Source organism: Phocoena phocoena, chromosome 6 (assembly GCF_963924675.1).
Source record: "Phocoena phocoena chromosome 6, mPhoPho1.1, whole genome shotgun sequence".
Lineage (NCBI taxonomy): Eukaryota > Metazoa > Chordata > Mammalia > Artiodactyla > Phocoenidae > Phocoena > Phocoena phocoena.
Window position 1 is genome coordinate 15,609,720 of NC_089224.1, and position 573,549 is coordinate 16,183,268.

Sequence of the window (573,549 nt, forward strand, 5' to 3'; positions counted from 1 at the left end):
AGAGACTCTCAGAGGGCAGACCGTTAATGGCAGTGGACGGGATCTCGCAGGGAGCCTGCCCTTGTTCCCAACTGTACCTGCCAACTGGACACTTCCAAGCCTCTGATCTTTTGGTATCATTAGCTGGCAGCTTCTTCCCTACCGCCAGCTCTCATCTCTCCAAAGCACCACCCTTTCCCCCTTCAGGGCTCCCCATTATTGGGGGCTATGATTACCCAAGATGCTACGCCCCAGGCACCAGCTCAGCCGTGCAAAACACAAAGGGCCAAGGACCCCTCCCCTGGAGGGGGGCACTCCTCTCAGGCCTCCCTCCCAGGGCTCCTTGCTCTTCAGCTGCCTCCACCCGACCCCTAAGGGGCTTCCATGAGCTAGGCACAGGCCCCGTTTGGAGTGATCCCTGGGGAAGAAGCCCACATGCGCGGCACCGGACGCCCAGCCTTACCTCCTGACACACCCGGTACTGGTCGATGGCCCAAACTGTGGGCACGTGGGTGGCTAGCAGCTGGTACTGGGTGAGGGTGGCATTGCAGGCCCGGGCACAGATGAGCCTGGTCTTGCCCACAGCGTTGTCCCCCACTACCACGCACTTGATGGTCTCTACGTTTGGCCTTTCATAATCCATGTCAGAATCCATTAATTGGGACCTGAGGGAGAGGAGAGAAGCGGTGAAGACAGCTATGCATGCCAGCCCCTGGAGGGCCGGGGCCAGCTGCTCTCCTCAGCCAGGGCTGCCCCCTCTCCAAGCATCTGAGCGGAGAGGAGGAGGAAGGAGCGGGCGGCTTTCTGGCCAAGAGCTCTGCAGGGGCCGAGGAGACGGGAGCCCCTTCAGGCTGAGAGGCGCAGCTCCACCAGGTGAACCTCTGGTCTCCCTCCTGTTGCCGCCATCCTCCGGTGGGGCTTCGGGATGGGGGGGATGCCTGAGAGAGATGCCAAGGCGGACTCTGCCCAGGGCCAGTCCCCACCCTCCCGGGAAGAGAAGTGTCTGCCTAGGAAGCTCAGTCATCATCCGCTCTCCTTCTCCAGCCGGCAGGGCTGTGGCAGCAGAACAACAAACCGCTGAGAGAAGCGGAGTCACGGCCGGGTCCCCACCCCTTCCCAGCATGCCCGAGGGCAGGGCCGCTTTAAAATTTAATGGACTTGTCAAAGCTGGGCAGCAGCTCTCCTGGCCTCCACCTTTGTCCCTCTCCCTCTCTGGTTGTGGATTTCCAAGCCCCAGCCTGCCCATGGCTATCCTTCAACCCCGGCCCCCTTTATGGAGATGCCGGAGTTCTTCAGCCCAGGCTCTTTGGGCTGACGGGGGGCTTCTGCATGCACCTGAGCAGTCCACAGGCCTCCCCTCTCCTCCTCTGGGTCTGTCCCGCTGCCTACGTGGCTCACTCAGCAGCAGGCCCCGTTTTGAGATGGCAGTGGGGGTAACTACGGGCCTGGGATGATACACCCCACGGCTAAGAGACCAATGGGCCTTCCCATCCCCTACCCAGGCCTACCCTCCAAGCATCCTGCATCCAGTTTCAGGGGAAGTGAGATACGCTCCTTTCCACACTTCTCCTTCCCGGGGAGGAGGATTCTCAGGCTGGAAGCCCCCAGACACTCGCAACCCTGGAAGGATGCTCGCTAACTTGACTGCATGGGTAATGGGGAAGCAGAGGGTCAGAAACTCGGGCCTGAATTTCTGGGCAAATATTTGCCTTAGTTTCCTTCTGTGTTGGGTAGAGAGCAAGTGTCTTGCCCACCCACAGAGAGGGATTGCTCAGATTAACAAACAGAAGTCCCTTCTGTAGTCGAAATGTCACGTCAGTGTTTAAAAAGCTGTCACTAGGAGGGGGCCCTCGGCTTGAAGGGGCTCTTGCTGGCAGCCTCCCAGTTGGCATCCACCTCCTGGAAGAGTGGAAGAGAGAGGGTAGGGGTAGATGCGGGCGTTATTCAGAAGCGTGGTTTTGCCAGGGTCATTGGGCTGCCCCTGCTCGCATTCCCTGTGCACCTGAAGTCAGCTGGGGGTTGGAGCAATTTGGAGGAATCCTTCCTAGGCCAAGGAAGGCTGAGCTCAGAGGAGTCCTGGAGGCTGCCCAGGCACCCTCACTGCTGAGCCATCCAGCCCAGGAGTCAGGCCACCATGCTGGGCTGTAACTGGATGCCAGCAGGCAGGAATGCAGACCTGAAATATCCAAGTAACGATGGCAACTGGGATTTGCTCGAGTAGATGCATCTCAGCCACCTAAGCAAAAAGTACAGCAAGGACTTTTCAATGAGACAAGCGCCTCCCCCTTGGAATTTTACAGGATCTAAACAACAAGGGGTCTCCGTGCAGGTTCCCCCCCACCCCCCGCCAGTCTCCAGCGCAACTGTCTGCCTCATTCCTTCTCCTTCCTCTGCCCCTGCTCGCCCTCCCCAGCAAGCAACCACCATTCTACCGAACACCTTGCCTCCCCGCTGCTCTCTCTCCTGAACTGAGGACCGGGAACCCCATGTTGACAGCTCCTGGTCTCAAGTCAGGTAGCGGGGAGGATGTGTTGGCGCTAGGAGGAATCTTCCGGGTTGTGGTTTCTGTTTTATCGACGGAAGAACAAAACAGATAGAATCCCAAATACAAATACATGCAGCTGTAGGAGAAAAAGAAAAACCTACTAGCCCACAGAACTTCTTTCTCAAATTCAGATTCCAGCAGCATGGAGGTGTGTAGGCAGAAGGGGGGATGAGGAGGTACTGAGCAGGTACATCGGTTCTTACATCCAGGAGCAGCTGGATGGCGAGGAGGACGTCAGAACACCAGCAGAGCAGTTCAGTGCTGGTCCGAGATCATCGAGTCTATGACTCAAACACTCAGGCACACCTTATGCACCTCTATGGTTAAGTAGGGGACAGCTAAGCAACAAGCAGGAGAGCGACACTGTGCTGTGAGTTTAGCCAGCAGACCTGCTGGGTGCAGCTCCAGCTGAGCAGCCCCTCCCCATTCGTTCCCCAGCTGCCCCTGACGCCTTCCCCTGCATGTCCTTTGACCTCCTCCTGATTTTTATCATTCTCACCCACTCCACCCCTGTGCCGGCTGCCTGACTGGCAAACTTCATTGTCAGATCTGGGAAAGGGCAAATCACTTCACTTGTCTGGGCCGCAATCTGCCCTTCCGGAAAATGGGTATGAGGGCTCCCGGAGAAAGTCTCCTGAATTTTGGTAAATCCATGCCAGGAGAGCCTGGGCCGAAAGGAGGTATTTGCCTTCTTATGTAATGTGGTATTATATAATGCTGGATTACATATCTATATGTGTAATTATATCTCTCTTTAAGATACACACTGGCCCAATTAAGCCAGCAGAACTCTTAGTCTAATCAGGCCTGTCTTTAAAAGGACCTGTACTGGAGATATGGTGCCATTGCCAACAGTAATGTAATTTTTGCTCAAGAATATTGCTACTTTACTGTATCACTGCTTATGTACAACGGCACAACCCACTCAGTAAGCTTCTCAACTTCCCCTTTCCTTCTAGCACTCTCTCCTTCAATGACTCTAGACTTTTCTGCACAATTGCCTCATCCCCATTCCTTCTGAGCCTCCTGGCCAACCTCCGTACGCTACGGCTTCCTCGCCACCCTGCCCTGGCTATCACGACCCCAGGCCACTCCTCTCCCTCAATGATTCCAGCGTCACGTAGGTGCTCCCTTCCCACCCCAACCCACAATCCCTGTTCCCTTCTCCAAAAACGGCCTCCTGCCCACTGCTCTCCCAGCTCTTTGAACTCAGGACAGGCCAAAATGAAAGGTGTGCTCAGATTAGCTGCAACACTCACGGGCTCCCAGTCCCACACCCACACACCTACACACACTCTTTGCAGAGCCCAGAAAAGCCCCTCTTTCCCTCCCACAGCTGATAGGAGGCTTGTTCATCTGTAGCTGCCCTAGTCTGGTTGTCAAGGAAACAACAGAATCTCCCTGGGAGCCTGCTTTGTCTCCTAGCAACCAATATCCCACATCCTGCATCTTACACAAAATACAAAATTTCTTGAAAATGAAGGTAAAAATCAAGGAGGATGTATACGATCAGGAAGAGAAAAGCAGAGAGGGTGGCCTTCCAATTAAAAGAGGCCGCTGACATTGTAACATGGGGGAAGGCAAAGAGATGAATTCCTCCACAGGCCCGATGGGCAGCGGGGCCCAAAGGGATCCTGAATGGTCATATTAACAAAAAATACAAGCCTAAACACAGAATAAGCCTCTTCAAACATCAACAAACAGCCCTAAGGATTTCTCCCAGTAGTTTGCCAGAACTCAGACGCACAGACTGCAATGGAGTGTGTTGAAAGAAACATCTCCAGAACAGCGAGCAAAATACATTCCATTGGTTTTTAACGGAAACATTTCCACCACCCTGGACCTTTTTTCCTGCACGCTGCTCTACACACACATACAAAATAAAAATTTTTTTACATTTTAAATGGGGAAGGGGGAAGGCCACGACACGCCACGGCAATCAAGTCATCTTCCCTTCCCTAGATAAACCAAGAAAATGTTAGTCCCCCGCCCGCTAAGACCCCAGCAGCCGAAGCTATAGCCCAGGCAAGAGCGGAAGCCCAAGGGAAGTCAGGAGGGGCGCAGACAGGGCCCGGGAGGACGCAGAGCGGGGAAGCGGCGCGTTTCCAGAGGCTGCTTGCAACCCAGCCATAACAGAAATTAATCATTTACTTACACCGCTACATGTGACGGGGTAATTTCTAGTGTAAGGAACACATCTCTTCCTGCTAAGCACGCTCATTTTAGTGAAATGGCTGGGGTCACTCCGCGCGTGCAAGTTAGGACGATGCCGGCGCCGTCGCGCTGCTGCCGCTCAGGTTCCGTACCCGGTTCGCGTTAGATCAAAAACTCTGACAGAGAAGCCCGGGCCGGACGGCGGGCAGGGAGCGGCCACGCGCACGGCACTGCAGCCATTGCCTCTTCCGGATCAGCATCTCCCCGCGCCCCCGGCGCCCCGTGTCATGGAGGCGCGCCGGAGCCGGGCAGCTGGCCGGCCGCTCCGACCTCCGCGACTGGGCCGCGCCGCCGCCAACGGTCCTCTGGCTGCGGAGGCTGGAGGCGGCGAGCAGGAGTGGGCTAGAGTGGCGAGGCCGCCACTGCTACGCGCCCGGGCCCGCTCCGAAGGCGCGGCCACGAAGACGCCTAGCGCCGCAGTCCCAGAGATCGCTCGCGACCTCCTTTTTTCATTCACAAAAAAGGGAAAGGGAAAAAAAAAAAGAAAGCAAGAAGGCAGGAAAAAAAGGTGGGGCAAAATCGTACCCAGGACGCCAGCCGTGACAGGTGCCGCCCATCTCGGCGCTCCGTTGGTGGAAAGGGGGCGGTGGGCGGGGAATGGGCGGAGAAATAAGGGGATTGGGCGTCTCGGAGGCCCCGCCCCTGCCCCGCCTCGCGACGCCGCTTGCTCCTTCTACTCTCCCCCCCACCTCCCCCGACTCTGGGAGGGGAGCGGCGTAGGGGGTTTCGGCTCGCCACCCGTGCTGGGGCAGCGTCCCTCTACCTGGCGAGGATCAAAACCGCACTGGACTCCCACGGGGTTCCCCCCTTTCCTCCGGGAGGCTGAGAAAGAACTCCTAGAGCATCCTAGTCCGCCCTGAAAGGGGTGCGAGTTAGGGAAGGGGAACTCGACATTTTTGCCTTGACCCTTACTTAGCCCCAGGCATCCACGGCTTCCCATGGGAAGAGGAAGACAGCGTTTCCTCTGCCGGCAGGGGCGTTCTTCTGGCATTTGAGGACCTTCCTCCCTCCATCATCACCCCTGCAGCTACAGCCTATGTCTCCAATTTCCATGCCCCTTAATGAGTTTCTGGGTGGGGCCCTGTACCATCTGCACCTGTTTCCCATCTAAGCCTTTTTACCGCCCCTCCCCCCCCCCCCCCCCCCCCCCCCGCGTCCCTCTTCTCCAGCAGGCTCCGCTTCCATCCCACATTCATCCTGTTGCCACCTGGCGTTCACCAGTATCTTCTGCCCTCTGAAAGAAATGCCACGAAGACACTAGCCCTGGAGACATTACCTAAGGCACCTTTGGGCTCTCTGTCTCAAAATTCTGTAAAATAGATTACAAGGGATGACATCTGTAACGTGAGTGGTCCTCAAAGGAAGTTTCCATGTTCAAGACTAGTTTGATTATGAGGATCTTGACTGCTAGTAATTACAGTAGTCAGCTCAGTCTGGTTTTATCCATCTTGTCGATTACCTCTGGACAATTTTTAAAGCCCAGATTGACGTGCCTCCCCCTTAACCCCCTCCGTCACACCTCCAACTTGCGCTCTGAGAATGCAAATCCACTTTAATACTAGTTTCTGCAACATATAATTGCCAAAAAATAAAGCCAAATAAAAAATGAATTTTGTATTGTCTGAAGCATGCTTCCCATCTATGAATGCATGTAATTGGAAGTTGCCCACCAAGGTGTTCATGCTTTCCGGCCTGGTCCACATTCAGTAAGTGCGTGATTGGTGAGGGATGCTTCCCCCACCTCCTTCTGAATCTACCTAGAGCAGGAAAAGAGAACTGACCTCTCCCCAAAGTCATGGGGCAACTATGCAGCTATGCGCCCTTTCTCTTTGTGGAGAAAGAGGCACCAGATCCCAGCTTTTTCTCCTCATCAGGGCAACTGAAGATTCTCAACTCGAGAGGCAGATCACTACCAAGACCCAGCCCTCAGCCTCTGCCCCAACTGTGGCCAATGCCAGGCCTTCTTCCCACCCAACCCTGGCCCTCAATTCACGCCTCCCAGCTACTCAAGACAGCCTCAAGATCTTGGCTCCCAGGCCAAGGATCTGGCTACCATGTTTGCTTCATCTTTGCCAGCCCTCCAATGGAAAACAGGGCCATTCCCTGAGGCTGGGTCCCTCGCCAGCAACCAAGGAGTTGTCAGTGGCCCGCTCTGAGCCCTCTGTCCCAGGCCCCAGCTCCCAGCCCTCAGCAGCCTCTCATAGCGCAGGCGGCCTGCCCCCCTCCCCCTCACCTTGCACCCGACCCACCCCAGCCCTGGGGCGTCCATTTTCCTCCCTTCAGATTACAGTCATTCCTTGGTATCTGCTAGGGATTGGTTTCAGGAACCCTCCGGGAATAACAAAATCCTCAAATGCTCAAGTCCCTTATATAAAATGGCAAAATACAATGAACATAGTTGGTGTTCCCTATTCTCAGGTTTCCATGCGGATGCAGAAACCTGTGAATACGAAGCACCAACTGTATACATATTTATTGGAAAAAAATCTGCCTGTAAGTGGACCCGCGCGGTGGAAACCCTTGTTGTTCAAGGGTCAACTGTATGTCTCAAGTCAGGCCTGGGTGGGAAGTTTTTCTAGAAAGGCTCCTGGCCTTTCCTCTCTGCCTCCTGCTTTCTTCTGTTACACGCACACCACACACACACACACACACACACACACACACATACACACACACACACACACACCAGCCCCCTCTTCCCAGTTTCTGCAGCTTGGAACCATTCTGTGTTTCTTTGGAGCACTTCAGGATGGACTGTTGACTCCCCCATATCACTGGCTGGCTGGGTGTCCGCACTGCCTTTCTGCTGGTAGCCCAGGCAAGGACCTTCCTCGCCAGGCTTACTTGCCCTGAGGGGACAGTACCTGGCTGCAGCCTGAGGGGTTCTTTCCCTTCTAGTTTCCTGCCTCCCCAAAAATCTCTTCCCTTACCACAGTCCTCTTGTGACTCCTCCTGCCCAATGACATAAACCCCTTGAACTTGTCCCCCAAAGTCACCCCCTCCATCTATCCCCATAACCACCCTCCTCCAGGACATCAAGCGCTACCGTTTTCCTGAAGCCCGTGGGCAGGAGGCTGGTCTGGGGAGAGAACTCTCCATCGGGTTCTCAGGAATGCACCCATGCAGCAGGCTCTCAGCCAGTGCCACCAAGCCCTCCTCTCCCGGTGGCTCTGAAGGTCCCTCCCTGGTACCAGCCCAAGCTATGCAGACCCCTCCCACTGTGCCTTCCTCCAACCTGCATGCTCCATTTGCTTCCCAAGCAGCTTCAGCCCTTCAACTATTTGTGGGCTGCTAGCCTGTCTTCTCTTCGCCCCTCTCCTGGAACACTCGAGCCTCTGTGAAGCCCACCCCACAGGCCTTCTGACGTGGGCTGACCCTATCTCCAGCAGTGCATAGAGTCAGAGGCTTCTCAAGATGCAGAGCCCCTGCAGGGTGAAGGAGCCGAATCTGGAAGCCTGGAGTCTCTCAGCCTCCTTGCCCAGGGCTCATGGGGAATTTCAGGTCTCTGCGAGGAGACAGGGATCTTCTGGGCCTTTGCTCAAGTGACTCCCTCAGCCTGAACACCCTTCCTCTTTCCACCCCCTTCACTTGGATAATGCTTACTCATCCTTCAAATCTCAGCCTAGATGTCACTTCCTCCAGGAAGTCTTCCATGAGTATCCCCTGCAAAGTCTAGGTTCCCTGCCCTTCCTCTACACTCCCCTAAGAATATCAGTCACCCTGCTGTATCATTGGGTCTCTCTGTCCCTCACAGTACTGAGGACGCTTTAAGGAAGGGACTATGCTTATTCAAAAGAGTACCATTCGTGCTGGTCTAGCGCCTGGCAACAGACACTCAAGAGGGACTCAATAAATCCTGGACGCATGGATGAATGTTTGGGGTACAGAACTTGATGGGGAAGGAGTTGACATCACACAGTGGCTACTCACATGCTGTCCAGAGAGGGCTTCCACAGGTTGTACTGGCCTTTTCTTCGGGCTGCCATTGCTCTGTGCTCCCTCCAGGCTCCCGGTTGGGCTGGATGGAAGGGAAGGGGGCGGGGCAGGGGAAGAGAGTGGGAGAAGGAATGAGCACACTGTGAGTAATGCAAAGAGGCACCACCAGGTCGATCAGCCCAAACAGAGGGTCCTACTCAAGGTAAGAGCATGGCTTCTGCTGTCCAGGCCCGATGGGCTGAGACACTCAGCCCCGGGGCCAAGAGAGAGGCCATCAAAGGGAGACAAGGGGCTCCTTGAGGGGCAAGAACTGGGGTCATGGGCCATCCCATGCTGCAGGTGTCTGCACATTCTGAACTGGTTTGGTAATTTGGAAAGATCGGTCCACCGTCCATCAGGAGGCCTGGATTCCGTCCTCACGCAACTGTGTGACGTTGGACAATTCCCAGACCTCTCTGGGCCTCAGCTTTCTTATGTACAAGGGTTGGGTCAGGTGACCTTTGAGGTTCATTCCAGCACTGACATCTGATACGAGTTCCTAACATGGAAGGCCTATGTCTAATTGGCTCCCCTTTTCACTGGAGCAGCTCCGGACCCAAATTGGGACTCTAAAATGTCAGCTGATGGCTGCCAAGGCTGAGCACAGAAGGAAGCATTTTGGGCTGGAGGGTGGAGGGATTAGACACGTGGTAAGAGGCAGAGAGAGAACCTCATTCGGCCATCGTCCCCACTTTCAGCTTCCTTAAGTGGTCAGTCACAATTTGGGGACCAATTCAGCCACAGAAAATTTTAGAACTTCTGGAGAAATAGGGAATGATGAAGAAAGGGATTGGAGAGGCCAGCCATAGACCTCTGCAAACAGATGGCACTGCGTCATTTCAGGGTAATGGAAGGCTATCTCTGTGATAACCCCCTAGGGGCAGGGTGGTGACAAGACAGAAGGAAGCCAAGGGAAGAGGAGTCCCCCCCAAGCCCAGTGAGGGCAGAGATGCGGACCACAGCAGCCCCAAGAGCCCAGAGTGAAGGAAACCAAAACAGAGGAGGAGCCGATCTCAGTTCTAGTAGCCGCTCCATCAGGAACTGGCTCTGTGACTTTGGTCAAGGAACTTCATCTCTCTGGTCTCCCACTGAGGATAACAGTATTCCTTGCCCGAAGTCAGAGGGTGGCTAGATGATTTTCTCATCTTCCCGGGCTGAGATCAGAGACTGTGTGGTCCCTTAAACTCTTCCTCCACTTCCGCCTTCTCTCCATCACAGACCTACGCTGGAACGGAGGACCAGTGCCATGTGTTCCTGGGCACCCCAGCGCTGCCTATGGAAAGCAGACAGCACAGAGGGCATTGGGGCGAGGATCGGGGGCGGGGGGGGGCTGGAATTCTGACAGTCTGACCTACCAGGGTTGGAAAATTTCAGGCCCACCTTGGCCCAGCGCCTGGGGGGTAGCGGGGATGGGGGGGGCGGTCCTGAGAAAATGAACAAACCAGGTGAGGCAGTGAATTCTGCTTGAGATCCTCCAAGCCCAGCTCATCCTTGCAGCCTTCCTACAGCCACATTGTGGGGCTGCTGGCAGGGCTGCTTCCAGCAGGAACTGAAGAATCCATTCCCATTCAGGTCTGGCCAGGCTACCGCCAGCCCTTGCTAGCAGAGTTCTGAGCATGTAGACCCCTCTGCCCACCCACCCAAGCCCCTCTACCCTGGCTCTGCACAGCTGGCTGAGGCCTCCATGAAACAGATATTACAGCTTTGAAACAGCGCTTCGTTCAGTAGAGAAATTGGAGCACTTCTTGGCTTATGTCTTTAAAGAGCTGCAAGTACCATCACCACGAATGCCATGGGGGAAAGACGTGATCCACTCCGAGTCTCCCGGGATGTTCATTTCTCAGGACAGTGCACCGGAAGCCACTGCGAGGCCAGCTGGAAGCAGAAAGAAGCTAGATGGTGTTTCTTCTGCCCCGCTTTCTAGGCAGGAAAATGACAAGAGGGGGAAAAAATGTGTCCCCTAGCCAGTGCATCTGGGCCCGGGATCCTGAACTTCAGGCAGGCTGCAGAACTTCTGAGAGAGGGCAGGCCCATTCCCGGAGCCCGCAGAGCTGCAAGTGAGAAGCTCTGAGGAGGCCGATCACCCCAAAATAGACTTGTTTTTTTTCACAACATTTTCATGAGGCATTGGCATCACTTGCAGCATGAAAAAAAAATAGCCTGAACTGTTAACAAATAAAATTATAAAAAGCCCCAACTGTTCCCCACAGGTTTCCATGTGGCTGCAGTGTTCGAGAGGGGGCAGGGAGGGGTCTAGGAGAGAGGGGCAGGGGAGGTGTGTGTCCAGGAGCCCCCAACCTCCTCTCTTCTGACCCGATTTTCTCCCTCGATAGCTGGTTGTGCTAGAGCTCACAGAGATAATAATTAGTGTCAGGGATGGGAAAGTTTTCTGTTGTCCCTCAGAAGTGGTCCACTGTGAGCATGTATTACTGTTTCCTGCTTCCAGATAAAGGAATGGAGCATCTTAAAAACGTAATCGCATGGCAATGAGGCTGGGTTAAATTTGGCTGCCCTACTCAGAGGACAGGGTTTGTTTAGTAAACACTTACAGGGCTCAGTGTTCCTGTCAAGGTCAGCTTAGCCTGAACAGACACCCCCTTGGGCATTGCTGCGTGTCAGTAGTCAGACCTGAGTTTGGGGTTGGAGCTGCTCTTGACCAGGTTAAAGGATTGTGCGGGGCTATCCAGGAAAGGACCTGGTCCTCCTCTGCACCCTGAGTTCCCTGAAGACCCACCCTGTACCCTTTGCCCTGGCCCTGGCGTCTTCCTTGTGCTTGGATTCCAACAACACAAGAAAGAGAACGGTGTGAAAGGCACTGGAGGTCAAAGCTGGATTCCCATGCCCTTGGGGTTCTCAGTAAAATCGGGTGTTGACCTGGAAGATCAACTCTGACCCTGCCTTTTTGTAACCAGAGACAGAGAATTCCCCAGCTCCCTGGAGCTCTGTCCCCACAAAGTCTGGGATCTGTCAAGGACCCACTCCATCCACATTTACAGACCACTTCTTTTCTGCTTCTCTCCCCTTCTCTCTCCTTCCCCCTCTTCTTTGTCTCCCCATCTGCTCCCCTCCCTCCCCACACCTCTTGGCAGAGATTTCTATAAGAATACACACACATGGCTCTGGCTTGGTCAAAGAGGAGGAGGGCAACTGGCCAGTGGACCACCAGGTATTACTGGACATTATTAAAATGCCATATGGGATGGGGAGAGTGGGAGGGAGGGAGACGCAAGAGGGAAGACATATGGGAACATATGTATATGTATAGCTGATTCACTTTGTTGTAAAGCAGAAACTAACACACCATTGTAAAGCAATTATACCCCAATAAAGATGTTTAAAAAAAAATTAAAAAAAAAAAAAAAAAAAAAAAAAATGCCATATGGGCATTATTCAACCCTGCACGGTCCTCTAGGGTGGGCGGCCAGGGAATGCTGACCAGAAGTTTCCTGAGGTGGTGACAGAGGTGAGGGACCAACCAGGCAATTGCATTGTCTCTGGGCTTCTCTGGACCCAAAAGCCCTCTCTTAGGCTCCAACCAGTCAGGGTTAGCAGCCAGCTACCCCGGGAAGTTGCAGCCCCTCCCAATATCATGGTTGAGAAGGGGCTCAATGGCTAAGAAGGGGGAAGGTGGGTGTGGAGAGTCCAATGTGACTTGTCCCAGCCAGAGCATTGCTCTGCAGGGCAGGGTCATTCCCACGTACTGGACCCCCAGGGCAAGACATGGAGCGAGCTGGGGAGAAGGGTGGCAGACCAGGGCACAGTGGGGCTGACAGGAGGGCACAGAGGGTAAAGGACCGTGGTGCTCAGAGTTGGAGGCTTCCCAGAGAACAGGTCAGCCCATTACAGCCTGTGACACAGGCCCCTGGGCAGAGTGGCAGGGATGGTGGTTGCTGCTGTGTGGCCACTTGGAACCGCAGTCCAGGCACTTCAGAGGCCACTGAACACGTGCCTCAGCTTTGGTAGTCTGGGGCTTACCACTTTCTCTGGCACGTTCAGCCCTGGTCACCCTACCTTTCTGCCAACCCATCCCTCTTCTTCCTCTGAGGGGAGGCCCACAGAAAGCTCTTGGGGAGCTGGAGCTCTGGGTAGAATCCTAGCCCCGAAAGAAGACCCTGCACCGCCATCTCCACCCTCTGACAGGGAACCCCTGGGGAGGCAGGGTGGCTTCAGCGGACCTCACTTACATCCTCCCCATCCGCCATTTGATACACACAGCACCGAGGGCTGGGGAGCCCTGGTGCTGGGGGGCATCAGTCAGAGCCCAGACCGCACTCTGCCTCTGCAGGGCCCGGGTGGTGGCCGTTTGGCAGGCAGAGGCCACGTGGGTCACCAACGGCCCTGCCAGGCTGAAGGCACAGGACCTGCCGTGCAACCCAAGTCCCATCACGTATCCTGGGTGTCTGGAAAAAAATGAGACCTGTTTGCTCATTCGTTCATGTAGCCTTTCTTTCATGCATGTTATAAGTGCCTATTAGGGCCAGACCCTGCTGGAGGTTGTGAGAATTATAAAATGATAGTGATGCCGTCCAGGGATTTAAGTTTAATTATAATGCTAATAATAATTTTTATTAATTAATTTATTTTTCAAATTTTATTTATTTATTTACTGGCTGCACCACGTGGCATGTGGGATCTTAGTTCCCCGACCAGGGATTGAACCTGTGTCCCCTGCAGTGGAAGCTCAGAGTCTTAACCACTGGACCACCAGGGAAATCCCAATAATAATTTATTGAGAGTTTATTACATGCCCACTATTGGGCTACAGGTACTACTTTATTTAAACTTCAAAACCATCCTGTAAGGAGGTACTATTAGTATCTCCACTGGGGAGATAAGGAAATTGAAGCTTCAGGAAGGGATGTGACTTGTCAGGGCAGTGCAGAGCGAGGATTCCAGTCTGGCAGCTGGCTCGGAGCCTCTGAGAGGAGACCGTACAGCCCCTGAGCCCCTTCCAACCTCATGCCCTGATTTTAGAGCATTAACATGTTCTTAATTCATTTAAAAATAACCCTCTTCCTCTTACAGATGAGAAAACTGAGGCCCAGAGCAGAAAACGGCCTGGGAAAGTCACCCAGGGAGTTTGTGGCCCCGCCAGGCTATTAGCCCCTGTATCATGCTTTAATCTCTGGGCTTCAGTTTCCTCCTGTGGGAGATCAGACAAGGTTGTTAGGTGATGTTCCCCCAGTTTTGAAATTCTGACTGTGTGATGTTATGATATTTTTAGGGAAACAGAAAGCACAGAAGCAGGAATGGACCAGCTGAAACTTGCCTCAAAGTCCCCCTCCAGCCCACACTTACCCCAGCTTGCCCCACAGGGAGTCAAGAATGTGGAAATGTTTTCGTGCCTCAAGGCATGGGTTTTTAACTCAGCTGATGGGATGTGTGTGTGCGTGTGTGTATATAATGTATATATATTAAATATAATCTCCGGCAGTGGAACTGACAGGTCTTAACAGCTAGAAATGAGGAAATATGCCCTAGTGTCCTAGAGGTCTGATGACAAAGAGAAGACCTAAAATTACTGGACCTTAGAGCTTGGGGCAAAGGTTAACTGTAAACATGATAAGCTGGATCCTTAAATGGTGACCTCACATGGCCCCTCTCAGCCAAGCTGTGCTCACCTCCACTTTTGCCAAGGCCCATGGCCGCCCACCTGTGAGCTCCACACACCCTGGAGTCCCAAGAAGCCTTGGTCTCAGCCTGGTTCCCAAAACAAAAGGACTCCCTCACTCTGCTGCTCAAAGCTTTGCAAGGAAGTAACAACAGGCTGGCCTGGCATCTTGGCTGCCCTGGAAGGAATTCCTAGAGCAAGCCTGAGATTTCTTGGCCAGGTGTGACTAGAAAAAAAAGAACGAAATTGGGTGAGCCGGGAGTATGAGAGGGTGAAAAGTTGGGTTAGGGATGCGCTCAGTTTCTTTTTGGAGAAATGGATCCCACTACCTGAAAAATCAGGGAGCTCCCAGAGTGGGGAGGGGGTCATTAAGGGGCCACAAGGGCCTGGGGGGTAGGACTGAAGGAAAGGCCAGGCTCAGGGTAACTGGCAGAGTGGAGGCATCCCTGGTATGGGCAGCGGCTCTTCAGACTGCAGAAGGGCAGAAGATAGAGTAAGCCTGAGGGCCAGGGTGGCCCCAGAATCACAGGCTGTTACTGGGCTCCATCCTGGCCAGTGGCCGCTTTGATAGGTCAGGATGAAACAGGTTATTGCGGGAGCTTTCTTCCCCCACCTCCCCTTCCCTCCTGGCTAGGTTCACAGGGAGAAAGTGGGATCCAGGCCAGGTGCTTGCGCAGGGCACCTGTGGACACTCCTCCCGCCCCGCCCCCGCCCCCCCCCCCCCACCGCCCCGCTTCCTGCCCTGAGTCTGGCTGCCTCTGGTTGCTGGGCCACCGTCAGGGGGCTGCTGCACCTTGATGGGGAAGACACCTGATTCCTAACCGACCTGGCCCTCTTGCTGCCTTCACGCCTCCCTCCTTCAGAGAGATCACATTCTGAGAACCCCGCGTTGTACTGCATGCTAGGAGTAACCAGGTGAGGACAGGTGAGCACAGGTGGGGACATGTGGGGCAGCCAGGGCTCGCTGCAGCTCCTGTCTTTTCCCCAGGCACAGAGAAAGGGCCCAGGGTGGTCTCGGGACAGGTGGGACATGAGTGATGGACTTACCTGCCGTCTCTCCTCTGGGGCCCGGCTGGCCTGTCACCATTCCCTGTCCGGAGGCAGTGTCCTGGGCCAGGTCAGTGGGAGGGAATGCATGAAGAAACAACCACAGGGATTTTTAGGGGCTGGGATCCAAAGACCAGCCTATGGGGAGCCAGGTGAAGGGCATGGTTACTGTATCCAGGGGTGGAACCAGCAGGCAGGCCTCCTGGTCAGTTCCTGCCCCACCCAGGGCTGTGCAGAGCTCAGAGATAAGCTACCTGTGTAGGAGTCCTATAACCCATCTTTGGGCAGGTGAGCATTCCTGCTGCCTCGCCCAGCCCCTGACCCCCAGGGCCCTGCTTTGCTCTGCCCTCAGGCTCTCATTGTGACTTCTGTCCTGGTCTCGCTTCCTCCCCAGTGACTCAAATTGCTTTGGAATTTCACCCACCAGCTTTTTTCTGACGCACATCCTGGGAGCCTGGCTTGGAGCCAAGGAACAACGCTGTTGCTCCAACCCCACCAGTGATTAATTTTGGCTCCCTGAGCTAAAGGCTATATAGAGTTGTGGTAAAGGAAGCCAGGCTGGAGAAGCAAGGGCGGGGACGCAGGGGGGGACCCGGGGTTTGGGGTGGGGCTGGACAGGAAGGCTTTCTTCCTGCTTCTGCTCACCTGCACGCAGGTGGAAAACAAACAGCAGAAAAGCTATTGGCTTGTCGTGATTAGACATACCTGGCTGACCAGCCAGGGAACTCAAGAAGATGCAGCAAGGAAGTTCAAAAACCTAGGCCGGCCTCTGTGCTTCTTGGATTTCTGGGTCTCGGTTTACCCTGTTGTGAGTCTTAAAGATTTGACAGCCCCTAATTTTAAATGCTAAGAACAACAGCTTGGTTACTTCTTTGATGAACCATCCATATCACTCCCAACGGCTTGAACTCCGTTACCTCCCCATTTTGAATATTATGTAAGGGACTGCCCGTGGGTGGGATTGTGGAGAAGAAAAGGGAGTGTTGTCATGACAGTGCCCTGGGCTGGGAATTGAAGAGCTGGATTCATTTCCAGGTCAGCCATCACCCCGTTAAGTATCTCATCGGGGGAAAAGGGAGAGGATGCCCACGGTCCTGACAGTACTCACCTCCTGGGGTCTCTGATGTATGCCGCAGTGGCTGCTTGGCTTAGTGTGTCTCCCTCACCTCCCCCTCCTCCAGAAGGCAATTGCTTTTCCCATCCCCTCACCAGACTGCCCCTGACCTCTGATCTCCCCCAGCTGCCCAGGACTCACAGTCCCACCCTGTCCCTACCAGCAGCTCTGTTGAGAAAGAAAGGATTCTGTGGTCTGGCCCCCAAAATGAATTCAGGTCAAGAGGGTTGGCCTGTCCAGTGAAGGTGATGTCCAGAGGTCTGGCCAGTACGCTGTTCTCTGGTAGGGTAGGTCTCATGTGCAGGGGGCCCTAGGGAAGCGTGCTGTCAGCCTTCATCCCACCTCCTCCCTCTTAGCTACCCTCGAGGGGCCATGATCATTTGGGAAGATGCTGAGAAGTAAAGAGTGGGGATAAGGGAATGGGTCTGTGCCTCCATACCCATACCGATGATTATAATCAGGAAATATTTTCAAGTTAAATCACCTTTCATAAGGCAACAATATATCATGACCAGATAGGTTTAAGAGTTTGGAATCCCGAGTCAAGACTGAGTTCATATCAAAGGAGTTCCACTTACAGGCTTTGGACATGCTGCATGTTTCCTTCTGTAGTTGTTACCTTTCTAAGTGATATGATATATGATATATTAAAGTGTTACACATATCCAAGCTATACAACACAAGGACCCAAACAACTGTGAACCCCTTACTCAATTTAAAAAGTATAACACAACCAATACACGGCATGGTTGAAGCTGCAAATGTGTAATTCCCCTTTACCACTGCCCGCCTCTCCAACAGAGGGACCCCTGATCTCCATTTCGTCTTTGTCATTTCCTTGATGACTTAAAAGTGTTTATGTCATATTGTGTGGGCATCCCTAAATAATATACTGTTTAGGTTTGCTTGTTTCAAAGTTTTGAGAAGTGTTGTTGTACTGTATGTACACCATCTTGTTGGACTTGTGTTTTTCTCAGCCTTATGTTACTAAGATACAGCCACACTGATGTGTGCAGCTGGGTTCCATCATTTTCACTGCAGTGTCATTTCCAGGGCTATAGCGTATCATTCTGCTGTCCAGTTTTTTGCTATTATGAAAACCGCTTCTTTGAATCTTCTTGAACTTGTTTTCAGGTGCACACATTCAAGCATTTCTCACCGGTAGATATGTAGAACTGGGATTGCTGGGTTACAGTGTACGCGCACGCTGAACTTGACAAGATCACAGCAAAGTGTTTTCCTAAGTGGCTGTAACACCAGCAGTGTAGGAGAGGTCTAGTTGCTCACATTCTCATCACCACTTGCCTTTTCAGACCTCAGCTTTGCCTCTTCTCTGTTGGATGCATGATGGTATCTCTGTGTTTCTCTGATTACTTACAAGGCTGAGTGGTTAGCTTCATATGTTTTGGTACATTTGTGTTTCTTCTTCTATGAGGTGCCCATTCATGTCCTTTGCCCATTCTTTGGACACCATCACGTTGTTATCATGAGTGATTTGTATGAGTTATTTATATATTCTGGAACTAATATTTTTTAGTAATATAAACATTATATATCATAAAACATTATATATTTTAATATAGAAAAAATATTTCTAACTTTTTCAGCTGTGTGTGTGACAAATGTTTTCTCCAGGGATATGTCTTGTGCTATGACTCTCTCTCTTCTTTTAAAATTAATTAATTTATTTTTGGCTGCGTTGGGTCTTTGTTGCTGCGCGCGGGCTTTCTCTAGTTGCGGCGAGCGGGGTCTACTCTTCGTTGCGGTGCGTGGGCTTCTCATTGCAGTGGCTTCTCTCGTTGCAGAGCACAGGCTCTAGGCACGCGGGCTTCAGTAGTTCTGGCTCGCAGGCTCTAGAGCGCAGGCTCAGTAGTTGTGGTGCAATGGCTTAGCTGCTCCGCGGCATGTGGCATCTTCCCGGACCAGGGCTCGAACCCGTTTCCCCTGCATTGGCAGGCGGATTCTTAACCACTGCGCCACCAGGGAAACCCTATGTCTCCCTTTATGGTGGCTTTTGATAAACATGCATTCTTAATTACATTGCAGTTGAAATGATCAAGTTTTATTTCCTGGCTAGTGTATGTTATGTCTTGATTAAGAAACCCTTTTCCTATCCTAAGGTAATAAATATAGTTTTCTGTATTTTTTTCTCAAACACGTTAAGCTTCCTTTCCTGTTAAGATCTCTATCTGAGTTCATTTTTATCAATTAGGTTTTCTGCTTGTTTTCATTAAGAAAAAAATGAGCGTTTTATTTCTAAAATATTTCTCTGGTTCTATAATTAACAAGTGCTCATTAATAAATATTAATAATTGCAGAAAATGTGGAAAATATGGAAAATTAAAAGCCACTAAAATTTTCACTACCAATAGATATAGCTGTAAAAAATACATAGTATAACTCCAGGTATATGACATTACATTCCTTTTTATATCTTATTTTTTCTGATTATACAGGCTCATTTAGAAAGTAGAGAATAAAGGAAAATAGTGTGTATTTATGCTACCTTGAAAGTATTCAATGTGCCTCTCAACATTCCAGCTGGTTATTCAGAAGCAGAGTTCTCCACTGCTGAGAAAATTCCAGATCATGGTCATTACCCCCACCAGTGCAAAGACTTTCTAGCCTTTCCTTGGTCAGCAAGAGACTCATGTGCACCCCATGGAATAAGCATATTGTGAGGGGGACCCTCAGCAACCCAACATAATTTGAAACGGACCCAAGCAAATCCCACAAAAACAAATTGGATTATTGACTACTCTATGGAACCATCCAAAGTACGTGAAATCAGTTATTTATTTATTTACATACTTATTCATTTATTTTTTAAATGCGGTACGCGGGCCTCTCACTGTTGTGGCCTCTCCCGTTGCGGAGCACAGGCTCCGGACGCGCAGGCCCAGCGGCCATGGCTCACGGGCCCAGCCGCTCCGCGGCCTGTGGGATCTTCCCGGACCGGGGCACGAACCCGCGTCCCCTGCATCGGCAGGCGGACTCCCAGCCACTGCGCCACCAGGGAAGCCCCTTACTTATTTTTAATCTGTAATTTTTTTAAACATCTTTATTGGAGTATAATTGCTTTACAATGTGGTGTTAGTTTCTGCTGTATAACAGAAATCAGTTATTTAAATGATAACTAAGTCCTACCTCTACCAAAAACATTTTTTTTCCCTTAAGGTAGAAAATAAAAATAAAGGTAGAAAATAAAAAAATAAGGTAGAAAATAAAAACCAAATACTTTCCCCCCACATTTTACTCACGCTTTGCTATGGCCAAACTGTGAACCTCAGACTTTCAGCCCTTTTTTGGCGAAACTCTTTGAGCTCTATTTCACTGGATTGATGTAAAAGTAGGGTCCATATCGGTGCAAACATGCTACATGTCACCTTTATTCCCACTTAGGCATGTGGCCGGCAGAGCTAATCAACCAGATACCCACTATGAGGCTGGAAGCTACCTCACAATCCCCAAGTAAGACTGTCTGTATCAATGAGCTGGACTTGGCCCAAAAATCTGAAGTCTGGTTTGCTAGGTAGTTCCACCTTGCTACACTAGAAAGGCTTGAGAATGAGAGAGCAGAAAGAGGAAGCAGCAGACAGCTGGGAGGACAGCCGAGCCCTCCCTGGCAGGTGGAAAGGCCAGGGCACTGGGGGAGGAGTTCCGAACAGACATTGCCATCTCGCCTAGACACTGTCCTGGGCCCGCGTGATGGAAACAGTGGTGATGGCCTCAGGCCAGTAGCCTCTGAGTTTTCCTGCACGTGGGCTGGGTGGAACGGTGAGAGGACAGAGCTGGGAGCAGTGCAAGGCTTCTCTCTTCTAGTTCTGCTGCAGAAATGCCTGGGCAGGTCTCGATGCTTTAGCCTCTCCAGTGACAGACATCACTGTTTATAGATTGGGGCCTTTGAGATCCCGGCGGGGAGGCCAGGGGTTGGGGGCGTGGGGGGCGGGGTGCCAGCTGCACTGGAGTGTGAAGTGGTCCGGCTAGTGGGCTGAGTGGTGCTGCGGCAGCTAGAGCTCAGCTGACTGGGCTTGGGGCCAAGCCTGGGCCCTACACTCCCCTGCAGAAGCCAGCACTGCGCCGTAAGAACAGTCCAGCTGGAGTGGGCCCACTGCTCATTCTGCACCCCCTGGAGAGCAGGTGGGGTTGCTCCAGGGGCAGGAAGGAGGAGGAAGGGGCTGCAGACGGTACAGATGGTACCTCACTTCTGTCCCCTTTCACCCTTGACATCCCCTCCACACACCCCCACCCCGCTCCCACCCCAACGCAGCAGGAAGAACCTGTACCAGCTGGAGCTGTGAATTCCTGGCAGGGATGTGGCGGCCTGTTCACGCGAATCTGGTTGGCAGAAGGCTCTGCTCTCGAAACCAGCCTACTTGGAACCATCTCGAGGGGGCTGCCCTAGTGAGGAGAGCACCTCACGGCTCCAATGAAGCAAAGAAGAGTGAGGCTGGGGGAAGGGTGGCCACCACAGCTCGGGAGGCTGCCACGGCTGGGAACGAGCTGGGGGCAACTCCACCAGACTTGCCCCAAGCTCCCTATCTTTCTGTCAGTGACATAATTCAGCATAGGTTTGAAAATCATTGTCACCGCAAGCAGAGTTACAGAGCCGTTTCACTTTTACCCGCGGTTGAATCAACTCCAGCCGACATAATCATTTATGGAACTGGTTACTTACGGCAGACACTTTGCCAAGCACTGACAACTTGCTTTTGTGATAGAAAATGAGACTGTAAGGAAAAAATATATTCTGACAAGCAGACCTTTTGTATATACTGCAGTAGAATTCTGGAAAATACATTTATAAATCTCAGAGGAAAATCAGTAGGTGGTTTAGAACTGGAAAAATTGTGACCAAATTCTTTTGCTTTCATCTCGACAAACATAATGGATCACACTTGAAAGGAGCAGCTTAGAGCGATGCAGTGTTTTCTTTTGATCGGCTACGACTAAAAAAGAAAGTTAAATATAGGAAATTTGAGCAAATTAAAAAACATTGTTTTGGGGTCAGAGCTATGGAGTGAACTGAACTTCATGCAATCAAGTTGAAACACAAATTTGTAATTTGGAATTGCTAAAGTATTTGGGACATCACACAAAGCTGTTAGAAAATTCGCTTCCGTGGAATTTGGAGCACTAATTTTAAATATCCACAGAGTTTGTTTTTTAAAAAAACTTGGTGTTGGACTTTAGTCCAGACTTTCACTTTGAAGATGGCTAGGATAACAATCAAAATTGTCCTGATTAAATGAACTGACCCTTCTGTTTTTCAAAATGACTAAGGAATTTGACGATTAAATGAATTCTTATTTCTCTTCACACTGGTAAGATAAATACACATTTTTCAGTCTGTCCTCATAAATATTCTAGTGTACCAATCTAAAGGATTTTAATTTACTAGTAAATTCTTTTAGCAAATAAAAATAGGTAAAGAGCATACAAATATAATTCATTTCAAAAGGAAATTAAAAAAAAAAAAAAAAGGAAATAAATATGGAAGCAAACCTTTTTTTCCAAGGCTTATCCTCAGTTAGTTTTAAAAATTGAAAATTAGATCAATTTTAATTTATCAAATCAGTAAGGATTTTTTAAAAATGATAATACTCAACTCCATTTGCTTGGTGAAAGCATAAATTAGGAAAACAGTCCTGGAAAATAATCAGATGATACGTGTGAGGACCCACTCAAAGTCCAGGAGTTGGTATAAAGATTATTTTAAGCTGAAGGACATTTAAGATGCAACAGATGCAGAAAGAAGCCTCTTAGAGCTTCCCTTATCTGACTAAAAGCAGAAATTTCTAGGAACTAAGTCTGCCATAAATTACTTCTTCAGGGTGGACCTATTCCTCAAATAGATCAAATAAAACTTACCCCACATCCCTTTTCTGGGGAATTTGTATGAACCTGAAGGAAACAGAAATACATCTAATGAAATAAAATCTAGACTTTAAGGCAGGACGAGAAAAATTAAACTTAAAATTCTCTTTCTGCGTCTGTTTGGGCCTCCTCCTTCCCCGATATGCCCTGTGTATCTGCTTTACACGTTAACCAGAGCTCCTCAAAGATGGGAGTGCCTGCTCAACCCTAATGATCTTTTTTGTTTTCTTTCTTCTGATGCTATCAATGTAACTTCTTAAAATGTAACTTTCCCAGCCCCGAAGCGGGTCATGATGACTTGCTGCTCGCTCGCCTTGTGCTTTGTACATGTTTACCTGGACTATGTATCCTTGGCCACCTTTATGTAAAATACCAGTATATCATTTTGATGTATGATCCTTTGTCTCAAAAATGTATACGACTGTACCTTCGACTTCCAACAGGCAGAACAGTTCTTAGAGCTTTCTGAGAATCTGCTTCCTGGGTTCTAATCCTCAGTTTGGCTCTAATAAAATTCCCTTTTTATTCTTCTTGATAGTTAATTGAATTTTCATTGACACGCCTCATACCTGTATAGACAATATCATCACAAACTTCATCTCTTGTTTGTTCTGAAAATCCATTTATCTTACCCAAAGAAACCTATTTATTCTTCCCACAGAAGCATTTTACTCCCCCCACCCTTTCCCCTACTAAGTAAGGTACATAAGCCTTTAACTCTAACCATTTAATGAGCCAGCTACTTCATTTGTTGGCTGTCATGTGTACCCAAATAAACATTTTCCCCCGTTAATCTGTCTTGTTGATTTAATTCACAGGCCTCAGTTACTAAACTTAAGAAGGTAGAGGAAAAGCTATATTTTTCCTCTCCTACATATACACTAAGTGAAAAGAATTCATATACTTCGATCCAAGAAAATTCTAAGCACAAAAGAAGTGAGGAAAAGATGTACATATAGGATGTTCACAATACTAGAAATGGGGAAAAAATGAAGAAAAAAATAAACTATCTTAGTCCATTCAGGCTGCTATAACAGATCATAAACTGGATGGCTTTTAAACAACAGAAAAATATTTCTCACAGTTCTGGAGGCTGGGACATCAAGGTGCTGGCATATTCAGTACCTGGTGACAGCCCATATCCTGGTTTATAGACAGCTGTCTTCTCCTTGTGTCCTCATGTGGTGAAAGGGGGAAAGGAGAGCTCTGGGGTCTCTTTTATAAGGCCACTAATCCCATTCATGGGGCCTTTACCCTCATGACCTAGTCACTGCCCAAAGGCCCCAACTTCACATACCATCACATTGGGGATTAGGTTTCAACATGAATTTGGGGAGAAGACAAACATTCAGTCTATTGCACTAAGTGCCCTACAATAGTGGAAGGTTTAAATAAATGATGCTGTATCCATAAGATGGAATGTGTGTAGCATGCTCTCTCTCTCTCTCACATGCGCGCGCACACACACACACACACACACACACACACACACACACACAAGATACATGATTGTTTATCAGTATGATCTCAGTTAAGAGAAACTCATGCATGAGAAAAAGGATTGAAAGAAATATCACAAAATGTAAACTGTTTTTTTCTAGATGTTCAAATGAAGGGTCTTAAAATTTTCTTTCTGTACATTTTGATACCTTCCAGATTTTTAAAGTAAGTCTGTAATATCTTCTGATGGGGGATGGGGGGGGGAAGAGAAGCACAAAAGGTAATTATTTACCAAAATAGTAAACAAATTAACTTGCAAGGAAGAAAGGAAGGAAAGAAAGAAGGAAGGAAATGTTTTGCCAGGTCTTTTCTTTCACTTATAAAATGTCACTAAAGCAATAAGTTTGGGTGGATTATTTTCTTAAGGTACAATCAGTATTTTAATTGTTTTATTGCCTCCCATAGGTCAGCGATAAAAGAAAATGTAATGTAACTCAAGTTGAAACATAAAGTTTCAACTTGGTATGTTAAATAACTTGGTATAAAAGACTCATAAAGATATAAACATATATTTATATACCATGACAATATACAAAAGATATAAGAAGTTAGGCAGTGAATTGCTTATTATAAATAGCTTTTAAACTTGCTTTTCAAAGATAAGAAAACATACAGCAAGTTAAGGAAAAGACATCTTCCATGACGTCAACATCAGATTGGCAATTCTTTTCAGTTCTTCTACCTCCATGTTATACATTTTTATATATTTTTTGTTTTTAATTTATCAATCATGAAAAATTTTACATTTTCTTATCTTTCTTCTAGCCTCATGTTGTAAGGTGTCCTTCATGTTTATAAACTTTTTAATTATAAATATTTGAAAACATACAGAAAAATTGGGGGAAAAAAGTGCAATGAATACTCATATTCCCATTACCTAGACTTAACAATTGTTAATAGTTTTCCTTTGTGCTTCTTCTTTTTTTTGGCTAAAACTTTTCAAAATAACTTGTAGGTGTCTCAACAAAAGTTTCCTAATATCATCTACTACCCAGTTGATATTCGTGTTTCCCAAATTGTCCCCAATACCTTTTTTTAAAATTTATTTATTTTATTATTTTATTTTTTGGCTGTGTTGGGTCTTCGTTGCCGTACGCGGACTTTTCTCTAGTTGCGGTGAGCGCGGGCTACTCTTGTGTGGTGGCTTCTCTTTATGCAGAGCACGGGCTCTAGGCACGCAGGCTTCAGTAGTTGTGGCACACTGGCTCAGTAGTTGTGGCTCGCGGGCTCCAGAGCGCAGGCTCAGTTGTTGTGGCACACGGGCTTAGTTGCTCCACGGCATGTGGGATCTTCCCGGACCAGGGTTCGAACCCGTGTCCCCTGCATTGGCAGGTGGATTCTTAACCACTGCACCACCAGGGAAGCCCCACTCCCCAATATCTTTTATAGTTATTTTCTTACTCAGACCTTTTGAACAGTTGCCTAATATTACCATCACTAGATGAAATTAACCAATTCTTCTAAAGTTGACCTGCAATTATCAAGGAGCTTCTTTTTTTGCAAATTTGTTCTTTAAATGAGTGTTTATTGAGCACCTACCATGTTCCAGCAAAGTGCTGAGTGCTGGAATGACAGGGTGAAAGTCATTTTCCTGCCTTTGTGTAGCATATGGTCAGTGGACAAGGAGACTTTTTTTCATCGGAACATTTCTAAACTATTAGAAAGGGGGGATACTGAGTCAAATAGTGGGAGCTTGCATCTGGATATGTATATTGTTATTCCCTTCCCCCCACAAAATGTGTTCTACCCATCATGCTGTATCAACAGAAACAATGCTTTTGACATTTACCAACTGAAAATGACAATATCCCTTCTTTTGGAATTTCTCCCTTTTTAAAAAAATTGTTTTCCTTTTTGGTATTTCCCTGAGCAGAAAATGACATGGACTTTTCTTTATTCCTTGATGATCAAAGCAGATTATTCTTCCCAAGTCCCTCCTGGCTCTGCTTCCACCATCCTTTCCTTTGATCCTTTGGTCCCAGTGTTCCCACCTCCAGAGCATTGCTGCCCCCAGGGCAGAGATGGCCTTTCACCTCTTGCTGGCTGCCTGCGACCGGCTGGGTTGTCTGCAGCCTGGCCTGCAGTGTCTCAATCTCATCCTGCAGAAAGTGTTTTACAGCTTCCATACCCCCCCACCCCAGGAGTCCCCTCAGGGTGAGGGGCAGCCAGGACTTGTTACACTGCAGGGAGTGGGAAGGACAGGAAACAAGGGAAGAAAAGGGGCCACCAAACTGGAAGGATCTCCTTAGGCTGGTTCCATCTTTTCCTGCTAACCCACTCTTCACCGTATTCTCAAGAGCATCCCACGTAGTACAGCGTGATAGCCGTACTTTGCTTTGCCCTGCTCTGCTCCTTCTCAGGGCTGTGTCCCTGCCTAGAATGCACTACCCATCCCCTCTTCCAACCAGCCCTCAAAGCCACTCCTCAAGGCTGAACTCAAGTTTTTAAAATCAGCTCTCACTTCTGCTCTTCGCTCACACTCAGCTCTCTCCATCCCTCTCACTCCTCAGTAACTCGCGCATCAACTCTCCCAGGGGAGCCCCCTCCCACTTCCCCAGGTGCTTCCAGCCAGCTCCGAGTCAGGTGTGAAGGCCAAACCCAATGTCTTGAGGGGAGCCCTCCACTAACTCGATTACAAGGGGTTGGAGCAGAAACCCTGCTGTCTGCTTCACACTACAAAGCCAGGACTCCTTTCCAGCAGTTTTGAGGGGATGCAACATTAGCATCTCCCAGCTGGCTGGACGTGCCCCCGTCAGGTCAGTGTCCATCGTGTCCTTCTAAGGTAGAAGCAGCCTGCAGCACGTGGCAAGGTGGACCAGGCAGCATCCCAGGGGCGGGGCTGATTTGGATGTGGGGGAGGCGTGAGGTTTTGCTTTGAGATTTTTGATTGTGACGTCTCAGTGGGACAATTGTTTGGAGATATTGGCTTGACTCCCAGGAGGCAGGAAGCACAGAGCTGTAGGTTTGGGGGTCAGCAGCTTGGGGCCCAGTTTTAGACCCTGGAATCAGACCTCTACTCCCAGGGAGACAATGAGAAGGGGCTCAAGGGAGAAAACGGTGATCCAAGAAATACCCCCATTGAAAAGGGGCAAATGGGGTGCTTAGTGGGTGAATCACTTCTCTTGTCATTTTGTCCATGGGCCCTCAAAGTGGTGGGAACTCTGAGTAATACTTGTTTGTGCTCAGTACCTGGGCCAGTGGCTCCCAGCAACCCTTTCTCTCCCCCTGCTGGTCATGTGATTTAATCATTAACTCAGGAAAGAGAATTCCCCATGGAGGCACTTGATGGCCAATGAAAACTCTACTAACTGCATTTCACAGGCCCAGGCCGGGACTCATCCTGGCCCGGCCTGGTAGATTCTAGGCCTGTAGGGAACCTAAATTCCTCCCTGATCAGTGCTGAGGTGACTCAGGTATTCTCTGTCAGCAGGGCCTCAGGGGGAGGCAAATCAGAATTGTGAAGTGGGATGGCGGCTTGGGCCTGCACTAGTTACAGGTAGGCTGTCCGAGTCTAGAGCCTTCTGTAGCTTGCTGCCCTGGGGAGGCCCATGAGCCACTTGAGTCTCAGCTCCCAAACTATGGGCATCAGCTTGTCTGCTTCCCTCACCCGTGACACTAAAAAAGCACAAAGAGCAAGCAGGCCACCCTGCACCCCGCGACTTGCCTCTGCCTTGTGACTGTGCTTAATATAGGTCAAATGGAAACAGCTCCCAAAATAGACCTTCTCTGAGAAGCAGCTGCACTTGTGAAATGCTCCACAGAAAGGGAAAGGTGTGGGTGACAGGGGAGCGTAGTTCTCCGCAGGTCTTATGTAACCTGGGCTTGAAAATTGGGGCCAAATATCTATGGAGAAAAAGCAGTCTGCCCCTGCCCCTGCCTCCCCTCCCTCCCACGCCCTCAGGCCCAGAAAGCAGCCCAGCTGTACATCCGCAAACTCGACAGGGGCTCTCCTGGACGGCAAGGTCACCCCGCAAAGCATCACTCTGGGAAGCTTGTCACGCATACCAAAGCGATCACAAGACTCCCACCAGGGGTGGGGAGGTGACTCCCCTGGGCGAGCTGGTGCAAGATGTGGGTCTCATCTGGCCCAAGCGGAGAGGTTTGGGAGGGACAGAGAGAGGTGGGGGGCTGCAGGGGCTGAGGAGAGCAGGACAAGAGTACTAGCCCAAGGGGGCACGTGCTGTCATAGGCTTGGAGCCAGAGGAAGTGCCCCTCGTCCTGCAGACGCAGCCTCTTCCCCTTTGTCTCCAGGAGCTGCCAGTGGGCCCAGCTCACCCCATCAGGGCCTCTTCTTTTGCCATTTGGCCTCAGCCAGGAGGAGGGGTCTCTATGAGTAGAGAGCTCTCTAATTGTCTCCCCCATTGTTCATTTCCCCACTCACTCTGATGGCTTAGTGAGGGCTGCCTGTGACAGCAGGCGGGGAGAGGGTCAAGACTTCCTGAAGAAGTGACTTGAGAAGAGACAGGGGAACCACTAGGTGGCATCTCGGGGGGCTCCAAGGCGCTCCGGTCCTTTATGGCTCAGCAAGGAAAGAATTCAGAGAGAGGCAAAGTGATAGATAAGAAGTGATTTATTAATGGGAGGGAGACGCAAGAGGGAGGAGATATGGGGATATATGTATACATATAGCTGATTCACTTTGTTACACAGCAGAAACGAACACACCATTGTAAAGCAGTTGTACTCCAATAAAGACGTTTATTAAAAAAACCCAAAATAACCAAATTGGGCCACATGTTATAAGGTATTAGGTTCACCTACCATGCTAAGTTGCAAAAAGAGAACTTATAAAAACAACAAATTCAACAAATTGTACCTTTAGTCCAAAAAAAAAAAGTGATGTATTAGAATAGGATGCTCGTGAGGCTTACAAATGGGTGGGCGAGAGGGTGCCGTGCCCCGAGAACTTAGTGGGCTAGAGTTTTATAATCAGAGGAAAAGTGGGGAGGGGGAAAAGACCACCTTCCTCCTCATTCTTGAGTAGACCTCATGCTTCCATCATCAGCTCCTCCTCCAGATTGGGCAGGGGAGTTTTCTTGTCCCTACATGGTCAAGCCACGACTGTCATGGCACTGTGGAAAAATTATTTTAGGTTTCAGTACAATGAGGGTCTTTCACTTTGAGATGTCACCTTTCCATAAATTATTGTTTTTTAATGCGCGCAGAGAGCATGTCCTAGGGGTCATTAACTTACTGAGCTCACTGGGCAGGATGTGAATCTCATGCCACCATTGTTTTATTGTTTGGGGGCATATCTCACGCTTCTGCTGCATGGGTTTTGTTGCTAAGCAAGCCTGCTTGGTTCTGTGGTTAAGTGAACCTGCTTTCTTGAGTGATAATTAACTTACTGGGGTCTCCCATCCTTTTTCTTTGCTTACAATTCCCTAATGGGATTAACTATTTAATTACCTACTTTGTCCCTTTACTGTCCCTATCAATAAGAAATTGAAAAGGGGCTACCCAGGCAGGGGAAAGACGTGAGGAGTGTCAAGGTGCAAATAAAATATGTGCAAAGGCCCAGAGGCAAGAGGAGAGCCTATCTCCATGAGAAACCACAACTACTGCAGAGTCACAGGAAGGCAAATTCAGAAACGCATGAGGGGGCACTTCCCTGGTGGTCCAATGGTTAAGACTCTGCACTTCCACTGCAGGGGGCTCAGGTTCGATCCCTGGTCAGGGAGCTAAGATCCTACAAGTTGCACAGCGAGGCCAAAAGAAAAACAAAAACAAAAACCCCAGAAACACACAAAGGGAGACAAGGCTAATGGGGAAACAGAGGCCACACTGTGAAGGGCTCTGGGAGGAAGCTTGGACTTCGTCCTGACAGAATATGGGACCGTGAAAGCAGGGGTTCTCTAACGTGGGAGCAAATTAGGAAAGTGGCTTGTTGGGTCTTGCCTCAGATCTACAAAATCAGGAACTCAGTTGGAGGTCTGCGATCTGTGGTTTAACAAGCCCTCCACACGGTTCTGAGTCATGCTGAAGTTTGAGAACAAAAGCTGTGCAAGTTGATTTGTGCAAGTGGAGACAATGAGGAGAGGTTGCTCTTTCAGGAAGTTTGGCTGTGAAGAAAGGAGAGCAATGGATGAGGGTTAGTGGGGCTTAGAGAGTGTCTTAAGTCAGTTCCCTGGAAAACAGATGATGAGATGGAGGTTTGCAGGCAGGAAGTTTCTTGGGGAGTACTCCAGAGGGTGGGGGCTGAGTGAGGGAGCAGAGGGAGTGTTGAACTGTGATGCAGCGATCCAGGTATTGGCAGAGCCCTCCGGGAGCTGTGGAGCTAGGATGGCCCTTCCTAGATGTCCCAGAATCAAGTTAAGGGGGCTTGGCATTTTACCTCATGTATTAATCATGTCATTTTATTTTCTGTATTTTCTGTTGTTTTGACATCTGGAGCCTTGCTGATTCTGGAGAGACTGCCCCTCCCAGGACTAGCTAATTCTAGAGATAGAAAATGACTCCTCTGTGCGCATGACTTTCCTATGCAAATCAGACAATCCAGGGTCCATACCCCACAACCATCTCCTTTATCAAGATCTTACACCTGGGCCTCTATCCACCTGCCCTAATCATCTCAGGATCAGACACCTGAGCCATCCATATACCCTAGAGCCCATGAAAGTATCCAAACTGACCAATCCTAAACCTGTGTACATGTACATTGTCTCACCTTACCTTCCTCATGGAAACCATAATAAAGGTTCTCACATTTTCCCCTATTTTCCCCTCTCTCCCTCTGCCTCCTGACCAACTCTGGTGCTTCCCCATGTGGCCCTGCATGGTGTGCCATGTCTCCTGTTTCTAGGGATCTATGAGTATAAACCTATTCCTTCATGACAGTCATCTCCATGCCTGCATGTCTTACTATACCTGCTGAAAACAAATCCCAAGTACCCTTAAAATGCCCCAGCACCTACCAGCCATAGGCTGTGGCCTGCCCTGGAGAATGGGTGTCACCTTGGGCAAGGCAGCTCCCTGTGGCAATTCCCGGAGGGGCCTTGAGCTGCAAGCTGTCAGCAGCCAACACTCCTGGCAGCTGGAAGAATGAATGTCTCTGTGCAGAAAGGGGCATCCGGATTATGTATCACAGCATCCACTACAGAGGGATCTTTTAAAGATGGAAGAGGGGCTTCCCTGGTGGTACAATGGTTGAGAATCTACCTGCCAATGCAGGGAACATGGTTTAGATCCCTGGTCCGGGAAGATCCCTCATGCCACAGAGAAACTAAGCCCGTGCACCACAACTACTGAGCCTGCACTCTAGAGCCCACGTGCAACTACTGAGCCCGTGTGCTGCAACTACTGAAACCTGCGTGCCTAGAGCCTGTGCTCTGCAACAGGAGAGGCCACCGCAATGAGAAGCCCACGCACCGCGATGAAGAGTAACCCCCACTCGCCGCAACTAGAGAGAGCCCGCGTGCAGCAATGAAGACCCAACACAGCCAAAAATAAATAAATAAAAATAAATAAATTTATAAAAACAAAAAAGATGGAATAGGCATAAGTATACTTAAGTGCTGGTAGGAAGAATCAAGTTGAAGGAGAGGGATTAAAGATACAGGAAAGGAACAACTGACGGGCTGAGTGAGGAGGAAGGGGGGAGGATTAAAATATAGTAAGAGGGATAAGTCTTTGACCTAGGGAGGGACACCTTTCCCATTATGTTGGGAGGAAAGTAGAGGAATTCAGGTAGTCCTTGTCTCATAGCTTCTGTTTTTGTTTTTTGGGGTTTTGTTTGCTTGTTTTCCTGTAAAATCAGTCTATGGGACTGATGAGTTTCATGAGGTTGAGAAACAGTTTTAGTGGGAGTGAAACAGGGGGGAAGGGGGCAGGGCACAACCTTTAAAACAATGACATGGCCCAAGGATACAACATAAAGTGATTAGAACCAAATAAGTACAAGATGGCGGACAAGTCAGACAACCCGACTTCCACTAGATCTTGAGCCTCAGTATAGCTCATTGTAACACATCAGCATGCTAAATGACACACCCACAGGCTCCATGATGGTTCCAAGACTGACCCTAAAGGTCAAAGAGTGGGCAATGGCTCAATTTTTGGAAATCTCCCCCCCTTCCCAAAATAGCTGGAATATTCCTCCTACTGATTAGCCTATGAAATTGCCCACCCTTATAAAAACTGACAACCTGAAACCCTGGTGCCTTTCTCACCTTCTGAGATGGCCCACACTCTGTCTGTGGAGTGTGTTTCTAAATAAATCCACTTCTTACCTATCACTTTGTCTCTCACTGAATTCTTTCTGTGACAAGACATCAAGAACCTGAGCTTCATTAAGTCCTGAGACCAGGTGTGTGATCTCAGTTAAAAGACCTTGGGTTCAAGTCCCGATCTGGGTTGCACAGTTTCAGGAGGAGGTCAATGAATGAGAGAGCTGGAAGGATGGGGCTGAAAAGGAATGTGAGATTTCAGATAGCAGAAGTGGAGCAGTGTGCCCTGGGGAGAGGGTGGCAAAGACACAATGGATGCAAAGCTCTTAGGAGGTGAGGTAGTAAGGAACTAAGAAGCCATCATGTTGCATCACTCAGACTTGGGATGCTGAACTGACTTAGAGGATGTTAAGACCTGAGTAGAGAAGACAGTCAGCTGGGTTTCAGAGTCTTTGGGGAATGAAGAATTGTGATTAGGAGGTCAGCACATGGCCTCCATAGGGAAGCAGAGAGGGCAGTATGTCTTGGAAGCTGGAACAGAACCCTTAGAAGTCAGTCGTGATGCCCTGCAGAGCACTGACTTTCCCAACTCCTCCTGCATGTCCGTACTTTACTTATTTAAGCCATACTTTTGTCTGTCTTGCCTTGTTACTGAGCTGTTTCGCCTGCTCACTGCTCGAAAGCCAATACTCGAGAAACAAGTGTTGGTTGGAAAGGAGAGGTTGTTTTATTCAGGAGGTGGCAACCTGGGGAGAAGGTGGACTTGTGTCCAAAAACCAACTCCTGGGAATTCCTTGGCGGTCCAGCCATTAGGACTCCACGCTTCTACTGCAGGGGGCATGGGTTAGATCCCTGGTGGGGGAACTAAGATCCTGCAAGCACAGCCCAAACAAACAACTCCTAAGATTCTGCTCAACCATGCAAGTTTTTAAAGGGAGAGTCATTTGGGGAGGGGATAAAAGTCTTCATTATCTTCCACTTTGCGCAGACTTTCTCTGATTGGTTCAAGGTGAGGTGACAGGGCAGTGTTCAGGAATCTTGGGCTCAGCCTGAAGTTACCATCCTCTACCTGCGTGGGGGCCTTAGTTCCTGCAAAAGACTTAACGGTATTGTTATGTATATTCCTTGAGGAGGAACCAGGACCCTGCTTTATCTCTGCACTATTGTTCCTTGAGTGCTTCTTTTTTGTTTCTGCATTCCTTCGCTTCCCTGATTAGCAACTGCTTGAAGCTGCCCTTTGGCACCTAGGGAAGGTCTCAGAGGTGAATGAAGCCAATTTTCTGCAAACAGGAAACAGGGAAGGTGAAAAAGAAATGTTAAAAAAAAAAAGAAACAGGGAATGTGGAAAGGATTTGTACCTGGGAGAGCCCCACAGGGTCCTGCTCAGTTTCATTTACATGACTATTACTGCAGGTTGTGAGGTCTGTTAGATAAGAATTGTGTTTCTCCTTTAAAGGGAATTTTAGAGAAAAGGATCTTGTGGAATCATAATGTGATTTTACACATTTGAATAAAATCTTCAGATATACATATTTGGGCTGAGAATGTCAACCCCCATGAAGGACAGTGTGACCATTTAGGAAGATTCTTATTATCTCTTCTCTCTCTTCTCTCCAACATATACCTATCTATTCTCCTCTCTCCCAAACTACTTACTGAATATCTTCTGGATTTATCACAGCAAAACATATGTTCACTTTATAACATTTTGAAGGAAAGAAAAATTAAGATGCAAACACAAAAAACTACAACACTTGGGCTTCCCTAGTGGCACAGTGGTTAAGAATCCGCCTGCCAGTGCAGAGGACATGGGTTCGAGCCCTGGTCCAGGAAGATCCCACATGCTGCAGAGCAACTAAGCCCGTGCGCCACAACTACTGAGGCTGCGCTCTAGAGCCCATGAGCCACAACTACTGAGCCCAAGTGCCACAACTATTGCAGCCCGCATGCCTAGAGCCCATGCTCTGCAACAAGAGAAGCCACCACAGTGAGAAGCCTGCGCACAGCAACGAAGAGTAGCCCCCACTCGCCACAGCTAGAGAAAGCCCGCTCACAGCAACAAAGACCCAACACAGCCAAAATAAATAAAATAAAATAAAATTTAAAAACTACAACACTTGCCCCTAGCAATAACCACTTTTTAACTCTATAAACATACACATTCATAACCCAAAAGCAACCCCTGTAAATATTTTAACTTTTTTTTTTCCCATCCAAGCTTTTTACTTCGTCTTAAAGCCATAACTAACCTGAGAACATGGTATATCTCTCCATCTGTTTGTGTCATATTTGATGTCTTTAATCAGCGTTTTATACTTTTCTGAAGACAGGTCTTTTACCTCCTTAGGTAGGCTTATTTCTAAGTACTTTATTCTTTTTGTTGCAATGGTAAATGGTATTGTTTCCTTAATTTCTCTTTCTGATCTTTTGTTGTTAGTGTATAGGAATGCAAGACAGTTCTGTGCATTAATTTTGTATCCTGCAGCTTTACCAAATTCATTAATTAGCTCTAGTAGTTTTCTGGTGGCATCTTTAGGATTTCCTACGTATAGTATCATGTCATCTGCAAACAGTGACAGTTTTACTTCTTCTGTTCCAATTTGGATTCCTTTCATTTCTTTTTCTTCTCTGATTGCCATGGCTGGGACTTCCGAAACTATGTTGAATAATAGTGGTGAGAGTGGACATCCTTGTCTTGTTCCTGATCTTAGAGGAAATGCTTTCAGATTTTCACCATTGAGAATGATGTTTGCTGTGGGTTTGTCATATATGGACTTTATTATGTTAAGGTAGGTTCTCTCCATACCCACTTTCTGGAGGGTTTTTATCATAAATGGTGTTGAATTTTGTCGAAAGCTTTTTCTGCACCTATTGAGATGCTCACATGGTTTTTATTCTTCAGTTTGTTAATATGGTGTGTCACACTGATTGATTTGCGTATATTGAAGAATCCTTGCATCCCTGGGATAAATCCCACTTGGTGATGGTGTATGATCCTTTTAATGTGTTGTTGGATTTCGTTTGCTAGTATTTTGTTGAGGATTTTTGCATCTATATTCATCAGTGATATTGGTCTGTAATTTTCTTTTTTTGTAGTATCTTTGTCTGGTTTTGGTATCAGGGTGATGGTGGCCTCATAGAATGAGTTTGGGAGTGTTCTTTCCTCTGCAATTTTTGGAAGAGTTTGAGAAGGATGGGTGTTAGCTCTTCTCTAAATGTTTGATAGAATTCACCTGTGAAGCCATCTGGTCCTGGCCTTTTGTTTGTTGGAAGATTTTTTTTAAATAAATTCATTTATGTATTTATTTTATTTTTGGCTGCATTGGATCTTCATTGCTGCATGCGGGCTTTCTTTAGTTGGGTCAAGTGCGGGCTACTCTCCATTGAGGTGCACGGGCTTCTCATGGCGGTGGCTTCTCTTGTTGCGGAGCACGGGCTCTAGGCACACGGGCTTCAGTAGTTGTGGCACGCAGGTTCAGCAGTTGTGTCTCACGGGCCATAGAGCGCAGGCTCAGTAGTTGTGGCACATGGGCTTAGTTGCTCTGCAGCATGTGGGAATCTTCCCAGACCAGGGCTCAAACCCGTGTCCCCTCATTGGCAGGCAAGTTCTTAACTACTGCGCCACCAGGGAAGCCCTGTTGGAAGATTTTAAATCACATTTTCAATTTCATTACTTGTGATTGGTCTGTTCATATTTTCTATTTCTTCCTGGTTCAGCCTCGGAAGGTTATACCTTTCTAAGAATTTGTCCATTGCTTCCAAGTTGTCCATTTTATTGGCATAGAGTTGCTTGTAGTAGTCTCTTAGGATGCTCTGTATTTCTGCGGTGTCCGTTGTAACTTCTCCTTTTTCTTTTCTAATTTTGTTGATTTGAGTCCTCTCCCTGTTTTTCTTGATGAATCTGGCTAATGGTTTATCAATTTGGTTTATCTTCTCAAAGAACCCGCTTTTAGTTTTATTGATCTTTGCTATTGTTTTCTTTGTTTCCATTTCATTTATTTCTGCTCTAATCTTTATGATTTCTTTCCTTCTGCTAACTTTGGGTTTCATTTGTTCTTCTTTCTCTAGTTCCTTTAGGTGTAACGTTAGACTATTTATTTGAGATATTTGAGGTAGGCTTGTATTGCTATAAACTTCCCCCTTAGAACTGCTTTTGCTGCGTCCCACAGGTTTTGGATCATCGTGTTTTTGTTGTAATTTGTCTCTAGGTATTTTGTGGTTTCCTCTTTGATTTCTTTGGTGATCTCTTGGTTATCTAGTAACATATTATTTAGCTTCCATGTGTTTGTGTTTTTTACAGGCTTTTTCCTTGTAATTGATTTCTAATCTCATAGAGTTGTGGTCAGAAAAGATGCTTTGATACGATTTCAATTTTCTTAAATTTACTGAGGCTTGATTTGTGACCCAAGATGTGATCTATCCTAGAGAATGTTCCATGCGCACTTGAGAAGAAAGTGTAATATGCTGTTTTTGGATGGAATGTCTTATAAATATCAAGGAAATCTATCTGGTCTATTGTGTCACTTAAAGCTTGTGTTTCCTTATTAATTTTCTTTTGGATGATCTGTCCATTGGTGTAAGTGAGGTGTTAACGTCCCCCACTATTATTGGGTTACTGTCGATTTCTCCTTTCATGGTTGTTAGCACTTGCCTTATGTATTGGGGTGCTCCTACGTTGGGTGCATAAACATTTATAATTGTTATATCTTCTTCTTGGATTGATCCTTTGATCATTATGTAGTGCCTTCCTTATCTCTTGTAACAGTCTTTATTTTAAAGTCTATTTTATCTGATATGAGTATTGCTACTCCAGCTTTCTTTTTATTTCCATTTGCATGGAATATCTTTTTCCATTCCTTCACTTTCAGTCTGTATGTGTCCCTAGGTCTGAAGTGGGTCTCTTGTAGACAACATATATATAGGTCTTGTTTTTGTATCCATTCAGCGAGCCTGTGTCTTTTGGTTAGAGCATTTAATACATTCCCATTTAAGGTAATTATCGATATGTATGTTCCTATCACCATTTTCCTAATTGTTATGGGTTTATTTTTGTAGGTCCTTTTCTTCTCTTGTGTTTCGCACTTAGAGAAGTTCCTTTAGCATTTGTAGAGCTGGTTTGGTGGTGCTGAATTCTCTTAGCTTTTGCCTGTCTGCAAAGCTTTTGATTTCTCCGTCAAATCTGAATGAGATCCTTGCTTGGTAGAGTAATCTTGGTTGTAGGTTCTTCCCTTTCATTGCTTTAAATATATCATGCCACTCCCTCTGGCTTGTAGAGTTTCTGCTGAGAAATCAGCTGTTAATCTTATGGCAGTTCCCTTGTATGGTATTTGTCATATTTCCCTTGTTGCTTTCAATAATTTTTCTTTGTCTTTAATTTTTGTCAATTTGATTACTATGTATCTTGGCGTGTTTCTCCTTGGGTTTATCCTGGCTGGGACTCTGCGCTTCCTGGACTTGGGTGGCTATTTCCTTTCCCATGTTAGGGAAGTTTTCGACTATAATCTCTTCAAATATTTTCTTGGGTCCTTTCTCTCTCTCTTCTCCTTCTGGGACCCCTATAATGCGAATGTTGTTGCATTTAATGTTGTCCCAGAGGTCTCTTAAGCTGTCTTCATTTCTTTTCATTGTTTTTTCTTTATTCTGTTCCATGGCAGTGAATTCCACCCTTCCGTCTTCCAGGTCACTTATCTGTTCTTCTGCCTCAGTTATTCTGCTATTGATTCCTTCAAGTGTATTTTTCATTTCAGTCATTGTATTGTTCATCTCTGTTTGTTTGTTCTTTAATTCTTCTAGGTCTTTTTTAAACATTTCTTGCATCTTCTCGATCTTTGCCCCCATTCTTTTTCCAAGGTCCTGGATCATCTTCACTATCATTATTCTGCATTCTTTTTCTCAAAGGTTGCCTATCTCCACTTCATTTAGTTGTTTTTCTGGGGTTTTATCTTGTTCCTTCATCTGGTACAAAGTCCTCTGCCTTTTCATTTTGTCTATCTTTCTGTGAATGTGGTTTTCCTTCCACAGGCTGCAGAATTGTAGTTCATCTTTCTTCTCGAAAATTTCTATTTTAATATTTCATTTTTTAATCCACCTGAAATTTGTTCTGGGTAAATTGTGGTGTTAAAATCCAGTTTTATTTTTACATATGGAAATTCAGTTATCCTGTTAGCACTTGTTGGAGAGTCTGCTCTTTCTCCATTGACTTCAAATGTCACTTCTGTCATGTAAGGAAGTTTGAATAAGCAAATAATGTTACTGAATGTCTGCCATGGAAAACTGCTTGGAGCACACTCTTGTAGGTTTTCTGAGATTCTGCCCCTTTCATGACTTGAGCTATTTTAAAACTCCATAAACTGTAGATAATGATGTAGATAACTAAAGGCAATGCTGAATAATTCTTGTCTATAAACATGTAAGTAAATTCTGTGTGATGGAGGCTCATTTGATTTCCCTTGCCCATTGCATGTTCATTTCAATATTCCTGATCAATCAATGTGTCTATTCTTCGGCTTGCCCTTGAACTGGTTATAAGGCCTTAACAATTCCCTCATTAATAATGATTTAGATAGAATTTTTAACATATGTTTGTATCTGTGTGGGAGTGATGATTTTCCCTTTTTTGAAAATTATCCTTTAGCAGTCATATATCTAGGACATCTAGCTTTAAGAAAACCCAAAGATAAACGATTGTTAGGTAGCAATTATTCACTTATATAAGCTCTTCCCACATGAGCAGTTACAATAGGATCCAATTCACAAGTGTTTAGACTCTTTCTTTAGGGGCACAGACCTGAGTACAGAGGCATGTTTTTTGCTTATAACAGTGTTCTGGGTGGCCAAGGGGAAAAAAACCAACCAGGATACATATTCTGATATGTCTCATCAGTATTATAAGGAAACTTTCCAACATTGAGATGGTGGTAGAATCAACACTGAGCATCTGGAATGAAGGTGCCTGACTCAACAAGGCAGAAGATATGAGCTTTCTAGAAGTTTCCATCCACCCATGCATTCCTCAACAAATATTCACTGAGTGCCCACAAGTGCTGGGCTCAGTGCTACATGCAATGAATCAAGAAGTAAAAAAAGTCTCTTCAGTCTGGTTGAAATATATTTCCTAACTCCAAAGGTGGAACTCACCCCTCGGTCCCTACAAAGAAAGATGTGATGGGATCAGATATGAAGAAGTAAGAGGATATGAGAGATGTGACTTGGATCTGAGTACGTCAAAGAGCAAGTTGTAGTGCTGCCTCCTGTCCCAGCCCCAGGAGGGGCTGTACTGAGAACTTCCATCTCTCCCGCTGCAGGCAGGGGCACATGGTCCCAGCTGGTAGAGTAGGGCTGGTGTCCTTCTTGCCACCCTGTGCTCTCGAGGCCATCATCTGTGAGGGCTCCAGGGGATGTGGCCAACTGGCAGTCCTACCAAGGAAAACCTACTTCCAGGGCCCCTGTGGGAAGCCGTGGTGTCATCTGTTTACAGTCTAAGGACCACAGGCTCTACTAATTTAGGAAAAAATCTGGCGACCAAAGAAAGTCTCATTACTGAGTGGCATTTCCCTGGGGAACCCAAGCCCCTCAAAAGGTAGTTTTCCCAAGACCCCTGCCAATGCAAAGACATAGTAGCTCAAGGAATACGAACCCTACTTGAGAAGGCAGACATGTACAGATGAAAGTCAAACAGACATGTCAGCTTAAGTGATGTAGGTCTGGAGGAGCACTCAAGGAAAACTTGCAGCAGGAAACAGCCATGAGGTGGGCATTAAAGAGAGGTCAGATTTGAGAAGAGGGTAAAGGAGGACATTCCCAGGGCAGAAGAGAGTCCCCAGAACAGGTGGGGAGTAAGCCAGAGGAGTCCCGGAGGCAGGCGGTGGTGGGGAACCTGATTGTTGGGGGATGTTATTTCTCACACACGAGCGTAGGGCCTGGAGTGAGTCTTCCCCTCCTGAGAAGGGGAGGTTGGAGTTGGCCCCCTGGAGCAGAGCTCCTTTCTTGGCCAACCAGGATATCCCCCGAAAGCCCCTCATTTCAGAAGCCTGTCCCTCTCACATGTGTCAAAAAATACCCAGGCTGTGTGTGTGGATGGGCTGGGCCCCCAGCCAGCCTTTCAGGAAGGTGCCTTTCCTCCCATCAGACTGCTTTCCTCTCCTACAGGATAGACCAGGGAGGCCCCTGGAAGCCTGGTGGGGACGTTGAAAGTGGAACACAAAGTTTGGCAGAGGGATGAAGTCAGTGAAATCAAACACGGCCTTACTCACATGCTGTCTGGGGTCATCTGACAAACAGACAGAAACACCAAATCCCAGTTCTCAGGGTTGGAAAGGGTGGGTTAAGAGCATGTTGAGGGAAAGAGCAGAGGCCTAGAGTCAGCATGGCTGGCTTCAAATCCAGCCCACCATTTACCAGCTGTGTACCCTGGGCAAGGTTCTCATGCTATCTGTGCCTCAGTTTCCTTGTCTGAAAAATGGGGCTATCACTCCATACCTCATGAAGTCCCTGTGAGGATAAAAGGGGATAACACACAGAGAAAATGTAGAACAGCTGGCAAAGGCTCAGCAGAGGTAAGTTAATATTAATCCAGTGTGTTTTTGAATATTTGCAATCAGAATCATTTTTCTAAAGATATATATATTTTTTCAATATATTATCCAACTATATTATGTGTCAAATATATACTTACAATTTCCAGGAGAAAGGGGCATACCATACCACCTGGGGAAGCACCAAGGTTGACCGGGAAGCAGAACGCATAAGGGGAATGCATGGTCCAGAGCCTTTATCGTGCTTTCCATAGGAAGGAAGGGGTGAGGCCGGTTAAACAGCTGAACAAGCTTAGACTAGGTCGTTGGAATAACGTTGGCAGACTCTGTGGATGAGGTGGTCTCTTGTGGTCTGGTACCTGGCCCTGGGGTGATTTAGGGCAGGGAAAATACTAGCTTGGTGGGTGAGAGTTGGATAAAGGAGGTGGTTGGGGGTATAGATTGGAGGTTGGTCAGTTTGTATGTGAAAGATGTGCTTCAACGCGAGTTATTCACTCTCTCTAGGAATCAGCTAACTCTGGGAGGGGCATCCCTCCCCAAGACCCCCAAGCTGTCAAACCATCACAAAATGCCTAAAACAAAACACGTGATTAACATCTTCCTCTTTAACCTAGTCATGTTTCTATGGCCGAACTCAGCACACTGTTGTCAATTTTGTTGTTGCTGTTTGTTTTGATGTTTATTATCCTCCTCGCTCAGCTGTGAGTTCGTGAAGATCAGGGTCTGAATCTTGTGCATCTTTGTACCTTCAGCATCTGTCAAGTGCCTGCCACCAGTCCATACAGCGATTCTTTGACCTGGCTGGTCACTAGAATCCCATGAGTAGCATCGATAAAACTATCGATGCCTACGCCTTACCCTCAGAGAGTCAAACTTAATTCATCTGGGGTGTATAAGTTTCCACTGACTCCTTGAATTTCCTGGGAGGAGTTTTCCAGAAAGAAACCCTGGCTGTGGACCCAGATGTGGTCATTTAAAACACAGCGGGAAACCCAGGTCCTTCAAGCCAGGGAATTGCCTGGATGTAGTTGCCCATTACAGGAGCGTTCACTGCCCATTTTGGTAGAACATTACCTGCCAGACACTGAGTTGGCAGGCCTGGCAGACTGTGGCCTTGAACCAGTGTTGTTGTTCTGCGGTTCCAGGCTGCACTCACTGTGGAAGGGGCCCTTGCTCCACCCCAAGCAAGGGTCCCAATCCCGCCTCTCTGCTGTCCGTGTCCCTGAGCCTTTGGCTCTAAGCAGTCAGATGCTGTTTGTCTCTCTCAGGTACTGTGGTCTCTATGGTTTCCTTCCATCCCTCTGCACCTTTCTCTTTGTGTATCCCTAGTGCATCCCTAGTGCCTCTTCTGCCAGCTTTACAGTGTATCTTGAAAGGTAAGAGAATCATCTCTGTGATTTCCACTGTTTTCTGTAGAGTCCTTGGAAGGAGGAATGCCAGAAAGCCCACCCAGTCTTCTTTTCCTATTCTCTCCCACCCTACATATTAGCTCCTCCCTGGAACTCCTTGGAACTTTCTCCAACTGCCTCCCCAACGACCAACCACTGCCTCCTCTGCTGGCTACTCCAGGAGCCTTCCCTATACTCCCAATCCCTGAACACCGCCAGACCCTGATCGCCCTAAGGGCCCATACTCTAGGGCGTCCTGGAGGGAGCTTGCTCCCCACCTTCTCCAGCCCAGAAACCTGCCAGGATTGCTCGCTTCCCTGCAGCCATCACCACCCAACAGCTCCCGCACTGCTCTGAGTAGGTGACAGTGCTCTTCTCCCCTATGTGGGGTATGAGGTGTGAGGTAGGGACTTTCCATAAGGACCTTCTAGAGCGACAGAGAGACAGAGAGAAGGGAGAGGCCTCAAGGATGAGAACTGTGGCCTGGAGAACTTAAGGGAATGCATGTTTAGGGTGGTATTTCTGTATGATTTGAAGCTGTTATTCAAGGAGTTTCTATGCTTGTCTCTGAGCATCCAACATTTATCTAACTCCTAGAAAGGACTCTTTGGTACATTTCTCACTCCCGGAGTTCTGGACTGGGAACTAGCATTACTAATGGGATTAGCATTACTGATTTAGTTCATTCAGGCCTTACTGAGGAAGTAAGTAACAGACTCAGAAAGTTTCCTTCCTTTGTGGGGTCCTGATTTCCTCTTCCATGGGAAGAAGGATCCCCATTTCCTCCCATCTTTAAACGTGGGAAGAATTGGAGATTGGAACTATTTGCGAAAGGAGGGGGCCAGGTAAATACGCAGCTCTGGTGGGCTCTAAGCTCACTTCTCACCTCCATGAGGAGAAACAAAATTTTCAACCTTCCAAGGGTACCATGGCAGCAAACGAACCTGAAAGATGCCACCATTTCTTAGCACATCTGGGACCTTCCATTCTGTGGATGAAGTGATTCATTAATATGTACTCTATATGGCTAAAGAAATGAGCTTATTAGGTCAATGGTTAGTTGCTGAGACCAGCAGCCTGGGGCTCTTGGAAAGGAGAACTTGTGTCCCTGGAATGAAGTGGCCCAGGCCCCTAGCTTCCAGCCAGAGGTCTAGCAGGCCCTTGGATAAGAGGAGTGGTTGGGGCAGAGCCAGGGCTGGGTTTTTCTCACGGACACTCCATTAGTCCCCTCAGTCTTGGGAAATGTAACTGCTAGAAAATACAGCTCTGGAGCTCTCCCTGCCACTGCCCCCAGGCCCTGCCCACTGTCACCACCAACAACTCCTATATCTTCAGCTTGATAAGTTAAAGATCGCTAATACAAAATGTGATGGAAGGAAAAGCAAGCATTCTTAAAATAACAAGAAAAAGATATACATTTTGATACTTTTGTTTGTTTGTTCTACCTGCCTTGGGTCTTTGTTGCTGCGCACAGGATTTTCTCTAGTTGCAGCGAGCAGGGGCTACTCTTCATTGCAGTGTGTAGGCTTCTCATTGGGTGGCTTCTCTTGTTGCAGAGCAGGGGCTCTAGGCGCACGGGCTTCAGCAGTTGTGGCACTCGGGCTCAGTAGTTGTGGCTCGTGGGCTCTAGAGCACAGACTCAGTAGTGGTGGCGCACGGGCTTAGTTGCTCCGCGGCGTGTGGGATCTTCCCTGAGCAGGGCTCGAATCCATGTCTCCTGCATTGGCAGGCAGATTCTTAACCACTGCACCACCAGAGAAGCCCACATTTTGATACTTTTACGTTCCAAGACAATTTCCAAATTGGTCATCTGAAGTGAAAGGCGCATGAAAAGCAACAGATAGTAGCTGATAGCTAAAAGATGGTCCAAGTGCATTTTGAGAGACTGTGGGGTTCTTTCCTGTTCTCCTGATATGAAGGACAGCAAAAGGTCAGAATAGTCTGTTTACAACGTATTGTTTTTAACTGTGTGTGCTTGTTTATTTCCAGCATCTACTATGTGCAAAGTACTGTGGGGAATGCAGAGATAATTGGGGCCCTCACAGGATGAAATATATGCACAGAGAACTAGAGTAGAAGGAAGATAGTGATGACTGCTATCAAGAAAGGAACAGGGCTTCCCTGGTGGCGCAGTGGTTGAGAGTCTGCCTGCCGATGCAGGGGACACGGGTTCGTGCCCCAGTCCGGGAAGATCCCACATGCCGCGGAGCGGCTGGTCCCGTGAACCATGGCCGCTGAGCCTGCACATCCGGAGCCTGTGCTCCGCAATGGGAGAAGCCACAGCGGTGGGAGGCCCGCGTACCGCAAAAAAAAAAAAAAAAAAAAAAAAAAAGAGAGAAACAAACTGCCCTGGTGCACAAGTGAGACCCAGATTAATAGAGGTGGAGGTGGGGCCTTCAGGAAGTCTATATCCACCCCGCCCTCCCTTATTCTCTTCCTTCTTTAAGTGGTAATTGAGCATCTGCTGTTTCCCAGGCACCGTGCTAGGTGCTAGACACAGCAATTCACAGGATACATATGGTCCCTCCCCCGTAAAATAGCAGACCAACACACGTAAATGGCAAATAAAAATGGTCTGATAGTACCATCATGGTGGAAGTATTGCAGACACTGGATGTAGATATGAGAGGATACTCAAGAAGTTTCCCCGAAGGAAGCAATGTTTAAATAACACCTGAAGGGTGAGCAAAAGTTAGCCATATGGATCATGGGGCAGGAGAGAATGGCACTCCTTGCAAAGAGAATAGCTTCTGCAAAGGCCTTAGGGTGGGGAGAGCATAGCTGACTGGGAGGATGGACAGCAGTCTACACAGGCTGATTACGTTGTCCATACAGTGAGGAAAATGGATTAGGTCAGTGTTTCAAAAGTGGGCTCTATAGAACACTAGGTCCTTGGATTTGTGTTTATGTGCACAGGCATGTGTGTGCACACACTTGTGTTAAAATATACATAACATACAATTTACCATTTTAACCATTTGAAGTGTACAATTCAGTGGCATTAATTAAATTTACAATGTTGTGCAACCATCACCACTATGTATTTCTAAAACATTTATTACAGAAAAGAAAATTTGTAACCATTAAGCAATAACTCCCCATTCTCATAGCCCCTGGAAATTATCATTTTGCTATGAATTTGATAACTCCAGGTACTTAGTATCGGTGGAATCCCACGGTATTTGTCTTTTTTGTCACTGGCTTATTCCACTTGGCAAAATGTCTTCAGGGTTCAACCATACTCTATCATATGTCAGAGTCTCCTTCCTTTTATGGCTGAATAATATTTCATTATATGTATACACCACATTTTGTTTATCTATTAACCTGTTGATTGATGCATGGGTCGTTTTCACTTTTTGACTGCAATGAACACTGGCATACAAGTATCTGTTTCAGTCCCTGCTTTAAATTCCTGTGTGTATATGTCCAGGAGTAGAATTGCTGAATCATAAGGTAGTTCTATGTTTAGCTTTTTAAGGAACGACTAAACTGTTTTCCACAGTGACTACACCATTTCCCATTCCTACCAGCAATGTGCAAGGGTTCCAATTTCTTCACATGCTCTCTAACACTTGTTATTTTCTCTGTGTGTTCGTGTATCTGTGTCTGTATGTGTTTAGCATACACATATGGGTATGAAGTGGTATCTCATTGTGGTTTTGATTTGCATTTCGCTAATGACTAGAGATGTTGAGCATTTTCTCATGTGTTTATTGGCCATTTGTATATCTTCTTTGGAGAAATATCTAATCAGGTATTTTGCACAGTTTTTAATTGTTTATTTTGCTGTTTTTGAGTTGTAGGAGTTCTTTCTGTATTCTGGTATTAAGCCTTATCAGACCTATGATTTGCAAATATTTTCTCTCATTCTGCAGTTGTCTTTTCACTGTCTTGATAGAATTATTTGATGCTAGAAGTTTTTAATTTTGATGAAGTCCAATGTACTTATTTTTTACTATGTTGTCTGTGTTTTCGGTGCCATATCCAAGAAATTATTGACAAATCCAGTATTATAAAGCTTTCCCCTATGTTTTCTTCTAACAGTTTCATAGTGTTAGCTCTTACATTTAGGTCTTCAATCCTTTTTGAGTTAATGTGTGTGTCTAGTGGATGGTAAGGGTTCAACATCATTCTTTTGCATGTGGCTATCCAGTTGTTTCAGCACCATTTACTGAAAAGACTGTCCTTTCCCCATGGTCTTGGCACCCTTGTGGAAAATCATCTCACCACATATGCAAGGGTTTATTCCTGGGCTCTCTGTTCTATTCCACTGGTCTATATATCTGTCTTTATGCCAGTTCCACTTTGTTTTGATTACCCCAGTTTTGTACTAACATTTGAAATCAGGAGCTGTGAATCCTCCAACTTTATTCTTCTTTTCAGTATCATTTTGGTTATTCAGGGTCCCTTGGGATTCCATATGCATTTTAGGATGGATTTTTCTATTTCTGTGAAAAATGTCATTGGTATTTTGATAGGGATTGCACTGAATCTACAGATCACTTTGGATAGTATGGACATCCTAACAACATTAAAGCTTCCAATCCATGAACACAGAATTTATTTCCATTAATTTGTGTCTTCTTTAATTTCTTTCAGTAACATTTTGTAATTTTCAGTGTACAAGTCTTTCTCCTCCTTGGTTAGGTTAATTCCTCAGTATTTCATCTTTCTGATGGTATTCTAAATGGATTTTTTTTCCTAATTTCTGTTTTGATTGTTTAATGTATAGAAATGAAACTGATTTTTGTGTGTTGAGCTCATATCCTGCAACTTTGCCGAATTCACTCTGAATCATTAGAGTTTTCTACATATAAAATTATGTCATCTGACCATAGAGATGATTTTCCTTCTTCCTTTTCAATTTTCCTTTTATTTCTTTTTTTTTCATTTAATTGTTCTGGCTAGAACTTCCAAGAGTATGTTGAATAGTAGTGGTAAAAGTGAGCATCCTTATCGTCATGGTCTGAAATGTGTTTTCCAAAAATTCATATATCAAAGCCCTAACCACATTCAGTACCTCAGAATGTGACTATATTTTGAGATAGATCCTTTAAAGAAGCGATTAAGATAAAATAAGACCATTAGGATAGGCCCTAATCCAATATGACTAACATCCTGTAAGAAGAGGAAATTTGAACACACAAAGCAACACAAGGGTTGCACACACACCGAGAAAAAACCATGTGAAGACACAGTGAGAAAGATAAATATTTGCAAGCCAAGAGGTCTCAGGAGAAACCACCTTTGCTGACGCCTTGATCTTAAACTTCCAACCCCCAGAACTATAACAAAATAAATTTCTATTTTTTAAGCGACCCAGTCTGTGATATTTTGCTATGGCATCTCTGGCAAGATAATACATTTGTTTTTGTTTGTTTAATATTTATATCTTTTTTTGGCTGCGTTGGATCTTTGTTGCTGCACGTGGGCTTTCTCTAGCTGTGGCGAGCAGGGGCTACTCTTCGTTGCAGTGTGTGGGCTTCTCATCGCAGTGGCTTCTCTTGTTGCGGAGCACAGGATCTAGGCAAGCGGGCTTCAGTAGTTGTGGCACACGGGCTCAGTAGTTGTGGCTCACGGCTTAGTTGCTCCACGGCACGTGGGATCTTCCCGGACCAGGGCTCAAACCTGTGTCCCCTGCATTGGCAGGCAGATTCTTAACCACTGCGCCACCGGGGAAGCCCAATATATTTGTTTTGTTCCTGATCTTCAGGGAAAATTTTTCAGTCTTTCACCATTGAGTATGATGTTAGCTATGGGTATTTCATATATGGCCTTTATCATATTGAATGAGGATGTTTCCTTCTCTTCCTAGTTTGTTGAGTGTTTTTATCAAAAAAAGGTGTTGAATTTTATCAAATCCTTTTTCTGCATCAATTGAGATAATCATGTAGCTTTTCCCTTTATTCTGTTAATGTGATATTAACAGAATAAACACAATTACAGTGACTGATTGTGGTAGTACATTGATTGATGTTTGTATGTTGAACCATTCCTGCATTCCAGAAATCTCACTTGTTTATGTTGTATAATGCTTTTAATATGCTTCTGAATGCAATTTGCTAGGATTTTTACATCAGTATTCATAAAGAATATTGGTCCATAGTTCTCCTTTCTTAAAGTGTCTTTGGTTTTGGTATCAGGATAATGCTGGCCTCATAGAATGACTTAGGAAGTGCTCCCTCCACCTTAATTTTTTGGAAGAGTTTGTAGTGACATGTTTTTATTTCCTTCTCATTTCCTTTCGTGTATATCCTACAGATATATTTTGTGGTTACCATGGGAATTATATATAATGTCCTAAAGTTATAACAATCTAATTTGAATGAATACCAAATTAACTTCAATCACATACAAAAACTCTACTCCTGGGTAACTATACCCCCCACTTTGTGTTATTGATGTCACTAATTACATCTTTATATGTCTGTTCACTAACATATATCTATAATTACTTTTGTGTATTTGTCTTTTAAATCCTATACTTTTAAAAAGTGGAATTACAAAGAAAAATTGTAATAATACTGGCTTTTATGTTTGCCCATGTATTTACCCCTACTTGAGATCTTTATATCTTTGTCTTCTGTCTATTGTCCTTTCATTTCAACCTGAAGGACTCTTGTTAACCACTTCTTGCATGGAAACTCTAGAGGTAATGGATTTCCTCAGTTTTTGTTTATCTAAGAATGTCTTAATTTCTCTCTCATTTTAAAGGACAGTTTTGCTGGATATAGAAATCTCAGTTGACAGTATTTTCTTTAAATATCTTAAATATATCATCCCAATGCCTTCTGGCCTCCAAGGTTTCTGCTGAGAAATCAGTTGATAATCTTACTGAGGATCACTTGCGCATGACAAGTCCCTTCTCTTTTGCTGCTTTCAAAATCCTATTTTTGTCTTTCAACAGTTTGGTTATGCGTCTTGGTATGGATCTCTCTTAGTTTATCCTGCTTGAAGTTTTTTGAGCTTCTTGTATTTGTAGATTCATGGACTTCATTGAATTTAGGAAGTTTTTGGCCATTATTTCTTCAAACAATCTCTCTGGCCCTTCTCTCTCTTTCTCCTGGGACTCTCATCATGCATACATTGGTCTGTTTGATAGTGTCCCACAGTTCTTATGCTCTGTTTACATTTCTTCATTCTTTTTTCTTCCTGCTATTCAGACTCAATAATTTCTATTTTCCTATTTTCAAATTCACTGATTTTTTTCTCTCTGCTCAAAAATGCTACCAAACCCCTCTAGTAAATTGATCATTTCAGTTATTTTTCAGCTCCAGAATTTGTTTTGTTCCAGTTTATAGTTTTTTATATTTTTGCTGATATTTTGATTTTGTTCATATATTATTGTCCTGATTTTCTGTAATTCTTTGTCCATATTTTCCTTTAGCTCTTTGAGTGTATTTAAGACAGTTATTTTAAACTCTCTGTCTAATATGTCTGATGTATGACCTTCCTCAGCAACAGTTTGTGTCAACCTACTTTATTCCTTTGAATGGGCTTTGTTTTCCTGTACCTTGTGATTTCTTTTGTTGTTGCTGTTGAAAACCGGGCATTTAAATGAAACAAGCACCTCTCCCAGTCTTTTAAGAGTGCCTATGTGCCAGAGAAGTCCTCACTGATTAGCTGGGTATGCTCTAGGTCTAGGGATCAGCCCAAGATGAAAACTTAAGGTCTTCTCAGGTCTTTTCTGAGCATGTGTCTTGCCTGGACCTGCATGTGGCTTTTTCAATTCCCCCACATATACAGCTGTTTTTGAATGTCTTAATTTCCCCAAGAGTCTCATCCTAGCTTCTGCTTGGGGCCTTAGATTGCCTTTTATGTGTACTCACCCATAATCTCTTGCCCCAGGTGTCTGTGGATCTGTAGTTTCCCTGCAGCTTTTGTGAACAATGCCCACTCCTCATCCCCTCTGAGATCTGAGTTAGGCAAAACAGAAACTAGTCCTTCAGACAATTCCTTGATAGGTTAGAATACTGCAATAAGGTCTGCTCTGCTCCCTCTGATTTGAGGGAGAAAACTTGTAACTGGGTTGCAGTCTCCTCCAAAGCCAGACTGAACTATGCCAAAGAGGGGGTGGGGCAAAGGCAAGTGAACACGTCATGAAATTTTCTACTACTTTGAAAGTAGCTTTTTCTTTTCTTTCTTTCTTTTTTTTTTTTCCAAACTACTAATTTATCCCCCTCCATCCCCTTTGGTAACCATAAGTTTGTTTTCTATGTCTGTGAGTCTATTCCTGTTTTATAAATAAATTCATTTGTATCATTTTTTTAGATTCCACATATAGGTGATATCATATTTGTCTTTATCTGGCTTACTTCACTTAGTATGTTAATCTCTAGGTCCATCCATGTTGCTGTAAATGGCATTATTTCATTCTTTTTTATGGCTAAGTAATATTCCATTGTGTATATATACCACATCTTCTTTATCCATTCATCTGTTGATGGACACTTAGGTTGCTTCCACGTCTTGGCAATTGTCAACAGTGCTGCAATGAACATTGGGGTGCATGTATATTTTCAAATTATGTTTTTCTCCAGATATATGCTCAGGAGTGGGATTGTGGGATCATATGGTAGCTCTATTTTTAGTTTTTTAAGGAACCTCCATACTATTCTCCATAGTGGCTGTACCAATTTACATTCCCACCAAGAGTGTAGGAGGGTTCCTTTTTCTACACACCCTCCCTAGCATTTATTATTTGTAGATATTTTGATGATGGCCATTTGACCAGTGTGAGGTAATACCTCATTGTAGTTTTGATTTGCATTCCTCTAATAATTAGCAATGTTGAGCACCTTTTCATATGTTTTGTGTCCAACTGTATGTCTTCATTGAAGAAATGTCTGTTTAGATCTTCTGCCCATTTTTTGATTGGGTTGTTTGCTTTTTTTGATATTGAACTGTATGAGCTGTTTGTATATTTTGGAGATTAATCCCCTGTCGGTCGCATCATTTGCAAATATTTTCTCTCTTTCTGTAGGTTATCTCTTTGCTTTGTTTATGGTTTCCTTTGCTGTGCAAAAGCTTTTAATTTTAATTAAGCCCCATTTTTAAATTTTTGTTTTTATTTCCATTACTCTAGGAGACAGATCCAAAAAGATATTGCTGTGATTTATGTCAGAGTGTTTTGCCTATGCTTTCCTCTAGGAGTTTTACAGTATCTGGTTTTATTTTTAGGTCTTTAATCCATTTTGAGTTTATTTTTGTGTATGGTGTTAGAGAATTCTAATTTCATTCTTTTACATATAGCTGTCCAACTTTCCCAGCACCACTTATTGAAGAGACTGTCTTTTCTCCATTATATATTCTTGCCTCCTTTGTTGTAGATTAATTGACCATAGGTGCATGGGTTTACTTCTGGGCTTTCTATCCTGTTCCACTGACCTATATTTCTGTTTTTGTGCCAGCACCATACTGTTTTGATGACTGTAGCTTTGTAATATAGTCTGAGGTCAGGGAGCCTGATTCCTCCAGCCCCGTTTTTCTTTCTCAAGATTGCTTTGACTATTCAGGGTATTTGGTGTTTCCATACAAATTTAAAAGTTTTTTTATTCCAGTTCTGTGAAAAATGCCATTGGTAATTTGATAGGAATTGCATTGAATCTGTAGATTGCTTGGAGTAGTATAGTCATTTTCACAATATTGATTCTTCCAATCTAGGAACGTGGTATATCTCTCCATCTGTTTATATCATCTTTAATTTCTTTCATTAGTGTCTTATAGTTTCTGCATACAAGTCTTTTGTCTCCCTAGGTAGGTTTATTCCTAGGTATTTTATTCTTTTTGTTGCAGTTGTAAGTAAATGGGAGTGTTTCCTTAATTTCTCCTTCAGATTTTTCATTAGTGTATAGGAATGCAAGAGATTTCTGTGCATTAATTTTGTATCCTGCAACTTTACCAAATTCATTGATTAGCTCTAGTGGTTTTCTGGTAGCATCTTTAGGATTCTCTCTATATAGTATCATGTCATCTGCACACAGTGACAGCTTTACTTCCTAGTCCATCATTTTGCATATGTTACCTGGATTGTTTTTATTTAGTTAGGTTTTTGTTTGTTTGTTTATTTTGGCTGCTCCAGGTCTTAGTTGTGGCATGCAGGATCTTCGTTGAGACATGCAGAATCTTTAGTTGCAGCACGCAGACTTCTTCGTTGTGGCCTTCATACTTCTTAGTTGCAGCATGCATGCAGGATCTAGTTTCCGGACCAGAGATCAAACCCAGGCCCCCTGCATTGCAAGTGTGGAGTCTTATCCACTGGACCACCAGGAAAGTCCCTGAATTTTTCTTTTTAAACATTTATTTATTTATTTATTTACTATTTTATTTTTGGTTGCATTGGGTCTTAGTTGTGGTACATGGGATCTTCATTGAGGCATGTAGGATCTTTCTTTGTGGCACGCGGGCTTCTCTCTAGTTGCGGCATGCAGGTTTTCTCTTCTCTAGTTGTGGCACGCAGACTCCAGGGCATGTGGGCTCTGTAGTTGTGGCACACAGGGTGAGAGCACGTGGACTCTGTAGTTTGTGACACGTGGGCTCTCTCACTGAGGTGCGTGAGCTCAGTAGTTTAGGCATGTGGGCTTAGTTGCCCCACGGCATGTGGGACCTTAGTTCCCTGACCAGGGATCGAACCCACATCCCCTGCATTGTAAGGCGGATTCTTTACCACTGAACCCCCAGGGAAGTCCCCCTTGGATTGTTTTTTAAACAGCTTTATTGAGACATGTTACACATACTACACAATTCACCAAATTGTATGTATGTATAAGTTAAATGTGTATAATTTAATGGTTTTTAAAGTGTATAATTCAACAGTTTTTAGTGTATTTACAGATGTGTGCAACCATCACCACAGTCCACTTTAGAACACTTTCATCACCTCCAAAAGACACTTCATACCTTTTAGCTATCACCCCTATCTTCCCCATTAACCCACCCACCCACCCCCAGATTTAAGCTAATCAACTTTCTCTCCCTATATATTTCCCTACTCTGGATATTTCATATAAATGGAGCCATGCAACATGTAGTCTTTTGTGACTGGCTTCTTTCACTTAGCACAGTGTTTTTCCTCATCCCTTTGCACCAGGCTCTGTAGAAGGTGTAGGGTACCAAGAAGATAAGTGGGAGTGGGGAGCAGCAAGGGTGCACAGTGGAGCAGGTAGACCCTTGGACTGGTCCAAAATTGGAGTTACACTCAACAGCCACAACGTGAGGGTAAGGAGGTAGCAATATAGATGTTGGCAAGTGAATAGTAGAAATGAACGTTCCCAGGGCCCAGGCACCAACATAGATAAGGAGAAAGGAGAGTGGTTAAAAGATTGAAGTTCGGAATGAGATGGAAGACTAGATGCAGTGGGAGTAACAAAATGAGTGACTAGGAAGGAGAAGAGCTTGTCATCAGAATGGCTGCTTGAATTTAAGATTTTCGGCATGGAACAGTTTCAGTGATGACAGCGTCTAAGAAGTCGCCATGGGAAGAGATTCTGGAGGTGTTGGAAGAGGTGACCCATAGATATAGATGTCACCCAGGGTCGATAGCAAGACTTGGAGCAGGAAACAAAGTCCCCATGCCAAGTAGCAATGTCTTCAGTGAACAAAGAGTGGTAGGAAGGCAGATGACACTGATTAGAAGTATTTCAGATGGAATAAGCCCTATGAAGTTTAGATTTTGACAAGAAGGCTGAGAGATCATGATCTAGAAGCACCAAAGGGGAGTGGGGTTGCTCATTGACCTTACCTCCCAAACCTGAGATACATGGAGAAGCAGCTTCTCAAGGGGACAGGGAGGCTCTGGTTATGGCAGGAGGTGGAGGTAAAGGGGTTTCAATGGGGAAAGCAAAGTCGTTTTGGCAAACGGTGTTGGAACAACTGGATAGCTACATGCAAAAGAATGAAATTGGAACTTTACCTAACACCAGATGCAAAAAATAAGTCAATGGATCAACGATGTAAACGTAAGAGCCAAGACTGTAAAACTCCTAGAAGAAAACATAGGAGTTAAGTTTCATAACACTGGCTTTGGCAACGATTTGTTGCATATGACCCCAAAAGCATAGAGAACAGAAGAAAAAATAGATAAATTGGACTTCATCAAATTTAAAAACTTTGTGTATCAAAGTACACTATAAAGAAAAGAAAAAGACAACCCACAGAATGGGAGAAAATATTTACAAATCAAATATCCAATGAGGGTCCACAGTTCTGACACCAGTTCTAATGTGTGAGTTGTTCCCCCACACCAAGCAATTCTCTGACACCATCTGGGTATCCTACAGTTCAACTCAATTCTGACGCTACTTACCTGAAGATAGCATCAGCTCTCACAGGTTAAAGGCTCAGTTCTACAAGACTTCGCCCCAACTTCTGGTGCCAATCAAAATCCAGGTTGTCACCTGAGCTTCTGACCTACAGGGTATAGGTTAGAGGTTCCAACGACCCCTTCTTGGGTTTAATTAATTTGCTAAGGCGGCTCACAAAACTCAGAGAAACATTTTACTTACTAGATTACAAGTTTATCACAAAAGGATATAACTCAGGAACAGCCTCAGATACAAGAGATGTGTAGTGTGAGGTATGCAGGAAGGGGCGTGGAGGTTCCATGCTCTCCGAGTGTGCCACTTTCCCCAAATCTCCACAAGTTTACCAACCTAGAAGCTCTCTGAATCCCATCCTTTTGGGTTTTCATGGAAGTTTCATAATATAGATATGATCGATTAAATTATTGGCCACTGGTGATTGATTCAATCTCCAGCCCCTCTCTCCTCCGTGGAGGTGAGGGGGTGGGAGGAACTGAAAGTTCTAACCCTCCAATCACGTGTTTGGTTCCCCTGGCAACCAGCTTAGGTGCTTTCCAAAAGTCGCCTCATTAACATAAACTCAGGGGTGGTTAAAAGGTGTTTGCTATAAATATCAAAACACTTTTATCAGTGTCTAACATCCAGAATATATAAAGAACGCATATTACACAATAAGAAGACAATCAATTTTTTAAATGGGCAAAGGATTTGAATGGACATTTCTCTAAAGAAGATATACAAATAGCCAAAAGTTCATGAAAAGATGTTCCACATCATTAATCATTATTAAAATGCAAATCAAAATGACATAAAATACCACTTCATGCTCACTAGGCTAGCTATAATTAAAAAAGAAACAATAAGCACTACTGAGGATGTGGAGAAATTAGAACCCTCACTGCTGGTAGGAATGTAAAATGTAACCAACACTTTGGAAAACAGACTGGCAGTTCCTCAAACTGTTAAACATGGAATTATCATATGACCCAACAATTCTACTCCTAGGCATAACCCAAGAGAATTGAAAATATAGGTTCACAAGCAAAACAAAGCAAAATGTACACAAACGTTTTTAAAGGCATCACTAGTAATAGCCAAAAAGTGGAAACAACCCAAATGTCTATCAACTGAGTGGATAAATAAAATGTGGTATATCCATACAGTGGAAGATTATTCAGCCATAAAAAGAAATGAAGTACTGATACATGATACAACATGATGGACCTTAAAAACACTATGCTAAAGTGAAAGAAGCCAGTCACAAAAGAACACATATAGTATAATTCCATCTATATGAAATGTCCAGAATAAGCACATCTACAAAGATAGAAAGATTTAGTGGTTCCCAGGCTCTGGGGGAGGAAGGAATGGGCAGCAACTGCTAATGAGTTATTTGGGCTCCTTTGGGGTGATGAAAATGTTCTGGAATTAGTGTTGATGGTCGCACATCCTTTAGTAATTTTTATACTAAAACCCACTGAATTGTACACGTTAAAGGAGTGAATTTTATGGTATGTGAATTATATTTCAATTTTTTTTTAATGAGGATTGAAAGAAAAGAATGAGGGGGAATTTGGTCCCTGCAGTACAGCGATTCCTGAAGGCATAAATGGAAAGGTTGAGGAGAGAGGGAAAGCATGAGAGTCTGCGTCTGGGTAGAGAAAGGAAGTGACACTTGGGCAGTGATGGGGGTGGGGGTGTCAGGCACAGGAGGCCTGGAGGGATGGGAGGGGGGTAGAGTGTTCCAGGAGCACTGGTCCAGTAGATCCAGGTGTCTGGAAGGACCAGGACATCTCAGGAAGCCAACCGATTTGGCCTTATTGATGGTGTTGGGAGGTGGTCTCAGCCCAGGTGCCTGAAGGAAGAGAAGGCAGCTTCAGGGATGGGCACCGAGGGGTCAGGAGATGGTGCCTCTAGAGTGAAGCAATTGAGCAAAACAGGCTGGTAATGGAAATAGGGAGCTGTGCTCCCCAGGCTTGAATGTGGCTCTCCAATCTTGGACTCTGAGTTCAAAGCCAAGTCCTGTAACTCCCCAAGGAAAGGATCAGATTCAAAAACACCAAGAACCGCTGCATTCTGTCAGATCTCTCCGTACAAAAACAAGCCAAAGAAAGTCAGATAAATAAGCAAAAGGGATCCAGGGCCCGAGGCCAACCTGAGTGGTTAGCTTCCTTCTGATATTTATAGAGTTAGGAGCTATTAAGTGAAATAAGGACGATCAGAAGCAGAAGTGGCAAGTTTGTCAGGCATTCAAACAAGAATTTATTTAGCATCTAGGCCCACCAGGGAAAGCTAGACACAGACTAGTACTGCCTCTGAGAAGCTTGTAGGCTGGGGGATGGGGAGACTATAAGCAAATCACTAAGTAAATAACTACAAAACTATTTTACAAACATATAAGAACAATAAGAAAAGGAGTAAATTGCTCTGATTCTGCATAACGGGAATCTAACGGAGTCTCGGTGTCAGAGCAAGTTTCTCTGAAGAAATGACCCTCCGGGATCCCCCAGGATGGACTGGGAAGTGAGGGCGGAGCATAGGAAGGCCCTGGGGCAGGAAATAGTTTGAGCACAGGTGGAGAGTAGAGAGACGTGGCTAGAGAGGCAGGAAGAGCCAGATCTTGCAGGGCATTGTGGGACACCTGGAGGATTCGGGGCTTTATTCCAAGAACAAAGGGCATAGAGGGGGAGTAAGTGGAGGCACAGTGGAGCTGCAAGAGGGGGCAGTAGAGCAAAATGGTTAAGGAGCATGGAGTCAGCCAGTGAGGGTTCAAATCCCAGGTCGGCCAGTTACTACCCATGTGACCCAGGTCAGCTAACCTCTCTGTGCCTCAGTCTTCCCCTCTGTAAAATGGGATCATAATAGTACCTACCTCAGAAAATCATCTTCATGAGGATTCAGTACTAACAGCCTGGTGCTCACTGAGTAGGGAGGAATTGCTGACGTGAGTGGGCTCCACAGGAACAAGCCTGCACCGTGGACTGGCCCCCACCCCCCAACAGCCATTCGTCACTGGGGCTAAGAGCTGTTGGCACCCACGAAAGCCCTGGCATCTCTAGTGGCTGCCACTTTGAAGACAGGAGTCTCTTGGCCTTGGATGACCATTCTGGCACCGTCATCCTCTGGCTCCGGCTGTCCTGTGAACTCCATGAGGACAGGGACCATGGTCAGCCCATGCCCAGGGACCAGCACAGGGCTCAGCACATAGGAGGTGCTCCTACCTGCTGGTGAGATGGATTGTGTGGGAATGAATGAAGGGATGGATGGATCTGTGGAAGAATATTTACGCTATCCTTTAATGATTGAGCATTCTCTATGTGCCAGGCACCTTACTAAGTGCCTTACATAATTCATTTCATTTTATTTTCAAAACCGTCTTGTGGGGAGGCTGCTAGGAGACACTCTCCAGTAGGGGAGATCTTGGGAAGGATCTATGGGGGAGCCCTAGTCATACTTCAGGGAGTCTGATTATTGAGAAATGTGTTTCATTTGTAACCTCAAGGAAAGGCTTTTTGCTGGAAGTTGGGATCCTGGAAGCAGGAATTCAAGCGGAAAGCAAACTCAGCTGAAAACAGTTTCTATAAAGATCGATCTGCGTAGGCTGCAGAACTACGATCTCATCTTCCTTAGCCAAGCGCAAGGGCAACGGGATCACTTGTTTTTGAAGGATGAATGTGGTGTGTTCTAGAGAGGCGTGGGGCCCTCCAGCCCTGTGGAGGAGCTCAGAGCAGAACCCAGGAGTCCTCGGTCCCCCCCAATCCATCCCCCCAAGGTGGGAGAACTGTCTTTGATCTCCCCCCATCGCTCCCACTCCCACCGGCTCTGGATCCAGTCAGAGCTCCACACACTCCTGCCTCCTGCTGGCCTGTTCCCTAGGGAACGCAGGCCGCCCTGCGGTCCCAGCCAACTGGTTCGGGGTGCACCCCCTCCTCCCAGCACGGCGCTGTGCACGCGGTCCCCTTCCCGAGCAGCCCTGCTGGCCTTCTTCTCCAGGGACTATTATTTTGGGAGAGTGCTGAGTTCAGCACCGTGGCAAGCTGTAGCGGGACGCGCCCTTCTGTCCTCAGCTGGCCCTCCGGAGCTGGCCCGGGGCCCAGCGGCCCTACCCCTCATGCAGCAGCCCTTCCTACACAGGGTCACCGCGTCCAACCACGGCCACCGTCCGACAGTCCCAAGGTTGTCAAGACAGGTGGCAGAGGAGCTGTGGGCGGGAGAAGCAGAGCTGTGCAAGGGGCACAGCCCAGTCTCACTCCTGCTCCTAGAAAACCCAGCAAGTTGGGGCCCTCATCAGCACCCCCAGAAGCCGAAGCCGGGGGTCACCAGCCTCCCAGGGTTTGCCTTAAAGCCAAAGGAGCGGGCTGGCCCTCAGCCAACTGACTGCGCACGGGGCAACTTGGGTGTGTGTATGTGTGTGTGTGCAGGACGAGGGCCTCGCAGGAGGTTTGTATAAACCCTCCTGCTCTGCAGCCTGCTCTGTGCCCTGGCAGCAGGACACAGTGACGGCACGGCCCTGCTCTCATGGAGGCGGGGCCTCGGCCACGACTGTCAGTTGAGTCCAGCTGGGAGGAGGCCCAGGGCCGCCCAAGGTACTTGTGTCTGGTGGCGGATTAGCTGCCGGAGCCCAGGCTGCGCCCACCTTTCTCCCTGCTGAGCAGAGGGCTCTGTCCCACCAGGTGGGTCCCCGGGGTTGGGGGCTGCAGGGTGGGAAGGGCGCCCCCTGCAGAGGGCCAGCAGCACTACGGGCTCCTTCCATTCCAGGTGCCCAAGAGCTGGACCATGAGGCTGGCCATGGCAGCCCTGCTCCTGGGCCTTACGATGGTGGCCACCGGAGACGAGGGGGACAAGGACCCGTGCGTGTACGAGGCCCTGACTGACAACGACGCTGTCCTCTGCAAGTAAGGCTGGGAGGCCCCCCTACCCCAGAGGGCAGAGGGAGGAGGGCTCCGGGAACCGAGGGCCACTGCCTCACAAGGCGGCCTCTGTGGACAGGCAGAGCATGAGTCAGCCCTGGGGCCACCTGGCTGGAGGACAACACCCAGGGAAGGACTCTGAGACAGGCCCGGGCCGTCCGTCCAGCGGCCCGGACCGCCGGGCCCCGGGCCAGCTCCGGAGGGCCGTCCGTCCAGGATCGGGAGGGCACACGGACCTGGCCGGCTCCCCTTGGGGCCTCCACACCGGAGGGGCCCTGTGGAGCTGGCCTCACCCTCCCGGCTGGGAGCCCAAGAGAGACCATCCCTGCCTACAGCCTTGAAGGCTCCTTCCCCCCAAAAAAGTGGCATTTTAAAGAAAAGTGGCATTTGACACACGGTGTGTGATGGTACCCTCCCTGTGAGAGGTAGTTGTTTGCTTTTCTCTAACAAGGCCCCAGGAATGTCAGGACAGGCAGGAGTGTGGCCACTGGACGTCGTTCAAAGAAGAGGCTGGGCGTGGGAGGCTGGCTGTGTCCCTTCCAACGGTGCAAGCTTCTCCCCCTCTGCGTCAGAGGTCAGCTCTCTCCTCACCCACTGTGGGTCAGAAAAGCCAGTCTTCATCGTCCTGGAGTCATGGGCCATCCTGAGGGCTGCCCAGGCCACGTTGCTGCCAACACCCTCTGCCAGCCTGGTGGCCGAGGACACTGGCATCCCACTGAGGTCATCAGAGGTCAGAGCGGGTCAAGGACTCTCACTTCTTACTCTGTCTCCTTGAGTACATTTGAATTCTTACAGACATGACTTTTAGAAAGAAAACCTTTTTAAGTTTATCTAACTTAAAAAGTTAGATAGGGCTTCCCTGGTGGCACAGTGGTTGAGAGTCCGCCTGCCGATGCAGGGGACACGGGTTCATGCCCCGGTCCAGGAAGATCCCACATGCCGCGGAGCGGCTGGGCCCGTGAGCCCTGGCCGCTGAGCCTGCGCGTCCGGAGCCTGTGCTCCGCAACGGGAGAGGCCACAGCAGTGAGAGGCCTGCGTACCACAAAAAAAACCCAAAACGTTAGATAGTTGAATTCCCCCCCCCCAAAAAATAGACACTGATTTTGTTCCTATCAATACATTTTTTAACTCTGGTGAAACAGTCCTGGGTGCAGTTTTGTGTGGGGCAGGAGGGAACGGCTGCCCCTGCTATGTGGGCACCAATGCTCTGGGTGCTCTGCTGAGTGGGACCTTCCCAGGGGCGGACAGGCCTTTCCCTCTGGCAGGCAAGTCAAACCCCGCAAGCTGGGGATGACAGCAGGCCCAGGGCAAGGCCAGGCCGGGCTATGATCACAGCCCCATACAGGGCACCTCTGTATGTTCACTGTGGAACACGTAGAACGTGATCACACGTGTACGCTCACTGGAGGAGACCAGCTTGCACCCCAGCTGCCCCAGGCTCGGCCCTGCAGACATCCACACACTCGCACCCTGGTGGCCTGTGTACTGTGGCACATGCGGGAGCTCTGGGGCACCTGCTACATGCCAGGAGTTCTGCTGGTGATTTTAAATCTTTGACTTATTTCATTGTTAACATAACCCACCAAGTAGGTGTTATCGTCTCCATTTTGAAGATGAGGAATCCCCAGAGATTAAATAACTTGCCCACAGTTCTCACACACCTGACAAGTGGCAGAGCTAGGATTCAACCCCCCTCATCTGGCTACACTCATGCTCTTTCCCCACCCACCTTTAGCTGCTGACCTTCATCCAGGGCCCAGATCATCTCAAGTAAAGGGGAGCTCTCTATCAGTCTATCTGGGCTGCTCTAACACAGTGCCACAGACTGGGTGGCTTATAAAGAACAGAAAATTATTTCCCAGCACTCTGGAGGTTGAGAAGTCCAAGATCGAGTTACCAGCAGATTCTGTGTCTGGTGAGAACCTGCTTCCTGACTCATAGATGGCCATCTTCTTGCTGTTTCCCACAGAGTGGAAGGGGTGAGAGAGCTCTCTGGAGACTCTTTTGTAAGGGTGCTAATCCCATTCATGAGGGTTCCACCCTCATGACCTAAGCACCTCCCAATGGCCCCACTTCCTAATTCCATCTCACTGGGGGCTGGGATTTCAACATAACGATTTTTCAGTCCATTGCAGGAGTCATTCTCAGGACTTCTTAGAAGACACCAGCAGATCCCCAGTTTGAGAAACATGGACTTACAGCACTAAGCCTGCATGCTAGGACGATGGCTTTTGATTGTAAATCATCATTGCACAAGGGAAGCTTTTGTTTGTAAAAGATCACCACTGAATGAGAACACATCAAGGACATATCAGACCCCAGAGGAGAGATCAGTATGCTGGAGCCCCCTCCCCAAGAGCCCTGCTCAACTCAGGCTTCTGACTCCACCAAGAGACTGCCCCCAGAAAAGCACCTCCTCTCACGGGTATTGTTAGAGTCTAATAGGGAATTCTTGAAGTTAGGACTCAATACCTAAAGATATTAATCTATAAGGGAGGAATTTTTTGTGCTGTGACAAGCAGTGGGGAAACATTGTTAAGAGAAGAGTTCTCCCAGAATAATACCTTACCCACTCCTGAGAAAGCCAGACTAGACTGACAAAAACTCGGAGAGTCAGAACCCCAGGCTCGGTCTCAGAAGTGAAAGAACCATAGTCGTCCAACCCGGACCCAATGGGTGAATCTACTCAACGCCCCTCTCCCTGCTGCCTCCGCACTGGTGGCCTCAGTGGACTCTCCCAGGGACCAGGACCTGCCTCCCAAAGCCCTCTCTTCTGTGCTGAAAAGCTTCCCCCTCAGAGGGAACACCTTTATGTCAAGGCGGGGCTGCCTTTCTTTCCACCCCATTCTTCCTAGTTTTGCCCCCAGGCGCTGCATAGAACAAATCTACTCTCTGTCCCTCTGGAGGGTCCTTCAGCTGTTCGGACACAGATGTCACGCCCCCCCCCCCCCCCCCCCCGCCTTCACCCGCTGCTCTTTCTTCTCTGGGCATCCACCTCCCATCCTTCAGTTCCTCCTTAGGGGCTTTGTTCTGGGCCCCCGCTTTCGAGAAGAGTCAGTTGGAGACAGACCCACACTGAGAACCATGCAGCAGAGGGTGGGGTGCCCCCCGAGCCCCCAGGCGCCTCTGTGAAGGCTGCCTTCCCTCCATGGGCCTTTTGGTCTCCCTCGCTTTGGGGCAGGTGGGATTCAGAGCTTTTTTCATACCTGATCTGGTTCTTACAATGCTGAAGGGACTTCTGTGACCATCCAGTCCCAGGGAAGTGCAGACAAGACTATGCAGCCCTTCTCTGTTGCCTACAGCACAATACCCCAAACCTAGCAGCAGCACACATTTATCGCCTCGGTTTCTCTGCGCGTGGCCCAGCTGGGCACCTCTGGCCCGGGCTCTCAGGAGGCTGCAGTCCAGCTGTTGGCTGGGGCTACAGTCTCATCTGAAGGATGTGACTTGCAGGCAACATGTGGGCTTCCATCCCTGGGCAGGCAGCGCTCCGTGGGTATGACGGGGACCTGGGGTGGGGGTACAGACCTCACTCCTGGTCCCCTGGCATGTGCCCTATGAAGGCACTCTCTGGGGCTTTAGGCCCACTCACCAAATGTCAACTCGGTGATTTTGCTTAACTGTTTTAACACTTGCAGCAGTTCTACTGGGATCAAAAGAGGAGACACTTTTGTTCCCTGGGGAAGGCCCCCTCTGGTCCTCAGTTTCCCTCCTCCCCACCCCTTGCCTCTCCCAGTTCCGGGCTGTGGGCTGAATCTCCATCTCTCTGCCAGTAGAGGGTCCCCTCTCTCAGCCTCGGATCTCCATAGCTGCAGTGGCAGGGAACTGTGGCAGAAACAACCCAAAAAGTCCTTAAAATGCTGCCGTGATGAGAAATGAAAATCCATCCTCTAAAACTTCTTTAGAAGCTATTAAAACGATGCCATTGGAAAGGCGCTACTGTAAACTTGCAAGGAGTTAAACTGGCTTCAGTGAATAGTCCCGCTTCAAGGGGCCTGAGTCCTGGCCTTGGGGGTGCCGGTCTGAGGAAGCATCCTGAGTCTGCAGACCTGGGCTACCTCTGCCCAAGGCAGGACCTCAGGATCCACTGGAAGGGATGGGGTGGTGGGAGGGGGAGTGTGGGACTCTCCAGAGGGAAGTGATCCCTGTACTTCTCCCGGGTCCTGACCTCGAGAGCTCCCCTCCAGATCTACTCCCCCAGTGACATTCTCAGGGGTCCCCTTCAGGCATCACCCCCAGCAGGAAACGTGGCCAGCTCCGGGTGACCACCGTGGAGCTGGTCTGCCATGCTGGGCTTTTGGAAAGGCTGAGTGAATCATCTTAACCAAATGACCCCAGGCCTTGGTGATAAAACGTGACAGTAGGATAGGGAAGAAGGGCAAGCAAAAAAAAAAACACACAAAAAGTTGACACAGAGATGTTTTTCCTGTATCTGTTTGAAAGCCTGGCTTCCATCCCTGAGTTTCAAATACAAGTGAGCCCTTAAGTCTAACCCTGGCGAAGGTGTGGGATCAGCCTGCACGGCAAGCCCAGTTCTCAGGGCACTTGTACAGTCCAGAGCTCCCCAGGGAGAAAGTAGATAAATGGATGCACAGCACAGACTTAGTGACTAGATGTTTTACCCCATGAGAGATATTTGCATTTTGAAAGCACAGTGAATGGCAGATTGAGGGCCTAGGGTAGGGGCAATGCATCACCCAAAGAAGTGGGTTATTTAATTACTGGTGGGATTTGCAGGTATGGAGAGGGTCTTGATTATTTAGGGACCAGAGAAGTCTGTGCCCATGAAGAAGCCTGTGCTAACTTGCTAAACCTTTCTTTATGTAATAAGAACATTCCAGAAAAGCAATGTGAATATATTGTTCTTACACACCCAGTCCTACTTTAAAGACACTGACCAGGTTTGCCTCTGGATGTATATATTTTTTGAGAAGTAAACACTGACAGTGATGAATACTTTCTGACCCCTGATAACCTGCCAGGCTCTGTTGTAAACACGAATCGCCATTTTACTCCTCTTAGCGACCCTACAAATAGGTATTATTAGTGTCCCCATTTTACAGGTAGAGAAGCTGAGGCACAAGTGGTCAAGTAACTCTTAGGCTACAGAGGTCAGACTGAAGCCTTACGCACCCAGGGCTCCCCTAAGATCCTGACATGGGCCAACCACCTCCCTCTCTCCATAGGGGCCTTAAGGTTTTCTACCCAGAGTTGGGGAACCTCGGCTGCATGGTTGTTCCGGAATGCAACAACTACAGACAGAAGATCACCTACTGGACCGAGCCGATCGTCAAGTTCCCTGGGGCCTTGGACGTGAGTGAGCCAGCCTGGCTGGATGCGAGGGTCATGGGTCTCGAGTTCCCTCTGGGTTTGCTCATCTGGGTGACGTGAAGCCACGTGCAGAGCCAGCTGGGTTGGCTTTGGTGGTACCAGATGGCCGTTGCCATAAGCACGGGCCTTCTTTAGAGCAGCCCCGCCGCCTTGGAGGAGGTTGAGGTGGGTAGGAGGGCTGCGGGCGGGAGCTTTGGTGGGGCTCAGGGGCCGCTCCGCCGGGGCCTCTCCCTCTTCTGGGCCCCCGAGCCTGGCTCCTCAGTCAACGTGGCGACCAGCCAGGGTGTGCTTTGGAGTCGGCAGAGAGAAGGAGGAGAGAGGGGCTTGTGGGGAGCTGCTTCTCAGGGTGCAGAGTGGCTGGGCTTTCAGAGTGATCTGGATGGGGAGGGACCTGGCTCTTAACGGGCAGCGCCTCTCACGTAGGTTAAACAAGCAGAGGTCAGTGCCCTTGACTCTCGGGCATTGCAATATGACAGTCGCTCAGGAGTTTGCCCCGAGGTGTAGGAAATAAAAAATAGAAACATTTTAAGAATTGTAAATAACTCTTCCTTTTGCTGGGAGATGATTGGCACCATCTTGTTCTGGAAGCTTCCCTTGGCTTGGGGATGCGATAAACCTGGGGAAGGGCGCTGGGGAGTGGGAAACGGGGCTGCAGCTGCTGGGAAAGCTGCTCCAGTGTCCTGGTCAATGTCTCTTTCTTCCTTGACTCTAGGCTGAGCCCCCAAAGTGTCAGGGGTGGAGGGTGACCCTCGCTTTGTCTGCGTGTTTTAGTCAGAGGTGCCAGTGTCAACCTAGGCACAAGGACTGTGATGTGTCCAGGACTCGGGCCACGAAGGCGTGGAGACAGAAGGGTCATGGTCTGGATGTGACCACATGGGCACTGCGGTCAGCTTTCTGGTCCCCTGTGTTCACCGTGGCAGGGAGAGTCCACAGAGGGCTCCTCCCTTCTGTTGGCCCAGCCTGGGGGCTGTCAACACAGGTATACCTAGATAACAGGCTCTAGGGTGGGGAGCTGCACAGACTACTAGGAAGCAGAGGGGAAGATTTTTCTTTCTTCTTTTTTTTTTTTTTCTCTGGCAGCACCTCAGGGCTTGCAGGATCTTGTTTCTCCGACCAGGGATCAACCCCGGGGCCCCAGCAGTGAGAGTGCTGAGTCCTAACCTCTGGACTGCCAGGGAATGCCCGAGATTTTTCCTTCTTTAACTGCCTTTCACTATCAGGGAACAAATAAGTGGCGATATGTCTCAATTTATGAGGCTGAGAACATGAAGAACATGAATAGCCTTTGACAGGCTATTGTGTTTGTCACCGTGACAAACATCCTTTCCTCTGGGAGGCTAAAAGCAAGCAAGTCATGAAGAGGCCTTCTGGGTGTCCTCTCCCTCAATCCTCCCAAGCCTGGCACACATGCACACGCATGCACATGCACGCGCACACACGCACACGTCAGCCCTCCCCACCGGAAACCCTTGGGCTGGGTCACACCCCTGGACAGGCAGGACACGCAGAGGAAACGTAAGCCTCGGTGATTGTAACTCAGGACAGGAGCAGGGCAGGAGCCTAATCCTCTAGGGAAGAGTATAACGCTGTCCCATGGGACAAGACTCTCGCCTTCACCCTTAATTCACTTGTTCTTAAGGAGTGAAGAGTTTGGACCAAATACTTTCACGGTCCAATGACTGTCCCAAGAGGGAGTCTAAGCCAAGAGATCCATCCCATGTGATATTGCTACAGATGTCCACTAGATGGCAGTGTAGACTTTCCTGAGTACCTGGTGCCCTTAAGAGAGATGTTTAAAGCCAGTTTGGGAAGCTTTTGCATTTGATCCGGTCTAGTTGGTACTGATTGTCCTGGGGTATGGGCACAAAACGCAGAGAAGATAGCACCCCCTCCAGATCCTGAAATCTCCTATCCTGTCTCAGCTCAGAGGTGGGGCAGGGGAGAAAACCTGGAGATTTATGAAGGATGCAGAGCTGAGGTTAAGAAATCCAAGGAGGGCAGAGATTTCACAAAGGACGTCTTGGTCAGAGCGGTGGAAAGAAAGAAAAAGTCGTATTCTACTGCTATAGAACTAAAGTTTATGGAAATTTGCCCTTTGAGAAGGCAGGTTCAGCTAGAGTATCAAAAGCTTCCATTTATCGTGTGGTACTTACTTTATGTTGGAGACTATTCATGTGTCGTTTCATTTTATGTGCTCATCAAGTTAAGTATTTCTTTAGTCAAGACTGTTAGTAGCAAGTGACAAAAATCAACTCAAACTGGCTTGTGCCAAAAAAGAGGGAAGGTATTACTGCTTCACAAACTGAAAACTCCAGGGAATACTTCAGGCATGGCTGGATCCAGGTGCTCAAACAATGTCACCAGGAATCTATCTGTCCCTTTTCTCTACTTTTTTTCTGTGCTCGTTTTTTATGTAAATAGACTCTTTCCTTGTGGTGCCAAAGATGACCTCATCATCTTCAGAGTTATGTTTTACTAGTTTATTAACCCACTGGCAATAGATTGACCCCATCCAACCATTAAAGGTCCCAAGACTTGTCCTGTTTGGATTACATGACCATCCCTGACCCAAACAGTGATGCTGGGCAGCCCCACTTAATCTACAAGGGCTGAGAGCAGAAGAGGATGGTTCCCCCAAAGGAGAATCAAGGTGCAGGTTATCAGAAGGGGGAAAGGATGTTGGGTAGGAAAAACAAGAGAAGGTGCAGGGCCCCTCAAAAGTGGGGGCGGGGGAGCCTGAGTCCTTAGTAACAGAGAAGAAAATGAAGGCATTTCCTCTGGGACAGGGCTTGATGGAAAAAGCAAGAGGTTGGTGACTGGCTATGTGGGGACAGTGCCTTGCTTCAAAGGGGATTAAAACAATGCCACCAAAGCAGCAGCTGCCAGTGGACATGCCCAGGGAGCCCCCCCACCGAGCAAGCCCCGAAGCCCTGGAAGGAGGGGCCCAGAGGTCAGGGGACAGCGTCTCTGTGCCCAGCAGGGGTCTTCCTGCCTGCACACCATTGCTCAGGCCACTTCCCCAGACTTGGACCCTGTACTCTGGGACACCCTGCCCCTACCAAGATGCTTCCTCCTCCAAGAAGCCTTCCCTGACTGCCTCCCTCTGGGTCCCACCCCCATCTCAGTCAGGTCTCTTCTTTCTCCAAGCGTTTTTCCCCGACTCTCCAAACCCAGTGTTTACTTGCCTCTGTCTCGTGTTGCTTATTCATATCTCCCATAGCGTCAACCAGTTTATAAGCTCTAGGAAAGCAAGACCATGTGTTGTATTTCTTTGAACCACCCACACAGTCCCTACCAGCATCGCAGACCCCGTGTTGGCTGACTGGGTGGCCAGGTGGCCGAATGAATGAATGAAGGAGTGCACGAACGGCAGGTGGACAGACGCCTCCTGGAGGGGGAGCTCTGAGGTGTGTGAGCCCAGTGGTTTGCACCTTAAGCTGCTGGGTGTCCTGGCGCCTCTGCAGAACGCCGGGTCAGCACTAGTCTCTCCTCCGCCAGGGTGGATGGGGTCTGGGGTGGGTAGGAGGAAGCAGAGAGAGAAGAGGAAGTCAGGTGGACTCCCGAGAAGGCAAAATAGTGCAGGAAAATGTGGATGGTCCTGGTGCCGACAGCCGCTGAGGGCTGAGAGAGGTGCTGAGGTAAGAGGAAGCTCTTCTCCCCTGGTGCTGTGACAAACATTAAGAGGCAAACATCTCAAAACGCATCCCTTCTCAAGCCAGTGAAGACTGAAAGGCCCTCGAGAAGCTTCTTAACTGGGGCTTATTCTTCACCTTGAATTTAACCCGCTGGAATCCTTTTGAAGGGAAGAAATTGCTGTTACGTGGGGAACGTGCATTGCATTAGAAGGAAGGAACGCAGACCACAGCTGTCCTTCCTGCGGTCCCTCGGCTTTCCAGTCAGACTCGGCTCAGCCCTATTCTCCTCCCCAGAAAGCTGGTGACCCTGAGTGTCCTCCTCCCGGGCTGGGCAGGCACGTCCCCATGTCACCCTGGGCCTGCAGCATCTCTGTGGCTGCCTTTTGGGGACCACCTCCCTGCCCTTGGCAGCCCAAGGTAGAGACACAAGGCTGGGCACAAATCTTATAGAGCCCTGGAAATCTGGAGACGTCCACGTGTGGTAGAGTCACAGACGCTCCTCCATGAAAGAGACCTCGGAGCTCCCCGGCCCACCTCCCATCCTTCTTTTTACGCACAGAGAGAAAAATGGGAGCTGCTGCTGTCATGAAATAGTTAGCAGAGGCAGGACACAGGGTGCCGACACGCAGGGTAGTTCTGGTCAGAGCAGCCCCTGATGGGTGAGGCAGGCCCACCCGGCTCGTTCAGGAAAAGATGCCGAGAGGGAGCGTGCACACGCGCTGGGGCAGCTAAGTGCACTTGCTCCTGGGACAGCCACCGACACGCAATATGGTGCTGGGGATGTGAAATGATTCACTAACAAATGCTGATGGAACACACAGGCACCCTCTTAGTGCTGGAGATTCAAAGATAAAGGGCACCGTCACGGAGCTCCCAAGTCTAAGGTGGGGAGACAGACAGGTGGACAGATAGCAGGGACGCGGTGTCAGTGCTTCAGGACAGGAACCTCAGGGGTACCACGAGGGCCAGGAGCGGCCTCCAGGAGGGGGTGACCCCAAGCTGACCTGTGCTCGTGACTAGGCAGGGGATAGACAGGGGAGCAGGGCTGTCCAGGTGTGGGATGAGGCTCCAGAGAGGGCAGGACCATGCTCTGAGGGGCCACAGATGCTGGTTCGTGGGCCCTGGCGTGGAGTCTGAATTTTATTGTGAAGCCAGACTGGGGAAGGGGCGTCACCGTTCAATTTTTAGACTGGTGGATGTGATCAGATTAGCAATTCAGGAAGGTCACTTGGGTAGGTCACTGAGGTGCAGGTGGGAGGATGGAAGAAAGGTGAGGCTGGAGTCAGGGAGAGCACCTGCTGAAACAAGGGCGATGGCATGGACCGGGGCCTGAGCTTGAGGGTGTAAAGGAGGTCGAATCCATGGAGCTTGGTGACTGTGGAGGAACGGGGATTGCAGGGAAGGAGAGAGTTGGGATGACCCTTGGGTTTCTGCGGCAGGCAGGTGGGTGGCTAAGGGTTAAGCTGAGCATGTAATTCATCCACTGAAACGACGTTTCTGAGAGTGAACGGGGAGGTGCTGTTAATAATCGGGACGAAGGGTGTGATTGGGAGCTCTCCCTCATACTGGTGCTGTCCCCAAGCAAGGGACACAGGAGAAGGCCTGGATCTACAGGGACCACGGGCAGCGGCAGCAGCTTTGCATCTCTGAATCTGAGGCCCCTACGTGCACCCAGTACGCGGATCAACAGCCTGATGCTGGGAAGAAAAGGCAGGGCTGGAGGCCTAGCTTTGGCATCCAGGGGTTGGGGGTGGGGGGTGGATTCTTCAAGGTAGCCAGGCTCCTTGGGGAGAAGATACGGAGAGGCCAGAATCGGCCAGCCCACAGAGGTCGGGTCAGAGAGGCAAGGGAGAGGCTGCTGCAGGGCCGGGCTGGGGAAGAGCCGTCGGATTTGCCAAATTCCCTGGCGCTGCTCTCGAGCGAGGGGGAGAGGAGTTTCAGGACAGTGAGCCTGGGAAAAAGGTAAAGTCAGGACACGATAAGGAGTTTACTGGCGGGGGTTCACCAACGTGCTAGTGAGGCTTTAGGGAAGAACTGACGAGGTGTAACTGTAACCCAGTGCCTGGCAGTGGACAGGAGCATAATAAATGGTACAGGTTGTCATATGATAAGAGGCTGCTTTGTAGTCTGAAGGGCAAAAGACACAGAAGAAGGGTTTGGGCTTCTGGAGGCTCTGGAAGGAGCCAGTGCGGTGGTACCAGAGACGGGGGCTGACAGGTGGAGCCAGGCCAGGAAGGCAGGTGAGGAGAGCACCCCGCACCCAGGCAAGGACGCATGCGTGGAAGAGAGCCCGCTCCCATGTCATTTTAACCTTCCTCCTCGGTCAAAGCCTGCTAAAATCACCCAGCTGTGTCCCACCCCAGCCCAGGCCAGTCCACCATCTGTTATGGGGGCACCTCCAGCCACAACAGGACCAGGTAGGAGAGGAGTGACGCTTATCACCACCTCTAGCCTTTGCAGACAGATTTTGAGGCCGTAGAGAAACTTCCCATCCAGGATTTCACACAGTCCTCCTAGCAACGTTGGGAGCTAGGCAAAGTAGGGATTATCCCCACAACTACAGGACGGGGGATGCTGCCCAAGGTCAAGGTCACGCTCACCCAAGCTGGGGAGTGGAAGAACCAGCCCTAGATGGCAGGTTTCCTGCCTTCCAGTTTCGCTGCTCTTTCACCTTCGAAATGTTGCCTCTCCAATTTACCCCAGCTCCTGGAGAATTGGCCCCGATGTCCAGACTCGGGGTGTCATGCATGTATCCGTTCCCTGGTGCAGATCCTGTCCCTCTACCGGACACTGTCACAGGAGCCAGGGACACACACAAAAACAAATCCCCACCCTGCCCACGAAGGGCCTCTCGTAATGGTGAGAACGCGAGTCGCTGTCATTGTTAAGAGGATGACGGGAGAAGCGCTTGTGTGGCTAATGTTTTGCTCCCAGGTGCCTTCGTGAGGGAGCTTCCTGGCCTTGATGTTCAGTTCCAGTCCTCTGTATCCCCCGCCACCTTTCCTGTCGTTATACCCTCTGCTCCAGGGTTTACAGAACCTCTGGTCAGACCTTTCAATAAAGCCACCTGTTCCCAGTCTACAGGGATGTTCCTCAGAGCACAGGCAAAAAGGGCGTTTGTTCAGTAATTGTTCGGTGATGTCGGCTGAGAGCTTCCAGTCAAGTGCTGGGGAAATGGGTTCCAGATGTTTTTCAGATCAAATAATGTTTCTTTGAAAAAACTTTGTGGGCTGTTCCACCGAGGGGGCAGATGGGGCCTGAAAGGCAAGTCCAGTAGGTTTGCATCCTGGTTTAAAGAAAAAAGGTCATTCAGCCAGTGTGTGTTTTGGAGGGGTGGAGCGGGGGTTGCCGTATGATTGGGGTCTGTCCCCGGCGGTCTGCTGGGAACGTGAGCAGAGGCTTCTTGGATTTTAAGTAGCTGCCCGGCCTCTATCGGAGCCGTTTAGAGGGACAAACACTTGAACTTTGAATACTGCAGCGACTCCTTATTTTTTTTTTTTAACAATTTTATTGATTGATTGATTGGCTGTGTTAGGTCTTCGTTGCGGTGTGCGGGCTTCTCATTGTGGTGGCTTCTCTTGTTGCGGAGCACGGGCTCTAGAGCACGCAGGCTTCAGTAGATACCGCGCGTGAGCTCAGTAGTTGTGGCTCGTGGGCTCTAGGGCGCAGGCTCAGTAGTTGTGGCTCATGGGCCCAGCCACTCCACGGCATACGGGATCTTCCCGGACCAGGGCACGAACCCGTGTCCCCTGCATTGGCAGGTGGATTCTTAACCACTGCGCCACCAGGGAAGCCCTGCAGCGACTTTTTGCCTCCTTTGGCTGGAGTTCTGGGAAAGCCTGTGAGGAATTTTAAATGAGTAATAATGTCCTTTATTGTTTGTTAACACTTGAGGACTTGGGGGTGAGGGGGGAGAGGAGGAGGTGGGGAGGGCCTCTGCTGGCAGAGCAGCTGCTGGGACAAGGTACCCACTGCAGTCTGAGCCCTCCTGGGGGCAAGGGCTGGGGTAGGGGCTGGGGGCCGGCGGGGCAGTTGTCATGCCTTCTGGACTTTGAGGGTCTCTCTCCATCACCAGGGAACTCCTGACGCCCCGCCAGCACGCAGCTTTTTTTAGAGCCCATCTGGCCACTAACCATGACCACATGGGACTGGCAGAGTGAGCGTGGTTGTCTCTGCTTTACAGATGCAGAAACAACAGCTCAAGGGAAATTATATGTCTGTTTCATTTTTAATACTTTATTTTTTAGAGCAGTTTTAGGTTCACAGCAAAAGTGAGTGGAAATTACAGAGACTTCCCCCAGAAAGCCTCGTCTACTATCAACATCCCCCGTCAGAGTGGTACCTTTGTTACAACTGATGAACCTACGCTGATACATCATGATCACCCAACGTCCATAGTTTACATTAGGGTTCATTCTTGGTATTGGACATTCTATGGGTTGGACAAATGTATAACAACAAGTATCCACCATTACAGCATCATATAGAGTGTTTTCACTGCCCTAAAAATCCCCCACGCTCTGCCTTTTCATCCCACCCTCTTCCCTAACCCCTGGTAACCACTGACCTTTTTATTGTCTGCCTATTCCAGAATGTCATATAGTTGGAATCACACAGTATGTAGGCTTTTGGGATTAATAGCCTAGGCTACCACCTGGGGCTCCAGTTCTAGCACCTTCTTCACCGTGCAAGGTTTGGTAACGCTGTCTATCTTTCCCCAAGCCAGTGGCCAGTTGTCCTGTGGCTTAGCTTCCCTCCTGGGAATTCTGCTTTTCTTAACTGGATGCTTAGGAGCGGACAGAACCCACCTACGCCTGCCCGTGGTGTCAATTTCAGCGTTCTCACCACTTGTTTTCTTGTCCGTCTCTCCAGCTACAAGGTAAACTCCCTGCGGGCAGAGACCTTTGTATGCTTGAGAGACAGGCAAGAAAATACAGGCAACTCCCTGGGCATGAGATTCATGCTCCGATGTGGAGCTAAGTGCAGGGTGCTGGGGGCAGGGTTGTCTCTCAGTAACAAGAATGTGTTACAATTTTCAAAGCCCCTTCCCTGTCCTGAAGGTCCTTATCTCTGATCAGTCCTGAGAGGTGGGCCAGGCAGGGGTCTCTGCCCACGGTGGGGAGCCCGAGGCCTCATTTGAGTATCATCACAACCTTGTGGACATCGGTTTGCTCTCACACACAGAGATGTTAAGTGATGAGACCAGAGCCCGGATGCTCTGGCCCCTGTACCGTGCTCTTTCCCGTGCCCCCTCCATCCCGATGGTCCCGAGTATACAGTCCGTCTTGACATTTACTGACCGTCTTCCACGCAGCCAGACTGTGTGCTGAGTGCTTTATGGACATTATCACACTAAAACCTTACAACTACCAGCACAGTGGGGATAATTACCTTCATTTTACAGGTCAGGAAACTGAGGCCCAGAAAGATTCCATAGCTCATGAGCAGCAGTCAGGATTTTAACCCAGGTCTGTGTGGGTTCCAAAGCTCGTACCCTGACCGTACCACAGCACCGCCACCTAAGTTGTAGAGGGCAACCTGCAGTGCACCCCAAATGGCCTGAGCTGTTTCCCGACTGCCAACAGGCTCCAGGTCCAGGAAGAAACCAGTTCCTAAACCAACACAGGGAAGAAGTGGGTTGCGGAGTTCCTCTTGTTCATCAGCCCTCATGGGCTGATGGAGACCCAGCAATGTCAAGTGACTTAGCAAAGGGACAGGTTGGGGGGTGGGGGCGTGCAGAAGTGTGAACAAATCAGGGCCCATTTCCTCCCCACCTGCAGGTCTGTACCACTAATCCAAGGTAGAGTCAGGAGAATCCATCGGACGTTCTAATTGCTGGCCACGTCGGGAATGCAGAGATCCTTGACGCGCCCTTAGAGGCAGGCGACGCCCGGAGGGCCAGGAGGGAGCAGGGCCAGGCCCGGCTGGTAGGCGTGGCTCTCCAGGCCCAGCTGGTTGGAAGGCGATGGCCTCCTCTACCTCCTGGAGCTGCAATTGCAAGAGCCGACACCAGGGGGCGATAGGCAACCGTCATCCTGCCCCGTCGGGGTGAGCGGGCTGGGTGGCCAGGGTCTCGGACACAGGAAGGCAATGGCCAGGGCTGTGGGACGGTGAAGACCTGCCTGGTAATGGAGAAACAGAGGGTCCCTGACTTGGGTTGAGTGTGCACGTCTCTGCACCCCTTGCTCACCTCTCCTTTGCCAGCTGGCTGTGGAAATGCCCTTCTATTCAAATACAAATATGCCTGGACTGGAATTCCTTACACTAGGGGCCATGAACTTGAAATGCCCTTAGGGGCCAGGCCCCTACTGAGGTGGGTGAAACAGCTGCTTAGAAGGCAAGGAGGAGGGCACAGGCAGACCTGCACGCAGAGAATGCCCCTCACATCCCACCTGGTAGTAAAAAGTTGTTTTAAATCGTGTTGGTGGCCCTCTGTTCATCCCGTTTTGCTGGCCTGCAGACTTGACCCGCGGAGTAGGAAGAGTCTGGCGGGACTGGAAGCTGCTGGGTGTGGGAGCTGACTCCCTGGTTCACAGATGCCCGGAGCCCCGAGGGCTGGTATGAGAAGCATCCAGGGCTCTGGCTTTGCACAGACCTTGTCTTACATCCTAGTTGATTGCTCATAACGCCGTGACCTTGAGCAAGTTACTTCTTCTCTCTGAGATTCCTTTTCCTCACCTTAAAATGGGTGTAAGATCCATTTCTGGTAATATGAGCGATCCGTCATCAATCCTAAGCTTCCCTATTTATTTATTTATTTATTTCTGGCTGCGTCGGGTCTTCGTTGCTGCGCACTGGCTTTCTCTAGTTGCGGCAAGCGGGGGCTACTCTTCGTTGTGGTGCTCTAGGCACACGGGCTTCAGTAGTTGTGGCTCGCGGGCTGTAGAGCACAGGCTCAGTAGTTGTGGCGCACGGGCTTAGTTGCTCTGTGGCATGTGGGATCTTCCTGGACCGGGGCTCGAACCCGTGTCCCCTGCATTGGCAGGCGGATTCTTCACCACTGTGCCACCAGGGAAGTCCCAATCCTAAACTTTCTTGGCCCATCAGCAGCATTTGGTCTGGCTGGTCTCCTCCTCCTCGTGGTTTCTGGGACCCACACACTCCAGATCTGCCTTCTCCATTTCTAGTTCTTCACTTCTCGGTCCCCTCTGCTGGGTTCTCCTCCCGCCAGCCTCTCCATGCAGGATACCCCAGGCCTCAGGGTTTGGTCTTCTTGTCATCTTTATCTACACTTTCACCCTCTGTGGTCTCATCCAGTGTCATGACTGTAAAATGTCATCTGTATGTATGCTGTCCTACTCACATGGCCACTGGGGTGACTGATGGACATGCTCACAGGCAACACGTCCAACCCCAGTGCCCAGTCTCTACCCTCCCACAAACCCACACCATCTGCCGTCTTCCCCATCTCGGCGAAGCGCTGCCCCAGCCTCCCAGCTGTGTCGGCCAGACATCCTGGCGTCATCAGTGGCTGCTTCTTCTCTCCCACCATACATCCAACCCACCAGGGAACGCTCTTGTCTTCACTTTCAGAATCTATCCGGTCGCCGACCACTTCTCTCCTCCACCGTTAACACCCTGGCCAGAGCCACCTCCTTCTACCTGGATTATTGCAACAGCCTCGTAACTGGTCTCCAACCCACCACACCTGCCCCAGATGCCCAGCGTACCCTCAACAGAGCAACCAGAGCGAGCCTTTACATCTCCAGTTCAGATCAGTTCACTCCTCTGCTCAAAATCCTTCCATTTCTCCTTAGGTCACCAGAGTGAGAGCCAAAGAGCTCACAGTGGCTTACAAGACCCCATATGACCTGGCCCATTGTCACCCCTCTGACCTCGATCCTGTCATTTTTGCTTTGCTCACTGGCTCCAGGCCTCCTGGCATCCCATCTGCCCCTTTTTTTTAAAATGAATTTATTTTTTTAATTTATTTAATTTTGGCTGCATTGGGTCTTCATCGCTGCGCACAGGCTTTCTCTAGTTGCAGCGGGCGGGTGCTACTCTTCATTGCTGTGCTCAGGCTTCTCTTGTTGTGAAGCACGGGCTCTCGGTGCATGGGCTTCAGTAGTTGTGGCACACGGGCTCAGTAGTTGTGGCTTGCGGGCTTAGTTGCTCAGCGGCATGTGGGATCTTCCCGGACCAGGACTCAAACCTGTGTCCCCTGCCTTGGCAGGCGGATTCTTAACCACTGCGCCACCAGGAAAGCCCTTCCTTCTTGACCACAGCAGCTATGCTTGAGGGCCTCTGCATGGTGGTTCCCTCTGCTGGAGTCTGTCCTCCCCTCAAATAGTCATGGGGCACATCCTCACCTCCTTCCAGCTCTGCTTAAATGTCATCTTCTCAAGGAGGCCTCCCCAACCCCGGCCCCGGCACCCCAAGCCTCCTTATCCCTCTCTACTTCTTTCCATCGTATTTATCACCTTCTAAGCTACACACAGTTTCCTTAGTTATTACGTTTATGTGTTTGTTTTGCCTATTCCTGCCTCCACCCCACAGCTGGATATAAGCTCCATGAGGGCAAGAATCTTTGGTTTATTTGCTGATGTATCCCAAGCACTAGAACAGTCTCTACCACATAGTAGACACTTAATAAATACTTGTTGAATGAAGATTATTGAATGATGATTACGAGAGAACACGTATGTAAAGGCTGTCGGTGCCAACGCAGGAAGCATTCAGTAAAGGATGATGGTGATGGTGGTGGTGGTAGTTATAATAATCTTCTCCAACGCCCAGGTGACTAGTGCATCCTGCAACGTGAAAGCTGAGGCAGGGCAGTGACTGGAAGACATGGGATACAAGGCAGAGGGTTGTGAGGTTTTTTAGGGGTTTAAGGAGCGATAACAGAGAGCAGGAGATGGGAGGGAAATATTTTATCCCTCGTTGGAAAGGAATAGACCACCATGGCTGGACACAGCGGTATGCAGAGACTAGACCCTAGTAAACCTGTGGAATGAATGAATAAATGCCTTGCCTTGTCGGCACATGCAGAGATGACTTCAGTAACTGGGCAAACAGCCTTGGCAAAAAGTTTTGGGCGCTGAATTGAAATAGGGACAATGGAAGGAAGGCAGTTATCTCCTGAGGCTGGACAGAGGGGGCGCTGTCTGCAGCAGCATCTTCCCAGATGGCGTCCGAAGTTAACCACCCTCTGCTTGGGATCACAGCATCCTGCCTGGTACTCACTGACTCTTGGGGCCCTTTGGGTGATTGGACTGAAGAGAAGGTCCACATCTCTGGGGAGCTGAAGTCCCAGGTTCCCTCTCCCCCACCCCCACCCCCACCCCCTGTACCTCTTCTTCACGCAAACCTGGTATTTGGTGAAATGCAATGCCAGCAAGACTGCCTTTAGTTCTTGCAAGTAGAGTGATGGTTAATTTCAGGTTTGGAATCTACTCCCTTGATTTCTAACGTGCTAAGGATGAAGCTGCTCGCCAGCTCTCCATGCATCTGGCACCCCCCCCCATCCTCCACCTCCCCATCTCAGATGGGAAACAAAGCCACGTGAGGTGTACCTTTTTCAGTGTGTAGTCGTGGAACAGCTATTTCCTCCTCCCTGTTCATTTCTTCCATTCACTAGCAAAAACCAAGACTCCATGGAAAGGTGCCTGCAAGGCTGAGATCTCCTGAAAGGCAGGAGCAGCAGGTCAATTCCTGCATCTCCCTGGCAACCATCTCTAACCTGGCCCTGCAGACTCCAGCCTCAGGACCATTAGACAAGAAAATGCGGAACCGCACCTGTGTAAGAAATCCAGGCGTTTTAGAGCAGTCAGTGTGAAATCAAAACCACAGAGCCATAAAATGGCTAGAAAAGCAACATACAGTTAAATATGTATCGGATTTCAGGTTAGAGAAGGTCTGCCTGGGCATAAAAATCTAAAGATAACGTCATAAAGGAAAAGAAGGATGGATGTGAGTTACAACAATATTTGAAACTTCTGCACTTTAAAAAATGCCATAAACAAAATAAAAATCCAACGACAAACTGAGAGAACATATGTGCCATAAATATGGTAAAGGATTACTATCTTTATGCATAAAGAGCTCTTATAAATCAATAAGAAGAAGATGAACACCGCATAGGAAAAGGAGGCAAAGGATGTTAATGGGTGATTATAGACAGAAGAAAGTTCATTAAAAATGTGAGGGGAGGGCTTCCCTGGTGGCGCAGTGGTTGAGAGTCCGCCTGCCGATGCAGGAGACGCGGGTTCGTGCCCCGGTCCGGGAGCATCCCACGTGCCACGGAGCGGCTGGGCCCGTTAGCCATGGCCGCTGAGCCCGCGCGTCCGGAGCCTGTGCTCCGCAACGGGAGAGGCCACAACAGTGAGAGGCCCGCGTACCGCAAAAAAAAAAAGTAATAATAATAATTTTTTTTTTAAGTGAGGGGAAAGCTTAATTCCGTTTATAATTCAAAGAAATGTAATTTTTTAAAATGGTATAGACTTTATTTAAAACTTACCAAATTTGAACTTTGGATTTTTTTTTTTTTTTAAGGAGAGTATACATTACAGGAAGAAGTCCAACTTGCCCCAACATTTCTGGAGGGGACTTAATAATGCATATTAGAATTATTTACATCTTCATTGCGTTTGAACGATAATTTTAGTTCTATGAATTTATTCTAATCTGATTAATGAGACACACACAAATTGATGTAAAAGGATGTTCATTGTAGTGTTATTGAAAATAGTGAAAGAAAAAAGGAAAATCATCTAAAAAGCTCAACAATAGATTGGTTAAATAGAATATGTTCTATCCATATGAAAAAATACCATGTAGCTATTAAAAATCATGTTCTCAGGGAATATTTAAGGCTATTGGAAAGTCTTTCAATATGTTTTTAAGTGAAAGAAACCAAATGATAAAACAGTAATTTCACTATAGTCCCAATTTTCAAAAATTATATCTTTTTATGCATGCATGCAAAAAAAAAAAAAAGAAAAAAAACTAGACGAATGAAGAATACATCAAAATGTTAACATTGGAGTGCTCCGAGTGGTGGGATTAAGGGTAATTTTTATTTTCTCCTTTACACTTGTCTGTAATTTCCGTATGTTCTCCAGTGAATGTGTATTACTGTAATGATAACGGAAACAGTGCTATTTGGGGAGAGGAAAGAAGTGAACGCTAAGAGGAAAAGGCTTCAGCTACCCAAATGGTCTGAGTGCTGGTTGCTGTGGAAACTGTAACTTTCAATTGCCCAACTTTTTGTGAATTACTTCCCTGCTCTGCAGGGTTAGTGCTAGGGCTGGATTCAGTGTTATCAGGGCAGGCGTGGGCATGCGTCCGGGGGGTGGGGTGGGGTGGGGTGGTAAAACTGAGGGGCGCTGCCTCAGGCAAAGGCCCACAGGAGGACCCGCGGGTTCATTCTGGCTCCTCTCCCCTTCCACGTATGGAGGGATCTTGTGTCCCCCGGGGGATGCCTGGGCACAAGCTGCCCCATGCACAGATCAGCTAGGGAACCAAGAAGAAGCCCACTGCTTCTCTGAAAGGGTTCCCCCAGTGCCTTGTGGAGTACTGATGGCTCTAATTAATCAGCCTTTCACCACTCCCAGCCTGGCACTTAAGGATGGGGTCCCAGCAGTGGCGTGGGGAGGTGGGGCAAACAGCTGATACAGCTGCGTCTCAGAGACAGTTCGCTGAAGTGAGGCATCTAAGCAAAATCCCAGCTCCAGTTTGAGCCTTGACCCTGTGCCGTCTTGCCTGCCTTCTCTTTACCCCCTGGAGAGCAATCCCTGCTCTGAAGGGGAGCCGGGGATGAAGCACTAGCCCCAGGGCCTTTCAGGAAGCTGCCCGGGGGGGGCTGGGTACCCCGAGTGCAAAGGCACTTTCAGATGCCTATTCTCGGAACACGAATGTCTCGCTGCCATTTGTGAATCCTGCTCCGAGCTCTAGGGTGTGGAGAACTGGTTGATTTATAGATCGAGGCAGCCACAAGTTGGAATTTTAAAAAGCAATGTGTCCTTTGAGCAGGAGCCCGGGCTGGGGGCTTTGCAGGCTGTCGCTTTGTCCCAGGGACCAGATGGAACTTGTTTTTCTGTTCACTTGGGGGTTTAACCCTTCGTGCACTCCCTCCCGTACAGCCCCACTCAGGAGTCGCTGCCTTTGGGGCAAGGAGTCAGCTATGAGACAGAATCCACGCATCTGAGCCTCCAAGACATTTATTGGATATGCCCTCATCTTTTCAATCCCCTGCCTTGGCCGGATTATTTTGTTTTATTTAGCACAGTGACATGTGCCAGGCGCTGTTCTAAGCGCTTTAGAAATACTAACCCATTTACTTTTCACAATCATTATTATCCCAGTCTTACAGATGAGTAAACTGAGGCACAGATAGGTTAAGCAACTTGCCCAAGGTCACACAGCTGGTGAGTGACGAAGCTGGGATTTGAAGCCCAGCTGTCTGGTTCCCAAATTTGTGTGTTTCAGCACAAAATCATGGCTGCCTCTCAGATAGCGGGCAAATGGACTCTGCTCTTAACAGTTCGGAGTTCCTGGGGTGATTCTTCCCACTTAAGCTATGAGAATGTAAGGCACCATCAGCGTGAGATGAAATCCAAGTCCCAGGCGTTTGTGCCTGAGATATCACTGCCATCCTGGGTCTGTCTCACCTGATGCTCCTTCAGGCTCGTCACCTGATTCTCCCTATTTATGAGGTCCGTGCGGCGTAAAGAGAGAGGTCCAGTGTTCAGTGCCCTCCTCCACTCCACCCGCAGCCTGTGTGAACCCAGTGGGATCCAGGGTCCCTGAGTTTGGAACTTCTGTTCTGCGGGAAAAACTTTGTGTCGTATATAGTTTTCCTCCAGCAGGGGTCCTGGGGTCTGCCTTTGGTCAAGTTCTCTTGCCTATTTATGGAGCAAAACCCACAGGGCTCTGCGAACATTTGTAAAATACTGGAACCCCAGGCAGGCAGACGGAACTGTTCCTTACCCTAGGGAAGTCAACACGGTTCTTTGTCCCTTCTGTACAGGGAAAGGAGTTGGACAGAGACCGGGGCTGTGACAGCGGTGGTCAGAATTGGGTGTCCACGGCACCCAGGCTGCACAGGGAGAGGCTGCAGCCTGGGGAGAGGGTAAGAAGGCATCAGGTGGGGCTTGTTACCTCCTCACCGAGGTCACGAGTGCCCGCGGGAACACTGTGTCTCATGCCAGGGGACCCGGAGAACTTGGGGTGGTTTACTCAGGAAATGACGTGGGACTTGGAGTCATTTGAAAAAAATGGCACTGCAATGATACCATGCTGGAAGTGAGCTGTTCTTTCTAAGCTCACCTTCTGGATAATTGAACCTTGCCCGTTGACATACTCCAACTTCTTATTTTAATCGTTTTGTATGGCAGTCTCTCTAAAATAGATTACATACAACCCTGCCTTCTTAAACAATCTAACGAATAGAGCTTAACCTCGGTTAAATGATTCCATGTCATCCTCGTAAACATCTGTCACAGCCGGTGCCCTTGCTTCCTATGGCCGCTTCTTCAGTGTGGTAGCAGGAGTTGCTGAGTCATGTTGTAGCAGGGCTTCCGGGGACTTCTAGCGGCTAAGGCCACGCCCCTGTGGGCAGGTCCAGCCTGGCCCTGGGCGGAGGTAGCCCTGATGATAAGTCCTCTAAGACAGGGAATCAGAACCCTGGAGGCTGCCTCAGGGGCCCCCGGTGTTTTCTCCCACTGTGCTTCTGACACCAAATGCGGGGTTTTAAACACACGGACAGCCAGCTCTCCGTCTCTCCAACATGGAGCCCTACAGTTCAACTCAGTTCTCAGCAAACTACCCAGACTTAGTATCGGACTCCACAGGTTAAGGGCTCAGTCCCACAAGACCATCCCCTACTTCAGACGTTCATCACGAGTATTGGTGCCAAGGGTACCCACACTTCTCTCCGACTCGGCTAAAGAATTACGGTCCCCACTACACATTCCCTTTCAAGTTCAATAATTTGCTAGGAGAGCTCACAGAACTCAGGAAAGCAGTTTTCCTACTATTACCAATTTTTTATAAACGATACAACTCAAGGAACAGCCCAATGGAAGAGATTCATAGAGCAAGGCATGGGGGCAGGGGTTACAGGGGGCATCCGTGGCCTCCTCCGGAGCAGCGCCCTCCCAGCACCTTAAAGTGCTCACCAACTCAGGAGTTCTCCAAATCCCATCACTTAGGGTTTTCATGGAGGTTTCATTACAAAGGCATGATTGATTAAGTCGTTGGACATTGGTGATTGACTCAATCTCCACCTCTCCCCTCCTTGGAGGTCTGGGGTTGGGACTGAAAGTTCTAACCCTCTAATCATGCCTTTGGTCTTTCTGGGACCAGTCCCCATCCTGAAGTTATCTAGCATCTTCCCCCCCCTTCCCCCCCCAAACCAGTCACCTCATTAACACACAAAAGACATTCTTAATCACTCTGGAGATTCCAAGGGTCTTAGGAGCTCTGTGCCAGGAACCAAGGATAAAGACCAAATATATGTTTCCTATTATGGTACAGTTGTGTTTGACAGTGTAGGGAGTGGATGGGTGGTATTGCAGATGACTTTATATGAAGTTAGGCAAGACCAAGAGGGGACTCATCCCTCTCCAGGGGTCGCAAGCTGCTGATAAACATGACACACTCCCTCCAAGGGCACAGGCAACACCAAGAGGGCACAGAGAGTCAGTTAACTTCACAGCTGAAGGCCCTGAACCTAGGACTATGCTGGCACCTGGCAGGTGCCTGATCGATAGTTACTGATTGCGTAATTGACAAGCAAATGGCTATTTTGCACCAGTCACCTGGTTTCACGTTAATGTCTTCATCAGCTTCCCTTTTGCTGTCCCTGAGTCTTCAGTGAATCTGTGATGCATTGCTCTTTTCACAGTGGTACTGAGAACAAAAGCTTCAGTTCTGTGTCTGCGCTCTGCCCTCACTGTAGAGGTGGAACGTGCCCAGAACAGGGGCTCAGAAAGAAGAACAAGAATCTTGAGGAACAGGAGTCTGAGATGCTTGTGGTCCAGCTGCCCTACCCAACACAGAGTTTCTTTTTTCTGGAGACAGTTCTGCCTTAGGAATATAGGTTTTTATTTTCATAAGGAAGGTAGACTTTTTTTTTTTTTTTTTTCTGGTAAGCAGGCCTCTCACTGTTGTGGCCTCTCCCGTTGCGGAGCACAGGCTCAGCGGCCATGGCTCACGGGTGCAGCCACTCCGCGGCATGTGGGATCTTCCCGGACCGGGGCACGAACCCGTGTCCCCTGCATCGGCAGGCGGACTCTCAACCACTGCGCCACCAGGGAAGCCCCAGACTTTTTTTTTTTAGATCACTCACAAGTGATAGCTGTGGAGATCAAAGAAATTTGTAAGGTTATTTGTTTCTACACAAAACCACCCAACACTGCTAAAATTACTTTTAAAATTTATTTTCCTCCTGTCATCTGTTATTTCTTGCTCCTGTCAAAGATGATTGGTATCCTTATGTCCCTTCTGATCTGCAGCAGGATGGGAAAACTGATAACCAAACAGGTCAGAATTATTTCTGAACCAAGAGTAAACAGGCTCAAAGTGAGAATGTGAGTCAAGTGCCTGAGTTTTCGCCTACAAGCCCCGTGACATATATGAGATGCCTCTGGGTGTATTTTTTCGGAGCCGGGGGTGGGGGGAGGTGTTCAGGAAAGCAGCACAGGGGGGTCAGAGCATGAGCTCGAGGTCTAGAAAGACAGATGTGAGTTCAGATTCCAGTTCCGTATCCAACTACCTTCACTAGTTTCTCAACTTCTTAGGCTTACTTCCCTCATCTGTGAAAGCGGATGATAATATCTACTTTGAGAGGATTAAAGAGGAAAATGGTCAAAGGAACCAATTTGAGTGCAGAGAACTTTCCCACAGTAGGCGCTCGGCCTTCCCTTTCTGATGTTCCGCCGTGTTCTGGACACTTGGGGTCGTGGGAGAGGTGACTTCCCGAGAAGTTGTTTTTATTGTCTGTCACATTTAAAGAGCCTATTATACATTGTGTGTTCCTCATCCTTGTCTCATAACGGTCCCCTGGGCCTGGCACAACCTGTACCGTGATCCCCGATTTGCAGATGAGAAAGCTGAAGCCGAGAGAAGTTAAGGATTTTGCCCAAGGTCACACGGGCAGGGGGGGATGGAGCCCCCACCAGAAGCCCGCTCTCCTGGCCTTCTGCTTTCTCTGTGCCTCACCCCTCCTGTTGTCACAGGTTCCCCCTCCACGTTCTTGACTTCCTCACGTGCAACGTTGGCTAATAAAACCTTCCTGGCCTTCCCTGCTGTCTCTCGGGGTCCAAGATGGTTTAGCTGTTGTCCCAGGCCCCAGGTGCTTCAAAAGATGTGGTGCCCATGAAAGCTCTTTGAAAAAAGTAAAAGCGGTACACATGTGAATTCTGCCATTTTTCTGCTATCTTTTAATCCCTTTCTAATGACATTGGGTAGGTGAAATGCCTGACAGCCCTCTTCCCTCCATCCCCTCTATCCCTTCCCCCAACCCCAGGGGACAAACAACCAGGAGTCAGAGCAGCTTTTCCAAGAGGACTGACGCTCCATAGAATCCACAGTCCCGGGGGCTGAGCATCAGGCCATACACAGCAGGGCACACCCAGAAAACCTTCCCGAGGAGGAAGCTAACAAGCACTTTTTTTTTTTTTTTTTAACCACCTGTAAAAGCAAGTCTTCCTCATGCCTGGGCTTTTCAGAATTAATGGTTTTGAAGGCTCAGCCATCTCCTGTGAGCACTTCAGGCCCCTCAGACCAGGACATGAGCTGAGTGAGCCCTGCTCTGTCATCCCAGGGCCGAGACTCCCCAGGAAGGGGCTGGCTCTTGCCCAAAGGGGACGGGTTGGGCTGGGGACAGGTAAGGGTGGGGGACTGATGGCCAAATGCCCAGCAGCCGGTGGCTCTGTAGGTCTGCGTCCAGCTTGCTGAGGGCAGCTTTTCCCTCCAGAGAGCAGGGCGTGATAAGAGCTAACTGGTCAGGTGCAGTCCTAAGTTCTTCAAGTACCATCATCCTTTAATCTTCCCAGCAATGCTGTGAGGTGGGTGCTATTATCATCCCCATCTTCCAGATAAGGATACAGGTGTGTAGCTGGCCCCAGGTGCTGAGCTTCAGGGCTGGTCTTCAAGCCCACAGGTGATCTGGCCCCAGAGGCTATGTATTAACCACCACAATTCACTGATTGTCTAGGACAGTGGACTGTAATTCCAAGCCACATTCCCTCCAGGGGAAACATCCACTGGAGGGACTAGCAAAGTGAGACTTGGGTTCAGTTTCCCTGCCTCATCTAGTTTCCATGGTGAGGCCTGTCCCTCTCTGTCTTCCTCAGCTCCTCCACTCTGGAGGGTAAGGGAGCCTCCTCAGGGCTCAGCCCCTCAAAATTCACCCCTTTATTACCAGCAGGGCTCTCCAGCCTGCCCTGCCCTCCATCCTGGCTGCTGTATTTCAATCACAGATTTTCTCTTACAAGCAGTGTCTCATCTACCCCAGACCCTTGAGAAAGACTTAGTAACTCCAGAGGAGACAGAAAAGAGGCAAAGAGGACCTAACAGACATCCCAGGGGCCCACTCTTGCCTCCTCCTGGGAAGGCAGAGCATGAGGGAAACATCTGATTCTCTTGGGTAAGAACATCAATTGTTGTCTTTCAAAACTTACCCTAAACCACAGGTTATAGCACTTTGGTTGAGGTTCTTCATATTAGATTGAGCTGTTTGATGACTGGGAGGATACGTACCATTTTCTGAGATGGTGTCTTAGTCAGCTCAGGCTGCCATGACAAAATACCATAGACTGGGTGACCTGAACAACAGAAGTATATTCCCACAGTTCTGCAGGTTGGGAAGTCCAAGATCAAGGTGCTAGCCAGTTCAGTCTCTGGTGAGACTTTTCTTGTCTTTTCTTGTAGACAGCTGCTTTTTCTCTGTGTCCTCACATGGAGAAGAAGGAGAGAAGAGAGAGCAAGTTCTCTGGAGTCTCTTCTCATAAGGGCACAAATCCTATCATGAGGGGCCCACCCTCACGACCTCATCTAAACGTAATCACCTCCCAAAGGCCCCACTTCCAAATACCATCACATTGGGAATCAAGGGCTTCAACATATGGATTTGGGGTGGCCACAAACATTCAGTCCACAGCAAATTGGAAAGACTAAGGGAAGAGCATGTTTAGGGGATGGGTGCAAAACTCGGGCCATCTGATCTGAACATGCTGAGTTTGAGGCGTTATCAGACATCCGGGGAGAGATGTTGAGCGAGTTTTTATACAGAAGAGTTTGATGTTCAAAAGAGAGGTCCAGGGCTTCCCTGGTGGCGCAGTGGTTGAGAGTCCGCCTGCCGATGCAGGGGACACGGGTTCGTGCCCCGGTCCGGGAAGATCCCACATGCCGCGGAGCGGCTGGGCCCGTGAGCCATGGCCGCTGAGCCTGCACGTCCGGAGCCTGTGCTCCGCAACAGGAGAGGCCACAACAGTGAGAGGCCCGCGTACTGCAAAAAAAAAAAAAAAAAAAGGTCCAGGCTGGAGATAGAACTGGAGTTGAAACTTACGTCTCCAAACCACAGTTTTCTCAATTATAAAATGGGATGATGAGTAATACCCATCTCATAGGGTTTTTGTAAGGTTTGACGTAGAAAAACAAAATACCTTGTGATGTTTCTATGCATGCTAAAACCAGAGAGCTAATTCTCGGAAGTTAAACGGCAGAGATGAGCCTGGCGAAAATTACGACATAGTTTGTCTTTGGTACCTCGGTCCTCCACGAATCGTGCCCTTCCCCTCATCTTTTTTCCCCCTTAGACATGTCAGCATCCTCTTTCTTCTCCAACCCACCCCCATCTATGTCTGTTCTTCTCAAACACATCACATCACAGTGTGGTGACTGATAGCAGCTTAAAATGTTATCTGCCTCAAGGGATTTTGCATGCTAAAAGGCTGAACCGGTCTTAAATTTAAAGAAGAAAGAGAAAGAAAAGGAGAAGGGCGGGGAGGGCTGTATTTTCTCAATTAGCGGAAAAATGTAGTCTTTACTCAGTATTAATTTTTTCCCCATACTTTTTATAGTCTTTCTTAAATCTTTTCCCTTCCCTATTAATGTCTACATTAAGCCTTTATAATATATGTATTTTTTAGTATATGTAGTATGCTTGATACTTGATTTAGCTATATATTTGTTTATACCTATCCGTGTATAAAGATTATCTATCTATCTATTGATCTATCATGTGTATATGGAGAGAGAGAAACAGAGAACCATCATATGCTATGCATCAATATAAGTTGAGAACTACTGAGCTAAAGAAAAGAGACACTAATGGTGGGGTTTTAGGCATCATATATCAGGCGGTGAGATGGATTGAGGCTTCTGACACCTCTGAAATTCTGTCCTGCCATAAACTGTCACTTCCTAAGTTCAGTGTAATTCTGGTTCTACCAATGAGCAAATTAGATTGGGAGAGTCTTAATCATTGCTGACCTTCAGCTTGAACAAGCAGAGAGAAGCCAAGGACAGGTAGACAAAATGAGAAATGAAATAGGTGATGTGGTTTTCTAGATATCCAGAACTGGAAAAATCTTACTGGACTAAATGTCAGGAAAGTTAATGTAGAAATGCATCTGATTCGGCCCCAAGAAACCCATGGAGAGAGGGGTGGAAGGAAACTGATCATTTGGATGATGAAGGGAGATCAGAAGAGACTCAACTTGGATGGAGGGTACTTGAACCCCAGTAATATCCCTGCTGAACATTGCAACCATCAGGTGTAAATAAGCCATTGGGGTGAGAATTCACAGGTAAGGAGAGGCAAAACTCCAAAAACAAGTACAGAATTCCTGGTTACTAATGGATGTTAGCCCTGACCCATGCATTGCTCTAGCTCAGACCTTCATTATACCACACTCAGGTTATGACTCAGCTCCCTGTCTCTTCTCCCAGATTAATACATCTTCCTCTGGGCTCCCACATTACTCTACATCCTAAGAGCATTTATCTCACTCCACATCAGGATGTGGTGTTTTGGAATCATGTCTCTTCTCCCCAACTACGTCACTAGCAACTTCCAGGGAGCTGTCTCACATCACACATCAGCCCTGCCCCAGGACCAAGGAAGCACCGGGTAGGCAGTAATTGGGAGCTCAGGCAAGCAGGATGGCATGAAGCAATCTGCCCATGGGAAGCAGGGTCCATGCCACTAGGCTGGGCTCGGGGCTAGGTCTCATCCCCTACGAGACAATCTTGCAAAAAGGCAGAACCTTCATCAAGGAAAACTAGATAGGTTACTGAAATGGACCTTAGGATGATCTTATCAGCAAATTGGACATAGCAGATGAAAGAATCAGTGAACTTGAAATAGATCAATAGAAATTATCTAAACACACATAAAGAGAGAAAAGAAGAGGCAGAGCAGAGCGTCCAAGAATTGTGGGACAATAGAAAATGCTCTAACGTACATGTAGTTGGAGTCCCAGAAGAAGAAAGGAACAGAACAGGGCAGAAGAAATATTTGAAGAGAGAATGGCCAATACATATTTTAAGTAATGAAAGGCAACAAACCGTAGATTCAAGAAGCTCACACAACTGTAATCAAGATTAAACAAACAAACAAAATACCAAACACCTAGACGTATCACGATCAAACTGCTAAACACCAAAGATAAAGAGAAATTCTCAAAATTCTGAAGACAGCCAAAGAAAAAAATAAGGCTGGCATTCCCCTCACCAAAGTATTTCTAAATACTCATGAAGGAAAGATGTTCTCAGGCGACAGAGTTAGGGAGTACACGAGGGGGGCAAATGTGTTAACCTATGCCAACATTTCTGTAGTTCTCTACGTATTTAGATTCTTTCCTTTATATTATGTCAAGGAACTCCTGTCACCTCAATCTCATTTAGTGTAGGATACCACTGAGTTCAGATGTCATCATATAACCCACTGAGCAAACAGAACCACCCCCGGATGATCGAGCTAACTTTGGATCTAGAATCCATATTGATCAATCTGGCCCAGTCTAAGATTATCTTCTTTTCTCTCTGATCTAGTATCTTTCCCACGTATATTTCTCAGATTTCTGGCAATAAATAGAAGAAAACAAATGACAATTATTTTTGTGCGGAAGTCTGCTGTTTTGGGATCAGACTTTGTACCTCTCCATGGGACATGCTGAAATCTGACTCTAGAATAGGTTGTGAGCAATGAGGGTTGTCAGTGTGAGCATCAAGAACAGGTATTCTGTCGCAAGGCAAGATCAGCCTTATCAGACAGAGAGAAGGGGTAGCTTCTGCTGGAAGGGGAGGTGCAGTGGGGTCTGAGGTTCAGCCATCTGAATCATGCATCCCACTTCAGAAGGTCCCAACCTTTCCCAGTCAGTGCTCTCTCCCATAAGAGACCTGAACTGAACTTAGGCTGTAATTCGGCAACCTGCAGGGTCAGTTTCCATTTCTGATCCCTATTTTGTTGGTCCTGAAGCTGCAGGCTACTTGAAGATAACCCACATCTCACTGATGTAGCACTCTGGGTTGTTGTTTTTTTCCCCCCCAAAGGTTCTTTCAGGTTAGTCATAAGTGTTCCCTGCTCTTCTGATTGTGCCTTGAGTCAAGAATTTAATCCCCAAGTTTGTTATTTTTTTCTTTAATCTCTCTACTTCAGGCAGAAGAAGCCATCTTACGCCACTGTCTTTATATTCATTAATGCCAACATAATCAACTAACATGCAACTCTGCCAAACTCTTATCTTTAACAGACATTTTATTCTAAGCAACCACATTTGACAATTAAGAATCTTTCACTACTGTAGATATCATGGGCTACCAGTGTCACATTTTACATTGGTAATCTCTTCCCCCATCTTCATCTCTGATTTTAAGCAATTTGCTATCATGTACTTTGGTGTCATTTATGTCATGTTGCTTTTGCTCGGAGTTTCTTTTACTGAGCTTCTTGGATCTGTGGGTTTATAGTTTGCATCAAATTTAGAAAATTTTCAACTATTATTTCTCCTAATATTTTTTTCTGCCTCCCTCCTGCTTTCAGGAACTCCAATTACATCTATATTTCGCTACTTGAAGATGCCCCAGGGCTAACTGATGTGCCATTCTGGATTTTTTCCCCCAGCCTTTTTTAGTCTCTGTTTTTCATTTTGGATAGTTTCTATTGCTGTGTCTTTAAGCTAATATGTTATTCAGTGTGGCTAAGCCTCTGTTAATTCCATTGAGTATATTTTTCATCTCAGACGTTGTACTTTTTTTTTAGCCCTTCCAAATCAATTTGGAGTTTTAAAAAATATGTTCCATCTCTCTTGGGATATTTAAGCATCCCTACCTTCTTGAACGTATGGAATATAGTTATAATAATTTTTCATGTTTACTACTTCTATCTGTGTCATATCTGGGTCTGCTTCTATTGATTGATTTTTGTCCTTGTTTTGCTTCTTTGCATGCCTGGTAATTTTTTTTTTAGGTGCTAGACATTGTAAATTTTTACTTTGTTGGGTATGAAATATTTTTTATATTCTTGTAATTATTCTTGAGTGTTGTTCTGGGGTGTAGCTGGGTTCACTGAAAATAGACTGATCCTTTTGAGGCTTGCTTTTAAGCTTTGTTAGTGGGGGACCAGAGCAGCCTTTTTCTAGGATTAATTTTGCTCTACTGCTGTGTATTCTACTACCCCATGAATTGTAAGGCTTCTTTTTTTTTTTTTTTTTTTTTTAATCTGGCTGGTGGGAATGCAAACTGTTCTTAGCCCTGTGTGAGCCCTGAAGATGTTCTTTTGGGAGTTCTTTGCTTGGACGTACATAGTTTCCTCACATCAGTACTCCACTGAAGACTCAAGGAGGACTCTCTGCAACTTCCAGAAATCTCTGCACAGCTCTCTCTCTCTGTGTGTCCTGTGAATTCTGGGCACCTTGACCTCCTTGGACCCCCAGCCCTATCTCTTCGATGCAGAATGACTGTCAGACTCCACCTGGGTTCCCCTTCCCTGCACTGCAGCCTGGAAACTCTGTTCAGGCCGTAAGCGGGGGTAATCGTAAGATTCTCCTCATTTGTTTTCCCTGTCTCACTGATCACTGTCCTGCACTGCCTGCTGTTCAAAGCCCGAAAACCACTGTTGCGCATATTTTGTTCCATTTTTTAGTTGTCTCAGGTGGTAGGGTAAATCTGGTTCCTGTTACGCCATCTTGGCTGGAAGCAGAAGACTTTTACCTGTCTTCAGACTAGACCAGACAGATGACCAACCCCAAATATGAGGGTCTACTGCCTGCAACCTCTTCTAGTTCCAAAACACTACATCAGTCAGTGCTGAGTTGTGGAAAACTGAAACCACACTCTAGCTATTTTAAGCAGGGAAGTACTTACTACAGGAAATTGGGTGCTTACAAAATTTTTAGATGGGCTGAGGAGTGGGCTCTAGTTTCAGCCTCCAAGAATGACTCCCCCAGGAATAAAACCACCGAGCTGGCCTACCAGGGGAGCTGCTTTTTCTGCCCCAGTGAGGAAGCTGGGGAATCAGGACGCTGTCTCTGGAACTGCTGACTTCAAAACACCACAGCCACTGCATCCAGGGGTCAGGGGGCTGTCTCCAGCTCCGAAGAGACGTTTAGCTCCCGTGAAGTCAGTGACTGGGCTTGAGAACAGTGAGTGTGGAGGTCTCTGTTGCTGCATCTCTCCCCTCATGAAGCTGCCATCCAAGACTGGAATTTTGCTGCAGAGAAACCCAAAAGTCTTCACAACTGCATCAGTCCAGGAAGTGGGAGACAGCCTCTGCCTCACCTTGTTGTGTGGGTGTATCTCATTGGTGGAATCAAATTTGCATCCAGAACCCCAACTGCAAGGGAGTCTGGGAAATGTAGTTTTTAACTTCCAGCCTCTGCAGTTCAGGATGGTCCACTTGCAGGAGGTTGCAGAGGGTGCCAAGTGACAATCACTGTGTAGTAAAGAAGAGCCTGATTCAGGAAGAGGATGAATGTGGGAAGTTAAACTGAAATGCACAGAACTATGATTTATCAGGACAAGGCTGGATTCTTTTTCCACCTTGTGTCCTTTAATAGTCTCCTTGCGTGGAGTTTATAATCTGGTACATCCTCCCTGTGATGATGAGAAAATCTCCTGTCTAGAGAGAGTGGGACTTTTGTTGACTGTGAAGAGACGTTCCAGAGATGCAGGCGGGCAGTGGGCCCTGTGCCTCCACCATGGGGTGGTCCCTAGGTCTTCAGCTGGTGACAGCACAAGCAGGGACCACCATGTACAGCCACATCCATCAGCCAAAGGAGTTAAGGAGACACTTTTTATTGATAATTTCTTATCTCATCTCCAAGCAGTGACATTGGGAGTCAGCGACCTGATATAGGCACCAGGCTTGACTGAAAGGGACTGCAGAGGAAGAAAAGCAAATCTTGAGGGCAGGAGGCACACACCTCAGGTATTTTATTGCCGGGATGCTCCATTGTACAGAGCAGAGCCCTTATCCTGGGACTCATCAATAGTCTGGAGACCCTGGCTAGGTTTTGGGGAAGCCACAAACCCCCTAAATTATTTGCAAATTTACTTCTGCAAAGTGTTTTTTGGATTCCATATGTTTTAAAAATTCTCTTTAGGGTTCTATGATTTTAAATAGTTAAGAATCCCCTGAGGTGTGGGGATTTCTCTTCCGAGAATAAATTCTTTATTTCTCTTTCCTTTTTTATAGCCTTTTGCAAAGCCAACTGTCCCAGTGGTTTTTGAAATTATCTTTTTATTAATGGCACAAAGCTATATCATCATGCCCATTTTCAAGCTATGACAACGGAAGCCCAAGAAATTTGAGTTTGTTCTCATTCTAAGTTAAATTGGCAATTGAACCATCACTTAGCCTGAAATCTTCTGGGTCCCTCAGCCCTCACTTAACCCACAGAATCACGCTACCTGCCAACATACAGTCTCTAATTTGATCACCCACTGCCTGTCAAGACCAGTTTTAGAAGCAGAACGCAGGCTTCCCGCCCTGTGTTTTGTTTACCGTAGTCAGGGGAAACAAAAGGGTCACCTTTATATGCCAAGGACGTACAAAGGAAGGGAAGACTAGAATGAGTTATCTGAGTCAAGGAAGCCTTCTTGGGAGAGATGAGCCTTTAAACCACTTGATGTTTACTTGGTACCATCATATAGAAGAAGAAAGGGCAGAATATTCAAGATGAAGCTATGGAGCAAAGCTCAGGGGCTGAAGAGACAGAAGGAAAGTAACATTTCCTAAGTACCTACTGTATACCTTAATTTCATTTAATCACAATCCTAGGAGAAAGCTGAGATATTATTATCTCTAGTTCACTCATCAGGAAACTGAGGCTCAGAGAGGTAAGTAGCTTGTCCAGATTAATACATTTGTGAATCATGATAAAAATCAATCAAAACACCTGCCTGAAATGAAGGGGAAAAAAACCCCACAAAACTTCAGAAATTTAATCCAGAAAACGTAGGCCTGTTTCCATGTACTTATTTTATTCTTGTTAATGTTCCTGCCACTCTTTGGCAAAATGTAACCTCCTAAACTTTGGAACTTGAGATTGATATTTCGTTGCTATGGTCACAGCGATAGTAAAAATAATATGAAAAACATCTACATTAAAACATAACCTAGGACCCTTACCTTATACCATATACAAAAATTAATTCAAAATGGATCAAAACCTAAAACTAAGAGCCAAAGCTACAAAACTCTTAGAATAAAACAGGGGAAAGCTGGATTTAGGCAATGATTTCTCGCATATGACACCAATAGCACAGGCAACAAAAGAAAAAATAGATAAATTTGACTATATCAAAATGTTTCAATTGTCAAAGGATATAACCAACAGAGTAAAAAGGCAACTACAGAATGAGCAAATATTTGTAAATCATATATCTGATGAGGGATTAATATCCAGAACATATAAAGAACTCCTACAACTCAACAACACCAAAAAGAGTCCAATTTAAAAAATGAAAAAATGACTTGAATAGACATTTTCCCGAAGATACACAAATGGCCAGTAAGCACATGAAAAGATGCTCAACATCACTAATCATTAGGTAAATGCAAACGAAAACCGTGATGAGATGCCACCACATACCTGTTAGGATGGCTACTGTTTTTATAAAGGAAAAGCAAGGAAAATAACAAATGTCGGCAAGGACGTGAAGAAATTGAAAGCTTGTGCACTGTCGGTGGGAATGTAAAATGATGCAGCTACTATAGAAAACAGTATGGAGGTTCCTCAAAATATTAAAAATAAAATTGCTGTATGATCCAGCAATTCTACTTTTGGTTAAATGTCCAAAACAATTGAAAGCAGGATATTGAAGAGGTATTTGTACACCCATGTGAGCAGTATAATTCAAAGTAGCCAAAAGGTAGAAATGACCCAAGTGTCCACTGACAGCTGAATAGATAAACAAAATGTGGTATTATCCATAAAATGGAATATTATTCAGTCTTAAAAAGGAAGGAAATTCTGACACATGAGACAACGTGGATGAACTTTGAGGACATAATGCTAAGGGACATGAACCAGTCACAGAATGACATATACTGTAGGATTCCACTTGTTTGAGGTCCCTAGAGTAGTGAAATTCGTAGAGACAGAAAGCAGAATGGTGGTTGCCAGGGGCTGGGTGTTGGGAGAACAGGGAGTTGTTTCATGGACATGGAATTTCAGTTTTGCAAAATGAATTTCAGTTTTGCAATATGAAAAGCGTTCTGGAGATTGGTTGCATGACACCCAACCGCACAGCACTGCTGAACTGTAGACTTCAAAATAGTTAAGATGGCAAATTTTATGTTACGTGTATTTCACCACAGTGTTTAAAATATATCACCAATACATGGCATTTAGAAATAATTCAGAAGATACATTACTTGGGAAATTATTTTTAACTACTTTAGCACTAAATAGGCTGATTTTTAACTTAATTAAGTGTGATTCTTAGTGCCTCTACTTTCTTGGTTTCTGAAGATATGAAAGAGGCTGTAATGTATGGCAGAAAGGTGGTGGAAAGACCCAGTTATAATCCCATCCTTGCCCCTGCTCAGCTGTGCGAGGCCGTCTCACCGATCTGGACTTCATTAAGGGCCTTAGTTGTCTCCCAGAGACTGCTCTCTAAATGACTCTAATATTTTTCTCCATAACCCTGAAGTCTACATAAATTACATCCCATGGTACGCTAGAGGTAATACCATGCCTTAACCACGTTGCCATCCCCACACCCAGACTCCTCATTCCCCAAATAGCTGTGCTCTCTGGGCAGCAAATGACTCATGCCAGACCAAGAGACCATCTGAGTATTTCATGCATTTGCCGCTTGGGTTTCATTGGCAGGTGAGGATGTGGGAGAAATCAGGTGAGGTTATCAGGGAAAGCAGGAGGAACCAGGCTCCAACCCTCTCAACCCAGCCTTCTGCGCTGGCTTCTCTCTACTGCAGGAGCTGACATGAGCCACTTACACTTTGTTTGTCTCGGTTGCCTCATAAGTACTCATTCATTCATTAGGCAAGTGCATTCTGAAGAAATACAAAAGGGAACTGGCCCTTTTTGAACGTCTGGCTGTGTCGAGCTCTTTATAGATGTTATCCCATTTAATAAGACGGGTAGAATTTGAGGAAGAACTTTATTCCCGGGACACCAGTGAGGAAGCTGAGGCTCAAGGAGGAAAAGTAATTTGCCGAAGATGAACCATGCTTGTCAGTAAGTGGTGGAATCGGAATTCAACCCGTTATCTAATTCCAAACTCCACGCGGTCCACCACACTGCACTGCTTCCTGTCATCTGCCAGGCTGTCTCCAAACATGAGTGGTGTCTAGGCACTCAGTGTCCAGTGGATGACACACCGTGAGGTGGCGAGTAGAACCGCAGAGGTGTGCCCACTGTGTTCCAAAGCACAGAGGAGGGGAGCAGGGAGTTGGAAAGATAGAGCTAATGATACCTTTCCCATGTGAGGATTGGGGAATGGACCAGATTACTTCTTGGGGTCTTTTCCAGCTCCAAGATTTGTAACTCTATGCCTTGAAGATGCCTGAGGTCTAGAGAATTGCTACCCCAAGTGTGACCCATGAAATTAGCGGCATCAGCATCCCCTGGCAGCTTGTTAGAAATGCACAGTCTCGGGCCTCATCCAGCCCGACCAAATCGGAATCTACATCTTAGCAAAATTCCCAGACAAATTTCCCAGCGCTCGTTGCTACAGCTTCTCTGCTGGATGTTCTCTGGCCTTGCACCTTTCAGCCCCTGGATGTTCTACAGCACAGTCATTGCCGGGTTACCAGGCCAGGAGGCTGCCTCTTCTCCATCGCCATCTTCTCCCAGGGCCTTCTGTCTCCCTGCCTGTTGAGGCTGGTGAGTGCGGGCTCACATCTCCCCACTCCTCCCCAGGAGTGTGAAGTCTTCCAGGTAACATCTGGTGGTGCTCAGCTGCTTGCTCAGAGACCTCAATATTGCTTGGCTCAACCAAAAATAAATTGGAAGAGAAAATGGAACATTGCATCAATTTGGAGCAAGTTTATAAATTCTGCAGCTAAGCAATACCAATAGAAAATGATAGATCGCTGCAGAGCAGGACGTCCCTGCAGTGATGTATGGTCACATTAGCTGAAATACCGTATTACATGATTCTGCTTTATTACCAGTGTTGGTGGCAGACAGAAAAACAGATTACACTTGAGTTCAAATCGATAGGAACTTTATTTACTGGCCTTGTAAAAACATATTTCTGCACTTTATAAAAACATACGGTAGATGCTATTGATAGAGCTTGTCTGCTTGTTAAAAAGCAATTTGCCCAAAACGAGGCTTTTAAGCTGTAATTTACGGCATTACCATTTTTTTCAGGGTTCTGTTCGCCTGGCTGTGCTTTGATGACTTCCTTAGACTCCTCTTGCCTTTAATTTTCTCTCCACTTATCATCTCCCTAAACTCCAAGCTCCCCAGGGCCTCAGAGCAGGAAGGAGAAAGGAGCAGAGTCTTCTCTCAGTGGAGGCTGGGGTGTGTCCCCAAAGCCCACCCTCCTATCCTCAGCCCCCTTCTGTTGTTCTAGTTTTTGAGGGGGCTCCTGTGGGTTCAGATGGCCCGGCCTCCCCCTCCTGCTGTATCTCACTCCCATGGACCCTCCTTTCTCTCCTTCCGCCCTCTGAGAAAGGCACGTCTCTCTCCCAAGCCTTGATTTCAGTCATTCTGTGTGGTAGGAATATTACTTCCATGTTATAGCTGTGCAAACTCAGGCTCAAAGAGCTCAAACCCAGATCTTCTGACTCCAAGTCAAATCAAGTCTTTTTCTTTCTTTCTTTTTTTTTTGGCCGCACAGTGCGGCATGCGGGATCTTAGTTCCCCGACCAGGGATCAAACCCGTGCCCCCTGCAGTGGAAGCACGGAGCCCTAACCATTGGACTACCAGGGAATTCCCAAGTCAAGTCTTTTTTTTTTTTTGCGGTACGTGGGCCTCTCACTGTTGTGGCCTCTCTTGTTGCGAAGCACAGGCTCCGGACGCGCAGGCTCAGTGGCCATGGCTCACGGGCCCAGCCGCTCCGCGGCACGTGGGATCTTCCCGGACCGGGGCATGAACCCGCGTCCCCTGCATCGGCAGGCAGACTCTCAACCACTGCGCCACCAGGGAAGCCCAATCAAGTCATTTTTGAGGCTGGAAGATGTGTGTGGCAGTAAGCAGGTGCTATGGGGATGTGGAAGAAGGCTAATGCATGAGCTGGGTTATCCAAGAGACTGTGATCCAGTTGGGGAGACAAAACAAAGCTACAGGCAGACCTCGGAGTTATTGGGTTTGGTTCCGGACCACCACAATAGAGCAAATATAGCAATCAAGCGAGTCACTCAAACTTTTTGGCTTCCCAGCGCATATAAGTTACATTTACTGTAATCTATTAAGTGTGCGATAGCATTATGTCTAAAAAAAATGTACATACCTTAATTTAAAAACACTTTATTGCTAAAACATGCTAACCACCATTGAGTGATATTGTAATCTTTTTGCCAGCGGAGGGTTTGAAGTATTTCAGTATTATCGAAATGTGATAGAGACACAAAGTGAGCAAAAGCTGTTGGACTGTGGCACCAACAGACTTGTTCGATGCAGGGTTGCCACAAATCTTCGATTTGTAATAAGCACCATTAACTGCAAAGTGCAACAAAGCAAAGCACAGTAAAATGAGATACGCCTGTACCTTCCGATACACGACGGGAGGCACTTATCAGTAGTTGAATTGAATAGTGACCGAGCTCGTGGGAGTTCGAGAAAGAGCGGCACAGGCAGGCAGAAGTCAGGGAAGCTTCCTGGAGGAGTGAGGACTTGAGCTCAGCCCTGAGGGATGGCCAGGGTTGGCCTCGCTCAGCCAGGGGAGGGGAGAGATGAGAGGGCTCCCTGCGGCGGGATGATCAAGGTGAAGGAATGTACGTCAGCAAAGCGGAGCCCAGCACGTTCCTGAAGGGAGAAGAGTAGCCCTGGCTGTGTGCCCGAGAGAAGTGAGACATTAGCCTGAGTGCATGGCAGCCCCTGACTCCCAGGAGAGAGCTGAGAGTAGATGGGGACAGCGAAACGGCGTTGTAGGTTCCCGGGTGCAGGACTAGCCCAGAAATAATGGCTTAGGGAGATTTATGCAACAGCGATGTGAGACCATGGTTGAAAATATGGAGACTCAGAGAACATGCCTGCAGCTGTGCCAATGGCCCTGCTCAAGCCGGCATAGCCCTGCTCAGAAGGGCACCAGCTGGGCTGGGTGGAGGTGGGCAGACCCGGGTGGGTGGCCGTCTCAGTGACAGGTCCCAGCCTTGGAGCCAGGGGCCTGAGACTGATGGTTCTTCCATAGCTCTTTTTTTTTTTTTTTTTTTTTTGCGGTACGCGGGCCTCTCACTGCTATGGCCTCTCCCGTTGAGGAGCACAGGCTCCGGACGCGCAGGCCCAGCAGCCATGGCTCACGGGCCCAGCCGCTCTGCGGCATGTGGGATCTTCCCGGACCGGGGCACGAACCCGCGTCCCCTGCATCGGCAGGCGGACTCTCAACCACCGCGCCACCAGGGAAGCCCCATAGCTCATTTTTTAAGAAGTATCAGTTGAAGATGTATTGCATGGGAGAGACAATTAAATGTAAAGAAGTAGAAAGCAATTAAACGTAGAGCACTAACTCCCTTTTCATTGTTGTCATCGTCATTATTATTAAATGTTTTGAGTCAGCCGGTGTATACAGGTCACTGTAAAAAGTGATTCTCGCACTCAGCTCTCCAACTCTGAAGCGACCACTGTCACCCATCTTTGTGTGTGTGTGTACCCTCCAGAGATGCTTTACAGGCTGCTGACCTCTCCCCACCCCCTGCATCTTGGCCTTGACCTGAGACCCCGGACTTCACAAGTGCTGAATGCTTTGTACATGATTCCATTTAACCCTTACAATTCCATGAAGTGGGTATGGTTTCCAGCTGCATTTTAAAGATGAGAAAGTCTAGGCTCAGGAAATTTAAGAAAGCCTCAAGGTCCCCCAGCTACAAAGGATGATCAGAGGCCATGAAATTGAGAGCCAGATTCACATAGCTGTGGGCTGCATTAAGTGGTCTCCTGATAAGCAGCCTGGACGTAGGAGTTGTCTTTCGCCTGTTCCAGAAATGTGGCAACTTGCAGACAGAGAAGGGAGAAATGTAGCCAGATCACTGACTAGGAAACCCTTGACGATTCCTCACATCCAGGCAGTCAAGTGCCGTGTTGAAGCCCTCTGTGGGTGGCTGCCTCTGATCACGTCTATCTGTAAAGTGCAGCAGTAGACAGTGTAGCACTGAACAGAGGGTTGATTTGCACCAGAGGCAGGATTTGTCTAGTAAGGGTCTTATTACTGAAGAAATGGTTGATGAGTGAGTGAGTGAATGAATCGACAAATAAATGTAACTTCCCTCCTTAATCTACAATTCCATGTTGATTATGCTTAAAGATCACACAAGAGAGGTGAGCCCGACTCCTCAGAAGGGGTGGATGGATAAATCAGCTCTTTACCTAGTATGTGACTAGGAAACAGTAAAGCAGATTCTGGGAGTGACCCAAAAGCTGGCACAAAAGGCGATTCCCAAACGCAGGTGTTCCCACACTCGCGTACCCTGGCAGTGTGCCTGGGACACGGGACTGGCGTCCCCAGGACGGTCCTGGGGAACACCACTGAGGAGTATTCATTTGGATGTGTGGGTCCTGACTTCATTCAGAAAATCACTGGCGACCTTTGCCAGAGCAGCTTCAATAGCGGCAATACTACAGAAGCCAGAAAGCAGAGATAATTAGTGCCTATGGACTGTCCTTCTATGTCCTTCTCATCTCCTTTGCTTGAACAAAAAGGGAAGTGTCAGCATCCTGGAAGAACAGAGAGGGATCACAGTTGTGTCCTGACCTGGGGCTGGGGAGGTGGACGAACAGGGCCTGGCAGCTGGCATCGCTGAGCGTGGCACTCATCTCGTGGAAGAGATCAGTGCCAGCCTGGTTTTTGTGTTTGGTCTCAGATGAAAAGGGAGGGGGCTGGAGTCATCCAGACCTCAGTTCGATTTCTGGTTCAGCCCTGTACTATCTGTGTGACCCTGAACAAGTCATCCAAACTCACTAAGCCTCAGTTTCCTAATCTATAAAAAAGAGAAATCGCCTCACAGGATTGCTGGGAAGATTCAATGATTTGTATAAAGCACTCAGCATTGATAAGCTCTCAATAAATAGGGCTATTTTACTGACTAGCATCAAGCGAGGATGGTGCACGTTTTCTAGGACGAGGCGGTATCCGTTTTCACTGTTACGTCCATCTCTGCTCGCATTGCCCAATGCACCACCACGTGCAGAGATGTCACATTCCATTCTCACTTCCAAGAAGTGTACACTTCATCCGGGAGCGTGCAGCGAACTCTGCGCAGATGTAACCTGGTAATTATCTAACAGTAAATAAAAGCCCCTGTGACTCAGGACAAAGATAGCCCTGCAGGGTGGGTGGGGCTTTCTGGAAGAGGTGAGCCTGGGTAAGACTTGCAAGAGCACAGAGAAAAGGGGAATGGGACGAGCCAGGACACAGAGGCAAAAATTCTCACTGGAGGACTCAGCAAGAGTAAGGAGAGGACCTTGGGAGACTATGATGGTGGTATGGAATTGAACCGGTCACGTGAAGGCTGGGGATAAGTGAGAAGCGTGTTCAGAGGAGAAAAAAGGAAGGGGAACGTCCAAGTCAAGGGGACGGATGTCGGTCCTCCGAATGAACACCCCGCCTTCTCCCTTCCCCACCTCCTGGGGTCCTCAACAGTTGTGAACTGAGTGGATCTCATCAATTGGCCCTTCCGTGATTAACCTCCCTCCTAGATCCTGAGTCATAGTTTGCACTTACTTCCACCTATTAGCCAGTGCGCTCCCCCATCCCACTGGAATCTGAGAACACACGTCCTGACATTACAATAGGCTCCTCAGAGGAGGAAATGCCATCCTCCGTGTTGGTGACAGCGGCTCCCAGTCCTGCCAGGTAGCTTTAGCCACGTCCTAGTCTTCCTTGTCTTGTTAATTAGGAGAGCCTATCTCACAGATTTGGGCAATGAATCTCAGCTAGCAGCTCTTCAGCCTTCATAACTACTTCTAACTAGGTGGTGGGACCAGGTGCATTTCGTATTCCGCCTAAAGAGGCCTTTGGGTTTGAGGTCTGTGTGTGACCCCTCTCCGCAGCGTGGGGGCAAGAGGAACTGCCCACGATGGGGAAACAGAGGGACATTCTCTGCAGCCTGTTCAACTGCCTCCAAACTTGCCCACTCTTCAGCCCCGGAGCCAAGATCGGTCTACTCGGTCCCCTTCCCTTCAAGGATGTGTGTCTAGGTGTCAGGGAGCCTTTGCACTTCAGCGTAAATGCTTGTGAACACCCAAGCTGAGAACTGGTGAAATCAGCTGATGATGGAGTTTTCCCCCTCTTTTTATATTCCCCGTAAATAGTATCCAGTAATCAAAGTTTAAGCCGCCCGAGACGAAACAATTGCTTAACAATCATACGAGACAAAAATGATCCAACAAATGACAATGAGGCCCCGTGATATACAGAACAGATGCATTCAATGTACCATATTATAATGTGCTGATACAAGCTTGACAGCACGATAATAGGAGTGAGCAGCAATTCGGCCTATAATTCCAAACCAAATGTGAGGCTGTCCACGGAACTCAAATCCCAGCAGGCTGCGAAATTAGAGGTAACACCGCGCAAGGTTCAAGACAACTCATTAGCAGGTTGGCAGAGTGTTTCAGGAGCAAATGTGTCTGTCGAAGGAACTAATTTTGTGCCATCTTCAGCTCAACTTTTTTTTTTTAAAGTGTTGCAGATACCATATTCCCTGGAGAGGAATGCAGGGGTGGGAGTCGGAGATCTGGTCGTAGCCCTTGGGGCACAGTGAGGTCGCGGTTGTCAGCTCTTGAGCGGCCAGTGTTGGGTGTAATCTGGATGTGTTGAGGGGTGTTCCGTGGAGCTGACAGCGGTGATGGTGACAAACACTGTTTAGATTAGTCTCAACGTGAAAGAGTGAAGGGATGCCTTGCTGGCTCTTGGGGGGCTGTTCCCACATCAGAAAGGGTTTGGATCAAGGATGTCATTAAGGATATGCTAAGGATCCTTCCAGGTCCCGAATCTCTAAACTTCTATATAAGTGTCATAATACCTGCTTTGTGCAAGTACCTCTACTCTTTGAAGGATGCCCAGGGTTTGTTTGAAGCAGGTGTGGTAAGACACACAGACACAGAAGTGACTGCCATAAGGGAAGAAGTTTTTATACTGACAGGTCCCTAGAAACTAGAGGCAGACCATGCAGGGGGACCCCATGGGGAAGCACCAGGGTCTCTCAGGGAGTGAGGGAGTGAGGGGAACTACAGGCAAAAGCCTTTATTGTAGTTTCCATGGGTAGGAAATAGGTGAAGTAGGGCAAGTAGGCTTAGGATTGGCTAGTTTGAATGACTTTATGGGCTCTGGGGTATAAGGGCTGTCCCCAGTTGATTGGTGCCTGACCCTGGGGTAATTAGGGAGGCGGATGGTGGCCCAGACAGTGAGAACCTGATGAAGGACTGGGGACATAAAGACTCTGGTTGGGGCTTCCCTGGTGGCGCAGTGGTTGAGAGTCCGTCTGCCGATGCAGGGGACACGGGTTCGTGCCCCGGTCCGGGAAGATCCCACATGCCGCGGAGCGGCTGGGCCCGTGAGCCATGGCCGCTGAGCCTGCGCGTCCGGAGCCTGTGCTCCTCAACGGGAGAGGCCACAGCAGTGAGAGGCCCACGTACCACAAAAAAACAAAACAAAACAAAAAAAGACTCTGGATGGTCTGCTTAGCATAGGAAAGGCATGCTCTGCTTATAAGAATTAGCTAGCCCTGGGAGGGGCAGTATCCACACCCCACCCCTGGCATCAGTGAGACCCCAAGACATCAAAGCATCAGAATACAGAATAAAAAGACATGATGGATGAACACACGTTCATAGCCACACACCATCAGCTGCCTTCTCTTTCCTGCCAGGCTGGGGCCTCCCCCATCCCTTGCCCCAGACCCCTAATGAAAACAGGGCATGGTGACATCACCATCTGCACGTGACAAAAAGCAGGTTGTGTCGGTATGTTACCCAACACCACCCCAGTCCGGGATCTGTGGGGTCAGGAAGGGAAGACTCCCACCCCCCTTTGACCAATGGAGCCATTGCCAAGCTCCTCCCCATCTCTCCTCCCTCGGTGGGGGCGGGGATGCTGCCTGGGTGTGGACAGCACCAGCCACGTGACTGGGGCTGTCTTAGAGCGTGATTCAGAAATCCTACACGTCTCAATTCCACCAATAACGGGCTGCGTGGCCATGGCAAGTCTGCTTCACGTTTCTGGGTTTCAGTTTCCTTCCCTAAAGAGAAATAGGACCAATTCCAGTTCTAAATGCTTTGTTTCCCTGAAAAATTGGGGGAAAGGATGGGGAGAGGCAGCAGAAAAGCTAAGGAGATGGGTAGGGGTGTCTAATCCTCACGTAAAACCAGTGATGTGCGCAAGGACAGAGAAGCCCCCCACGCCCCCCAGCCCTCCTCCTTCATACATCCTATGGAGCTGACACTCTCCCAAGTGATGGTGACGATGATGACCATTAGAGTAACAGGAATTCAGCCCCTTCGGGGTGGCCGGGCTTTTACATTCACTACCTTATTTAATTCTTACAACAGCCCGAGGATGGAGCAGCCCCACTCAGCACCATTGTTCGGCTGGGGAAACTGAGGCTTAGAGAGGTTAAGTCAGTTGCTGGCTGTCACACAAGCAGGAAGTGAAGAGCCAGGTCTCAAGCCCAGAGACTCACTCCTAATCATTGCACTCTGCTGCCCCCTCTGCCGTGGGCAGGTTGGTCCAAAAAGGATTCAGTGGAGTGTATCCCAAGAAGCAATAGATATTCATTCCAGGAGGGAGAATGAACCCCCAAGGAAAGGCATTGCCCATGGGGAGAACTCTGTTTGGAACTTAAGGGGTTTCACTTTTTCTTTCACCAGCTATTTTGTGTCTTTTAGATGCCTGGCATGGCCCTAGGCACTGAGGATGCACAACCGTGAATGAGACAGGCCAGGCCCCTGACTCAGGGAGCTCTCAGCCTGGTGGAGGGAAGGGGGCAGACAAGAGGAAGTGAACGGGTAAATACAGTAGCCGTTAGAGGGTACCAGCCTGACAGGCTCCGGCCCTCCCTGTGTCAAGGCCTGCAGGATGGAAAGCTCCAGACACCAGAGAAGGCGCAAGGCCGCCGTCAGAGGGCAGAGGGTGACCGCTGCCGTCAGTGACCAGGTCAGCCTCCCTCAGGACTCAGGGAGCCAGCAATCGAGACCAAACAGGAGGAGCGCAGCCCAGCTGCCGGCCTAGCCGTACCCTCCCCCTCCGCTCCCTTCTCAGGCCCAAGTGTGGGAGCAGCTCTTCCGATTGGCGGCTAAACTTAAGCGCGTGCAGAAGTCAGAACAATATTTTCAGCTGCGGGAACAACAACAAAAAATGATGTTTAGCAGCCCCTTTCATGCAAATGCATCGTGCCCATCTGAGTGAGGTAGAATTTCACCAAATTTTACGATGAAGTAAACATCCCAGAAAGTATTTGTTTTCTTCTCTGGGGGAGGATGAAGAGATTTTGGTAATGAAAACTCCCATGGATCACTGCTTAGATCTCAGAGATAATTGCACTACTGCTGCATATGTGTGTTGAATCGTGCAGTTTTGTTTCCACGGGGGTGTGTACCCCAAGGCCTGGAATCACACCTCCCCCGGCGTGTCCCCTGTCCTCTCCCACCAGCGTGGGGCGGCGTGAGGACTCTTGGGGGGCAGTCCTGGAGCCCCGAATTAGCTGCGTGGGATTGTGTATGGCGCTTAACCTCTCAGGACGTCAGGTTTGTCTTCTGTCAGCTGAAGAGTAGGACCTCAATTATCTCAAGCGTCTTTCCACCTCTCCTGATTCTTCCTGGAGTTGACATTCCCCTGGAGAGCTGATCATGTTACCGAGTCCGAGCTCGTACTGCTCGCTGCATGGCAGGCCACTCAAGCAAGAGACGAGTTTTGGGGGGCAAAGGAACAGGGGCTTTATTTGGAAAGCCAGCAGACCAAGAAGATGGTGGAGTAGTGTCCCAAGGAACCATCTTATCCTTGTTAGAACTGAGGCTTCTTTTATACTAGAAGAGGAGAGGGTGTAGTCGGTTGGTGCAAACTTCTTGGTGCCGGAATCCTTTGTTCTTGCAGCTATGTGGGTAGGTCCGGTCACCGTGTTCCTGTAAACCTCCAATAAGACAAATTGTTATTCTCTGTTCTGCAACTTTTTATCTCTATATGAATGGAAAAGTGTTATACCTTTAAAGGACAGAGCCTTGAGAATGGGCGATCCTGCATATTTCAGGCTGTAGGCAACATTCTTGTAGCAAAAGCAGAAGAATCCAAGGGTTACAGTAAAGGACACAGATCCAGTATGGAGTCAGATCAGCTCTTCCTTATTACAATCATCTCTCCACATCTCTGCTACTGATTCACATGTCTGTGACACACTTATTGAGTGCCATGTGTGTGCCAGGCCCAGTGCTAGCCTTGGAAGCACAAGGATGCCTGAGGTCCACCCTGCCTCTGAGGGGCTCACAGTCTGGTGGGCTGGATGGCCCGGAAGAGGACACATCACAAGAAAATATGCTGTGTGCCTTTCCAGAGATTTGCACTCTCGTTGTGTGGCCGGCCTGCCCTGAGGTACCATCAGCTGTAGTGAGACCTCGTTGGAGCATTAGCTGTAGTAAAGCATTTCCCCTGGGGCAGGGCCTGAACTCTCCTTCTTCCCAAGAAATCAAGTACACAGAGGAGATACAGTGGATGGGCCCAGAGCCACACTCAGGAACAAGAACCATAATTTGTAGCTCTTGCCCTCACCTGTGGTTCTCTGATAAGAAATCAGATCAGCACCATTCTAAATGCTCCCTTATAGCCCCTGGGATCGGCCCTTGGTGGCTCGACTGTGACGACTACAGTTGAAGAGCGAGAAACCTTTGGAAGGGAGGGATGTTCTTCCCTCAGCGTCCAGCATGGCCCGGTTTGCTACTGTATTCCAGAAGCTCCGAGCCTCCTCTGATGAAGCCAGGGATGCAGCCCTGTTCGTTCTTGCACTCTGCTCAGGGCTGACCAGGAGTGAGGAGCCCCTGTACGTGTCCCGGAAGCAGAAGGAAGGAGACCCTTTTCCCGGCTGGCTCCGGCTCCAGGAGCGCCACCAGGCTCTCCCGTGTACTTTGCGATCAGAACTGAGCAACCAGATGACTCAGAGCCTCCGCCGCCAGAGGCGGCAGCAGCAGCGAGCTCACTAATTTGGCGCGACAGGTAAACTGACAAGCAGAGAAGTGCAAAAGCTCCACCCAGAGACGGGAGGCTTCCGCAGTACCCCCGGTTCTGCCATGTCTCAGAGCCCTCTCCCTGAACATCTGCAGTTTGCATATGGCTTTGACCTGCCGTATAGGCTTGAAGTAGAGGCCCCCAAATCCCCTCTTACTACTGTATTCTCCAACCTTCCATGCCAGGGACTTAGCCCCTTCCTTCCTCGCCATCCTCACCCCATCTCTGCCTCACCCTCCCTAGGAGTTGCTGTGCAGTCAGCCTCCTATACCTGCGATGGATTCGCTGGCAAACGCCCAGCCCACAGTAGTGCAGTAGCCCTGGAGACCCCAAGAGGTCTTTCCCCAGCCAAGTCTCGTTTGGAGGGGAGTGTGGGAGGAGGTGGGGACAGTGGGAGGCCCTTTGACTGTACTCTGTTCTTCCCTGCCTCCCAGTTACTACCGAGCTTGTGACAGAGCCTCTGCACGTGCACCATGGATGGATGGATGGATGGATAAATGTCCCCTCCGTAGTGGGATGGGGAAACTGTCCTCTCCCCCTGTATCTTTCTGCCTCTCCCCAGCTCCGTGTGTTCCCCACAGCAGGTGTCTCTGAGGCAGTGTTTATGCAAGCGGCTCGTGTTCTGCAGAGTTACAAGAGCTGTTGTCAATTTGAGGAAAGCCCCCAGCTGCCCACGTGTGCGTTGGTCGTCCCTGACAAGTTCGTAACAGGACTGGAAGCAGGGTGGGTGGGCTTCCTGGACTTGAACCACTGGACTGGGGGCCTCCCTGCTGCCGCCCGCTGTGTGTCTGTCTGAAGCCTGTCGGGGCCTCGGGCTTCCCAGCTTGGTGTCCGGAGCCTGTGTCCCTCTCCCGTAGTAAGTGCGTCCTGGCTCTGGCTGGCCGCTCACGGGAGCACAGTACCTGGGGTGGGTTGGGTTACTTAAGTGAGGGCAGAGAAACCTGACTCTTGAAGGCATGACGGTCCCCAGGACGACCAACCCTCCAGCAGGCCCAGATGAGCTCTGCATCATCCCTCCGTGTTTAATTCCAAGTCAGGAAAAGCAGCTCTTCGATGATATGCTCATTATACACCAATAGTCCCTTTCTTCCCAAGTCGTCCCTGACCTGATCCATATGTCCACGGATAGGAAGGGAGTGAAAAGGGTTTTTGAGCCACCAAAACAGTTGAAATGGCTCAGAAACCTTATCCCTGAGGCTGAGGGGCTCAGTTTAAGGATTCCCACCCAGCACAGAGGTATCACAAAGACTTGTCACTTCTCGGCTGTTTTCTAATAGGAGAACCCGGTTTGCAGAGCAAAAAGTCCGAAACATCATGTTCATTTGATACGTGTAAAAGCAGAAAAAAACCCTTGAAAACCAAACCACCATGAAAAAGCTTCATGTTTCTGAAGGGCTTCTCTGTTCCAGACACATGCTACCAAATTTACACTTAGATCCTCACAAGGACTGTATAAAGGAGATACTCTTATTCATATTAACCCCATTTTAAAGATAGGAGAGGTTAAGTAACTGACCCAAGGTCACACAGTGGCTGAAGAGAGGATCATGGAAACTCGAAACTCGGAGACATTTTTTCCTACCCTTCACGTCACAGAAATTTGCTTACCTAGTTTGGTCAGCAAGAAAATGTATTGGCTTTGCCCTGGGGAAGTTGATGTCCCACCTGAGAAGTAGCTGAGGAAACAATTCCTAGCTCATTCATTAACTTCTACTTTACATACTTCAAGTACTGCTTATTTACACAACCCAGGTACTGTAAACACACACTCACCAGTGAAGCAGGGCTGTGGCGTGCCCCTGGGCTGTGAGCTGAGGTCCAGACGGATGTGTCACCACTGCACGGAAAACTTCCTCACTGGATAGTGACCTCCTTCCTGAGTTTCTGCGTTTTCAAGCGCTTCCAAGCAATCTCATACAAATCCTTTCCTGTAATGGGGTCTAAAGAGACCAATCCCCAGACGCCTAAGAAGGAGCTGGATGCCGTCTCTTCTGGGTAATGCATTCATTCCATCCTTCCACAAACCCTGGCTGAACTTCACCACGGACACGATGTACCTACCGGTGATGCAGAGAGTCCTAAGACGCCACCTCTGTCCTGGAGGAACTTGGCAGAAAGAGTCAGCAGACACATTACTGTAGTACGTATGGGATGCATAGGAGCTGCGTGATAATAAAAGAAGTGGCTGCACATTTGAGCTGACTCTTGAAAGCTGAGAAGACCAAGTCTAGAAAGGTCAGAAGGAGTGTTCCAGGTGGAGGGAAGAGTAAATGCAATGACAAGAAGATCTGGAAAGCCTGGGAGGTGTTTCGAAGCATAGCATGAGACTTAGCCGGTCTCAGGACAATGTGAATGGAGAGGAGCTGGCAAGGAAGTGGGGGGCCGGACCTGTGAGGCCCTTGAGGGCTGAACCCGGCCCCTGATTGCTGCCAGCTTCAGCCCTCTCAGACAGCAGAGGAGCAAGTCGCTGGGGTTCCAAGAACCGTGTTACGGGCAAGAAAGTTATGGGCAAGAAAGTGCAGAAGTTTGTAAACAATTAAACAAACAAAACCAAAGCCAGTCATCTCCTATTTGAGATTTTTAGTAAAATAATGTCCTATATGGTTTCCTGACGAGGGAAAGAAAGGGATGGAGTTAGCCTTCGTGGGCACGGAATTATGCATAATAGCCAGTGCCCTCTCTCAGGGCTTGAGAGAGCTTGAGAGTCACTTTGCACACGAGTCTCCCTGGTGCAAAGGCTGCGCGCACAGCTGGCTCCGAGGGATACATTCATTATTCCTCTAACAAGGTTGACTCACAAGGCGAAGAAGGGAAGCGATTTCAAGGTTGTGGGTATATAGCCTGAATGGGGAAGCAGGGTAGCAGCCCTAGACCCCCACCTAGAACGCCAAATGAGGAGGAAGACCGCCCAAACCTCCATTTCTTAAAGCCCCGATGAACAGCTGAAAATCACTTGCCCTGGAAAAAAAATAATAAATTCCCCATCATCATTTCAATGGCTCCTCGCACAAACACCAAAGAATCAGAAAAGCTGGTGCCTCGTGCGCTCCCAGAACCTGAGAAATGGTATCTTTCAGTTATCAGATTTTATTTCTTTGCAGCGTTACATTTTATACATATTTATTCATGCAGAACAGAAGCGCAGCGTTATTGAGGCTGGCGTGGGAGCGGAAGGAAAAGCTGTTATACATAAGAATGCACCGCATTTACATCGTCGCACTTTGCGACAATTGAACTATAGGCAAAGTTTTTTTTAACACTAAGAAGAAAACTCTGGCTTGCATTTAATTTGCTGATTTTTTTTTTTTTTCGTTCTTCCTCCTGCATTGTCCTATGCCACAGCAAGGTGAAATGGGGAGGGGTCGAGATCCTCGAAGATACAGAGGGTTGGGGGCTAGCAAGAGGTAGCTTTCACGGGGAGGGGTCAGGGATCCAGGGCATGTTTATAACTATTTCTTTTTTTTAACAGATGCAGTTAAGTGAACTGCAAATCTTCCAATTTAATAACTCATTCTCCCTGCATGGAGACGGAGGTATTATAATGTTGGATATCGCTCTTTGGGCTTTTGAGTGTCAGTGATGAATCCCCCATCTTCTAATGAAACACGTTTTCATAGTAATTGAAATAATAATTTTTTTTTTTGCCTCTTCATTTTCCCAGGGACTTATAAAGGGGCTTTTGACTTCTTTGCCTTCCCCTGTTCCGAGCTTATTTTCTTTTAATTGAAATTCCTTCAGCCCCTGAGATGCACAGGGTCCGTCTTTCTAGGATCTGTGTTCTGATGGCCTTTATGCTTCCCCCACAGTCACAGCCACAGGATGGGCTCCAATTCCAGCGAGTTAGGGGGCCTGAGACCTGGAATTCTGGGCTGGGTTTGGCCTTTCACCTCCATTTTCACCTGGGTTTGGCTTTTCACCTTAGCAAGCTGAGCATCCCCAGGGAGGGAAAAGCATGGTAACCGGGCAGTTGTGGGGACCCCAGAGAGGAGCAGGGAAGGGCCCCAACCTGACAAATCCTGAAGCTCACATATTAGGCCAACCCCTAAGTCTCCCCTAATACCCCCAAGGTCAACATCTGGGACTGCCCCTCCCCATTCTGCATGCACCTCTCAGGCTGCACGTGACCTCATCCCTGAGAATTAAAATAAATATCAGTGTGTTAAGAACTGTACCGCTTCCTCAAGAATAAAATTTGGGAGGGGGCAATGATGCACTGAGTATAATATATTTAATATTTCATCATTTCAATGGCTGAGTATAATATATTTATATATATATATATATATATATAAATTGCACTGAGTATAATATATTTAATATTTCATCATTTCAATGGCTGAGTATAATATATTTATATATATATATATATATAAATTGCACTGAGTATAATATATTTAATATTTCATCATTTCAATGGCTGAGTATAATATATTTATATATATATATATATATATAAATTGCACTGAGTATAATATATTTAATATTTCATCATTTCAATGGCTGAGTATAATATATTTATATATATATATATAAATTGCACTGAGTATATTTAATATTTCATCATTTCAATGGCTGAGTATAATATATTTATATATATATATATATATATATATATTGCACTGAGTATAATATATTTAATATTTCATCATTTCAATGGCTGAGTATAATATATTTATATATATATATATATATATATAAATTGCACTGAGTATAATATATTTAATATTTCATCATTTCAATGGCTGAGTATAATATATTTATATATATATATATATATATATAAATTGCACTGAGTATAATATATTTAATATTTCATCATTTCAATGGCTGAGTATAATATATTTATATATATATATATATATAAATTGCACTGAGTATAATATATTTAATATTTCATCATTTCAATGGCTGAGTATAATATATTTATATATATATATATATATATAAATTGTACTGAGTATAATATATTTAATATTTCATCATTTCAATGGCTGAGTATAATATATTTATATATATATATATATAAATTGCACTGAGTATAATATATTTAATATTTCATCATTTCAATGGCTGAGTATAATATATTTATATATATATATATATATATATATATATAAATTGCACTGAGTATAATATATTTAATATTTCATCATTTCAATGGCTGAGTATAATATATTTATATATATATATATATATAAATTGCACTGAGTATAATATATTTAATATTTCATCATTTCAATGGCTGAGTATAATATATTTATATATATATATATATATATATAAATTGCACTGAGTATAATATATTTAATATTTCATCATTTCAATGGCTGAGTATAATATATTTATATATATATATATATAAATTGCACTGAGTATAATATATTTAATATTTCATCATTTCAATGGCTGAGTATAATATATTTATATATATATATATATATATATATATATAAATTGCACTGAGTATAATATATTTAATATTTCATCATTTCAATGGCTGAGTATAATATATTTATATATATATATATATAAATTGCACTGAGTATAATATATTTAATATTTCATCATTTCAATGGCTGAGTATAATATATTTATATATATATATATATATATAAATTGCACTGAGTATAATATATTTAATATTTCATCATTTCAATGGCTGAGTATAATATATTTATATATATATATATATATATAAATTGCACTGAGTATAATATATTTAATATTTCATCATTTCAATGGCTGAGTATAATATATTTATATATATATATATATATATATAAATTGCACTGAGTATAATATATTTAATATTTCATCATTTCAATGGCTGAGTATAATATATTTATATATATATATATATATAAATTGCACTGAGTATAATATATTTAATATTTCATCATTTCAATGGCTGAGTATAATATATTTATATATATATATATATATAAATTGCACTGAGTATAATATATTTAATATTTCATCATTTCAATGGCTGAGTATAATATATTTATATATATATATATATATATATAAATTGCACTGAGTATAATATATTTAATATTTCATCATTTCAATGGCTGAGTATAATATATTTATATATATATATATATATATATATATATATATATATATATATATATAAATTGCACTGAGTATAATATATTTAATCTGCAAGTTACTTTGAATGCTATACTGGGGGCTTCCCTGGTGGCACAGTGGTTGAGAGTCCGCCTGCCGATGCAGGGGACACGGGTTCGTGCCCCGTTCTGGGAAGATCCCACATGCCGCGGAGCGGCTGGGCCCGTGAGCCATGGCCGCTGAGCCTGCGCGTCCAGAGCCTGTGCTCCGCAACGGGAGAGGCCACAACAGTGAGAGGCCCGTGTACTGCCAAAAAAAAAAAAAAAAAGCTATACTGGTAAACTTAACTGGAATGGACAAATGTAACGTTGTCCCCTAAGACTTCTTTTCCTCTCATCCTTTCCTCCATGGCTGACACTGAAGAGAAAGAAATGCTTTGAACAATCGAGGTACAGCCTCTCTGGTAACTGTACCAGCTTCGGAAGATTTTCCTGGCCCTTTCTCTTCATACCCACCCAGGGAAAGATGATTTTGGTGGAACCTTGCTCGGTTGCAGCTGTAATTTAACTTTGCCTATAGGAATTCTCCCCTGTCTGTGTCTAGTCTTTCCTGATCTAGCAGAAAAGAACTTGGAAGTCAGGAATCAGGATTTGGAACCAGTCCTGGCCAGGAACTCAAAGTAGCCATTGAGTAAAAAAGGTCAGGGAGACTGATGGCCTTTGGAGGCAACTTCTTCCTTCATAGTCATGGAAATAATATGGTTTTGCCCCTTTGTTTTCCGAGGTACCTTATAAAAATAGGCTTTTGACTTCTTTCCATTCCCCCATCCTATCGGAAAACTCACACGTGGTACCCTGCCATGTCCCAGGTAGCAGACTTCACCTGCTCCGTGCAAGTATATGGGCTGCAGCCAGCATACTCAGTACCTTTGTCCAAATTGCAGAAAGGAGTCATGTCTTTGGGTCTGATCATCCCTAGGCCAGGAGGCATGGTTTGGCAAAGGGAGCAGGGGCTGAATTTTAACCCCTAGTTTAACCCTCCTCTTACCTGGGGGCCTCTGTGCAATGCACACATTGCTTAACCCTGCTGGCAGTAGATGGTAGCTTTTGAGTTCGAAAGAACCAGGTTCAAATCCCGACTCCACCATTTTCTAGCTATGTTACCTTGGGCAAGTAGCTTGATTTCATATGTAATAGTACCTGTATCGTAAGAATGCTATAAGAACTAATTGAGATAATACTTTGAATCTCTCAGTGCTAAATCTCCGGTGACTATTATTTTCCTGAGAAGCTTTTTTGGTTCTTTAGTACCCGTGAGAATCAGGAGTGAAAATAACATTTTTGTTTGTTTGTTTTTACAACAGGAAGGGGTGACAAAATGTTGGCCCAAGCCTGGATGTGAATTGCCCTTAGGACAGAAGTGCTGGACTAAGAGATCTGATCAGCTAAATACAGGAGGGGGCAAGAGAGGAGAGAAAACCAGTGGCTTGTTTGACCTTGGCTTCTCGACAGAGGCAGGACTTCTGCTCCTATTTCTGGGGTCACCTACCCCAGCTGTTCTTGCTTCTCCATGAGCATTTCAGTGGATTAAAGGGCCCTGCTTCCCCCAGGACTTTGGGCCTGGGGATGTGGGCAGCAACAGGAAGTCTCTTTCATGTCCCTGCCCTCGTTGCCTAGTTGAGTAGGAAGCAGACAAGTCCAGGGCATCTGTAGATCTAGCCTCTTCCTGGATGTCCCCCCAACACCCACACCTACGGCCATTCTTTCTTTTTTTTTTTGCAGTACACGGGCCTCTCACTGTTGTGGCCTCTCCCGTTGCGGAGCACAGGCTCTGGACGCGCAGGCTCAGCGGCCATGGCTCACGGGCCCAGCTGCTCCGCGGCATGTGGGATCTTCCCGGACCGGGGCACGAACCCGTGTCCCCTGCATCGGCAGGCAGATCTCAACCACTGCGCCACCAGGGAAGCCCCTAAGGCCATTCTTGATGCTGAGATTTTTGAGATGAGTGAGGGTTGTTCCAGAACAAAGCCCCTTCTCTGGCAAAGGCCAAGGGATTCTTTGGCAAGGTGAGAAGAAGCCTGCAGATCTACTGCTTGCAAAGACCTGTGGCCCACTCAATCTATTTTATTTTTTTCAGTAGACTTCATTTTTTAGAGTAATTTTAGGTTCAAGCAAAATTGAGTGGAAAGTGGAGAAAGTTACCATACACCCCATCTCCACACATGCGTTGCCTCCCCCCACATCAACATCCTGGACAAGAATGTTACATTTATTATAGTCAGTGAACCTACATGGAGATGTGGTTACCACCCAAAAAGCCCATAGTTCACATTAGGGTTCACCCTTGGTGTTGTACATTCTATGGGTCTGGACAAATGGATAATGACATATATCCATCATTACAGCATCATACAGAAGAGTTTCACTGCCCTAAAAATCCCCTGTGTTCCACTCATTTCTCCCTCCCTCCAGCCCCTGGAAACCACTCATTATTTTAGCTATCTCCATAGTTTTGCCTTTTCCAGAATGTCCCATTGGAATCATACAGTCTGTAGCCTTTTCGGATTGGCTTATTTCACTTAGTAATATACATTTATCTTTATCTATGATTAATATTCATGTCTTTTCATGGCTTCAGAGCTCATTTCTTTTCAGCACTGAATAATATCCCATTATCTGGATGTATCGCAATTTATCCATTTATCTGCTGAAGGATATCTTGGTTGTTTCCAAGTTTGGACAGTTATAAATACGGTTGCTATAGATATCTGTGTGCAGGTTTTTGTGCGGACATAAGGTTTCAACTCAGTTGAGTAAATACCAAGGAGCACGACTGTTGGATTTTACCATAAGGGTATGTTTAATTTTATAAGAAACGGACACACTGTCTTCCAGAGTGGTTGTATCATTTTGCATTCCTACCGGCAACAAATGAGAGTTCCTGTTGCTCCACATCCTCTCCAGCATTTGATGACGCCAGTTTTCTAGACTGTGCCCATTCTAATAGGTATGTGGTAGCATCTCATCGTTGTTTTAATTTTCAAATCCATAAGGATATGATGTGGCCTATTTTCCTATGCTTATTTGCCATGTGTATATCTTATTTGGTGAGGTGTCTGTTCAGGTCTGTTGCCCATTTTTGAATTAGGTTGTTTGTTTTCTTATGGTTGAGTTTTAACAGTTCTTTGTAGATTTTGGATACCAGTCCTTTATCGACGATGACTTTTGCAAAGATTTTCTCTCAGTCTGTGACTTGTCTTCCCATTCTCTTGACCCCATTCAATTCTGTTCCCTCTTCCTGCGTGTCCTGCAGACCCACAGCTTCTTATCTCCCTGTAAGAGCTGCCAAGCAGCCAGACCAGCTGTGGTACGTACATAAGCATATCATATAGCTTTCTAGAAGTAAGTACAATGTGAAAAAAAAAAAGAACAAGGGAGATTGGAGGTGTTTGCATGGGGGAGGTTTGCCATCTAAATAGGGTGGCAGGGTGGGCTCCACCGAGAAAGGGACATTTAAGTAAAGAAGATGCAAGAGGGCAGAGAGATCAGGCAGAGAGGCCAGCCAGTACAAAGGCCATGAGGCAGGAGTGCGCCTGATGTGTCTGAGGAATTCCAAGGATGTGGCGGAAGTGGAGTCGAGGAGCAATCAGAAGAGAAGTTTCTCATGGATTTGATGTGCGGGTGAGAGGAAGGAGAATCACAGATGACACCAAGATTTTTGACCTGAGCCATTGGAAGGACGTCATTAACTGAGACGGGGAAGAGCAAATTTCCAGGAGGTGGGGCGTGGGGACATAGATCAGGAATTCTGTTTCGGACATGCTGAGTTTGTGCTATTAGACATCTTGGTGGAGACATCTGGTAGGCTGTTGGATAGATGGGCTTGGAGTTCAGAAGAGTTTGTGTATAAGACTCTGGGCTGAGAGCTGTAACAGAAAGAATAAAACCCAGTTCCTCCACCCCTACCTTTGTCCAGGAATCACTGGGCACTCGGAGGGAGTGCGGGAGGGCAACGCATAAAACAGGCGCACCCCTCCCCCCCTTGAGGCTTGAAGGCAGGTGAACAAAATCCAAGCTACCCAAAATTACACTGAAGACAAATCAGATGAAAGACAGCCCCCAAACCTCTTGACTGCTCACTTCTAGGAAGTCGGCAAGAAGCGGAAACCAGGGTGGTGTTTTACCTTGCCTTGTACCAGCAACACAGACATGTCGATTTTTTTTGAAGATTATCACAAGGGCCCCTCCTGGACCATTTGCCTTCCCATTCACCTACAAGGCACATAAAGGCAGAGAAGGAAGGCTGAGAGGGGGCCCAACAGCTGCAGGGGCAGTCGCTTCAGCTCTCCTGCTCCCTCGGCTCTGCCCCCAGCCAGATCAACCCCGGATCAGGCCAGGCCGGGCTGGGTCCTGCCGTCTGTGGCCCATGCATGCACAGAGCTAGCTGTTTAAAGGGAAGAGAACTGGGACTGTGGGTTCAACCCCACATTAGATCCATATTAGGCCAAATCCCTCATATCAGTAACCCAGGTCCCAGGGTTAACATGCCAGCTGTGGTCCTCACCCTGAAATAGTCAATCGCCCAAAGCAAGAGCTGTGTTTTCACATTAAACATCCCCGAGTCTCTCCTGCTCAAGTGGCAGATGGTGAATTTCATGCAATGACGTGAGCAAAGGCCCCTCTATTTCCAGCCTGGAACTCGGAATCTGCAGAGGAGCTGCATCTCTGCATCCTGTATGCTGAACGCTGCAGCTCTTGCTTGGAGGAGGGCCGGGGGGTCAGAATGTGTCTGAGAGGGCTGGGGCCAGGAGGGGGAAAGCAGTGAACTGGCCTTTGTCCCAGGTTCTCCAGCAGAGAAAGGGGAACCAGGGCACTTTGGGCAGCCTGGGCTGATGTGGAGGACAAGACCTGCCATCCACCACCCGAAAATCTAGTGCTTTATTTAATAAGCTGAGGCTGATATTAGAACTGGTGTGCCCAGGGACCTCAGAGGGATGGGCAGCATGGAGCAAGCGGGGAGGAGGTTACTGATGGAATGTCTTTGCGGGCTTGGATCTGAGTGAGAGTAAAACTGAGTTACGAAAGAGGGCCAGATTAATGAAAATGTGCATTGTTAACAACCCATCCTCAATGACTTCCGCCGAGCTCTTTGGCACCTTCTGACCCAAATACGTTGACCGAGTCTAACGTCCTACACCCAGCCTTCTCACCTCCGAAGACAGAAAAAGATATAGAACACAATATATAGAACACAGTAATAACCTTCAGGAATCTCAGCCAACTCCTGGACCGCTCTCTTAGATCCCCGAGGGAATTAACCCCTCAGGGAAGGTTTTAGGATAATATTAAGGGTTCGGAATTCTTTATTTGAGGGATTTGACAAGAAATTCAATTGAGGCCTCTCCTCCCACACTCTGGCCCCTCTTCACTCCTATCACACAGACAGACTTCCTTGCAGTTTCTTCAGCCAGCCTGTCCTCCTGCCATGCCTTTGAACCTCTGGGGTACATGGTCCTCTCCCCTGGGGTGCCCTTCCTAGGCTTCCCACTGGACAAATGCAAACATCACCATCTTTTGGAAATTTTGCATTCAAGCTGTACTTTAATACCATTTATTGCTTTTCTTTTCTTATAAAATTCATATTCAGTGCAGAAAATATGGAGCTTATTAAAAAAATGAAGAAAACAAAAATCACCCATCATTTTGACATATATTCTTCTGGTCTTTTTTTTTTTTTTTCCCTGAGTGTTTATATATATTCTAATTGGGAGCGTCCTGTACATTCTGTTTTGTGATCTGCTTTTTTCCCCCTCACTTAAGGGTAGATAGTTAAGCAAAAAAAAAAGGGGGGGGCAGTTTAGTATAGTGGTTATGTGTGGGTGGGCTCTGGAGTCAGAATGTCTGGGTTCAAATCCTGGCTGCACAGCTACAGTCCTGAGACCTGAGCAAGTTACTGACTCTGTTTCCGTGTTTAGAACAGTGTGGTTTACACTGAATTTTAATCTATAATTTTGTTTTCTTGATTTTTCACTCAACTGTGAGTTCCTTGAGGTCAGAGAGTGACTCTCGTTGGTCTTTCTGTCTCCAGCATCTTGCTCCCACATAATAAGCATCCCCAGAATGTTAAATGCATGAAAGACCCCAAAGAAGAAGGCCTATGGGCTTCCCCGGTGGCGCGGTGGTTGAGAGTCCGCCTGCCGATGCAGGGGACGCGGGTTCGTGCCCCGGTCCAGGAAGATCCCACATGCCGCGGAGCGCCTGGGCCCGTGAGCCATGGCCGCTGGGCCTGCGCGTCCTGAGCCGGTGCTCTGCAACGGGAGAGGCCACAACAGGGAGAGGCCCGCGTACCGTAAAAAATAAATAAATAAATAAAAAGAAGGCCTAGAACTAGGAGTCAGATGAAAGTTCCTGAAATAGAGAACCAAGCATTTGCTAGCTCGGCCTTGCAAATGCTCGGCCTTACCTCTCTTAGCTAAAGCTGGACAATACATTGTTTTCTGAGGCTCCTGCTTCATCATTTGTCAAATGGAGACGCCACGGTGATTGTGAGACAAGCAGGACAACTTGGTGGACCTGCTCTGCAAACTGCAGAACTTTGCAAGTGAAGTTGTGAGCTCCTAATTTCACACGGCTCCTCTCCGGCTCTGAATGGGGACTGGGCACGGACCGATGTCCTCAGTTCTCGGTATAGAAACAGCGAGCGGGGCGGGGTGGGGGGCAAACTGTGCGCGCTGCGGCTCAGGGCTTCTCGCCTCCCGAAGTCGGTCAGCGCGCGGGACCCCGGGCGCATCTCGGGGCACTGGCTCTGAGTCGGAGGAGTGGGTGTTGGGGCACCGGAACCAGGAGAGCCAGGGCTGCGCTGGCCACTGTGCAGGGTGCCCCGAATCCCGGCCCGGGTCCGAACCCGCCAGGCCCCTCTGGGTGCCGCCACCGTCGCTCGGGGCCCCCGTTGCTAGCCGCCCCCTCCTTTCCCCAGGACCCGTCCTTCCGACCACCAGATCCGGTTGGGGGGCGGAATCCTATTCCCCCTTCTCCGGGATCCGGGCGGGGAGGGGAGGGTGGTGGTGGCTAGAACTGAGTCTTCCTTTGCCTCCTACTCTCCGGCAGAATCCGATTCTTTTCTGAGCAGGATGGGGCGGGGGCGGGGGGCCGCGTGCGCGCCGGGCGGAGGGAATTCCTTCCCCGGCGGGCGCCGCAGCGCCTGCCCTTTTTTTAGCTCTTCCCCGGGGCTCCTTCTCGGCGCGACCTGGGGGTGGCGGCGCGCTCCGCCTCGCGGTGGGTGGACCGTCGCCCCCCACCCCCAATCCGCCCGCCCCGCACCCCTGCAGGCGCCAGGGCAGCGCGAGTGGAAATCGGACAGCGACGCGAGGGTCCCGCCGCCGCCGCGCCCGTGGGTGGGCAGCAGGGAGACTTGCTGGAGGAAGACCCGGGGTGATTCCCATCCACCCGCAGCTCTCCCAGGGCTGCCCTGAGCAAGGAGTTGTTTCGTCATTTTGAAAAGACACCTTCCCCCCGCCCCCTAGGCTGTTTCAGAAATGGCATTGAGTCAGACCTGAGTCACAGGAGATCGTGGGCCCCTCTCTCCCCTCCCCGGCGATTCTTTCTCGTCCAGCCCGTAGCCCCGCTCTCTACCCCACCCCACCCCCTCTACACCCCCATCTGTGATGCGGCCCCAGACGCCGCGGCCCCGCCCGCTTCCTCCTCCTCCTCTTCCCCCTCCCCCTCCCCTCCCCTCCCCTCCTCCCCCTCCCCCTCCCCCTCCTCCTCCTCTGGGATACCTGCCCACCCGCCCCGTCACCCCGCCCCCTCCCGGTTACTGCAAAGGCAGCTCATCTGGGGACAGCAATCGCGTCCTCAGACTGTGAAAAGGCCACAGTCTGCCCCCTGCCTCCGGGCACGGCAGGCCACCTGCCCCTGACCTGCCCACGCAGGCGGCGCTGCTGGGGGTCAGGCTGCGCGGGTGCTCGGCGGTGGCCACAGTGTCTCCCGCGGTAGTTTACGGTAGCGCTGACCGCCCTCTAGGACTGGGTCAGCTTCTTCCACCTCTGGCTACCTGTGTTCTCACCCCTTCCAGCCTTTCCTGAGCTTCTGCCGGGAAGGGGCTACACAAGTCTATTTTTAGTTCTAACAAGCTGCCTGCCGGAGCAGCTTTCCATCTGCAGCTCTCAGAGCCCTTTACAAATGCTAATGAATGGAAGCTGCTGCTTCCAGAGTAACTTAGATTCCTCTTCCCCCCCCTTCCCCACCCCCACGCTTTCCTAGTGGGGAAACCGAGGCACGGAGTTAGGGTATGGAGGTGTGATCAAGCCGGGGTCAGAACCCCAAGTTTCCTACGGCCTGTTGGTGGTTCTGCCTTGGCCAGTCCCTTCTTTTACTTCATGCTCAGTGCCAGGTCCTGGATTAAGTTCAGGGGTCAGACAGTCCTTGACCTCAGTGAGCTGAGGTCGGGGGGGAGAGGGGAGCGTAGAAGCCAATCATTAGAGTACAAATAGGTGGCCCCAGAGAGCTGTTTCTGCAGAGAGCGTTGTAGGAGCTCAGAAGTCTCATCCAGCGTGGCCGCCGGGGAGGAAGGGGGTTAGGGCAGTTAGTGGCTTATTTCATAATCAGGTGAGGCTTCCTGGAGGAGATGACCACCTGAGCTTAGTCTATAATTGAGAATTGGAGTTGATGGAGCAAAAAGGCAGGGGGCATTCTGGGAACAAAACACAGGGTGGAGAAAGAAACAGTTCAGAGTTGCTGGTGGTAGAAATGTTCCATGTGTCAGGCTGGGGAGGATCTTGGTGCAAGAAGGGAAAGGACCCGGTCAGATTGGAGAGTTTTTTTGTTTGTTCCGTTTGTTTGTTTTGTTTTGTTTGGGTCTTTGTTGCTGAGCAGGCTTTCTCTAGTTGTGGCAAGCAGGGACTACTCTTCGCTGCGGGGCGCAGGCTTCTATTGCGGTGGCTTCTCTTGCTGCGGAGCACGGGCTCTAGGCACGCGGGCTTCAGTGGTTGCAGCACACGGGCTCAGTAGTTGCAGCACGTGGGCCTTAGAGCACACGGGCTTCAGTAGTTTTGGTGCTCGGGCTTAGTTGCTACGGGGCATGTGGGATCTTCGCGGACCAGGGATCGAACCCGCGTCCCCTGTATTGGCAGGTGGATTGTTAACCACTGCGCCACCAGGGAAGTCCCAGATTAGAGTTTTAAATACAGCATTCTGGTGGCTGGGAGGAGGGCGAGCTTGACGGGATAAGAGTGGAAGCCAGGAGACCAATTAGAGGTGATGAAGACCTGGACCAGGTGCCGTGGAGAAGACAGGGTGCATTTGAGACATGTTTGACAATTACCTAACTGGAAATCCAGAGTGACACCTTTCTTCCTTCCTTCCTTCCTTCCTTCCTTCCTTCCTTCCTTCCTTCCTTCCTTCCTTCCTTCCTTCCTTCCTTCCTTCCTTCCTTCTCTCTCTCTCTCTCTCTCTCTCTCTCTCTCTCTCTCTCTCTCTCTCTCTCTCTCTCTTTCTTTCTTTTCTTTCTCTCTCCCCCTCTGGCCCACTGTTAGGTTGGCAGGGCAAACATCTCCCTGGGAATTCAACGAGGTATCACCACCCAGGTGGCACCCTTCTCTTTTGAACTGGATGTCTGGAACCCCTGGAGGGCAGTACCTACCCTCTATCTCTGCCATGGCAACTAGCAGCACTGCAGACAGTCTCCGTTTCAATGCTGGTTCAATGAATGGTGCTTTGATCAGATAAGGGTAAACAAAAGGGGTGGGAAATTCTTCAACTGAAGGTAGGAAATATGCATGCAAGACCCTAACCACTGTTTATCAGAGTTAAAGCCCTGCGCTCACTTCCACAGAAAGCCAGCCCTTCCTCTAGGGCTTTCACCATGAATCAGAAAACACTGCCAACTGCTATGAATGCAGCTTCAGAAGCTGTAGGAAGTCTCCTTACCAGTTTCAGGGCCCTGCTTTGCAACCAGAAAATCATGGAGCACCTGAAATGCATTCCCGTTGGAGCAGACTGTGCAGAAGATGGGAGTATGTGTTGGCCCTGGGGATACACAGACAGGAGGGTGACACGGAGGGACTCACCCACATCAGCAGTTTTGTACATTGTGGTGGCAGGAATTCAAGGCAATAGGCCTTTGCTCATTTAATTCTCCATGTTGCCTGTGTTGTGCTGGAGATTCCTACTGCTGCCTTTCACAGCAAATAGCTTCCTTTGGTCTGTTGTGGCAATAAAGGTCTGCAACCTAGTTAAGAGCATGGGCCTTGGTCTAGGCTCAAATTCCATATCCTCTGCTCCTACGAGCTGTGTGCCCTTCGAGAAAGTTAAGTGACTCAACCTTTTGAAACCTCCTTTTCTCATCTGTAGATTGGGTGTATGTTAGAGATATTGTGAAGTCTGAAAGAGTTGATGCCTGTTTAAGCACTTAGAACAGTGTCTGGAACATGGTAAGCCCTCGGTAAATGTTAATTGTTATTAATATTACCAGAGTCCTCTGTCCTCTATTTGGTATGGCCGTACTTCCAGCTCCTTTTACCAGCTGCTCAACCCATGCTGCTGTTCTGGAATCCCGTGAAGTCTTCCCTCCATCCCTTCATTCATTTTAAGTCCCTGGATACTTAACTATTGACACTGTGATTCCTGAATCACTCTTCTGGGGGCAAGAAAATAGACTTCATTTAGAAAAAAAGATCCATTTTTGATTGAAGATGAGATACTCTTGCAAAGACTGACTGAGGTATAGAATCATAGAATATGGAGCCGGAAGAGGTTTTGGAAGTACTAATTCAAGCTCACATTTTTCAGAGACGCAGCAAGATGGAGTTACTTGTGTAATCAGCGGCAGATGGACGGTGGGAACCCTGGCCTTCTGCTCCCAGTGCCTCCCGACCATCACTGCCGGCTTCCCTGGGCTCTTCTCTCGCCTGCACCTTCAGGCCATCTGAGTCCTCTTGGTCTTTGCTCTTCCCTCACTCATCTCTGCCTCTGGTCGAGCCTTCTCTTGTCTAGTCCAAAACCACACTAGTGGTCTGTCCCTGTATCAGTCAGGATTCAACTAGAGAAACAGAACCAGTAGGAAATATATAGCAGGGGGTTTATTGCAAGAAATTGGCTTATGTGATTGTGGAGACAGCTAAGCAAGTCCCATGCGTGGCGTAGGCCGTCAGGAAGAGCAGGCAGGGAACTTGGGCAGGAATTGAGGCTGCAGTTCACAGGTGGAATTTCTTCTGGGAAAATTTAACTGATTGAATCAGGCCCACTCAGGTTATCTCTGATAATCTCCTTTACTTAAAGTCAACTGAGCAGAAGCAAGAAGAACTACAATCCTGCAGCCTGTGGAACAAAAACCACGTTCACAGAAAGACAACATGAAAAGGCAGAGGGCTATGTACAAGATGAAGGAACAAGATAAAACCCCAGAAAAACAACTAAATAGATTGGAGATAGGCAACCTTCCAGAAAAAGAATTCAGAATAACGATAGTGAAGATGATCCAGGACCTCAGAAATAGAATGGAGGCAAAGATCAAGAAGATGCAAGAAATGTTTAACAAAGAACTAGAAGAATTAAAGAACAAACAAACAGAGATGAACAATACAATGGCTGAAATGAAAAATACACTAGAAGGAATCAATTGCAGAATAACTGAGGCAGAAGAACAGATAAATGACCTGGAAGACAGAAGGGTGGAATTCACTGCCATGGAACAGAATAAAGAAAAAAGAATGAAAAGAAACGAAGACAGCCTAAGACACCTCTGGGACAACATTAAATGCAACAACATTCGCATTATAGGGGTCCCAGAAGGAGAAGAGAGAGAGAAAGGACCCAAGAACATATTTGAAGAGATTATTGATGAAAACTTCCCTAACATGGGAAAGGAAATAGCCACCCAAGTCCAGGAAGCACAGAGAGTCCCATACAGGATAAACCCAAGGAGAAACACGCCGAGACACATAGTAATCAAATTGGCAAAAATTAAAGACAAAGAAAAATTATTGAAAGCAGCAAGGGAAAAATGACAAATAACATACAAGGGAACTCCCATAAGGTTAACAGCTGATTTCTCAGCAGAAACTCTACGAGTCAGAAGTGAGTGGCATGATATACTTAAAGTGATGAAAGGGAAGAACCTACAACCAAGATTACTCGACCCAGCAAGGATCTCTTTCACATTTGATGGAGAAATCAAAAGCTGTACAGACAAGCAAAAGCTAAGAGAATTCAGCACCACCAAACCAGCTTTACAACAAATGTTAAAGGACCTTCTCTAACTGGGAAACACAAGAGAAGAAAAGGACCTACAAAAACAAACTCAAAACAATTAAGAAAATGGTAACAGGAACGTACATATCGATAATTACCTTAAATGTGAATGGATTCAATGCTCCAACCAAAACACAAAACACTTGTTGAATGGATACAAAACAAGATCCATATATATGCTGTCTAAAAGAGACCCACTTCAGACCTAGGGACACATACAGACTGAAAGTGAGGGGATGGAAAAAGATATTCCATGCAAATGGAAATCAAAAGAAAGCTGGAGTAGCAATACTCATATCAGATAAAATAGACTTTAAAATAAAGAATGTTACAAGAGGCAAGGAAGGACATGACATAATGATCAAGGGATCAATCCAAGAAGAAGATATAACAATTATAAATATATATGCACCCAACACAGGGCACCTCAATACATAAGGCAACTGCTAACAGCTCGAAAAGAGGAAATCGACAGTAACACAGTAATAGTGGGGGACTGTAACACCTCACTTACGCCAATGGACAGATCATCCAAAATGAAAATAAATAAGGAAACAGAAGCTTTAAATGACACAATAGACCAGATAGATTTCATTGATATTTATAGGACATTCCATCCAGAAACAGCAGATTACACTTTCTTCTCAAGTGTGCATGGAACATTCTCCAGGATAGATCACATCTTGGGTCACAAATCAAGCCTCAGTAAATTTAAGAAGATTGAAATCATATCAAGCATCTTTTCTGACCACAACGCTATGAGATTAGAAATCATTACAGGGAAAAACACATAAAAAACACAAACACATGGAGGCTAAACACTACGTTACTAAATAACCAAGAGATCACTGAAGAAATCAAGGAGGAAATTAAAAAATACTTAGAAACAAATGACAATGAGAACACGACGATCCAAAACCAATGGGATGCAGCAAAAGCAGTTCTAAGAGGGAAGTTTATAGCTACACAAGCCTACCTCAAGAAACAAGAAAAATCTCAAATAACAGTCTAACGTTACACCTAAAGGAACTAGAGAAAGAAAAACAAACAAAACACAAAGTGAGCAGATGGAAAGAAATCCTGAAGACCAGAGCAGAAGTAAATGAAATAGAAACAAAGAAAACAATAGCAAAGATCAATAAAACTAAAAGCTGGTTCTCTGAGAAGATTAACAAAATTGATAAACCATTAGCCAGACTCATCAAGAAAAAGAGGGAGAGGACTCAAATCAACAAAGTTCGAAACAAAAAAGGAGAAGCTACAACAGACACTGCAGAAATACAAAGCATCCTAAGAGACTACTACATGCAATTCTATGCCAAAAAAATGGACAACCTAGAAGAAATGGACAAATTCTTAGAAAGGTGTAACCTTCCAAGACTGGACCAGGAAGAAATAGAAAATATGAACAGACCGATCACAAGTAATGAAATTGAAACTGCGACTAAAAATCTTCCAACAAACAAAAGTCCAGGACCAGATGGCTTCACAGGTGAATTCTATCAAACATTTAGAGAAGAGCTAACACCCATCCTCCTCAAACTCTTCCGAAAAACTGCAGAGGAAAGAACACTCCCAAACTCATTCTCTGAGGCCGCCATCACCCTGATACCAAAACCAGACAAAGATACTACAAAAAAAGAAAATTACAGACCAATACCACTGATGACTATAGATGCAGAAATCCTCAACAAAATACTAGCAAACAGAATCCAACAGCACATTAAAAGGATCATACACCATGATCCAGTGGGATTTTTCCCAGGGATGCAAGGATTCTTTAATATACACAAATCAATCAGTGTGATACACCATATTAACAAATGGAAGAATAAAAACCATATGATGATCTCAATAGATGCAGAAAAAGCTTTTGACAAAATTCAACACCGATTTATGATAAAAACTCTCCAGAAAGTGGGCATAGAGGGAACCTACCTCAACATAATAAAGGCCATATATGACGAACCCACAGCAAACATCATTCTCAATGGTGAAAATCTTAAAATGTGTATGGAGACAGAAAAGACCCCGAATAGCCAAAGCAGTCTTGAGGGAAAAAAACGGAGGTGGAGGAATCAGACTCCCTGACTTCACACTATACTACAAAGCTACAGTAATCAAGACAATAGGGTACTGGCACAAAAACAGAAACATAGACCAATGGAACAGGATAGAAAGCCCAGAGGTAAACCCACGCACCTATGGTCAACTAATCTATGACAAAGGAGGCAAGGATATACAGTAGAGAAAAGACAGTCTCCTCAATAAGTGGTGCTGGGAAAACTGGAGAGCTACATGTAAAAGAATGAAATTAGAACACTCCCTAACACCGTACACAAAAATAAACTCAAACTGGATTAGAGACATAAATGTAAGACCAGACACTATAAAACTCTTAGAGGAAAACATAAGAAGAGCACTCTTTGACATAAATCATAGCAAGATCTTTTTTATCCACCTTCTAGAGCAATGGAAATAAAAACAAAAATAAACAAATGGGACCTAATGAAACTTCAAAGCTTTTGCACAGCAAAGGAAACCATAAACAAGACGAAAAGACAACCCTCAGAATGGGAGAAAATATTTGCAAATGAATCATCGGACAGAGGATTAATCTCCAAAATATATAAACAGCTCATGCAGCCCAATAGTAAAAAAAACCAAACAACCCAATCCAAAAATGGGCAGAAGACCTAAATAGACATTTCTCCATAGAAGACATACAGATGGTCAAGAAGCACCTGAAAAGCTGCTCAACATCACTAATTATTAGAGAAATGCAAATCAAAACTGCAATGAGGTATCACCTCACACCAGTTAAAGTGGGCATCATCAGAAAATCTACAAACAGCAAATGCTGGAGAGGGTGTGGAGAAAAGGGAACCCTCTTGCACTGTTGGTGGGAATGTAAGTTGATACAGCCACTATGGAGAACAGTATGGAGGTTCCTTAAGGAACTAAAAATAGTATTAACATATGACCCAGCAATCCCACTACTGGGCATATACCCTGAGAAAACCATAATTCAAAAAGACACACGCACCCCAATGTTCATTGCAGCACTATTTACGATAGCCAGGTCATTGAAGCAACCTAAATGCCCATCGACAGACGAATGGACAAAGAAGATGTGGTACATATATACAATGGAACATTACTCAGCCATAAAAAGATGAAATTGGGTCTTTTGTAGAGTCATGGATGCATCTAGAGACTGTCATACAGAGTGAAGTCAGAAAGAGAAAAACAAATATCGTATATTAATGCATATATGTGGAACCTAGAAAATGGTACAGATGAACCGGTTTGCAGAGCAGAAATTGAGACACAGAAGTAGAGAACAAACATATGGACACCAAGGGGGAAAGCGGTGGGAGGTGTGGGTGGTGGTGTGATGAATTGGGTGACTGGGATTGACATGTATACACTGATGTGTATAAAACGGATGACTAATAAGAAAATGAATAAATAAATAAAGAGATTACCTGAGACCAGATTAGAGGAATGCAGGCCCTGCACAATAAAATAATTAAATAAATAAAATAAAGCCAACTGCTTATGGACATTAATCACAACTACAAAATACCTTCACAGCAACACCAATGTTTGACTGAATAACTGAATTCTGTAGCCTCGCCAAGTTGACACATAAAACTGACCACCACAGTCCCCTAGTGACCTTGCCATTTCTACTCCTTCTAGTCTGTCTAATATACTGCTGTTATATTCATCTTCCCAAAGCTCTGCCTTGCCCTCCTTTTTGAAGTTTTCCATGGTGGTCCACAGGTTACAAGAGAAAACCCAGCTTGCCAACTGTATCTCCCACTTAAACCTGTTTTAGTCAAACCTGTCTACTTGTCCTCTGAACAATAACCATCCCTTCCCTCGCCCAGTTGCTTCCCAACTGCCCAAGCCCCACCCCTCCCTTTAAGGCCACTCTGTTTGGTTCCTGCCCCAAAGCTCCCCTACCACCACTCATCATGCCCTTCATCACCACTGCAGCCCTTCCATCCATCCCTCCAGTTCCAGAGGCATCCGTTCTCTGCACCCCTCACTTGCTGCTTAGCTAAACAAGCAGGAGAGATTAAGTCAGGATGCAGAATTGGTCGGGAGACGGGGAGAGGATCACTGCTCCTCCCTCCCCCCCAGACCAGCCAGTATGCTGTTCAAACCTAACACATTGCTCCTAAGATCTTATTGCTAAAGTGAAAGATGGGGTCCAGGTTATTATAAATGGCAACTGAAACAAATTTCTCTCCATTTCTTTTTGTTTCCCCTGTCCACCACCTCCACCCCACACCTTCCTGTCAAGAGAAGTTCTTAGTTCTTGATATCTCTTTATAATCAAGTTGACATCCGTTGGATTTAAGGAAATTCAGAATGCAAGACTCCGGACCAGCCAAAACAGAAAATAGGTCCGTGACATGAGAGAGCACCCCGTTTAATGTTCTAAGAGGTTCTTCAGTGGATTCTGCTAACTGTAATCTACATCAAATCTCTCTCTTTCTTTTTTTAATTGAAATACAGTTGACTTACAATGTTGTGTTAGTTTCAGGTGTACAGCAAACTGATTCAGTTATACATAGTACACATATATCTTTTTTTCAGATTCTTTTCCCTTATAGGTTATTAGAAAATATTGAGTATAGTTCCCTGTGCTATATGGTAGGTCCTTGTTGGTTATCTGTTTTATATATAGTAGTGTCCAAACTGCTGATTTAGCTCTCCTTCCCACCTTTCCCCTTTGGGAAAGCTTGTTTTCTATGTCTGTTGGTCTATTTCTTTTCTGTAAATAAGTTCATTTGTATCTTTTTTTCTTTTTAGATTCCACATATAGTGATATCACATGATATTTGTCTTCGTCTGGTTTACTTCACTTAGTATGGTAGTCTCTAGGTCCATCCATGTTACTGCAAATGGCATTATTTCATTCTTTTTTATGGATGAGTAATATTCCATTGTATATATGTACCTCATCTTTATTTATCCATCCATCAGCCAGTCAATGGACACTTAGGTTGCTTCCATGTCTTGGCTGTTGTAAACGGTGCTGCAATGGACATTGGGGTGCATGTGTCTTTTCTAATTATAGCTTTCTCTGGATATATGCCCAGGAGTGGGATTGCTGGATCATATGGTAGCTCTATTTTTAGATTTTTAAGGGACCTCTATACTGTTCTTCATAGCGGCTCCACCATTTTACATTCCCACCAATAGTGTAGGAAGGTTCCTTTTTCTCCACACCCTCTCCAGCATTTATTATTTGTAGACTTTTTGATGATGACCATTCTGACCGGTGTGAGGTGATACCTCATCAAATCTTGCCAAAGCAAGATGTTCATACCAGCACAGTGTAGTGTGAAGAATTTGCCTGGCGACTTCCCTGGTGGCTCAGTGGTTAAGAATCCTACTGCCAATGCAGGGGACACGGGTTCGATCCCTGGTCCGGGAAGATCCCACATGCCATGGAGCAACTAAGCCCGCGAGCCACAACTACTGAGCCCGCATGCCACAACTACTGAAACCCACGCTCCACAGCAAGAGAAGCCACCTCAATGAGAAGTCCACACACCGCAACAAAGAGTAGCCCCCACTTGCCGCAAGTCTGAAAGCCCATGCGCAGCAACAAAGACCCAACGCAGCCATAAATAAATAAATAAAGTTATTTAAAAAAAAAAAGGAATTTGCCTGCCTGGGTGTATAGGCAAAATTCCGGCAAATCTAATAATTTCCTTTGTAGATATAGGGTAAAGTAGTTAGCCTCTCTGCGCCTCAGTTTCATCATTTGTACAATGGGCATAATAAAAGATATTTACTTATCCTATATAAAACCCACCTCTTGGGTTTATGGTGAGGATTCAGTTAGTCTGTGGAAAGCACTTAGAAAGCCCGACATGTCGAAAGAACTCTGTACATCTTAGCTACCGCTTTTATTAGCAAATGGGCAAATGGAGTCTCCACGTCTCTCTCTGCACATGCCGATATCAGCAGGCTAAGTTACTTTTATAAAGTGCCCAATCTCAACCCGTGGCCCTGCACCAGCGTCAGGTAACAGACGTGGCAATGAGGTTGCACTGCCTTCTAGCTCATTGTGTCAGTCACTTAGAAGTCAAGAAGCCCTGCCCTCCAAGGGGTGCAAATTTAACTCTATTTGAACAAGTGTTTATTGGTCGTCTCCCGTGTTCAATATATTGCGCTGGGCCCTAGAGATGCTGAGATAAGATGTGGTCAGGTCCTCAGGAATTTACAAGGGAGATGACTAACGTGGAAACCGTCAAGAAGACCTCGAGGCAGCATGGCGTGTCAGGAACATGGACAGTCAGTGCTGTCACGGAGTCATTCCTGAGCAGCGTGCCAGGAGCTGAGCTTGAGGGAGGATGAGTGGGAGACTGCGGGTGGGTACTCATCTTCGCGTCCCTGCCTTGCACAGTGCCTGCTACATAAACGATGCTCAGAAGATCTTTGTGAATGACTGGCTATAACCGAGAGTCTTGAGAAAAGCTTCATGAAGCAGGTACCTTGGGTTTTAAGCTTTGAAGACAGAGTCAGATTTTGAACAGGCAAAAGAGATGGGAATGGATGAACAAAATGTAGTATATACGTACCATGGAATATTATTCAGCCTTTCAAAGGAAAGACATTCTGACCCATGCTACAACATGGATGCAACTTGAGAACACCGTACCAGTCACAAAAAGACAAACACCGTAGGATTCCACTTATATAAGGTACCTAGAGTAGTCAAATTCATAGAGACAGAAAATAGAATGGTGGTTGTCAGCGGCTGAGGGGAATGGGAGTTGTTTCATGGGAAAAGAGTTTCATTTTTGCGAGACAAGTTTTGGGGCTGGGTTGCTTGTCTGTGTGAAGGTACTTATCACTGACGAACTGTCCACTTAAGAACGGTTAAGATGGCAAATTGTATATTATGAGTGTTCTAGCATGACTGATAAAAAGGAAAGCCAGGAAGACACCTGTAAGAACCAAGGTGTTAGGAAAGGTAGAGGCAGAAAGTGCAGGACGTGTTCAAGGGAGTACGATTGGCAGGAGATGAGGTCAGCTGGAGGCCAAATGTGCCTCAAATACCATGTCAAGGGGTATGGAGGTTAAAATTTTGACTTTGCTTTCATATGCCGCTGAGGTGAGTCTTCTAATATTCTCTTCAACCTTGACTACTATAGGATCATCCTGGGTACTCTGTGGGCCAGTGTACCAAGCCGTTATCCCAGTTCTACACCAACCCCACCTCTTCTGCTAAGCAGACCCCAAGGCCCACCTCACCTGGGCCAGAGGGGGCCCATGGCACCGGCGCCTCTGGGCAGTTCTTCTGCTGACTTTGGTTTGAACTGACCCTCGCAGGAGTGTTTAAGTTCCAGATGCCCTGATGGAAACTCAACGAGATCCCAGTCTGATTAGCCTGACTTCTTTCCAATTGAATATTCATAAGCTGCAAGCACCACTCTTGGCAAATCGCTAGCTCTGCATCAGAAGCCACTTGGATTTTCCCACCCCTGACTTCCTCCTGAGGTGCAGGCTCCGCGGGGGGGGGGGGGGGGGGGGGGGGGGGGGGCGGGCGGGGGCGGGGAGTGGGATGGCCACGTGATCGGGTTACCTGGAGGCGCTGCCTTACTTTGCGTTATAGGCTGGGCTCTTTTAGGTCTAAGACAAAAGGCTTCCTTGTTGAAAGTAGAAATGAGTTGGTCTAGGACATTTTGGAGTTCAGTTTGTTGTAATGTTTGTGTTTGGGTGTCAAGGACACACGGGGCAATGCTGACTTCTAGATGGAGCTGTGACCCAGATGGCTTAAGACAGACCTCTCAATGTAGCTCTGTTTCTTATTTAACATAAGATTTTTAAGCTTGTTATCATCTCTAAGTCTCAGTTTCTTCATCTCAAAAATGAATGTAATAATCCCTTTCCTGCTTTCTAAGGCTATCCGGAAGATGAATGGATGACGTACTTTGAAATCTGAATGACAGGATGAACACATAATACTATGCATTCTCCAAGAGTGCTGGGACTAAACCTTTGCCAGTGAGGGGGTCTTGTGCATGCCTCTTATCCCTGTATTTACCAAATGGAAACAGAAGAAAATTCTTGTTCTGCGGTTGACAATAAGCCTTAACCTGAGTGGTCATTCATTGAAAGACAGGCTAATTCCCTTCTTGGGCCACAGTGCTAAAAACAGTTCAACTCCTTAGATGCCCTGGCTATTTTGCTGCTCACCAGCTGAGAAAGGAACTTAGTAAGAAGAAATGCAGGAATCTGGATGATTCCTTTCACCATTTCCTTACCCACACCATCCTGCTTTGACCAGCCGTGTCTGTCGGTTCACCTGAAGCTACAGCTTCTCCCTGGGACCCAGAGAGGAACCCTCCTTAGTTATAATAGCGGCAAGAGCAAAGAATGTCATAGGCCACCCTGGTCACCTCAAAGAATTCTACCACATGGGCCCCACGCTCTACAAAATAGTGGAGAAGATGCTTAGGGTAACAACTAAGAGCTTTCCCTGTCCTTGGTCCATTAAACATGGACTCTGCACCAGGCCATGGACAACCCCTATTTCAGGTAATTCTCATGGATAGCTCTCCTCCTGCACCCTCTCCATCAGGTCGTGTCCATCTCCATGGCTCACTGCTCCCTGACTCAACACACTGTCTTAAACATGTACAAAATGAGAGACTGAGAAAGCAGTGCATTAGGAATATTCAGTATTTGAGGTCAGTTACTGGCTTCTCAGTTTCATAACCCACTTCCACCTCCCTCTTTGATTCTAGACTCTGAATCCCACTAGAATCAACTCTAGAAGCTCCCCAACCTAGAGTTCAGATGAAAGATCCATCCCATCAGTCCTGGGTTCAAGGGCCCCACCAACCAGACCAGCCCCTGGCCCGCCATCTCGGCTTCTAACTCAGCTTCTGCTATTTACTTGCTGTGAATCTTGCTCATTGCATGGAGGCCAAAAGTCACCAAGCGTCAGCCTTTTACCCTTGGTGGTCCTTCAAAAACTTGGCTCTGGCCATAAGTGTTTCTGGGATGAGTGAGAGGCAAGAGGCAAAGAGAAGGGTATAGCTTTGGTATACGGTGGGAGCCCCGTGCGGTATGGAGGTTTCATCTATAAATTGGGAAGTCTTACTGAGAGCATTAGGGCATTAAACCAAAATGTGAGAGAGAGAGAGAGAGAGTGTGTGTGTGTGTGTGTGTGTGTGTGTGTGTGTGTGTGTGTGCGTGCACATACACCACTCAGTGTGCTTTATAAGTAGCCCAAATATTTACTATAAAATTTTGGACTAGCCACATTTTTAAGAAAGAAAGGAATGGAGGGAGGGAGGGAGGGAGGGAGGAAGGAAGAAAGAAAGAAAAAGGGAGGGAAATGCTCTTACTCTGGCACTAAAAGATGATTAGTAATGATATCTTGGTATAAATTCCTCCACATTTTTATATCTATAAATTGTATCTTACTTTATATACTGGTTTATAATTTTAATTTGTTCCACATAAGAGTGCATCTTTACATGTCATCAAACACTCACCTATCAATGTTAATGGCTGAATGACATTCCATGGGATTGTGACTTTACCAGACTTCATTTCACCAATTCTTCTTTTTGGGCATTGGGCTGTTTTGTGGGAATTTTTTTCCTTTCACTACCATAAATAATTTGGCATCAGGAAAACTCAGACCTAAATTTTTTACTGTATATAATTTTTATTTATTTATTTATTTATTTATTTATGACTGTGTTGGGTCTTCGTTATAGCGTGCGGGCTTTCTCTAGTTGTGGCCAGCGGGGGCTACTCTTCGTTGCGGTGCGCGGGCTTCTCATTGCGGTGGCTTCTCTTATTGTGGAACATGGGCTCTAGGCACGCGGGCTTCAGTGGTTGTGGCACGTGGGCTCAGTAGTTGTGGCTCGCGGGCTCTCGAGTGCAGGCTCGGTACTTGTGGCTCATGGGCTTTGTTGCTCCGCGGCATGTGGGATCTTCCGGGACCAGGGCTCAAACCCGTGTCCCCTGCATTGGCAGGTGGATTCTCAACCACTATGCCACCAGGGAGATCCTTTCACTATATTTTTAATTCCTTAGGATAAAATCCTACAAGAGTAGTTAATAGGTTAAAGGGTAGTATTCTTCAAGGTTTTTGATATTCGTTGCCAAATTGACCCCAAGAAAGTTAACCAATTTCTACTCCCATACCTTCAACACTTTAACAACACTGGGTATCATAATTTGTTAAAATAATTACCAGACTGGTAGGTGAAAAACAGTATCTCCCTATTTGATTGTGGAGTAAGTTGGATTTTTTGGATGTGCTTTTTGGTCATTTGTATTTATTTTGTGATTTTTCTGTCCACTGTTGCCCATTTTCTATTGAGAGTTTTCTCTTATTGGTTGGTCAGAGCTTTTTAATACATTAAGGACATCATCCCCTTTGTCATACATGCTGCAAATATTTCCTTGGTCTTTTGTTTGCTTTTTACTCTACGGTGTTTTGTTTTCTCTTTTGATGAAGAGGGATTGTACGTTTTTGCATAGTCTAATCCATCACTGTTTTTCCTCTATGATTTCTATTTTCATGTTATTATTGGGAAGCCTTCCCACTCATTAGAGCATTCTTTCTCATTGATTTAACTCTGAATCCTTGGGACATAATACTTCAATCTATTTTATCTCCGGAATCCTGACCTTCAGGGATGTATTTTCTCCAAGACTCACAGGAGACTCACAGGGTGAAAGGGGGGAATATGGAAAATGTAAATCTGAACACAGACCTCACATCTGATAGAGTCTCCGAGGGCTGGGAAGGGACCTTATGGCTGTTCTAGTCTCCCGGTGACAATCTGACAAGTCCAGACTCTGCTTCAACATCCCTAGTTATGTCACCTGTGGATTTAACTTCTTGTCCAAATCTTTAGAAAAGGTCCCCGGGTTCAGAAGAATGTCAACATCCTTCCAAACGTCCCTCTCCCAGGAGCTTTCAGTGACACCAAACCAGGCGGCCTGTGCCCTGACACGTCCACCCTGCACAGGGCCAGAGGTCACCCCAGACAAGTGGGAGAGAGAATGGAGGGGTTGACCCATCACTGTGAGTATGGCGATGCTCCGTATCAGCTACGGAAACACTGACCACAAGGCTATGTGTGTGCTGTTCACACCTGGGTTGTGACACCCCTGCCGGCGTTTGAAAATGCCTTTCTTCCCTGTGTGTGTGTGTGCGTGTGTGTGTGTGTATGCACTCACTCGCGCACACAAGCTTGTGGACACACTTTCTAACTTCACTCTTCTACTGGTTAATCCTAAGTGGGAAAAACTGTCTCTGTAATTTTGAAGAGGGGGATGGGGCAGTGGAGCAAATACAACCTTCAGTAGAAAAAGTAAGAAAAAGATGTTCACTGAGCATGTGCAGAGTCATTTTTCTTCTACATGCTTTATTAAATAATTATATGACATAATTACACGTTATAACGTCTTTACACATATTTATGGTAATTACGTCAATGCACATTTGATGTTCTGTAATTACAGTAAATGTACAACAATCCTGACAAATTGCTTGATCAAGAATTCAAATTCCCTACGTGAAGACCTGGGCGAAAAGACATTAACCCTTCTGCTTCCTGATTGCCCCAGGGCCTGGCTTTTCGTCTGCCTTTTCCTGACACTTTTGGGGTTATTTTTGTCCCTGGGTGTCCCCAAGGCACAGTTACATTGATTTCCACCAGGAATGTTCCTGAGATGGGTCCCTACAGCAACACCACTTATTTTTATCATAGTTTCCCCTACAACGCTGCTGTGTATGCTGTTCATGTAGGAGGAGTGTGTGCCGGGCCCTAATGGGGCCCCAGAGGCTGGTAGGTCATGAACGGGTATTGGTGAGCTCTCAGTGAAGAGAACTGTCCAGGGAGATGTGGGGAAATCCAGAGAAAGTTGCAGGTCAAGCTCCATCTCCTGTGGAACTGGAGCCTCATGGATGGCGTCAGCAGTGAGAATGAATACTGTGCCCTTACCTACGGGCAACTGTTAATTTCCAAGCCACTTTGTCATTCAGTAAACTCCTAATGGACCATGTTTAATTCTCTGGCACCTGGAATCATGCACTGGGACTTTTCCTATCGAGGCTCTGATACTACCGTCTACGTACAGCATTGCATGCATTAATTGTGCCAAATGGATAATTTTCTTCTCTTATATGAATATTTTTCATTGTCCAGTCATCCCTTGACTCTGGTGTTGCAGGTTTTGTGGTTCTTGCAAACTAGGACCCATGGCCAGTTTATCAAATACAGTCAGAGATTGGTGTATTGTCCCAGCCGAGGTGCTTCTCCCGTGATCTATTCATCTGTCTGTCCCAATCCCTCCTAAAGTCTGGAGGAAGTGTTTCTTTCCCTCTGCCCTGACAAAAATCATCCAGATAAGAGCCACCTGTGGATTCAAGCCATCATCCATTTAGCCCAGAGAAGGAGTGCTGGGCCCCTAGGAGGCAGTAGAAGAAACCAAGTGCAGGATTTGGACTCCAAATCCCCAAAGAGACATAACAATGGTTCACTATACTGGGTTTCCTCCGGTGGAAGAAATCTGCTATGAGGCAAGTTGTAGACATGAAAGTATACCCAGGGCTAGCGGTGGGCGACCCTCTCTCTGCAGAGATGGGTACTTGCCTACCTACTTCAGGGACTGTGAGCTAATAGATGTTAGGGAGTTTGAAAAGTTAAAAACTTAATAAAAATCAGGAATTTGCAGTAAACTCTCTCCTGTGCCCAGCATTGGCCTCCCTTCGTGTGGAAACAGGAATAACCCTCCCTGTTTGCATCTGCCAATTTCATCCCATCTCTGTGACCCATAGAAACTATTTATCCCTATAACAGGTGGTCTTGAAGGGAATTTCACTTGATCCCTACAGGTGCAAAAAAGAAATGTTACACTGGTTCAGGCCAGTGTGGGATGGGACTAAAATGAGGGCTGACTAATGACGCCTGTAAGTAGCCAACTTATTGACTAATATAACTCTTAGTCATGAAGTCGCCATAGTCCATACATACTGAAATCAAAGTAATTACAGATTTAAATGAAGCTGGAGTCCTTAGTGCGGAAAGTGCTTTAGCACAAGATGGGGGCTCAAGGTGAGCAATCCGTTACTCCCCCAGAAATGAAAGCGCCTGGCAGCCTGCAGGCTTCTGGGGATGGTAATTGCTGGGGGCTTAGGTGGGCATCTCACCACTCTAATGAGGACCTATTCCTTTTTTGAGGCCTCACTCCGCTTTTCACATAGCGCCTCGACTGCCCAGGAACGCAGCACATCTTAGCCTTCTGCATTTTTCAAAAACGTCACCATCATCTTTTTTTTTTTTTTTTGCGGTACGCAGGCCTCTCACTGTTGCGGCCTCTCCCGTTGCGGAGCACAGGCTCCGGACGCGCAGGCTCAGCGGCCATGGCTCATGGGCCCAGCCGCTCCGCGGCATGTGGGATCTTCCCGGACCGGGGCACGAACCCGTGTCCCCTGCATCGGCAGGCGGACTCTCAACCACTGCGCCACCAGGGAAGCCCCACCATCATCTTTTAGTCTATCTTTCTTTCCTCCTTCCTTCCTTCCTTCCTTCCTTTCATTGTTAATCATTTAGGATCTGGTAAATTTAGACCAGTGTCTCATCCATGTAATGAAACACGTGAGCGAGTGAAACGGAAACATGTAGCATTTTCTTTCTTTTTTTTCCTTTTAGTGAGGACTTTGCATGGCCAGGAACCATAATTCAGATTTTCTTCACACTCACAAAAGATTCTGCTGGAACCAAGTCTGTGTTGGGAAACAGATTTTTCTAGGCTCTTTCTGGTTGGCCGTTGTGGTTGATGTGTTTCTAACTGCTGTTCATTTACCAACTACTAGAAAGGGTGGGCTCAGAGGGAAAGTGGACCAAGGTTTGCTCCTTTTTTTTTCCTTTAATAAATTTATTTATTTAGGGCTGCGTTGGGTCTTCGTTGCTGCACGCAGGCTTTCTCTAGTTGTGGTGAGCGGGGGCTACTCTTTGTTGCGGTGCATGGGTTTCTCATTGCGATGGCCTCTCTTGTCGCAGAGCATGGGCTCTAGGCACACGGGCTCAGTAGTTGTGGCTCGCGTGCTCTAGAGCACAGGCTCAGTAGTTGTGGCGCACGGGCTTAGTTGCTCCGCGGCATGTGGGATCTTCCCGGACCAGGGCTCGAACCCGTGTCCCCTGCACTGGCAGGCGTATTCTTAACCACTGCGTCACCAGGGAAGTCCCAAGGTTTGCTCCTTTATACGTAGATCCAGAAAAGAAATCAGGAGGTTTGTGCTCTTTTGAAGGTCTTTGAAGGTGTGCAGGAGGGGACCCCACAGATGCGTTCGTGTAGTCAGGGCAAGGCCATTTCACAAAAGCAATTTCTTGCCTCAGAACAACAGGTAGAGGGAAAAGGGAGAAAGAAAGAAGCTCAGCTCTCCTACTTTCTAAGGGTTGATGCTTTGGAGGTGGAGGGCGGGAGTTTGAAATTAAGTATTCAGAAGAGAAATCAGCGAGAGGCAGCATCCCCAGCAAAAGACGTCCATTAAGTCTCAGTGATGGGGCTGCTGATAAAGTCTGTTTCAGCCTCCACCCCCCTCCCCTCCCTCACCTCATCCCCAGCAGCAGGTTTGGGAGTTCAATAACTCCTCCAGAGGGATGGTGCTCTATTCTCTCCAGGTCTGTATAAACCTCTGCTGCTGAGATACCAACCGCGGTCCCTGGGGATTGAAAATTAATTTCTTTCCCTGCCCCACGCGGCTGATCCCAGCTGGCCCGTGGCTCAGCTAGGAGCTGGGGTCAGATGTGCGAGACCACCAGGTGCTTGGGGTAAATGATCAGGGCCTTGGGCCGAGAAGGCGTCTAACAATACGGAAATGGCATTTTCTGCTTAACTCAATTGCCGCTTGCCGGGCTGTCTCTCTGCACCAAGATTCAATTATCAGGGCGGACGCATGTTCCCCCTTCCCCCCCAGTCCTCGCCTGTGCTTCCTGGAGAGCTGTGTCTTGTCCTCTTTATCTGCAGCTATGGGTGATGGGATTCCATAGCTGCAGGTTGTCAGCTTCAGAGCTGACTCTGATGTGCACTGGGTGGCACCACGGAAGAGTACTGGAGTGTTCTAGCTGTGTGGCCTTGGGCAAGTCACTTAACCTTCCTGAGCCTCGGTTTCCTCCTCTGTACAACAATAAAGTTATACCAGATGATCTCTGGTCTCAGAGTCTAGTTCTAAAATCCCAAGGTGTCTATCTTAGGACATTTCACTGAAGGTCCCAAAGCACTTCCTTGACCAGGAGTGTCTTCAGTCTCAAAAATTAATTCAGAAGAAACTAGAATACAAAGCCATGAATAAAGGGCATTGCGGGACCCAGTAACAGGTGCAGCTGGAACTCAAGCCAGGTATTCGGGCTTCTAGCCCAGGGTCTTCTGCATCCCCTTCCTCAGGCAGCCCAGCGATCTCCGTGGAGTCCTGCATGTCAGGACTTACTAGAGGCTCCTTGCAGAACAGAACCTGGATGGGAAGGAGGAAGTAGAGACTATCACCCAGGGCACGATTCGCTTGGCACTGTCTCCTGGAGGCTGCCTTCCCAGGTCCCCAGCCTCTCGCTCTTCAGCTTGTGAAGCTTTTGATGGAAACCCGATCCAAGTGTTGCTGATTCAACGGTGTTTGCCCAAGAACTGTTGGATGCCCAAGATGCCTTCTGAGTCTGTTTTCTTTTTCCAACAAACCCGTTTCTTTTCCTGGAAGTGGGACATGGCATGAAGCCGGTGGAATCTGAACCCCAGTCTATTCCAACTCCTTTCTAAACTTGGATCCCATTGCAATGAGAGGATCTGGGAGCCCAGCAGAGAGGCCCCTTTCTCCTACCCCTCCCCAAGGGTCCTGGAGGCAGTGGCTCTTAGTAAGCACTGAATGCACACAGCAACCTTCCTGCCTATGAGCTAGGCACCACTCCGTACATGTTGTTCACGTCATCTTCAAACCACATTGGGAGGAGGGCGTTAGTGCCTCCGTTATACAAGTGGCAGACGCTACCTTCAGACCTAGGCCCATAGCCCATGCTCTTTCTAACATCTCACACACAGACACACACACACACAGGCATACACACACACACTTGCTGTGAAGATGTATGTGCTCATTTTTACACCAAGGAGAACCCCTCCTAGGTGGCACAGCTTTGAATCACTTTGTTGAAAAGTCCCGGGCCAGATCATAGCTGCTGCCTCATCATTGCTTATCTTCCTGGCTGTTTGAATACAACTTTCTTCTCTCGCTTCACAGATCTCCCAGCAGCCTGGCTCGCTCCAGGGAGGAGCCCTGGCTTTGTTCCTTTCCCAGTTCTTGCTCCAGTCCCTTCCCACTGCTGGCCAGTCCCCTCGTCTTGTTAGTCTAATTTGAAACACTTAGCCAATAGGCTCTAGCGCCATCCCTCCCGCCCTGTAGAGTTGCCATCATTTTCTGTAGCTCCCATCCACCCTGACTCTAAACCAGGGGAGGCTTTGGAGGAAGAGCAGTGACCCCAGCTTTATCAATCACTGGCCCATGTCCTTGTGCCCACCGCTTATCCCTCCCAAGCCACAGATCTCTCTGTCTTCCAAGGGGGATAATAATACCTCTTCTCTCAAGGGTTTCTGGGGAATCCAGTGAGTCAGTATGCGTGGAGGGACTTGGTGAACAGCAAAGCACCAGGTCAGACCAAGTCCGTCTGCATCCATTCCCCCCACCTTCTCTCCTTTCCATCCAGCCTTTATCAAAGGGTCACCCGTGCCACCTCCTTCTCAGAGTACACCCGGGTCCTCTCTCCCAGCCCCGCCCGCAGGCTGGGTGCATTCCACAACAACAGAAGACAGACTAGAGCCACAGACACGTGGACGTCCGGGGTTGGCTTCATGTGAAAGAAATCAGAAGCACTGGATTTTGACATCTTTTTTAAAAGAACTTTTTTTTTTTTTTTTGCATAAAAAGTAGATGTGAAGAGTGAAGAGTTGTAGTAACACCCCAGGCCAAGTCGCGCATTCAAGACAGCATGGCAGGTGACACGAGGGATGTCAGAGAGCGTGACAGCAGCAACAGGAATGTGAATAGCATAATGCCACACATCAGTGTCTCCAGCGGAGCCGGTGTGACTTGGCAGAGGGCACGGAAATACCATCTGGGTCAGAAGATGCCGGGAAGAGCCGGTGCATGAGCCTGAGCCCAGCAACACTCCAAGCTGTACACCTTTCACCCCATCTCACTGCCCTTTAACTGACCTCCCCCGCCCATGCGTTGGGATTCCCACCTTCATATCCACCCTGTGAAGCGCCTTCAGGGCTAGGACCATGTCTTCAAGGCCTTTGGTCTCCACCAGGCCCAAAACATGTCTGCGGGTAGGAGGCACAAAGCGCCTCAACTAATCAATAGCCATAATCTTTGTTTACTCAGCGCCTCAGCTTCTCCGCTTGTGAAATGGGAGAATAATTCCAACCCTCTTCTAAAGCAAAAATGTAGTGTCCGTGGAGCATGTTGAAGCCGTCTATTAGGCCTGCCCTGCACTCCTCCTCATTTCTGATGATGATCTTACCCGCCCACTCCTGCCTGCAGTCACTGATGGGAATTCAGATGCTTGCTGCGGGCTTCCCTGGTGGTGCAGTGGTTGAGAGTCTGCCTGCCGATGCAGGGGACACGGGTTCGTGCCCCGGTCCGGGAAGATCCCACATGCCGCGGAGCGGCTGGGCCCGTGAGCCATGGCCGCTGAGCCCGCGCGTCCGGAGCCTGTGCTCCGCAACGGTAGGGGCCACAACAGTGAGAGGACCGCGTACCGCAAAAAAAAAAAAAAAAAAAGATTCTTGCTGCTTTCTAGATCTCTGCCCGTAGACTGTGTTAGGACAAAGGGAGTAGTGTATTTCTGACTCTGTGGATTGACACTGGCTAAAGCTTCTGCAAAGAGACCAGAGATGAGGCAGGGCACTTTTGTCTTTAAAGGGAAATGATTCCACTTCCTCAGCCATCCTACCTTTCTGCCAAACCTCTTCTTGCTTGGTGACCCTCATTTTTTCTTGCCTAAAAACACAGCTGATGAAAGGAAATTTCTCTTTCCTCCCCACCTGCCATTGCTGCTACTCAAAATCCACTGTCTCCACCTTTGGGACCCCATCTCCTCCCTTCCACTTGTCTATTTTTCTCTGGCTACCAGGCGTTCGAGATCGATCTGTTCTCACGGCTCCAAGTGGAATTTGACTCTTTGCATGGAAACAGTCAGGCAGAGCTGACAGCGCTGTCAGACAGTGAGCACAGCTCCTGACATCCGAGCATGGGAGTGAGTGCATGTACACACACACACACACACACACACACACACACACACACACGCTTCCCCACAGGATTCCCTCTCCAGCCCCCTCTGGCTGGTCCCACCTGCTTATCCTCCCCTGGTACAGCCCACTCCACCAACATGGGGCCCGAATCCACTCCAGGCTAGCAGACAGCCCTCCTGCACCTTCCCCCTCCTCACAAATCCAGGCCGGGGGGCCGGGAGAGCTGCACTCCAGAATAATGAGTTGAGAACTTCCAGCCCCTCGTCTCTCTCTGGCTGGTGACTGACACAAATGGAATTCATCTTTAATCATCTGTTAACTCATTGTCTATTATAGCTCTTTAATAGCACCATAGATATTCTTAATGAAGCATGATTTAAGGTATTTACAGCACATGGACCGACAGACATCACTCACGGTGTGCAGGTAATGAGGCATAAAACGGCTTTTGAATTCCCCCCAAAAGAAAAAGCGACAGAGAGAGAGAGAGAGAGAGAAAAAGAGCTTTAGCACTGGGGCAAAGAAGAAAAAATTAAAAGCCTTCTGTTGTAAAGCTTGTTTTAAAATGTTTAGGCATTTACAGTCATTTTAGCTCTTTTGAGGTGTTTGGCTCGCACAGTTTAGCAGTTACCCCCTCCGAGAGTTGCAGGCTCGGGTCCCGTCGGTCACCTCAGCCTCAGGCCTCTCTCCTGGCACATTTCAGGGGTCTGGGTGTGGCGCTCCAGGCTATGAGTTTTCCTCCATATGGAATGTAGGCCTTCATCTGGTTTTCCTGCCCTTAAGCCAGTGTTCCCTGACGGTGTTCCAGGCTATCACCCTATTGGAAGGAACAGTGGTAATATGGGTGGTGGCCATTCCCACAGGGAAGGGGACAGGGGCTGGGGGCACCGTCCCACGTAGTGGACAGGCTGCATGGGGCTGGTGCCTCTGCTCTTGCACTTACTTAAAAGTCTGGCCTGAGACTTTAGAAATAAAAGCAAAAATAAACAAATGGGACCTAATCAAACTTACACACAGCAAAGGAAACCATAAACAAAACAAAAAGACAACCTATGGACCGGGAGAAAAGATTTGCAAACAATGCAACCGACAAGGGCTTAATTTCCAAAATATACAAACAGCTCATACAACTCAACAACAACAACAAAAACCCAATAAAAAAATGGGCAGAAGACCTAAGTAGACATTTCTCCAAAGAAGACATACAGATGGCCAATAGGCACGTGAGAAAGTGCTCAACATTGCTAATTATTAGAAAAATGCAAATCAAAACCACAATGAGGTACCACTTCACACCAGTCAAAATAACCATTATTAAAAACTACACAAATCATAAATGCTGGAGAGGGTGTGAGGAAAAGGGAACCCTCCTACACTGTTGGTGGGAATGTAAACTGGTGCAGCCACTATGGAAAACAGTATGGAGGTTCCTTTAAAAACTAAAAATAGAGCCACCATATGCCCAGCAATCCTGGGCATATATCCAGAGAAAACTCTAATTTGAAAAGATACATGTACCCCAATGTTCATTGTAGCACTATTTGCAATAGCCAAGACATGGAAGCAACATAAATGTCCATCGACAGATGAATGGAGAAAGAAGAGGTGGTGTATATATACAATGGAATACTACTCAGCCATAAAAAAGAATGAAATAATGCTATTTGCAGCAACATGGATGGACCTAGAGATTATCATACTAAGTGAAGTAAGTCAGAAAGGAAAGGCAAACACTGTATGATATCACTTATATGTGGAACCTATAATATGATACAAATGAACTTATTTACAAAACAGAAAGACTCACAGACATAGAAAACAAATTTATGGTTACCAAAGGGGAAATGGGGGATAAATTAGGAGTTTGGGATTAGCAGATACAAACTACTATATATAAAATAGATAAAACAACAAGGTCCTACTGTATAGCCTAGGGAACTATATTCAATATTCTGTAATAAACCATAATGGAAAAGACTATGAAAAAGAATATATCTACATCTATATGTAACTGTGTCACTCTGCTGTACACCTGAAACTAGCACAGCATTGTAAATCAACTCTACTTCAATTTAAAAAACGAGTCAGGCCTGAGAGGAGCAGAGGACCTAGCCTATCACATCCAACCGTTCCTTTCACTGATGAAGGGACCCAGAATTATCCAGCTAGTTAGCGACCAAACCGGAACGAAAAACGAGGTCTCGTCTCCCTCGGGGATGGATGCTCCTCCCAGCACACAGCCACCGTGTGGCTGCCCCTGCAGACCTCATGAAACAGTAAGACAACGAGGATTTAAAGGGACCAGATAGATGGGGTGGGGCGGGGGACGTTTTCCCAAGGATGTGCCTTAAAGACAGAAATCTCCAAAGCAAAAGAGACCCCTTCAAGAATGGGTGTGTCCGGGTGTGACGGCATAGAAACTGCAAGCTCTGGCTTCCGGCTCTGAGCATCGCTTCCATACTGTGGGCCTTTGAACACGCTTCCCAGCCTCCCCCTTCCTTTCTCTCTGCCTCAGAGGGATGGGCCCAGCCCACCTTCCCTACAATCAAGGTACGAGGTAAAGAAAATACGTGACCTGGGGGATGGAGGTGAACATCACTCACAGGGATAGAAGCCATGTTACTTGCGTCTTGAGGCCCAGGTCACGAGATTCCCCTCTTCGTTTTGCCTCTGCTACTTTCTGTCGTCTCCCGCATGCGCAGTCTGTGTGCTTGGCCTGAGCCCGAGGCAAGGGCTGAGCTGGCACTACGTGTCCACGTCCTGTGCATCACGTCCCCTTGCTGCAGCTGACCGGTGTTGACCACTCGGGTTGCGGTAGATGCAGGCAGGGGACGGGTGCCCCCAGGCCCAGCGTGCTCCCCTCTCACGAGGAAGCAGAGTTGGGATGCTCTGGAATCAGAGCCACGCCTCTCATCTGGCTTTGGTGGGTGTAGAACAAGCCTCCCCGCCCCTCTAGCCTTCTCTCTAGGAAAGCAAGCTGTGAGAATCCCTGTGCGGGCTTCAGTTACCGCTGGCTCGGCAGCTAGTGGAGAAGGTGGGCCTGCGGTGGGGTGAGCACAGGACAGGATTTCCCAGGATGGGGTGGCGAGGATGCCCATGTTGGCTTGACTAAAGTTACCAGCTTCTCCTCCCGCGGAACCAATCTGCCTCCGTGCCTGCTGCCTCCTCCCGTGCCTCTGAGGAGCTGGTGAGCATGGGAGGGAGCCAGACACCTTGATCTGCATGTACGTGCAGGGGGGTGACAATCTGAGGACGTGGAGAAGAGAAAGGGGTGCCCAGTGCCCACCCAAGGGCAGGGTCCACTTAGGAGAAGGGCACTGAGCTCAGTTCAAAGGGCGTTCGTCCAGCATGTCTACCCCCCTGTCCCAGCCTCTGTGATCTGAGCAGGAAGCCTGTGCGCCAACACCATCATTCATTCCTTTTTTTCTTTTTAATATATTTATTTATTTTTGGCTGCGCTGGGTCTTGGTTGCTGCGCGCGGGCTTTCTCTAGTTGCGGGGAGCGGGGCTGCTCTTCATTGCGGTGCGCGAGCTTCTCATCACGGTGGCTTCTCTTGCTGTGGAGCATGGGCTCTAGGCACAGGGGCTTCAGTGGTTGTGGCTCGTGGGCTCAGTAGTTGTGGCTCACGGGCTCTAGGCACACAGGCTTCAGTAGTTGTGGCTCGTGGGTTTAGTTGCTCCGAGGCATGTGGGATCTTCCCGGACCAGGGCTCGATCCCGTGTCCCCTACATTAGCTGGTGGATTCTTAACCACTGCACCACCAGGGAAGTCCCACCACCATTCATTCTGTGTGGATTCGTGCACTCATTCCATGCCTGGCCAGACATGGTGCCAGGTCCTGAGGGTAACTGAGCTGCTTGCCCAGAGGAGCTCATAGTCTGGTCAGAAGACAGAGCCCTAAAGGAATGATGTTTCGTGATGGGTTGGGGGTGGTGGGAGCAGTAAGAGGTGCCTTCTGGGACGGGAGAGCAGAATGAGTCTGGCTGGAGTAACCATGATGTTTAGGACAGATTCTCACCCTTAAGGATGGCAAAGCGTTACCCCCATAGGCCACACAGTTGGATACAGAACAGAGCAGCCTTCTAATACATACAGACTCGCGGGATGACAGCATGGGAGGAGGCCCTCCAGCTTCCCCCCATGCGATGGTGAGCTTACCCTTCTGCCCTACCCTACACCCACTCCCAAGCAGCCCGTTCCACATCTGCTCTGCACTGACTCTAGAAATTCCTCCTTGGGGCCACATTGAAATCTGTGCCTCTCTCCCTTCCACCTGCTTCTACCCTTCAAGTAAAAGAAGGCTCACGTGCGGGATTCGTGAAGACCAGACAGGGAGTAGAAGGCTGGTGGGCCCCAGGTGGTCCCGGGAACAGAATTCCCTCTGTGCTGCTGACCTCACCCCCGGTCATTCTGAGCCCTGCTGAGTCTCGGCCACATATGACTTTGATTCGCCATGACCCTGACTTCTACTGCCCGCTGCTAACGCACCCTGGTTCAGAGTACTGCAGAGGGTAGAATAGGATTGGCTCAGCCCAGCTTTTCTTGTGCCAGAGCGTGCACTGGCTGGTTTATGGATTGCCTGCCCCAGGTCGCGTGTCTACTGTGGTCCAGTCAACTAAGGACCAAGGCTTGAGACCAGAGAAGGAATCAGGGTCAGGGTTCAGATACACTGGCCTCCCGCTGAAGGCAAGGGCAGCAGCCCTGCAAGGGGGTTAGGAGCACACCTCCAAAACCCCTCGGCTAGAAAGGACTTCTCTCTCTCTGAACACCCAGAGCCAGGATTATCCCGATCAGAGCTCATTTCCTAAACAGAACAGCAAAGAGGGAGCAGAATACATTCCCTGAAACGGGAGAAAAAAGCCTGCACGACTTCATTGGGATATTTGAAATTTTCTAACCAGGCAAAGCCTTGCGATTGGGGATTTCCTTGTGGCACGGCCTCATAACTTACAGTAACTTCCTTTCTCTCAGATGAAAAATGCCAGCTGATAGCTGCATAAGTGTCTGTGGGGAATTTCTGGGACCTCGTCTTGGTTTTTCTTCTGTAATTATTTCTGGGACAATGTGAGCACTAAAATTAATGATTTCCGTAGTATTTTTTTTTTTTTTTCTTTCCCAACCGTTCCAGCAAGGACTCTCTGCCAAGAACCGGCCCCTTTGTGCTTTCTAAGGAGGATCTGAGGCAACTTGCTCTGAAGATGGAGAAGCCGAGGGTCCCAGGAGTGAAGCGATTGTTAGAAATGTCACTTCAGTGTAGGGATAGGAGAGATGAGAGGCATGGAGAGGCACAGCCTGGCCTAGACACTCCTCTGTCTTATTGCTTTTTTCTTCCATAGTCTCAGCCTCACCCTTGACTCAGAATCCAGGCTCTTCTAGCTTCCCAGAGAACTCAGGAGTGGCCCTTGTCATAAGTGCGAGTCATTACTTAAGAATGTTTCCGAAAAATACAAATGTCTGGGAGGAAAGGAGAGTGCTGCCGTTCAATCCCAAAACACCTACTTGAGACCAGGCCTCAGGCCTTTTTTTTCCACTTTTCTAGATGATTCTGCTAAGGGATTGGCCATACAACAGGTCTTTGAGCAACATGAGACATGCCCCAGGCTCCCCTGGGCCTGATCGCTCCTGTTTTAGTCCCTGCCATTAAGAAATGCTTTTAGCAAAGCATGTGTGTGACACTTAGATGGAGCAACTAGTTGCCTAGGAAACTGTCCATTTTACACGTGTTCCACTTCCTGGTATCGTTTGGATCCAGCTGCCTCCATTGGCCTTCTTCCTTGACCTTCCTTTGACATCACCCCCCCACACACACATTGTTAGGCCGGCTGAATAGCTCCTAACAAGGACCAACGACATAGTTTCCGGGGCCCAGTGCAAAATGGAAACGCAGGACCCCTGGTTGAAAATTATTGAGAATTTCAAGATGGCAACAGCGCGTTAAACCATGCATGGCCCTTCTCAGTGCTGCATGGGTCACAGGCCCAGGGGGCTGGCCCTGCTCCTAATAGCAGTAAGAAGCGACCTGAACACGCTTCCTTTGGCTCTATAGGATTACTGGGATCCTGGCCTCGTGACAGAGCCACGCCCCTTCCACTTCATCATAATCGCTTTCCAAAGCACCACACACTCAACCCCCAGATTTTTAAGGCTCCCCGTGTTGACCCCTGAAAGGCAGGGCTCATATAATTGTAGGAACCAGGAATGACTTTTTGTAAACCATATTCAGTCTATTCAGAAGATAAGCGTAATATTTCTTACCTCCTTCAGCCCAGAAAGAACATCAGAATTGGCACCCTGGGTTGAAACGAACCGTACTCTGTCCAGCTGTGCATGCCGCCTCTGGCCACTGCACCCAGAGACTCTGAATGCTCCTCTCTGCCGTCAGGACTTAAGGATCTCCTCCTTAAGTCACAATCTACCCAAGAAGCCATTGTGAATCGATAGCCCACAGGTTTCTCCAAACCTTTTAAAGAGCAATTTGTATTTTCAACCTGTCTCACCTCTTGGGTAATGAAGTAGATGAGTTTACCCCCCAGTGTGTAAGTTACCAGTTTCTTTTCTTTGTCAAGAGCTCTTGACAAAGAATTGCTTTCCATTTCAGGTGTCAAGAGTTCCCCCTAGGTCCGCCTTCAAGGATTTGGTGACCAAGAGTGTGTTTGGACATTTGTAGAGTCTTAGTCATTTGAAGCACTTCGCTCATTTTTTTAAATTAATTTTTATTAGAGTATAGTTGCTTTACCCCATTTAGGTCGCCACAGAGCACTGAGTAGAGCTCCCTGTGCTACACAGTAGGTTCTCATTAGTTATCTATCTTATACATAGCATCATTAGTGTATATATGTCAGCCCCAATCTCCCAGTTCATCCCACCCACCCTTCCCACCTTGGTGTCCAAACGTTTGTTCTCTACGTCTGTGTCTCTATTTCTTGCAAATAAGATAATCTGTACCATTTTTCTAGATTCCACATATATGCGTTAATATATGATATTTGTTTTTCTCTTTTTGACTTATTTCACTCTGTATTTGTAGAGACATGGATGGACTTTGCTATTTCTTATCTTCTTCTCCTGCCCACTGCTGGCCCCTCTGGCTCCCGTTCCTTATATTGGACCATTCTAGTGGCCCCTTTCTGCAGCACTCAAAACTGAGGACAGCGCCCCCACGTGGGCATAAGATGGTTCTACGCAAATGCACACACTAATTCATACAGATTTCCTTCTAGTTAAGACCGACCTTTGTTGTCCTTCTGGGTCACAGCGGTCTTTAGGGAACAGTCCGTAGCAACTATGATATCCTTTCCTGAGCTGTCCTCCCAGAAATACCCAGGATTTTTTCTGCCCAGGCCCTGGCCTGGCCTGGACTTGCCTGGGAACTCATCTGCCTGTATCTCTGCTCTCACGCAGCCTCCCAGGGTCAGCCTGGATTTGTCCCCATCTGGTGGTGTTTCCACCTGCCCAAGGATTTCCCGACCATCTGATTGCCTGGAGGTTTCGTTGCACACTTCCTCTCCCATACAATTCATATAAAGGTGTAGAATGTAGAATAAGAGGCCTAGAATTGAGCCCCCAAAGAATTTAATTTAGAAGTGAACGGAGAAAGAGATCATTTGTTGCTTTGTTTGTTGCTGTCTCTAAGCTGTTCCCTATCAATGACAAAATATTTAGCACCAAAGGTTTTTAATTTTGAAAGTACCTTGGGCTTCCCTGATGGCACAGTGGTTAAGAATCTGCCTGCCAATGCCGGGGACACGGGTTCGAGCCCTGGTCCCGGAAGATTCCATGTGCCGTGGAGCAACTAAGCCCGTGCGCCACAACTACTGAGCCTGTGCTCTAGAGCCCGCAAGCCACAACTACTAAGCCCGAGTGCCACAACTACTGAAGCCCGCATGCCTAGAGCCCATGCACTGCAACAAGAGAAGCCACTGCAATGAGAAGCCCGTGCATCGTAAGGAAGAGTAGCCCCTGCTCGCTGCAACTAGAGAAAAGCCTGCGCACAGCAGCAAAGACCCAACGCAGCCAAAAAAATAAAAATTAATTAATTAATTTTAAAAAAAAGTAACCTTGTCAAAAGCTTTTGAAAGACCAAATACAATTTTCCTTCCCACTAATTTATGTACCCCCTCAAAGAACTATAACAGACTAAGGAGGCATGATTGCACTCTACAGAAATCCTACTTCTTCCCTCTCAAAGGGCAGCAGAACAGACAGTTTAAGAGCCCCGGCTTTGGAATCATACAGAACTGGGTTTGATTTTCGCCTTTGCCACTTACTAATAATGTGCTCTCGGGCAAGTTACTCAAGTTCCCTATGCCTCAGTTTTCTCATCTTTAAACAGGAATTATAGAACTGACCTCGTATGCTGGCTGTGGAGTTAAATGAGGCAAGGGATCTGGAATGGTTGGCATATAATAGGGCTTCAATTAACGGTAACTATTATTTGTTTGATAATCTTTTATTACTGATTGCATCTATTTGTACATCCAGGGTTTACTTTTTATGGAAAGGCATTTACTTGGTGGTAAACTCCTTAGCTGTTGGCACCATTAGTTATATATGTTGTTCATGTATTCTGCCTGCTCATTACTGTACATTTCATGTATGTAGAGGACAGTAAGAGCCAGCCGTCAGTCCCTGGCCTGGAGGGGCTCATAAGATGATGGTGGAAACAAACACACCAAAAACTAATATAGTGTAGCTAGTTTTTAACACAGATAGTCTCTCAAGGAACTGATTCACATTCTTTCCAATCAAGTCTTTGGCCAAAGGAGGAGATGTGGATTTTTACAAGATAACGCTGAAAATTTGTCCATAAGAAGAAATAGCTTAAAATTCTTCCCTTTCAGATTTCTTAATATTCTCTTGTATTAAAAAAAACTATGTTCTTTTGGGACAACCTCCCCCCCCCACCCAGCCTATCAGGTCCCATTTCATCTACACCCGTGTATTTTGAAAAATCTTAAAGGCCTGCCAATCTCTGTGGTTCACTAGACCTAGTTTTAAAGTAGATCTACAACATCCTGGTCACTTCTGAGGGTAATCTGAGGTGGCAAAGAAAGGTAAAATCTATTCAATACCTGAAAAATATTTTATACTATCATCATCGTCACATGACGGTCCCTCTGAATCTCCACTCGAGCCTTTCCAGAATTTTTTAAAAAATCATTTTGTGGGTTTGGAGTATAGAGTCCACAAAAAAAAAAATTTTTTTTTTCCCCAACAAATGTCTTATTCGCAGCTGACCGGTCACATGTCCTGGGTTTCTTTCTAATGAAAACACTTCTTAGAATTTTAAGGAGACTTAGCGATCCCATGGCTATACTCCCTTAATCCATTTCCTTCTTTCTCCATCCAATTCACTCTTAAAAATCTCAGCGGTGCCTTCTCCTTGGCCATTCCAAGGGGGGCGGTGGTTGGGCAAGGGGGTCAGAGCACCATTTTCAGTTTCACAGGATGAGATGTGACACTCAGGGTTGGGCCCTCATGTGGACGAGCTAGGTAGTGGGAAGGAAGGCACCAGAACAAAGACCCATTGCGTCGTGGTCCTCATAGACACGCTTGCTCAGCACCCCGGGAAAGAACGAAAACCCCACACACAACCTGGCAAACCAGAGTGCTTCAAATCCACAAATATTTGGTTTGTGCTTTTAATAGTTATTATATTTCACACACCACGTCTTAATTGTCCTTTGTAGTTTAACCCTCCATCAGAAGAATTCTTGACGTTTTGCAGTAACCCGTTCATTCTCCTGATAGCCCTTCAGGGAAGGAGGTCATGGAGATGATCCCCTCCCATTTGGTATGTGGAGAAACTGAGGCCCAGACAGAACAAGCCATGTAGCTCAAAAGCTCCACCTCCCCACCAGCCCTTCCACTCCAGCCTTTCCTCCAGGCCTTGATACCATCGAGCCCCCGTGCACCGGACACGCTGCACCATCAAAACGCCCCTGGCTCTAGATTCCTAGGGACCTCATCCCTTCCCAGCATCCCCTCGTTGGGTCGCCCGACCAAGGGGCCACTACCTCAACTGGGGCCAAATCCCTGGTGACCAACAGCACGTCCCAAAGGCTAAGCCACCAGCCCAGCCACTCACCCCCATCTGGCTGGGCTCTGTCACCCCGAACAAGTGTGAAAACGCCACCTTTGCAGGCCGGAATCCGCAAGAAATTGGAAACCTGCTGTTAGTTCCATTCCCACTCTCTTTTCATGTTTGCTGTTATTTTTTAACACTTTTTTTTTTTCTCATAAAAGCACTATCCTCTTCCCCAGAGCTTGCCTGTAGCAAAGGCATGGTCTGTACAACTGCAATTATTTCAGAGAACAGATGGAGAGAGGAGCAGAAAGTCTGTTAATAGTAATAGAAATGCTACATGTTAACCTGGACAGCACACGATGACAGTCCCATGACTACCCGTTCTGTTCCCACCAGCTGGGCCACCAAAGTAGGAATGAGATATTCACAAACACAGCCATCAGCCACGTAGCCACCTAAAGTTAGAACTCGAATTCCTTCACACCAGGGGCCTTGGCGACGGTGGCAGCCCAGGCCGAGAGCAGAGGAGGCCAAGCCCCAGCTCAGCACCAGGCCAAGCAGAACTGCCCCAACTCTGCTTCAAAGGCCCAGGCTTCCCGGGTCAGCCGAGGCCCAGGCCCAGGCCCAGCTTTCAGGCAAACGCTGAACTCTCCAACACTACCCAGGAGCCAAACTCACCAGCACTTTACTTGGGTCTCTTGGGAGGAAGCATTAAGTCTGAGTTGATCTTGACTTCCTGGGAGGCAGTGGGTAAGAGAGGGGCCTGGTTCCCCCAGGCCGAGGCCAGAAAGACAAAGGCAAAGCTCCAGAGCAAGCCACGCAGTGTCAGGGTCAGCAATACAAAGGGCTTGTCCATCTCTGGAAGCAGAAATCTCTTCCCTCTTCTAGAATGCAGAAAATAAACCAATGTCTTATCCTGACGGAGGAAATGGGTCACTTTACTTCAACAAATATTTCTTAAGCACCTACTGTGTGCAAGAAGACATACCAGGCACTTCAGGAACAACAAAGAAATCAGAGTCCCTACCTTCAAGAAAATCATATTCTTGTAAGAGAGACCAAGTGACTTCTGCCCACGTAAAACCAGATACACAGCAGACAGCGAGAAGTATTCCAGCAAAGGCACAAACAAAATACGCTATCAGGATTCAAATAGTAAGGACATCTGATCTGGTCTGAGGGGCTCGGGAGAAGTCTTCATAGAGGAGACGGGTAGTATTTAAGGTGTGTCTTGAGGAATGGGAAGGATTTTTCGATGGGCAGAGAGACCAGTACAAACAAAGCCACAAAAGTAGGGAAGCAGAATCACACTGGAGACCAGAAACGTGCCCAGTTTGCATGCCCCTATCAGGCCGCGGTGGGATCGGCTGGGCAGGCTGAGTGAGAGCAAGCTATCAAAGGCCTCTGCCAGGTTAGGAAGTTTGTACAATATGAAAGTCCTAAGTCCATGGGGAGCTGTTCCTCAGACAGTTGTGTGTTGGCCAGAGCCAACTCTGTCCACCTCTTTCCAACCCCTCATTCTGTGGCCTCACGTTGGCAGCTTGGATGGGCCACAGTGTGAATATCTACCCTGGAAATGGGCAAGTGCCGCACGCCAGGGCTTGTTTTTCTTTGGCTATTTGTTTGTTTGTTTTCCAGAGAACTGGTCTACCAAGTCCACACTGGATTTCTCTAATACCAGCCAGCCGCACATGAGTAGGAAGGGAGATAGAGAGGGAAGAAGGCCAGTTAAGAAACTGTTGAAATAGTTGAGGCAAGAGCTAGTTCAGACCTCACCCCAGGGTGTCAGAGAGTAGGAGGAAAAGTGAGCATGGGTTCTAGCGAGACCCTAAGCTTGGAAATCAAAAAGAAGGGGGCACGGTCCGAGAGGGAAGAGTCGAAAGCTGATTCGTATGTTTCACTTGGCTAACAAAATGGCAGAGCCATTCGCTGAAACAGGAGGAACTGGGGAGCAGGGTGGACGTGAATGTAGCTTTGGAGGTGGGGATAGCCCTCCGATAACTAATTCGATTAAAGAAACGAGCTGCATGCACTATGTTGCTTACGAGCGCTCCTTTTCCTTTCCCTTCCTTCAGTTCCCTCCTCTCCCTCCCTCCTCTCCCTCCCATGCAGTACGGATAATATCCCAATTCATCACTCAACAGACAGTGATCTCTGCTGCCTGCTTAGCTGCGTGTGAGGCTTTGAAATTCATTAAATAAGTCCCTTAGCTTTATGAAGACAGAAAAGTGGCAGTCGACCAGAGTGGGGGCTTTGGGGAGTGGGTAGAGTACAGTGAAGTCGCCAGGATTTGAACTCACCACTCGGCTCACCCGCATCCCCCCCGGCACACAGCCAGAATCCCAAGAGCCTCCCTTCCCCCAGCCATCTTGAGTGGGCAGATGCTGTGGAGGGACCACCGTCCGCAGAGGACTGGGCAGCGCAGTGGCAGAAGGCACTTGATTCAGAGATGCCGGAACACGTTGCCAACAAGTACACCTTTGTGGTATGTGTGTTTTAAGTTACACAAGCATCCAGAGACTTAGGCGTGGAGGAATCTGCAACACGCAAACAAATACCATATTCTTGTGAGTAAGAGTCAACGTCACGTCTGTCCCTCTTCCTCCAGACCTATGCCTGCCCTCTGTGCAGGGAGAAGAGGGTGGAATTGGGAGACAAGGGACATGGTTTTAAGTCCCAGAGAAGCCGTTCCGTTGCTTACAATGGCTGGCATTTATCGATCGCTTAACGTGTGCCAACCACTACTCTGAGCCATTTGACTCGCTTAATGCGAGTAACAATCTAAGAGAAAAGAACTCTGATTATTACGATCTCTCTTTTAGAGATGATAAACCTGAAGCCCAGAGAGTTTAGGCAACTTGCCCAAGGCCACACAGCAACTGAGTGGAAGTCACATCACTAAAGCATTTTGCCTCAGACGGATCCACTTAATCCTTCTGAGCTTCAATTTTTCCATCTGTAGACTCAGAATGATAATCTCTATTTAGTAGATGTTCCCTGCAGTGGCCCCTTGTTCCCAGTAATGTGACTCTGGCCACAGCAAATTATGGCCTTAACAGACTTGGACCCATATCACCCGCAACCTCCAACCTGCACCCTCCACGTTTGGCCGTTGTAAATCATTCTTTCTTCTTCTCATCGACTACCGCCTTCTCTGTAAAGACTGACCTCCTCACCCCCATTCTGCACAGAAGTGTTTGGTCCCTGTCCTATGTTCCCATAGCCCTTTGTGTAAGTCTTTATCCCAGCGTGTCACAGTGTGCTGTAGTTGTTTACATGTCTGTCTCCCTTGTTATTTTGTGAACCATACAAGGGCATCTTTGTATAGACAGAGTGTGGGATGCAGCTCCAGGTAGCTGAACCAGTTGAAGAGACAGGGCTCTTTAGCCTGAACAAAAGGTCATTGTGAAGCTGTGATTGCCTTCAAATGTCTGAAGGGGGGCCATGTACAAGAAGGACAGGACTTGTTCTATGCAAGAAAGAAGAGGAACAGCTGTGAGTTTTAAGGGTAGTTTTGGGCTCCATGAGATGTAGCCCTTTCTAATATTTGAATGAGTCGCCTCCCCAGGGAGTGAGGGACACCCATCGCTGGGAGCGCCATGGAGACACTGGATGGTTGCTGGCTAGGTTTGCTTAGGGAAACTCGGTCCCTGCTTCCTCCAGCGTTCCAGGGTTCTGTAATCTGTCCCACTCCCAGATGAACTTAGTCCCTCTGGGAACACAAAAAGAGCGAGTGTTAGAGGGAAGCAATGTGCTGTCTCCGCATGCACTAGCGTCCCTGGCCAGACTTAGAGATGCGGACAGCCCAGCCTCTCTGCCTCCAGACAGCTGGTGACAGGCCGTTTGGAGGATGTCTTCTGGCCGTCAAGGTAACTGTTACTCCAGGGACCATTGGGAACAAACACTGAGGGCATTTGTTCACATAACGAAACCTGACCCACGGACATCGCTTCACAGTCTTAAAAATACTTTCACACTTTTAACTCATTTTATTTCTAGAGTAACCCTGTTGTGTGGGACGCATATTACTGCCATTTTGCAGATCAGTGAACCTTGGTGAGAGTAAATGACTTACCTCCAAACACACAGCCTATACAAGCAACAGCAGGGGCTCAAGTCCTAGATCTCTATCATTTACTTGAGTAATCTTTTCACAACATCAGGATGCCTTTCTGAAGATCAGCCTCTGACACTCACTTGCCAAAACCAGCACAGACAACTGATGTGTGTGTCAGGTAGGAATGTGTTTGGCTGCAAGGAAGAAAAATCTCTACCCTAGGAACAAAAAGGGATTATTTGTTTCAGGCAACAAGAAGTCTAGGGGCTGGCAATCGCAGGCAGATTCAGCAGCTCAAGGACCCAAGTTCTTGCCATCTCTCTGCCTCACCATCTTGAGCACACGGGCCTTCAACCTCATGCTTATCCCCTCTTGGTCACAGAATGGCTGCTACACATCCAACATCACATCTACATTCCAGGCAGAATGAAGGGGAACAGGGAAAGGGACAAAAGGCAACAAGGGTTTTCTCTGAGTAAGCCTTTGTCTTTTTTTCAGGAAGAGATCCCTTCCCGGGGACTTTCTCCTATCTCTTCTTGGCCAGAACATGGCCTCCCCTTAGTGCACGAGAGGCTGGGAAATCCAGTATTGTAGCTCCCCAGCCTCTAAAGTAGAGGAGAACAAGGAAGAAGGATAGCTGATCCACAGTGACTACACAACACCTCTGCCCAAATGTGTGAAAGCAAGGCATGAGCCCCAGCTCCCAGGTTGACATGCCTCTGTCCACCCAGCCCAGGAACTGTCTTTGTCGACAGCTGAAATGTGAGTCAGTCGTCAGGGATGAAAGGCTTTAGGCTCAAGGGGCAACACCCGGACTGCATCCTGGTGAGACTATCAGTCCTGGTGAGGAACAGCTGTTACACTCAACCTCCCCCAGGAAGAAGGCTCTTAACTAGATTTCCCATACAGAACTTTGTGGGGGAGGTTCAAACACAACCAACCCACTATAGGCTAAATTTGTACTCCAACCAACCTCATAATGAATAGTGGGAGAGGATGGTGACTTGTATTTGTGACTTCAGTTTCTCGATTCAGTGCTCAAGCCCCTTAATCTCCAGGGTCCCAGGCACGAGGGACCCCGGCCCAGATCGGGGGAAACCTGTCTTCTTTATGTGGAGGGCACATGATCTCCCCTGAGAGTACATTAAACAGGAGGAAAGAAACCTGGGTTTTAGTCAGTTGGCAGATTCAGTCAAGGACTTGGGGGAACCAGATTTTAGGATTGTGGTTCTCACCCCTAACTCTACACTTGTGTCACCTGGGAAACTTCCATGTCGACACTAAAGCTGGCTCCCCTCTCCAGACCCCTTAGGTCAAAGGCCCAGCCTTGGTAGCTTTGAAAAGCTCCCTTGGTGATTCTAGTATTCAGGCAGGGGTGAGAACTACTGCTTTGGAGAGGATGGCTCTCCACTCAACTTGACCGTGAAACTTAACCATATCAGGTCAGCCCAGTCCTTCATTCTGGGACAAGTGAGTGCTGTAGGCAACAAAAGACAGACATAATCATATTAGAACATGAGGGAAATGCAATGCTAGATACTCCCCAGGTTCCTGTAGTCTTCAAATGGTCTTGATGGATATCTGAGTCAGAAGGAGTCAAGGGCCCCGTTCTAAAACGTACCTGGGATTCATTTTAATTGCATGTGATAAGACACGCAGGTGGAAATGATGATCACGAAAGAAGACGTTTATACTCACAGATCCCTAAAGACAGGAATCACAGCACACCACACGGGGCCACACGGGGAAGCACCAGGGTCTGTCAGAAGGCAGAAGGGGTGAGGAGAAAGCATGGGCGAGAATCCTTACTGTGATTTTTGTGGGAAAAAATAAAACATTGGCGAAGGAGGATAAGCAGGGTAGACAGGCTTGGGGTTGGCTAGCTTAAACAGTTCTGGTGGTCTCTGGAACACAGGAGCTGCCCCTGGTTGTCTGGAACCTGACCCCTGGGTGAGTAGGCCAGGAGGATAGTGGCTCAGCCCAATAAAAGAGATGGCGTAGGCTCCGGATTGGTAGGTTTGCACTTGAAGAGCACGGTCTCGGGTACGTGTTTGCTATCTCTGGGAACTGGTAGCCTCTCCAGAGACAGCAAGACCCCAGATGTCAAAGCATCAGAAAATAAAAGGTGTGATTAATATAGACCACATCTTCTCAGCACTTCTAGGACTCAGAACTGTCTACTGAAGTCCCATCATATTCTGTCCAAAGAATACTTTCACTCCTCCTCTCTGGGAAAGGCAGGCACACACAGAATGCTCAAATAGCAAGGTGGAGAGAGGGGGCCTCGGAGACCCCAGAGCACCCCTGCACGTCAGAAAGGCCCCTCTGCCCAGGCATCTCTGCCTTACAGAGGGTGTGCCATGCTGACCCAACCCGCACGTGAGTCAGCCTAACAGCCCTCACTGGACATCACTGTGCCCACGCAGATCCGCCCCTCACCCCACCACCTGAGGAATTCTCTCTCTATAACCCGTCTCTAACCATGTCATCCCTACACCCCCATTCATGAACCTCCCTGACATATACAACATTGCCCATCTTCGTCGTCAACCTCGCTGGCCTCCTCCGCTGCCCCTCCAGTTCTCTGTCCCTTGGCCTTGGGAACTCTGAGGTCCAGACACAGAACAACTTGCTCCCTTTTGTGTCTCCATAGCTTTGTACACGCTGTTTCCTTTGCCTGGCATGGCCTTCCCTCCTGGGCAACCTTCCATTCATCAGGGCCCAGCTCAGAGGCAGCATCCTCTGTGAGGCTTTATTCAGCCACCCCCGGCAGAGTTAATCACCTCCTCAGGTTTGCTTCTGCAGCCTGGTTAGAGCCCAAAAGGTGCTTGGATTCTTTGCATATATGATAAGGGCTCAGTCAATTCTTGTGGAATGAATGAATGAATGAATGAACACGTGAACAACACCTGGGTCAGCTGCAATAATTGTTTTATTTACTCATTCAAAAATATTTATCAAGTGTGTTCTCTGTGCCAGACACTGTAATCTGTGGGCGTATAGTGGGGAGCCAAAACAGACACAATCCCCGCTTTCAAGGAGGTCTTAATCTTGTGGGGGACACAGACGTTAATCAAAACTTACGCCAACCCACGTATAAATTGACTCTAAACTGAGATACGTATCTGAGGGAAGGAAATGTGAGCATGTTTAAGAAAGGAACTTAACCTAGAACAGGGGTGAGGGAACACTCCTCTGGAGGAGTCACCCTGAACTGAGTTCTGAGGTATGAATAAGAGTTCACCAGATTCAAGGGGGTTGGGCAGGAGTGGGGAAACTTATGCAAAGGCCGTGGGGTAGAAGGGAGCAGGGCAAACCTTAGAAACAGAAAGGCCCCTGAGAGTGGAGTAGAGGGCAAGGGCCATGTGTACAAGATGACAAGGTGAGGTGGGAAGGGACCAGATTATTCAAGGCCTTGTAAGACACACTAAGTACCCATGGAAAGCCAGGGAAGGATTTTAAGCAGCAGGATAACACAATCTCACCTGGGTTTTGAAAAAAATTTCTGGATCAGGGTGGAAAATTGATCAGGGAGTAAAAACAGATACGAGGAAGCTTGTTAGGAGGCTGTTACAGGAGACAAGACAAACAGTGGGGAGAAGGAGAGGTTAGGTGTAGATGCAGTTAGGGCTTGCAGGCTTTGAGGCAGACCTTGAAGAACTTGTCATACGATGGCTTCAGTTTCCTCTGCGAAGTTATCGCTGAAAAATTTACCTGCCAAGAGAGAGGGTTAGGGGGAGTGGAGGGGGGTTGGAGGTTTAAGGATACTGGGAAAGGTTTGAAATCTTGGAAAAACCATTACCAAGGGTGGCAGATCAAGTTGATGCCAGAAATACAGAGCAGTATTGAGGGCCCATAATGAAACTGGCGGCCAAGATATATGGGGCCAATCTTCCCCGGGATATGACTTTCTCTTGGTGGGCTCACTGCTCACGTCATACACAGAAGTAGAGGAAAGTTGGGTTTACCCAGCTTTGGGGTCTTTTGAAGGAAATATGTTTAAATGATAGAGGGACAAGGGAGTTTACATTTTGACGATTTGAGACACAAGCAAAGACAGGAGAGAGCTGATGGGCTGGGAGAAGGGACATTTACCAATGGTCTGGAGGTCTCCTTGTGGTCAAAGATTAGTCGAGGTAGACAGAGTTGAAGAAGCAAGCTGAACAGAAGGGAGGTTGTGGCCAGAAATAGTGACATGGGGAGGTGGAGCCGTTGGAGGGGATGACAAGTTTCAAGGTGTGACTGTGGGAGTCGAGAGTTGAGATAAAGAAAGAGAAGCTTGCCTGAGATGCAAAGGTGCAGGTACGCGGGAGGCCACGGTGCTGGATGGGTGATCCACGTGTTCGCCGGAGTCCCCAGGGTGACGGCAGGACCTAGGGAAGAAAATATGGCTGTGATCAGGTGCCAGTGTCTTCGATGAATGAGCAGGAACCATCATGAGGTCATAGGTGACAGCAGCCAGGACGGAAGGAAGGGGTATGGTTGAGTGGCTTGAGCCACAGAGAGGATGTGGCAGCAGGGAGCTAGGGCATCTCTTGGGGTTTAAGAGCCATGAGAGAACACACATCAGCACTCGAGGCAGCTAAGGGGAAGGGACTCTTCAGGGGAGAGCCAGGCAAAGACAAGGAAGTAGACAGAGCAATTTATGGAGAGACAGAGGATGGAAGGGATGTGGCTTGTTATTTAGTGGTTTTCCAGAGAGCAGAGTAGAAGGGTTTGGAAATGGAAGTGGAGGAGGAATAGAGAACTGGCTCAGAGGAAAAGATAGAAGAGCATTTTGGCATGATGGTGTGTTGGAGGAGATGGCGGGGCGGGGGGTGGGGTGGTCTTTGACTGAGAAGATCTGGATGGGAGGCAGGGAGATTGGGGCTCAACGATTTCTCTGAAGGAGGCCAGTGGATCAGTGAACCAAGGGTCTGGGGGAGTTAGTGTCAGTGGTGCTCTCTGCTCACCTGGGTTGGTGGCTGTTCCTGAGGTTGACATTTCCCTACTGGAATAATCAGTGTCATGGTGAGATACAGTAAGAAGACAGCCCCATGTACAGATGATGGATGAGGGCAGAAGCCAGCGGTTCAAGGATGAGGCAAATCCAGCTCTGACCACCTTCTCTCCTTCCTTTCCACTCTCCCCACTGCTCACCTTTTCCCTAACTCCCAGTTGGGATACAACTATTAAAATTCCTTCTAGAATGGGGCTTCCCTGGTGGCGCAGTTGTTGAGAGTCCGCCTGCCGATGCAGGGGACGCGGGTTCGTGCCCCAGTCCGGGAAGATCCCACATGTCGCGGAGTGGCTGGGCCCGTGAGCCATGGCCGCTGAGCCTGCGCATCCGGAGCCTGTGCTCTGCAACGGGAGAGGCCACAAGAGTGAGAGGCCCGCGTACAGCAAAGAAAAATAAAAAATTCCTTCTAGAATAATAAGAAGATAAATTTTAAAGGGGCAAAATATTTATACAGACATTTCACCAAAGAAGATATGCAAATAGTCAATAAAGACATGAAAAGGTACTCAACATCACTAGTCATTAGGGAAATGTAAATGAAAAACTCAGTGAGTTTTTAATTTATATTTCATGCTTTGCACCTGCTAGAATGGCTACAATCAGACAGACAGATGATAACAAGTGCTGGTGAGGAGATGGAGAAATTGGGACCTTCATACACTGCTGGTGGGATTGCAAAATGGTGCAACCATTTTGGAAAACAGTTTGGCAGTTTTTAAAAGTATTAAACATAAATTTACCATATGTCCTAACGATTCCACTCTAGGTGTTTTCCCAAGAGAATTGAAAACAAATATTCACACAAAGACCTGTAGCAAGTGTTCATATCAGCATGATCCACAGTAGCCAAAAAGTAGAAACAACCCAAATGTCCATCACGTGGATGAACAAAAGCCATCCCAATGGCATACTATTTGACAATTAAAAGGGATGACATGCTGATGCATGCTACCTGGCTGAACCTCAAAAACGTTGTGCTGGGTGAAAGAAGCCAGGCACAGAAGACCTCATATTCTATGATTCCACTTATGTGAAATGTTCAGGGAAGGCAAAAAGGAGATTATAGAGACAGGAAGTAGATTAATGGTTGGCCGAAGCTGGGGGAGGGAACAGGAAGTGATTGCAAATGGCACAAGGATTGTTTTAGAGGTGACGAAAATGTTGTAAATTTAGATTATGGTGATGGCTACGCAACGCTGTTAATTTACTAAAAATTGTTGGAACGTATGCTTTAAAGGGGTGAAGTTTGTGGTATGGAAATTATACTTCAATATGGCTGTTTAAAAAACTTCACATGGACAAGCCCAGATCTAATTCTCCTTCTATGTTGCCGTCATTATGGCAAGGTACTGTGATCTGTTGACGTGGCTTCCCATACCTCGCTCATGCCTTGAGCTGCAGAGCCCGGGGCCCTGGTCCAGCACTTGCCCTGCACCTAACTGACCCGCAAAGGTGCAATGAGGATTCCACGAGCTCTCCCTACCAAAAAGGGCAAAGCCATCCTTCTTTACCTCTCAGCCAGCTAGAGAGAGACTAGAGACTAACTAAGATAATACTATATGATTACTACACATTTCACTTGATTTTATAATTTGTTTGTTTTTAGCAGGTAATGTATTCACATGGCTCAAAAATCAAAATGAAAGAACAGGCACGTAGGAGAGATTTCCATCCCACCTCTGTCCCATCCACCCATAGCACCACCACCACCCACATCTTTTTTTTTTTTTAAGTATCTCTCCAGAGTTTGTTTATGCAAATACAAACCAATGTGAAGACATAGCTTATTTTTTCTTTCATATGTAAAAGTAAGGTGCTAGATATATTGTTCTGCACCTTGCATTTTTCACTCATTTACCTTGGAGAGCTTTTCAGATCAGATCTGAGAGATCTTCATTTTTTTCACAGCTATAAAGTATTCCATTGTGAGTATGTATCAATGCTTATTAACCAATCCCCAGCTGATGGACATTTGAGTTATTTCCAACTTTTGCTATCATAAACATGGCTGAAATGAATACCTATACACAAGTCATTTCGTAAATATGCAGGTATCTTTAGGGGAAGAAATTACAGAAGTGGGATTGCTGAGTCACAGGATAAATCGGCCCCATTATTGCATTCCCACAGCAATGTATGAAGCTTCCCCACCGCCTTGCCAGCAGAGCGTACTGTCAAGGTCTGGCATTTGCAGAATGCTTGATGAGGGCGTTGATTCTGTCCTGCTTTCTTCAAGCAGGATTACTTTCTTCTTTTTAATTTAAAATTTTATTTTTTTTGTGGTAGGAACATGAGATCTACCCTCTGAACAGATTTTAAAGTGTACAATACAATATCATTAGCTACAGGCACAAGGTTGTACAGCGGATCTCTAGGACTTATTCATCTTTTGTGATTCATGCTTTGTCCCTATTTAACAGAAACTCCCCATTTCCCCCTTCCCTCTGCCCCTGGCAACCACCGTTCTGCTCTCTGCTTCTGTGAGTTTGACTATTTTAGATGTCTCATATAAATTGAATCAGACAGTATTTGTCCTCCTGTTACTGGCTTATTTCACTTAGCATAATGTCCTCATGGTTCATTCATGTTGTTACAAATGACAGGATTTCCCTCTTTTTCGTGGCTGAATAATATTCCACTGTGTGTATAAACTACCCGGTCTTTATCCCTTCATACCTTGATGGACATTCAGGTTTGTTTCCACAGCCTGACTCTTGTGAATAATGCTGCACTGAACATGGGAGTGTGGATATCTCTTGGAGAACTTCCATGAAGTTCCCAAAATATCTATTAAGGATTTTGATTGGAATTGTGTTAAATCAACTAATTAATTAAAGGATTACTGACATATTTGCAAATGGTGGCTTTGACGTGTAAGAGCATAATATGTCTTTCTCCATCTCTTCAAGTTTTCTTTTTATGTACATCAGTAATGCTTTGGTTTCTTGGTGTAAGTCTTGGATTTTTCATCAAGTTTATGCCTAGATATTTTATATTTTTATTACAATGGTAAATGGGATTTTAAAAGTATATTTTCTGACTACTATTTGTCCGTAGGAAAGTACTGATTTTGTGTGCATTTCATAACAACTCACTTTATTGAATATTAGTCTAGTTGCTTCCAGCTGATTCTTTTGGTTTCTCATGTAGGCAATTATGTCATTTGGAAAACAATTAATTAAAAAACAGAAAGAGCATAGATGGTTTTTTTTTCTTCTTTTATAGTATTTACACTTTGTTTTTATTTTCTTGCTGCTTTGGCTGAAGCCAATTCTTGGTTGTATCAGGCAGTTTTTCTCTCTGGGAGTCTACTGGGATCACACACACTCGTGTGTGCACACACAAACACACACACACACACACATACACACGGGCTCCTTAGGATATGATCCTACTTTCCCCCTAATATTTTCATCTCTTTATCCTTCTCTTCTGAGTTCTTGGAGATTTCCTTGGGCTTTATCTTCAAATTCTCTGACTTAATTTCCTATAGCGTTTAATATGTGGTTTGGGATTTTAACGTTCAGCAAACAGTAGTTTTATCTCTGAACTACTCATCTCTGGAAAGTAGCCAGTTCTCCCCCAATTGTCACAGTCAGTACGGCTTTAGGGTCCTCTTCCCTGATGGCTCTGTTATACTGAGGCCATCCCCACTCCTTCCTTGAACCCTTTTTCGTCTTGGTGTCCGTGACACTCTGCTCCCTGGTTCTCCTCCTAACTCTCTTCCCCTCAGTCTCTCCTCTCCCCACCACTCTTAGTTCCTGAGTTCAAAGGAACTAAGTTCCTTTTCAAAGTTCCACCCTAGCTGTTCTGTTCTCACTCCATAAGTTCTCCCCAACAATCTTATCCATCCCCATGCCCGCTACCCACATGCCAAGTCTTGAGAGAGCTCCAGGCTTCATAGCTCCATTTAGGGTACATCTCTGCCTACATGTTTCAACACCAAACTCACTGTCTCCCAGACTTTCTACTCATAATAGTCATAGTGCCATCATCCACCTAATTGCCCAAGATAGAATCTCATAGACCTCCCAGACCCCTCTCCCTCTCTCACCTGCCCTATTCAGTCACCTTCAAGCCCTCGTGATGTCTCTTCAGAGTATCCCAATTTTCTTCTTTTCTTATTTTTACTCTGCTTTTAGTCTTTTACTCATCCTCACCATGTGCCTTCCCAAAGCACGCATTTCATCATGTCAGTTGTCTGTTCCAACAATTTCAGTGAGTCCTGTTGCAAAACAAATTCTCAACAACTTAGGACATGTGAGGTTTTCTATTATCTGGTCCCAGTAAACTTTCAGCTCTGTCACCCACCATTCCTTTATAGATGCACTCTGTCCCAGCACACCAAGTTTCTTGCCCTTCCCCAACCCCTCATGCCTTTGCCCAGACCCTTCCCTTTGCCAAGGGAGTCCTTTTCCTGACCCCTTACCAGCTCATCCTTCAAGATCAAGCTCAGATGACAACTCGGTGAAGCCTTCCTGGACTCCTGAGGTGGAGAGATTTAGGCTCCCTCCTCCATGCTCCCTTACTGCTTGATAAATGCTCCGCTACCCATGCCCTTCACATCCTGTACTCCAGTTATGTCTGTGTCTCTCTCTCCCTCCAGAGCAAGAGGAATCCCAGGACCCTCCTTATTTATCTACTCACTTCTTACACTCTCACTCCCTTCTCTTCCATCATACTCGCCAGTCTGTCCATATTCAAGCTAAACCCAACGATGACTTATTCCCCATCTGCACTTGAACCGTCAAAAAGTGCATAACTGTGGAATGTAATATTACCCAGTAACCTTACTACATACCTCTGGTATACTCAATTTCTCACCTCCCCAAATGACTATTCCACACCTTGTCTGTCCCCAAACTTCCTATAATCCCTCTTCCCCTGATGACCTTGCCTCTAACTCATTGAGAAAATAGAAGTAATCGGAATCCAATTTCCTCATTCGTTACCACGTCTTCCAGCACCCTTGCATCTGAACCTGTATCCTCCGCCCCTGCCAAAGGCCAGGCCCTCCACTTTCGCTCTGGATCCTGTCTCCTCCCACCTTCCCAGAGTCTTGGCTCTTACAACGAACCCCTTTCTTCTCTCTGACATCTATACCTCCCTCCATACTGGATCACTTCCATCGGCTTGCAGACATTCTTGACTGCCATCCATCTCTTTAAAAATTTAAAAAGAAATAAATCTCTAGACTCTTCCTTCCCATCTAGTAACAGCCACTCTGCGTCTCAGCTGTCCTTCACACTATAATTCCTCTTTTATCTTCTTTTTTTTTTTTTTTTTTTTGCGGTACGCGGGCCTCTCACTGTTGTGGCTTCTCCCGTCGCGGAGCACAGGCTCCGGACGCGCAGGCTCAGCGGCCATGGCTCACGGGCCCAGCTGCTCCGCGGCATGTGGGATCTTCCCGGACCGGGGCACGAACCCGTGTCCCCTGCATTGGCAGGCGGACTCTCACTGCGCCACCAGGGAAGCCCTATCATCTTTAATAACTATTTTCAGTTCCTCGCATCCCATCTCCTTGCCACCTATTCCAATCAAACATCAGTCCTTACTACTCCACTGACACTGGCCTTGCCAGGAAAACAAGGGATCTCCATGTTGTCAGATCACATTGTCACATCTGTGTCCTCATCTTGCTCCGCCTTTCAGCAGCATTCGACACAGCTGACCACTTCCTCCTCCTGGACACACTTTCTGTCTCGGCTTTCATGATACCTACGCTTCAGGTGGCTCCCCTGCCTCCCTGGCTACAGTCTCCTTTGCTAGATCCACCTCTCCTCTCCTCCTCTCCTCCTTAGCATGTTCTAGAGTTCACTCACGAGACCTCTTTTCTTCCCCATGTCTAATCTCTCCATGAATCATCTCATTATTCTATGGATTTAGGGGCCATCTTTGGTCCTTGGGAGTCAGTGACTCCAAATATAAATCCAGTCCTGATCTCTCCTCCAAACTCTTGACTCTGATACTTGCTTGTCTTTAAGAGGTGTTTCAAATGTAACATGTCCAAAATAGAACTCTCAACATCCCCCTTCAAACATTCTCCTTTCCAAGTCTTCTCCATGACATTAAATGGCACCATTCACCCAGTTGTTCTAGCCAAAACCCCGAGTCATCCTCGATTTCTCTTTCCCTACACCCTCCTCCCTGCCCTACAGTCCAGTCCATCAGCAAATCCCACTGATGCTCTCTAAAAATACTTCCCTGATCCATCTACTGGCTTTTCTATCTCCATTGCTACCATTCTAGGCCAAAATGCCATCATCCTGCCCTTTATCACTGCAATAGCCTCCTCTCTTGCCTCCTGCCGACCATTCACTCTCCACCCAGCCACCATGACAACTATTTAACAATGTAAATCAGAGCATATCACTCTCCTGGCTTAAAAACAAAAGCAAACAAACAAACAAAAAACCCTCCAGTAGTTCTGCATTGCACTTATAATAAAACCCCCTCCTCACCCAGGTCTGCAAAGCCTTCTGTGGCGGGGTCCCCACTCATCTCTCTAACCCTGCCCTGTCCCCTCCCCTTGCTTGCCTCTAGCCACATGGCATTCTTTCTGCTCCTCAAACCCTCACTCGTTCCCACCTGAAGGCCTTTGTAGCAGTTGTTTCCCCTTCTTGGGACACTTACTTCCTCCAACCCCATCCTATTTTATTTTAATCATAGAACTAATCCCAAGTTGGCACTTCCTTGGGTTTTGTTGTTGTTTGGGTTTTTTTGAATTTTATTTTATTTATTTTTTTATACAGCAGGTTCTTACTAGTCATCAATTTTATACACATCAGTGTATACATGTCAATCCCAATCGCCCAATTCATCACACCATCACCGCCTCCCCGCAGCTTTCCCCCAGTGGTGTCCATAGGTTTGTTCTCTACATCTGTGTCTCAACTTCTGCCCTGCAAACCGGTTCATCTGTACCATTTTTCTAGGTTCCACATACATGCGTTAATATACGATATTTGTTCTTCTCCTTCTGACTTACTTCACTCTGTATGACAGTCTCTAGGTCCATCCATGTCTCTACAAATGACCCAATTTCATTCTTTTTTATGGCTGAGTAATATTCCATTGTATATATGTACCACATCTTTATCCATTTATCTGTCGATGGACATTTAGGTTGCTTCCATGACCTGGCTATTGTAAATAGTGCTGCAATGAACATTGGGGTGCGTGTGTCTTTTTGAATTATGGTTTTCTCAGGGTATATGTCCAGTAGTGGGATTGCTGGATCATATGGTAATTCTATTTTTAGCTTTTTAACAAACCTCCATACTGTTCTCCACAGTGACTGTATCAATTTACACTCCCACCAACAGTGCAGGAGGGATCCCTTTTCTCCACACCCGCTCCAGCATTCGTTGTTTGTAGATTTGCTGCTGATGCCCATTCTAACTGGTGTGAGGTGATACCTCATTGTAGTTTTGATTTGCATTTCTCCAATAATTAGTGATGTTGAGCAGCTTTTCAGGTGCTTCTTTGCCATCTGTACGTCTTCTTTGGAGAAATGTGTATTTATGTCTTCAGCCCATTTTTGGATTGGGGTGTTTGTTTTTTTAACATTGAGCTGCATGAGCTGTTATATATTTTGGAGATTAATCCTTTGTCCATTGATTCATTTGCAAATATATTCTCCCATTCTGAGGATTGTCTTTTCGTCTTGTTTATGGTTTCCTATGCTGTGCAAAACCTTTGAAGTTTCATTAGGTCCCATTTGTTTACTTTTGTTTTTATTTCCATTACTCTAGGAGGGGGATCAAAAAAGATCTTGCTGTGATTTATGTCAAAGAGTGTTCTTCCTATGTTTTCCTCTAAGAGTTTTATAGTGTCCGGTCTTACATTTAGGTCTCGAATCCATTTTGAGTTTATTTTTGTGTACAGTGTTAGGGAGTGTTCTAATTTCATTCTTTTACATGTAGCTCTCCAGTTTTCCCAGCACCACTTATTGAGGAGACTGTCTTTTCTCTACTGTATATCCTTGCCTCCTTTGTCATAGATTAGTTGACCATAGGTGCGTGGGTTTACCTCTGGGCTTTCTATCTTGTTCCATTGATCTATGTTTCTGTTTTTGTGCCAGTACCCTATTGTTTTGATTACTGTAGCTTTGTAGTATAGTGTGAAGTCAGGGAGTCTGATTCCTCCAGCTCCATTTTTTTCCCTCAAGACTGCTTTGGCTATTCGGGGTCTTTTGTGTCTCCATACACATTTTAAGATTTTTTTGTTCTAGTTCCGTAAAAAATGCCATTGGTAATTTGATAGGAATTGCATTGAAACTGTAGATTGCTTTGGGTAGTATAGTCATTTTCACAATATTGATTCTTCCAATCCAAGAACATGGTATATCTCTCCATCTGTTGGTATCATCTTTAATTTCTTTCATCAGTGTCTTACAGTTTTCTGCATACAGGTCTTTTTTCTCCCTAGGTAGGTTTATTCCTAGGTATTTTATTCTTTTTGTTGCAATGGTAAATGGGAGTGTTTCCTTAATTTCTCTTTCAGATTTGTCATCATTAGTGTATAGGAATGCAAGAGCTTTCTGTGCATTAATTTTGTATCCTGCAACTTTACCAGATTCATTGATTAGCTCTAGTAGTTTTCTGGTGGCATCTTTAGGATTCTTCATGTATAGTATCATGTCATCTGCAAACAGTGACAATTTTACTTCTTCTTTTCCAAATTGTATTCCTTTTATTTCTTTTTCTTCTCTGATTGCCATGGCTAGGACTTCCAAAACTATGTTGAATAATAGTGGTGAGAGTGGACATCCTTGCCTTGTTCCTGATCTTAGAGGAAATGCTTTCAGTTTTTCACCATTGAGAATGATGTTTGCTGTGGGTTTGTCGTATATGGACTTTATTATGCTGAGGTAGGTTCCCTCTGTACCCACTTTCTGGAGAGTTTTTATCATAAATGGGTGTTGAATTTTGTCAAAAGCTTTTTCTGCATCTATTGAGATGAGCATATGGTTTTTATTCTTCAATTTGTTAATATGGTGTATCACATTGATTGATTTGCATATATTGAAGAATCCTTGTATCCCTGGGATAAATCCCTCTTGATCATGGTGTACGATCCCTTTAATGTGTTGTTGGATTCTGTTTGCTAGTACTTTGTTGAGGATTTTTGCATCTACATTCATCAGTGATATTGGTCTGTAATTTTCTTTTTTTGTAGTATCTTTGTCTGGTTTTGGTATCAGGGTGATGGTGGCCTCATAGAATGAGTTTGGGAGTGTTCCTTCCTCTGCAATTTTTGGGAAGAGTTTGAGAATGATGGGTGTTAGCTCTTCTCTAAATGTTTGATAGAATTCACCTGTGAAGCCATCTGGTCCTGTTCCAACAAACTTTTGTTTGTTGGAAGATTTTTAGTCACAGTTTTAATTTCACTACTTGTGATTGGTCTGTTCATATTTTCTATTTCTTCTTGGTCCAGTCTTGGAAGGTTATACCTTTCTAAGAATTTGTCCATTTCTTCCAGGTTGTCCATTTTATTGGCATAGAGTTGCTTCTATTAGTCTCTCAGGATGCTTTGTATTTCTGTGGTGTCTGTTGTAACTTCTCCTTTTTCATTTCTAATTTTATTGATTTGAGTCCTCTCCCTCTTTCTTGATGAGTCTGGCTAATGGTTTATCAATGTTGTTTATCTTTTCAAAGAACCAACTTTTAGTTTTATTCATCCTTGCTATTGTTTTCTTTGTTTCTATTTCATTTATTTCTGCTCTGATCTTCATGATTTCTTTCCTTCTGCTCACTTTGTGTTTTGGTTGTTCTTCTTTCTCTAGTTCCTGTAGGTGTAGGGTTAGACTGGTTAGTTGAGATTTTACTTGTTTTTTGAGGTAGGCTTGTATAGCTATAAACTTCCCTCTCAGAACTGCTTTTGCTGCATACCATAGGTTTTGGATCGTTGGGTTTTCATTGTCATTTGACTCTAGGTATTTTTTAATTTCCTCTTTGATTTCTTCAGTGATCTCTTGGTTATTTAGTAACGTAGTGTTTAGCCTCCATGTGTTTGTGTTTTTTACGTTTTTTTCCCTGTAATTCATTTCTAATCTCATAACACTGTGGTCAGAAAAGATGCTTGATATGATTTCAATTTTCTTAAATTTACTGAGGCTTGATTTGTGACCCAAGATGTGATCTATCCTGGAGAATGTTCCATGCACACTTGAGAAGAAAGTGTAATCTGCTGTTTTTGGATGAAATGTCCTATAAATATCAATGAAATCTATCTGGTCTATTGTGTCATTTAAAGCTTCTGTTTCCTTATTTATTTTCATTTTGGATGATCTGTGCATTGGTGTAAGTGAGGTGTTAAAGTCCCCCACTATTACTGTGTTACTGTCGATTTCCTCTTTTCGAGCTGTTAGCAGTTGCCTTATGTATTGAGGTGCCCTGTGTTGGGTGCATACATATTTATAACTGTTATATCGTCTTCTTGGATTGATCCCTTGATCATTATGTCGTATCCTTCCTTGCCTCTTGTAACATTCTTTATTTTAAAGTCTATTTTATCTGATATGAGTATTGCTACTCCAGCTTTCTTTTGATTTCCATTTGCATGGAATATCTTTTTCCATCCCCTCACTTTCAGTCTGTATGTGTCCCTAGGTCTGAATTGGGTCTCTTGTAGACAGCATATAGATGAGTCTTGTTTTTGTATCCATTCAGCAAGCCTGTGTCTTTTGGTTGGAGCATTGAATCCATTCACGTTTAAGGTAATTAGCAATATGTATGTTCCTATGACATTTTTCTTAATTGTTTTGGGTTTGTTTTGTAGGTCTTTTTCTTCTCTTGTGTTTCCCACTTAAAGAAGTTCCTTTAGCATTTGTTGTAGCACTGGTGTGGTGGTGCTGAATTCTCTTAGCTTTTGCTTGTTTGTACAGCTTTTGATTTCTCCATCAAATGTGAAAGAGATCCTTGCTGGGTCGAGTAATCTTGGTTGCAGGTTCTTCCCTTTCATCACTTTAAGTATATCATGCCACTCCCTTCTGGCTTGTAGAGTTTCTGCTGAGAAATCAGCTGTTAACCTTATGGGAGTTCCATTGTATGTTATTTGTCATCTTTCCCTTGCTGCTTTCAATAATTTTTCTTTGTCTTTAATTTTTGCCAATTTGATTACTATGTGTCTCGGCGTGTTTCTCCTTGGGTTTATCCTGTATGGGACTCTCTGTGCTTCCTGGACTTGGGTGGCTATTTCCTTTCCCATGTTAGGGAAGTTTTCGACTATAATCTCTTCAAATATTTTCTCGGGTCCTTTCTCTCTCTCTTCTCCTTCCGGGACCCCTATAATGCAAATGTTGTTGCATTTAATGTTGTCCCAGAGGTGTCTTAGGCTGTCTTCGTTTCTTTTCATTCTTTTTTCTTTATTCTGTTCCGTGGCAGTGAATTCCACCCTTCTGTCTTCCAGGTCACTTATCTGTTCTTCTGCCTCACTTATTCTGCTATTGATTCCTTCTAGTGTAAGTTTTCATTTCAGTTATTGTATTGTTCATCTCTGTTTCTTTGTTCTTTAATTCTTCTAGGTCTTTGTTAAACATTTCTTGCATCTTCTCGATCTTTGCCTCCATTCTTTTTCCGAGGTCCTGGATCATCTTCACAGTCATTATTCTGAATTTTTTTCCTGGAAGGTTGCCTATCTCCACTTCATTTAGTTGTTTTTCTGTGGTTTTACCTTGTTCCTTCATCTGGTATATAGCCCTCTGCCTTTTCATCTTGTCTATCTTTCTGTGAATGTGGTTTTTGTTCCACAGGCTGCAGGATTGTAGCTCTTCTTGCTTATGCTCTTTTTTTTTCTTTCTTTTTAATCTTTGTCTCTTACCTAGAGTAAAATCTTCCTGAAAGTATGGGCCACACCTGCTTGTTCTCTGTTGGATTCCCAGCACCTAGAACAGTTTCTGGCACATAATAGGTGTTGAGTAAATGCTTATTGAAGAGATGAATGAATTGAGCATTCCTTGCAATCGGTACAGTTCCTGACACTGAGTAAGCTCTCCTGTATTTGCTGAGTTAATGGACAAGTCACTCCAACTACACTGTGAGCTTCCTGAGAGCAGAAGCCCTGTTTTAGGTTTCTTTGTTTCCTCCACAGCTCCTGGCATGATGTTACAGACTTCTAGGTGCCAAGTAAATTTGCTTGTTTGATTTATTCTTCTTTATAAAGGGAAAGCCAAGCTATTAAGCTGCCTACTTGATAGACTTCATTTCTCTGAGAATAAGCGTGTGACACAAGAGGAATGTCATGAGAACAGAGATGAATCGAGTAGGAAGCTTTAGGTGTTGGTCAGCCACTCTCAGCTGGAATTGAGGTAAAAGGAGAGTCTGCACCTTGTAGATTTCCTTTCCAAATTCTAGCCACGATGCTACACTTCTTTCTGGTAATGTGTTACAGGGTGCAACCTACATCCTGGTGATGGTGGATCCAGATGCCCCCAGCAGGTCTTCTCCCAAAGCTCGATTCTGGAGACACTGGCTGGTGACAGATATCAAGGTAAGCCGGCCGGAAGGCACTTTCTGATTCACTGGCGATTGGGGCTGGAGGATTATCATTCTGCACAGTTCTCAGCTCTCATTCAGGAGGGCTGGGGACTCTGATGAGCAAGGACTTCCGTGTCAGGTTTCCCCCAGCTCCCAGCTGTCACAGCCTCGCCCATGTTTTCTAATAATTTCAGAAAATGACCCAGGATCAGTGATACACAGGATCAGGATATCCTTATCTCAGGATAAGCGGGAAGAAAGCCCCCATTTGTAGCGTTTGCTGATTTCTCTAGTGTAAAGAAAGACTCCCACCATGGCCAATTTCAAGTTAACGATTTAATGAGTGAATGACAAATTTTCTGAAAATGTAGCAATTGGCTCAAGCACACCACTGCCAGGGGCCTGGATTTTGGGGGCACCAGGTGATTCTGTGTAGTCCAGGTGGCAGGGGTCTCTTGCAGCATCTCCTGCTGATGGGCCAAGGGGCACGGAGGAGGCATGGTGATCTCTTTTTCTTTGTACAGAAACAAGTGGCCTCCCCTCATTTTTGTCCTTTTGTCGTCAACCATAATGACAAAGGAGTCCGGCTCAGCATTTCCAGAGTAGGTCTGAGGGACGCAAATTTGGTGGCTTGTTAATGGGCATTAGGTGAAAAAACAAAAAGGCTCCATTGCCAGGCAAGTTTCAGGGACTCTGGGTTAAAATGTATGAATCCCATTCCTCACTGAAGGGCCTTTTAGAGCTTTTAGTATCCTAGTATGCATTATATAACATGCATTTATTTTCCAGTCTCACTTGACTGTTGGATCTTTTGTTCACGAGCATGTGGCAGTGCACTTTGGGAAAATCCATGCTAGCCTCAGGCATCCACGCACTTTGTGCCTAGAAAGCCTGCCGATGGCCTCTGCGTCACATGTGCAAAGGCGCCAACCCTGTAAGACAGTGGGAACCCAGACCTAGAAAGACTAGTTTTGGATCCAGGCTGGGCTGGTTCCCACCTCAATGATCTCCATCATGTCATGGAGTCTCTCTCGGCGTTTTGTCTTTATCTGTAAGGTGGGAACCGTGTTACCTCTGCTATGTGGTTGTCGTGATCATCCAGTTAGAGTGTCCTAAGAGCACTCTGTAAAACACAGCACATACCACAACTATAAGGACTTTGTGTTTTTCCTTCTAGAGCTACGGGGCAGAAGAAGGGGTACTGGTCTGAACTAGCTATTGACTCTCCTGGCAAGTCTGGGCTCTCACAACCACTGGAGTGGGGACGTGGTGGTGTGTGGCGGGTTACCCTGGCAACCAACCCCCTCCCAGTGACCATAAGCCCTTCATAGGATGCTCAGGGGAGCAGCCCGTTTTCAGGGATAACCCTGGCTACGGCCTAAGAAGGGGCTCCCTCCAGGGAGACTTGCGGCAGCAGCTTCTGGGACAGAGGCCGAGCCGGGCTGTTGAGGGAAAGTAGGGTCATTGCTCCATCACCCTTCCCTGGCCAAGCGCCCCTCTCGGCCTCATGGACAGCCTTGGAAACACCGTAAACATGCGAAAGGGAAGAGCTGGGGGAGAGACCTGACTTAGTGGAGGGAGGGGAGCTGAGAGCACAAAAGGGAAAGATACTGGATCCTGCCCCAAATTAGAGCACAGGCACAAGGTGGCCACAAGGGGGTGAAACTCTCAAGAAAAGAATACTGCTCTGGTCATCATATTTACAGTCTGCCCCCCTGCACAGGGCTGCCTGTAGGAAGGTTCTACTGGGCAATTCTGAGTCCTAATTTCAGAAACTGGAATGAAATGGAATGTGGATGGAATCATTTCAGAGTAGAAGGGGCCTTGGAGCCATGAGGCTTCCTCTCTTCCAAGCCTGAAGTCTCCCCTCCCCCAATACAGGCCAGGACACTTCTCTCGCACAAGCCTTGTGGTGCCAACATGGGTTTAGCCCCAGCAGCCCAGCTTAGAAGCAGAGCAGGTGGCAGCTGGCAGCTGGCCGGCGAGACCACTAAGCCACAGAGCTTACCAGGGCCACCTGCCCGGGTGCAGCCCTCAGCTTTCCCGCTCAGGCTGGAGGAAGCTTGGGTTTCCGCTGCGTTTTCACCCACTTGCCCTGATGCAAGGGTCCAGCAGGAAGCAGCAGCTCTCCCCAACTATGTCCACTCGGCCTGCCCGCTGGCCCCCGCATTCTGCCAGCTGCACAGCCAGTAGAAAAACCAGGCCAGTGTAGGTCTCAGGCTGTGGACCACGGCCAAAGGAAGAGAGGGCTCTAACCAAACTCAGAAGCACCTGCTGTGTGTTGGTGATAGCTGTCAGTCCCCAACGTTAGAGCACGTTCGTATCTGCTGGCGAGCTTGTTAAAATGCAGATTCCTGGGCACCACTTGGGTCAGTCCGGAGAGAACAGGGCATCCGCATTCAACAGGCATCCAGGAGGGGTTTAGCAGCTGGAAGGAAGACAGCAGATTCAGAATGCCTGGGTAGCTGTTAATGTCACCTATCTGTGAAGCAGTTTGCACAATTTCCTTTTAATCCTTGCAATCACTTTGTGAACCAGGCATTATCCCCATTTTACAGATGGGGAAACAAAGCCTGGTGAGATCGAATGATGCAGTCTCTCAGCTAGGGGGTTGTAGAGGTGGGTCTTCAGTCCAGGCGACCGAACTCCAAACCACCATCCCATGTGGTTAGGCTTCACAAAACATCTCTCTCATCAACTCCACTGTGGCGAGGGGCATGTCATGGTGCCCTTTCTGTAAAATGGTATGCATAATCAGAAACAGAGCCCCCGTCATCCCAGGGCTCTGTTCCTGGTTACCTTTAACAGGTTGATGCTTCCAGGGAACCTCCCCAGGGAATGCTGATAAATATCTTGGATCCCCCCCCCCATAAAAGCAAACCCTACATATTACCATAACCCACAGCAGCAAGCGACCTCAGCAATAAGGCATGCCATGAAGTCACTGCAGATATAGAATGACAGTGGCCCTGCGATTCACAATGGCCACAGAGGCAAACTTGGTGGAACCTAGGCTGGCCGTGTTATTAGGGACTCAGGCCTAATTGGGTGGTGGGCTGCCCCACGGCCATGGGAGCCCCTCAGTAGGGACAGTTTCTGGACTGCCTGTCCAGGTTGAAACAGAGTATAAACCAGTCCTTAGGAATACGTGAAACATTTGCAGCCCCCAGTGAGAGACTGGTGGGGTCTAGGACAGAGTAGAGTAAAGCTCTAGTCCTTAACTAAAAGCTAGGAACTAGAGAGAAGTCCATCAGGAGGGACCAGGCATTCATGGCACCCTTGTTCATGTCATTCAACAAGTGTGGATTGACCATTATTTGTTATGGCATAGTGTTTCAGGGTGAGGAAACTGGACCCAGATTTGTGGTTCGAATCTGAATCCACCAGTAGTAGCTTTGTGATTTGGGTTGGGTGGGGGTGGGTGGAGGGGAGTTGCTCAACCTGTGTCTCAGTGTGCTCGCTTGTAAAGTAGGAATCCCAATAGTCCCTGCCTCACACTGTTGTTATTGACGCTTAAACGAGTTTTCATAAGTAAAGTGTTTAGAACGGGACCCAGAACACATAGAAAGTTCTATGTAACTGTTTACTGTGATGTTATCATGATTGCTCAAAGTCAGACCCTGCACTAGCACTGGGGTTACAAACACAAACAAAATAGGGGGACTCCCTGCACTCTGAGGGTTTCTACTGTAGGAGGGTAGAGGAAGGAGGCTGCAGCATGCGGGTAGGGTTATGAGGGCACCAGGAGCTGCCTGGGGCCGGAACTCCCTATACCCGTGAGTTCTCATTCACTCAGGGAGAAGACTAGACTTTAGTCCCCAAACCTGGCCAGACCACGGCAGGCAGGGACTGATAAACAAAGCGTGCTGTCTTTCTGGGTCCCCTCTTTGATAATCTCTCATTGAGCGAAAGCGATTTCGAACAGAACGTTGACACATAACATCTTTGCTTCCCCCCAGTGCCACATCCCCAGCTTTCCCTTTAAGATGCTTTCAGTTCTAATTCAATCTAATTAATAATCTTCGTGCTAAAGCCTAATTAAGATATCAATTAATTTGCATCGTTCATTTCAGAAGAAATGCCTATTGGTGGTTCATCTTCTATTTGTCTCTGAAATTAGTGCTCAGGGCTTTTCATGCAGATATTTTCATTACGTTTTTTATTGTTAATGGGAATATTGAACACAGGAAGATGGTATATTAATACTTTCCACAAAGACTATCATGATTGGTGACAAAGAACACCAAGAACAATTAAGGAGACAAGGGTACCTTTTATCTTCCAAAAAAGAAAATCTTCCTAGAAACCGTCAATGATTCTAAAATTTGTCCTGAATATCTTTTTTGTTTTAAGAAAGAAAAGGAAACGGCAAGTTCATATTTCCCTTTCATTCAGTGCCCTCAACCTTTGGCAGCTGTAAGTGCAAGCAATTCTGGGCTGAATTAAAAGGACCTTAAGGGCTCATTATTCTGTCTACTTTTCTATAACACTGGATTTTTCCATAATGAGTGGTGTTTTTTTACAGGACCTCTTAGTATGTTCGGTGAATAAGATAAATGGGTAACCCAATAAACAGAGCTGGGATCATAGCCCCTTGCTTTCCAGCTAGGTGATTAGCACGTGTCAGGACTCTTGTGTTGGAATTATTGGTCCCACTGCTGAGAGATCTCAGGCAAGTTACTTGACCTCTCTGAAATCGTGGCTTCTTGTCTGTAAAACTGACACAAATCCTTGCTCTTCAGGATTGAGATGGGAAAAGGGAAATTACATATGCAGCAAGGAGAAGCCTCCCTAGAGAAAAGCACTATATAAAGGGGCAAATTTATCCTCGCTCCTAATCAATCGAGCAGCAGATCCAATAAACATTTAAATATAGGGCTTCCCTGGCGACGCAGTGGTTGAGAGTCCGCCTGCCGATGCAGGCGACACGGGTTCGTGCCCCGGTCCGGGAAGATCCCACATGCCGCGGAGCGGCTGGGCCCGTGAGCCATGGCCGCTGAGCCTGCGCATCCGGAGCCTGTGCTCCACAACGGGAGAGGGCACGACAGTGAGAGGCCCGCGTACCGCAAAAAAAAAAAAAAAAAAAAAAAAAAAAAATTTAAATATATATATAATTATATAATCCGATTTTCTGTATGCTCCAAAGCAAGAATAAACAGAAGAAGAATAAATAAGTAAACAGAGGAACAACGAACAGTCTTCATCAGGACCACATATTCAGATGAAGAGGTCAAACCAAGGAAATAGGATTAATTAATTCCTTTCTTTCTTTAGACCTGTATTTATAGTTTTGCTGCTACTATTTGTGCACATGCCCATGCACACTTTGCCCTGCCCTGTGAGGGTCCGTTTTAAGTAATAAACACCTGCAACGCATGGCATATGCTCCCTAAGGGCATGTCGGTTTGGATCCAGGAGCCCTAAAGAGCGTTTGATGATGGGGACAATGCAGGGGCCCTGGTTATAAACCAGGTGTGTACGTGGACACCCAGATGAACTGAGGGAGGCTCCAGGCTCTGCCACTTCCAGTTGGGAATCTCTGAGCCTCAGTTTCTTCATCCTTAAAACGGGCATGATAATAATATCTATTTCCCAATGTTCGATGAGTTTAAGGGTCGTGGCACAGAACAGAAGAGTAGGGCCTTGGTCAGTGTGACTCTCTCTCCCACCGCCCCAACTCTGAGATCTGACCACAGCAGCCACGTATGATTTAGCAACTTTCCTTAGGCTGTTGGACTCACGTTTTGCAAAGTAAGAACTCTAGGCAACGCCCCAACACACAAACCATGTGGTAAAAGCAGCTCATCCTTTTTTATTATTACTTTAATTTTTATTTATTTATTTATTTTTGGCTGCGGCGGGTCTTAGTTGCGGCACGCAGGATCTTTCTTTCGTTGCGACACGCGGGCTTCTCTCTAGTTGTGGTGTGCCTAATTGTGAAACGCGCGGGCTCAGTAGTTGCGGTATGTGGGCTCAGTTGCCCCCTGGCATGTAGGACCTCAGTTCCCCGACCAGGGATAGAACCAGAGTCCCCTGCATTGCAAGACAGATTCTTAACCACTGGACCACCAGGGAAGTCCCAAAAGTAGCTCATCCTTTTGCCTCTGGAGTCTAGATGGATCCAGGCCTAGCCTGGAGGCACCAACCTGAGCCAGACTTACTTTGGTGGGGGAAGTAGTTGGGGGAAAGGGGGTCTGCCCCATCATTCAGCCTCTGGGAATTGCCCTGTGACCCCCTGGTCCAGATCAGGGTCCCCTGGAGTCACCCCAGACCACAGCCGGCACACAGGGCTGGGCTGCAAGTGCCAGTCAGGCCTCTGGTGTGTCTCCCACTGTCAGGATCCCAACGCTTCCCACCTTTATTTTTAACCCAACCCAGCACCCCTCACCATTTCCTTATCTCTCACTATCCCCACTTGGCTGTCATTGTCCCGCCACAGAGGTGCCTTCTCTCCCATTCAAAATAATTTAAATAAAATGTTGCTACAAAGTGGAATATTATCTTTTGATGAACGTTTTTAAAGCCCTTTAGGTTTCCGTGGTAATTTGCGGTGTAAAATTATTTGGCGATAAGAGCCAAATTAGCTCTCGGATGCCGAGGTCGCTGTGTCCTGTTATCCATGTGAGCACTGTTTAAATATAATCAACCCTTAGACTAATGCAGCATAATTGTTCATTTGAAACAGCTTTTTTTACTCCATTCAATGAGTCATTAAAATATTCAAGGGATAATGCAGTGAATTGGAAATGAATTTATCATATTATCCCATACATACTCTAGTGCTTCAGGTAACTAAGGAGAAAGGGGGAGAGAGAACATGAATATTATGTGCACAGGCAGGAAGGGGGCCAGGATATACAGGAATATGGGAAACAAAGCTTTTTAGGTGATTTATGGAAAGTATGTATAGAGAGACTGACCGGGAGGGGTGAAAAAAAAGGGAAATGCTGTTCTTTGAAGAGCCCTCTCTCTCCCTCTCTCTCTCTCCCTCTCTCTCTCTCTCTCTCTCTCTCTCTCTCCCTCTCTCTGCACTCTGAGAATCTGTGCTTCACCACAGCTCCGCAGTTAACTTATTTTTATCAAATATGTTTATATCAGAAAGTCGTTATGGAAACCAATTCTGCCATCCAGGAGCATTCCTGGATCAGGCAGAAAACTCTTTCTTTCTCTCTCTCTCTCCCTTTCTCTCTGTCACACACACACACACACACACACAGACACTCCTACCCCTCATTCGCGCGCACACACACCCGTAGATGCCCCAAAGCTGTAAGATGGCTGAGGCTGAGACCAGACATCCAGGCCCACCCCCTGCCCTGCCATGAGAAACCTGGGCTCGTCACCGTCCCCTGGGCCCCAGCCCCCCACCCTGAGCACATGTGCTGAGGCAGAGACAAAGGGCGCCAGTGGCAGCATATTCAACATGGTGGTTCTTCCTTGATCCTAGGAAGGTCCTGTGGGTGCACATGGCTTGTACCACACCTGGAATACTGTCTTTTGTTCTGGCCACAGTATTGTAAGAAAGGCAGCAAGCACCATGAGCAAAACAACCAGAAGGGTGAAGCTCTGCAGAAACCACAGCAGGAGAGCAGGGATGGCTGCCCTGTTGGAACCACCAAGGGAAGCAGTGAGAACCGACTTCCAGGATCCTTCAAAGGTTTCTTTTAAAATTGGAAGAAATCGAATTGGAAAACGGGGAGGTCCGGCTGTGCTCTACTGGGGAGAATTAGAACCAGTGTGTGTGAAATTTACATGGAAGTCAGTTTGGACTCCATATAAGAAAGAACTTTCTAAGATTTGGAACTGCCTAAGAACTGAGCATGTACTCCGCACTGGAGGGAGTACTTAGCACTGAAGGTACTTTGTCACGGGTGAGCCAGGAATGTCCCCCCGCCCCGAGTCCCCCCACACACGGGAGGTAGAGCAGATGACCTGTAAGATGTGCCCCTTGGTGTCTACAGTGTTTCCACCTGCCATATTTCCCCTCCTGGGTAGAGATACTCCTCTTAGAACTTATATCCTTGTAACATGTTAACAGCAATAATGGTTAAAGAAGGAAGAATAAAAGGAAGGAGAAAAAGGAAAGGGAAGAGGGAGAGAGAAAAGAAGATAAAATATTTGCACACTTAGCATGTCGTGCTGGGCACTGTGCTTTCATGAATTTCTCATTTCATCCTCACAAAAGCCCAAAGAGGAAGGTCATCTAGACAAGAAAATTAACGCCTAGAGGGGTTAAGTGACTGTCCAGGACCCCACAGCTGGTGAGTGACTGACTGGGATTTGAACGCAGAGCCTGCACGCATTATCACGACACCACATTAGGTCTCTAGAGTTTAGGTAGGTTCCACCCGCTGCTACCCAGGCCTGGTCCCTGCGACAGCTTATGTCAGGGCCAGGTGTGGCTGCTAAGAGGCAGCGGTGCTGGTGTGAGCAGTGCGGTTTGAGGTTCCTGGCCCCCTACCTTTAACCTCCGCTGTTGGCCGTGCCCACCTCAGCCGTAGCACAGCTCTGACCCTGGGCCTTAGAGAATGGATCTGGGAGGCACCTTCTCCGACTTAACCGTGAGCAAATTATTCACCACTCTGAGTCTGTTCCCTCAACTGTTAAAGAGGATACTAGCCAAAAAAAAAAAAAGAATTTTATAAGCCACACAGGCATGTATGCAAAAACTACCATTTGTCCAGAAAAAAAGAGGACACTAGCATCAAACTCGCGGGAATGTTGTGAGGACACAATGAGTTCAAATGTGTAAAATACCCAGCACCTGGCACTTAGTAGGCGCTACCTACTTGCTGGTTCTCCACTCCTTCCACCTACTATCACCGTAAATCCTCCACAGGAAACTTAGGAAGTTGAGCCTTTGGCAGTAAAGAGCTTATGTCACTCCCAAGAGGTGGAAAAGGGCCTGGCTGGAGAATGAACTGTCCCCACGATTACCACTTAAAAGACCTTAAGGGAGAAGAGCCATCACAGGCAAAGGACTTAACCAGGAAGTGCTGGGACCGACTGTTTAACCTGAACTGTGGCTATTAAAAATTAATAATGTAAGACACACATGACAGATAGATGATAGATGCATGGATAGATAGATAGATAGATAGATAATTGGATGAATAAATGTTAGGTGGATTTAAAATGTGTTTTTCCTGCTCCCCAGTTGGAAAGACAGGGCTCACGTATAGGAAACAGAGAGTAGGACTCACGGGGGTTAGCATCAACTCAGCTGGGCCCTTTAGACTCAAATAGCTGTGAGAGTTCAGATCACTCTCCCCTTTACACTGAGGCAACTACTCCTCCTTCAAGGCTCAGCTCAAATGTCACCTCCACTGAAAAGCTCGCTCTGACGCCCCCAGACTGAGTTAGTCAGTCCCACCCTGGGCTCCTACCACACTCAGTCAAACCTCTGCTAGCGTCCTCGTCATATGAGTTTGTTATTATTTATGAGTCTCTTTTCCCTGTTAGACCATGAGTCCCTAGTGGGCAGACCTGTGTCATATCCTGAGCACTTAGCACAGTGCCCAGAACATAGAAGGCCCTCAGTCAATTTTGAATGAATCAATGAATGAAGGCATGAAGGAAAGAATGGATAAAAGAATGAAGGAAAGGATGGATGGATGGATGGATGGATGGATAGACAGTGGCTGGGCAAGTGAAGAGATGGCTGGATGGGGTGATATCGTACTGTGACGACTTCACAGTGGAGATAGGAGTTGTGCTGGGGCTTGAATTATGAGCAGGCCTGGAAAAGTCAAAGGATATAAGAGACTGCATTCCAGGAAGAGAACAGAATAACCAAAAGCTCAGACATTTGAATGGGGTAGAAAAAAAGAATCGTAAATATAGAATTAAAAGCCAAGATGGCTGAGCTAATTAAGGCCCTTAGCACCCCTCCCTAGATAGTTATTGCAGAAGACTTCTAATGGATCCCCCTCCTATAACCTCATCCCCCTACAAAAGTATCTTTCCTTCATGGGTGATGTTTCTAAAAGTGAAATAGGATCATGTTACTCCCCTAGTTGAAGCCTTCAGTGACTTCTCAGTGTCTCAGGACAGAGATAAATAAACAAGGCCCCACAGCAGTGGTTATCAATCGCAGATGCATTCTTCCTTCCTTCCTTCCTTCCTTTCTTCCTCCCTCCCTCCCTCCCTTCCTTCTTTCCTTTCCTTTCTCCTGGTGGCTTCTACCCTGCTCGAGGGTCACCTCTTCCGTGGAGCCTTCCCCCTTGCCCACCTTCTCTTCTCCCATGGTTCTTGGGACTTAACTCCATCCCAACCCTCTCTACTCTGTACCGTAGTCATTGATTTACTTCTCCGCTCCCCTCACTACACAAGGCACTCTTCTCTGGGAGGATCTGACTTTATAAACCTTTGATCTACAGTGCTTGAATGAAACCCATGGCCTAAGATGTGCTGAACACATGCTGAAGGAAGGAATGAATGAATGAATGAACAGAGGGTGGTCGGACTGATGCAGAAAAAGGGAATTTATAATCTTCAATGATCTAAAAGCCTCTACTTCTGTGATGGATCTAAGATTATATTAACTTTCTTAACTCTTGCATTATGGTTTGATGTTCTATTATTAGCTTAAAATTAGCTTAAAAGTTAATGAAAACTCCTCTCATCTTTTCCCTTCATGAACTCCTGCTAGGCCAAATCTTCCCCATTCTGTGCTTGTGCAACTGATTTGGAACCTGACTATAGAACTGGAGATTAACCCCTATTAAGTTTAATTTTTTTCAGTGCAGACCCATCCTTCCAAATTTGCCAAAATTAACTGTTTTATGTCACCCTTCATATTAGCAGTTCCTTGAAACTTTGGGCGCCCTACAGATTCAGTGAGCATGCTATCTATAAAGATACTGAACAAGGTGGAGCCTATGGGAGAATCCCACGGCGTGTCACTAGGGACTGCCCTTGAGGTTGACGCTAATTTATGAGTTAACACTCTTCAGGAATGGTTTGTTGACTAAGCCACAAACCCACCAAACACCATAGTCATTGAAACCGTATTTGCCCACAAGGCTACCATGATTGACTTGGTCTAAAGCCTTGGTCGGTCAGGCTGGACTGTGCTTACTTAGCGCTTTCTCCTGGTCCACTGGACCACTGCATTCGTGAACGAAGAAATCTGAGTGGTCGGGAGTGACTTGTTTTCAGTGAGCCTATGCAGACTCCGTTCAGTGTTTCCTCTGTTGTCTCAGACCATCTGCTTATTAAATTGTTATGGAATTTTGATGTGGATTGATATTACACTCACCAGCAGGAAACCACATTTTCCCTTCCTGTTTCTCAAAGTGACTCTGTGATCATAAATCTCAGCTCTTTCTGGACCTCGAAGGTGTCATTCATCTAGAGATCTTAACTCCTATAAAGCAACTAAGTGTTTGCAGGTTACAGAAAGGCTTCTTAGGGAGAGGGGCCCGAGCAAGTAATGGTCCATAGAGGCCTGAGACACAGACACTGCATGCAGCTCGGCGGGAGCACCACGGGGGTGGTGTGGCAGGCAGAGCCAGAGCCTCAAAGGCCTTTAATAATACACTGACCAAGATGCAAACTAGTATACATAAGATGGATAAACAACAAGGTCCTACTGTAGAGCACACGGAACTATATGCCATATCCTGTGATAAACCATATGGAAAAGAATATGAAGAAGAATGTATATATATATACACACATATATGCGTGTGTGTGTATAACTGAGTCACTTTGCTGTACAGCAGAAATTAACACGACTTTGTAAATCAACTATACTTCAATAAAATTTTTTAAATAAATGAATAAATAAATAGACCTATGTCCAGGTCTGGGCAGGGAGTTTGACACATGTGCTGTTGGAGGATTTTAAACAGGAGGATGAAAATGACTTTGTGGATTTTTTTTCTTTTTTTTGGTACGCGGGCCTCTCACTGCCGTGGCCTCTCCCGTTGCGGAGCACAGGCTCCGGAAGCGCAGGCTCAGCGGCCATGGCTCACGGGCCCAGCCGCTCCGCGGCATGTGGGATCCTCCCGGACCGGGGCACAAACCCGTGTCCCCTGCATCGGCAGGCGGACTCTCAACCACTGCGCCACCAGGGAAGCCCCGACTTTGTGTTTTTAATGGTTGCTCTGACTGCTGCATGGGGTGGTAGCAGGGTGACCACAAGAGGCCCTTTGTCCTTCGGGAGGGATAAGGGTGGCTTGCACCAAGGCGAGAGCAGTGGACCAGAGAGGACAGCTTCGGGTCTTTAGTGACGCTAAGAGCCAACAGGACTCACCGATGGATTGGAGGTGGAGGGTGAAGGGTGGTCCAAGGACGGCTCTTAGATCTGGGGCCTGAGCAAAGGGCAGCGCCTTCACTTAGATGGGGAACACTGGAGGGTGGGCAAGTTGGGGTGTGAGGGTGGAAATTTCAGGCTCCATCCTAGACCTGTTAATTCTGAGAGGCTCCTTAGATCTCCCAGTGGAGATTTCAAATAGGAGATTGAAATGAGTCTGGAAGTTGGGAGAGATGCTCAGAGAAGAGGCCTGACGTTGGGATATATCAGGGGGAATTGACATCCCTGGGTCTGAGAGGAGGGAGGCGACGCTCGAGAAGAAGCCATCTGCCAGGGGCTGGGCAAGAACTTGAGTGCGATGGTCTCTCAGATACTTCCTCCAGCTCTGAGCTGCTGGGGTTTTATAAGTGAGCCTGACACCAGCCTGCCTGGGGCAGAGCGTCACACTGGGAGGAGAGAGGAGAGCAGCAGCGAGGCAGGGGCTGTGGAGGGCTATGGAGGCTGTGAGGAGTCCGTCTATTAAGCAGGAGAACGGGCAACCCTTTGCAGAGAGTGTGGGACCAGGACTCTGAAGACTGGCGTGCTAGGTCACTTGCTGGCTGGGAGACACTGCTCCAGGGTCTGCCCTTCCGTGGGTCTCTATTCTCCCACCTACAGAATGAGACGGTTAGATGGGGATAAAGAGCACCGGGGAGAGTCTATGATTCTTGATCCTCTAATCAGCAGTCCTCAAACTTTCTTTGCGCCAAAATGTTACTCACCCGCGCGACACACTCCCCTAGGCCTCCCGGCACTTAAAACAAGCTCCAAGTTCCTCGCAATTCCCCGTGTACTTGCCCTCCCGGTCAACAAAGCGTTTCGAGCACTGGAGAGAGTGAGATTGTTAGAGGGAGGACGCGGAAGCTGCTCCTGTTTATTTTGAAAGGTAAATCAGTCGCGGGAGCTTTGTCCTTAGCAAACCTACTTCCCTAGTGATTTACGCCCCGAGGTCGGCACCCGTGTCAGGTGGGTGTTGCAAACTTCAGCCATACACCTTAGGGAACCAGAGTGGGCCATTGGGCAGTGTGGCACCTGAACAGCTCTGGTCAGGGAGCATCAGCCAGCCCGTGGCAGGAGGCGTGCTGGGGGCGTCTGCAGGGATGCAGGCCCCAGAGTGAGCCACGGCCCCCAGTCGGGGCAGCGGGAGGGGAGGAAGGCCCGGCGCTTCCCAGGGCTCTCCTGCCAGCCTCGGCCCAGAAAGACACAGTGGCACTGGTATGGAGAGATCGGAGGCCAAGGCGGGAGGACAAAGCGAACCACTTCCCCGCAGTGGGCTCTGTTGCTTCCCAGACAGATGAAGGAAGGAAACCACAGTCCAGAGTCTTCAGGCAGAATCTGGGGCTCTGCTTGGGTGTGGGTGAGGGGCGGCCAGGAGGGACTTAAATAGGGTGCAAGACAGCGCCCAGAGCTCCTTGGGCTACTGGCTTGTCAAGCCCTTGGCTAAGAATTCGCTTTTTCCTTTCAAAGAGGGTGGAAGTCACTGTTTTCCTGTCTCAGTTGATGAACAGATTCTGGGTGGCAGGAGTCACCATAGAAACAGGTGCTATCTTAAGCCAATGAGCCTTATTAACCTTAAGAGTGGTGGAGTTTTCACAAGATTGCACATATAGGGTAGGAGGGAGAGCGGGGTTTGGCGGGGGGAGGGCCGACGTGGCCGGGGAGCCGTGCTGTGGCGGCTCTGGGTGTGGATGCGTGTGCTCGCGTGTGTGCATGCGTGTGGGGACATGTCTGCGTGTGCTTTTGCAAAACCGTTCCCCAGGGAGCGAGCTCATGTTCTATCTTTTCCCTAAGAAACGCACACGTCCCCCAAAGAAACCTCAGCCTCCTTGGGAACTGGCCTCCTGGTAGCAGAGGTCAGAGCCCTGCCTCCAACCCCTGACTCTCTCTCCCAGGGCTGCTTCCAGTCCTGGAAGAACAGGTGCCTCCCTGGGGGCCCACTGCCAGTAAGCAGGGCCCTCTGCTGCAGGCGGCGGTGGTGGGAGCGGGGATCCTGCCACGGGGTGGACCTGGGTCCTTAAGGCTGCTCTGTATTTCTGAACCAATGACCCGCCTCCGTGAACCTCAATGTGTAAAAAGCAAAAAACACTTCACGGGGCTGATGAGAGGACCTGGGTTGACGTGGAGCATCTGCCCCAGCCCTCCCCCTGTGATGGGCCTCCTTTCTGGGGTGAGGAAGCGGGTATCTCCCCACAAGCACAGCCATGACCTGACAAAGATTTTCCAAAGCCAAGGTTAATATTTCCCAGCATCATCTCACCATATAGGTTTCCACTCCTGCCTGCTGTGATGTTAGGACAAAGAACCTGCCCTCAGGGAGCCTCAGGGAGGCTACTACACCAGGAAGTAGCGAACTGGGTAGAGAGAAGAGCTACAGCTGCTCAAAGGGAGCGCGCAGGGAGGGGGCAGCTGAGGAGGGGTGGGCGGGTCTTTGAAGGCCAGGTAGGCCTGGGGTAGCAAGGAGGAAATGTCTAAGAAAACGGAGTGTATATTCACCCCTTGAGGCAGACTCAGACAAATTCTGGACTGTTCCTAAGTCGTGAAAGGTAAATAGGAAATCGGCACTCTCCCACAGGAGCTGGCAGTTGTGCACATTGGCTCCAAGAAGCTCGTCTGCTGCCCTCTGCAGCCCCACCTTGGGCAGGACACTCAGCCCACACTAGTCTGGCTCCAGTTCCGGGGAGTCAACCTGAACCGCCATTCCAGGGGCTCTGAGGACCAGTCCTGTGAAGCCCCGCCACTTGTACCCTGAAGGCACAGCATGAGGGGACCTTTTATTTTCCTTTGCCCAGAGGAGTAAAGGGTCCCGGCACATGCCTGAAGCTGCGAAGGGGTTGGCAGCCTGGAGGAGGGACTGCTTCCTGCTTCATAGATTTCTAGATGTCCGGAGCCGGAAGGGCCCTCAGATGTACGTGGTCCTGCTCCTCCGTTTTACAGATGAAGAAGCTGAGGCCCAAAGTCATCTAAGCTCATTGGTGCAGAGCGTGAACCAAAATTGAGGAGTCCCAGCTTTTAACCCTACTGCTCTTTCCTGTCGCTGTCCCAAGCTTGCTGAATAAGCAAAGCCACCGCCTGGCACGTGCCTAAGTCCCTGGGTGATCAACCAAGTCCAGGGAAGGAGAAAGGGGACATTCATGCTGGGCTCCCAGCTCTCACGTCCTCTCTGTCTCAGAATCAAAGTTTGGCATTTTGTGAGCTTCACCTGGTCCCAGCCAAGGACTGCAATTTTAGTAGTTCCAGGAACGTTCTCCCAGTCTACCCATGCCTTCCTCCCAAATTTTCTTCCCCATCGGCCTTAGAGGCGCCTGAAATTCCTTCATAGCAGGGAAAGCGTCATACCGCAGTTGAAGGTGAGGCTGAAAGGGCTGCTTACTGGGACTGACGAGGCCCAAACTGTAAGTGGCAGTAAAAAAAAAAAAAATACTGGAATTTGGCTGGGCCACACAGAGAAAAACAGAGCAGGAGGTCACTGGGCAGTGATGGAAAGTGAGGTCTGGGGAAGATGGAGCAGGAAAGGAGAGTCAGAGGAAAAGAGGGGGATCTGAACCTAGCTCTGTCTCCCCCCAAGGTCCACGCTCTTTCCTCTGCACCAGCTGCCCAAACATGATGCCTGTTCCCCTCCCTCGTGTTTGGGTTGTACCCAGGATATAGAAGTGACTGAGTAATGACTCGGAGAGATCAATACCATTAAAACAAGTTTTATTACTCACAATCCCCAAGAGAAGGGGGCATGTCTAGCCATGCAGGGTCACATGGGGAAGCACCAGTGTCAGTCAGGAGGCAGAAGGAGTGAGAGACAAGGATGGCCCAGGGCCTTTACTGTGGTTTCTGCAGGAAGGAATGGGTGAGGCAGGGTAGGCAAGTTTGAGCAATTTTAGGATTGGAGAGTTTGAATAATGGCTGTCAGCAGACTCTGGGCTATGGGGGTGGTCTCTAGTACCTGACCTTGGGGTGATTAGGACAAGGGAATATTGGCTTGGTGTGTGAAAGTTAGAAGAGCTGCTTGGGGGTATAGCCTCGGGGTTGACTGATTTGTAAATGAAAGGTGTATTTGCAGGTGAGTGGTTTGCTATCTCTAGGAATTAGCTAGCCCCGGGAGGGGCAGTCTCTCCAAGGATTAGCAAGCCCTCAGGATGTCAAAGCATCAGAAAAATACAGAAAATAAGAGACATGATCAATACACCTGGAAACCCCCTTCTCTCCAAAAGCTACTCTTCTTTAAAAGTTCTGCTCAAAATCCACGTTGTTCAGCGTGCCTTCCTTGTGGCTCCAAGACCCTTCCCCTTCTCTGGCTGCCCACTTAGAATTTTGTGCCATGCAATTTAGCACTGGATTCCAGGCTGTCTTGTTTCCTAGTTGTCCCAGGGCACGTGCCCTGGCTTCCCAGCCTCCTGGGAAGACTCTGCTTGCCCTCTTCCTGCCCCAGTGCACATCTGGCCCTCTACCCAGAGCATGGCAGTTCTTCTTGGCATCAGCCCTTGCCAGCTACTCTCCCGGCCGGGGTACTTGCCTGACCACCTCACCTTTCATGCTGTCATCCCCTGGCCAGGCTGTCACACGACACTGCCTCGTCCCACCGACAGACGACGACAAGGCTCTCTTCCTCAGGTCCTCTAACCACATAGACCCTGCAGCCGTCTGCCGACAGGCTCCTCCAACAAACACGCACCCTCCACTCACTGCCACTTCTGCTCGCCACCGACTCCCACCTCAAACCTCTTCTTGCCATCCCCCTACCCGAAGGATCCTCTCCCTTCTCCTCTCCCAAATCGAAGCCTCCTTAATTTCCAAACTCTGCTTAAAGCCCACTACATCACCTCTGAATCATACTGAACTCCTGTCACCTGGTTCACTGACTGAGCTGAACCATTCATCTCCCTGGACCTTGGTGCCATCCCAGGTAAAATGAACAGTTGGCCAGCATGGTGCCCTAGGCCCCTTTCAGCTCTAACCATCTGCGGTACCAACACTCTCCATTTCTCCTTAGGCAGCGTGTAGGCAAAGAATAGGGCTCTTATGCCTGGCATGTCCTCTCCACGGAGCCAGTGCAGAGCACGGCCCAGAGGAAGCCTCCTCGGCTGCTTTCTAATGACCAAACTGTCCGTAGTTATAATAGCTAGAGAATTCCATTCAACTCAGCCGTGATTTACTGGACACGCCTTCTGAGTTCAGCTCTCTGCTGGGCATTGTGGAGACTCTCAAAGAATAGGATTAAATTCCTGCCCTCAGGGAACTCAAAACTCAATGGGGAAATGAATTACACATGTATACACATATACATGATGTTTGAGATTTGCCAAGGAAACTGGGTGCGTTTATAGGTTAAAGAGCCAACTTGAGTCACTGCTTTGAATCTTTACTTTGGATTTGCCAATGCTTCACTCTAAATATCTGACAGTGTGCCAATGTGAACCCATCAGAAATATTGAGTGTCCAACACGGTGTAGGCACTGTAGTGACCACCTTGGGCTCAGAGATCACACCTTTGGGATTTGGCCAATACGTTCCCAATTTTAAATATCCCCTCCTGATTGCCCTCTTAACCATAGGAATGCTCAGAAATTCTCACATTTCAGCATACAAACTACACCTCCCTAGTGTATCGATCATTCGTTTATTTCTTTATTTACTTTTGGCTGCGTTGGGTCTTCGTTGCTGCGCGCGGGCTCTCTCCAGTTGTGGCGAGTGGGGGCTCCTCTTTGTTGGTGTGCGCGGGCTTCTCATTGCGGTGGCCTCTCCCGTTGCGAAGCACAGGCTCTAGGCGCGCGGGCTTCAGTAGTTGTGGCACGTGGGCTCAGTAGTTGTGGCTCGCGGGCTGTAGAGCACAGGCTCAGTAGTCGTGGCGCACGGGCTTAGTTGCTTCGCGGCATGTGGGATCTTCCCGGACCAGGGCTCGAACCCATGTTCCCTGCATTGGCAGGCGGATTCCCAACCACTGCGCCACCAGGGAAGACCCGATCGCTAGTTCATTGATAAATAAACTGTCCAATAAATGTGAAGAATTTCAATCAAAATAGAACTTTCACAGGGAGGATGAAAGACTTTAATATATGGAGAGATATCAGAAGTTCATAAATCAGTATTTCCCAAATTAATGTTCACATGTGCTCCTTGTCGATTAAAAAAATGATTTTTATAGGAACTTGACAGTATGATTTTTATTGGAACTTAAGGTTACTTAAAGATATTAATACATGTTATAAAACTACAATTATTAAGAAGGATGGTACTGGTGAGAATATACACAGACATATCATTGGTACAGAGAGAAAGATCTGAAAAAGATTAAAATACTCAGTGTCTTATAAAGGAATCATTTAAAAACCAAGGGGGAAGAATTGATTCTTCCATGAATGTTATGGGGATGATTGGCTAATCATCTTCGGGGGGGCGGGGGCGGGAAATAACATTGAAGCTCTTTCTCATAATCAAAATAAATTCTAAATGGATTAAATATTTAAATGTTAATAATTAGACCATAAAAGAACCAAATATATATATACATTTGCTAGTATTTCTCTGATCTCAAGATAGGAAAAGACCTTTTAACATATATTTGCAAAGACAGAAGCGAACTAGTTGATCAATTTGACCACATAAAACCTTCAAACCTCCATAGATCAAAACCTCCTCAGGCAAAATGAAACACGATCAACACATTGGAAAAAATTGTGATATAGACAACAAAAGATTACTATCTTTAACATATGAGTCACTTAAAAATCAGTAAGATAATACTGCAATTGTATGTTACTCATGAGCTGTTGGAAGGAACAAAGGAAAAAAAGCAGTATAGAAAGTACTCAGGGTAATGTCTGACACACCCTCAACAAATGACATACACGCAATAAATGTTAACTGCTATTAATTTATTTTGTAATAAATAGAAAAGTGAGCAAAAAGACAGAAATAAGAAGTTCTTTAAAAAGAAACACAGAATAAACATATGAAAAATGAAGACCTACACTGGTAGTCAGAAATGCAAATGAAAACAAGAAAGTGTTGATACCACTCCCTCACCCACTGCAGCCATTATTTGGCAATGTTTGGGGTTTGTTTCTTTAAAAAAAAAAAATGATAATAATAACACTGGAGTCCTCTCACATAGTGCTGATGGGAGTGTAAATTGTTAAAAAAAAAAAAAACCTTTTGCAGGGTTATTTGGCAGTGTGTATCAAATATCACACACCTTTAAGATGTACATAGCCTATGACCCAGTAATCTCCTTCTAGAAATTTATACTAAGGAAGTTATAATGGATGTGAGGAGCAATTTATCCACACAGCAGTGTTGCTTATAATGGTGAAAAGTTAGAAACAATCTATTTGTCCCAAAGCAATGATGGGCAAATAAATTATGGTCTGTTGAATATTATGCAACCATTAAAATGACCGAAGATCAGTGTGTAAGGACATCAATCAAATACTCGTGCCATATTGTCACATGACAAGGAGAAGAGAACTAAAAATAATTACATAGAGCACAATCTAAAATTTTCCAAAGAAATGGGAAAGGGTACACACCAAAATATCCATAGAAGTTAGTTAGGTCTGGGTAGTAGAGTTATGAGTGACCCTTATATTCTTTTTTGAGCTTAGCTCTTTTTCTAAATTTTCTGTAGTATGTATTTTTTTTTTTATAATCAGACGTTAAATGTTATTTTTAAAAAGTTAAATCACAGGGCAAGAGGATATGATCATCCCAGCTATGGGGGAATATAAAGAGAATTAGGCAAGGTCCCTATTCCAAGGAGTCTGTGGCTTCTTTGGGGAGCATTTAAGCCTCATCTCTGATGCGGAGCCTGAGAACCTTCTTGCTCCCCCGCCAGGCCCCCCACTGCCTGCCCCCATGGTGCCCTGTGCATAACTCTGTCATACACCTGGCCCTCGTAATTACGCTTTGCTCCCCTGTCCTCCTACTAGGCTGGCAGGCCCTCACGGGCAAAGCTAGGGTCCTTCATTTGTGTGTCCCCCAGAGCACAGGGCCAGGCACTGAGTAGAGTTTCCCCACGTGTTCTTTGAAAGAGCAAAATAAGCTTAGAACAAAAAATGATAGCTATCAACATAAAGCAGAACGTAATAAGGGCTGGTGAATTGTACAGGCAGTAGGATGTCATAAGAGGGACACTTTGGTTATGCCTGGGGTGAGCAGGGAAGGCTTCAGCGGGGGAGGAAGATGTTGAAAAACACCCACCAACAAGGATGGGATATGCGGGTCCCACCCACCCTTCCTCGGGCACTTTTACCTACACCTTAAAACCACCCAAAAGTATTCTAGTGGGGCATGGCCCTTCAGCCCTGAGAAGTCACCTGTGCAGGGAATCCCAGTGCCACCCTCACTTGCTATTGTCCCACTCAAATGGACTGTCTCTCCTGTATTAAAAGGATACTGACCTACTGATATATCCCACCAGCTCACTTGACGGCTGTCGATACAGATTTCTGCACATTTGTTGGAAACCCTGTATTAAGACTCCAGTGGACGTTAGCCCCCAGAGGTAGGGGCTTCATCTAACTTGTTTATCACTTTACCCCCCAGGGCCTAGGACAGTGTTTAATGAGTAGGAAGTGCTAATTAAATGTTTGTTGAGTAAATTAAATATGATAGCTTAAATATTGGCATACAGGACTCTGTGCTGTATTACACATATATGTGATAAATACATACACACACACACGCGCGTGTATATATATATATATATATATATATATATATATATATATACTTCCGTAGCTGCCTTGTGAATATGCATTATGTGTTTGTACATCAGATAAGTAGAGAACCCTAAAACAAATGTGCACACGTGAGCACACACACGCATGCGCACACACATGCACAGAGAATTTGGGAAAATATCAAAAGGAGAAGCCCACAGCTTTCTCAGGAGTCAATTGCATCCTTTGAGATGAGGCTTCCAGTAAAATAGAAGTTGGATGGTGTCACAGATAAATTTGCCTTTCTAAAAGCTCCCAAATTAAAATTTGAGAGAGGCTTGAGCACGAAAACAGGATGGCAATGACTCGTTATGAATTTGCTTTATTTGCCTGGCTCAGAAATCCTCTCCGTACCATTTGGGTTGAGGAGGGAAAGCTGCAGAGGCGAAGTGACGAAGGCTCGCCTCTACCTGGCTGCCTCCGGCCTACTTCTCAGCCCCACCACCTAAGGCTCTCAGGGAGCCCATGGGAGTGCAGCCCCTTCCTCGCCCACCCCCACCACCCCCAAGAAGCCCGTGGAATTCAGCCTTCTCTGTGTGCTGGGGAGGCTGGTTGTCTGCCTGAAGGCAGTAGTTTAGGTTAATGGTGCCTGTGAAAATTACCCAGCTTCTTCTGGGCCTCTGGCCAATCAAAGGGCGCTGACTGCACCCTCCCCAACTGCCCTCCTCCCCTACCCACACAAGCAGCAGCAGCAGAATCGTGGGCAGAGGGGACAGAGGGAATTCTTGCAGTCACAGGGCCGCTGAGCCCAGAGTACTGGGCTCCCCCTCCCCAGCCGTTGCCAAGGTGAGGTGTAAAGCTGGGGTGGGGGAAGCAGAACGGACTGGCATCTCATTCCCCAAGGGAACCTCTGCGTCGTGGGCAGCAGATGTGTGGATCCTGCCTTCTGCCTTCCTGGCAGGGACAGGAGAGGGGCTCAAAGAGGAAGCTGCAGGGCGGCTGCTGCAAACCTGCGTGGGTAAAGCCACTCTCCGTTTCTCCAGAAGCCTGTAAAATGTACAAATTCGGAGCTAGAAAACTCAGCCTTCAGAGGTAGCCACAGGACCCTTCAAGGTCAGGCCCCAGTCCAGCTTTTATCTCCCCCTCCACCCCACGTGAACCCATCATTCCAATCAGCCACAGCCACACTGTATTCCCAGTGTTTCTCCCACTGCTGAGCCTTTTCTGGGATGCTTTTCTTCCTCTTCCCTCTCTTAACCTGCTCGTCCATCCTTCAAGCCACCTCTCAGACACCCCCTGACTTACGAAGGCGCCCTGGTCCACCTCCTCTGATTCCTGTGTCTGCCCGTTACGAGGAGCTTCCACACGTCTGTGGGGCAGTCGGTTCCATGGGTCCCCGCTCCCCTCCAGACTGCAGTCTCCTTCAGGGCAAAAGAGCATCTGGCTCTGTGCCTGCGTGTGCGATGAGTAAATGAATGAGTGAATGAATGAATGAATCATCTAACAGCCTGCACAACTAAAGGCCGACAGAAAGAGGCTTCCAGATAGGTGGAGTGAAGGCTGTGCTTCCGGGGCTGAGCATCAGAGATGGGGGTGTGGAGCAGGGAAACTTTACTTGACTTCATCCGCAATGCTTACCCCTAAACATCGAGGTGCCTTTCACTGAGAGCTGTCTTAAATTTCCTCTTACGCTTTCCTGATAGGGGGAATGTTTCCAAGTTCTTAACTTTTATCCATTTTTTGCTTTTATTCGACAAATATTTTAAGCAGTTGCTCTGAGTCCCTCTATTCTAGGCACTCCGGTTGCATCAGTGCATGAAACTAAGATCCCTCTCTCCTCATGGAACTTACTTTCTAGAGGAGGGAGACAAACGAGCAGCAATGAGCTTAATAAATAAATGAAGGAGTTGGTGTATTAGAAGGTGTGAAATACTAGGGACGGGAAATGCAGAACAGGATTGTGGGGTGAAGGGGGGATGCACAGTTTGCAGGATTAAATCTGTGCTCGGGGTGGGGATCTTTGAGTAGGTGAGATTTGAATGAAGACTTGGGGGAAGTGATGGAGCAAGGCCCGCAGAAATCTGGGAGGAGAACCCTCCAGGGAGAGGGACCGGGCAGTGCAAAGAGCCTGGGGCAGGTACACGCCTGCTGTGTCCAGGGAAGAGCTGAGGGGCCAGTGTGGCTGAAGGCGGTGGGCAGTGGGGTCGAGGCGGGGCGGGGGAGTGAGGATGCATGGGAGAGGAGTTCTGGGAGGTGAGGGAGCCAGGTAGGCAGGGCCTGGTTATGGGCTCAGGCTTGCTCTGTGTATGTCATGTACCAGGAGGCAATGAGTGGGTAGATGAGCAGAGGAAAAGCGTGTTTTGCTTGGGTTTGAGCAGGATCCCTCTGGCTGCTTCGGGCAAGGGGTAGGAGCAGGGAGACTTGTCAGGAGGCTATTGCACTGGCCCAGGCAAGGGATGACAGAGTGGCCGTGGCGGTCAGCATAGGGCCAGAGAAGAAGCCAGGCCTGACCCCTCTGGCCTGCGTTAGAAAGACGGTGCGGTGTTACTGCATTAACGTGGACGACAGGGCGAGTGCAGCCGTCTCCCCCCAGTTCAGCTGGGTGACAATGAAATGCTGCAGTAGCCCAGACAGCCCTGCACCCCTCGAGCAGCCTTGAGCCATCCGGGCCCCGGGGTGTGCAGGGAATAGAGGAATCCATGACCCCCCCGCCCCAGAGTACGTAGAAATGCAGTCACCTCGTAGATCTCAGTGTGGGGTGGGGGTGGTCTCTGAGGGCCACATGCAGGCATCGACCGGAGGTTGTTCTAGACCTGGTCCCCCAACCCCATCCCCGACTAGTGACTGTCCTAGACCTTCCGCTAAGCTTGAACTTCTTCATCTGAAAAGTGAGGAGGTTGGGCCCCCTGACCTCTAGGGTGAATTCCACTTCTAAAGTTCTCTCATTTCAGAATATCTCCACTTCCTTGACTCCGTGACAACCTACTTTCCATCCTAATGACTTCAAAATTCACATGAACACCCGTGGTGTCTAACTCTTTCTGTTTGGTTTTTTTAGTTACATTATTCCAGATAATACTCTACTTGCTTGCCAAGAGAAGGAAAAAATGACATTAATTAAAGATTTGGTCTGTGTCCTAATCAAAAATTTAAAAAATGAATGTATCCTACTGTACATTCTGTAACGTAGCCTGCCTTTTTACTTAGCAATATATCATTAACATTTTCCCATGTCAACACATATTCTTCTAAACCATGATTTTTAGTGCAGAAGTAGTTTACCATATGGATGTACTATAATTTACTCAGCCGATTCCTTACTATTGGACATTAGGTTGTATCTTTTTTTCACAAACACTACAATGAACAAAGTTGTGAATACCCACTCTCTTTACTCACCTCGGCCGTGACTTTGTTAGAAGAAATTCTCAGGTCAGGGGTTTTACACGTTCGAAGGCTTTTTGGTAGATATTACTAAAACGCCACCCAGAATTTAGAATTTCTGTCAATTTGGAATCCATATACCATCATAGCATATGAACAAGCATAAGGACAATCCAATTTGAGAGCTGAAAGAAGACCTAGGACTGCAATGATCCAGGCCCTTCCTCTTCCAGGTGAGGAAACTGAGGCCCAGGTTGCTGTGGGACTAGGTATGTGTCCCGAGCATCCCTGCAAGTGTGTGGGAGACTTTGAACCCAGCTGGGAAGTACTGGATGCTGGGTGTGCCCTACCCAGCCCTGCCAACCTCAGTCCTCACTGCCAGAGGCTCCCAGAGCCCCCCAGCTCCAGCTACGGCCACCCCACTTCTCACCTGCCTTTCCCAGCCACGCTGCTTCTCAGAGCAGGCTGTGTGTGCAATTCCTCCCTCTTCAGCACCGCCCCCCGCCCGTCTTTCCTGCGCTGAAATGTTTCCAGCTTTGACCCTCTCACTGCCGTATCTGACGGAGACTTGACAGTTCTCATCCCAGTGGCATCTCTGTCACCGGTAGATGACACCTACCATTTTGAAATGTGCCTCTACCATGATTTCCCTCCCAGATTCTCCCAGCCTCCCTGTCCCGTGAGGCTCTGCCAGGAGGAGCTCGTCCATTCCCACGGCTTCCAACACACCCCGTCACCTCTTCCTGAGTCCAGATCTGGGTGCCTATTACCTGTGTGTCTCTCTGGATGCTCTGCAAGCCCGCTCTCAATGCATTCAAGATGAAACTGAGCATCCTCCCCGCTCTACTCCGCCACCCTGCCCCGCCCCCTCCTCCTCTACAGCATCACAGCCACCCCAGAATCTTCCTAAGGGTGGGACCACTCCCCTATTTAACCCGTTGACTGGTAAACCCACACACCTTGGCATGGACAGTAGGGCCCTCCCTGACCTGCCCGGCCTCCTCTCCAAGCCTCACTTCTCAGCAATCCTCCCACCCCGCCCCCGACTCCCACCCCAGCAGTAGCAGCCTTCCTGTGGTCCTCCCTAGAAGATCGTTTGGGTCTTCCCTTCCCAGCGCTCAGCTCAACCCCCTGATCTGCCTAGATCATCTTTTAAAGCTGAGCTTAAAAGCGTCACCCTGCGCAAGGCCTTCTTGTGCCAACCTTCTTTTTAAGCACCACTGAGGCCATCTCCTCTCGGAAACCACCATGGCCCAGACGTTCCTGCATCCGGGAACTTAGCACAGGGGTGCAAGCAGCAGCAGCAGCAAGAGTAGCAATAGTTTATTTTTCTGACTCAAGTGCTTGGGAGCAGACTCCATGTTTAATCCGCATCTCCAGTGTGTGCTTCTTTTTTTCTTTTTTTTTTTAAATTAATTTGTTTTATTTTTGGCTGCATTGGGTCTTTGTGGCTGCACGTGGGCTTTCTCTAGTTTCGGCGAGCAGGGGCTACACTTTGTTACGGTGCCCACGGGCTTCTCATTGCGGTGGCTTCTCTTGTTGTGGAGCACGGGCTCTAGGAGCACGGGCTTCAGTAGTTGTGGCACGCAGACTCAGAAGTTGTGGCGCACGGGCTTAGTTGCAACCGCGGCATGTGGGATCTTCCCGGGCCAGGGATTGAACCCGTGTCCCCTGCATTGGCAGGCGGATTCTCAACCACTGCGCCACCAGGGAAGCCCTCCAGTGTGTGCTTCTTGATTGAATAGAAAGGGCAGAGAAGAGCAAATGTTAGTGTCACTAGTTAACGCCTCTTTGCCATCACCGGCCAACTGGGAATCTGTACAAAGCATAATTTCTGGCTGCAAGGAGAGGATATGAGTACTGTTGAAACAAAAGTGACCTAACAAAATGCTGGTATCCCCGCTTCGTCCACTTCTGCCAATTCCCAGACAGAGAACGTCTAGCAGGCAAGAGCGATTTGAGATTTTAAGACCCTGTGTAATTCTTGCCCTTCCGACCATGTCTGCAGTACAAACGCTGCATGCTAACTTAACTGACATATCTAGAAAAACAGACGCCAACTCTTCAAGTCCGCTCACTGGATTGCGTTCTTCTAGAATACTGCCCTTCTTCCTACCTGTGCAAATCCTGCACCCCTGCCAAGAGAGGCATCTGGGAAGTGTTCCTGGAGGGACCCACCTTGAATTAGAGGGATTAGAGGGACCAGCCCTCTTCCCTTCGCACGACTCCCAGGGCATTGGCCGTCCATTCTTCCCATTGGCTCTCTTTCCCACGCTGCCTGCCATGGAGCTATGTAAGGAGTGTGAATTCTGATGGGTAACCTTTGATTAGTCAGCTGAAGATCTGACTGTTAGAGGGACAGGAGAGAAAGAGATTGTTCCCTCTCTGCACCATCTAACTGCCGTGGCAACTTTTTTTTTTTTTTTGCCGCACTACATGGCATGTGGAACTTCTCCAACCAGGGATAGAGCCTACGCCCCCTGCAGTGGAAGTGCTGAGTCTTAACCACTGGACCACCAAGGAAGTCCTGCCGTGGCAACTTTTAAAAAGGCACAAATAGATGGGTTTTCAAGTTCAGAAATATATCTAGCCTTTTCCCATAGGTCCCAGCCTAATTCTAAGGAAAACATGCCCCAAATATTATAATGTACTAGAGCAGGGGTCCCCAGCCACCGGGCCACGGACCAGGACTGGTCGCTGCCTGTTAGGAACCGGGCCGCACAGCAGGAGGTGAGCGGCAGGCAAGTGAGCGAGGCTTCATCTGCGGCTCCCCATCGCTCGCGTTACCGCCTGAGCCATCCCCCACCCCCAACCAACCCGTGGAAAACTTGTCTTCCATGAAACCAGCCCCTGGTGCCAAAAAGGTTGGGGACCGCTGTCCTAGAGTACGCTTTCCTTGGTGTCTCTAATCCAGATCCCTCCAGAATGGACGATTTAGCGGTTCTCTTGCTGGGAGACGAAAAGATGGGACGAAGCGAGTGGGAGGGAGAAAGGGAAGGAGAGCCAGGATTTATTCCGTTTCTGCTCTGCGCTGGGCACTTTCCGCACATCCGTTATCTCATTACATCCTCACTCAGCACTGTGAGATGAGCATCAGTGCTAATGGACACACGAGGAGACAGGCGTTTGGAGGAGTTAGTCCCCTTGTCCAGGGTCATGTAGGTGGTAAAGAGCAGAGCCGGAATTTAAGCTCAGCTCCAGGTCAACTTGGAGCAGCAGCGAGCCCAGGAAACTCCGCTCCACGTTCATCCATCCTGTCACTGCGTCCTCTACACACTCATCAAAGGCTTATCGGATGCCAGATAGAATTTGTAGACGTTATCTCCTGGGCCCCTCACTGGACCCTGTATGGTAGCTACTGTCCCCATTTTAAATGAGGAAGCAGGCTCAGAGAGGACACAGGACTTTCCCAGGTTACCCTGCCAGGACCACTGCCCGGCCCTGCCTCCCTAACCGGGCTTTCCTCTCGATCCCGTGCCCCGATACGTGGAGCCGCGTCCACGGTGGGGCATCACGCAGCAGACTGGTCCCAAACCAGACTGCACCTCGACACTCAACCACATCCTTGCCTTTACGGTCTCACCCCATCCTGGAGATTTGGCCTCCTCGGAAATACCTCATTGGAGGGTGCTCGGCATCTTGATATGGCTGTTCTGCTCTCCTGGGTGCTGGGCAGGAGGTGCTGAGGGAAGGTCTGGGTCAGGTTCCTAAAGGTGCCCCAGGAGGACAAGGAAAAATAACATGAGGACAGGGCGGCTCCCAATTCCATTGCCTAAGGCCTGGTAACCTTGGTGGTGGGCACCTGAGGGTCAACGGCTTTTTTCTCCAAAAAAGAGAGTAGTCAAGACATCATGGAATCTGGCCCTTGATCCTTGGAAGGAAATGCAGAGAGACATTCCCTGATTAAAGCTGACTCCATGGGGAGGCTGGGTCCCCATGGCTCTATGCTAAGCTGTTCTTTTGTCCCAAAGAAGAGCCAAACGGGGTGACGAAGTGTTCTGAGCACACCGGGGCCCTGAGGAAGCAGGCCCAGCCGCAGCTCAAACCTGCAGGGCCTGTTTGTGGCCGCGGGCAGGTGCCGCATGGCCTGCCTTGGCCCCCTGGCCTAGGCTGTGTCTCCAGCCCCCCAGAAAGGAAGCGGAGCCTCAGATGCGGCTCAGAGCACGTCTGATGGCCCTCCCCTCCCTCCCCCTGCCGTCCTCCTAGTGTCATCGCTATTGACAGAAGATTATGTAACCTCCAAGGAAAGGAGGTCTGGAGTTCTCCCCAAAGCGGCAAGTGAATCTGTTCTTGCTGCCGTCATTTTCTCAGCAGGAATCTGCTCTGTGCAGACTGGATTTAGGGGCTTTTCCTGGATGCTTCTGTTTCATTTAACATGCAAGGGCTAATAACTTGTCACAATTCAATAAGGCGGTGGTTACAAACACCCGGGTGGCTGCTTATTTAAATGCAGGTTTGTTAATTAGTTTCTCTTAACAAGGCGTGTGCTAAATCAGGCACCCGGCTGGCAGCCCCCAAGCCTGGCACGTCTCCCGGGATGCAAGGTTGGCTCCGGGGTCATGTCCGGTGGCTGCAGCAGGGCCAGGATTCAAGGCTAGGAGGCCCGTCCAGCCACCCCACTGCCTCAGTTTCCTTAAAAACAAGGCATCGATGACGAATCTTTAAAAACAGCTACAGGATAGCCACAGCCCGCCTCTTCCTGCCTGTCCTGGTCCTTTTTTCTGCCTTGGAGTCCTGAGCGCATTCTCCCCTGCAGGCACGTAGTTTGTCTTTACTCTTGTTGCCATCCTACCTGGTCCCCACCTCTTCCGCTGAGCCTTCCTTCACGTGTTCCGCAGCCCTCTATGGCATCCGTCTCCTCTTACACATGACTAGGTACTCAGTTCTGGTAGCGGGGTACCAGTGATGGGGACAGAAGAAAACCAGCAAAGCTGGAGTGCCTGCTGCACGCCAGGATCCAGGCAGGCACCTCACATGACCCATCTCTGTCATCCTCGCAGTGGCCTAGAGGTCTGGTGTCCTTGGCCTCCTGTGGTCCAGAGAGGTAGCCTTCCCAAGGTCACTCGGCAGTGAGAGTCTCTCTGGGCCTCGCCCTCCAGGCCTGGCTCCAAGACCTACACCCGCTCTGCTCCTGGCGCACACGAAGTGCTCAGACAACAGGCAGTGAAGTGAGTGCCCCTCGCCCCTACATCCTATTGATCTCTCCTCTGAGATCTCATGCAGCGCACTGACCCTGGTTGAATCCAGGAATCTGATTCCACCCAGAGCCTTCCGGCCTCTCCCGGGCACCCGACCACCAGCCACAGAAAGCTGAGAGAGCCTGCAGGAGCAGTGAGGCCTCCCTCTCGGAGGGCCCGGCCCCTCGTGCATCCCTCCAGGGCAGCTCCGGGCACCTTGGCCTGGTGAGGAAGCTGAGGCGGGGCCAAGGCCAGAAGGAGAGGGTGTAGAGACCCGAGGAGGCACTTCTGTAGACCCCTGCCGGTCCTGATCGGACTGCCGTGCCCATCTCTCCTTACAGGGAAAAGAGGGTTAAAAGCACAAAGAGAACTGCTAGATGTCATTCACTTAGTCTCAAGAAAGGACTGAGAAAAGATCTAAATATAGAAAGGGAATCAAAGTGAGGTCGGAACAGGGGAGACAGAGCCCTGAGAAGCCCCAGGTTGCCCAACCCGGCCCACATCCCTGGACCCAAACCTGGCGGCAAGCCTGGCTCAGCAGAGAGGCCGGATGTGTCTGGGCGTGAAACGCCCCTTCAGCGCCTCTGGCTGAGGTTGAACCTAGGGTCTGAGCGGGAAGGCTGGGGTCACCAGGGGAGCTTCCCGTGGTCCTGGCAGAGGCAAGCACCAGGATCCTGGAAAGCTGATCACTAGGTCACAGTCATTCAACACTGATCCTGAGACGTGCTGTGTTGTTCACTCTCAGACCCCCTAAGACAAGCTGCTTCCAAACCTGGGCCGGCCTCTGATAACAGGAAGGGCCCTTAACCCTTGGAAGATCATAGACCCCAGTCTGTTGAAAGTGCTGGGCCTCTCTCTAGAGAAATATGCGGGCAAGCAGGCACACATGTATATAATTTTGCAATCTCTGGCCGTTTACAGACCCCCCCCCACCCCGCTTGAAGGCTGTTTATGAATCCTAGGTTAAGAACTCATGCTTAAAGAAGCCCTAAGAGACTTTGTTAGGACTCCTGTGTGTGGGGATAAGATTTTCTGTATGTGATCCGAGGACCCCGTCGGACAGTTTGAAGCGCTCTAAAACTCTCCGATGGATGGTTTGGACCCGACGGTTTGCACAATGCTTAGCATGGAGTGCGGTCTCTCCAGATTGGTGTTGAGTGAATGAGTGAAAGGTTCCTACATGCTGTGTGATTTGGTGCCATGCTGTTTTTATAATGTACACGATCGCCCTTCAGTGGTGGTATTGAACCCACTGGTCAGGGAGGGCTTCGTATCATCAGGACTGACATCGGGACTTTGAAAGGGGATGTAGGAGGGTGCTCTGGGCACCTCTGCCCAGTGTTTCCAGCTCCGACCCCGAGGACTCCCCACCTCACCCCGACTCCCACACCAAGTCTGTTTCCCAAGCAATTGGGCATCTCCATCCAGTCAAGGCTGACATGGGCAGTTTGGAGGGACCCAGAGGGGATGGAAGGAAGGACATGACATGCCAAATCCTCCCCTGCCCCAAGACATTGAGTGTGAGCTGGGCGCCCGGGCCCGCAGGCCCTGTTCTTAGGGCGCGGTGTCAGCCGTGGGTGTCCTGCGCCTCGCTGAGGTGGGCCCAGCTCTGCCACCTTCCCCCGCAAAGAGAGCAGTGAGGAGAGCCAGCCATGCCTAAAGTTCAACATGGCACCTCCAGAAACGAGCTGGGGGCCCTGAGCCTGAGGCAAACTCCAGGCCTGAAAATGTGAGGGTCTAGAACAGGGGCTGACAGGCAGGGCGTTTGGTCTCCCAGATTTCTCCGGGTGGCTGGGCCGCATGACAGTGCCAACGGAGGTGGGGAGTGGCTGCGTGGGAGGCCTGGGTACAGGGGGAGGGAACTCCTACCCCCGCCCAGGCCTTGGATCATTTGAAAGGCAAATGTGCCGGGTTGCCTAGGGAACGGAAGAAAAGGGACTTCCCTAGCACCGGTGACTAGTAAGGGATGGAGATGGGAGCTGTGATGCTGAGAAAATTGTTTCCAAAAAAAAAGTAAAAAGCCGTGACTAAGCAACCCTGGTTATGTAAAGCGATCCCTGAGGAAGTGCGGGGAAAAGCCTGGAACCCACCCCCGTGTCCCTCCTCCCCACTCCCAGCCTGGTTCCTGCTGCCTTGGGGAGTTTCCACCAGCCCCTGGCTCCTCCCCTTCTCCCCGGAACTCCCTACTCCTCCACAGGACCCAGGAGGAGCTGGCCCGGTCCTCAGATGGGGCTCTCGCTGCCAAGAGCAACCGAATGTGATGGGCGGGGCACGGAGGAGGGGATGCCTTCCCTGACCCGAAAGGGTCCATCCGCTTGGAGCTACTCTGGGACCTCTGCTCAGAACAGGGTACTCCGGGTCAGCCCAACAGGTGGCAAAGGATCATTTGCCTACCCAGAATCAGGGGCCGTTCCACTCTGAAGACAAGTGTTCCAGATTTGAGCCGCGACACATTGGTTGCTCACTGTGAACTTGGGCAAGTTGCCGAACCTCTTGGAGCTCCTTTCCTAGGCTGTACCTTGGAGCTAACATCTACCCCCAAAACCTTGTTGGGGCAATGAACTAAGACAACCCGTGTGCAGTTCCAGGCACAAGGCTGACGCGTGGCAGGCACTCGACATGTGTTAGTTTCCTTCCCCCTTAGCCAGGAACCCTAGAGACCCTCCTGTCCTCTTCTGGAAGGGAAAGTCTGCAGCTGGTCATTAGACTCACTGGGAATGCAAGCAGTCCAGCCATCCCTTCACTGCTTCTGTTCACTTTCCTCCAGCTGATGAAGGGCTGCTGATCCAGGCCCCTTCTCTGCCTGTGGGCATGTGGCAGGGTGAGCCTGTGCCTCCAGGCCTCACGTTTCCCACCCCGGGTATTCTCCCAGTTGCCAGGACCCTCCCTCTGGCTGCCTGGAGGGCATCCTCTCGAGAGCAGCCCAGGGGATCAGCGGGAACCTCAAAGCACCGATGAGATGTTATCACCCCCAAAATCCCCATCAGTGGTTTAGACAGAAATGCAGACGCCTCTGGCTCCCCCATTCTCCCTACTGTGCATCCTTGCGGGTAAAGCAGACCTAGTTGTTCCGGACAAACAGATTTCAAGGCATGAGCTACCGTGGATCTCAAAAAGCTATGGAAAGGGTCTGGGGAACAAGAGCCTCTGTCACCAGTGAAAGTAACCAGGCCTGAGTGAAGAAGGAAAGGAATCCATCACCTGCCGAAGGATACCCGGGCAGCAACCCCACTTTTAACTACACCCAACAGACCTCTGTGCCGTCCGTCCCCTCTCTCAGAGGGCCATATGACCAATCGAAATTCCCAGGCTTGCCGTTTCCTCTCATGTGTCCTCCTTGGAAAATAAAAACAGCTAATCCCCTTCTGTATGCTTATATTTCATAAGCCCAAAATATGAAGAAAAACATCATTTAGGAATCGAGGCCTGAAACCTAACGTTTTCCCAGAAGTCTGAGGGGTTGGGAAAGCCCCTCATTCCTTTTGAAGCACTGTCCCCAGTGCTTCTATTGGATTGACCCTTAAATGGGTCCCCTGGGTCACGGGAACAGACTTGCCAGGCCTCTGGAGCAGCCAGGCTGACTCCACAGCAGAGGCCCAGGGAGAAAAGCAGAGACCCCTCAGCAGAGGCCGTGGTCGTCTCAGACCCCTTGTTGCCCTCCTTCCCTCTGCCCACTGGCAGGTCCTGTTCTGTTCTGCCCCACGCTGTCCTCACGACCAAGACCTGAGTTCAAACGCACCTTCTCCCAGGCCCAGCGAGGCCAATGTAGGTTTTCTTCTGGGATCCTAGTATCTCCTCCATTTGCTGTCGAATTTCAGCTGAATCTCTCCTCTCAGAGACCAGGCCTTCCTCGCCCTTCCCGTTGCTAAGTGCTGGGCCTGCGGAAGTAATCGATGGGTACTTGCCGGGCCAATGAACGTTCCCAGGGGTGGCCCTACCTCTGCCTCCTCTCGTGGAGAGGCCTCGAGGGTCCGGAGTGCAGCCCCAGCCATCACCCCTTGGGCTTTCAGTCCCCCTCAGATAACGGGGGGACTTGTGGCCTGTGCCCTAGATGATCTGCTAAGACCCTCGGGGCTCTTTGCGCAGCTCCTGAGACACCCAGGAAAAACACACAGGTCTTGCAGTCAGAGACATAGCTGCATGGAGCCGGGTCCCCTCTTAGCTGGGTGACCCGTGGCAGGTAAGTTCCTTATTCTCTGTGGCTCAGATTCTCCATCTGTACGTTGAGGCCAACACCAGCGACCTCAGGGTTGCGGGGAGAATGGGTGCCTGGGACATGTGAGGAGGGCCTCAGAAAATATTGGGTGGGTCCGAATACAGGGTACCATGGACCCCGCAGGGGTATAGTTCTCCTGCGGGGAGTCTGGGTCCCCATAGGTTTCCTTTCCTGGGATCGCGTGCGGGCAGCCAAGCAGCTGACTTGGTGAGGAAACCCCGGGCCCCGCCTTGCCCCTCCTCCCCCGCCCACCTTCCCACCACCTCCTCCCCAGAGGCTCATAATTGGTGTTTTGAGGATTAGTCACCGCGCCTCCCCACAGCCCGGGCCCCCCACGCAGGCAGGCTGGCTGAATGCTCCACTGGAGTTCCTCACACCCTCCGAGGATAGCCTGCCACGACATGACAGGGACGCAGAGCCACGCGCAGACCCCGACCCTGGAGCGGGGCCGATGATGGGCCGAGGACTTTGCTGCCCGCCCCCCGCCCCCCACGAGGCACCCTCCCCGTGACCTCAGCAGAGCAGGGAGACAAGGCTGGGAACCTGTCTCGGTGCCCAGCACCCCAATAGGACAGGGCTTCCAGAACCTTCTCTTGAGAGGCTTGCTGGAAGGGTCTCCACCCAGGCCTGTTCATCTCAGTAGAAAGGGCAGCCCCAGCCCAGCTCCATCAGCTGAGGCCTGTTTCCCCTCCCAGGATCACAGGAGAGAAATGGGGACAGCAGGAAGGCAGGGAGAAGCCGTCGGGGAGGGCAGCTCCTAGGAGTGCGGGGCCCTGGGTGGAGGCTGCAGGAGGCCCCCTACACCCGTGCTCCCGTGTTCCCCCACAACTGCCTCTAAGGAAGCCTGAGAGGGGGTCTCAGAGGCAACAGGGCCTGGGCTCACTGATTTGTCAGTCTGGGGCCTCTGGAGGCTCTTGGTCCGGGGGAGTGAGGTCACTTGTCGCCTTATCTGTGCTGAGCTGGGTGAGATAGACACTCACTGGAGAGCTTAGGTGAGCTGAGAGCAAGCCGGAGAGCCCAGGTCCAGAGGGGCACCAGCCTGGGGGGCGCAGGGAACAACCAGAGAGAGGGAGGGGGCTGCCCTGGGGGCGCCGCTGACTGAGGGGGCCGCCGCGGTGGGACTCTGTTTCCCCTCTGGGGGAACTGTCCCACCCTGAGCTAGGAGGGGATGGGGGCTGGCAGGAATCAGAGCGTGTTGGCCCTGGGAAGGGGAGCTGGGGCCTGCAATGAGGGATCCGGGCTGTGATTTCTCATTTAGGGCCTGGGGAAGCCAAGAAACCTTCTCCCACACACCCGCAGCCTCCCCAGCCTTCTCATCTAATTGGATTTCCTCGGCCTCCCACAAGGTTATCCTCGGCGCCAGGAAAATGCCTCACGGTTAGATTCTCCCCCCAACCCGCCCCCCCTCCCAAAAGGAAGTCTGGAGCTCAGAGCAGCTCTACCATTCACAACATTTCTCCATGCGTGCCACAGTCACCGCCCTCAGCTGTGAGGGTGACAGGAGTGCCATGCAGGGAGGTAAGGAGGGGAGCCGGGAACCTCAGGGCAGGACCAGGGCAGGCTGGGAGCCAGGGGCTGAGCTGCCACCCGGAGACCCTGCCCATCTCCTTCAGGGCCCGCCTCTCCCCTGAGGGTCCAGGGGCTGCATCCCCACTGCCTCTCTGCCCCTCTTACACCCCAGGCCAAGCTGAAGTGTTCCCTTCTCAAGCAGTCCTCACAGCCTAGAGGAATCCCACCCATGCCCTCATCCTCCCCAGTTTAATCCCCGTCCCTTTGGGCTCGCCCCTCCCCAGAATCCACGACGCCATGACCACAGCTGTCCTGAGGGAGTTTCCCCTCAGCAACTTAGAGCTCCGTGTGTCCCCAGGTAGAGAGTTACCCCGAGGACAGGGCCACGCCCCGCACCTTCTCTCAGGCCCCTCCCAGGCTGGGCTCGGGGGAACACTTAAGTGATTGGTCAGGTGTGCTCTTCTGTACACAAAGGCCTAGACTTCTGCCCAGGGGGTCTGCTTAACGGCCCGAGTCTCAGGGAGCACAGAGAGGAGCTTCTTCCTACTAGATGTTTTCTCTTATCTACGAGTACCTATAGGCAAGTGTTGGTGCCATGTGGGATCCACGTGACACCTCATGTCGTGTCACAGGTGCTCAACACAGGGAAGGCGCGATGTCGCTGCCCCTCCGCCTCGTGGTCCTCTCAGTGTGACTGATGTCCACGAGAAGAGCTGACCTGGGCCAAGCCTCTGGCCGTGCCTGCCTGTCCCCCAACACAGCCCGATGCAGAGTCTCCACCAAGCGCAGCGGGCCCTGCAGGGAGCAGACCCAAATGTTTTCTGGAAATGTCATCTTCAGTCCCAGGTCCAGAGAAAAGGGTCAGGCGGAGGTGCCATCCACTGCCCAAGCCACACCACACTCCCTTGTCCCAGTTCTGCCACCAGATGACTGTGGGGCTTGGGCGAGGCACTCACTTATCTGAGCCCCCAGTGCTTCCAAGGTTCTGTCTGGCGGCAAAAGGTTTGATTTATCCCATGGACACTCAAAAGTGCCTTTTGGGCTGAGTTTGCCCGACACTTTGGTCTTCACCTTCCTTGCCTTATACCTAATTTAAGGAAATAGTGTTTAAAAGACGAAACAAAACACATACTTACATGCAACCTGATTTTAACATTCTCCACGCAGACATACCTCTCCCTCCATGTTCTCTCCTTTTCTCCTCCTCTGATCCCCTCACCTCCTGGCCTCCCCTCCCCCTCTAGGCCTTTCCTGAAGCCACTCCGTCTCCCTTCCACTCTCTGTGGCAGGCAGGGGTGAAGCAGAGGGGAGAGAGACGTGAGGGGCTGCAGCAGCCGGGGCAGCAGCCCGACCGTCCTCCTGTGCAAACCCAAGCTGTGCTCGTTTTGGTGTCGAACACGGAACTCTGAAAGAGCATCTTCAGGGCTGGAGAGGCAGGTCTTGTCCCCTCCATCGCATCCCATCCCATCCCGGGAAGCTCTCCCGGAGCAGCCACACCCCCTGCCATTCTGAAAGTGAGAGAAGAGCTGGCTGTGGGGAGTGGGGAGAGTGGGGGAGGAAGGCGGACGCAGCAGAGCGGAAGCGAAAGGGATGGAGAAGATCTGGGAGAACAGGAAGGAGGCATGCCTGCCCTGCTGAACTGCTTTCCCAGCCTCTCCCTCTGGCCCACAATGCTTGTCTGCACGGCTGCCTCCTTGGCAGCCCCCTCGCCTTCCCCGTCTTTCCACCCACGCCTGCACTCCCCCGGGACCCGTCTCCCCCACCCACCCGACCCAAGCCATGCCCCCCAAGCCGTTCTTCAGGTAGGCCTGGCTACTGAGGCCACGTGCCGGTCACCTCCCCAACCCGCAGGCCCCACTCGGGTACTCTGAAGAGTCAGCTGGCTGGGGTTACTTAACCACCGCCTTGGGCGCCTGGATCAGAAAAATGCCCTGCCAGCCCTTCTCCGTCTCCGGTTCCATAACCTGTTCCTAAGCTCGTCGCCAAGTGATGGTGTTTGAACCAGTTGGGAAGTAGATGGTGGGATCAGAGTTAGGGAGCAACCAGCATTTGCAGGTGGAGAGGGAAATAGCAACAAGAAAAGACGAGGAAAAATGCAGAGAAGACTGGACTGGTGGAAAAAGCGTTGCGGGAGGATGGAGCGGCTGCCTAGCTGAAAGGCCAGCGGTTTGAAGGCCAAGGGCAAGGCGGCTGGCGTGCAGCTAGCCCAGCTGCTACTCAAAGAATCTCGGGTGGGGCACCCATGGAAAGCCCCCGAAAGCCACATTGTGTTGCTTTTGAAAGGGTGTATCTATCGGATTCAACTTGGATTGCTCATTGTATCTTAGAGAACTCTCATGTTTTCCTCCATCTATGAGTAAAAGGAAGGATGAAGGGATGGCAAGAGGTTTGCAATGGCTTCTGCAGGCCCAGGTAACTGCCCCCCCAAAACTCCTTGGGGTGATCCTTTCGCCCAACACGTGAGCCCCAGCTTCACTATTTCAGGATGCTGTTCAGAGAAACCACTGCCTGTGAGGCTTTCCAAGAGCTACTCTGCTGTAGGGGTGAAGAAGGGGAGAATCCAAGTGGTCCCTGGGCCCTGCAGAGGTGATGGCCTCTGCCCTGGGCAGCCCTGGCCACAGGCTCACCTGCTTCCCCAGTTGGAGGTACCCCCAGATGTATCTACGAACCCCTGTTGTTTTGGGGGTGAGCCCAGATGACCCCCGACATCCCCAGTGGGGACAGATGGGCTAGAGAAGCTCACTGCCAGCGCCTCCAGAACGGGAAACCCCACCCCCCAAGAGCCTAGGAGTCAGGCGCTCCTTCCTGCCCACTCAGAGATTCCGGAAGCCCTTCGAGTCTGGAGATCCCGCCTCCCCAACCTCTCTCTCGATTCCTCTGTCTGTCTCCTTCCCGCGACTCCTGTGAGTGCACAGGAGGGCTGAGGGAAGCCCCGTGTGCCTGTGATGAACGGAGCTAATTTCTGGTTTGCTGGTATGCCGCAGAGACGCTGCTGCCTCCGTTCCCCTCCTTCCCAGCAAACCCTCTCCCACACACAGACAAATAGGCTGCATATTTAATTGGAATTCCTCACACCTACAGGGTAAAGCCTTGTCAGTAGAAATAGAGCCCACAGCCAGCTGGCTTCCCCCATTCCACCCACCTTGTCTCTTAAAAAGAAATCCCCCCCCCATACGTGAACACCCACCCACGGGCCCTTGCACGTCCCTCCCAGCATGGTTGTAAAGGAAGGATTCGTTGGCAGTGACGCTCCTTTCCTGGGCTGCTACAGCTGGGCCCACCCGGCAGAGATCACCCAGAGGCTTCTCCCTGGCCGATGGGCCCTGGCCGTCTTCTCATCGCCCACCTTGGGAACCCCCTGGCCAAAGGTCTTGGGGCTCTGGAGTCCCTGAATGGTTCTGAGAGGCACTGGCTGCTTAGGTATCAGAGATCAGGTGATGCAGAGAAGGAAGGAGAGCCATAAAACCCTAGAACATTACCTAGAAGAGACCCAGCCAAACCTTGTTCTCCATTTCAAAGACACCGCTTTGCTTCTTTCTCTGTGGCTTCTCTCCCCAGACAGGGCGGAGGGTGGCACCCAGAGGCTGGCAGGACCAAGGAAGAGGGGGTCCAGGGGAGGAGAAGGGGAGAGACAGGAGTGTCCAGAAGGGCAGGGGACAGAGAAGGGGTGAAAGACCCCAAGGAGTCCTTACGGGTGAGAGTCAGCTTGCTTTATTTCCCAGATGGCGACAGAGAAAGGTAAAGGTGGAGACCACCTGGGGAGGCTGCGCTCCTCTGGATGGCCTCAGGGACGCCCAACCCAAGCTCTGTCCAGGAACCACATCCTGGTGGGGACAGATGGGCCAGAGAAGCTCACTGCCGGCGCCTCCAGAACACCGCCCGCCCCCCACCACCCCCACCGAACATTCCGGGTCAGCAGCTTCAGCCAGGTTTGCAGGGCCTCCTCTCCGTTGGTGACTTTTCTCCTGGCACCTACTCCCTGCGGGGCCTCCTTCCTCCCCTGGCACAGGGCCCCACCAGACCTGTGTGTCAGTGAGCAGACAGCTGCCTGTGCGGCTCTGAGGAGCGCTGTGACATCCTCTTTCTCCCCCACAAAATATCATCTCAGTTTGCCTGAAAGTTCACCATTAGTGACTCATTTCTTTGGGTTAAACATAGCCCTCCCTTTTTAAATGCAGCTGCTCGAGGAAAGGGTAACTCATTGAGTTCTTAACATCCTAGCGTGAATGGGGATACAGATGAGATCTAGGAGTTTTCGAGGAAGGAAGAGGAAGTGGGGAAGGAGACAAAGAGGAGGAAGGGAAGCTACTGAAAAGGAAGAAGAGGCCAAAGAAAGGACCAGCAAGAAGCACCTCTGTTCTACCTTGAGTGCCTTTTTCACAAGCCAGCCCCGTTCCAGAGTGAATTAAAGAAGCCCCTTTATTTAGGTAGAGTCCCCTGTGATTTACAAAGGACCTTCACGCCCACCCCCATTCGATCCTCACAGCTCTGTGAAGCCAGGACCAGGGAGGTTGTTGTACCCATTTTCCAGTTGAAGAGACTGAGGCTCTTGGACTTTGGAGGACTTACCATGTAGCCAGTGAGTGGAAGAGCTGGGACTCTCTACCTCCTTTGTACAGAAGCCCGTGAAGACACCCTCACCGGGACTTCCCTGGTGGTCCAGTGGTTAAGAATCCACCTTCCGATGCAGGGGACACAAGTTCAATCCCTGGTCTGGGAATTAAGATCCCACGTGCCGTGGGGCTACTGAGCCCGCACGCGGCAGCTAAAGATCCCGTGTGCTGCAACTAAGACCCGATGCCGCCAAAAATAATTAATTAATTAATTATTTTTTTAAAAAAGATGCCCTCACCGAGCTCACCTCCTCCCTAATTCACCCACAGTCCTCTAGTCAGAAAGACCCCGGTAGAGGAACAAAAATGAAAATGGTGCCAGGAAGGGGTCAGGGGATGGAGGGGGGCAAACGCAAGATCCTCCACAGCGGGAGCAGGGAGCACATGGCATGCCCTAAAGCCCCCGCCCCGAACTGGAAAGGAGGAGGTGTGGATGGAGGGCGGAGGCCTCCACGCGCTCACTGGTGACAAGTCTGATGCCAACATCCGGGACATCCCACGCATCCTTCAGTTGGCAGCCTCTCTCCTCAGGCCTCCACGCCGGGGCCAGGAAGGCCTGCGAGGGCTTCGTTGGCCTTGGGTGTGAAGAGGAGGCTGGCTGTGGACACAGCAGGGTAGGCTGGACCCAGGAAGGTCCCCAGGGAGACAGGGAAGCAGGAAGAGACCCCAGAACCCCTGCCAAGAATCCCCACAGGCTTCCAGGTCCAGTTTTTCCTGTTCCCTCCTCTTCCTTTCCCCACTGTTCTGTCTTCAAGCTTTCCACCCTGCAGGAAGTGGTCGGTCCACCATATTGAAACTGTCCCCTGTGTCTCCCCCTTAAAGAGCCAGGTTAAATATGCTGTAATCAGAGTAATAATACACCTGGGCTGGTTCTCGAGAGAACTGCCTTTTGTACGGCAATAGGCAATAGGACGTTAATAGCAATTATTCTGCTTTGTAATCGGAGCTTTAAATACTAATTCAAACAGCCAGAGGAAAACCAATTAGTGCTAATTTATCTCTATGTGTTTTCCAGAGCTGGTGTCTGTCACACTGTGAAGAAATAGGTTGGTAATTATTACAGTTGGGTGGTAGATAGAAGTAATTATCAGATTCTTTCATTTTTCTTTGGGGAAAAAAAAAAGGGGGGGTGGGGAGGGCCGAGATAGGTTCTGTAAGTCTTCGTTCCCTTGAAGTTTAAAGGGAGGACACACGCTGGCTCTGAGATCCCAGCCCTCAGCATCCCTACTGTACAGGTATCTCCAAGAGCTCAGTGGGCTCTGGTGGAGGTTGCCTTGAAGGCCTTAACAAGGAGCCTCCAGCTGATAGGCTTGTAGAAGTACTACCCGCAACATTACAAGAAGCAGAGCATTTCTGGGGAAAGGTTGGTGAGCCCCCCACCCAAGCTGACCACAGGAGTAAGGGCACAGTGGGACCTGAGTCCCAGGCAGGCCTCTATGTCTCCAGCTGTGTGGCCTGGGTAGAGGCACTAAACCTCTCTGGACGTTGGTGTCCCCATTTGTAAAATGGACAGAATAATCCCTATCTCACAGGGCTGTTATAAGGATTCGATCAAATAAAAGAATGTTTATAATGACCCTAGAACCCAGTCATAACAGGTATGAGTTATTGAGTGCAAACCATTTGCCTGGGACTCTTCTAGATGATTTTGTGTATATTAATATTATCTCTAACCCTCCAAAGGCATGGGCGACCTCACTGTGTTAGTTTATTTCCCTGTTTCCTCTCCTGTCCATACCTTTCACCAGCTGTGCAACTCAGGAGAAGCTATTAATCTCACTAAGCCTCGGTTTCCTCATCTGTGTAACAGCGGTGATAATAGCACCTTCCTTGAAGATTAAAGGAGACAGTGATGCTAAAAGCTCTTAGCAGGTGCTCTATTATCATTATCAATATTACATGTTATCCTTTCATTGCATATAGTTTTGTTGTCATCTATACGAATCCTCTATTGAAAGATGCGTCACTTTGAGTACATTTTATTAACTGATCCACAAGGACTTATCAAATGTCCGATGCATACTCACTACCGTAGCAAGCCTGCTCACACCATTTCAAAACATAAAGCTAGCACACCCTGAACGACAGAAGGTGGGAGAATAATGGCATTTGACAGAGCTTTACAGTTTATATCAACACAATGCCATCATGTATATGATTCCAATGCCTTTTCACAAGTCAGTGGGTTGAGAACTACTGAATCCCCATTTTACAGGCAGGAAAATGAATTTAAGTGATCTGCTCAAGAAAGTGGTAGAATCAGAACCCAAAGCCAGGCTTTTGACTGCTCAATCTACCTAGGCACTCACTAAATGCTTGTTGAAAGGAGAAGTGTGTTTCCACTAAACCATATCACCTAAGCTGCCAAAGGGGACCTCACACCCCTGCGTGAGGAGCAGGGCTGATCAAGGAGAGGTGAGACGGAGGCACGGAAATCTTCAGAGACGAGGTGGGCCGTGGCAGGGCTGGGCAGCTCCGCTCAGCCTAGACAAGGCTTCTGAACGTGTTGAATTAGTAGGCGACATTAAAAACTTGGGAGACTGCATTTAGCGACCTGGGTGAAGATCTGTCAACTCAGGCCATCTCCTGTTCTCACAGACCCCATCCCCCGCACAGAGGGGACATGCCTAGGTCCTACTGGCACGTGAAGTGTGACCCCTGGGCTGGGCCTCTGAGGACAGCAGTATGAGGTAGGGCAGGGGAGCAGGGGGTAGAGGGTGTAGGTTGGGCAAAGACCCCAGGAGGGGCCAAACACACAGTGTTTGAGAAGCACGGGCTAGACTGGCCCGGCAGGTCAGGAGCGTAAGTGCTGGGACCGGTTAGTAAGGTAGAATTGGCCCCCACACAGCAAAGGGCAGGTGTGACCAGGGCTAGTTATTCACTGCTCCCACAGAAGGGACAGGCGGGGACTTCAATGCAGCCTGCACCCTGCCCCCTAGCCACTCACCCAGGCCAGGAGCTGCCTCCACCCTGAGGAAGGGGAGCCTTCTTTCTCTTCACACAGAGGCGCCTGCCATATGCTCGTCAAGCTGTGGGCTTCCACCCAGAGGGACACCTGTTTCCTGCGGGCCAGTGGCTGCCCGAGGGTCAACGTGTTTCAGAGGCAGCGCTTGAGAAAGTGGTAGAGGTGGCAGGGTGGACAACGGGGGGTGGGGGCGGGGGCGCCGAGAGACTGAGGGGAGGAGAGCGTAGACGAGGTGATAGTGGCAGGAATGGGGAGACGTGAAAGAAAGGAAAGGGTGTATGTATGTAGGCAGGGACAAGGGACGAACTGGGCATGTATCAAAATATTAATAACAGCTTTGACTGGAGGGTTATGGGTAATTTTAATTGTCCTCTTTTTGGTTATGGGTATTTTCTAAGTTTTCTACGTTGTGCATAGTTCCCTTTTATACTAAGAAAAACAATGAAACTTAATTTTAAAAAAGGAAGGGACATACGCTGGAGACGTTTTGAAGGAAGAACTGACAGAATTTGATAAGTGACAAGATAAGGGTGATAAAGGAGAAAGATGAATCAGAAATAACTCGGAGGTTTTGAGACTGAGTGATAGGGAAAATGACAGGGGGAGGGAAGCTGGGTGGGGGCTTAGAGAGCGGGGATGGGACCCGTTCAGGTGAGACAGTGGAGGGTGTTCATTCCTGCAGCAGGAAAGGAAGAGCTGCCCTGAGAGGGGCTGTGCTCACCAGGCCGCAGGGCAGCCTCGGAGTCAAGAGGCGAACTCGGGACACCCTTACCAAAGCTCCATCCAGAGCTGCAGGCAGACCTGTCTTTCTCGGCGGGGCGGGGAGTTTAAAAGAGAGGCACCCAGACAAGACCCTGAGGTAGACCCGCCCACGACCAGCAGGCCTTCCCAGCCTTGGAACTGGGCTGCTTGGTCCTGGAGGGGCCAGGACAAACTTAATGCATGACAGGGAGCAGGGCTGGGGAGTGGAGGATGTTAGGCCCAAGGCCCTGCCAGCGGAGGCTGCGGAAGACACAGCATGCTGGCAGGGAAGTCCCAGGGTCCCGGTGTCATGGGCGATGGCCGTGCGGGGATGGAAAGCGGGGAAACTCATCTCTGGAGGATACAGGAGGCATTCTCACATTGAGAAGGGTCGCCCTGAATCTTAGTTCCCAGCCAACCCCCTCACCCCCAATTGTCCACAAACACGTTGTTAATGCCTAGAAACCCATTCTGCTGCTCCTGGTTGACTGGTCTGCAGAGGCTTTGGACCTGCCAGAGTCTCGGAGACCAGCTGTCCCAGGCCACACAAACACCCAGGACAGGAAAAGGCTGTTCCCCCTCGCCTCTAGAACCATCTGCCTTGTATCTTCTGGTGACTCGGCCAAGGGTGGGTCTCCTGAGGCTCCGAGTGAAAAGTTTCATCCTGACTAGTGCCGTCCAGCAGGCCAGCAGCAAAGCCGCCGCCTCTTCCATTGGGGTCACCCCTCTCCCCCTCCCCAGTCGGCCCTGTCCCCTGCACCCGCACCAGCCCTCCCAGCACCAGGGCCGCCTCACTGAACCACCATTGCCTTAAAAGACTCCACATTGACTAAGCCTGAGGCCCCACCGGAGGCTGCGTCACTGTTTCCTTGGCAACCGAAGGGGTGGGTGCAAAGTAGCACACAAAGCAAACAAAATGAGCTCCACATGCGTGGCTGGGAGAGTCACCTCAGCATCCTGGGGCCACCGATTGCAGTGGGTATCTGGGCATCTGCCAGACTCCTCTCACTGAGGCTGCTCTGGGGGGCACCTGACAGCCCCCCAGATACCCTAGGCAAGGAGCACTTCACAACACGCCGTGGCCTCTGCTGGGAGCTGTCTTGCCAGAAGAAATGAGATTATCTGGTGAGGGTCCCGCGTCTCCACGCATTGGGCACTAATGAGGCTGAGACGTCAGCCCCGAAAAGTTGTCAGCCAGGAGGAGCGTAGAGCCACCAGGGAGAGCTCGTGGCCAGTCACTGCCTGCCTGAGACGGCCTGATGTGACCCCAGCGCTCCCTGGGTTCCTACTGTAAAGATCCTTCCAAGGTGCACTGTGGGAAAACCTTGACAGGTGTATGGCTGAGATTCCAAACTGCTTTTCAAAAAAAATTTTTTTATTAAGTTACAAATATATCCATCAAATACCCAGATATTAAGTGTAAAACTTCCATTGTCTTAGTCAGTTCAGGCTGTTATGACAGAATACCATAAACTGAGTGGCTTATAACATTTCTCACCGTCCTGGAGGCCGGAAGTCTGAGATCAGGGTACAGCACGGCAGGTTCTGGTGAGAGCCTTCTTCTGGGTTGCAGACAGCCGACTTCTCAGTGTATGCTTCCTTGGAGAGCGAGGAGGAGGAGGGGAAACAAGCTCTCTCTGACTCCCAAAAGGGCACTAATCCCACCATGAAGGCCCCACCCCCCTGACCTCATCTAATCCTAATTACCTCCCAAAGGCCCCACCTCCTAATACCATCATACTGGGGGTAGGGTTTCAACATACACATTTTAGGGGGACACAAACATTCTGTCCATTCACCATGTAACCACCACCAAGATCAAGACATGGAATATTTCCAGTGCCCCCAAATCCTCCCTCTTCCCAGTCAATATCCCCACCCCAAAGGCGACAGAGTTCTGACTAGCTGTCACGGTCCATGAGGCTTGCTGAGGCCTTCACATAATAGAGCCACGTCGAGGGGGCACTCCTTTGCCCTTGCCTGGCTACAGGCATGGTGTTCTGTCCTGGGAGTCAACCACGTTGTTGCAGAAGAAGTCAGGGGCTCATAAAAAGAAACGAAACTGAGTTATTTGTCATGAGGTGGATAGACCTAGAGCCTGTCATACAGAATGAAGTAAGTCAGAAAGAGAAAAACAAATGCCGTATGCTAACACATATATATGGAATCTAAAAAACAAGAAAAAAATGGTTCTGAAGAACCTAGGGGCAGGACAGGAATAAAGATGCAGACATAGAGAATGGACTTGAGGACACCGGGAGGGGGAAGGGTAAGCTGGGACGAAGTGAGAGAATGGCATGGACATATATACACTACCAAATGTAAAATCGATAGCTGGTGGGAAGCAGCCACATGGCACAGGGAGATCAGCTGTGTGCTTTGTGACCACCTAGAGGGGTGGGATAGGTAGAGTGGGAGGGAGGGAGATGCAAGAGGGAGGGGATATGGGGATATATGTATACGTATAGCTGATTCACTTTGTTATACAGCAGAAACTAACACACCGTTGTAAAGCAATTATACTCCAATAAAGATGTTAAAAAATATAAATTAAAAAAAAAAAGAAGTCAGGGGCTCATTCTTTTCTCTCGCTGTGCAGCACGCCTAGTGTTTCTAAGTGTCTCAAGGGTTTTCTCCAGGTCCCTGACCTGCAACTGTTATTTCTACCAGGGCACGTGTGGCCAGGGACACCCATGTGCAGGCACGCCCAGGTTGTGCCCCATCCCGGGTGCACCCTTTTCTACCCCACTCGAGAAGTCACGTAAGAATGAGAGTGGGTATGACCATATCATGCAACTAACCTTGAATTCCCTCTAAGGTAACCCCCCAAAGTGTGTTTGGGGGGAATTATTCGAAAACTGTGGCACTTTATTATTAGCAACATGTTTGTTTGTGATACATCTCACAACTGCTGGTACCATGCCAGCGCATCACAGCTCTTAGGCTGAGAGCTGCTAGTCTAAGTGGTGTGATTTCAGAAGTAAAGGAAGGCCATTTTCTGCCCCCAAAATATCTCTTTCCCTTCCCCCACTGCTTCTCCTGAAGTTTTGCGCAATCGATTTATTGTGCTGTATCAGACAGCGCCAGTGTCCTCTTTTGAAATGCAGGAACTCCTGAGGAGAGGGAATCCATTAACCCCACAGTACCTTACCTTAGTGTGACTTATGGGGGCACCGGAAAGACACGCATGCTGGGGGCTGGCGGCATGCCTGGCGCTGCGGGGGAACCTTTCCCACGCCTCCTCTCCCCATCCCCGCAAAGAGGTTGGGAGGATGGGATTCTTAGCCCCATTTTACAAATGAGAAAACTGAGGCTCGAGGAGATTAAATAACTAGCCTAAGGCCACATAACTCTTAGGTTGCAGAAGCAATCATTCAAGGCCAGTTTAGTCTCCTCCAAAGCTCAACTGGGTAGGTGGGAAGTACCAGGTATTTGTGAGCAAGGAGAGAGAAAGGCATAGAAAGGAGAAGGGACAGACGCTGTGCCGAGGATGAGGGTGACACCCAGGCCATAAATCAAAGTGCCAGAGGAAAGAGGGAGTTCCTTCGTATTGGATTTCATAGTCACCCAAGTGCTGCCGCCCCAGAGCCAGCAGCAGGTGCACCATCAGGGCAGGCTGGCCACCATCGGCCCTGACACCTCCTCCGTGCTTGGTGACCGCCAAGGGATGTGTCACGGGCACCAGGTCACATCCCTACAGAGATGTGCACGGGCCTTCCTCCTGACTCAGAAGGGCCAGTTTCTTCAAACCCCTCTTGGGGTGCAGAAGAATGCCCATTTGGAAACTTCACGGAATGTTAACTCCCTGCCGAGCACCCTATATGCACTGTTTCAGTCTATACAGCAACCCCGTGACGTGGGTAGTCTGAGGTCCCATTTGTAGATGAGAAAGCCGGTGCATCGCCACAAGGCTGCAAACTCCATGAAGGCAGAGATCACATCTCTACAGGGTGTCACTCTACAGGCTAGCACCTACCACTATGCCTGGCATATTCTGGGTGCTTTTCTCCTCAGCACAGCATCTGCCCCTATTACCTCTGGGTCCCTCAGAGGTGTATGGCCAGGTCTTCCTGACCCTAAAGAGGACATCCTCATCACCAGATGAGGTACACTGCAACAGAGACCCAGCAGGAGGGTGAAGAAGGCCTAATTCTGGGAAAGGGAAGATGCCTGGGCTTCAAAAGGAAGAGTGTATATTGAAGGGGTCCATCAGGTTAGGCCCAGGAGCTGGCTGCCTGTATCTGTTGGTACAAGGCAAGAGCGCTTCCTCAAAAATAGCACCTGCACCAGCCCTAATTCCACCAGTATATGTTCACTCCCTCGGGTCTCAAGCACTGTGTTAGGCTGTGGGATAACAATGGATGAAACACGGTGGTGTCCTCAGGGTTTAGAAAAGGGGAGGTGCAAAGCCCACGATAGGCACGGGCTGTGAAGGGGGCCCTCCCGGCTGCAGGTCTGGCACCTGTAAGGCCCCAAGAACAGCGCCGGGCATGGAGCAATGGTTAGACACGCACGTGCTCACGTGCCGGGGCCGCGATCTTGCATGGGATCCTGAAGTAGACAGGGAGTCTTGCAGAACAGGTTGTAGCAGGCGAGTGACAGCATCACATGTATCTTCCATCGTGCTAACTTTGGCAGCATCAGTGATGGGAGGGATGGACGTGCGGGGTAGGCAGGGGGACTGACCGATGACGTCGTACCTTCTGGAGGATTCACATATCATCAGCTGGCACCCTCACGTAGCGGGGAATACCTCAGCCAAGAATAACCCTGGGTTTGAGGAGGGATGCTAGAAGAAGGCAGGAGTCATCCCTGAGAAAAAGGCGTGTCCCTAAAAGTGGACAGACCCGAAGGCAGCCTCCTCCGCTTACCCAGGGTCAGGGGCTGTGGGCATGCATCTGTGGGGGGATGCACGTGCACGCACGCACGCGCACACACACACACACACACACACACATGCCCATACATACACACACGTATTGGATTTAAGAATGAGGAGCTTTAGGGCTTCCCTGGTGGTGCAGTGGTTGGGAGTCTGCCTGCCAATGCAGGGGACACGGGTTGGAGCCCTGGTCTGGGAGGATCCCACGTGCCGCGGAACAACTAAGCCCGTGAGCCACAACTACTGAGCCTACACGTCTGGAGCCTGTGCTCCACAACGGGAGAGACCGTGACAGTGAGAGGCCCGCGCACCGCGATGTAGAGTGGCCCCCGCTCACCACAACTGGAGAAAGCCCTAGCACAGAAACGAAGACCCAACACAGCAAAAATAAATAAATAAATAAAAATAAAAAGAACGAGGAGCTTTAAAAAAAAAAAAGAAACAACGCATACCTGGGTCCCATCCACCCATAGAATCCCAGTCTCTTGTGTTTGGATGATGGACACAAGGTGTGCCCTGGACTGAAGCTCAGATTTGCCACCATTTTTTTGTCATCCCTGGTGTATTCCTTTCAATGATTTCACATAAGGAAAATGGGCTGGAAAACAATTAAGTGAGGAACAGGCAAAGAAACCAGAGCATGTCCCCTGGGGAAGAGAAGATCTGAAGAGAAATTGTAAATTCTTCTGGTGTTTAAAATCCATGAGATCGGACTTCCCTGGGGGCGCAGTGGTTAAGAATCCACCTGCCAATGCAGGAGACACGGGTTCAATCCCTGGTCCGGGAAGATTCCACATGCCGCGGAGCAACGAAGCCCGTGTGCCGCAACTACTGAGCCTGCGCGCCAAAACTACGGAAGCCCCCGCGCCTAGAACCTGTGCTCCGCGACAAGAGAAGCCACCGCAATGAGAAACCCGTGCAGTGCAATGAAGAGTAGCCCCCGCTCCACGCAACTAGAGAAAGCCCACACGCAGCAACGAAGACCCAACACAGCCAAAACAAATGTAAAAAAAAAAAAAAAAAAAAAAATCCATGAGATCGGGGAGCAAGTCTTTTCCACATCTCTCTCTTCTCTTGGCACTAAGTACCTGGCATGCAGGGGTCATCCAGTGACAGCTGAGCACTGAATGAATGAAATAGTTGAAAACAGTCACACAAGGGGCTTCCCTGGTGGCGCAGTGGTTGAGAGTCCGCCTGCCGGTGCAGGGGACACGGGTTCGTGCCCCGGTCCGGGAAGATCCCACATGCCGCGGAACGGCTGGGTCCATGAGCCATGGCCGCTGAGCCTGCGTGTCCGGAGCCTGTGCTCCACAACGGGAGAGGCCAGAACAGTGAGAGGCCCACATACCACAAAAAAAACAAAACAAAACAAACAAACAAAAAAAACAGTCACACAAGGAGAAAAGTTAATCTTGTTCCGTAGGGCCCCAGGCAGAGCTACAACCATGGCAATTATGCTAGGGAGCCAGATGAACTTCTTAACAATAATAATAGCTAAGCTTGGTTAGTTTAGTAGGCTGGGCACTGCTTGACATGTATCATCTCCTGTCATCCTCACAAAACCTTATAGAGCAGGCACTTGTACTGTTCCCATTTTACAGAGGAAGAGGAAACGGAAGCAAAGAAATGTTAAGTCCCCTATCCAAGGTCCTAGAGCTGCGACATGGCTGTGGTGGATTTAAACCCAGACACTCTCGCTCCAGCGTGCACTGCTCTTAAACACTTACTTAACCACGAGAGCTGCACAGAGATGGTCTGACACCCTGGGAGAAGGTCGCCAACCCTCCATCCCCAGAGGAGCCAGAACCAAGAATGAACAAGTCATGGTTGGGGACGTCATGAAGGGGATTCAAGCAGCAACAGAAAGGTGGACTAGGTGACTTTCCAGACCTCTTCCAGCTCTCGGAGAAAAGAATTCTGTGTCTCAGTCCATTTGGGTTGTTATAACAACTGCCATAGGCTGAGTGGCTCAAAAGACAAACATTTATTTCTCCAAGTTCTAGAGGCTGGGAAATCCAAGATCAAGGTGCTGGAAGATCCAATGTCTGGACAGCCGCCTTGTATCCTCACATGGCCCCAAGAGAGCAGAGAGAGGAAGCAAACTCTCTCCTGGCACTTCTCATAAGGGCACTAATCCCATCAGGAGGGGTCCACTCTCATGACCTAATCACTTCCCAAAAGGCCCCACCTCCAAATACCATCACATTGATACCATTAGGGTTTCAACATGTGACTTTGAGGGGAACACAAATATTCAGTCCGTAGCACTCTGTCATTTTATTCCTTTGCCCTGGGTCATTTGTGTGAGAGAAGAATCATCTGGAGTTACTCTATCTGAAGTGGAAAGAGTACTAGCTTGGGAGTCAGGACCCCAGGTTCCAGCTTGAACTGCAGGCAGCTCTGTGCTCTGAAGTTCCTCAACTGTTAAAGATGGGAAATTTCTAACCCATTCAAGTCCAAGATCCCACAGTTCTCTGATTTGATGTCGGGGGAGGAAAAGGAAGACCACAGTAGGGAAAGGGGACCCCACTTTGCTCCTTACACAAAAGCGATTCTATCTTTCTGGGACCCTGCCGTCACTTTTATCTTTAGAGGCGTGATGGTTAGAGGCCTGACTAAGAAGAAACCAGTCGGGTCAATATCAGGCCATCCATCCCCATGGAACTTGGCCTTCTTCTCCCTTCAGGACTGAGAACCTGACCATCTAGGGCATCTCAAAATTAATCTTGCCTTTTCTCAACAATGGGCAAGGCCTGATGTCAGAAATATCCAGAAAAACTGTTGGAGCAGAATTCTCGCCACATCTGCAGATAGGCATTTTGAAGGGCCACCCTGCATTTTTGCTGGACTGCTCCCTGCCTCATGGTTTTCCACCCCTCTGTTGCTTTTAGAGATGTATATTTATATACATATAAATATCTCTTTCCCTGAGGGACAATGAAGCTCAGCCACTGGGAGCTCAGTGTGATCCTGTAGGATTTGTTATGAAGGAATTTCACTGGGTCGGGGAGCAGAGACTGTGTATTCAGGACATTACCTGGTTAATAAAAAAATCGCACAGCTCCCAGAAACACACGAGATTTCCTTTCCTATTTTTTCCACTTTAAGGTAACAAAGGGGGGACTTCCCTGGTGGTCCAGTGGTTAAGACTCCGTGCTTCCACTGCTGGGGGCACGGGTTCGATCCCTGGTCAGGGAACTAAGATCCCGCATGCAGCGTCTCGCAGCCCGAAATAAATAAATTAATTAATTAAAAGCAAATAAATCCATTAATTAACCGAGGGTATGTCGTTTCCCCCATTTTTGCCAATTTAAGTTGCAATTATTCTTTTTTGAGACAATAAGCGAACTAACAGTAAGGGTTAAATAATTTGTTAAAGGGTCGTGGGGTAGAGAGGAGTTGGGGTTTGAAAAGGGGGTTGGGGGAACTGGAATCTGCCAGTAGCAGCAATAAATGCAGAGTTGTGCCTCAGGCATAATATATCAAAGAAAATATAATGCATCCAGCTTAAAACTAATGATTGCCGTATAATTAGATGAGAAGCATTGTGCTATAAATGTGTATTCTTTAGCGTGCTGTGATTTTACTGTAAAAAAAAGAGAGAGAGCGAGAAAGAAGGAGACAGAAAAACACAGAGCCCAGCAACATACTATAAAAAGAACCTTCTGTTGACTTCTCTACTGTTTAGTATTCCTTGGCTGTTCTCCCTTGGGAGTGTGTAATTAGTACTTTATGAAGAGTACATTTAAAGCAGTTTAATATTCACCTCATTCAATCTGAAACAATGTGATCCATGCTTAGACAAATCAGTGCTCCTTGCTGACATAACCTGTCAGAACATTACCTCTGAAAAGACCTTTCAGGAGGTTTGGATGTTAATTAGTTGTCTATCATGTATAAACAGAGCAGTGAGCAGAAGGGGCTCCGACAGGCCAGAGGGATACGTTGGGAAATGCATTTTGTATGAACGCGGCTTGCAGGGGGGTCTTCTCGCTCTCCCCCCATCCCCCCATCCCCCCTCCCCCGTGTCAGCAGCCACGCATGCTTTGGACCTCTTCCGGGCAAGAAAAGAGGTTTCCAGTGGCTTCAAGGGGCACCTCCAGCCCCCAGAGGGGACTGGGGATGCTAAAGGGGTCCCCCGTACACCACCCCTGCCCCCGACACCTGCTGGCGCCCCAGGAAAGGGCCACCTGCAAGTGTGGCAGGAAGCATGACCTCACAGGCCCACCTGGCTTGCTGGGAGGCTCCAGGCTTTGGGCCCCGGCTGGGTCCCACCTCCTGTGGGTGGAGAGAGCCGGGAAGAGATGAAAGTGTCCTGATGCCCATCTCCTTGCTCCCCCGAAAACTCTGCTCCTCCGGGCAGCCAGTCCGCTGTAAACAGAGCTGCATGGTACAAAAGAGGACTCCCCAACACGGGAATTCATGCAACTTCCCTCAACAGCCTGGCTTCTCAGAGGGCCGGCAAGGTTCAGAACGTACGGGGCACGGAGTCCAGACCCAGCCTCAGGACGATCCTTTGCCAAAGTGCATCCTGCGAAGGCACTGCCTTCGTGAGCTGTCTAGGGATTTGAACTAGCCGTCCTTTATCCTGGACTTAGAATGCCCTTGTGTGAAGCACTTCCTAGCATGTTGAAGGTGCTTACTAAGCAGCGTCAGGACATCCTTCTGTTGTTCTTGCCAGGCTCGTGATTCCAAGATGGCATGGCAGCTGGCAGCAGGAACCTCCTCCCCCCCGGGGTCAAGCAAGCCCCACCCACTCAGCTGTGTCCCCCACTTGTCTTCCTTTCCCGGCTCCCAGCACCCCACCTTCCTTTAGTGGGCCCAACCCCCACAGGCTCTGTATTCAACATTCTTTCCATGAGCCACCACTAAGTGCCTACCGTGTACACTGCGCTGTGCTACATTCTGCGGCAGCAAAGATACGTAAGTCGTGGCCTCAGCTCACGGGCCATTTACAGACCCATAAACTTATCATCACAGTTTGGGGTAATTATAACTAGTGTCAGAGAGGCAATATCATTTAGTGGTTAGGAGGGAGGGCACTGAGGTCATACTGCCTGGATTCAGACCCCAGCCTCACCTCGGGCAGGTTATTTAGCTGCTCTGAGCTTTCCCCCACCCCCAAATAGTATAACAATCAAAGTGCCTGAAGGCAGAACAGGGAGATACTAACTGTGCCTGGGTAGTCTTGGAAGGCTTCCTGGAGGAGGTGACATTTGAGCTATGTTTTAAAGGATTGAGTAGAAGTTTACCAGGTAAAGAAGTAACAGGATGGCTTTCTAGATACAGGAACAGTGAATTATACGTGGAAAGGGGCACAGAAATAAGCAGGGTGTTGGTGATAGGAAGACATGGCCCGCTGTGCACCAAGTCACACTGCTGAGTTCCAGCCCAGGAGGCTGGTCGCAGGTGACCCTCCAGAACCAGCCGCGGGATGGCACAAGTACACAGAAGAGAGTGCTCCAGGTTCCACGGCTGGGTGATGATGGGGTTTCTCCAGCAGCCGAGGAACTAGTCCTTTTCACTGTATTTCTCAAAAAGAAGAATCGCCTCTCTTTTCGTGCCTAGCGCAGCCATGGCTCGCGGTCCCAAGAAACACCTGAAGCACACAGCAGCTCCAAAGCATTGGATGCTGGATAAACTGACTGGTGTGTTTTCTCCTCATCCATCTACCGGTCCCCACAAGCTCAGGGAATGTCTCAAGGAACAGACTTAAGTATGCCCTAACAGGAGATGAAGTAAAGAAGATATGCATGCAGCGTTCCATTAAGATTGATGGCAAGGTCCTCACTGATATAACCTACCCTGCTGGTTTTATGGATGTCATCAGCATTGACAAGACTGGAGAGAATTTTCTTCTGATCTATGACACCAAGGTTCGCTTTGCTGTTCATCATATTACACCTGAGGAGGCCAAGTATAAGTTGTGCAAAGTGAGAATGATCTTTGTGGAGACAAAAGGAATCCCTCATCTGGTGACCCACGATGCTCGCACCATCCGCTACCATGATCCCCTCATCAAGGTGAATGACACCATTCAAACTGATTTGGAGACTGGCAAGATTACTGATTTCATCAGATTTGACACTGGTAACCTGTGCACGGTGACTGGAGGTGCTAACCTGGGAAGAATTGGTGTGATCACTAACCGGGAGAGACATCCTGGTTCTTTTGATGTAGTTCATGTGAAAGATGCCAAAGGCAATAGCTTTGCCACCCGGCTCTCCAACATTTTCGTTATTGGCAAAGGCAACAAACCATGGATCTCTCTTCCTCGTGGAAAGGGTATCCACCTTACCATTGCTGAGGAGAGAGACAAGAGACTGACGGCAAACAGAGCAGTGGATAAAATGATCTCTAAGTGACATGATTGGAAAAGTCTTTGTACTTAAAGATAACTACCACATAATTTTAAAAAAAGAAAAGAAAGAAAGAAAGAAAAAGAATCAAGATCTCACACTCCCCTGACCTGAGTATCCACCCAAACCTGAACCCACGGGCAGAGCTAGGCTCCCAGGAGGCAGTGGAACATCAAAGAAAGCGGGACCATCCTCGCCCGGCTCCAGCCCCTGCAGCTGTGAGACTTCCCCCACCCTTCCCGCCCCCAGCATTGCCTGGGCTCGCTGGCGGGATGGGGGGATGGGCATACAGCCCCCAACACCCGGGACACAAAAGTGCTCCGTACATGGTGGCTCTTATTATTAATGAAAAGAGCTTGCTCTGACCCACACTTTTTTCACAACTGCTTCCTTCTCTAGTTTTTCACTTGACAACAAGCCAGGACTCAAGGGGACCAGGGAGTCGCCGGTGTCCTCTCGGCAAAGCCCTGGGTCCCCCTGGGCCTCAGGTCTGTGTGGGGCCTCTCGTAGCCCCACAGACTCCCAGACGCCACCTCCTGCCCAAGACAAAGCTGGTGGTGGGACAAAGGTCCCAACCCTACAACCAGCCCCTCGACGTAACCCCAGGTCTTCCTCTCCTCATGAAACCCTGGGCCTCTGCCTTCCGAGCAGGGCCTTGGTTGGTCACCTTGTAGAATACCCCAGACTCTGGGAGGGTGCTGTCCTCCCCACCACACAAAGGACGGGGTGAGCCGTAATGATACCACCCCGCATCTCTCAGGCACCTGCTGCGGTGTAGACGCTTTCTGTTGAGAACCCTCACCGCAGCCCTCTGAAGTAAGCAGGGACTATTACAGCCACGAGGCAGACAATTCACTAAGTCCCGGGGAGGTTGAAGAGCGATCCTAAGGCCCTCAGGCAGGCAGGCAGCAAAACTGGGGATCTAGGCCTTTTCTACTTCCAAACTTCCCCCGCCCCCAACTTTACACTAGGCCAGGCATAGCAAACTACAGCCCGCGGGCCAAATCGGCCTGTTTTTGTTAGACCTGTGAACTAAGAATGTTTCTTACATTTTTAAAGAGTTGTAAGAAAAGAAAGAAAGAAACAAAGAACATGTGACCGAAATCGCCTGTGGCCCACGAAACCTCAAATATTTACCAGGTGGGCCTTTGCAAAAAGTTTGCCAGCCCTGTCCTGGAGCCCATGGGGCCACCCAGGGAACACTTGATTCGGGACCAGACATTGGGTACCAGAGATCCAAGTGGAAAAGCCACAGTAGGGAAGACAGACGTTTGACCAGGACAATTGCTGTGTGACCCGCCGCTTCAAAGCCATTTTTAAAAAGGTCTTTAGTAGAGATGAGATCGGGTTGAAGGGAACACCAGTAATTTCTCTCTCTCTGCAGGCTTTATAGTTGATGAAATTTTTCACACACAATGTCTATTTCATGTAGTTAGTATCCTCACTTTTTCAGTGAAAAGTGGAAAAGCTGAGAGGGGAAATGACTGATTTATGGGTCCCTAGTGAATATCCTCTCCAGGTTCCATGACCTCAAAGCCACTGTTCTTTCCATCACACCAGGGCTGCATCTGAGCCCCAGGGCATCCGGGGAAGGGAAGCAGAGAGACGGTGCCGGGACTGGCCAGGAGGGGAGCTAGTGTGGTGACCACTAGTCCCAGCGCCTCTTTCTTGGCATACAGATTGCCTTTATATGCATCTCAGATTTCCTTTTTTTAACACAAGCCCAGCTATCTTGGAGCTGTTTCAGCCACTGAGTCAGCCCTTAAGAAAAGCACCCCAATTTGCTGTATCTCAGGGGTGATTCTAGCCCATACTCATCAAGCTAAATAACCGCCCTCAAGGTCAGGGATGCCTGATTTCCAGTCCCAGCTCTGCCGCCAGCCAGCTTTGTGACCTAGAACAGGCCAGCGTCCCTCTCTGTGCCTCCCTTTCCTCCCTGGGAAACGGAGTCTCCACCCCCTCCTTAGCCCACATGGGACTGTGGGAAAGTGAATGAGATCATGTCTGTGTGGGGCTTGGCGGAAGGAAGCAGCAGTACAAGGTAGTATTATTTTCTGGGTCTAGCTGGGCAGTTGCCATGAAGCTGCTGAGATGTACAAGTCTTTCAAAGGCCTCGGGAACCCATCCCAGGAATGCCATGGGAAGGCAGTGTATCAGAGCCAGCTTAGGCTCCCAAGCCACTGGGGAGTGAGTTCAAAGCCCAGCTCAGCCACTTACCAGCTTTGGCAAACCACCCAATTGCTTTCAGCCTCAGTTTCCCCACCTGTAAAATGGGAGTAATCCCAAGCACAGAGGGCTGCGTGGTTAAGGATTAAATAAACCAATCCTCAGCACTCATGTCTATGAATACCGTGGGCCTTGTCGGGACACCTCTTTGTGTTTTTCCCTGAACTGTGTCCAAATAAGCACAAATGTCCTCCCTCCACGTTCCCCCTCAGGATGGCCTTCTGCAAGAGGGACGGGCTGGGCTTACCAAGCAACCCCTCTTAAAAAAGAAAAGTGAGAACCGAAGCAGTGAGCCCAGGCCTCTCCCGGCATCACCCAGGCAGCCTGTGACCTGGAGGGCCCGGGGTCCAAGGCCAGGGGACTGGGTGAGGGCAGGTGTTCCCTGGAGTCCTTTCCCCTTGAGAAGTGGTGGAGAAGGGCCCCGAGTTCTGGACCCAACAGTGCCAACTTTAGCAGCCAAAACCCTCCCGCCGGCCAGCCAGCCAAGGGCAGCAGGCCACAGCGCCCTTCACCCTCACCAGGTGCAAAATGAAGGGCCTCAGTGAGCCCCAGGCGTAAATGAACTGTCTCGGGGGCAGACATAAATGAACTGTCTTCCTGGCCTCTTTTTGGAGGGCAGGAAGGGACACAAAGTTGGGGGATTGGACGCCTACGGAGAAGGTCTCCGGTAGGCAGGAGTGCTGATGGAGCCGTGGTTGAGGTTGGTGGTGGCCCAGGCCAGCAAGGGAGCTGAGACATCCTTCCAGCAGAGGGTGTGAGAACCAGCCACGAACCAGCCGGGCCTCCTGCAGCTGACACCAAAGCTGCCAAGCCAATCTGGCCGAGACGGTCTGAATTAGTCACCAGTTTGGCAAGGAGTTAAATCAGTTACATAACAGCCTCCCTTGCTCTCCACTGGCTCTCCTGAGCTGGGCTCTCTCAGGATGAAGGGGCTGGGGTGGTGGTAGGGAGGTGACATTCTGGGAGCCGAGGGGCTGAGGTTCCCGCACCAGCCCTCCCCAGGCCCGCTCCAGCCCAGCAGGGCCAGAAGGAGGCGCCAGCTGTTCACCTCCTATCTGAGTCTTGGCCACCCTGCCTCCCAAACAATCTCTTGCTAGCCAATCCCTTGCTAGCCTTGCAACCCGAGGGCTCCAGGCTCTAAGCGTTAGCAGGGAAGATGCCCCAGACGAGGAGTTAAACTGTTTCTCAGCTCATGGCAGCTCAGAAGCACTTCAGAGCACTCCCAGGCCCACTTCTGCTTAATTTGTTATAAGACATCATTATCATTCACTATTTTCAATGAGCATTTAGCAAGCACCTTTGGTCGTGCCCTGTTCAAGGCATTGTAGCAGCTACAAATGTGAATAAGAAACAGATACACAGCGGCAAAAGTAGCTTGGAATTATAACACCTTTCCTCTGGAAAGGAGAGCACTTTCACGTAAAGGAACTCAAAGCCACGGGCCCCATTTCCTGCTGAGGGTCAGATTTAATCCCTGCGTAAGGGCTGGAGAAACCAGCCTTGACCAGAGAAATGCCCGAAACGGTGCAGGCTTCCTGTGGCCGGAGTTTCTTGCTGATTTACTCACCCACTGCTCTTGGCTGAATGAAGAACAATAAATGCTTAACGGTATTAATAATGGGTGACGGTGATGGTGGTGAGCATGACGACAAAAATAGCGTTAGAGAAGAGTACGCGTGTCGCATTTGGGGCCCAAGCCCTTGGGACTTTAATCCTTCCTTTGTCCCTATTGGCACTTCTGTTACACCCACAAGGTAATAGAAAACAGGAGTAGAAGCTTGGGAAACATTTAAGAGTCATTCACGCAGACTTTCTGGCTTCAAGCGGGACTTGACTAACTCATCCAGGAAGAGTCACCTTTGCAGCAAGTGGGTGAACACAGGCGTCCACGAGTGGAGCAGTAGCTTTGTGGGCCCTTCCTTCCCCCCTCCAACCCAACCCCGCAAGCCTAAGTTAAGGGAAAGTCCCCAGCCCAGGCTCTGGGGGACAGTGATAATATCAAGGGCCACATTCCCTGCTCATCATTCTACCAGACATGTGACATTAGGAACTGGTAGAGATCTCAGAGATTCCCTAGTCCAGCCTTCATTGTTCAGATGAGAACACAGAGGCCCAGAGAGGAGAAATGACTCACCTGGGGCCACACAGTAGAGCTGGAACTCCAACTCCCATCTCCTTTTTTTTTTAAAGCTCATTTATTTATTTTTTGAATATTAATTAATTAATTGATTGATTGATTAATTAATTAATTATTGGCTTGCCGGATCTTAGTTGTGGCACACGGGATCTTTTAGTTGCGGCGTGCAGACTTCGTACTTGCGGCACGCGGACTCTTAGTTGCAGCATGCGTGCGGTATCGAGTTCCCCGACCAGGGATCAAACCCGGGCCCCCTGCATTGGGAGCGTGGAGTCTTACCCACTGGACCACCGGGGAAGTCCCTCGCATCTCCTTTTATTACGCCGTGAGAACCGGGCAGAGAGAGGTGATGGAGGACAGATGCAGGGAAGCCATAAGCCTCCCCTACTCGTGGAGGTCCACGCGATTCATAATTCCTGCCTCTCTGGCTCTGTAGCAGGCAGGTAATAGCTTTGCACAGAGGGGGAAGCAGCTGCCCCAAGGACGACATGCAAGTGGCCGTGATGCCAAGTCAGTGTGTTTCTAGAACAATGAGCCTTTCCCCTGTGCTCAGCTCCCTAGAAAAGAGCTTAAAGAGGTAAACTACCCTTAGGCCCACAGGCAAATTCCTGATGAGAATCTGAAAGTTTCTATCTCCCAAAGATCTCCGAGTGTCTACTTGGGAAAAGCTTCCCCAGCAATATTTACAGCCAATTAGAGAAAATTAAAGCATTAAATGGGAAACCTGGTGTTGATTTAGGCCACGCAATCGCTCACTCATTAAGCAAACTTCTACAGCGTCTACTCTGTGAGGATTCAGTGATGAAGAAGATAGGGGCTCTGATCTTGGTACACCCGCGGGCTAGTAGGTGAGACAGAAGAAGGAGCAGTTACCTCGGGGACTTTAATTCCTGCAGTGTAAGACATTTGGGGAGCACAGCAGAGGCGAGGAGTTGGGTAGCTTCTCAGAGGAGACGCCGGACCCTGGGCTCTCAGGAGCCACCTGGAAGCCACAAGTCCACCCTGGGCAGATGCAATCTGATCCATTTGCTTTTAAGTTTCTCTTTGCCCTTCATCTCTTCCTCTCCCCCAGAGTTCAGACATTCTTTTTCTCATGGGAACATACCCCCTCAGCAACCCCTAGCTCCTGCCTCTGCCTTCAAACTTTCCTTTCCCACCGTTTTCCCCATTTGGGACCCAAACTGAGCCCACACCCTATTGATGAACGGGTAGACTTGGCATGGAGGTTGTGGGGAGGGGCCCCACTAGACTCACCCGGACAGATGTGCTCTGTCCCCCACACAGCTGTCTGGGCAGCCCATCTGCGCTCACTTCCTGCCTCCCAGCTCTAGCCCCTCACGCCTCCCACACAGGGGTGGGGAAGTCTGGTCCAAAAGCCAGTATTCAGCCCTCCTACCCACCCACCCACCAGCACACCAAAGCCAGTAGCCCAGGGCCCTGACTTCCACCCTCCACCCTCCTCCACAAGGAATGGTGGCCTGGAAAGGACTTCGGCAAGGGGGCCACTCTGGAGGGCTCTGTCTCGGGGTTCAACCTCAGGCTCTGGGCAGCTACGGGAGCTGCCCAGCTCTCTAGTTCTCCCAGCAACGTCTGTCCTTATGAAACACACTACAATATCACTGATCTGATTTCAGTATTTGGTCACAACTAGGGAGTCTGCTTCACTCTGGCCAGATGTCTCCGAAGGAAGGAAAAACTATTTTCAAGAAAAGGTTTTATGTGAGAAGGTGTCCCAGCTAAAAGTCTGCCCTTGCCACGTTGACTCATTGTCAAGGTCCACGTGGTGCCCCCAGTTTCAATGCTGGGAGGCGGGAGGAAATGGGGAATCTCGCGAGGAATTGACTTCTCTGGAAACCTGTCTGCTTCTGGGGCGCTCTCAGTTGCCTCCTGGCCCCTGAGCAGGGCATGTGCATTCTTTGGGACTACAAGGATAATTCAGGCAGCTCTGCGCCTCCCGTGAGCTGAAAATTTTTTAAGGGCAGGAACTACAGTCCCATAGCCCCCAGCCCCGGCTCTGTACATGGTAAGCACTCAATAAGAATATGCTGAACTGGGCTACACCCTGGCCACCTGCCTGCTTCAAACAGGAAAGCGAGGAATCTGATGAACCCTCTCAGTTTGCTCTTAGGAAACTCAAATTGGGCAATCAGTTAAAGGAGAGACATCGCCGTGATATGTCTCCATGATGGAGAATGGGGACGGGAGAGTGTTGGAGGACTGGGAAATTTGACTGTAAAATTAACAGGTATCTCCTACTCAACCCAGAGCCTTCTCGTTAATACTGCGTCCTAATGCATTAGGAGTTAGGGAGAAAGATGATAAATTGTTCCCTTTTCCTAGAAACGGAAATGTCTTAGGAGTGTGTGCAAACCCCAGAATCCTACATCTCCTGAACAGTGGGATTGCCTGGATGGAAACCAGCTTCTCTAAGCAGAAACGAGCCCCCAGAACAAGGGCTGGTGCCAAGAACAAGAGCAAAGCGCTAACCCAGGCTTTCTTGTTGCAAGAAGGGATTGCCTTCCTGACCGCCATTTTTAAATGAGGGGAAATTCCAATTCGCCCCACTCTTCCCACCACATCCACAGACACACACAGCCTTTGTATATGACTTTAGGTGAGGGGCAGTGCTAGCCTTTCTGCCAGGCTGGAAACCCATTAACCATGGATGTTGATTCGGGTTTTTCACATTGTTCATTTACGCGTCCTCAAGGTGACCAGACAACTGTGGAGTTAGGTCACTTTATTTTCAAAGTGTTTTGCTCAGTATCTAAGAAAGAAAATTTCTTTCACAAAGACATTCATGTCACTATTTTTCCACTTTACAAATCTGGCCACCGTAACAATGGCGGAGACCCTGAAATTCAGGTCCCAGCCTGAAAACTCTGATCACCCGATAAGTCTGAGCTTAATGTAACAGAAAGAGAAGGTGGATGAGAGATGGCTGATGACAAGAGGGTTGGATGACAGCTGGGCAGAAAGGCAGGCTGATAAGACCGCAGCAGGCAAGGAACCCCATCCTCGTCCGGGGCCTTTGAAGCAGGCTGCTTGGCAAAAGGAGAAGCTCCTTTGTTTTAGGAATGGTAATTTATGCCCCTGTGCTTTCAAACGAGAGTAATCCAAAGTTTTCTTTAAGTACACACACACACACACACACACACACGCACGTGCACGAACACACACACACACACACACACACACACACACACACACCTTCCCCCTCCTCCTCCTCCAAGGCAAGGCTTCTTTCCACTAGCCCGGTGATTTGGGGCCTCTCTCCCTACTACAGGTTTAAGAGAAAGGGAAAATCCATATTCACCAATTCACCCAGATTATCCCACTAGTTCATCGTGCTAGGGAAGCCCCAGGACCGCACAGATGTTCCTGGGTATCAGACCCAAGGTCCACAAGGCAACTGGATCTTGGAGGGAAGGGACAGAGTTTCATTCCAACCACCTGCAAGAGTCAAAAATAGTCTTGTGGGCCCTCCGAGACCCCCAGAATAACAGCTTCCGTGGGCTTCTGAGTTGAGGACCCCAGCCCTTTGCTCTCCTAATCTAGGGACTTAGGTTTAGGGTAGCAACCCTCACCCACCCCAACTCTGTCCAGGAGCAGGAGGCTTGACCTTGGACCCCCTGCAACACGGATTCCCTGGGACAGATTTCACAAGCCAGCACTGAGTTTTACTACAAGTTTCAGACAAAGAAGGTGCGTCGGAGCCGAGAGCACGCTTCTGCCCGCTGCGTGGGTGTCAAGTTAAATACCTTCTTGTCAACACTTGAATGTGTCGAACATCACTCACATGGGCATTCTTTAAGAAACCTATTAACTTAATTACCCAGGCTTTTTTTTCTTTCTCCCTCTCCCCCCATCCATGCACCTCATATAAAAATTTGGCTTTCTTCTTCTCTGAGATACTTTTGAGGTAACTCCTCTCCCCTCGGTACAATACCTATACCTTGTTTATTTCTCTAACAGTCAGGGTGGCTGCCCTAGTTAGACTGACTCCTTGCCTCGGGTCCTGGTGCTGCAGGAAGCTAAGAGACAGCAAAGCGTGCCCCTAGCGATGGGGGAGTGTGGGTCCTCTGGCATCCTCTTTTCTAACTGCCGGACAGGAGTGGAAATCTAGAGGAGAGCAAGGAAGGGATAAACCAAGCTCCTACAGGGTCTGCCCCCTCCTTCCTCTAGAAAAGGAGAGAGGATTCACCCGGAGACACAGGTCAATCAACAGGCATTTATTAAACACCAGCCAGGTACCCAGAATGATCCACTTAGATCTTGGAAGAAGAGAAAATTCTGCCCGGGGTCAGTTTTACCAAATCCCAACTGCATGCACATCCAAGCCCCTGGGAAAATGAAGGACTTCATTTGGTATAAGGTATCTCACACCGGGAATCAGGAGAACCGGGTTCCAGAGCCATGGTGCCTATAAGTGGTCCTGTGGATGCCGGGGCCCTGAATTGGTTCCTCAGTAAAAGGTAGAGGGTAGACCTCGCTAAGGGGTCTCTGAACTCCCTTCAGATCTCATCATCCACGGCTCATCTGTGCTTCCACGGCTGTCGGCAGCTACCCACCTACACGGGGAATCTGCTCAAAGAGAGCGAGGGAAAGGCAATGTCCAGACAGGCAAATGGCGACCATCTCAGAGAGTTGATCCATGTGCTGTGTCTGGGGGCCAGGCCCTGGATGGTGACTCCCCTGTCCGGGGAGGGAGGAGGTAGGGAGAGGCAGGGGCGGGGGCAGGTGTGGCTTTCAGTTCAAGCAGGGTCAGTGGAGGTCATGAGCCTGGGAAGGCAGCTGTGCTCCTAGGGCTGACATGACAGAGAGGGGACCTCTTGCCCACAGATCTAAAGCAAGAAGAGCTACACAGAGGCCCAAGAGACGTGTGAGGGATGTACCCACCAGCCAGACCTCAGGCTCCCCTTCACTGCATTGTGGAGAGTCCGGGCTGCCAGCTATGATAAAGGAAGAACACAGCCCTCAGCTTTCCTGCCAAAACCATGCATAACCGAATAGCAATTTTCAGACCTTTTCAACTATGCCCATTCTCCTTCCAGAGAAGTGAAAGCAGAGCTCTGTGGGACACCCCTTTCTGTACCCTCACCTCAGAATGTCCTTTCCCTAGTTCCAACAGGGGCTCCCCCCACCCCAGACTCTCTGTGGACCACTGTGGGTCCACACAGCCAAGAGGCATGGGTGTGGTGAGTCCCCTGTGTGGAATTCCAGAGTTCGAAGGGACCCAACTGGTCGTCTGGTCCAGCTCCCTGCCTCCAGGCAGGTCTGCTGCTAAGTCGCTCACTTTCTGTGAAAGCTCCTGCATGTACAGTGACGGCAGAGAGAGAGGCCTGGTCTGCAGGCAGAGCCTCGCGGCTTCCCAGTCAGGAAGGGCTCTTTTCCCAGGAAGCCCTTGTGGGGAGCAGGGCTTGTGGGGAACTCCAGGACTACCTGACGCTGTTCCCACCCACCTCCCTGACTCGGGGCTGATAAAAGCCCGGTTGCCTCTGATCCACACACACACACATCCTTTCTTCACTCACCCCCCAGCCACCCCTTCCATCTGTGTGCAGTTGGAGAGGGGGTGGGGCACTGGTGGAGGCTGAGGGTTTGACCCTAAGCACCCAAAGACTGGAAAATTAGGATCTCAAGCCCTCAGTGCCCTCTCCCCCAAGGCATCTAACATGCAGCTGCGCCCTGATGCAACTCTCCATCAGGGGGGTTCTGTGACCCAGGATCCCTGAGGCCTGGGCACACCTTCTGGGGCAGAAGAGAAGGCATCCCATTCTGTCCACACTCTGACCATGTCCCATCACTTACTGGCTGGTGGGCTTCTCTCCCTGCCCCCAGAGGGCTCCTCTCAGTGGTTCCTCCCGTCTCATAGGCTTGGAGCCTCCATCTCAACCAAGACGCCTAAGAACACCCTCTCTCGGGGCATCCCCCTTTATCTCCAAATGTGGGGGGGGAAATCTGCGGTGGCAGAGGCTTGGAGGGAGGGCAAAGCAGCAAAGGCTAATTTATTTCCCTTCCACACCTCCCTACGCAGTGTGTGCACATGTGTGTGTGTGCGCGTGTGTGTGTGTGTGTGTGTGTGTGTCCGTCCAAGTTGTTGGAATTGACTAAGAGTCTAAGCATTGCATAAGCCAGGCCCTGGGTCCAGGTGAGACCCCCTCCCCTCCCCACCCCAGGCTGGGACACACCTCCCTCCAATGCCAGGCTCTGTGGGAGACCGCACGCAGCCTGGGTCTCCTGCTCACAAACTCACACATTCCCTGAGAAAACCCCTGGGGCCTCTGTGGAAAGCCTTTCTGGGGTACTTTTATGGCAAAAGAGGAAGTCTGGGGCATCATTGGAACACTCCGGGCCGAGGACTGGGCAGACGCCCAGCAGAAGTAGAGTCAGACCACAACCTTCCCCATCTAAGCAGCCTTCAACCGCTTTCCCGGTCTCAGGCTGTTCAGTTAGGTAGGATCCTCAGGGTCTCACTGCTGCGCCTCAACCCTCCACCACATCCACACACCTTTGCGCATGCATGCACACATACGTGCATAGGTGACTCACACACACACACACACACACACACACACACACAGCGCCTGTCCTGCTGTTCACACTGACTCGCCCAGATCTGATCATAGCAGGCTCCGGCCCGGAGAAGCACTGAACTCAGCATTGCAAGGAAACCTTGAGGCTAGGGCAACTTCCTCAAGAAATTATTTTAATTATTTGACAGAAGAGTCCAGATCCAATGCCCAGGGTCACCCAGCTCCAAGCCCCCAGAACCCCGTGGCCTCTCACAGGTCGCAGATCAGGAAGCTGAGCACAGGAGGGAAGCTGGGTCCCACAGAGGTTTGGGGGAGAGGCAGGGCCTGGACAAGGAGCGGCACCTCCAGGCGGGTCCAGCACTACGTATCGTTTAGAGCTCTGATGTCCAGCTCAGTAGCTACCAGCCACATGTGCCAATTAAAATTAAACTTAATCAAAATTTTTTTTAATGTTTAAAAATTCAGTTCCTCACCAGCACGAGCCACATTTGAACTGTTCAATAGCCACATGTGGCTACCAGCTACTACATAAGACAGCACAGATCTAGAACATTTCCATCATCACAGAATGTTGTATTGGATGGATAGGGAGGAGGTAGACTAGGGGAGCCAATATGAAGAAATTGGTTTCCTGATAGAAGCTTGGGGTCCACGGAGGAAGGAGAGGAGGAGAAAGAGGAGAAGAGGGCAGAAGAGAAGGGTGAAGAGGAAGAGACTGGAGAGAAAAGAGAACAGAGGAGGAAGAAGCTGCAATAAGAGAGAAGGGGAGGAAAGCAAGGGAAATCCTGTGGTCGAGAGCTGACCAGCTACTCCTAATCTGGGAGACCGACACTCTCCCACACCCTGCTCCATAAAGGCCAGAGAACAGAATCACAGACCCTACGGTCAGGGGCCACAGATACGGCGTCTTGTGGTTCTCCATACCTGAAGAGCCCAACCTGTCCCCAAATGGATCAGCCCTTGTGACCAGGCCTCTCTCCATCCCGCATGGTGGCTTTCACACCTGGGCTCCTGGATTCACAGAGATAGGGCGCAGCTCCTTCCATTGGCAGGGGGTGAGGGGCACATCTAACAGGGATGGCCCTGAGGCCCTTTCACAAATCACTGCAGCAAAAATGTTTCCTGGGAAAAAAGGAGGAAGCAAACAAGCGAACTGAATCTAATGAAATATAAATGCTTCTTCTGCCACAGGTTGGGTTCATTTTTCAAGCCAGGGGACAGCGCCTTGACTCAGTCCCATAGACATATAATCCATTCTGTCACTTTCTCCCACATTCTTCTAAGCAAGCATTTGAGAGGCAGCATTGAACTGGGTGAAAAGAATCACGTCTGAAATCAGCAATATCTGGGTTTAATCCCACTTCTGCCACCTAATGACCTGAACAAGTGGCTGCTCTCCCCCAGCCTCCATTTCCTTCCTTGAAGGGTCATTGGGATGATCAAGTGCACTGATGAATGTCGAATGCCTGGACCAGGCCTGCGCTGGGTGTGTGTCAGTCCCTCCCCTCCAGGCCCGGGTATGTACCTCTGCCACAGGAGCAGGAGACAGAGCAGCGGGGGGCCAAAACAAGATGCTCTGGAAGAACTCAGGGCCAGAGGAGATGCAGAAGAGCAAACAGCTGTGGGTCTAGCCTGGGGCGGGGGTGGGGGATGCTTCTGTACTACAGAGGGGAAACACTAGGAGAGAGCACTTGAGGAAGGCTTCATAGTGGAAAACAAGTGGAAACTAGACTGGAAAGATAAGGAGAAGCAGAGGAGGGCATTGAGACAGAAACTACAGAGCCAAGCTCACAGGGAACCTCAACTCTTATTAGTCAAGCCAAGGGCCTGAGGAGAGCTCTCAGCATCGCACTGGTAAATCCTCCAGCCACAGGGCTCCAGGCCCTCCCCAGTTCACCTGGCCACCCCTCATTCCTCCAGATCCTACCTCCACATCAGGTTGCCGATGCCTCTGCAGAACCTAAAGCTAGTGAACTGTTGACTCATCACAGCCCACGCCCCTCTCAGTGGCCTTACAGGGTCCCCTAAGTCAGGAGGACACCGGCAAAAGTGACCCGCTCCTGTCCAAAAAGTTTCCTGCCCCCAGGCCTGGGCGTGACCCAGGAGAGAGTTAGGAAGATCTAGACTGGCCCTTCAGCCCAATCTGAGCATATTCAGGGTCACCCAAGAAATTCTGGCAAAGGGGAAAGAAATCATCTCTTCGCTCCAGAACTGATTTCCTGAACACAGCCCCCTTTGTTGTGAGGTACAGGCAAAGTAACCTTGGACTATGAGTCAGGAGGCTTAGATCATGGACCAGGACACCTGGATTCCATTCCCAGATCTGCAGCCAATCGGGACTATAACCTCGGGCAAGTCACTTAACCTCTTGGGAGCTTGTGTTCACCAACTGCAAATTGGGGATGATAAGCCTTGTCCTTTCTGCCTCCTTGGGGAGGAGGGTTAAATGATACCAGAGCATGAAAGTACCTGATAGGCCTCAAGAGAGGAGAGCGGCCACACACACGTATTGGACGGTGGTTGTTACTGCCTAATAACCACGACACCACCTCCGAGTGACTCACCTCACTTGTTTGCTCTCTGAGCCTTTCTAAAGATGCCTTTCCTACCACAGTGCCTCCTGCCGAGAGGCCAGGTATCGGGTGGGGGATGCTTTTTCTGCTCTGCATTGTCAGGGGGCGACTGTCTCCAAGGGGAGGGCACCGAAAATGGGAGGTTGGTCAGGGGCCCAGGAACCTACATTCCTGGGATCCTCTGCCCTCCTCTGACCCCAATTATCTGCAGATGGCCTGGAGGCAGGGCTGGGCCAGCGCCCAGATGGGAACACTGAGGCTGCAGGCTGACTCAGAGTTTCTTGCCACTGGCAGACCTTGTCATGATGGCCTGTGGCTCCTCTCTAGTCTCTGACCGAAAGACCACAGTTAGGCAGTTCCGGAACTCTAGGGAAAGAAAATTGGCCTGTCCCTCCATCCTCCAGGGTGTGGGGACTCTGATTCTGCCCATCCCACCTGCCTCAGATGCTACCGGCCACCCAAGGTCCCCTGGCCACCACCAGGGGCTTCTCCATGACAAGTGTATTGGATTGTTTACTTCCACTACCCATTTTATCCCAAGTGAACTCACGTTCCCCTGACAGCTTTCTACAATCAAATGGGGTAGGGACGGGACTCAAAGAACAACTTGAGTCTCTCAATGAGCTAATCCTGGGAACACAGGGGCAAGTATCTCTTTAAAAATATTTCCTGCATGGCAGGTCACACCAGCCTGCAGCCACAACACCCAGGGCTGTGATCTCACCAAGCTCCAGGAAGCCAAACAGGGTCAGGCTTGGCTAGTCCCAAGCAGGGAGACCGCCCAAGCGGAACACAGGTGTTGCTGGTGAATCGTCAGGCAAGCCCCTCCCTCCCGGGGTCTAGCTCTTCTCAAGTGAAGGAGCTGACACTGGGATGATTTGTGAGCTCCTATTGGTATAGGTGTGGGGCAGAGGAAGGGGGCGTGGCACAGTCAGCCGCTGCTAGGTGCCCTTTCTCTGCAGCCACGTGTTACGAGTGTCGACACTGTCCGTAAGAACCAGGGTGTATATGCTTCCTCCCTCCCCATCCCCTGCCCACTTCCTAAGGCTGGTCACTGTCAGGCATCTCCCTAGACTCCTCGGGGCGGTTTCAACCTGATAAGGGATGGAGGAGGAAAGGCAGCCTCCGAGGGGCTTCAGTAACCAGTGGGACCCCAACCCAAACAGCTGGGGGCTGTGGCTACCACGAGGCTCCAGACCTCAGCCCCCAGGACGGTCCCTTCTGGTTTGGGAACCAGTAAGGATAAAAGGGGTCCATTAAATGAAGGCAGTCATTAGTCTGTTTTATGAGCACACAGATATTCATTATACCCCAACCCCCGTCAGTAGAGGCTGCAGCAAAAGAGAGCTGGGGGGGGGGCCTTTTTTATTGCTGTAGATCCTGAGGGGGTTTCTCCCACAAAGGGAGCTCTGCTTCTGCTTCCCAGCAGGGGGTCCTGCCCAGGACAAGGTCAGTTGCCTCCACGCCCTGCCTGACTCTCACTCCCTTTCCTTCATCCTCAATCCTCCCTCCCCGCAGCCGCCAAGCAGCCCAAGGGGAGGGTCAAGCATCTCAAGGGGTAGGTGATAAGGGCCTGGGGCTTCTTGGGGATGAGGACGCCCTGGAAGGGCCCTGGCCTGGCAGCTGGGGTCCAGAAATATGGGCCTCCCCTTCCCCGCCAAGCACCACTGTCAGGTGGAGAGCTGATCCGTGCTTCTTCCAGGAAGCCCTCCCCGCCCCAGACTAGGCCCTCTGTAAATCCTCTTCTTAGCACTCATCTCACCTGTGATTTACCTCTTTCCTCTCGTGTCCCCGCCAGCCTGTAAGCCACCCTCTCACGGGCACAGCACTTGGCACCTAGCAGGAACTCAGTCAGTGTGGGCTACGTTGGCATTAGCCAGGAGCCAGGGCCGGTGAATTGGGGTAGAAAGAGGGACTTTCCCCTAGCCCCGATTCTTCTCTGCCTTCTCCCATAGCACGAATGATCTGACGGCCTGACCGCTTTCTCAAAGCCACAATCTGCAAGTAACTGAAAAACCATCCCCGTTGTCTAGACCGCACTCCCACTTACCTCCTAATTATTATCCCTTCACACAAATCCCACTGAGCAGCTGTCTGCCCCCTTCCTGAGGGGGTCACCCAGGGACGGCACCCAGCCAAGCCTGCTCCTCCAGAGCCAGCCCCTCACACAGGACAGGACGGCTGGTTCAGTAGGGCAGAGGGGGCGCGGGGGCTCACCCTCTCCCCCATCAGGGCCGGAAGCGCCCGTGGTAATAGGTTGGAGGCCACCCCGCTGGGGCAGGCCATCGAGGCTGAATGGAGCGTGGCCAGACCCCACAGAGAGGAGCGGGGCTGGAGCTGTCAGATTAGTCAGCGGCCGTTTGCTTTCATTGAAGGCCCCTCCCTCATGCACTGCAGCCTCGGATGCCAGGGCGATTAACTGCTCACAGCGAAAAGTTCCAGGGAGGAGTTTGTGTCGGCTCCTTGTGGCATAGCCTAGGGATTGGCCTGGCATCCCAGAACCCCAGACTCCCAGGGTGGAAGGCCTCTGAGGTCCTGCCACATGGGTTAGGGCTGGAAGGAGGCAGGCTGAGCCCCAGCCCCAGAAGGCTCCGGAGTCAGCAGCTGTGAAAACCCCTTAACCCCTCTTTGGGTTTTTTCTCTGCTGTCACCTCGTCCCCTTTCCTCCCATCTCCTCATAGCCCTGGGCACTGTCACCTGGAATTGCCGGGCCCTCCTCAAGTTTGTGCAAAGACCCATTTCAACACACTTTGAGACCGATGATGACTCCAATCGGGCCGGCAGCCAAGCACCACAACTGCCCCGGGCCCAGCTCTCCACCTGCCGGGGAGGAGGGTGGGTGCCGCTTCCAGAGGCAGCCAGGGTCCTCTGCACAAACCTCCCCATTGGCCTCTGGGGCTCAGCTGAGTGGCCCTAAACAGGTGACACCCACTGAAGGTACAGCGTAGTGACCCAATTCACTGGGCCTTGCCAGAGAGGACCGTAGATCCCCCTTCCTCTCCCTGGGATTATGTCAGTTTCCAAGCATTCCAGAGACGGATGGGACCAGATGTGAGGCCAGGGTGGAGTGGAGTTTACTGACCTCACTCTCTGTTGTTTTCTCACTGTGATTGCCAAGCTCCCCAGATTGGCATCTGCCTGCCGGGCACTGTAAAAGGTGACACAACAGAATGAGAGCAAGCCCTGGTCCCAGCTGACAACTGCTCGGCCCCAGTGGGCCATGTTCACTGCTCCCTTGGCCTTGACACAGGCAGGCAGGCCCACCGCGCCACCCATGGCGTGGCCAAGGAAGACGAGGGCAGCCTGGCAGCTGGTCGGGGATGGCAAGTTTGCACGGGCATCTGTGAAGAAAGAAAGCTGAGGGAGGCACGTGACTGCAGCCCTCCTGCTGGGACCAGACCCCCCCTCCCCCCGAGGAGACCCCGACCTGCCACCTGCACCTCTCACACACCCTCCTCTGGTCCTCAGACTGCAAGAAAGAGCAAGGCTCTCTTACCTCCTCCTTCCCCAGAGATTTCTAAACACCTGGGCCGGGGGGGGGGTGGGGGGGGGGGGGGGGGGGGGGTGGGGTGGAGGGACTACCCTGGTGTTCCTGTGATTAGGACTCCGTGCTCTCCCTCCGTGCACTGCCAAGGGTCCAGGGGGGTTCAAGCCCTGGTTGGGGAACTAAGATCCCACAAGCCGTACGGAGCGGCCCCAAAATAATAATAATAAATAAATAAACACCTGGGGAATAAACATTCCCCCTCCTCAAATAGAGTCGGGAGTGGGGAGCATCATGGGGGGAAGGAAGCACCAGTGGGTGTGTATCCAACACCCCGTGGAGCACCCAGCAAACAGCGCACCCAGATGTGGCTACATGGGTCCCCCTCCAGCAGGAAGGGCTGCCTTGCCTAAGGCCAGAGACTCAAAGGCTCAGAAAAGTGAGTGACACCACCAAGACTCACGGACTGGGCCTGCTTTTCGTGGCTCCAAGCAGGGGTGCAGGGAAGAAGGGTGCACACCAGGCCTCATGTCTCCCGGTCCCGGCCGGGGCCCCAACCACTCCCCACCTCCTGCGATCGCCCAGGAGCCCAACCAGTCTGAACAATCTGACTTGAGAGCTGGGGCCATCTCAGCACCTAAAGGTCAGCCAGGTGCTGCCCAGGGAAGGGTGATCCCACGGGGGCTCCCGAGCCTGGGAGAGACCTGAAATGGGATAGTTTCAGGGACAAGAGTTCAGGTGGCTCCCACCGGTGCTGCCACCGCAGTTCTGATGAGGAGTTCCCCAACCAGGGCTTGAACCCCCTGGACCCTTGGCAGTGCACGGTGGCAGAGCCCAGTCCAGAGACCCCAGGGCGCTGAGAGCAGGACGCTGCCGCAGCGCTTCTCAGACTTTACGGTGCGTGCGCGTCACCGCAAGTTCTTGTTAAAAGAAAGATTCTGATTCACGTTACGTCTGAGGCGGAACCCGAGATTTGCATTTCTAACAAGTTCTCACGTGATGCTTCTGCGGCTTTGAGTAGCAAGGGGCTAGAGGACTGGGGCCAAGTTCACTGTCAGTCCCTCCGTAAAGAGCAAGATGTGATTTGAATGAGACTTAAGACTGTTTCTGCTTATCACCCTTTCTAAGGAGCACGGGGGTTTCACGGAGCCTCCAAATCTTCCCAGCATCTTCCCTTGCTCAGAAGTCCTGATCCCCAGGCTTCCTTCCAGAAAGTCCCTCGCTCCTTCCTTCCTTCTTCCCTCCCTTCCTTCATTCCATTTCACAAGGCAGCCCCAGGCCTGGGCCCTTTTGGTGGGGAAGCAGGGAGAGGCCCCAAAGTACAGATTATGCCTTGGAGCCAAGTATGGAACAAAACATAGGACAAAGGAGGGAGACAAAGCAGAGAACAGAGCCCAGGAGCCTGACAGAGGACCTGCCAGCCTCTGGGGCCTGGATTCTCTAGGACAGCCAGCATCTCATAGACGGTACACGGGGAGGACAGAGTAGCCCAGAGACAGTTGGCCATTTCCTGGTGGGCGATAGAGGGCAGGATGGTATGGGAGGGGTGGATGGAGTCTTAGGCAAGAAGAGAGGAGATGGAAGGACCAGGCGGGCCAGGGTCCAGAGGACACTGCTGAGCCAGGCACCCTGAGAAGCCTCCTTGGCTGTCGGTGAAGGTGGTCCCCACACTGTGAGCCTGGGGGAGCCCCCATGTAGCTCTCACGAGCACCCTGGGATCGTTCCAGATGCCAGCACTCCCTGACCACTCACAAACCCTGGGGTACTACTCCCCAGGCCGGGGAGGGGCTAGGGGGCTGCTGGGCCCCCTCTGTCCAGCTGGAGTTGGGGAGCAGAGATCTCGGCAGATCACCTCCTCCCAGTTTATTGGTCCTCCCCAGCTCCTCCTGGCCTCTTCTGGGGTTGCAGCCACCCAGCCAGAAAGACTAGATGCTGGAGATGAGAGATGCAAGGCGATAAGAGTGGGCCTGAGGAGGTAGCCCTGCAGCTCCCTCCCCTCTGGCTGGGCTGCAGTCTCTCAAGCCCTGTTTGTTTTGGGGATTCGTGGGCAGTGTTTCCTAATTGTTTTGCTGCTCCAGGGAGAGAGGGCAGGTCAGCCTGCAGCGTCCTACCACAGCAGAGGCAGGAGGGCAGGAGGGCAGGGACAGGGACACCTCCACTCCTAGCCGACCTCCTCTCCTGCCAGGGCTCCCCTTCCTTCCTGCATCCCCAGCCCTTTGGGGCTCACACTCCGGAGGGTGGACAGAGAACAGCTCAATTCTTACTCGCAGCCCTCAGTCCTACTCAGCCATCTCTTTGTCCTAGTCTTCTGCCTGGAGATTCCCACACCCACTTCTCCTAATCCCACGGTCCACGCTTTAGCCTTGCCCTGGCCCCCTTCCCCAGTGCCCTGCAGCTGGCAGCTCCCTTCATGCTCCACCCCTGACATACCCACCAATGAAAGGCTGCCTGCGAGAGGGAGTGTGTGTGAGCACGTGTGTGTATGAGTGCCTGTGCAAGCGTGCACACGTGAGTGTATGTGGATGCATGTTACGCGTATACGCATGAGCATGTGAGCATGTATGTGTATGTGAGTGCATGTTGTATGAGCGTGTGTGTGTGTGCGTGTGAACACGTGTGTGAGCGTGCCTGTAAGTGTGTTGTGTGTATATGTGCGTTGCATAAGTGTGCGAGGTGGAGGGCCCTGTGTGTGTGACCGTGTATATGTGAACGTGTGTGAGCGTGTATGTGTGAAAGCGTGGGGGGGGCATGTGTGCATACGTGTGTAGGTGGAGAGGTGTATGTGAGTGTGCATTGACTAAGCGTGTTGTGTGTGTAGTGAGAGCGTGTGTGTGACTGTGTGGACGTGTGAGCGCGTCTGAGCGTGTGGAGGCTGTGCGTGAACGTGTGCGTGACTGTGGACATGTATCTATGTGAGCATGTGAGGGCATGTGTGAGTTGAGGGGTGTGCGATCATGTATCTGTAAGTGTGCGCGTGAGTGCACGTGTGTGTGTGAGCGTGTGTGCATACATGGGGGGTGCTGGGAGTGTGTGGATGTATGTGGCTGTGAGCACGTGTGAGCCTGAGTGAGCGTGACTCGCTGTTTCCCCTCCCCTGGCTCTCACCCCTCCCCCCGCCCCCCTTCTCAGCCCCGCTCTGCCCTAGAGGGAACCGAAGACCTCTAGTCTCTCTCCCTCCTGCTCCCACCAGGGCTCAGCCCCGCCCCAGCTCCAGCTTCTCCTGTCTCACCCCACCCCACGCTGCTCCGCTCCTTCACACCAGTTTTGGAAAAGTCATGCCACTGCTTTGCTTCCCTTGCTCCCATCAGCAAGCACTTTCTGGCCAGTTTCCCACCTGACAGCCGAGCCAGCAGCATCCTACTTCCTCCCTCATCCTGGATCCTCTGTCGGACCCCTGTGGCTCGACCCCCACCCCAGCCCCCGCCTCCTGTCCCTCCTCCGGGGGCCCTCGTCTCTGTCGGCGAGTGGGTGTGTGTCTCCACGGGGTGGGGGAGAGAAAGGAGCAAGAGAAGGAAGGAGGCCAGGCGCAGACGGTGTCATTAGGAGATACTAATGCCCCTCATCAAGGCATATTAATAAACATTATGTGCCACGCGCTCTGCGCACCCTGGCTGAGTGCAGGCCCAGCAGGACGGGCCCCACGTTTACAGCTGAGTAACTGCCGAGCCCACGGCACAGCCATTAGCCTCATGAGGTTGACCCTGCCAGGAGGCTTCCTGGGCCCGTCACAGCTCGCGGGATGGGTTCTGAGGGCGGACTGACGGAGGCTGGGGGCAGTGTCCCCCCACTAGCCTGGGCAGCAGTGGCCTCACGCCTCTCCTTCCTCGCTGAGCCCGGGGAAGGGAACCATCATGACCCTTACCCGCAGATGGCACCGTGGGACTTCAGACTATCCCATTTCCTAATTTCATCTCCATGAGTCTGTGAGGAAACCAGGGCAGGTATCATTATCACAGCCACTTTCCAGGTATGGAAACTGAGACGCTGGGAGATAGTGTCATTCTCAAAGTCGTGCAGCTAATTGGTAATGACATTGGACTGAAGCCCAGGTCGCCCTTTGGAACGGCTGTGTTAACAGCTCAGTCACGGATCCAGTGGGGCTGCTTTTAACCAGATGGCAACATTTCCCTGGTTCTTGCAGCGCCAGAAGCCAGACCACGAAGCTCAGCTCCCTCAGCAGGACCAAGGGTCTTCATCCTCCCACTGGTGGTGCTGGCGGCAGGGGTGGGTGTCCTGAGTGTCACCGCACCTTAGTGGGAAATGGGCTGCGAGGCGGGGAGCGGAGTGATCTAACTTGCGTAAAGGTGCTGGCGGAGGGCTTCCCTGGTGGCGCAGTGGTTGAGACTCCGCCTGCCGATGCAGGGGACACTGGTTCGTTCCCCGGTCCGGGAAAATCCCACATGCCGCGGAGCGGCTGGGCCCGTGAGCCGTAGCCGCTGAGCCTGCGCGTCCGGAGCCTGTGCTCCGCAACGGGAGAGGCCACAACAGTGAGAGGCCCGCATACTGCAAAAGAAAAAAAAAAAAAGGTGCTGGTGGAATGCTTGCCACGTTGTAGGCGCCACACAAGAGGTGGTTCCCCTTTCTTTATGTACTGACCACTATGTCAATATTAAATTATTGAACCCTGAGGAGGTTTGAGCAGGCGGAAGGCTGAATGTATTTGTTTTTGAGCATTGCAGTCCTGTGCTGTCGCAGGGTGCAAAACTGGCTACTCACTGTGACAACCACAATGGTGTTTAAAATTACATAAGGTATTATCTGTGTGTGTGTGTGTGTGTGTGTGTGTGTGTGTTGAAGAACATGAGAACTAGTGTTTTAATAAGATCGCTATCCAAAATAGTTAAGATGAAAGGAGTTGGGGAGCTAAAAATATAAGATCCAGGAGATCAGGGAAATGTTCTTATGAAAATATCCAATTCCCTACGTGATTCCAGGTAAATGAGCCGTTCCGGCAACCTGTTGTTGGTCCTGAAAGCTTCAGCGTTCGTTCCGTGTGTCTGGAAATGGCAGCCTTTAGCCTAAGCTGACACTGATGTATAATAGTTATATTTAGCTATCACCTCATGATATTTGCTCTCAATCTATCTTAATATTTCTTGGCTATTTCTAAGTGGGACAAGTTTAATAAGACCATATGTTGTGTTCTTTATTCCTTTTTTCCTTTCCACCCTCTTCCTAACCCCACCTAGATGCTACGTCCTGAGAATGGGTGACCTGTGACAGGCCAGGGTCAAAGAGGGGTGGGTCCACCATCTCCTGAGGTCCAACCCAGTCTCTGAGCTTCAGCTACTGGGAGTAACTAAGGCACGTTTCCCCAAGCAGATGGGAGTCCGGCCAACGCAGACCCCAGAAGGGACCAGGGGCTCAAAGCTGACACCTGCGTGACGAGGAGCTTTGGGACCCAGATGCAAAGAAGGGAGCCCTGGTGTTCCCAGGGCAGCTATCTCTATGCAGAATGATCCAGGGGATTCTTTTTCTTTCCAGTTATTTTCTTCTGTGTTTTAAATTTTTTCTACAATGAACATGCTATCCTTTAATGATCTAAAACTGAAAAAGTTACGGTTTGTAAAAGGGATGGGTTGGGGTTCAGGGGTCCCAGGCGCACCTGTTCTGAGTGAGGCCATGGTCGCAGGGTTCAGCTCCATCCAGCCCTGACCTGCCACATATGGGCAGTGTCCCAAAGCTGACCCCACCCAGATTTGTGCTTGACCGGAGAGGCAGCTGACCAACCCCCTTTGATGATGCTCCTGGGATACAGTTGCTGAGCATTTGGAAGACAGAAAGAGTCTTGCCTGGGGTCTGTGGGCCCAAAGTTTGGTTTGCTGATGGCTGCAATTCTCAGAAATCAGAAGCGCTGCCTGCCATTCAAGCCTAACCCCAGCCTACATCTCCAGCCTCAACTCGAGCTTCTTCCAGAGCCACCTGTTCTTGTCACACCTTGTTGACATATTTATAGATTGTTTATGCAGTTTCCTCAAGGTAAACTGCCCCTCCCCTCCCTATCCTGTCCACCGGAAAACTCTTACATACCCTTCAAAGCCCGGATCGAGTACAGCCCCCTTTCAGTAGCTTTCCCTGATTACTACTCCCAAGCAATTACAATTTCCTTCCTTTCTGCTCCTTCAACATTTCCTATAGACTGCAATTATTTAGACCTATAATACAGTTATTTCTTTATTGATGTATCTGCCCCACTATACCATGAGTTCCTCAATACCATAAAATGTGTCTTAATTCATATTTCTTATTTTCAATTTCACAGGGGTTCTCATTAAGTGATTCATTTATCTACCCATCTCCCCAGCCATCATGCCTCAGGGCTAACCCTATGCTAGATACTGTCACATACACACAGGTGCAAGACACGGTGGCTTATCTGGGAACCACTCATATCTCCATATGGCCTGGAACAAAGGGCTTAGACAACCTGTACTTGTTAGACCACAAGCAACCTTGACCCTGGCCTTGGGAAATCTTGCCTCTTCACCCAGTGTTATGGAGAGTGGTGAAGCTCCTCCCATCTGGGTAACTACTTACGCCAAGAAGCAGACCAGCAACACCCCGCCTCACCCCAACTCATTTTGGCATCTGGAGACCCAGGGAAGTAACTGACTCCAGATCTGAAGCCAAACTAGGAATCAAAACCCAAGGGTCCTGTTGCCAGTTGGTGCCAAATACCAGGATCTCCCGGCCATCCATTGGTGTCTTCTAAAGATGGTGCAGTCCATCTTTAGAAAACGCCACGCAGTCCACCACCCATGAAGGTGCCAGGAGGAGACTGTCAGGTCTTTGATGTTGACACTTCTTGAGGGAAACCAGTGCACTAAGTAATTGGCCATCCTACACCCTGGAGTCTGGGAGCACTTGGCTCCCAGAAGGGCTCATGTCTGTGCCTCCTTCTCACCACTTCCCACGGATTCCACTCCACCCGCCTTGGTGGCCGGCCCCCCGTTTTCCCAGCCCCAGGGCAAAAAAGCAAGCCATAGTTTTAATTGATCGCAGCCTTTCCCTTGGGGCAGGCACAGTCTCCGGGGCTGGGTCCTCTCCAGGTGGGTGTTAGGCGGCCCGGCAGCCGCAGCCCCTGGAGATCTCAGAGCCCAGGAGCTGTCAGTGCCTTCCACTTACTTACCCCTTGTGCACTGCAGAATCCACAGATTGCTGGGTAGCACTTTCCAATCTTGTGCCTTTTCCTAGATCCTTTGCCACTTGGCAGCTTGCAGGCAGCTGTGTAAAACAGCAGGGAGCTCTCTCGTTTGGTGCCAGTGTCAGAGAGCCTGGAACTCTGTCCTATTTTCCCCATTTTCCCCCCAAGTTTTGCTCGCTGTTTTGCTCATTTCTCCCTCTGCTCTTCCTCGTCTCCATTACACCCTTCTGCGTCTCACATTTCCAGTTCAGGACTCTCCCGATGCCCCCCACCCCACCCACCCAGAGATCAAAAAGTACAACTTCCCACTCTGGCTGAGGTTTGAAGCCAGGCGGGAGAAGTGATTACATCCTCCCGCCCAGACGGAAAGAGGTGGATGAAGAGATTAAATCATCTCCCTAACACTCAAGGAAATGTGCTGCTAACCCTCTGCTCGAGGGGTCAGCAAGCCCGAGTACCTGGGGCCTTCACATAAGCCCAGGTGGGCGGGCAGTTGCCTGGAGGTAACTGAAGGGAAGTGAAGAAACTGGGCCAGCCTCCCAGCCAGGCCCAGTGCTGAGCCAGGCCCCTTCCCCACCCTCCAGACCTCACAATCCAAGTCTTACCTAAGGGGTTCCCCAGCCCGGGGGAGGGACATCTCTGGACCCTTCATTCTCAGGGAATGTAGCTATCTGGCTGTCCCCAAGGGGACAAGAAACGAAAGATCAAGGTGACTTTCATCTAGTTGGCTCATCTGTTTGTGGTTTTCCAAGGGCTTAATATATCAGGGACCAATTCTGTCAGGGAACTCTAGGGTCTGGCCCGGGAGGGCAGAAGGATCCAGGTCCAGACAGCAGCAGTGAGGTCTCATCAGAAGAGGCCAGGACCAAGAGTCAGCTGCCTAGGACACCTTGGACAAAGCCTTTACTCATCTCTCCATTCATCCCACAGGTGTTTATTGGATCCTTACTGTCTTAGCTTGGGGTCCCCCAGAAGCAGAGCCTGAGACAAGGATATCAGTACAAGTAGTTTACTTAAAAGGGGACACAAGAGAGCACCAGTAAGGCAGTGGGTAAGACAGGAAAAGGAAGGCACCCAAGGAAGGTTCATGAGCAAACAAGTTTCACTGGGGGTACCTGGAGCACTTACGCACCAGTTCCCATCAGCCATTGGTTAAGAGCTGCTGCCAGGGAACATTAACGCCCCAGCACACCTGTCCTAATGCACAGGGGGTGAAGTGAGCTCGGGACACCAGTGCTGGCCCTGGGACCAGGAGAAGCAGATTGAAAGTGGAGCCGGTGAGCCAGAGGATGGGCCAGGGCATGGATAACATCTACTACCCCTACTATGTGCAAAGCATCCTAAGGGCTACAAAGATGGAGAGGATATAGTCCCTGACCTTGAGAAGCTGAAGCTTCTCTGGGTTTCTCTCCAGTCAAATGGGGAGACCGATCTCTGCCCATCCCACGCAAGGGCTGCTGTGAGATCTATTGGTTGGACAGTGCCCTGGAGAATAAACCCTGAAAGCTCATTACAAATGTAGGAAGGGGGGGGTCGGGGAGGCAGCTCCCAGCTTCCAGCACTGTGCTCTTTACATGCTCTGAGACAAGCCACTCAGAACAACTCTGGTGCGACAGTCTGCACCGCCCTGGTCCAAGAATGGAGTTGCTGTGATTCTCTGTTGAACCTCAGCTTTTCTTAAGCATCTCATGTGCCAGTTCCAAACTAGCTTAACAAGACCCAATGGGTTCTTTTTTATATATATATTAATTTATTTATTTTATTTTTGGCTGTGTTCGTCTTCGTTGCTGCGTGCGGGCTTTCTCTAGTTGCGGTGAGCGGGGGCTACTCTTCCTTGCGGTGCGCGAGCTTCTCACTGCCGTGGCCTCTCTTGCTGCAGAACACAGGCCCTAGGCGCATGGGCTTCGGTAGTTGCAGCACGTGGACTCAGTAGTTGCAGCACGTGGACTCAGTAGTTGCAGCTCGCAGGCTCTAGAGCGCAGGCTCAGTAGCTGTGGTGCGTGGGCTTAGCTGCTCCGCGGCATGTGGGATCTTCCTGGACCAGGGCTCGAACCCGTGTCCCCTGCATTGGCAGGCAGATTCTTAACCACTACACCACCAGGGAAGCCAGCAATGGGTTCTTGAGGTGGGAGAGAGCTGGAAAAGAAATCTCGTGTTCTATAAACCAGGAAGTTCCTGCCAAGGGTCCATAGAGTTGACATTCTTCTCCACAATTAGAATAATTTGTGCTAATTCCCATGCCAGGAAGTCCTGGACACACACATGCACGTGTACATACACGGATGCACACACGGACGCACACATCGGGCACCAACTTCTAAGAAAAAGGAGAGACTGTCTTATATCCTGAGCATTTAAGGGTCTGATTGGGCAATTTTGTGCCCCTTCCTCCCCTCTCCTTGCTAAGAGGGTGATGGGTATCGGGCTCCCCATTTCCAGAGGATGCTGATAAGGAAAGGAGATGCTTTCCCAAGGCCACCGAGTCCCTGTGTCTTAGAAGGGCCCAGGACATCCTCCCAAAACACACTGACCAAACACCTCCAGTGCTTCTGTCCTGATTCCTGAAAAACCCATCCTGGGCTTCTCAGTGGTCTTGAGGATTAGAAATCCAACTATTTTTATACCGTTTGTCATTTAGGTCATTATTTCCTTTTTTAAATCAGCATTTAGACAAGTTGCTTTTGAAGACGTCCACCTGTCTTAGCTACAGTAAGGGAAAGGAAGTTTTTTCTGTGCCTGGTGCCCAAGACGAGCAGCTTACCTGGGGGCTGGGGAGGGGGTGGAGGTGAGGCAGCCCCTCCCCTCCTGAGGCTCTCCTGCTAAAGCTCTGCTCTGCTCAGACTTGACAGGTATGGGGTCTGGTCCTCAAATGCTGGGCTCATAGCCACCCTCAGGGCACTTCCCTCAGCCCAGTCCCCCTGGGAAGTGCTCTGAACGATAGATTTCCCCCTCTTGCCTTCAAAATGTCCCTGAGGGCTTCCCTGGTGGCGCAGTGGTTGAGAGTCCGCCTGCCGATGCAGGGGACACGGGTTCGTGCCCCGGTCCGGGGGGATCCCGCATGCCGCGGAGCGGCTGGGCCCGTGAGCCATGGCCGCTGGGCTTGTGCGTCCTGGGCCTGTGCTCCACGACGGGAGAGGCCACAGCAGTGAGAGGCCCGCGCACAGCAAAAAAAAAAAAAAAAAAAAAAAAAATGTCCCTGAATCTCTCCTGTCCCCAGAGGCTTCCAGTTTTCTAAGGTGACTTCAGGCTACATGCGACACACCAAGCCACGAAGATGTTTTAGGAGACCTCACGTTTTCACATGGGGTGAGGGGAAAGGTAGGCCACTTCCACAGCAGCCCCAGACCTCTGGGTAATATCTGTGTACGTTAATAATGGTCTTCCCCAGAACGCCTCCTAGAGGAGGGATGGGATGGTCATGATGTCCTAGAAGAGGCACAGGTCAGCACTGCAGGTCCAAGGTCGAAGGGCCTGGGGGCCCCTCCTCCTGGAACATTCTGGGATTCTCCCACTCACTGCTCGTAAGTCTCTGGACAAGTCGTCTGACCTTGGGGACTCAACTTTCTCACCCTTTGGCTTTAGTTTCCTGAGTCCCCCACCAGGTATTGATTCTGCGGTAGAAATTTTAGGCCCCCAAGGACAGACCAAGGAGGGAAGATTTATGGCCCAGAGGGAGCTTCGTCAATATTCAGCCCAACGCGGGTACGTACCAGCCGTGCTGACCACACTCAGGGAGCCCTTCTACGGCCTGGGCCTTCCCCAGAGCCTTCCCTCCGTGCTCTTCCTTCCAGCAAGGACCAGCACCTGTCCATGGGACACGCTCCGGAGAGACCCTAAAGGCTCTCAAAGCCATCAGTGCCCTCTGCTCGGGGCCCAGCGGCAGCTGTCTCAGCTGAGCTCAGGGGCAGCGGGCAGGGGAAGGCAGGCAGGCAGGGCCGCCAGCTCTACCGACGAGTCCAAGGCTTTGCGTGTGTCTTTGCCAAGCTGGCCCCAGTCGGGGAGAAAAGACTCCCGAGTGAAAGGGAGGGACGGAGAGCCTCCCCACCCTGACCAAGGCTGCCATCAGACTTTCCACACTGCTCTGACCTCAGGGGCCCAGGGCCCATCCGCACCCTCAAACCCTCCCTGCGCTCACACCAGGAGAGAGGCCTCTTTATCACTCTGGGTGGGACCCGAGCCTGTGGGGAATTGAAAAGAAACAGGCAGCTTAGGTTGCTATTGTTTTGTTTAAACAAACCGCTGGCCGGGATGACTTGGAAAGGAATGAGGGGGAGGCTGGGAGCGCAGAGGAGGCCCGGCCGGGCTGGGCTGGGCTTCACAGACCTATTTGGGGAGAGTGGCTGCGAGGCCTAGGGCCCTCCCCGCCTCTCCTGGGAGAGAAGGGTATCCAGGGGAGGGGCCTCCGCACCCCCCACCCGCCCCGTCCTGGCACCCCAGTGCCCCCTGGCCACACCCCGGCCTGATACTGAGGGGAAGGGGGCTGTGCTGGGAAGGCCAGGCAGAGGGAGCGTGCTCTGCTGCGTCTGACGGGCTCCTGGATGCTCCTGAGCAGGGGGAGGGAAGGGGCAGGGATGTCAAAGGACGTGAAGGAAACAGAGGGAGGGGGGCTCAAAGTGGGGGGGGGGGGTCCGTCCTTCTGCAGTCTCCTGCCCCTCCTCCGACCAAAGGTAACCTAGATGGACACAGAGGAGCCTGGGGGAGAGGGACGTTCTGGAAAAAAAGGCCCGAAGGGGGCTTCCCTGGTGGCGCAGTGGTTGAGAGTCTGCCTGCCGATGCAGGGGACACGGGTTCGTGCCCCGGTCCGGGAGGATCCCACATGCCGCGGAGCGGCTGGGCCCGTGAGCCATGGCCGCTGAGCCTGCGCGTCTGGAGCCTGTGCTCTGCAACGGGAGAGGCCACAACAGTGAGAGGCCCGCATACCGCAAAAAAAAAAAAAAAAAAAGGCCCAAAGTGAGAAGAGCCGGAGGGCAGGCTGCAGCCTAAAGGGGAGAATGGTGGGCGAGGGGCTTACATTTGGTAAAAAGTCAAGCACACCAGGGTTTGGGTCACACAGGTGACTCAGAATCTCCACAGAGAACTGAGAAGAAACCTCATGCTCCCCCACCCCCATCGCCCCCCATCTCCACCCTTAACACCTCTCTCGAGGGGAAGGAACAGGGGCTGCACCACAAGGGCTCGGTGTAAAGGTGGCCAGGGCACACTTAGGTGTTGGCAGAATCAGTGAAGAGCCATGCTAATCACCATCATTAAGGCTATGAAACCCCACACCGAGGGGCCGCAGGACTCCCTGGCATGGCACCCTGAGCTGTGGCATAAAACCAGGGCCCCAGCTCCAGTGCCTTTCATCTGAGCATCTCTGGGTCCTGCACAAACAGTAATTAGCACCCGTGTCCCCCCGCCCACACCCCGGGATCACCTCATGATCCCACAGACACTGAGCAGAGGGGAGAAGGGAGGGAAGGGGGAGGAAGAGAAAGAGGGAAACTGAAGCTGTCCCACCGGCCCAGGGTGCTGGGCTGAGTCCGGTCGAGGCTGGGGGAAGTAGCTGCCTCCGAATCAGGGAGTCCGGCCTCCTCCGGCCCTTCCTTGCCCTTCTGGCTGCTCAGGCAGCCGTTGGCCGAGTATTCTGAAGGCCCCAAAGAGAACCCGAGAGGATGGGCAAGCAGTGAGGATGGTCAGCCCCGCCCTAGATCTCACCAGACCCCACAGGCCCCAGAGGTGCGTCCTGAGCCCAGCCTGGGGGCACAGATGGTGAGAGTGGGGCAGCCCTTCTGGAAGGGTCCTGTCAGGCTCTCCAGAGATCAGGGGTCCATCCCTCGCCACCAGGCCACCCTCAGCAATGTTTGCACCTGTCCTCTCTCCCCAGACCCGCAAGGTACCATACCAAACCCCACGGCCCGTTCTGGCAGCATCCCCCAGGACAGCCAGACAGCTTCCTCCTCTTCCAGCCTACTCCCTCCGAGAGAAAGAACTCAGCAGGGCCCACCTGGACTAAGTGTGATGGCATGGCCTCCTGCTGCCCCAGGAGTAACCCTCGCCTGTGCCTGTCTCTTATTTTCAGGGCGCTGACGTGAAGAAAGGGAAGATTCAGGGCCAGGAGTTATCACGTGAGTAAGACCCTCCAGCGCCCCTTCCCCCCAGCCAGGGCAGTGAGGGTGATCACAAGAATCACAGCGATACAACTTTATGTGGACGCTTCACAGTGTGCAAAGCGCTCAGCCAATAGTTTACTTGGACGTTCTGATCTTATCTTCACAACTGCCTTTTAAGGTCGCTGCCATCAATATCTCCATTTTAAAGAGAAGGAAACTGAGGCACAGAAGCACCTGCCCCATGTCACACAACCAGTAAGGAATGGAGCCCACAGTAACCTGCAGGGCTCCGCTGGGAGAGAACCCAGAACTAGAACCGCCCCCCACTCCATGGGATTGGCAGGTAGCTCTCTTTCCCCTGCCCCAGTCCCACCGTGTGGCTGCGAGTGGCTGCGTGGACCTCCCTTTTCTCTGATGCCCTCCTCTTCCCACCCCCATTCTCACCATCAGCTCCCCACCTCCCCTCCCCCTGGGATCCCGCCAGCAAGGGCATGCCCTCCACTCAACTTGAAGGGGATGCTCAGGTGGTGAGCTGGCCTCTGGCAAAGGGTTGAGCAAGAAAAGCCAACCGAGCCTCATGGTTCTGTAAAGCAACGCAGACTCGGGCACCAGATGGGCCTGGATTCAAAGCCCAGCTCCACCACTGACCGTCGGCCTGACCTCACCTCTCAGAGCCTCAGTTTCCTCATCCAGAAAATGGCCGTGACACCCACCTTACCAAGTTGTGGTGAAGATTAGGGAGATGTCACAGGGAAAGCACTTAGCCAGGACCTGGTCCTGAGACGTGGCTCAGCAAGTGTGTCCCCCTTCCCTTTCTCCTCATCCCTACTTCTGGAGGGAGACCTCTTCAGGAAAGCCCTAGTACGACGGGGTTGCGTCTCTATCTCCCCCGAGGATAAATTCTCAGCTGCAGAGAACCACACGCTGGTTGGCAGTGTTTGTAAAAAAGCATCAGTTTACCCACATGTACACACACGCTGACAGAGACCCTCCAAAACAGCCTCAGTTCCCATGCCCGTCGGCTCCGCCAACACCTGCACCCGCCCCAGCGGAGACCCCAATTCACACAAATTCACATGGCTCCTGGCACACCCTGTGCTGTTCTCATTCTGCGGGCGTGCACGCACACACACACACACACACACACACACACACACACACACACACACATACATCAGCTCTGCAATGCAAAAACCCAGGGAGAAATGAGTAGTCTGGAATTCCCCTGGCTGTGGGCACTCCGGAGGCCCCAGTGGCCAGCAGTGCACCATGAGGAACGCTACCACAGCTCTGAGCAGCAAGTGTTTCTTGTCTAACGATCAGGAGAGGGAGGGAGCCACAGTGTACCGGTACTCCCTCCCCCCAGCATTCTCCTTGCAAACACTTCATCCCCACCCACCCCCAGGAAGATGCTTGGCTCCTTGGAAAGGGAGATGAAGGGAGCAAAGCGGAGGGGGGGGGGGGGGGTGGAGGAAGAGGCCCACGCTCGGCCTGCAAAACCCCAAGGCCCTGCATAGACTTGGGGGAAGGATGAGAGATGTCCCCACCCCGCATCGCCCCCGAAAAAGAGTACCTCCCGCACAAAGAGCGAAAGGAAGGGAGATAGGCATTCTCCTCCGGAAGAGCCTGCGTCAGCTCCCGGTGCCCCGAGCACCCAGATCCTACAGCTTCCATGATCAAACCTTTGAACCGAGTCCCACCCACCCCCGTAACCACTTCCAGATCCTCCAGATCCAGCCAAGAAATTGGCTTCTTTGGGGATTGAGTTCATAAGGAAATGCTGAAAAAATAAATAAAAATCCCCTGCCAAAAACACTCGCAGAGGAAGATGAGTTTCTCTTGAGGGAGGACATCCATCAGGACAGACTAAAGCAAAAAGAGGACAACGCCAACACCCGCTGGCCCAGAAAGGCCCAAGAGCCCGGCCAGCACCCAAGACCTTCACCAGCCCACACTTCCTCCTCCCGCCACCCCAGATAATGTGCTTCTTAAATGAAGTTGCTGAAGATGAGATCCTGCCAAAGATAAATCCTAGTGGTTTGCAGTGGGTGGGACCCCAGGAGGGGTCCATGAAAAGGACCAAGAATGATTCTCTTTCCCCCTGCCCAGAATAGCCAGGAACCCCTGGGTACGGTGGGATGCGGAGCGGTGGGCTCCATTTTTCTGGATACCCTGGATACCCATGAGGGTGCTCTCTCATTTTTTCTACCCACAGCCTACCAGCCTCCTTCCCCACCAGCACAAAGTGGCTTCCATCGCTACCAGTTCTTCGTCTACCTTCAGGAAGGAAAGACCATCTCTCTCCTTCCTAAAGAAAACAAAACTCGAGGTAAGGCCTTCCCATCCTTCAAAGCCAGGATGAATTCTGGGGTGGAAGTGAATGCTTCGTGCATTCATGGGGAAGTCAGGACCTTGACCATACCCATGAGCCTTGGAGGTGGAGTCAAAGGGTGGTGTTTCTTGAGAATAAACGAGGATGAGTGTCTTCAAAGAGATGTTGGCATCAGATATGGTCTCCCCCTAGAAGCAAGTTCCATCGTCCTAGATGGTGGCTTCAGCGGGGTGGGTGGATCTATAAGGCAGAGTCCTAAAGGGAGTAACTGGAGCCTAAGAGAGAAGCATCTCCCCCAGTAGTTTCTTTTTTTTTTTTTTAAATTACTTAACTTATTTTTGGTTGCATTGGGTCTTCTTGTTGCGAGCGGGCTTTCTCTAGTTGCGCAAGCGGGGGCTACTCTTCATTGCAGAGCGAGGGTTTCTCATTGCGGTGGCTCCTCTTGTTGCGGAGCACGGGCTCTAGGCGCACAGGCTTCACTAGTTGTGGTACGCGGGCTCAGTAGTTGTGGCGTGAGGGCCTAGCTGCTCTGTGGCATGTGGGATCTTACCAGACCAGGGCTCGAACCCGTGTCCCCTGCATTGGCAGGCGGATTCTTAACCACTGCACCACCAGGGAAGCCCTCCCCCAGTAGTTTCAAATGGCACGTGCAGGCAGCTACCCCATACCACTTCTGCAGGTAATTGTACCCTATAGTTGAGTCTGATCTGGGCAAGAGGGCATGGAATGCCACCCTGCCGGTCTGTCTTCATTGGTCGTTAATTGCTCTGTGCCATCTCAGTGGTGGAGTGAAAACTTCCCCGGCCATGCCCCCTCCATTGGCTTCTCTGAACAGCCCTCCCGGCACTCTTCAGAGGACCCATTTCCCATACTTCCCAATGGCTAACTCAGGCTGCTTGGCCTTGGTCCTCCTACCACCAGAGCTGGGGAGCTGTGGAGCCCAGGACACCTGGCTCCTGCAATGCCGATGCCACAGGTGACTCACCTGACCCCGTGTGGGTCCCCTCTCTGAGCCTTAGGTTTCTCTTCAAGAAAGTGGGAAACGTAGTAATCCCTGTGCACTCTATGACCCACCCCACCTCCCTCCCCGCAGATAAGGGAAGGAAGGGAATGCGGAATGCACAAATGCCAACTTGGGAGCACAAAGGGCACATCCCGCAGGCTGACAGGAGGGTGGGTGGGTGTCATCAGCCATTTCCTCTTACCCAGTGACCCTAACCAACCTCCACCCACTGGGAAGCCGGAGAAGGTACTGTTACAAGCCTACTGCCCCAGGCCCCGGAGGAGAGGAGGGGAGCATGGAGCCCTTCAGATGTGCTGAGCAGGGGCCACCAATCACAGGGGGCTCTGGACTGCCCTAGAAGCGGAGTTGGTGCAACATTTCCACTGCCGAACCTTTCCCCAGGTGCCCCCCAGCACCTTGCCAATCTGTAAATCTGTTTAAATAGCTCTGCCAAAGACACCCTTTCAAGTCTGGATACAAAGAGAGAAAGGAAAGAAAAACGTATCTTGCCCAGGCAAAGATCAATTTCTCCAGTTCCCTGGGTCCCTGTCTCATCATGAAGCCCCTTCCGACAGTCCAAGCACTGTGATCTCGGGGGGCTGGAAACTAACACCTCAGCCCACGATGCTTCCCCACACGTGTGGGAGTCGCATAAACTAGGGCAGTACCTCCGATCACCACGTTAAATGTCAGGGTCACAACAGTCCCCTGAAGGCGCCTCCACAGGACCTTGTGCTCCCCGAGGGCGGGATGGAGGGGGAAGGAGCGTTAGGTGATGCCTGGAGGAGCAGTGAAAGGGGCAGAGGAGGAAAAGGGGTGTGTGCACCAGAAACCTTTTCCACCCCTGCCATGGCTCGTCCCGAGCCATGGGTGCTTCTCCTATATCAACAGCAGGCAGGGAAGCTGGAAACCCATCGGGCCTGAAACTCATTATTAGTCCCCGTGGATCTTCGCCCAAACTACAGTTTGTCGTGCCCGCCCATGGCCACCCCCCTTCCATCTACGTGAAAACTTAGGAACCGGACTTGACCCCGGGCAGAGTCCCTTTGGCTTCCACGCTGTTTCATTTGCTGCCAGAAATGGAGATGATAAAATTATTCTCACGGATGAAAGCTCTGGCCGGGGTTCCAGCCATACCACGTGACGCCCTCCACGCACCCCATACTAAGGGCTTTGGAGAGAACACAATCCAGGGCACAGGGAAAGCTCCCTGCCTTCAAGGGGCTTACAATCTCCTTTGGAAACACTTAAATAATGATTAAGCACTTAATTGTGTTTCTGGCTGTACGGACAACTGGAGATCACGTGGACTTAGGGACAGTCCTGTCCCTTCCCAGGATCCCTTTCCCTCCAGGATGACACACCCTCTTCAGCCAGGAAGAGTGAAAGGTATTTTACTGCAAGGTGACGATATGTTGATTTCCAGTCTCTAGCTAGTGATTTGACTTTTAAGCAAGTCAGCTAATGTCTCTGGGCCTCAGGTTCCTCTGAGGGGTTGGATCTAGATGATCTACAAATCCATATGATCCTGAGGCTACTTGGAGGAGGCCGGGCGTGGGCCAGGAAGAGAGTGAAGGAAAGAGGGAGCTCTGGGCTGGGGAAACTGCAGAGGCAAAGATAGTTTTAAAAAGTGAGAAGGAGGCCCCCTGTGATGGTTATGAAAGGAGAAAGTGGGAGAAGGCTGTGGAGGATCTCAGAAGCTCCGCACAACTGTGACTTTGGTGGGTGCCCTGGAGAGCTGCTGGAGATTGCTCGCGGGAGAAGTAACATGCAAAAGCCACTCTTTAGAGATGATGGTGCTGGAGTGGTAGGCAGGATGGGCCAGAGCGAGAGGACAGGAGGCCTCCAGAGGCCTAGAGACGTGTGGTGTGGATGAACCCAAGGGGCGACTGTCACAGCAGAAGCAGCCTATGTGCAGTGGCGGAATTCCAAAGGCCTTGGCGGTCTCTGAAGCACCTGCATGGTGCTGGGGGGTCTCCAGTTGCGCCAGGCTGGACCAGCACTCAGGAGGCCAGGATGAGGAGCCCTGAAAAGAAATGTGGACCCTGGGGCTTACTTTGACCTAGTTTTCTTTTTTTTTTTTTTTTTTTTTTGCGGTACACGGGCCTCTCACTGTTGTGGCCCCTCCTGTTGCGGAGCACAGGCTCCGGACGCGCAGGCTCAGCGGCCCTGGCTCACGGGCCCAGCCGCTCCGCGGCATGTGGGATCTTCCCGGACCGGGGCACGGACCCGTGTCCCCTGCATCGGTAGGTGGACTCTCAACCACTGCGCCACCAGGAAAGCCCTGATCTAGTTTTCTTTCCATGGAGGGAGGTGGGGAGTCCCAGGGTATGCGTGCCATAGCCAGCCTTGGTTAGGTGACTCCTGGATGAACGAGCAGGAACAACGTCCGGAGGTTGCAGGCGAGAGGTCAGTATGCAGGAGCCCAGCTAGAAGGGCACCCATGGAGGGTGGTTAGCTTCACCCAGTCCTGTGGGGTTGCCTCTCTCTCTGGGACTTAGTCGTGTATGACCAGTTTAGGATGAGAAGGGAGCATGAGATTATTCTCAATGAACTTGTATGACTGTGTTGGGGGTCGGGGTGGGGGAGGTGGAATTCCTCAGAACCGGGAACTGAAACCCTCTCCAGGATTCCTCTTTGTTCTGTGACCCCAGGATGACATACAAGGGGTCAGCAAATGGAAGATCTTGACATTCAAACTCTCACCATGTGACCTTGGACAAGCCACCTCACATCTCTGGGTCTCAATTTCTCCATCATCAAGACTAGGGGTTGGACTACTTGGTCTACCAGTGAATGACCCTGAACAGATTTGCTCCCAGCTCACCGAACTCTCCCACCTTCGAGTTCTGCCAGACGAATCAGGGTGTGACTCACCCTACCAACCCCACACGCTTTTGAGTAGAGGTCTTCGATCAGATACGGGGCCACCGGGACCGCAGCAGGGACCTTGGAAGCAGATTTGGAGCTACCTTGCTCCTAGTTTATAAAATCCTGCCTTTCAAATCCACAGCTCCTTCCTCCCCATGCCGTTTTCCCCACCACGCTTGGCATGCTTCACCAATGCCCTCTGCGTTCATTCAGATGACGCTAAGTGTCAAGTATGTGTGAGGCCCCGTTCTAGGTGCTATGGGTACAGAAATATATCCCTGCTGCCATGGATGTACCGAGTCACCTGGTGTAGCTCTGCAGATACTAGGAGCTCACAGAGAGAGTGGAGGGAGATAGTCACATAGCTTAAGCATGACCACATCCCGAATGGGGGAGAACACTGAAGCCGACAGAACCTGAACTGGTGCCCTCTGACAAGGGCTGGCCCAGTTTCACTATTTGTCCCAAAGGCGACACTTCACCTTCCCAAATTTGGAGCTGTGGCATTATCTCGGGCCTGTAATACACTGGACTTGCACCCTCGACCTCCAAGTTAACTCCCCTCCCCCACACCCAATCCCCCGACTCCCACCCTCCACACCCAAAGCCTAGAATCAGGCCTCTGGGCTCATCTGGGATTCACGATGGTTTCTCTACACATCTTCCTCACAGCAGCCTTGGATTTGTCCTCCAGACTTCCAGGTTCTAGAGGAACCAGCCGAATGCTTTGAGGGGCCATGTCTGAAGAGGGCCCACACTCACTGCGTTGGTTCACACCCTTCTGGACCACAGGCTGCCAGGATGCCCACTGACTCCTGTTTCTTCATTCACGTCAACCTGCCCACCTTCTCACTTAACAGTTGATTTGCTTCTGCCGGCCGACCCGGGGAAGAACGTTTTCCCCCTTCCCCCAAACCGGGACCGCCTTCCCACCTTCAGGACACCAGTCCGTGGCGCCTTTCAAAACTACGCCACAGGGCCACCTTCTCTTAGTCGGTGACCCTACCCTGCCATCTCCTGCTCCTCTCACAGGCTCACAAAACACCCTGTTGTACGCCCTCAGTCACCTGCTTTTCTCTCTTCTGTATTTCTTTACATTTTTCTCTTGCCTGGTTCCCGCTTCCACCATGAGACTAGAGAGATTCCTTGAGGGAAGAGCTCACCTCTATCTTTTCTCTTGTTGTTTTTTAGTATTTATTTTTATTTTTTTGGCCGTGTCGAGTGTTAGTTGTGGCACGTGGACTCTTTCATTGCGGCACGTAGGCTCTTCGTTGCGGCGCGGGGGCTTCTCTCTAGTTGTGGCACGCGGGCTCCCTGACCAGGGATCGAACCCGCGTCCCCTGCCCTGGAAGGTGGATTCTTTACCACTGGACCACCAGGGAAGTCCCCGAGCTCACCTCTGGTCTTACGTTCCCTTTTTTGCCACCTGTTTCTGGGCTCAGCCCACTGTGGACTTTATTTTTTTTTAAGATTTTTTTGATGCGGACCATTTTTAAAGTCTTTATTGAATTTGTTACAATATTGCTTCTGTTTTGTTTTCTGGTTTTTTGGCCCCGAGGCACGTGGGATCTTAGCTCCCCGACCAGGGATCGAACCTGCACCCCCTGCACTAGAAGGCGATGTCTTAACCACTGAACCGCCAGGGAAGTCCCCACTGTGGACTTTGAATCAATGAGTGTTTGTATAGGGGACACACCCACGTGTGCCCATTCAAACACACACACACACACACACACACACACATCTGCACATTCTCACACCCCACATTCACAAACACACCTCACGGTCAAGTTCCTTTAACACCTGCATAGGCAGCCGCTTCTGTGAGCACTGTGCCCGCAAATGACCATTTCAGGGTCCACACCCTCCCTGTCCCAACGCTGAGCCAGCGGGGCCGCGCACGCCCAGCCTCTCCGCCAGCCTGCCCTGCCCCTCCTGGACCTGCCCCTCGCCCGACCGTATGGGGTGGGCAGCACAGCGGCCACTGTTCCCCAGGGCAAAGGAGGAGACCGGAGCCCAGAACAGTGAGTGGCTTGGCTGACCGAGGGTCTGCAGTTAATAGCAAGTTCACTTCCTTCTGCTTTCCGGGGCAAGGCTCTTTGCAGCCATTCACCCACAATCCCTCTCCCCCAACCCCGACCACCAGACCTCTGGGCCCTGGTGTGGGGACGGAGAGGGAGCAAAGCCGTTCCGCTGCCTTGGGTGGCCTCGGCGATGCACCCACACACCCCTCCCCTGGAGGAGGGCTGTGGCCCAGAGCCGCATGGGGGCCACGAGTCCCGGGAGCTGTGGCCTGTGCCATGCCTCACCTCAGCGCCTCGCCCAGGGGGGTCACGAGCCCGCGTCACGCTCCTCAAGGGTGAGCCAGGGGAATCCCCTCCATGCCACAGCTCAATCCAGAAGCCTCTCCAAGGCCGTGAGTGAGCCCAGAACCGTGCCACAGAGCCAGGGGAGCTAACAGGCCACGCCAGGCTCCGTCCCGCCTCCATAGGCTGGCTTCGGGGACCTGCAGAGGGACTGCTCCTGGCAGAATGGGATGGGGCGGGCGGTGGGCAGAGAAGGATCCCTGGGCTCCAGACCAGGCAGCGAGAATCTGCCCCCCAGCACCACAGGCAGCTGAACTGAACAGCTTCTGGGCGAGCCACCCACCCACAGGGGTCAGAGAGGAGGGACAGGCGGAGACTTGCCATGCAGTGGGGTTGAAGTCCTTCTTGTGGCATCTAAAGGCCTGCGGGGCACCGTGGGTGATTGAGATAAGGGGCGCCGTGGGGAAATGTTTGAAAGCACGGGCCGAGGGCATGAAGGCAGCCGAGCTCCAAGCAGCGTCAACAGTAGGAGGCATCACGCGGAGGGACCGAGGCTGGGAGAAATCCACCAGGCCTGGGGGCAGTGAGGGGAGACACAGTGCAGGCCAGGCAGCGGGAAGGGGGCCCCGCTTGGAGACCAGCCCAACCCAAACGCACACAACACACACAGACACAAACACACGCAGTCCACTGCCAAACAGCCCCTCTCCCGCCCCCCATGACCTCCCATGGTGGTTCACCTGGCCAGGGCCCAGGAGCCCCCGGGGCCCAGCCCCTGAGTCACCGTGTGGGCTTGTGTCAGGCAGCCTTCTTCTGCCTCTGAAGGGCCCCACCCACCTGGCAGAGCGGGTAGGACTGGGGGCCTGGCAGCGGCCCAGATGGGGGCAGTGGTCAGACAGGCACCCTGGCTAGGAGCCGCCTGCCATCTCCACAGGCCCCAGGCAGCCCTCTTCCAGAACATGCCCCAGTCGAGCCCAACATCAACTGCCCAAATCCGTATTGAACAGATCATCGGGAAACCACAGAAAATCCCCAAATTTCACCTGCAACTCCAGCCAGCCATCACCACCACCAAATGCTGGAATTGATAACTGGGGGCTAAATGGACCGTTTTGAATCTCCGCTCTTCTCGCTCCCTTCCCCACCCCTGCCCCCAGCCACAGGGCGGAGGGAGGAGGCCTGGGTGATCCACTTACTGGATAGTTAGGAATTGCACTTCCGCTCTCCAGCTCTCCTGGGTTCTCCTCTCCAGAGGAGCCGGGGGTAACCCCTCCACCTTGGAAAATCCCCCTGGCATCCCCCACCAACCTCACTCCCACCAAAGTCAAAGTGGTCCCCTCAGCCCCAAGCCTCTCAAGCCAGCGGGATCAGCCCCTCAGCAAATATTCTCCAGAAGTAATTGGATGTGATGGAACCAGGGCTTTTCAGCTCCTGAGTGGAAGTCTCTGGATGTCATTTAATGGCACAAAAAATAAAAGGCTCGGGCCTCCCGCGCACCACCACCAGGACATCATTAATATCAGCAGAAAGGCATCAGCACTCCCATCGCCGCAGCCAGCCCCACGAAGCGCCGGACAAATTACAGACCTGAGCCGGGCGCTCAGTGCGACGCTTATTAGGCTGCTGTTCAATTTTTATCTTTTCTTCAGGGCCACTGTCCCCTGCCAGGAAGCACTTGTGTCCCTGCACAGGGGGAGGGCTGGGGGAGGGCAGGGGGAGGCCAGGGGGAGGCCAGGGAAGAGCGTGGCTGCCTTGGTTAGACACAACTCCCGGCCTGGGGTGACAGGGCGGCTCCAGGCCAGGTGCCGGGCACCGTGAGTCCCAGCAGAGGCTGAGGGGGCCCATCCGAAGGCTTAGAACCCCACCCCTTGTTCCCAGCCCACCCAAATGGGGGCCTCCCTCCCAGCGAGAGGGGGACGCTTGAGGGCCCACCGAGGACCAGATGACAAGTCAGGTGGGAGCAAGGACACGAGGGAACGCTGTCCTGTGCTGTTGGAAGTCTTAAGAGCGGGACTGCTGGAGAGACTCCAGGACCACTGCTGGGTTAGGACCTCGTCTGCCAGGGCTGCTCGCTGTGCTGCTGGCTGAGGCCACCCTGCGAAGGCCTAGCTTCTTATTAGTCCATTGTTAACTGTCCTATATTATAAACTCGTAGCGGGCAGGAGTGGCGCCTGGATAAAGCCACCCTTCCCCATGCCTGGCAGACCCCGGAAGCAGCTGTCAGTGTTGGGGGGCCTGGATCCCAGGGTCTGAGATTTCCCTCCAGCTCAGAGCTTCTGAATTCTAGCTCTGGTGCTGTCTACCCAGCTCTCCCGAATCCTGGGGTGGCTGGGGGTTGCTAGACTGGGTGTAGCATCCCCTTCTCAGTCTCTTGGATGCCTCTTAACCCTGATAGGCCCGATGGGGTTGGTCTAGCCCATGTGATGAGCCCCTCCCAAGCAGTGGTAAGCCAGCCCCACAGATCTGGGAGGCCGGGGATGAAGAGATGAACTGTTCAGGAGCTGCCCCAGGGCCATTCCTGAACATTCCAGCCTTGCAGTCCCCAGGACTCAAACTCAGAGGATGAGTCTCTATGAAGCCCCCCTCCCAGTTGTTGATGACAGGGGTCATTCACCCCCTCCCAGTGTCTCGTAGAGATCAGGCTCAGAACACCCCCTCCCCACGGCTTTAGATGAGGTGACCTAACTTTCCCTGCTCCCCGCCTCCGGGCCCAGGTCTGGAACATCTCTAACCTCTAACATCTTCCCCATCAGTACCGACCAGTAAGTGAGCAAATGGCCTCTGCGTATGGTTTAGCTGGATGGAAGCAGCACCCCCTAGGGTTGTGCAGGGACCCACCTGCACATCATATGCGGTAACCCCGCCCTGAAGAGCCCAGGCCTCTGTGTTCCAGCCACTGGCTCAGGAGACACCCTCCTCCTTCCTCCCTGTGGCCGGAGGCCTCCTGCCACAGAGGCCTTTGAAGTGTATTCACCACCCCTGCCCTCATCCCAGGAAGAGCCCATCCAGGGTGGGTCCAGGGTACAAGGGGAGTGGCCTGAGCACAGGCAGCAGTGCCGCCCTCTTCCTGCATGGCAGCAGCCCCCTGCGGCTCAGGGACCCGAGCAGTGCCATACAGGATGGGGCTTTCCACAGAAAGCGGTGACCGCAAAAGCCACAGCCTCCAAACTCCTCATCTCTCCCCACACAGCCCTGAGGGCCTGACTCACCCCTCTTCCTTCTAGAACTTGCACAGGGTCAGTTCCTCTTGCCCTCTGTGGCAGGAAACGGAGGTGCAAGGAGTCACAGCCAAGCCAGGGGAGGAGGCCGCAGAGGCTAGCAGCCAGGCGGCACTTGGGCCCCCTCTCCTGAGCGATGGGGCGGGTTTGTGGGGCTGCCCAATAAGCCCAAGGACCCCAGCGTTGTTGGAAATGGGACCCGGAAGGAACTGCAAGGCCCCCCCCCACCCCCGCGGGCACTCCTAGCTCAATCAAGAGAGCAGACTGCTGGGAGAGGGGAGCAAGGTCTCCCTGGGTGCAGGGGATTTCTTTCCGTCAACTTGCTCTGATCTCGTGATGAGTTTCAATTCCCTCCCTGCCACCAGGTTCCTTCCTGCCCTGCTCCGTGGGGAGGGCCCCCTTGTCCCCGTGCCCGCCATGCACCAGTTCACCCATGACCTTTTCCCTGGCGTGCAGGCACACACGCATATATACAAGCACGCACACATACAAGCACGCACACACGTGTGCACACACACACACACACACTTTCTCAGGGTCGTGTTACTACAATTCTTTTCCAGCCCGCTGGGTGCCCTGGGTGCAAAGGCCACAGCCAGGCGAGTACCTGCTCCCTCCTTTCTCCCTCCCTCCCTCCGTCCCATCCTAGTGGAAAATCCCCAGCATTGGGTCCTACAGCCCAGCAGCAGCCCATCCCATGCAGCCCTTCCCCCAAGAGAACTCCCGAAGCACCTATTTTCTAGGCCCTCAAAGGCCCAATTTGAATGCACAACCACATTCACAATTCCAGCCAGATAAGACCTGAGGGATACCCATAGAGGTCCTCTCCCCCATCCGTGCCCCTGAGAAGCTTCCACACCGGAACCTGGTCTGGTTTCCCAAACCCTGGGCCTCAGGCACCCTCAGCACCACCATCCCGTCTGTGCACTAGGAAGAAATATAGTCTCCCCTTGTGAGGATTAAGTGAATATGTGTGGATTTCCTAGAACTGTGCCTGGCACGTAGGAAGAACTACATCAGTGTTATTGCTATTATTATTATCACTGTTTTGTTTCTTTGGTTTAAAAATTGTCCTCTCCTTGAGACCATCTTTGAAATGCAAACAGCTGGGGGGGTGGGGGGTGGCAGGTAGAGGGGACTCGCCTTCTTCATTGCTAAAAATGGAGGTGGGTGTAGACCAAGGACCACAGGTGGGTAAAGGGGCGGCTCAGGGAGGAATCTAGGCTGCCAGCCCCTCACTTCCTGCTCTCCGTGTGTTAGAGATTACTGTTCTCCATTGGTTCAGGCTATATCAGCCACTGTCTAGCCCTACTCCAGGCAGGCTCTACCCCTAGTACTGCCTCCAGCCAGGGAAGGCTGCTAGATTTTAGGGGGAAAAAAACCCAGGGGGCGGGCAGTGATGGTGATAAATAAATAAATAAATACAGGATGTCCAATTCAATTTGCTAGTATAAGTATGGCCCAGGCAATATGTGGGACATACTTACACTAACAGAGTATTCGTTGCTCCTCTGAAATTCAAGTTGAACTGGGCAACCTGTATTTTATCTGGCAACCATCCACCGAGGGTGCCTGAGGCCCAGGGTTTGGGAAACAAGAGCATGGGAATATGCCTCTGACCACCTCCCTCAGCCTCTCCCCCTTGCCTGGGGCCTCGCTCTCCTTGCCCTGCTGCTAGGTCTGTTCACACTTGTCCCAGAAGCTGCACCTCCCCCTGTGCCCCTGTGTTCTCTCCCCCTGGGGAGGCCCCCTCTGACCTGGGCACCCAATGGACTTCCCCAGGGTCCGGGCCGGGAATGTCTCGCCCACACTCCGCTCCCCTCCGGGATCCAGGTCTTCAAGGCAGGGAGAAGCAGCCTGGCCCTATGCCCTGCCTCTCACCTCTGCCACAGCCAGGGAAGGAACCCTGTTGCACGAGGTCTCCTGGGACTCCGGGGTAGGTAGCCGGGCTTCTGGGGAGGAGATTGGAAGAACAGCATAGACGCTTCTGCCAAGCTCAGCCCCGGCAACTGGGCTGACCAGGTATGAAGAAAAGAAGCATTCAGGCCTCAGTCAGGAGAGCCTGCAGGAAAAGAGGGGTGGGTGGAGAAAATGGGCAGCCAACCTGACTGGGCATTTCCTTTCTGCGTACGAGTGAGAAGGCAGAGTTCTGCCAAATAAAGTCCTGGAGAAACCGACCAAAGGCCATCCCCGTTGTCCTCCAGGAAGCGTCCTTCCCAGACGCTGCTAACATCCAGAGACTGCCCCTGCAGCCAGGAGCCAGAGGGCACCCCTCAGACCAATGACCACGGCCGCCTCCTCCTCTCTCCGCTCCCCACAGCTGGCCTCCCTCTCAGGCCCCTTCCAGCTCTGAAGTCCACGGTTCTCTCTCACTACTTCCCTGTGGTCTGTTTGTCCTTCCAGGCTCTTGGAATATGGACAGATTTCTGAGCCGCTTCCACCTGGGCGAACCTGAAGCCAGCACCCAGTTCGTGACCCAGAATTACCAGGACACGCTACATCACCAGGCTCCGGGAGGAAGCAGTGAGCCCAAGGACAAACCTGAACCGAGATAACTGCCCACCAGACCTCAGGCTTCACGTTGCAGGTGTGTGTATGGTACTCACCACCCGTGGTCTGTGTATGGAACCCACTCCGGGTATGAAACAATTTCTCTTCCGAATAAAAAAAAAAAAAATCATCCAGGGCTTAATGGTTGGATGTTCTGTTTCCAAACCTGTCCTCCCTCTAAAACCAAGAGGAGGAAATCAATTGATGTTCAGCACTGGGGCCTGGGGCATTCCTGTAAATGCAAGTGGTGGTGGGGCGAAGTGGGGTGGGAAGGATGGACAGGCGGGCGGGGGGGATCTCTAGCCCTGAATGATCACTGAAGCACCGTGTGACCTTGAGCAAGTCACTTATCCTCTCTAAAATTCTGCTTCCTCAGGTGTGAAATTGAGGAAGAAGAGGCAGGGGGTGGTTGGTTTATCACCATGGTCCTTTCTAGCTCTGACATTCATTTAACAAACATCGTCAGCACCTGGTATGTGCCTGACCGCCTGCCAGGTGCTGGGGTGACATGTATGACCAGGGCAGGCCCAACAGGAGGCTTGCTTCTTGGAGCTTCCAGACTACTACAGGAGGGCAAACTTTATCAGATGACCACAAGCAAATTCCAGCAAATGTGGCAAGTGTTCTAAGATGTAAAGGCGACGAGGTTTGTGATGGGGGGTGGGGGGTGGTAAAGGCTCAAAAAGCCCTCTTCTTGGGCTTCCCTGGTGGCGCAGGGGTTAAGAATCCGCCTGCCAATACAGGGGACACACGTTCGAGCCCTGGTCTGGGAAGATCCCACATGCCGCGGAGCAACTAAGCCCGTGCACCACAACTACTGAGCCTGTGCTCTAGAGCCCGCGAGCCACAACTACCGAAGCTCCTGCGCCTAGAGCCCGTGCTCCACAACAAGAGAAGCCACAGCAATGAGAAGCCCGCTCGCCACAACTAGAGGAAGCCCGCTCGCCACAACTAGAGAAAGCCCGCACGCAGCAACGAAGACCCAGGGCAGCCAAAAATAAATAAATAAAAAATAAAAATAAATAAAAGAAAGCTGCCTGCTGACTTAAAAAACAAAAGCTCTCTTCTTCCTGAGGAAGTGATGTTTAACTTCAAGGCTGAGAAGTGGGGTAGGGGTTAATGATGAGTGGGGACAGGGGACAAAGAGGAGAAATGACACCTCCAAGCCCCCGTGGCTGATGGGGGCAATGAAAGGCCAAAATCATGGCCACCTGGACAGATAGACAAAGACCAGAACAAGCCAGGCCTTGCAGCCATGTTCACGTTTTGGACTCCACCCTGAAAGCGCTGGGGAATCGTGGAATAAGTAGACTGGAGGGGAGAGGGAGCGTTATCTGATTTATGCTTTTAGAAAGCTGTGAAGAAACACCTTGGTGTCTGCAGGGAAGGGATTTTCAGCGTCTTGACTGCCCCTGGACGTTCTCTGAAGGTCTCTTGGCTTTCCCACCCAAAACCCCCTTGGAGGCACCTCTCTGCTATGGTCTCATTCATAGGCTAAACTCCCCTACCCTCAACTCCAGTCCCCTCAGCCCCACCCCTACCCCCTCAACAAGCCCCTCTGCTCAGTTTCCCTCCGAGAGTTAATTACTCCCCACCTCCTTGGCTAGAAAACAGCAAGATGGGTGACTCATGCATGCAAAGTGCCTGAGATCCCCAGATGAAAGGGGCAGGACGCACCTGGGCCCAGGGTTATTACCTTCCTAGAGGCATGCCCCGCATTAGCTGGAAGGCAAGGGGCCCAGGCCAACCCCTCAGCCCAGCCCAGCACACTCTTGACTAGTGGGAAGATTTTAGTGACGGGCATCTGAAGAACACCAGGAGGTGGGAGATGGAGTTTGTGATGGGAGGGGATTGGATGGTGCAGCCGCCCCACTACTGCCCCACACCGATAGATTCAGCTCCCCGCCCAGGTGATGGACAGCAAGTTCTTGTGCTATAGAAGGGTCTTTGACGCCAGTCCAGGCAGCAGGAACTCCCTACTCCCTTCTACGCCACCAGGCAGGCTTGTCGGCAGAGCTACAAGAAGAAGCAAAGGAAGTGTCCCTTTGCAGTGTCATGGAAGGCAGCCCTGGAAGGGACTCTCTGAGTGTGTGTGAACCTCCCTCTCTCTGGGCCCTTCTCCCCGCAGCACCCACCCCACCGGGCCCGGAGTGTAATTGGCAGCTCCGGTCGGTGCCCAAGGCCAGCATAAATAGCAGGTCAGCTTCCTAGAGCAGCCCCAAATCGAGACACATCCTCCTCTCTTCTGCTTTTAATTCCTTGTGGCTAGCATGTTTATTTTGGGTGAGGAAAAAAAATCGGATGTTTATCCTTCGAGGAAATTATCGGCTTGCTTTCCTTCCCTCTCCCCCCCTCCTTCCTTTCTTTTCCCCTGGTGTTTTGGGCTTTTAGTTCAGCTGCCAGAGAGACCCCCACCCTCCTGGCCTCCAAACTTGAAAAAAGAACAAAACTAGCCCGGGCTCTAGGCTGAAGCCAGCCCTGTCAGACGTCCCTGGAAGCCACAGAGAAGGAGCTCCCCGTGGCCGGGAGGGGAAGCCTGGAGGCCAGGAGACCTTGGGGAAGGCCCCCTGAGTCAGCTGTCTGCCTGCAGAAGGCTTTGGGCCTCGTGCCCCTTTTCTTTCGCTGCCTCCTCCAGGAGGAAACAAAATGAGCATGTAGATTGCTTCGAGACTGCTAACAAAGCAGCTAAAAAAGGGAGTGTCAGTGAGCCCTTTACAGGGATGAAGAGAATTGATAGAATTATCATCATCATCATCATTGTCACATACCATTTGTTGAGTGCTACCTGCACACCAGGCACCGTGCCAAATGCCTGACATGTGGCATCTCAGTTAGTGCCTTCCTGCCCAGCTTTACCGCCTACCGGGCCCTTCATACATATTCTCTCATCCGATCGTCACAACCGTCGAATAATGTAGATGTCATGATTCTCATCTTATAGATGAGGAAACTGACATTCCGATAAGTTAATCTGAAGATAAGATAAGAACCTTATCCCTGTTCTGTAACTAGTAATGGTAGAATCTGGAGTTAACTCAAGCCTTCCCTCTCTCAGTACTCACAGGTAAAGGGTACTCTAATTTTACTCTCCGGGTTACATAAAATAAAGGCCAGACCTTCTATTTATTCAGAAGCCAGGTAGGCCAAGAAGGAAGGCTGGAGATTCCAAAAGAACTTAAAGGGAGTCTCCCCGACGTGTCTTCCCTGAACCCAGCTTCAGCTATTCTAGACCAAGTATGATTTGTGGGGAGGGCCAGCTCCTGGACACTCACAGCAGTGGCCTGGCCCAGCTCAAGGCCATTACCACCCAACTCAACCTGCTCAAGGCAAATACCCCAACAGTTTACCACCCTCAATCCTTTGAATCCCCCCTCTCCCTCCCAGAACCTTGCCTGTGTAATAATTGCTAAAAAAAGAGATGGAAAAGGATATATAGGAAGACTTCCTGGTGATGATGGTGGTGGTGGTGATGGTGATAAAGATGGTGATGGTGGTGGTGATGGTGATAAAGATGGTGATGGTGGTGGTGGTGGTGGTGATGATGGTGATGGTGGTGGTGATGGTGATGATGGTGGTGGTGGTGATGGTGATGATGGTGGTGGTGATGGTGATGATGGTGGTGGTGGTGATGGTGATGATGGTGGTGGTGATGGTGATGGTGATGATGGTGGTGGTGGTGATGGTGATGATGGTGGTGGTGATGGTGATGGTGATGATGGTGGTGGTGGTGATGGTGATGATGGTGGTGGTGATGGTGATGATGATGATGGTGGTGGTGATGATGGTGATGGTGATGATGGTGATGGTGATGATGATAATGGTGGTGATGGTGATGATGATGGTGATGGTGGGTTCAAGTGTTAGGCCTGAGCGCCCATGGGATAAGAAGAAAGCTGGCTAGATGCACGAGGTGGTAAGATTTTTTTTTAATTTATTTAATTAATTTATTTATTTTTGGCTGCATTGGGTCTTCATTGCTGCGTGCGGGCTTTCTCTACTTGCGGCGAGCAGGGGGCTACTCTTTGTTGCAGAGCACGGGCTCTAGGCGTGCGGGCTTCAGTAGTTGTGGCACAGGGGCTTAGTTGCTCCACGGCATGTGGGATCCTTCCGGACCAGGGATCAAACCCGTGTCCCCTGCATTGACAGGCAGATTCTTAACCACTGCACCACCAGGGAAGCCCCAAGAGGTGGTAAAATTTAAAAAGCACAACTTTTCTTACTTAGCACACCTAAGATCACAGAGTCTCTACCACTTGATAGCTCTTTGACTGCAGGCAACTTACTCAACTGTTCTGGACCTGTGTTTCAACTGCAAAAACAAAACAGCATAATGGGGGGGAAAATGTAAATAAGTGCCTTCCTTAAAGATCTGTTGCAACAGTTAAATGAGATGGCATGGAAGGCACCCGGCACAGTGCCTGGTGTGCAGGCTGTTCAGTACGTGTGTGTTTTCCTCTCCTTCCCTGCCTGCACCTCACCTGCTCTGCTCCCCAGCTCGGCTGGAGCAAGCAGTGAGGCCAAGGGTAATGGGAGCACTCACCCTCCCCAGACAAGAGTCCTTCCCAAGAGACCCATCCGAGTGTCAGCAGCCCCAGAGAAAGGGCCACCTGCCAAGGGAGCCTCTAGCCCCAGCCCAGCATGCTCCACCCAAGCTCAGCAAAAAACTGGGTGGCTTGGATCAGGAAAGACAACCCAGTTCCTTAGCAACTAACAAGCACTTCCCTGTAAAGACAAAGACCCTTCACTCAGAATGCCCCCTTCCCCCACTCCTCTCCAGGTATCTGATCTGTTTTCAGGAGTGGGGCTATGGGCTGCCCACCACCTCCAGGAGGTCTGAGGGCCTTTAGCCCCACCCTCCCGGCTGTCCTGATATTACCTGCAATTACCCCATAGCACCTTTCATCCTGGCACTAATTAACTTTCCCATTACCCCCAGGAGCTGCTGGGAGACACAAGAGGTGCACACACATACACACCTGCATGCACACACATACACAAATCCCCATAGTTCCCCTGCAGAGACCCTCGCTCCATTTTAGAGACCAGGAAACTAAGGTTAGAGAAAGAAGAAAATTCCTTGAGGGTTCTCATCTGCCTCCTGGGTACTTGGAAGGAGAAATAGGAGCTGAAGACGCTGGCTTGGGGAGAGGAGGGGACAGGGTCCCTGGCAGTCCTTGGGGGATGAGGGACCAGGAAGGAGAAAAACCTTTGGCGAGGACGGATGAAAACCATGCCAGGACTGAGGTCTTGGGTCTGAGTACCACCTTGGTACCACCAAATGCAAGCCACCTCGCTTAACACAGAGAGGGCATTTCAGAGAGAAAAAAAGGAAATATTTCAGTCGAAAAGTCGAAAGGAAGAGAAACAGTCAGAAAGAGAAGGAAATAGGAAAGAAGAACACAGCCAGCTGGTCTGATGTAGCTGGAAGAACCACTGACCAGGAGTCAAGACCTGATTTTAGCACCAGGGCTACCATTCACTGCTGTGTGACCCTGGGCATGTCAGCTGCTGTCTCTGGGCCTCAGCTTTCTCATCTATAAAATAGTTTGGGTTGGGTGCTCTCAGAGGCCCCCTCCAGCTGAATGTTCTACAGTTCTATATGGTTATTTGGGGGCATGGTAGAGAAACCATTCAGGGATCCTAGTAGAGGGAGAACGGAGGGGCACATGGGCACTCAGGCACAGAGGGTAGAAATATGACTCGAGAACCTCCTGACCCGCCCTGAATGAGGGCAGGACACAGAAGCACCCTCTTTATTCCTCAGGAGCTGGAGTCCGCCCCACTGGCATAAGTCAGCTGTGCAGGAAGCAGAGGGCTCAAAGGAGAGAGGCTGAGCCTGTCAGAAAGGCAGGTGTAGCAGGGCCCTAGTGCAACTTTCATTTCCAGTCTCGTGAAGTAAGCAGACAGTGGGCTCAGGGGGCTTCCTTTAGGGCCTGGGCAGAAGAGCAAGCCTAGGTAGTGCCGGAAAGGAGTCCAAACACCTCCACCCACACTCACGCTCACACACAGCCACACAAACTCAGACGTCCCACGCTCACACTCACATACTCACACACTTGCGCACTCATTCACTCACACGCACATAGACACAGCTGGATGTGTATACTCAAGCCACCACAAGGCAACAGGTTCCTTCTCTCCTTGCTGTGGCTGTGAAGCCAGCGCCCAGTCAGCTCTTCCCCAGTATTGATGGAGGCTCACCTGAGTGCTAAGAATTGAAAGGACTACAAAAGAAACCTAGAAGGTCTCTACTCACCCCCACCTCCCCAGGGAGGAAGCTGAATTCGCCCATGAGAGCGCTGGTCACCCCTGTCCAGAGCTCGCCTGGCTTCCTTCCCCCATACCCCAAGAACCAGACCCTGCCGCTTCACACGTATACAAACGTGTGCACGCACACTTACACACACCTCTGCTATACGCATCCTGCACACATACTGTAAATACACCAGCCCACACAAAATCACACGGTGTACGCACCCGCTAGACACTGCAGGGTTTCACCTCTGCCGGGCTCTTTCTAGACATCCATGCAAGCTGCATGGGTGTGCATTGTCCAGCCCAGGCGGTGGCAAACGTCGGATTTGCATGCACACACAGTGTCCATGGATGCACGCCCACTTCATTCACAACCCACAGCACAGCGGCCCGCCAGTGACACGGGCACACCATCCTTTCGATTAAACTGAGGACCAGACCAGCCCTAACCCCACAACTCTCACTTTGCAGACTCCTGATGCAGCAAGTGGATTTGTGGCGGCGGCGGTGGAGGTTGTGTGTGTGTGTGTGTGTGTGTGTGTGTGTGTACGTGCGTGCGTGTGTGCGCAGTACATGCAGTTTGGGGAGTGTTGGAGAGGGGTGAGGAGGAGGTTCTGGCAGAGGGTGGGAAGCAGGCCTTCCCCTGAAGTCCACAAGGAAGGCACTCAGACACACCCTCCTCCCAGCAGCCCTACCTCTGGGCTCTCGCCTGCTGCCAGGCCAGGGAAAGGAGAAGCTAAAAATGTGGCCAGTCTGACTTGCTAAATTGGTCTTCGGTGGAGAAGGGGAAACGCGTCAGTTCCCTGGGGAAGTGGCCGAGCCCAGGGTGGCCACAGGCCCCTGGGCTTCTACTCCGATGGAAAAAAAAGTTGCTCAAATAGATCTGACGCTTTGTTTTCGAACCCAAAATACCCTGTGGCGGCTGCCGGAAGTGTGACCGCGGGAGGGAAGTGGGGCAAAAGGGAAGGTTAGCTCGAGTTTCCACTGCAGCAACTTTTTCTTTCATTTGGGGTCTAGAAAGCTCTCCTGCCCATCCAAGAGAGGGTTTGTGTGAGAGGCAGTGCAGCTCTGGGATTCGGGGCTGGGGTAGCCACAGCCATAGTCACCCTTGGCCCGCTGACACCTCTTCCCCAGAGGCCTCTGAATAGTCCTCAGGCACTGTCAGAGTTTTCTCTCAGGCCACCTGGTGGCAGGCAGGAAAACCCGTCTAGGGAAGAGGGGCTGTTCCAGGGGCAAGGGGCCAAGTCACAGGTGACTTTGCCTTCAGAGGCCCGACTTTCCTTAGTGAACCGTGATGTAATTTTTTTGACAAAGATCTTATTTACATAAAAATTTTCAAAGAGCATCCAATAAATTAGCTGGACTAACAGCACAGACCCACATCTTCTGATTCAGTACTTTAGTCAGTGGCACTAACGCTAGCTCCAAATGCAAGGATTGGGGAAGAATGACTACATACAACAGGATCTCAACGTGCACTCCCAATCACTCTCTCTCCCCTTATCCTCATTTCTTTTTTCTCATATCACTTACCACCACCTCGTAGGTATCTTCTTATTGCCCACCCTCACCCCGAACCCTCATTAGGTCTTGAGTCTCCCCACAGACTCTTTTCGTCACAGCTGTATTTCCAGTGCCAGACACACAGTAGGTGCACAAGTGATAACTATCAAATGTTAAAGACAATCAGGTGCAGGGGCAGTCAGCAAACAGTTCTCTTGCCTCACGAGGACTTGTTAATTCAAAAATGCTGAGTCCTGCGATACCCCAGACACTAGCGCTAGGTGGGGATGGGGTGGGTTGAGAGGAGGCCGTATCGTGGGAATACGATGCAAAATCAGAAGTGGCTCCTGCCCTTCTAGAACTTGGGGCAGGAGGATGGGAGGCAGGCATCCATCAAAGGATTACACAGATAAATGTAAAAAGGTAGGTAGGACCATGGCAAACTAAGAGTGGTGTTTGGTGCATCACCTGGACCAGGGGTATCAGAGGAAAGCCTCTTCCGGTTGGGTGGTGACTGAACTGAAGGAGGAATGCCCTCAGGGACAGCGTGGTCCAGAGAAAAAGTCACGCTAGATGCAGGATGGTGTTGGGGCCGCGCAGATGGTTCGAACTGGTGGCCGCGGAGGCAGAGCGGCGCCGCCCACGGCCGGGGCCTGCGGACCCCGGCTGCAGTTAGAGACGGCTGCGCGCCCTCGGTCCCTGGGTGATATTTACGGACTCTTAATGACGGCAGGGTAATCACCTTAATGAAAAACTCCCTCAGGGCGATGAGGAAACCGGGAGGCATTTCGGAGGCGACGGTGACTCAGGCTGAGTGTGCCGCGCGCGGCCTGGCCACTGGACACGAAGGACTAGCGAGTCCCCTCCCCTGGTCCGCGCGCCCCTCCAGCGCCGCCCCCGGAGCGCGGGGAGCCGAGGCCCCGGCAGGCTCTCCGTCGGCCAAGCCACGGGCAAAACCGATGGCCCACTGCCACGCTCGGCAGGCCCGCGGCTGAGACTTCTTTCTCTGCTCCGGTGCGGGTCTCCGGCGCCCCTCCCCACTCACGACCTCGGCTCCCCAGCTGCCTGGCTTTGGGAGGGGGCTGCGCTCTGGAGTGCTCACGGCACCCCTGCAGACGCCGGGCTCTGCTGGCCTTTGCATCCACTCTCCTAACGGCCCTTCCTCCGCCAGTGCCTCAGTTTCCCCAACTGAGCAGCAACAGCTCAAGCTTCTCCACACCACCTCCACCCTGCCCCCGGGTGGCGGGAGCATTAATTACAGCTTGTTCCTGGCTTTGAAGATGAAAAATGCCAAGGATCATTGCCACTCATTTAACGGGGCTATTACCACTTAAGTTTATGCCTGATGAATCCTACCCCACCCCCAACTTGGGGTCCATGTTGCCTTGGACTCCCCGAGTCCTGCTTTCTCCTGGAGTTCACACCTGGAGTTAGCCCCCTTTCCTGCTCCTGCGTCCCGAACCGGACCTGGTAGAGCGTCTGGCACATTCATTCTCCCACAAATACTGACGGAGCACCCACTATCCCCTCCATAAGCCAGGTTCTAGCTGGGGATACAGCAGTGCGGGTCCAGACCCAGGCCATTGCCTTCCTGGAGCCTACATTCTAGTAGATGCCCAAATGTCTGCTGGCATCTTGCAGATCCAGCCTCAGTGCTATCTCCCTTCTCTCCCTCTAGGATTCCTCACTCATCCACAAACAAACCATAATCAGGCCAGAGAAGTCCTGGAAGGACAGTGCTAATGGGCTCTAGGTAGTTTCAGAGATGAAAATAAATAAATTTAACATGAAAATGAGGGGGGAAAGCACAGCTCCTTACACTGAATACCTTCTGCCCTTGTCTCCCCCTTCCCTCCCCTCCCCTCTTCATACCTCCCTTCCTCACTTATGGGTCTTAGCCCATCCTCAAGGCCTTGATCACCACCACCCCTCCCAATCAGGCTTTCGCCTGTCCCTGAACATGTCCTCTTGCAAGTCCTTCCCCCTCTGAACTTCCTGCCTGCACTTCCTTTCAGAACTGATCATGTCTTGTGTGTGATGGCTTCTACCTCAGCCTCATTCCTCACTTCCCTTTAAATCACCTGCTCCCTGACAGACCGCAGGATCCCAGCCTCAAGTCTGATTCCCTCCACAGGAAGTGCGCCCTGGATGTTTGTCTCATTGAAACAAGAGAGCTAAGTTCCAGACCCAGGAGCCTCCCCCTCCACCCCAGTGGGGAATGAATTTTGGTGGACAAGGGGCCCCCCCATCCTGTATAGTGGGCGCTGGGTGGTAGAAATGCAAGGACAAAGTGGGAAGGTCGCAGTCTATCCTGCACTCCTCAAATCGGCCATGTTTCAGAATTACCCATGTGGACACTTGGGTCAACAACCTCTTATGGAGCACCTGCTGGGGACAGGCAGGGGGAGTGCTGGGGAGACTGAGGAATAAGGCTCAGTCCCTGTCCCCAGGGAGCTCAGATACCATCTCTTGTCATCCAATAACTTTCTTGGTGATCTGGGGCCAAATAATTCTGAATAGCCCAAATAATTCTGCAAAAAGAGAAAGAAGGTGGGGAGAGAGAGAAATCTATCATGTCCCTTCTCCTTTGCCCATCTGCCCTGAGCCCTGGCAGAAAAGCTCATGCCATCAGTCAGGCTGATGGGCAGACTTCCACTGGGTTCCAGCTGGCCTGTACTGTTCAGCCTCAGAGTGACGGGATGGGCCAAGGGCAGTGTTTGTTAGTTCTTTACTCCAGTCGTTGTAAAGAGTCTCATTTTCTAGCAGAGCTATGGCATAACAAAAGTCAGGAAGCCCTGCCTAGGCCATCTGGTGAAAGAGGATGCTGACAGTACTGAGGACCTCGAATTAGGGGCCCAAAAGAGTCATTAACTGCTTTTCCCCACATCCCAGGTTTTTGGACTGCATAGAACAGCAAAGAAGAAGCCAAAGGTCGGCCCCCAACTGCTCACCTTGGTGGACGATGCGAAGGGCCCGCTGGTTTTAGGCTGAGGAGGGTCCTGAGACTGGGAGCTAAGAGACACAAGGATCTAGAGACCACAGCTCTCTCTGACTCCCCAAAGGTTTTCCTTCCAGGGCAGGGAGGAGAGGAACCTGCCAGCCTCTTGGATCCTCGACCTGTCCCATGGGTGAAGCCTGTAGCCAGCAGGAGGCTGGCTGCGTGGGGAGCAGTGGGGGGAAATCCGCTCTCCTCTCTGCTCTCACCGCTCTCTCCCTCCTTTTCTCTCTCTCACTCCCTCTTTGCTCCCCCTGACTGCCTCCCCAACGGCCCCCCACACTCACACCTTTTCTGGTTCATTTCAGATGACAAAGTTCCTCTTTCCAAAAAGCTTCGTCCCCCAAGAGTTTTCTCTGCAGAGACACCATCCCTCCCAGCTGAGAAGGGGCTGTCCCACAGTGGGCCCCAGGGGCCATGACAGGCCCCCTGAGCACATGACTCCACTTACCCTCCAAGCACCGCTGAACTAAGACAGCAAAGTTCCCATTACAAGCCCTCATGCCCTGACCCATCCCTTCTCCTCCTCAAGGGTCCCAGGAGCCCAAACTTGACTGGGAACACTAACACGTCTCCTCCCAACCTTTTCCGCAATAGAATCCAAAATTCATGGATCAAAGGAGCTGGGAGGAATTTAGTGGTAGGTTATCCACTCCAGCCCCACCAGAAGCCCAGGAACCAGAGGGTGGCCCAAAGTTACACAGATAATTAATGGTGGAACCCAGAAGTCCTGATTCCCAGGCCAGGGCCTGTTCTTCCCATTTACCCGTACAGCACACTTTTTCCAAGTCTTGTCTTCTATCTAAGACCTGCCTTCTCTCCCTGCCCCAGCCCAGCCCAGCCCTGAACTCTCAACCTCTGGACCCCCACGGCAGTTACTCACTGCCTTGGACTTGTGTCTGAGGAGGGGTCTCCACCTCACTGGCCAGCAAACATTACTTTGTAACAAGACTTTCTCCCTTTGGTCACCAGGTTCTCCCTGAAATTGCTTGAAGAGTAATCCAAAACACCCGGATTCAACATGATTATAATGAGTTCGTTGGAATGTAGGCACAAACAGATGTTTCAAATGGAAGTGTGTGACTGGCTTGGCGAGGAGCCTGTGACCTCTGTGACAACCGAGGGCAGTGGGACCTTTGCTCAGAGTGGCACAGATGCTACTCCACCTACCGGGAGCCCTGGCAGAAATGCTGCTCCTCCCTGACGTCCCTGTGAGCTGTACCCCCTCCCCTCCCCTGGGCAGGGGCTCCTCTCCTACCTGAATGCTGGGTCCCAGGGGTGCTGGGAAGCAGATCCAGCTAGTCTTTCTTCTATTCATTGCCTTCTCCACAGTTTTTATACCTCTCCTTCCTCTTACGCACACCTGCCATCTCCTTTCTTTTCCCTAACAGCCAGAATGGGGACAAAGGCTGAAATTAAGAGCAGCAGCTTTGGAGTCACAAGGCCCTGAGTTCAAATCTCAGCTCAGCCACTTCCTGGCCAAGGGTCCTCCAACTAACTACTCAGACTCTTTCCAACACCTTAGATCTTTCATTTAAAGCAGACAAACAGGGCTTCCCTGGTGGCGCAGTGGTTAAGAGTCCGCCTCCCAATGCGGGGGACACGGGTTCGAGCCCTGGTCCGGGAAGATCCCACATGCCGCGGAGCAACTAAGCCCGTGTGCCACAACTAATGAGCCTGCGCTCTAGAGCCTGCAAGCCACAACTACTGAGCCCTCGTGCCACATCTACTGAAGTCCACACACCTAGAGCCTGTGCTCCGCAGCAAGAGAAGCCACCGCAGTGATAAGCCCGTGCACCGCAACCAAGAGTAGCCCCCGCTCACCGCAGCAAGAGAAAGCCCGTGCACAGCAACGAAGACCCAACGCAGCCAAACATAAATAAATAAATTTTAAAAAATTAAAAAAATTTAAAAAAAAACTATTGGAGGGCAGCCCTAAAAGCTTCCTCACAGGATTGTTGTAAAAAATGAAGAAGATGGGGCTTCCCTGGTGGCGCAGTGGTTGAGAGTCCGCCTGCCGATGCAGGGGACACCGGTTCGTACCCCTGTCCGGGAAGATCCCACATGCTGCGGAGCGGCTGGGCCCGTGAGCCATGGCCGCTGAGCCTGTGCGTCCGGAGCCTGTGCTCCACAACGGGAGAGGCCACAACAGTGAGAGGCCCGCATACAGCAAAAAAAAAAAAAAAAAAAAAAAAATGAAGAAGATGTATCTCCATAGGCCCCAATCTTTTGTGGGCACAGAAGGTCGGCGAGCCCGAAGCCTCCAGCAGTCCCCAAACAATGCTCTTAACTGTGACCACCACCCCCAAAGTTGTCATGGCTGTCAAATTCCTTCCACGAGCTTCTAGGCCAAACCCACCCCACCTCAGAGTTGTCTGTCATTACCGAAGGAATGGCAATGACCTCTAGAATGCCAGGGAGAGCTGGCCAGAGAGATTCCACCAACGACCTGTCCGTCTCCTGTGGGACACCCAAAATGGAAAGCAACTGAAAGCCCTTGAGGGAGCTATCATTCAGGAGCAATCCCACCAGGGTGGGCCCTCTACATGGGTGCTCGGTGTGACTTGAGGAACCCCAGATGCTCTCTGCACCCCAAAACTCCTACTCCTTGTCACTGGGCCTCACATCCCACCATTAGACCTCAGCCCACCAGCATATATGAGTTCCTACCGTTTTCCAGGCACCATGCTTAATGGTAGGCTTAATTCCTTTAGGTTATATATGACCCTCTTCTAAGCATTTTCTGTTAAAAAGGCAAATACCCGCTGAGATGGGTAATGCATTAAGTCGCCAGCACCCCAGTTTGAACTAATTGGGGGCTTCTTGCTTGTAAGACAGCAGAGAAGGACTGGATATCTTTAGCAAAAGGGAGCTCAAGTTCAGAGGGCAGAGGTGACTAAGGAGCAAGACGGAGCACTAACCTGGTCTTTTTCTATGGTGGGTTTGTAGGGCACGTCCCCTCCTTCCTCTACCCTTTCACCCAAACAAACACACCCATTGCCCCCAGAGGTAAGCAGCAGGGGCTGGGCAGCCTTGGCTCTGCTGCAAAGGGGCGGGGCCTGCCCTTCACCATCTCCAGGGTAAGGACGCCCTGAACCAGTGCCTACTCACTCTCCAACAAGTCCAGGGCCTGCAGTTCAGGTAATCTCACCGGAGCCCGCCAGTAGAAGTGAGGCCTCACCCTCAGCCCCTGTTCAGGAGGGAGAGAGGAAAGAAAGAGGGAGGGAAGGAAAAAAGCTTTTTTCTATGCTGAATTCAAGACTTGGCCAGCAGAAGGGAGAATGCTGTTAGTCTGCAAGGGGCCACTCCAAATCCCCCACCCCTACTCTATACCCAGGGTTGTCCCCACCCGCCACGGAACCCTGGCCTCCATCTGCCACCATCATCCAGGTTGACAGGGGACACCTGTGTGGGCTGCAACCCGACCAGCAACCAGGCAGTGAGAACCTATGCTTGTAGAGGCAGGCCTTCCCCAGCATGGCTCCTTCCAGGGCAGAGGAGGGGAGGAAGGGCACCTGAGTCCCCCACCCCATCTTGGAGCCATAGCCACCCTCCATAAAAAGTCTAGAATGATGCTCCAGAGTGTTAAAGAGCAACTGAGTGACTTCTTGGTATCCTACTTTATGTCACCACCAGCTATTGAGGACCCTCTGTTCTCACACAGTGGGGACAATTCCTTCACCATCTCTACGATGACATAGTGCCCAGCAGGTACCCGGCACACAAATAGGACTTCCTGTATATGATCACACTGATGTGGGATGCAGTGTCGTACCTGGCCCTTTTTACTCCCTATACCAACTGCACTCACTCCTAAGACACACAAGGGGAAAGGGCTTTTCAGTCACATGGTAGGGCTGGGGAAAATATAGTTTACCAATAATAATTGCCATTTACTGAGTGCTGGCTAGGGGTCTGGCAAAAGTACTCCATGAGGATTATCAAAGGGATAGGTACTATTATTATCCCAATTTACAGACAAGAAAACTGAGGCCAAGAAAGAGATTCAGAAATTTGCCCAATATCACACTGAAGTTTGAATGAATACTTGTTTGAATTGAAGGCTCCCGTTCTAGGTCATGGACAAGTAGGAAGGAGGGGGCAGACATCTTGCCCAAAAAGACTCCTATCCATTCTCACCAATAGGCATAAAGGCTTGGAGCAGGCCTGCAAAACCCTGCTACTTGTTCTGCTTGGATACAACAGGTCCAGCTCTCCTAAAAGTGTTTGCAGGTCATCTCTGGAATGGCTACACTCCTCCGTGGTCTTTGGGGCCCTGGAAGCTTTCAAGGATCCGAAATGTTCCCACTGCCTCTGCCTTTCCTAATGTAGGCCCCTATCAAACAGGACTGGGGCTTGCAGCTCCTCAATCTCCTCCTCTCCGGGAAGAGGTCTCAACAGGTGGGAGGGGGGTGCATCACGGTAGGGTCCTCCAGAGTTGAGCTGGGCAGCCGGGAGGGCTCTCACTTCCTCCCCGCCACCCCCGCAGGCTGAGCTGTGCCTCGCGCTGGGAAACTTGGGCACTGCAGTCACTACTGGGGCCTGCGGCTCGCCTAAAGGCCTTGGACCTCGCGGCGTCTCTTGGTCCTGGGCCGGAATCCGCAGAGACCCTCCGGGTGCACTCGCAGCAGGAAGCGCCGCGGAGAGGCCAGGACTGGGACTGGAGCGGCCGAAGCTCTCTGGTGGCCGCGGCTCCCCGCCTCTCCCCGCCTCCCCCCAGCTGCCAAGCTCCAAGGCCATTGGCCGGAGCCGCTGGCTAATTTTTCACGCCCCCCAGACCGCCTCCCTAGGTGACGCTACAGCCTGTGCGGTTCCTTTAAAGGCTGCGGGTTCCGTTCTTCTTTCCTTTTCCACTGGATGCCAAAATATGCAAATCCGGGGACCGGAATCAGCAGCCAAATAGAGAAGGAGAAGGGGCGCGGCCGGCGCGTCACCGGATCCGCTCCTTGTATGGCTCTTCCCGGCTTGGCCCGCCGCCCCGCGACCCTCCCTGCAGCCGCCAGGGCCCCTCCCGCGCCCAGCCTGGCTCACACTGCCGCCCACGCCCCCGGGCCGGCCAATCGCCCCCCCTTGGGAGGGAGCCGGGGGCGGGAGGCGCTGCATGCCCTGATTCCGGCCGGAGCTGGGGACCGCTGCAGAGCGCTCCCTCCCCGCGCCGCGCGGGCGGAGGAGAGCCCAGGGGCGCAGAGCCTCCCCGGTATAGGTGTGGGTAGCCTGGCGGGAGCGGCAGCAGGGGCGGGGGAGAGGGGGCCCGCGGCGGCGGGAATCCCTCCTTTCCTAAGAACCAGAGGAGATCCGGGGGAGGCCGGGCCCTCCCACCCCTAGTCCTCCACCGAGTGAAGTGGAGGGGAGGAGAGAGAGGTTGTCATCCACCCCCACGACGATGTGCAGCTCGGGAGTTCCTCCCACACGTCCCCGGCCCGCGTGGCCCTCCCACGGAGTGAGGCCCGGGGATCCTCTCCTCCTCCTTGTCAATACTCCCACTACCCCTGAGAAATGCACGTTTCCCCAACCCCGACTCCCCAGCGAGGAACGCGGGATCCACCGCGCCCACACGGCCAACGAGGAGGGACTCCTCCCACGCTGAGCCGGTGTGATCCGGGGTCGCTCCCCCACGCCCCCCTCCTCTCCTTTCCCTCTCCCGCGGCCCGGCCGCGCGCGCTCCGAAAACAGGCCTCGGGGAACATAGCCGCCCCCGGGATCTGCCGCCTCTCTGGGAGGTGACAGCGCTCGGGGTCGGCAAACAGGCAGCCCTTGACTGCAGGGCGCCGGCAGTCAGCAATGGGGACAGCCCTGTGGAAGGTGAGGGGGAGGGTAGAGAGCAGGAGAGGTCGCCGTGGTGGCTCAGAGACTGTGGTTCGGCAGGCTGCTGCCGCAACTCAGTGGCGGGCCCTTCGCAGGCAGCAACAGACAGCGACTGCGCCTGGGCCTGCTGGGCCCTCCTGCCATCCCGTGGCCAAAGGGGTGCTTTGGAACCATTAGGGAATTTATGGAGGCTTTGGTGCACGTGTTCCCTATCCCCTCAACTTCATTCCTTCTCCTTCACCACCAAAACTGCACATCCTCGACCCCCAAGGTGAGGAGTTCTCTCCTCCCGCGCGGCCGCTATGCAGCTACGAAATCTCCCAGCCACTGCGCTCAGCCGGGTGTCAGTACAGGGTCAGGGGCCCAGGGAGCAGCAGGGCTGTGGGCGGCGCATCGGAGGGAGGGCGGCACAAAAGTTCCCGGGATACTGGACCAGAGATCCCTGACCCTCTGGAATCCTCCTCAGAGGGACTTTGTCCCAGTGCCAGGCAGGATCCTGTACGCGAGAAGAGCGGCCGGGGCAGGGTCGGAGCGCACACCTTCCGGGTTCCCCAGAAGTTCCCAGGCTGCAAAGGGACCCCGCCGAGTGTTTTCAATTCTCTTTCTTCTTGCTGGGGGATGTTAGAGGCCACTTGCGAACGACCCCACCCCACGGCGCCCTGTCCTACAAGCGCGCTCTCCTAGTGCAGACATCAAATAAACACACAAGCGATTATTGCTCTTTCCCCCCCGCGCTGCGTGCTTTACGCCGCACGTTCAGTTACACCCCTCTTTCCTCTCTCCTCTCGAATTTTCTTTCCTTCTTCTCTTCTGTTTCTCTCTTTCTCTCTCTCTTTTTTTTAAGATCCGCGAGCGGTGCGGGCGCCGCACGTTGGCTGCGGCCCGCTTCCTGCTTTCTAATGTTCCATTGTGAGGAGCTTCCATTGTGACGTCGCGCCCCTTCGGCTGGGCTTTGTCTGTCCATATATGGGCAGCTACGTCACGGAGCTTTCCCGGGGCTCAGATAAATAGGCTGGTGGAGTTCCCTGGCTGGGAGCTTTTGGGCAGCAGTGAGCTTGCTAGGAAGCTGCGGGGCTGGTGGTGGTGGTAGCAGCGGCAGCAGCAGCGGCAGAGGCGGCGGCGGCGGCAGTGGCGGCGGTGGCGGCGGTGGCGGTGGCGGATCGGGGGGCGGGGGGGCCGCGGGCGCGCGTCTGTTTGTGATATCAATACTGAGGCCGCGTGCGACCCCCTTGGGCCGAGATCCCCCCCAGCCCAGCACCCACCCACCCACCCCGCACACGCCCCCCCCCCCACGCCACGACCCAGCCTCTTACGGCACCAGCTGAGGCACCCAAGAGGATTACCCTCCTTTGCCCTCTCTCCCACCCACCCCCCAAAAAGAGAAGATCCCCTCCCCAGGCCCACCCCTTCCCCTCTTCCCTCCCCCCTCCTCCCGAACTTTCCCTCTCGCATGCTTTTCCCCTGCACCACGGATCGCCTCTCCGATGCCGCTTGCCTGGAAGCTGCGTTAAGAGCGAGCGGCGGCGGTGGCGGCGGCGGCGGCGGCGGCAGCTCGGGAGTGCTATGACCGGCAAACTCGCCGAGAAGCTGCCGGTGACCATGAGCAGTTTGCTAAACCAACTGCCTGACAATCTGTACCCCGAGGAGATCCCCAGCGCGCTCAACCTCTTTTCTGGCAGCAGCGACTCGGTAGCCCATTACAATCAGATGGCTACAGGTAAGGGCGGCGGGGAGGCGGCGAGGAAGGAAAGGGAGAGAGGAAGAGGAGGAGGGAACGAGCTAGCGATGATGGATGGATGGATGGATGGATGGATGGATGGATGGATGGATAGATGGATGGATGGATGGAGATATGGGGGGCGCGCTGGGAATTTTCCGGGGGGCGAGTTGCTTTTCCCACCCACTCCTCCCGCCCTCCCCGATCGGGAAGGCTCGGTTGGCGACGCCACGGTAGAGGCTTCGGTTCTCCCGGGTGGGGGCAGCCGCCGACCGAAGGGAGGTAGGTGCAAGCGGCTCTGGGGTTCTCCACTTAGGGGGCGCGATCGCCGGGCTGCGCGCAAGGCGTAATGCTGTCGCCCCCTTTCCCAGGAGGAGCCCAACGTCCCTTTTCACCCGCGCTCTCCCCGCTTACTCCCTCAGCCTCCCACCCGGGATGGAGCCATGTGCGGCGTGGAGTCCCCGCGGTGGGAGAGGTACTGCGACGCTGCCTTTCCAGGGCTTTCAGCAAAGCCGTGGGGGTGTGGGGACGGCGGGGAGGGGAGAAGGTGGGGGCCCACCCGCGCGGGGGCTGCCACAGGGGACAATCCCCGGACCGAGGAGCTTGGGAAGAGCGGCCACTCCCGCCATGGAGACACCGGCCGGTTTTCCGCCGCCCTCCACTCTCGCTAAGCTGAGGCTGGGCTTTCCCCCTCCAGCAAAAGCCGAAAGCTCCTTCAGGCCCGGAGGAGGCTGGGGCTGGGGGAGGCGGCGGGAGAGCTCCCTTTGCGGACAGCACCCCTCTACGCGCCGCGGACAAAGCGTCGGAGCACTCCGGGTCAGCTCCCCGGGCGCAGTGCGCACCGGGGGCTTCGTCGGGGCAGGAGAGGCGCGGGGTCCGGCGCGGACAGCGCTAGGGGAAGAGGCCGAGTTGTGTGCGCTGGAGAGCGAGAGCCCGGCGTGCTTCGGGTCTGAAACTACCTGTAGCTGCAGCTACCTGCCCGCCCCACCTCGGGAATAACAACAATGCTTCTCGCGCTCGCGCCTGTGTGTGTGTGTGTGTGTGTGTGTGTGTGTGTGGTACGGGAGTGTGTGTGTACGGCGTGTGCGGTGTGTGTGCAGCAGCCACTCCACACCCCGATCAGTAGTATTTTCCTGTATCCAGGTTGCGCCCGGGAGTGCGGCACCGCCCGCTTTGCGCCTGGCGCAGCCTACCCCATACGCTGCGCACTCCACCCGGCCGCACCTCCACACCTGGGCAAGGACCTGGGCGCCCCTGCCGGGGAGCCGACTCGGCTTCACTCACCCCTCCCCTCTCTCCCCCGCTCTCCGCAGAGAATGTGATGGACATCGGTCTGACCAACGAGAAGCCCAACCCGGAACTCTCTTATTCGGGCTCCTTCCAGCCAGCCCCTGGCAACAAGACCGTGACCTACTTGGGAAAGTTCGCCTTTGACTCCCCTTCCAACTGGTGCCAGGACAACATCATTAGCCTCATGAGCGCCGGCATCTTGGGGGTGCCCCCGGCCTCTGGGGCACTCAGCACGCAAACCTCCACAGCCAGCATGGTGCAGCCGCCGCAGGGGGAAGTGGAGGCCATGTATCCGGCGCTGCCCCCCTATTCTAACTGCAGTGATCTCTACTCGGAGCCTGTGTCTTTCCACGATCCCCAGGGCAACCCCGGGCTCGCCTATTCCCCCCAGGATTACCAATCGGCCAAACCGGCCTTGGACAGCAATCTCTTCCCCATGATTCCTGACTACAACCTATACCACCACCCCAACGACATGGGCTCCATTCCGGAGCACAAGCCCTTCCAGGGCATGGACCCCATCCGGGTCAACCCGCCCCCTATTACCCCCCTGGAGACCATCAAGGCATTCAAAGACAAGCAGATCCACCCGGGCTTTGGCAGCCTGCCCCAGCCGCCGCTCACGCTCAAGCCCATCCGGCCCCGCAAGTACCCCAACCGACCCAGCAAGACCCCGCTACACGAGCGGCCCCACGCGTGCCCGGCGGAGGGCTGCGACCGCCGTTTCAGCCGCTCGGACGAGCTGACCCGGCATCTGCGCATCCACACGGGCCACAAGCCCTTCCAGTGCCGGATCTGCATGCGGAGCTTCAGCCGCAGCGACCACCTTACCACTCACATCCGCACGCATACGGGCGAGAAGCCCTTTGCCTGCGAATTCTGCGGGCGCAAGTTTGCGCGCAGCGACGAGCGCAAGCGCCACGCCAAAATCCACCTCAAGCAAAAGGAGAAGAAGGCGGAGAAGGGGGGTGCGCCTTCTGCGTCCTCGGCGGCCCCGGTGTCCCTGGCCCCTGTGGTCACCACCTGCGCCTGAGGCTCGGGCCCCCAGATCACACTTTTCCCCTTCAGTGTCTCCCGGCTGCTGGCCTGAATGCAGCCGGAAAGCTAGCCACGGAGGCGCAGGGGCCGCGCCCTGGCCTCTCCATGGACGTAAGGCCCCTTGTTTCCCTTCGCTGTCCCCCGTTTCCACCCTTTCACACCGGCCAACGGTCGGGGGCCAGGGCAGGAGGCGCCTTCCCCTTGCTGCCCCCCATTAGCCAAGGCGTGGGGGCGGAAAGGTGGCGTCTAGCCCGCTTTGTTCAGTTGGGATCGTCTTGATCCAGGGGCCGCCGGGCCGGGCCAAGGACCTGCGGGGGACTGAAGGCTGGGCCCGCCCAAGCCTCGCTGGACCCAAGCACCTCACGGTTCCCCCTACGTCTCCCTCGGTTCCCCATCGAAGACCCGAGAGGGGGAGGGGGTAAGGAGCGCACCAAAGCGCAGAGCTTGCTGCCCGCCGCACGCACGCGCGCCTGCGTGCGGGGATGCGCGCGAGTGTGCGTGCTCGCGTGAGTGTATGTGTGCGTGTGTGTTTCTGTGTGTGTGTGTGTGTGTGTGTGCGCGCGCGCGCGCGCGCTCGTACGTGTGTGTGCGGGACTCTTGAGCTGAACTGGGCTATGTCCACCCCAAACTCTTCCCCACCTCGGGTCCCCAGGCCGCTGGGGGCCTGCACGTGGCGGGACGAGACGGTCTTCCATCTGCTCCGAAATAATGTTTCTTACAGAAATGCCTCGGGTGCCGCCGCCGCGGTGCTGCTACCGCCGCTTAGGGTTTGGCCCCTCAGAATCCCTCCTTTTCCGAGCGCTTCCCTCTCAAGGCCTCAGGGCAGTTTGATCTTCGGGGAGAAGAAGCAGCCATCACTGAACCTGCCTTTAAAACAAATGTGTTTCCTCGGCCCCAGAGATTTTTAAATCTCTGTTCCTGAGTTTGCCCTCTGCCCTTTTTCCCCCTCCTCTCCCTTCTCCCCTCTAAGCCTTTTCCCATCTCTTTCCAAATCTTTTTCCAAAAAGGCAGGCCTCAACCAACCACCCCATTTTGCCATCTTTTTGTTCTCTCACTCACATACCCATTTCTCTTCCCACGATTAATGGGAATGCAGCCTTTTTTTTCCTCTCTCTCTGTCATCACCAACACAACAGGTAGAATTCAAATTTATGAATATGGTGTGTGTGTGTGTGTGTATGTATATATGTGTGTCTACACACACACACATATATACATTTATATATAACATGCACACAATATGTATTCCTAGTAAAATAAAATCTCTAAGGCACTTGGCTATCCAGTGCAGTGCACCGGAATAAAGAGAATTTGTAGGCATTTACAGCTTTAAATGATTTATTTTTTATGAAAAATTTAACTGATGAGATTATATCTACATGTGTGTATGTGTGTGTGAGTATGTATATATGCATCCATACACACACATATACACACATCTCTGTCCAAATTTTCCTCAAAGCTATGGGGATGTTTGCATTAATCCATGTTGATGAATGAGGCACATCTTCTCCATACCCCAGTCTCACCTTCTCCCCGCCCTACCTCACCTCTTCTCAGGCACCCCCTCTCCCCAGCCTCCTCCACACAGGGGTGACTCTTTGGAAGTGGAGTAGTAGGGAAGGTTACTCTCTGACACAGCTTCCAGTGCAGTCTTGCCTGAATGTACTGTTCCCTGTTAGCGTTATTTCTCCTGTGGTCAGTAAGCTGCCCAGAGAGAAGGAACAAAGGTCTGGAGTTTACAGAATGTCTGTTTTTAAAGTCACTTTATGCATTTCCCACTCTTTTTTTTTTTTTAAAGAAAAAAGCACCGGTTTTTTTGGTGGCGGATAGATAATACTAAAGGAGTCTAGCGAAAGGGGGGAAAAAAATCAAAGAGCAGGGGACTTGTGGACTTCCAGGTACTTGGACTTTTTGTAGAAGGAGAGAGAAGTGGATGAAGTTTGCCGCGAGGGCCCATATTTTTTCAGCTGAAGGGTAAAATCTTTCTTTGCAGAGACAGTATTTTGCTGAATACTTTTTATAATGTGATGATTATTAAAAACAAAAATTTTGGTCACTTCAAAGCTGGAAGGAGGAATCAGATATCCTTTAATATTTTTTCCTTACTCCTTCTGGTATATGCATGTCACTGCATGATAACTCTGAGTTTTCCTTTGTTTTAATAAAACTGTTCTCAGACATTTAAGCTAAACTAAGAGAAAAATAGCTTTGTTGCCAAAAGGTTGTGCTATCCAGATTTTTTATATGTCTGCATGTTTTAAGAAAAAAACAGCAAAAGAAAATGCACTCTAACTTATGTGAACTGAGAGAAAAAAATCAGGTTTTAAACAGGAAAACCTATGGGGAATGATATTTTTTGAAAGACTTTTGTATAAAGTTGAGTACTTAGAAAAAGACAAACCAGATGTAATATATTTTGTGGATGTTTTTATTTCTTGGATTTATAGTACCTTATACTAAGGTTAAAAAAATATGCTTGTTATCGTGAAAAGGTGAAATTCTTCACCAACATTTCATTTGCTCCTTTGTCACATTGTTATGCCAATAAAATATAGTTAATGAAAACAGCATTTTTAAAACCTGAAATATTGAAATGGTGTAATGTTGTACCATTTGCACTGTGAGCAAATGCTAATACAGTAAATATATTGTGTTTGCTGACAATCAGCCGGCCTATAAATCTCCTTATTTTATTTCTTGTTTTCATAGCATAAAGTTTTGGTTTGGCCTGTTTTTTGTCTTGTTTTGTTTCTGGCTGGTGGTTGGTTTGATAGGTTCTTACGCCTGGTTTTTGTGGTTCTTGCTCTGAAACCCCTCACCGTGGAAACATGGAGTCTGGTGTTCTTAGAAGTTGGTTAGGATTTCGTGTGGGTTCTGGCGTTTCAAACTCAATGTTGAGTGTTTACTCTGGTTCTCAGAGAATTCTACTGTGGTTCTAGGGATTCTCCTCCACCCTTCTGGGAGCCTCAAACTGCCAGAGAGATTAGGTGAACAGATTAGATAAGCTCATGGGAGCCAGGGCTGATGACTGGAACCTTCTAGAATCTTCCTCTCTGGTTTCCAATGGGTATTTGAGAGTAGAAGGGAGGGGATCTCCTGGCTTATGAACTATTTCTCTGGTGGCTTCAGGGAGCACCAGAATAGGACCTGCGGTGCTCTCTGCGGCCACACTGAGTACTACTCTGACTAGAGCTTTTGAAGCCTGAGAAACAGATGGAGATTTGAGAGGGGGTTCTTCACTGTTGGCAAGATAACCAGAAAGATTGAAAGCTTTTTGGTGGTCAGATAATTGGGAAAAATCAGGTTTAAAAGCATTACAACGCAGTCGCACTTGGACAGGATACTCCAGGCCTCATTATTTGTAGCTGCCTGTCCTAGCTCTTATGAGCTACCCAAGGATCCGATGCTTAGAAGAGAAGAAAGAACACAGGAGTTTGGAGAAATACAGGGAATGTCTTATAGAGCAGTAATCCCTCCCATCTTACAACTTCTATCACCCATAGAAGTGATGCTTCCCTACCCTATGAGCTTTCTTCTCCAGAACCTTCCCTTTCCTTAACTGATTTGATTTGCCAGCCCTAGAGCTTTCTCCGTTTCTCTTGAAGAGATATGTACCCTCCACTTCCTTCCCGTGTCCACATCTCCATCCTGCTCCCTTCACCTTATTTCCCATCACTTTTAGAATCCTTTATCATTGGGAGGCTTGTTCTAGAACAGTCTTTGGACAGATCAATCCTCTCTCTCCTGCCTGCCCTCTTGCTTGGGTTTCTCAGCCATGTGTTTTGCATATTATCTGCCTCAGCAACATTTAGGGGCTTGGTGTCTGATACAGAGCTATGTCAATGTAGCATGACATTATGAATGGGGGACAGTGTCTCAACGCCTGGGGTGCCATTCAGGCCAGCCATACAGTGACAGAACTATACCGTGGTGTTCCTGCTCAGAAACTGCTCTTATCACCGCCCCCCCCCCACCCCCACCCCACCCCTGCATCCTGCCCTCCATGTAGGCCCATCACAGTGAAAAATGTGGGTGGTATTTCTGGTTGGCTATAGTTACTAAGACGTTGAAGGCAGACCTGGGTGGAGGAGGTGGGCTCTGGCCTTAGAAAAGAATGTTTGTTTGTTTTTTTTTTAGAAAAGAATGTTTTTGAAGTAAGAGATCAATAACAAGAACGCAATATGCAGTCTTAAATTTTCTCACCCACACAGTTCTAGGTCACTGGCTGCCATCTTGAATTCCCTTCTCTCACCTCATGAAACTTCGAAACTTCCAAGCTGCAACTTTGTGTACAGCCACAAAGAGGTATCCTTCTTTTTTAACAGAGGGAATCCAAGATGGCCGAAAAGTCCTAATGATGGAGCATATAATCCATCTCTTTGCTAAACTGGATGAATCTTTCCAGATTTCTATGTGTTTTTCAAGTGAACGTCGTCAGAGGAAGAGAGCTTACTGGGTGTCGTCACGGTTAGCATTCAGCCCCACCCGCACCTTCTCCGATCAAGCCAGGCCTTCAGAGCGATACTTTCGTCAACAGTGTACTATACGGCATGATTAATAAACTCACTTCCCATTGGTGCATATTGCTCAACCCATCCTTGTTCAACCACTGGGTTACTTGGCAATATGGCAGCCTGCCTGGCTGGCACCAGCCCTGTGTGGTGTAATCTCTGATTCACACCTTGTAGCTAGATAAGGCTGCCCCAGATAGCATCACACCAGCAACCCAACCTGCCTGGGTTTTGTAAATATGGGGAGAGGAGATTCAACCCTGAGACTTAGGGGTGAAGTGGGGGTATGGTAGAGGAAAGGCCTGGATGGGGCTATCATGAGAAGGAATCAAGGGAGGCTTTGCAAAGAAGAGGCCTAGGAACAAAATCAGGCATAAAAGTGTGGAAACCCTAAGTTGTTTGGGGATGAATGAAAGGATGCCCTCCCCCCATGCACATACCCCTCCAGAGTGGCCTACGGAAGGTGATGACTCTTTGCAAAATTGTACTCAGTTAAATGGAATTGGGTACAAATGAGAAGATACTTTGTGAGAACTGGGGGCAAGGAGTAGCTTACTTATATTTTTATATGGTGGTGGTTGTGGTGGTGGTGGTGAGGTGGTGAGTGAGTGTGTATGTGTGTGTGTGTGTGTGTATGTGTGTGTGTATGTATTATTCACAAGTATATTAAAAGGAATAGGAAGATGGATTCCGGTGAATGTAGGCAGCAGCTATGGCCAATCGTTACTGATCCCCTTTTGCTAGTCCAGAATTTGCTTGCCATAGATGAGGGGGCTGTGAGCTGCCTTTTCCCAGCCTTGATCAGCTCCCCTTGTGTCCTGGAATAATAAACCCAGGGAAAGTAGGAGACCTCTGTGTGGCCCAAAGACTAGAAATCATACTGGCAGAAACCTTAACGACTAGGGGAAAATGACTTTCTAAAAGGTGCCATGGGGTTTTAAAAATAGGTCAGAATCCTAAATCTATCTCAAGTGGTTCTTTTTAGAAAACCCACTCTTTGTGTGGAGAGGAATGAGGTCTCCAGAAGAAGGGGGAAGATCTGAGTGATGCTTGGAACCCCTTGGTCACAGCAGTCCCTGGGACAGCCCTGAGGACATGATCACTCCCCCATCAGTCATCTAAGAAGGCCTGGAACATGTCTGGCCTCATCAGCTTCTCCCAGCATCCCAGGTCTTGAAATTTCACCACTCGTTTTGCTTGAAGTTTACCATCCATGCCACCTCTAATATTTTCCACGATGATCATTTTCGCAACCCTCTACAAGAACAGAGGTGGGCCAGGGTTGGGGGCAGTGTCACGGGGCTTTCCCCAACTGGTGCTAAAGTCTCTGACGTGTCCATGCCCAAGCAGGAAGGGACCAGGCCCCGACTCTCCTGCCTGGGATCCTCATCCCCCATCTTCATCACGACTGCTTCATCTGGGCTCTGGAATTGGGGCCGTCCCTGCCGCTGCCCCTGCTGGCTACCAGGGGCACAGCGCTCCTCTGCCCACTGACCTGGGCATGAAAAACCTATGTCTTCCTTTCTGGCAAACACACAGATGGCTAGAAGAAAGGTTTCCGAGCAATCTTACTAAGGAGGTAATACAAACAGATCATGGACGCAAAGCCGCAAACAAGAATGAGAGAATACAAGGTTCTAGACGGTGCTGGCTACTTAAAAGGACATGGGGCTGGTTTACTGAGATCCTGCTCTGCTCTCAAGGTCTCTGGATGAAGGACGAACAAGGCAATCTCTGGGCCTTGGAATGCCTTTCCTGGACCTCAGGCACCCCACTCTGCTCCTACAGTCTCCTCCTTTACCCATTCCTGGGGGCCTCCAGGACTCTGCAAGCCTCCATTTCCATCATCACTCCAGTGATGTTCTCTCGTTCGCATGGAGCGTGATCGCTAGACCTTCAGGTGGCTCTCCCCATGAGGCCTGCCCAGGGCCTGCAGCCGTCTCTACCTTGGACCTTTCACAGTAGCATCATGACCCGACCAAAAACAGAAGCTCTTTTCTAATCCAGCCAACAGCAGACTTGAGTCCCCTTTGGGGTCACCCACTGAGTTCCCAGTGAGAGGCTCAGGAATGCTTCCATCTCTCAGCTCCCTGGAGGAAAAGAGATGTCTTAAAGCCCCTGAGGCTGGAGACAGCCCAGCCCTCCATGGGGGAAGTTACCCTTGTCTGTGGCCCTGCGTCCTCTGGGGTGGTTCATGCCAGGGCTTGACCACTTACCCAGAATGCATCAGGTCCCTGTCTCCACCAAAGGGAGGGAGATTAGTGACCAGAACAGAACTGGGCCTTCAGGAACGTTGGCTTCTTCTCAACGACAGGCTGCAAGAGCTCTGGCGCTTTTACTCCTGAGGGATTTTCCCCTCCAGGTGCCCAAAGTTCTTCCATTCTTCCTTGTTCCCTTCTCCCCACTACTTAGGAAGGTCAGGCCATCTGAGCAGGAAAGCAGAAAATTTTCCAGTTCCTGCATGACCCTAGGGTACTAAGGAAAGCTTCCTTGGGGGCACTTGTTACTTACTCAGGTCTCTGTCCTGAAAATTGAGAGGCAGTTTGATAACCCAGCAGCTACTCCAGCTTTTCCTTTGGGGCCTTTAACCTGCTTTGGAATCACCACCTCTCTCTGGATGTCACTTTCCTCCCGTCTGATCATTACTCTTGTGGGGTTCAAAAGAAGTGATGTGTATGGTGCCCGATTCAGTGTGGGTGCTCCATAAACCTTACTCATCTTCCTTGTCCCTTGCCCCTGCCCCCTTTCCCCATCCTCCAAGCCCAGATGTGAGAAAGTGGGCTCTGGCTCCACCAGGGATGGGTACACCGATTCAAAGACGGCCAGAGGAACTTGCAGTCCTCACGACCACTCCCAACCCCAGCCATCCACTGGACACCTGTATTCCGAAAATGGATCCTCTCCATCTCCAATCTGACCAGAGGACGCAAGTTCTGTCCCCTCTTGGCCACAGCTGCTGCTCGTTGTTGCCATTTCTTGACCTGGTTCCTGACCCCTTCCCAGGTCCTTTTGTCTCTCTCACTTAGATGGGTGGGTGTAACACCTTCCTGATCCAGTAGCATCTGCAAAGTTAATTCATGTGTCATTGAGCTATTGCCTGCTTCCTGATCCTTACCAGGGATGTCCAGTGGAGGGTCCCATAAGAAGGTGCCGATTCCTTCATTTATTTAATAAATATTTATGGAAGGATATAGCCATCAACAACAACAAAAATCCCTCCATTCTCAAAGATTCTCTTCTCCAGGGCAGAAACAGGGAAAAAACAAACAAGCAAATACATAATATGTCAGACTGTGATCTATATCGCAGAGAAGAATGCAGCAGAGGAAGAAGGAGTACTGGCGAGCAGGTTACCATACATTACAGGGCGGTCCGGGACAGCCTCACGGGGAAGGGGCCTCTGTGCACAGAGGCAGGAGGTGATGCAGCTGGCCACACAGGGGCCTCTGGGCAAGAGCACTCTGGGCAGAGGGGATGGAGAGTGTAAAGGTCCTGGTGATGGTGTTCTTGGGCTAGTCAAGGAATCACGTGGAGCCAGAGTGTCTGGAAAGGAGTGAGGCAAGGGGTCAGCCATAGGAAGAAGTCAGAGAGGTAGCGTGGGACCAGATCACAGAGAAAGCAAACACAATCTAAAGACTCATGGTCAGGGAGAGCCCCCCCCGCAACCTGCCACCGAGCCCCTGGGGAGAGCCACGACCCGTACCTGGGTGTCCTCTCCCTCTGTCCAGGCTGCCTCTCCTTTCAGCCTTCAAATCCCCCTTCCCCTGCTTGGCTTCTTCATCTCCCTGACTGCAGTCTTCTTAAACTTTCTTCCACGTCCTCTCAGAGGCCACCAATGCCTCCTAAGCTCCAGCTTGTCCACAGAGAGACGGAACTGCCTCCCTTGAGAACCAAAGCCTGCGAACCCTTTCTCTTCCCGTTGCCATCTGCCTTGGTACCAAGTTCCTAATAAGATGGATGACCCTTCCTGCTGCCCGACCTGAAAGTGCGAATCTCCCGTGGCCTCTTCTCTCAGAAACTGCCCCTGCAAAGGCAGCTCCCTCCTTCTGTGGCTGCACTGGCCATGTCTCCTGCCTTCAAAGAGCTGGTGGATGGCCACGTTCCTCTGATAGGATCATATTCTTACCCCAGCCCTGAACGTGTAAGATGGGGCATTCCTGAAATCACTTCATCCACAATCTTCCCATCCACAAGCTCCAGCTCCCTGGATTGCTGCAAATCTTAGTCTTGGAGCATCATTTCTATACACTTGTCTGAGCAGTTTCATTCTGGAGGAGAAAAATGTCTTCCCCTTTCCTTTTCTTTGGTCTTCCACTTCGTGTCTTTCCAAAAGCCCCCATCAGTGTCTGTCTTTCCGTGGCAATTTGGCATCATCCAGAGCTTCTTTGCATCTATTCATTTATCCATTAATTTAGCAAAACTGTATTAAAGCAGGTCCAGTGCCTGCCCCGGGGAGGGGAGGGAAGCGGCAGGCAGTACAAAGACAAACATGCACAGGACACTGTCCCTACCCTCGAGGCTTCCATTCTGTCAAGGGAGAGGCAGAAGCATAAACAGACTATTTCAATACATGAGGCCTGGTTTCATGTGATGGTGGTCCCCGATAGTAAGGCACCTAAATCAGAGTCTAGTGGGAGGCGGGGGAGGTAAGGGTGGGTTGAGGGAAACTTCCTGAGGGATCTTAGAAAGTCCTCTCCCAGGTCCCACAATAATAAGGAAACCTCAAAGGTACTGAGAACTTACTACCTGCCAAGTGCCGTGCTAAGGTCTCTTGTGAATTATCCCATTGGACTCTAGGTAGAGTGGATCTACCTGGGATGCTCACCTGATGGCCTGTAGGGCTGCTCACTCTCTTGTCCTTTTCCCCAAAGAGGAAGAGAAAATTCCAGTGGCCCACAGGCCCCAGGAAACAACATAGCAGCTTGGAATCTCTGGAGCAGGCCCAGCTGGCTCGGTGGAGGTTGTCCAACCCAGATGACACTTCCCTGTGTTACATCCTGGTCGCTACTTCTTGCTCGGTCTGTGCAGAGCATCCCTCCTGCTGGCCTCCCCGCCTGCTCCTCCGCCCAGAACCTGAGATGGTAAGCTGGGAGTAAAGACCGCCCCACACCCTCTTTCTTTTGGGCACTTAGAGTTCAGCTTCCACAATTCCAGACATGGGCAGACCTCTGCCTTCCCCCTTCTCAGCCTACCCACCTGCTTCTCCTTTGCTGCTGTTGGAAGAGCTCAGGCTCTCAGCCAAAAGACCAAAGGCGTAGCTTCAGCCCTAGCATTGCCTTTCCCTCTGTGTTAGACCATAGGTCAATCTTGGAACTTGGCTGAGCCTCTGTTCTCCCATCTGTACAATGGAGTTCATGCCCCTACTCTCCACAGGGCTGTTGAGCAGATGTGCTGCTATGTAAAATTGTGAAAAAGAGCTATTCTGTCCCAGAAACCTGAAGAAGACTGTTGAGGGATGCTTTTCTCCTTTGACAGGTGAATATTCCAGGCAGATGTTCCCGGCAGAGCTAGGAGCTAGGTCTGAGCTCTTCCTACTAGATCAGGTGAGGGAACCACACAGGGTCCAGATGGCTCAGAGGTGACAAGCTCAGGAATGGTCCCTGCTTCACAGAAACTTCTGGGTCTTGGGGCGCTGAAATCTACATCCAATGAGAATCTATATCGTCAAACAACTGTACGCCTCTGGGCTCCACTGCATCAGGAGTCAGGCGATCTGGCTGTCGGTCTTGGCTCTGAGATTAGGACAAAATTGTATGATGCTTGCAAAGTCACTGTCCCCCTCTGGGTCTTAAAGTCCTAGCAGGAAAGTGAGTGATGCTAGTGGTAGATCCATACAGCACCCCCAGCTCTGATGTTCTGGGACCAGCACACAGTACACACAAGACCCACCTCTTCACCTCCCCACAGCGGGGCTGAGCCAGAGCCTACAGCGGCAGGACGGCAGGACGCGGGAGAGACCTCTGCTCCTGACCTCCTGGGCCTGAGTTTAATGATCCTGCTTCCTGCTGCTCAGACTTTCCGGCCTCTCTCCAGCCCCACTGGCTCCCTGGGCCCTCTGCTCCCTGACTATAGTTCCTTCTGGCCTGTGTCTGTGGTGGGGGAATGTTCTGTGGCTGTGATTGTTTGGGGAATGTGCTTTTTAACCCTTTCTCTCCCTTATTTGCCTGCAAAGTGCGTAGACACTGGCATTTAGTGAGGTCCCCTGGTTTGGGGTCCCATTCAATCCAAATGCTCTCAGAGTGGCCTGAGGGGCGTGGATGGTCAGCCTCCCGCCCATGGACTGGAAGGCCCCAGAGGGTGGCCGGCTCCTGGCGGGAGCCACTGCCCCGCTGAGGGAGCTGCAGGGCCTGGAGGGCTCAGAAGCTCTGCCTCTGGGTCTCCACCCTGAAGACGCATACTGCTGGGAGTCCTCCATTTTTGGATTTTAGCCCCAAACCCACCACCTGAGCCTCTACCTCTCCTACCGGGAAAGGCCTCTCAGGAGGTTCTGGAACCTCATTCCTTCTTTCCAACCCCAAAGCCCAAAGCCCACCCTCCTCCTAACAGGCTGCCCGGAACCAGCAGCGCCTCCCAGCCGGCACACCCTCTCTCCCTTATCTAAACATCACCTATTTATTCCACCCCTCACCCCACTGGAGCATCTGCTGGGTTTCCCAACCACCCCTGGGTCAAGCCTGTGTCGGATGGGTTGAGTCATTACCTCCACCTCCTCCCCAACTCTCCCAGGTCCCAGGGCTTGGTCTGGTTTAGCAGGCTGGGAGGGACGAGGCATTCCTCCCACGCAAGGAGAATCCAAGGCCCTACGGGCCTCCTGGGACTGGGATTTTCCTGATGTTCAGCCTACCTTTGTCTTCCCTGGAACAATACCTGGTGGGTCCCCCTATGTCAGCACCATAGACCCCTCCATCACCCATTTGACCACCCAACAGATCGCCTGAGTTTGCTTCCTGCCCAGCTCTCCCCTGCAGCGCCTCCTCTGAGTACTCACAGAAACTTGGATGCAGCAACTAACCTCTCTGGACCTCAGATGACACATCTCTGAAATGGGGATAATAGTACCTCGCCTGCCTCAGGCAGGATCCTGGGCCACCGATTTCCCAATGTCCTCTTCCGGTTCTCTTAGGTCTGCTTATTCTCAGCTCTTTCTCGCCCCTACTCTGAGAACAGCACCTCATCTGCACCCACTTGGGATTCTTAGCTCGCTTCTTCCCCATCCTTGGCACACCAGCCTTCTCCCAGCAGCTCTGTCCTTGGCTCCCACCTCTCTCCCATCCACATCCCCCTACCCTTGAGTCTCTCCAGACTTTCTTATAGGAATCTCCAAACAAATCCAAGAACAGGCCTCCAGACACCACCCCATCCCACGCCGCCACCAGAGGTTCAGGTCACCACTTCCCTCTGCACTCCCCCCGCATCGTCCAGGGAACCCCAGAGGTTACAGAGCAAAGCCCAGTTTCCCTCTGGGGACCAGAAGATGGGCTCTGGCCTCTGTTCATGCAGCATTTTGGAGCTGGCGGGGCCCTCAGCGGTCCCTTCTGTGTGCAGCCCTGTGGCGGCAGGGCGGGGGAGGGGGGTGTGCGGCGGGGGCGGGGGGCTCCCCTCTCTGTACGCGCCCTGCACACATGCTCACAGCGGCCTCACTCAATTCTCCCGCAAGCAGTCTCTCCTGCCCTCCCTCCCCCTCTCGATTTCTCTTTCTGCGCTGTGCTCCTAGAACACACCCTCCCAGCCCACCGATCCTACACATGCCACTGCGCTTTACAAGCATCGGCTCCAGAATTTCCCAGTTCTCCACTCGCTCCTCCACCCCACCCCTCTAACTCCTCCACCCCCAAAAGGGTGGGCCCCTGGCTGCCCACAAGACAGACATGCCTCAGCTTCCCCCAGCCTGCCTTTATCAGAAGAGTCTTTGCAGGCTCCTCCCTAAGCCCCTCACCTCCCTTTCCCCCTGAACGAAAGCAGCTCAAGGTCCCCGGCAGCCCTGGCAGCCCCTCCCTGGCATCTGGTGAAAGGACAAGAAAGAAGAACTGTAGGTTCTTTTTCCCCAAGACTCCTAGATTTTGCACCAAAATGCAGGGTGTGCTCCTGTTTGCATCTTTTTTTTTTTTTTGTTTCCTTTCTGAAAATAACCATGAAACTATCATTTCCTCCCACTGCCTTTTCCCTATCTTATTTGGATTAGCAGAGTTGCTGGGAGAGGTGCTTTGGAGCCACTGACAGCCTCCTTCTCTGACCTGCGCCTGGAGGACTCACAGGTGGCCCTCAAGCAGGTGCTGCCAGATGGGTACTGGGTCCCACAGGTTGGAAGGAAGGCGTGCAGACGCTGGGCACGGTGGGTCCACGAGAACACCCCCACCAAAAAAAAAAAAAAACCAGCAACAATCAAGGGCTTCTGGGAAACCAGGTTCTGCCTGGCCTTGTCCCCAGAGTGGCATATATTGGGAAGAACTCTGCCCTGGTTTTCCCCTCAGCTGTAGCTCCTGGGTGTGGGGGAAGGACTGGCAGCTCAGCCCCCTCCCAGGCCGACAGGAAGGGAGGCTGCAATGGTTGCAGACTCTCAAAGTCTGTGTGCAGGGTGGGGGTGGGGGGAGATAAACACAGAGGAATCTATACTTACACAAGAAGGAAAATGGGGTACATGCTGGGGAATATATTGCTCTTTTTCTATTTTATTTTCATGCTCCTCCCATTCAGCCATTCTGGGCACCCATGCTGCTGCATCCAGCAAGCCTCTAAAGATGCCAGATCCAGGGCTGGGGGCGGTGGATCCGAGAGGCCCCCAAAGGAAGCTGCGGCTCACTGCACCCAAGTGCCTTCAGGGTCCAGCCACCTGACTTTCCCTTGACTTGCTTGAGAAACTGGGTTCTCCCTCCACCCCCATCCTGCTCAGCCCTCGCTGTGGAGAGCTGCTGGCCCCGCAGGTCTCAAGCCCTCTGTGACACCTCAGAGAGGTCCAGAGGCAGCGGCTTGGGCAGAGGGAGGGCAGTTAGACACGGAGGGGCAAGGAGCCTCTTCTTGCAGGGCGCCCCGTGGCCCCGGCTCCTGGAACCTCAGCCTCTGAGGCCTGCGGCCACCTGGCTTTACCTCTGGTTGAAGATCACCCTGAGGGAGGGTCCATGGGGCCCGGGAAGTTGCAGTCCCATGTGAGGCAAGGGATGGCTGGAGGAGGGTCTAAGACCTGTACTGCACACAGACCTTGGCCTGGCCCTGTGGGGTTTGGGGAATCTGTGCTCCCGACCCCCTCCTCGCACTCACTTAGCCTCCCTTCCTTTCCCTGTGTGCCTTCTTTGGGGGTCCTTTGCTGATCAATTCGGAGGTGCCGCGGGTCAAGGCTGGAGGCGGGCAGCTGGTCTGGCCTCAGTGGCACCACTGGCTCCTCCTATGCTGTGAGACCCTCTCTACATCCCCGCTCAGGCTGGGTACCACCTTCTCGGGCGACCCGATTTACCCTCAGGAAGGCTGGAGTAGTGGGGTCTGCTCCATCTAATTCCTCTGGGTCGGCCTGCAGCAGCGGGGACCTCATTCTTTTCCTTGATGGCCCTCGCCTGCCCCGAAAGGCAGAAGCCTTGACGTGGTGAGCTCCTCCCCCACCCCACAGTCCTTCCAAATACATCGATCCCATATTCACCCTCTCAATCCTGCCCCTTCTTCCCCAGCGGGACCCTTCTCCTCCCCCACTCCTGTGCCAGGCTGAGCTGCTATTTGGGGCTCTGGACGGCCCTGCGGTATAATCAGTGCCCAGGGATAATTGCCACCTGCCATGCCGGTGTCTGGGGGCTGTCTCGGCCACAGCAGCAGGGGGTGGACGCCGGCAGCCAGGCCTGGAGCGAGGTCAGGCTAGGGCAACCCTCCCCATCCCCCCAGATCTGCTCTTCGCCACCTACAGAACCTGCAAGGATTCCCCACGAAAGCCATGCTCTCCTGGGGGCTGTGCCCACCTGGGAGGTCCTGTGGCTACAGCTGGGAATGGGCGGCCATCCCAGCCAGGGGACAAAAATCTGGAGGCCACTCTATCACCCACAATCATCTCAAAGCCTGTCCCCCCTATACTGTCCCCCGTGGGTACCCTCCTGCAGCTGAAAGCTGACCGCTGGACAGCACCACGGCTGGAGCATGGGCTTTGCAGCTAGGACTTCAGTTTGACGTTCAGCAGGAGCTTTCCCGGGGTCAAGCCCTCCAAGCCTCATTGTCCCCCTTCAGGGAGGAGGCAAACGAGATGACATGTGAGAGTAGGTCTCCCATAAATGCCAGCTCCCTGACCTTTTGATACTTTCTTTCCTACTCCGAGGCAGTTTACACAGCCTGGGTTTAAAACACCTGGCGTTCTCACTTGGCCAACTCTACGACGTTGGGCAATCCGTTCAGCCTCGGTTTCCTCATCAATAAAAAGGAGATAATCAGAGGAGCTTCCTCATGAAGTTACTGTGAAAAAGACATGATCTAATACATGCCAAATGCTTAACGCAGTGCCAGTAAGTGTCAATGGTAGTTACTATTATGGGAAACTTCAGAGGGCAGAGAAGGGAGCTTGGGAGCATCCAGCGGCCAGTTGTAAGACGCTCAGGGGAGCAAAGCCTGAAGAGACAGGCCAGAGCTGATGGAACTAACTACACAGCAACCCTGGCACCTGGACATCCCCTATTGCACTGATGGCCCTGGGGGCTGAGGGTGATTTCTCCCAGGCCTTCTCCCTCTTTTAACCCCGTTTGCTCTAAGGTGGTGCCATATATGCTTTTTGAGATCAGTGAACACCAGACACCTGTGGATGTTTTATTTTTAAAAGAGAATCACGGGTTTCCCTGGTGGCACAGTGGTTAAGAATTCGCCTGTCAATGCAGGGGACACGGGTTTGAGCCCTGGTCCGGGAAGATCCCATGTGCTGCGGAGCAACTAAGCCCATTCGCCACAACTACTGAGCCTGTGCTCTAGAGCCCGAGAGCCACAACTGTGGAGCCCGCAAGCCTAGAGCCTGTGCTCCGCAACAAGAGAAGCCACCGCAGTGAGAAGCCCGTGCACTGCAACGAAGAGTAGCCTCCCTCGCCGCAACTAGAGAAAGCCCGTGTGCAGCAACGAAGACCCAACGCAGCCAAAAATAAATCTAAAAAAAAATAAAAGAGAATCAGCAGTAGCAAAATCAAGATGAAGTACTTTGATCTTGAGAGATGGAAAAATAAAATTTCTTTTGTCTTTACTGTTAGAGTCCAATGCTAATTTGTCCTGACCCTTGGAACTCTTCACATAGATATCCATGAGTGGCCTATTAGGGCCACTCAGAGCAGTGACTTCTTCCTAGGGTGGAACAACACCGTTGGGGAGAATGGGCTGCAGGGCTGGGTAGAGAAAACAGGATTCACAGGGCCAGCCAGTCCCTGACACAGCCCAGCGCCATCCCTCCCTATTTCTCTTCCCTAACCAGGCACAGAGCGCCCATCTCTGGCACCCTGGCCAACAGGCCAGACCGGGAGAGCGCCTTAGCTCTCCTGCCTCACCAGCACCACAGCAGGCGCAAAGGCCACTTTGGATAGAAAGATGAGGCCAAAGTACTAGATACTGCCCCCGTGAGGATGGAGAAGAAAAGAGAATGGTGAAGTGTGGAGCGTGGAAAGTGGGTGCCATCCCCACCTGCAGGAACTTCTCAACCCCAATCTGAGCCCTGAGGATGCCAGCCCTAAGGCATTTCTTAGCCCCACCATGGCCTGGGTACCAGCCTCACATCACAGCCATGATGACTCTCCCTCATCCTTTTCAGCCATCAGCGCCCCACCTCAGGAGCCACACCTTCAGGGACTTCCTCTGACTTCCCCTTGGTGGACCCACCTGGAGGAACAGGCCACCCAAAGCCAACTTGGACTGCGGGAGCAGTGGGCTCAGTGTTCCTCCCGTGAGTTCTCTTTCCAGTGGACGCCTCCCACTGTGGGGCAGGTCGTCAGGGGGCTGCCCAGGCTTGACAGAGCATACTTGGACTGATGCCTGGGGCATATGTTGTCCAGGGGGGATTGTTTTCCCTGCTGGTGTGCTCTCTCTCTCTCCCTCACTCGCGTCTCCTCCCTGGCTTCTGTGAGCTAATCAGGGAGCAGGAGGGGGAGGAGGGGGATGCTGCTTGCCTTCCCCGTTATCTGCAGCGATCCACGGTGACTAATGCTCCCAGTTGGTAAAAAGGCAGTGTAATCAAAACACTTTTTTTTTTTAGTCCTTAAAGTTAGTCATTCTCCCAGAGTGGAGGAAAAAAAAGCCCACAGCAGGCACCATGAAATGCAAGCTGAGAGACTCGCGCTGCGGATGGAACTAAAGCATTGGCCATGGCAGCTCCCTGTGGGTCTGAGGCTCAGTCCCTCCTCCTCTGGGCCCCTTGGCTAGCCTTCCTCCGCACCCTCATTTGTTCTTGCTTTCCTCGATAGATATCTGGGCTGTCTGATCCCTGAAGGACTCCCATGCCAAGCTGGGATCTGCCCTTTCCTCTCACCCTGCGAGGTGCTGCCACCTGCTGGTCCTGAGTGCTCCAAACTGGAGGAAGCCTATAAAAGCTCCCAGGCCGGGGCTGAGTGCCAGATCTTTTGTTAGTTAGGTGTGTGGTCACACGCTGCCCCCTCCCTTCACCCCAACCCGGCCATGGGCCAGGTTGCCCATGTTGGATTCTCCATTTTGCTACTTATTATTAGCTTCATGCTAATAATAATAACAGTACCTACCTCGTAGAGTCATTGTAAAGATTAAACAGGAACCGCTTAGAATACTGCCTGCCACATCGTGAGTGCTCAATGCACTCATAAAAATAATAACAACGAAATAACAAACTGGAATGTATACCATCACATTGCCCTTACTCATCCATGGCAGACATTGCTAATCAATCACAGAATTTCCCCATCAGTAGAAGATTCCCCAGAATCCTTTGCACAGCACTCCAGCACTCCCTAGATTTCTGTGTGGGGAAGCTGGGAGAGGAAGTATATGACAAGCTCAGAGCTGAGGGTCAATGGGGAGCAGCTGCTTACCAATTACGGCGTGAAAAGCTCCAAAGAGAAGTCGGGGTCTGATGGCAGAGCTGGTAGTTCTTCAACTCCTTTCCCCCTGGTAAATAGCTTTGTCTCCTAAAGTAGATCTCTGCCACCTGAACGCTCATTAAACTTCCGGCTTAGGCTTCTGGGGAGAAAGCAGTAGTCACCAGGCTTGAAACCAGGAGCATCTACCTTTACCCAAAGCTCCTCCACTCTCTGCTTCCACTTAGAAACTGAATTTGCTTGTATTCTAGTCCACCACCACCACCACCACCCCCACTGAAGGGCCAGGGTCAACCTGTATTGTGCTGTCCTTTGGTTACAGAAGAGAAAGACACAGCTCCCAGCCCTGGGTCTAGAGACCCTGCCCCTGAGTTTTCCCCAACGGTGGGAGGGTGTTTGTGCTTCCTCACGCTCAGCTCCCCAGGAGTCAATACATGGCATGCCACACTCACGGAGGGAAGCCTGTGGGTCCACAGGATAGCAGGATGCCTGCCTCAGCCCAGCAGGCCTCGAGCTGAACCAATGAGCCACGGGTAAGGAGACGGAGCTCAGCTCAGGGCAGGCACTCTCCTTACAGACTCCCAGGAAGCCAGCACTCTTCCTAGTCCCCTCAAAAGTCCTGCTGGCTACATGAAAGGTTTGGGGTTGAAAGTAAGCAGCACAGCCTTAGTAGGGCCTCAGTCTGAATCCTTCCATCCCAGAAGGTACATGTTTGGCTTCATTCCAAGACATCCATGATTCCTCAGACCAGCTCACTTCTCTGGGTTTGCCTCTCTGTTTGGGCCCCATCTCACATGCCTTCCCCGTTCTCCTGTTTCCTGAGGGCCTCTGGAGTCAACAAGAGAGTTGACTTGGATTCTCAAACTATTGGAGACTTTGGTGATGTGATCCATCTACTCATCTTTTAAATGAGGGGACCAAGGCCCAGAAAGGAGATGGGACTCGTCAGCTGTAGGGTTAAAGAAGTAGAGCCCAGTACTCCTCCAGATTCTTAATCTGGAACTCATCATTCTTGCCCTACAGGATGTGGTTCCCACCCCACAGCCCTCAAACAGAATTGCCCTGGGTTACGGCAGTTGCCTAGGTTGATACTTGGAAATTCTTTAGTACTGTGGGGCAATAACTAGGGGAGACAGAGTAGGGGGAAAGGAGGAAGCAGGTGGGGAAGACATCCACACGCACTGAAATTCCAGGAGCCTCATAAACACACTGCACCCTCCGTCCATTTATCACACCCTGTGCAAAGCAGCAAGGACTGTCCTTCCCTTTGCCCACACTCTCTGCCCCAGCTGCCCTTTGGTGACTTCTCTTCTTCCTCTTTACTCTTCAAGGCTGCTCTAGTGCTCATTGTGGCCTGTTCCCTGAGGAGCAACAATGGTGATGAAGCTGATCTGTGTGATGTGCTTGGGGGCCCACTCAAGAATGGAAATAGAAAATATAAATGAGAGACTACCTCCCCTGGACAATTTTCTGAGCTCCCCTATTCCCCCTGGCCAAGCCCTCCACCCTGCCCTGGGAGGTCAGAACAAACTATACATTTCTTTGCCCTAGTTCATCAGCTTAACTACTCCCCAAGCATCCCTTATAACACTAAAGCCCACTTGAAGCAGAATTCTTAGAGAGAAGGCCCTTGGGTGTCCAGCAGTTACCAGCAGCCTCACTGCCTGCTGCTCTCTCTTCTAAGGCAGGGAGATTTGGGAGCGTGAGGAAGCCAACTTGGCCCGGAACAGCTTAGGAGGGATTTTGGAAGACCCACGGCAAGTGAGCTGCTTGCCTGGAACTCAGTCCTCTTCTCAGCCACCGTAGGTTCCCTCTGCCTGGACTCTCCCCAGCCCTCCCCTCAGACTCACCGGGCCAGCCTGATTTGCCTTCAGGATGTGGCTTACCCATTGGCTCCTCCCAGAAGCCTTCACTAAAACTCCATGTGCAGTTGGGGGGGGGGGGGGGTGTCTTACAGGCTGCCACAGCACTTTCTTTCCCATCATATATTATTACTTTGCTGCCTGTTTATCTCTCTCTCCAGGTAAGTAGCCCTGGGAGGGCATAAGGGCAGGATCCGTACTGCTTTTTCATGGCTGTATCCTTGAAGTTAGCTCAGTGTCTGGCACACTGTAGGAGCCCAATGAATACGTGTTAAATGAATGAGCATAAAAATGGAACCATTCACACCATTTGGGTTCTGTAGTGCCGAGCACAGAGGGAAGACTGGAAGACTGGGAGCAACCCTTACTCTTTGTCCTCTTTTGTTGAGTAAATCCAGAGAACATTCCAACCTGAAAAGCACTATTCTATTTTCTATTCAGAGCCCTGTGCCATTTTGGAGGAGCGAAGAGATCCATTTGTTTCTTTGCAACAGGTAACTATGTACCGGGTACAAAATTTAAAAGATACAGAAGACCGTACAGTGAATGTAAGTCTCCCTCACACCCACTCCTTCATCGCTCCTTTCCCCCCTGCCCCCGCTAGACAATTAATTACTGCTACCGTCCCTGGATGAGAAGTCTCCTTACAAACTGAAAAACTAAGGCAATCCCCGGTTAAGCAACACGTGTAGTCCGTGGAGGAGAATTTTACCAAGTCAGCGTTTAAGGTACAAAACGCACCCAGGGGTCCTCATGCCCCCGCCACAGGCTAAATCCTCTGGAGCCCCTAAGCCTAGGCGCGAGGGTCGCGGGCCAGGGCAACTCCGCGAAAGCCAGCGGCAGCGGAAGGGTTAATGCGTCTGGCCCCGTCCTCCCGGCCCGCCTCTTCCGGGCAGAGGGGGGCGGGGCTCACGTCACTTCCTGGAGACTGGCTGAATCCGGAAGCGATCCCCCAGGACCGAGTTGCAGCTGAGGACCCCGGCGGCAGGGCCAGGTTCGGGACCATGAGCTGGTGAGTGGGGCCCAGGCGGCGGGGGCAGCTGGAGCCTCTGGCCTGCAATGCGCTTTGCCCTGCGTCCGTCCGACTTGAGTCCCTTGGCTCGCGCTGCCCGCGGACCCTTTGCCCCGGAGCAGGGCCCAGTTGGCCCCAGCCCTTGGGGTCGTTCAAGGGGCCTTCCTCTGGTGCTTTCCTGGAGGCTCCAGCTCTCGGCAGGCCTCACCGGGAGGTGGGGCGGGCGATCCCTTTAGAGTGGGATCCCGCGTCTCTTTGCTGACTCTGTACCGAGGTGCTGGTCCCGTCCGTCTTCTCTCAGCTGCGTGAAGTGAGGGACGCCCCTGTTACCTCCTTAACTAAGTATCCGTTGAGAAATATCCACTTCTCTCTCCCCCGTGGGCATCTCTCCACCACTGCCAGGTGGCCCTCACTCTGGCCGTCTGAGCCCAGCTCATGGATCAAAACCCCTAGCTTTCAGACGAGTAGCCTTTGCTCCACTTAGTCTTCAAGAGACAAAACTTGCTTCTTTTTCGGAAGGAGCCAGAATTACACACCACCCGCACTCCCATTATGGGATTGGACTAATTTTTTTCCAGGGCCTTACACACTCTTTGCTTTCCCTGTTAAATTAACATAAGTAAGCTTAAATGTTATGGGAACTATCAAGCCATGAGAAAAGAAGCCAGGGAGCCTCAGACGAGTAGTCACAACTCCAGAGCTGGCACGTGCGTCGCTATAGAACTGTATGATACTTGGCTCATAGTAGACACTTGATAGTGTTCAATGGTTGATTTCTTTTGTAAGACTCAATTTGCCCAAAGGACCTTACTTTCAGGCTTGAGGGCCTGTATATCCACAACCCAAACCTCAGGGCATCCAACTAAAGTGTGCTTGTATGAATACATTGACCCCCGGAGATGTACAAGATGAATCAGTCCTTTTGGAATCCAAGTTACGTTGGCATAGCGTACATGTTTGCCGCTCTCTCCTCAGAGTCTAGCCTGTTGCTTTACGAAAAGTGCACATTAGCTAGTTATGAACGAGTGAAGATGGTAGAATATTCTTTAGGAAGGCTCTTGCAGCCTCACATTTGGCCATCAATGGAGACTAAGCTCTGGCCACAGACAACTGATGTCATTCAGTGTCAGGGACAGCCCTGTAGTGTAAAATGTAAGCCATTTCTGTCCCCTCCTCCCCCCAGCTTCTTAGACGAAGATTGACCGACAGATGTCAGACAGTCAGCACCAGCGCGTGGGGGTCAGCCCCGAGCAACCCCCTAACAAGCCCCAGCAGGAGCTGCTCCTTTTCCCTCCACCTTTGCTCCAGGAGGCCGATAGGGGGCTGGAGCCTTAAAAAGCTAACTTTCGCGTCTTGTTATAACCTAGTTAGTGATGGGCATAGTGGCAATCCTTCAATTCCCCTTCCTAGAGGGATTACTTCCTTAAAGGATCAACCTGGGTCCCTTTACTTTGTGATGTAGATGACTTCTTGCCTGCTGCATGTTGAATCTTTGGAGTTCTCTTACCTAATGTCTCCAAAAGCGGACAGTACAGGTGCTTTACATTGCCTAGACTGGCATTTACAATTCTTAAGAATGAATCAATCTTTCCTTCACAAATCAGGAGAAGAGTAGAGCAGAGGCCACTAAAGGTAGAGTCGTCTCTGGGTGATCTGAGACGCATTGTTTCCACCTGTCTTACAGAAATCCTTTTTCTGAAAAACTAGTAGCCTATTTCAGGCTGGAGAGAATTGAAATTGACAAGTAACTGCCCAGCCAAAGCTGAGATTTTGTCCAGTAGAATTAATTTAACAATACACACACATCTTGGCACCTCCTTGGACTGAGGGTCACAACCAAAAGGGTGGCTTTGTCCCTCAAAGCTGAGGTTCCTTTCTCTTCCTCCTTAGAGGGCTTCTACGTCATCTCTTGCGTGGCCCCTGACCCTCTCTCCCTGAGAGGGGAATAGCACCAGCGCCTGGGCACACAATTGCACTCAGTTCCTGGCTCAATGGCTGGCAAGGGGACCAGGGCTGGGTCCTTCTGATTCACTCCTGGAGTGGTTTTCCTGCTCCCAGAATGAATCCATCCATTCATCCGAGATTGGAATTTTCAGTGGGGGAAGAGACCAGAGTGACGTAGAGCCGTCATGGGAGGCTGATGCCCAAGGTCAAGTTCACCAAGCACATGGGATATGCCAGCCATCGTCGAATAAGGCCTAGGGGTACGCGGCCCATGGTCCCCAGAGGGTAACCATTGTTCTGGGCTAGGCTGGACTTTCAAAATGTCACAGTGAGAAATGTCCAATATTGGTGCCCTTTGCACACTGTGGACTTTGCATGAAGAGTGAGAGGTCTTTGTTCTCTGCTTCCTCAGTGCATGCAGCCTGCCCACCGCCTGTTTGTTTAGTGGGCACTTGCTGCCTTCCTGTACCATCTACTCATCCATCCGTCCACTGATCTGCTTTTCAGCAAGGTGGCCCAGTGGTGGGCTCTGCTCAGAGGAAGGCATTTGATGTTTACATCTCAGATCACTGATCCACCTCTTGGCCCCAAGCCAAGTGCTGCTTTCTTACCCTTCCTCCTCCGTGTCACCAACCCCCCCGTGTGTGTGTGTGTGTGTGTGTGTATGTCTTTATTATGGTGTGGAGGGAGAATTAAATGGAATTAACGATAGTGACCTTAATCTTGCTTAGCTGTCTCCAGGACCCATAGCCTCCCTTGGAACTACACACCTTCATGGTGATCTTAGGCTTCAGTGACGAGGAAAAATGAGCACTGCTGCAGGAAATCGTCCTATACCTAGAGGTTCGGGAGTCTGACTCAGAAGGACGGAAATTAAAGTCAGTGCAGGTACATTTGGTAGGAGCTGGAGTGCTGAGTTCAGGCTCTGGTTCCCTCATTCGCAGTGTGGCCTGGTTAGGCATCTGATCTTCCTCTGTCTTGTTTTCTCCAATTATAACATGGAATGGATAAGCTCAGCTGATACTTTGTCACCCAGACCTGTTGTGAAAAGAAAGGAAACCCTGGGCCTCCCTGGTGGCGCAGTGGTTGAGAGTCCGCCTGCCGCTGCGGGGGACACGGGTTCGTGCCCCGGTCCGGGAAGATCCCACATGCCGCGGAGCGGCTGGGCCCGTGAGCCATGGCCGCTGAGCCTGCGCGTCCGGAGCCTGTGCTCCGCAACGGGAGAGGCCACGACAGTGAGAGGCCCGCGTACAGCAAAAAAAAAAAAAAAAAAAAAAAGAATGGAAACCCTGCGGATGCTATTTTGTTTTCTGACTCTTCTGGGCTCTTCTGCCCCTTAAATATTGGTATTCCTCAGGGAACATCTTTTTTTTTTTTTTCCTGTTCTCACCATGTATACTCTCCCCATCATCTTTAGGATAAAGGCCTAACTCTGGGCCATGGCTTATAAGGCCCTTCTGGATCTGGCTGTCCCCCTTCACTCCTGTGTCCAAGCTTTTCCTGGTCTCTCGTGCCCCTGCTCCTCTGTACGTGCCATTCCCCTGCCCAAAATGCCCTTTACTCCCCTCACCTCCCCACCCGCCATCCCCCAGGCCAACATCCACTCATCCTTAAAGAGTCAGGGCAGGCTTCAGCTCCTCTGAGGGTCTTCCCTGAACGGCCCCCCACACCCTGCCAAGCTGAGTGGGGTGCCCCTCCTCTGACCACCATTAGCATCTGTACTTGAATTCTTGGCTTACTTTTCAGTCAGCCCACTAGTCCATGAGCTGTTGAAAGCAGAGGCTGTCTCTTGGTCACCACTGTATCCCTAGCGCTGTTCCTGGCAATCAGTAAATGTTTACTGAATGTATGAATGAGGACTTTCTTCCCATTTACTGACTTGCCTTCACTCAGGAAAAAATTTAAGATAAAAATGTGCAAAAGCTACTGGTCACTTCCTGAAGTGAAGAGCCTCTAAGCGTGCTATTGTTAACATGAAGAAGTGGCTTCCGAGGCTCTCTGAGGCTGTCTCTGTTCTCTGCCCTCCCCTCCCCCCCTTCCCCCACCCAAACTCCTTTATTCTCGAGCTCCTTGGTGCTTCTCTTGTAGTACTCCCACGCTATCCACGTATCACAAACGTGCGCCTCTCTCCCACATAAAGTCCGTGAGAGCAGGATCTACAGCTTCTCCATCTGTGTGTACACATACTGTCTTGCACATAGTGGGTACCTAATCGGTAATTGTCAAATGAAGTGGATGGAATGTAAAGAAGGACGGTAAACTGCTGGATCAGAGGGAACCATCCATGCAATTGCAAACATTTTCTCGGTGGAGTCTCTTTTCCCTCTAGCATCACCAGTGCTATCTTACATTCATATAGTGCTTTTAACTTTGCACAGTACTTTCCCATCCATTCTCTGATATCATCCCCACATCTACCCTTTGAAGTTTGCAGTTCAGGTCTGATTATCTCCCTTTGACAACTTATCCGAATTCACTCCCCTGGCAGAACTGGAACTGAAACCTGCATCTCTTGAGTATTCCCTGTGCTTAAACAGGAACATTAGGAAAGTGGAAGACCATTCCCAAGCTGATTGGATCCCAAAGGAAGGTGTCTGACTTTGCTAGGCCGTATTGACACCACCAGGTTGGTAGTGAATTACAGGAAGTGACCCGTTTTCACAGGTAAAGTGATAGAGGAAGTCCTGTGTCCTGCAGACCTCCAGGTATTCTGGACCATCTCAGCTTCTTCCTATTCTGGGGCCTCCCTGCATGGGGCAGCCTTATCACTTGCTTCTGTGACTTTGGACAGACCAGGCTCTCCCCAAGCTTCTTCCTCCTGTGTAAAGAGCATAGTAATGCCTAGAAGACAGGGACCCCATGAGGAGCCCATGAGATTCTATATTCAACATTGTTTGGGGAACAAATGTAAAACTCTTCTTTCAGCCTTTCGTAACAAGGGGGGAAGGGACCTTTTCCCGATTTTGGAGTAGTTGGAAAGAGTCAAGTACCTTGAGTCCCACAGCTTCACAGTCAAAGGTGTTTTCTTGTATATTATACTTTTAAGTAAATGTGCTGAGGTAGCTTTCAAATTGGCAGTTAAACTATTAAAGTTGTTTTCCAAAAACCATTATTCTGGTGGCTAATCTGTTAAGTAGAGCCCAGTATAGTTTGTTGCACACAGATAGTGCTCAATGAATGTTTGTTGATTTAATGCATATCGAACAGTTTTTAACGACAAGGGCCTGTGCTAAACACTGGGAGACCTTCAAAATGCTTTAAGAATCCATCCTTGTCTTCGGCCGGTGTATGGAAAGCGCCAGAGGTTCACAAGAATGAGAGCAGATCACTAAACGTCCCTGTGGCAGCATCAAGAAAGACTCCAAGCAGAGGATGTGATTTTAACTGAACCTTGACGTAGCAAGCGTGTCCGGTTGCAGTGGGGAACAGGAGAGGGGCATGCAGTTCATGAGAATGGTGTGGAAAAGGTGTGTGGAGACAGAATGCGTGAAGAGTGTTGGGGGCAGGCAGGCAGGAGGCCAGCTTGGGTTTAGTAAATAGTGATTTCGGTAGAAGCTTCATTGATGAAAGCTGGCACTCTGGTTGGGGCCATATTGTAAGCACTTTCAGTGCCATGCTGAGGAATTGAAATTGAGCCTAGTCTTCTGAAAAATGAAGGTTTTTGAGCAGGGAAGTGGCAGGGCAAAAGCAATGATTTTTGTCAGGTTAATTTGGCAGTGGTTTGCAGGATAACTCAGAAAAGAGAAAGAATGGAGTTGGGGGCGGGGTACCTTCGACAGTGGCTTCCGAAGTTTTTTGACCACAGCTTGCAGTCAGAAATGCCTTTGATATCAACAGACACGCACATACACACAGACACACACACACACACACACACGAAATAAGTTTCACATTGTATGTGTACAATGCACTCAGATATTTTTTACTATGTTTTATTTTGGTTTTTAAAGAATGACCCACTTCAGTTGATTTCATGAGTAATTTTGATAGATGTTTACAATGGAATGATGTGTAGCAGTGTAAATGATCGGTGAGGGATGGGTGTTCTACACACCCCGGTTTGAAAAACACTTTTCTAGGAGTTTATTACAAATATTCAGACTAGAAGCTTATACCTGTGACTCCAGCCAGGTAAAGATAGTGTTCTTTATTTGGTTGTTTGTCATTGGTTATAAATAAGGAATACAGAAGGGGCGGCTGTAAAGAACGCTGGCTGGTTCTGCATAAGAACTTATTGCATAGATTTGAAAACCGCCAACCACTTTATATAGAAAAGAAAACCCAGGTAGACAAAAGCCTAAATCAAGATGTTCCATTGGGCTTCCCTGGTGGCGCAGTGGTTGAGAGTCCGCCTGCCGATGCAGGGGACACGGGTTCGTGCCCCGGTCTGGGAAGGTCCCACATGCCGCAGAGCGGCTGGGCCCGTGAGCCATGGCCACTGAGCCTGCGTGTCCGGAGCCTGTGCTCCGCAACAGGAGGGGCCACAACAGTGAGAGGCCCGCGTACAGCAAAAAAAAAAAAAAAAAAAGATGTTCCATTTATTAGTAATCAGGGAGAGCAGATTAAACCAACATTGAGAAATGAAATGTCATTTCACAGCCATCAGACTGGCAAAAATGGGCAATTCAGTCTGGCAATGCCAAGTATCTGAGGATGAGGAGCAGTGGGGACTGGCATCCGCTGAGTGGGGTGGCGGGGTGGGGAACTGGTGCAACCACTGGAAGATTTTGTAGTGCCTCACACAGCCAAAGACGGGCCTGCCCCTCACCCAGAGAAACTTCTGCACCTGTGCAGCAGGAGACCTGAGCAGAAATGTCCGCTACTTCATTGTTTATACATGTCTAGCCTCTGAAGAATGGGAAAATAAAACATGGTGTCATTACATAGTGAAATACGCAGTGTCAAAATGAATGAAGTGAGCCATGTGTATCAGCAGGGGCAAATCTCAGAAACATAAGGCCCAACATAAAAGGCTAGTTTGGAAATGATACATTCAATATTGTACTATTTGTATAAAGTTTAGATCTGTAAAACAACACTATGTTGTGCTTATGGATTCAAACTGATGAAGCAAAAGTATAGGATTAATAAACACTGAATTCAGGGTAGTGGTTACCTCAGGGATAACAGGAGGGAGGGAAGGAAGGAAATGGGATCAGGCTGGAACACTCACGGAGCTTCAGCAGTATCTGTGCTGGTGTGCTGCTTGAAGAATAAGACCCGAAGCAAGTACGGCTCAGTGTTAGAATTTGACAATGCTAGGTGGTGGGTACATGAGTATTTATTATATGTGCTCTGCTCTGTAATTTTCTGAGTGTTTCCAATATTTCTGTAACTGTCGTCATGCCTAGCCTGACCAGTATCATGGCTAAGGCTGACCTCATAGCAGGAGAATTATTGCCTCCTGTGGCCAAAAGCTGGGGATGACCGAGGCAGGCGGGCCTAGAAGTGGGTTTCCATCCCAGCCCTCCTTCTGCTTCTAGGGGCCAAACCTTCAACAGAGAAGAGGAAACGGTGGAGTGAAAGCTCTTTTTAAGATTCCTGGTTGGTAAGGGACAAGTGAGAATGAGATTAGAGCTAGTGCCTCAGCTGGTCTGGTGTGTCTCAGAGTGTCTGCCCTCAGCCACTGTGAACCCATCAGAGTGGAATCAGGCCCTAGGAGGCTTCTCTCTGGCTTGTTCAGTAGGCAGGACAAGGCTTTCACCTCCAAATGTCTTCTGATTCCCTATTATAAAATGGGAAAACTGAGTTTCTACTTCTTCTTATCTTAGCAGGTTAGAATGAGAATAGGTAGTAACTTGTCTGTCAAATATTAGGAGTCTCTTAAAGAGCTGCCAAAAAAAAAATTCCAAATCACCTCCCTGAATTGCCTTCCTTCCTCTCTTTTCTTGACCTTTGGATGCTCCATCAGCCTCCAAACTTGTGTCACAAATCCTTTTACTACTCACGAGGAAGTCACCACTCAATTTTAAGCAAATATATTAACTTGGACCTGGTAGTGGTGATTATGGCAGGGACTACTGCATGCTCCCCAAACAGAAAACAACCATTTCAGGTTTCCTGACCATACTTACCTCTGTGTAATTTTGTGCAAGTTCCCCATCTGGGCCTCAGTTTGATCATCATCATCAAAATACCACCACCATCATCTTTACGACAGATACTCCCAGGCTGCTTACTGTAGGCTGGGAACTATTTTAAAGATTAAACTCACTTAGCTTTCACAGCAACCCTGTAAAATAGGTATATTATGATCCTATTTTATAGACAGGGAAACTGAGACACAGGAAAATTAGGTAAGTTATCCAAGTCTCAGAGCTGGCAGCTGGCAGAGCCAGATCTTGAGCCCAGGCAGCCTGGCTCCACAGTCCACCCCCTCATCCAGTGCGCCGTCTCTTGGGTGAAATATGGGAGGGCAGCACTTTGAATGAGCTGACATATCGGAAGCACCTAGCGCAGACACTGGCAATAGTAGATGCTCAATAAATGATCGCTTTAATTGGATGATCTCACTCAACATTCTGTGATTCATTCTGTCTTTCCTTTTCAGCGGTCAGCCCGGGGAGCATGGGGAAGGAGGGATCACAGCTGAACTGGGCCATTGTTCTGGTCAAGTAACAAATCAGCCAGGTCACAGAGTCGTGCCTTTTATTTTTACACACACACATAACCTCCTCGGACTGGTGGCAAGCGAGAGTGGTGTTGTCTGTGCTCTGGTTCGGAATCCAGCTAATTTAGGGGAAGGACTGAGGTGGGGCTGGAGAGGCTATGGTCATAGGCACTGGAAATGGATCCTTCACAGCTCAGGCCATTTCCCCTTCTGATGAGGCTCTCACGTCCTTGCTTGGGCTGAACTTTCCTTGGCCCCGGGCATTGTGGCCAGCTGGCCCTTCAGAGAGGATGGCATCCAACAAGCAGCTGCTCCGCCAGAGCCAGCTGACTCTCCATAAACCCTGCCCTGGCCCCGGCCCACTGTTTTCTCTCTCCAATTGTCAAGGTGGTGGTAGCCTTGGTGGGGCCTCAGACCCGAGAAGGCAGCGACCGGAGGATAGAGTGACAGAAGGATGGGGGAGGAGGGGCTTGTCCTTCCAGCCTGCAGAAGCTGCTGCCTTTCGCCCACCTTCCTGCTCTTGCCGAGACAGTGACTCAGGCCCAGACCACTCCCCGGAGAGCCAGGATTTCAGCCACTATCTGCTGCCTCCTACTCTTTGCTCAGCCTTCCCTTCGTTCTCACCTCCCTCCCCTCCCCCCACGCCCCACCCCCAAAACTGTGATCTTTGCCCAGCTGGAGATATCGGGATGATACACGGTTGGGTTGACTGAATCATTCCAGGGTTCTCTCCACCCCCGGGCAAGGCCTCGGCCCATTCAGGCTCAGTAGAAACAAATTCTGGAGGCCCGGTGAAGGCCAGGGAGGAGGGGGTAGGTTTTAGCTTCTTTAAGCTGTTCTTGGTAATGGAGTGGAGGACTCTCCAAAGAAGGTGGGGCTCGGGGGATCTGCTGGGGTGACCAGGGGATCCCCACCCAGCTGCCATCCGGGCCTGCCTCTCGTCTCTGCCTCTGCAGTGGAGGGGGTGGGGAAACAAAAGATTGAGAAACCTAGCAAATCGAAAATGCACAAGAGCTGGTTTTGTAAATAGACATTACCCAAGAGCAGGAGTTTTTGGGGAGAGGTTTTCCTGAGACAGACAGAATTAGCCAACTGGCACCATGCTGCTAATAGAGACATTTACTGTTTGAAAAAGTATATTTGTAGCTTTGGAGAACATCCTGTTGACTTTTCTTTATTGTGAAAGAAAATAGAACCCGTTTTCTTCCCCCCTTTCCCTCTGTACACACAGAACTTTTTTTTTCTTTTTTGAGGTGGGGCATGTTGGGGGTTGGAGAAGGGTAGGGCTGAGAGAAATGTTTTCTCCATTTTGTTGCCGAGACCAAAATATCCCTCCTCCTGCCCTCTGGTGCTCATATTTATGGAATGGCAAGCAGAACAAAGTAAAGAATCCTACTCCAGGGGCCGGGAGCTCACAGCCTTCATGATGGTTTCCAGAACGTAGAGATTCTCTGGGGAGCAAGCCCAGTCTCCTCTCTGGATCTCTGCATACCCGCCCGATTCCAGGGGGAGAGCCCTGAGGAAAGCTGTGAGAAGGAGGAGGAACAAAAGTCTGGAAGCCCGGTGAGCGCCCCCTACCCCAGAGCCCCAGCCGTGCCAGGACAGCTCTGCTCTGAGATGCTCTGATACTGTCAGTCTTGCCGCACACTTTCCAAAGCAGTTGCTTCTCCTGAGGACGTCCCTGGGTTCCTGCGGGGGCCTAGACCACGGGATGAAATCAAGAGGTCAAGGAGAAGAAGAGGCAGAAGAGTCAGTTGACGTGCAGTTGCTTTGCTCTTTCGTCTCACCATCTTTCACGTCAGTGGCAGAGAATCCGATCCCTCCATCAGGGCACCTGCCCCAGTTTTCTGGCTCTTTCGCTGGCAGAGTGGAGTACGTTTGCTATTTGGCAGCCTGAGAATAAACCCAGGAGACTCTTCTCCTTTCATATTTCCTCTCAGGCTCTTGAAAATGTTTTCCCTTGACCCATACTCTGATAACTTCGCCAGGCTTTACTGCCAGTGCCAAAGGCCAGCTCCGTTCTCTCCGTCTCCACTGAATTTACTTTCCCTTGACCCAGGCAGTTACTTGTAGCTGGTGATGCCTTTTTAGGTTTTATTTTACTCAGGTAAGGATTGAGAGACCAAGGACAATGAGATTACCTTTCTTTGTTCTTTATAGAGCCTGATCTAAGAGTAGCTTTTTTCAGGAACCCTAAATTAGAGTATGGTATTTGATAGGGCCCCTGGGCCAATAGGCTCAGTTTACTCATTCATTTAATCATTCATTCCCTGCTTACTATGTGTATGAAGCCAGACTATAAGCTCCATGAGATCATAGAATGAGTCTGCCGTATTCATCCTGATATCCCTAGAACCTCGTGTAGTGCTAGGCATGAAGGAGGCCCCTAATACATATTTACTGACTGTTCCTTCAGTAAAAGGTTGAGAATAGCACTGTGCCTAGTACAGCACTTGGCAGGAGTTGCAGAGAAGCATAACATTGAGTCCCTACCCTTGAGGTGCTTTTGTGTCATAATCAGAAAGCAAGATGTATGCACGTCAAAGTTAATTAACCTGTACCTTTAACCGAGCAGAGCTCACTTCAGTAATGGAAGGATGGCTCAGTCTTAGGACATGTATTCACACAGTTCGTCACAGCACTAGGTCATAGGAGAACCAACTGGTCCACCAAATGCACGCTGAAAAGGCATTGATATAATTCAAAAATCCAGTCTTTGTATCTTTCAGTAAACTAGAAACAGAAAAATATTTCCTTACTATTAGCCTCCTAAATAAACCAGGAGCCCTCTTCGTATTTTATAGTGAAAGATCAAACTCGAAGTATTCTTACTAAAGTTAAAAACATTTTTCTGTAATTTTTAGCCAATGCCGTAATACAAGACAAAAATAGGTATTAAATATTGGGGAAGAAGAGGGAAATTTTACAATTATTTTTAAATGGTATCACTGTCTACTTGGAAAACCCAATTAGTTCTTTTTTTTTTTCCCAGCCAAATTTCTTGGGCTGTGTAGGTTAGGTGTATAGCTGTGGTGATTGGTTGTGGGGTAAATATTTAACACCCACTAACTTTCCTGTGTACTAGGAAGATGAAATGAAAAAGAGAATCCATTTATAGTATAACCAAATATATAAAATTCCATGGAATGTACCTAAGACATGTGTAGGGCAAAAAAATTCACACATAAGTGTTACTTTTGGATGTTAATATTTAACTAAACAAATGTAGAGGACCTATGTGAAAAAGACTCTTAAGACTAAAGGGCATAATAAAAAGACTTGAATGACTGGAGAGACGTGTTTTGGCCCTGAATGAGCAAACCTAATATTTATAAAGATGTAGGTTCTTCAAAAGTTAATCTATAAATACAATATATTTTCAGTAATTAATATCTTGACTTGGAAGGGGAAACACAGCAGATGATTTTGAATTTCATCTTAAATATGAAAACAAAATTAAAATAGCCAAATTACCTGAAAAAGAAATGTAATGAGAATGGATTTGCTTACTAGGTATCGATCTGTTTTAAACCTAAATAATTAAATTTGTGTTATTGGCAAAAGAGTAGACAGATCTGTGATATAGAGCGGAAGTATTTAATGCTGATAAAATGATTTTTCAAAGATAGATTTTTCTTTAATTCGTTCATTTATTTATTTTTGCTGCATTGGGTCTTTGTTGCTGCAAGCCGGCTTTCTCTAGTTGCAGCGCGCAGGCTTCTCACTGCAGTGGCTTCTCTTGTTGCGGAGCACAGGCTCTAGGCGGGTGGACTTCAGTAGCTGTGGCTCGCAGGCTCAGTAGTTGTGGCGCACAGGCTTAGTTGCTCTGTGGCATGTGGGATCTTCCCGGACCAGGGCTCAAACCCATGTCCCCTGCATTGGCAGGCAGATTCTTAACCACTGCGCCACCAGGGAAGTCCCAAAGATGGATTATTTTTTAAATCATGTTAAAACAACTGGTTAGCCATACACTCAAACTCTACATGGAGTAAAGATTTAAATATAAGAGACAAACCACTAAAATTCATATGGAAATTCAAGGGACACAGAACAGCCAAAACAATCTTGACAAAGAAGAACAAAGTTGGAGGGCTCACACTTCCCAATCTCAAAACTTACTACAAAGCAACAGTAACTAAGACAATGTGGTACTAGCAATAAAGATAGATATGTAGATCAATGGAATAGAATTGAGAATCCAAAAATAAACCTTTATACTGATGGTCAGTTGATTTTTAACAAGGATGCCAGTTCAATGGAGAAGGAATAGTCTTTTCAACAGACGGTACTGGGATAACTGGATAGTCACATGCAAAAGAATGAAGTAGGATCCTTACCTACACCATCTTAAAAAATTAGAAAACACAAAAGGCCACATGTTATATAATTCCATTTATATGAAATGTCCAGAACAGGCAAATCCATGGAGACCGAAAGTGTCTTTGTACCACACTACAAAATGGTGAATGACTGCTAACAGGTACAGGGTTTCCTTTTGGGTGATGAAGATGTTCTCAAATTAGCTAATGGTGGGAATTCCCTGGCAGTCCAGTGGTTAGGACTCCGCTCTTTCACTGCCAAGGGAGCAGGTTTGATCCCTGGTCGAGGAACTAAGATCCAGCAAGCCACGCAGCGTGGCCAAAAAACATAAAATTAGTTGTAGTGATGGTTGCACAACTCTGTGAATAGAGCAAAAACACCAAATTGTTTGAAAGGATGAATGTTATGGTGTGTGAATTACATCTCATAAAGTTGTTACTTAAAATGAGTAAATAGAGCAGTTTCTGAGCAAAGGTGACAAATTGTGGGATTTGTGCAGGAGATGAAACCAGCCGTATATAATAATATAATACATATACATCTGTAATGTATAACACATTATACATTCCAATGTATAATAATGTACATCTATTTTATCTCCCTCGGAAATCCCACACAAAGCACAGTGAGGTGATTTTTTTTAAGTCATAAACCTACCAATTCAGGGAGAATAGAACAGACATTGACGACATTTGGGGATTGGAATGCAGTTACATGGGGTAACTGACTTGGCAGTTCCCAGAAGGCCAGGTGGTGAACTGGCATTTAGGAAAACCAAGAACTTACATCACAGAATCCTCAAAGGTTCAGGAACTGGTGACACTAGGTACCTCTAGAAGTGGGCTGAAGCCGAACACTCAGATCAGGGGGATTGGTTGAAAGCTGCTCATGAATAAGTTGAGACTCCTACCATCTCCTCCCCAACGCCATTTCACTGGGCACTGTCCCCACCTCACCCTAGCAGAAGAACGAAGGGGCCCCACCCCTGGAGAGTGTGAAGCAGGGAGTTTCTCCACAAGGGCACACAGAGGTGGATTTACTGTGTGAAACTAATGAAGCTTAAGCCTCAGGGCCCCTCGCTTACATGGACCTTGTCCAGGGCCCGAGAAGGAACCCTAGCCATGTGTTCAGATGATCCTGTGTTTCTGTAAACTTCGAAAATGTATTTATACTGCACGCAGCTAAGAATATCTCTGCCTTCCTTTCCTCCATTTTTTAAAATTAATTATTTATTGGAGTATAGTTGATTTACAATGTTGTGTTAGTTTCTGCTGTACAGCAAAGTGAATCAGCTACACGTAGCCACTCTTTTTTAGATTCTATTCCCATATAGCTCATTACAGAGTATTGAGTAGAGTTCCCTGTGCTATACAATATGTTCTTATTAGTTACCTGTTTTATATATAGTAGTGTGTATATGTCAATCGCAGTCTCCCAATTTATCCCTCCCCCCCTTTTTCCCCTTGGTAACCATAAGGGTGTTTTCTACATCTGTGACTCAATTTCTGAATTTCTGTTTTGTAAATAGGTTCATTTGTAGCATTTTTTTAGATTCCACATATAAGCGATATCATATGACATTTGTCTTTCGCTGTCTGACTACACTCAGTATGACAATCTCTAGGTCCTTCTTTTTCTTCTTTATACTACCCTTCATGTCAGGCAGCTTTGGAGTAGCCTAGACCCTTTTTGGGATGGGACAGGATTGGAGGGGGTTGTTGAATTGGGAGTATGCTGTTTTGACTTCAGTTTGTAAAGACATTTTTGAAAAACATAAAACAAGTGAGAAATTAGAGTCCTGAGTTGGAAGCGCACAAAGGAAACCTTTTTTGATCATCTTCAAATGTATTTTATAGCTAAGAGAAAAATTGGGTAAAAGTAGAACGCAAAACAAAAGTGACAAAGGTGAGAATGAAATCAATAGATATTACTCTGAAATCATGTAAAGTGTAACAAAACATTGTCACATTGTACCAAAAGCTAGTAATTCATTAAGAGAGTAAGATCAGTTTTAGATAGGAGTGATGATTATCTGATGATCTAGTTAATGAAGAGGAGGAGCAAATCATATGAACCTATTGCTAAAACATTTAAATTTCTAGTGGATTTAACATGAAAGACATAACAAAGATAACATAAAACTCATACCCTCCTACTAGGACCTCAGTGACAGACCAGTTACTCTCATTAATTCAGAGAGCATTTAAGATTAGTCATTGTACAAGAAAATTTGAAATGTGGCCTGAAATTTTACAGTTTATTTATGAGAGAAACATGAGATTTTCCTAAATTTTACAACAGTCCTAAAGTTTACATTATATTTATATGTTACCAGTAAGCTGGAAAAAAAAAGCTTTTCTAAACTGTCAGTAATAGAAAACAAATTTCAATCAACGCTCCTAGAGAAAAGGCTGAATTATTTGTCTTTTCTCTCTAAGGAAATGATTTATCAACTCTGTGTCACATGAAGAGGCAATCATAGACTATGCAGCCAAAAAAATGTGGAGAAATAAATATAAAGGTGTGTCAGGCAGATGATTAATAAAAATATTAGGTTATTCTTGATTTTCTGATGTTCATGTTATTTGTCAGCTTTTATAGCTTGTAATTTACAATGCTCTTTTCTCTGTTTAAATAAACATTCACTTTCAGGCCTATTTTTGTATTTGCAGTTTTGTAATCTCTTTTTTTTAAAGGGCATGCAAAATTGTGTAAGCTTCAGGCCCACAAAACCCAGATCCGCTTCAAGCACAGGTGAGGGCAGGACTTCATAGGAGGATGAAGTGGATGAATGCATGTGGAGTGCTGACACATCCTCTTACACACACACCCACTTTCACACACACACACACACACACACACACACACACACACAGCCTCTTCTACTCCGCTCCCAGAACAGTGAGCTGGGCCTTTCTTCCCAGTCCAAGACAGTGGAAGAATCTTCTCTAGGGAATTTTACCTCCCTTGGAGAAAAGAGTACAAACTGGCATCAAGGATCCCCCACAAAACTTCTCAGCCAGATCATCCTACACAACAGACAGACATTATTCATGTACTTACAGCTTCTAGTCAGCGTTTTGGTCCCCAGTCATATATTGGAGAAGACAACCAAGAATTACCACTCATCCAAGGGACATGTTTAACATGAAAAATGGAGACTAAAACAAACACAAAAAGCAACTTGAAGGGAAACTGAGACTGTAAAGGAAGAAGAAACTTTTTTCAAAGCTATCATTAAGATTTTCAGATAAGGCATCCAAGAAATAAAAACAGGGTACCATTTAAAAAAATAAAGGGACATCCTGAAAATTAAGAAGAGCTGTTGGAAATTAAAAACATGGCAGCAGAAATGAAAAACTCTTTAGAAATATTAAAAGATAAGGAAACATTGAAAAATAGAGAAATTAGAGGACCAGCCAAAGAGGGTCAGCATCAGAATTATAAGAATTTCAGAAATAAGAAACAGAGAAAATGGGTGTGGGGGGAGTGGTCAGTAGCAACAAAGTTTCCTTTAATCCCAGAACTAAAGATTATAAATTGCCAACTCGAAAGAGTCCTGTGTATCCCCCAGCACAATGGATAAAAACAGACCCCAAGGTACATCGTTGTGAAATTTTGCAACACGGGAGACGCACATCTGACCCTCGAAGCTGGCATGAAGAAGATAAAAAGCAGGTCACATACAAAGGTTGGGAGTCAGATTGGCTTCAGACTTCACCACCACAGCGGCACTGGGAAATGAGAAGCCAGTGAAACAGTGCCTTTGAGATTCTGGAAGAAATCATGTCCAGCCTATAATTCTATACCCAGTCAAAACTAACTCGTGTGAGGATAGGATAAAAGGGGTTTGGGTTGCGCAGTCTCAAAACTGATCTCCCTCACACTTTTTCTCCACCCGGATGAGGAGTAAACCAAGAAAGGAGAAGACACGGAATCCAGGTGGAAAAGATCCTAGGAGAGAGGTAGAAGGAATCCCTGTGAGGGTGGTGACAGGGGAGCCCAGAGTGGAGGCAGCCCGTCCAGACCCGAGCAGGTCCAAGGCTCCAGTAGAGACTGCTTCAGGAAGGGAAAATGATAGGACACCTGATACGCATGAATGTGTTGAGAGTAGATTTAGACAACTGAGAGAGGATTAGGGATAAACATCTAGAAGATGAAGCATATGAAAGAAAAGGAAAAATTATTTTTAGGGAAACTTGTGCAGTGTTCTTAGTTCTGTATTGCTGTGGAACAGATTACCCCACAAATTAGTGCCTCCCAACAATAATACCAGTTTCTGATTGTCAGGAATTTGGGAGCGGCTCAGCTGGGGGTTTTGGCTTGGGAACTCCACAGTCTCCTGAAGGTTTGGCTGAAGCTGAACAGTCTGCTGGCTGCCACATGCAGGAAGGAAAACAAACCATGTTCTGTTCCTAATAGTGTATTTCGCCTTGCTCTTACCAGATCACAGTATACCTCTATTGAGAAGGCAGAGTTGCAAATGTGCCTTTGGGTGATAGGGGTGAAGACCCAAAAGAGGTGTGTGTTTTTGTTTAGTTAAATCTTCCTCTTCCAAGATAAAAAGTCAACAGCTAGGGCCTAAAACCTAATCATCACAGGGTGGTAATGCACGCATTTTTATTTAGAGATGCAAAGGTACATATCAAAAACAAAACAAAAGCCGCCACGTTAGAAGTGCTCACCACAGGCGATTGAGTTTAGGGGAGCCTAGAACCTAATGTTTTACTTAGCAGACATTGTTGCCTTCTTAAACTGTGCACATGTATAACTTTGATAAGAGCAAAACTTAGATTAGCAGAAGGAAATCAGAAAAGTAGAAAGTAGGTCCAGGTGAACTTTTTCTGTGTTGGGGTGGAAGAGGCAGGTCTTTCTCAGTATGACACCAAAAGAAGAAATCATAAAGGAAAGAGACAGATTTGGGCAGTTTCACTTCATACAAATTAAAAGCCTCTGTACATTAAACACACACACGTACAAAATGGAAAGGTAAACGTTAAGACAGGAAAAAAATCCTGGGACTGGTGGTAAATGATTTCAATCCTTTAAAAAATGTAAACTGTTTCAGTCTGTCTCGGGCAATTTGGCAAGCGAATCAAAGCCTTGAACACGCATGTATCCTTTGACCCAGCAATTCCAATAGTAAGAATTTATCCTATGTGACTAATCCTTGATATGCCCAAAGATTTAGCCGTTGGTTTTTGTTTATATTAGAAGAAAAACTTGAGGCAGTTGAAATGATAATGTAAGCCATGTGGGTTACAAAAAGAAAACTAGTGACACAGTTGATTAATGAAATACTAGGTAGCTCTTAAAGGTCAGGCTGAGGAAAACTTGTGTATTGGCATATAAAAACACTCCTGATATATGTTTCCTTTATTTTTTTAAAAGTTGTGTAAATATGCATATGCTATACACACTGAAATTTGGGGTATTACTTTTTCTCTGGGATTTTGTGTATTTGTATCTGTGTGTATGTGTTTGTCCTTTGTGGTTTTCCAAGTTTTTGACAACTGATCAGGTGTTATTTTTATAGTCAAGGAAAAGAACTTAAGGGATTTTTTTCCTTCAGTTTATTTGAGAGATATGGAAAGTGCAAAAAAGAAAACAGTAATCATATTCTCACCACCCGGAATTAACTACTAACATTTGGCATATCTGCTTCAGGTTTTTTTCTTTCTGAAAATGTTTAAAATATAATTAACACCAAAACATTAACCTTGGTTATCTTTTCAATATGAGACGGAGGGCTATTTGGGGTTTTTTTCTTTTCCTTCTTTTCCTTCTCTTTGTCTCTCCCTCTCTTCTCTCTCTTTTAGGCTTTCTGTACTTCTCAAGTTTTCTCTGATGAGCATGTTTTACTTTTTAAAGAGATGAACTATAATCAACTGTAAAAGGTAGAATATTTTTAAATGCCTAATAAAGTCGTAGACATCTTGAAGAAGGTAAGCAAGGTTTGGGAGTCAGAACAGCTTTGATGAAGCCAGGAGAAGGGAAAGGTTCCCTCTGGGTGGGGTGGCCGTATGTCCCAGTTGCCCTGGACAGTCCAAGTTTTATGCCTTTTGTCCTGATGAAATTATTAATGACATGTTGGCACTGAAACATGGACCTCCACTTTGGGACAGGAAGTTGTTTATAAGGCATCTAGATTTGGGGGATAAATGAACAGCCACTTGGCTGAATCAGAGCAGTTGTACTGGGTGAATGGGAAGGGAAACTAAAAGGCGGAGTGAGACCATATTCTAGAGGCACAGTGACTGCTGGTTTAGGAAGTTCCTCGACCAGTTCTAGGGCTGGCTCAGGAAATGTACAGGGTGAGCCTGGAGCAGTTCATAGTCCAGAAAACAAGGAAGTACTAAACAAAACACACACACGCACGCGCACACACACACACACACTGATGTGGGTATGTCAGAAAGACACAGGAGTCAACTGAAGGAGCTCCCAGTGGCCAAAGCTGGAACAGTTTGAGCAACAGAATAAAGTAGGATTGGATTATAACCCATATAAAATAAATATCGATGCATTTATACTGCTATAAGTGACTGAATAAAAAAATAGAGAACAGAAATCTCCCATGCAGAATCCCAAATAACTTATGCCAATACTCTGCCCGCAAAAAGGTGGAGTATTACTTCTCATTTCTTAAGTGTGGGCTGTGCCCAGTGGCTTCCTTCCAAAGGTGGGGGGAGTCGTGGGGGGGAGGGGGAGGGACCATGTATCGGAGAATCCCGGGAAAGGCTGCTTCAGCCCAGTGACGGAGACTCACATCAGCAGTAGGAAGTCGGGTTGATAGCTCGAACCCTCAGTACCAGTACGATGTGGCAAGAATGGCACTTCACTCCTTCCCTCCAGAACCTGTAACGCCAGTCTAGTCGTGGGAAAAAGAGCAGACAAGTCCCAGTTGAGGGACATTTCTATAGAGCACCTGACCAGCACTCCTTAAAACTGTCAGGGTCATCAAAAACAGGGAAAGTCTGAGAAAATATCAGGAGGAGTCTGAGGAGACAATGACTAAATGGAATGCGGCAACCTGGCTGGGGTCCTGGAACTTAAAGGGGACGTTAGGTGGAAACTAAGGGAATCTGAACAAAGTGTAGACTTTAATATTTCAGGATTGGTTTGCTAATTGTGACAGATATGCCATACGAATATAAGCTGTTGATAATAAGGGAAGCTGGGTGTGGGATATATGGAGTTAGGTACTGTCTTTACGATTGTTCTTTAAATCTAAAACTTTTCTAATCAAATGTTACTTTTTTTTTTTTTTTAAGGCATTCTTCAGGCAGGGAGATGGCTTTTGAAGAGGTGAGGTGAAAACGAATCAGAATCGTATGATAAAGTTATAGGTGATTGTCCGTAGCTGCAGTGAGATTACAGAGGCCTGGTTCCTTCTACACAGTTCACACGGCCTCTCATTTGTGCAGAAGCACCCAGTTCAGCACCAGCCCCCTCCTGATAACACGGTCCTCTTTCATTTCCAGGCTTTTAACAATGAACCCTTTCTAAATTCCATAGTATTTTAAGATTAGGTATTTTGACCAGATGATTTTTTCCCTAGTTCCTTCAGACACATATGACATATCTGTGTGAAAGAGTATTGAACTGTGAGTAGTAGAGAGAAAACTGGACAAGAAATCACAACCCTGATTGTTTGTTCTCGGTCCTGTTGCTGAATGACCCTGGGCTAGTCACTGAACCCCTCCAGATCTGCTTCCGCATCTCCAAAATGAGAGGGTTGAACTGGAAACATTTCTATGGTAACTTGCAGCTCTAAAAATACTGTGACTCTAAATTAAGATTTAGAGGGAGGCTGTGGCACCACAAATAATGGAATCTGAGTTCCTCATTCCTTTGTAGCTAGTCTGTAGTACTAGACGCCACGTTAGAGTCGCTTTGAGGACCACTCCGAGGGCTCTTTAGAATGCGCATTCTGCCCCCCATGTTCTTGGAATGGAGATTCAGTTTAGAATTCAAGTTTTAGGTAAGCTGAAAGGGCTACGTAGTCCAGCTCCTTTGTTTTATAGTTTGTTTAAGAAACTAGTCAGAGGCAGAGACCAGGGTTTCTTTTTTTTTTTTGCAGTACGCGGGCCTCTCACCGCTGTGGCCTCTCCCGTTGCAGAGCACAGGCTCCGGACGCGCAGGCCCAGCGGCCATGGCTCACGGGCCCAGCCGCTCCGCGGCATGTGGGATCTTCCCGGACCGGGGCACGAACCCACGTCCCCTGCATTGGCAGGCGGACTCTCAACTACTGCGCCACCAGGGAAGCCCAAGACCAGGGTTTCTGATTCCTGGTCCAGAGCCTTTTATATGGCAACATGCTTCACACAGAGCAGGATCGGTCTTTTTGCAGTGCCACCAGGGCCTCATTTGCACTGTCACCAAAATGGTCCTTGCGGGCAGTCGCTCACTGTCCAAAACCATTGTGTCAGTCAACTCAAGTCCCTGATTTGGGCAGAAGTAACTGTTGTGGGGGGAGAGGACTAAGGCTCTCCTGTCCCCTTAACCTTTCTTCTTCAGGTCTGAGAGAGGGAAATGGCAATTTCATTTTTTCTTTCCTTTTCAATTCCACAGCTTACCTTCCCTTCGTAATTACATAGCCAGAGATTATTTGTTTACAGAAGCCACGTGAATCAGCCAGCCCCCAAAGGGTTAACGCTCCTAAATTACGGGGCTGGATTAACAATAAACAGGATGTCCTCCAGAAATTAAATTTAAACTGCTGTGACTCAGGCTGGCCCATCCTCTCAACCAGCTCGTTGTCTGGGGTTATTATCGGTGGTTAATTATACCACTGGGCTTAGCAGCAGTGTTGGTCAGTATGGGCCAAGAGAAGCCAGGCTTGGGGAGAGGGGGGTGTGGAGGGAGGGGCCTGGTGGAGGGGGTGGGGGGGAAGGAGTGGGAGCGGGAGGTTTGAATGGAAGGGACCCCTGGTCCTGAGCACTGGAAGGAGAGCAGTGAGAGTGGGGTCCAACCTGCACCCTCAGGGCTCTTCCCTGAGCTGATCCCAGCCAGGGATGCTTAACTCACTCCTACCTTGGTGGGAGAAGCCCGCGTTTCTGTAGCTGTGGGGATGCCCTGTGGCTTCTTTAATTCTCAGAACTGTAGGATGGGAGAATTTTCAGCGCTTGAAGGAAGCTTCTAGATTACCCAGTTTAACCCTCTTGTTTCACAGAGTAGGAAATTAAGTCCCAGCGCAGTCATTTCCTGGCGTCCTGCTCCTCAGGGGTGGAGGCGGGTTAGCGCTCAGGGTTTCACTCCTGGACCATGACCTTCCTTCCATTATGCCACGCCTTCTTCCATTTCCAAGTGGGGAACCTGAGGTGCAGAGCTTCCCAGCAAGTTCAGGGCAGACTTGAACTGGATTCAGATTCTTCTCCAAGCTAGCTTTCTTTAGATGTTGTCAGTTCTCATGGGAAATAACCCAGCCTGACTGGTCCTCAGTGCTCCTACAATTCGTCATCTCTCCCCAGCCCCACAAGAAGCCCTCCACAGTCTGTCTCTCTATAGAGAAGTAGGGAAGCACCTGCTACTGATGATAGTGGGCTTTGCGGTGTTTTTTAAAGGCATGTTTTCAAGGATGATAGCTGTCCAGGTGAGCCTGCAACCTCTGACTTCGCAGCTCCTCAGGACACAAGGTTTGTAGTGACTGTTACTAGTACAGTATCTCACCTTTCCTGCCTTCACCTCTGCAATGTATGTAGACATTGCAGAGAAAGATGCCCTGGGGCACCTCCATCTGATTCTGTCCATGGGGGACCGTTCTCCTGGAGCCCAGCCTGGTTGCTGATGGTCCTAGACCCGCAGGCACGTGGTACGAGTCCCAGGAGTGAGGCACTCCTTCCAGGGGGGAAGTGACCGTACCTCATCAAGTCTTTTCAGCCACATCCTTCCCCACTTCTCCTAACCTTCCTCTTTGACTCTTTGTCTTACAGGATTCCTTTCAAGATTGGGCAGCCCAAGAAACAGATTGTCCCCAAAACAGTGAGTAACCAATTCTTTCACTCCGAGACTCACGTGGCCTTTGTGTAGAACCGGAGCTTTGACTCAGTGAATGGTGGTGCTGGGAAGGCGGAACCCAGGCCTTACTATTCCCAGTTGTGCTGCTCTAGAACCTCACACAGGCGAGGGCTTATAGGGCCCTCCTATCCTGGGACACTTTCCTCCCTCAGGTCAGCCTGGGCCCCTCCCCTTCCTTGGGCAGGTGGAAGAGGTGGGTTACAAAGTGAGGACAGGCACCCTGCTTCTGAACGGCCCAGCACTGGGGTCTAGCGTGACAGTCTGCACTTTCCTGAAAGGGTTCCTGAGACATAGGCTCCCGCCAAGGACACATCCCAGGCCTCTATCTCCCGCCCCCTCAGGCTGCGTAAAAGGCCAGAAAGCCTCCCTGGGATGTCCAGGTCCCCTTCACTCTGCTGCTACATCCATTCTTAGCCAGGACCCGGAGCCACTCACTGGGAGGGCATGATTGAATCCTACCCCTTTGTAAGTCCACAGTTATTGTCTCTATTTTATTGCCACAACGGAAGAGGAGGAGAATCTAGATTCTCAGAAAGTTAGAACTGTGGGACTTCCCTAGCAGTCCAATTGTTAGGACTCCACTCTTTCCACCGCAGGGGGCCCAGGTTCGATCCCTTGTTGGGGAACTAAGGTCCTGCAAGCTACGCAGTGTGGCCAAAAAAAAAAAACACTGGAAGCCCTTAGAGATCATCCAGTCCAACCTTCTGAGTTTTCCTGATGAGGAAACCAAGGCCCATGGAGTTTTTGTGACTTTCTAAGAATTACGTTTCATAAACCTAATTCTGATGGAGCTGGAATTAGAACTCAAGTTTGAGGCTCCGTTTCGTACACTTTCCATAGCTTCACGTGAGCTCACTCGGGCTGTGAAGATCTCCTGAGGTTTTGGAATCTAGTCAAGAATGGCCTCTCCACAGGACTTCACTGGTAGCACAGGGGTTAAGAATCTGCCTGCCAATGCAGGGGACACGGGTTCGAGCCCTGGTCCGGAAGATCCCACATGCCACGGAGCAACTAAGCCCCGGTGCCACAACTACTGAGCCTGCGCGCCTAGAGCCCGTGCTCCGCAACAAGAGGCCACTGCAATGAGCAGCCCATGCACTGCAACGAAGAGTGGCCCCCGCCTGCCACAACTAGAGAAAGCCCGCGTGCAGCAACAAAGACCCAACGCGGCCAAAAATTAATTAATTAATTTGAGAAAAAGGAATGGCCTCTCCAACCCCTCACCCACCAATGTGGGTGAGGCTCTTGAGGGTTTAGCGTGAGAGACTATATCTGTAAGGTTAGCACTGTCAGCCTGCTGGAGGCCCTGGACTGTCATCCCAGCCGCTTATAAGACAGTTCTTGTCTTATAACCTTGGCCCTCCTCAGCTCCGGACTCTGAACTGGGTTTGGCTGGAGGGGAACTGCAGCACGCATCTGAGCACTGGCTCCATCTTTGGGAAATCCAAAGTTAGGTCACTTAAAAGGAAATGGGCCCATGTTAAAAGGGCCCTCCCTTTTTTTCAAGCAAAGGCAGGCCAAGGACAGACTCAGAGTATACCTCCCATGCAGAGGCTGAGCAGCTGTGGAGGCGCTGAAGCACGAAGAATCTGGGCGTGCTCCAGCCGGCTACAGGAAGTGGGAAGGTGTGGCTTTGAGTCTCCAGAGTTTAATCCGGGGCAGATCCGAAAGGGAAGTGGTTTCGAGAAGGGTCTTTTATTCCCAGCACTCACTACCCAAAACCAACAAACAAACAAAAATTCCTCCTAACACCCCAACCTTGATGGAAATAGCCTTTGTTCTCCATGGAAAAGTATAGGGTAGCATGCAGTTTCTAGCTTCCTTGCCAGAATTTGTTGTTGGAAAGGTCTCTAGGTCTTTTACTCTAAGGGGTGGCCGGGACTCCCCGGAGGAAGGGCAGATGGACAATCTCAGTGCCTGTGGATGGGCCCGTGGCCTCCCTCTTCCCTTCCTGGCATCCGCCGTGTTTGGGATGGAATTGTAGCCCTCTAACACCTGGCATCAGCTCCTCCAGACAGACTGGGCATCAAGAACTGGTTATGAAACTGGATTTGGAAGGTTCCCTGCCTGGATTCCCATCCTGGCCCTGCCACGTGTTGTCCGTGACCTTTAGCAAGTTCCTTACCCTCCCTGAGCCCTCATTTTCTCCTTTGTGAAGTGAGGATGATACTAGCTCCTATGTCATTGATGTAAGTATTAGGCATCTTACGTGAGGTAATGCATATGAAGCACTTAGCACAGTGCCTGGCACGTAGTGAGCCCTCAGTAAATATTAACTGCATTATGAGACGATAGCTGATTTGACTCTTAATAAACCACCAAGGACCCAGCCTGTCCCAAGCAGCTGGATTCCCCAGTACAATGAAATGGTAGGCTGGGCCTTTGATCTCTCAAGAGGAATAGAGTCCTGTGCTTCCTCAACTCCCCAGAGGCACTGAAGTCTATGTAGCAAGACCCTACCTCTTCGGAGTCTCCCTACCCTCCCCCGCACAAGCCCCCTCCTGGCCCCCAAACAGGCCAAGGCTGTACAGTTGTCTCAGCATCTCTGGCAGCTGCCCCCGAACATGGGTGACGCGCTCTGTTTTTCCTGTCCAGGCACTCTCGGGGAGGGGAGCAGATGTGGCTGTCTGGGTTATTGGAAGTCGTGGCACCCCTGTCATGGGAAGAAAAGCTCATGTTATCTTCAGGGAGTTTCAGGAGGTTTTTGGCTCAAGGCACCCAACCATCAGACACAAGGAAAGCATTGTGCGTTTGCCCTCCCCATTCTGCTGTGCCCAGGTTATTAACACAGATTCCAGTATTGTCAAGGCTTTGGCTGGAAGGGCGTGTTCTCTGCAGGGGCTGACCACTGGGGCTGAAATGGAAGGACAAACACTCCCCCACTTTCCAGTCCTAACCTTCTGCTTAGTCCCCTCCCGCTGCCCCAGCTCATGAAGGAGCTGGAGCATCTTGGTACGGCAAAGAGATGCTGCACCTCCCTCTGCAACCGGCATGATGGAAGCCTTCACACATTGAAGCAAGGGTTTCCCTGGGTCTCGCACACACCTAGATTCCCAGCGAGGCAGGCGCTCTGGAAGGTCAAGGCAGATGGGAGTCCCTGCAGGTCGCGCCTTCACCTGAGAAGGGTTTTCAAGTGCAAAGTGGAGGGACCCTTTGTAACAAACCGAAGGCAGGCCGCTCTCCACCCTGAGCCGCCCTGGAAGAGGAGCTTCTTAGAAGGCACAGGGCTTGCTCTGCCTCAGACCCAATCTGGGTCTGCTTAGCCCCGGGATTAGAGCCTGGCCCTGCCTGCTGGCCTCCCTCTTCCCTTCACCATGAGTGTGAGTGGGTGGGAACTCAGCCCACTATTCACTTAACAAACACCAAGCTCCTGCCGTGTGGCAGCCTGACCTAGGCCCTGGGGACAAGCTGTGAGCAGCGCGGCCCCTCCTGCAACCCTGAGCCTCCGAGAATGCAGGGGTTGCTGAGGCAGTCTCGGTGCTTGACCCTCCCTGCACTGACCTCGCCAGCCTGACCCAGCCCACCCTGACCTGCCGACAGTCGTGCACATGTGTTTACACTTGCATTGTTGACCGGGGTCCAGTTGCCTTTTTGGCAAAGGCATCAAGCGTCCAGATATGTTCAGATCTTTTGTATTTGGCTCCTTCCCTCTGCACGGATATACCTTGGAATGAGACTCCAGTGTGTCCCTTGATCCCCTCAGCCGTTGTCTGAGGGCCTAGAATCCCGGTGCTGTGCCTCTCAGATCTTTCCCCTGGGGAGGAGAGAGACCTCAGGAGCAGTGAGCTGTGGAAGCAACGCCAGCTGGCTACCGACAAAAGAGGTGAAGCGTTCTTGACCTTCTCTTAGGCTGTCAGATGGCATTGAGCTGGGAGAGCAGAAGACTCAAGCTCCCACCCCGACACACTTCTCCACTTCCAGCGTGAGACCCTGAGTTTCTCCTCAGCCAGTTGGAAACCTGCGGTCCTTCTCTGTGCGAGTTCCAACAGTGGCAGCCCGGGAGACCAGGTGTTCCCTGACATCCCACACAGCACGCTGGGGATTGCGCAAGAGAGCGAGGGGGGCCTGGCCCTCGCCTCCCTTCTCGCCCACCCACCCCCAGGGTACCTGCTCTCTGCTCTTGGTCTTCAGGAGAGCTGGACCCTGGCCAGGGCATCCTTAATTTCAACTTCATCTTTTCGGCAGAAAAAATACTTGTGCAACGTAAAGACTCAGCTCAGCTGTCACATCCTACAAAGTAAGAAAGGAGACGTGTCCAGTGGAGGGAGGCCCCTCTGTGGCCCCAGGCACAGGGCCCAGGCTTTACCCCACCTGCCAGCTGACTGAGTGCTCTGTGCCAGAGGGTCACAGACCAGTCTGCTTCCTCAGACCCCCGGTCCTCTCACCACCCCAGTGGAGGGGAGCAGGGAGACCCCGTGTGTAAGCCGGGCGCTGTGCTCTGTGCTCTACACATACTGCTCGTTAATCCTCCAAACAAGCCAGCAAGGCTGATGCTGTCAGCCCACTGCCTTGTCAGCCACCTGAAATTCCCATGGGCTGAGACCAAGTGAAACTATCCCATTTTATTAGAAAAGAAACCGAGGCTCAAAATGTTGGAAATGTTTCTAAAGCTCCTCATCTAGTATCAGAGTTCATATCTTCTGTCTGCTTGCTCCCCTCCACCGCCTTCCCCCGGGCGCTGTTGAAAAAAGGACTAGACTAACTTCAGTGCGGACTCCAAAGGGCAGGGCGAGGCCCATTTACTCCAGAACAAATCTCCCATCCACGGTCACACCAGCAGCTGTTCGGACCTTCAGCTAAGACTCTGATTCCTGTCCAGCTACAAATCCCCCGGCTTAGGTAGCACTTTAAACTTTTATCAGACACATGCACTTTAGCGGGAGTGAATTATGAATTTTTTCTTGAGAGAATCTTTTGGTGGGTCATACAAAAGGTGATGATGAAAATGTTGGGTTCCCAGATGGAGAAAAAGTGGGTCCCTCCCTAGCAGGAGGCTAGGGCACCAGTGATTGATTGATTGATTGATTTCACTGCACCACGTGGCTTTGGGATCTTCGTTCTGGGACCGGGGATTGAACCTGGGCCCTTGTCTGTTAGAATGCGGAGTCCTAACCACTGGACTGACAGGGAATTCCCAGTGGATGAGTTTTACTTCACAACTTTGTAGAAGGTCCCAGATGTTAGGATCATAATGTAAGGGGAAGACCATGTGTTTCTGCTTCTGAGTTTTACAGTTCAAACGAGGAAGGCGAGCCTTCTCCATGCAAGAGAGCCCCATTGTCAAGCCCTGAGGTCGGATGCTAAGTAGGGCCTCTGCGTCAGGCCTCACTGGGCCCTTCCTTGCCCTCCATGGGGCTCCCCACGGCCCCCCGTCACGTGTGTGTTTGTTCTTTTGATTTCCCGACCAGGGCCCGTGTCTGTTTTGGTTTTTTTTTATTATTTTTTTTTGGCTGCGTTGGGTCTTCATTGCTGCGCGCAGGCTTTCTCTAGTTGCGGCGAGCGGGGGCTACTCTTCGTTGTGGTGCATGCGCTCCTCATTGTGGTGGCTTCTCTTGTTGTGGAGCACAGGCTCTAAGTGTGCAGGCTTCAGTAGTTGTGGCACGCGGGCTCAGTAGTGGTGGCTCACGGGCTTAGTTGCTTCGAGGCACTTGGGATCTTCCCGGACCAGGGCTCAAACTCGTGTCCCCTGCATTGGCAGGTGGACTCTCAACGACTACACCCCCAGGGAAGCCCCCGTGTCTGTTTTATTCACCAGTGTATCCCTGGCACCTGGCAGAATGCACTACACTTAATTGGTGTTCAATAAATGTTTGTGGGATTAATGAATGCAGTTTAAAAAAAAAGAAAAAAGGCCTGGATTAGGAGTCTGAATTCTAGCCCTGCTTTGCCACACACTAGCTCTGTGTCCTGATGTAAATCACTTCCCTGCTCTGGGTGGCATTCTCATTTATCTCGTGAAATAATTGGCCTGAATAATGTTCTGACAGTCTACGACTGTCAAATTTACCTTAATCCAAACATGGAGCATGAGGCCAACGGGGTTTTAGAATTCTGACTCCTGGTGAGGCACAGCGGGGCTTTGACGATCACTGCAAATCCACACTCCTTCACCTCCAGCCTGTGATAGCCAGGATTTACGGATCTCCCTGGCGGGAGTCTCGGGGCAGCCGCCAGGAAGGTGCTCTCATAGGTCATGGCTTTAGTTCATCAGCCAGAGCTTTTCCCCCTTAGGTAGAATGACAATAGAGGGCGCAGGCCTGGGAGCCAGGCTGCCTGGCCCGTGTTCAGACCCCAGGCCTGCCGCTTACTAGTGGTGTGACCTTGCTCAGGTGACTCCCTCTCTGTCCCGGTGACCTCAGTGCGGTGAGGGCTGTCAGCGCACCTGCCTGCCAGGTGAGTGATGGAGGAGAAGCCGGTCACGGGAGCGTGTGGTGCCTCAACAAGGCATGCAGGGAGCTGTTCGGCCTCCTTGGAAGAAGACAAAGCAGAGGCGGGGGCTCCGTCCTCCTATCGGCCCTCAGACGTCAGGACTCCGCAGACCACTCTCCTGCGACCGTTGCCTGGGCCCCACTTTACAGATGGGGAGATTCAGGCTGTAGAGGTGCAAGTGACTTTCCTGGCTTCACCTGCCCTGTAGGCCGAAGAACTGGGGTCAGGGCGCATACCCACTCGGTCTAAATATCAGGGAAATCTGATGACTCATCCAGAATTTAGAGAGCCTTGCCTGAGTCGATAATCATATCTGTGATGGCTGCATCCCAGCGCACAGAGCGGGGATACCTGGTCTTTCTTGATCCACCCTGAACGCAGCATGTTCTGGACCTGTGAGGAAACCAGGACCGGGAGGGGAGGGGAGCCGTTCCCGCCCCAGAGCTGCTGAGCGGCAGGGACAGGACCGGACTCCAACCCGCCCGCTTTCCTCCGTGCCCTGCCTCTTCCCCGATGATGAGTTTGCATCACACTCTGAGCCCCTTACCCAGACCCCGCAGGGGAGGGGAGGGAGCACAGCCCAGCCTCGCTCCCTGAGGTGGGAACAGAGCCAGCCAGGATCCGCTGGTACCTGCCTGGCTGGCCCGTCTGGGAGGGGCGTCCTGTGACCTAAGTCACACACTTAATTAATTTGGGAACACAGGGCTTCTGTCATGAACGGTGTGCTGGTGCTTGTGTGGACTGGATGGTGGTGTTTTCTGCAGAAGCGGGTGCGGGGAGGGCGTGGAGGGAGTTTCATAGGTGACAGATTTTCTCCAGCCTGCTGTCATTCCTCCAGTGATTGAGTTGTCGCTTCCCTTACAGGTGGAAAGAGACTTTGAAAGGGAGTATGGAAAACTCCAGCAGTGAGTGTCAACCCCCAGGAGGGAGGGCAGGGAGGGGGCTGCTCCGAGAAGGAAGAGAGCCTTCTGCCTGGGCTGCCTCGTCCACTCACCCTGGGAGCCAAGGGCAACTCAGTTCACCACCTGCCAGAAATTCTCCCCCCTGGGTGGTGGCTCTGTGACAGTCGTCGACTCGTAGCCTTTGGGCGCCTCGCGCCAAGCCCGCGGTGGCCCTTCAGTCAGTGGGGACATCCGCGCAGAGCAGGCCCTCCCTTCTCCTGGCAGGCGACCTGAGTGTCGCTTGGGGCTCGGCTCAGGGGGACGGGCAGAACGGGGGCAGAAGAAGGTGGGTGATGCCAGGTCCCCAGGCCCGTGCCCCTGCCTTGCAGGCTGGAGGAGCAGACCAAGCGGCTGCAGAAGGACATGAAGAAGAGCACGGACGCCGACCTGGGTAGGCGGCCCGTCCCCCGTGCCCGGCCTGGACGGGGGAGGGGCAGAGGTGGACACCCTCCTCACTCAGTCCCTTTGGGGCTGGCTTAGAAGGAAGTGCCCTTAGTAGGCGCCCCGCAGATGTCCCTGAGAAGTGGCTTGAGGTCACCCTTCACTTAGCAGATCACCACTCCCTGCTTTCCCTGGGGCGGCAGCAGCCACCACTGGCGGGTGGAGGGCAGCTCCCGTGGTCTGCGCCCCAGAGCCTCCGGCCAGTGCTCCTCCAGAGGATGGGGGGGCGGGGGGGGTGTCTGGCCATGACCGCCCCTGCTTCTGACCCCGGCGTCTCCAGACTGTGTGTGTAGCAAGCCACGGGTCTGATTTTCAGTCTGTCCGTTATTTGAATGTAGTTAGCTCTGAGTTGCCTGGATTCCATCTTTCGTTGTGGCTCCCGCTGTCTTTCTAGTAGGGAAATGCTGTGGCCTGTGCTTCTTTTCCTTCCTGCTTTTCCACACAGCTGCACTCTCAGAGCGTGAACGGAAAGGACAGAACGTCAGGGATCTATGAACTGGAGTCTAGCTGTAGAGAGTGTAGGTTTTTAACAAAGAAATCAGGACAAATGGGTGACCCCTGGCACCTAGGATTTCTGGCTGCTTCTGGCCCGAGTCAGACGTGGAGTCTGGGCAGCAGAAGCCCTCCTGAAACAGTGGTGCCCTCACCCACCCCAAAGCCTGCATCCCCCAGTCCAGGCCAGAGAGCCTCACACACTGTTGGCTGGGGCATCGGAGTCAGTGAGGGCCTGCTGCAGTGTGGGTCGCCCGGCCCACCCCGAGACTCTCTGATTCATCAGGTCTGGGTGAGGCTTAGGGACCCCACTTTGAGAACCACTGCTCCGCACGGTCGGGAGGAATCAAATTACACCTTTCCTGGTCTTGGAAACTCCTGAGCTGCTGCCTGGACAGGATCTCACATCCAAAGCTGTGGGTCCAAAATAAGACCAAGCAGGCGTGACCAGACCCTGCCAGGTCCTCGTCGACCCCTGCGCTCCCAGGTTGTGTCAGGGCTCTAGAGACCCACGTGCGGTCCAGGACTCCTGGGCTCCCTAAGGTACGAAGCCCGCCAGCCTCCCGGTTTGTGCTGGGCTGACCATGCCCCTCCCCTGTCCCTGTAGAGGTAGAACAAGGGATGTGAGCTGCTCCAGAGGACAGTGGAGGCCACGGCACCCTGCTGTGTTCACACAGGCCGGTGATGCCTCGGGGCGGGGCTCCCAGACAAAGGGCCACCCCGCAGACTCTCGCCGTTCATTGACTTCAGATGGTTCTAGCAAAGAGACATCAACTTGAAGATGTGGAGGCGTTAGGAAAGAAAAGGAAAATTGGGAAGAAAGTCTTCCCTCCCAACCCCTGACTTTTGGGGGGTTTTCCCTCAACTATTAAAAAAAATTAGGGGAAGAAATTTTTCAAAAACATTTCCAGTTTTGTCCTTGTTTTCTATCTTTTAATTACGCAGTCTGTGACCGTTTCATAACCCAAATGACACGTGAGTTTGCTCCTAAGCCTACAAAGTCACTTTACTTTTTAATTTATTTTTATTTTTTTTGCGGTACGTGGGCCTCTCACCGCTGCGGCCTCTCCCGTTGCGGAGCACAGGCTCCAGACGCGCAGGCTCAGCGGCCACGGCCCACGGGCCCAGCCGCTCCGCGGCACGCGGGATCCTCCCGGACCGGGGCACGACCCCGCGTCCCCTGCATCGGCAGGCGGACTCCCAACCACTGCGCCACCAGGGAAGCCCCACTTTACTTTTTAAGAGGGGTTTTGCCTCCGTTGCTTCAACATCTCTGGGAAGTTCACATTTCTAGTCTTCTCTCATATTTTGCCCTTTTGCTAGGGGACTGCAGCACACCCCCAGATTCAAGAGAAATCAAGGTGTATAACAGTAGTGTGCTCTGGTTTCATTGGCAGCATTTTTTTTTTCTTCACGGTTTATGCAATAATGGTGTGTCTTACAGTTAATAGCATCTTAAATTTAATGACATAAAATAAGAAATAGATCAAAAACATGTTTTCCCGTGAGCCCCTGGAACTGGTACAGACACTGTGGGGCAAGCAAGGCCCTTCTCCAGCCTTTCCTGCCCCTCTAGGATTTCGTTTGCTGGTAACGGAGGCCTGAAAACTCTCACGGGACCAAGAACTCCAAAGCTGCCAACAGGTTGCCTCGCCATACCAAATCCGGCCTAGTTTTGTCAATAAAGTTTTATTGGAACACACCCATTCTTTGGGTGTCATCTATGGCAAAGTTGAGTTATTGAAAGCCTAAAATCTTATCTCTAGCTGTACAGTAGGTTTGCCTCTCTGGTGTAGATACCATGCTACTCTTTCTGTGAGGGAGCCCCAAACCAAGCTTCACATCCAAACCGCCTGGAGATTTTTTTTTTTTTAATGCATATTCCTGGATTCCAGGCTTACTGAAATAAATCTTTGGAGCTAGAAATACATATTTCTTACAGCTTCCCGCCCAAATGATTCTGTTATAATCCAGAGCTTGGAAAGTAAGTCATTGCAACAGGTAAATCTGCTCAAAAGAATTACCCAGAGCAGTATCAGGAATGCACATTACACCATAAGGACTGGTGTCTTGTGCCTCTGGGGTACTGTGTAGTTTATGGCCTGTGGCCATGGATGGAGGTCGTCCGGATGCAGGCCTCTGGCCCCAAGGATGACAGGGAGTCCTGAGGACAAGACCTTGAAGCATGCCCTGTCATTGGTTCACTGAGCTTTGACTTCTTACAGCCATGTCCAAGTCCGCTGTGAAGATATCCTTGGACTTGCTCTCCAATCCCCTCTGCGAGCAAGACCAGGACTTTCTGAACATGGTGACAGCCCTGGACACGGCCATGAAGCGGATGGATGCCTTCAACCAGGAAAAGGTGACTGGGGTCTTGGTCTCCCCCTCCTCGAGGCTTCTTTCTGGGTGGAGTGCTGCATGGAGTCCTTATCGGGGCTTGATCTCCTCTCTGGACACCTGAGTGTCCCAGCCCTGTGAGCTCTCCGCTGGCCACCCTGCCCCCGCACCGGCTGCTTCCCGTAGCTCCCACTAGCTCACATCACTCACATGGGGCCACGAGGGAGACTCAGGCCGGCTCTGCCCACCCACGCCTGTAGCCCCTCAGACTTGCCCGCCCAGCCTCCTCACTGAGCAAGGCCATCGTCGGCTTCACAGAATGAGAACTGACCCGGGACAAGGCCGGTGCGCCTTGTCACCCTTCAGGGTCCCCGGTTGTCATCTCTGCCTCACTCTAGCGGCAGTTAGGGGTGTCTCCCTGCCTGGGGCTCTCGGGGTACCCCTGTCCTGCTCTCTTTCTCTTCTCAGGAACTTGGAGGCTCCCCCTTTTGCGAAGAGTCTGGCTTCCCCCCAGTATTTTTTGTTTGTTTTCTTTTTTTTAATTTTGGCTGCGTCGGGTCTTCGTTGCTGTGCACGGACTTTCTCTAGTTGTGGAGAGCGGGGGGCCACTCTTTGTTGCGGTGCGCGGGCTTCTCATTGCAGTGGCTTCTCTTGTTGTGGAGCACGGGCTCTAGACACGTGGGCCTCAGTCGTTGTGGCATGCGAGCTCAGTAGTTGTGGCTTGCAAGCTCTAGAGCACAGGCTCAGTAATTGTGGCGCATGGGCTTAGTTGCTCCGCGGCATGTGGGATCTTCCTGGGCCAGGGCTCAAACCCGTGTCCCCTGCATTGGTGGGCAGATTCTTAACCCCTGCACCACCAGGGAAGCCCTGGCTTCCCCCCAATTTTGACGCCATCGGGTTTTTCTTTTGACAGGTGAACCAGATACAAAAGACTGTGATTGAACCCTTAAAAAAGTGAGTAAAGGTCATCGGGGGGACCACAGGCCTGAGGGCAGTTACTGGAAAGGCAGGTCAACCAGCCACTTGGGGACCGAATATCGTTTCTGGCAGCCTGTCCCCAGACTCACACGGGGTGGACAGGAACCTCCAGGGGACACCAGAGCTCCCTGATCTGTGGCCCTGGGGTTGACACTCCCGGTAGCTCCAGAGCACCTGCCTGGCCAGGCACGCTCAGTGGTGGCAGGGCCTGTCTGATCCTCCACAGTGGCCGGCCGGCGCTCCTGTGGTCATTCTGCCATTGTCCCTTTGTTCCTGACCGAGAACCAGTGGGACCAGAGCTTGTGGAGTTAAGCTAGCAGAGATCTTGGCCGGGCCTCCACGGAGATGAGTGAGGCCTTTCATCTCGCTCAGCGGGGTTGGGAGAAGCAGCTGCCTGCCGCACGTGGCTTTTGAAGCGTTGGGGGGGGTGGGGGGGGTGGCTGCACATGGGAAAGGGTGCTGTAGTGGGGTCCCGCCTGGGAAGGTCCCCCGATTCATGACCTGCCAGGGTCAGAAATTCTTCTGTGAGACTCATCTTCTGTCCAGCAGGCTCTGGTCAGTGATCAGACAGGCCTATTCCCCGGGTCCCCTAAGGGGACGGCGCTGGGCGGGAGACAGGCAGGAACGTTGCCTTGAAGCTCCCGAATCACTTCATCTTCCTCCCTGGCCTCTCCCAGCTCTGCTCCGGCCTAGAGAGGCTCCCGCTCCAGCCCAGCAGCTGCACTTTATTACCTCTTCTGTGGTGGTCCCTGGCAGGTGCCTCACCAGGGCCTGGGTAATGAGGCTGTGCTAATTACCATGAGGCCTGGGTCAGGGCCCGGAGGGTGATGGAGAGAGCAGGTTTTGATCCTCTGACCCCTGGCGTTCAGGTTGTTGAGCTCTTGTTCCCTGTTCAGGTCCAAGGGGTGGGGTTAGGCAAAGCTCTTTCTAAGCTGGGCTGTCTGGAGGCTTAGCCGTGGAGGGCAGGCAGAACCTGGCCCTCAGGGATTCCTCCCCGCTCCTGCCCCGGGCCCCTGTCCCCAGCCCCTGCTCGGCCCCAGGTCGCAGGGTCATGTGAGAAGCAGGGTGCTGGGCAGGCCAGTAGCTCAGGAGGGAGCGTCGGAAAGAGCTCCGCTGCTTGTAGCTCTGTGACCCCGTTTCCAGGCCTGAGGGTTCAGAACTGAGTGGGAAGGACCCCTGGCCGAGCTGACCGTGCCCACGGGGGTCCCAGGGGCTGCCATGGAGGCTGCTGTGCACACCCATGGCTGGCAGAGCTAGGCAGGGGACACCGGCCCAGAGAACTGGGGACTGACTTCTGCCTTGATTTCACCGCCACCGAGGCGGGCCTGAAATCTGATGCCTGGCTTCTGGAGCCAAATGGAGAGAAATCGCGGCTGCTTCCCACCACTCCAGCCGCGCACCACCTGCCAGGAAGGTGGGTGAGTGGCCGAGGGGGTGGCCACCATCTCCGCAGCAGATCCGCTGACCTCTGCCCAAGCCCCCCAGGCCTGCCTGCCTGCCCGCCGGGCTGGCTTCTTTGTATCCCGTGGCCGACATGTGATCTCCCCCAACCACATAAACCCGGCACTGCCTGTTGCCGCCTCTTGCCAGGAGAGAAGCTCCCAGGGACCCCAGCACCGGAAACAGGAAGCTGCAGCTTTCCTGTCCTCTGATGAGGAACATCGCCACATGGCCACCCCGCCGCCCCCGGCCTCCCCCCAGGGGGCTCGGCCTCTAATCCCCCAGTCTCTGGGCCGTGTTCACAGGGTGGGATGGGGATGCTTTCAATTTCCCTTTCCTGGTGGGTGGAAGATCCCGGCTGTGTGGGCACAGATTGAGGAATGGCAGGCATGCCCCACCTCCCAGCCAGCCTCCCTCCCTCCCCCTTTCCCTCCGCCTCTTGATGCCTCTTCACCCCACGCTTACCCTGAGGAGCCATTTGCTGCCCCACCTTAGGACAGGCAAGAAATGGGCAGAGCTTCAGGAGCGCCTGGGGTAGGCCCAGCCCTGTCCTCCCTTCTCTGCGATTCAAACTTTAGGAGCTTAGAATGTAGCGCAGAAGCCATGCGGCATCCCCCGAGAAACGGACCAGAATGATAACTGCCGGGGCGGGGCAGTGCAGTGGAGTGGGGAGAGCCCTGGACAGGACAGGCCTGTTCCTCCAAGTCTCTTCCCCTTCTGCGGAAGCAGGAACGGAGCTGAACTCTCAAAATGGCACTCCCCTGAGCGGAGAGGGAGGTATCGTGGGCTGGAGTGGCGCTGTATGTGGAGGGCAGAGTCCTTCCTGGGGTCCTAGCCCAGGGACTCCCATGTGCCCCTCACCACTAATTATCAGGGGGACGCCGGGCACTGAGCAGAGAGGTTCTGGGCCCGCAGCCTTGCTCCTTCGTGGCAGCCCCATAAAAGTGCAGGCTTGGTGCCCCAGGGAGAGCTGGATCACCCCATCCTTCTCAGGTCAAGTCAGCAGGTACCCTGTCAGGTCCCAGGGACATGTCTGGAAGGGGCCCGGGCTCTGGGGACCAGCCTATGCTTGTCCTTGCCTCCCTGCAGCTTCCCTGCCCTGACGAGAAGGTAGGGGCAGCACTAAACACCCGACACGAGGAGGGGTGTCTGCTGCCAGGAGCCCCTTTCCCCGAACAGCACCCTGGTGTTTATACCCCCCGGCACATGGAGCTGGCAGAGTTCTTCCTGTTACTTCTAAGTGGAAAACGAGGCGGTGTGGCCTCAGTGGGGCAGTGACCTGAGCCAGGGATTAGAGTTCGGTCCCCACCCCCGCTTTGGTCAGCTACCTCCGATTACACTGTCTGATCTCCCCTGCCTGACCTTAGCTTCCCTGCTTTACTGTGAGAAGGGCGTGACACCTACCCGGGCGGTCCGAGGCCCAGGGCCCAAGGAGTCGCGTCCCTGGGCAGCGGCGGACATCAAGCTGAGCCCTCCGCGGCCTCTGGGTTCAGCTAAGGGTGCTGTCTGCCGTGGGAGGTGGAAGTCAGCGTGCTGACCAAAGTTTCCCTCGGGCCTCACAGAGCAGCCGCTTCCTCCCCCCAGAGGATACGTGGCCTTGCTTCCGGAAGGCTGAAGGTAGTGTCCTGTGGACGCACCCGTCCCGTGAGGTTGCCTGGAAATCAGTCAGCCCTGGATCCACGCCTTCTCCCCCTCGGCTCAGGACCTGCCCTGAGGCTGGATTTCTACATCCTCTGTAGGCCAGCCCAGTCCCAGCATGTTGTAGTCAGCCCTGCCGTTGTGTCCGACCCTGGCCCTGGAGATAAAGCCCAGTGGACTTTCTGGGGGGAAGAGGGTTGTGAGCACTGGTCCAAGTGCTGCCGGGGTCAGAGTATCGAGAGCTGCTTGACCACCCGCGGATGACGCCCGTGCTGCCTTACTTACTTACTTACACATTCCTTCCTTACTCGTGCCGCCGTCCTCCCCGAGGACGTGGGGTGCAGGGGGAGGGGGCGTGGTGGCTTCCCAGGCCCAGGTGCCCCCGCTCCCCTGAGCCACGTGCCTCTCCGCCGGCGAGGGAGAGGGGCTCACCTGGCATCCGAGACCCCGTCGTAGCGCTGCCTGAGGCAAAAGCAGTGAAGTGAGTCCAGCTCCCCCAGAGGGTCTCAGCCGTCCCAGGCGTGTTCAGTCCTACCCCAGGGGGACCTTGTGTCCTGGGCGTGGCTGGTCCAGTTTGCAGAGCACCAAGTAGGCCTGCGTCTTCTGCCCAGCAGAGCAGTCATTCAGGTGTTGATTTGATTGCAGTGTATAGGGGCCTGCGACTGAGGATTCGGAGAGGATTCGGAAAAGCGTGGGTGGTCTGGCCCACGTTAGCATCTCCAGCTACGTGGTGAGCCCATTACGGACACCCAGAGAGTGAGAAGAATCCGCGTTAGTGGCCTTTCTACCTGTTTCATCAAACTGCTGCCTGGGCCTATAGCTTTGTTTGGGGCATTATGCGTCCGTCAAGTGTCTGTCCTCTGTTCTCTGGCAGAGGTATTCATTACTCTTATGTCACGTGGACTCTTGATTTGTCGAGGCTTTTTCCTGCCCCATCTTTCATCTTCTCTGAGTTGCTCTGGGAAGAACTGACTCTGCTTCTGCTCCCGGGTCTCCCTCTGTGTGCTTCGCAACCCCCCCGAATAGCCACTGCGCCGTCACCTCGGCTTGAGGCCGGGGCTCCACCGGCCAGTCGGGCTCCCAGCTGCGAGGTAGACGCTCCAGCCCCTCAGGCTTTGTGTTCAAGGAAGCTGCCCCATCTCCTCTCCAGTTCCAGAAAACCTGCTTGCAGGCTGGCCTGGCCTCCTCCCACACTCGTTAGTCAAGGAGAATGCAGCATTCCTGCCTGGAATGCGGTCCTGCCCTGGGTCCACCCCAAGACTGTGTTGCCCTTCCCAGTCAAAGAGGATCCTAGTCACAAAGATTATGCCCACGGTGCCAAAAATGCCAGAGCCTCTGCTGCTGCTCTTGCTGAACAGCCACCCTAGCACTGCCCTGTGGTTCTTGTAGTCCTGGTGGGGCAGGAAGAGCTCCTGCAGTCGTTTTCCTCAAACCTTTGGTTTGACAGTTTGGCCGTTTCAACAGTAGAACATGAGGATTCCTGTTTTTCCGGCAGAGTTGGTAGAAAAGGCTGGGAGTAGCTTGTCGTCATTTAATAGGAGTAGAGTCGATTTACAAGGTTGTCTTAGTTTCGGGTGTACAGCAAAGTGATTCCGTTTTTCATATATAGTTGTAGATATACATGTGTATATAATGTATATATACAGGCGTGTCTACGTGCATATGTATATGTGTATGTGTGGATATAGATGTATTTTTCAGATTCTTTTCTGTTATAGATGATTATATACTGAATATAGTTCCCTGTGCTATATAGTAGGACCTTGTTGTTCATCTCTTTTATATACAGCAGTGTGTATCTGTTAATCCCAAACTCCTAATTTATCATTTATCCCTCCCCCGCTCCTTTCCCCTTTGGTGACCGCAAGTTTGTTTTCTATGTCTGTGAGTCTGTTTCTGTTTTGTAAATAAGTTCATTTGTGTCATATTCTAGATTCTACATATAAGCGACATCATATACTTGTCTTTCTCTGTCTGGCTTACTTCGCTTAGTGTCCTAATCTCTAGGTCCATCCATCTTGCTGCAGATGGCATCATTTCACTGGTTGTTAACGGCTGCGTAATAAGGGAGTAGATTTCGGTTGCAGGTCTGTCACCTGCTGTTGGCAGCGTGAGGTGGTAGGGAGGTGCCAGAGGGAGAGCTGGGACACTTGAGTTATCTGCTGGACCGTCACTACCTAATTGTGACCTTGGACAAGTCATGTCATCTCCCTGGTCTCAGTTTTTTCACTTCTTTGATGGAAGATGTTGGACAGAAGCTTGATCTCCCAGCTTTTCTGATAGCAGCCCTCAGAGCAGCTGCCCTTGGCCTAGCTCCCGGAGCACCCCTGGGTCCAGGCCCACTCCCAAGGGGTGCTGCCTCCATCTGCTCAGATGGCTTCCTGAGCTCTGTCCACCCCTGTTCCTTCGTGATTGTCCAGAGAGCTCTCCTGGCTCTGCTAGCTCATCTGTCTTTTGTTTCTTCTGAGATGCCTGATGCTAATTAATAGAACCTGAATCTTTTTGTACCAGGTCAAAAAAAAAGAAAAGACTCCAAGGAGTCTTCAGCTCCTCCATGCTGTAGCACAGGTCTCTGAAATGTCGGGTGGGGGCTAAAGGGCAGTGGCAGCATCAGTGGCACCATGCATTCATGACCTGCTGAGTCTTACCCAGGTCGGTTGAGTGGCCCTTACCCTGTCTTCCTTGCCCTGGCCTTACCCCAAGGCGACATTCTCAGCCTGTGCCCCACCAAGGCCAGGGCCCCATCTATCTCGTTCACAGCAAGATCCCCAAGACCTAGAACAGAGTCTGGCGCTTGGTAGGCGCTCGATACATATTTTTGAATGAGCGATGAGCTGCCAGCCTGCAGCTCCAAGAACAGGCCCGTCTCCAACCCACTGTGTCCGGCAGGTTTGGCAGTGTCTTCCCGAGCCTCAACATGGCGGTGAAACGGCGGGAGCAGGCCTTGCAGGACTACAGGAGGTTGCAGGCCAAGGTGGAGAAGTACGAGGAGAAGGAGAAGACAGGGCCGGTGCTGGCCAAACTCCACCAGGTACCGGGGAGAAGGGGCTGGGGCTGGGGCTGGACAGGGGGCCACGTGGTTCCTCCTTCACCCAGGGACAGGAGGCCAAGTTCCTCCTTCACCCAGGGACCAAGATACCAGATGTCCTGACTCCCCCCACCACCACCATACACACACACACAGCACCTCCACCACCCCCCGTGCCCCACTCAGGAAGCTGGATGAGCCAGCAAGAGCTGTGCCACCCAGGGACCAAGACACCAGATGTCCTGACTCCCCCCACCACCACCATACACACACACACAGCACCTCCACCACCCCCCGTGCCCCACTCAGGAAGCTGGATGAGCCAGCAAGAGCTGTGCCACCCAGGGTCTTGCTCCTCAGGCCCGAGAAGAGCTTCGGCCCGTGCGGGATGACTTTGAGGCCAAGAACAAGCAGCTCCTGGATGAGATGCCGCGGTTCTACAACAGCCGACTGGACTACTTCCAGCCCAGCTTTGAGTCCCTGATCCGAGCACAGGTGAGGCCGCTGCCACCCCGCACGATGGCCCAACACTTCTTCCCTCGGGAGGCAGTCGCGGGCTTTGGAGACCCATCTCGTGCCAGCCCCGCCCTGCTCCCCACACCGGAAGCGGGGCTCAGCCACTCTCTGCCCCCAGCCCTGCCCCCGAGGGAGGAATGCAGGGCGCCCCCGGTTGTTGGCTGGAATTCCCGTTTCGGTCTCTCCGTTGCTCTTTGGTTAATCCCAACTTTCGCACGAGGTCCCTTGTCGTCCAAGAGTTCTTCGCTGAAGTTCTCTCTCTCCACGAGCAGCAAGAGGAAACCAGGCCGCACCTCCAGCGCCTCACCCTGATGGGCAGGTCGCTTGCCTGGTGGGCCCAGGTCAGGGACAGGGGCCACAGGTGAAGGCCTTTTTCCGAGGACCCTGCACCCCCTCCCCTCCCTAGTTAGTCCTTCTCTTTTGGTGGAAGACTAGGGGGTCTTGACTTTTAGCAACCCTTGGAAGGGTCCCTAAACCCCAGCGAGAGCCATGCGCAGGGGCCCCACCTGGGCGCCAGGCCGTGGTGCATCTTCCAGCGGAAAGGCAGGCCCGCTCGGGTTGGGCGCGGGTGGACGTGCACCATGGTAGCACCGGGCCCGAGACCCCATGCCTCCTGCTACTCAGGGGTGTAAAGACAAAGTGTGGCTCCTGCCCTCCTTCCCCCTCCCCCACGTCCTTCAAGCCCTTAGCAGGGAGTATTCTCCCCATCTGTAAAAGAGAAAAGGTTGAGGTGCCAAAACCAAGAGGTCTTCTCCACGTGGGAAACACCCCCCGCCTCCCGCCCGCCAGGTGACTGCAGGCGCTCAGCACTCTGCCACCTTCCCCACCAGGTGACAAAGCTGAAGGCTCAACATGTCCCCGTCTGCCTCCAGCCCGCCTCGGCGCTGGGCCTGAGTGTCTGGCGCCCTCCAGTGGGCACTCTCGTTCTTACACAGTCCATAATCACAGATACCCAGGAAAAGCCTGGTTCCTGCCTCCCAGCCTGTGTCTTCAGAGAACACCAAACCCCATGGGAATCATGGGATCCGGACACTTGGGATCAGGACCCCTGAGCAGGATTAATGTTGGATCCGGGACTTGCTAGTGACCGTGTCCTTAGGGGCTCAGGGAAAATGAGGCAGAGAGCTATGTGCATAGGGACGTGGAAGGTTCCCACGCTTGCCCCAGAGCACAGCCCCTGGAGGTGCGGGCTTCCTTTCAGCAGCTTCGCCCTGGGCCGGGGACGGTGTGTTTCAGGAGACCTGTGACTCCCCTGTCCTGTGCCGCTGCTCCCGGACCCGCAGTCACCTGCCCTGCCCCCTCCACCCTGTTGCTCACAGGAGACAGCTCCAGGCTGCCCAGGTTGGGAGCCAGGGATACCCTGTATGTAACCAGGCAGCAGGGTGGCGGAGGGATGTTTACTGCCTCGTCAGCGCCAGCCTCCCCCTCCCGCGGCTGCTGCTGCCATTAGTCACTGGAGAAGTGAGCATTCCTAGTGACTCAGCCTGCGCAGTGCGGCTCAGGGCAGGGAGCTGGGGTGGGGGTGGGGGGGCATCCCGCTCCCCCCTCCAGCACTAGCCCGGGCCCTGTCCCCTCAGGTGACAACCCTGTTTGGAGACCTTGATTTAGCTCCCCCTCGGCCCAGCTGTGCGAGTGTGGAAGACATGGCCTGGCCTGGCCAGTAATGGCACTCCAGGTTGCTAGAGAAGGAGAGTTCCTTCTGCCCAGAGACAACTCGGGGCTGGAGGTGGTAACACGTAGGGGTGTTTGAGTGGTGTGGCACACTTTCTTGAAAGTACGTGACTTCATTTGGTTGTGAGGTGGAGACTGAGGCAGAAATGGTCCCTGCCCTCCTCCCCTGGGCCTGCTCAGCTCTCAGCCATCTAGGGCTGCCCATGGGTCCCCCCATTCCTCGGCCTGCCCCCGCCTGGTTCCTGTGCGCCTCTCCCATCCCCTCTGGTGCCTGTGCAGAGGGAAACGCGGAAGTGAGCCTGGCCTCTGGGCCCTGCTTTCCTGGCTCTGCAGCTAAGGCAGTGATTGGCCGTGGGATGAGCTGGGAAGGGACGGAGGCTAGAACCGTGTCCCCTCTCTCACCTTTACTTCTGAGGCTGGCCCAGGGCTTTGGGAGCTGCTGTGCCCTCTCCCATGGATGAGAGCTTCTCCTAGCTTCTGTAAAGCAGTTAGCCCCTGGTCGCAGGGCCTGACTCACTGGCGCCCCCAGGACCCGCCGAGGACCCACCCACACCCCCCAGCCCTTCCCCCTCAGCTGCCTGGAGAGCTCGGATCCGGGCAGAGCACCACCACCACCACCACCCCTACCCCCGCCTCACCAAGGACCCGTCGCTCCCTCTGCCACCCAGGCAGTGGGCAGTGAATGTTCCTGAAGGACCCGGGGCTGTGGTTGCCACGCAGCTCAAGGGGAGGGGCGGTGGTGGAGGGAGAGTGGAGTCGAGACCTGCGCTCTGCTTCCCACAGGCTCCGGCCCTCCGCCCACCCACCCGCCGTGCCCCGGGGTGGGGCTGGTACCCTGGAGCCCCCCCACCGCCCACCTCCTCCCGTTCCCACCCCAGGTCGTGTACTACTCGGAAATGCACAAGATTTTCGGAGACCTGACCCAGCAGCTTGCCCAGCCCGGCCGTCCTGATGAGCAGCGGGAGCGGGAGAACGAGGCCAGACTGAGCGAGCTCAGAGCCCTCTCCATCGTGGCCGATGACTGAGCCCGGCCCTCAGAAGTCTCTGAAACACGAGTCGGCCTCTCTAGCTTACGCTTCATGAGCTCAGGCTCGGGCATCAGGGAGCAAAGGGCCCTTGCCTGGGAGAAGGATGGGGATACCGGCAGCTCCCGCTGCACCACCCCAGCCCTTGGGAATGAGCCTGGAACCAGGAGCCCCGAGCAGGCTCTCACCTCCCCACTTGTAGCAAGAACCCACCGACAGGTAAGCAGTGTAGACTGTCTTTTAGTCCCTAAAGAACCGTCCAAAGTGCATCCTGGCCTAGGGCCAGAGCCTGGGCTCTTGTCTGCTCCCTTGAAGTCTTAGCCTGGCTCGCACGGTTGGGATCACGTCTACCTCCAAAAGGGCCACCCTGGGGAGTCACCCACCCTTGCTGCCTTTTCACCTCAGACTCGCCTGTTCTGGGAGAGGCCTCGACACTGCCCTGGGCAATGTGAAAGCCACGGTCTCCCAGCTGCAACAGGCCCCTCACCCCAGCCTCTCGGCAAGACAGCGGCCGGCTCTGCCCACTTCTAGACTTTGGGTCAACTGCAGGGCAGAGCCCCAAGTCTTGCAGCTTCCCTAGGAAGCTGGGACTCGACGCGTGTCAACAGCCTACCCCACAAAATGTCACAGACCGAGTCACAGGCCTCAGAGCAACAACAGTGGGTTTATGTCTCACCTCATTATTTGGGATTTTATTTTTCCAAGTAAAAAGTTTTCAATAAAATGTCCGTATATCGTTGTGCCGTAACTAAAAAGAGAGGAGGGGAGGAGCCACCCCAAGTCCTTCCCAGACCCCGCGGCAGCCCCGCTCTCCTGGGCAGCAGAGCCCAGAGCTGCACGCCGCCCCCCCCACCCTCCGGAGGTGACACCTGCATCGAGCAGAGGCTGCGCTGAGGGTTGGGAGGAGGGCGGAGCACAGGCAGACCTAGAAGAGGAGCGAGGGGAGAGTTACGGAGGACACTTAGCTTGTTTTGACTTTGGTTTATTTAAAAAACAAAAAGCCAAAAAAAAACCAAAACAGAACACTTTATATACAAAGTCAAACTGAAACCACGGATTATGGAAAGAGGCGAGACTTATGGGGAACAGGGAAAAGGCTGGGCCAGAGCCAATACCACATTCTGAACATGGGGAGCCAGGGAAAAGAGGTGCTGGTTTCTTCTGGCAAGTCTGGGGTGGCTGGAACAGTGTTCACTGCCAAACACTGCCCAACGCTAAACGCTCGCTAGCACTGACTGACTCTGTTCCTGCGATGGCCATGGGAGACCCTTCCCCCCAGAACCTGCTCCTGAAACCTGGCAGGATTTGTGCCATCCGGAGGAAGGGGCTCTTACCCCCAGCCAGCTTCCGCGTCTGTTTCTTCGGTTTATTGGCATCAGACCTTACAACAGACTCAAAAAGCCTTTTCCTCCCGTCTTATTCTAAACTGGAAGAGGACAGGAGAAAGCACAAGACGAAAGGGCCCCAGGAGGAATCCCAAGGTAGAGGGCAAAATGACATTCGAGGGGTGCAGAAGATGTTGGATTTAGTTGCAAGTGGAACCGGCTTCCTCACTCATCCGTCCCACACGGCACAGACAGACCCCACCCTGACGGCCTGAGCTCCTCTACAGAGGCCGAGCACAGGGGTCAGCCACCCCTGCCTATGGCTCCCAGGTCCTGCTCCAGCTTCTTTCTAGAACCAAAAGGGCTCTAACTTCAGCAGGCTCCATCGCTGACCTCACAGGATGGCAGCTCCTGCACCAGGCCCCTCAGTTGCTAGGTGCTGGCTCCTCCTTCTCTACCCAGCTGTCTGCCTGTTTGAAACAGATGTCACGAGAATCGGACTCACTCAGAGGAAGGGCCGAGATCCGAGGACTACTGAGCACTTCCTCCTGGGAGAGTCCAGGGTGCCAGCTGCTGACTGATCGATTCCATAAGAAACTGGCGCATGGAGGCGGAAGCAAGGCAAACCTGGGCCCGGCCCCGTGCCGGCTGCCCTGACCCAGCCTCCCCGCCCGGCGGCCGGCTCTCCCAGGAGGCTCACCTTTTCAACCATCCGCTGCACCTCAAGCTGCAGGGGGGTCAGGCGCCTTCGGAACTCCTGTAGCAGCCGCTGAAGCTGGTGCTTCTGTCGCTCCGCCGTCCGGGCCGTCTCCTCAGCCTCAGCCAGCCGGGTTCTCAGCTCCTGCATCTCTGCGGCCAGCGTCTTATTCGTCACTTCAGTGGCTGAGAAGCGGTTATGGCTCTCCTCTGGCGGGGGAAGACAGGAAAGACTGCCAAGCTAAGGAGGGGAGTGTAGGGCCAGAGGCCTGGAGGCTGAGGGGCGGGCCTCCCGCTCGGCTCCTTGCGTCTGCGCCCGGCCGCAACAGGTCCCCGCGCCAGCAGCCACTCACCCAGCTTCAGCTCCAGTGTGTGAATCTTGTTCTCCAGGTAGAGCCGCCCGCTGTCCTGCTGCTCCGCACGCTGCAGCAGGTTCCCCACGTTGATGAGGCTGCCGTTGTGGGACACCAGGCCCTTGTGCTCCACAGGGGCAGCGCCCGGCTTGGCACTCTTCCCAGGAGGAGGTAGCAGGTCCAGGTTTCCTAGAAGGGCCGTGAAAAGACTCAGGGACGGTCCCGGGACAAAGCAGCCTGCTCCGCTGTCCCCAGAAGGCCGCAGAGCACAGTACGCACCGAAGAGCACCTCCTCAGGGAGCCCCCCATCCGGGCCCTCCGGGCGGCTGTACTGAAGGCTCCGATACTGGCAGATGTTCTGGGCCACCACCCTGCTGACCAGCTGTTTGGCCTGTAGGAAGCACACACCCAAGATGCCCACGGATGAGAAGGTGCAAGTCCCCCCACAATGGCGTGCAAGAACCTAGAACCACAGCATCCCGAGCCTCGGGCGAGGCATCTCAGAGAGGCCTAGGGCGGGGCGTGAGAAGGGCGGGGCGTGAGAAGGGCGGGGCGTGAGAAGGCACCTGCTCTGCGCTGAGCCGGAGCCCAAGGGTAAGCAGGATCCTCTCCAAGTCTCGCCGATGCAAGTAGCCACACCAGTTGGCATCAAAGAAGACAAAAGCAAGAAGACAGTCCAGAGGGAGCACAGGAGAGGGGTCCAGCTCCTTGGGCTAAAAGAGAAACAAGGATGAACAGGATTTACAAACAGGTCCCTTGATGCTCAATCACCCAGGACGAAGCCCTTATAAAATCAAGCCGCCTGATATTTAAAATGGATAACCAACAAGGACCTACTGTAGAGCACAGGGAACTCTGCTCAGTGTTACGCGGCAGCCTGGATGGGAGGGGAGTTTGGGGGAGAATGGATACATGTACATGTATAGCTGAGTTTCTTTGCTGTGCACCTGAAACTACCACAACATTGTTAATTGGCTATACTCCAACATAAAAAGCAGAGTTTAAAAAAAAACAAAAAAAATCAAGCAGCTTGGCTGACACACTCAACACCCTTCCAGTTAGAGACCGGACCCTGGGCCAGGCAAGTCCCTTGGCCTGTAACCAAAGGCCTCTGGGGCATTTTCGCCCCAGCGGCTGTCACACACAGAGGAATCTTGGGTGCTCCCAGGTCAGACAGCTCGCTCAGATCCGCCCTGATGGAGATACCGAAGTGCTCTCCTGGATCCTACGAGCATGCCATCCCATAAGCCAAGAACCACCTTTCGTCTTTCGTCTATCAGAAGATGCCAGAGGTCATTTAGGAAAAGCACCCCTTTCCCAGGAGTGAGTCAGAGGCCTTGCTAAGCTTCCCTGTCACTGAGACCCAGAGAGGCACAGAGGTCTCACCATGTCCTGAAGGGATGAGAACTCCATCTCTGACTGATTCGAGGCAACCGACCGGACCTCGGAATCCTCCAGCTTGGCTCCTGCTACAGAAAGCCAGAGATGAACTTGGAGCTGGGAGCACACAGGCCCGGACTGGCTCCACACACAGCCAGGACGGGAGCCACAGAGCCAGGAAGCCGCCACCCGGGCAGGCGCCAGACATACCGAACTCCTCCTCCCCATCGTCCCTCAGCAGCAGCAGTTCGGGGTCCAGGGCCATCTCGCAGAGGTCCTCGGACACCTCGCCCCGGGGTTTCTCTTCTTCCTCTCCCCCAGAAGATGGGGGTTTGGGCAAAAGCCCGTCTTCCTTCTAGGAGAAGCAGACCAAGATGATGAGAGGAACTGCCCCTGTGACTACCAACAATAACAATGGTTAACATCTGTGCGTCAGCCGCGTTCAGGCACCGCGCCGAAGGCGCATACGCGACGTCTCATTTAACACACTTCGTTACATGGGGGTCACAGAGCAGACCAGGGCGAGTTCCAGATACCTGGGATTCTCCTCAAGAGTCAATCTCAGTCCCGTGAGAAATTTGTTTACTTGACAGTATTTAGGCAAGAAGAAGACCCATGTGCTTTAGAAACGTTTAAGAAAATGCAGTGTTCTAGTTAACCGTCAGGTAATCGAAACACCTGTACCCATCAAAGCATTCCTATTAATGGAGACTTCCATGCTGCCGTGTCAGCCACGCTTCCCTTCACTGCTCCAGGCCCACCTCCCTTCTCCCAGGTACACCAACCACCTCCGGGCTGTGTGGCCACGTGGGAGAGTCAGGCGCCCCGCACCCGAGTCACACCAGGGTCACAGAGCGCGTGTGCGCAGTGAGCGAGGGGTGATGAGAGGAGAGCCCTAAAGCACTCGGAGCAGCGCTGGTGCCACGCAGCCCCAGTTGTGTTCAGCATTACCATGTGCAGCCCCAGTGCCCGTGCACAGGGGCAGAGGTACTCACCGGCGGGGCATCTGACTCGGCAGCTGTGCCCTCACTCTGTACCTCATCCTTGGACTCCTTGGCCTCCTCCTTGACCGCTTCTTCCTCCTTGGCCGCCTCCTCCTTCTCAGGTTCAGGTGCGGCCACGACCTTTTCGGGAAGGCTCAGCAGCATCTTATAAATCCTATAGCCAAAATCCCTCTGCAGCATCTCCAGAAACAGCTCAGCCAACACCATCACCTGGTGGAAGAGGCACGGGTCACGAGCATCAAAACACGGGGTGTTCCAAACCCCACCATCCTATACGCCCTGCCCCACAGGCCCCAGACTCCTACACCTACCTCAAAAGAGATCCTTTCTTTTGGCCTCCGGTCCTCCACGATACTATGGATGGACAGGTTTACACAGCTGGGGCGTGCCATGACAGCGGGTTCTAGAGGGGGTGGAGGGGCCTCTGGGAGATCGGTGTCCATTTCCTGCTGTGCAGTGACCTCCGGATTCTCTGCATTCTGTTTAGAGGTGTCTGCTGCCTGCTCTGATGCATCAGCTGCCTGTTCTGTAGGCTCTGTTTCCTGTGACAAAAAGTCAAGAGCTATGACCACCTGGGTCCAGGGGTTAGGGCCCAGGGCCCCTACTTTCCCCACGTGTTCGTAAGGCTCAGCCTCACCACTGGCACCTCCTGAGGCGGGGGAGCTGCCTCTGCAGCTTTCTGCTGGCACAGGGCCTCCCACTCTTCCAAAGTAGGCATGATGGTCCAGATGTCCGGCAGGTACACCACCACGGTCTGGAGCCGCCTCGGGGGTCCCAGCTGCAGGTACTGGAACTCAGCAAAGCGCCACCTGCTCACAGCAGAAGGAAAGATGCAGAACTGACCCATGACGTTCGTGAGGGCTTCAGTTTCCGATCAGCACTTAATGAGCACATACTGTGTGCCAAATTCTGACAGCGCAGAAATAAAAGATATAGACCAAGTCCTCAAGAAATGGTTAGTCAGTGGGGAGAGACAAGTAAGCGGACAGTTACTATCCGAGGTGCCATGGCAACAAGAAGGAGCACGGAATGTGGCTGTGGGGCCACATCTGACGAGCCTTGGAGGGTCAGCTGGCCTTCGACACACTTACACACCCCTCACCGCGCTCACGACCACTGCGAGGGCTGGAGGGAAGCGGGTGATGAGCAGGGACTAGGGAACAGACGGGAACTAACAGGTCAGAAAGGCCCAGCAGAAGCCTGGCTCCCTGCCGGGTCTCGCCACTCACTGGGCAGCCACAGACAACAGCTCGGGCAGCCACTCACCACTTGGTGCAGGCACTCAAGTCGATGCCGGTCTGGGCTTGCGCACAGCGGATGGCAGTGCGGACGAGCACCTGCGGGTCGCCCTTGGGGTCGAGGCCATCCAGAGAAGGAGACCACTCGCCCCCCACCAACACTACCTCCTCTTCTTTCTGGCCCAGCAAAAACTGCAAAAAGAGACCAGGGGTAAGAAACGAAAAACCAATCATGTGGGTCTCCCACAGGGAGGCAACCTGCCACCAGTGGGGAACAAAGGGTCCGCCACACTGGGGGCGGGAGGGGTATCTCTACCCATGAATGTGAACCCCACACAATTCTGGTAAGAAAGAACATCTCTCAGCCATGCTGTCCTCCTGGTAAAACGACTGGTATCTCAGCCCCGAAACCCCGTTTCTATGAGTTCCCGAGCAGGAGCGGAGCTGACAGGAACTGAACACCGTCAATGAGTGAGTCTTGCCTCCTGGGCTCCAGCTCTTACTTTAATTTGCTTCAGAGGATGTTCTGGCGTCTCCCTTGGCTCGGTCATGTCATCCACGAAGAGCATGCAACAACGATACAACTCCTCCAACCCCGGGGAAGAGAGCAGCAGTACCTGGTAGGGACAGCATAAAGGAGACACCCGAGAGCTTTCTCAGCCTGCAACAACGGGATAAAGAGGCAGGACCCCAGCCAACTCACCTTGGAACTGTAAGCAGGGTCACTGTCTATGGACGTGGGCTCAGCACCAGCGTCTGGAGCTGGCTCCTTCTCAGAAGATGCCTGGATGCGGCTTGGATGATGGAGGGAAAAGGGCTGGCTCAGAGGGAAGGCCGACAGCCAGCTCAGGTGCACAGCCAGAAAATCTGCGGGAACCAGCAGGGTGCGGTAGCGGCGCTGGAGTTCTAAGAAGTCACAGGTGGAGCTATGGGAAGAAAGCAAGGGAGTCCAGATGGAGCCAAGACTAAATTATTTTTTAAAATGGAACCATAAAAGACTTGAAAGAAAAAGGGAGCAGATTATTTTATAATCTGAGAAAAGAGCTTTCTAAGTAAGACACTTCTGAAAAAATAAAAATGGATCAGACTTGACCACTAAAATGTCACAACCTCTAGTGGCAAAATAAAGTCAACCTGGGGAAGGAAAACAAAAAAAGACATCTGCAATATGTGACAGAGAAAGGGTCACTGTCTTAATATAAAAGGAACCCACAAGTCACTAAGAAAGTTCACAAGTCTAAGAGAAAACTGGAAAAACGGACAGCAACAGATAACTTAGAAAAAGAAATGAGACTTACGAGCTCATGAAAACATGCTCAATCTCACTCATAATTAAATTCAAATCAGGGTATCACTTTTCACCTATCAGACTGACAAAGATCACAAAGCTGGATAACACAGTGTTGGCAAAGGCTGGGGGTGCAAGAACCTCACACCTCGTGTGAGAACGTAAACCGATACCGCCTCTGTGAGCGGCCTGGCAATACCTGTCAAGGCTGACAGACCTGTGAGCCAGCTACTCCATTTCTAGGAATTGAGCACAACAAAATGCTTGCACCTGTCCACGCAGATGTCTAGAGAAGGATGTTTATTATTACAACAATGTTTAGGATAATTGAAGACTAAACATGGAGAACTGGTTAAATAAATTCTGGTCCATTCATTTAGTAGAATGCTGTGCAGTTGCTACGAAGAATGAGATCAGTCTCATCAACTTTAACGTAGAATAAACTCCAAGACAAGTGGAAAAGCAAAGTACTGAACGGTACGTACAATAGGTTTCCAGCTGTGTTTTAGGAAAAAACCACAGCTGTGTGTGTGTGTGGCTAACTGTTAGCAGTCATGTTCTGACCACATGAGGAGGCTCTATATTCACCCCTCCAGTGGTGATGATGTGGGGACCAGTATCTCATCAGATTAACCTTGGGAGGCAGGTGGGTCAGCATGGAGAAAAACAAGCCCTGCCTGGGCCTGGAGAGAGGAAGCGGTGACAGGGGAAGAGCAGTGGCAGCCCTCCTTCCCTGCCATCTTGAGGAGGTGGTGCCAGGAGGCTGCCCTCACCTCAGCTCGGACTTAGGTGGACTTGGCTCTGGGGCCTTATCTCTAATACAGCAGCTGGAGCCCTGCATCTCCCCTGCTAGACGGAATCTGGAATTGCTCATCCACCTCTCAGTCAGTGAGTTTCTACGTGTGCGGAGTAAGCTTGTGGGCCAGTGTCCTCATACATGCTGTAGCACTTAAAAAATAATTCAGAGCTTCCCTGGGAAACCAGTCCCACGGTTCCTATGACCCACAGTTTCTACCTGACTTACAACTGGTATTGGGCACCTGGATTTTGATTGATAAGCCTTAATTATAGCCTGGCATAACAATTTCTGGTGATCAAATCATAAAGTTCTATCAAGGGCACCCATGTCAGTGGTGCTATGCTGGTCAGAACTTGAGATTTTGAAGTAAAAAATCTGTCACATTAAAAAACAAAAGTGAAACAAAAAGGTCATGAGCGCACGCGCACACACACACACACACACTCACTCTTACTCCCAGACTATATCTCACTTACACAAGAAACTGTTACCAGCTACAAGTCTCAGCCCCCACCCCAGCCTCACCACTCACCTGTCCACAGTGTAGGGAGTGAGATGGACTCGGTAAGGAGGCAGGTCATGCCTTGGTTTCTTAGCACCCCAAGGCTCTCCACCAGCCCGCTGTTTGCGTTTCTTGGAGTCATAGTCATCGCTGGAGGTTGATCCATTACCAGAAGGAAGAGACCACACTGTTACATATAGATTCAGTACATACTGGCCTAAAAAGAACTGGAAACCATCTGAATCCCCAACTTTAAAAATAAAGAAGCCATGCTAACAGTCATATAAGAGTGTTACAAAAGACATTAAGATATTTAAATGCTTTTAATAACACACAAAACCATTCATGTTAAACAAAAAGAAAAAAAAAAAAAAAAGAATTATATGGAACACTATATATACAATAGTGCCTCAAATGTGCCCAAAAAAAGCTTTAAAAAGAAATATTAATGGTGGATACCTCTGACAGATAAAGGTGATGAATAATTTTCTTATATTTAATATAATTTTTTGAAATGAGAAGAAGAATTTAACTGATTTTTTTTTTTTTTACTAAGATATATATACATATGGCACCATGCTACGGGTTCTGTCAAGTTTCATTAAAAGAGACAGTTCTGGGGCTTCCGTGGTGGCACAGTGGCTGAGAGTCCGCCTGCCGATGCAGGGGACTGGGGACGGGGACGGACGGGTTTGTGCCCTGGTCTGGGAGGATCCCACATGCCAGGGAACGGCTGGGCCCGTGCGCCATGGCCGCTGAGCCTGTGCTCCGCAACGGGAGAGGCCACAACAGTGAAAGGCCCGCGTACCGCAAAAAAAAAAAAAAAAAAAGACAGTTCTGGTAAAAACCCTTAACACTACACATTAGAGTCATAAAAATACTGAAACCCTTTGATCCAGTAATTTCACTCTTAAAAATTTATCCCAAGGAAGTTAATTCAGAAGAAGAAAAAAGGTTATATATAGTAGAAGAAATTCAAGCTGAGTAAGAAAACCACGTGTGGCACTTCCCTGGTGGCGCCGTGGTTGAGAATCCTCCTGCCAACGCAGGGGACACGGCTTCGAGCCCTGGTCCGGGAAGATCCCACATGCCACAGAGCAACTAAGCCCGTCTGCCACAACTACTGAGCCTGCGCTCTAGAGCCCGCATGCCACAACTACTGAAGCCCCTGTGCCTAGAGCCCGTGCTCTGCAACACGAGAAGCCACCACAATGAGAAGTCCGCGCACCGCAATGAGGAGTAGCCCCCGCTCGCCACAACTAGAGAAAGCTCGCACGCAGCAACGAAGACCCAACACAGCCAAAAATCAAATAAATAAATTTATAAAAAAAAAAACCATGTGTGTATCTAGCAATCCTGAATTTTCATAGTAAATAAGTACAGTAATCATACAGCCATTAAAACAATTATGAGGGTTACAGCGCAAGACGGAACAGATGTTCGATAAGAACGTATAAAAAAATCTGAACTCAGATTTAAATTATAAAAAGTATGCATATATATAGACAAAGACTAGAAAAGAACATGGGGGGAAAAGTAGCAGAAAGTAAATTTGCTTTTCAAAATTATTTTCTAAAAGTCTTTAAGAATGGTTACCTTGGGGATGGGGGGGAAGATAAGGGTAAGAGATCAAGAGGTACCAACTACTATGTACAAAATAAGTAAGATACAAAGGTGTAACACACAGCACAGGGAACATAGCCAACATTTTATAACTTTAAATGGAGTACAACTGCTATGTTGTACACCTGGAACTAATACAATATTGTAAATTAACTATACTTTAATTTAAAAGTTTTTAAATGGTTACCTTTAAAGGGAAAGAGGGAATGATATATTTTTATAGTATTTTTAACTTTATATAATAGCATGCACTACTTTATACATTTTTGTAATAAATCACTTATTATATTATCACTATGTTACAGGGGCAATAAAAAAAATAATAGAAGAGAAAAAACCTTTAGACCATCATAAAACGCCAGACTGATAAGGGGAAAAAAACCCCATGTCTCACAAGGGAAATAAAATCAATTGTCAATTCTTCGTGCTGAGGTAATGCCAAGTTGATTATATTTACCAGAAGGTGTCTACTCTTTCCCTTTAGGCCTGCCTGGGTTGTTTCCCTAGTCATTACACCCCTGAGTAACAAACTTGATTATATTTAACACAAAGTTTTTCTTCTTTTCTCATATTTCTGCCTGGGTAATTTCCTTGCTCATAGCATCTCCCTCCAGAAGCTGCCTTCTAATCTTGCGCTTGTGGGATGTCAGCACTCCTGTGTCTCTAACAGAAGAACTGTTCCAGTTATTTTGACAACTCTCTTCGGCTCACCCATGACTGAAGTGAACTCTTCAGTAAATGCTGTCAACCTCAAGTTAAAGTGGACGTTCCACTGAATCCTGTAAACTCAGCGAGCAGTTTTCGCCCCTTATTGTGAATTGCCAGGAACAGGTCATAAGGCATGACCAGTGGAAGCCATCTCCGTAACCTCAGCCGGATACTGAGATGGTATATCCAGCTGGATAGCCCTGTCCAAAAACCGCAGTAGTTCAGCATTAGCAATCCAAAGGAGACACTGTTTCCTGCCTCCCAAAACCTGAAGTTCAAAATAAAACCTGGTTTCCAGTCAAACGCTAACATGGGCGACTCCATTATAAATTGTTGTTCCCCCTCAGGGTGACCTCATTCCTACTGCCCCCTTTGCAGAATGAGTCTGCAGATTCTCACTCCTGACTGATGGTAATATCTCCCTCCCAATGGTCATGTCTCCTTTCTCGAGAAGCCATGACACTGAAGCATTACGGCCAAAGTAACAGAACATAGGTCTTGCACGGGGCTTGGCATGTCCAGGACAATCAAATGCAACTGGCTGTATAGAAAGGCTGAATGTGAACCTAAAGCAGGAAGTCAATAGCAGCCACTGATTTCCACCCAGGCTACGTTATCCCTGAGGGCACCTGCTGTGATTCTGAATGAAGCCTTTAATAAACTCATGGAATGTGACAGGTGGAAAGTCCTTGTAAATTTGGAAGACCAAGAAGATGGGTGTATGCAAGACGTATACCAGTAACTTGAGAATGAAAGAGTGTTTCAAGCAGAGACACAGTGGAAAACAATCCTACACAATCAAAGCCTTCCCGCCTCCTTAGTGTTCACGTGACCTATCCCGAGGGAACAAACAGTGGCTTCAGCACAGAGACTAGCTAAATCACTTTGCCTAAACTTTTTCTCTGAGGAACTCCGTGCTCCTTTTACATGTTCTCAGTGGACTGCATTCTCAGCCCTTACCATGTAATAATCTACTGGCCTCTGGGATAGGGGGCTGTTTCCTTCTCGGAACAGTTCTTATTTCAGAAGAGAACCAGAACATGAGAACACCTTCTAGAGTGATGGAAATGTCCTATATCTTAATAGGGGTGAGAGTTACACAGGATTTTCCATTCGTCAAAACTGTCCATCTAAGATTTGTGCACATCAACCTAAATAAATTCTACCTTAAAAAAAAAATCAAGTACGAGGCAGGGAGTAGATGAAAAAGAATGGCAGACACTGATACTCGTTTAAGCTGGGTGACGGGTATGTGAAGGTTCATCATCCTTTTTTACTTACTATGCTTATACTTGAAATTTTTCATAATAAAATTTAAAATGAAGACGGACAGAACTAGAACAAGTCTAAAAAGCAAACTAGTCTAGAGCGTAAGCCCTAGGGAAATAAACAAAAGCTTTTAGGGAGAGAGTAAGGCAGGATAAGGAACACGGGAGCCAGAGAGAACAGGAAGTATGCTCCTCCTGGCAGCCCCCAACGCTCAGATGATACAGGACGGCCTGGGATGCCCCAAAGGCCCAAATCCACCACGCCTGCTCCACAAAAGGCCGTGTCTGCATATCCACGGCACAGACCTGGATTTCTGGGCAGAGTGCAACACACACAGTCTACCACACCACTGAACTGTACAGTGTATTTAAAGAAACACATTTTAAACTAAGAATTAAATTATGCACTGGAGGAAACTAAAAGACAAAACAAATGCACAAACATAAAAAAACCAGAAACAGACTCACAGGTATAGAGAACATACTGGTGGTCACTAGAGGGGAGGAAGTTGGGGGAATGGGCAAAATAGGTGAAGAGGTATTAAGACGTACAAACTTCCAGTTACAAAACAAGTCATGGGGATGTAACATACAGCACAGAGGATACACTCAATAATATAGTAATAGCTTTGTATGGTGACAGATGGTACTACCTATTGCGGTGATCACCTCGTAATATATAAAAATAGCCAATCTACTGGTATAATATTGTAGATTATGCTTCAATTTAAAAAATACACTGCAGAGTTACTTTTTTTGGACAATTACTATTTTCTTGAGAGTTTTGATTCTTGGTGTCTCAACCTTATGCACAAGAAATAAAAAGGAAAATTATACATTAAAAAATTCAATATGATACTTTGAAAAATGAATTACACCAAATCCCTACTTGCTGAACCAGCTTATGAAGTTCCGATATTTGTATATACATCTCAATGTATCAGCCTATTTCAGGGTAAAGGGACTAGGATCTAGCTGTTGAAAGAGAATGTTAGTGTCAACAGGTGAAAAAAAAAAAAAAAAGGGACATTCTCTTAGAGGCGAATAAAATAAAACACCTTTCCTTTCTTCCTTGATCATCCTCTTACCTTCGGCCCGGATCCAATCGTCCATGAGGGCCCCGAGCAGGAAATCTGTTCAGGTGGCTCAGATGAAGCGTATGGGATGTTTGGAAGAGACTCAGAGCTGCAGAAAGGAAATGGCTGGTGACTCAAAACCCCCTAAATATTTGCCCAACAATCCTGTACCTTTCTTCCAGCGCGTGAAATATCCACGTCTATTCTGAGAGCAGCAACCTAACAGTTACAAGTCCATTCATCCCAAGTACCCCATAAAGCCACACGCCCAATATCCATGCCACTGGTACTCACGCTTCTGAGGAAAGAGTGGGGGAATCCGGTGAGGCTGGAAGATCAGCTGGGGCTGAGCTCCCAGAATCCCTTGCTTCTGGCCCAGGGCTGCCACATGTAGAAGGGGAGGTGCTGGGGACTTCAGTAGGGGCTGCAAAACAGCAACCAGGAAATTCAGGGCATCCCATAGCCGACCTGCTCACTACCTTGGAAAGATGCAGCCCCAACCCCTTGACCAAAGTAAGGTTCCCTCCCACGCCTTTCCAATAAACATGCCAAGGAGAGATGAATACCTGGTTGGAGAGCGTTTGCACCTTGACAGCATTCCAGGGCACTGCCTGGCCTGGGTTGTATGCAGCCTTCACCAGCACCTTCTCACCCAGCTGGGGCAGCCGGCCCTTCACCACACTGCCAGCACACAAGCCAGGAGACCCAGTCAGGAGAGAAACCCTGGCCAAGCCACCCTGACTGTCCCTATGAGGCCCTTGCCATCAAGATTTCTCACACCTTGCATAACAACAGCAAAGCAATGGCATTATAGGGGACCCACCAGCATGGTGACAGAACTGAATCCAATAAGCATTTCCAGAAGGGGATCAGCCTCAAGCCTACCTTAGCTGAAAAAAGACCTCTTCATCCACCACCCCAAAGTAGTCATGCAAACTGGTAACAATGCCAGTGAAGACCCGCTGCTTCTCTCCACCCTGTAAGAGAAGAGTGCAGTTTGAAGGTAATAGGGAGCATTTGTCCATGCTCTGCCATTAGCATCTCATCTTCATCCACCCCGCCCCACCCTCAGCTCAATCAAGAGTACTGCACGGATTCCCATGGAATGAAGCATACATACAGAAGGAAGCATGTGTACAGTGGACACAATCAATCTACTGGGGGGAGTCATATTGATTCTTGGGTCATAAGCTTCTTCTAAGATTTCCAGTTCTTTAATTCCAAGAAGCACCCTAGAGATCTCCCTAGAGCCAGAACCTAGGACTCCCCAGTCACAGATGTCTAGTCGCCTCTGGACTGGCCAAGGACAGGAGTGTCAGGAAGGATGAACACTGTGATGTAAGAATGAAAGCATCGGGCAACCATGCATGCTGGGGTAGTCCCGAGGGCCGAAACTCACTAGATAGGATGCCCAACCTACCTGAAGGTGCCTGGCATTTTGGGACAGGTCTGTGGCCACAGGAGGAGTGAGCAAACCAGGAGGAGGACCCAAAAGAGATGTTGAAGCTGCGCCTATTGGAACACAGAAGCAATCCAGAAACTGCACCTACCATCTTAAGCACAAGTTCAGCTACAGGAAACGGTAAACCCAAAGAGCAAAGTGGATCCAAGCATGTCCCACACAGGGTTTCGCCGACAACTACTGTGGTCACGCTTTTTCCTAAGAATAATCAGCAGCAAATTGCACTCCACCAGGGAAACCCCAAAAGCCACATTTTGAAAGAGTAACTCCAAAACACACACTTCCCAGTACTAGGCCAGGTAGAGATAAAGGTGTTCACCTGAGAAGTTGCGCCCCCCTGGTAGTGGGTTGATCCGCTGGCGCTTAAACTGGGACATTGGGAATGCTGTCCTCTTTCAGGGTCTTGGGGAAAAACCTTCAATCAGAAAAGAAATAAATTAACAGCCCATAGGGAGATTTTCCATCTACCCCAAAAAAGGAACTAAGGATCTTAAGGAAAATGGAGAGATGGATACTGAGAAGGAAAGGAGGAGACGGATGGTGAGAATATGAAAAGGAGCAGGAAATGGAGAAATTACAATGTTCCAGTCAGCCCTCACAATAATCTAGTGGTGGGTGATACTGTTATGCTCTTTCAACGAAAAGGAAACTGAAGCTCGGAGGGACTGAGACTTGCCCGAGGCCACATAACCAGGTAGGTACAAAACTAGGACTCACACCCAGATCTCCCGACAACTTAGAGCTCCTCTCACTATGCCACGCCACCCTCAGATAGCTGGGGAGAGTGGAGGGTTGGAAAGAGCCCCGATGACATTCATTCATTCAATGCATCCGCCAAAGAGTTCCACGCAAGGCCCGGAAAAATGGAGGAGACTGCTGCCGGAGAGGAGATGGTGTGGGCCCTCTCCCCGGAAGCCCGGCCCGTTGTTCCCCGGACGGGCGGGTGGGAAGACAGCTCCGTGGCCCGGCCGAACGCGAATCCGGCTGCGCGCCCGCCCTCTTGCTCCCGCGCTCCCCGGCCCTCGGCTCCCGCCTCATCAGCCGCCGGCGCCGAGTCTCCCGGGGCGGGCCGCGGCCAGGCCACCGTGGGAGGACGAAGGCGCGCGGCTTCTCCTCCTCCCGCCCGCCCCCAGGGCCGAGACCGTTGCCAGGGAGACGGAACTTGCAGGCCGAAGGGGGGCTCGGCCCGTTCCGCGCCCGGTTCATCTTCGAGGCCCGGCCCTCGCAGCCCCTCGGCCAGGGGAGGGGCGAAGAGGCAGAGGGGCGGCGGAAGGCCCCGCAACCCACCTGCGGGCCAGGGCCGCGACACCGGGGGGACAAAGACACCCGGAACCACCACAGCCGCTGCTGCTGCCGCCACCGGAAGCGCCTCTCCGGAAGCGCGACCACTGGTCGGAAGCTGCCTCTCTCCCGGATATGGTCCCTCCCTCCTCTCCACTGACCTGTCCCTTCCCCCACCCCGGCCTGCCATCCCGCTCCAACTGTGGAGCGGAAGTGCGCTTTCCCCGATCGGATGCGCGTTAGGAAGCCGCGCCTCAGTGGTGTCCTCTCTTACGTGTCCCATTAGAAAAGCAGGCTTCGGAGAATTGGTTCCTGGCCCCAAGACTGCTGGAGCTGGAGCCCCAAACCTAAGGGAGCACCTACCTATGCCTCATTCTGGCAGATCCCAAGACCGCAGCAGCAAGAGAACCAGCTGACTGGAGGAAGAGGAGGAGAACCATCTGACCTCCTCCTGACTGGAGGAGGAGGATGCATGATCAGTGGCCATTTCCAGAAGACATCCCTGTGTCTGATTCAACCATCCCTAGCCCTACCCTTCCGTTGGTGGCACACCCCTCCCCACACACCTCCTGCGTACCTGCAGGAGACTAAACTTTCCCCCTTTCTCAATTAACAAAGAGCTAGGAACCTAATAGGCTATATAGTAAGATAAACCTCCACAATATTTAGGTATACATTTACAAAGAGTTCTCACAATCATTTCCTTTAGTCCTCACATCAACCCTTGGGGGATAAGGAGGTCAGGAATTAGTGTCCTAATTCTCAGCTATGAAACCTGAGAGACTTCAATGAAATGACTTGCTCAAAGCCTTGCCGCTAATCACTGGCCATTTTAGTCCCCATTAGCAATCCCAGTTCCCCCTTACCCTCTGACCTTCCCATCACCCTCCAGTCTAGCCTCCCTCCAACACCCTTTCCTATTCATTTAACATTCACCAAGCACTTTGAGACAGTTTAATCTCACTTTACCCTCAAAACAAGCTTGTGAGGTAGGTAGGACAGGCATCATTATACCATTTGGGAGATTAAGTGGGAAGCTATGGCTCAGAAAAGTTAAGGGATTTTTGTCAAGGTCTAAAAGCTAGTATGGGCCTCTGGTTTCAGCTGTGACGTGGAAAGGCTAGTAAGGAGTAAAGCAGCTGAGAATAGACCTTGAAGATTACTCTGCGGTTCCCCATGTTGTCCTTGACTCCCATCCCTGGTGCAGTCTTCAGGCAAGATTCAATGCAGAGGCAGCCAAGAGAGCACCCTTCTCTGTCCTGGGGCTGCCCGTGCAAGTATGAGGAGGAAGGGAGGACGCCAGATCAGTAACTGTCCGCTCAGGAGTGAAGGTCAAGTCCATCGTCTGCAGTTACCTCACCCTGAAGACTGACGCTTTGAGTGCATGATTCCAGAGAGATGGTTGGATCCAGCCAGTTCACAACACTGATAGCCCCCAGCGACACTCTGGGCCCCAACAGATCACCAAGCCAAACACACTCCATGGACACCAGATGAATCAGTAAGTTCACATTGCCTAGGCCCAGGGATTTCTGGCAACCAGGGAGGAGCCCGAGAGCTGCTGCACCTTGGGGCCTCTCGGGGACCCAGGGTTCCTTGGCTGCTCAGAGGAGAAAGACTCAGCCCTTGCCTCAGAGAGAAAACTGAGGGTCAACAGCTTTTCCTGGCAGTGCCCAGAAGCAGCAACAGGGCAGAGGGCGAGGAAGAAGACTTCACTGCACTCCCCCCAGCTGGGGTTACATCCCTGCACCAGGAAGTCTCAGCATACAGTAAGGTTTTTTGCTCATTGCTTCTTAACCACTAATGATGGCATAAAGGTCTTCTGGAGGGTTTGGCCTGGAGGCCTTTCAGGGAGGTCCCTTGATGCAATCCTGTGGAGAAAGAAAGGAGGCACTAGGCTAGGAGGAAGAAACAAAGGTAACGATGGTCCCAGAGTTGACCAAGCATTGTGGGAGGCCTGGGGATATTGACAGGGATAATCCCCCCGTGACCACCCTGAAGGCGCCAGAATTACTCAGTATAGACCCCTACCCCCCAACCCCCGGCATCCACTGTGGCATGCTGTGTGCCCTACCTTGCTTTCCTGGGGAAACCCAGGGAGGTGACCTAAGTTTCAGCTTTGAGGGGTGAGGGCTTGCTGGGCTTATATGAGGATTTCCCATCTTTTGGTCCTGGCTCTGCCACCGTGTGGCCTCGGGAAAATGACTTCCGTCCCCAGCCCAGTCCTCAGCCTCCTCGTCCATAAACGGGGTGCTTTAACCACTTTCTGTTTCTTCCAGCACCCTCTCCAAGACTACGTGTCTCAAATTTTGCAGGGACGAAGATAACAACTGGCAGCGCAATCTTGGCATCCTAGCTCATCAGCCTCCTCCCTCTGCCCTGGACTGGGCCACAGGACTCACCTGGGGGCAGAGCCATCAGGAGGGGCAGCGGCTTCAGCAGGTCGAGGGCTCCTCCACCGGATCCGGTTGAGCAGGACCTTGACCTTGTTCCAGTGGGAGAGATCCCGCTGAGCAGAGGGTGAGAGGGTCACCCAGGGCCCCTCCCCCAAACGTACCCCTGACCAAGCTCCCAGAGATAGCTGTCAGCACAGCCAGGACAGATCACCTGTTCCAAACAGGAATCCTCTCGTTTTCTAGCACACATCCCAACCACCCCCGACCTCCACTGCATCCTGTCACCTGCCCCCACGTACATCCCTCACCTACCCTGTGCCCCTGGGAGGATGGAAAGGTGTGAGCTGGCTCTGCCAGGGCCTCTGACAGCCTGGAAGGGCTGGCGCTGGGCACCCCTACCTTTGGGGGTGAAGCTGTGCTTGCTCCTTCGGAAAGAGAATCCAGTTACCCAAGGCCAGGAACAGGAAGGCACTCATCAAGCCCAGAGCTCAGGGGGTCTGCCTATGGGGACCTGGGCAGGCAAGATACAGACAGAGACACAACTGCGCCTCACCTGTCTCCTCTGTCTGGCTGAGCCGCTCCCACCGCCCGTGTACCTCACTGCCCGGGGCGTGAGAGGGTGGAGGTGAAGGCGCCAGGGCCGGCTCCTCCTCTTTACGATCCTGTGCACAGGAGAGATGGGCTTTCAGGGCCTGGCTAGAGGGCTGAGGCTGTTCTGAAGGGAGTCCTGGTTCCAGGGGTCCCCCCCATCCTCTGCATCCCCCACTCACCTGCCTGCCCGCTGGCCCGACTGCCCACAGCTCACTCACCCCAGGGGCCCTCTGAGTCTGCAGCTGCAGGCAGAGCTGCTGCAGCCTCGCCATCTGCTCCAGCACCAGGCACAGGTGTTCCAGGTAGCGAAGACCCTGCCCTGGGAGGCAGGCCCAGGCTTCAGGCCCCAAGCCCCCCACCTGTGGGACGTAGTGAGGTAGGGGAGAATTCTGAACTCAACCAGACTCGCACCCTAAGGGGCCAGCAGATGGGGGCAGGATGAGTGAGAAGAGGGACGCACACCCAGCTGGCCTCCCAGTGCCCAGCCAGGCAAAGTGCCGGGCAGGCCCCGGACCTGCCCACCTCCACACAGCTGGGGGCGGGGTGAGGCAAGGCATTCTCACACAACACATCCATGAGGCGTAAGGGAGAAGAAGTTGGGGGGCGGAGGCATCTCCATCCCACGCCTGAGAGTTGGCACTCACCACCTCTGCTTCTTCCAGGCCTGCCTCTAGGACACTCTCTGCCTTGGTGGCCTCCTGTCCTCCTGCTCCAAAAAGGGGCATTTCATACTCAGAGTTGCTTGGCGGCTTTGGGGAGCGGTAATGTGACAAGCTGGCAGAGGAAGTCGGGAGCTGGCGGGACCGCTCCAGCACCTGCTCCAGCTTACGGCTGGCTAGAAGCCGGCTTAGGCGGGCAGGAGGCTCCATGGCACCCAGGGCCAGGGGCTCAGCGTTCTGCATGGGCTCAGAGTTCAGAGAGTCTTGAGAAAGGCCCGGTGAGGTGGCTAGGGACCTGTCCCCAACCACCATCTCCACTCCTGAGTCCTGGGAGGCCAGTTGGAGAAGCGGCACCTGCCTCCCAGGTGCTCTCAGCCGGCCATGCCCCTTGCAGGAGTCTGCCGACCACCCCGGAGCGGCATCCGGGATCCGTCTGTAGGTGCTGGTGACTCCAGGCACTACACAACCACGTGCCAGGTCCTCGCCAGCCCCATCTGCAAGGAGAATCAGTCATCAGGCTGGGCAGGCTGCCCCAACACCCCCGGTATTCCTGGCAGCTGGAGACATTCCCTGAGGAGTGTCCTGGGCCAGAGGGGACAGGAGGAGACTGGTTGGCCACAGCCCCGCCCAGATCTCTCTCCAACCCTGGCTGGGAGATGTTAGAATGGGGTTCCCTTTACAAAAGTAATTGTTAGTGATATCTGCCTTGGAGGGGGGAGCACTTTTTCTTCCAGGGAGCCCTGTGCTCCCAGCCCCTGAGCTTGGCCTAAGACCTCTGAGCCATAACTGGGGAGTGGTAGCCTCTTCAAGTGCTCCCCATGGGGAAGTATGACTGTGCCCTAGCCTCAGGGAGAGGGGAAAGGGCGCAAAGAGGGAAGCCTGGGCCCAAACTGGCATCAGGATGCAAAAGGAAGTCCATCCTGGAATTCCTGGGGGGAGATGGGTAGTAAAAATAACAATCGCTATAACCATTTTGGACTTTTGTTCTTTTAAGTGAGAAACAGAAGGTTTTGGAGAGTTGAAAAGGAAAAACTTAAACGGAAGAAAGGGAACCAGGCGGGCAGGAGGAGAAACAGCGTGATCGCCCATTCACTGTCCTCTCCCACAGCTCTCCTGGCCTGTGCCAGGCTCTCCTGCGATCTGGGTGCCCCGACTGTAAGGATGCAGAAACGGAGGCTGGAGACGATGGAGGGCCGCCTTCGTCTCCCTGCCCGCCACGCGGGAGAGCTGGAACGGGATGCCAAACCAGGCCCCTCTGGGCAAGGAAGTCGACCAGGAAGTCCACCCCTGCGCGGCTCCTTTGGAAAGGGGTCCGCCGCCGCGGAGAGAGCTTTTCGCAACTGCGGGCTGGAGCAGGGGCCGGTCAGAGGAGGATTCAGACCGGGAATTAGAGGGAAGTGGACTCGGAGGAAAGGGGATGGAGGTGGCGGTCGGTTTAACGCCAGAAGCCAGAGGGTCTCCAACGGGCAAGGCGCGATCCCCCGGCCCTTCCTAAGGGAAGCGGCGAGGAGGGCGCAGCGAGGTCGGGCGGGCTGTGCCCGGTGGGGCGGGGAGCGCAGACAGGGGCCCGGGCACGGGAGTCGGCTCCAGGCCAAAGGTCCCGGCCGGCCCCGGGGTGGGCGACTCACCCCGGCCGCCCAGCGGCTCCACGGCGAAGACGCGCCGCCGGCCCAGCATGGCCCCAATCCCGGCCCCGACACGGCGCCCCGGCCGTGGCCGCTGCAGCCGGACGGAGCGATCCCGGCCGGCGTCCCCGCGCCGCTGTCGGGTGCGCGTCCGGACCTGGCTGGGCGAGGCCCCCGGACACTCCCAGCGGGGATGGGGGAGGGACGGCGGGAGGGGTGCGCAGGTGTGCGGGCGCTCGGAGAGGGGCCGCGGGGGCGGGGCCTGGCCCCACCCCCCCGCCCCCAGTGCCGGCGGGGCGCGGGCCCCGATCTGCCGTTCTTCGGGCCCCGGGCGGCCCCGCACTGCCGACCCCGGACGTGGAGCAGGGAGCCCTGCCCGGAGACGCCGTCTGGTTCGTGGCGCGGGGTCACCCCGCCCTCGGTTTCCAAGCGGGGTCTGTCTTCCTGCCGCCGAAATGAACCCGGGCGGGGATGAGGGGCGGCGGCGACCGGACGCGAGCGCGGAAGGAAATGGAGCCGCACGTGCAGGCGGAGGGAAGAGAGAGGACCTGGACACCGGCGTACCCGCGCTCCCGGCTGTGTGCCTTGGGGCAAGTCACTCAGCCACTCAGAAACCTGGCGTGATCAAAGGGGGAAGTGACTCCCGACACAGGAAGATCCTTTCCAACAACTGCAGAGCGCCTTGGGTTCTGGGCTAGATCTGAACCCCCTCCTCGTCCCACATCTCTTCCTCACCCGGGTACCCTAAAGCTGGGGGCTGGCGCGGGGGGAGGGGGCTTCAGGATCCGGGGAAGTGAAACAGCGGGGACAGGAGGGCAAGCCTGAGGTGCTGGAAGTGTAAATGCTCTCCGGTCTCCGCCCCCGAACTCTTTGGGTCCGTGGGATTCCACCCCCCAACCACCCTGACAGGGGGCCGGCAGCCCAGGCAGACACTGACAGTGAGACAGCCTGGTGACCAGATGGGATGGTGGCCTCTAAGGAAACCTCAGCCTCCTGAGGAAGGCGACCACCAGGCTGGAAAACTCCCAGTAGGACCTAAATTCCCTGGAGGGAGATAAGGGAGCTGGCGGACGTGCAAACTTGCACCTGAGCCTCTGGGGGAGGGGCCGGAGCTGGAAGTGGTTATTGACTGGGAGGGAGAAGACAGTCTGCCCACCTCCAACTCCCGCCTTCCCTTCTGCCAGCACCCTACGCAGGAGCCGTCAGCAATCAGAGTCACGAACTACAGCATTCTAACTTCTGGGAAACAGGCCTACAGCTAAGCCCGGGGAAGAATGAGAGCCACTCTTAACACCTTGATTTTTCAGGCCAACCTCTTCCCTGCTAGCTGCGGGTTCTCTGGGTTGCCGCCTCCCAACCCTATCCTCCTGGAAAGCACTGCCCCCCCCCCCGCCCCCCGCCTTCCTCTTTCCCAGGTACAGAGAGGGAAACCTGGGCCTGGGGGAACTGCTTTACCCAAGTCCAACAGCCCGTGAAGATCCCACGCCAGGCCTCCCTGGGGAGGAGAGGAGGAGGGCTGGCCATCAGGTGGCTTCCTCCCTCCAAAGTCAGAGGATGGGGAGGTAAAGTGAGGGACCCTTTGCCAGATCTTGTCCTGAATTTGGAGAATGTAGGGCCAGATTCCAAGCAGTCTCCGTGGTGACTCTGGGGCAGGAATGCATCTGGAGCAGGAAGCCCAGCCAGCAGGAATGCAGTGTCTCAGCACGAGGCTCTGTGTGGGCTCAAACCACACACAGAACACACACACACACACACACACACACACACACACACACACACACACACACACACGGCACACTCCCCTCCAGGCCATTCTCCCCTCTCCATGCAGCTGGGATCCCTCGCAGTTGAGGGCCAACATGTTGCCTTCACATCCGCCTTCTGCTGCCCTGACTGTGGCAGGCCCAGGCCAGGAGCTGGGCCAGGCCTTCACTGCCCGGAGGGCTGTTTCTCCTTCACCCCATCTTCTACCAGAGGAGAATCATCTCCCTCTGAGTGATGCTTCAAGGAATGGGAGGGGCAGCACAGCCACCCGCTCGCTGCCCAGCTGAGGGGTGAGCAGCTACCGTGAGTTCCTGAGACACATGGTAGCCCAGCAGAGTCATCCTTCAGGCTGAGGCCAGGGATGCTCGATGCCTCCCAGCCTCCATGGGGAAATCCCAGCTTCAGGAAGCATGTTTCCTGCCAGCTCAGCGCTGAGCTAGGCCCTGTGCGAGAAAGGGCAAAGCCAAGAGCCTAGGGCAGCTCCTGCCAGATTAGAGATGGCTGGAAGCTGTGGTGACCTCCCTTATGGCCTGGAAGGGAAGGGCAAGCGCACCCCAGGGCAAACCAGAAACCCAGGAGTCAGGCTCCTGGCTCATCCTTTGCACCCTCCCCTTACTGCTAGGAGCTCTTAGACACAGCGACTTAGCCTCCCTGTCGTTGCTTTCTTCATCTACACAACAAGCATGACAACAGTACCTACTTCAGAATGGTGAGGACTGGAGTTTAAAGCACTTTAGAATTATCTATTGGTGTCACTTTGGGAAAGTCGTTTTCTCATCTCTAATAGAAGCCTGTATCAGACACTCTCTCAGGTCGCTTCTAGCTCGAATCTGTCATCATTTCTGAAGTTATTCCCCAAAATGAAGAAAAAGTAAAAAGGGCACAGCACTGGACAAATAACGGCCGCATGTTTGGGCGGTGCCCCCTCCCCACCCCAGCACGTCTGGGTCAAAGGGGGTGGGTGTACACAGCTGGGCAGAGGCCAAAGGCCTCCCCCAACCTTCTCTGCTGACAAATGAGATGGACTAATAACTCCATCTTCCGAAGAAGTTCACCCCCAAGCTTGGGCTAGTTGTGTGGCTGCAGAGAGCTCTGATGCTGAAACCCTCTGGCCCCGGGGAGGAGAGCTGGCTGACACAGAGAGGTGGATTTTAGCTTGAACCCCCGTCCACTCTTCGAAAGGCATTCAACAACTCACTGGCCTACCCATTTCCCATAGGCCTCCACTCCCCCTTGGTCCTCCATTCCTTAGAGCACTGCTAGCCCAGCATGGTTTGTTACAGGCGAAGATATGACCATATTAAGATTCTAACACACCCTTTTCCAACCTGTCACTTACCTGCTGAAAATTTTTCAGTGTCCCCAGAGCCGCAAGGAGAAATTCAAACCATATCTTGCAACATTCAAGGCTCCCATCTTCCTTTCCAATCTTATCTCAGTGTCGCTTTCAGCCGCTGCCCTAAACTGATATGCCACTGGCACTCAGCCCCTCACTCTGCATTTCTCTCCTCCGTCTGTCTGTGTCCTTTCTTCCTCTCACACCCACGGCCCCTGCTCTGAACTCTCAGGGCGCTCCTGTCTGTTCCACACGAGTTCTTTACACTCACTACCATGTAACATTATTTCATTCATGCCATCTCAGTCGCTGCCACTTGACTATTATCTTTAGCAAAGCCAGAAAAGTGCTCTATCTCTGTACTCCCACTGCGCCAGGACCTGAGAATTTACAGAGTGAATCCCCTTTTCTGAGCATTCTCCCCGCCAAGGGCTACACCTGACACTAGGTGGCGCCAAGGAGCCCATCCCACTTGGGACCAGACAGCTCTGGCCTGACAACTCCTGAGCCGCAGACAGCCTTGATCTTTCCTATGAAAATAAAGACAGCCATCCAGGCAAAAGGTGAGACAATTATAGCAAGGTGTAAATTACATCAAGGTGCCTGGGGAGGCAATACTACACAGTCTCTGCCAAGATTCCTTCCCAAAAGAGCCAGATAGCACAAAGCACCCTCTGAAGCCCAGCTTTGATCTTTTCCCTCAGGCTGAGTGGACGATAAGGTAGGTCTAGAGCACACAGCAGCACCCATGCACCTTTCTGAAGTGTCCTCTGGAATTAGGACTGGGAGTGATGGGTGAATCAAGCCAAAAATCTGGCAGAGGACCACTGTCCCCCTGCCTAGCGGCAGCTTTCAAATCAACCACCAGCGAAGCCAGCTGGGGCTCCCAGGGACGGGGCAGGCAGACCAACCCTGGCTTGGAGGGTGTTGGTCCTCAGGGTAGGGGCGCTGCAGGGTTGTCCCTCCCAGGGAAAGCTAACTCACAGCCCTGTCCAAGGTTACTCCTGGGATAAGCTTTCTCAAACGGGTGCAGACAGAATCAGGCAAGCACAGGAGGTTCTTTAGATGTTGCCCCCTCTCTGGCCCACCGAGCTCCCCTGGGTGCGTCAGCAGGGCAAGCAGCCTCCATACCAAGTAAAGCAAGGGGCACAGAGCACCAGCGCAGATACTGTCTCACGGAGACGGGCCTGGGCAGGAGTCTCAGGGCCTGCTTCCTGTTTGCTGCTGGCCCTCTAGCATCCCTTACCCTCTCGGGCTCCCAGTGAGAAACTCATTCCTCTACCAGGGATCATCCCAATAAAACACACATCTTTAAAAGAGGGTGCAGGAAGAGCACGACCCTCCACTAGCAGGAGTGGGTGTCTTCAGTCGGGAGTGTCACGTGCTGAAGCATCTGGTAGGGTGGAGGTTTGAGGGAGGCGGAAATAAGAGGAGAGAAAAATTGTATGTAGGAAGACTCTCCACCCAGTGGTAGGGAGAAGCTCATCCCCAGGGGCTGGGGCAGGGAAGGAGAGAAAAGAGGGGCACCTACTTTATTTTGTCCACGTACAGTATATATTTATAGAGCTCGTATGTTGAAAACTTTACACAGTGAATACCTGTAGCCTCTGGCCCAGCCCTCTCCTTCCAGATACTTCTCTCCATGTCCCAGCCTGCTGAACCCCTGGTACACAAAGGTGTCCAAGGCAGCACCCACTTCGCACTTTGACGCAGAGCCTGTCCAGCAGGGGGACGCGAGGGTATCCAGCAGAGGCCTGGGAAGGTGAGGCTGCCCTCACCCACAGCACAGGCAGGTCCTAGCCTCTGGCCTCACTCAGCGAGGAGGAAGGGGCCTCACCAGCCCCCATCGCCTTTCCAGGCCAACTTGATATTGGCGCGGCCCGGGTGCGGAGGTGCCTACAGAGTGGAGGGCGGTCTGAGAGCGCAGCCGGGCGCTCAGGCCTGGGAGTTGATGGTGCGCGGTGCGGAGTAGCGCTGGCGGGCGTGCTTCTCGCAGTACAGCTCGTCCCCCACCCAGAAGTGCCCTCGCATCTTCAGGTTCAGCCCACAGTCAGCGCAGGTGTAGCAGCCCGGATGGCGGTACCGCCCCTCCTGGATACGCACGGCCTGGTTCCTGCGGGGTGGGGGGGGGGTGGGGGGGGCGGGCACAGGGAGGAGAGAGCCATTAGCCTAGGGGGGAGGAGAGAGGGGAGAACACCAAGCACGAAGCCACCATTCCCATTCTCAGGGAACCTAGTTTCCAGCCCAGAGTCAGGACCCGGTGAGGTCCCAAAATCTCAGTCACTTGACTCCCCAGGCCTGCCCTCAGGAATCTCCGTTCAACAAACCCCCAGCCCACATCCCCGAAACCCGATTTTTAAAAAGTCATTCCTCCCACACACAAAGGCAGACAAGCACCATCCTGAATCTTGTGGATTGTTAATAGAGCGGTGATTCTCAAAATGCGGTCCCAGTGCCAGGACCCACAGCATCACATCACCTGGCGATGAATTGGAAATGCAAGCTCTGGGGCTAGGGACCTCCCGAAGAGGAAACTCTGGGGGTGTGGGCCCGAAATCCCTCAGAGGTCCAGCTGCTGATCTTTGAGAAACACCGTATAGGACCCCTTCCTTGGGCCGGCACAGCAGTGCTGGGCAGTGTCGCGTTCTGCACATGACACACGGAGGCCCATGGAGGCTAGGGATTTGCCTGAAATGAGTCATCTGGCCCTCACCACTGTGCACGGAAGAAATTTATCGGGGGGTGGGGGCAGGGTTCAATTTTCCAGAGAATGTGGCCGCCTTGTAATGAGAAAAATGGGCCTACCTCTGGAAAACGCATCCCCTTCCAAAGAGGGGGAGGAGGAAGTAACAGCAAGAGTTTCCAAGAGGAGGCACCTCATCCAGAGGCAGATCTGCAGAGGCTTTCAGATGGTTGGAGAGAAATCGAAAGCAGTAGCATTTCTTCCTCCTCCAGGGAGGCAGGGAAAGAAACCGAGGAAGAGGAGAGACAGCAGGGAAGAGCCAGTGCAGGCACCCTAAGAGGGCTGAAGTGACCCCTGAGCCCATCACAGATCCACTGTAGCAATGCTCCCCGCAGGGTCCCTGGCTAGTGGAGCCATGCAGGCCCCTCCTGAGAGCGTCCTGGCCCCTGGCCCCCGCCCTGCGGGGTGTGCCCTGCCCCCCAGGCCGCCAGCACTCACGCGATGCTGGCGCTGCACTTCTCACACGTGTGGAGCTTGGGTGGGATGGCCAGGGCCCTGGAAGTGGGCCGGGAGGACTGGGGGTTCAGCGAGCTGGGCAGGAAGGCGGGTGTGCCACCTGTGGGGGGTGGGGGATGAGGGTGGGGAGGACAGACAGACACATCAGAGCTCACCCACGGCAGTGCCATCAGGCTGTATTTTTTTTTTTTTTTTTTTTTTATGCGTTACGTGGGCCTCTCACTGTTGTGGCCTCTCCCGTTGCGGAGGACAGGCTCCGGACGCGCAGGCTCAGCGGCCATGGCTCACGGGCCCAGCCGCTCCGCGGCATGTGGGATCTTCCCAGACCGGGGCACGAACCCGCGTCCCCTGCATCGGCAGGCGGACTCTCAACCACTGCGCCACCAGGGAAGCCCAGGCTGTATTTTTGATGCCCGCTCCACCTCCTCCAACACAGCTCCAAAGAGACCCTTGTCAAAGGTGCACTTACAAGCGGACCTCTAAAGTAAGCCTGGGCATGAGAGGGGGTCATGGGGGAAGGAAGTGATCACCCCAGATCCTTAGCTGAGGTTGGTCAAGGGCAGGGAGCAAGCTAAGGCAGCCTGAGCAGTGTCTGCTTGGTGTCTGACACGTCAGGCCAAGCAGGCATTTCCTCTCTCCTGACCCAGTGATGATGATATCAAGAGATGATAATAATAGATAATAACAGCACCACAGCACCTCTGTACAGTTTCCAAGGGGCCTTCACGTGCATCATTGTGCCTGAGCCTTGGAACTGCACTAAGATGAAGCACGGATGTTATCAGGTGTGGTCCCCATCTGTAGCCGAGGACCCCGTGACTCCAGGGGCGAAGTCACCATCTGTCTGCGCTGCCCTCCCCCCACCCTTCCGCCTCTCCCCGCGCCCCCTCCCAGGGCCTGCCGAGGCCTCAGGGTACTGATGGACAAGCTCTGCTCCAAACCTTCTCACCTTGTCTCCGAAACATCAGAGTTGGAACCAGCCCCGAGGTACCAGTGATTGTGCCAGTCAAATACTTCGGACTGTCCCATCCTTTCTCTCCCTGATACCACTGCCCAGGCCAGGCCCTCCTCATCTCTCCCCTGGACCATGGCAGTGCCCCCCTCACCCCCTACTCCCCATGCACCCACACGAACTCCTGAGGCACGGTCCACTTCTTGGGCAGCTGGGCAGCCAGTCTTCCCAATAAACAGAGTTCCTGGCGGGGCAGACGTGGGTCCTGACCGCCTTCGATCTCCACACAGCACATGACTGGTCCATCAGACAACTCGGCAACTTCTCGAATGAGCAACTGGACGGCTGGCAGAAGCCTGTATCTCTGTTGCTCACTTCGGCACCTCACACACCCCCTGGCGTTATTTAACAGGTCCTCCTGGGTTGGGACGCTCCTCAGGCCTGGCACGTGAGGCCTCACAGCCAGGACTTAACCTTCGTGGCCACCGTCCACGCAGCCAGGCCCCAGTGTCCTGTCAGTCCCACCCCAGAGCCCTGCGGCTCCAGCCTCCACATTCCACACTGCTCCCGGCCACCGTCTTAAGGCCATTTGTGAAAGTCCTGATCTTTCTTCAAGGGCCCAGTCAGATTCTTCTTCCTCCATGAAGCCGTCCTCGGAGACCCAGTACACACCGCCCACATTTATCGTTCCCTTGGCACTTCCCCTGATCCCAGCCAGCACCTCTGGGTTGCACCCCAGTAACTCCTACCAGACCGTAAGCTCCTGTAGTGCAGGGGCTGTGGCTTCTACGAGTCAGAGCCCACTCCCATGATGAGCACTTAACAAATACTGATTTAATAACATGTCCAGTCGGGGGTCCAGCGTGTCCTGGGGGAACATCCCTCTCCTACCCGAGCCCCCCAGGGGCTCACCTCTCTCCTCAGCCTCTAGGGCTTCCTGCAAGAGCCGAAAAGAGCTGGACTGCCGGGGGGCCACCCGTGCCTCGCGATTTTCCTGCAGCATTTTGAAGACTTCTGAGTCCTCTCTCAGGAGGTGGCTTTCCCCTTCCGAGGCCACGCTGCAGGGATGGGAAGGAGGCAGCCAGGAGTGAGGGCCCCGTTCCCAGGGGTTGGGATGAGCATGAGTGTCCCGGGGGGGGGGGGGTAAAAGGGATTCTGGGGGCCAGAGGAAAGTGGACGGGGGTTAGGGAGGGGGGACCCCCCATCGCTCTCTGGGAAGCCTGTCTCCTGCCCCTCCCAGGCCCTCCAAGATCCCACCCCACCCTCCAGAACTCACTGGTACCTGAGCCTGGGGCTGGAGGAACGGGGACCTGGGGAAGGCGGCGGCGGCAGAACCAGCACAGCCGAGTCGCCAGCACGGCCCAGGCCGGCCTGCGGGAAGGAGCGGCACCAGGGGAGGAGGAGTCAGCGGCCGGGCCTGGGGCCAGCACACCCATCTGGGCAGCCGAACCCAGCTGTTCCCCAGGCCCACCACCAGGGGGCCCCCGGCCCTCGTTGACCAGTAGCCCCACCCAACCAGCTCGCAGAACCGGGGGTCAGCAGCCGCCCGCAACGGCTCCTGCTGAGTCCCCGAGGGGAGGGAGGCCAGCGCCCAGCTCTAGAAGGGTGAGCCTGCTGCCCTAAGGGGACTGGGCAAGGGGCAGGATGAAGATGAGCGTGAGGGGCCACCATGGCTGTTCCTCTGCCATCTCACACGATGTGTTTGCAAAGATGCACACTGGGGCCTGGCAGGCAGAATGAGGAGAGAGAAAGTAAGCTGACCCTTTTGCAATGAGGAACGGGAAACATAAAGGGCCAAGACCCCTCTTGGAGTCAGGGCTCAGGCCGCACAAAAGTCCTGTCTCCTACACCCTCTGGTCCTTCCTCTGAAATGGCCAGGGTCTGGGCTTACCAGCCTCTCCCGGCTGCCCTGGAAGGTCTGGTCCTGCCCCACAGAGCCTTGGGGAGCCAGGTCCCCACAGCAGAGCCCCCTGCTCGATGTGTGCTGTCCCTCTTGGGCTCCTACACCTGTTCTCTACCTGGAAATCTTGCCTTCAGTCTCCCTGTTTTCCGGCCTGCACTCTGCACCCTCCCCTACTCTGCTCCCTCTCCGTGGCCAGCCCCAATGGAAAGGACAGCCTCAGAGACGACCAGGCCAGCCAAGGTGCACCGGCTGAGGGCATGGTCTCCTGGAAAGGAAAATGCCCTCGATTTTAAAGTTCAAAGTTGCGGATGAATTATGGGGTCAAGTGGAAAAGCTGCATGACTTCTTAACCTGAAAACAGAAACTTCACAGAGCTAAAAAAAACAGCCCTAGGGACTTCCCTGGCAGTCCAGTGGTTGGGACTCCGTGCTTCCACTGCAGAGGGCAAGGGTTCGATCCCTGGTTGGGGAAGTAAGATCCCACATGCCATAAATAAATTTAAAATGTGGGGTTTTTTTGGTTTGGGGTTTTTTTTTTTTTTTTTTTTTGCAGTACACGGGCCTCTCACTGTTGTGGCCTCTCCGGTTGTGGAGCACAGGCTCCGGACGTGCAGGCTCAGCGGCCATGGCTCACGGGCCCAGCCGCTCCGCGGCATGTGGGATCTTCCCGGACCGGGGCACGAACCTGTGTCCCCTGCATCGGCAGGCGGACTCTCAACCACTGCGCCCACCAGGGAAGCCCTAAAAAATGTTTTTAAAAAAAATTTTTTTTTTAATTAAAAACAAAAAGCCCTTAGACCCTCACCCCACTGGCCCTCTTGCACTAGCCTGCATTCTTCTTCTGTTCTTGGGCTTCTACAGGTAAGGGAATTAAGGGTCAGAAAGCAAAGTGGCCAATCCAAGCCACCTGGGAAGTGGGAGCCAGGGCTGGGAGTCCACGCCTAGGCTCCTGGGTGCCCAGCTGCTTCCATGCGGTCAACTCAGGAAGGACAACTGGCACCAGGTACTCAAGAATGATGTCCCATCTCGCTGTCCTAGACAGGCCAGCGTGTGCCCTGCACGGGGGCACCGGCCAGCCGGGAGGGAGGGCTGAAATCCACCCTGACTCCCTTCTCAGGCCAGGTCCTCATGCCGGCCAGAGGGACAGGGGTTGTTTTCACTTTACGTCTGCTCACCCAAGTGTGTGCCTCTCCAGAGGGGGCAACTTCCGGTTTCTGTGAGGTCTGTTGATGTTCTTCGCCCTGGGCCCAGCGCAGCCTCAGCCCGCTCAGGAGCCAGCAGCAAGGCCATGGCCACAAGAGCCTGGGGCAGGGGCACCTCATCTGTAGTCACCTCTGCCACCTTTCTCCTGCCAGAGCACCTCACCCCGGTGGAGGGGAGCCCAACGCCCTTAGTTGGAGTAGCTTCACCTTTCCTCTCCCCACCTCCCTCACAGTCACCTGTAGGTGACACCTGCCTTCACAGAAGCGACCTTTCATCTCTAGATCTAGAAAAGCTGCTCACCTGTCCATCAAGAGCTGTCTCCAGCCAACCCCTCTCAAAATGTGTTGGGGGGATGTTAATAAGCGATTGGCAGGGGGATCCCCGAAGAAATTCTGCAGTTAAGTAAGTTCAGGAAATTAAACATCTTTCTTCCTCACAGGCAGGACTTTTCAGAGCCTTTAAGGTGCTCAAGTGCACCGTGACTCCCAAGAGGGAGCTGTGGGACCCGGTGACTCCCACCCCGTCTGACCACAGCCTCATTTGTAGAACAGAATGCAAGCTTCACGGGGTTAGGAATTTCTCTGTTTTTCCACCTATGCATCCCCAAAGCCTAGAAGGGTGCTTGACACAAAGCAGCTGCTCCACAAATAGTTGCTGAAAGAATGACCAGGGGCCTCAGGGTGAAAGAAGGGAATTCCGAGCGTCGGGTCTGACTCTGAGGCCCAGAGAGTGGAAGGATGCCTTGTCCAAAGTGACACAGTAGAGGTGGGACTAACCCAGGTCTCCCTGCCACCCAGCTCAGGGCTCCCCTTCGCACCACATGGGTGGCCCTCAAATCTGCGTGCATCAGATCCCTGAGGGCTCCTCAGAACAGGGATGGGTGCCCTCGCCCCGCCCCTCACCCCTGCGTCCGATCCAGTAAGTCTAGGCTGGGGCCTGAGAACTTGCATTTCTAACAATTTCCAAGGTGCTGCTGCTGGTTTAAGAGCCACTCCCTGTCCCACCCGCCTCTCCCCTTTGCCCCGGTTTTGAGGAAGGAGGATAGGGTGGACCAAGCTCATTCCCAGCTGATCTCAGCCCGGAGCTCTCTGGAGAAGGCCCCCAGGCCCCAACACGCCAGGTCTTGCTTGTACTGTGGAGTTCCCATCTCCCCAGCTCATCGTTCTCTAATCCGAAACCTACCCCATCCTGCCTCTGACATCCGGCAAAATTCCTGACAAAGCTTTCTCAGGCCACCCCAGCCCACACTCAGCTGTCCCCTCCCAGAATGCCTCCTGCTTTTATAATTAAGATCATACTGCTTAGTGCTTAATTTTCCCAAAATTGTTTTGCATGTTTATCTTATTTCTGCCACTGCATTTTTAATTCTTTAAAGACGGGATCTCATTGAATACATACATCTCTATGCCCACATCTCCTGGAGGGTCACTGGGCAGGCCAACAGAGGGTCACCAGGGAGCCACTACTATGCAGCCCCCAGAGGACCCTGTTCTTTCCTTCTCCAGAGCCCCCAGTTTCTAGCACCCTCCCCCAGTCATCTCCAAAGGCTCTGCTTTCTGGAATGCAGAATCTACCCGAGGTAGGATTCCAGCAGCTGGGCCTCATCCCCTTCACCCCAAAGGCTGGACATGCCCCCACTAACTCTGCCTCCAGCAGCTGTGGTCCAGGACTCTTGGCCGTCTCACTCCTCACCTCCCCACCCCCGCCCTTAGAGAGGAGACATACCACCAAGGCGGTATTGGGCTGCCACTAGTGGACAGTGGGACCTGGCAGGGTGTCCAGGGGAAAAGGGCAGGGGAGGGGGGCAGACAGAGAGTAAGCCAAGTGCAACTGGAGTCGGAACCACAGGCCAGCTGGTGGTTCTCTGGTGGTTCTTGGGGGCTGAGTCAGAGGAAGAAGAGGGGGAATGGGTGATGGGAGCTGGGGGCGGGCATGGGGCTTGGAATGGGGAGGAATGTGTTCAAGAGATACAGCCAAAGGGAATCATCCCAACAACAGCAGCTAAACTATTTCGGTCCCAGCCCAAGAGAAACACTTGAGAAGGGAGGAAGCCAGCAGGAAGGGGGGAGGCAGTGGCGGGTCTGAATGTAAGAGGTAGAAGGACACCTGGGCCTGGACGGGTAGGGCCGGTGCAGTGAGTGTGACCCTCACCGGAGCTCTGGCCTCCCGGCTCCAGAGAGGGGCGTGCCTATTACCAGGAGACCGTGGTGCTGGCCGCCTAGGTGGGACCAGCCACATGCAGCCCCACGGGCACCACTAGCAACCAGCCAGGACAGGAGGCTCTCTCCTCCCCTCAGGTATCCTCACCTGTCGGCTTCCGGGGCGGCCCCTGTAGGACAAGTGGTCAGCAGTAGTGGGTTCCGGGGAGTACGCCAGGCTCTGGAAACTGAAATGGGGAAATGGACAGTGTGTGCCGGGGGCCCCGCCACCAGGCTGCCCCGGGAGACAGAGGTGACCCTAGGGCCCCCTAAACCCAGCTACAGAGACTTTGAGAGGCCGGCTTGGACCTGGTGGCCAGGGGGCCCGCCCGCTGCACTCACCTGTGGCTGGTCACCACCTCTCCCGCGGGGGCCTGGGGGCTGGCCGGGGGCAGGGTGGAGAAGGGGCTGCCTGGCCGGGGGCTGAGGGAGGCCTGGCTGGAGCAGGAAGACCGCAGGGAGGACTGGCTGTCGGTGTGTGTCCTCCTGGAGCCCTGCGGAGAGAGGGGCCTGGAAGGACAGGGCCAGGAAGAGCAGGGAAGGGGGCCCCCCATCACTTCAGGGTGTGGGGCTCCCAGCAGGAAGCACCGTACTACCTGGAAGCGAGTGGCCAGCACTTCGGGGGAGCTTTCCCCGTTGGTCTGCCCGGGAGAGGCAACCTGAGGCCTGAAGAGAGGACAGAGGGAGACAGAGTGTCACCGGGTTCTCAAGATTAGGAACATGTCCAAAACATTTGGACATCGGGTAGCCAACTTTTAACTTTGTCAAATTCACAACAAACAACTGTCCTCAACGACCACCATCATTTCTTAAAAGAAAGGACAATTTAGCACCAAAAAGTAGAAAGGACATCATTTCAGCAAAAAGTTCAATAAATTCAAAATTTCTTTAAGAGCTCCTCACATCATCACCCCTCCCCCTGCCTCGCCTTTACTTTTCCTTTTCTAGTCTTTTTTTTTTTTTTTGGTGGGGGGAGCATTTCATCCGGACTTTGTCACTGATCAGCATCAGTTTGTAGATTGATTTGGACTGCTGATTGCACATAAATGATCCTTTATCTTTCACCCCTGGAGAAACTGAAGCCCAGAGAGGGAAAGTAAGTTGCCCAAATTCCTAAAGGCTAACAATGGCTGGGCCAGCTGCCCCCTCTGCCCAGGGGCCTGTCCCCCATCAGCTCCGCCTTTGAGAGGATCCCTCCCTGTGATTTCCAAAGTCTTCCCCCCTCACCCCACCCCCTGTAAACCAGAGGGTAGAGCCAGCCCCGCTTCCTGCCACGAAGGCAGCTGAAGGACCTAGAGAACAAGGCGGCCCAGCTCCCCTGATAATCACCAAGGCTCCCCCTCCTCAACTCCCCAGGGACCGCCCCACCCCCACCCCACCCCACCGCCTCCTCCAAAGCCCTGCCCAGTGGAACCTGGCTGAAGTCTCGAACAGGAGGTGACTGGAGGGCTGGGAGCTGCTGAGGGTGAGGGATGAGCCCACCACGTCCCACTACACGGTTTCTGGATGTCTGACTGCCTCCAGAGAGGTCAGCAGGAACCTCAGTCACCACACGCCACACCAGCCACAGCCTCAGCCTCCCTCCCCGGGGAGAATTTAGGGCCAGAGCAGGGGAGCTTGGGCCCTGGCTCCGCCCAGAGCACTGCTTCCTGCCTGGGGCTTTGAGTGCTGGAGAGGTCTCCCGGGGGTGGGTTACTGGGGGAGGTTGGAAGGGTTTGGGCAAAAGAAAGAAGAGACAGGGAGCCTTGACCTGCCCAGCGTGGAACTGGAGGCCTGGGGGTCCTCGGCCAGGCCCACCTCTCTGATGGAGCTGGGTCCCTCTTGGAGGGACCCGAGAGGAAGTGATGGTGTCAGCAGCTCCCTGCCCCTCCCCCGCCCCACTTTGCAGCTTCTTGTAGATTTTGGTCCCCTTCCCAGATGCCATGAGCTATTCTCTACCCTCCTCCTCTGGGTCCCACTCCTGTAAACACTCATGAGCCAGACTGGTACAAAATAGTCACTGAAGGGGCCGGGGCCGTGAGAGCGTCACAGGAGACGGGAGCCAGGTTCTGCAGTGACGTAGGGCGGCAGGGGCGAGGAGAGGACACGGAGCAGAGGTACCTGACTCAGGTTCAAGGCCCGCCCAGAGGGCTCTCCTGGCTGGGGAATCTCCCAGCATTCCTGCCCTGTGACTCACTGGGATGCCCCACCCCCAGGGAGCCACCTGTTCCCACCCACACCCCCAGGCTGAAGTCCTAGGAACCTGGGAATCTGCCTTCACCAGCAGGGCCCAGAGAGGCAACTTGGGGAGCAACGGAGTGGTTCTATGGGGAGTGAGCCCCCAAACTCCTCACCACCCCAGGATCTGAGCAAAGGTTCTCCCCCCCACCCCTTGGAGGCAGGGGCCCGGCAGACCCAGCCTAAGGCCCACCTTTCTCCTCTTCAACCGACTTCACGCCCACTCCCTGTACCCTGCACACCTGGGAACCAGTCAAACCCAGGTGTCCAGGTGGCTGATGCCAGCCTGCTCTGCCTGTGAGTGCACGCCCGGCTGGGCACAGGGACACCCCTCAGCCCACCCTGCTGCAGCCCCAGAGCTTGGGACCTTCTCACGGATGAGCCGTGAGGGCCCAGGAAGGCCAGGTTGGAGCTGAGAGCAAGGGGTGAGGGCGGCCACTGTGCAGTGGGCTGGCAGAAGGCAGAAGAGTGCCGGCAGGCCCAGCAGAGGTGGAGGACCTACCGGTCCAGCTGCAGCCTCAGCGGCGAGGGGCTCTGGCGGATCTTGCTCTGGGCCTCGGCATGGAGCATGCTTTTCGCACTCTCACCATTGATGGCCACAATAATGTCACCGGGCCGGAGGTCGGCAGCTTCGGCCTTGCCCTCCTCAGTTACCTGTAGGGGGTGAGGAGCAGGTAGTCTGAGGTGACACTCAGGTAGGTAGGGATGGAGAAGAAGGGATTTCCTTGTCCTGCCCAAGAAACACAGAAGCTGGTGTTAACCAGGCTGGCCTGCATCTCCCTTTAATATCTCTCTCCCTGCCTGCCGGTGTCCACCCAGCCCATCAGCCAATCCCCTCCAAAAGCTGGAGTGGCAGCCCCCTGCCGCCCACCTCAGCGCTGGCCTTCTAACGGGGCTCCCCGAAGAACGTGTAATGGCAGAATTTCAGGAACTGTGCTTGGAAATACTTCTGGATAGAGAGCCCTGCCCGTGCAAATCAAATCATGGCTGCACGCAGGCCCTCTGCGTGAACACTCCCTGGCCTGGGCCTGGGTCAGGGGAAAACTGTCAAGAGCTCGGGGCTCCTGTTCTAATAATCACCCAGAATGGCTGCCAGCACGTATGGGGTTAGTGGCCAAGGAGAAAAGAGAAGGCCTTGCGTTGGGCCCAGCTCCCTTTCACTCTCTAGAAGCCTGTTTCTGAAGTGGCCACCACATCCGCATGGCAACGGGGCCCCAGCCCTGCCCATGCCAACAATCCCAGAAGCAGGCCTCTGGCTTCAAAACAGAAAAAGAAAGGTGTCTGTGAGGACCAAGTGGACGCGGCAGACTCTGACTTTGGGGGTACCTCCCCGTCTCCTGGAACTAGCCCTTACCCTGGTCACCACGATAGGCGTGTGGAAATCCCTGCCGCCGGAGATGCGGAAGCCCCAGGGTGCGGGTCCCACCAAGTCCACCGTCAGCGCCATACCTGAGGGAGAGAGGTTGGAGAGATGGAGCCTGCCCCTCACCCCACAAGGGACTCTGTGAGGTGGCAGAAGCGGGTGACAGGTCCCCGGAGGAGCCAGTCAGGGGCTGGCGGTGGGTGGAGGTGGGTAGAGGAAGTGACTAACCTCTCCCGCGTGCCCCAGTTCCACTTCCCCCCCACCCTGGGAAGTCAGGACTCCTGAGTTCCCCCTTTGCCCCGTCTTCGGCAGAGCGGCGGGGTGCTACACAGGGGCTTGCTGAGAACAGGCAGGCGGGCGGGCGGGGCTGGCAGGTGGTAGATGTCAGCATTTCCTCCCTCTCCCCTCCTCCACCATCAGGGTGAAGTCCCCCTAGTGCTTGTTTCCGGTCCCCAAAACCGACAGCACAAGGGACTTCCTCCCCACTCTGGGGGAGGGCAGCGCTCGGGGAACAGAGGTGACAGCACAGAAAGGGGTGGTACCACCACGTACTCTCAAGTACTTGGCTGGGAACGGGGCAGCTTGCCCACGTGAGGCCAGGGTCTTCAGAGGGGCCTCCTGGCTGCCTGCCGCGCCCCTGGCCATGTGGTCCAGGTAGGCAAGACTGGGCTTCCCACCTCCGCCAGCGGTCTGCTGCCCTCCCAGCAGCTCCGGCAAGAAGGACGGGCTTATCTGCCAAGAAGGGCACACCCACCACCGGGCGCTGGCCAAAAGGGCGAGCTGACTGATGCTGCCCGCAAGCTGGGGCCCCAGGCCTCCCACCCACTGCCCCTCCACTGGGCAAGGGAGTGTCCCTGTAGACCAGACCCATGTAGGATTTCCTGACCCTCTAGCTCTGGAGTCAGGAGCCAACCCAGGCAGGAAGCTGCAGTGCCAGGCTGGGCCACCGCCCTACCCAGCGCCCACCCTGAGGCCGCCCCTGGGGAGGCCCACAGACTACAAACGCTGCCCGAGTCTATCAGGCACACTGGGGCCACTTCCCGCGTCTAGGAGCCTGGGGAGAGGGCGCCTGGGCGGACGGGGCTGTCTGCCCTCTTCCCGGCCCTCCGGCTTCCCCTTTTGCCCAGGCCCAGCCTCTGTCCCTCCCGCAGGCCCCAGGTCGGCGCTGGCGGCTAGCAGATGCCTTGGATTCCCAGACCTTTGAGCCGGCCAGTGGACTCCGCTCCGGGGACCGCGGGGAGGTGCCCAGACCGTCGGCCCGGCTTGCCCACTTCTGGCTCCTTCTGAGCTCCGAGACCAAAGTACCCGCGCACGCCGGGGGCTGGAGGAGGAGCACCCGGGACGGGAAAGCCCAGCTAGCGGGGGGCGCCGACCGCAGGCGAGGCTGCGGGGAGCGGCCGTGCGCGGAGGAGAGGTCCGGGCGCCGAGCCGGCCGCGGGCGCGCAGAGCTGCGAGGGCGCCGGGGCCGGGGAGGTCGCCGGCCGTGCGGACCGCACGCAGGTGGGCGCGCTCACCCGGCTCCCGCTCACCTGTCGGGCTGGGCGGCCGGGCCGGGGAACGAAGGGAAGGAAGGAGGGAGGCGAGGAGACGCCGCCGTTCCCGCCGCAGCCGTCTGCCCGACTCTGGGGAGAGCCCGCCCGGGACTCCGGGACCTGCCTCCGCCCATGTGATCCCAGGGCCGCCCCTGCCGCCGCCCCTGGCCAGGGAGGCCGCCTCCTCCGCGCAGCTCAGCCCCGGCGCTGCCACCTGGCCCGCGCCCGCTAGGGCCCCGGGGCTACTCTCCCGAGAGCCCACTAGAGGCTGCGGCCGTCCTCCCCGGGGTGTCCCCATCCTCTCGAGGTCAGGGGAGGTGACCTGGTGACGGGTCCGGAGTCCCACTTCGCAGACAGCTGAGCCTGCTGACCCCCGAAGCTCGCCCAGGCCGCCTGCGCGCCCCCTCCTTCAAAGGGGCTCTGAGCTCCCCCAACCCCAGTCCAGGGCCGGGGAGGGAGAGGGGGAGGGCAGGCTGGGGCTGTCTGCGGTCGGCCCGCCCGGCTCCTCCGCCCACTCCAGGCTCCGAGGCTGGCGCAGATGCAGCCCCGCCACCCATAAATCCCAACCCAGAGGCCGCCCCTCCGCTTTCCTGCCTGGCCAGCGCGCTCGCGGGGCGGTGGCCGCGGACTGCTGCGGCGCTTTGGATGCGCAGAGCTTCCCTGCTTGAGATGCGCCGTAAGCCTGCTCCACTCAGGGTGACATGCCAGGCCCAGGACGAGATGAAGAGAGACTCCGGCTGGAAGTGACCGGGCCCCCTCCTGGGCTACACACGTCCTTTGCGGGCTGATGCCTGTTCCGTTCCTGGCTGCCCTCCCCTCACCCTTTCAGCTGCCCTGCCTGCGGCCTGCCGCTACCAACAACCACCAATGGCCCTGATCCCCCTTGCCCCCAGCCCTCTGCCAACCACCTGGATCCCCAGCTCTAGGGATCAGGAGAGGACAGCCAAGGAGAGGCCCCAGGTGTCAACTCAGAACCATCTGGCAAATGGTTCCCCCAGAGCCAAACCTGGCAACCCTCACCCTGGGGACCTCAGGGCCTACCAGAGCCGGCTTCTCCCATCTCCCTCTGGTTTCCACTTCACTCTCTGTCAGGCTGGCCTGTTTTCAGGGGAGGCCACCTGGAGGCACAGCTGTAACTTGCCTGCCTCAGGTGTGAGTCATTCCCTCTGAGTTCTGTCTGCAAGGTGTGCCCTCACCATCCCTCTCGCCTACCTATGCCCTGGACCAGCCTGCCTCCAATGCAGCTACGTCCCCTGTCCTCGGTGTGTGTAAGCCACTCTCCCACTAAGAAGTTCCAGAGGCCTCCTGGTGTGGCCTCTTCGCCTGATGCACCTGTTCTGCCTCCCCAACTAGACTGGAAGTCCCTGAGGGAACAGGAAGCTGCAGGTAGGGCAGGCACCACTGCCCGGGGTGGGGGGGGGGCTGCCTCTAATGCCAGGTCTGCCTCTTCCCAGCTGTGTGACCTCGGACGGTTTCCTCAGCCCCTCTGGGTCTCAGTTTCCCCTGTGTAAACTGGGGATGATGCACAGCTTACCCTCCCGTTGTCCACACTGCCCTCCTTTTAAAGCTGCCCATTCCTCAGAGGGCAGGGTGGGTTTTGTTTGGCGTGTTGCTCCATTCCTGGAGTGTTCCATAATATTTTGTTGAAGGGATATTGTTTGAATGATCAAATGGATTAATTTCTCTTTCCTCGCCGCCCATCCCCATCCTGCCAGTTTGTAACAGGGACTCAGTTTTGCACCCCTTTCTGCTCAGACTTCGCCTTGGAGAGTCTCTAGAAAGATCTGCAGGCTCATCGGCAGGATTTCTGCTCTGTGGGTTGTGCAGTCACAAAACTCACAGCAAAGACAAAGTCAGCCGACCCCAGGGCATGTCCCTGTGGGACAGAAGGGCATACGGTTCTGCCCTTAGCAACTCTGTGGCCAAGTGACTCACCTCACTGGGATGAGCATCCCCGGCGACCTAAGGTCCCTTCTGGCTCTGATCCCCCCCTCCGCCCCTCCCACCTCATGCCAAGTCAAAGCAGAGAAGGGGTCATGTACAGGCAGGGCATAGGGTTGATTTGCTGCAGAGGCCCCAGGGCCCCACCAAAGAGAGGGTGTGGAATTGGTTTCTGCCCTGAGGAAAGGAAGTCTCAACCCTGAGGTCCTTTTTGAGGGCATCAGGCAACTTGAAGAAGCTGAGATGGGGGATCAGGCACAGGCTAGCAGGTTCATGAGGAATGGTCACTTCCATGGCCTGGGCTGGGCCTGCCAACCTAGCAACAGACCATGGTGGGGACTGGGGTGGATGGAGAAGTGAAAAGCAGGTCTTGTTCTTCAACCTGCTGTTTAACCAGCAGTGGAGCCTGGGCCGCACCCAGGCACGAGGAGCCTGCCAGGGACCTGCCACAGCCCTGTCATTCACAGGCCCCTCCCACCTGTCCTGATAGAATTAGCCACCATCGCCTCTTTCCGCCCACCTGGGGTGCGGGTGCCCTAGGTGACAGGCCTAGATGACAGGATTGCCAGGAAGAATGTAAGAGAGGCCCAGCCCGGGGCCGCCCCAGGGACCTCACGCGTGACCTTTCTTCTCCAGGGCCTCTGGACAAGGACTGCGCGGGCATTTGGTAGACTGTGCAGAGAGGCAGCAATAGTCATCAGATCTGACTTCAGGTCTATAATGATGTGACCCAGACAATTTCTCTGCCTCAGTCTCTCCTCCTGTAAAATGGACTCATAACCTGCCTGTTGGGATGCTTACATCAGATAACATGTGGGTAACACCGTATGCCCCGCTCATCTCCCAGCAGTGGCCAAGGAATGGAGCTCTTCTTCCCGATTAGAGCGGCCAGGCCCAGACAATGCCCCTACAGGAACCACCAAGCCCCAGAAGAGTCGCCTTGGCTAGCTGTGCCCTACCACTCCCAGCTTCCTGCCATCGATTGCTCAAAAACCCGAGCCCAGAAAAAGAAAGTCAACAAACACACTAGAACTTCGGTGTGGAAATGGAGCACACAGAAGGAAAACATTAGGAGCAGAACAAACAGGAATGTCATTTAGTTCAGCAACCCCATGGCAGCTCCAGAACCAAACAGCCCGCAAACAAGGCCACATTCAGCTCCCATCTCTGGTTTCTCCCCACAGTCAGGCCTTGCCCTCATCCCTGTGACGTTAGTTCTCTCAGCACTGCTTGCCAGACAGCTGCCCAACCCTTGGGGCTGCCCAATCGTGCCTGACACCTGAGATCTTGAGAGATAATAACGGTTCTTTTGCAGCCTCCCGTTAAACACACACACACACACCACACACACACACACACTCACTCACTCACTCATTCACATCCCACCTGATTCCCTACATTATAAAGAATTCCCATAACCCTAAGCAGGTGGAGCCCTCTCCCACCACAAAGGAAAAGGACAGGAAGGCAAGGTCCCTGATAGCCAGATTTATTTTACATTCTCTTCCACAGGGGACTTGGGGGTTGGGGGCCGCTGGGCAGGCAGGAGGACAGCACACATCAGTCCCCCTGGAATGCATCTGGGACAGGACAGTCCTCGGAGGCCCCACCCTTCCTGGGCGCTACAGCAGCAGGAGGATAAGCAGGACCCAGGTCCAGGGCTCGGCAGCCTGTGGGAAGAGGGAGCCTTCGGGCAAGACCTCTTGCCAGGCCTCGAATGCTAAGGAAGTGCTGCGTCCATCCTCCATCTCACTCCCAGGCCCAGCTGGAGGCAGGAAGACAAAGGGGATGGCAGGCAAGCTGGAGTGAAAGGGGAGGAATCCCTTCCAGGCGAAGACGGCCTTTGGTCTCTATTAGGTTAGGAAGCTGGTCCTTGTTAGAGGAACCCCATGGGGGTGAAGCTGGGAGCGGGCCCCTGTTAGAGGAAACGCCATAGCAGGGTGGGGTGGCGGACGCGGGGGTCTGGTCTCAATAAGGCCTGGAAATAGTCTCCACTTCAAAGCAGACCTCTATATTTGGGGAGTGGGGTAGGGGAGGAAATAAAAGGGCTGTTAGAGGAATGCCTGTGAATTGTGGGTGGGAATCAGTCCAGGGGGCTTCGAGGGAGGTTCCGTGGGAAAGGCTGCTGAGGTTGTCTGCAGATGCCAGGGGCTCAGGTCCTGGGGGAGGAGGATGGGGGGGCGTCCTCTCTCCCGCCCATAAGTGCTCTGCTCCCCATCCCATCCTGGCTGGGCTCCGAGTTGCCATGGAGACCTCTCACACCGGGGCTACATAATTTCCAGGGAATGTCCCAAATTTCTGGGTCCTCCGGGAGACACCTGAAATAGGAAAGACAGAAAGAGCATTCCCCACGTTTTACAAGAGGAATGGGGTTGGGGGAAGTGAGAGCCCTGCCCTCTGCTGGCAGTGCCCAGAACTGCAAGTGGAGTCCCGGTCCCAGGGAGGATTTGTTTTTTCTCGCTCCTGGCCCCTAGAGGCAGAAGCTTAGACGGGACAAGCCACACTTCATGATTTCGATAATGATGGACGAAATCTGAGCACTCAACAACTGTGTACAGCTCTGCACACAGCACTGAATAACCCCACCCGTCCTTGGGAAAGCAAGGACACAGGAAGATGAATCACAGAACTTAAGCTGGGAGGAATCTCACTGGTCTAGTATGACACCCTAATTTTAGAGATGGGGCAGGTAAGGCCACATGAATTCCCCCAAAGCACTCAGCTGCTTAGAGGCAAAGGAGGGACTAAAATCCAGGCCTCTGTCTGCTACAACCCCAAAGAAACCTGTGTGCTGGGGTAGAGGAGGGGAAATGCTAGAAGACACGGGAATATAAAATGAAATTAAAGTCCTGGACCTCCCCTTCCCGGCAGGCAACCATTCCATCCTCTCTTCTGAGCAGCCCAGGCCCATCTTGCCCACAGACCTTGCTGATACTCCTCCCCTGCCCGGAGTGCCTCCCCTCTCCCCTCTCCTCTCTCCTCCCCAAATCCATCCCCTGTTCCCCTACTTCCTCCAGAAAGCCTTCCCTGACCTGCACTGTCCAAAATGATACCCACTAGCCACATGTGGCTGCCAAGCACTTGAGATGTGCCAGTGTGACTGAGAAACCGAACATTCTAAACCTTTCCTCTAAAAGCACTTGTGGGGCTTCCCTGGTGGCGCAGTGGTTGAGAGTCCGCCTGCCGATGCAGGGGACGCGGGTTCGCGCCCCGGTCCGGGAAGATCCCACATGCCGCGGAGCGGCTGGGCCCGTGAGCCATGGCCGCTGAGCCTGCGCGTCCGGAGCCTGCGCTCCGCAACGGAAGAGGCCACAACAGTGAGAGGCCCGCGTACCGCAAAAAATTAAAAAATTTTAAAAAATAATAAACAAAAGCACTTGTGGCTTATTCCACGAAAGTGGTGCTTTTTCCTCTTGTCTTTATTAGGAGTTGTAAAAAAAAATGCAAAAGTAGACGTGTACAGAGTAAAATGAGAATGTGTCCCGAAGCCCACCCATCCAAGTAAGGACTGGTAACAAGGTGGTGCTTCAGTATCACTGGTGTGTCCGAAGCTTAGTCAGCAATGAGGTGCTGGGATTCAGATGAGAACGGGGGGTGCTGCCAGGTCAAGGGGCCACCCCTCCTTAGGCAGCCAGCCTTCCAACCTCTCAGGCCCTGCAGCCTGCTGAGTGGGAGCTTCCCCAGGATGTTCACTGCTCTCTGAGGACAGCCTCATCCTCTGAAGCTGAGGCCCGGACAGGGCCTGCCCACTCTGGGAAAAAGCCTGCTGGGTTGGTCACCTTGAACCAGGCCAAGGCCAACCTGAGGCTTCCTGCTTTAGTCCTTTGCCTGAGCTGCCCCTGGGCTAGCCCCGAGAGCCGGGATCTTTCTCCTCTCTCTCCTCTTGGGGGTGGGAGGAGCTAGCTGCTAGCTGGGGGTGGGGATACACAGGTGTGAGACTTGCTCCTTTCCATCCGGGGGGCTTAGTGTCTCAGGAGATAGGACCCTTCCCCTGCAAGGACTGCTCCAGAGACAGAGGTGTATGATGGAAGGAACAGGGGCCTGGGGGTTGGGAACCGTGCTGCCCTGAGTCCAGCTGGCTTCGCCAATGATCCTGAGCTGGTCTGTTTTCCTCCCAGGCCTCACCCCTCTTCAGGGAATGAAGGCAGGCAACAGAAGTGCAGGCTTTGGGGAAGCAGCCAGTGACCGGCCGGAAGGGTGGGGGATAGTCAGTCCGTGAACCTTTGCTGAACCAGCACTGGCCGCCAGTAGCAGCCACCCCAATCCCCCCAGGGACCCTGAGATACCCTTTCTGAACTGCCCTCAGCCCATCCCCCACAGGACCTGGAGATACCCCTTCTGGCCTGTCCCCCAACGCATCCCCCTAGCACCCTGAGATACACCTGGCCCCAGCCCACATACCTACAAACCAGCCGTCGTCACACTGCTGCATGACATCCACCCAATCCCCCTCCCGCAGCTCCAGCTCATCCTCATTCTGGGGCCTGTACTGGTACATCGCCCGGTACCTGCAGGAAACATCGCATGGCAACCACCAGAGCCCTCACCCCTTCCCCAGACCAGGCCTGGAGTGTCTTAAAACCAAGGTAGCCACATCCTCTGAATTTCCCAGCATCTCTCCATGCTCCCATTAGCCCCTGGCCCAGTTCCAGGGATGGCGACTGTGTCTGGCTTTAGTGCATTCTTCCCCAGGCCTGCTCCCTGCTCTCTAAGCCCTAATCACCCAAACCCCACCTCCTCTGAGTCCCCAGTGCCTTCAAATCTGTCCTACCACTTCCCACACTTTGCGCACACACGCGCTGACCTCAGGGCTGGAAACGCAGTGAGGAGACGGAGGTCAGGGGACCCAGTGTGGGAGGCTTGCTTTAAGGCCCTGGGCTGGCAGGGACAGGTCAGGAACACCGCAGACAAGCACCTTCCCACCCCCGCGCCCCCCGACCCCACCAAAATCACCCGTAAGCACTGTAAGGACAAGCACTCTTTAGTAGGAATTTACCAACTCCATCCTGGGATGGGGGGAAGAGCAGGTTAGGGGGTCCGTGTGCTCAGCACTCCCTGCGGGCAGGGAGCCCCCCCACCCTGACCAAGCACCCCAGACAGTACTCACAGGGTCCAGTGTATCTGAGTGGTGTTGGGGGACGAGGTCCCCAGCTCCAGGGGACGGCTGGAGCCTCCAGGATGGGACAGAGCTGACCCAATGGTGCTGAGACTCTGGGGTCCACAGGAAGGCAGGCAGACACATGCAAGCATGAAGGAGGAGAAGTGAACGGGCCTGCCCACCTCCCCAGGAGCAGCTTCCCATGATGCCTCATCTTATCTCGCAATCCCCACAGCACAGGGAGATCTGTCTGACTGTCTCACTTCACAAGTGCTGGGAAGTTGGGCCCAGGTAGGGTAGATGGCTGATTTGAACACGTGCACGGACAAAGCCGGGAGCAGGAGAAGTCCTATGCGCTGGCTCTGTCTGCCCATAACAGTTTGCTGAGTGAGTGGATGAACCCAGGAGCAGATGCACTTGTCTGTGAGCTATGTCAGCACGAGGACCAATGGCTATCACATTTACCCATCAGCTACTACCTACCAACTACCCTCTGCACCTCTGCAGTGGGGATTACTATCCCCATTCTACAGGCGAGGAAACCCGGAACCAGAGAGGGCAAGCCATCTGCCCAAGGTCACACAGCAGGTGAATGGCAGACCCCCAACTCATGGCACACCCTGTCCCAGAGGCTGATATAGGGAAATCCCAAGAGTGGATTCTGGAAGGTCAGGAGGTTGGTGCTGCCTTTGGGTCCTACCTAGAAACTCCTGCCTCCCTGGGCTGCAGCTCAAGGACAGAACCAAGGGTCTGAGGTCCTCAAGGCCAGGATGGGGCTGCAACACAAGGTTCTGCCCAGTCACCCCACTAGTCTGTCCTGAGCAGTCTGGGAGGGATTCCTAAGCACAGACCATCACAGGAATGGGAGATACAGTGCGCAGAGCAGGGCTCAGCTCTCCGGTCTAAGGCAGGTCACCTTACCTGGGTCTGGGGTCTGGGCTCCTGGGTGGGGAAGGAGAAGCCAGTGCGGCGGGGGGAGGTCCGGCCCCCCCAGTCGGTGGGGTCAAATGGGCTGCGCGGCATTAATGGGGAGCTGGGGTGATGGGCCAGGCGGGCAGTGGTCAGGCGGGGAGATGCAGGGAGCTGGGGGCTGTCGTCGCAGACCCGAAGCCGGGGCTCCCGGGTCACTTGCACGTAGCTGGCAGGGAAGATGCCCTGGCGCCCGGTGCCTGAGATGCGGCCCTCGTACCAGTGCTCGTTCACCTTGCGGATCAGGCAGATGTGCTCCCCCTGGTCGCAGAGAGGGAGTTAGTACCTGCAGGGCCCTCTCTGGTGCCACGTACCAGAGGTAGCCTACGTGGAACAGTGTTATTTAAACCTAACACCTTGCACGAAGGGATCAGGTTCAGAGTGTGTCAGCAGGTTATACAGAGGTCACACAGCTCAATGCCAGGCTGGTAAGAAGCACTGGGCAGGCATTAGCCACCCCTGCCATGACTGGGTCTTTCCCTGCCTCCGCCCTGGGTTATCCGGTCACCACTGCATAAAGAAACAAACTCTCTGAGGGCGGCTGCTGCGTCCTCAAGCCCCCATGCTGACTAGTGTTAGTGGGGCTGCCCTGGGAAGGATGGTCTCTGGCCTCCACCTGCCCCCACCTCTCTCCATCCAGCCACCTCCTTCCCCCTCTCCCCCTGGGCCAGCTCTTCTGGGGAAACATTCGCTGGTGGCAGTCATGGCCTCTGCCCCCAAAACCAGCCAAGGGAGACCAGTTCCCTGCTTTCCAGGACATTTTTCAAGCTTTCTGAACCATGATCTATAGTAAAAAAATATGTCGTAACAACAATCTAGTACACACACAAACATATATACGTAACTGTTTAAAAGTCTGTAAAACATCTTTCTACATGCAAGGCATTCTAAGATTTCCATTCTATTAAATATGCTGAGGTAATTCCCTGGCAGTCCAGTGGTTAGAACTCGATGCTCTCACTGCCACGGGCCCAGGTTCGATCCCTGGTTGGGGAAATATGAGGATCCCGCCACCAGAGGAAAAAAAAAAAAAAAAAAAAAGCTGACTGTGATCCTCACAGCCTATCAAACTGCAATTTGAACAAAGCACAACTACTCTAGAAGTTTTGAACATTTAAAAAATGGGCAAAATTAAGTGAAATATATCCAAAGAGACTGAGGAAAAAAATCTGAAATACTACTGAAGATGGGCACACCCGAGTTTTTAAAAAATGTTTTTACTGCATATACTTACCTGTGTCTTCACCTGCCCCTGCCCTGTACCCACACTCCCTGCCTGGCCGCACCTTTCGGAAGGAAAGCTCCACCTCCAGATCCCCCTTGAAGTTGTACTGGGCCACGGCTTCTCCATACTCCAGCACCTGGTAGGTCGGAGGCTTGATGGGCTTGGGGATCTCATCTGCAGGCAGCACCTGTGGGAAGACAGGGCATGAGAAAGAGTCACCTTGGGCATCAACTGGGCACAGACCTGGGGCTCCTGGGAGGGTGAGGCAATATGGGCAAGATCTGTCCCCAGCCCAGAGAGGAGACAGACACCAGACACAAGACTGAGGGTGGCCAGGGGTGAGCACAGGCAAGGGGGTGGTCGGTCCCAGAATGCTCCTGGAGGAAGAATTTCCGTCAGAGGTATGTGGAGTGGGCATTATTAGAGTGGACAACAGCAGTGCAAATAGGAGACAGTTTAAATTGGAGCGCAGAAGGACATGAGGAGTTCCAAGGAGCAGGGAACTCCTGGTTACCTAAAAATGAGGATCTACCATTTCACTGCTGCTGAGAAGCAAGTGTCCCTCCTCCTCCTCCTCTTCCCCTTCTACCCCACCAGGTGCCCTGAGTCCCCACACCCTACCCAGGAAACCAAGACACTAATAAACTAGTTCCTACTAATATGTAAATGATTGATGACATAGAATACTATATATACTTTGTGGAACTTCAGGATCAGGGACATCGTTCTGAGGATACGGGAGGTCTATTGATGCCTATGAGATGAAGAGCCTGAATTAGATGACCCAATCCATGAGTCAAAAAGGAAGCCACGGGGCTTCCCCGGTGGTGCAGTGGTTGAGAGTCCGCCTGCCGATGCAGGGGACACGGGTTCGTGCCCTGGTCCGGGAAGATCCCACATGCCGCGGAACAACTAAGCCAGTGTGCCACAACTACAGAGCCTGTGCTTTAGGGCCCATGTGCCACAACTACTGGAGCCCGTGCTCCGCAACAAGAGAAGCCACTGCAATGAAGACGGAATGCAGCCAAAAATAAATAAATTTTTTTTAAAAAAGGATAATCAGAAAACATTATGAACAACTTTATGCCAATAAATTAGATAATTTAAAATTCCTTAAAAGATGCAAATACCCGAGATAACCTGTAGCCCTATATTTATCAAATCCAGAACCTGTCTCTGGATTCAGATTCTAGATCTTCTACTTAACGACTTGTCTCTGAACCTTAGCAAGTGCATCTGCAAAATGGGGATGATTTATCACTTTCCCACGTTAATGAGGGGAACAAGGGAAGTAATAACACGTGAAGAAGGTGATGCAAGTATATGTGATTTGTGAACTGTCACACGATTCGTACTCTTGCCAGTTGCAATTAGAATTCTTCCCAAAGATAGCTTGAGAGAGGTGGATTCTGAGTGGTGAAAGTGGGGGAGGCAGACAGGGCTGGTGGCCTCTGGTACAGGAACTGAGTTGTTTGGTTCTTCCCCCCTGGGCTGGGCTCCACCTTTAGCCCTCATTTAACAAACATTTCCTGAGAGCATGAATGAGGCTGAGACTTGGCCCCTGCCCGGAGCTCACAGTTTTACGTCTTAGGAAACTTGCCATTTGTGAGGGAGCAGCCAGCTCCAGAGAGAGGGGCCCTGGATGGTTAAAGGGGTCTCCACTCTCTGCAAACCCATCCGCCCGCCCAACCAGGCCCCTGCTTGTTGTTGCCCTGCTCACCTCCACGTAATTAGCAGGGAAGATGCCCAGCCGGCCGTGGTGCTCCCCCTCCAGCCAGTTCTTGTCCACCTCCTTGTGGATGTAGACAATGTCACCCTTCTTTAGAGTCAGCTCCCTGAAGGCCAGAGCAAGGACATCTAGCAACCTGAGGTCCTCCAGGTCCTCCTTCCCTTCGGACCCTGCGCAGCGCACCCAGAGTCCCCTCCACCCTCTGGGGGGCCCACTGCAGCTCTGTCCTCCCAGAGACTGCCCCAGAGGAAAGGGGAGGGAAGGTGAAGGGCACTTACTTAGGGGACTGTGCCTGGAAGTCAAACTTGAGCCGGGCGGCCTTCCTCTGGGCAGGGGGAGAGGACAGAGGGACTGACCTCAGTCAAGCAGCTGGCAGGTCGGGAAGAGCAGCCACCGGGACCCACCCCAGGCCCTCCTTGCACCCTGACCCTAACGCTCCCACCCCCCTTACCTTCTTCTCTTCCTTCCTGGCTGGGCTGCCCCCTGGTTCAGAGGCACTAGGGTCTGTGGAGAAGCACTACCTCAGCTTGGGAAGGTCATGTCTGGGGGGCAGGGTTGGGATGGGGTTCTGCTCCCCCTCCCCGCCCAGGACAGGAACCAGTGGAAGCAGGGGGCTCCATGACCTTCCTGCCACCTCCCCCGGGGCCCCAGCATATCTGGTGCCTGGTGGTGGTGGTGGGCGTCTGCCTGGGTGACAACAAGAGCAAGGTCTGGTTCTTACCTCGGGTTGAGGAAGGGTAGTCGAAGTCCCTCCGACCTAGGAACGGGCTTCCTCCGTCCGCCATCCTGTGGGCGCTCAGGGAGGAACCCTGGTAAAGTGCATTCGGGGAACTGGAGCTCCAGGCGAAGGCCGGGCTGCGCGGGGGCACACGAGTGAGCCACCTGTCTGGAGCTTCACAGCCTACTCGGCTCACCCCTGACCACCCAGATGTCCCACCCACCCCCTTCTCCCATCTCCCGCCGCCTCCTCCCAAGGCGTCTCCCAGGTCCCGAGCTCTCAGCAGGATGTCCTACTTCCCGAGCGGTAAAGGCCTGGAAAGGGTGCGGCCCGGGGTGGGGAGGCGGGAGTGCGCGGCAGGATCCCCTCGCCGCCACTACCCGAGTCCCGAGCTGGGGGTAGGCTTCCCTCTGCGGGCCAGGGACGGCCCCCCTGGCGGCGAGCGGTGGATCGGGCCCCCGCCGGCCACTTTCCGCGCTCCGGGCCCCTCCTCCCGCCGTCAGTGTCCCGGGCTCGCCCCCTCCCCGCGCCACGTCCCCGCCGGCGGCCCTCCCGCCCCGCCCTGCTCCGCCGCCACTCACCGCGCGGGGGGCCGCGGCTCCCGGGACCGTCGGGGCGCCTGCGAGCTCTGTGCGGGAGACGGGCGCGGTCAGGGCCCGGGACGCCGGTGCCCGACACAGCCGAGGCCGCCGCCTCCGGAAAAGTTTGCGGCTCGTAGGAGAGCGGGAGGGGGAGGAGAGGGGCGGGAGGGGGAGGGGTCCTAGAGTCGCCTGCGCGGGCGGCGGGCTGGGAACTGGAGGAGCGAGGAGCCGGGGGAGGAACCGCGGGTGCGGAAGGGGGAGGGGAGGCCGGGATATCGGGGCCTGGTTGGGGTTGGGGTCCCAGCGGGCTGAGGTCTAGGGGGCGGGTCGAGGCGGGGGACCCCTCCGGGTCCCGTACGGCAGGCTGCCGTGGAGTTGGGCTGGGAGGGTTCTTAGGGGTCACTAGGAACAGTGAACGCCCTGCATTTTAGGAAGGAGAGAGCAAACAGGGATGAAGTCTCCCAAGGTCGCGAGTGCAGCTGGAGGCGACGCCTCTCGTCGGCCTGCGCCTCCCACCCAAGCCCGGCAGCCGCGGCTCCGGGTTTCTATGTGCCCCCCCTCCCCGGGAGGGGGCTGGGAGGCCGCTACCTTGGGGGATGGCTGCCCGGTCTCAATGGCACGCAGGTCCTTGTCCAGCTCGGCGCTCAGCTTGGCCAGCTCTCTCTCCAGCAGGACCTGGCGGCGGGTTATGGGGGGAGACTTGGACAGCGGGGAGGGGCGGGGGGCAGTGCACCGTGGGGGGCACTGGTCAAAGGTCAGATGTGCGAAGCCCAGTGGGCAGCGGGACAAAGCACACGGTGCTTGGGTAAAGGGCAGGCTCAGGGCACAGGGCCAGGCCAGGCTGCCTACCTTTGGGCCTGCCAGGAGGTGCGTCTCAGGGTGTCAGGGGGGCCCTGCCCGCTGACCAAGCTCACCCATCCCCTACTCCCATAGTAATACTTTAGTACTTCCTGATGTGCCTCAGTACCATTTTCTGTTGTATTACTTCTCTGTTCAAGAGCCTACAGGACTCCCTACTTCCTCGCCCATCAAGTCTTCTACGGCCTTCCACAGCCTGGCTTCACGCTACACAACCTGCTTTCCCTCCCACTGCCCGTCCAGCCGGCTGAGTGTTACACACACACACACACACACACACACACACACACACGTCCCTCCAGCCTTTGCCTGTGTCTCCCCCATCCTGAGCCCCTCTCTCTGCCTGTCCTCCAAGCTCCACCTCCAAGAACATTTCCTGACAATTCCAGTCCACACTAATCACTCCCTTCTCAGCTCCTGCTTTGATCAACAGTTTTCAACACACATTTACTGAGCGCCTACTGTACGCCAGGCACTGTCCTGGGTGCTGGGGGTATAGAGGTAAACCGTATGGGACTGGAGAGGGTCAGAGCTTTGGGTCCGTGGCCTTTGCCCATGGTCACTGGGACCAACACCACCCATAATCTCCCTCGTTGTTCCCCCAACATGCGGTCTCCCCTCCTGCCCACCTGCCCGCAACACTCACCTCGATGGGCTGGGGAGGCTTCTCAACAGGGTCATCTACCAGTGGTTTCTTGGGCTAAGAGTGGGACGAGTGAGTCAGAGGGGGTGAACTCGCTCCCCAAACGCACTAGCTGAGGGTACATCCTATTCTAGAGAACCAGGCCTACACTCACCTTCTTCCCAGTCTCTAGTTCTTGCAGAAACTGGTTCCAGGATTCTTCCGTCCAGACATTGTCTGCTTTCTCTCGGTGCCTGGACACCTGCATAGGGGTGGGTAGGCATCAGCTTGAGTAGAGAGGTACTGGGACACTGGCCAGGCTCAGAAAGCAGGCTTTCAGGCCACTGTCCCACCCCATCAGTGCCCTCCTAAGAATTCTGGGCTCTTCTGGCTGCACAGGCCCCAAGCTATTATCTGTGCTGTCGCAGCCGAGGGCCTGGCCAAAGAGTGTGGTGGTGGGAGAAGTGGGGAGGCGGGGGACGGGGGTGGGGGATGGAGGGGACGGGGAGGGCGGTGGGGGGATGCTGGGCGAGCTACCTGATTTGGGGTCTGGTGCAGGGAGGAGGATGCTCCAGCATTGCAATTGAAGGTGTTTCTAAGGAACTCTTCGGAGATATCCCAGCTTCTTCTAAAAAGAGGGAAGGACATCTCTTCAGGTTCCTTTTAGGGAAACTGAGGCATGCGTGAGCACACAATCCTGGGGAGGGAGCTGCACCCCCTCCCCACCTGCCTCCGGGCTGTGGAAGCAGTATTAAATAGTAAAACGTTATAAGCTCTGAGTTCGAATCCCAGCTGGCCCCACCACTTAGCTGTGTCATCTTTTGGCAAGTTAATGAATTCTCAGAGTCTCTGATTCAACACCTATAATATGAGAATGATTCCCACCTTCGTAAGGGTGTGGTAAAGCTTAGGTGGGGGAACATAATGTGAGACACCCAGGAGAAGGGCTGACACACACATCTGCTCCAGGAGTGGCCAGTCCCTTTCCTGCTGGCCTTGGAATACCCCGCATTTGTGTTCCACCTGGCCCCGTGACTGTGGGTATGTATGTTTGGGCAGCTTCGATGAAGCTAATCGCCATGACTAAGTGCCCTGCACCAATGCCCAACGGTGTGGGACTATGTCTTAGCCCCAGGAAAACCCAGGACGGGGCAAAGAGCCTGCAGGCCTGACCCTGGAGCTCTGGGCAAGTTACTTCTGATCCGTGGGCCTCAGTTCCCTGAGGTGCTGGATCAGTGATGTCATCTGTCACATTTGCCTTAGTTCCCCTCCAGGGCTTCCTTCTTGGCTGGCTGAAATGTTCCAGCCTCTGCTGCGTTTGAATGTTTCCACCAAGTAGAACCGTTGTACCAAGCTTATCAAATGATGGAATGTCTGACGGGAGGGTCAGTATTTGTTGGCTGTAACTATGACTCCATTCTCTATTTTAGAAAGAACATCAGTCATAACACTGATAATGAGAATGGAATACATTGTTCCTAATTTAAGGAAGCTCTAGTCATAACTAAGCCTGTATAATTATAATGTTTGTGGAGACTTGCAATGTACCTTGATCTTCACGACCACCCTCTGATGCCCACTTAACAGATGGGGCTAGTGGGGCGTAGACTGGTTACCTCGGTCAAGGTCACATGGCTAGTGGCCGCACACCGCCTTTAACCCAGAACTCTGGGTCCAAATCTTGAGCAAATCCTAGTCTCTACCTTATCGATGATGCCAAGAGCCACAGCCCAGTTAAGACCACGCTGATGCGGTCACCCCCTCCCCATAAAGGAATCAGAAACTCATTGATTACACTGTGACAGACAAGGTCCTGATTCTTAAGCTTGGGCTGAGCTCCTCCAGGGCCCTGCAGCCCGGGCTGGGCTCAGGTGGTTTGCACAGAGAAAAGGACCTCCGTCCTTGACCTATCTGGAGGGTTCCTCTCTCTGCGGCATCTGGGAGAAAGCTTGGGATCCTCTGTGCCCCTTGTTTTCTTCCAGGCTTCAGAGTGGATGGCCACAGGTCCCAGGTCCACGCCTAGTCATGGGCTGCCCCGCTCTCCACCCCATATGATGAGTGGATCTTTGGGGTGATGAGTTCCTGCTGCCAACCACAAAGGCATCACAGGCGGTCCTGACCGGGAATGGCGCAAAGTCCATCCCTGCCCGCCATTCCGCTTTGGCTCTGGCAGGGAGGGGAGCATCTGGAGCCGTGGGGACCCTAAGAAGGGGCAGAGCCATGGAGGGGAGCCAGCCGCCCTGCTCCAAGACTGTGCCAGCTGTGGCCACCAGGGGGCGCCAATCCCCACAAGGAAGCCAGCGCCCCTCTGCAGCTCCTCCCCACGTTGGCTCACCCGCTCAGAGACGACGTCTGGCCTGGCCTGGCAGCAGGTCTTTGCTGGGGCCCTGGATGCCTTGAGTCTGCTGAGGTGGCACAGGAAGAAGCCACTGAAAGTGGGAGAAAACAAGCAGGGGTGGTGGGAGGTGAGAGCTGGGGTTATGGGCGCCTGGGTGACCCCTTGAAGGTTCTGGCCCACACCCACCCGTGCTCCTGGATGGCTGGCGGGAATGGGGGTGATAGTCTGGACCACGAAATATGGGTTTGGGGCCAAGAGCTTTACATTCTTTACTGAACCTTCCAAACATCTCTGGGGTGTTCCCGTTTTACACGTGAGGAAAGAGAGGCCCAGAGAAATCACGGCCAGGGCTAGGCATCCGCTGGACAGTGAAGCGCGGAGGCTCTTAATTACCATCTACCAGCGCATTTGGAACTCGTGGAAATGGGCTATACAAACTTCTCAAGCTGAGCTCAGCCAACTGGGGAGCCCCAAAGCCAGGTGTGGCTGCAGGGAGGGGCAGATGCAGGCGCCGGGCTGGGGTGGGACACCCGCACCCCCTCACCTTTGGGTGCTTCCTTGAAGGTCCGGTCCAGCTGCAGGTCTGTGGGAGCAGAAAGGACCAGGTCAGGGCTGGGGCAACAAGCGAGGATGCGGAGCCCCATGAGGCTGCCCCAGAGGCTCCCAGCACCCCTCCTGCCTAGAGCAGGGGCCAAGGGGCTGAGTCAGAGCCTGAAGAATGTCCCGAGGGAGGGAAGGAATTAGGTTTCTGGGAGGGCTTGAAATGCCTCTGGCCGACTTAGGGCCTGAGTGAGCCAACAGGGGCAGTGGCCTCGCCCAAACCCTCCTGCCCCTCCCTCCCGGCGTTCCCACACACACCCTCTCCCTGACCTTTGCAGACCTGCCCTCACCAGGTCAGTTTGGGGAATCCCACTTCCCCTTCGCCCTCTTTCCCTTTCTGCACCCTCTTCTAAACACCTGTCCTGCCCCCTTTGCCCAGACCCACTCCTCAAGGTGCTCAGGACTTTCTGGGGCCTCCTAGGAAGAGCTACTGACCAGGCAACCCACTTGATCCCCTTGGCACGCAGACACACGACCACAGTTCTGACCTTAAACGCAAACGAAAATGCCCCTCTCCGGATCCCACACCTTCCTCCAGCTCCCGGAGTTTTCTGCTTTCCTTTGCAGCAAACTGCTGGCCGTAGGGAACTCAGTGTCTCCAGTTCCCCTTCCCGATAAGGAGGCTTTCAGCCTGAGCCACCCTCATCAAGTACCCCAGTGACCTCCGCCTTACCAGACCAAAGGGCAGTCCCGCTTGACCATCAACAGCATCTGTCACAGTGGATCACTTCCTCCTTTTGAAATTCCTTTTCACTTGGCTTCAGGGAGACCACTCTGGTTTTCCTCCTGCCTCCCCCCGGGCTGCCCCTTCCCAGGCTGCATAGCTGATGCCTGCCCATCTCTCAAACCAAGTGCTTCAGGGCTCAGTGCCTGGGCCTCTGTCTCGCTGTCTCCCTGGGTGATCTGGTCTAGTCTTCTACCTTAAAGATCACTGTCTATTCCAGGGACTCATAACCTTAGCTGAACATCGGAGTTACTTGGGGGAACCTTTAAATCAAAATCTCTTTGAGTGGGTCCCGGGTATTAACACCTGCAGCTTAAGCCTCGCCTCTGAACTGCAGACTTGTATATCAGTTGCCACTCTGGGTGAACCTTATCGAAAACTGAACGCCCCTTAGGCCTGCACCTCTCGCAGCCTCCCCTGTGTGTACATGCGTTTACAAAGGTCAACTCCATCGACTCACTCAGGTTTAAAGTCATCCCTGACTCACCTCTTTCAATCCATCAGCAAATTCCCATGACTCTGTCTCCGGAATCCCACCAGGCCCGCTGCTACTGCCCTGGTCCGAGACTCTTTAGCCTGGATTCAAGCCAGGCCTCCTGACTGGTCCCCCACCTCCGCCCAGCCCCACCTCTTCCCCGCCTGGCAGCCAGAGGGAGCCTCTTCAGCCATCACTTGTCAGAGCCTGTCACTCACTCTTCTGCTCAGAGCCTCTGGGTGGCTCCTTAGTTCTCACAGAGTAAAAGCCAAAGGCTCTGGGCGACCAGATCCCAGCACCTCTGTGATCCATCTCCTGTCACGTGCCCCTCTCACTGTGGTCCAGCCCCTCCCTGCGGCTCCAGAACATGCCCGGCCTGCTCTGCCTCTGGGTGTCTGGTGCTCCCAAAGCGGCAACGCTCCTCCCCCCGCCCTGCAGGCCAACTCCTTCACACCCTTAGCTCTCCGCTCAGATGCCACTTCTCAGGGGCCTTTCCCGACTAGCCTGCGTGAGGTGGTAGCCTCTCTGCACTGGGCAATCCCCCGGCTTTTTTTCCCTAGCCCTTCCCACCACCTGCCATGTTAAATACTTATCTGTTTATTCTGTGACCCCCGCCCACCCCCGCCTTAAGCTTCGCTGGGCAGAGACATTCTCTTTTGCTCCCTGTTTTGTCCTCAGCACCTAGAACAGTGCTCAGCACACAGCAAGTGCTCAACAGTTGGTTAAGGGACTGACTGAACAAATGTGTGACCTCACGGCTTCCCAGGTCCTCAGAGGACACCGGGAACAGTGTCTGGTCATTGTACCCCGAGTACAGAGAGGAGAATGGCGGCTCCTTCCTTTGGCCTGTTTTAGCAACCACTCACCACAGAGCCTGGGGTGGGTGGAGAGACTTCCCTGGGCAGGTAAGTTCCCTTTTCTACCCCTTACTCCCCAAGCCCCAGGGGTCCGAGCCCACGTAGGCAGAGAGAGGGCTCTGGAAGGGTGTCTCACCCGGCATTTTCCGGTGAATCTGCTGGAACATTCTCCGGTACCAGTCCCTGGGGCTGTCAACACTCTGGGATGAGAGAAGGCAAAGTCAGGCTACCCTCCCAATATCAAACCACAGAAGTTTTCTCCTCCCTGAGTCCTTTCTCTGGCCACCCTTGAAGCCCCAGCGGGTGGGCTGTGGTGACATCTTTAACAACCATAACTTCGTGTAGCGTGTTACGTTTGAACAAGATATATGGAAGGATCTCCACCAGTGATGGTCCCTAAGCTGTGAGATTTGGGGTAGTTTACATTTTTTTCCTCTTAGCTTTTCTGTATTCCTGATGATTCCACACAGAACATGTGTTTCTATGTAATGAAAAATAAATGCAACAGTATCGGTGGGGGGATGGGGTGGGAATGGTATTTCACATCCTCTGCCTTACCTGTGACGCTAAAGAACCCTGGGAGGCAGAAGGGCATGTTACCTACTTGAGTTTCACTTGAGGGTGAGGAGGTGGAGAACTAGAGGAGGCGACTGGCTCAGGACAGGCCTGGGGGTGGAGGAAGGGCAGGTCCCCCGCGCCTGGACCCCACCCCCGGATCCTCCCACGCCTGCCACCCCTTGAGGCCTTCTCAATCAGGACTCTCCCGTTCATCCCTTCAGCCGGTAACTTACTCAGCACCCGTTTCACGAGTGCCATGCCAGGTCCTGGGGCCGTGAAAATGGGGTTCAACCCTTACACTAGTGGCGCTCTACCACTGAGAACCTGGTGGGAAGTCTAGAACCCCCCCAAAAAAAACCACTGTGCAACTCAGACATGCAAGAGTGCCTGTAATTTTATGGGGCTCATGATCCCCCAAACCCATCATGGTTGAACCCCTGCTTTAGTCTGGCACGGCTTGGGTACAGCCTTTGTTGTCAGAGGTGGAGCTCAACGTGGGTCCCTGGGCCCCATTGATCAGTGGCCCCAACCCTGGACTCACAGATCGGGGTGCAATAGGCATGCCGCTCTCATCCACAGGCCCGATTCCCTCATACTTGACCCAGCGCTTGTTCAGACGTTTGCTATCCTTGGTCCACGTGGCTGACCAGTTCTGGGGATGCTGGGAGGCAGGGGTCTTCTGGTTCCCAGAAGGCCGGCTCCCAGGACCTGGCCAGGTCTGATACCAGGCAGGGTCTGTGGGGCATGTACAGGGGGAGCTTTAGCAAAGGGCAGGGGTCCCACCTGGGCTTGTTTGTCCCTTAGCTCCTCAGAACGCTGACCCCTGTGGGTTCAAAAGCTTCAACATCTCCTTGTCTGTCTGAGTTGACGACACAGATTGTCCAAATGTCCCCATCCCCAGCAGGACCACAGGCCTCTGTTTATTTTTTAGTAGTTAAAGTGAATGAAAATGGATTTTATCTTGAGAAATCTGTGCCCGTCCCCACTCCACCCTGCTTCGCTGGGGATGTCCTCAAAGTTTTCAGAACGAGAGCCAGGATCGTCACTTAGCAGAGGATGCTGGGGGGAGACAATCCAGGTGAGGAGGCAGCGGGCTGTGGCAGAAAAGGCCCTGGGGCTGGGGGCAAAGACTGAAACCAGACCTGGGCTCTGCCGCCTACCGGCTGTGCGACCATGGGCACAGCAATCAACCTCTCAGTGCCTGTTTCCACTTCTGTAAAATGAGGGTAGTCGTGGCAGAGATGCAGGGAGGGCTAGTGCCTGACACACAGTCAACGGGCAAGGGACAGAAACTCATTCACCAGAACTTTCAGCCCCCAGGTGTGAAAACGCAAGGGCTTCAGGGCAGGATGGACGAGGGTTTGAATCTCGGTTCAGCCTCTGTGACTGAACATCCCTGAGACTCAGGTTCTTCAACGGGGAAGATGTTGATAATCACACCTTACCTTGTCAGGATATCAAGGGATGACGTGAGATGAGGCCTGTAAAGTGCCTTTACCGTGTCACACCATTCTCTACGTGCTTAACAGCTATTTGTTAAATGAACGAACTACTTGACACAGGGCCTGCCTCAAGGGAATGCTCAGTAAAGGTTGCCACCCTCCTCGGGAGAGGGGCCCTTGGGGTGGGCCTGCACCCAGGAGGCCCCAGGATCTCCCAGACCCCGTGGCCCAGGCGGGGCTGACTCACAGGATCCCAGGAGCTGGCAGGCTCCCAGAGCTGCTTCTCCGGCCTTCTGCTGGGCCAACGAGTACAGACCGGAGCAGACCTTAGGGGGCCTGTCTTGAGTTCAGCCCCCTCCCCTTCTATAGGCAACACACGCTCGCATTCCTTCACCCTCCATCCCCAGTCCAAGCTATCTCCTGGCCATCTGGAGGTCCGCCGGGCCCCTAAGGCTATGTCCCCTGCACGGGGCCTTCCCCTGGCACTGGGTGGGGCAGGCAGGGGAAGGGATGTGTCAGCCGGGTCTCTCCCACAGCAGTTTCCCTCTCACAGGCCAGCAGGCTCACACGGGAGGGGCAGTTCGCTGAGCTAACTGGCCCCAGGCCCTCGAGAGGCCTCCATCCACCTCCTGCCCCTCCAGCCTGACCCAGGGTGGGGCCATAAGGCAGGGCCCAGGAAGCTCTGACCCCCACCTCCACGGCGCTCCTGGAGCACGTTTTCCTGAGCAGACCCACCTGGGTGCCTGGAAGCATCTCTCCTCGGTGGGAAGTACCCATTGCACACGGTCCTGGGCGCAGGGTCATGGAACTGGAAATTAAGGGTGTTGGAGCCACCATTCCGGATCACGGGCACCTGTGGGGAGGGGCCAGGAGCAGTAGGCAGCTCAGGCCCAGAGGGCTCTGCAGAGGGGTGGGAGGGACGGCTACTAGGGCACAGCCATACCCCATGGGGACGGCTTGACCCTCTCCAGGAAACCAGCGAGGCTCTCTAGAGCGATCACCCACCTCCTTCCCTCCCTCCATCCCTTTAATCCTCCCTCTGCTCCCCAACCTGTCCTGAGAGCCCCCCACCAACTACAGGCCCCCAGTAACCCTCTCCCTCGCTGTTTCACTCACCCGTGTCCCCCGGGGGGATGACCCTACATGGGCGCGGAGGTGGCTGGGGATGAAGTCATCCAGGCTGAGCGCAGCTGGGAGGCTGCGGGCTGAGGCCTGCATGCTTGGGTCAAGGCGGGGGGACCCCGGGGGTACCAGCTGCTCCTCTGCGTGTCCTCTGTGGGGAAGGGAGGGGGAAGGGAGAGCCCTGCTGGATCCAGGCTGCCCGTGCCCTCTGGGCCCGACCTCGGGGTCGGGCCAGCTGGGTGGGAGCTCACGGACCCGGGAGAAAGGCCAGTGCGGGCACCCGCCTGCAGGCTGCCCGGGCCGGCTCCCAGAGGCACAATGGACCGCTTGTTAGGCCGCGGGCAGGAGCTCCGGGTGGGAGTGGGGGAGGGGAGGCCGGGCCGGGAGGAGGGGAGGCTGGCCGGGAGTGCGCCTGCTGGCCAGCCTCTCTGGGGCTCTCAGTGCACAGCGGGGCCCTCTCCCCCGGAGCGAAGGCAGAGGGAACTGGGGCAGCTGGCAGGGAAGGGCCTGGGCACTGGGACTTTGTTTCAGTTCCCTCTGCCACCCCCAGGCCCTGTGTGGGCATCTGCTTGTCAGCGGGCACAAGGGGCTACTCAGGCGGGTGGGGGGGGGGGGCGGAGAGGCCCCGGGCCACGGTGAGGCCATCCGCGCACTGCCCAACAGGGCGAAGGTTCCGGGGAGGCGGAGCGCGCCGAGCATTTCCAGGCCGCGGGAGCCATTCCTTCTGAGCTCAGTGGAGTATCAGCTCTCTCTTCTTTGGCCTCTTTGCTCGGGCTGAAGCCTCAGAGGGCTCAGGGTGCCCGTGAGGGGTGGGGCGGGAGCAGAGCAGCGGGGGAGCAGGAAGGTGGACCTGCTCACGCGCAGGCGGTGCTGAGTGTCACGCACACGCACACGCACAGATGTGCGCACACGACCCTCTTTCTCCTACACCTCCAGGCTGTTTTTTGAACAGAGGGTCTTCCTGGGAGTACCATGCCTGACTGGTCAGCTGGGTTCTTCTGCCCCGGGCAAAGGTTAGGTCAGGGGAGAGGGCTCCCAGCAGCCGGGAGAGGAGCCGGTGGGGCTTTTCCACCAGAGAGCTCAGCTGTCCCGCCTCACCTGTCCTATTGGACATGGCCAGAGGCTGAGCCAACCTCTGCCACCTTCCGGCGCTGGACCAATTCTGGCACTTTTGTTCAGAGTTAAGGCTTGCGCGTGCCTGTGTGGTGTGGGGACTCACAGGAGGGCGGCGAGGGCCTTGTGAGGTGCTGTGTGTGCAGGGTGGAGTGTAAACACAGTGCTCCGAATGTGACTTGCGCAGGGGGTACCATGGGGGGGTGATGTGAGCAGCATGGGTGTTGTGGGTACAGAGGGGGGTCAGCTGAATAGTAGGCGGGGGGTGTGCCGTGGAGGTGTGTGTGTGTAGTGGGGTGTGTGTGTGCCGTGGAGGTGTGTGTGTGTGCAATGGGGGTGTGTGCAGTGCGGGTGTGTGTGCAGTGGGGGGCTCATATGAGCAGCACAAGTGTTGTGGAGGCCAGAGGGGATGAAGGTGCAATGGGGGCTGTGATTACTGCTGTACGCAGTTCCTGCTCAGCCATGGTGAGGGGGCGGTGCTGCAGGGTACCACTAGGCTGGGGGCAGCTCCCTGACTCTAGTCTGAGTGGGGGATTCCCTCTGACATTCGAAAAGACCTGCTGGGACCCAGCTTTTCCGGGCCCACCTCTGGCTGTGAGGGGAGTAGAGGGCTGAGGCTGGAGGAGGGGCCTCTCACCAGCTGGATCCAATTAGGACTCCTACCAAAACCGAAACAGGCAGACACACCCCTGTTCCTGCTGCTCTCCCTCCCTCTGCGGGGGAAATTGAGGCGGGGGAGAGCGGGAGATCCGAGGGCTGGGGCAGGCTGGTTCCTAGCCGCAACACCTCCCCCGCCAGCTGACCACCGGAGGCCAAGTTGCGAGGTCAGCACTGGCAGTCCTGCCCATCAGCTGACCCAGCCTGCTTTCCTCTCCCTGCGGCCCACCCTGCTGTGTTCACTGAGAAGGGCCCTCCAGTAAGGAAGGGGCGGGCAGGAGCTCTGCCCACACCACCTGATTTTCCAGGGTCTGCTGATCCTTGGTGGCCCAGCCTGACCCTCCCCAACACAGCTCCCGGGGGCGCACGTCTCAGGATATGCAGGGGTGGGTGGGTAAGGGTGGGCTGAGTTTTCCTCCTGGCGGCTGCACCAGGAGACGATAAGGAGGACCTCTCGCAGGGAAGATGGAGGCACGGGGGTCAGTGGGTCCAGCATCTGGCAGAGGACAGGGGTGCCAGGAAATTCCTGGGGTCCTCCCAGGATTCAGGCAGCCTTTCACCCCGGCAGCCAGCTCCAAAGGGCTAGAAGTGGTGAAGTAGCCCTGCTGTAGCTGGCAGACGCCTTCCTCCCTCTAAGTACTGCCCTGACCTTGGGGGCCTGGCCCTAGGCGCATTCTGGGGTATTTTCCAGCTACAAGTCCACGTGGACAAGGACAGGTTTTCTCGAATTTCACCTTATCTGGATTGAGGGGGGGACTTCTCACCTCTCTCCTCCCCGGAGTTTGGGACCAGGACCCCGGGGGGAGGGGCTCCTTGCCTTCCCCTCGTGTTGGATGCGGGTCCCTCCTCGACTGCGCCCCCCCGCCGCGTCTCCTCTCCACCGCCTCTCCTTCCCGGCACCTACCTTCCCAGGCGAGCAGGTGGCGGGGACTGAGGACGCCCGAGAAGACAGGAGCATCTCTGCGCGGCTCCTGCCTGGCGCAGCCGCGACGGGCCCTCGGGGAGGGAGGGCGGGCAGGGAGTCCGGGCTGTGCCGTCCGCCCTCGTGACCGGGTCAGGACAGGCTCCGCTAGGCCGGCCCCAGAGGAGGAAGAGGGCAATCGACGGAGCCGGAGTTGGGGGAGGGGGGCGAGGGCCCGCGCTGGGAGGAAGGACCGTGAGAGGCGCGCGCGCGGCGTAATGTGTCTCCCTGCGATCTGGTCCGTGGGCCGGGCTGGAGTGGAGGGCGGGGGCTCGGGCCGGCCGGCCCGGGGCGGGTGAGTGCTCCCCGTCGGGGCGCGGGCGGGCGGGCGGGCAGCGAGGACGGCGTGGGCCCTGCCGGGGGCCGGGCCGGCCGCGAGGCGGCGCCGGGAGGAACCGCCCAGGGTCCCCGGGGAGCTCGCTCCGGTTTCCCAGCTGCTTCCCCGGCCCCCACCGCAGGGCGGGGGCCAGCGAGCGCCACTCAGAGTTTCCAGCGACATTTCCAGCGGGTGGGAAGGGAGCCGCTGCACGGCGGAGCCAGGACAGAGGGCAGGAATGATTAAAGAACCGGGGTGAGCCAGCAACTGATACGGAGCCGGCGGCCTCGGAAACGGGACCGGGATGCAGACAGGCTGGGGCCGAGATAAAGGCGCCGCACAGGCAGAGTGGCCTAGCGGGCGGAGTTTAGGCCCTGCCGCCTCTCTGCCCACTTGCGGAGAGAGTTTGTGATTGCGTGAGCGCGCGTCCGGGCGAGTGCAAACACATACACATGCGCGCATGCACTGGCAAACGGGCGGATGCTCACACACGTGCAAGGCCCGCGGAGGACAGCGCGGGAGGAAATCGGCCTAAAACAGCGACTCGCTGGGCGTGCCGCGCCCCTGAAGAGGACGAGGGCGGGGTCCCTTTGGCGGGGATGGGGTTACCAGGGTCTTGGTGTTCCCATACACCGTCCTTGTTTTGATCTTGCTGCTTTTCCGCTGTTCCTGCTGCTCTGACAACGGGTCCCAAGAGCCCGCGCGCGCCAGTTGGCTCCCAACCCCTCTGGCCATCCCATCTTCCCCTTCTCCCCCCAGCCTCTGTGCCGGCATAGGGCCTGTTACAGCGAGGGTACTTAATGAATGCTTAACTGCTAGTGGACAGACTCTGGGGTATCACTTCTTAGCCCCTGGCTTGGCTCTGGGACCCCAAGCCCACCAGATAGCAAATACCTGCTGGACAATCTCAGATCTATTTTGGGAGTGATCAATTATAGATTATGAAAATATGAAAATGGTTATCGCAGACCTACTGGGAGTTAGATTGGCGCCCTAAGGTCACCATGCACTTCAGAGTGTTTCCCAAGCACATCATTCAACTCAAAAGTTGAGAAGAAAGGGAATGGAGAAAGATGAAACCGTATTTTTAAATCCCTACCATCACTGATGCTATCAGCTATATCTTTTCCCAGTTCAGGTAAAAGAGCTATCCGGGTTGTGGGGAACCAGCTTGAAACAGTCTCACATGTGAAAAGCGGAAGGAGAGGCTTAGGTTGAGAAGAGGCTTGAGAGAGAGAGGCATGCCACCTAGCTTCCAGTGTCTGCAGGGCTGTCAGTGTGGCAACAGACTGGCTGCACCAGCAGACTGGCTGCATTCTCCAAAGCAGATCCAAGGTCTCCAAGAAAGAGATTTCAGAGGTTCCAAGTCGGCCACTTGTGGGGCATCTTCATAAAGGCAACTGTTGCACTGAATAAGGGAACTGAACCAGATCCCCCTTTAAGGCCCCTTCCAAGAATCTCTGATTCACCAGGAAAGCTGAAGGGATGGGTAGCCCCTGCCCACAGAAGTCAGCTTCAGAAAGGAGGGAGGAGATCTGGGACTACCTGAGGGCAGGCAGCAGTGCATCTCCCCTCTCCTAAAGCTTGGATACCTGCCCACCCTTAGGCGCCATCCTCTTCCCTCCCTCAGGGACAAAGTATGTGCCTGCCTCCCCCGTCACCAGTTTTTTTCCCCACCTGTCAGGATCCTTGCGATTAAGGGCCACATCTCTTTCATGTTCTTCCTTTTCTCCAAAGATGGTGAAGCTGACGATCTTCCAACTCCAGGAATCCCGGCCATACCCCCTCTCACCAGCAGTGAGCTTCTCTTATTCTCTAGGGCTCTGACCTGGACTCCAAGATAAATATTTAATGTAGAGGGCACAGCTGAGCCGACAAAGGTCCCAACTTCCTGTTTCTCACAAGGGGAGGTGGCAGCCATGGGCGAAGAGCTGGGGACTGGCTACCAGCCTCATCGCTATGGGGATGGGGAGTCCGGTAAACAGCTTTGTAGGAGGAGGTGTGGTAGGCCCCGCTGGAGCCTTCCTCCTAAGCTGCTTTGACTTCTTCCTGTCCGCTTAGGCCCTGCTGGGCTCATCACCTTCTCTCTCAGGTCAGAACCTGCTTTGCCCTGGCACCGCTGGAAATAACTCTCCCTCTCAAGAGTCACAGGCTGTGTGCTTGGACCAAGGAGGAGCTCTAACAGGATCCCTCCAACACACAGCCTCACAGGAGACAGGATGAGAGACTGGTGGGAGCACAGAGCCTAAGCCTCCTTTTCTGCCCATGTTTAGGGAGAAGAATCCCTCCTCTTTGAAAAGTGGGAGATTAAAGGAAAAAGAGGAGTGAAATCCAGAGATTCAGCCAAAAACCAGGTGTCTGATTTCTCTGCTCCTCCCCCCAGCCTCAGCTCTGCTTGCGGCTGGCCTGACCGGGCAGAGAGCTGGCATGGCTTAGGGAGAAGCTGAAGATAGGGAAGGCCGTGCTAGGTGACCTAGCTGTTGTCAACAACAGAGCAGATTCCTTTCATCCCAATGCACTATCTCCTCTGGCCAACTCGCTTATCGCCTGACAGGGACCTCTGTTCCTGTGAGTCTTCCCCATCTCTGGCACGGTCTTTTGTCAGGGGACTGCCTCTGCCTTCTCAGGGCCACCTGAGCCATAGTAAACACTGTTACATAACCGCTGTGTTTTTTCTAGCTATCTGATCCTGGTCGCAGCGGGCCCTACCCTCACCCTGTTCCTTGAGGCCGCCACCTTTTGTTCCACGGATTATCCCCCAGTGGCCCCCGTGTCAACTCAGGTCCGTCCACGCCCACCACACTACAGGATGATTAGCCAAGAGACTACCAATAGATGTGGTGGCTCTTCACACGGAGGGGGAGAGGAGTGCTGGCTCTTCATACAGGAATGTGGGTCGCTCTGAACACCAGCCTCCGTCACCAAGAGGAAGGATGAATGGAAAGAGCACCTAGGTAGCTTTTTATTTAAGTGAGTAGGGTGAGCAGAGAATTCAGTTTCATTTCTCCAATGGGAAAAAGGAAGCCAGGGATCCCAGAAGACGTAAACCTGAACTCTCAGTTCTTGAGGAGTGTCTGTGTCTGGTGCTGGGGGTCTGGCGTTTGAACGTCACACTCAGATGGACCCTGAGCAGGCAAGTGGCTCCCAGGCTCTGTGCCTCAGTCCCCCCCACGTTAGACAAAGGAAGAGCATCTGCTATTCCTTCTTTTCTCCTCCACAGGAATGAACGAACTCTCGTATATTCTTCAGTTAGGCTATGAGCAGGTGTTTAATTTGTGCTCTCAGAAGCGTGTTTTCTTCCCACCAGGGATACTGAGCAAAGTCCACCCGGATGGACTAGCAAAGAAAGCACTGTCCCATTTGAGGATTTTGGACTTCTCTACAGGGGAAGACCACAGTGACCCATTAGTGAGGAACTGAAACCAAGTCCCATCAGAGACATGAGTACAGATCTGGACTGTTTCATCCCCTGGGCTCCATCCCTTTCTCCTGGGTCCACTCCTGATTCCAGCTCTTGCTAATGTTGCCAGCCAAGTTCTACCCAAGGTCCTCATCAGGCCAAACACTCATGGGAACAGGAGCAACAGAAGGGGAACACAAGTGACCCACTGTGGGTCTTGGAAGACCCTCTGAAGCTGACAATGGCATGGCCTAACCCAAGTGTTTTGGTATAGTTGCTGTAAAGCAAGGGATCTCTGTGAGTGAAAAAATACCCATTACAGGTCATGGATAGTCAGTGTTGGAGCCTGGCAGCCAGCGTGAGTGGATCCCCATGGGATACAGAATGAGGCCTTCAGGCCTGCCTGGCACAGATCTCTCCATAGCACACACATGATGTAACAGCAGTCTATTCAAGGTTCTCAGAGTCAGCCGCATCCAAACCCCGAAGGCTGGGAGAGAACTCAGCCTTTTGACCAATTATCTAGTCTATCTTCAAGGAGGCCTTTACACTGACATCACACCAGCCACTGTTCTCTCTCTCCCTCCTTTTATGGATGAGCAAACAAGCACGATGTGCAGATGGGGTGTCTTTGAGAAGAACTGGGCTACAGATGAACCTCTTTTAGTTCTCAGGAGAGAAAGAAAGAGCAAGTGGCCGTCAGCTCTTCAGAAAGCAGATTTTGTAAGGGAAAGGTAAATAAGCAATGACCTCAGAGGGAAAACCCAGCCAAGTTAACTCAGCCGCAAAGAAGGGCACACAGACCAGGAGCTGGAAAACTAGGTCTGCATCACCCTTTCCTAGCAGGTAAACTGAGATAAGGAAGATAAGACGGCTTGATTTGCTAGCCAGTGGACACCACGAGGTCTGGCCTCCAAACAAAGAATGACCTTGTCTTCCCACCTCCTTGAATTCTAAAATGAACCTTCTCCTGAACTGCAGCAACATTAAAAAGGATCATTTACCATTATTAATCCACTGTATCAAAATTGAACCGACTTTCTAAAACCTGAAAGTTGTGATACAAAAACAAAAAGACCAGGCGATTACACATAGCAGGCAAGAAAGTAGGGATTGGATCTAGATGTAGTGAGAGGTAAATATGAATTTGCATTTGAGTTCTTAATTTCCAGGCTTAAATTTTTTTTTTTTTCACAACTCTGAAATAAGGGCAAATATGACCTCGTTTTACTGAAGCTTTAGCTGAGGTATAAGGACATTGCTAAGTTAGGATGCTATTGGGATAAACAAAGATCCCAAAATGCACACTTAACCATTTGGAATGAGAAATCTGGGCTCATTTTCGAGCCCGTATGTGGCCCTTGGTGTATCTGTACCGATGGTGAAATTGCCTTACTTAGGCCTGGCTGGTCCTGATTTAGACTTTCTGCCTCTACTGCCATAGCTCATAGAATCCCCTCACTGATGCATTTCCCTCTCTAAAGAGCCTATCCCCTAACCCCCACCTGCCCAGAGGGGTTATTTTTCCTTGTGAGTCCACAGCACCTCATGGTATTTCTACTTTCCAGAGGAATCAAGGCTGGTCTGACACTTCCTTTCTTGGGGGGTGCAACTCCACATTCAATTCCTCTCTGGCTTCTTCTTCTTCAACTTCTCCCAAGATGGAATTTATCTGTGTCTATTATTAGGACCATGTGCAGAGTTACTAAATTGCTCTAATAAAAATTATTTTTATCTTTTGTAAAGACTGTACATCTTCTGGGATGTCTTTCTTCCTTTTCTTCAAGTAGCGGCCTCTGCCGGAGAAACCACAGAAGGAGCTGGGACTTGAGTGCGATTTCGTGGTGGGCAAAGTGTCAGGAACGAGGCCAGGGCAAGGGAACGGGTTCTGAGCGGGAGAAATAGAACCACCACCGCAGCCAGCAAAGCAGATTGAAAACTAGGGAGCTGAAGACGTGAAGAAAAGAGGTTCCTTTTATTGTGATGGGATTCCTTTCCTTGAGGGGAGAATTCCTTGGTATTGTCAGAGACCAGACCAGACATCAAACATCAGGCTTTCCCTTGACTTCCAGAATTACTGAATGGGTGAGAGCCAAATACAAGTGTGCTCCACAAGGAAATAAAGGAAATAAAGACACAGGGAGCCAATAAAGTTATCATTTAATTTCTTCTTTTTTTCAAGATGACTTCTAATGTACAGTAAGAAAGTTTTAACAAATCAATTTCTTGTTCACAAAAAAGACTTATGATTTCTGCCAATAAATAACATTTCCACCATTGGCCTTAACATAACTGAAACAAGAAAAAGCCAGTAACCTCTAAGCACAAGCAAATAATTCATCATTCAGAAAAGCCTTAAAAAATTTACACCACTAGCTAGTCTCATGTGTCTGACCCCCTCATTTAGGAAGCAAAACCAGGATCCTTTCTTGGAAAATGCCTGCTGACATTTCTGTTAGGAAACAGAGCTATTGGTCACAGTACACTGAGAAAGGAAAAGTGGGGCATTCATGATGGTATCTTCAAAAAGTTTCTTTGACAGACAAAACCCACATCTTTATTGCCACAAATCAAAATGTACAGAAGAGCTCCTTCTTATTACATGCACTTCACTTTAACATGAACACACACACAAGTTATTTGGAGACAGCTATGTTAAGGGAGTGAAGGGAATTTGGGCAAGAACTTACAGGAAGGCAGTGTACGTGGCCCTCCTTTAGAGCTGCTCAGAGGGACGATCCACATCCACTCCTCAGTTCTTGATCTTAAACCCCCTCGGCTTGTCATGAGGGTGCAGAAGACGAGAAGATGCATAACCCCGTCTTGGACAAAGGTGTTATTTAGCAAGTCCTGCCAAGGTTGATGGGGCGTGAGGCCACGGCCTCCCGGGAGGGAATATAGTCTCCAGTATCATCTTTACCTTTGTGACTGCATAGATGAAGGCAGCTAACCCTGACCCCATTCACTTTGGCTGGCTAGACATAGGCAGGTCAGGTCACAAGTCTCAAAGTAATATAGGTTTCCTCTTTCACACTCTATCAGCGGCACAAAGCTCTACTGTGAATACAGTTCTCTGCTGGACTCAAGATAAGAGTAACAACCACGTTTTTCGACTACACAACTTGCTTGCTCTATGCGCGTCTGCCCTTTCTTATGGCTTTCCTTTGAGTGTTTGATCACAGCAGCGCTGAAGAGGGACTGTGGCATTACAATGCTTCGGAGGTGTCCTCCAGGTAATCCAAACCCTCCTCCAGCAATTGTTGGGCTCCCTAGACTGCCCTTTACTCTCTGCTATAGCAGATTTCAGAAAAGATACGGACCTGGGTGCCAGACAAGGTGGTATCCATGTTTATAACCACAAGTGATTTAGGAAATTGGAGGCTCATTCCCACAACTGGGGCTCTGGGTTCACGCTCCCTCTGAAGTCTTTTCTCCCAGGGTAGGGAAAGCTGAATAATGCTTTGAAAAACACTTGGGATCCACTGTTACTATAACAACTATAATAAATATCGGAGATTCTAGAATGATATCTCAACAAGTCTTTCTGGGTACGAAAGTAATTTTCAATACAAAAACTGGAGGAAAAAACCTGAAAATTAATACAAAGCAAAACTATGAATCAGTCAACCTGGTACAAGCTCTTCCCTAAACCATTTTAACTAACTGGTCACCCAGATTGGTCAGGATGAACGTAACTCTCAAGAGCTTGAGTTTTATATTTATAGATATGCTACAGTCAAAACTTCTGGAGATCAGCTACAATATTTACATAAAACAAGGGAGGGTAGAGGGAACAGATTTCAGCCTTACTTACTCCAAGAGGCTAGAGGGACTATTGAGTAATGACCATGAGCAGTAAGTCTGGCTGTTTCTCATGTAGGCATGGTTTGCAATATTTTTCTTACAGAGAGCAGCTGCCTCAAACTTTGTTTTTGTTTTGTTTTGTTTTTTAATCTTTTGGCCGCACCCCAAGGCATGTGGGATCTTAGTTCCCCGACCAGGGATCGAACCCACGTCCCCTGTGTTGGAAATGTGGAGTCTTAACCACTGGACCACCAGGGAAGTCCCAAACTTTGTGTTTTAAAATTACTCAGAAGAGGATCTGAGGGACAATGCCAAGGCCCCAAGTTATCCAATTTGAAGAAATCCCACCCTTGCTCCATAATGACATTAAATAATAATAATCTGTTTACAAAACAATTAAGAGCTTTCCTTTTCCTATTCTGAATAGTGTCACGAAGTCAGTTATCCTGTTATCAGGATAAGAAAGCAAATCTTTGCTATTGAGAAAAACTTGATTCATGGAACTGCAAATGTTCTGTAGGAACAGAAAAGGCAAGGTGACTATAGATAAAAGAGTATGAAAAATACTGATATTCCTGGAGAGTCTGATTCTTCTATCCCTAGGCAAGAAGCCACATCATACCCATCCATAAGCCATTTTCACTTTGCTGGTCAATATCTAGTCAAAAAAGGCCAGCGAATCAGCAATGTCTGTACCCATAACCTAAGTGTTACCTTGAGGTTTTAAAGAAAACAGGCTGCTTTTGTTTTAGCATTCCGTCTCTCTCTCTCTCTCTCACACACACACACGCACACACACGCGGCTTATTCTTTTACTTTTTCTCTAAATATTCAGAACACAGAGATTAAAAAAAAGATGTATGTTTCGAACTTGTATTAGATGAGTTCTAAAATTTTCATTAACAAGAACTGTCATCTGATCAATTTGTAACTTCATATGACGTGGATGTAAACAAAATTGGGAAAACTGGTCTTTGGGAAGTGTCATTTCTAAACTGCTATTTCAGAAAAGTTTACAAAGGAGCCCTCTGACGCGTTCCCCCAACCCCCACGAGAGAAGTTGAATAACGTCTCTGTGGACTTTAAAGTGAAGGAGAACAAGAGAAAAGTATTTTTAGTATCTTTAGAACATTCAGGGGGAAGATTTAGTAAAAACAGAAGAGGCTTTGAAAACAGCAACACCACAGAGCGCTGACAGCAGTCAAAATGTTTGTTTGAAATGATGGCCCCAGTCAGACTATCAGGCCCCAGGCAGGCCACCAGCCATCTCGGGAGCTACTATTCAGATTAAAACATTAAAAAATATGTTAAAACCCACCAATGAAGTCTAAAGGGAAGAACAAGTGCTGTTATATCAATATATTCCTAAGGTTCACGCCTTCTATTATTATTTATTTATTTTTACCTTTTAAAAAATTTTATCTATTTTAATTATTTATTTTTGGCTGCGTTGGGTCTTCGTTGCTGCGCACGGGCTTTCTCTAGTTGCAGCGAGCGGGGGCTACTCTTCATTGCGGTGCGCGGGCTTCTCTCATTGTGGTGGCTTCTCTTGTTGCGAAGCACGGGCTCTAGGTGTGCAGGCTTCAGTAGTTGTGGCACATGGGTTCAGTAGTTGTGGCTCATGGGCTGTAGAGTGCAAGCTCGGTAGTTGTGGCGCACGGGCTTAGTTGCTCTGCGGCATGTGGGATCTTCCCAGACCAGGGCTCGAACGCGTGTCCCCTGCATTGGCAGGCAGATTCTTAACCACTGCACCACCAGGGAAGCCCCAGCTTACGCCTTCTAAACTGTCTTGAATCATAGGTACAAATGCATATTTGGTACAACCACAGGTACAAATGCAGACTGCCTGCCAGTCTGGCTTTAAGAAGCCAGTATGACTTCCCTGGTGGTGCAGTGGATAAGAATCTGCCTGCCAATACAGGGGACACGCGTTCGAGCCCTGGTCCGGGAATATCCCACATGACGTGGAGCAACTAAGCCCGTGAGCCACAACTACTGAGCCTGCGCTCTAGAGCCCGCGTGCCACACCTACTGAGCCTGCGTGCCACAACTACTGAAGCCCGCGCGCCTAGACCCGTGCTCCACAACAAGAGAAGCTACCGCAGTGAGAAGCCTGCGCACCGCAACGAAGAGTAGTCCCCGCTCACCGCAACTAGAGAAAGCCCAGGTGCAGCAACCAAGACCCAACGCAGCCAAAAATAAATAAATAAATCAATTAATTAAAAAAAAAAAAGCTACTTATACCAGACACACACACTCACCACACAACTTTCTAAAGTGCTGAAATACACACCCCAGCTTTCTACAGAACATAAGAAATGCCTTTACCTTTAGAATTCAACAGGATCTTCAAACCTAACTTCCTTCCAGAGCTGCTGCTATGCTCTTTTAACCCCCCTCCAATTTTCTTGAATCGTGACCACTGAACTCTCTACTCCGGCTGAAACTTCAACAGCTCAAAAGTTACCTGTAAAATACATCTTTTCGCATGGCTCTGTCAAGGAAAAGTGCTTTATCGTACTACTTCATTTTGGGAAGAGAATGAAGACCTTCCTAAGTAATTGTCTTTTTTTGTTTTTTTTCCTAATACTATTTTTTGCTTATAAGGATTTGTAGTAACTATTTCACTACTTGCCTGCTGATTGAAGCCCTTAAGATTGAAGCCCACGCTTTCTACCTGTGGACTGTGTGTGTATAACAATAGTCTCAATGGAAAAGAGAAAGGAATCAGGGACTCCCATCTATCAAACCTGTCCTGTGAACTGACTGTCACATTAGGTGAGATTTCCAAAACAGCGGCCCTTTCCCTATTGGGATTGGGGGAGGGAGGAGTATGAGGATATCCAGGTGATGAATTCCTCTTTGATTATAAAGAAATGATGATCAGTAAAGACAGCTGCTGGAGACTCTTCCTCTCCTCTTTCAAAGATTTTACTCACAACCCAATAAGAGATCTTTTATCTCCTTCCCAATATCCTTCCTATCTTTTTTGTTAACAGAGCACTCTACGCCACCAGATTCCAATCTCCAAAGTGCTTTGATCTCTGTCATAAACAAATTGGGAACTGTTAGCAAGGCATAGGAAAACAGAGATAGACAGGCTAAATCCTCATTCTTTTAATGAAATTATGTTTTGTTTTGAACCATGCCACACGGCTTGTGGGATCCTAGTTCCCCGACCAGGGACTGAACCTGGGCCCTCAGCAGTGAAAGCCTACAGTCCTAACCACTGGACTGCCAGGGAATTCCCTGAAATTATGTTTTTTGAAAAAAGGTTTCTGGTGTCCTTGAAGCTCCAAACATAAAGTACTACTGTCTGGGATACTTGCTTTAATGCTGGACTCCTACATCCCAAATGACATTAAGGAATTCCACAAATATGCACTTTGATGTACTGTGGCCCAGACGTGCACTTTCACTACAAGGCTGACCAATGAGTATTATGACATGGCACCTGTCATCAGGCTAAACCAAAAATGGGAGCCTAAGGATCCCTGAAATTTCCTTCACTAGTTGGTTGTGACTTGAAAAACTAAGGAAAGATTATTCAAACCTTGTATTTGATCACTTGTTTTTGTATTCCAAAATATGCTGACAGAGACCGACACACAGTTCAGTATAATGAGTGCTGAAACATGGAGGAACATTCCAGTAATTGATAGACAGGAAATCCTCACTCACCCAATGCCCTTTAGCAAGACTTCCAGTTCACAGGGGGATTATTTTAACCTAGTCAGTTTCCATTACCCCAGTTGGTTTCAAAAATGCTGACACAGAAAAACAGATGGACGACGGGGAGGATAGATGTGAGAGCTGATGCAGTAACACAGAAGGGCATAAACACTTCTTACCATCGAAGGCTCTACAGAGGGCATTTATAAAATATTTAGAAATGTCGCTTCCTTTGCAGATGGGGTAAATCACCTAGTGTTTAAAAATAATAGCAAGGGGGCTTCCCTGGTGGCGCAGTGGTTGAGAGTCCGCCTGCTGATGCAGGGGACACGGGTTTGTGCTCCGGTCTGGGAAGATCCCACATGCCACGGAGCGGCTGGGCCCGTGGGCCACTGCCGCTGAGCCTGCGCGTCCGGAGCCTGTGCTCCGCCACGGGAGAGGCCACAGCAGTGAGAGGCCCGCGTACGGCAAAAAATTAAAAAAAAAAAAAAAAAAAAAAAAAAAGCAAAAGGATCTGGTAACAGTTAAGAAACCTCCAAAGTTCTAAGGGAAGTTTAAACCAATCATGCCCACGGTTAGATGAATAAATTTTAAGTAATTCTACGGAAATCCCTCATTATTTTTTATTTCGCCGTACTAGAATACATTGAGTAATTGAGAGTCCAGAAGAAAGTAGGTTATCATGGAAAACATTTCCCTTGGCCCTTAAAATCACTGGGTTTGGGTTATTCACTTAGGAGTTCTACTATAATCAAGTTTTCCATATGAAGAGAAGTTTAGCCACTGAAATCTAAGAGATCTTCAATGGTACCCTGTAGAAAGGAAAAAAAAAAAAAGAAAAGAAAAAACCCTTTTGTGTTTGAAAAATGATTAGTCTGAAATTAAAGATATTGCCCTCCAAAAACAAGAGAAAAGGCTGGCTAGTTCACGTCAGAAACCCAGGGTAGAGGTTTCCAAGGCCCTTTTACTAGGGGGAAGGTCCCCTTTATAGCACAAGACTTCACTATGTATCAGACAATCAGATCAGTTCCTAAAAATTAGGGGGGGAAAAAAAAGGAAAAACAAAACACATTCACTTTTTATGTATATATTAAACATAAATTAAAAGAATTTATAAAATGGTCACCTTTCTTACAGAGTAAATGCAGAGTGTATTATGAATGCACCTCCAGGTTTAAGTTGTTTCAGTTGTTTTTGTTTTGTTTTCCAATAATAAATAAATAAAATTGATTGTTAAGTCTTGGATCCACCTGTGCCACAGCAGGGCTCTGAGTCATTACTGGCTCTTCTCCCCTTGTCACTCCTGTGCGCAGCGTTTGGTTGGACCAATTTCACCGGCCCATCAAAGTACTGGCTATCTTTGCGGGGTGGCATCCGCTCATTAATTCGGTCCAGACCTCGGGCTTCTTCAAAACTCCGGATCCTGTGCTGAAGCGAAAACCCTCTGATGGCTACAGAAAAACAGGAAAGGGAGGAGCTCTATTAGACAGTAAAGCGACCAGCTTTAAGTTTCTTAGCATACAGCAACCTCCTAGAGAAAAATACAGAAGGGTGGCTGTGGAGCACATGTCTGGTGAAGGGATTGAGCAATATTTGATTTCAATTAGCCTGGTCTGAAGCTACTGCTTCCTTAAGGCCCAAAGGGCCACGGAAACTGTGAAAGTCATTTTCATAGCTCAATTAATCATAGCAGAAGTAGACCTGACAAAAAGCCCCAATACATTTGAAAGAGTCTCTTATGGGCCAGAAACGTGCTCAGTGAGAGAGAAAAAAAGGCAACACTAGAATAACAGAACAAGTTAAGCAGAGTAGCTGCTCTAACACAAACATCACATAGACCACACAAAAAAGTTTGTTTAGAAGGAAAGCTTTTTATCTTGCACAACCAGGAGCTGAATGTAAGTTAAAAGCCATCTAAAACATAGTTCCTAGATATTTTCTTTCTGATTGAACTTTTGTATCACCAAGGAAAGGCATTCCCATTGTGAACCATCTTATCTAACAGAACAATTAAATTTATAACACAAGTTTATCGATTCCAATGGTTTTCATCCTCAGAATTCATAGATAATTTGTTACTTAAAATTTGTTTTCATAGAAACAAAGATAATTTAGCTTGACTGACTTAGGGCAACCTCAAAAACAAATCAAACTAACTCCTATCTACTTTTGCCTCCACTTTTGATGTCCTTTGGAATCATTAGATAAAGAGGCTGAGGTTTGAATTTCTGATAATCAAATGGATGCCTCTTGGATATGCAAGGGCTATGAGATTACACCATTTGAACCCCCATGACCAGTTGCTTAAGCTTCAGTCATTGCATTAAAACTGAGAGAGCCCAGAAAGGACTTCAGCTGTGGAGAAGATCATTTAAATTAATACAAATACAGGACACAAAGGAAATACTTTGTGAGCACGCCTAGAGATATCTCTTCCTTTCCTCACTGTTACAGTTCTGGTGATGCAATAATAAAAGATTTCGAATGTTGACAAAGCTTTTAAAACCAGTAGACAGACACATGATCACATCTATCATAGGAATATGGCCATACCTTCCCGGGCCTCTACCGCTTCTACTGTGGCTGTAAGAGGCAGGAGCAGTGGCATGCAAAAATGAAGGCAGAAAAAGAGTGAGTAAACCAACAGCACTGCTGCCAGCACAGACATCCCAGCGTCCCACCTTTAAGCCTATTCTCATCCCTAATAAAAGTCGACTAGTTAGAGAAGCGACAGGATTACTGCGAAAAACTAAACTGGGGGGAAATATGAGGTGGGGAGAGTTTCTAAGATTGTTCACATTGTGAGTGGCACGAGAACCTTTTAGCTAATGTCATCCATAGCTAAGACAATGGGGTCAATCAAGCTGACTAGAAGAAACAAGAGTTACGACGTTTTCCTCATTTTAAATAGCCAGCTGCTAATCTACGTCTTAACATTCACATATCAAAATATGTCCAGTCAAATCATTTAATATTACAACTGTTCTTTAGTTAGATCTGTAGCTGCTGTGTCCTATTAAAAAAAGTTACTTAAAACTATTTCTTAATGATTTCAAGCAACTTGTGTGGGGTCCAACTGTCCTTAATGAAAAGGAGTGGCCGTTGAATAACAGACTGGCATTTGGAAGGAGAGAAAAATGGGTTATAAGTGAAGGGTTATTTCTTTTCCGGGGGTGGAGTACTAAGCTGGCAAAGGCATAAATCTATTCAATTCTGAATACAAATTCATGTACCATCTGGGAGGAGAGACACAGCAGAGGCTGACATTTCCAACCCACATGGCTTCCATTCACTGTGCAAGACAGCAGGCCAATTACTAAGAAGGCCCTCTTCTCCCTCACTTTTGGAAAAGGAAGCTATTTAAGAATTAGTATCAACAGGTAAACTTTCTTGCATCTTCATTTTAAGACAGTAAAAGCGCTAATATATGAAAAGGTTACCAGTTGTAGCAAGAAAGATCTTATTAGGAGAACCCTGTCAGTTCCTCCAATACCAATTTTTTAAAAGAAGGCAGGGAAGAATAATGAACAGTAACACTTTGCTGTTCCTGAGGCTTTTTATATCCATCAGAGAGGAGAAACTGGAAGAACTGAAAATTAACTTCCCAAGGCAATGGGGAAAATGGAAACTTGGAATCAACTTATCAACTGCTTACATTTGTCAACCATGTGTTGGCACGTGTTAAGGCAATGTCACACCCTCTCAAATCTCCTCACATCGAACAAATTTTCACAAGAAAACAATAATGCCTTCAAACAGTACATCACAAAAGCAACTGTTAAGAAGTGGGAGAACAAGGCTTTACCTGAAATTGTATATACAGTGTTGGTTAATTAGAATTTAAAAGCTATGTGTGTGGCAAAATGTGTACTAGTATCACATTGTTTTGGGTCCTCCTAGAATTGCTTTTTGCATTGGGTATTAAGAGAGCCTGCACTGAAGGATATTCCTTACAAGAAACAGTCGTATAAAACTGAGAAACTCTTTTTTCTTTTCCTTTACTGAAATATACTTTTCTTTACTGAATGAGATCTCTTTACTGAAACATAATTCACATAACCATAAAATTCACTTGTTCAAAGTGATAGTTCAATGATTTTAAGAGTTGTGCAGCCATTACCACAATCTATGGTTAGAATATTTTCATCACCCCCTAAAACCCCATTTCCCTCCCTCATCCCTTTCCCTAACTTTACAGTCAACCACTAAAGTACTTTCCGTCTCTACAGATTTGCCTGTTCTGGACATTTCGCATAAGTGGAATCATATAATCTGTGGTTTTAGTGATTGGCTTCTTTCACTTAGCATAATGTTTTCAAGGTTCATTCATGTTGAGGATTGTATCGGTACATAATTCCTTTTTATGACTGAATAGTATTCCACTGTATGAATATACCACATTTTGTTTATCCATTCATCAGATGATAGACATTTGTGTTGTTTCCACTTATTGGCTATTACAGAGCATGTTACTATGAACATTTGTGTACAAGTTTTTGTGTGGCTACGTTTTCATTTCTCTGGGTATGTAACTAGGAGTGTAACTGCTGGGTCATATGATTAACGGTATGTTCAATCATCTAAGAAACTGCCAGATTGGTTTCCAATGTGCTGCTCCATTTTGAATCCCCACCAGCAGTGTATGAGTGTCCTACTTTCTCTCCATTCTCACCAACACTTGTTTCTATCTGCCTTTTTGATTACAACTATCCAGTGGGCTTAAAGTGGTATCTCATTGTGGTTAATGTCTAATGATGTGGAACATCTTTTCACATGCTTATTGGCCATTTGTATGTCTTCTTTGGAAAAATGTCTATTCAATTTTTTACCCATTTTAATTGGGTTATTTGCCTTTTTATTATTCAGTTACAAGAATTCTTTACAGTTTCTAGATACTAGTCTCTTATCAGATGTATGCTTTGTAAATACTTTCACCCATGCTGTGGGTTGTGTTTTCACTTTCTTGATGGTTCCATTTTCAGCACAAAACTTTAAAACTTTTGATGGAGTCCAATTTATAACTGACCTGCTTTTTATCTTATGGTCTTTCCTCTTTATTTTGGCTACTAGGAAGCTTGGAGTCAAATTTGTGACTGACTACTGGCTTTTACTGGTTTGTTTTCCTTTGTGCTCCAATTTCCAAGCATATTTATTTCCCTTCACTGTGTTGGATGTATACTGTAACTTACTCAAATCCCCCTTGGAACAAGGTGGGGTATAAATGAATGTAGGCTATAAGGCCATATAGGATGGGATATTGTTGGTTGAAGGCTCTCCAAGTAAAGTTACATGAACAATAAAAGATCTTTTTCAGCTAACGCTCCAGTTTGCCAGTGAACCTGTGGAACTGAGACCCTGATGGGAAAATGACAAATAAACTCAGTTCTTGTCAATCAATAAGAGAGAATAAGAAGCTCTAAAAAGTTGGCTGCAACTTTAGTTTTGTTCTTACACATTTCTGAGATTTCTATCAATTTTGGAGTACCAATAAACAATCCTATATTGATTAAAACACTCATATTCAAATCAGGAATGAAGAGAAACTGCATATATTTGGGACTGAGAACAAAAGATAGACCAAGGATTATAAACAACAAATCTCCAAATAACACATCCATAAAATTCTCTTTGCTACTTAGTAATCCCAGATTTGCAGATTTACTCTTTCAAATCAAGGTCTAGAAAAATTTCATTCAGATTAAAACAACAACTCTGTGGATCAGCAAATTTCCAAAATCTTTCAAGAAAGGATGTATAGGATGTTCCTTTCTTTCTTTACCCGTATCACTACCCATTAACTCTAAAATGCTTTGTCAGAGCTGCTCTCAGAATATTTCACATGACTAATAAGCAGAGCAATGACGGAAAAGTATTTTGCTTACAAGAAACTGCACATCTCAGAGGAAAAATTCAGTCTGAAACAGTTTACTGATTCTTCCTATGAAACTACAGAACTTAAGAAAATTAATTTTATACTTCCAAGGAGAAAATGTTCACTCTTCCTTATAAATAACTAAACTCTAATATTTCAGTATTCAGTTTGAAAGAGAAGGAGGAAATCAATCCTATAAAAAGAAGAGGGGGATGGGCTTCCCTGGTGGCGCAGTGGTTGAGAGTCTGCCTGCCGATGCAGGGGACACCGGTTCGTGCCCCCGTCCGGGAAGATCCCACATGCCGTGGAGCGGCTAGGCCCGTGAGCCATGGCCGCTGAGTCTGTGCATCCGGAGCCTGTGCTCTGCGATGGGAGAGGCCACAACAGTGAGAGGCCCACGTACCACAAAAAAAAAAAAGAAAAGAAAAGGGGGAAAGGGGGCTGGTCCTATTAATCAATAGCCCTGGAATGTTCACAAAATGCAAAGAATTCCTATAAGAGGCAGGGTGACAAGGAAAAGAAAAACTTAAGTAGAAGCAATTCAAAAAACAAGGCGGGCAAAAAAGCACTGAAACTCTACTTTAAGTTGTTAATGCTTCAACTCCAGTTTTCTTGCCTAGAATTAGTCATCCAATGACTTGATCTCATGTTTCTTCCCCTTGCTTGACCAGATCTGTTTATTCTGACAAATATCAACCTTATCATTCCTGGGTTCCATAAAGTCCTCTCCTTAAAGTCAACGCCCACGTAATTTTCAGAACTGACACTCTGGTTGAAGCGGTGACTGAGGCACTGTTGTAGGATATGGTTTGCAGGCAAAGAGGCAAACTCCCTTTCTGACTGAGAAACTCTAACCCCCCAAAATTAAGGTATAAAACACACAAGTGAGGCATATGATGTGCATAAATCTGAAGTGTACTGCTTAATACATTTTTATATATGCATGCACTTGTGTAACTACCACCTAGGTAGTGATATAGAACATTCCCACTACTCCAGAAGTCCCCTGGGCTCCTTCTGGGTCCATATGCTCCCACCAGAGGACGTGCCATTCTGACTTCTTTTACCATTGATGAGCCTGCCAGTTCCTTTTTTGTTGTTGTTGCTTGTGTTTCTGAGAACAGAAAGCACATATACCTATCGAGTGTTTCACTTCAGTGCCTGGGACACGGTGAAGCTCTTTTTAAAAAATAATTATTTATTTATTTTTGGCTGCTCTGGGTCTTCGTTGTGGTGCGTGGGCTTTCTCTAGTTGGAGCAAGCGGGGGCTACTCTTCGTTGCAGTGCGCAAGCTTCTCATTGCGGTGGATTGTCTTGTTGCAGAGCACGGGCTCTAGGCGCGCGGGCTTCAGTAGTTGCAGCATGCGGGTTCAGCAGCTGTGGCTCGCGGGCTTAGCTGCTCCATGGCATGGGGGATCTTCCTAGACCAGGGCTCGAAACCATGTCCCCTGCATTGACAGGCGGATTTTTAACCACTGTGCCACAAGGGAAATCCCAGTTCTTTTTTTTTTTTTTTTTGAAAACAGAAAAATAATTTATTCCAAAAGATAGCAGAAATAAATTCATCCTAAAAATATACTTTGGCATAATTCTGATGGGACAGATCTTCCCTCTGAACATGTTCTCCTATTGACTGCCCCACTGGAGTCTTCCTGTCTTGTAACAGCTCTTAAACACTTTGCTGATTCCCATGTAGTGAGCAGGCAGGAGCCACCTTCAAATCCACAGGTTCCAAAGAGAGAGTCATATATTTCTCAGAAGACCAGCATTTTCTATCTCAGAGGAGTGCATAGACATTTTATGGAGCCTGCACAGTTTAAGTAGGTACACAATTCATCAAAGTGTAAAAAAGGTGATGGGAAAAAAAATACTGCATTGTAGAATAAGATGTTCAAATGTGCTGTGAATGTTTAAGGAAGCTGGTGGCCAAAATAGGCAAAGTCAAGGAAGGTGGTCTAGGTATGGAGGTGATTTAACATCTCTTCATGACTAGAGATAACAGCAAACTGAACAGGTTACCAACAAGGTGATGATAACTCCCAGTTGGGACCCTTAGGGATGAACCAGGGCTCCAAGAAGCTGACGAAGCCCCAGAACACGCTCATCATGATGAGAGGCACCGTGAGGCCCATATATGCCACGGTTGCTTCCCCGCCTCCTCACTTTGATCCCACCCAGAAATGTTAGTCTGCTTGTTCTTGCACATCATATAAATCAGACAGTCTGTGCTCTTTTCGGTGTAGCTTTTTTAGTTTACCATGATGTCTGTGAGATTCAACCACGTTTTTGCATGTATTCATAATGCTATTTTTTATTGCTGAGTAAATTCCATTTTATAAATATAACACAATTTATCTATTCTACTATTGATGGACATTTGGTTGTTTCCCATTTTGGACTATTATGAGTAAAGCTAAGGTGAGCATTCTTATGCACATCCTTCGGTGGACATATGCACTAATTTCTCTTCGATAGAAACCAGGCATGGGGGCTTCCTTGGTGGCGCAGTGTTAAGAATTTGTCTGCCAATGCAAGGGACATGGGCTCGAGCCCTGGTCCAAGAAGATCCCACATGCCACGGAGCAGCTGGGCCTGTGAGCCACAACTACTGAGCCCGCATGCCTAGAGCCCGTGCTCCACAACAAGAGAAGCCACTGCATTGAGAAGCCCGGAAGGAAGAGTAGCCCCTGCTCGCCGCAACTAGAGAAAGCCCACGTGCAGCAACGAAGACCCAATGCAGCCAAAAATAAAATAAAATAAACAAAAAAAAAAACAGGCATGGATTTGCTGGGTTGTAGGGTAGACATATGTTTTGCTTTATTGCCCAACAGTTTTCCAAAGTGGTTGAACCAATTTACAAACCCACTAGCAATGTATCTAGTTTTAGTTCTCCACAAACTCATCAACACTTGGTATTGTCACACTTATAAATTTTAGCCATTCTAGAGAATATGTAGTGGTATCTCACTGTGTTTTTATATCCATTTCCCAGACGGGTAACTATTTTAAGCACCTTTTCATATGCTTTTTGGCCATTTTAATACCCTCTTTTGTGAAGTGTCTGTTAAAATCTTTTGACCATTAAAAAAATTTGCTTGTTTTGTGTTTTTCTTATTGAGTTGTACTTTTTTTTTTTTTGCCATGGGGTGCGGCATGTGGGATCTTAGCTCCCTGACCAAGGATCAAACCCATGCCCCTTGTGATGGAAGCGTGGAGTCTTAACCACTGGACCACCAGAAGTCCCTGAGTTGTAGTTCTTTATAGAACTACAGACTTTATAGAACTGTAGACTCTGAATATAAGTCCTTAGTCAGACATATGTACTGCAAAAATCTTCTCCCAGTTTATGGTTTGTCTTTTTCCTTTCTTAATCATGAATTTCTGTGAATACACATTCTTAATTTTCATGAAAGTCATTTATTCAATTTTTCTTTTAAGGTTAGTATTTTTTGTGTCATATTTAAGGACTCTTTATCTACCCCAGTGCTTAGTTTCCATACCTTCTTCTGGGAGTTTTACTGTTTTAGATTTTACATTTAAGTTATAATTCATTTTGATTTAGTTTTTGTGTATGGAGATCCATTTTCCCCCAGAGATAGATATCCAATTGCTTTAGTACCATTTATTGGAAGAAGCCCTACGTTTCAATTTGACATTGACTGCTAGGTAACGGGAGCACACCTTCCATGAAAGGAGCATTTCTCATACTCACCTGTCTCAATAGTCTGCTTTCCTCCTGAGAGTACACCCAAAGGGAGTGTACCTGTAGGAGTCAGGCCCTTGAGAGTCAGCACACTCTCACTCTCTTCCCTGCAAAGGAAGATCAAAGCCCAGGGTTAATGCTAGGGTGTCTACCTCTCAGTACCTACAAAGATACTTGAAAGAAGTTAAGAAAAGATGCGCAGAGATGGAGGATAGGTTCTCCTTCTCCCTACCCCTTCTCTGACCCAAAGAAAGGGATGTTTTCTGTAAATATTCCAATTAACAACAATTAGCCAGGTCTTGTTTTCAATTAAAGCCATTTAATAATCAGGTGCTGTTCTAATGTTTTCCATATATTACCCCATATAATCCTCCAAAGAACCTTGTAAGGCAGATCTGCTATTATCACTCTTTTACAGACCAGGAAAATGAGGCACAAGATCACACAGCTGAGAAGATGTAGAGCCAGGATCTGAACACAGGCAATCTGCCTCCAGAATCCACATTAAATCACTGCACTCACTGCACTGTATCTAAGCTCATACCAAATAAATGTTTGCCAGGCATTTCTAGGCACTTTAACATGTAGGTCTGATTCAAATTGTACTCAACCCAAGAACAACAGTTCTAATACCAAACTCCAATTCTAAAACAACTGTTCTGAAATCAACTTCTAAATTACTCTCAAAATGCTTTTATCCCACAGTGTAATGACAGAGTTATCCTTACCGAAGAATTGAAAAGACCCGTGCCATCTTCCCAATGGCTCTGATTTTATTCTTGATGATCTCCTTTCGAACTGTAGTGCCTCCTTAGAGAATACAAAGAATAAGTGAGTTAAAGGAATATGTTAACAGGTTACTTTTAAAAAATGCAGGATGAAGCATCTTTCTAAGTTAAAGAAATTGTTTTTAAAAAAAGAAATCAAGGCCTAAGTTTGTTTAAACAAACCAAAGTCCCAGGAAGTTGTAAGGAGCAAGAGAAAAAAAAAATAACCCAGAAGAGAGAAAAAAAAAGATGATGTAAAAAATGGAGGGGCCACAGAAAAGACAGACTGAGTGGACCTATGAGGTAGGAACTTATTTGTGGTTCTGGAATGTAAAACACAGGGAAGAATGAAATACACACATATAAACAAAGACAGTTGCTACAGCAAAGATCTCTTTTGAGAATGCTGTGGGCCACCTCAGGATGCAGGGTTTGGCCTGCCAAATGGCAAGTGATGACTTGAGCAGTTGTCTTCTGCATGTAAACACAACACACAGCTAGCTCTCCTGAACTTAGTGAGAGCTGCTTTCATTTTACAATCCTCACTTACTCACAAACCGGTGAGTTATTTCCTACCATAGACAACTGTGCAGTGTAAATTATGATGATGGGTAAGGTATTTTATAAAGCAACATCAAAAAAGTTAACGTTAAGACTTTACGGCCTTTTCTCATCCAAGATTTAGGAAACAGCTCACACATGAGAAGCCAATGTCCAGGCATGCATCAGGTGACCGCATTCAAACGTCAGAAACTAAGAAATGTGGCCTCTCCTTCCTCGCCCCCCAGTTCTAAATATCCTGCAGGATCATACAGCAGGGTTCAGAGAAAACATATACATTGAAACAGAAAGGGAGGATGGAGGGCCTGTCTGAAATTATTCAACTACAACTAAAAAAGTCTAATTAATAGATTGTGGTGGGACAGACAGCGAGTAGTAAGCTCATAGCACATTTTGGTCAGATACCTTTCTGATAGCTTGAAATGTAGTGATCTTCAGGGAGAAGAGACACCAAGAAACAAGGAGATGAAAATAGAAATATGGGAAGAGAAATTTAAGTTTGCATGGAAGAGAGAAAAGAAAAAATCAAAGCGAAATGCAATGAGAGAAGCAGGCTTTTATCTTTATCAGCTCAGAAGAGACATCCTTGGTATCACGATAGAATATTAAATTACAGATTTCTTGCCAGGAGTGTTTCTATTTCTTAAAAGTTTTACATTAATTCACATCTATTATTTTCCAACATGGTCTATCCCCATAGATCATGAAAATAAAATTAGACAAAGAAAAAGATACTATTTGTGGAACAAATAATGCTGAAAACAATGAATGAAAACAAAGGACAGAATGAACAGCTTACAAATCTCTTAATAAGAGCATCATGTTTTTATATAATGGATTCAATATCTTCTCATATCTTTCTAGAGATATTACAGTTTTTTCATTTTTAAGTTTTATATTTTCTCCAGAATCTCAAGTTCACTTGAGTTGCTTTTTGCTGTTTTTGTTGTTGTCTCTCTTAGACACTTTCCTGAAGAGTCCTATAATCCTTGGTGCCTGCTCATCATTAAGAATGAGGGACTAGAAAGCTTTCAGAGTTGGTAGGTGGGCTGCTGACTTGGAGCTTTACATACACAGAATGACCAGGGTGGGTCTTTGTTAGGGAATTCTCTGTATCAGTACTGAGATTGCACACGGTCACGTAATTCACCTGTTTTTGGCAAAGTATCGACACCCTCAGTTGTATCCTGGTCCAGAAATTCTTTGCTTTACGCTTTTTAGAGGTTAGCCTCCAGTCTTGGAGAAGAGGCAGCTAGGACTTCAGCTGCCTTTCAAACAGCTTTTACCTACTCATTTTAGCTCAGCCCCCATCTCCCTCTTCCCCTCAACTCAAGGTCCCCAATTCTAGCAACTGGTGTAGGCTACCAATTCCTTTGCTTTTTGAGGATTCTGTACTGGAACTCGGTATTCCCCATTACTAAACTGGTCTTTAGCTTTCTTGAATCAGCCAAGTCAGTAATACTAATTCATTTGTTTTCCAGCTTCCAAAATCCCTACAGAAATCTCCACATTTTTGTAGGCTTATAAATTTGTAAAAATCTCTTTTATTGTGAAGTATGATAAACATACTGAAAAGTACACAAAACAAATGTATAACTCAATGATTTACTAAAAGCAAATGGCCATATAACCAGTCAGGACAATAAACAGAACCCTGCCAGCACCCCAGATTCCCCACCTTGGGCCCTTCCTAATAATTAGAGTCTCCCTCTTCCCAAAGAAAATCATTCTCTTGACTTCTGTTGAAATCACTTTCTTGCTCTTTATAGTTTTATCACTTAAGCATGTATCCACAAGTACAAGTTTTAATTTTTTTTTAATTTTACGTAATTGGAACAATCAAATAACGTATTTTTGTGTCTGGCTTCTTTTGCTCAACATTATGTTTGTAAGACGCATCCATGTTTTCGCTGTTCCTGTAGTTCACTGTCATTATTGTATACAATTCCACTATACGAATAAGCCACAACTTATTCGTCCTTTCTCCTGTCAGTGGTCATTTGGGCTGATTCCAGTTTTTGGCTATGTTGAATTCAGCTGCTGTGACTATCCCAGTGCATTTCTCTTTGCTGTACATCTCTCTCTCAAGTACATTCCTATAATTAGAATGCTCAGTTACAGGGTATGTATATGTTCAATTCTGGATAACAGTTTAGCATTATCTACTAAAGTGGACGTACCAATTTACACTTCAGTATATGAGCATTCCTGTTGCTACACATTCTGGCCAACACTTGATGTTATTCATCTTCACTTTTAGCCAATTTGGTAGGTGTGTAGAATCATCCATTGTGGTTTTAATTTGCATTTTCATGATGACTAATGTGGTTGGATAACTTTTCATATTTTTACTGGCCATTTGGATACCCTCATTTGTGAAGTGCTCATTCAAGTCTCATCTCACTGATATGTAGTTCTTTATATATTCTGCATGAGTCACTTTTTGGTTGTGTAGCAAATATCCTCTCCCACTCTGTAGCTTGTCTTTTCACACTCTTTTTTTAAATTTTAATTTAATTTTATTTATTTTTTCCCACCCCGCTGCATGCGGGATCTTAGTCTCCTGACCAGGGATCGAACCCATGCCCCCTGCAGTGGAAGCACAGAGTCTTAACCACTGGACTGCCAGGGAAGTCCCTTCACACTCTTTAAATAGAGTCTTTTGATAGATACAAGTTCTAATTATTATTATTATTATTTTTCCGGCGGTATGAGGGCTTCTCACTGTTGTGGCCTCTCCCGTTGTGGAGCACAGGCTCCGGACGCGCAGGCTCAGCGGCCATGGCTCACGGGCCCAGCCGCTCCGCGGCACGTGGGATCCTCCTGGACCGGGGCACGAACCTGTGTCCCCTGCATCTGCAGGCGGACTCTCAACCACTGTGTCACCAGGGAAGCCCCATTGGTTATTTGTCTTATCTTTTTTACTTCATAAGTCTTGCCATGGATTTATCAATTTTATTAGTCTCTTGAAAAGAGTACATTCTGGTTTTACTGCTCCTCTATACTATATTTTATTTATTTATTTATTTATTTATTTATTTATTTATTTATTTACTTTGGGGGGCCTGCACTGCACAGCTTGTGGGATCTTAGTTCCCTGACCAGGGATCGAACCTGGGCCCTCAGCTGTGAAAGTGTGGAGTCCTAACCACTGGACCACCAGGGAATTCCCTATATTTTATTTTCTGTTTTCTTATGCTGCTCTTAATTTTTTATTTCATTCCACCTCCTTTCTTTAGGTTTAATGTGCTATCCATTTTTTTCCCTTAACTTCCTGAGATAGATGTTGATTTTTCACCTTTCTTCTTTTCCAATTTATGCATTTAAGGCTATAAATTTTCCTCTATGCATGGCTTTAGATGCATCCCTCAAGTTTTGTTGTTCTATTTTTTCTTTCAATTTATATCATTTTGTATTTAAGCACTGATTTTACAAAATGTGGTATAAAGGTGAACTAAATTTACAACTTAATTTGTTCATGTAAATTGCCTTCAAAATACACTGCAGCTAAGATGTGTATAAAATTTTACATACATTTGGAAGAAATCACACAGAAACAGTTGCTTTTTCAACAAACTTGGCTAATTTCACATCCCTTTTGGTCAGTCCCCCACGGACATGTGAGGTGAGGAGCATATGGACCTTGTTGTACACACTGAACCATTCTGATGATGATTCATCTTCTCTGCTTGTAGGGTAACTTGAGACATAAAGCCAGATGCCTGATTACAATATTTGAAAGACAACTCCTTGTAGATGGCACCTCTCTCACTTAATTCTGACCATCCTGCTGCTTTAAGGTCAACTTGGTTCCTCTCCTCTGCTGTCAACCAGTGAACATCTGCTGAGGTTCTGGTTCCAGCTCCAAACCCAGGCCTGCCTGGTGCACTGCCTGCCCTCAAGTTTTAATATGTACTGCTTTTTATTTTCATTCAGTTCAAAATATTTTGAAATTTTAATTGTGATATATGACCCATGGGTAATTCATTTCATTTCATTTTATTTTATTTTAATTTTTGGCTGTTCCATGTGGCATGCAGGATCTTAGTTCCCCGACCAGGGATTGAACTGGCGTCCTCAGCAGTGAAAGCGTGAAGTCCTAACTATTGGGCCGCCAGGGAATTCCCCATCTTATTTTTGTTTTAGCATTTATTTCATGTAATATTTATCTATCTACAACAGCTTTTCTTTGGTTAGTATTTGGACTATATATTTATTCTCCTTTTACTTTCAAATTTTCTGTATCTTTATGTTTTAGATGTCTCTTATAAACCATCATAAAATGTTTTTAAAAAAAATCTTACCTGACAATCTGTCTTTTATTCATTTACATTTAATGAAGTTGCTGATAAATTTATCAACATAATTTATTCTATTTGTCCTAGTGTTATAGGTACCTTCCCTCCTTTCTTGCCTTCTAGGTTATTTTTTTTATCATGCCATTTTTTTCTATAACTTAAAGGGTACATACTTTTTAAAAAGCCCTCCTTTCTTTTTTTTTTTTTTTTTGCGGTACGTGGGCCTCTCACTGTTGTGGCCTCTCTCATTGCAGAGCACAGGCTCCGGACGCGCAGGCTCAGCGGCCATGGCTCACAGGCCCAGCCGCTCTGCGGCATGTGGGATATTCCCAGACCGGGGCATGAACCTGTGTCCCCTGCTTCAGCAGGCGGACTCTCAACCACTGCGCCACCAGGGACGCCCAGCCCTCCTTTCTTGAAAATTACTCTTACACCATGCATCTCTTACTTATCAAAGTATAATGTTAACAGGTAATTTTCTCCTCTCCCCAGATAATATAGCGTCCTCACACACTTTAACTCTATCCCACTGCCGACTATTATGGTCATATATTTTAATTGTCTTTTAAATCCAACAAAAATTATTATTGTTTAATAAGGTCTAAATTCACTTGATTTACCCACATATTTTCTACTATTTGTACTCTTTATTTCTTCCTGACTCTCCAAGCTTCCATCTGGTATTTTCCTTCTGTTTGAATAATATTCTTCAGAATTTCATTTAGTGTGGGTCTCCTGGTAATTCTCTTAGTACCTTTTTTAAAGGGAAGAATAGCTGAAAAATGCTTATTTCTTCTTCATTTTTGAAGGGTATTTCTGCTAGGTATAGAATTCTAGAGGTACCAATTAATATCTTTCAGTACTTTGAATATGTCATTCCATGGTTTCCTGCTTCCATTGTTTCCATTGAGAATCTACTGTCAGTTTAATTGTTCTCTTTTGAAAGTAATCAATTTTTTTTTTTCCTAGCTGCTTTAAGATTTTTTTCTTTGTCTTTCACCTGAAGCACTTTTACTATGATGTGCTTAGATATTGTTTTCTTTGTATTCATTCTGCTTTGGTTTGGGGGATTTCTTCAATCTGTGGCTTAACTTGTCAGCTTTAGAAAAATTTCAATCCATTATCTCTTCAAATACTGGTTCTACCCCATTCTCTCTCTCTTCTCTAGGATTCCAAACACACAGGTGATACCTATTCACTGTATCCTCCATGTCACTTATACTTTTTGGGGTATTTTATTTTTTCTCTTTGTGATTTATTCCAGGTTGTTTCTTCTGACCTATATTCTAGTTCATTTATTCTTTGTTTAGCTTTATTGAATCTGCTGTTAATTCATCTGCTGTGTTTTTTATTTTTCATTCCTAGAACTTTCTTTTTGTGCTTTATCAACTCTGCTACATCCCTTCTTGTAATTCACAGTTCTCTGCCAAAATTTTTAATCTAGTCTTTTATGTTCTTGAATAGTTATCATTGTTTTATTTTTTAGAATAGTTAAAGTTTGGTCTGATAAAGCCAGTGTCTGGAGAACCTGAGGGTCTGTTTTTATTTTTTGCTCTTTCTGCTGGTTCTCATTCATTTTGTTATGTCTCCTCATATGCCTAGTTATTTTTGGTTGTGAGCCATGTATTATATTTGAAAGACAGTTTGCAGTAGTTCAAAGTTCTACATAATGCTACCTTAGTCTAAAGAGGTTTGCTTTTACCAGATGCTTGGGACTACCTTATTTAAATTTCAGAGACTGAAATGACTTGAAGACAGGGTGTAGTCCCTTCCAGAGCATTCTATTTCCAGTTCACCCTTACTCTTACATAGATGCAACCTTTGGGGGTCCCAAACCAATGAGCAGAAGCTTACCAGCACTCAATTCATCTTTGGCAAGTCATGAACCCCAACTTTTTTTAGCTTCTATCAAGAGGGCTGGTCAACCTCTCAGCCCCCTCTTTTGATATTCATGAATGCCTTTAGGAGAAAATTGGTCCCATACGTAACCAAATGTCTTACCTCTCTGGATTTATGCCTTTTTCCAGATCTCTACTTGGTAATTCTTTATTACTTTCTTAGTTTTCTGAATGCCTTTGAAGCAACTTTTTAAAATATTTTGTCTACCTTTTCTAGTTGTCTTAAGGGTCAGGATTGCTTTAAACTATCTGTCTGGCATTACTAAAGTGAAAATCCTTAGTTTATATCACTTAGATAAAACCAAAATTGTACTGTAGTTTTAGTGTGGTTTCAGGAAGGAATGGAATTAGAAGTGTGTTCAATTCACCAGCGTAACCTAAAGGTTATTCTTCATTTCCTTTCAGAAAACAAGTTTTAAAATCCTGTATCAGTTTATACCCACATACCTTGTAAAAAATGGGAATAAGAGGATTCTATCCATTTACTTTTGTACTTAACATCTAATACAATCTCCATATCAGCACCAACAGCTCTACTCCATTCTTTTATTTTTTTAATAGTTGTATTTCATACCACAAATATTTACCTACTATGCTCATTGCACTATACTTGGCTTTAAGGTGATAATGGTAAGCGAGAACGAATTTTGTCCCAGCACTCAGGGAATTTACTGTTGAGTGATTTAACAGTATTAAGTCACTTATTAAATACATTAATATATTAATCTTGTAACAGTGTAAATAAATGTAAAATCGCAACTCTATCAAATGCTAAGAAGTTAGCACCATTGATATGAGAGCATGACAGGGGTGTTGGATCTAGTCAGGGAGATCAGAAATATCTTCTATGACGAAGTAACAATAAGCTGAATAGGAACTAGCTAGAAGAGAAGGGGAGAAGAAAGGAGGCTTACAGAAGAGAAATAATATTCCATGTGGAGAATCTATCATATGGATATATCGTGATTGATTTACCCAGCTCTCCACTGAGGGATATTTAGATTGTTTGACTCTTTTGCTACTACAGATGATACTTCAATAAATATATCGATATATAACTTTGGGCATAATTTAGTAAGCATGTCCTTATGATAATCAAGGATACATACACACAATAGAGTTAATACATACAATAGAGTTCACAATAATTTCCATTTCCACTTAGATTTAAATATAAAATTTACTAGATGTATTTCTTACATATTTCATCCTTTCCTAACTTAAATTCTGTTTTAATTTTCACATGGCTGCACTATTTTCTCAAGACCTGGTTCCCTGCAGTGATCTCCTATCCCATTCATAAAGGTAAACACAAGCTACGCTCCATCTGCTCTGCACCTTCAATGTGGAATCTGAAGCATAAGTATGTATAGGACTCTCGTCTATATTCTCAAAGTAAGCTAGGCTTTCTCCACTATGTACATAGCTCATCCTAACAGTTGAGTGAATCACCTTAGCATGAGCTTGGGGAGAATGAGACGGTCAGAGGTTTGTGCTAAGGTGCTACCATCTCTCCAGAATCTTCTGCATCCTCAGATAAGTTAGGATCTATCTTTAAAATCAAACCTCCTGAAACATATTAGGGAAAAAATACTTGGCTATGCATACAACAAAATGTAACTATATAAATATTGCTCACAGGCCAACAAGAAGAAAAACAAACAAACATGCACATAACAGTAGAAAAGTGGGCAAAATAAATGAATTGACAACTCATAAAAAGAAATAAAGGTGGTCAATAAACACAAGAAAAAAACTTCATTAGTCATCATAAAAATAAATATTTAAGTTAAAAAAACAGCAGACTATAAAAATTATAATAAATAGTATTGGAGAGAACACTGTGAAGTATGTATCACATACACAAAATGTAAACTGTTATAGCTTTTCTAGGTCATCTGTATCCAATTTAAAACTGTTAAGTACTAATTGACACAAATTTTCAATTTCTAGAAATTTATCCTATGGAAACAATGAAGAAAGTGTTAATTTTCATTTCCTAGTATTGTTTTCCTTTCTTTCATACCACATATCAATATTTGACTCATATGCATTGTTTGTTTGTTTTCCCACCACTTAGGACCTATACAATTGCTGGCACATATAAGGCATATAATAAACATTGGTTGTTGAACAGAACAGGTAAAGATTTATCTATAAAAATTTTCAAAACTGTGGGGTTTTAAAAGAAAATTTGGAAAAAATCTAATATCCAACAGCAGGGGATTGGATAAAACAAAGAATGACTGACATGGATAACTATGTAACCATTAAAAAGTAGTCTACAAAAAACCCAGGAAATGTTTGTGAAACTATCACATGACTTCATTTTTGTTTAAAAGAAAAAAGAGGAAAAAAAGACACTAATACAGTATTTATATCAAGATGTTAACAGTGGATATCTATGAGATGGTAGGATTATGGGTGACATTTTTTTCTTATTTATGGTTTCCTGTATTTTTCAAATTTTATTTTTTCTACAATGAGCAGAATTCTTTTTTTAATTAGACAAAGAAAATTATTCACAACACACTAAAACCAAAACCAAAACTTCTTCATTTCTGATTCAAAGGAGGAAAAGGCAAGTTTACCTTCAATTTCATCATCGGAAATCAATTCATCATCAGAGCATATGTTGAGAATGTTAACCAGCATCTCTGTGACTAGATGATAAGACAAAATAACCCAAAATTTATATAATTAATAAGGTACTTTCTCTAAAATGATGTGGATATATAAACATACATGTTAAATAAACATAGATAAAAATGATTTGTCATTTTGCTATTCAGAGTAGCTGTAAGGAACAGCATTAAATGCAGACCTTCAAGTTTATATAGATTTGGGGGAGATTATTTGCTCCAGTTAAAGTATGGAGTCTTTGAAGATTCCATTGCATAACTACTACTTGATCTCATTAGACTGCTGCCAGAGCCTTTTCTTCACTGATATACATATGAAAGGATTTCCTCCCATTTTACAAAGAAGTTAAGCCACCAGGCCTATGTACAACAGGCTTATATATTTGCATAGCTTATTTGTATAGCTGCACAAATAAAATTCCAAGAAAAATAATTCCTATTTAAATCTCTTTATCACTGCAGAAATCACTGAAGGAATGGTTATTTTATTGTTACTTATGTTATTTTAACATCTTGATTATAGGACGACAGCTATTTTAAATTGATATTTAGAATAAGAAAAGCATAACCAACTAGAATTACAATTTAAAAACCAATTAAGCACCACTTAAACATCTTTGTAGAGAACAATGAAAATAGAAAACATTTCTGATAACTTTAAGAAAAACATTTCTGAACCATCAGGGGACTCATGCAAATATAAGGGTGCTCAGTCACTAGTTAGGACAATTGATGGTCCAGATGCTTCAGTTCTCTTACCTTTTTCCCCAACAAAAGGCAAAGACCACGTGAAAACATCCATAAAGTTTGGAAGCCAGTATGGGTGTGGAGAACAGTTAAACTGCCTGATATTCATGACATTGTTTTCATATTTTAACACAGCAGCTAAAAAGGAAAAAGGAGGAAAGTCTGGCACAGAGGAAAATGACATGGCAACTGGTACACTTTGTACAGCTGTGTACCTATTACACAGAATTCAAGAACTTACTTTCCATTTATAAATTCAAGACAGATGGAAAATCTTAAAGCATGTTATATAGTTCATTCTTTTAAGAATTATCCCAAGAAACAAAGTTACCTGAAGAGCTCTTATATATAATAAAAGTACAAAAGAAACTAAACTCTGAAACTTCAAAGGGTCTTGCACAGTAACTATCTATAGAAATCTCAGATTCCACATGAGAAAAATTTCATCATAATTTCCCTTTTATAGGCCAAGTGGTTACAATTACAACTTTCCTCTGAGGGCAAACACTTCTCATTAAATGAACACAGCCTGTTTTCCTAGTCATTAGCCAGAGCCAAAGATTTTATAAACTTTTTAGGAGTTTATAACATAGCAGTTATTAATTCATAGTGGGGGATACAGATAGATGGTAAACTTGGAGCAATTTAATAAGGTTCAAAGTAGATTAAATCATCTCTGCATACAGTATGTGAAGAAAAAAATGCCCGTCTCTCCTATACACAGTTAGTATATTGCTCACACTCTATAAATGTTTAATATTAACCAGTTCATATATATATTTTGGTACCAAACTGATTTTCTTTATATTTAAAACTTTTTAAAATTCAGTCCCTTAGTTTTCATCACCAGAATGCAACGTGGTTTGCATTATTCTCTTAATTATTCTTACTACGATCATAAATAGAATAGGGTATAATAGTTCTCTAGAAATGACAGTTATAGGTCATCTCCTGATTCCTGTCTCTTTGCTTATTGCAGGATAGCCTAGTATTCTCAAAATTAAAGTCACTGGATATTTAAAATGTACACCATAGATTATAAAGAAAATATATGAAAATAGGATTTTCAGCTTTTAAGAAGCTTCTAATACTGGTTACAATGTACATGTCCCATTATTTTCAAGTATATGTATTTTACTTAGGTTAGATGAATATGTAAATATTCAACAACTCCCTCAATCTACACAAGAAAAAGAGGTGGGAGGTGGACACAAAAATAGAAATAGAGATGTTTAAAAATCATGACTTAAAGGTCTTTCATGTAACCAGTGGAATAAGAAATGCCTGTTGGTACCAATAAGTCTAAAGAATATACAAGAAAGAAAAACAACAGTAAAAGAAAGAGAAGAAGGAAAGGGGGATAGAGTTGCCTTTTTCAAGAAAAGAGGTACTTGTGCGGTGAATAACTGAGTACCACCAGAGATTATTTTAGATGCCACATGCCCCCCTCCCCCCGGCCAAAGGTTAAGAAACAACCAAGGAAAATAAGATTGTTTCAAGGTAAAGTATGTTACCAATTATGTCAAAGCCAACAAAAAACTCAGAATCAACTGTGACTTTAACAGTTTACTAAAGGAATAATCAAGAACAAGACCAGATTAGAATATGGCAAAGAATGAACTGGCAGTTAGTAAGCTAGTAAAGTGATTGCTGATTTAGATGACATGTTTCAGATTAGCACACTGATAAATCCACTGGGCAATCAATAGACACTTTTTTTTTTTTTTTGCCCAACGCTGTGCAGCTTGCAGGATCTTGGTTCTCCGACCAGGGACTGAACCCGGGCCCCTGGCAGTGAAAGCGCCAAGTCCTAACCACTGGACTGCCAGGGAATTCCCTCAATAGACACTTTTAATAGTAAGGTTAATAAAGGAAGTAAGAAGGGAAAGTCTTCATCATAGATAAGAGGACTAGGGACACTGTCCTTGAGGAAGTTTGACAACATAAGTGGCACATACCATTCATAAGGGAGGAAACAAGAACAAAAACTAAGTCTCTAATGTATTGGAAATATTAGGAAAAAGGAAATAAGAAAGAATGGAGTTAGGGAGAAGCAGAGTATTATAGGATAGCTGACTCAGGAAAGATTGACAAGTAGCAAAAAGAAAATATAAGACTGGAAGAGAATTTAAGTCAAAGAAATGTCTTTTTAAAATGGACAGCAAGTCACTAAGGACATTCAGAGATAACTGTTCCAAAACAGATTGAAATGAGATGTGCCATTTCATAGTCTACTCTGAAATAGAGGAAGTAGTAAATATATTGTGGGCCTCTTTTAAACTTCTCTCCCAAACTGCATATACAAGATATGACTATAAAGTAATGAGACTTAAGAAACCACCAACGACAAACACACCAGACCTTATATATCAGATGAGTGTGGTCCTTTGCTGTAATCACACCAGCCACAATAACAGTAGAGTGTTATAGTAGTAGAGCAATTTATAGTTTGACCAATGCTTTTAATATTCATTTTGATTATTCCAACTTATCTCTAACAAGCCTATATCACAGTTATTTTAAGGACAAACTGAGGCTCAGAGAAGTTAAGTATCTCATTAACTGTGAATTTAAAAGTGAAGCAGGACTAGACTAGGATTTCGGACTCCTAGCTCAGTGCTCTTATCAATATACCTTGCTGCCTTACCGTATATTTAATCCAAAGATGCTGCCATCACTCAAAACGTTTCTGGAACTCCTCTTTTGGAATTGCCTCCAGAGCCATTTTATAAGCAACACAAGAAAAACCAGTCTCATTACCTTATAATCATACCTTGTTCCTGACCCCAAACGGTATCGTCTAGCTTGATCACTCACCTTATTCATCAGTCTGGACTCCGAATGACTTTTGGCTGTTCCAAAAATCAAATCCACCCTCAAAGGACGAAGATTTCCCATCATTGAGGATAATCAAAAGAATGTGTCGCAGACTCTGAAGGCAATGCCAAAAGAGGAGTTCCAAAAATGTTTGAACAATGGGCAGCATTGTTGGAATAAGTGTATAACCTCCCAAGGTAACTACCTTGAAGGGACAATACTCACTTGGATATATTTGTTCTGGCATGTTTGTTTAAAAGTTCTATTATTTTATAGTCATACGGCAAAATAGTTACAGAGGCATGTTACAGAGGAGGTTTTTAAGTAGACCACTGCCCTGATACAAAACTTATGAACTAGGAATCATAAAAGTTAAATTTTTAAAAATGACTAAAATAGACTAAAAGTCTTAGAAGTAGAATTTCTGGATCAAAAGGCATGTGTATATCCAATTATCTTTTTTCTATGGGAAACTGAGGTTAAGAAAGATTATATGACTTACCTAAAGTCACACTATTAGTTTCTGGCAGGGCTTGGACTAAAATGAAGATTTTTCTGACTTTTTGTAGAGTATTCATTCTAACAGTATTATTTCTTAAGAGCAAAAACAGCTTAACAGACAGACATTAAAACACCAAACAGTGACATTTTATTGAGGTAGTACTGTTATAAATAAATTAAATTCACCAAAACCAATAATTTATGCTGACTGTTCTAACCTGAACCTGAAGTAATTTATTCTTCTTATATTTTGATTCAGTAGTATAAATCAGACCTATTGTAATCATTATTTATACTCACAAAGAGCCCAATAATCCTTAGGAGATGAAAACCAAGCAGAAGCCCAGATTCTAAGTTTCTTGGCCTTTCTTTCAATTAAGACCCTTTTTTTTCTTATTTAAAATTTATATATATTCAGAAAATTACCTATGCACATACATATTCAACTAGAGCTCACATATACTCACTCACAAATTCAAACTCAAATATTGCTGGTCTCCTTTACCTTTATTGTTATAGACATCTAGGTAATTGGGGGCAGAGAAAATAGTAATGAGTGATGGAAAGCCTGTCGTTTGGCTCTTCCTGTACATTCGATACCTGGAAGAGAAATTACAGCCCGTCTGTCTTGATGTTAAAGGCAAAAACTTTGCAGTGCTGTTTAGTACAGTTGGTTGTTTTTGTTTGTTTGTTTTTGGTTTTGGCCACGCCACACCACAAGTAGGATCTTACTTCCCTGACCAGGGATTGAACCCGTGCCTCCCTGCAGTGGAATGTGGAGTCTTAACCGCTGGACCACCAGGGAAGTCATGGTACAGTTTTAACATAACTTACCCAGCATCTTGGGCTTCATGGGCTCTGATTATTGATAACAGATTATTGTTCTGCAAAAATTCACAAACTGCAGGGTAACTGAAAAAGAAAATAGAAAACACAAATCCAGAATTAAAACACTTGTTTTTTAATAGGAGAAAGGGGAAAAGTCAAGATGAAATGAGTTGAACTTGTTTCAAAATTATAGGTTTTCATTACCACTGAACTTTTATTAATAGCTTAGCAATCATCACTCTCGTTTTTCCATGTCACTGATATTCCTCATTCCAGATCAAGGACACAGATAACAGACAACCCTAGGACAGAAGCAGAGTTCCCCCACCTTTTTTTTTTTTCTTAACCCACACAATAATAATACAACACCAAAACTTTTCTTGGTATCTTGATATAAAAAAAAGTATCACAGCAGTGTATGTGTGTGTGTGTGTGTGTGTGTGTGTGTAGTAGGTGCTAAAAACTGAACACACAATTTTCAAATTGTCAAACTGTTAGAAAAGATAAAGAACCTACTTATAGCTTCACAGGTAATATCAATATCAAGATGATATTATGCAGGAATATTTCAGGAGCAAATACAAATACTATATCCAACCTTATTCAAATGAAAGGTGTGATATTTGCATCTCTCCTGTCGTATTCTTTTAGCACTAGTACCTTTCTGAATGGCAAATGTTTGATACGAAGAACTGGAGAATACAAAATTATCCTGGAATTATCCAAGTGTTAATTATTTAATTTATGTTTAATCTTTGTTTCTTATTATGTTCACTAGAAAAAGTAAGTTTTAAAATAGGCTGCACATTCACGTGGCATAAAATTAAAAGATATAAAAAGTTATACAGTGAAATGTCTCCCTCCATCTTACCTCTATCTTCCAGCTACCCTGGAAGCAACCAATGTTCTTGGTTTCTTTGAGTGCCCTTTCAGAGATACCATATTCAATTTCAAGCAATTATGCACACACGTATGCACACTCCCCCTTTTAGAAATGTCATCAGACGGTACACATAGCTTTTTACTATGTCTTTTTTTTCACTTTACACTAGTGATTATTCCAATCAGTATATAAAGGATTTGTTTTCTTTTTTTCATTTTTAAAAAACAGCCTCATTGCATTGTCTGGTACATTCCATTGTCTGGATGTACAAGCATTTATTTAACTAGTCTCCTATTGAACGTTTAGGTTGTTTAAAACCATCATCATAAATAATGCAACAATGAAAAACTTGTACATGCATTTTACACGTTTTCAAGTACAATTGATTCCTATCATTTGCAGTAGCTGTGTTCTATAAAGTTGCTGCAAAAACTGAGTTAGTGAATACTGAACGACTGCTCCTAGGGGAAATACAGGGTTACGGTTCTGTGAGCCTCTGGTCACAATGTTTTCGTCAACTAATCAACACATAACCTTGTTTTATGTGTGTTTAATGTATATTGTTGATTCATTAACATGGGACTCATGGCCAACAGTGCCATAACTCATTCCTGAATGGAGCTTATATAACACATCACAGCCTTCTTGCACATAGGAACACTAGATAGCACTTCAGCAGTATGCTTGGGGCCATTTTAAACAGCAAAACACCAACAAAAAATGTGGGAAATGTTTCACTAAATAGACCACAAAAAGAATACTTGCTTACAGTATGAAGGCTGAAACAAGAGGCAGAGCAGCTGCACGTTCTACCTCAGCCGGAACGTGCACAGGGTGTCTCAAATTTTCCATTGCTCTGTACACTTGAATGTCTGTGAATGACTGGAAGTGTTGTGAGTATTGATTGCAGGGTTACAAATAAATCTTAGCAAGTAGGCAAATTTGCAAATCAGAATTCGTGAATAATGAGGACTGACTGTATAGCCACAGGATTACATTTTAGAAGTAGAAATTCTGGAACAAAAGCCATGGTCATTTATAATTGAGAGATGTCAAGCTCACTGCCATAGAAATTGTACCAATTTATAATGTGCTAAAAATAAAAAAGTTTTATGTTCCTTATTTTAAGCAATGTAAAGAGAAGTAAAATTTAAATGACTTCATCATATTAGTCACTGCTAAAGTTGGCAGAATGGAATGAAAAAAGTTTACTTAGAAGAATGTTAAAACTATGGCAAAACTGAGGCTTCCTTTTGTGTGCAGGATTTCATTTAATGAATGCATTATCTTAGGCAATTATCAAAGATTTTTCAGGGTACTAAATACAGGTATTATTTATCAGAATAAAATATTTGGATTTTTAAAAAATTCAGGCTTCAAACTTCCCTGAATCTCCCTAATTTGGAGTGGCAAAGCACAATGAAAGCTCACATATGAGATTTAAGACAACAACCAACTTCCAGGAAATGTCCTGGGCTTAGTTCACAATGTCCTGTTCTTTTTATATCTTTGCCAATACCGGTGGTTCCAAAAGCTGGAGAGCTTTCTAAAAAAATAACAGGATTCCCTTGTCTCAGGCTTACTGAATCAGAATCTCTGAGGGAAGAGCCAAGAAATCTTTATTTTTAAAAAAGTCAATAGATGATGTTTGGGAACAAATAATCTAGATCATTTAAAGTCAGACAACAATATTTAAGCACTGCAAGATGTTCTATTCAGTCGTGTTCAGTATATTACACTTATTAGGGCATAATACCTAGTAAAATATAAAAAACAAAACAAACAAGAGTTTTCTGCCTTCAATTAATCAAAAAATTAAATAGAAGTCCCTGAGCGACACAAATTCAAGATACAAAATATGTAGTTAAAAATAATTTGATAAAATATGTTACAATTTCCTTTTTCTAATTTTCTAACTGAGGATTAGCTTACCTGTAAAAATAAGAGCACCCTCGGACCGTGTTGTGGGTATAGTGTTCCAAGGTCTTTTCATTGCCATAATCCTCTGAGGGATCAGACCAAAGCAGGTCACACACTGGCCCAAAGGCTGGAGGTTCTTTAAACCTGTCTAACTAGAAGACACGTAAAAGCCAAAAGAAGAAAAATCATGAAAGCAAAAGAGCTTTTGGAAAATGGTATGGGTCAAAAAACACCTTTCCACCCATAAGAATGTATTAGGAGAGTGGGCGGTAAGCCCCTAAAGAATTTTCCTTTAGGAAGAAAATGAACATTTAATAAATGTAGATACAATTTTTATTTGTTTTTGGTATTAAATTTTAATAAATATCCCTATCCCTATAGTAGAAAAGGACCTCCTTACATCCTAATCTTAAAAGCGGTGCTCATTTAATTTGAATGTGAAATCAATCACTATAGAAACATACTATTTATCAGAAAGACCCTGTAAAGTTTATTTCAATTGCCTAGGTGAGCCAATGTTACCATGACAGCAGGAAGGGTTTTGAGTGGTTCTGTTCATTGTTTATCTCATTCCAATGGAGATTTCTTTATTTTAAAGAATGCTAGTTTTATTTTGCAAAAGGCTTTCATCCTTTCCATTCTATTCAGTGGAGGCATTTCAATATAAGTTATTAACTCAAGCCTTTAGTCACTGCTGCTTTGGTTAACGCATGAAAGCCAAGAGAAAACAAGTAACTAGGATAACTGAACGCCAAGAAGAGAACCTCTACTAAGTGAAAGGGGAGCTTTATATTAATACAATTGATTCAGAATTGTAAAATTCAATATTTACTATGTAAAAGAGAAATGTTTATTTAATAACAACACGGCAGCAGAAAAGGCTGTGCATACAGGCATACACCCTCTTACCTTGAGGACAGTAACTTTAATTCAGAGAAAAGTTTTACAAACAGAAAATTTTTTAGTTTCAGTACATATATAAGAGACGTAAGAGAATACAAGGTACAGAAGAGAAGATGGTGATGTAGAACAATATAAATGAAAAAAGACTGATCACCTTTTTTTAGTCATGAAGATACATAATCCTGAAAATCACAATTACCAACTAAGGCAAGTGTGGCAATTAAACTCTATCATCTGAAATGTCAAAGTCAATGAATTTCAGAGCAGGGAGAGTCCTCAGACCATCCATTTCAACGTCCTCATTTTACAGAGAAGAAAATCTAAGAGGTTAAGTGATTTGGTAAAGGTTACACAATGAATGGCAGTACAGGGATTAGAACCCTGGCTTTCTTCCTTCCTATTGCTACATAATTTAAAGTTTCAGGGTTATACTCAAAATATGTTTCTAGCTGGTAAAAGCACAGACTTCGTTAAAAATTAGGCATTTTCTGGGCTTCCCTGGTGGAGCAGTGGTTAAGAATCTGCCTGCCAATGCAGGGGACATGGGTTTGAACCCTGCTCCAGAAAGATCCCACATGCTGGGGAGCAACTAAGCCCGTGAGCCATAACTACTGAGCCTGCACTCTAGAGCTTGCGAGCCACAACTACTGAGCCTGCATGCCACAACTACTGAAGCCTGCATGCCTAGAGCCCGTGCTCCACAACAAGAGAAGCCACCGCAAGGAGAAGCCTGTGCACTGCAACGAGGAGTGGCTCCCGCTCGCTGCAACTGGAGAAAGCCCGTGCGCAGCAATGAAGACCCAATGCAGTCAAAAATAAATAAATAAAATAAATAAATTTATTTAAAAAAATTAGACATTTTCTGGAAGATATATAGGAAAATGTTAACAGTAGTTATTGCCCAATGACAAGATCACAGGTGATTTCCATTTTCTTACTTTTAATTATCTGTATTTAAAAATTTTCAGCAATAAAGACAAATTAGTTGACTGTAATAAAAAACAAAATTAAAAGCATATTTACTCCATGAGACTAATGAAAGATTACTTACTTTCCGAATGTCATCTAAACAAGTAATTTCAGGTGACATTCCTCCATGTACACACAGAAACTGCTGGTTTAAGAGGGCAGCAAGAGGAAGACAGTCAAATGCTTCCATACACGCATCATACACCTGTTCAGAATATTTGATTCGACCTATCAAAAAAGGAAAAACAAAGGAAGAGAGTTAAAATTTATCATACATGAAAAAAGGATATATGCCAGTTGATTATGAAGCTACTCCAAAGCCATTTGTTACAGGCAAATTTGAAAACACAATCATCTTTGTACAGATATTTCTGAAAAGTTGTGGATAAAGGGCAAACAAAATCTCCCTCTTTTTCTACAAGTGTGACCTTGGATTAACTTTCTAGCTCTGTTGTCCTGGAAACCTGATAAGGTGAATGTAATCAGCTGTGTTATTAGGCAACATTTCTTATGGTAAAAATTACCCAATTACCTGGCAGAAGCTATAGCTTTGGGCTTCTCTGAGTGCGGTGACTCGTAAGGTATGTCCCTCGTGGGATCCTAGAAGCTATGCCAATAAAGCTTTTACAAGAGATACTGGCACTTGTGATGCATGAGGTTTCTAAGCCAGGGTGGCTCCCTAATCTGCCCAATGTGGATACTGTTTCCTTGCACCTGAGCTGTGACTAGGAGAGGGTGGGAGAAATGGAGGCAAAAGGCAGAAAAGCTCCAGACTGCGGCATGTACTTCTATGACGACTACTCCATGAAAAGGGATGCCTGATGCTGCCCTTCCTGAACTGTACTCTTCTAGGATGGACGCCATGTATGCCCCATGGTCTCTTGTGAGTCTGAATTGGGTCTAAAAAGACTTCCTGGTGGTATTGAAGATACATAAATAGAAACTGAAGTTTTAGGCGTCATCAATAAAATGTCAATAATATTTTTGCTCATGATTTTTAAGGTCTTCAAGCAAATTATGTCCTGATTTTATTTTATGTAAAAATGTTCATCTCAGTGAACTGTATTTTGATGTGGTTGTCATTTTGAGGCTACAGAACAAAAAAACACTCCAGTGGGCAGACAGTGGGTTGGCTTCCACAATTATCTAAAAAGAACAGGTCATGAAATAGTAGTTGGCAGATGGCTTTAGTTTAAAGAGAAAGGGAATGTTTTCTTCTTTGGCCTTGGGTTCAAAAAGCCAATATGCTAGAAGGTGCATACTGGTGGAGACGGCCACAAGTTATACAGGCAGGCAGCCCTACAGAACTGTGAGCTCCTTCTCTTCCAAGATTCTGTGAAGATGAAACAAAGCCTACAGGCCCCAGAGAACAATGCTATAGCAAGTGAGTCAGATTATCTAGTTGGTAATTATTTCTGTGTTTATTTTCTTCTTGTAATCTCCATGCTTTTAGAAAAGACATGTTCAAGTATCAGAGCCTGGTCTTGGCAAGGCTTTGGGGAATAATGTGAAGGGTGATGTGTCCAGATTTGGGCCAGAGTGCAGTACATGGGTAGCAGGAATGACTGGAGAGAGATCCCTAAAGGGAAGGTGTAACCAGTGGACCACACTTAAGGTGCTTCATCCCAGAAGGTGAAGACTGTCTACTGCCAATACTGATCAGGATTTGAGGGCATTAAGGGAGGCTGTGAGTTCCTTTATAAACTTTTAGAGCATTCTGTATTACCACAAAGGCAGTTAAGATAATCTATTTCACAATATATGCTAACTCTATTAACATCCAAGTTAATAAGAGCCATGTCTTCTGCATCTTTCTATCTCCTTGCAATTACATCCTTGTATTCTGCTTTGTATCTGAGCACTACATGCTTGGCTATCTCTGAAGTAGACCCAGCACTGGCCAAAAAGTGTGTTAAAGGAAAAAAAATCAAGGGAAAAAAACCCTTTCATTTGTGGCCAGTGATTGACTTTTTCTCCTGTAAATCCATGGAGCCAGAGTTCCCCCTGTTGCCAACATCAATAAGGAATTCCTTTGTAAGAGTCCTAAGGTTGCATATAGGCAGGGATTTTAATTAGTTATTAATTCATGCTCCAAATACCATTTTACATCAATAAGATGCCTTTCAACCCAAAGAATGACTCAAAAGAGTTCCTTAGCCTACTTCCAGAAGACTACCAAGTCTGGAGAAAGACAGAAAGTAATACAGTGTCCTAACCCATTTTGTAAATTAAAACAGGAAGTCACAAATCAAATTAAACAAAGCGCACAACCAAAATGGGTTACAGAATGTTACCATTTTAATTTTCTTAAAGTTTATGAATATGTATATAAATACCAACATTTTTATTTTCCGAGGGGTTAGACTGAAGATGACTTAGTTTAGCTGTATTTTCTAGGATGGATATATAATCCTTGTATAGTAATATTTATTGTTATATCACCTTTATTTCTGAAATCTGTTGAAGGCTCACAGTGTACCTGTGCCATCAGTGAGTTAAGTGTTCAACACAGTGGAATGGAGTCTGGAACCTGACTGCCTGGATTCGAACCTCAGCTCCGACACTTACTAGCAATAGTACTTTGGACGAATTACTTGACTCTCTGTGCCTTTACTTCCTCATCTATAATATAGGCCTAATAATAATACCCACCTACATTACAAGGTTGCTGTGAGGATTAAATGAATTCACATATGTAAAATGCTTTGAATAATGTATGACACAAAGTTGGTTCTATATAAGTGTTAACCAATAAAATTACCTTATTTTATCCTCACTGAAACCCTGTGAAGTAGGTACATAATCTTCATTAAAAAGCTGAGGAAGGGCTTCCCTGGTGGCGCAGTGGTTGAGAGTCTGCCTGCCGATGCAGGGGATGCGGGTTCGTGGCCCAGTCCGGGAAGATCCCACGTGCCACGGAGCGGCTGGGCCCGTGAGCCATGGCTGCTGAGCCTGCACGTCCAGAGCCAGTGCTCCGCGACGGGAGAGGCCACAGCAGTGAGAGGCCCGCGTACCGCAAAAAAAAATAAAATAAAATAAAAATAAAAAGCTGAGGAAACTGGGCTCACTTGTCCAAAGCTGCAACTAGTAAGTGGCAGAACTAGAACCTGTTCATGCTCTTAACATGATGCAATACTCCTCCCAATCATTATTTTTAAATTAAATATTTAGTAGGAGAATCTAAAGAGCCAAATATATAATTACCAAAGGTTAAATTAGCTGACTCAAGTGTTTTATTTTCATGATAAATTGTAAGATATATCCCACAATGAAGGAAACATGCACCTCAGTCATAGGATCACACTGATACAAGTTCTAACTAGTATCAATAATATAACATTAACAAAACAAAATTTTCAACAATATTCTTTGAAAGTAATTTTGAGAGTCAGCACTATTTGCAGGAAACCATGACCCGGTCTAAACAGTGATTATATATTTGTTTTAATTTTTATTTGCTTTCACTGTTTTTTTAAAACAAAGGTAATAGGTTCAAAAAAAGAAAGGTTCAGAATTAGTGCCTCCACCCCCTCTTTGCAGGCAATCAGCTTCCTGGGTGTCTTTATAAAGATATTCTACGCATACATATGCAGATATGTATATTTATTCCATTTTCATCACATCCTTTTGTTTTTTAACATAAATGTAGAATATGTACACTGTTTTCACTTGCTCTTTGGACTTCTTTTTTTTAATAAATTTATTTATTTTGTTTTATTTATTTTACTTTTGGCTGCGCTGAGTCTTCGTTGCTGCACGTGGGCTTTTCTCTGGTTGCAGCGAGCGGGGCCTACTCTTCGTTGCAGTGTGCAGGCCTCTTATTGTGGTGGCTTCTGTTGCAGAGCATGGGCTCTAGGCGTGCGGGCTTCAGTGGTTTGCAGGCTCAGTAGTTGTGGCTCTCGGGCTCAAGAGCACAGGCTCAGTAGTTGTGCCGCACGGGCTTAGTTGCTCCGCTGCTCGAACCCGTGTCTCCTGCATTGGCAGGCGGATTCTTAACCACTGCGCCACCAGGGATGCCCCTTTTTGTACTTTTCTTTTTTGGCTGTGCTGTGCAGCACGAGGGGTCTTAGTTCCCGGATCAGGGATTGAACCCAGGCACCTGGCAGTGAGAGCACGGAGTCCTAACCACTGTACCGCCAGGGAATTCCCATTTTTTGGACTTAGTAACATATTTTGGAGATCATGCCATATCGTTACATGAAGAGTTTTGTTATTTTTTAATATCTATATAATATTTCACTTTATGGATATACCACAATCTAACCACACCAATCTCTTGCTACTATAAGTAATGAACAATGGCAAACATTTGTTTATTTCCAAAAAAAAAAATCAACCTGTCATAACAATACTGTTTTCATTAGCAAAATTACAGGAGTTTCTGGAACCTCCTGTAATTTCAGTCAGCTGTTTAACTACACATCAAAAGAGGGGCCCTTGGAAATAAGAAATTAGAAATATGGACCCAGAGCTATGAGATGGAATCATAAAACCACTAGGTTTCTTGCTTTCCAAGTACATAACAATAAAGAGATGTTTTTGCAAAGATAAATGATATGTCAAAAATTAACTGTTATACTTTGCTACTCAAATTATCTCTGGATTTGAAAGAAATTTTAAAAATCTCTGCAATATAAAGCACTTTAAAACTTGATATAAGAAAAGAAAAGCCTCCACCTGCCCCTCCTAGAAATATTAACAAGATTGCAGCTGCACAATTTGGAACTAAGCATCACTTAACAGTAATTATAAGGCGCTGATTCTAAACGTTACAGTGGCCCTTTAAGAAAGATCAGCTTATCAGTAAAAACACTCATGCAAAGTGGCACACATGCTCTTTCCTTATATAGGAACAAAATTTGAAATTGTACTTGAATTTGTGTGCTTATTCCAAGATTTATTAACATTTCGGATGCAGCATTAGAATGAAACAGGAGTATACTGGCCGATAAGAGAAAAAGAAAGAAACGTGGTTTAACTAAATTAAAGCTGTGAAAAGCAAAGAAAAACCTGAGATAAGAAATCCTGTGCAAAATGACACACTCAAAATGTTTCCCAAACCTATTGTTCTATTTTCTGAAAACAGTCTGAACCAATTATACTAATCAAAAAAAGAACTCTGAAAAAAAAGAGGAAGAATTAGATAGAATGCTACCGAAAAAAACATGAATCTTAATTCAGAGGCATCCATACACAGTTTTTTCTTTATTACTTATCTATTGCCAAATATTGAGCATTCCAGGGCCTTTGTTAACTGCTTGATAGGCACTGTTTAATTTTCCCAGGTAAAGAAACAGAGGTGTAATGAGGACCACCCTAATATTTGGCTTAGAAAAACAATGCAAAATATTTCCAATTTTTAAAGTACTTGATGAAGTGGTTCTCAAATGACAAACAGGAGATACTTTCCAAGCCTCTGGAAGAGGTGTTCTTAACCAGCAGTGTGCTACAGAATTACCTGGGATGCTTTAAAAAGCCTTTTAAATGCTTGGCCCTAAATGGATAATTTGAAAGTTACCAGTTTAAAAAATTGTTATAATAGTATTACATAGTGGTGATGAAAAGCTAATTCACGGAGTCCTATGGGAAGATAAAAAATTAAAAGTACTAGTCCTCCTGATCCAGCCTGCCACAGGTAATCACTGTTACCAATTACTTCTGCACCTTATATATTTTTAATTTACAAAGGAGATCACACTATACATGTTCTGCAAATGGCTTCCATCACCTAACAATATATCTGAACAGCTCTCCATATCAGTACATCTAGATCCACCTTGATCTTACAACAGCTGCCTACCATTCCAGTTTTTAGATATATTATCCCTTATTATTTTTTTTTTGCTATTACAATTAACACTATAATGAACATCCTTATACATCCATATCTTCTTATCTTTTTGAGTATATAGTGTGGTAGGCAGAATTCTAAAATGACCTGCAATGACCTATACCTTTGTATAATCTGTGCCCCTTTGAGTGGGTGGAACTTGGAAATATGCTGAGACTCCCATGATTATGTATCATTATGGCAAAAGGGAGATTTTCCTGGATGGGCCTGACCTAATCAGGTGAGCCTCTGAAAAGCAGAGGGTTTTCTCCAGCTGGCTGATCACAGAAGAGGAAGGCAGAGAGATGCATTTGGGCTCTAGAAACTGAGGGCAGTTTCTAGCCAACAGCTAGCAGGAAAATAGGGGCCTTAATCCTACAGTCAATAAGGACCACCAACAACTAGTGAGCTTGGAAGACACCAAGCTCCAAATGAGAACACAGCCCTTGGTGACACCTTAATTTTGGCCCATTGAGACCCTGAGCAGCAAATTTAGCCATACTGTGCCTGGACTTCTGATCTGCAGTAACTATGAGATAACAAATGTGCTGTTTTAAGCAGCTAAATTTGTGGTAATTTGTCATGCAGTATTAAAAAATAAAGATATAGGGCTTCCCTGGTGGTGCAGCGGTTAAGAATCCGCCTGCCAATGCAGGGGACACAGGTTCGAGCCCTGGTCCAGGAAGATCCCACATGCCACGGAGCAACTAAGCCAGTGCGCCACAACTGAAGCCTGCACACCTAGAGCCTGTGCTGCGCAACAAGAGAAGCCACCGCAATGAGAAGACCACGCACCACAACGAAGAGTAGCCCCCGCTCTCCGCAGCTAGAGAAAGCCCGCCTGCAGCAACAAAGACCCAACGCAGCCAAAAATAAATAAAAATAAAAATAAATAAATTAAAAAAAGAAAAGATACAATCTGCATGATAAACTCCTAGAAGCCAAACTGCTGGGTCAGAAATTTTTCCGGATATTCCAAAATTACTCTTCAAGTACTTTCCACCAATTTAAACACTCACCAACAGTAGATCTAATTTGTTTTAAACTTCCTGGTTAATTACTGATTTAAAGTGTTTATTTCAATAAGTTCCAAGGCCTGGAATGATCTATATCTTGCCCATTTGTAGCTGACTTTTCTCTCACAGGGTTTTTAAGTGTTCACACTCTAAAATTTCTTTCAATAAGAAAGACCTTTCATTTCAGGCGTTACTAGGAGGAAGGCTGTCATCACAACTGCTAACTTCAATGTAGGAAGCTACTGGTAACAAGAGTTAAAATGAGCATTGGGAACATTCTCAAGTTGTAAGTAGAGGGATTTTGTGGCAGCTGAATAAACTGAGTCTCTGAAAACAAATTTCAAAGTTTTTTTTCAACTTTGAATATTCTTTTGGTAATAAAACTTCAAATATAATATATTCCTCCAAGATGATAATCTGAAGAGAAATTTGAATAGGCCACAAAGTAAAATCCATGATCAAAATATCAATTATATGAACAATAAAGGTTTTTTTTTTTTTTGGCCACACCACATGGCAGGTGGGATCTTACTTCCCTGACCGGGGGAGGAACCCTTGCCCCCTCGCAGTGGAAGTGCAGCCTTAACCAGTCGACCGCCAGGGAAGTCCCAAAGCATTTTTATATATTCAGGATTATGGGGGGAAAGAGGTAGACTTTAGAGCTAGACAAGAGATTATTCTACCTTTCTTATTTTATAAAGAATATACTAACACTTTAGAAATCAAAAAAGGTATAATTCTAAAAAAAAAAAAAAAAGGTATAATTCTGTTTTTTATTTCAGTATTTTCCTTTCACTATAACAACACAAAAATTCCATGTAGTATAAACTGATATATAATTTTTCTGAGTGCTAGAGTATGTACCAAAAGTCTTTAAAATGTTCATGCCCTGACACCTAGTAATTCTTTTCTGAGAGTCTATCCTAAAGATATAAATCACAAAGAATCATTCATTCAACAATTTAATTCAACCAATATTTGTTAAGCATCTACTATGACTTATTAGATAGTGTTCTGGAAAAACAACAGAGAACAAAACATGTCATGCAGCTTAAATTCTGGTGGAAGAGAAAGACAGTAAATAAATAAATATATTAAAAATATATAAATTATATATATAGGATATATAAAAATTTCAGGTATTGATAGATGCTATGGGGAAAAAAAAGTAGGGTATGAGAATAAAGTGATGAGATTTTAATTTAGAAAAAGCAACCAGGGAAGAAAATCTCTGAGGCTATGACACGAATGAAGTAAGGATGTAGGTCTTCTAAGCAGATAGACACCTGGGGAAACAAGAGATGATACGTGCAAATGTCCAGAGGCAAGTTCTCCCAAACAAGCCCAATATAGTCACCATCATGCTGCATGTTACTTAGAGCCAATTGTGAGTACCTAGATTCTGGTCAAAGAAATCTGTGAGGTTTTTGTTTTTGTTTTTGCTTCGCCTCACGGCTTGAGGCTTTGCAGGATCTTAGTTGGGCCTCGTGGAAGTGGAAGTGGAAGCACGGCATCCTAACCACTGGACCACCAGGGAATTCCCTGTTTTTGTTTTTTAAATCAGCTTGTAATGTTTTGAGTTTCAAAAAAATTCTACCTTTAATAATAAATTTTTTTTTTACTATTACAGTATTATTTATAGTTGGAATCAACCTAAATGTCCTACAGTTGCTACTAAATTGGCCACACACGATAGTACATTCATAAGATGGAATACTTTAAAAACACTAATATTATATTTTAAAGTCATGTTAAAAAATATTTAATAAAATGGAAAAATGCTATTACATAACATGAAAAGAGCAGTTTATTAAATAGTACATATACTATGAGCCTAACTTTATTGCAAAAATATATACAGTTGGCTCTCCATATCCACAGGTTCTGCATCCATGGATTCAACCAACTGCGGAACTAAAATACTTTGGGGGAAAAAAAATTCCAGAAAGTTCCAACATGCAAAACTTAAATTTGCAGTGGGCCAGCAACTATTTACATAACATTTACATTGTATTTACAACTATTTACATAGCATTTGTATTAGGTATTATGAATAATCTAGAGATGACTTAAAGAATACAGGAGAATATATGAAGGTTATATGGAAATACTATACCATTTTAGATAAGGGACTTGAGAATCTGCGGATGTGGGTATCTGTGGGGGTCCTGGAACCAATTCCCCGGAAATCAAGGGAGGATTGTATGGATATAGATATATCTGAACTATTTCATGATAGGTTTTTTTTTTTTTGCGGTACACGGGCCTCTCACTGCTGTGGCCTCTCCCGTTGCGGAGCATGGGCTCCAGACGCACAGGCTCAGCGGCCATGGCTCACGGGCCCAGCCGCTCCGCGGCATGTGGGATCTTCCTGGACCGGGGCACGAACCCACGTCCCCTGCATTGGCAGGCGGACTCTCAATCACTGCACCACCAGGGAAGCCCAATGATAGGTTTTTATGTACACAGAAAAGAATAGAAGACTATATACCAAATAGTGAGATAACAGTGATTAATTTTAAGTGGTGTAATTGTGGACAATTTATATCTTTGGACTTTTTAACGTTTTCCAAATATCCTAAATGTCTTACTTATAGACCCAGGGGGATACTCAAAAGTTATTTTCAAAACAAGTGTTACAAAGCGGAATCTAGGTTCTCACCAGAAAACAAAACAAAACAAAAACAAAAACAGAACAGGAAGCATTTGAGGTCCATTAGTTTCTTTTCTTTGTGTTTAATTCGCTGGGACTGGCTAAAGGATAACTTAAAAAGTTCTGGAGGAGTGATTATACTTACATTCCTGTTTGAAGGTGAAATATTCTGTAAGATGCCTGCATTCATGATTTCCTCGAAGCAGAAACAATGTTTTGGGATGATTAATCTTTAAACTCCATAAAAACAGCACACACTACAAGACAAACACAAGGATAAAATTTTTATTTTTGATCACAATAACACATAAAGACAATTTATACAAATTCAAATGACTTGCTATAATGGTGTATCTCATTGATAGTCCCAAGTTGAAACATGAAGAATTCCAGCTTTTGAGTGTGTTGTGCTGTTGCCCTAGAATTTTTTGTTGTTTTTGGTTTTGTGGGTTTTTTTTGGCTGTGCCACATGGCATGTGGGATCTTAGTTCCCCGACCAGGGATTGAACCCGTGCCCCCTGAAGTGGAAGCACAGAGTCCCAACCACTACACCTCCAGGGAACTCCCTGCCCTAGAATTTGAAAGAATGTAAGAGAGTAGCCTTCATAGAAATCTCTTAATTTCTGTTCCCATGTTCCATCCAAATATCTAGATCTCTACAATAGTCACCCACACACATACCTTAGTCCTAAAACCTGTATTTTATTTAGTGGAGAAACAGTAGAGACATTTCCACTAAAATCAGGAACAAGGCAAGGATATCCACTAATACCACTACTATTCAACATTGTACTAGAGGTATTAGCCAACTGAATTAGACAAATCAGTTAGAGGCTTAACAATGAGTAAAGAAAAACAAAAACTATCTCTATTTGCAGATGATATAATAGCATACCTGATAAACTCTAGAAGAATCAATGATACAACTAACTAAACTAATAAAAAATTCAGTAACATGCAAGGATATAAAATTAACATACAAAATAGCCTTCATATACACAAACAGTAAGTGGGACACAATGGTAGACAAAACTCCATTTACAATAGCAGCAAAGAAGATTAACTACATAGGAATAAATTTAACAAGAAATGTATAAAACTCATACCAGGAAAAAGTTAAAAAAACACTCCTGAAAGACACAAAAGTAGACATGAACAAATGGAAAGACATTCCCTGTTTTTGGATAGGATGATTTAGCATTAAAAGATTACAGTTCTTGGGACTTCCCTGGCGGTCCAGTGGTTAAGCTTCTGCGCTCCCACTGCAGGGGGCGAGGGTTCCATCCCTGGTCGGGGAACTAAGATCCCACATGCTGCACAGTGCAGCCAAAACAAAGAAAAAAGAAAAGATTATAGTTTTTCCTAGTTTATAAACCCATTACATTTCCAATAAAAATACCATAAGCTATTTTATGGAGTTAGACAAGTTGATAATAAAATTTATATGGCAGAATAAACATGTAAGAACAGCCAGGAAACAGCCAGAAAGACACTGAAAAAGATGGTTAAAACATATTATAAACTTCCTAAATTAAAATAGTGGTCCTGGCACTATATGTAGATAAATATACCAGTGGAATAAAATGGGTCAGAAATTAATGCACGTACATATGAAAATTTGAGATATAAGAAAGGTGGCACCCTAAATCACTGGAGAAATGATGAGCTTCTTAATAAATGTCTCTGGGACAACTGGTGCTATTTCAAAAAAAAAAATTAGAACCATATCTCACATAATGAATAACAAATGGATAAGGGATCTAAATATCAAAATGCAACCATACAAGTTCTAGAAGAAAACATGTAGGTGAGTTTTCTTTAGCCTTAGTGTAAGGAAAAACTTTAAAACTAATGACTAAAAGTCCAAAGGCAAAAAAAGAAAAGATGGGTAAATTTGACTACATAAAAATAATTTGCATGGTGTAAAACAATTTGGCAAGAACTGACAAAACCACATACACATTTAACTTTTGACCACATCTAAGAGCCTACCCTGAAGATACACTTCCAACAATAAGAAAATACATACACACAGGTTGCAGTGTTGTTTGTAATAGCAAAGTATTTGAAACAACCTAAATGACCATACAAAGGAGAGAGGCTGAGCAAATTATGATACATCCACACAATGAAGTACTATGAAGCTATGAAAAAAAAAGTGAGAAAGATCTCTCTATAAACTGATTTGGGGCAATTTCTAGGATACGCTGTTAAGAAAAAAGCAAAATGAAAGAGTATCTATTGTTTATGTAATAAAGAAGGGGTATAAGAAAAACATATATTAGCTGCTCATTTGTGCATAAGAAATAAGGGAAAGATAAATCATAAACTAAAGAGACTGGTTACCTAGAGCAGGCATAGAGGAAATGGGTGGAAAGAAGTGGGGACTGGGAACAGGTTAGGAGGGATGAGGCCGGAGTGACACTTCTCAAAGCATACCTCTTCAGATAGGATTGACCTCCAGAACCACAGTAATTAAAATTATTTGGGTATTAAAACTACTCAAAATAAGTATTTAAATCAACCAGCATGTGATAGAAACCCCAAATATAATATGAACAGTAACAAATGAGCCTAACTGTATTAGAAATGGAAAACAAAGTAACAAAGAAAGGATGGGATGGGGGAGAATTAACCCAAGTTATATATGTATATAATATATAATATATATATACATACTATATATAACCAAGCTACATATATATATATATATATATATATATATAGTGTGTGTGTGTACATATATATGTGTATGCGTGTATATATATATATATATATATATATACACGCATACACATATATATCTCCTAGATCCTCCTGCTGAGAGGGCCTAGGACCTCAAAATCACTATGTGTATTGATTTTGGGATTACAAATAAATTTTAGTAGGGAGGCATATATACAAATACAGAATCCGTGCATAATGAAAATCAATCATATAGTCTAATCATAAAATATACATATCTCATTCATATACAGCTTCAAAACATAAGCAAAAATTGACAGGACTACTGTGAGAAACAGATATATCAATAACTGTAGCTGGAGATTTTGACGCAGACCCAAAAGTAAATCATACTTCAAGCAAACAAAAATAATCAAACTTATAGAGAACAAGTGAACAAGTACAGAATGCATTATTTTCAAGTATATATGGGATAGTCACAAAAATCTACTGGGTACCACAATAAATTCCAAAGGGAGTCTCAATAAATTCCAAAGAATGAATATTATTCAGATTATGTTCCCTAATTAAATTACGCTAATTAGAATCAGTGACAAAATACTAACTCTAAAAAAATCCCACATGACTAGAAACAAAAAACATACTGCTTCATTGTCTTAGGGTTTAAAGATAATTCTTTAAAAAATGCTGAATGATAATAAAAACAATACATGTCAAAATCTGTGGGACCCAGATAAAGCAGCACTTAAAGGGCAATGTACCTTAATAAGTACATTTATTTTTTAAAACAGATATGCAAATATGTTTGTATATGCTTAACCTATCTCTGAAATGTCATACAAGAAACTCTTAACAGTGATTGTATGGGTGGAGTGGCTAATATATGAGAAGATGCTCAGTGTCATTAGTAATTAAAGAAATATTAATTGAAATGACAATAAGATACTACTTTATCATTTTGGTAAATATTAGAAAATGAGATAAAACCAAATTCTGGAAGAGGGTCAGGAGGAAATATGAACCCTTAGGTGCTGCTGGTAGGAGTATAGACTGGTACAGCTGTCCTGAAGAGTGATCTACAATAATCAGTTCAAGTGTTATATGAAGGTAGGTACCCTTTTCCCTAGCAATCCCACTCTTGTTCATAAACCACAGAGAAACTAAAACATGGGACCATAAGTGGATTTATATAAGGGTGTGCTTCACAGCAGTGTTCATGATAGAAAGAAACTGGAGGCAACCTAGTGTCCACCACTGAGAACGAGAACTAAAAAGTCATAGATGTATACTATGGGATACTATGGAGAAGACAGAAACCCAGACAGATCTTAAAAACACACTGATGTAAAAACAAAAATCAACAGAAAGACAGCTACAGCAGTGATTCTCAGGGTGGTCACATTCATATCAAAGTGTGGTACATCAGCATCACACAGGAACTTGTCAGAATATACATTCTCAGGGTCTATCCCAGACCTAAAAAATCAGAAATTCTGGGGTGGGCTCCAGCAATCTGTTTTTGAACAAGCCCTCCAGGTAATTATGATGCATGCTAAAGTTTGAGAACGACTGAATAGCACCATAACATTTATGTAAAATTAAAATATTTTTCCCACCAAAACGTTACATATTAAAAAATTAATAATATATGTATTCTGAGGCATATACTAAATACAATAGAAACATGTATAGTTGGGAGAGGGAGTAAGGAAAATAGAGGTCACAGATAAGAAAAACAAAACAAAACAATAGAGGGACTTAGAAAAGACTAGTAATAAATGTGCCATGACCGTAACAGCTTAATTCAACCAAGATTTCCCTCCTTTTTGAAAGGAAAGACTTCAAAATCCTGAATCCAAATGCTTCTCAAAATGCCTACTCTAAGTCACCAATATCTCCTGCCTATGCTTACTGGATGAGATTACTAACTAGTCTTTCTGGGCTCCCATAGTCAGTCCACCACGTAACAGCCAGAGTAATTGTTTTAAAACATAAATAAATGTGAATATGTCACTTCAATGCTTAACAAACAAATAAACAAACAAAAAAGCTCTAATGGCTTCCCACTGCATTCAGAATAAAACCCAAACTCTACCATGGTTTGCAAGGCCTGACATCATGTAAACCCTGCCTATGTCTCTGATACACTGTCTACATTGTCCCCTTACTCATTCTGTCTAGCCACACTGACCTTGTTTCTATTCCTGGGCTGCCTTAGGCTTGCTCCTTCCTCAGAGCTTTTACACTTGATATGCCCTTTGCCTGGAATGTACTCACCCCACCCCTCCATCTACGCATGGCTCCTTCCCTCAGGTCATTCAAGTTTTTGTTCAAATATTACCTCTTCAGATAGGACTTCCCTGATCTCCAGCTAAATTAGCTACTCCTGTCCCCCTTTTGTCCCTTACCCTGATTTGATTTTCATAGACACTAAGCAAATATAAGATGCCATCTCTCTCACTAGAAAACACAATAGGGACTTCCCTGGTGTTGCAGTGGTTAAGACTCCGCACTCCCAATGCAGGGGGCCCGAGTTCGATCTCTGGTCAGGAACTAGATCCCACATGCATGCCACAACTAAGAAGCCTGACTGCCGCAACTAAGGAGCCCACCTGACACAACTAAGACCCGGTGCAACCAAATAAATAAATAAATATTAAAAACAAAACAAAACAATAAAGGACTTGGCTTTGCTTGTTTATCTCCGCATCCCCAGAATTTAACAATGCCTCTCAACTTAGGTACTATTAACAAGCATAATTCTTTGTTGCAGGATGTTTTGTATTCCTGAACCCTGCTCATTAAATGCCAGTAGAACTTCTCAATTATTGTGACAAACCATTCATATGTCATTGTACATAATTATGAGTACATCTGCAGTATAGTTTCTCAAAAATGAAATTGTTGGATCAAAATAATGTACATTTTGAGACACACCTTGCAAAATAAACACTATAAAATGTAAATATATAGACACATACGAATATAATTGGATGGCTTTTTCCTTTTTTGGGTTGACTTTTGTTTTCAACATAATATTTCAAATTTCACAAAATATTCCAAGGAAAAATTACATTAAATTCATATATAAACATAGAAAGCACTTTCTCTTTTCCTACTTACCTTTCCCAACCAAGAACATGATATATCTTTTGAATTATTTGGTCTTTATCTCTGCCTCCTGTAATGATCAACTAAATTTTTTGAAGTAATGAGTTATAATGCCCATCCACACTACAATGTAATTTGGTTGATATACTTCTCAGCCTCTAACCTCAAGTTTTATTTCCTCGTATTATACATCAGTATGCAACTGTACAATTATCTTGTACAGAGCAATTAAAGGTCATGATTATCAGAAAATCTGTTCGATACTCTTTGTATTCCTATGTGAACAGAATTTTTACTCCACCTCAGGAATCATTTCTATATGTCAACAATTGTTCATTAGTTGTCCATCTGATAACATTTACATCACCTAAACATCTGATAACATTTTCTCTTTGGTGGCTCCTGTGCATTTAGTACAACACATCCTATGCTGAAAAGGTTCCCTTTAATCCTTTCTCTTATTATAAAATCAATGAAAGGAAACTAAAATTTAGCTTCCCCTACCACAGAGGAAGTACTTTATAATGGTGCAAATGAAGAAGGAATATCAAAAGGCTCAGACAAAAGCGAAACTTTACTATTCTGTTTTATCAGTCACATTTGGACCAGTCCCTGGTGTACTACCAAAGCGCACGTTGCTTCAGGAAAGATCAATGCTTACTCTGGGCATGGAAAAAAAAAAATCATCATGCCTTGATTCTCTCATACAGGCTCAAGGAAAGAAAAATTATTAAGTACGGAAGAGAAAATAAAGTTCTGTGAAAACGATTTGGCAATACATATCAAAAGTCTTAAAAATGCTCACACTCTTAAAAATACTCGTTCTATTATAAGAATCCAATCTAAGGAAATATCAGAAATGCTATCAAAGATGTATTCAAAAAGATGTTAATTGCAGCAATATGCAGAATGGAAACAACTGGAAAACAACCTTGTACCACTTACAGTACAAGTGATACAATATCCAATTAACTGCTGCTTAAGCCATAAAGACATTTAAACATCTCAGAAAACAAGCAGTCTGGAGGCAAGATGTCTAGGTTTAGTGTACCAGCTCAACATCTTCACCAAGAAATCATGCCCTCTCTCCCTCTTTGATCTGCTATTCACAGCAGGTCTGCTTTTCATTCTTAGTTATAGCACCTCCTCATGGTCACAAAACGGCTGCTACAGTACACACACCCACATTTGACATGACATAGTGGAATGGGGGTCCAAAAGCTTTCACCTTGCAAGAGTCTTTTCATCTGGAAAGAAAAAAATTTCAAAACAACACACACAAACAACAATGACAACACAACATGCAGAAGTCCCTTTATATATTACTGGGCAAAAGAGGATCTCATGTTTACCCTGGACTAGTCACTGGTAACAGGGAATGGATTGCCATGACTAGTTCAAACCAACCAGAATTCATTCCCTTGGGCTGGGATAAGGGCCTTCCCTCCCTGAAATTAAAAGTTCTCCCTGAGAACTTTTAAATAGGTAGAGTGTGCAATGTTACAATCTGCAAGTATGATCTCCACCCATCCCAGGTACCTATTTAGTTCTCCCTGACAACCTCCAATCCCATTTATCTGAACAAAACAGGGATTTGATAGTAAGGAAGGAGGAGAGAAAAGGTAGGCAAATAAGCAGTACCTGCTAAAACCAAATTATCCAAAGAGAAATGGTGAAATAAACTACGGTATTTATACCACTAATCATACTTTTGGAGAAATTTTAATGATAGAGAAAAGTGCTCTCAAGACAATGATGAGTCGGGGGGAAAGACTACAAAAGAGAATGCACACAACGATCTCAACTTTCTTTAAAAAATATACTCATGTAAAAGAAGAAAAAGACTGTGAGGAAATACAACAGAATGTTAACAGTAATTTCATTATAATTCATTTATAACTTTATTTGTAAGAATTTTTTTTCTTAGATTCTGCATTTCCCAATTTTTCTACAAAAAAATGACTATTTATAACAAAAAATTATAATAGGGACCCCATCACCTTATTTTCATCTGTTTGACAGAAACATCACACTCATACTTATCAAGCACATTGATAAAAATTTATTGTTCAAGTATATACTTGTATCATGTTAGACTAAGTTGTAGCTTACAGAAATCTATATAATCTTAGTGGTCTATAAGTGGCTTCCAACTAACATGAGATATACCCTACAGTTCAGTTTTAAAACTGGTATAATACAGCATTGTCAATTTAAAGTTTTGATTCATTTATCTCTTAAGCTGTTCCAGAAAAACGCTTTGTTAGCCAAACATCAAATAGCATGATAAAGCCAAATATAAACTATGATTTATTAACATTCATTCAGTCAACAAATATTGAGTGCCTACTATGTGTCAGGCACTGTGCTCAGTCCTAATATGGAGAATATTGCTAATAATTAAATAAGTACTTTTGGGGACTTCCATGTGGTCCAGTGGGTAAGACTCCATCCTCCCAAGGCAGGGGGCTGGGGTTCAACCCCTGGTCGGGGAACTAGATCCCGTATGCATGCCGCCAACTAAGAGTTCACACGCTACAACTGAGAACCCACATGCTGCAACTAAGAAGTCTGCATGCCACAACTAAAAGATCCCGCCTGCTGCAACAAACACCCGGCACAGCCAAAATACATAAATAAATATTAAAATAAATAAGTATTTTCATATCGTACTGAGCGATCTATTCATAAGTAATCTTTTCTATTAGACTGTCAGCTCCCATAGAAACCATGAATCCTACTCATTATTTGATGCTCAGAGCCTGCCATAAAGTTGGCACTCAGGAAACATTTGTTGATGAGTGACAGAAAAAATATGTTAACACAAAATATTCTGAATATGGCATATGTGTACAAAAATCAACGTTGGTCTGTGTGTGTGTGTGTGTGCGTATTGTGAATATATTGATGCATTGAAACTATTTTTAAAGTATGTAATCAGAGGATGATTTGGCACAATATTTATCCTTTTAAAAAGTTATTTCTGGGCTTCCCTGGTGGCGCAGTAGTTGAGAATCTGCCTGCCAATGCAGGGGACACGGGTTCGAGTCCTGGTCTGGGAAGATCCCACATGCCGCGGAGCAACTGGGCCCATGAGCCACAACTACTGAGCCTGTGCATCTGGAGCTTGTGCTCCACAACAAGAGATGCCACGACAGTGAGAGGCCTGCGAACCACGATGAAGAGTGGCCCCCGCTTGCTGCAACTAGAGGAAGCCAAAGCACAGAAACGAAGACCCAACACAGCCAAAAATAAAAATAAATAAATAAAAATTTTAAAAGAAGTTATTTCATTAAATAAAATTAATTAAAAATTCAGTAAGTTCTGTATTCTTTTCTTCAGCCTCTAAAACTTCCTCATGCTACTAAACACAAAAAACTAAGCATTCAGTGAGTCTTTCAAACACCCATACTTTTGACATACTGTCTATTAAAATAGGATGTGGATAGGAATATGGGAAGCTTTTAATGTTACAGTCTGCAAGTATGATCTCCACCCATCCCAGGTACCTATTTAGAAATCTTGGGAATTTACTGAGCAGCAGGGAGAATGTGCTTATTTCCTTAGCTTCTATCATTAACTTTCGAACTCATAGGTGACACTAAATAAATTTGAGACACTGGCAAGGTAACACTGAACTTTTCTGATTCATGAACTTAGACTATCTATCTAACTAAAGAGTAAGATGTATTTCTCTTGTTTATTTTTCTGGCAGCTTTAGTATCACAGCTGCTTTTTGGTTGAGTGCCAGGTGAGAGGGTTGACTTGTATTTAGGAGTGATGCTGCATGAACAATAAACCTTTAACCACATGGCACAGTGAGGGTCCCATACTACGAGGGAGAGGCAGAACTAAAGACTGCAAGAACAGCAAGCAGATTCAATTGCTCATCTCATGCTTATTCTGGGGATATTATAAATTCGATTACCTGCACTATTTCAAAAGTTACTTCTCTTTTATCTGCCAAGCATGTACAGCTGAATCAACGGACATTAAATATGAATGTACTGTGGTTCCACTGTACTCAAGTCATTCCGTTAGGTTTTGAAATAGTTTTATCTTTTGTACATAAAAGCTTATACTTTGTTTTAAATCTAACCATTTTCCTGTCATCATACAATTTTCAAAATATATAAATTGTGAGTTTTCATTAACTTCATTAACTGTAATCACTTTTTCCTTCAATGAACATGTACTTCCTACGTGCAACGGTATCATAAGTTATTCCTACAAGAGGCTAAGTGCCTGATTATTCAGCATTGGCAGTTAATCTAAGCGTTCAATGTAGCTCAGCAGCTTATAGTTTTATAATTAAGGTGAGCTAATCCAAACCCCACTTAGGGTGAACAGCAATTTATATCATTTATATACAGCCTGTACACTATCTACAAAGAGGAAAGGTTGGTAAATGCTTAAGTTATTTGCAAAGCAGGGTTAACATAGCCTTCTATATGTCAGATTTTTAGTGGCTAATAAAAGGAATAGTTCTTTTTATATCAATTAAAACATCTCTATCACTTTAATTATTGAAAGTAACAAAGTTTATAAATTCTGCCAGTGTGTTCTCATTTTAATTTCTTCTACTGAAGAATGGAAAGAAATTTTTAAAAAAAGATAATATGATAGTTCCAACACATCCAGTTTAATATTTACCTCTATACTGAAATAGCCTCTGTCCACATAGTCACCCAGAAAGAGGTAGCGTGTATTACTAGGTGATCCTCCAACTTCAAACAACTTCATCAGGTCAAAAAACTGTCCATGAATGTCACCACATACTAGGAAAAAAAACAGACCTAGGGTGAGGTGAAAAATTATGTCTTAGAAGAGAAAGGGCATTACACCAATAGGACCACAGTTTAACTTTTAACTTAAATCAGTCTAGCTTTTGACTGGACTGCTCGATAATTGCAGGCAATCTATCAATATGAAATAGTCCTACTGGAAATATTAGACATTTTAAATTGTATTTCTTCAATGAATAACACACACTAAACAACCCTAAGACTGCTCACAATTCCTAGAATAATGATCACACATTTTAGTTGGTTATTTGTAATCACTTCTCAAATTAGCTCAAATCTAAGTACCACCATGCGAATACTTCTCATACCTGTGATTGGAGCATCTACTTCTATCATAGTCTTCTCTTGTCTCAGGATGGCAGCCCCATCATTGATTATCTTTAAGGCTACTTCCTCTTCCAGTCGCCCTTCCTTCACCAAATGGTTTTTCAAAACATCAATTTTAGGTTTCCCATTCTCAAATACTTCCTTCAAAGTAAGCCGCTGTGTTGGAGGAAAAGGGACAGCTAGGAAAAGAGAAAAAAAAAAATTTTAACAGTTAAAGGTATAGAGAAAAACCATAAACACATTACTTTTATGTAACAAATTAAACCTAATGCATCACCACGATTTCACATCCACAGCACCAGAACTACATAGGAAAAAAAATCGAAGATACTATATATTATAGATGATCGATTCTAATTTTTTAAAAGGCCACAGTTAAAGTCAAAGTCATTTAAAAGATATATGTGTGTGTGTGTATAAATTATGTTATACATATAAAGATGAAAGACTTGAAGTTGATTCAGTAGATAAGCTAAAAGTGAAACAAGCGACTAGATGATATGAGTATCTTTTATCTATGGAAAATGTGTTAAAAATGAAACTATGGTTTTAAAAAATGAAGGAAAAGAAATCACAACACTAAAAGGGCATTTATTTCTTCCAAGGAACAGACCTAATGAAACCATGTCTTGGAAGTTTGACTTCAGTTCCTGATCAGGGGAATCATAGATGTTTTTTATGTATGTACATATGTATTAATAAAAGGTAGCTGCCTAAAATATTACTGATAACAAGAACACAACTAACAGGATGGAGCTCTTTCACAGAATAACTTGCTCTAGTAACAGAGCATAAACTTGAGAAAAATAGGTATGGGAGGTCTAGCTGTGTTTTCTAATCTGGAAATGCTAACAACTAACTTCAGTGTACACTGGATATAAAGTTTATATACAACATCATGGTAAATTAGCAACTTGAACAGAAAAAATATTTTGACATTTTTAAATTAGCTATCACCTCTTCTTTTACCTATCTTATAATGTAGTCTACTTTAGATTCCCTGTGACCTAATAGCCACAAGTCTATAAACCATAAGTTTTAAAGGAGGGATTCATTTCAATTTGTGGTTACTGTCTGGTTATTCCACTTCTAGCTTTATGGAAGTATTATTAAGAACCAAGTTGAAATCTACAAGCACTTAAACAATTTTAGACTTGATCTAGCCATTCCATTTTGTATTTTTTACAAGTAAAGAAAGTCCTATGGTAAGTTTTATAATGCTCTTAGCTATAATTTGACTCATTTTGACTATTCAAAGCCCATTGAAAATATCATAGTAGCTATCCAACCAGCAAGTATTATCCAGAGATAGGGGACCATATATATCCCAGTTTACTCAGGACAGTCCTAGATTTCAGCTGCTCTCCTAGTATAACTGTTAATAGCATCCCATTTCCCTCTTAAAACTGTCTCAATTTAAAGGACAAATTAGTCTTAATTTGTGTAATTCATATGGAATATCAATATACTATTTTAGTAGGATAATCTAAATCTAAAATAAGACAAAAATAAAATATTATGATGAATCTTTTATTCATTCATCTGGTGAGTCTATAAGACAGGGTGAAGGTTAGTCCTGAACAAGTTTACTTAAATTTTCACTGAATTGTTTTTAATTGCCCACTTTGTAAATCAAAGAAATTGGTCAAAAAACTAAAAACAGGGCTTCCCTGGTGGCGCAGTGGTTGAGAGTCCGCTTGCCGATGCAGGGCACACGGGTTCGTGCCCCGGTCCGGGAAGATCCCACATGCCGCGGAGCGGCTGGGCCCGTGAGCCATGGCCACTGAGCCTGCGCGTCTGAAGCCTGTGCTCCGCAACAGGAGAGGCCACAACAGTGAGAGGCCCGCATACGGCAAAAAAAACCCCACTAAAAACAAGATGAAATAATACAAAATCAAATATGTTGGAATTGACAAAAATGTATCATAACAGAGGTAGTATGAGAGACAAGAGATCCACAGATATTATTTGACTTCTACCAGTAGTATTATTACTTACTAATAAAAATCATTTTCCTCCAATCTCAGTTGTAATCAGAGAACAGTTTACAAAACAGGAAACCCGTTTTTCTTATATATCATAAAAGTTACGTAAGTAGAGGTGACAACAACCTAAAGAGCTCCTGAGGAGGAAATTTAGAAAGATATTTTTTCTTTCTCTCAAATTCTTCAGTTGTAATTTATTTAAAACAAGTAAACAAGTCAGTTAAATGAAAGTAAGGATGAAATGGATCAAGGGGATTATGCCTAGCTAAGAGAAATGGGACACAGCTGAGCCAGGAACACTAAGAGGAATTAAGATTGGCTTGGGACAACATGCATAAAAGAAAGTTCCAGGAGAGTCCTAAGTTTTTAGGTAAGGGTTATTATTTTTTTTGAATTTTATTTTATTTTTATACAGCAGGTTATTAGTCATCAATTTTATACACATCAGTGTATACATGTCACTCCCAATCGCCCAATTCATCACACCACCACCCCCACCCCACTGCGGCTTTCCCCCCTTGGTGTCCGTACGTTTGTTCTCTACATCTGTGTCTCAACTTCTGCCCCGCAAACTGGTTCATCTGTCCCATTTTTCTAGGTTCCACATACATGCGTTAATATACGATATTTGTTTTTCTCTTTCTGACTTACTTCACTCGGTATGACAGTCTCTAGATCCATCAGCGTCTCAACAAATGACTTAATTTCATTCCTTTTTATGGCCGAGTAATATTCCATTGTATATATGTACCACAAATTCTTTATCCATTCGTATGTCGATGGGCATTTAGGTTGCTTCCATGACCTGGCTATTGTAAACAGTGCTGCAATGAACATTGGGGTGCATGTGTCTTTTTGAATTATGGTTTTCTCTGAGTATATGCCCAGTAGTGGGATTGCTGGATCATATGGTAATTCTATTTTTAGTTTTTTGGGGCTTCCCTGGTGGCGCTGTGGTTGAGAGTCCGCCTGCCGATGCAGGGGACACGGGTTCGTGCCCCGGTACGGGAAGATCCCACGTGCCGCAGAGCGGCTGGGATCCGTGAGCCATGGACGCTGAGCCTGCGCGTCCGGAGCCTGTGCTCCGCAACGGGAGAGGCCAAAACAGTGAGAGGCCCGTATACCACAAAAAAACAAACCAAAAAAACACCAAAAAAACTATTTTTAGTTTTTTAAGGAACCTCCATACTGTTCTCCATAGTGGCTGTATCAATTTACATTCCCACCAACAATGCAAAAGGGTTCCCTTTTCTCCACACTCCCTCCAGCATTTGTTGTTTGTAGATTTTCTGATGATGCCCTTTCTAACTGGTGTGAGGTGATACCTCATTGTAGTTTTGATTTGCATTTCTCTAATAATTAGTGATGTTGAGAAGCTTTTCATGTGCTTCTTGGCCATCTGTATGTCTTCTTTGGAGAAATGTCTATTTAGGTCTTCTGCCCATTTTTGGATTAGCTTGTTTATTTAATATTGAGCTGCATGAGCTGTTTATATACTTTGGAGATTAATCCTTTGTCTGTTAATCCTTTGTCTGCTGTGCAAAAGCTCTGAAGTTTCATTAGGTCCCATTTGCTTATTTTTGTTTTTATTTCCATTACTCTAGGAGGTGGATCAAAAAAGATCTTGCTGTGATTTATGTCAAAGAGTGTTCTTCCTATGTTTTCCTCTAAGAGTTTTATAGTGTCCGGTCTTACATTTAGGTCTCAAATCCATTTTGAGTTTATTTTTGTGCATGGTGTTAGGGAGTGTTCTAATTTCATTCTTTTACATGTAGCTGTCCAGTTTTCCCAGCACCACTTATTGAAGAGACTGTCTTTTCTCCATTGTATATCCTTGCCTCCTTTGTCATAGATTAGTTGACCATAGGTGCGTGGGTTTATCTCTGGGCTTTCTATCTTGTTCCATTGATCTATGTTTCTGTTTTTGTGCCAGTACCATATTGTCTTGATTACTGTAGCTTTGTAATATACTCTGAATTAAGGGAGTCTGATCCTCCAGCTCTGTTTTTTTCCCTCAGGACTGCTTTGGCTATTCAGGGTCTTTTTTGCCTCCATACAAATTTTAAGATTTTTTGTTCTAGTTCCGTAAAAAATGCCATTGGTAATTTGATAGGAATTGCATTGAATCTGTAGATTGCTTTGGGTAGTATAGTCATTTTCACAATATTGTTTCTTCCAATCCAAGAACATGGTATATCTCTCCATCTGTTGGTATCACCTTTAATTTCTTTCATCAGTGTCTCATAGTTTTCTGCATACAGGTCTTTTGTCTCCCTAGGTAGATTTATTCCTAGGTATTTTATTCTTTTTGTTGCAATGGTAAATGGGAGTGTTTCCTTAATTTCTCTTTCAGATTTTTCATCATTAGTGTATAGGAATGCAAGAGATTTCTGTGCATTAATTTTGTATCCTGCAACTTTACCAAATTCATTGATTAGCTCTAGTAGTTTTCTGGTGGCATTTTTAGGATTCTCTATGTATAGTATCATGTCATCTGCAAACAGTTACAGTTTTACTTCTTCTTTTCCAAATTGTATTCCTTTTTCTTCTCTGATTGCCGTGGCTAGGACTTCCAAAACTATGTTGAATAATAGTGGTGAGAGTGGACATCCTTGTCTTGTTCCTGATCTTAGAGGAAATGGTTTCAGTTTTTCACCATTGAGAATGATGTTTGCTGTGCGTTTGTCATATATGGCCTTTATTATGTTGAGGTAGGTTCCCTCTATGCCCACTCTCTGGAGAGTTTTATCATAAATGGTAAGGGTTATTTTAAAAATCAATATCCTTCAAATCAGAATAAAAGAATCTTCAACTTTAAAGGAGTGGGTCTTACCACCCTCTAAGTTACCCCTAGCTATGTTTAGAGCCCTGAATTCCATTTCCCTTCTTGTACTGGATAGTTCTATACATACGATAGCTGAGATTGATTCACAGAAAACTGGGAAGAGCCACAATCCAGAGAAGACTAAAGGAAATCGAGCTAAGTTTGCTAATGAAAGGAAACAGTAGAAACTTTCCAAGTAAACTTTAAACCTCTGTGTAAAAAAATATGCCCCAGACAAGAGTGACCATATGTCTGGGTATCCTGGTTTATTTATTTTGTCCTGATGTAATTATTAACAATGCTTCCTTTTACTCTCAAGTATCCTGATTTAAACAACATATCCAGGAACAAAATTAATCAGAATCAACTGATCAGAGGCATTTGTTTAGAACATAGATTCTTAGGTCTCATACGTGTGGAATCAGGATCTTTGGAGATCTACACAGGCCTCCGCATGGTTAACAAGTACCCCAGGCAATTCTCATGCTCACTAATCTCAGATAATCAGCACCTGTATTCCCAGTCATCACATAGTCATAGTTTACTGGTCTTCATGTCTCTTGCCCCAGCCCCCATGTGGCCACATGAATACACGGAGTTCAGAATTTCTGAGTGAAAAATAGAGGATCTAGAGTAGTGCTTTGTAAACTGTCTGTTGGAACTGCCCCCACCCCAGCATCAACAAGTGGAAAAACTGTACTTTGTAAAATGCAATAAAAATAAATTACTAGAAAAATGATCACACGCATAGATGTTGTGCCAATGTCAAGCTGCTATAAAAGTTTTTAAATGCTCACTCTCTGTATTTACTGCAGTTAGTAACAATTCGTGGACAGACATTGGTCCACGGACCACACTTCTGAGTACCACTGGTTTGGATAAACGTGGATTTGGGGAAACAAGAATAAGACTAGAGGGCTTCCCTGGTGGCACAGTGGTTAAGAGTCCGCCTGCCGATGCAGGGGACACAGGTTCGTGCCCCGGTCTGGGAGGATCCCACATGCCATGGAGCGGCTGGGCCCGTGAGCCATGGCCGCTGAGCCTGCGCGTCCGGAGCCTGTGCTCTGCAACAGGAGAGGCCACAACAGCGAGAGGCCCGTGTACAGCCAAAAAAAAAAAAAAAAAAAAGTTGATTGGTGATAGAAAAGGCCACTTTAAGTGTATCCACACTAAAAAAAAAAAAACAGTCATTCTAACAGGTCTGAGGTGATATCTTGCTATGATTTTAATTTGCATTTCCCTGATGATTAGTGATGTTGAGCACCTTTTCATGTACCTGTTGGCCATCTGTAATGTCTCCTTTGGGAAAATGTCTATTCAGTTCCTCTTTCCATTTTTAAATTGTATTGTTTGGGTTTTTTGCTATTGAGTTGTATGAGTTTACTATATACTTTGGATATTCTTATCAGACATATGATTTATAAATACTTTCTCCCATTCTGTAGGTTACCTTTTCACTTGGTTGATGGTTTCTTTTTCTCGGCAGAAGTTTTTTAGTTTGATGTAGTCCCACTTATTTTTGCTTTTGTTGCTTGTGCTTTTGATGTCATACCCCCAAAATTGTCACCAAGACCAATGTCAAATAGCTTTTTCCCTACGTTTCCTTCTAGGAGTTTTACAGTTTCAGGTCTTATGTTTAAGTCTTTAATCCATTTTGAGTTAATTTTTGTGAGTGGTCTAATTTCATTCTTCTGCATTGTAGTTATACAGCCTTCCCAACACCACTTATTGAAGAGATTATCCTTTCCCTCATTGAATATTCTTGGCTCCCTTGTCAAATATTAGTTGACTGTATATGTGAGGGTTTATTTCTGAGCTCTTGATTCTGTTCCATTGGCCTGTGTGTCTGTTTTTATTTTATGCCAATACCATACCGTTTTGACTACTAGAGGTTTGCAGTATAGTTTTAAATCAGGATGTATGATGCCTCAAACTTTGTTCTTCTTTCTCCAGATTGCTTTGGTTATTCAGGGTCTTTTGTGGCTCCACACAAACTTTAGGACTGTTTTTTCTATTTCTGTGAAAAAACCACTGGCTTTTTTTTTTTTTTTTTTTTTGCAGTATGAGGGCCTCTCACTGTTGTGGCCTCTCCCGTTGTGGGGCACAGGCTCCGGACGCGCAGGCTCAGTGGCCATGGCTCATGGGCCCAGCCGCTCCGCGGCATGTGGGATCTTCCCGGACTGGGGCACGAACCCATGTCCCCTGCATCAGCAGGCGGACTCTCAACCACTGTGCTACCAGTGAAGCCCAAAACCATTGGCATTTTGATAGGAATTGCACTGAATCTCCAGACAACTTTGGGTAGTATAGACATTTTAATAATATTAATTCTTCTGATCTATGAATATAGGATGTCTTTCCATTTGTTTATGTCTTCTTCAATTTCATCAAAATCTTGTAGTTTTCAGTGTACAGATCTTTCACCTCCTTGAATAAATTTATTCCTAAGTATTTTATTGTTTTTGATGTTATTGTAAATGGAACTGTTTTATTTCTTTTTCAGATATTGCATTGTTAGTGTATAGCAACACAAGTTATTTCTGTATGTTGATTTTGTATCCTGAAACAACTGAATTTGTTTATTAGTTCTAACAGTTTTTTTGTTTGTTTTTTGTTTTGGTGGAGTCTTTAGGATTTTCTCTATGTAAGACCATGTCATCTGCAAACTAAGACAATTTTACATCTTACTTTCTGATCTGGATTGATTGATTTTCTTACCTGATTGCTCTGGCTAGGACTTCAAGTACTATGTTGAATAAGAAAGGTGAGAGTAAGCACCCTTATTTTACTCCTGACCTTAGAGGAAAAGCTTTCACCCTTTCATTGCTGAATATGATGTTGGCTGTGGGCTGGTCATATATGGCTTTTATTAAGTTGAGGTATGTTCCTTCTATATGCAATTTGTTGGGTGTATTTATCAAGAAAAGATGCTGTATTTTGTCAAATGCTTTTTTTGCATCTATTGAGATGATCATATGATTTTTATCTTTTATCCCATTAATGTGATGTATATCACATTTGTTGATTTGCATATGCTGAATTACCCTTGCATCCTAGGGATAAATATCACTTGATTGTGGTGAATGATCTTTCTAACATGCTGTTAATTAATTAGGTTTGCTAGTATTTTGTTGAGAAGTTTTGCATCTCTATTCATCAGGGATATTTGTCTGCAGTTTTCTTTTCTTATAGTTTCCTTATCTGGCCTTTGTATCAGAGTAATGCTGGCCTCAAAAAAAATGAGTTTGGGAGCATTCCCTCCCCCTCAATTTTTTGGAAGAGTTTGAGAAGGATTGGTATGAATTCTTTTTAAAAATGTTTGGTAGATTTCACCAATGAAACCATCTGGTCTTGGGCTTTTCTTTGTTGGGAGGTTTTAGATTACTGATTCAGTCTCCTTATTTGTTATTGGTCTGTTCAGAGTTTTCCACTTCTTCATAATTCAGTCTTCATAGGTTAAATGTGTCTAGAAATTTATCTATTTCTTCTAGGCTACCCAATTTGTAGTGGATAATTGTTCACAGTAGTCTCTTATAATCCTTTATATTTCTGTGGTATCAGTTGTAATGTCTCCTTTTTTCATTTCTTAATTTATTTATTTGTCTTTTCTCTTTTATTCTCAGTCTAAAGTCTGTCAATTATGTTAATCATTTCAAAAACCAATTCTTAATTCTGTTAATCTTTTCTATTGTTTTCCTGGTCCCTATTTCACTTACTTCTACTCTTATCTTTGTTATTTCAGTGGTGAAAGCTGCTGGGTTATCTGTTGAGCTGGTTGCCATGAACCTCAGTCACGCCCACTGCATACCTGCCATGGTAGCCCCTTCATTCTACTCAATTCTCTGCTCAAATGTTACTTCTTCAGAGAGCTCTTCCCTATTATATCCAAACAAAACAAAACAAAACAAAACCTCTTCCCTAGACACTGGTCAGAGAAAAGGTTTGGTTCTTCATCAATTTCTAATTAAGTACTTTGAGGTACATATTATGTGCACACTATTGTTGAGACATATAGAAACTAAGTCTGAGCCAGATATCAACTGTTGAATTCTACAATTATGCCACCAAATGTTCATTTCAGATATGGTAAACTCCTGCTCAACCTTTCCTCCTAAAATTCTTTCCTCCTCAAAGTTTAGTCTGGGGATCAAAAATATCAAAATCACCCAGGAGCTTGTTAGAAGTGCAGGATATCTGGCCTAACTCAGATATATTGAAATCAGAATCTGCATTTTAACAAGATGCTCAGGTGCACATTAAGAAGCACTACTATAATTTACTGATTTTTAACTCCAATTGTACATTAGCATAACCTAGGAAGTTTCTGAAAATATAATGCCCTCATCCATTTCTAGAAATCTGGATTCAACTGGTTTTAGATTAGTGTCCCAGAAACTGGTAGTTTCAAAAAGCTCTCCAAGTAATCCTAATGTGCAGATTGAGAACCAATGTTCTAAGTTAAATGATAAATGCATTTTTTCCTAATTTCATATCATTCTAAATTCTTGTATTTTTCTCAATTCATCCTTCTTAACTCTAGAGCTACACTGTCTGATAAGGTAGCTACTAGCCACATGTGGCCATTTAGACTTAAATTTAAATTAATTAAAATTAAATAAAATTTAAAATTTAGTTCCTCAGTTGCACTGACCACATTTCAATGCTCAATAACCTCATGTGCTCAGTGACTGCCATATTGGAGAGCATAAATACACAACATTTCTATCAGTTCAGAAAGTTATATTGAACAGCACTGCTCTTTAGTATTTATTCAAAAAATGAAACAGCATTAACAAGTTAATCTGAGCAAACAATTAGTGCAGTGAGTAATAAATAAATAAATAAATGCACCATTCAAATAGGAAAGTAATGTGTAAGATTCAAAAAGCAGTTAAAATTAATGAAACTTAAGAATGATCCAAGAATAAAAGAGTATTTGGGCTAAATGCAGACCAAAAGTTGGCATTTTTATAATTGGTGCTCTAGGCTAACTGTGCAACAAATTTTCTTTTAGTGCTCCAAAATCAAACTAGTTTCAAGAAAAAAGTTTTAAGAAATTTGAAAAACATTTCAAAAATTAGAAAACTGGGGGGGGATACCCTACATAAATTTTCACTAATAGCACATATTAAACTAAAAGCAGATTGCTACATGTTTAGCATGACTGCATTAATAAGGCTAGGGGCAGCAAAATGTGTTAGATAACCTTTCCAATTCTGAGCTACTATGAATAATGTTGCTATGAACATTCTTCTATCTGTCTTATGGTGGATGTAAGCACCTGTTTCACCCAGGATTGGGAATGCAAGGTTAGGGGGGTAGGCATAGATTTCATCAAACAGTTCACTGAAGTCTTATACCATTTTAGCCACACCAGCAAGGTGTGAGGGTTCCAGCTACTCCTTGCCAACACTTGGTATTGGTCACTTTTAAAATTTACTCCATTATAGTGAGTGTCTACTTCTATCTCTTTGTGGTTCTAATTTACATTTCATTGGTGAATAGTGATGCTGAGCACGCTTCCACGTGTTTATTGGCTATCTGGCTATCTTCCTTTTGGGACATGCCTAATCAACCAATTTTTTGTCCATTTAAAAATTTATTCAGGGGGCTTCCCTGGTGGCGCAGTGGTTGAGAGTCTGCCTGCCGATGCGGGGGACACGGGTTCGTGCCCCGGTCAGGGAGGATCCCACATGCCGCGGAGCGGCTGGGCCCGTGAGCCATGGCCGCTGAGCCAGCGTATCCGGAGCCTGTGCTCCGCAACGGGAGAGGCCACAATGGTGAGAGGCCCGTGTACGGCAAAAAAAAATAAAAAATAAAAAATTCTTCAATATATTTTTTCCATTGACTGATAAAAGTTCTTATATATTCTGAGTATGTCCTTTATCAGATATATGCTTTTTTTCTTAATCATCTTTACATAGCATACAATTCAATGAATTTTGACAACCATTACAACAGAACTGACTGTGTAACAATTCTAGGAGAACGCTAGGAGAGAGCAAAGAACAGAAATGAAACTGATAAAGTATATAATATGTAAGACAAACTAGAAAAGTTCTTTTGGAATACAAAGGAAAAGGACAAATATGAAAATGGTGAGAGACAATGACATACAAAGAATAGAGGATGGAGAGCCAAAATAAGAGGTTAATGATATTCCTGAAAAACTAAACTAGAAAAAATGTAACAGGAAAAATACTCAAAACAAATTAGAAAACTTTTCTGAGCTATATAGAAAGGTTTGCTTAAACACACTGAATCGTTGCATTTCAGGAAAAACTAATCAAGAGGCACATTCTTGAAAAAATTCTGAATTATAAGGATGAAGAAGAAACTTAAATCATGATAGTTTTTTTTCTAGAATATTAGATTTCTAACATCACTGGAATATGTGTAGAACTCTAGGGAGAAAAGGTTGTAACTTGTAAGTTTTGTACTCAGCCAAATACTTTATATTATATGTGAAGGTCATAGAAAGACATTCAGAAAATCAAAGGGACTCAGAAAATATATCACCTACATAGCCTTCTTGAAAGAAAATTACCTCAACACTTACTGTAGGTAATGTTCTGTTTTCTTGATTTGAATACTGGCTACACAAGTATGTTTCCTTTGTGAAAATTTATCAAGCTGTACACTTAGGATATGTGCACTTTTGTATATTATACGTCAATAATTTTTTAAAAACCGTTTTAATGCAAAAACACTTGAGCCTAGCTGACCCCAGTCAGAGTTGAATTAAAATTAAGGAAAAAACTGCAGAAGTCATGATACCAAAGATTTTCAAGTCTAGCTTTATTCACTTTGAACCCCAGACTCAGAAGTCTAGGTTGATTTCAGGAAGATTATGTAACTCAGAGATCAAATTTCCACTCATGTGCAAATTCTATGTTTCAGTTCCTTCCCAGTCCTAAGAAATGTGTTTCTAGAATGATTTTTTTCATGCCGCTGTTAAAATAGAATCATTCTTGACATGGTTGATGACCACATCCAAATCACATTTTGGACACTTTGCAAGGAACATTACAAAACAAAATATTTGTCTTTACCTCACCTCTCTCCTCAAAAACAGAAGGACAGTAGGTAATAAAACAAACTATTTTCATTAACAAGTAACTCAAATAATGATTTTCTTTAAAAATTCATATAGCGAGTGCCCAGTCTATCAATGTTTCAGCAGGGAAATACTGCCCGATATCAGTCTGCACCTTCAGCTGAGACATTTTGGCATTCTAGTCAGTATGAGAAGCCAAGAGAAGATGGGAAAGGAGGCACAAGGTGCTCTCTTTCACTCTCTAAGTCTGGAATGTTCTTTAAAGACCTCTTTTCAAAGCATTTTCTTCTCCTGAGCTGCTGTTCCCCACAGGGAGGCCAGAGCCATGGTATTTTGTCTCAAAAAGCAAGAGGGAAGAAGAGCCAATGGAAACGCTGATGTCCTTGGTCCACTGATAATATTAAAATATAAGGTATCGTGAAAACTCAGCTGTCAGGGACCCTGAGGGAGTGAGTCAATTTGAACAGACAATGGAATGCTTTGTCTATTTTTTTCCCTCTCTATTTTTTCCCCCATAAGATACTGATCATAAATATACATATATGTACATACACATGTAAAATTTTAAAAATAAAAGGCATATTTATGAATCTAAAATTCACACAGAATTAAAGAAGTCACTTTTAAAGGTTAGGATACAAAAAACTCATAGGTGATAAGTAATATGCCAAATACCTTTTATTTAAAATTGACAAGTGGTCCAGTGTTTAACTCTGTTTAAAAATAAATCCAAGGGCTTCCCTGGTGGCGCAGTGGTTGAGAGTCCGCCTGCCGATGCAGGGGACGCGGGTTCGTGCCCCGGTCCGGGAAGATCCCACATGCCACGGAGCGGCTGAGCCATGGCCGCTGAGCCTGCGCGTCCGGAGACTGTGCTCCGCAACGGGAGAGGCCACAGCAGTGAGAGGCCCGCGTACCACAAAAAAAAAAATAAAATAAAATAAATCCAAATAAATAAAGCCATACCATATGATCTAAATTGTGACTAAATAATGCATTAGAAAACACAATAAGGAAATATACCCAAGTATTAGTGCTAGGTAACAAGATTCTAAATTATCTTATTCTTCCGACTTGCCTATTTTTAAACTTTCTCCAATTACCCTGTATCACTTTTATAATCAGAAAAAAGTGTATATAAGAAGTCAGTATACAATTATTTTGTACACTATATGATCATAATGATATTCTTTTAATTGAACAATAAAAATTGGAAGAAAAGGATGAAAGTATAAGCAAGAGTGTTTGGACTACCGACAGCTTTTTTTTTTCCTATCTGCTCTGCCCAAGTTTTTATAAAAAACTTTATTAAAAGAAAAGTAACAGATGACAAGGGCAAAAAGAAAGGCAATCCCACTGGCAATAACTTTCCTTATGTTAATCCGTTTTATACATAAATAAGACTTTTCTCAAATCAGCAGAGCTATACCCCAAACTGACTCTTACCAGCAACATTAAAATTTAAGTTACACCTATAAGCAACCAAGAGTTACTAAGATGACAAAGAGGAAATTCTGTGGCTTATGCTTCAAAACACACAAAGGCACTGTGGTTAGCAGAAGGCAGACCCCACAAGATGCCTGGTCCATGGTATACACACACCTTCTCCCAGTTACTCCATCAATCATCTAGGTACTGCTGGAAGGAAGTCTGCAAGCATAATTAAGGTCCCATATTAGATGACCTTAAAATAGGGATACTGTCCAGGTGCACCTGACCTAATCACAGAAGACCTTTTAATCTGGATTTAGAGGTCAGATATAGGAGTTCAGAGAGCTGAAGCATGAGAGGGATTTGATGTGCAATTTCTCCATTGTTAGCTTGAAGATAGAGCAGGCCACGGAGCAAGGAATGAAGGCAGACTCTAGGAGCTGGGAGTGGCCCCCAGCTAAAAATAAGGACTTCACTCCTACCACCACAAGGAACTGCCAGAAACCTGAATGTGCTAAAGATCAGATTCTTCCCCCAGCCTCCACATGTAAACTCAGCCTGGTAGGCACCTTGATTTCAGCCTTTGAGCTCTGAGAAGTCTATGCCATGAATGTACCTCTGACCCACAGAACTAGGAGCTAAAAAAACGTTGTTTTAAGCCACTAAGTTTGTGGTAATTTGTTACACAGCAATAGAAAACTAATACTGAATTCTTAAAGTCAAAGTTTTTTCCTAAAGCCATTCATAAAAGTACAATTACAAATGTACTTTTATACACATAAGAAACTAACACCAGCAGCCTCTCAGAATCAAAACAGAAGTCCCAACTTATAACTGTACTATGACTCATAAAACAGATGAAGTGAACCAAACCAAACCACAACATGCATCACAGACTATCTAAGCTCAAATTCTTTTTAATACCAGATACTTCAGATCCATGTTTCAAGATAAGACCTCAGGCAAACTAATTTAACAGTAACTCTGCATAGACACTAGATCTGATCTAACACTAGAACTTCATCATGAGTTCTAGCAACTCATCTAGTCTACAAATTCTAACTAGTTCTTGCCCAGATTACAAACTTCCACCCTAAAATCCAACAATAGTCCTTCATCTAACAACAGTATCCAATGAGTAGCCTTCCTAACTGCCTTCCCCTATATAGAAGATCCCTCTAGTTCTCTCTGCTTGTTGCAGCAAGTTAAATAAACCTAACTTTTTTTTCTTTAACTATAAATAAATCCTTCAGCTGACCTTGTTTCTGGGGAGACCCATGACTTTGTAACAGTGTGCACATATGAGGCCACTTGATTTCCACCGGCTCAAGGCCACCCTGCCTACTAGAGTGAGTTACCTGATCTTCAATAATTTTCTCAAGCACTTCAGGGTTAAGATGATACGTGGGTCCTCTGACTTTCAGTCTTATCAGATTGTTCTGTTCAGGAGTGAAATCTGGCTTCTACCTAATTAACAGCATTCCTATCATCTGTCTGCTTGTTCAGTATCTTGAGTGTCATTCATCTATAAGAGGAAGCCCATAGGCAGAGGACAGACTAGGACCTAATAAGTGTATTTTCCAGCCAGCCCCAAAGGCTGACAAGTTCAGAAGGTCTCATTAGACCAGTATCTTTAGGCAAACTCTGCATTGGGTCAATTTTTCTGAAACTTTCTAAGGACCTTCCTTAGTCCTTACAATCCTAAGAAGTGTTTTGCTTAGTTCTGTCTAGCTGGGGCTGAGGCTCTGATCGGCCCTCAATTGATGACGGCTTATCTTTGGTGTCACTTCATGTCTTCTGGAGACATATGGTTGCAAAAGTGCCACCCTTAACAATCGTTGCAGGTCACATGGTATTTTCTCAGCCTGAATCTTTGCCTCCTCTGTGCCTCCTCTATCTGTTTCCTTCACATTTTCAGATTATGAATATACTCAACAAACGGCATAATTTCACCAAGGAAAAATTTCAAATTACAAATGGCCTCTTGGGGACTTTTTTTTTTTTATTTATTTTTGGCTGCATTGGGTCTTTGTTGCTGCGCACGGGCTTTCTCTAGTTGTGGCGAATGGGGGGCTACTCTTCATTGCGGTTCACGGGCTTCTCTTGATGCAGAGCACGGGCTCTAGGCGCATGGGCTTCAGTAGTTGTGGCTTGGGGCTCTAGAGTGCAGGCTCAGTAGTTGTGGCACACGGGCTCAGTAGTTGTGTCCCGCGGGCTCTTGAGCACAGGCTCAGTAGTTGTGGCACACGGGCTTAGTTGCTCTGCAGCATGTGGGATCTTCTCACACCAGGGCTTGAACCTATGCCCCCTGCATTGGCAGGTGGATTCTTTTTTTTTTCTTCAATACGCGGGCCTCTCACTGCTGTGGCCTCTCCCGTTGTAGAGCACAGGCTCAGGACGCCTAGGCTCAGCGGCCATGGCTCATGGGCCCAGCCGCTCCGCAGTATGTGGGATCTTCCCGGACCAGGGCACAAACCCGTGTCCCCTGCCTCGGCAGGCGGACTCTCAACCACTGCGCCACCAGGGAAGTCCTCTTGGGGAACTTTTAACATGAACAAAATTGTTTATTTGAGAGGCACCTTAAAACAAGATAGGAAACAGAATTCTAAATACCCAGTGGTCTGCATTCTTTAATATGAGGAGGCTTCCAAATGCAATTCAAATTCTAAAAGTGCCTCCCTGAAAGACTTCCCAAACACCAGGAAAAAAGAACATTTATTGAAGAAATCAGGCTTATGTAGGCTTCCCCGATCTCTAGCAATTAGTCCCTATTTTGATGTGCCTAGGAGATACAAAACCTGGAAAAGACTAATTGGCCTCACCCTAAAGAGAATTTAGAGATTAATTAATGCTTAAGAAACAAGGAAAGCCCTTACAATTTGTAACTCTCTGGAAGTTATAAGATTACTCATTTCTAACGCCCTCAGAATTTCCCTCTCATTCAACCTTTAACTCTTTTTTTTTTTTTTTTTGCGGTACACGGGCCTCTCACTGTTGTGGCCTCTCCCGTTGCGGAGCACAGGCTCCGGACGCACAGGCTTCGTGGCCATGGCTCACGGGCCCAGCTGCTCCACGGCATGTGGGATCTTCCCGGACTGGGGCACGAACACGTGTCCCCTGCATCGGCAGGCGGACTCTCAACCACTGCACCACCAGGGAAGCCCTTAACTCTTTTTTTATATATATATATTTTAATATTAATTTATTTGGCTGCGTCAGACTTTAGTTGCGGCAGGCGGCATGTGGGGTCTTTCGTTGAGGCATGCGGGCTTCTCTCTACTTGTGGCGCACGGGCTCAGTAGTTGCAGCTCGCGGGTATAGTTGCCCTGTGGCATGTGGGATCCCAGTTCCTCGACCAGGGATTGAACCCGTGTCCCCTGTATTGGAAGGCGGATTCCTAACCACTGGACCATGGGGAAGTCCCTCAACCTTTAACTCTTAACAATGTCTTCTGTTATTGATTTTGAATGAATGTAAAAGAATGTGTGTGAAGACAGGGGAATGTGAATGTATGGTATCAGATGTGCTTTTGCTCAACTAGAAATAAAGAGAATAATTTGGTCTTCAAATAAGAAATGTCTGTCTCACCACAAGAAAGAAATGGTAATTATATGGTGTTACACATTGTTAGCTAATGCTATTGTGGTAATCATTTTGCAAAATATATCAAATCAACACATTGTACACCTTAAACTCACACAATGTCATATGTCAATTATACCTCAATAAAGCTGGGGGAAAAAAGAGAAATTTCTGGTCGTGCCAAAATGTGACAGAATATAGTGAAAGACAAATAAGACAGCATACCATAAGGGTAGACAGTATGAGAATTAGTATACTTTATTTGTCTGGGTTTGTAGTAGCTACAAAAACCAAACCAGACCAAACCAAACAAAAAAAACCTTTGAAGGGAGAAAGAAAATAGGTTAAAATTTCTGACAAAACTGGTCAGATATGAGGGATTTTTCATAAGGAATAATGGCTTATAAATCCTTTTAATGCAAATTCTTTCATGAATAATAAACAAAGTAAGACTAGAATTTGATTTTCTTTCTGTTAAAAGAGCAAAGTTATTCTGTGCTCAGGGAAGACATTCCTTAAATCATCAAAATATTCTATTAACTCTGTGCTTTTTCACAAACTCATAAATCTTCTTTTTTTAAGTTCCTTACTTTTGGAAACAAGTTGACATTCCTAATAAACACTGTCACTTATTGTTGTGCTTTTAAAGATACTGCCTGTAACTACTTCTCACCTCTGGATAGTCACAGCTAATATTTTGTCACATAACAATTCTCTTTGATTTTGTTTTTCTCCAAATTCAGAATAATAAAACTGTGAAGATGTTTCTCACACCTACAGTATCTTTGGGTTTACACTAAATGACCATTAGGTTACACAAAGACTTGATCCTTTACCTTATTAAAGATAGTTTTGAAGGATTACAGAAATTATTAGCTCTGTTTGGCATTCTCCAACTTTTAACTAACTCAAACTATTGTGAGAGCTCTTTGCTTTATTAAAATGGGGTAAAAAGAAAAAAAAACTAATGAATGATAAGAGTACAGCCTTCCTAAGGTAATCATGTGTAAGTAAAATGTGTTAAAAGTAAATATGCTTCAATGTTTGTACATCTTTCAGGTTAAAGATACATTTATATACAAAGACTGACACAATAGCTGTCTACAAAAAGATTTTATCTCTAGGTTTAAATAAGCTTGTATTGGTGAAATTCTTAATACATTTTATAGGATAAATCAAAGGCCTGGAGATGTGTCAATGTCCTCTGTTCAGAACATATTCTTACTTTCAGAATAATCAATGACTGACTCCTTATAAAACTGATTATGTACTTTAACAGAAGATTCCACTCTCTTCCATTCTGATAAGGCTGGTTAATAATAATAAATTAAGTAAAACCTACAGACTCAACATCAACAAGTAGTTTCTGCTTCTTCCTTACATTCACCTAAATCTCCCAGTGATAATCTAAAGATCAAGAATTGAGCCTTGTGGAAACATGTCAAAAGAACTTCTGTTAAGGTATGTATCATGTACTTATAACTATTAACACTACGGAGAACAAATTAATTATGTGTATTACTGACATCATTGCTATGGCCAGACACTGTGTCTGAGCTAGGATTTCCAGAATTGTTTTGGTCCAAAAGCAGAAGATAATGTGAATAGACCATTTACGGCCAAGATCAACAGAACACAATCTCTCAGATGCCAGAAGCCACTGATTACCATGCAGTTTCCATGATTTTGCCCTTTATTCTCTTGGCTATTTCTTCTCTCTCTGCTGGTTCAAGATTCTAGACTGTCAATAAACACCCTGCCCTTTATTCCTAGTACTACCAAGACCTTTATCCTTGATAATCACCAAATGCAAGACTAATTCTTCAGACACAGGCAAAGGTGAATAATCCATATCCAAATTAAAGGGGAAAAAATGATTTGGTTACCAAAGGAAGATCCAAATAGATATGGGATATATGGGACATTATTTCAAACTTTAATAATAATTCTTGTTTGAGGTTTTGTCTGCTACAGATGCCATGTGTGTGATCTCCAGAGTCTTAAATGCTGCAGTCAGCCATTATCATAACAGGTGATTCAAAAAACAATCATCTAGGCCTTCCCTGGTGGCACAGTGGTTGGGAGTCTGCCTGCCAATGCAGGGGACACGTGTTCATGCCCCGGTCCGGGAAGATCCCACATGCCGCAGAGCGGCTGGGCCCGTGAGCCATGGCCGCCAAGCCTGCGCGTCCGGAGCCTGTGCTCCGCGACGGGAGAGGCCACAACAGTGAGAGGCCCGTGTACAGCAAAAAAAAAACAAAAAACGAAAACAAAACAAAACAAAACAAAAAAAACAATCATCTAGGGCTTCCCTGGTGGTGCAGTGGTTGAGAGTCCGCCTGTCGATGCAGGGGACACGGGTTTGTGCCCTGGTCCGGGAAGATCCCACATGCCGCGGAGCGGCTAGGCCTGTGAGCCATGGCCGCTGAGCCTTAGCGTCCGGAGCCTGTGCTTCGCAACGGGAGAGGCCACAACAGTGAGAGGCCTGCGCGTACCGCAAAAAAAAAAAACCCAATCATCTAAGAAAAAGAAAAAAATGGCTTGGTGCTTACAGAGGTCAAAATTACTACCATCAAAAGTTTGATAAACACTCACAGCCTATCTAACAAAGATACAGATCTTGACTGATCACTTACCCTAAATGGCAAATCCCCCAGCTTAGTTAACAAATGATCAGAAGCAAAGAGTAAAAATTGAAACAGAAACTACAAATTGCTCCCAAACACTCAGAAAAACACTATGACTTAAAAGTCAGATAGGGCTTTCCTGGTGGCACAGGGCTTAAGAATCCGCCTGCCAATGCAGAGGACATGGGTTCAAGCCCTGGTCCAGGAAGATCCCACATGCCGCGGAGCAACTAAGCCCATGCACCGCAACTACTGAGCCTGCGCTCTAGAGCCTGCGAGCCACAACTACTGAAGCCCACGTGTCTAGAGCCCATGCTCCACAACAAGAGAAGCCACTACAGTGAGAAGCCCTCGCGCCGCAACTAAAGAAAGCCCGCAGCAACGAAGACCCAGCACAGCCAAAAAAAAAAAAAAAAAAGTCAGATAAAGTGAACCAAACCAAACCACAATATGCATTACAGACTACCTAAGTTCTAACTTTTTTTTTTTTAACATCGGCTCATTATGTTCCAGTACCACAGACAAGCTGATCTGACAGTAACTCCTCAGGGACTCAGCTGTACCAAAGATAAAACCATTGACCATTCCAGCAATTCACCTAAATTACATATTCTAGCCAGTCCCTGCCCAGACTACTAACTTCCACCCTAAAATCACTCTATGACCAGTCTCAGTTCCTAAAACCCTGTATATCCTCTTTTCTAACTCCTTCCTTCTGAGATGCCCCACAGTTATTCTAGTATATGTTATTCCTTGCTGCAACAAGCTAAATGTAACTTATTTTTGTTAAGACACAGATGTGTTCCTGGTGGTCGGCTTTAACATCCCCAAGGCAGGGAACTGGTGGCCCAGAGTCAGGGAATAGAAGAAGACTTTTTGCTACACACCTTTTAAAATTTTATACCATATTATTTATTCAAAAAATAAATGAATTTAGAAATGTATATAACTATTATAAATGAATTAATCAAGAGAAATACTACCAATATCCAATTTGGCTGCAACTCACCTAGGAATCAGTGTATTGCTGGATGTCAAAGAGGAAAATTCACCATCTGTTTCTACAAGGCTAGAAAGATTACTGACTTTTTTTGCGGGGGGGGGGGGGGGGGCGGGTGCCATGCCACATGGCTTGCGGGATCTTAGTTCCCCGACCAGGGATTGAACCCAGGCCCAGGCTGTGAAAGCACCGAGTCCTAACCACTGGACAGTCAGGGAATTCCCAAAGATTACTGACCATTAATGGATCATCAATACATCATCAACAGATCTTTGTGTCCAAACTCAAAATCTCTTCCTGTTTGGAAGTTAAATCTAAATCAGCCAGCAGTTAGAGGTGAAAATTTGCTTTGTATTTAATGTGAATAAATTTTTATTATACTATGCATTTATTAAAATCAAGCTTAAAGACCCTTTAACCTGCCATTAAATAGCCTCATAAATGGAGTTATGCTTGATAAATATGGCTCATACAGTGCTGTAAATAAAGTGAAGGTTTTCAAGCTATTTTAAAACTTTTTTAATATTCTCAAAGAATTTACAAAAATAGAACAGTATAATGAATACTATAGTATTAATGTTCAACCTTCTGCTAATCTTCAAGCTACTCTTTATTTCTCTACATCGAAGAAACTATATACTCAATGCAGAAGAATTTTTTTAATAGCAGATACAAACTACTATACATAAAATAGATAAGCAATAAGGATTTACTGTAGGGCTTCCCTGGTAGCACAGTAGTTAAGAATCCACCTGCCAATGCAGGGGACACGGGCTTGATCCCTGGTCCAGGAAGATCCCACATGCTGCGGAGCAACTAAGCCCATGCGCCACAACTACTGAGCCCACGTGCCACAGCTACTGAAGCCCGTGCGCCTAGAGCCTGTGCTCCGCAACAAGAGAAGCCACCGCAATGAGAAGCCCTTGCACTGCAACGAAGAGTAGCCCTGCTCGCCGCAACTAGAGAAAGCCCACGCACAGCAACGAAGACCCAACACAGCCAAAAATAAAATAAATAAAAATTTTTTTAAAAATAAGGATTTACTGTATAGCACAGGGAACTATATTTAATATCTTATAATAACCTATAATGGAAAACAATATAAAAATATATTATATATAACTGAATCACTTTGCTAGACACCTGAAACTAACAAAATATTGTAAATCAACTATACTTCAATTTAAAAAATTTTTTAAAACTGCATAAAAGCAATAACTACCATAAAAACAAAAACAAATTTCTTAGAATGCCATCAACCAAAGATAACCACTGTTAAAATTCTGGTGTGTATCTTAAAATTTTTAATATTGAAATATATTATTTTATAATCAGTTGTAGTATACAATCTAGTAATCTGTCTTTTGGAAAATATTCCAGAATCCTTCACTGGTAATCTGTCTTTTGAATTTTGTATTACACTACTAAAATCTTCTCACACCAACAAACATTCTTCTACAATATAATTCTCAAAGTTTGCATCATGGAAATAATATAATTCACCTAATTAATCTGCTATTATTAAACATTGCAGTTATTCTTATTTATTTTTGCTATTATGAATAATGTGGGAACAAATATCTTTGTCCATACATCTATAATCTCACATGTTCATTGGCCATTTGAATTTATTCATTTATAAATTATCTATACACATCATATCCCTTGTTCATTTCTTTTGTCCTTCTGTGTGATTTGCAGTTCTTTAGTAAGTATAAAAGATGACTAAAAATACATCCATGTATTGAAGCTAGCCATAAAGTGCAAATATTTTATCCCTAAAGCACACTTTTAAAAGGAGGCATTTCAACTCTAGGCAATATTTCAAAGTAAATTGTATCCTTCTAAAGCAAACTACTAATCCCTAGTTCAGAGGGAGTCTCTATTTCCTTCTTTCAGGTTTTCAATTCAATTTTGCAGTAATCTATCAACCTGCAATCTTGTTTTAGCCAAAGTAACTCATCTGCACTAAATCCTGTGTTAATTTTAGGGTACAGCTTCCATAACTTCTTTTTTAAAAATAAGCTTTATTGAGGTGTACTTAGGTACAATAAACTGTATCCACTGAAGTGTACAATTCGATAAAATCTGACATGTCTCTACTTGTCAAACCACAACCACGATCAAGATATAAAACATTTCTATTACTCCTGAAGAATCCTGTCTCCTGCCTCCAGCACCAGGCAACCACTGATCTGTCAGTACACATAAATTTGCACTTTCTAGTTTTATATGAATGGAACTGTCCAGTGTATAGTCTTTTGTGTCTGGTGTTTTTCATAAGCATAATGATTTTGTGATTCACCTGTGCTATTGCATATATCAGTAGTTTGTATCTTTTTATTGCTGAGTAGTACTCCATTGTGAGGATATACCATATGGTTATCCATTTACCTGTTGAATATTTCCTGGTTTTGGCTATTATGACTAAAGCTGCTATAAACATTTGTGTATAAATCTTATATTCATTTCTCTTGGGTAAATACCTAGGGGTGGAAAGCCAGGGATGTATGACAAGTGTATAATTAACATATGAGGAGACTGTCAAGCAATTTTCCCAAGTAGTTTTACAACTTTACATTCCCACCAGCAGTGCCTGAGAGTTCCAGTCACTCCACATCCTTGTTAAAACTTGTTAACTGTCTTTTTAATTTCAGCCATTCTAATGGGTGTGCAGCGGTAGTTCATTGTGGGTTTTTTTTTTTTTTTTAATTTATTTTTGGCTGAGCTGGGTCTTTGTTGCTGCGCGTGGGCTTTCTCTAGTTGCAGTGAGCGGGGGCTACTCTTCGTTGAGGTGTGCAGGCTTCTCATTGCAGTGGCTTCTCTTGTTGCAGAGCACGGGCTCTAGGCGCGCAGGCTTCAGTAGTTGTGGCACACAGGCTCAGTAGTTGTGGCTCGCGGGCTCTAGAGCGCAGGCTCAGTAGTTGTGGCGCACGGGCTTAGTTTCTCCGCGGCATGTGGGATCTTCCTGGACCAGGGCCCGAACCCGTGTCACCTGCATTGGCAGGCGGATTCTTAACCACTGCGCCACCAGGGAAGCCCTCATTGTGGTTTTAATTTGTACTTCCCTAAGAGTTAATGATGTCGAATATCCTCTTGTATGCTACTAGCTATTTGTTATATCTTCATTTGGGACTTGTCTGTTCAAATCTTTTGTCCATTTTAAAATTCTGCTGGTTGGCTTATTAGTGAATTGTAAGTTCTTTATATATTCTTGACAAAAGTCCTTTGTAAGACACATAGAGTGTGAATATTTTCTCCTAGTCCATGGCTTGTCTTTTCATTCTCTTAACAAAACATATTTAGAAGAACAAAAGATTTTAATTTTGACGATGTCCAATTATCAGTTTTTATAGTTCATGCTTTTTGTGACTTAAGAAAAGTCTGTCCACCCCAAGGTCACAAAGATTTCTTCTATGTTTTCTTCTAGAAGTTTATAAAAATGGTAAGGTTTAGCTTTTACATTTAAGTCTATAATGCATTATTAATTAAGTTTTGTGTAGGGTATGTGTCAGATTTCACTTTTTTCCATATGGATATCCAGCTGTTCCAACACCATTTGTTGTAAAGTTTTTCTTTTCACTGCTGAATTGCTTTGTCAAAAATCAAGTGACCATTTATGTGTGGGTCTATTTCTGGACTCTACTCCTTTCCATTTATCTGTAAGTCTATCCTTTTACCTTTACCACACTGTCTTGATTACTGTAGCTTTATAGTGAGTCCTGAAACCAGGTAATATGAGTCCTTCAACCTCGTTCTTCCCTTTTAAAATTGGTTTACTTACTATTTACAGTAGCCAAGTCATGGAAGCAACCTAAACGTCCATCAACAGATGAATGGATAAAGATATGGTACATGCATGCGCGCGCGCGCGCACACACACACACACACACACACACACACACACACACGATGGAATACTACTCAGCTATGAAAAAGAATGAAATAATGCCATTTGCAGCAACATGAATGGACCTAGAGATAATCATACTAAGTGAAGTCAGAAAGAGAAAAACAAATATCATATGATATCACTTATATGTGGAATCTAAAATATGATACAAATGAATTTATTTACAAAACAGAAGCAGACACACAGACAGACAATAAACTTAGGGTTACAAAAGTGGGAAGGGGGGGATAAATTAGGAGTTTGGGAGTAGCAGATACAAACTACTATGTATAAAACAGATAAACAGGGCTTCCCTGGTGGCGCAGTGGTTGAGAGTCCGCCTGCTGATGCAGGGGACACGGGTTCGTTCCCCGGTCCAGGAAGATCCCACATGCCGTGGAGCGGCTGGGCCCGTGAGCCATGGCTGCTGAGCCTGCGCGTCCGGAGCCTGTGCTTCACAACAGAAGAGGCCACGACAGTGAGAGGCCCGCATACCACAAAAAAACAAAACAAAACAAAACAAAAAAACAGATAAACAATAAGGTCCTACTGTATAGCACAGGGAACTATACTCAAAATCTTGTAATATGGGCTTCCCTGGTGGCGCAGTGGTTGAGAGTCCACCTGCCGATGCAGGGGACACGGGTTCGTGCCCTGGTCCGGGAAGATCCCACATGCCGCGGAGCGGCTAGGCCCGGGAACCATGGCCGCTGAGCCTGCGTGTCCAGAGCCTGTGCTCCGCAACGGGAGAGGCCGCAACAGTGAGAGGCCCGTGTACCGCAAAAAAAAAAAAAATCTTGTAATAAACCATAATAGAAAAGAATATAAAAAAGAATATATACATAATATATGTGTATAACTGAATAACTTTGCTGTACACCAGAAACTAAATTGTAACTCAACTATAATTAAAAATTAAGAAAAAAATGCCCTCAATTGTCCTCCCCCTACAAAAAAATAATAAAACAAAATAACTGGTTTGCTTTTCTCAGTCTTTTTTATTTTCATATAAATTTTAGAATCAGCTTACCAATTGCTATTAAAAAATCCTTTTAGGGGATTTCCCTGGTGGCGCAGTAGTTAACAATCCGCCTGCCAATGTAGGGGACACAGGTTCGATCCCAGGTCTGGGAAGATTCCCACATGCCGCGAAGCAACTTAGCCTGTGCGCCACAACTACTGAGCTCTGCGCTCCAGAGCCCGCAAGCCACAACTACGAAGCCCGTGGGCCTAGAAGCCGTGCTCTGCAACAAGAGAAGCCACTGCAATGAGAAGCCTGTGCACCGCAACGAAGAGTAGCCCCTGCTCACCGCAACTAGAGAAAGCCCCTGCGCAGCAACGAAGACCGAATGCAGCCAAAAATAAAAAAATAAACTTATTTTTTAAAAAAACATCCTTTTAGGATTTTGATTGAGATTGCATTGTATCTATAAATCAGTTTGGGGAACTGACATCTTAACTATATTGTATGGTCTGATTCATGAACATAATATAACTCTCCCTATATTTAGGTTTTAAATTTCTCCTAGCAATGTCCTGTGGTTTTCAATGAAGAGATCTGACATATTTTTGTCAAATTTATTCCTAAGTATTTTACGTTGTTTTGGTTGATATTCTAAGTAAAATTTTTAAAATTTTCATTTATGAATTGTTTGCTGATGTTATATAAAAATGCAGTTCATTTTTGTATATTCACTTTGTTTCCCTTGACCTTGCTAAATTCAATTACTAATGATTATTTTGTAGATTCCTTTGTATTTTCTATATAAACAATCTCGCAGTTGGCAAATGAGACGGTTTTACTTCTTTTCAATCTGTGTGCATTTTAGTTTAATTTCTTGCCTTATTTCAATAGCTAGGACTATTAGTTAGAATGCTGAACAGAAGTGGCAAGATAGGCCATTCTTATATTATTCCTAACCTTAGGGGAAAGACATCCAATAGTTTACCATTAAGTATGACATTGGCTATAGGTTTTTTCATAGATGATCATCAGTTAAGGAAGTTTCCCCTATTCCCAGTTTTCTAGAGGTATGTTTGTTTAAATCATGAATGGGGTGTTGAATTTTTGTCAAAGTTTTTCTGAATTTATTGAAGTAATCATATACATTTTCTCCTTTATTGTTAATATGTAGATTATATTCATTGATTTTCAAATGTTTACACAACTTTGCATTCCTGGGATAAACACTACTTGGTAATAAATAATGTGTTATTCTTCTTATTAATAAATTTGCTAATACAAGTTAGCTAAAGTCTCTGATGCTAAATTATTTATGTTGTGCTAAGTTGTCCAAAGCATCTAAAAAACGCTTTTTAATATAGGTTTCAGATTTCAACTTTCGTAACTGGAGTCGCAATAATACTAGCGACCATAATGTTCATTGGTCGCGTGCTAACTACATAACAGGCATTGCTAAGGGCTTTACATACATAGTCTCATCTAACCTAATAACACTCTATGAAGTATTACTATCCCCATTTGACAGATGTGGAAACCAAGGTTTAGGGAAGTTAGAAACTCTGTCCAAAATCTCACAACTAGTAACTGGAGGAGCTGGAATTTGACCCCAGGTCAACTGATTCCAGAGACTAAGTTCTTTTGCTATAGTGCTTCACCAAATAATCTGTAATACTTTTTCTTAACACATAAATCAAAGTAAAATAAGACACGTTAGAATGAAAATAATCTCTCTGAGAAGCCACTAAAATTTAAGTTCAAATGAGACCTACGTAGACATAAGACAAATAACATTCATACACAAGATATGAGCAAAAGCAAAAGAATTTTTCACAATCCAGGATTTTACACAATTCTAGATTTTATGGAATTCATGGTTATACAATGTTACTAACTGAAAAATAAAACATTCAATACCTGGATAGATCTAAGTTCCTATATCTAGCCTTCCTAAAATCCTGGATAATAGTGATATTTGTTAAAACCTGAAGTTCTGAAATCTATAGCAGACAAAGAACTGGAAGGGTTGTTTGAGGAAAATTCAAAAATACTAGGGAGGTAATTATATTCTAAGTTAAATAATTCAATATTTATCTGGCATCTACTACATGCTCATACTGTGTAGGTAAGGTATAGCTTATATAATTTTAACATATGGAGTCTACCTTAAAGAAATTTATGTTCTATTTAAGTAGACAAAATAATTCATATAAAACAAGATGTAATATCAACACAGAACAGTTAAGCAATACACTGTACGGTACAGACTGTATGGAAGATTATAAAGGGGATTATCAGTAGATGGCTACAGAAATCATGAAAGGGCATCAGAAAGTTGAAATTTGAGCTGGATCTTCTGGAAGTTACAAAGCCACTTTCTCATTTTTGGGTATTTGTTATAGAAGCACTCCACTCTTGGCACCAAAATAAAATAAATAGAAGGAATAGTAAAAGGGAGAAAAGAGGAAATTCCAGACACATATGTAATATACTACATGTATACAAATTTTAATGAAATATTTCAAAATATAATTTTACATAAAATGGTATAGGAAATAATACAAATAGTACAAACACCCATGTACCTACCATGTAGATTTAAAATATTAAGTTTGTCATATCTGTTTCAAATATTTTTCAAGAACTAAAATGTTACAGATATAATTGAAGAGAACCTTCATCCTTTTCCTTCATCCCAGGGGTAATTAGTACCTTTAAGTACTTGTGTATCCTTCCCACACGTATATAAATTTTTGTTATAAATATATCTATACACAATATTAAAATTTTTACATATGTGGTGTCATACTGTGTAACCATTTTTTTTAAATTTATTTATTATTTATTTTTGGCTGTGTTGGGTCTTTGTTGCTGCACACGGGCTTTCTTTAGTTGCTGCCAATGGGGGCTACTCTTCGTTGCGGTGCGCAGGCTTCTCATTGCCATGGCTTCTCTTGCTGCAGAGCACGGGCTCTAGGCGAGCGGGCTCAGTAGTTGTGGCTCACGGGCTCTAGAGCACAGGCTCAGTAGTTGTGGCACACGGGCTTAGTTGCTCCGTGGCATGTGGGATCTTCCCGGACCAGGGCTCGAACCCGTGTCACCAGCATTGGCAGGCAGATCCTTAACCTCTGCGCCACCAGGGAAGTCCCTGTGTATCCTTTTGTAACTTGCATTTTTATATTCAACATTGCTTTCCAGATTTATCTGGAACGAGGCCAAGGTACCCATGTTTTCTTCATGTTTTTTTTTAAGCGCCACAGGTGATTCTGGTTGGTAACCAGAGTTCAGAATCATCATTCTAAGTCTATATATATTTAGCCAAGAAAGTTTTCAGTGTTCCCAAACTGCTAACACATTTTAACCTACTTTTTACCATGAGTCAGTTGCTGTTAGACTACCTGTATTGCAATAAAGATTACTTTACAATGCTTCCAACTCAGAAGCAAAAACCGTAATCAAATCAGATTTGCACATGATTCAAAACAATAACCAAACTATAAAAATGAGTTTCTGAAGGGGATAGGTGTGGCTACAAAGGGGTAGTAACACAAGAGTCTTGTGGTGATGATACAGTTGAGTATCTTGATTGTGGTGGTAGTTATACACATGTGAAATTGCACAGAGCTACACACACACACACACACACACACACACATACACACACAAGTCCATATATAACTGGTGAAACTTGAATAAGCTATCTGGATAGTGCCAATGTTAATTTCTTGATTTTGGTATAGTACTGTGGTAGTGTGGGATACTGACATTGTGGAACAGACCTAGGGGAGGATGTATAGGACCTTCCTGTACCTTCCTCTGCAATATCCTGTGAATCTATAATTATCAAAATAAAAATTTAATAAAATTTTAAAACTAAGTTCCTAAAGTACACTGAAGAAATTCTGCAGCCTTTCCATGGTCAAATTCAATTCAATTCAGTATACTGCTTCAATATACATCCAATACATAAATGACACATATTTTCATACACCTAACATCTGATGCAGAACTGCATTAAAAAGACCACATTGGTGATGACCACTTCAATCCTACAGTAAGTATAAAAGATAACCCTTAAAAGTTATTGGCCTATAAGCTATTATTTTTAGATTACTGTGTGGTCTTATCCTCACGGGACACTAGGATTTACCTAAATAGCTATCTCTGTTCACTCCAAATAACCCTGCTTTCATTCCTATTTTAAGCCAGCAAGCCTGCCCTACTTTTGCAGACTTATTTCCTAATCTACTCACCTGCGTTTCCAATCATGAACCAGTTAAACACTGCTTAAGAGGTTGTATTAGATATTATTAGTGAAAGTCATATGTACCTTTCAGGTCCTTTCATAACTGATCAGAATAATTTTATTTCAATAATCTGAAATAGCTCTTTCAGATTATTCCCTCTGTTCTTTGATAGTCACAGAACTCACTAGTCTGACAGAAACAATAACTTTATAGTGATCATATGTGTTCAACAAAACAATGCACAATAGTAAAAAACAACTAACTTGCTTTCATGAATAAATCCACCAATTACCGTTATTACTCTGGCCATTCATTAAAACTATCTTATTTTATTTTTAAACTTCCACAAAGCCTTAGGTCACAAGAATAAAATGTACCTAGGCATACACACAAAAAAACACAAATTAAGTCTTACCTCTTTAGGCCACTGATCAAACATTAAAGTTTAAACCTGAAAGGATTATCAATTTATAGAGTGAAGGAGCAAACATTTCTTACGAGATATAGTCTACGGTTTAGTCATCTGCTCTTCCCGGTGGTTATTAGTCACAGGAAGCTCCAGAGTTCTAATTTTCTGTCACATTTTTGGGAAGTTATCATATGCTATACTGAGTACTTTTCAAGACAGTATTTAAGCTTCTGAGTATAACCACAAATGTGTTGCTTATAGTGGGAACTCATCAAATATCTGTTTCTGAATACATGATTTCCAAAATTCTATCTATACTATAGAAAAGGACATTTTCACCATTTTTATTAAGGATTTTACGTTTAATTCCTTTCAAAAGCTAAGGAGATTAAGGTTGGAAAATATAAAATATAACACTGTTAAACTATCATTGCACATACGCCACTTAAAGTCAAACAGACCTGCTGTCAGATCCCACCAAGATTCAAGAAGAATTCATTTAATAAAGAACAGCTAACATTTATTAAGCACCCACTATGGGTACTATGCTAAGCACGCTACATAATATTGTACAATATGAAATACAATCTTTAAATTCTGAGGTAGGTACTGTAATCTCCCATTTTAAACTTGAAGCAAGGAAAACAAATGACAAAAGTCACACAACTAGTAATTAGCAGCGCCTGTGCTCTTTCCTACACCGTCTTCAATAAAATAAGCTTCTTATGCTTTCACTTAAACAATTACTAAGCACCTATGTGCTAGGCACTGTATTCAACATTAAGAACACACAGTTCTTGGACTTCTTTGGAGTGGTTAAGACTCCACGCTTCCAATGCAGGGAGCGTGGGTTTGATCCGTGGTCCGGGAACTAAGATCCCACACACCCCACGGTGCGGCCAGATAAATAAAATAAAATAAAAATATTTAAAGAAATTTGTAAAGCAATAAGACTGCTCATGGGAGCACATGGGAGGCACTATCTAATTCTTCTTCTGATGATGATAGCAGCTAACATGTACTGAGCACTTACTTTGTGCCTGTCACTGTACTTTGTGGAGTTTATTTCATCCTTACAACTATCCTGCAAGCTAAGTTTTATTATCCCTCTCCCTCAAACAGGGAAATGGAGGTAAAACAAAGTTAAGTGATTTGTCCAAGGTCACACAGATACCAAAAAGAGGCAGAATCTGAATCCAGCTTCACCTGACTTCAAAGCCTATGTTCTAAAACCATTACTCGTACAACCTCCTAGTAAAGGGGAAAAAGCTTCTCAGATGTCCTCTTGGCTAAATCTTGAAAGATAGATAGGAGCTAGTCAAGTTGGGGGACAAGATTCTTCAGAGAAGTAAGGCAAAGAGCCCATTCACAGATACAACAATTCCCCATGGCATTCTGGGGAACCACAGGGAGTAGGAAAGTAGGTTTGGGAATGGGGGTGTGAAACGAGGAGGAACTAACACAAGGTTAGAGGTTTAGCACGAAGGAACTTCTACATCAACAAAGTTAGAGTTTATCCTACGGGCTGGAAACGTTCATGAAGGATTTCAAGCACAAGAATGATCCTTTACATTATCCAAAGATCATGATGGCAGCATGGAGATTAGATTAAAGAGCCCTAGCAAGTGGCTACTGCAATAATACAAGCAAGAAGTAAGAGAGGGAGATGAAGCAGAAGTTTATGCAGAAACCAGAAGTCCACAGAACTGATTCTGGTAGAACGGGATATGAAGTGAAAGGGATAGGAGAGTCTGGCCTGACTCCCAGGCTTGTCATGTGAGCCAGTGACTAAATGGGTAAGTGGTATGATTAACAAGGATGGGAAATATACTTAGGAAATCCTTTCCATCTTCTCTCCTTATTAGTGCTTTTTAATATTTATTTTATCCCTCTACCGCCTTACTCACTTGAATCTCTCCAAAAAACAAGAACAAGTCTGTCACCATATCTGTTTGGGTAATGATTGCATTTTCCATAATTTTGGATTACATTTATAAGCCAACTAAGCCTCAGTTGGTTGTTTTTAACATATAGCCATCAAAATAATCTTGCTATCTCCTAAATGGGATCACTGTCAACTGATCACTGATAGATTTCAGCTATTCCTCTTCCTTCTCCTTTTCTTCATTTAACCTCTTCCCATTCTCTGACACTTCTAGTTTAACCACCCTCTCAAGTCCTTAGTCAAGTATACTTGCTTTCTCCATCCTTACTTCTGCATGTTCTTCCAAGACCCATCATGTAGCTGCAACAACCTCTTTTCCTACTAAGCAAGCTGCCTTCACGCCACATCAGCTATAATATACTTTAAAACTCATGTTCTTCTCTTTAGCTTGCCTTCACTAAGCCACCACTGAATCCTCAAATATGATAGTGCCTTTCCTGAGTCTGGTTATGTGAGGCATTTCTTAACTGTACTCCTTTTTCTCTCAACTTTATATTTTGAAAAACTGAAATCCTATCAAAAAGTGAAAAGAATAGTAAAATGAATATCCATTTGCTCTTTACCCATATTCACCATGGTAAACGTTTTGCCACTTTTGCTTTCTCTCTTAACAAGTACATTTTTTTTTTTCCTGAACCATTTGAAAACAACCTGCAGACATCATGACATTTCAACCTAAATACTTCATCAGGTATTACCTAAGAATAAGAACATTCTCCTTTATAACCACAATACCATACCACACACCCAAGACATTTCCCATTGATATACTATATCTAATATATACTCCATATTCAAATTTCCCCAGTTGTCCCCAAAATGTCCTCTATGACTTTTTTTATTTTCCCAATCCAGGCTTGGCACTGTACTTGACTGTCATTTCTCTTTCATCTTCTCTCATCTAGAATAGTCCTCTTGCCTTTTTAATTTTTCATCACTTTGACATTTTTTTAAGTAAAATTAAAAATGTAGCTCTGCAATACCATTAGCCACATTTCAACTGATCAGTAGCCACATCTGACTAGTGCCTACTCTACTGGACAGTGTGGAGAACACTGTTGCCATTGTTATAAGATCTATTGGACAGCCACAGAATTCTACCATTAAAATTGACGTTTACTGTTTTCACTTTGACACTTTTGAAGAGTTCAGACCATTTGTCTTGTAGAAAGTCCCATAAACTGGATTTGTCTTGTCATTTACTATAACTAGATACAGGTTAAACATCTTTAGCAAGGATTCCATTGGCAATTCTTGAATGAATTCTTAAATTATCTCCTAGTGTTTACTTCATTCAGAATTTCACTCTCTTGGCCTGACATTGTCTAGACACTGCACAAAAACATCATAAATTCTTAGTATTCAATAAATCTAACAATGATCACCAAAGATACACATTCCCTTGGCCAGCTAATATAGCATATTTTTCTGTCACCCAGTCTAGAGAGCCTAATTACCAAGTTATACCCTCTTCTAATAATAAACAAAGACTCAAGAAACTAAAAGATTTCATGATAAAAATCTAGTTTGCCAACAAAATAAAACTGAATATAGGAAACTAAAAGTTCTCTCTGCATACATCTGAATAATTAGGTACACTATACAGATAACTAAGTCAGATATCACTTAGGTTAGGTTGAAATTTTAGACCTCAGTTTTGCAATTTCAAATGAAGCTAAAATTTAACATGAAAACTTAAAACAGAGTGTTATATTCTATTAATGATTGCACCAAAGGATGAAAAGATTAAAAGACACCTCTTTATTGCCATTAGTAGCAGCAAAGCTCTGAAATGACCACAAATATGAGAATTAGCTGAATAATTCTGTCTCTCACAGACGTATGTCTAAAAATTAGCTTTTCCCCAAAATGTCACTTTAATGGAAAAATACTCTGTTATCAAATACTGCTTAGGAAAAGTGCTTTAATTAATTCTTTTTAAAAAAATTTTATTGAAGTATAGTTGATTTACAATGTTGTGTTTAATATCTGCTGTACAGCAAAGTGACTCAGTTATAAATATATATATTCTTTTTCATATTCTTTTCCATTATAGTTTATCACAGGATACTGAATATAGTCCCCTGTGTTAAATAATTCTTTAATTCACCTTAAGTAATGAGTCCTTAGCACTTGTCTCTCCAATAATCCGATAGCTTTTTTTTTTTAATTTTACAGTAAAATGTGATAATGTTACTTTACAGAAGAAAGCTTTATTACCAAATGTCTGATATACATAAGGCTTCAATCACAACCATTATCACACAGGTAAAAAAGAACACCTTATTCCTGCTTGGAAAAAAAAAATTAAGTGTTTAAATTAAGATGTCCTTTTTGAGGTTTGAGACTTTCACTCAGAGGTGTAAATCTCAAAGAGCATCAATTTCCAGTGTTTAAATATTATAGTTTGTACAATGAGATATCATCTCACACCAGTCAGAATGGCCATCATCAAAAAATCTAGAAACAATAAATGCTGGAGAGGGTGTGGAGAAAAGGGAACCCTCTTGCACTGTTGGTGGGAATGTAAATTGATACGGCCACTATGGAGAACAGTATGGAGGTTCCTTAAAAAACTGCAAATAGAACTACCATATGACCCAGCAATCCCACTACTGGGCATGTACCCTGAGAAAACCATAATTCAAAAAGAGTCATGTACCAAAATGTTCATTGCAGCTCTATTTACAATAGCCAGGACATGGAACCAACCTAAGTGTCCATCGACAGATGAATGGATAAAGAAGATGTGGCACATATATACAATGGAATATTACTGAGCCATAAAAAGAAACAAAATTGAGTTGTTTGTAGTGAGGTGGATGGACCTAGAGTCTGTCATACAGAGTGAAGTAAGTCAGAAAGAGAAAAACATATACCGTATGCTAACACATATATATGGAATCTAAAAAAAAAAAAAAAGGCCATGAAGAACCTAGGGGCAGGACAGGAATAAAGACACAGACCTACTAGAGAATGGACTTGAGGACATGGGGAGAGGGAAGGGTAAGGTGGGACAAAGTGAGAGAGTGGCAATGGACATATATACACTACCAAATGTAAAACTGATAGCTAGTGGGAAGCAGCCGCATAGCACAGGGAGACCAGCTCGGTGCTCTGTGACCACCTAGAGGGGTAGGATAGGGAAGATGGAAGGGAGGGAGATGCAAGAGGGAAGAGATACAGGGATATATGTATATGTATAGCTGATTCACTTTCTTATAAAGCAGAAACTAACAGACCATTGTAAAGCAATTATACTCCAATAAAGATGTAAAAAAAAGAGAGAGAAAGAAATGTATACACCAAAAAAAATTTTTAAATAAATATTATAGTTTGGCAGTTGTTAATTACAATGGTAAACTAAGTATAACTTAAATAATGTTGACAAATTCAACAGATGTGTGCTATATGACTTGCTCACATCGAATATTTATACTTGAAAATGTTTCTTCTGGGTTGGCATTGTATCAAATGGCTGAAAATATAAAGGACCAAAATATGAATACAGGGCTTCCCTGGTGGCGCAGTGGTTGAGAGTCCGCCTGCCGATGCAGGGGACATGGGTTCGTGCCCCGGTCTGGGAAGATCCCACATGCCGCGGAGCGGCTAGGCCCGTGAGCCATGGCCGCTGAGCCTGCGCGTCCGGAGCCTGTGCTCCGCAACGGGAGAGGCCACAATAGTGAGAGGCCCGCGTACAGAGAAAAAAAAAATGAATACAAGCACTTTCAAATAATTTTCATGCTGATTGAAACCAATATGAAAGAATTTAGGTAAAATTACAATATTTATGTTAAAATAATATGAGATATTTGAATAATAAAAGGTTTAATATATGTCATCCATTTTCCTTTTGTTTTTTTTTTTTTTTTTTTTTTTTTTTTTTTGCTGTACGCGGGCCTCTCACTGTCGTGGCCTCTCCCCTTGCGGAGCACAGGCTCCGGATGCGCAGGCCCAGCCGCTCCGCGGCATGTGGGATCTTCCCAGACCGGGGCACGAACCCGTGTCCCCTGCATCGGCAGGAGGACTCTCAACCACTGAGCCACCAGGGAAGCCCTCCATTTTCCTTTTAATTTAAAATATACCAGTAGATGGAAATACAGTTGACCCTTGAATAAAGAGGTGGTTAGAGGTGCTAACCTTCCACACAATAGAAAATCCAAGTACATCTTACAATCAGCCCTCTGTATATACAAGGGTGGTTCCCCCATACCCAAAGTTCCTCCCTATCCGTGGTTCCACATCCTTAGATTCAACCATTCTCGGATCATGTAGTACTGTAGTATTTACTATTGAAAAAAAATCCACGTATAAGTGGGCCCACAGTTCAAACCTGTATTGTTCAAGGGTCAACTGTATTGAAAAGTATTAATGAAAGTATAGTAATGAAAAGTATTAAGAGTAGTTTCTGGAAGGAAGGAATATGAAGCCTTTGTTTTATTCCCTTTTGCCTTTCAAATTTTATAATTAGCAGGGTTAAGCTTACATTTAAAAGAAAAAAAATTTTTTTTAATCCTTGGTAAATCCATTCTCATAATATGAAAAACGGAGAGAGGGGACAGAGGGGAAATAAATGAGGTATAGGTACCAGAGGCTGAAATGGGGTTCAGGATATACTTGTGGAAATAGCCATTTCTGTCCATACTACTCTTCGTAAAAATTTTTAAGAAAGCTATAGCCACACTATTCCCAGTGCCAGGATATCAAAGAACCAACAGCCTTCAATGCTGTGCTACAAATGGCAGTACATTCTACACTTGAATTCCAAGAGAATGGGAGAACTCTAACAGCATCCTCCTGAAAAGCAGTCTGGAGCTTCCCTAGTGGTGCAGTGGTTAAGAATCCCCCTGCCAATGCAGGGAACATGGGTTCGAGCCCTGGTCCGGGAAGTTCCCGCATGCCGCGCGCAGAGCAACTAAGCCCGTGCGCCACAACTACCAAGCCTGCGCTCTAGGGTCCGCGAGCCACAACTACTGAGCCAGCGTGCCTAGAGTCCGTGCTCCGCAACAAGAGAAGCCACCGCAATGAGATGCCCGCGTACCACAACAAAGAGTAGCCCCCGCTTACCACAACTAGAAAAAGCCCACACACAGCAACAAAGACCCAACACAGCCAAAAATAAATAAATAAAATAAATTTATTTTAAAAATAAATAAAAATAAAGTGCACATACATTTGTAAGTTGAGAAGGTGTACTGAACTGCTTTCTTGAAAAACTCCACTAAGTGGCAGAATACCTATTGAATATTGGTTGCTGTATTTTGCTGTTTGTCATTAAAACTTATCTGTCCATATTCTAGAAAATATTTATATTTTAATAAAGAAGATAGATCGCAGTCAGATGTTTCCATTCTTGAAAGAAAACGGAAAGGTAATATAAATCATAACAAAGTCAAGAATATAAACAAAGAGTAAGAGGGGTGTGAACACTGCTGTTTCATATATAGACAACTAAGCACAGACTGTGGGCATCCGTCTAACTCTTGGGAAGCTAAATTGAGAGTACCATTTCTTTCTTTTTCTTTACCTCTTTTTTGAGAACTTCCAGTTGTACAGTGTTTAACATGTGGGGATCAAATGTATCTATACTTTAAGATATTCTAAATATGGATAATTTCTAACCTAGGAAAACATGTAGTTTAAGTAAGTGAAAAGTTCAGGAAAATTTTTTTCTTGTAATCCTTCATTTGGCATTTGATTTATTAATTGAAAGTTTTATTTAAATACTTATTAAAAGTATGTGATTTATAATATATAGAAAATAGCCACAAGAAAAAATAGAAAATTACTATATTTTATCTTGTTCTACCACTCTGTCTAGTAGTATGTGTACATGTATGTTCTAATGTATCATAATTTTTCATTTTCATTTAAAAATCTAATGTCCCCAATTCTATTCAGTTTTAAACTATAACAACTTTAACTTCGTATTTTGTAAAGGGCTAAAAGTATGATTTAAACTACAGATGGATATTATATTTTAATCCTAAATGAAAGATAATGTAAATAATAAGCATAGATCTGATTTGAATAAAGGTTTTTAAATAGTAAAAATAAATAAATAAATAAAGTGCACAATTCAATGATTAAAAAAAAAAAAGAAGTCTGACTTCTGTTAAAACCCCTTCGGCCACCAAAGAGCAAACTCAGACAATGGATTCTCTATATTTGTTATGTAATGCCTAGTGAAATTTCCTTGCTGTTTCTGAAAAGATTCAGCTTACAGGAATAAACTTTTTATAAAAATCACTGTCAAAGAAAAAAAATTCCTTCCAACAGGAAAAGAAACTTGGAAACCAGGAAAAAAAATCAAGCTGAAAGATTTTCAAAATGGAATTATTTGGGTTTCTCGTTTTCTGCTCCAGATACGAGTAGTGTTGCCCCCAGTGTATATGGACTGTTCTGGAGGCTCATACAAATTTTAGTTTTTAAAACAAAGAAGCAAATGAGCACCAATTGGGAGTACATTACAGATGGCTCTCCATAAACATTTAATGAATGAGTGAAATCATAAGAATGTTTATATTTTTAAACACAAAATAAATACCTTCAACTGCTAGAGGAGAAACCAGCTGCCAGGGAAGTACTAGACAGACTGTATTATTGGTTTGTACGCTGTTATCCATGGGATTCCACCCAGATATCCTTTATATTGTAGAAGAGGTATCTTCCTGACTGGGAACAGTTTCCTAATTTATAATTTCATATGCTTTCCGATTCTGATATTTTTTGAATGTTAATGATTTCTCTATTATCCACTTATGAAGTAGCTGATCTATTCTCACACTACTATCATGTTTCATAATACTACCTTGTCTTAAGCTTTTCACATCCGTTATGTCATTTGCGTGGCTGAGATGCTTGACAAAGAAGGTATTATTAACCCTATTTTGCAGATGAGATTATTGAAGCAAAAAAAGAGAGAGTTTAAGTAAAAAGGCAAGGTTAAAAAAAAAAAGGCAAGGTCACAAGTAAGCCCGAGAAGTAGGAGTAAAACCTCCAATCTAGTCCTTCATTTTAGGAAGGCTGCTATTTAAAAGACACAAAATACAAATCACTCCCACCCACCCACACTTCTCCAAGATTTGCTCAAGCAAAACAATTAAGCAGAATTTAAAGTTAACAGGAAATGACAAAACCAAGAATAACTGGGGTGTGGTCTCACCTCTGAAAAAGATTTCCAGCTGTGAATAAATGCAAACAACTCTGGCCAGAAAAGATAATATTAGATCAGGATTTAGAACCCAGTACAGTACAACCGGACCTTAGCTATATATACAGTGACACCTTACTTTCTTAGAATAAACCTCAATATTTCAAACTCAGGAAAACCCAGAAAAAAAAGCAACGTAAGTCACCAGGAAGCCAAAATTGCTGTGTTCAAGTTCTGATACTAAAGTTTATATATATGAGACAAATCCACCCATTCTAAGGGCTTGAAATCATTTATGTTTCATTTTTTTAAGGGTAATCTTATAATAACATGCAGTAATTTATAAAATTTCACCAAAAAACAAATTTGAATCATATAGACTATGAGGGTATTCACTTAACTGTGGGCATACCTAGCAATAAGCCAGCACCTGCATTTTAGCTACATTTTGTTTTACTTTCCTTCTATATTTAAGGGTCTGAAAGGGTCATTTAAAAATTTCCTTGATATCTTACGGCACGTTATGGTAGAAATTACATACTACAATGGCGATCAGAATTTGAGATTCATGAAGGTCTGAGGACTACCACTAAGCTTCACTCAGATCCTATTTATTCTGACTTGACATACTATTCTGGTTTATCTGGTTTCCCTGCCTACTTCAGCTTAGAAGTGGCAGATTAGAAGGGCATATTTTGACAGATAGAGAGCAGTACTGCAGCAGATAAACTAAGAACAGACAAAAGCACTAAACTGGTATAGCAGTGAGGAGTCATTTTAGCACAGGAGGAAACTGCCAACACCCTTATACAGCAGAATGCACCGGCCATATTAACTGCATAGGACAGAAATTAATGCACATAATGATGACCTTGATTTATCAAAAAAGATTATGTTTAGTAGATTCTGAATCTTAAGAGAGGGTTATATACTCTTCATGGGTTATATACTATAAAGACTGACATTAAGATGGTCAAAAGAATTTAGCAGTTAAAGGGCTGTCAGTTCTATGAACAATTCTCTTAAATCCCTAATGATACCACACAAATGCTGAGTAGATAAATCTCAAAAACCTCATTACATTTAGTAAATATTATATAGTGTAGATAATTAACATTTATGATCAACACTTATGATGATGATTTTTTGGGGGGGAGAACTACATTACACACTAAAATTACATATTGCAGACAATCAACATTTATGATGCTTAATTTTTTAGGGGGAAAAAAAAACCTAAGTTATACACTAAAATTCTCTCCCTTCATTGAACATTCAATAATTTTTCTCCACTTAAAAAAAAAAGTTTTCTTGTCACCAATCCTGGTTTTCTTTCTCCTTCTAATTACCAGAATGAAAAACTAAAAGTATTTTAATAGTTTTCCCCACTTACAACTAACCCCTTTATTCAGAGGTCACTAACACACCTGGTCTCGGTATATTCCCTTCTTACAAAATAGTGCTTTCAAACCGAGTATTAAAACTCAGAAGAGTTGTACTTGTCTTATGTCTGAACAAAAGAGGCACATAAATTAGTGGTTATATTTAAACCACTATTCTTAGTTTAAGGGCAGAAACAACTACAATGTAAAACCCTGTATGTATTAGTAAGGAACACTTTAGTTTATTTTGGACATCTGAAACAGGGAACATCATTCTCCAAGTCTCTATGGCCAAAAGGAAAATAAAACACCAAAAATCATGTCAAGAGATCTGTAGATCCCTTCCAAATATCACAATATGAATTTATTTGCATTTATTTCACTATATTGTTTCTTTTACTAACAGCAGTGACTTGTGATGATCTGAAGAAAGTGGGCTAAAAGGTACGTGGTATCCATCCTTTAAAAAAGGGTGGGGAAGAGGCAAGAAAGATCTGATCCTACAGAAGAGGAGCGGCAGCAAGATCTGACTTGGAAGGGTCTACTCAACTCCCTACCCACATCACCCTAGATGGTTTCCCCCAGGTAAGAGCCTAGAAAAGAGGAATCGGTTTTTAAAAAAAATATGTGGATCCAGACTCTTTGGGGGTGGTGGGAGAAGAAATCGCCACCCTGCCTGGAAATCCGACACTACGGGAGATAAATAAGCAATCTCCAGCTAGCTACTGGTCCAGGTGCAACAGAAAACGCCCGGCGCCCCCGCGGGGGAGCCCCGGTGGAGATCCCGGCCTCCCGTCTCCCACACCCCCTCCAGGTCCTCCTCCGGCATGGGTGCCGCCAGGGATCCCGCCGCCCTCCTGCCTCCTGTCCTCGGCTCCCTCCCTCCGGCCCCGAGCCTTCGCCCGGCCGAGGGCCGTTTCCCGCTGGTCGACTGGAAGGCCCGGCCCGCTCGGCACCTTTGATGACGCGTTCGGTGGTGGAGAGGTGGAGGTTCCTCCCGGACATGGTCCCCTCGGCCTCCTCCCGGTCCAGGAGACCGCCAGACGTGCGCCTCCGCCTTCGCCTCCAGCGGTCTCGGCTCCCCGGGGCCGGTCAGTCAGCCGTGCCCCGGCCCGGCTCCTCAGGGCGGCCTAGGCACCAGAAGGAGGCGGCCGCGGCAGCCCAGCCTCGAACCCCACGGACAGGATGCGGGCCCACCGGCCGCTCCCTCCTGAGGCGCGGAGTCGCGAGCGCCCGCGACCGCAGTTGAGGGAGGCAACCCCAGCTGCCGCGGCTGCGCGCGGCCCGCCCCGCGTGCGCGCGCGTGCGCGCCCCCGCTCGACGCCCTCCTAACTTCCCGGCGGCCCGCGCGCCGCCGCCGCCGTCGCCGCCGCCGCGCCGAGGCCCAGCGCGCGGCCCCGCTGCCTCAGCGGGCTCGGCCGCCTGACCTCCCACTCCCGGGCAGTCAGCGATCCCGGCTTTACCCTTCGCGCGGAGGCTCTCGGCCCGAGCGGCCGCCCTCCGCGCACGCGCGCTTCCTTCCGCTTTAGCTTCCGACAGTAGTGTTCCCTTCTCTGCCTGCCCCTCCTGCAGCTGACTCCTTCTCGGCTGCATGCGCCGCCCGGGCCTGGAGCACCTAACAGCGGCCCCTCGGTCCTGCACCAAAACCCCCAGTGGAGCAGCGGCCATCTTGTGACCCGGCCCGAGCGACCCAGCAGCCTCTCGGCGGAGCAGTGCACCTCCTGTCCGCTTGGGGCCACCTTGCAGGGAGCCCTTGTCTTCCCAGACCTTCCCCACGGGTGACCTCCCTCCCTTTCCTCGGGGTCTCCCCCCCACTCTGTCTAGGAGACGTTATCAAGTTGATCAGGCTCCTTCCCACAGTTTACCCTCCCCCCAGTCAGCAAACCCATTTAAACCCCTGGTTTAAGTTGTCACATTTTTCGAGGGCGGTTAGTATAGTAAGAAGGACGATCGCGTCCATCCTAGTTCTAATCCAGTAGTGCGCGGGGAGGGGCGGTTTCCGAGTGGGTGGATAAGACCCTCCGCTAGGTGCCGTGGCCTCCTCTCTGCCTTTGCACTTGTCAGAAAGGGGACGGCAGCCGGCTCCATGGAGCCCCTGGGCCAGACCTCCTCTGTGCAAGGAACTGACCTGTTCATAAGTTCTGCGTGTCACCTACACAGCTAGGAGCGATCCCTTCTTCCCCTCTGACGCAGTGACACAGTACCTGCCTCCCTCGGTCATCCTTACTGTGGAACACGATGGCCAAGTCTCCGTAGAGTCAGCAATCTGGGTCCTCTCCAGGTTAAAAACTGACCTTTTCTCTCCTTAAATTGTAAGCCTAGAATAGAAACTGTCTTCCCTCATCGAGTATAGTGCCTGGTAAAGTCAAAAGTATTTTGATTTTAGCCGTGATAGTGGAATATTGAAACTGAGATCCAAGGAAGTATATGCAAATTACAGGCAAACCGGTCTTAACAGTTACTGTGGTGGCCAATGAGTAGTCATAGGTGGCTCTGTACATTTAAATTAAATAAAATTTAAATATTCATTTCTTTAAGTGCACTAGCCACGTAAGTGCTTGATAGCTACCTGTGGCTAGTGGCTAACTAATTGGATGTGGTAGAATAGGACACTTCCATCGTAGCAGAAAGTTCTTTTGTACAGCTTCCAGGTAAAAGATTATAGGAGTTAAACCAAATCTCCTTTACTATAGATTTATGTATTGGGGGGAGATCTGGGGATACACACTGGAGTCAGACCCTGAATTATGCCTTGCAGTTTTGGCCTAAGGCCATTCATAGCAATCCCAGCAAGGCAGGAGCACCTGAGGGAGCTGAATAGATTTTGGTTCTGTTTTCTTGGGTCTTGACTTCAGGCTTCCACCCAAGAGAATTGTTCAGATATCCTGAGGAAGTTCTTCACTTAGGAAGTAATCAGAGCTCCACACATCTATCAAACAGAGCAAATTTCTAATGGTCAAAAATAAATTGGTCCCTGCAGCGTAGTAGAGGCTAAACGTCATCTGGAAGAACAAACAGGATGGCTAAAAACAAAGAGTTTAGGAAAACATTGCAAACCAATGTGAAGAGATGGATTATCCAATAATAGTTGTGGAAGAAGTAACCAACTATCTGGATCTCAGATATCTTTGTTTTTTTGGCCACACTGGGCAGCATGCAGGATCTTATTTCCCCAACCAGGGATTGAACCTATGCCCCCTGCAGTGGAAGCACAGAGCCTTTTTTTTTTTTTTTGAGGTACGCAGGCCTCTCACTGCTGTGGCCTCTCCCGTTGCAGAGCACAGGCTCCGGACACGCAGGCTCAGCGGCCGTGGCTCACGGGCCCAGCCGCTCCGCGGCATGTGGGATCTTCCTGGACCAGGGCACGAACCCGTGTCCCCTGCATCGGCAGGCGGACTCTCAACCACTGCGCCACCAGGGAAGCCCGAAGCACAGTCTTAATCACTGCACCGCCAGGGAAGTCCCTGGGTCTCAAATTGGAGCCACTCCTTATCACCAAACTTTATAAGTAATAAAATATGAGAATTAAAACAAGATGGTATTTTTCACATAGCAAAGTGGAAAACATTTTAAAAAGGTGACACTCTTGGTAGAATTATAAATTAGCACAATCTCTCTGGAAAGGGATTTGGCAGTATCAATCAAAGAAGATATATGTATAGCCAATGAAAAGATTCTCAACATTGTTAGTCACCAGGGAAATGTAAAATAAACCATACTGAGATACCACTTTACTAGCCTAGTAGAAGAGCTAAAATTAAAGACTCTCGGGCTTCCCTGATGGCGCAGTGGTTAAGAATGCAGGGGACACGGTTCCGAGCTGTGGTCCAGGAAGATCCCACATGCCGCGGAGCAACTAAGCCCGTGCGCCACAACTACCGAGCCTGTGCTCTAGAGCCTGCGAGCCACACCTACTGAGCCCACGTGCCACAACTACTGAAGCCCACCCACCTAGAGCCTGTGCTCCGCAACAAGAGAAGCCACCGCAATGAGAAAAGCGCGCACCGCAATGAAGAGTAGCCCCCGCTCGCCGCAACTAGAGAAAGCCCGTGCGCAGCAACGAAGACCCAACGCAGCCAAAAATAATTAATTAATCAATTAATTAATTTTAGAAAATGACTCTCAACACGGAAGTGTTGGCAAGGATGGGAGCAACTCTCCTACATCGCTGGTGGGAGAGTAAAATGCTACAACTACTTTGAAAGTTGCTTGTAAAGTTAAATATACACCTACTCTATGATTCAGTAATTCTACTCTTGGGTATTTTACCCAACAGCAATAATTACCCAAACAGTAGAATACTACTCAGCTAATAAAAAGGAAATAATTACTGATGCATGCAACAGTATGGATGAATCTCAAAAACATTATGGTGAACAAAAAGAAACAAGACAAGAAACAGTACATACTATATGATTTCATTTGCATAGGAAAATGGTTAAATGAGGTATGAAATTGGATGCAACATTATGCATTATGCAAAATCATACTTTAGATGAAAAGATACTGGCTATCATGAGAAAAGCCTCAGGAGATAACGAAAAGTGAAAAAGTACAGTATGGACCCCATATTATTAACAGACAAGCTAACGTATGCATAAAAATACTAGAAGGAAATATTAATATGTTCACTCATTGAATAAGTATTAATTAGGTGTGCCAACTGTTCCAGGCACTGTGCTAGGTAGTAGGGTTACAGTGATGAACTAAAATCAACACAGTTCATACCACCATGGAGCATTAGCTGGTGAGGAAAAAACTGTTAACGGTAGCCATCTCTTGGTGGTATGATTAAAAGTCACTTATAAAAAACAATTATTTTCTGTATTTTACAGATTTTCTATGGTGAGAAAGTATTACTTTATAACTAGGAGAAAAAAATATTTAAATGCTCTTTTCTTTCAAAGGCCTGTTGTCCACGCCTATTTCCAGTAGCATTAAATATTCATTTGGGGAACTTTCTGAGAGACTTCTCTGATCAAAACAAAACATCTAGAACCACTCAATGAAAATATAAAAAGAAGAAAACTCTCATTAAGCTCCCTTCCCAGACAATTTTTTTTTAATGAATAAGGCTTAAATGCACTGGTGATGGTGGTAATGTTTTTAGTCATCACATCAATAGCTCCTGGCAACAACTGGAGGGTTCTATTTCACTCAGCTTGTACACGTATCCACCTGGCCTGGGGCAGCTGCATTTTCATTTAATTGATGAACTTGGTTCTCTTTCCTTTTACTTTCTGCATTGGTCAGAATTGACGACTTAAACTATCAAGATTCATGCTAAATGGGCAATTCTACTAATTTCTTCAAATCTAGGTTTCCATGTTACAGGGCTTGTGAGACTTGGTATATTTCCTTATGACACTCCCTAAGCACTTCATAAACCTTAATTAATGACTAACTCTTCTGAGAAATAATTACGAATGCTTTTAATTTAACAAAAGCACAGGGAATCCTCGTTTCCACTGTTGTACAAAAGTAACCTGGCTTCAGTTTCTACGTGTATGAAGCCATTAAATATTAAACTTCTGTGTTAAATGCAGAGAACTGCAGAATATTTTTAAAACTGCAATAAAATAGCAAAAGGTATTTTATAGTGTATAATCTCTAATTTTATATGAAAAAGCACTACATAAATGTTTTTATTAGTAATACATATTGTATGGACATTGTATACTATATTTTACTCATATCTTCCTATGAGTGCATTTAATTTTGATTAAATTACCTCAGAATGGACTCGTCCCACCACAGTTGAGGTCTAAAAAAAATTAGCGACTCCATATTAAAAAAATATTTTTTTTTGCAATTGGAAAAACATGGCCTAAAGCAACATTCTACCAATCATAGCCTGATATCAAATTTCTAAGCTCTTTAGACTTTTTTTGTTTTGTTTTGGCTTTGCCGTGTGGCTTATGGGATCTCAGTTCCCTGACCAGAGATTGAACCCGGGCCCTCAGCAGTGAAAGCGTGGAGTCCTAACCACTGGGCGGCCAGGGAATTCCCCCCTTTAGACTCTTGTAAGTAAAAAATGCGAATGAAAGTTTTGCTGACTGGTAAATATATATTTACAGGTTGATATTCAGGTCATTTGGGGGGTAATATGCAAACCTCTTAACAGTGTGTTATCCCTTGGTCTTCCTGGGAGAACACAATACTGTAACTGTGACAAGGATTGGGGAGCCCCAAAGCTGCCATCACCCCCTATTACTTTTGTTTAAATCCTTACGAAGTAGGAGAGAAAATGGTGGCAGTCATCACTGGCTACATAATACAGTACAGTCTAAGAGAATAGAATTGAATACCTCTCTCATACCTGGGCTCCAGCATTCCACAGGTAAGATGCCATAGGTAAACGTCACAGGCATTCATCAAGTTGCTTGGGCCACAAATTTAGAGCTGGGGGCCAGGCAGAGAGGGAGGCTCAATCCCTCACACACCATATCCTGTAAACTTACTCCCCCTACAGTCCATTTTTCATACAACAGATCTTTCTCAACTTAAGTCTGATTTTGATCATTCCTCTGCTTAAACCCCTCAAGTGTCTCCTGTTTTCCTGAAAGCGGTCTACTTCTTAGTAGACTTCTGTCTACTTCTTTGAACTCAGCTCAAACCTCTTCCCTTACATCCACTACCATTCAGACATAGTGGCCTTGTTTATGCTGTATATATTGCAATTTATACAAATAACCTCAAACAGACCAAGCTCATTTCTGTCCCACAGCTCTTGCATTTGCTGTACCACAGGGTTTCAAATCATTCCCTCCCCATCCGGGTCCCAACTATAAATGAAATAAAGGTTTTGAGTATATTTTTAAGTGCTTTGGGGTATGTGTGAGAAATGTGTAGGAAAGCATATATTTTTCAGTTTCTCAAAGGAATCCAGACAATAAAATGTTAATGACCACTGGTGTAGAGTTTTAATTTATAAAGCACTTTCTTATACATCTACTTCTCATTACGTTTATGCAGGTAGATAGTATAGAAATGATCATTTCTACCTCGTAGATAGACATTGAGGTGGGAAGAGGTTAAACATATCAGAGTTCACACAGCCAGTCAGCGATGGAATTGACACAAATCCATTCTTTTGGACTCAAAATCCTGTGCCTTTTTGGCTGAAGACCAAGACAGAGTCCATTCTTGCTTATCTTCATTTGCTTCAAAAACATCAAAGTTAAACACTTTTCTAAGGGCTTTCTTATTTAAACTAGCTTATAAGCCTGCATTAAAATTTTCAATGAAAAAAATTTTATCATCAGCTAGATCGAGGCAGTTTTCAAGCAAAAATTTAATGTATGAACAAAGGAATGCAAGAGTTTTCTATTAAGCTAAGGAGAGTATAATTGGGGAAATAGCTTTGCAGGAATAAATTTAACACACCTTAAAACCGAATGAAAATAATGTTGAGATCTCTAATGTTTAGATTTTACCTACCCTTCTAGTTAGCATACACAACTGAACCATCTATCCTGAAAAATCAATTTAATCTAATTTTTTTTAAAGTTAGTTTTCCCAGAAAAGAAAAATCTAAATTTAATCTCTTTCTCCTGCTCATGCAGTTTTCAACAGAAATGGGATAGGGGGGAATCTATAGTATTTGGAGAATTACCACAAAATATTTAAACCATGTGAACTTGGCAGCAAAGATATTTCGTCTCAAGGGCCATGCCTGTGTAATGACCTATATGCGAAAAGAATCTAAAAAAGAATGGATATATGTACCGCTGATTCACTTTGCTGTACAGCAGAAACTAACCCAACATTGTAAATCGACTATACGCCAATAAAAAAAAAAAGGGGAGGGCATGCCTGTAGGATACAACCAGACACCAGCTTCAAAAGAGCTTGCTTCATTAACCTTGAGAACTTAAAGGGAACACGTCACTTGAAAGAATTTCCTATTCTGGGAGGATACAGTAGATCAAAGAGACTTTTTTCCTTCCTTATAAGCATCTATAATTAAAGACCTAATCCTCTATTTTAAGGAAGAAAAAAATGTGTCCTTTATTGAATTAGTTGTGTTCTTTTCCTTAAAACCCACGAGGTTAACGTCGTGTTTTGGAAGGAATTTCCTTTTAACCAGTCTGGGTGTCATTCTTAGATTTTGGTGTGTATAAAAATGTTAGCCTAGCAGCGTGTCTGCCTGGCATCTTGGGACCTGCCACCTTCCCTGGACAATGTGAAGCCCAGCACCCAATCCCCACCGCCTGCAGAGGCCCAGCTTCACGCACAGCAAGGGCAGCAGAAGGAAGGACAGCCTGGAAGGGAGAAGCATGAATCCATCCACTTACAGGGTGTGTCCACAGCTAGGTGCAGGCAGCGATAACCATGGTACCAGGATTTCTCCAATGAGGACCAGTTCAAGTTCCACTATGGGGTTCGAGGGCCTCCCCTGGGCAGCTGCAGTGCCCATAGGTGTGGCAGTGGACACCGATGGAGACATTTTCAAGGCAGACTATGAAAACCATTGGGTCAGCATCTTTTCTTCTGAGGGCAAGTTCAAGACCAAGATTGGAGCTGGTTGCCTCACAGGCCCCAAGGGAGTAGCCATAGAAGTGAATGGACATATCATTGTGTTTGAGAAGTTGCTGCAGCTTTAACTTCTGGCCCACTGGCAAGCTGGTTGGCCATTTGGGGGGCCATGAGGCCACTGACCAACACTTCGCAGGGCTCCATCTTGTGAACAAGAATGAGATTGTAGCAATAGATTTCCATAACCATTCCATGAAGGTGGACGGGGCTGGCAGAGTTCCTCTTCAGGTCTGGCTCCCACAGGAGGGCAACGGGCAGTTCAACGCCCCCACGGGAGTGGCTGTGGATTCCAGCAGCAGCATCCTTGTGGCTGACCAGGGCAGCGTGGCACCCGGGCGTTGCACGGCTCTGGGTCCCTCCTGTCCTCATATCAAGTCTGCAGAGCCATCGTAGCACCCATGGAGCCTGGCACTGACCTCCGATGCCCTCGTCGTGGTGGCGGCCTATGCTGGTGTCAACGAAAATAATCAATTAACAATCTATAATAGGAATAGAAGAGTTCTTTTGAGCCAAACTGAGGACTACAGCTTCAAGAGAGCATCTCAGATAACTCTGAGGAACTGCTCCAGAGAAGCACGGTTTTCAGCAGTTTTATATGTTGTCAGAACAAAGAACATTAAACAAGTCAGGGATACATTCCTTCAAGGTTAAAAAAAAAGATCAGCACCACACAGCGAGTCAGTGTGACCTTGGCATCAGGGAAAGGAGTCTTATCGTTGAAAGAGTATCAGCATTGGCATCCCGGGAAGGGAGACATCTAATCTTTACTTTTAACATGGACATTCTTTACTTTAGGCCAATGTACCCTTTTCTTAATAATTAAAGCAGATGAGGCCTATGCTACACCCATAGCTGCATGGAGGCCCGGCCTAGCTCACGCAGGGGTGTAACTAGGGGTGACTGGACAAGAGGCTCTGGCCACAATCTGGCAACCCTGAACGTGGGTTGTGGGCATGGGTGCCCTGGTGCCTTCCTCTTCCCTATCTCCCAACCCCAGGGTTGCTCTTTATCTACTCGTTTCTCACTTTTTTTTTTTTTTTGCGGTACGCGGGGCCTCTCACTGTTGGGGCCTCTCCCGTTGCGGAGCACAGTCTCCGGACACGCAGGCTCAGCGGCCATGGCTCACGGGCCTAGCCGCTCCGCGGCATGTGGGATCTTCCCGGACCGGGGCACGAACCCGCGTCCCCTGCATCGGCAGGCGGACTCTCAACCACTGCGCCACCAGGGAAGCCCTCGTTTTTTGCTTTTAACTGGGTGGGCCTAGACTGTGGTCTCAATAATGTCTGCAAAGCTTCCCCCGACCCTTTTTACACACCTCCCCCGTCCCCTCAATCCGCTCCCCACTCCCCCAGCCTGTGGCGCAACAGCCGTACTCCAGGGCAAAAGGCCCTCTGATGGCCTGTTTGCCACCCTTCACACAAAGACAGCAATACCCCATCTCTCTTATGAAATGAGTTCACACAAAAAGCCAAATGTATTTTCAGAGCACATTTCACATTTAGAATCACCTCATCAAAAAATTTCTTTCCAGGGGCCTCTGCTGGGAATTTCCTGATCGTTTTCTATTACATATGTGTATTTATGACAACCTGTGGATTATTGCCCAAGTTCATACTTAGGCAACCTCAATAGAGAAGCAAACCACAGATGGAGGAAAAAAAAAAAAAGAAATCCAGAGCCTCATGGAAGAAAGAACTACTTCTTGGCTTCTGATTTCCAGAATTAGAACACTTTTAGGTTATTCCTTAATTATAACTGATGCCACTGTTTCGGGATCCCATCCACTGCTAGGGTCAAAGATTGCTGTTCTACAGAAAGGGTAGTCTAACTAACTCCCTTCCTTCATTTAAAATAAACCTTGAAGAAACATCTGGCAAGAATTGTGATGTTGAAAAGAAAAATATTTTTTTGGCTGACAGATCTAAACACACTTAGCTGTGAGATGATAAGGACCTATGGATCTTTTCCAACCACCATTTTTAAAAAAATATTTAAATGGAATATAATTCAGTTTATTTCAGGAGGATGAAAAGGATTCACTTCTGCTGGGATTCAAACCTATCATCCTTGAGAAGTCCACATGTATCTCACTAGATCATTAAGAGTACAAATATCTTTAAGATAGATGAGCATTTTGTTTTCCCACAAATCAAAAACCCTGTGTCTTGGGCTTCCCTGGTGGCGCAGTGGTTGAGAGTCCGCCTGCCGATGCAGGGGACATGGGTTCGTGCCCCAGTCCGGGAAGATCCCACATGCCGCGGCAGCGGCTGGGCCCGTGAGCCATGGCCGCTGATCCTGCGCGTCCGGAGCCTGTGCTCCACAACGGGAGAGGCCACAGCAGTGAGAGGCCCGCGTATCGCAAAAAAAAAAAAAAAACCCTGTGTCCACGTTTGGTGTCTTCATTATTTCTCGAAATGGATTTTGCTCAAATCAGATCTCAGCATCACTGAATGGTAAAGAAGAGTGTGTAGAAGCAACTTGATAGGAGAAGGCCATTCACCTTCTACCAAAAATGTCCTGAATGGCTTAGCTGGTTAGCAGTATCACAAAGAGATGGCTGAGATCAAAGTTTTAATCTTCTTAGTGACCTGTTTACTCTGCTTAGCTCTATTCTATACTGGCCACAAATTCACCTCTCAAATTTCTGTTTCTAAATAAAGAAGGACCAGGAAACAAGGCATTAGCAAAACCAGCACCAAAGACAGGAAAACACAACAGGAACTGCTGTCAGTGGAAAAGGAGCCCTTCCATCAACACAGAACTTGCAGGCATTTCATTTCGTCTTTTCATTCATTCTTTCTGTGTGGCAGGTGCTGGTATCCCAGAAAGAAACCAGGCATAGAGCCTCTACCCAGAAGGAACTCAGTTTATAAAGAACAAGAGAGATTACAGTGCAAATCCAATAACTGAGGTGTGAACAGGGAGGCACTAATCCCAGCCTGGGTGGGCTCTCCAGAGGTGGCACAAGCCGAAGGACAGAGTGACTGTCATTTTGAACAGCTGTAGCAGACATTAGTCCACTATAGTAGCTACTTAATGAAATTTAAAATACCAACAGGAGCCACTTAATATATTATTCTTGAGTTTTAAAAAAATGGGAGGACTGAGCAACAGGCATTTGGGAATCTCTAATGTATGTATTAATAAGACGGCATCAATTCTTTTACCCCACTGCTCGTTTTTGTGGTCGAAGATAAACAACAGATCCCTGGCCCTTTGAATGAATTGGAATAAGAACAGGTTTAGAATTTTATTTTAAGTCTCAGGACAGAACATTTTTTCCTGTAAGACATACAGGAGGTGTGGTTTAAATGAACCAAGTGTACTCTCCAAGTTTCAAATCATGGATTTATACAAGTGAAAACAATGTGACAGAAAGCTCTTCTTAGGAAACACCACAGTTCTTCCATCACTGATGAAGTCATGGGCCCCATTAAAAGATAAGTTAATCATTTAGAGTGAGTATGTTATGCTATCTGAGGTTCCTTCTAAAACCCCTCTCCAAATGTAAGCTGGACCAGTAAAATGAAGCTTTATAAGTTAGCAAGACACCACCCCCATCTTGTGTTCAACAGTCTTCATTACACCCACGTTATTGCCAAAGATGACACTTGCGATTCAACAGTTACAGAATATAGCTTTATTTATAGAATCTTACAAATAAAAACATTTACAGTCCACATAACTTAAGTTATTATTTTTCTAATTTATCCTCATAACACCTGAGTTATTTAAAAAAATACTGTGATGGAACTGCAGAACTGTAAAAGGAAATATGAATAATAAAAATCTAACCTCTCTCTTTTGCAACAATCAGACAACTTTTCGTTGTTTTTGTTTTTTTTTTGTGGTACGCAGGCCTCTCACTGTTGTGGCCTCTCCCGTTGCGGAGCACAGGCTCCGGACGCGCCGGCTCAGCGGCCACGGCTCACGGGCCCAGCCGCTCCACGGCACGCGGGATCCTCCCGGTCCGGGGCACGAACCGGCGCCCCCCTGCATCGGCAGGCGGACTCTCAACCACCGCACCACAAGGGAAGCCCAACTTTTCGTTTTTTAAGCAGATTTCCAACATATTACCATCTCCACATTACCATGTGGAAGAGGACTTACTAAAAACAGGTCTTAGGATACTCGAACAGAGAAGCCTTCTTTTTAAAACCCAGGGTGAAGGACCAACGAAGGAAAGACCTAAGTTGACACTAGACACAAAAAACCTTTGGGCAAGGACAGAAGGCAACCTGCAAGCCAGGGTGAGGGTGAGAAGCAGCAGAACCCCTGCTCCTGGGTCACTGCTCCTGCACGTGACACATACCTTCCTTGTTATCCTTAATGGGAGCCGGTCCACGCAGGGAAAGCGAGGGTGAAGATGCTAATGCCAGAGGGGAAAAAGGTCCTCAGGACTCGATACTCCTCAGACTTCTAATATGTACAAATGCTTAAAACAGCAAATCCAACACTTCAAAAAGAAACGGCCACATTTTCAATTGAGGAAAATCTGTTGCCAATGGCAACACATAATCAGTTGCAGGATTTCAGTGTCTCCACCCCTCAGCTCAAACTAGGACTGGCCTCTGGACCAATTAGTTTCAAGAGAATTTCCCTTTGAGGCAGCTGTCTGTGAAAGGAAAGTTAGTTCCTAATATAGGTGTGCATGAGAAGGGAAGGCACCCTGCTACTTCGTATTTTAGTTTTTAATTTGCTCAAGGTTACATTTTTGAGCTCTTCTCCTAAAACTAGAAACCCACTAACTCTTACTTAGGATTCTACTCCAAGAATAACAGTATTTGTAAGGAATGACAGATCTATAGGGGATGCTAAAATTATAAATTTAATACATCCATGTGAATTAAGGGAAGCAAAATCTTCTGAAATCCTAAGGTTTGAGTTATTTCCCACTAGCTCCTGAAAGCAGTTTGAGGGAAATCAAACAGAAAAGACAAAGAATCGTTTTAAAACAGTAACAATGACAAAAATAATGACAATATAAAAAGTTAGATCCCAACATTCAAGGAATTGGTTCTTTGGTAAAAACTGGACCATAATCCTACCAGGAGTCTGTCCTGATAGTTCATCTAGAATCGTGAGAACTGAGTTTTCCTCCTTCTTCTGCCCATTCTCAAATCTATCAAAGTCAATAGGCAAGATGAGAAAAACTTATAAAGCATCACCAGCGGTTTTCCCACTCATGTTCTTTTCAAGAATAGTCCTGGTTTGACGGATGTTTCCCAAGGGGTGGGGGGAGGCGGGGAGGGGAAAAAAGCCAGAGTAGATGCTGCTTTTAACTACCATAGAATGGAAAGTTTTCCTGTCAGAACGGAAAAGCTAACGGGTGGTGGTGACGGACCAGGACTCGTCAGCCACATGCACAAGTCGGTTTGCGAACACAGCCCCTGGGCTGCGACTGTGGGCACCACTGAGGAAGGCTTCTGGAGAGGTCGGCTCCCCAGAGTGGCTAAAGAATCTCACATTATCAATATGATAATAATAAAGCAATTCACCTAGTGAACCTGGAGATTAGCTCCCCTCGAAGCCAGAGCTCTGAGGAGAGGGCTCCACAGGGCCGGCGGCTGGCCTACGGTCTCACACATAAGTCTATCAATCCGTTTTTCTGAAGAGAGTTAGAGCAATTCCTATTCAGTTCAATACAGGATTCGCCCTTGCTTGTTTGGGGTGAGGGAGAAAGGGGGAACCCCAGACGGTGCAACAGAACCCATGGGTCCTCTATTCTGCAAACCCCAGGGATGCCCCCATCCAAGCTCTGGATCTTCCATCTCAGAGTTCTATCACTGTTACTTACGGAATCAGTAAACCCTAAATGTTGCCTGCACTGATTCCGTTTCTGATTACCCTTGTCAAGAAGACCACAAGCTGCACTCCAATTCTGTAAGTCAGCTTGCCACCTGTCAGCACAACTGTTGACAAGGGAGGTAAATCTGCGCAGTCTGCCCTCTGACACGGGCACCGTCAATGTGCTTAGAATGTGCTTCCAGGGAGTCTCCCAGGAGATGGGGGTGGAAATCACAGCAAAGCCAACGGATTTCTCACAGGTCTCTCTTCTCTGCCCTCCAGTCTGCCAGTGTTCATCCAAAAGGGGGGGAGGTTCAGGCAACAGAACCTACCTGCTGGCTCACCTGGACGGCCACGAAACACCAGGTGCAGAACCGGTGCCAAGCATCCCAGTGGGAACAGGTAACCATCCTGACAAGACACACACCCCCATCTCAGGGTGATCCTTGCCTCTCCCTCCCGCCCTTCTCATCTGTTTCCAGCTTTTAGTTCTCTTTGAAAGAATAGGCAACTGAACAGATTTTGAAAAAGTAAGAGGGATTCCTGTCTTCTATACCTTTTCTGTAAAAATAGGCGGATTCGCTTAAAAATGGGTCACCTTGAGGCCGAGGAAACACATTTAGATTTATGGGCCCCGAACTATAGATTCACGTCCTGATATTTCTAACCAAGTTGTGAGCCCTGGCTATCTTTTTGCATTGTCGGGCAAAGGATTCAAAAGGTCTCAGTGCTGGTTGGAAGAGAAAGAGGCCAGGGCAACCAGAGAAAAAAGTCAGTCTTGTCTTTTAAGCTGCATTCAGTTCCAGAATCACTCTGAGAAAGAAGAGGAAAGGGGGAGAGGCACTACCTAGAGGCTGGTTACCAGGGCAGCTTATTCCTAGGATACAGCATTTTAAAAACAGCTAACATTTGAATGCAGGAATACAGTCTCCATGTCACAGTTTTTAATAGAACTGCCTCTTCCGAGGTGCTTCCTGGATGAGGAGTCCTCGGGCCAGGGATCGGCGGCCAAGGGCCCGACTGCCGATCCCGCCGGCTCCTGGCAGGGCCCTACCCGATCTGGATCTGTCCCGAATACATAGTGAGGACCAGCATGATGCTGAAACCAGTCAAGAGGCCCAGGTTCTGGATGACAAAGGGGATCAAGACACTGCCGTTCCTTTCATCCTCTTGGCAGACCTCGTTCATCTCAGGGAACTGGGGAAGAAGAAAAAGAACACGAGAGCTGCAGTTCCTTTCTTAACCTTTAAGTGCAGGACAATTCAGTCATATGTATATTACCTAACAATTATTACAACATTTACTATTATTATATTTTTGCATTATAAGGCCACCACAATCATTAGTATAAATATATGATTATAATAGTTATAATTAAGATATATAACATACGATTGGTTTACAAAGAAAATCAACAGCAGTAACTTCTAGAACTTAAACGTTAGAGCCTTTCTCCAAGGTGGTTACCATTACTTTACAGCTATGGAAGTGAAACAAAGTACGACACATGCATGTAACCCTGGATGTGTTTACATGCGGACTAAAAAGAACCACTTTGCTAAAAATTACTGTGATCTTTAAAAACACATCAAAAGGTCTTTTTGCTATCAGAATGTTGTCACTTGTTTGGGAAATTCAGCAACCATGTAAGGGGCCAGAGAATGGAACTAAGCATTGCCGTGACTCAAGGCCTCTTGCTGCTGGCCGGCAAGGCAGGCGACAAAAATACCCTAACCCCAGGGAGGGCCACCCACCGGAGGAGAGAATCTAAGATGTTTCCATGGGCTGAGGATGGACCATGGTGGTCAGTGCTCTCATCACCTCATCAAAAATACTACTTTCCGGGACTGCTCTGCTGGCGCAGTGGTTAAGACTCCGTGCTCCCAATGCAGGGGGCCCAGGTTCGTTCCCTGGTCAGGGAACTAGATCCCACATGTCACAACTAAGGAGCCCGCCTGCTGCAACTAAGACCCAGCATGACCAAATAAATAAATAAATAAATATTAAACAAAAACAAAAAACTGCTTTCCGAGGATATGGAAAATAATTCATGCAAACCTGCCAAAGAACCGTCATGCCAACAAGGAAGGAAATCAACCTTGTTAATTATAAAGATGCAACAAATCAGGTATTAAACTAGCAAACGCAAAACTACTTAAACGGTTATACCAAACGTTACCAGGTACGATGTACACTTTCAGACACTGCTAATGATGTAAATTAAAGAAGGGTAAGCTTTTTAGAAAGCAATTTGGCGATACATATTAAAACCTCAAACCACGCATCCCTTCTGAACCAGCAATTCTTGTTCTGGAGAAGGTAAATCCCCTCACCAAATACTACTGCTAATGAGAAAAGGATGCTTTTAAAGAGTATGCAACATGAAAAATGTCTAGGATGTATTAAGTAAAAAAAAAACAAAAAAAAACAGGATATAAAATTGTGTACTCCATGTGATTAGAGTTATTTAAAAACAAACACAATGCACTGAGATGAAAAAGAAACAAAGCCAAGTGTTGTTATTTTGGGGGAGAATAATTATGGGTAATTTCCTCTCCCTTCCTTCCCTCCCTTCCCCATTCTTTATCTATAAGTCTTTATTCCGTAATACTTAAAGTAAGGACCCCGGAGTTGAGATACATCATTTTCTTTAATGACATATGCTAAAGGAACATAGGCTTTTCATCCTTTAAAATCTAATGTCCCCTTAAAAGGCATTGGACAGTACACTTTTATTTACAAATCGTGTGGCATGTGACTTGATTCCTCAATAAAGTTATTATTGGTGGCGCAGCGGTTAAGAACCTGCCTGCCAATGCAGCGGACACAGGTTCGATCCCTGGTCCGGGAAGATCCACATGCCACGGAGCAACTAAGCCCATGTGCCACAACCTCCGAGCCTGAGCTCTAGAGCCCACGAGCCACAACTACTGAGCCCACACACTCTAGGGCCTGCGTGCCTAGAGCCCGTGCTCCACAACAAGAGAAGCCACTGCGACGAGAAGCCCGCGCACTGCAACAAAGAGTAGCCCCCACTCGCCGCAGCTAGAGAAAGCCCGCACACAGCAACGAAGACCCAATGCAGCCAAAAATAAACAAATAAATAAATAAAATTTAAAAACAAAAAAACGAACTAATGCCCCTTGGCTGTCCTCCCAATCCAACGAATTTCATAACCCGATCCAGTTTTGCCTACAAGGCATTAAAACTATGGAAGACTTACCATATCAGCCAGAGAAATATACAAGAACATTCCTCCAGCCAGGGCAAAGATCCAGTTGGCAGAGAAGTGGCTGCCAGCTAAGATGCCGAAGGCCAGGCCCACGTAACAGCAGCAGGCAGAGAGGAAGTTGAAGAAGAGAGCCTGCTGGATACTCATGCCGGCATTGAGCAGGATGACAAAGTCTCCTGTGGTGGGGACAACAAGAGGGGAGGGTGTGGACAGAAGATTCATACTAGGTCGTGGGACACACAGCTTGATGAGGACATGCTTAAACGCTGGATGGAGTGTGGGTGAAAATCAAGATGGCCCCAGACTAGAGATCATGGTGACGAGACTAGGGCCCCCTTCACCACCACGCCAAGGAGCTGTCTCCATCTGTGAGGCTGGGAGTGTACAACCAGCCTAGAGGCTGAAAACAATGCACAGGATTTTCAAAAGAGAAAACCATCTAGCAATGGCCTCATTTCTCTCTCTCTTTTTTTTTTTGCAGTCCACGGGCCTCTCACTGTTGTGGCCTCTCCCGTTGCGGAGCACAGGCTCCGGACACGCAGGCTTAGCGTCCATGGCTCACGGGCCCAGCTGCTCCGTGGCATGTGGGATCCTCCCGGACCGGGGCACGAACCCGTGTCCCCTGCATCGGCAGGTGGACTCTCAACCACTGCGCCACCGGGGAAGCCCTCATTTCTCTTTTGATTGATGTTGAAACAGAAGGAGCTTCCTTCCGCAAAACTGCAATGAATGGTATTTTTCGAAAACAAAATTGAGACTGAGAGAAATAGTAATTTGCCCAGTCACAGTCACAAGCCAATAAATGGCAAAGCCAGGACATGACCTTGAGTGTCTGAGCCTTCAAAAAGTCTAGGCTTTTTACACTCTCCCTCTGATAAAACCAAGGACCTTCCAGCCCCTGGTTCATCTATTTCTTCTACCCACCAGACTCCTAACATACATCTCAGCCTTTGGAAGATTAATAGGATGTAAGAGATAACCTATATTGAGCACTTAGAATAGCGTATGGCACGCAGTAAGTCCTTTTCACTATTTTTTCCTTTTGCTTTTTACGATGAATCAATGAGGTAGGTACCAGTATTAAGCCCAGTGTAGAGGTGAGGAAACAGCCACAGGTTATGGGACTATGGGGAAACAACCATCCCAGTAAAAAAATGCCATCATTTCCAATGATCAATTTTCTTTCTTCCTTCCTCCCTCCCTCCCTCCCTCCCTCCCTCCCTCCCTCTCTCTCTCTCTCTTTCTTTCGCCATGCTGTGCAGCATGCGGGATCTTAGCTCCCTGACCAGGGATCGAACCCGTGCCCCCTGCAGTGGAAGCGTGGAATCTTAACCATTAGAAAGCCAGGGAAGTCCCGTCCAATGATCAATTTTCAATTATTAACTCAGCTGTTGAGAATTAGTGGTTTGATTTCACATAGCATAGAAAATGTGTTAATTAATCATAACGTGTGTTCTGAAGTGGGGGGAGGAGTCGGCACAAGCGGAAGGGGCTGGGGGGCGGGGTGTGAGCACACTTACCTAGCTCGTGTGGGAACTCCTCGCAGAGGATGGCCACCGAGGTGCTGATGCCTTGGAAGACAGACACGGTGAAGGAGGCACCAATAGCCAGGCCATCGATGAAATTATGGAGGCCGTCGCTCAGGGTGATCATCCAGGCCAGTGTGCCGATGTCAGAGTAGCGGACACCTTTCAGCCAGTAGCAGGCGCTCTGGGAAGCCTGCAGGTCCTGCAAGAAAGCCCCCCTGTCAAAGGGTGGACGACGGACCTTCAAGGTAGGCCCGAGTCATCAAGGCCATTACCACTTAAGGGCCCCTGCCCCCCACCAGCAGTGGATGGCCCACTGACCTGGACAGAGAGGGAGCCCACGATGACCTTCTCGTCCATCACAGGGGCCTTCCCATCCAGCTCGCCACTGCAGCGCTGAGAAATCATGTGGTCCAGATCCCCGTTCTGCAGCTTCTCTGTCACCCCCTCCTCCTGGTCCTTCTGGGAAGGGAGCGTCTCAGAGGCATAATGGCTGTGTCCGTGATGATGCTGGAGGGACCACAGGGAGGGGTCAGGTCAGTGCAACACTCACCAAAACCACCCACCCGGCAGGAGCTCCAAGCACCGGGAAGACCTCACTCCCACCATCCAAGAAAACACAAGTAGGCAATAGGACAGAAACCTAGGGCAAGGTGTTGGAGAACGCTGAATCGAAGGGCACGTGGTGCTGCCATGGGACGGATCTCAGAGGAGTGACCTCAGGGCCAACACTCATCCCTGCCAGGAGGCACAGCAAAGAACATTTACAGCTGCTCCTCGCAATGCCTAATGATTCGCCCTCACCCACTGCTAATACCCTCCTGAGGTGAAGTGAGGTATCTACTCATGAAATAGTTTGTGGGTTTGAATCCACGGCGGGAGGATCCAGGTAAGCTCACTGGATTGGCACTGAGGTAACACCACTACCGGACACAGTTCTGAGATGGATGCTCTCCCTAGAGGCGCTTCTTTTACCAACGATTAGGCCTCACCTCATTTTTCTGCTTAAGAAGCATCTTCAAGACCTTCTCTGTGAAAAAGAAGAGATAAAAGCCCCCAAACACCACTGCAGACTTGGAGACATAATAATCTTCCAGAGGGTTGAAACCAAAAGCCTGTGGATCCAAGAAAACAAAATGAGTTTAAGAATATAGAAAATCTTCACTGGTCCCCTCTCATCTCTTTAACCACTTGACTCTAGGAAAGGAAGAGACCGGGACAACTCTGCCCTGTACTCAATCCCTTTCCAGCAAAAATCTAACCCTTGATGTTTCCCTAATGTCACATCACCAGACCCGCTGGGTTCTCTCTAGCTTATTTTCTGATGCAAAAGACAGATCGTCTTTAGAATTTTACTCTCAGGAAGAACAGCCTTGGATGTGGCTTTCTACTTTTAATGAGGACTCTGTCTTCACTTCTCCTGGAGCTTTGCTACAAGGACAGACTCTGCCGGCAGATTCCATCTTTAAGGAGGAGACACTCGTGTTTGTTTTCATCGTTATATAGCGTTCCTGGCTGATCTGCCTGTAAACACACAGGGAGATGGTACAGTTATACTTTCTAAAATGGGAAATCCTTTCTCCAGTTAAATAGTAAGAATTGCGGCATCTTCCTGACCGCAGACCTCCCAGTGACCACAAAGCCAAGAAAGCAGACTGTGTGACTGCACGTGTCAATTTTGGGGGTTTTGTCTTGGTTTCTGGAAACTTCACTTATTATGGCCAAAAGAAAGAAGGAAAAAAAAAAAAAGAATCCATTGGGAAGCAGATAGGAGTAGAAATGAGGAGAATTCCATTCTCAGTGATGCTCCTGACTTGTGCGGGGGGGCTTGGGAAAGTGTCTGCTGACCTGCTCCTAAGTTTCCTGATAGGAAATGGGCCCCTCAAATAAACACCAGCCTTCTCGTGAATAGGGCCCAGATAAACACCAGCCTTCCCGTGAATAGGTCCCAGATAAAACACCAGCCTTCCCGTGAAAAGGTCCCAGATAAAAGACCACCAGCACCAGGAACTCCGGGCTAATTAAAAGCTAAGTGTTTGTCTTTTCTATTTTAAAGGGACGAAATGCAATCTCTTAGTGTAGTTTTCTAAGAGACATTAAAGGTCAAGTTCTAGAATAGAAATTACTCATTCCGGCCAACTTTCCAGGAGAGTCCAATCATCTTACGGAAAAGTGGGGTGGAAAGAGGCAACTAACAGTTCTCCACAAAAAGCACTAAGATACGAGCTCTTGTGCAGGTCGGATTCTGTATCTGTTAAATGGGTACAACATTCCTTGTTTCCTACACATCACAGAGGTGATCTAAGGATCAACTCAGAAAACACAAAACCGCATCCTGGAAAACAAAGTGCTCTAAGGAGCCCGGGGAGTCATCTTTCTGCTTCACCTCTGGCTCATCCAGGCCCGTCAGACTACCCACAGTGTAGGATTCCTGCCATCAGCAGGTCTACGCAGAGACCACACGGGATGAGAAACTCCTCCAAGGCCCTGCTAAGCCTTACAAACACTGGGCTCCTCCTCTCTCATGAAGGGTTTCCTGGTTAGCCCAGGTGAAAGGGCAAAGGTGTGAGGCCAGACTGGTGGGTTCTCTCCAGCTTATTTTCTTTCTTTTCTTCTTCTTTTTTTTTATTTTGCCAACAGCAAAACTTTACTGTGCACCTATTATATAAAGGCCCTTCCATGGATTAGGAGCTCATTATTTAATCCTCATACCTCTCTAGCTTATTTTCTGATGCAAAAGACAGGTTGTCGGGCTTCCCTGGTGGCGCAGTGGTTGAGTGTCCGCCTGCCGATGCAGGGGACACGGGTTCGTGCCCCGGTCCGGGAAGATCCCACATGCCGCGGAGCGGCTGGGCCCGTGAGCCATGGCCGCTGAGCCTGTGCCTCCGGAGCCTGTGCTCCGCAACGCGAGAGGCCACAACAGTGAGAGGCCCGCGTACCAAAAAAAAAAAAAAAAAAAAGACAGGTTGTCTAGAATTTAATGTCCTACTGAGGACCTACGGATTCTGTTTTTGGTGCCAAAAGCTCCAAATTGGGAGCCGTAACGTGACCTAACTACACTACCTCTGTTCACCTAACAGACGGTGAGCACCAGGTGTTTAGGAAACATTAACTCACGCGACCCTCACGGCCTCACCCTGAGGTCCGCCCTTTTTATTCTTCCCGGTTTACGTAGGAGGAAACGGAAGGACAGAGCGGTCAGGTGACTTGCCCAAGGGCACAGAACTTGTGGCCGGTGGAGCCGGGATTTGAACCAGCTCTCAAAGCCTTCTCTAAGCTGCCTCTCCTCGCTCGTGCCTACATCCTAGCTTCACTTTCCAAAAGGAGAGGACCTCCTCTCTAGGCCTTCTGTGGAGATGGAGGGCCCGCCCACTGTGTCCCGCCATCCCCCAGGAGGCGGCGTGCCCCTGTGCAAGGGCCCTGGCTTGCCATACCTCGGGGATGAGCTGGAAGAGGGCGTTGGAGTAGAGGGTTCCAATCGCCAGAGCTATGAAGTAGAGCAGCAGCCTCTTGTAAAAAGTCTTCTTCATGAAGGGCACCACGCTGGCCCCCATCAGGGAGCAGAGGGAGATGACGGTCACACAGAGGAGACCGTACCCCCAGACTGCCGGGGAGGGGGAGCCAGCCCCACCCAGGACAGGGACAAGGGCGAACGCCCCACGGCACGGCAGCCACCATTCAGGGAGAGAGGTGGAGAGGGCGGGAGGTGGAGTGGGAGGGGGTTTTGGTGGATATTAACAAAGGAGGCAAAACAAGAAAAATCAGAGAGACAAGCAGGGAGGGAGAGAGAAACAGAACATTTGTTAGTGATTCAAGTCCAATGAAATTTCCTTCAATCGGCTCAGGAGAAACGGGGAGGAACTCGCGGTGGCCTTGGAACCCCGCGTCTCTCGCCCCTGCTGCCTGGTGGCTGCTGAGTCCCACCTGCTAGCTGCTGTGCCTGGCAGGGCAGGTCCTGCCTTGGCCCGTAGCCGAGGTGTGCTCAGGCCTAGCCAGGGGCTGCCCAGCAGACTTTGGACTCGAGAGCTCTAGGGAACAGGAAACCAGAGCAAGGGGAAGAGACCGACAGATCGTTGGGCTGCCGTGTTGGCACGTCTGACCCTCGCTATGCAGGCACATGGGACACTCCCCACACCTGGTCTGCTCTGTGCAGGGCAGAAGGGACAGACAAGTAAGGCCCGATGGCCATAAAATCCATTCTCTTAACATCTCAGGTTTTGTTTTTTTCCTATGACCTTGTTTTGTTTTTTGTTTTCGTTTGCGGTTATGCCCCGAAACTTGCAGGATCTCAGTTCCCCGACCAGGGACTGAACCTGGGCCATGGCACAGGAAACCCGGAATCCTAACCACTAGGCCACCAGGGAACTCCCTCAAGTTTTGCTTTATTTGTTTGTTTCCATTTGCTTTGAGAGGGCTGCAGTGTAGAGAACAGAGTTCCAAGATCACCCCGTCAAAAAATATTTCCTCTACCATTTCCCAGTGTCACACACTCCGGGCAGGACAAAAGTGAGCCAGGATGAGGCCTGCCCTGTGAGCCCAGGGGCGGAGTATGTACCATTATTGTATTCCCATTCAACAGGCAACACAGCATTTCATTTCCAATCTTGAAAAAAAAATTAATAAATTTAATTTCTGGAGCCGAAAAAAAAGTAGCCCAAGATGAGGCCTGCCCTGAGAAGTGCTTGCTAGATTCATGTGGAATTCTGACATACCATCAAGATGGTTCACCTTAAACCAGTTTTCTCTCCTTATCATGAAGAGGGAACAGGCAAGGCAGGGATGGGCATCCCGTAGAGTCTTTTGATTGGAAAGGCCAGGCAGCTGCCTATGGAAGGCGGCCATCAGCATTCCCAAAGAAGGTCCACACATCACCCATCGCCCCACTGCACGTCCTTGCCTGAGATGACAGGTGGGCAGACTGTCACCTTGGGTCTTATTTTTTTTTAGCTCCTCAGTGGTTACAATTAAAGAACAAAATCAACAAACATTTCAGAACAGTCAAGTAAGGGTGCCAGGAAGTCAGTCCTATCAGGAAAAAGTCAAGATGCAAGGTGTGAAGGACGGTGGGTCCCTTTCCTTTATTTGGTAATTTTGATTTCGCTTTTTTCATTAAATAGTCTTGATTCTATGTTTGGCCCTCTATACTGTGGATTAGGGCCTGCTTAAAAAAAAAAAAGGATCACGTACTTTTTAGGTCAATACAACTTTTCAGTCGGTAACCTCTTTCCTTCCACCTCATTCCAGGTGGATCAGCTCTTGGTGGCCACACCTGAGTACGGCCAGGTCCTCTACTTAGAACAGAGGGGGTCTGGAGGACCAAGGGCAGGGACAGCCACCACTGGCTGCTTTCCTTTCCAGCCCTGCTGACAGGGCTTAGGAAAGGCACTGACTGGGGAAGGAGGCTGATAGGTCCCCAGCATGTGGGACAAGTGCTGAGAGCCTTGCATCTGACATCCCCTGAAGAGGCCAGAGGCAAACCTGGGTGCCCCAGGAGTGAGAGGAGGCCCTTGAGATCCAGAGGCAGAAGTCATTTGCATCCCTTGACATGAGGAAGAAGTTAATGTTTCAGGTGGCGGCTATCAGGTGCCTTGGAGCACAGGGTCAGGGCGGGGACGCCCCAGGGAGACAGGACGCGCACGTTTCTTTTCTACTGCACCTCTGGGATGAGCTGGAAGAGCGCGTTAGAGAGCAGCGTTCCAATGGACAGGGCGATGAAGTAAGTGAGCACACGGCTGAAAAACGCTTTCTCCGTGCACGGCAGGACGAGGACTCCCAGGAGAGAGGCCAGGTTAATCAGTGAGACACTGAGGAAACCAAAGCCCCACACTGTGGAGGAACAAGAACAGACGAGGGCCTCCATTACTGAGGGTGGAGGTACTCTTGCTGCTGGGGGGCAGCCCGTTCTGAACTCAGCGGCAATCGGGGCAGACAGAGATCTGCCAACCCATCAGTAAATGCTTGTTGAGTCCACCTCTTGCTGGGTGCTGTGGAGACGCCTAAAAATATACACCAAAGCTGCTATCCGAAAGCAGCTTACATTTCAGATGGAGGGGCAGATGAAAGGCTATAGACCACAGGAGTTAAATAACGACAGCAGGAAACGACGTGGGGGTGTGACACAGGTGGCACATGCTAGGTACCAAGTGCCAGGCTGCTCACACCAGCACGACAGGATTGCAGAAGGTCGATCCAGGCCCAAGGGAGCCGTGTGCACACACAGGCCACGGTGAACCACTGCGGCTGGAGCAGGGGTACCAGGCAGGGGAGGGGGAGGAGGATGAAGTGGGTGAAGTGGGCCGAGGGCAGACTGTGAAAGGCCTTAAATGCTAGACTCAAAAATCAAGGTGTTGGCCCCCTGGTAGTTTAATGAAAACCAAAACGGAAAAGTGACCAAAAAGAGCACCTCGAGGCTGGTCCAAAAGCCCCAGGACGGAACGCTCGCCAGCCACGCTGCCCGGCCTGGCAATGTGCTGGACCGGTCTTGGGAGTACAGGAGATACCAGTATAGTCATTACTCCCGCCCTTATCATCGCCCCTCCCGACGATGATAAGATGATGATAACCGGTCAAACATTCAGCGGGCAGCTCTATCTGATCAGCCCAGCGGTCCTCATGCAGACAAGCACGGACACCAGGCCCTGCCTTCCCGTGCTGGCTCACCTTCAACTGAGCTGGGCCTCCCCTCTTCTGTCTGCTCGTTCTCCTCATTCTCCTGGTTCTCGGAGGAGCAGGCCCGGGAATCCAGCTGCTGGAGGATGGTGGGGCAGAACTCCTGGAACTCACGCCCCCCAATCCGCAACTGGTCGCTGAGGTTGTGGGCAGCAAAGAGTTCTCCAGAACTGAAGCACTGAAACCAAGTGGGAGGGGCAGAAAGCCTCTTAGGACCCAAAGTCACACCTTGCCCCTGATGAGACTTCCAAGACGGAAAATAGAAGATGCAAATTTCACGGAACCTGCAGACTAATGTCCAAGGATGAGAGCAAAGTCGTCCCTAAACTTGAAAGACTGATAAGTAATCTTAGAGATCAGCCACCCATACATACCTTCCACTCACTCCTCTGTAAATGGCTACCTAGAAGTTCTGGGAACAACCGAATTCCAATCGTTATGACCAGGGTGTGGCTTCTGGGAAACATGCCTCTATGTGCATACCTGAAGATACAGCTTCTCCCAGATACCAAATCTGGCCACATTACAACAGCCCAGGGAGCTATGAGAGTAAAATGCAGATTTCACGTACTTCTCCAGAGCTACTGAGCACAGGTGTCTAAGAGGGACAGTGGTCTCCTGGACCATATCCAGTAATGTCCCCAGACTGCAGGATGTGTTGGCTGAGATTGGGAAAGGAAGCGGGGGGACATCTGAAGACTCAGGGTCTGCCATGGAGCAAGTGTGGGCTGCCCAGTGGGCATGAGCTCTGAGTTCCCTCGGGAAGCATCAGGTTAAGTGGTTCTCACACACCGTTCCCATGAAACACGGCCATTCTACTTCTAATTAAACAGTTACACGTCAGTCTTTCGCTGAGTTTGGTTTTACGTGGCTCTGTCTCTGAGGGAAACAGCCCTCTGGGAGTGCCGGCGAGTGAGGGTTTCTGGACCTGGTACTTCCATGGGGTCCAGCGGTTAAGACTTCGCTTTCCAATGCAGGGGGTGCGGGTTCAATCCCTGGTCAGGGAGGCTGGGATCCCACATGCCTCGCGGCCAGAAAACCGAAAAACAAAACTGAAGCAATACTGTTAACAAATTCAATAAAGACTTTAAAAATGGTCCACATCAAAAAAATCTTAAAAAAAAAAAATGCTGGGGGCTGGACTCAGTGACCCCAAGATCCTGCTGCTGAGCCGGAAGGCCTCTGGGGTCAGGCTGCATGCGCCCCCCAAGGCAGCCACCCCTCCGACTCAGACGTGCACCACGCCCCTGTGGTTCTGCATACACGCCACATGGCTCCCCCAGCCTGGCGACTCGGTCTCTCCAAACTCCGCTCTCCTTCAAGGCGAAGCTCCAGGACACCCCACACAGAAGCTTCCTTGACCATCTAGTGCACACTCACCCTCACGCTTCTCTCATTTCTGAATCCTGTAACGACTATCCAAGCCACAGCATCTAGCACTTCATTTGAATATCAGTTAACTCTGTTCTTGGTTGGCTGAGCTCCCCATCTTAACAGTAAACTCCCTAAGCATGACTCATTTTCCTCTATTTCTCACCACACTCAGCACAGGGAACAAAGTAGATATGCAAAGACGATGCTGGCTGACTTATATTTGGCTGCCACACACAGCCTCAGACTCTGATTAGCCAAGAAGATATGGAAGAGAGAACAGAGAACCAGGAGCCAAAAGACCTGAGTCTTAATCCTGGTCCCTCCAGAACTCGCTGTGGGTCCCTTAGTATCTCAGTATATACAGGATATAATGAAGATCTGCCACCTGCACGTAGAGGTACTTTGAGGCTCACCTAGGATAACGGGCAAAGGGCTTTGCAGAAACTCTATAAGAAATATTAGCTGACCCGGGAGCTCCAGCTTACCAGCAGTTCCAGGAGATCCCAGTGCGGCTCTGAGGAAGGGTCTGGAGGGCTGAGAGCCCCTACTTCATGGCTGCCCTTTGCTAAGGGCTTCAAAACACCCATGTAGGAGGTTGGGAGGCGCTGCTGGAGACTCAGACTAGCTGATCCCGACCGCAGGGGAAGAAGTGGCCCCTCTGCTCTGTCATCAAGGCTCGCCTGCCCCCAACTAGATTGGGAACCTTGAAAGAACAGAGACGGTGCTGGGCAGAGCCAGGGAGCCTTACCGTCGAGAGGTTCCTCGGTCCCGGCACGGACTGGGAGACGTTGTCCCGGCCCACTCCCACGTCCAGGCGGTTAAGCAGGGCCTTCAGCTGCTGCAGGGTGAGGCTGTCGCCCTCCCCGTAGCGATGCATGAGGTTCTGCAAGAAAGAGGCTGCGCTGATGGCGGGTGTCCCCACGGACACAGCATGAGCCTCAGGAGCAGCCGTCCACACGGCGAGCAGAGCCAGCAGGAGGCAGCTGGGGAGGGCTGGGTGCAGCAGCTTCATGGTGACAGGTGAGGCTGCAAGAGGAGAAGGCCAGGTGAGGGCAAGGCTTAGGACCCCCATCCTCTCCTTCCACACCAGACCCGCCAGCTGCGCTCCGAACAGGAGGGTCTCTCTTCAGAGTCTGAATCCAGTTGGTATCAAAACTGACTCTTCATCCCTTCTATAAGGCCTCTGCCTACCTTTTGAGAAAAATCCTTCTTTGGAAACAGAAGATAAAAAAACAAATTCAATAGGTCTGACCAAATTTGAAAAGAAAGAAGTATAGGAAAACTATGGGTGTTTAAAGCCCTTATCTTTTTAGAGATACTGAAATCATCATGGATTAAATATCTTACTTGGGATTTGCTTCAAGATAACCAAGGAGTGGATATTTGCATTAGAGTATAGACGAGACAAGACTGAGCATGAGTTGGTAATTGTTGGACCTGAGTGATGGGTAGGTGGGAATCCATGATACTATTCTCTCTACTTTTGTATATGTTTGAAATTCTCCAAAGGAAAATCTAAAAAAAAAAAAAAGAACACCACCACTTAAAGAGGGGGGATAAAAAACAGACCGGAAAAATTATACACCATCAAACATGCCAAAGGATTATTTCTGTACTACCTAAATTAGGGAACCGACATGAAAAATACTCAGTCTCCCTGGCTTGTTAAGAATACAAATTTAAAAGATGGAGGGTGCTACTTTGCTACTTATTAAAATAGCAAAACACATTTTTTAAAAAAGATATAAAACCAAATGTTAGTGAGGTTAAACAACAGAATAACATACTTCTGGGGGCTGTATACATAATATGACTCTGGAAAAGTTATACGATAATAAATGTATTTAAATCCTTTAATAACTCTACTTCTAGAATTTACACTAAGAGAAGCAATCCAAAAATAAAAAGGCTATTGGCAGAAAGATGTGTTGCGGTCAAGTGGATTACATCAATTTCATGCAATAGTATGCAGCTATAAAAAGGAGAATCGTGAGATTAATGTTAAATAAAGAAGCAGAACAATTATGTAATCAGAGTTAAGAACTGAGAAGGAATAGAGAAAAAATGAAAGCTTCCAGTAGCAGGATGGATGATTTTTCTTTTGTTAATCATTTCCCTTAGTATAGTTATAATGTAACTTGTGAAATAAACAAACACCAGGAGGGGAAAATGAGCCTCCTATTTAATCCAGGCCTAGGAGCCCAGGCACTGCAGTTATTCCCATGCCTCCCCGGGGCACCCGGGGCTCTGGCACGATGCCTCACGTGGATCACTCCATCTCCCCGACCTTGCTTGGGACAGAGGAACCAGAGCAAAGTGGTTAAGAGCAGGCTGATCTGCATCCTGACTCTGCCGTTTACCAGCTGTGTGATCTTGGGCAAGTTATGTAACCAGAGTCAACATTCTACAATCACCCAGCGCGGTGATAGAGCGTACCATGGCCTTTAGGGTCAGGAAGACCTGGCTTGAATTTCCACACTGCTGCTTCCCAGCAGTGACCTTGGCCAAGTTACGTAGCCTCTCTCTCCGCACCTCAGTTTTTTCATCTATAAAATCTGTACCCGCCTCACTGGACTATTGTGAAGATTTAACGACACGAGCTTTGGCAAGGGACTAGACTCAAGAAAGCGCTCGACAAAACATGGCTATGATTATCGTAAGACTTATAATTGGCAGGGTTCCTCCACTTTGACTCCCTCTCAGATATTAAGCTGCCAATGGAAGCATAGTGGCCGACTTTACTCCACGCCTACATCGCACAAGTCCCCGACCACAAGCATACCCGGGACATTCCAGGCTTTAGGTTCCACACATGGGGCACGCACAGAATCTGGAGACATAAACCATCACTCTTCAGTGAATATACTTTGAGTCACACAAATGAATGGATTAGGCATCAGCAAAAACGATAGGCTGTACAAGTGCTACTTTGAAACTAAAAGCTCTCAAATCTCCACCAAGACCCAAAAGTTAACTTATAGTGAGTAGGGTGGACCTTGTCCAAAACAGCTAAACCCCACTGTACAAAGAAAGCTGTTCTCCGCCCAACCACACTGTGATTTGTCTAAGGCGTGTGCTGCACTGTTAAAACAAAGGGGAGGAGGGCTGCATGGGTTTAAGAAAGGGGGGGCAAAGAGATGAGGACAGCAGTTAGCAGTCCCAGTGTGACCTTACTTGAAGCACCTGACACTCACTGATTCCTTTAAGAGAAGGCAGAACATTTATCCCCACAAAACAGATGAGGAAACTGGGGTTTGGGGATCAGGGAACGTGGTCCATAACCAGCAAGTAGACCAGAAATCGAATTCTCCATGAACTGAAGCCAGGTCTGAAAGACACTAAAGTCAGGGCACTCTTAGCCACTGTCCCCTCTGTGTGGAGACACACACATACATGCCCCGGGTCCCACGCAGAAGCCACCAAAGCCCGCGTGTCTCTGGGCAGATCTACCCCAGTTTCTACCAGTCCCAGCAAGCACCCCAAATCCAGGCGTAAGGTGCCCTGAAGACCTGTGGAGGAAACCCCCCAAGTGTGTGACACAGACAGGCTGTGTTACAGGGCTCCCTCTGCAGAATCACTTCAACAAAACAAGAAACCAAATCCGTCTGCAGCAACTTCAGAACACTCACAAACAAGAGACACGCAAAAACACTTCAAGGCCGAGACACCTGGGGTACTTGTAGCTGTACCTGGACAGGCGTTCACGTCAAGGTAAGCATCGACTCAGAGTTTGCTCTTCAATGACCCAGAGGCCCCTGGGAGTGGGTGGGGCGGAGCCCTCCCACCTGGCCTGCACTCCAGACAGGATGCCCACCCCGGAGAGTCAGAGGAGAATGTAGAAACAGCTGGAGGGCAGTAAGGAGTCCTGGTCCAGGGACCCTGGACTCGTTAAAGACACTTCAAATCCAAGTGACCCTGGCTTTTTGGCAGACATGAAAGGGGAGCTTTCTGCTCCAAAGGAGATGTAAGTTATTCTTAGGGAAAAAAAGAAAGTTTATAAGAGATTCTTTGGAGGAAAGAAAGAAGAGAGGAAGAGGACACATACAGCTCCGGAGCAGCGGGATGGTGAGGCTGGGCAGGGGTCCTCGCCTCTAGCTCCAGCTGCAGGAGGAAGCCCAAGCCCGTTCTATTAAGTCCATGGAAATGGGCGGCCCCGGGTGGGCCGTTCCCGCCGGGGAGCTGAGCCAGCCGCCCTCAAGACCACCTTCCTTCCAGGAGGAGTAAGAAGAGCCCATGGGGCCAGGCATTAAAAACAAGCTGCAGGGCTTCCCTGGTGGCACAGTGGTTGAGAGTCCGCCTGCCGATGCAGGGGACACGTGCCCCGGTCCGGGAAGATCCCACAGGCCACGGAGCAGCTGGGCCCGTGAGCCATGGCCGCTGAGCCTGCGCGTCCGGAGCCTGTGCTCCGCAACGGGAGAGGCCACAGCAGTGAGAGGCCCGCGTACCGCAAAAAAATTATAATAATAAAAATGAAAAAAAACAAGCTGCAGACAGGCAAAGGCTCGAGTATGCTGTTGGCTCAGAGGACCAGGCTCCCCGACTAAAGAGAAGCTGGAGCCTTCTCCACCCCTTTGTTCACCTGGCTCAGGTTCCAAGAAGTAAATTATTTTAGTGCCTTAGGTCTGTCTTCAAGGCACCAGACCCAACCTCCCCGGGACGGGGTCGGGTGCAGGGTGAGGTGAGAGTCGACAGGAGGTGCTTTGGCTCTGGACCCTCTGTGGAGCTTCAGAAGTGCCCTCCTACCTTGGAGGCGCCTAAATCAGATTCCACCTGCCTGTGGTCCCTTCACCTGGCTCAGAAATATCTCATCCTGGAAGTGGCACCTCTGTCCCGTGGACATAACTTTTACTCTTACATTTACCATGCTGCATTTTTTCCATGCCCACCCGCTGTCTCAGAGATGAGCAAACATTTACTTCTCTTCGTGGGGACAGGGTAGTGACTTTCCGTGATGCTTGGTCCAGGGACTGGACATTGATGTGAGCAGAACAGGCAATGGAGACCTGGGGGGCCTGGGAGCTGCTGGGCCTCCCAACACCCACTCCCTTCCCTGACCACGAGCTGGCCAGATAGCCCACTGGTCTCCCTCTCAGATTCCTCTGGGCTGAGGAATGGAACGCGGAAGGTAAGATCTAATGCTCCAGAGACAAACATGGCTAAGGCACAGCGGTTTCCAAGGCCAACTGGTAAGTCACAGGAAATGGGCAAAGGATGTGTTTGGGACCCTATCTTCTCTGTGCAGCACCCTATGCCTACTCTGTGGTCCCTCAACGGGCTAGGTGGGAGCACAGTGAATTGGAAGACTCGAACTCTTCAGCTGCGATGCTAGTCAGCGGCAGGCCAAGGCGTGGCGTGTGTGCAACGGCAGTCTGAATTGGGCTTTTGCAAAGCACTTGAGTTAAAACTGAGAAAAGACTGATGGTCCAGGACTTCCCTGGCGGCACAGTGGTTAAGAATCCGCCTGCCAATGCAGGGGACATGGGTTCGAGCCCTGGTCCGGGAAGATCCCACATGCCGCGGAGCAACTAAGCCCGTGCGCCACAACTACTGAGCCTGCGCTCTAGAGCCCGCGAGCCACAACTACTGAGCCCACGTGCCACACCTACTTAAGCCCGCGTGCCTAGAGCCTGTGCTCCACAACAAGAGAAGCCACCGCAATGAGAAGCCCGCGCACCGCAAGGAAGAGTAGCCCCCGCTTGCTGCAACTACAGAAAGCCTGCATGCAGCAACAAAGACCCAACGCAGCCAAAAAAACCCGAAAAACAAAAAACAAGACTGATGGTCCACACTAAAGAATGACCACGGGGGTCAGATGGGTGGATAAGGAGGTGCAGGTGAGGGGGCAGGGGAAAAGGAGAGGCTACAGTGACATGAGTGATGGCTCCCAAGGTCCTTGGCTGCAGTACTGACTGACCTTAGTGAATCACCTTAAGCCTTCTCCTCAACTGTCTCCTCCTCACTTGAAATCCAAAGGATGTAAAAAGAGGCATCAAGTTCTCTTATATTCCTCTTGGGGACGGACAGCAGGGGGTCTCTGAGGTGCCTGTGCTCTCATACCCAACTAACAACCACAAGGCGCCTGCCATCCCCCTGGGGGCTCTCTCCCCACAGCTCATTGCTGCAGAAGACTGTCAAATAGACTGGTCTTCCTCCAGTCCCCATCCCCTCCCCATTCTAAGGCTGGGACCCGTCAGCCTAATAGGAATGTCTCCCCAGTGGACACTCGCCACGAAAGGTTAACCAGTGAGGGGTAAAAAAGACACACATGGTCTGGGTGAGCCAAGGGGGCAACTTCCAGAGCCCACCTCAGGAGACGTGTATAAAAATCCCCGAAACTTGCAGACCAAAGACAAAGCCAGGCCTCAGGATGGAGGTGGAGGCCCTGAGGACTCAGAAACTCTGGCCTTTGTCTTCCCTGCTGTGGGTGCTGGTGACTAGGAAAAGTGCAGCTCTGGCAACAGAAGGACCACTGGGTTTGGTGGGAGAAGTCCAATCTGTACCTCACTGATCTCACTAGGTCACCTTCCTTATATTGGAAAGAGGAAAACAAATCCACAGAGCTTTCTTTGAGTACTAAGAAAGATAAGGTATGTTGAAACACTATATAAAAATAAAGATTTCTGAATTAAGATGGAGAACTGAAATGGCAGCATTTTTCCTTCAACTGATAACTAACTTTTGAGTTAAAAACAAAAATAGTAAAAAGCAAGCCAAAAAAAAAAAGTCACCCACAGCAAGCAAACAAGGAAAGAGACATAATCTGATATAATAACTTCCAAACCAGAGGCAAGGAAAGGAATGCAGGAGGCACCACACGTGGCTGGTCTCCTAGCCCTGGCCCGGCCCCAGGAGGATTCTCACTAAACCGCCCCAGATCTGAAGAGAGGCAGACTGCCTCCAAGTCTTCCTCCCCTTCCACTGGGGAGTAGTGGGAAAAGGTGCTGGGAAACAAAGAAACAGGTGGCAGGGGAACAAGAACAATGGGCTGACTCCCTCTGAGGGAAATAAGGGCTGCAAGGCTGCAGGCTGAATGAACTGGGGAAGCTGTCCAATTCCAGTGGGTCCTCCTCCCCCTCCAACAGCACCTCCTCAGTCCAGGGCCGCCACCGGGGCCACCACCAAAGCCCCAGAACACAGGCCCAATCCATGCCCTCCACCCCCAACTCAGGCTACAGAGAACACGCCATAAATACCCAGCACTCGGCACTGCTGTCACTGGGGTTGGGGACAAACCAGCCTCAAAGTGGTGGGAAGAAAGTCACTGCCTTATTTTAGAGCCAAAAGAGCCAAAAAGCACTAGCATGAATATGACGAGGAGAAGCAGCAGGCCAACCACGCAGAGACAAAGATGTCGATGGAAAGGAAAACATCACTCCAGAGACAGCAATCCCTCAAAACTGCCCACTCTGTGGAATAACTCAATTAGAACACGCACACAATAAAACCAGGGCTCAGAGGTGGGGCTGTAAGACAAAAGGAGATGCAGGCTTACCAAAAAAAGACCAACAAAACATCACTGAAGAACTAATACACAGATTCTAATGAACGGAGAACAGAATTGTGCCAGAAATTTCAAATAGAGATACTGACAAAAGAAGGTTTGAGATAAGCACAGTGAATGCGGACGGAAAAGGCAAATTAAAGCACATAGTGACGACATGACACCAACGCCAGGATAACTGGTGTTCCTGAAGTAGAGAACCTGAGACCGGAATAAGAAATATGTTCAAAGATAAAAAAACACATGATTTCCCTGAAATGAAAGGAAAAACAGAATCTGATGATTGCAATAATACAATGTACTCCACAAAAATTTCATGCAGAAGGCTGAACACTGGGATGCTGCCTAGTGAAGTTACCGAACTTAAAAAGAAGACTTTGCCAGAAATCCAGAAGTAACTCCCCCGTCCCATAATATTTTCTTCCAAAAACTGTGAAATGTACTAAAACTTCTTTTAAGTGGCAGAAAATTCAGACTGCCATCATCTTCTCCATAGCAACATTTAGCATCAGAAGAAATGCAACAGTGTTTACATAATTCTGAGAGAAAGAAAATATGAACCAATGAATATTATTCCCAGCTGTGATGTCGTACAAATTGGTAAAGACAACAGGCAGAAATTCTCAAGCATGAAATAAGTCAGAGACTTCAGTCCCCTTTCTAAGGGGGAAGAAAATGACATGATAATGAAATGCAGCTAATTAGTAGAAAAATAAAATGAAGGCTCAGGAATGCAGAAACCATGGGTAAGCATTAAAACCCTTCAAATAAGAAATAATTAAAAACTATGGGGATTACGGTTATAGGACAGAATCTAAATGTTATAATAATGGACAATTTAATAATATAATTAATACAATCAAGAGATGGAAAGGAAGGAGATGAGAAAAAAATGTGAAAATGCTAATGTCCTGGGACTTCCCTGGCGGTGCAGTGGTTAAGAATCCGCCTGCTAATGCAGGAGACACAGGTTCGAGCCCTGGTCCGGGAAGATCCCACATGCCGCAGAGCAACTAAGCCCGCGTGCCACAACTACTGAGCCCACGTGCTGCAACTATTGAAGCCTGTGCACCTAGAACCCATGCTCCGCAGCAAGAGAAGCCACCGCAATGAGAAGCCCGCACACCACAACGAAGACCCAACGCACCCAAAAAAAGAAAAAAAAGGTAATGTCCTCATTTTTCATAGCAGAGTCAATAAATACCATCTAAAATGGAAACAAGTAATTATAGATATGACTCACAAGCTTTTTTTTTTTTAGCCTTTTTGGGGTCTTTTAGGAAATCATCTCTCTTGTGAAAGACACATTTCTTCATAGTTTAATAATTCTTTTAATTTTACTATAGTTTTTCTTTGGTTACATTCAGGGAAGTTTTCATACTTTTTTATAGGAGTATTTTCTTTAATTTTTATTGAAGTATAGTTGATTTACAATGTTGTATTAGTTTCAGGTGTACAGCAAAGTGAATCAGTTATATATATATATATGTATATATATTCTTTTTCAGATTCTTTTCCCATATACATTATTACAGAATATTGAGTAGAGTTCCCTGTGCTATACAGGTCTTTATTAGTTATCTATTGTATATATAGCAGTATGTACATGTTTATCCCAATCTCCTAATTTGTCACGTGCTCCCACGTTTTGGAGCATTTATATCTATTTCTCTATATGCATTTTACCTGTGAGCATGTCTGGAAGGTTGTCTGGAATAATGTTCACCTAATATCAGTGATGACTATTTCTGAGTGGTGGGATTTGGAGTGTTTTGCTTTTCACCTTTTTAAATGCATCACTGATGTGTCCCAGTGGGTTGTGTAGGTACAACAATATAAGAAAACATGGGTGATTTTTTTTTTATAATCAGGGAGTTAGGGAGAACTTTCTAAGTATGGGACAAAACCTAGAAGCTGTAAAATTAATAATGTGACTACACAGACTGCCAAGTGTTCAATAAATAATTAGTGTACTCCCAGCACGCATGGTCAAACTAACAAAGGTCCAGTTCTCTGTGTAAGTCCCCACAGACACCGTGAGAAAACCAACAGTCTCGCAGCATGTACTCAAGTACATCCCCTCCCTACAGGCTCTCTGGAGTCCAAAAAGCTTTGAGAAAAAATACCGAGCCTGTGGTCCTCCCTGCCCACCAAATGAACATTGCCCAAGAGGCCACTCTCCTCTCGGACAAGATGAAACTCCCTCCCAAGTACAGTGCAAATATCACGGCCTGAAAGCAAGTCCTCGGCCTTGCCCAACAGGCCCAGGGCTCAACAGGCCATTTCTTCTCCTGCTTCGCTAGGCCCTCCCTCCTAACTGCTCTCCCACATACCCTACAAGGATGTGCTCTCTCCTCTTCCAGCTCGCACTCCCAGAACCTTAGCCTCAGGCTTTGGCTCAGCCAAAGGCCACCCAGGGTGGGAGATTTCCACTGACAGCGTAGGAGAGCTGGTAGGGAGGAGGGCAGTGGGGGTACCTGGAACTGGTGACCCACTTACTATACTGTCCCCATGGAACCTCACATCTCTGGGAGAGGCAGGATGGGAAAAGTTTAAAGAAAAAAAAAAAGAGTGGTGACCCACAAGCAGAGAACAAAATTAGAACCACTAGCCTGCCGTTCATGGACCAATATTTACTGAGCCCCCATTGTGCGAGTCACTGCCCCTGGGAGGGAGGCTGGGAAGGGCAGAGGCCAGCGGCGTCAGGGCCCTGGGCAGCCAGCACAGGCGGCTGGGACGGCTGATTTAGCCACATGCTGAGCCCTGAGGGCTGGACCAGCAGGGGGGAGTTGTGCATCTGCCAGGCTCTACCGTCCCAGCGGAGCCTGGGCTTGCCAGAGCAAGGAAACCTTCCAAAACCAACTAACTGAGTCAGGAAGCTCGGTAAGCAGGAGCCTGCAGGACTCCCCCTACCAGAGGCCAGGGCAAGAGTCACCTCTATTCTCATTCATCCATCAACATTTCCCAGACACTCCATTGCAAAATTCTGACCTATTGTCCCTCTAAGTCCACTCCTGTTTGTCAGACCACGGGGCCTGGCACATGGCTTAGGAAACAAGGTACTCACATCCACCACTTACGTCACCCATTTGAAGCAAAACTTCCCAACTTGTTATTCAGGGTCAAATAAATAAGTAAAATGTATGATCTAGTAGCTAAATCAGACAGCATGATGAGTTGGGCAGGCTTGGGTTCAAACTTGGGGCCTGCCACTAACCTACTGTGTGCCCCCAGCACAATTAGGCTATGCAATGTCCAGGCTCTCAGGGGCATTCTGATAAACGAGAGAGAGAGCTTAAAGGTCATAGCACAGCAGGTACTCAGGTCTGTTCCTTCTGTTCCTTGTTCTCCAAGCTCTCAGGCCAATCCCCTCACCTAGACCTGAACCTGCCTATTCTTGGATTACCTTCTCTTCCAGGAAGCCTTCTGGGACCACCCTTTGAGCACTCATCTCCAGCTACTTTGGACTCCTAATGACCTGGTCTCCCAGGGAGCCTTCCAAACAGATTTTTGTTCCTTGAAGGCAAGGGGGTCCTCCTCTTATACTTCCCCATAGCACAGTGTCTGGACCAGTGCTGGGCACACGAGTGGGGAGAAGCAGAGAATTTCTGCTGGAAGATGCCAAATCCAACCTCCCATCTAACTGATGTCTGCTGGCATCGCCCCTACAGCTTGATGAGGAACAGGTAGCTCAGTGCCTCCTTCCACAGACATTCTAACCCACCCACTACCACAGCTCCCCACCCTGCCCCCGGGGCCTTCAGACATTCCCCAAAGTCAGATGTCCAGACCACTTATTACCCTAGACTAAACAATCCCCATTCCTTCAATTTTGTTTATATTAATTGAACAAAAGGCTAGCTACACCTGCCGGACTTTAAAAAACTCCGTCCAAGAGTTCATTCATTCAACACATATTCATTGCCGACCGGTTTCATACCGGGAATAATGCTGGGGAATGCCTAGGACCTGCCCTCACAGAGCAGGGAAAACAAACAATTCAACAAGCAACTTACAAGAACAATGATGACAAGGGTTGTGTATTGATCCGGGTTCAGTTAGGCAATTTAAGCGAAAGAGGTTTTGTGTAACATATTAAATGGTCCAGAGAATCACGGGAAGAGCTGAAAAAAGACTCTAGTCTGAGCATCCAGGAGCTACTCCCAAAATCACAGTGCAGAGCCAGTCGGCCAAGGAGCTGCTGCCCGCCGCCACCATCAGGAAGCTATGGCACAAGGAAGCTGCCTGCTCCAGGATTATGCCGCAACTGCCATGATCCACACCAGCAAATGGATGTCCCAGGGTCCATCCTGAGGAAGAGGATATCCACATATTTAAGACTAGATGGAGTGTAGCTAATTGGCAGAATGCATGTCACATTGGGAATTCCAGTGAAAGGACATCTGGAAAGTGTCGTTTTTTGATTCTCTACTTTTAGTAGCTTGGACCATAATCTATTATCCAAAGTAACACACTTGCCAGTGAAAGGAGGCGCTATTACTAAACACACCAGGACAACAAGAGTAAACCACAGGGTTGCCTCAGCGTGGATGCCTGGGGAACAAGCCAAACAAACCGTCCGCCATAGGTCACAACGAGGAGCACAGGAAGCTTAGAGAACACAGCAGGGCGGTCAAGTCTAGTGTCAGGGGTCAGGGGAGGCCTCCAGAAAGAGACGTTATTTTAGCTGAGACCTCCAGGGTGTGTAGAAGTGGGCCAGGTGGAGGTGACAGGGTGGGGATGGGGCAGAATGTTCCAGAAAGATGCAGCTTCGTTTGGAATGCCTCAGCCAAGATGCCGCATCTAAGAACTTACGAGTCCAGGTGTACACAAGAGGATGTGGCAGTGGCCAGGGCAGGCACAGGCCTATAGGCCACGCGAAGGTGGCTAGACCCCATCTGGAGGGCAGTGGGGATCATTTTCAGCAGAGGTACCACCAGATCTGTGTTTTTAGTATACTGGTCTGGCTGCAGTGTGGAGAACAGACTGGAGGTGGGCAAGAACAGAAGCCAGGAGCCCAGGTAGGAGGTTCCCTGGGTTCCAGGTGGAAGAACACAGCACCCAGTCTGGTCTAAAGAGCAAGGCTTCTTTTTCCCAGGTTCGATCCAGCCTGGGGTGCTTCCCTGCCCCTTGGGGCTGCTGGCCCCACAGTTTTCCATTAAAGACCTGCAGAGGCTCTTCTTTAGCGGTTACCAGGAGAGAAACAAGCCACATCACTGTCCTGCTAACCACAAGTATCAGAGCGAGTTGGAAAAGACCGCCCTCCACCCCGTCATCATTTCCTCAATCAGGCTGAGACCTCAACTCTCTTGCTGTAGCAGGAGGGTCATTCATAAATGCCAACTCCAACTCCCGGGCAAGCAACACTGTGTGGGCAGACTGTGCCACCGAGGGCCTCTCACAAGAAGTCCCCAAATGGCTAAGAAGAGTCCTCTGAGAAGGCAGGTGGGCTCTTTCCAGACAGTGACCCCTTACAAGACCCTGGGCTACAGCAGGCAGAGGCACACTTGGTTTTCCTGGTGCAGGGAACCTCTCTCTACTAGAAGCCAGGCCGGAGGACAGCACCACTGCTCTGCCTGCAGCAAAGACTCTCCCTGCCCTGACGCCAGCCCACCCATCCCCCTCCCTCCATGTCCTGCTGCACCACTATCTCCCCCTTTAAACCCTCCCATCCTTAAGCCAGTGCAAGCTCCCCCCACCCCCGACTCGTCCTCAAAGACTCTGACCGTGCCATCTCTTCAGCTGAGATGCTGAATTGGGAGTGATAACTTCTCCAGGAAAGTAGTTCTCAGAGTGTGGTCCCCACCAGCAGCGTCACCATCACCTGGGAACCCGCTGGAAACACAAATTCTCAGCCCCACCCGAATCTGCTGACTCAGAGACTCCAGATGGGGTCCAGCAATCTGTGTTTTAGGAAGCTCTCCAGGTGATCACGATGCACACGGAGGTCTGAGGACCACTATTCTCAGAGGAAGGTCGTTAGATTACCAGATTTCTTCACCAGAGAGGGCAAGGAGCGCTGCTGCGTAGTGGCGGCCCCTTCCCCGAGTTACCGCTCGTGAGCACGTAGCCAGGGCCCGGGTAGGAAGGCACAGGCTGCGTCTTGGGCCTTATGTTTACCAGCATGAGTCATAAATGAGCCCTACTCTCAGGGGGAAGAGGGTTATTGGGAAGAAGAGGAAAACGGCCCATATTTCCAAACCAGAGACAGGAAGGTGGCAAGAAACAGAGGGAGATTGAGTAATTACATGCCTGAATCATAATTCCTCCATTTTCCTTCCCATTTCCCAAACCTCCCACATGGTTCATTCCCTGGCCCAAGGTCACTGGCAGTCATCATGGGATTACTGAGGTGAAAGGCCTTCCCTCAACCTCTGCTTCCTCAGCATGGGCCTCACCACGTGACAGGAGCGCCCCTCTTCTTGGGATTCGGGAGGAGAAAGCACTGCAGCGCACCACCCGCACTAGTCACTCACGCCAGCTCCATTCCACCCTGTCCCCTCCGAGGATCATGCTAAAATACCTACCTTCCATCACTTCCCCTACCCAACAGAAAAGTTTAGTCCCTCTGCCTGGCAGGCAAGGGTCCCTCCAACTAGGCTCCCATCATCTTTCACCCTCAGCTGTCACTACTCTCTTGCCGGGACCCTGGGCTCCACCTGAGACGTCTGCCCCTCCTCCCTTTCACCCCTGCACCCTCCTGTCTCCACATGGCCCACAGGACCAGGACTGGAAAGGCTGATTAACATATGGTAGAGACATCAGTCAGAAAGTTGAATGTAGTCTGAATGTGTTCCAAGAACTCTCTCCACAAGTGTGAAGGGCCTGGATGTGCTGGGTTTTTTTTTTTTTTAAAAAGAATGAACTGCAGGAAAAAGCACCATCTCTGGTCCACCCCAAATCCTCCCCAGCACAAGTCCTACCCCATCCTCCTCTCAATCCTACCACTCTGTCTCAATGGTGTACTGTCTCACAGTGAGACTCCTAACACTTTCAGTTAACTTTCTTGGTTGTTTCATGACAATCCTAGGAAGTTGCTAGGATCTCAATAAATACTTGCAGCTCGAATATGTAAATACAAATGCATATGTAAACAGACATACCTTCACTTCTCCAGAGAGTGCAGAATGGCTGGGATACACTGCACTGGAGATGCAGTCTTTAGGGCCAAGGGCTCTAGGGCAGGAATGCACAGTGTCTTCTCAAAGCTCCCTCTTGCCAAAGGTGCTAAGGACAGCATAAGGACCCCGATACTCTGCCCTTCTGCTTCTCCATCTCTGCCCGGCCAGAGCTCTAGAGAGGGGCTGTCAAGAGCACACTCAGATGGATTCCAGAGCAAAGGCAACCACGTTTCTGGCTATCATCCTCAGATACAGATCAGGGACAGCACAAGACCCACATGGACAAGCTCCCCTTTCTCAGGTTAAAATACCCCTCAAGGCAGCAGTCTCTAGACAACATGGTGCCATAAGTGACTTCCCTTAACAACACGATGTATTTCCACTTGCCCTCCCCCTCCCCCCCAAAAAACTGCTTGCCTATTAAAAAGGGATCAACATTCTAACCAGACTTAAAGGCTTACCCTCTCCTGCCAACACCAACCCCAAGGGGCAATCAGAATGCCACCCGGAAAGGGTATTTGATTTTAGCTTGCAACTCAGACATCCTCTAGTTTGGGTGACTTTCCGCCCCAAACAGAGAGGGAAAAAAAAAAAGGAAAAAGACAGATACAAGAATTCTTGGGGCAGCACTATTCACAATAACAAAAACTTTGGAAGCAACCCAAGAGCCCGTCAGCAGGAGAGTGGATAAACAAACTAACCACTTTCACACCGGAATAGTATAAAACAAAGTGAATGAACTACAGCAACATTAGCACTGAGTGTATATTACAAGTTTTCAATAACTGCCTTTCGGGTGCTACTCACAAGACCAATTCATGCCTCAAGACCTCTCCTCCAGAAGACTGGAAGGACTGTCTGAATCTGAAGACAGGAAATCTGAGTGAAGGAAATGTTGAAATAAAAATACTAAAATAAAGTAAAATCTCTTAACCAGGCTTCCCGCTTCCACTGAGCACTCACCCCCAAACTGCCTGAGTCCCTTCTCTCTCTTTTTAAGTGTAACATATATACACGTGAAGTGCCCAAGTCTTAAGTGTACAGCTCAATGTAAGAGTCATCCTTTTAAAGTACAAATCTGATCACAGCACTTCCTTTGCTTTGAACCCACGATGGCTTCTCAGTACAAGTGGAATCAAATCTGGGACTTCCCTGGCGGTCCATGGTTAAGACTCTGAGCTTCCACTACAGGGGGCACGGGTTCGAGCCCTGGTTGGGGAACTAAGATCTCGTGTGCCGCAGCTAAACAAGCAAAACAACAGATGAATCAAATCTAAACCACTTTTCCTGGCCTATAAGTCACTGTGAGGTCTGGCCCTTGCTAACCCCACTGACCTCACCAGGATCCAGCCACCCTGGCCTTCTTTCTGTTCCTTTAGCACACCAAGCGCATTCTGACCTCCGGGCCTTTGCACTTGCTGTTCCCTCTGCTGAGAATGCCCTTCCCCTAGCTCTTCATATCAAGTCTCAGCTCACAGGTCACCTTCTCAAAGCGGAGGGCCACCTGGTTTCCAAAAAGAAAAACCTACTCACAAGTCATTCAGAATCCCAACACCCTGTTTTATTTTCTTCTTACCATATATCACTATTTTATAGAGTCTTCTTTCTTTTGTTTTTTTTTTTTTTTTACATATTTATTATCTATCTCCTCCTACTGACTGTAAACTCCACAATGGTGGAGACTCACGCCTATCTTCTTCCCTGAGCCTGGAGGAGTGAGTGCCTGGCACCAGGAGAGCCCCCGAAGGATATCTGCTGAATGATGTATTAATTTCCCACGACCCCCTTGTCCAGGGCCCCCAAGTTTAGAACCTTACTGCTCTTTGATCTCAACCCCCAGTCGAACTATTAGCAGTTATAGGGGGAGGGACACCCTCTCCTGCAGCTTCAAGAGAGCTGAAGACCCCCAGAGAGCCAGAGAAGTCTGTCTGGAGTTGGAATATAAAACATAAGGTAAAAAATAAAATAAAATAAAGTAGAACATAAGGTGGGGTGGGAGACCCAAAAGTAAGGTGGTGGGAGAGGCACAGACAGGCAGCCTTCCTTCCCCATCCTGGAAGCAAATGTGCCGAGGACAGGCAACCATCTGATCGCCCTGCCGAAAATTCCCCGTTAACTTTTCCCTGTGGCAGGGAGAGAAAAGGAAAGGAAACCCCGCAAGTACAGGCTGTTTCTAGAATTTCTCAGCTGGTCATGGAAACTCTGAGTCCTGGTCCCGTTGCTCACAATCTCTGTCAATGTGCCAACTGCACATATCCTGAAGTGCGGGAGTGGGGGTGGGGGAGGGGCTCGTGGCCGCTGTCAGAAAGAGGGACTGGTGTGAGTAGCCAAGGTCACAGGCAGAATCTGGCCAGCAGAGCGGTGCACGCCACGGTTTACCCATGGTCAAGGCCTCTGCCGTGGGAAGCACCTCCACGGCATCTGGTGGATGGCAGGGGGCGGCCGAGGCGGGAGGAACAGGAACGGGGACAGCATCTGTTCCTAGGGCTAGTCAGGCTGCCCCAGAGGGCACTTTGGCTGGTGGCCTGAGTCTGGGGGTGCAGGCGACTTTGTACTTTTTGCGCTTTTCTGGGAAAGGTGATGAGAACAGTTGTGGCTTGCTATCCCGGTTAACTCCCCAGACACCTGGTATCCGGAGAACTTGCCCAGCCTCTCAGAGGGGAAATGGTCAGCACTGAAATATACATATGCCAATCAGTGTCACTGGCCGGCCTTCAGGAAGCAGAGGGAGAGGAGGAGAGGCAGGGAGGGAGTCCAGGGCCTTCTGCGGCTGGCTCGTCCCTGGTAGAGAAAGCCGGGCCAGCTTCCCTGCAGGCCAGCACGGCTCCACCTCGCCCCATGCCTCACGTACTCTGTGCTCCGAGAAAAGCGAGTCCTGGGGGCTGGCTGGGAGCCCCCTCGCTTCCAGGAAAGGAGGAGGGTAGCCTGCAGTACAGCCTGCTCCCTGGGACTTGCAGGGCTCTCCTGATTAGCAGGACACGCGTGCCCCACCTCACTTTCTCCCATACAAACCGAACTTTCAGGCTTCCAGTAAAAGTGAGACAAACAGTGGGTTTGGGTTTGGGTCTGGGTTCGGGTCTGCCCTCCCCCGCCTTTGGGAGAACAACGCAGAAATCCTGGGAGCCAGGGGGTAGAATGCAAGGCCTTCAGGTGAGCTGGCTGCCTCCCAGCACCCACCCAGCCCAACCTGACAGCAGGGCAAAGGGAAAGACGGCAAGGGGAGAAGGGGACCTGCCTAGAAGGAAAGGAATCAGTGAGATCCAGGAGCAAGTTGGCCCAGGGCCAGTCCCTGCCCCCAGGGCTGCAGTCAACAAATATTTATTAAGAACTTACTACATTGGGATTGACATATATACACCAATATGTATAAAATGGATAACTAATGAGAACCTGCTGTATAAAAAAATAAATAAAATAAAATTCAAAAAATTTTTAAATAAAAATAAATGTAAATAATAAAAATTAAAAAAAAATAACTTACTACACAATTTGTTAAACTACCCTTCTGAGAAATTTACTACTCCTACTATCTGTGGATAAGGATGCCAGCTTCGTAAGATTCTCACCAACAATGAGTATTAAAATAGGATTCCAGGGCTTCCCTGGTGGCGCAGTGGTTGAGAGTCCGCCTGCCGATGCAGGGGACACGGGTTCGTGCCCCGGTCCGGGAAGATCCCACATGAAATAGGATTCCCTCTTTGCCAAATAGGTTAAAAACCGTTTTCATCATTCTTTTAATTTGCATTCCTTTGACTACCAGTGTGGCTAATTGCCTGTCACTCTCCTTTGCCCATTTTTGCTCACCCCCATTTATCTTTTTTTCTTTTTTGGTGTACTTAAGAGTGCATCATATGGTAAAAATATTAACCATTTGTCACATGCTACAAATACTCTTCCTAATTAGTCATCTGCCCTTTAATTTTATTAACTGGTCTTACAAAATTTTTAAGCAAAGTCAAATATATCCCACTTTTCCTACAAGGTTTCTGCTTTTAATATCATGCCTGGAAAACCCTTTCTCACCCTGAAATTACAGAAATATATACCTATTTTTTCTTGCATTAAAAAAATTTAAATCTCTAAGTCATCTACAATTTAATCTGACATAGCGTGACACAGAGAATCTAACTTTAAAAAAAAAGCCAATTATCCCAATGTTTTTTAATCAACAGTCTATTGTCCTTGTAAACTTCAACTGTGGAGTCTATAAAAGGTAAGAACCAGAGGTGAAGTCAACTACATCCTTTGTGCTAAGAAAGGCCACAGGTGGCTGTTCTGTTGGTGAAATCTAAGTGCAGGGCTGTGGTGCCATCTCTTTCTCTTCCTCCCTCCGGCTCAGAGGTACAGGCTCGACTACCACGAGAAGGAAGTCCTATGTGCTAAGGATGGCAGAGCAGAAAGATCCACTGAAGACAGCCTGGGTTCCTGCAGGCACCACTGAGCAGGAACCCAGCCTCCCACGGTTAATCGCCAGATGCTTTACATGCTATTTGCCCAAAGCAGCCTTGACTGGACTCTGGTATTTGCATCTGAACACTCCTGTAACTCATCCACAATCCTTTCTTCCCTAATTTTATAATAATAAGAATTGCTAGGATTTATTGGTGTTTGCCAGGTACTGTGCTAAGCAACTTGTCTTCATTATCTCGTTTACTCTTCTCAACAACCTTATTTTAGATTCCACAATACGTCCCTACTTATAAGTATCAATGACAGCTTTTCAGAGCAGAAGAAGATACTGCATTAAATGTACACATCACTGAGACACCGCCCTATTTCAGAAACATGAAAATAAAACAAAAAAGCATTTTAAAATTGAGGAAATATGGTATCAATCCCATTTTACAGATGCGGCTACTGAGGCTAAGAAGACTTGCTCAAAATCATACCACAACTAGTAATAAATAATACCACTGTTGTTTGCTAAATTCCTACATGTACTGAGGTCTGTTTTTGGACGTCTCTGGTCTGTTCTATTTATATATCCTGTGTCAATGTCACATTTAATTTTTTATTTTTTCTGGTAAAGCAAGTTCAACTTCACTATTTTCTTTTAAAAATTATTCTTGGCTATTCTTACACATTCATTCTTTCAAAAAAACCTTTTAAAGTCATCTTATATGAAAAGACAACCCTCAGAATGGGAGAAAATATTTGCGAATGAAGCAACTGACAAAGGATTAATCTCCAAAATATACAAGCAGCTCATGCAGCTCAATATCAAAACAACAAACAACCCAATCCAAAAATGGGCAGAAGACCTCAATAGACATTTCTCCAAAGAAGATATACAGATTGCCATGAAAGGATGCTCAACATCACTCATCATTAGAGAAATGCAAATCAAAACTACAATGAATGGGCTTCCCTGGTGGCGCAGTGGCTGAGAGTCCGCCTGCCGATGCAGGGGACACGGGTTCGTGTCCTGGTCCAGGAAGATCCCTCATGCCGCAGAACGGCTGGGCCTGCAAGCCACGGCCGCTGAGCCTGTGCGTCCGGAGCCTATGCTCCGCAACAGGAGAGGCCACAATAGTGAGAGGCCCGTGTATCGCAAAACAAACAAACAAACAGAACTACAATGAAGTATCACCTCACACCAGTCAGAATGGCCAACATCAAAAAATATACAAACAATAAATGCTGGAGAGGGTGTGGAGAAAAGGGAACCCTCTTACACTGTTGGTGGGAATGTAAATTGATACACTATGGAGAACAGTATGGAGGTTTCTTAAAAACTAAAAATAGAATTACCATATGATCCAGCAATCCCACTACTGGGCATATACCCTGAGAAAACCATAATTCAAAAAGAGTCATGTACCACAATGTTCATTCCAGCACTATTTACAATAGCCAGGATATGGAAGCAACCTAAGTGTCCATCGACAGATGAATGGATAAAGATGTGGCACATATATACAATGGAATATTACTCAGCCATAAAAAGAAACGAAATTGAGTTATTTGTAGTGAGGTGGGTGGACCTAGAGACTGTCATACAGAGTGAAGTCAGTCAGAAAGAGAAAAACAAATACCGTATGCTAACACATATATATGGAATCTAAAAAAAAAAAGGTTCTGAAGAACCAAGGGGCAGGACAGGAATAAAGATGCAGACATAGAGAATGGACTTGAGGACATGGGGAGGGGGAAGGGTAAGCTGGGACGAATTGAGAGAGTGGCATGGACATATATACACTACCAAATGTAAAACAGATACCTAGTGGGAAGCAGCCGCATGGCACAGGGAGATCAGCTCGGTGCTTTGTGCCCACCTAGAGGGGTGGGATAGGGAGGGTGGGAAGGAGATGCAAGAGGGAGGAGACATGGGCATGTATGTATATGCATAGCTGACTCACTTTGTTATACAGCAGAAACTAACATACCACTGTAAAGCAATTATACTCCAATAAAGATGTTAAAAAAATAAATAAATAAAGTCATCTTATAAAGTCCCAATGCTGTGGAAATTCATCCCATGGAAATTATCCTGAATGCGGGTATTCAGCTTTAAGGAATTTGATAGAAGTACATATTCAGCAACAAATATCTATCAAGTACAAACTTTTGTGGGCACAGGGAATAGAGCAATGACCAAAAAGACAAAAAGCCCTATCCTCCTGGAGCTTGCATTCCTTCAGGGCCCATAATAGTGAAAAACTGCAAGCAATCTAAACATACAATAGAAGGGGATTGCTAAAGTAAGGTAATCCATACAACAAAATACATGTAGTTCAAGCCAGAGATTAAGAGCTTAGGGTCTGAATGCGACAGAGCTCAGTGCGGATCCTGAATCTGTATTTACTAGGCTTTGAGTCAAGTCACTACTTCAAGACTTATTTTCCTCCTACAAGAAAACAAAGCTACTAACAGTCTCTCTCTCAGAGCAACCGAGAAAATTAAATGAGATACTGAGTATAAATACAGTGCCTGATACACAGTAATTGCTCAATAAATGTTAGTATTTGGTGAAACAACAAAGGATTAATCTCCAAAATATACAAACAGCTCAAGGAGCTCAATATCAAAAAAAAAAAAAACAATCCAGTTAAAAAATGGGCCGAAGACCTAATTAGACATTTCACCAAGGAAGACATACAGATGGCCAAGGGGCACATGAAAAGATGCTCAACATCACTAATTATTAGAGAAATACAAAATCAAAATTACAATGAAGTATCACCTCACGCCGGTCAGAATGGCCATTATCCAAAAAGCTAGAAGCAATAAATGCTGGAAAGGTGTGGTGAAAAGGGAACCCTCCTACACTGTTGGTGAGAATGTAGATTGATGCAACCACTATGGAAAACAGTATGGAGGTTCCTTAAAAAACTAAAAATAGAACTACCATGTGACCCAGCAATCCCACTACTGGGCATATACCCTGAGAAAACCATAATTCAAAGAGTCATGTACCACAATGTTCATTCCAGCACTATTTACAATAGCCAGGACATGGAAGCAACCTAAGTGTCCATCAACAGATGAATGGATAAAGATGTGGCACGTATATACAATGGAATATTACTCAGCCATAAAAGGAAACGAAATTGAGTTATTTGTCATGAGGTGGGTGGACCCAGAGTCTGTCATACAGAGTGAAGTCACTCAGAAAGAGAAAACAAATACCGTACGCTAATGC

The 573,549-nt window shown here is 48.5% G+C and overlaps 11 protein-coding genes, 1 non-coding gene and 1 pseudogene across 19 annotated transcripts in view; 6 read left to right on the forward strand and 7 right to left on the reverse strand.

Annotated features, from left to right (window-relative positions):
* RHOBTB2 (Rho related BTB domain containing 2) overlaps positions 1–649 on the reverse strand; it is a 12,776-nt gene extending 12,127 nt beyond the window's left edge. Inside the window, exon 1 of the mRNA XM_065878782.1 lies at positions 443–649. Coding sequence (XP_065734854.1) covers positions 443–634 — 192 coding nt within the window. The 5' untranslated portion in view covers positions 635–649. The remainder of the gene's footprint in view (positions 1–442) is intronic.
* Positions 650–29,470: 28,821 nt separating this feature from the next.
* TRNAG-UCC (transfer RNA glycine (anticodon UCC)) lies at positions 29,471–29,543 on the forward strand. Its single transcript has one exon. It is a non-coding gene; the product is annotated as a tRNA-Gly (tRNA).
* A 12,527-nt stretch (positions 29,544–42,070) lies between these two features.
* On the forward strand, positions 42,071–274,531 carry PEBP4 (phosphatidylethanolamine binding protein 4). Its single transcript, XM_065879339.1, has 7 exons — positions 42,071–42,306; positions 59,010–59,146; positions 64,348–64,474; positions 175,037–175,135; positions 260,079–260,124; positions 262,325–262,438; positions 274,243–274,531. The coding sequence occupies exons 2-7, from the start codon at positions 59,028–59,030 to the stop codon at positions 274,392–274,394; spliced, it is 657 nt and encodes a 218-aa protein (XP_065735411.1). The 5' UTR covers positions 42,071–42,306; positions 59,010–59,027; the 3' UTR covers positions 274,395–274,531.
* Positions 229,134–229,923, forward strand: LOC136124127 (small ribosomal subunit protein eS4, X isoform-like). Its single transcript, XM_065878542.1, is given in 2 exon segments — positions 229,134–229,258; positions 229,260–229,923. Coding segments are annotated over 2 exon segments (789 nt in total).
* Positions 274,532–292,366: 17,835 nt separating the features above from the next.
* Positions 292,367–296,179, forward strand: EGR3 (early growth response 3). 2 transcript variants are annotated; one of them, XM_065879385.1, is made up of 2 exons: positions 292,367–292,664; positions 293,978–296,179. In XM_065879385.1, the coding sequence occupies exons 1-2, from the start codon at positions 292,511–292,513 to the stop codon at positions 294,985–294,987; spliced, it is 1,164 nt and encodes a 387-aa protein (XP_065735457.1). In that variant the 5' UTR covers positions 292,367–292,510; the 3' UTR covers positions 294,988–296,179. The 2 variants fall into 2 exon arrangements, with proteins under 2 accessions (XP_065735457.1, XP_065735458.1); XM_065879386.1 differs by lacking the exon at positions 292,367–292,664 and adding an exon at positions 293,100–293,139 and having other exon boundaries at positions 293,978–294,987.
* A 49,414-nt stretch (positions 296,180–345,593) lies between these two features.
* Positions 345,594–359,211, forward strand: BIN3 (bridging integrator 3). Its single transcript, XM_065879476.1, has 6 exons — positions 345,594–345,609; positions 348,804–348,940; positions 349,829–349,869; positions 355,861–356,002; positions 356,360–356,494; positions 359,065–359,211. The coding sequence occupies exons 1-6, from the start codon at positions 345,594–345,596 to the stop codon at positions 359,209–359,211; spliced, it is 618 nt and encodes a 205-aa protein (XP_065735548.1).
* Positions 359,212–360,180: 969 nt separating this feature from the next.
* Positions 360,181–375,312, reverse strand: CCAR2 (cell cycle and apoptosis regulator 2). 2 transcript variants are annotated; one of them, XM_065878438.1, is made up of 21 exons: positions 375,221–375,312; positions 374,253–374,348; positions 373,892–373,983; positions 373,357–373,448; positions 373,038–373,152; positions 372,766–372,895; positions 372,484–372,580; positions 367,827–367,946; positions 365,911–366,133; positions 365,711–365,824; positions 365,236–365,399; positions 364,607–364,778; positions 364,281–364,511; positions 363,961–364,179; positions 363,176–363,320; positions 362,972–363,051; positions 362,152–362,298; positions 361,865–361,976; positions 361,586–361,774; positions 361,237–361,442; positions 360,181–361,006 (listed from the first exon to the last, which is right to left on the reverse strand). In XM_065878438.1, the coding sequence occupies exons 2-21, from the start codon at positions 374,308–374,310 to the stop codon at positions 360,962–360,964; spliced, it is 2,751 nt and encodes a 916-aa protein (XP_065734510.1). In that variant the 5' UTR covers positions 374,311–374,348; positions 375,221–375,312; the 3' UTR covers positions 360,181–360,961. The 2 variants fall into 2 exon arrangements, with proteins under 2 accessions (XP_065734510.1, XP_065734509.1); XM_065878437.1 differs by lacking the exon at positions 375,221–375,312 and adding an exon at positions 374,651–375,045 and having other exon boundaries at positions 362,972–363,054.
* Positions 375,313–376,997: 1,685 nt separating this feature from the next.
* C6H8orf58 (chromosome 6 C8orf58 homolog) lies at positions 376,998–380,537 on the reverse strand. Of its 2 annotated transcripts, none has more exons than XM_065879618.1 (7): positions 380,489–380,537; positions 378,849–379,354; positions 378,420–378,560; positions 378,164–378,272; positions 377,923–378,035; positions 377,617–377,699; positions 376,998–377,085 (listed from the first exon to the last, which is right to left on the reverse strand). In XM_065879618.1, exons 1-7 carry the CDS (start codon positions 380,535–380,537, stop codon positions 376,998–377,000), a joined length of 1,089 nt encoding a protein of 362 aa, XP_065735690.1. The 2 variants fall into 2 exon arrangements, with proteins under 2 accessions (XP_065735690.1, XP_065735689.1); XM_065879617.1 differs by having other exon boundaries at positions 377,617–377,723.
* A 4,983-nt stretch (positions 380,538–385,520) lies between these two features.
* Positions 385,521–396,703, reverse strand: PDLIM2 (PDZ and LIM domain 2). Of its 2 annotated transcripts, XM_065879417.1 has the most exons (9): positions 396,611–396,703; positions 395,759–395,910; positions 393,636–393,705; positions 393,382–393,533; positions 393,149–393,227; positions 389,025–389,107; positions 388,649–388,794; positions 386,767–386,884; positions 385,521–385,698 (listed from the first exon to the last, which is right to left on the reverse strand). In XM_065879417.1, exons 1-9 carry the CDS (start codon positions 396,701–396,703, stop codon positions 385,521–385,523), a joined length of 1,071 nt encoding a protein of 356 aa, XP_065735489.1. The 2 variants fall into 2 exon arrangements, with proteins under 2 accessions (XP_065735489.1, XP_065735490.1); XM_065879418.1 differs by lacking the exon at positions 386,767–386,884 and having other exon boundaries at positions 385,625–385,698.
* Positions 396,704–401,565: 4,862 nt separating this feature from the next.
* On the reverse strand, positions 401,566–425,411 carry SORBS3 (sorbin and SH3 domain containing 3). 4 transcript variants are annotated; one of them, XM_065878501.1, is made up of 21 exons: positions 425,136–425,411; positions 424,733–424,883; positions 420,003–420,159; positions 419,622–419,739; positions 417,986–418,179; positions 417,023–417,086; positions 414,228–414,321; positions 412,430–412,520; positions 412,068–412,154; positions 411,917–411,970; positions 411,001–411,087; positions 410,413–410,459; positions 409,835–409,968; positions 409,565–409,617; positions 409,392–409,438; positions 409,105–409,219; positions 407,446–407,571; positions 406,112–406,420; positions 405,200–405,303; positions 404,494–404,600; positions 401,566–402,410 (listed from the first exon to the last, which is right to left on the reverse strand). In XM_065878501.1, the coding sequence occupies exons 3-21, from the start codon at positions 420,102–420,104 to the stop codon at positions 402,349–402,351; spliced, it is 1,995 nt and encodes a 664-aa protein (XP_065734573.1). In that variant the 5' UTR covers positions 420,105–420,159; positions 424,733–424,883; positions 425,136–425,411; the 3' UTR covers positions 401,566–402,348. The 4 variants fall into 4 exon arrangements, with proteins under 4 accessions (XP_065734573.1, XP_065734574.1, XP_065734575.1 ...); XM_065878502.1 differs by lacking the exons at positions 424,733–424,883; positions 425,136–425,411 and adding exons at positions 414,775–414,813; positions 422,683–422,942 and having other exon boundaries at positions 419,622–419,694; XM_065878500.1 differs by lacking the exons at positions 424,733–424,883; positions 425,136–425,411 and adding an exon at positions 414,775–414,813 and having other exon boundaries at positions 402,349–402,410; positions 414,228–414,294; positions 420,003–420,104.
* Positions 425,412–434,879: 9,468 nt separating this feature from the next.
* Positions 434,880–525,444, reverse strand: PPP3CC (protein phosphatase 3 catalytic subunit gamma). The gene is made up of 13 exons (XM_065878356.1): positions 525,116–525,444; positions 483,649–483,846; positions 483,189–483,313; positions 472,885–472,996; positions 463,323–463,468; positions 461,381–461,520; positions 458,572–458,649; positions 458,243–458,337; positions 454,432–454,557; positions 453,622–453,693; positions 444,235–444,316; positions 443,516–443,613; positions 434,880–435,382 (listed from the first exon to the last, which is right to left on the reverse strand). The coding sequence occupies exons 1-13, from the start codon at positions 525,162–525,164 to the stop codon at positions 435,165–435,167; spliced, it is 1,539 nt and encodes a 512-aa protein (XP_065734428.1). The 5' UTR covers positions 525,165–525,444; the 3' UTR covers positions 434,880–435,164.
* Positions 525,445–531,970: 6,526 nt separating this feature from the next.
* LOC136124997 (tripartite motif-containing protein 3 pseudogene) lies at positions 531,971–533,090 on the forward strand (annotated as a pseudogene).
* Positions 533,091–539,534: 6,444 nt separating this feature from the next.
* SLC39A14 (solute carrier family 39 member 14) lies at positions 539,535–552,297 on the reverse strand. The gene is made up of 8 exons (XM_065879073.1): positions 552,034–552,297; positions 549,903–550,089; positions 546,677–546,846; positions 544,235–544,357; positions 543,564–543,752; positions 543,237–543,444; positions 541,708–541,892; positions 539,535–539,681 (listed from the first exon to the last, which is right to left on the reverse strand). The coding sequence occupies exons 1-8, from the start codon at positions 552,295–552,297 to the stop codon at positions 539,535–539,537; spliced, it is 1,473 nt and encodes a 490-aa protein (XP_065735145.1).
* Positions 552,298–573,549: the final 21,252 nt, after the last annotated feature.

Coding starts and splice junctions, on each gene's coding strand:
- C6H8orf58 (XM_065879617.1), bottom strand. CDS start 380,537: ATGCTGGGCCGGCGGCGCGTCTTCGCCGTGGAGCCGCTGGGCGGCCGG. Junction 378,561..378,848: donor CAGGCCTGGAAGAAGCAGAG/GTGGTGAGTGCC, acceptor TACGTCCCACAG/GTGGGGGGCTTGGGGCCTGA. Junction 377,724..377,922: donor CATCCTCCCAGGGGCACAGG/GTAGGTGAGGGA, acceptor CCCTCTGCTCAG/CGGGATCTCTCCCACTGGAA.
- SORBS3 (XM_065878500.1), bottom strand. CDS start 420,104: ATGCAGGCCTCAGCCCGCAGCCTCCCAGCTGCGCTCAGCCTGGATGAC. Junction 414,814..417,022: donor GATTCACCGGAAAATGCCGG/GTGAGACACCCT, acceptor CTGCTCCCACAG/ACCTGCAGCTGGACCGGACC. Junction 405,304..406,111: donor AGCCCAGACCCCAGACCCAG/GTAAGGTGACCT, acceptor TGTGGACCCCAG/AGTCTCAGCACCATTGGGTC.
- EGR3 (XM_065879385.1), top strand. CDS start 292,511: ATGACCGGCAAACTCGCCGAGAAGCTGCCGGTGACCATGAGCAGTTTG. Junction 292,665..293,977: donor TTACAATCAGATGGCTACAG/GTAAGGGCGGCG, acceptor CGCTCTCCGCAG/AGAATGTGATGGACATCGGT.
- PPP3CC (XM_065878356.1), bottom strand. CDS start 525,164: ATGTCCGGGAGGAACCTCCACCTCTCCACCACCGAACGCGTCATCAAA. Junction 458,338..458,571: donor CATGAAGCCCAAGATGCTGG/GTAAGTTATGTT, acceptor TTTCTCTTCCAG/GTATCGAATGTACAGGAAGA. Junction 435,383..443,515: donor AAAGCAGACTATTGAGACAG/GTGAGTATGAGA, acceptor GTTTTTCTGTAG/CCATCAGAGGGTTTTCGCTT.
- PEBP4 (XM_065879339.1), top strand. CDS start 59,028: ATGAGGCTGGCCATGGCAGCCCTGCTCCTGGGCCTTACGATGGTGGCC. Junction 59,147..64,347: donor AACGACGCTGTCCTCTGCAA/GTAAGGCTGGGA, acceptor CTCTCTCCATAG/GGGCCTTAAGGTTTTCTACC. Junction 64,475..175,036: donor AGTTCCCTGGGGCCTTGGAC/GTGAGTGAGCCA, acceptor AATGTGTTACAG/GGTGCAACCTACATCCTGGT.
- BIN3 (XM_065879476.1), top strand. Junction 348,941..349,828: donor ATGCCTTCAACCAGGAAAAG/GTGACTGGGGTC, acceptor TTCTTTTGACAG/GTGAACCAGATACAAAAGAC. Junction 349,870..355,860: donor GTGATTGAACCCTTAAAAAA/GTGAGTAAAGGT, acceptor TGTGTCCGGCAG/GTTTGGCAGTGTCTTCCCGA.
- PDLIM2 (XM_065879417.1), bottom strand. CDS start 396,703: ATGGCGCTGACGGTGGACTTGGTGGGACCCGCACCCTGGGGCTTCCGC. Junction 395,911..396,610: donor CGCCTATCGTGGTGACCAGG/GTAAGGGCTAGT, acceptor CACCCCCTACAG/GTAACTGAGGAGGGCAAGGC. Junction 388,795..389,024: donor CCCCGTTCCTCCAGCCCCAG/GCTCAGGTACCA, acceptor CCATCCCTGCAG/CGTGGCCTCGGAAGGGGAAA.
- SLC39A14 (XM_065879073.1), bottom strand. CDS start 552,297: ATGAAGCTGCTGCACCCAGCCCTCCCCAGCTGCCTCCTGCTGGCTCTG. Junction 550,090..552,033: donor GACCGAGGAACCTCTCGACG/GTAAGGCTCCCT, acceptor ACTTGGTTTCAG/TGCTTCAGTTCTGGAGAACT. Junction 544,358..546,676: donor TCTTCCAGCTCATCCCCGAG/GTATGGCAAGCC, acceptor TTGGATCCACAG/GCTTTTGGTTTCAACCCTCT.
- CCAR2 (XM_065878437.1), bottom strand. CDS start 374,310: ATGTCCCAGTTTAAGCGCCAGCGGATCAACCCACTACCAGGGGGGCGC. Junction 366,134..367,826: donor ACTCCCTACACTGTGGACAG/GTGAGTGGTGAG, acceptor TTCTTCCCATAG/CTCCACCTGTGACTTCTTAG. Junction 364,779..365,235: donor TTGAGTGCCTGCACCAAGTG/GTGAGTGGCTGC, acceptor TGCTGTGAGCAG/GTGGCGCTTTGCTGAGTTCC.